At 38.0% G+C, this 576,716-nt stretch overlaps 2 protein-coding genes across 10 annotated transcripts; both read right to left on the bottom strand.

Annotated features, from left to right (window-relative positions):
- Positions 1 to 125,000: 125,000 nt before the first annotated feature.
- On the bottom strand, positions 125,001 to 280,807 carry QKI (QKI, KH domain containing RNA binding). 9 transcript variants are annotated; one of them, XM_034060700.1, is made up of 9 exons: positions 280,561 to 280,807; positions 242,596 to 242,738; positions 217,718 to 217,834; positions 194,969 to 195,019; positions 177,370 to 177,513; positions 141,220 to 141,307; positions 138,651 to 138,947; positions 135,973 to 136,047; positions 125,001 to 131,383 (listed from the first exon to the last, which is right to left on the bottom strand). In XM_034060700.1, the coding sequence occupies exons 1-9, from the start codon at positions 280,700 to 280,702 to the stop codon at positions 131,367 to 131,369; spliced, it is 1,074 nt and encodes a 357-aa protein (XP_033916591.1). In that variant the 5' UTR covers positions 280,703 to 280,807; the 3' UTR covers positions 125,001 to 131,366. The 9 variants fall into 9 exon arrangements, with proteins under 9 accessions (XP_033916591.1, XP_033916596.1, XP_033916592.1 ...); XM_034060701.1 differs by having other exon boundaries at positions 130,990 to 131,383; positions 138,651 to 138,944; XM_034060702.1 differs by having other exon boundaries at positions 130,990 to 131,383; positions 194,975 to 195,019.
- A 48,197-nt stretch (positions 280,808 to 329,004) lies between these two features.
- PACRG (parkin coregulated) lies at positions 329,005 to 568,797 on the bottom strand. The gene is made up of 6 exons (XM_005150118.3): positions 568,638 to 568,797; positions 567,862 to 568,040; positions 513,058 to 513,192; positions 441,199 to 441,370; positions 426,561 to 426,710; positions 329,005 to 329,474 (listed from the first exon to the last, which is right to left on the bottom strand). Exons 1-6 carry the CDS (start codon positions 568,786 to 568,788, stop codon positions 329,314 to 329,316), a joined length of 948 nt encoding a protein of 315 aa, XP_005150175.2. The 5' UTR covers positions 568,789 to 568,797; the 3' UTR covers positions 329,005 to 329,313.
- Between the last annotated feature and the right edge of the window lie 7,919 nt (positions 568,798 to 576,716).

Genomic DNA, 576,716 nt, shown 5'->3' with positions numbered 1-576,716 from the left:
ACGACAAAAAGGCATTCTCCAGCATAACTCACACAGCATAAAAGGATGAACTGAAGGTGCATTTGACATTAAGGGTCTCCTATGCTGCACATGCTGATGTCTCTAACGGTTTTCTTCAAATTTACATCCCCAGTTTCTCTTTCCAGAAAATGGGCATAACGTATTGCCCACTCCCGCACCCCAGCACTGGGCTGCAGGAGCTAACCAGCCAGTGCTTACAAAACAGCAGAAATCACCAGCAGGCTCCCAGAAGGTAAAGCAGTGGCACATTTCTAGCCCACTGCCCAGGACTGCCCCTCACCACAGCTCTCTTCTCCATGCCTGACAGAGGAGAAAGGGAATTCCAGTCCATACCACAGGAAGAGGCCGCCGCAGTCGGGCACGCTTGCTTCATTCACATCAACATGCTCCCTCTCTCACTGTCTTTTAAAATTATGTGAATTTAAAGACAAGTCTCTGCTTCAGTAATGAACAGACTGTTCCCAGCTGTTAAAAAAAAAAAAAAGAAAAAAGAAATACAATCCCTGACACTTTATAATCATCATTTTAATTATTATAATTTTAGAACTCATACTTCACTAATAATAGGACTCAAACAAAAAAATCTGGTGTCCCCAGAGAGATAAATGACAATGGTTTTTGTCTCATATGCTTGCTATAATTATGACTATTTGATCTGATGCAGTTTTACACTTTTATATTTTCAGAATTGATGTTTTGAATGTAAAGCTCTCTGAGGGTCCTTCTGTGGCCTGGAGGATTATATCTGGCTCTCAGCACAGAAGCATTTCCAGTACTCAGTGCTCTTTTGAAAGGATGAAGGGTTTGAAATCGTCCACAGAGGTGGCCACAAACAGCATCCCTGAGCAGCAGCTGCTCTGCAGAGAGAGCAGGATGCTCCTCGGGAAGGTGCTCAGCACAAACAGCTTTATCAGCTCATGCAAGCTAAGTGTGCAGGATGAGTCCTCGGGGAACAGATGACATGGGCAGGACCATGACATGGTGGACCTGTCCCTTCCTTGCAGTGGGGAAAAACATCTTGTTCCGTATTTACTAGGGAAAGGCAACATGATGTCTGTCCTCTTGTCACACCAAAGGTCTGCCTTGCTGGTCTCTGATGACAGCAGCAACTGCCTAGGGATGAGTGTAGGTATCATTGTGTGGTTGGAAGCACAAGGGCAGGCACAGAGTTCCACTTCTGTGCTATATCCTCCCAGTGTCTATCTGAAGACTGCACTTGCAGCTCTGTTTAGAGCTGCTTAGCAGTTCCTGATGGACTTTTCTATCCTGAATTTGTTCTAACCTTTTTGAAGCCAATTTTGCAGTACAAGCAAAGTTCAGTGTTTCCCTTTTCAAAAATAAATACTACCTTAATAATAAAGGGAGTCGGGGGAGGAGGGGGAATAAATAAATAAAAAGAAAAAAAAGGATTTTCCCCATGAAAATGGGGATTGGCAGTTCTTATAGCACAGTGATCTTTCATACTTCCCCTTCAAGTCTGGAAGTGAAGGGGACAGGAGAGAGAGTTTGTCTTTTAAGACACAGCTTCTTTGATCAGCGTCATTCACTCTGGAGAATAGAATATTGAATTCCTTTTGCAGTCAGGCTGTGCTTAAACACTTTTGAGTCTGGCTGCAGTTTGTGGACTTTGTGAAACATGAGTATCCCTCCTGCCTCCCTCCACCTTTCTTCCCTGACATAAGGATTTTCAAAGGGCATCATGCTGCTTGACCTAAGAAATGGGATGTTCTAAAATGTCTCCAGCCATTGATCACACACACGTGGCCATGCCAGGAAAATAGGCAGAAGTACAGCAATTCTCAAATTGGAGGGCTGTGTTCTCACCCCAGGCTCATGGGCAGAAGATGCAGGAGGGGGAAGTCATAGATTTGTATTGCGCAGGCATAAATTCTGGAGCAGTTTCCATTGCTAAAGGACCTGAAGCAAAAAAAAAAATCTATTAAACAACTGTGATACAATTTTTGGCAAGGAATGGTATTTTCAATTATCCTGAATGTCTGTTAATGCTGATATAACCAAGCCTGCCAGTTTTTCCATTGCAAACCACAAATTTCAGCAGTGTGTAAAATTCTGCCATGCAAATGCATAGCCTGCAGTGAAACTTGGCAGATAAAGCTTCAGCTGGATAAAGGTTTTACAATAATCTTTGTTTAAAACAAAGTTAATTAAATTTGGGTTTAAAGCAGAGTTTCAACCATTTTTAAGTTTCAGAATAATGCCAGGACTTAATTGCACCTTTTATCCAAAGATCTCTAAGTACTGAGGCATTACATCAGCTGCAGAGCAGAGTCAGTAGGTTCATTCGCCCTTGCGCTCTACCCAGAGCTGGAATAGGGTGTTCTGGCCTGGGAATCCCTCAAACAGGCTGCCCAAGGCTCTTTGCACTGTTTTTCAATATCCATCTCTTTCAGAAGCCACCATGGACAGACAGAGGGGAGCACAGAACCAGCACCATGAAGGCCCCAATGACTGGCCCCCTTGCCCACCACCCCAGCCCAACCAAGAGCACTCCCTCCACAAAAGGGGGTTGCTGCATATTCACTGTATGCTGAACCCCTGCTCCATGCAGCTCTATTTTGCCTAGGTGGAACAGAGCACATGATAAATCAAGGCCAGGGAGTTTAAATGCTTCAGTTAAATTGCACAGAAAAGATTAAAAAAAATAAATTAAAATAAAAGAATTAAAAAATTAAAAATAAAATCAGGAATATAGTGCTGTTGTGAGTCCCAGTCAACTTTTGTGCTAGGGAGGGAGATATCACTCCAGAGGCTCTCGCTTTAAAATGTATCTGCTCCCCAAGCAGAAAATCTAATCAATTCATCCATACTGTGGACTAATTACTTTTGCTATTTTGTATGGCAGTGAGGACAGGGAGGGAACAAAATATATTCGGTCTGCTCAAGAGTGGCTACTCTACCACATACAACATAGAAAAATTGCTGTATTTTTTCAAGGCATGAAATTGCTTTAAGAAATGGAAATAAAAAAAAAATCATTTAATGCCAGAGTGAAATAATACTGCCATGACAAGATATTTTCTAACAGTACTTAATACCAAGTTTTACAAGGACAGATCCATCTTCTCCCTGTTTTATAGCAGAGAAGACTTGAAAAATTGTTGCATTAGCTTGTTCTAATTCAGGTCTAAAGTGAAAATCTGAGTTCAAGCTGACCCCAGCCCCGTCTTTTTGTGTATACCCAACACTCCCTGGTTATCTGTCAGTGAGACAAACAGTCTGTTGGACCCTTTGCTCTGTATGCAAGACTACAGCCATGAGAAAATCACAAGGATACAGCAGAGTTTCAAATATCTCTGTTTGCTTATCAAACAAAGAGAAGATAAACACAACAGAGAAATTCTGCTTCTCAGGCAAGATACCAGTGGCCTCCCTGATAGTGCAGGACTACTCTGAAACCTCGCTGGGGCTGCAAGCCTTTTACACACACCACCCAACAAAAGCTACACCAGCACCACTCAGCAAATATTAGATTATCTTGATTTTGTGTGACTCCTTGTTCATATGCTTCACCCATGATTCAGCTTCCCCACAAACAAAGGCTGGAACCGGCCATTATACCCATGTTTCTTTCGTGACACAAGCCTGAGCAAATTCAGGTAAGGCAAGCCTTTGAGAGCAGTTTTTCTGTCCCTTTAGGAAAACTGCTGATGTTTGATAGGCATGAACAATGGTGCCTCCACCAGGACCTAGCCTGTGAGGAGCTGTACAAATAGTTTAGTTAGCTCGACACACTCACAGTAGGGCAATTCTTAGGAAAAAAACTTTCTACATGGATTAAACCAGGTCCTATTCCTCCATGTGCATGGGAGTGATCTGGGAGTGCTGAAGCTGGCTTGCGAAATGATGCACTGGTTCCTGACCAGGACCTCCAGACATGTTAAAAGCAACACCTGTCCCAGCCTTAGCAGCCTGTGATTGCTGGTATAATTTAAGAACTTGTGCTCGTTCCTTTCTGACATCTTTTGCAGGTATCTCAAAATTCCCATTTTATATACTAATTCGTTGTGGTTTAACTGTGCCCTTTTTAGTTGTTTCCAGACATTGTCATACAGCATGGAGGAAGGCCTGCCTTCCTTCAGGATCATGATCTTGCCAACATGGAATAAGCAGGGTTCTCAATTACTCACCTATTGGCAGGGAAATGGGACATATGGAAGACACAAGCCCTAAGGCCTTATTGAATATATGGAGCAACAGCTAGAGGAGTTCACGATGTTCTTCTGAGTCCCCGTGAAGTCCTACTGCCAAATCCTGCCAAACTACACCAGAGATAGGGATGATACAGCCCTGAAATACTGTCACAGCAAGTGCCAACAGCAGAGTTCCAGGGGTGGTGGTGAGTCATTTTCCCCAAACCTAATTGCCACTCACTCCTGCTGTTGGGTGTTCCAATCCTAGACCCACAACATGACAGTGCCCAGAAGCCTCTGCCTCCTATTGCTCTTGCTCTAGTAAAACCATTCCGGACATTTCTCACCCTCAGGGGTGAATTTTCACCTTTTTACCTTGTCCCATGCAGGGCTAGGCAGAAGTAGCACAGGGGACACTGAGCTGTAAGTTGAAGCTGCGTGCGGCTTAGTTGAAGCCTTAGTTGAAGCCCTCTTAAAAGACAGATCCCATCACAGATCACCTTACACAAAACAAACCCTGAACTCATCCAGCAAGGACATGAGCTGCAGAAATTCCTTCTATCTGTGGATGTTTGAAATACATCCATATGCTACAAGGCCAGTTGCAGGCTCAAAATGTACTACTGTGTTCAAAATGCTAACAAAAAAAGACAGAGAATCTCAAGCATTTCATTTTACCTTTGAACATATACCATCTGGAGCTATAGAGAATGACCATGAGAAAGGAGGTAATGAAGCATTCAAAAAGTTAAGTTCTGAAAATTTGTATGAAAGCATTATTTATGGTCTAAAATTATGTTGGGTCTCAGACGTAAAACACTAGAGGAAATCTGTCCTTCTGTGGTTTATTAAAGGGGGCAATTAGTCAGCAGAAACAAGGAACTATTGAAGACTTAACTGGTTGATGGAAGTAAAGTGTGCGCAACTTAAGAGGAAGCAAATATTTTCTCCTCCCCTAAGAGGGCAAAGAAGGAGTAAGAAGTAGCAAAGAAAGGAAGCAAGACAGGAAGTGAGCTCATTGAGGAGATCCAGAGTTACCAGGAGCCTGAGATCGATGGTTATACAGGATTTTTACTTGGGTGGAGGGAATGCATGAGTTTTGACCCATTTTCTAGTTCTTTGTACTGGTCTGGTGCATAAGGTTTCTACCATTAGTGTCTTTGCAATGACAACCAGCTTCGTTTTTCCCTTGCACATCTTCTCACTCCCTCATCACCATTTGAGTAGCTGTCACCTTCTTTGTTGCTGCAAGGGAACAAATGCCTTGTCAACCAAGCAGGGATCTGGCATTCTATTTCTGTTTCTATCCTCTGCATTGCAAGTGCTAGGTGTTGGAAGCAAGCCACTAAGATCAATTGTATCAAGGAAAAAAAAAACCCAAACAAACACCAAAACCAAACCAAACAAAACAAACAAATAAAAAAAAACCCTGTTCAGAAATAAAAAAACCCAGGCAGGCAGGTCTAACAATACTCACGAACACAAAGAATGATCCACTTTGACAGACTTAAAATAAGTTGGTAAAAATGCTAATGCTCACAGAGAGAATAGCTTTCATAAATATATACTATATATATAAAAGATAAATGAATTTTTCATCTCTAATCAGGGGTGATTTAGAAAGCAGTCAGCATGCTTCTGTGTCTTGCAGTCTCCTCTTGAATCTGATACCTAATCCAAGTCCTCGATGCAGAGAGGCAGAATACCAATGATTCAGGTAAAAATGCAAAAAGCAGCAGCAACTCTTGCCTGTGGCATTGTAAAAACCAAACGGCTGTAGCAGATCCTACCACCTAATGAGCAGGAAGTAGGGGAGCTCTCACCTCTGAAATACAGGCTTCCTTAAAAGATCTGGCATCAAGGCTGCAGCTCAAAAGCAAGAATTCAGTCTTGACCCCCCTCAAGGAACTGGATGAAGCCAAGCTTTGGATGTCAGGCCCTGTCGTTGTAAGCACAGCACAAATGCCCTGCAGTAATGCTTCCACCAAGGCAGCACTCAACTGTCAGAGCACCAGCAGCACAATTCATAAAAAAACAGCAAATATGACAGCACTTGAATATGAATCTGGAGACAAAGCAGAAGCCACAATCAATTGAGAACGTGCAAGTCAAGGCTGAGGGAAAAAAAACAAACCAACAGTTTGCAGAGGGCTTTTTAGTGCTGGTACAGTAACTCCTTGTTAGATGCCATGAAAATAAAAGACTCTGCTGATCAGTCCTGCTGAGACACTCTCCTAAATATAGACTTGGACAGTTTAAGACAAGGTATCTCTCAGGTGACTCTGTTTATATAAAGGGTAAGCACATAAAGATAAACAAGTCATGTAAAGTTTTCTCTACAACATAGAAAAATCACCTTTGGATGGCAAATCATCCTGCTTATTTTAGAAGTCCCTCAAAGAGGGGCTGAGTTGCCCTCAGGAGATAGCCCTCTTTTAGTTATGGAGGGTGTCTAGGCAGCTGCCTTAAGCCTGATGTCTACATCTGAGGTGGCAAAAATCATTTCAGAGGAATCCAAGCCTAATTATCGAGCCTGTGTTCTGATTGGGCCTTTTCATTGAAATCCAACTCACGTACTGCTCTCCCTTGTGCAAACATCCAACAGAATACAAGAAAAAAACCTCCTAAGTTTACTATAAAATTACATAGAGATTTACTTTTCTGCTTTTTGATGCTCTCCTGCACTGTTAAAGTGGGAGACTGAGCTCCTATGTTCTATGCAGTTTTTAGTGTTCTGTGTGGAGCAAAATAGCTCTGCACATCAGACATCTAGCATATGTTGTTTACATAACACTTTCAGCTGTGCTGCCACTCTCTCTGAACTTAACAGTTCCCAAAATTTGGGATCTTGAAAATTGTTCTATGAGGAGGAAGCATTTTTCAGTAGAGCCTCGTGTCTGTTATAGAAACCCTGCTTTCTGATGGTGTGCGGTGTGCCTGCACATGGCAGGGGCGTTGAAACTAGAGGACCTTAAGGTCCTTTTCAACCCTAACCATTCTATGATTCTATAAGGAACACCAAGTCCTGTCTGTACGGTGTGAGGGTGTCACATAGCAAGAGAGCACATCTTCATTTGCATCTTCCTATCAGCACACAATCAAAAAACACTCTCTTAGCCTTTATGAGGTTACACAAGATAGCCGTGGTCAAAGTTTTCCTCTGTCTTATTCTCCTGTTGTTTCTGAGACTCGGTGGTTCTTATGTGTCATGGATACACAAATGTTCCTCTGATCTGGGCATTAATATGCATATAGACCACCACCTGAAAAACATCACAATGCCCCAAAGGGTTTAGTCACTCCTATTGTTTGAAGAGGAGGACAGCAGCTGTCCTTAACTCAAAACAGAGCTATCATTGGGTCATGCTACAATCTGAGGCTGTGGTGACAGGAACATTTTTCATGCATGCATGTGTATGGTCACAGATTGGACCAAAATAAATGGGAACCTTTGGATCACTACAATTAATAAAAGAATAGCTATTAATATTAACAGGATCTTTCCAATATCCTCTATTAATGCTAATATATATTTCCAAAAGAATAGTGTGCAGTTTAGAATAGCTTGGACCCTCTCTAAATCATATACTTTTGGACTCATCTTCTGTTACCTCCTGTATCTAGTATAAGTAATGAGAAAACCACATACACCGCTATCTCCAGCTTCTTGTCACCATTACAGCATACCCACAGGGTTACTCATGTCATTGTTATGAAGTTATTAAAACCACGTGGTACACAGAGACAGCCTGTTTCTATTTCTGGTACCAGCTTGACATCATGGGGAAAGCGCCATCCTTTCCTAAGTGGAGTCAGGCTCCCACAGAAACTATGCTGTTATCTTGGATGCACCCTTTCCAAGCAGCAAGTCCCCAGTGGCCACTTGTGGAGGCCTTGAAGGTGAATTTTCTGTCTTTGTAAGAGCATGCCTCAGTTAAAAAAATGACCTTTGTTCCCAGGACTGGAGCTCTGAAAGTAAAACAAAGGCTGATGTCCTGGATGGAGCAAGTCCAAAGAGGTGGAGAGGGCTCTGCTGCGCCTCCTTGAAGTGCTCACATCCAGCACGTGCTCCTCTGAAAAGTACGTCTAGAAAAGACCAAAATAAGAATGTTTCTTATCTGCAAAACTGGATTGAACTGCTAAAGGAGGATTATAAATAAGTGGAGAAAGGGAAATAAAGGGTAAAGAAGCAAGATCCTCTACATTTCAAAACAAAACAGGAATCTTATTAACATTTAAATGAATAGACTATCTGTATTGTGAAATCATTATGAACTGTTGTACACCAGACAGAAATTAATCTTGACCCTCATTACTGAAAGCCACCCTACTTGTGACAGGGTGTTTGTGAAGCTGGAGAAGCGGATGTTCTCCAGACTGACATCTCTTCTCCAGCTGCCTGCAGTCAGGAGAGTAAACTACAGGATTTTTGTCACTTTTATTTTCCTTAATAAATCACATTAATGTTAATTATTAGCAACAAAAAAAAAAACCCAAAACCAATACCAAACAACACCTCCCAAGAAAAAAAAACCAAAACAAACAAAGAAAAAAAAACCCCTCACAAACGTAGAGCAAGGCACCAGCACAGGTCAGCACCCTGCAGTGAACAGTGATCTACCTATTTTGGATCTGAGGACATAGGAAATATTCATCCCAGCCTGAATAGCTGTCACCAGCCTACAGAGCTCTCACTGCCAAAAGAAGCACTGTCACAAGTGTGGGGGAAGCCCTGCCAGCAGCAGCACAACTGAGGTCTCCACTTAATGCCTGCAGCCCAGCCCTACTCCTCACCAGAGCATCTCTCCAGCCCAGCAGCTGCATCAGTGGTAAGGGGCATGCAGAGTAGTGAAGAAGACATGGCTCCTCCTGACTTGCCAGGAAAGCTGTGTCAAGCAAGAGAGGCAGTGGGGGACAGTGCCTACAGAGATAAGAAGACAGCAAGGTGGTTTTAGAAAAGATTGGGTGTGGGAGATTGAGCCACAACCATGGATTCCCAAAGTTCATGAATCTCTGGAGAACTTGCTGCTCCCTGAGTTTCACTGTCTCCTCTCACCAGAAGTTCCATTATTTAGAATGATAGAATAGTTAAGGTTGGAAAGGACCTTAAGATCATCTAGTTCCAACCCCCCTGCCATGGGCAGGGACACCTCACACTAAACCATATCACCCAAGGCTCTGTCCAAGTTGGCCTTGAACACTGCCAGGGATGGAGCATTCACAACCTCCCTGGGCAACCCATTCCAGTACCTCACCACCCTAACAGTAAAGAATTTCTTCCTTACATCTAACCTAAACCTCCCCTGTTTAAGTTTTAACCCATTACCCCTTGCCCTGTCACTACAGTCCCTAATGAAGAGTCCCTCCCCAGCATCCCTATAGGCCCCCTTCAGATACTGAAAGGCTGCTATGAGGTCTCCATGCAGCCAAGAGAAGGCTGAACAGCCCCAACTTTCTCAGCCTATCTTCATATGGGAGGTGCTCCAGTCCCCTGATCATCCTCATGGCCCTCCTCTGGACTTCGTCCAACAGTTCTATGTCCTTTTTATGTTGAGGGCACCAGAACTGCACACAATACTCCAAGTGAGGTCTCACGAGAGCAGAGTAGAGGGGCAGGATCACCTCCTTCGACCTGCTGGTCATGCTCCTTTTGATGCAGCCCAGGATACAGTTGGCTTTCTGGGCTACAAGCGCACACTGAAGCTGGCTCGTGTTCATTTTCTCATTGACCAACATCCCCAAGTCCTTCTCCGCAGGGGTTCTCTGAATCTCTTCTCTGCCCAGTCTGTAGCTGTGCCTGGGATTGCTCTGACCCAGGTGTAGGACCTTGCACTTGGCATGGTTAAACTTTATGAGGTTGGCATCAGCCCACCTCACAAGTGTGTCAAGGTCCCTCTGGATGGCATTCCTTCCCTCCAGCATATTAACCAAACCACACAGCTTGGTATCATCAGCAAACTTGCTGAGCGTGCACTAAATCCCACTGTCCATGTCACCAACAAAGATGTTGAACAAGACTGGTCCCAACACCCATCCCTGAGGACATCACTCATTACTGGTCTATTTCTTTAGGAACTCTAGAAACCATCTGTTAAAATGGAAATTATGTTCAGCATGGCTGCATTATGAAGCAGATGAGCACAGAGGCACCACAGTGGACTTTAATTCTATGTACAGGTGTCTCAAAATCTTGGGTTATCTCTTCCTAGCACAAGCTGTTTACACACCAGGACTGCTTCAGCACTTTTCTCTATTAATGTAATGGCAAGCAACATTCTTGCTGGTACCATCCCCACACCTTCTTCTAACGTCCTAGCCTGTTGGCTGTGCCATACTTCTTTGGCATTCCCAGCTCTTAGGGCTACATCATTAACCTACTGCTCTAATCACAGCTGCAGCTGAGGGCTCACATCAGCATCTTTCATATTCATTGCTTCTTTTCTAGGAAGTTTTTAAGCTTTCAGGTAGAAAAGCTGCAAACATGAAATAAAACACTTCAAACCATGGAGTACAGAAGAAAAACCATAAACAAAAAAAGTCATGACTTCTCAGCTCAGCATGTATGCTAAGGGGATAGCTGAGGTTGGCAGGCCAAGAGACCTTGGGCTGTGATGTGAGATACATGCCCAAAAATTTAAGAAATATTTGTGTTTGCCAGTGACTGCAGGGGAACTGCAATTACTCACAGACAATGACAACAAAACTTCTGCCCATGCAGCATCAGAACTCACTTGTCTGAATAAAGTTAGAAAATAATACAATTAAAAAGCAGCCATGATGAGCGAGTGCTTGCTCTTCCAAACACAAGCCTGAGTCAAGCTGAATCTTGTTATTGAAGATGAGTTTCTGGTGTCTCTGCTAATGCTGCTGCCCAGCATGAAGGTAGCCTTGGTCTGTCTTTCTAAGCAAGCTCTGCTGAGCAACTTGCCCATGAGGACTCAGCTGACATTAAAAAAAAAAAAACCCAACCCTCAGCTTTTGTAGCACTTTAAACTTATACAAGCCAGCTCAAACAGTACAAATGAGCCACTTGCAGAATCACATTTCAGAGTTGAAGGAAACTAGTATCACTGCAAAGCCACCAGCTCCAATTCCTCCCCTAACACACCAGTGGGATCAGAGAGAGAACACACCACACTGAGCTCACAAATGAGCTCAGCTCGTTTAATAATGATGATAACAAGTGCTCCAGAAATCTCAGTCTCATACATACATGCGTGAGCACAGCACTGGCATGGATGCAGCCACCTGAGTGAAATTTCAGTGCATCCTCAACCTCAGGCTGTATTGACTTAATAAAAATATATATTATCTCAACTTTGCAATAAATGCACCCCTTCAGCATTTATCCTCCACTTTTTTCCACAACATTTAGTGATTTCATGCAGTGCAAATTGAGAGACTGGAACATAATCTTAACTCAAAGTAATTCATGGAGCCATGCCTACTGAATGCCAGTGGACAGAGCTTTTGTTCAACACACGAAGTTTCAAGATTTCCAGTAATTTTGTGGACAATTAGTGAGCAAAACCTCTGATTTCATGATAATTGATTTTAATTAAAAATAGGTTCTCTCTCTAAACTTATCTACAAAGGCTCATTGTCAGCAACTTCGTATCTGAATTCCCAACATCATATGCTGTACCTTTGAAGCTGAATAATACCCTTATCTTAGATCACCATCTGAATGGTCTTTCAGACAAAAAGTAGTACAAAATGTAAAGTTACACAAAATGACAGGGAATTAGTTTTAAGGGCTTACTACCTAGTAGAAGACAACCCTCCACATTCTCCTCTAAGAAGCAATAGTCAGAGAATTTTATTCAACTTGAATCTAAAGAAATAATCTCTGCCTGGTCCTCATGGGATACTTTCTTACAAGTCCTGATATTGCAAAGTCATCCAGTAGGCGACAATTGCAATCAAGAAGTTGGAAGACTATAAACAGTGCGACTTTCACAGCCTACCAAAAACCTGAACTTTCTGTTCTGAAGGAAAGGAACATAACTGAGAGGCGGTAACTGCTGGGCATACCCAGCCATTAGAGAGCAAACTTGGGGAATATAAAATAACACAGGCAACATATTGGAGTTTCAATAAGGATAAAATGGAGCAATAAAGGATGAGAAGCGAACAACCCAGAATTGGATTACCAAGTACAGTCTTACTAGATTCATGCTCTATATCCTACTTTATATTGCATTTCACTAGAGAACAGAATTTAGTATGAGCTGGGGAAGGAGGGCTACATGTTTAGGTGTGTGCGCTAGAGGGGTGGAAGGCATTGATGAGGAGAGAAGGAATGAGAGCTAATTACAGACTTTCCTCAAATTACTATTTCTTGTCTTAGTTTCAAATACCAGTAACTGCAATAGTTTTCTTTAAAAAGCATAGAGAAATGTTTTTCTTCTCAGCTGTTTTGCAAGGAGTAGGAAATAAGCATAGGCTGTGATAACAGAATATAATTATCTACTACCTTCAGAGGATTCCAGCATTGTTTGAAAGCTTCCAAGACAAACTCAGGCATACCTATTAGGACCTCTTTCAGTAAGAAAGATGAGACAAGAAGTGCCCTTATTCCACAAGCTGCCTACACACAAAATCTACATTTCTGAGTGAAAGAGAAAACATTCTCTCCTTTTACAAGTGTTGTGGTTTAAACCAAGCCACACAGGGCTCATGCACTCCCCCCTGCCTTTGCTCCCCCAACTCTCAGAGAGCTGGGAAGGAGAATCCAAAGAATGTAGCCCCCACAGGTTGAGATAAGAACAGTTTAATAACTAAGGTATAACACAAATCACTACTGCTACTACTACGACTAATAACAATGATGATAAAGGAAATAACAAGTGAAAAGAATACAACATCTCACCAGCCACAGACCCATAACTCACCCCACCCTGCCTGACGGAGCACCGACTCATACCTCTTCCAACCCCCCGAGCACTAGCCCTTCCGGGTAACCCCCAGTTACATCCTCGGCACGACGTGCTATGGTATGGAACACCTCTTTGGCTAGCCTGGGTCAGGTGTCCTGTCTCTCCTTCCTCCCAGCCTCCCCTCCTCCCTGGCAGAGCATGAGGCTCAGAAAGTCCTTGGACAAACCAAACATTTGAGCAGTAACTCAAAACATACTTGCTATCAGCAACCATTCCCAGCCCGAAAGTCAAAACACAGCACTGCACCAGCTATCAAGAAGGAGAAAAAATGACTGCTACTGCTGAACCCAGGACAACAGGTGATGAGAACCTTGGCTCAATGCAGTCTCTTCCTGCCTTTTTTCAACTCAGGTGGGCCAGAGAAATGAAACAAGATCTTCTCACCCCACTCATTTGCAACATAGTACTATAAGAACAAGGGACACAATGACAAGGCTGAGAAGTCTCATCTCAGTCTGCTGCTGGGAGAGGTTGTAAAGTCACAACTCAGTTCAGTGGAGTCAAGCAATGCATGTCATTTAAATGAGGTGTTTAAAGGACTAAACTATTGTCCTGCTATTTCAGCCTGATTTATCCAAGTAGATTCTCACCTCACATGTCACTTCTGCCCCAACCCTGAAAATGTGACTGCAGCATAAGGCCCTACTAGCCAATCAGCTACTTTATTTATGGGGAATTAAAATGATTAATGGAATTAGTTCATTGTACAGACTGATCACATGCTGTCTCCATTTGTACATGAAGTGAGAAAATTAGTAACTTGCCTACCAAGGGAAAGACTTTCTAGGCCTGTACCATCTACTCACCTTCTGAGAACAGGCAGATGGCAAAGTCTAAACTCTGAAGTACCCAAAAAACACCCTACTTGACTGCTGCTGCTCACCTCCATAAGTGTAATCAATTTCGAGCTATGTCCTTTTCCCTTTAAAGGCTCAGAGGTGCAGTCACATATTATGTCCAGTTTGGCTCATATTATTTTACGTATTTTTCTAAGAGGTATGTTCACTGAGCTAAGCAACTAGAACAACTAGTTTTCTCTTGTGTGCTCAGACAATGATTTTTGCCTAGCAGCAGCTGGGAAACAATAGATCCAATATCTTTCTGGAGAATCTTCTGTTCCTAGGAAGGCAAATCAAATAAGATTAATATTTCACCTGGGACAACAGAAATGTTGAGGTCTTATAGATCTGTATGATGCTAAAGTTTTGTGAATAGCAAAGAGCTAGTTTTCAGTAATCATCTCTCAGAAGGAACTGCAAAAGACATCTTTGTGTAAACCATATTTATTACAATGTTAAAAAGAAAACAGAGTAGAAACCAATGAGTCAATTAGTAAAAGTTCCTTTTGTTACCCGAAACATAACAGCAGTTTAATGCTGCTTCCATTTCTGTGGTTTGGGACATCACAATTATGAGCAGAAGACCTACTTCAATTAAACATTTTGTTGTTGCCGAAAACCAGTATTCTCTGTAAATCAAAACATCTGCAGGAATGCAGAAATTTCAAACACCTATCAATGGAAGAGTATGAACTTGCCAAATTCAGTGCCAAGTTGTCAACACAGGACCCCTGTGAACTATTTGGCTGAATGCTTCTGAAGCAAGGCCAGATACCTTCCAGGCTCCCTAAGACAGAGCACTGAGGTCTCAGACAAAAGCCAGTAGTCCTTAGTGGGATGATGGGAGTCCCAGGAGTTTCGGACTCCAGTCATGCTCATCATAAAGGCTGGCAGCCCAGGATCCAGCTGAACCAAACCCTACCCTTGGATTTGGATGCTATGCTAAAATTCTGTTTCCAAGTCTTCAGATCCTTTTTTTTCAGATTTTTTTAACAAGTGTTTCAGAAAGTCTGCTTCAATAAAAAACATGCTTTTTCTCTCCAAAATATCCCAGAGGATGAGAAAGTGGAAGTTTCATTTCAGCTCTAAACATAAGGCAGCTGGTTGCCAGAGCAGAATCCTGTATCATAGTAGTAGTAGTCTTCAGATCTCCTTGATAAGCCTGGGCAATAGAAATCTAACAGCAAAGGGATGCAATATAAAGGCAATATCTCCTCACTTATGCGTGACTTCTGGCTTTCCCAGGTACTGGAATCTTACTCTTCAGAGGTCCAGTATAACAAAGGCAGATGTTTGGCAGTTTTTCATTAGGGAATGGTGTAAAGAGGAGAAAAGCAGAGGTACAACAGACTGAACCACAATATTTAGCCTTGAGCTGCAGATCATAGTTTGAAAGGAAAGCAAACTTGATGTACTGTTTCCCACCAGGTACTGCTGCCAAAAGAAGGAAGCAGGAAGAGAATCAATGCCAGGACTTCTCTGGGTTGCTTGCCACAAGCAAAATATCAAGCAAAGTTCCATGGAGGGTCCAAAAGGACATTTATCTTTTTTACATATAAGGCTCATCTGTCAGGATGAAAATGAGAACAAGAGACATGATCACACCACAAAACTGCCAAAGTAAAATCCTAAGGCAAGAGATGTTCAAGTTTTATTATTAAATGGACCACACTTGCAAAGCCTTCAAGAACCTAGGCTAGATACCATGTAACCTCAGATCAGAGTTTCTGATGAATTTGAAGCCTAAAGGATTTTTGGTCAGACCCATGTAGCCTTGACTTGGTGCTTAGTCATACTTTTCCATCTGTAACCAGAAAAGTGACAGTATATTACCTAGAATTAAAAAAACCAAACAAACCAACCAACCAACAACAAAAAAACCCACACAAACACAACAACACAAAAAAAAAACCACAAAGAAACAAACTTATGAATACTTCTGAACACTGAAGTGTTAACTGAATGAGAGAAGGAAAGAGGCTGTAGTCCCACACTTCTACTAGTTAACCCTGCTTTTTGGGCACTCTTGTGGTACTTACAAGACTCTCTTCCAAATCCCATGGTCATGCAGACTCCTGTTTCAGGCTCTTGCTCTGCTATATCCACCATCTAAAATGATGCAACCAACTAAAAACATTGCATGAATATCCAGCTATATTTTATCCATAATTAAAAAAAAACAAATAGTGTATGTACTCATGCGCCTTTTCTAGTTTTATATTAGGCTCACAAACAGCTGAGCTGCCCAACACATTTAATCAAGGTAAAAGTAGTATAAGCTTTTAAATACAGTTATAGGATATGTGTCCTGCCATGAGGTAATTAAAGCTTAAGAAGTTCATATGCCCCTGTGAAATTATTAGAAATTGCATTAACATGACAGTGGTGTCTCACTTCTTCCCATGTCATCTAAGCATTAAAAACTGTGGGTGGAGGTGAGGATCTACTAATAAAAAAAAGTATTTTACAAATAACTATTAGTTCTATTATTACCCAGAATAATCATAACGAGCACAATGGGTTCTTCTTATTCAATCAACTGAAGAGTAATAAGATGAAGGAATTAAAAATGCTAAATTACTTTTTTTCATTAATAAGAGAATCAAATTGTAGATGATGCAAGAAAGAAACAGATCTGGTGAAGGGAATTTTACTGAATTCAAAATTTGTAAGAACCTACGCATAATAAATGGAAGAGCATTAGAGTACTTCCAGAGGTCAGCTGAAGAGCAGGTATACACACAGGAATTGTGTATCAAAAGAGACATTTTTCAGTGAATTAACATTGCCATTTTACACCTGCACTGACATCACTAGCCAGCCCCAGTTTAATAGCCCCCTAGGGTTCAGCTAGGCAGCAGCCATACCATTGTCCCTCAGCAGGCACCATGAAAATGGAAATGAACAGAGCCCATTTATTAGACACCCAAACAGCAACCATTGAAATTTAATTTCATTTTTCCTATAAGGAGCTACAGCTTTTTTTTTTTTTCCACTAACATTGTTTTGGAAGAGCAAAACAGAGATGGTAATCTGTGGGTGAACCTCTGGCAGCCATACCTACCAGTAGGCAAACCCTTATTCTGGCTTCCTCCATATAATTGTTCCTTGCTGGAAATGATCAGTTTCTATAGATATTTATCATTTCCATGGTAGGGACTAAACTCCTAATGAGATCTAACACAACATAAACAACTTCTTGCTAACTCTTCTCATTGATCCTTCAGCTCAGATGCAAAAGATCAAGTGCTGGCATCCACTTATGCTGCAGCAAAGCATCTTTGTTGACGAGCAGTGAAACAGCCACTCAGATCTTGAGGAAAGGAAACCCCTGCTTTAGGTTTCATAATGAGTAAAACTAATGGAAGAAGATCAGACAGGTATTTATCCCTCTAGTCCTATATGTTATTAAATATTATGCAATATTCTAGGTATTGTGGATGCAGACTCGCATTTCAATTCTATCACAGAAGACCAAAATTATTCTTCCTGCTAAGATAACTATGTTGGATATTGCAAAAGGAAACTATGCAAGAGACCATGTGGTTTTACCTCTCTTGCCCATATTAAGACTTATACAAAATGACCCCTTTTTTTTCAGAAAGACGGTCAGCAGGCATTTAGAGGTATACAAGAGAGAAAACAAAGAGCATAATAGTTACACTGTATTTATTTGGTGTATATAAAGGCATATAAAGGGGATTTGATGGGCAGATTTACAGGCAAGGAAGTAGCAATTCAGAAAGCTTCTTCAAATGCATTGTATAACTTCAATTATGTATGTTTCAGCAGTTTTTGTTTCTGTCCACCACCCAGTACACCCACAAGCTGATTCGTATCTCTTCCTCAGAATTCTGCAAAGCCAAAACCCTACCTTTATAAAAATAAAGAAGCCCAGGAGACAGACATAAAATGATTCATTCAGGCATAACACAAGATTGGGGGGTTGGAGGGTTGAACAAATACATCATTTTTCAATTCTGCAAGCTCCACACAAAGCACACTAACATATTATTACCAGCTAACTATACTTTCTGCCAGAAGCTGGTCCCTCTGTAGGGGTCTGTTGACAGGACAAGATGCCTTGTTTAGAACTCAACCTGTTCCCAAACTGGCTTTTTTTGTTTTGTTCCACACAGTTTGCACAGGAGCAGCTGAGGCAAGAGTCAGTCCTCCTCCTTTGCAGGTACAGGAAGGACAGCAAGAGACAGTAGCATCCATAGACAATAACAGCCCTCATTGCTGGTTCAGACTAAATGTCTGGCCCAAGTAATTCCCTGAACTGCTACCAGAAGATCATAGAATCATAGAATAGTTAGGGTTGGAAAGGACCTTAAGATCACCTAGTTCCAACTCCCCTGTCATGGGCAGGGACACCTCACACTAAACCATATCACCCAAGGCTTCATCCAACCTGGCCTTGAGCACTGCCAGGGATGGAGCATTCACAACCTCTCTGGGCAACCCATTCCAGTACCTCACCACTCTAGCAGTAAAGAATTTCTTCCTTATATCCAATCTAAACCTCTGCTGTTTAAGTTTTAACCCATTACCCTTGTCCTGTCACTACAGTCCCTAATGAGTAGTCCCTCCCCAGCATCCCTATAGGCCCCCTTCAGATACTGAAAGGCTGCTATGAGGTCTCCACGCAGCCTTCTCTTCTCCAGGCTGAACAGCCCCAACTTTCTCAGCCTGTCTTCATATGGGAGGTGCTCCAATCCCCTGATCATCCTCATGGCTATCCTCTGGACTTGTTCCAACAGTTCCATATCCTTTATACATCCACCAATACATCTCAAAATTCCAGTCTCCATGCCATTTTCTGTCCTTACACTCAGTGACAACCTATGGTCAAGTTTATCACTATTTTTCATTGCTGCTCTTCACTGACATGTTTCTGCAATCCTAGGCTCTTCCTCTGGGAAAGAAACAAATCCACCCAGGCAGAGGGGATCCAAGGAAGTCAAGTGGGTATCCAGCTTCACAGTAGAGATGGAGGAAAAAAGCCAGTATGAAACCTATTTGACTGTCTTCTCAATTCTGCCTTAGATGTATTGGGCAACGCTTATCGATATGTTCAAAGCCTCAGTTTCAACTGTGATTCAAGGATATTACTACTGCCCAACACCATGAGGGTATGCAAGGTTTGGTTCAGTATATGTATGATACTCCAAATTTTAAAATGGAGAGCTGCATATAAGCGCAACCTGTTACAGTATTACCAAAACTGAACTCAAACATCAAGGGAAATTTTTAGTGGAAGAGAAATGAAAATAATTTCTCTTTGTTCTCTAGATTCCAAGATACGAGCAACACTGTCAAATACATCTAGAAAATAACTTTCAATGAAGAAATAAAAGCTCCCTTTTGTGAAGACTGTTTCATTATAAATTCATTTTATTCTGAGTCAGAAGACTCAAGTCTTTCCTGGGTTTTGTTTGCATGCTCTTAGAATTGTTTCCTTTGTTGTCATATTCCCTCTTGCCAACACAGTAAGAATAAAAATCTTAATGTACTGCATTAAAAACTACATAGCTTTATTAGGTTGCATAGATATTACCACAGATTTAACCTATTAAAGCCATTAGTATTTGAAAAGTATTGAGCAATTATAATTTTCTAGAGCTAAAGAACAAACAGAAAACAGTGTTAAGATGTATAAGACAAAGTAGAAGTCAGAATACTTCAGGGCTTTTCCAGCATTTTCATATTTTATATTAATCAGGTTTTCTGTCTCTCTCCCCTCTTCCATCCCTTTGCACTTGCCTCTCTTTTTCCAATCTCCCAGTCTTTCTTCCCTCACTTCTTCTGTCACAGAGACAAGATTCAGTTACAGAGAATATAAAGAGAATTTTTTATGGAGGACAGACAACTAGCAGGTCTCTCAGGACCTCTCTGTCTTCTCAGATCTTCTCTGTCACAAAGGTGTTAGGAGGGGAGAGGATATTTGCTTTTTTGAGTTGAGCCGAGATAAACTTGGGACAGTTATCTTGCTGTAAAATGCAAGGGGCCACGGGTGCTTGTATGTTTTACTAACAGCTAGGCAAGGTCAGCAGTATTCTAGATCCTCATGATTCAACCTCAGCTAATTCACTTCCCAGTAAAACTAAAATACCTCAGTACATCCACTGTCCTTTCATTGTATAACATCTGTGGTACAAGATGTCCTGTGTTAAAGAGCTGCTTTCTTGCCAGTGAATTGTTCTGCCTAGTAATAGCTTTAAAGAGGTTCTATATAACCAAGTTCTGGAAGCAGAAGGTTTGCCTACAACATGCAGATTGTCCTGCAGATGGTCTCAGGCAACCACTCAGCTTGAGCAATCATAAATACTTAGGTGGATTGGTACTCAACCTTCCCCAAAGTGCACATCTAATAGTGGTGATTCTCTCCCTATGGCTTTTCAGAAACAAAAAAGATTCTGCACCAGAAAAGCAGCAGGATCAATGTGCTTCATATTTAGTGACAGAAAAACCTCAACAGGTTCACATAGGCGTGTTGGCTACCCATCATCCATAAGGAGGAAGCTCCTCAGCTAATGGACTCACTTGGAAAGACTGGCCCTACTAAAATAAGTGTCAGAGCTCACACTGACTTCAGAGTGGCAATTTTACTTTCCCTAAATTGCCAAAAATTACAAAATTGCGGTGAATATCTTCAAGAATAGACAGTCCAGAGATTTCAGGTACTTTTGTTTAGTCATGTTATTAGTATGTGATAAAAATGCTTGGCCACAACTTGTAAGTATTTTTGCTTTAGCAAAAAAGGAGAAAGCAATAAGATACATATAATCATTAACTTTCCTGTAAAAAAGGAAAAAACATTTTAGTCAGAATTTAAAATGGTGTTTAAGTAACTTACTCTGTTATCATAGTCATCAGATTTTTAAGTGCTGCTTGTGCTGACAAATACATTTTCTCCTTCCACTTTCTTCTTTTTCTCCTTTCTAACAAACTTCTGTATAAATCTGAAGTGTGACTTGGCTTAGGCCACTGTTAAGAAAAGGGGACTTGAAAAGCCAGTACCATGCAAGATCACTTTAAAAGCAATCTTTAAAACATTGTTGTTATATAGCTACCTCAACTCTTTCAGAATGAAGGGTTATCTTACCTTACTGCATGAGATAGAAAAGATTGGGGTCTTTTTTGGTGAAATCCTAGAAAAAAATATTGTTGCTACATGCAACACAACAATAGCTTCAAATTCACCTTCTTTAAAGGCAAGCTAGGAGGCTGTACTAGAAGGCAGGTTTACTTCAGCTCAGAAGTCTCTCTCCCCTTTAGTATAGCCCTCAGGATGGTAGAGATTACTCCTTCTATCAGCTGATTTGATGTAGTCTGTAAAAGGTTTTATGCTTCAGTTTAAGAAAGGGAAAGAATGCCCATGTCCTTGAACTTATAGTTCACTGATATTCCTCAGGTGAGGAAAACTTTTAACTACCAGCAACCTTACTAGCAGCTGTTGGCATTTACTAATGCATGACAGCAGTAAGAAATAAAAAATAATAATAAATGGGCCTTTATCATAAGGGGAACTTCTCATTTTTTAATGCAGTGATTTTTGGAATTTAGTTACTTGGCCAGGTTTCAGGATTAATGAACACTCACTTGTCAGGTTCAGTATGTCTATATATCGTGCAGTTTACTGAGACTATGCAATCAAAGCTTCCCCCTTCAAGTTTGGAATGGCTCTTTAAGGACTTAAAAGAAGTTTTAGAGAGAGAATTAAATTCACAGGTGTGCCTATAAAATTAAACTGCTGCTTTTTGATAGACCCATAACTTTTCTGACATTGAGTTTCTTCAGAAAGATTACAGCCTGACCCAAACAAAGCAATGACTGTAAAAATTGTGAAAGCTACCACAAAACAGAAGAGTGCTCTTAGAAAAAAAAATTGCATAACGTCACAAAAATCCTGTATCTAATTGTTCACATAGCCAGAAAAATGTTAATGGCACACTTCACTCAGAAATACACACCCACAAAAAAAATGCAAGCTTTATTCTTCTAGCTATCTAAACACCAAAGCACCTGGTAAACGGTGGTTGTAATCTGAACAGTTAAGTTTCTGCTGAAGTAGGGAGCTTCCACCAAGCAAGCTGCAGGGGTGGCTATGCTATGCAGCTGGGAACACAGATATCTTCAGTTAGCACAAATGGGTTCAGAACTGGATATTTACTCTCTCTGCTACACCCAGCTGCCAGCTCTGGGTGCATAGCAGGGTCCTAGGATAGACAGTGACCCTGATGGCAGCACTAGATGCCTACTGTGCCAGTCTTCTTCCTCACTCTGGTGACACCAAAACACAAGAGCAATGGCTGAATAGGACACATACCCTTTACCAAGCTGTTCAAGTTTATAGTCTAATTTGCCAGAGTCAAAAGAAAGTCATACTAGTGTATGTTAGCCTTGTCCTGGGCTGAAAACTATGGTGGTACAGAAAGAATCACACACACAGTCTGCTCCTGAGTATAAACCAACATGTCCAAATACTGAAGGGCTCCAGGTATCAGAAAGTCAAAAGCAAGGTTAAATAACAACATAAGTATATTCAGAGAAAACTGAAATAGTTTATGAATCAAAATCCCTCCTTTCTTAGCTCATTGTCACTTATTGCAGAAAGCTGTACATTGAAACATATTTGCATGCTCACTATCAGTTATTATGTCTCTGCTGAAGATCCAAACTGATGCAATAGAGCTGGCAAAATAGACTACTGGGCCAGTTCTCATCCCACCCCATCCAGATTAGCTTCACTCATGACAGAAAAGCAAGCAAAGTGCATCAGGGGCCCAACACAGGGTCACCAAGGAGCTCTCCCAAGCTTCTCCATCAGGTTAGCTGCAGGTTTAACAGCTAATTGTTGAGGAACAGTGACAAATAACCTAAGGAATGAAAGACCACAAATGGACCCAGCTTTTTCCATTGTTAATAGCAGTTACCTCAGGTGAGAGACCTATTGCCACCTGCTGCCTATACAGCAGGCAATCAGCTTATCTGTTAGAGTTGAAGAGCACAATGTACCCAGATGGGGCTGCCCTGCCATTGCAGGGATGGGCAGGACTTCAAGCAGTACTTATATACAGCATCTTTGCATTGATATGAAGAGGTTTGTAGAATGGGTTTTGTTGGGTTATGAAGACTGATGAAAAGAAAACCCATTCTTGGCCCAAAAATGCTAGGCTGTTACAAACAATGCGTGTGTGATTGGCCTGTGTCTGAAGCCAGAATGCAGACATGGCACCATATTCTTCCTCTCATACTGACTGATTTCCTGTGCAGGGTTTTCAGAGAGAAAAAGTTGGATAAAAGCTGTCAGGTGAGGCAGACATTCATCCTTCAGCGGAAAACAATTCCACAGAAAGAGAAACTACAAAACCCAAAGGTGACTGAAGTTTTGACACAGCAGTGATTTGGATGGCTGCAAGGCTGTTTCAGGCTGGCCTGTCTCAGCTGTCATGCAGATTGGTGAACACCTCCTAGCCTCTTCAAACCAAAGCAACCTCAACCCAGTAGTGCTGTTAGTCCATGCCATGATGCTCCAGTGCAGCCCCCAGCTCTGGTATGAGTCTGCTTTCTTCCAGAAGACCTCTACTCATCCTGCAGGTGTCTGTCACCCATGGCCCAACTGAGTTTCTGGTTGCCCAGGGAGGTAGTGAATGCTCCATCCCTGGCAGTGTTCAAGACCACGTTGGGTGAAGCCTTGGGTGATATGGTTTAGTGTGAGGTGTCCCTGCCCATGGCAGGGGGGTTGGAACTAGATGATCTTGAGGTCCTTTCCAATCCTAACTATTCTATGATTCTATGATTCTATTCTATGAGCACTGAGTTTCTGGCAGAGCTACATCCAGCTGCCTCCTTCCACCAGAGGGAGGAAGAAGCTTCCCCAGACACTCATTACTCTGTGAGATTAATGGCCCACAGTGTGAGATGGGTGCTATGCCTTTTGGCTGGCTTGGCTACCAACCCTTTGCTATTGTGTTCACTCATGTTAGCTGCTTTTCCTCCCATCTTTAGAGATTACAATGTTGGTGCCTGCTTCAAACAGCTTTGAGCTGTCTTATGCAGGTGGAGAGGTGTCATTTTAGAAAGCAAACGTATGTTGGTTGCACCAGCGAGAAGCCCACTGCACCAGACCAAACTACTTCTCCTGCTGCCAATAACACTGCCAGGTGATGCTGTGCTGGGGCTGCTGCCTGATGACACCCCTAAGTAAGCATTAACATTGGTACTTACTCTCCCATTCCAGCCAAGTAAAGTCTAGGCAAACTAGTGGTGAGGCACTGGCACAGGGAAGGCACTTGCCCAGAGAAGCTGTGGCTGCCCCATCCCTGGCAGTGTTCAAGGCCAGGTTGAATGGGGCTTAGAGCAACCTTTGTCTAGTGGAAGATATCCCTGCCCACAGCAGGGGTGTTGGAACTACCCCGTAAGTAGCTGGAACTGCCTTAAAGATGATCTTTAAGGTCCCTTCCAATTCTAACTGTTCTGTGATGCTATGAAACTCTTTCCACTTATTTCAATATTTGTTCAGGCCTGTAGTGGTATCTTTCTGAAAGAGCAAGCTTGGGACTGCTATGTCTTTTTCACACAGATCTCTCACAAAGTGATTTGGGAAGGGTCTCAGGGTTCTTTGGGTCATAGCATCAGCACTGTAGTGAGGTTTCCAATATGCTCACACCTCTCACTAGTACTGCTGTACACCGAAGCAGGCACCACGGCACCAACTGTGTGTGGTTTTTAAGCAGCAAGGAACGGTTAGGCTTTTGTATCTACAGGTTTGTTTCTAATAATAATAATAAAAAAAAAGAAATTCTGGAAAAAAATGTATGATGTAGGAGCTCTGATCTGGGACTGAATCCAGCACTGGCTATAGAGGACACAAGTCGTGAGGGATGTGTCATATTAGTAGCTTGCAGCTAATGGGCTGGCAGAGGCTGGAAGCTGTGCTGGCTTATTGCCCAGGGCCCATGGAACTGCTCAGGTAACAGCCTCCAACATCTTGGCCAGCGGACCTTGACAGTTTCTTCATCCAGAGGTAATTAGCTAAGGTTTCCACAGCGCATCAGCTCCATTCAGAGGTACAGTCACCCTCCCCCTCCTACCTCAGCTGTTTAACATCTTTCTTGGATCACAAAACCACCAGTGTCAGTGCCCTAGGTTAATGCCCATTGCGAATTTCTAAAGGGTAGTAACTGCCTCTCTGCATCAGGCACAAGCAAGCAATAAGCACTGAAGAAATCAGACAGAGTAGGCAAGAGTGTCTGACTGTCCTCTGGGCAAAAGGATGCCAAAGAACCCATTCACAAGGAAAACATCATGAGAGTGACAACTGACAGCTTGTCCAACCAGCTTATGTCAGAACCTAATTCAGCAGAAAGGCTGCAACACAGTGTAAAACATTCATTACAGCCTGGCATTAGCAAACAGGAAGCACTGATTCCCAGGCTAACTTGAGCCAGAAGGGGATAGTGAAAAGGTTAAAAATTATAAAGGAGGAATGGAAAATAGCAGAGCAATTGCTGGAGATTCTGCTTGCTTTGCTCTGAATAACAAGAGTGTCTCACAAAACGAAAAAAAAGCAGTATTTAGCTCCATTATGAGAACCTCCCACAGCAGGCAAGAAAACAATACTTTTTGATGAAGCTGAGGTTGAAGATGCAGCCAAGCCATGCTGCATTGAACAACAGCTAACAGACAAGGAGGTAGCAAGGAAGACAAGGAGGTATGGTGACCTCTGACTTTCTGGAGCCCTAGCTGACATGGCCAGGTACTACTTATAGCTGAGCCAGCAGCTCTGTATGTACAGCATCTAACACCAACATCAAACATCTGGATCCTGCAAGTAACACCTGTCTGTCACCATAATCCTTTGTTATTTCTAGAAAAACAGCACATTTTAGGCATAGAAAAGAGACAGCTGTAAGCACAAATCTCCTTATTATGGAGAATGTTCCTGATCATTAGGTAGTTCCTATTGCCTTAAGGAGACCCAGGAGCCTACATGAGACTGTTCAACTGAGGAAAAATTTACCAGTTGCAGAACAGAGGTGGCAGAAAACAGGCCAGATAGAAACCTACATCCTCTCTTTTCCTGCACAATATACTTACTCTGGATGCAACACTATACCTTTTCTTCCTTAGCTTACCTTTCACTGTCTCTGCTGCAAATATTCTGTACACCTAAGTTGTCTGTACAGTCCTAAATGTTTCTTGCTAATTTCTTCATTAAAGTGCCTGGCATAATATAACAGCAATTCTTGGTACACATTGAAACATTAAGTTCCTAATATTCCCATTTTTCTGTTCCTTATGTTTCAGTTTGCAGAGTTTGCCTGCATTTTCCATTCCAAGTTCAATGAAGATAAACTGTTGCCTTGTACAGAAAATGTTTGTTAGTTCTTCCAGTAGGGAGAATCTGTAATTCACCTGTTAACAGAAGATGGTGTGCTGCATTTATCTCCTTAGCTGCAAGAAACATTTGACAATAATGTGGGAAGCTTTCAAAGTTTAACTAGGGTGAAGAAGGCAAGAAAAAGCAGTATGGGTCACAAGCTGCCTCACAAATTATTATGCCTATGCTCTTAATGGCTCTACTCGAACAAATGCAATATGCCACAAGAAAAACAAAATAGCTTTTTTTCACAGTGCACAAAACGGATACAATCATCAAAAAAAAATTCAGCAAGAATTTTCCATGTATTCTTTATAAGATTTTATGTTTCCACTTCTCTCTTTCCATTTCTTCCCTGGCTTCTGGCTTGCTTGAGAAGGTAAACTGCAATACCTCTGCATCAAAAACATGATCAGCTTCTGCTCTCTCTTAAGCTCAGGAACTGGCTAGGTTCCTGCGAGGTAAAAACCAGCCAAGAACCCACTGTTTTAACTCTAGCTGCAAAAAAGTCCATGCCTGGACACAGACATCTTGAAAAATCCACAGGATAATGAGATCTTAAGGCTATGAAATTTTCTCAGGGATCATTTCTAAGAGGTGGAAAACTGCACATGACAAATAACAGAGGTTTCCTGGGTTTTGTATAAATCAATTTCCTGTCACAGGTTTTCCTATGTTTTTTAGTATTTTTAAACTGCCAGGCGTGAAGCTGGCAGATCCTAGTTTGCAATTTCTTGGGTTTTGGAGCTAAGTTTTTTGCTGTCAGCTGACAGCTGATTTACTGACATTGCCTTCATATATGTCACTGGGGTAAATAAACCAAAACAAATGATTGTTTACTACAAGAATTGAATTTCTTCCTAGCACCAACAGTCCTCTTCCTTGAGATTTTTGAGATGACTTCTTGTAATTGCAAACCAAATGCTGACTTTGTGGCCCATATGGATTACATCAAATGTCACACAGTCAAATCAATCAACAATGTTGCTATCTTTTAGTATTTCTTGCTGTTTAAGCAGATAAATGAGAACAGACACAATTAAGTCAATACATCAGTACTTTGGTTAAACAAGCAATTAAAAGATAATCCTAGGTATTTGGGATCCCCAAATAACATATTCGGTAAGAGATGTGAGTCTATGTGGTCTAAATGTCTTAGGAACTGCAAAGTACATGCCAAATCAGTGGAATTTATGGATCACATTTTTTGGTGGCTGGGACAATAAATGAAGGAATGCAGGAATAGCTTTTAAAAAGGTGGAGCCAGTGGATTATGGAAAATGTGAATAATGAAAATGAATTCTGTTTATCTGTTTTTAAAGAACACATTCTAAATGAGGAAAAGAAAGCAAGAAAGGTAGTGTTGGAAGATCTCAACATGCTGGGAGATGTTGCTGTGGGTGGTGTGCTTTCAAGTCCATTGAATGTTGTACATAAATTGATTGAGACCAGATGTAATCTGTGCTTTTGATATGGTGTTACTGATTTGTTTTTGTATATGAGGTTTAAATTAAATTCAGTGTTGATTTCCTCGATCTAAAAGTATAAAATGGCAGGCCTTTTACATAAGCAGCTTTCAGCAGTTACAAAGCATAGTGGCTTTGTGTTGCCATGAGAAAGACACTGACATACCCCGTTATTCATGTTGTATTTTTAAAGGGTGACAGCTTTGCTGGAAAGCAATTTCAAGGCAATTCCAACATTACTTCTATCAACTCTCACCTTATTTTAAAAATTGCTTCTTACATAGAGGACTTTTTTTCTTTTAATAAAATTATGATTCTCCCTTAAGTGTTGTTTGAGGTACAAGTCTCAGAACAACTCAGACAGAGTTCAGCTCCTTGCTAATGAGTTGATATTGAGCTGACTATGAGCTGGCAATGTATCAACCACTCATCATTAAATCATTCCCAAAATGAACATTAATGAACTTCACCTACTCCAGCAATGCAAGGATTTCCAATTCACTGCAAAGTAACTTGAATTCAGACTACACTGCTGACTTCATTGAATTGATGCATAACGAGCTGCCATAAAAACAATGAGGTTTTGCATGCACATATTGGACATTCTCATACATATTAATTTGATCACCCAATGTATTGCAGCTACTGCAGTGAACTGTGTGGAAATGAACAGTCTTAATATCCTTCTTTAAAGTGCCAGCTCCTTGTGGAAAGAAAATGCTTCTCTTTAAAAATCAAATATAAGAATGCTTTCAGTGCTGAAATTTTGTATTCTCTTAACCTTTTCCACTGGAGCGGTGAAAAAAAAAATGTAATTCAAATTAATCTAATTTTGCCATTTCCTTTTTCTTTCTCAGAGATATTTAAATGGAGGGTTAAGATACCAAAGCTTCAGTACCCACATGTTTCTGGAGGAGTCTGGCATCATGTTGCACTTGCAGAGCTAGGAACTTCATTTGGAAAGAAGCCTCTGTGTGAAGGGCTCACTTTTTGTCGCTGAAAAGAGGTCTATGTAGGTTAACACAGCTTTAAAAATGATTGTCCAGAAATGGTCATTCAAGTCTTATATCCACATGTTGAAACGTAGTTCAGAGAAGAATTACAAAATTGTTTCAAAGTCTCAAATGCACATTTTACAGTGAAAGATTCATAGGACAGTGTACTCAAAGACAAGGTTAAGAAGATATTTGATCATAACTGCAACTGTGGAGATAAGAGGTACCTCAGCCTAGTACATTAAAGTACTGATATGCACAGTTGCAGCAAGAACCAGTTTGGTTTTTATTTCTTGCAAGTTGCTGCCCAGGATCAGCTTAACATTGTAAACAGCATTATTTCAGAAGACCTGTAGCCATCCCTTCTCTGGTGGGCAGCAACCTCTGGGAAGGGGATCAGTGAGCAGCTGGGGAACAGTCGCTCTGGTGATCTCGTCTAAGCCCAACGTTGAATGGATGTTAACACCTTTAGATAATGAGATAGAAAACACCAGGGAGCTGAAATTAGAAATGTTCAAACATAACATGAAATGAGTGCTTTTGAGAGAGAAGAGATAACTATTTGAACAGCTTCCTGTGGGATACAGTAGATTTCTCATTATCTGATGTGTTTAGAACAAAACTGGATAACTGCTAAAGTTATAAATATAAAGTTTATATATGTATAAAGCTATGTTCAAATAGAAGATAGGGAATTTTTGAAGACATCAGTGGATTGAATTCCATTCCTTGCTTTATTTAGGAAGTCAGCATAGGCTTTTGTGGCCTCTAACTACAAGAGCTTGGGAGGCCTTAAGAGAAGAATCAGTTGAAATTGATATTCAAGCTACAAATTCCCACCATCAGGACAAGGGAGATGCTCAAACCACCGCTTTGCTACAGAAGCATTTGGTCAGAAGCAGCACTGGGCTAAAATGTCTTCCATTTTCTGGTGAAAAAGAAGTTGTCATAGTCCTTTCCAAAAAGCATCTCAGACTTCAGAAATCACTCCCTGCTTCTTCCCTAACATTTGGTTAAATCAACTTGAAAAAGATTTTCTCTCCATGTTGCAAGCACCTTTCTTTCCTCAAGCCTTCAGTGGGAGAGGAAAAGAATAGGGCTGGGAACATGATACAGCTGAGATTTGTGCCTTCAATGGAAGGATTTTTCTCCATATCCTCATTCAGAGAAAATTGCTGTGTTTGTTTTTGTTGCTGCTGTTCTTTTGAACTTTTAAAGCATTTCAAGAGACCCTTGAGATTTATGGAAAGGCAATTTCAAAGTTGGGGCTTTTTAAGTTTAAAAGAATATTTCCTTTATAAAGAGGCAAATAAAATACATGTGGCATAACAGAAATTTAAAAGACACTCTATAATCTTTGAAGAAGCAACAGAGTTAACCTGATGGGTTCTGGAAAGAGCTAAATGTGTGTGCACACCCACGGACACACACGCAGAATTTCCTTAATGACTGAGAATGATTAAGCACACTGTAACATTAAAATGTAGAATCTGGTACACCATTCAAATACCATCTCCATTTACTGTGTTTCCTAATTTTAGGACATGTAACTATATTTAGTTTTACACTTCAATGCATAATTAATTATTAAAAGCAACAATGCTGCTATCCGGGAACCATATACCTAAAGAAGTTCTCAGATGTGCTTGTACTGCCCACTCACTTAACTCAGCCATTTGTGGTAGCTGGCTATTCTCTCTGGGCTCCAAATATGCTCTTTGTCATTCCTCTGCACTGGTTTTGTAATGAACAAAAGTATCTTCAGTCCTTACAAAAGGATCCTAGAGAAATTGTGTGGTTAATCTTACCAGCCAACTTGTGTATATAAACAAAACAGATACCTCTTCTCAAAAGCCTAAGGTCTAGTTTTTGATGGAAGGGTGGCAGATTCACAGAGTATCCTCTGAGATGCCCCTAACTGCACAGTTTTCTAAACAACTTCTGTACCTCTGTTCTGAAAACTAGATCTCTCTAAAATGTTTTCAATTGAACACCAAAATTTTAGCTTCCTTTCACAACCTTGGATTAAAACCACCATGAAAGAAGCCACCTTGCCAGCTCAAACCAGGGGAAATCCTTTTATATAGCCCCACTCCTGACACTAAAAATACATCTAGTGGAAATCAGTACTCCATTTATAAAATGTTCCTCTAAAACCACATTTTATTTTAATTTGCTTTTCACAGTATCTCTTAGCACCAAGGGACTGCTAACAACATGATGCAACCCATGAAGCACTCAGGCACTGCAGCAGCCTATTCAGATCTCCATGCAGTCCCTGTCTCACAGCACTTAGCACAGGGTAAAAAACAGAAGTGGTAAATTCCTGGGGCACAGGAGGAACCCAAACATGCATAACAGGGTTCACCATGCACTGCTACACTTGCCCAACTGCTAACATATGCTGTTATGGCTGTCTAGATGCCGATCTTGGCATGGGTTGCAGATAAGGAGGTGGATACGTGGCAGCACATTGATCCTCAGAGGCCAGCATGTCCAAGCAGTGTTAATGTGATATGAGGCTGAAGCAGAAGACGAAGATCTAAATGGGGACATACAGTTGCACTTAGCAGAGTAAAGTAGCATTTGTGGCACCCAAGGGCACTAGCAGCAAAGGGAAGGAGGGCTGGAGGACTATCACTTCCCTTCTTTCTTCCTACCACATTTACTAAGGGTAGAAAAATATCACAGATGTTCCATGGGATTGTGACCACAGGACTGTATTCTTGCACCAACAAAGGGAGGGTTTTGGCTGTATATCAGCAATTTCTTCCTAAACTACTTTTTTTTTTTTCAACTGGCTTGCCTTCACTCCACAGAAGAAATATATGCAAAATCCACTCATGAAAAATGTTTACAAAGTTCTGTCTAGTTTTCAGAAGTCTTGGGAATTTTTTCTGAGACAAGTTTTCACATATGCCAGCAGCTTAAAAAAATTAGGTCCTCTCCGCTGGTAGCCAGCTGCAAACATCTGAAGCTGGTGTATTTATACTCCAGATTTAAATCAGCAGAAGTTACAGTTGCTTAGAGTTTTCCATTGAAATCCTCAGACAATGAGCTTTTTCTTCAGACTTATAGCACAGTTCAGAGGTGCAAGCTCCCCTTCATGTCACAAGGTCAAGTCCTCTACAATGATGGTCTTCCCCTAACAGCACACTTAGTTAGAAGAAACAAATGACACTTTTGGTGATACTGCCACTGAAGGTCACTAATCATGAAATAACCTAAAAGTTGGAAGGTTTAGAGGTAAATCATTCACACAAGAGGCAACTTCTGTGAGAGAGAAATTCAACTTTTTTTCTCACTTTTCTGTGACATAGTCTTGGATCAATTTTTATATTTATAGACTAAAGTATTAAGTATATCTTAGTTGTCAGCTTGCAGTGGATCGTTTAAAAGAAATTTAACATTTATGGTCTTTATTGCAGTACTTCTTGTTCTTGCTATAGAAGATACTATGAACACCACAGTAAAACTCAATACCAGAGGGCACTAAAGTGCTGCTTTTCTAATGGCAGTCTCTAAATGCAGAGCTCATAAAATTGTAGTTATCTTAGTACCAGTAGTACTCAGAAGTGGGTGACAATAAGATATTCGTGTTCCAGTGGTAAATCCACTAAAGTCAGAGGGGTAAGAGCTAGAATTAATTTGCCATTTGGAGGAAAAGAAAAGAGCAAAGGTCTTGGATAGGAGTTCAGGACACAGATTTCTAATTAAGCAAGAAAACCTGAAGAAGTGGCGCTCTTCCCAAAGGGCTCCCTGAAGATGTCATTTGGGATGCTGCTAAAGCTGTTCTCAGCAAACGGTTCATTAACATTGCCTGCAGAGACAGAGGGAGGTGTAGGAGGAGATCTGGAGGAGTTGCTAAGAAAAGTGGAAGTCGCAGCTCAACCAGCAGAAGTGAAATGGGAGAGGGGAAAAACCTTGAGAAGGGGATCTGATTGTCCTTTTTATTGGCAGCAAAGAGCCAAAAGCTGGGAAGAAGTTTCTTCAGAAAGTTGTAGGTTTTCAAGAAATAAAGTCCCAGGAGAATAACTGTAACACATCTGAGAGTTCATCAGTGTAAATCCCGCCTTACCTGGTTTGTCCTCACTTTTACTAACATGTAAACCCAACAAAACTGCTTACAACTGATTAATCTCTTCACTGCTGTCCTGGAGAGACCAGGAAATGAAGACAAATGGAACTGAACCACCCATCTCCTTCACAGGCTGTGGCCAAGCTGTCCGAAGAACTACACTAAAAATATGTAGAAATAACATTTCCATCAGTGCCAGAGGGAGTTCAGCTCCCATCCTGACGATTTATAAACATGTATTCCCGAACAGCAATCTTCATCAAGCAATGACAGCATCTCACCTGCCCTTCCATATTTATAAATTATTTCCAGTTTAGGAAAGGGTCTCCATCTTCATCTAACACTGCCCATAATAATTTTTGGAATTAGACTGGACAAACTAGCAACTAATAATCATAATATCCTAAGATAATTCAACTTGGAAGGGACCATAGAGGGTCTCTGGTACAAACTTCTGCTCAAAGCAGGCACAGCTATGAGATCAGACCATGGTGTTCAAGGCTTTCTCCAGCTAGGTCTTGAAAACCTTCCAGGATGGAAACTGCACAGCCCCTCTGGACAACCTGCTCCATTGCTTGCCTTATACCATCTGAACCTCTCATTGCAATTAATGCTTATTTTCCCTTGTTCACCCTGCTCTGAGGAACTTAGCTTCATCTTGTTGATAACCTCCCTGTGGTTACAGGAAAATGAAAAGTAAAAAATATGTTTATATATACAAAGCATTGTGTGTCAGTGTCTAATGTTTGGCTAGATCCAAATCAAAGAGTAAGAAGCCTATAATATCATAAAATTTTAGAAATCATAATCTGGATGTAAATTTCACAAATGCCTTGTGATGCAACATGTGTCATCAAGAACCAGGTACAAAATGCTCTCCCACCTGGCTTGTTATGTGTAATTAAGAATCTGATATGAAACTATGGCTTCCACCAGAAAAGTTTTTGATTTCATGTGCAAGGCACCTCATTCACATGAGAGTAAACCAAGAATAGTCCCATTTAAAACTTGCCAACTCACACAGTTTCAGGCTAAACTGGCATACCAGTTGACACCACACTCAGAACAGTAGACCACCTTTCCAGGAAATAAAAAAAAAAAAAAAACAACAACCTCCTGAAAAAAACTGGCTTCTTCCTGAAGGTTTCATTTGTTTATTTTATCTGGAATACTCTAGCCATTCCCTTATCCATGTTCCTCTAATCAGTCTATATGGTAGCAGTTTACTGCTGGCAAAGCAGAGAGACAGCTGTGACGCCAATATGCCTGAAGCTTGCCTCAGGCATATCTCTGCCAGTTTAAAACCTTTACCACCTTTCTGAGTTAGACTAGCTCAGCAGAGAAGTAGTGATCCAAAAATCACAAATTATGGACTTGTGCCCTTGACAGAGAAGCCTGAAATTCCCAAGTCTTGCCTTCAAGAGGAACATATATATATACATATTATACGTATTAAATATATATAAAAAGCCTTAAATGAAAGTTGCTATATACTTTATTCAGGAATTTGAAGTTTTCCACACAAAATGGTTTCCCCTTGTTATTCTTCTCAAAGTAGCTTTGCAGTAAATGTTTTAAACAATTTATCCTCTAAAATCCTCTTTTCCTCACTTAGGGAGTCATTTAGTGTCACTAGTAGCTTTTCTCAACAAAAGCTTGTTAAATCGGACCATGGGACAGCATCAGATCATATTTAATGTTTGCAGGATAGATCTGAGTCCAAGAACTATAAAACATCTTAAACCATGTAATTTGTGCTGCAGCAGCAAAGAAGCAGGAGAAAATCAGATGGGTGCTGGTGGCACACTAACATCTTGTCAAGTGCATCTTAGGCATGGTTAAATGGATCCAGTGGCATAGGCACCTTGGGTTCTCTGTCAATGAAAATACAAGGCACCCCATTAAATACCACCTTTATGATTGAGAGGTAGAGTCTGACGGTCTTTATGTCTGTGAGAAGAGGGAACAAAGTGACTCCTGACATTGGAGGCCCAGGAAAAGGACAGATGCAATCTTCTTGTTGAAAAAAGGTCACAAATACCTCCTTTCTCACTCCTCTTTGGGTAGGTGGTGTCCCACATAGCAATTAAGAGCAAGTGAACACATCCATGCTCCTTAGGTCTGAGTTAGAAGCCCAGGAGGTGCCACAGAGGATGCACTATACTGAATGAGCATTCCCTGTACATAGAAAAACCCAAGGCACATCCCCTGCACTGCTAGGTGGATGTCCCTCAAGCTCTATGAAGATAACACTGCTCTGCGGCAGCCACAATGTAAATCCACCCTTTTTTGTACTGTTTGTTCCAGCAGCTGCCTTTCCTTGGGCTTGGATTGGAGGCTGGATGCAGCAGGAGGGAGGCTTTCAACCCCCATCCCAATGCCCTCTATTTTTTAAGTTTTCCAGCTGTAAAGTTACAAGGTATATTGCAGATGACTGTGCATGTAAAGAAATTAAGCTGTCTCCAGCACTTGCTCAAAGGACAGACAAGGAAGGGAAACTAACTTAAAATTGCCAGATAGTAACAGGGTGCTGGGAAGAGCCCACCAGTGCCAAATGACTGCAGAAGAGGCTCTTGGAGCCAGACAAAATTTATGGCACTTCTACACAAAACAATCACTCTGACGGTCATATTTGTAAAAGGAGAACATTTGAGCCTAATCAGTATGGAAAACTCTAAAAGAATAAAGAACATATCTCACTATCTCAAACCACTGGTAACATGGAGCTATTTAGTTGTTGGTAAGCCAAATCTTCTTCTAGGAGTTCATCATATAACCCACGCCAATCATCTCATCTACCTTCCTAAAAGTTTTCATGATGACACCAGAGACAAGAGGACAAAATGCATGCCCATCCTATGCTATTTCAAGGCACTCTTCTTGCTTTAAGCAGTTTCAGCCAATGGTTTAAATCAAGACTTTGTCTTGCCTTCAAGCATCTTAAGGGTCAGTGGAAGATGTTGCAGGGTTCTCATTTCCACTGCAATATGATAAATACTACTACCACTGTAGGGACCATTCTCAGCAGCCTCAAATGCACTGGCCTTGCCTGTCTGAACTGCCTTGGAACTTGCCATTCCAAACTTCTTACTTACAGAAAACATGATCAAGGGCAAGAAATCTTGTACTGACCTGCATCAAGAGTCAGCCTCTGTGCAGTCAGAGCACAAGTAGCTGCCACGTTGTAGCTTGACCGGTTTGAGCATAAGCTGAAGATTGTACCCTGAAACTTCAGTGCTGTTAGCACCTGAGCCACTCTGATGGGAGCTACCTTAGCTAAACTGCTCTTGCTGCAGTCACCCCTGCAACTCTGTCATTGTGCAAGCATACCCAAAGGTTGCTGAGGCCTTGCACATTCTAAAATTCCTTAAAACTCATTTTGACAGGAAAATAGCTCCTGTCCAGAGGGTTCTGGTTGTGAAACACATCTGCCTTCCAGACCAATAACTTGAGTGTCTTCCAGAGGCCTGCTATGCCTTTGCAGAGCATTTTCTATCTTCCCCTTCCTCCTCCTCTCTCCCAAGAAGGAGCAGGGTCTCCTCAGTGCACAGTCAGGGAGTCCTTGCCAGGTTAGAAATAGAAGTAAAAGAACTAGAGATATTTTCCTACAAAAAATCAGCATTATAGTGTATCCTTTGTGTGAGACTTTTCCATGGGTGGCTATGGCCTTCTCCCTCTTCACAGGATGGCGATGAGCACACCCTGTAAATATGCGGTACACAAAGAATAAAGTCATGTTTAATTTAGAAGCAGCCTGTCCTCAGTCTGTTAGCCTTTTCTGGTCCTTTTTGTATTGCTTCATGATTCCAAATATTTACCTGCTTCCTCTTTTCATCATTGATAAAATTGTGTTAGTTGCACTTATCATCATCTACAAGCAATTTAAGAAGCATTCTGTGATCCTGGCACCAAGAATAAGAGAAAAGCCTGTAGCTTTGGCATATAAGAATAGATATATAGTGCCTGAAGGGAATAAAACACAGGTCCACATACCAGCCTAGGAAATAAATTTCCTATCAGGAAGAATTTATTCCCACTTTTAGCTGGACTATATTAAATTATACCAGCTCAGAATGCCCACCAAGTGATGAAGTGATTAGTCCATCTTCTGCTACACCTCCCCATTTAGTCCCTGTGGAGCATAATTAATGTACAGTTTACACTTCCCTCGCAAAATATAATAAACACCATAAAAAAACCTTAACATCACAGTGCTCAGTACCACCTCACTTGGACACCTCCCAGGGTTCAATATTTTGCTGCAAATCACCACCATTTATTTAGACTCTTTCCATGCATAAGACAGGGCTTATATCCAAGTTGCTAAGAAGTATTTGTTCAGGGTGGGAGGCATTATATCAAATTCTTTAATAATACTGAGAAATAGTTGTATTTCTGTCGTGCCATCATTAGCATTGGCTACAAATTCAGTATTTTTTTTAAATACATGTCAATTTGGTATGTCAGAGATTATTTTATGTAAGTATAAAGGTGTTATTGCTCATCAACTCTGATCCCTTGACATTTGCTTCATTACTTTTTATTAATGAAAAATGGACTTAGGTGCCGTTCCCATGACAGCTTCCCAGGCTCTCCCATTTGTACTTTCATCATTTTCAAAAATTACAAAATACCACATCTTCTTTTCAGTCTCCACCTCAGATTTCTACAGCATTCATTTTCAGCTATTTGAAAAGAGTTTACATATTCATGGACTAATTCCAGGAACATCTCAAAAAACCTATTAGGGCAATTTACCATGTACTACAGTTTCAAACACTAATGATGCAGCATTGAACTCTTATAGCCAAAACTCTAAGAATGAATTCTAAAAAGTGTTATACATAATATTTCATCTATTTAGTTTCGATGTGATATCCAATTGGTATTAAAAAACTATTAGTTACAAAAAAAAAAAGATAAAAATAAATTATGTGTTAAAGTATAGCCCTGAAAGAGTAAACCTAAGTTTAATCTTTCAGGTTTAGCCTTCCATTTTATTACTGCTTCATTTTGATGTCTCAGACCTAGAATTGCATTAAAACTTAGAAGTCAGGTACATGGGCAGTCTGTTTGGATTTCTTTGGGGTTCATTTCTTTTGAGAAGTATGGTTTTGTGGCTGGATTTTTTTCTTTTTAATCTGACACTGGGGACACTTACAGAGTAAAGTGAGCTTTTCTTTCAGCACAGACAAAAATTAGGTGCTGGTATTAGTTATGTTTTAATCTATCCACAATAACCTAGCCTTCCTGAGAAAATATATGTCTTTAAATATATTCATAACTTCTGAAAAGAAAAAAAATAAGGATTTATTAATTGATTACTCTATCAACTTTGCTAATACGCCCATTAGGATCTTTCTGGATCCTTTATATTTGTGAGCATTTAGCTAATCCACACCCCTACTAATTGTTAATAGTTGCCATTCTTTCCTTCTAGCAAAAATCAGTCCTACTGGATATGATGGTTAAAGATCCTTTTTCTCCCATCAAGTTTTCACCCCTATTTGGCAATGTGCTTACATTGTGTTTTCTGTCCTGACAAGCACTTACCAAATAATACTGTGAGGTCCTATTGTTACAGTTTTTCAGTCCCAAATGCACAAGGAAAACAATTCCTTTAAGTTCTACCTGGACTTTGACAATGAAACTTTGCCCTTTCTATTTCAAATATCATGAGAAATAAAACTACAATCTGTCACATAAATTAAGCCTTTGACAATACCTGCCCATTGTCCCCTGTTTTCATATGGCTTGTATAGATGAAATTGATTGGAAATTATTACCCCCTTGTTGTAAGGACTAATCAATAGTCTGCTGAAGTTTCAGCTGCTGAGCCTTTAAAGCTCATCACTGAAAGATCTAGCTCATTATCTCTTAGCTATATTGGATGCTTACCTATGTAGTCTTTGCAGGGCTAACAAGAGTAAAAAACAGTCGAGACTTATTTCTGTCATAAAGTCGAAGATCTGACTGAATGAACACAAGTAACAGTCATGCTGAGGAAGAAATACACCATCATTACCCAGCTGCTTTTCTGAGTAGACCTACACTGTAAAATACATCTATCCATCTATCAACCTTCATGTTTAAAAGTTTAGTGAAACAGCTTAGCTTGGTTTTGCTTGTGTTTTTGTTAAGAAAGAAAACACCAAATGTTTACCTTTGAATGTTTGTAAATGTAACTGAAAGAAATCACAAAACCCTAAAAACTACAACACTTATTCCAGTTTTCCCAAACACAATACCACATAATTATTCATAAAACTCAACCTAAATATCAAGCAGCTTGAAATAAATCAGCTACAACTATTTTTCTAGCCATTTTAACAAGTATGCTTGCAGGTACAGATCAAAAAGAGATCACTGTTTAAACGCAGCAGTACTTGATTTGTCAGGATCATAAAAATAACTTCATGACCCATTGTGAACAGAGAGGAGAAGGCAATAGTTTCCCTTCAGGAGGCAGATGGACACAGAGCATTTCCCTCTCACTGCTACCTTTTCCAGACCTCCCTTCCTCAGAGGAAAAGCCAGGGAGGGAAGTCTGTAGGAGACTGTTTTCTATGTGAACTGGTTGAAAGCTCCAACAGTTTAGCACAGTAAATATTTTTTCTTCCACTTTCCTTAGTGGCAGAAATCAATACAGTTGACTAATAGCAAGTCTCTCTTTCTTCCAAATGTTCTAACATAGGAATTTCAGGGAATTAAAATAACCTTCAAAATGTCTCTTCTTTGCATTTCTTGTGTTTTATTTATCTTTACAAGAAATGAACAAGGTTCATGTCACTGTTCTTGTTTTTGTAAGGGATTGGCAACCTCTCTTTTTCTGCCTGCAGGCCTTGAATAAATGCAATCTGCAGTCTCTGTAAAACCATTAGTAAATGTTTGTGTATTAGAAGAGCAACTCCCAAAAGAAATGCAGATATGCACATACCAAAATAAGAGGCTTGAAAGGCCACAAGCTCCTGTAAAGCTATCTAAAGTAACTCAAGATAGGCAAGTCTCAAAACATACAGGTTTAGACTTTTTAATCCTCCTCTCATAAAAGCGACAGACTAAATACAAAGTTCTGTTTTTCTTAGAAAAGGGTGTTTTCTTCAAGACAGGCAGAGATCCCAGCTTTAGCTGCTTGCTTTCTGAGATTCCTGTCAGCGCATAAGATGTAGGTAGTATACATCATCCTTTCTGCTAAAATGAAAAGAAAAACTTCCTTGATTGGTGGCTGAAGTTAATGGGGATTGATAAATTACTTTCCATCCCAGTGGACATGAATTCTCCAAAGTTTTAGATTTCAATTGAACAAGAAATTACTTCTGCAACTCAGTCAGCAGGATCGAAAGTAACTGTGGGGTTTTAATCTTATCAGAATGTGTCAAAAATCAGAAAATTCATAGCTTTGTGACTGCAATATGTGAATGCACAAGTCACAAGCACCCTGTTTAGAGACCCCTAATTTACAAATGCCACATTCGCATTCACAACACTCATTTAAAGTTTCTGAATCCTTGGGATGCTGGAAGGCAGCTCCACAAGTACTACCAGCAGCATTATCTGGAGGGCCTGGAGGAAGGGATGATGCAGAAAAGGTTACTCCTTTAGCCAGACAAGCCCTGTTTCCACACTTGCTCGGATGCACCTTGCTCTCAAGGCACTCAGAGCTCTCAGACACAGCAGTTAGTTAAAACGGCCATGCTAAGCACAAAACCACTGTCTAGAGCTAGGACTTTTCTCCTTTTTATGTCTCTCTATTTGGAAACTTCAGCAATAATCACTTGCAAATAGTCTTAGAGGGATTCATTGCTCATATGTTTGCTCTACGCCAGGAGGTGGGGTGGAGGAACAATGGGGCTGTTTGCTGCTGCAGGTCTGCATTCTCACACAAGCCCAGGGTTAGCAAGCTGATACAAATGAAGTCTTATTAGAAAGGACATTTTCCAAGTGATGCCTGAGATAGCTATGAGAGAAACTGCCCTCTCCACTGGAGGCATTTGCCCTTCAAACAGTTAGAGTGAGTGGTGTGTAGGCTGTGTGTCCTGTCACACCCAATCTCCCCCAGATATAAATAGCAGCCTCAGCAAGACATGCCCTCAGTCAGCCAAGAGACTGCAACTATTTGTCCCTGCTGGGGCCAGCGCTGGGATGCTCTAGGCTTTTCTCACCTCCAGGCTACATGCGGCAGCACTGGTGGGTGATGTGATATGTAGCAAATCCTGACAAATACAGTGAACTGCCTGCCTTAGACAAATACTTTGCCCTTGCCTCTCACTCCATCCTCCCTTCTGCCACATTCTCTGCTGTGAGGTCTTGGTGCTCCCCACACATCCCACTTTGCTCCATGGACCAAAGTCTTTGCCCTGCAGAAGCCTTGACCAGTATAGCCCAGCAGCATGGCCTGGCTGGGTTTCTCCTGGAGCGAGACTCGTGCTGGGAATGATCTAATTTAGGAATGTGGCACAGAGTTCAGATGCGTATCCAGAGTTTAAGGAGCAGATGAATATTTTATTCTGCGAAATTTGGCTAGGTCTCACGGTCCTTATTCAGGCAAAACTACAGCTGGCTTTAATGGGAGCTCTGACAGAGGAGATTAAAAAACAACAACAGAACACCTTAACCCCTACAAAATTTAGCTGAAATTCTCATGAGATTTGCTACCAGAAAAATTTCAACACACGTTTACTCTTCTGCTTCCAGTCACAATCTTAATCCTCAAACGTCAAAACAAGTGCCAATGAAAAAGATATGAAAAAATCTTAAGAGATAAAGAAAACAGCAAGAACTCAATTACTGAACAAACAGGACAAGACCTTATTTTATTCCTGGATTTGTAAGGAACAACAAAAGCACGGTCTCTCATCTTTCACCAAGAGATGTATATTTTAAATGCATGTGTTATTGCATACGTGCAATGCCACACATGCAAAAAGTTCTTTCTTTTGACTGTGTACAGACCCTGTCTGGTCTGAAATGCGTTAAACCAGCAACAGCTGCCAGCAATGTACATCTACCTATGCACGACACAGAGGGAGTGCTGCTGTAGCGCACATGTACTCTGTTATTTGTGGAGGCTCTGTGTGAGGAAGCCAGTCATTTTCTCTCTGACAATAACAAGCTCGATAGCCATCTAATCGTGTATGGTAGGAGTGTAACTGCCTACTTCCCACTATAGCCACAAGACACCATTTTATTTCTGGCTCATCTAGCTGTTCAGTCTGTTGTGTCCCTGAGGATAATTAGTCCTCAACTCAGGGAAACTATTTATCTTACACCAGGGATATTCTATCAAATACCTCTTCACACAAAAACTCATTTAAAAGGATAAAAAACACTCCCTGAGGAACTGAATGCATTTTCAGTCTTCTAGTCAATTCCAGCAGGTGACATATCTGATCACAGAGCCTCCCTTTGGTAACTAGGTGGGAGACAATTAGCATCATTTTGAACTGGGGAAGCTGCATCACAACAGCCTCTGAGGAGCAAGTCCTGTTTGCTGTAAACAAATCTGATTTACTCAGTTTTGCCTCACTACAAATATTATACAACAACCATAGAGAAAGTTGTTTTACAGGGCAAGCCCCCGTAGTCACTGAAAACAGGCATTGTTTTTTTCTCCCCGGGAGAGGAAAAATAAACATGACAGTTTGCAGCTACCACAGGTAGTGGATGCAAACTAAACTCTCTCAACATAAATTCCCCCCAAGGCTTCTTTAAATATTCCATCACTAACTAGGCCCAAATGCATCTCCCAAAGGATCAAAGTACGTTTTTTCTTTTATTTGACAAAAGGCACTGAGCACTTGCTATCTGTTTGCTCTTACTCCTTTTGCATCACTGAAATAAATATTCTTTGCATTTTTTTCTGATGCAGCAACTGCCCATGCCACCAGGGCTTTGTTGCAGTATTGTGTGCAGTTCTGGTGTCCTCAACATAAAAAGGACATGGAACTGTTGGAACAAGTCCAGAGGAGGGCCACGAGGATGATCAGGGGACTGGAGCACCTCCCGTATGAAGACAGGCTGAGAAAGTTAAGGATGTTCAGTCTGGAGAAGAGAAGGCTGCATGGAGACCTCATAGCAGCCTTCCAGTATCTGAAGGGGTCCTACAGGGATGCTGGTGAGGGACTGTTCGTTAGGGACTGTAGTGATAGGACAAGGGGTAAGGGGTTGAAACTTAAACAGCAGAGGTTTTAGATTGGATATAAGGAAGAAATTCTTTACTGCTAGAGTGGTGAGGTACTGGAATGGGTTGCCCAGAGAGGTTGTGAATGCTCCATCCCTGGCAGTGTTCAAGGCAAGGTTGGATGAAGCCTTGGGTGATATGGTTTAGTGTGAGGTGTCTGTCCCCATGACATGGGGGTTGGAACTAGATGATCTTAAGGTCCTTTCCAACCCTAACTATTCTATAATTCTAGTATTCTTGTTGACCTAACATGGGTAGATCTGGATGTATATTGCCTACCTTGAGAGCCCTCTAGGTTGTCTATACTAAATACCCATTAATCTCCATTAACTCCAAAAATTTTTTTTTTTTTTTTTTTGGCAAAGCTGGTCATTAAAGTTCTTGCCCTCTCTCCAGTCTCAGGCACTAATACCTACTTCTCCCTGTCTCCTGTCTGGGTGGTCAAGGCTTAAGAAGGTCACTGAAAAAACACAGAAAACAACAAAACAACATGGAAATTTGGAAAGGGCTGTTTGTATTCTACCCCTACAAAACATTTATTCACCTTAGGCAGGATGAAAGCTTGTCTCCCTCTATGCATGTACAGCTAGGAGTCCATGCTTCTTTTGAAATGGTCCATCACCCTATCTGAAGTCCTGATTTGATTTTGCTTCCATCTTCAACAAGTAAAAACTCCCACAGGTATAAGCCTTCATTAAGGGCTGGATAAGGAGATGGGGCCAGGATGCACTCTTAGCAACATGTTACTACTGATCTGCTTTCCAGAAGGTCCCACAAACAGCAGAACTGGTGTGGCTGAGAGGAAGGAAAAACTGCAGATGGAGCTGTGGGAAGGGGAAGAAAAAACTAGAGACACTGTAACACAAAACGCCACTCCTTGGTCCCTGAGCGCCTTGGAATGAAGTGTCTCTGTCCCTCAATTTCACCATATTTCCTTGTTGCAAAAGGCCTTTCCCAACTAAAACCACATTGACAGGGCTTCATTAACTGAGGTCTGTGCAGCAGTTTAATGAAGACAAATGTTGTGTTAAGTTGCCAAGTATTATACTTCCATGCATGTTAAGCTATTAACAACAGACAGAGAGCTAGGAAGATCTGGCAGAAGCATGCTGAACTTATCATGCTGTGGTAGACCAAAGTGAAGCAGACACACTCTACAAGGCATGTCTCCATAGCAGCAAGATCAAGATTGCATTAATTGTCATATTTATCTAGACTTCACCATGAACTTAATCATTGTGAGGGAGAAACAAACCGACAAGAAAACACAAAAGTCTTAAACAATTATATTATATTAAACCCTTTAACAATATTGAATCCTCTGATGCTAAAGTTTTTCTACAGTTTATTTAATTATCTTTAACCTCCCGAGGATCTAAGATCAGGAAAAAAAAACGGATAAAACATCTGTGCTTTGCATCCTTCTGCAGCATGCACGTGAATATAAGGACAAATATTGTCAGATGCACTTGACAGCTGTAAAAGCAATAGATTTTAGTTGATTTTATTCTTCAGTAATTCCTAGCTAAGGAAAAGGAGTCAGCTGTCCTTGGGTCACAGGCAAGGAAGAAATGATGCTCCCAGAAATTCCCCCAAGATGAATTTTCTAAATACCACCTCCATAACTGACGTCAACAGACATGACAAAGCAAATGAAGAGGACTTCTTAAAACAAAACATGTGGGCACAGGGCAGATGAGTAATGGGGCTAGATGAGTGTTTTGCAGAAATAAGGTTTGTGTTTGGAAGCTATCAGAGGTATGAGACATGGTCTCAGGCAGGGATTTGGGAATGAGTGGAGACTAGCAAATGGTATTTATTTTGTTTTAAAATACTCCAGAATGCTCATCTGAAGCCCTGCATCATCTAAGGCCACCCCCTTCTGGGAGACAGGTCATATGTAGTTACATAAAATAATTACATATTTTGCTAAATACCTGACAACTTGCTTTTAAACATGTACATTATAGTCGTCCCACTGCCAAAATCTTTGCATTGACCTATCTCGATCCATGTACACACACCTTTTGAAATGTATACCACACTCTTCAGATCACAACAACCTTAAAATTTTTTACCACAGTTCCTCCAGGCTCACAGATCATTACTGGCAATGAAGACTTTGCAAAATGAACAAGGTGAAACTCTGTTGATTGAACACAGGGATAAGAGCTTGTAACGTATTTCCTGATAGTTTTAAAAAATAAACAAATGCATGACTGTATCCTTGAGTGTGGGCCTAAAGCAAAGCATATTCAACGAAAAGCTGGTGAATAAGAAAATTATGCTTTTCACACTTTTTCCTAACTTAATTAAAGCTTAAATTTCCCCTTCAGTTTTCATGAGGAGAATATATTTTTAATTATTACATGTGAACTTTTTTGTACTTTAGCCTCAGCATGAAATATCTGGATGAATGAAAAGTAATTTAAAGCAACTTGAATGAATACATGCCTATCTGACAGAGAAAGAATGCAAAACTTGCACTCAAATTTCAGTAGCTCTTCAGCCTACCATCTCATGTGGATGTTCCAGAGCATTTAGGAGACCTCAGGGAAGAACCTGTACTTTCATGAGAAGCAGAGCTCTGTCCTCTAACTGGTAATGCACAGAGTCACATGGATGCATTTTCCTGAAGCTTTTTTTGCTTCTGTAGTCCCCTTTCCCTTTACTTATCATAGAATCATTGAATGGTTTGGGTTAGAAAGGATCTTAAGATTGTCTAGTTCCAACCCCCCTGCCATGGACAGGAACAACACACACTCATCCATATCACACAAGACTCTGCTTTTCACAGCTCTTGGGAGCAAAAGTTCAGTGCATGTGGGAATTCAAGGATATGTGCACTACAGGACCTTCTCTACTGCAGGACGTTCCACCAGTTTTTGTGAGAGCTTTTATTTCTCCTTGTCCTAATCTGTACTCATTGCAATATAAAAGTCATACATAAATAAACTAATAAATAAGCCTATTCATCCACCTAGGAAAGAGCGGTGTGGCATCTTGAGAGCTGCTGCTTGGATAAACAAGGTTGCATTTAGCAAAAGAAATTGAAAAGACATTTGACAATGTCCAGATATCTTGGTTCAAGAAAACACATAAAGGTAGAATAGTTTGTCAGGAGTGCACCTCACCCTCCAGTCACAGAACAGCCTTTTGCCTCCTTTCATTCTGCACTGAAGTGTACCCACCTGGTTAGGGTTACATGACCTCAGGTAATGAAAGCTTAATATATAAGTGAAAATCATGTCTCGGGTTAGTATTGTGAAAGTATATTCTTTTACTGGAGAACAGCACATTTTTATTGCAAATAATAGTACATCAGAGCTGGACGAACATTTCCCACCAAGAGTCGAAAATGCAAAACTGCTGAATGACAACTGCAAAATCAGCATGTAAGTATCCAGGGTAAGATGCAGTCAAAAAATATTCTGATTTTAAGAATGAGTCCTTAGAAAATTTATTCAGTGTCATTATCAATAACCTAACTTTCATGGCATGATGGAGCAGCGGGTGGGGAAAGACATGACCACACCAAGCTGAGCAACCTTCATCTGTTAGTCATCACAGAATTGTTCAGAATTGGTTCATTAGACAAATTAGGTCTTTGTAATCAATACTGCACAGTGAATTTCTGCCTTCCTTGCAGATTTAAAATTTTGTTATGATTTCATTTAAACAAGGAAAGAGTGCTTCCCTCTGCCATGCTCAACTCATTAGTCTTATCTAGGAATATAATTGTGACTTTGTAATCTATAAATTATAAAGCCTGAGCCATGAGACCCATATGGAAGTATAGAGGTTACTTAGAAACACAAAGGAAAAAGGAAAAAACACTGTTTCCCAGATCTTGGTAGAAGAATCTCATTAAATAGAGGGAGAAGAATAAGTAATCTTAGATCAGAAGCTATTTAATTAGATACAAACATGTCTTCAATTTTCTGATATGAAGTATTGTTGAAGGCAGAAGACATATTGCTTTTCTAAATGGCATATATATACACATACACATTTATATATGCATTTGTATCAGCCAGTATTTTTGTCAAGTTCTGGACTCCCCAGTAGAAAAGAAATATGGAACTCCTGGAGCAAGTCCATCAAAGGGCTATTAGAATGATTAAGGGTCTGGAGCATCAATCTTATGAGGAAATGCTGAGGGAGGCGAGTCTAATCAGCCTAGAGAAGGCTCAGGGGGGGATCTGATCAATGTATATAGGTATCTGAAGGGATGGTGTTAAGTGGATGGAACCAGACTCTTCTTGATGGTGCCAGGTGACAGAACAAGAAGCAACAGGCATAAACTAAACTATAGGAAGTTACACCTGAACATGAGGAAAAATTTCTTTACTCTAAGGGTGACTGAGCATTGGAGTCTCCTTTTCTGGAAATATCCAACAGCCATCTGGACACAGTCCTGAGTAACGTGCTTTAGGTGACCCTGCTTGAGCAGGGAGGCTTGACTAGGCATCCTCTGATGCCTCAGATTCCAAACTCAACCATTCTGTGACCCTGTGATTATTAAGGTAGTCTTTAATAAGCCCCATGACCATCCCTCTCTGTCACCCCTCACATTTCCTCCTGGTCCTCCCTCTCCTGTGGCCCCTGACTCAGTGTTGCTTGCACAGCTGGTTTTGTGAGGCCATGTGCCAATCCAATGAAAATGATTCTCATTGTATGCTAGGTTAACAGCAGTACACAAACAAACTGATTTTTAGCCTGAGTAGTCCCTGGGTTGCACTGGCTTGCACCTGCACAAAGGCAGGGGAGAGAGAGATGTTTAACATAATACTCCCATTAAAATAAATGCTTGTGACACTATGTTGTTATGCACACAAGAATGGGCCTTCCAAGACTCTACTAACACACAGTTGCACACAAAGATGTGAGCAACTTTTGTATCATGGCAGCTAGACATATGAGGCTCACTGATACCTTTGCACCATTATCACTGAAAAGGTTAAAAGTAACACCCCTAGGATGCTAGGAGAAATTCTCAAACTACTCATACTACACAAATGCCTTGGCTATCTATAACAAGATCATAGACTAATATGAGTTTATCATATAAAACCCATCTCCCAGAGAAACTGAACCCAGTCAAAAAAGTTTCCTAAAATATCTTTAATCTCTAAATAGCCTACCTGCAGAGAAACGCTCCTACTGCACTTTTCACCAAGGCCAGAAGGGATCCTCTTCACTGATTTCATCTTGACTCCAAAGGAGAGGTTAGTGTCTGAAATACAACTCTTCTGTTTGCCACACCTACAAAAAAGACACAATCCTGCTGAATTAAATTTTTTTAACAATTAACACCTGGTCCACTCACATGTAAATGCAGTAATTGAGCTGTTCTGAGGCAGAGATATAAATAGGGTGAAATAGTTAGAATGATATGTCAATATTCCTAATAAGACTCAAACTGAGAATCCAATTTGATGGGTTTAGAAAAGCCAGGATTATTTATTTTTAGTGAATAAATCTTAGTATTGGGATTCAGGTGATTCATCCTGATCCTAGCTCTGTCACTGATTCAGAATGGGAGTTTGGGCAAGCCACTCTATTCTTTTTATTTTGCATCAGAAATGACAAACACTATTCCTTTCAGCAGAACACTTAATGATGTCCCCAAGGAAACACACCAATATTTTTACCTCTCTCATGTATATGATATAGACTATGATACAATGGACAACCAAAGGGATTTGCCAAAGTTGCCTCTACGGACCAGAGGTAGCTTGGTGGGAAGAGGACAAACGATTTCAGAGGAAGTCTATTCTAAGTGGCCTCACAAGGGTATTAGTCACACTGATGACTCAGGGAAGGTAACTCTTATTAAAGCTATTGGCAACCAAGCAAAATGTGAGTAAGGCCAGTCTCTGAGCACTTTAGTACATAGCACTGCTAATGACTTTTATATTAAAAGCTACTACTTAGCTGGAAGCAAGGCACTGGAAATGTCATCAGAAAGTTTTCTAGTGTTGTGTTGGCAACACAACAGCAATGTTATGTTCATACAAATCATTTGATGTAGTTTTAACTACCTTTTCTAACAGCTGAGATACCTCTCCAGATATCAAGCTAATAAAAGTTACATGGTATAATTTCACAATTGACAGGTCTGCAGAATACAACTGTCAATGAGATGGTTTTAGTTCAAAGTAATAGAGTTGCTGTCTCAGACAGATTAGTCTCAATCTCTGCAGAAAATCATGAAACTTGTAACTATATACTCCAGGCAGTCTTATATAAAACTAGACATCTACCCTCATCTATTCCCCCTTTCTTTTGCCCTGTTACCAGTGTAGCAAGTCTATGCTCTTCCTAGCAATAACCAAAACATCTAAACAAAAAAAGAACTTATGAAGAGCAGCACACCTGACATTGATGGATCTCATTAATGCTCCTTTCATGAAGGACAGCATTATCTGCTTAACTGAATAAAGTTTACCAGGTGCCTTGCATAAAGCCATTTCAATCATTTGAGGTCATATCTTCCTCATCTCTTTTCTGGTCTCTTTTGAGCAGGACGGGGAGGAGGCCAAGGAGAGAGGACTTGAAGAAGTAACAAGAAAGAAAAGGCAAAACAACACCAGTATACAAATTTTCCAGGATTTCTTTTAATCCTTGACATAAGACTGTAGGTTCTGTGTTTGTATAGGAATGAGATTATGTCAGTTTGAGGGTGTCCTGGCAATGGACAGTAGTAACAGCTGCACACTTAATTCTTTCAGACTTGTCAGTAACACCAACTATTCTACTAGGAAGCTCTGCTGATAAGTGGGAGCTGTGGCACCATGGAGAGTAATACCACAGTGACTCACTGAGGGCCCAAAGAGATATGGATTGTACAGTAGCAAGGAGTAATGACTGGCATACTCTCCACAGTGCAAGACCATCACCGAGCAGTTCATGAAACAGTGGTCAGATAGAGGTAAAAACCACTGGCTGCCAGAACCAGCTTATCTAATTTAAAGGAATCATGGATAAATATTTTTAATGCCTTACTTTTGTAAGCTGCAAGGTGTGTCAAGACATCAATGGGCTGGGGAAATTTAACCAGTGCAGGAAAGAAAGAGGTATAGTTTCAAGATATTGCTGACACCATCATTAAGATAATATAAATGCTGTTTCAATGTATTTTTAAAGCCACTGTGCATGAAGTGAAAAATTGACAAGCATATTGAAGTTATTGTAAAGAGTGAAATGTATTGGTGGCCATCAGTGAACTCCAGCCCATGGAGAGAGAGCCATGATTGTAGTGCATTCCAGGAAAGTTGGTCCAGAAAAAATGCCTGAGCACATTGGAGAACTATTACTAAAAGGTGTGTTGTGGTTTAAACCAAAGCTGCACAGCTCGTGCACTCACTCCCCCCCTTGCTCCCCCAACTCCCAGAGAGTTTGGGAGAAGAATCAAAAGAATGTAGCTCCCACGGGTTGAGATAAGAACAGTTTAATAACTAAGGTATAACACAAATCACTGCTACTACCAATAATAATAATAATGATAAAGGAAATAACAAGGGAAGAAAATACAACACCTCACCACCTGCCAACTGATTACTCACCCCACCCTGCCTGACAGAACACCGACCAATACCTCCTCCAACCACCCAGAGCACTAGCCCTTCCGAGTAACTCTCGGTTACATCTTGGGCATGACGTGCTGTGGTATATAATACCTCTTTGGCTAGTTTGGGTCATGTGTCCTGTTTCTGCTTCCTCGCGGCCTCCCCTCCTCCCTGGCAGAGCATGAGGCTCAGAAAGCCCTTGGCCAGCGTAAATATTTGAGCAGTAACTAAAAACGTACTTGCTATCAGCAACCGTTCCCAGCCCAAAAGTCAAAACACAGCACTGCACCAGCTACCAAGAAGGAGAAAAAATGACTGCTACTGCTGGACCCAGGACAAGGTGGCAGTACAGAGATGCTCTCAACTAATAGATGAGTCCCCATAAAGAGGTGGAATGGGAGCTGTAATCTCATGGCTGAATTCATGACCAAAGAGACACTAGTTCCAAGTACAAGTAGATGTCAGAAAAACAAGTCACTGGCCATTGCTTGGAAGCATGGCTTGTAGGACAGAAGCAAGAAATTTTATCCTGTGGCACTGCCCATGGGCAAGAGACAAAAGCTACTGGAGAGGTCAGGACCTCTGGTTGTATTTTCCAAGTGCTTTCAGTAATACAGTGATTGTGGTCAGACAGATCTCTGCTACACCTGTGTACTGCACTCTAGTGTTCCCAAGGGGTCAAGCTGAAGCCCAAATGTCTCTCAGTCAAGGTGTGGGGCAGCTGTGTACTGAGACAGGGGATTCTGATCCACACAAAGGTGTAATTCCATAGGGGTAAGTGCAAAATCCTGCCCTTATGTAGGGGTAGGTGGTGGGGTTAGCAGGGCAGGAGCTCTGCAGGAAGGGGTGGGCACAGAGGTAAAACAGCTCTTGGGTATGGCTCAGGACACAACATGATGCTGCTTGGGTGAAAGCAGAATGTCATTGTGGGATGAGTAGAGTCTGTGTTAGTAGGAAATGAGAAGTGATCCATCTCCTCTCCACAGCACCACCCCAGGCATGATGTCCTTTCCAAAGAAACAGTGGGTCCACTTTCATGCCTCAATAAAGACATGTCCCAAGCCAAGGGAGTTGAAAGTTTGAGAGGGTGAACAGTCAGACGTCTAGAGGTGATAGTCAGTGAGAAGAGAGAGGAGGAATGTGGTTGTTTAGTGTAGGGAAGAGAGGACTAAGGAAAGACATGATAACGCTTTTCTAAAAGCCTGCTTCAAATAAAAGTCAAATAAATGTTCTTTAGCTCTATGGAGAGTAGGATAAGAAATACTGAGCTTAGGCTGCAGCAAGAGCAGCTTAATTTAGATATCAGGAAAACTTTCTAATGATAAAGACAGTTAAGCACTGGAATTGGTTATCTAGCAAGGCTGCAGGCTCCCTGTCATGGGAGGAAATTTAAGGCCAGCTTGGACAAACAAACAACACAGGAATCTGTCTCAGAAAGGGGGGTGAGCCAGATTTTATTAACAGACCCCTTCCAGACCTACTTTTCTCTGCCCTAGCCATAAAATCCAGCTGTGACTCTCTGGAGCAGCCTGTGTTAAGTACAGCATGGTTTAAATGTTTCTTGAATGAGTTTTCTGAAAACAAAACAACTACAACAATAAAAAAATCCTAGTCCTGCAAGCTTTTATGACTTTATCTTCATTCTCACTGTACTTGACCCATTTTTTAAAACTGTGGCTCCTGGAGTCAAGCAGATTCAAGGAAGCTTAGCTTAAATAAGCAAAAAGCTGTCTAAATTTATGGTGCAGGAAAAAATGAAATAAAACAGATAAAAAGCATGACAGAGAAGTACATCCAGCAGTTGTAAATCCACAAGAGTGGTAAAATGCATTCTTTAGCTTAAAAAAATCAAAAAAGTTGATTTATAAAAAAAAAAAATCTTATGACAGGGACTCCATTTTTTAGTGTTCATTAATGTTTTAGTCTAGGCCTGAAAAAGGAAATTGTGTCACTGAAGAAAAGTCTCAGAAACCAAAAGTCCTTTCCACTAATGGCATAGAGATACCCCCTTTCCCTCTCAATGAAACCAGCAGATGACCAAAAAATAACCGACCGATTAACAAAACAAACAAAACCCAAAAGCCAAGAACATTTTTTTCTCACAAGAAAGGCAATTAAGAAAGTGGAACCTCTTGCTACAGGATGCTGTGGATCCTCTGTGTGTGCTTGGCGATGCTGTGAGTGTGCCTACATCTATGAGCCTTCAGTACAGAAACACTAAAAACCATGGATTGTTGGTGACTAGGGGGATATTTGGGAGCAACTACCACCCTGCATGGCCCATTCCCCCTCCCCACCAGGGAGCTCTATGGGTCACTGCTGAAGACAGGCTACCAGGCCAGACTTTTAATCTCACCATGGAAAGATGGTCTCATGTTCTTTTACTGTGCTCCAGCTGAGCTAAGGCATACTGGCAGGGCTGCATAAGGAAATTTTACATCCATTCTCTGAATTGCAGACTTCTTTTTCCAAGGCTGTCAATCAAACTCTGCCAATAAATTCCCTAAATAAAAACCTTTAAAATAAATAAAACCCACAAATAAAACTGATAGTGAAGAATTAGTTGAGTGCATGAATATAATATTTAGCATAAGAATCAGTGCAGCGTGAGTTTTCATCTGACCTGTCATCACTCTGCAATCTTTGTCATTATCATAAATCAAAAAGCATTGTTTGGTTTAAATCTCTTGCTGCTTAAAGATGAATCACCTTTGATTTCCAGAGTTTTGCTTACAGCAAAAAAAGGAAAAAAAAACCTTTCAAAACTGTACAACAGTAAAAATTTCTGGTCTCAATTTGCATAAAAAACCTCAAAACTCAGAGAGCTCTAAAACTTAATCTAGCAAGCAACATAAAATGAAACAGAACTGCGATTTAGGGGGAAAAGTATTTTTCCATCTGCAGAGCTATTAATCTACAGCTTGGTCCAGAGAGTTCATATACAGCAGTCTGTGAAGAGGGACCCCAAGCTCTAATGGCTTGGAGAAGATAGGCCCTCAAATGTTTAATCTAACTACAGGTGCATATCTAAGCTTCTCTGTAACATCTGTCCCTGCGGATAAGAAACCACTAAGCATCCTGCACTGGGTTGTGCAGACACCAGTTAAGTAGCTTAAAGCATATCCTGTATACTGATGACTAATGTGCAAATCACCCAAGCCACCTCAATAGGTTTGCCCAGTGAGCTCTTTCATTTGAGAAGCAGAGTCCTCCTGTCCATCCCACCTCCCTGACATTACTCCCCATGCCCAGAAATGCAATTAGATTCTTCCCACTTTTTCCAAAGTCAGGAAAAATAGGGTCATTTAAAAAGTCAGTTGAATAAACTGATGAGACCAATGGGCTGGAACAGCAAAACAGATCACAACTTGGTGTAAATCATCCCCAGGAGCGAGACACAGAAAAAATATGCTGCATGCAATTGTATCTAGGTTTGTTCTGTGAAGAAAATTCTCATAAGGAAAGAAACAACCAAAATAAAACAGGCTTCATTCTTTATGTCTCCCATTAGCTAGAACCCTCATGGCAATTTCTATCAATTTAACTTTTGGATGTCTGGATACTAGCCAGGGAGCACTCAGCTTCCATATGCTCAGCAAAGAGAACAACAACAACTATGCAATGCTGTTGTCAGGCAAGGCAGGTAAATCACTGCATATTTCTTCACAAGGCAAATTTTCTGAACCTTGCTACTCAGCTTCAAGAAACTGAAATTAACAGAGGCTGGTAATGAGCCCTGCATGTCCCACAAGCAACCCTCAATCTCAGAATGTGCCTGGCAGAGCTGGCTGTGTTTGACCATCCAGCCATGCTTTTTGTCCCTCCTTTGTGCCAGTGTGGAGAAGTGGAAATGGTTTCCTGCACAGAATCTAGAACTTTGTTGTCCATAGGAGGCAGTATAATCCGAAAGAAGGGGAAAAGGGGGAAGACTGGAGTTGGATGCACATGTGTTTGAATCTCAGTTCTGTTGCTGTCTCCGTGGAAGTCAGATCATCTCAGCAACACTTTCCTCTTTCCCTATAAAACAGAGACCTTATATACAACTGTGGGGAAAGTGCGCAATTTGTTAAACATATGAAGCAGTAAAAAGGCAATTCATCTTGTTAATTTAGCTGTCTGTAAGTTAGTATCTGGTCTATCTATGTTGCCTCTATAGCCCATGGACAGACTAGAATTGCATAAATCACCAACTTTTCCTCCACTGACTGTAGAAGGAGGCCAGACACTGGGCCACATTTAGGCAAAATTAATCCCATCTTCAATGTCCATGGTTATAGTAAAGGCCAGGAATCTTCTGTTGTTGACGTATCCAGCTTCCACTGTTAGAAAGCTGAAGGATGAGTAGGCTTCTGAATTTTTCTCTCCAGAAACTGTGTAAGTTCAGAAGCCCTGTTTTCTTTTACTTAGTCCTTGATTATTTGAGACATTAGGAAAACATCACTCTCTGGCTTTGATCTATCACTGCTACTAGGTTGCCAGCTTGCTCCCTTCTGGCAGTACGTCAGCCACTATGTAGTACACAGGTGGGATTTTTTGTCTGTGAGCATCCCTTGTCTCAAGTCCAAGTGAGATTATTGTGACAACATGCCCATATACTTTAATGAGTATTCCTGACACTGTATAGGCAACCAGTACAGACCCCACTGCTCACAATCTTTAACTAGAAGTTAGGTGTGTCTTTTGGAAGAGCAATGAGGGAAAGGGAAGGAGTGCAATGGGATTTATAAGCCCACAGTCTCTCCTCAGACATCCAAATTCTACACATGTAGAGTAATATTGCACAACACCCTCAAATCTAATATATAATCTAAATAGATTTTAAAAGAAGGGCTTGTGGTCACTACCGCCTGACACTGAATTCACTTGCAAGTCATAAGGAACTTGTACTGAGTTTTGAAGTCTGACCCATGCAGTCATGGGACTGTATTCTTAGTGGTATCTTTCCTTTAAAGCTGAAAGTTCTCTCCATCATATGGAATAATAGTCCATACTTCAAAAACCAGCCACTGGTGAACCTGTGGTGCTTTTTGCCCTCCAAGTCCCTTAGCTAAGCTAAAATTTTCTCATGTATTATATCACTTCCATTAATGGAAATAAACAAGCATTTCCATAGCAATTTCCATAATCAAAGGGTCTCCACTCAAGAGCTCCTCTGGAACTATCAGCTGACTTTGCAAGGAGGAAACCAAGGCAAAACAATTATGCAAAATGCTCAAAGCCACAAAGTGAGTCAGACTCTAAGGCAAAAAAAAAAAAGTAAAAAAAAAAATCCCTTTAGTTCTTCTATGTGTACGTATGCCCCAAGGCAATCCCTGTCTTTCACAGCTAGGGACCAATTCAGATAACATTTACACAAAGATAATTCCACTGACACGTTCAGAGTTAGCCCTGATTTACTGCACCATCTGCGAGATCAGCATGCTGCACAAGACACTCTTATGACTGGAAAATACTTTGCTGACAAGGAAAATATATATATGTTTTCCTTCCTGCTCTCTGCACTAATCTTTAACAGCCACCTTTCTTCAAATGCTTTCAGCCAATGCTGAAATGCTTTCTTGACCAAAGCAAGAATTTCTCAGATTTAAATAGCCTTGTTAATTGGGTTGAGTGTGATGCATCATACTGGCCATGCTGCTCCTTTGGCACACAGTCTGACCTTGTTGAGACACTTGTCCTAGTACTCCTCTTTTCCATTTGATTGTGTTTTCTGCTTCTTGGTAATACAGCCGTCATCTACATTTTGTTATTTGCATTACATCCCCCATCTTCTCAGCAATAATAACAGCCTATCTGTGGAAAAAAAAATCCTCCAAACAAAACCCTGTATCTTCTACCCACTCATTTGATTACAGGAAAGTCCCCAGTTATACCTGGAGAATTTTAACAAAGCACTGATGTCTTACTGAATCATCAAGCATTGCTCCTCTCTGAAAGGTATGTATAAACAACACTGTCTGGCACCTGTGCTCAAGCAGATACAATACACTGAGACTGAAATAAAATGTTTACTAACACACAAATAAAAAGAAGTGGTCTGTAACTAGTGTATTTCAAGTGCTTCTCCATCCTGCCTTTCTTTAGGTATACTTGCAAAGTCATTGAAAGAAAGACTTATTAAAGTTATTAACAAGTGTGAAATGAAACCACTGATATTAAATCACTCGAGTGATTAAATCACTCCAGTGTGAAAGATTTGGTTATGCAGGGGAGCCCATTCCCTAGGTTGCAGTTTGGGTGAATTCCCTGTATCACTGATTGCCAAAACAACTGAACCATTGCTATCTCTTCCCCACTTTGGCACAGAAGCCCATCTGGAATGTACCTATCTGTGACCCTTCCCATGTTGCAAATTCTAATGTAAATAGAGAAAAAGCCCAAAGCTCATCTGCTTTGTTGTAAGCAACAGCAAGCTGTGTCCTTCTTCCCCTGCTATTCAGAGAACAAAGGGAGTAAAATATTAACAACTTCACTCTTGCTTTCCCTTGAGCTCCTGAGGTAACTTTGCAAAAGAGAAAAGCCTCTGCATCCTGCTCAGGCTGCTGCCCAGGCCCCTGCTGTGTGAGGACCAGGCTTGTTTGCTCCTCTGAGGGCCATGCAGCAACAGCAGTTGTGTTGGGGCTGCTAGTGCTGCCAACAGAGTCAGCACAGGTGCTGTCACAGCGACCAAAACATCTGGGTTCGGGACCCAAAGCATCTGTGTTGTCTTTCTGGTTACTGACATCAGTACCCGAGTTAAATTAAAAATACATGGCCATGGGTATTTGTAAGTACAACACATGTAATTTGTTCTCATGAGCACGTATCCTGTGAAACACTGGAAAAATACTAATTCTCATTTCAGATCTTACCACTGAAAGGCTCAGAAATATGCAATCTGGATAATAATTTTAGGGCAGTTGCTCAGATTTCTGTGCTGTTGAACTGGTAGTGAAAACTGCGGTTTCTGAAAAGTGTAATACCTTATACTACTAAGGCAATTATGTTCCAGAGAAACTTCAGGTATATTTTGTGCTGCATCTCTTTCTGCCTTGAATGCAGCTTCTGTTGGACCAGGCTGGAAAACAAAATTCTTCCCTCTGTCTGTCTGGGCAATTTATTAGCACTTGATGGTACCTGGTTTTTTTTTTTACTATGTATGAAATTACCATCAGTGATAAAGCTGGTGTACAAGAAAAGATTAAACAGTGGATCCTTAGCTAAGGAGCTCCTTAGCTTGAAAAAGGAGATATGTGACTGAAAAAAATCATGCAGGATGTCAAGAATGATTATCAGAAGTGCTTTTAAAAACTCAGTGGGGAATATTACTTACCATTCTTTGCAGTGCAGAATTGTGGGGGTTGTCACAAAAATCATCAGGCTGCAGGTAAAAAGGAGGAAAAGAAGTGCATTTTCACATAGCACCAGGTTAAACTGTGGAACTCATTGCCACCAGACAGTGCAAATACCGAAACCACAAGCAGACTCGTGTGCTGATTTAAAAATGTATAGGAAAGAGCCACTAATTGAGGCTAAATTAGAGGACCTGACCTGAAGTCCAAGAAATGCATGAACTTGTCAGTTATCCCAGGGTATTCTGAGAAAAGGACAGACACAGCCAACCCAGTATATGTATCCTTTTCATTGGATGTGGCTGCTGTGAACTGGCCGGGACCAGAGTGAATGGCAGAAGAGGAGCAGAGCCCTGACTAGGTCTCCTTTCAGCTCTGGGTATATTAATGCTTGTTTAGGTAAGGAGCTAGTAATCTGAGAAAACAATTAATAGGCCTAAATACCCGAACCTAAATTCTGCTTTAGCAATTCTGATTAATTTGCCCACCAGGAAAACAAGAACTGCTAAAGCTGTCTTCTCAGAAGTGTTTTGCGGACTAACCACATCAAGCCCCTGAAGTGTTTCTAATTCTAGCAGCAGTATCACCAAGCCACTTAACACGTTCATTCCACCTTTGGCCTGCGCCTTTAGAACAGCAGCTATTAACAGTAACTTTGTAGATGCCACTCTTGGCCAGGATCCTAAAACACCCTTGCTCTTTATCAGCTCACAGATGTAAGAGGTGGCAAGGGAGCTATTTCCATCAGTGATGTCCCATTTATCTCAGAATGGAGAAAGTAGATTTTTGTCTTGGAATTGGGAGAGGGGGGAGAAAGGGAAAAAAGAAGGAAAAAGGAGAAATTCTTACCACACATATGACAGGTTTCTGTAGGTGGAAAAAAAAAACCATAAGCTCCTTGGGGTCAGTCATAAAGAAAATCTGGAATCTTACCAAAGTGTTGTCCCTGATTAGTGCCATTAGTTGAATCAAGCTGTGTTTTCATGTGGAGAGTGCTAGAAAGACACAGTGCTCATCTCCTGCCTCTGTCTCCTCTCCCTGCTGCTCACCACCAAGCTGGTCACACTGCGGAAAGCAGCTGAAATCATCCTCCAAGCATGCACAGCCCTCCTGAACCCCTGTCTGCAGGCACACCAGCTCGAGCAAATTCTACATGTGTCTATATATTCCTCTAGATACACGTGGTCCTTAGGTCAGTGTCAGCTTCAGACAGTTGCTTCAGAAGTTTGCATCAGATAACCCATTCACTGCTTAGGGAGAATCCAGGAGTACAAAGGCATAACCAGTTTTCTCAAGAATACCAATACATGTCGTGCTAGCTGCATGATCCCCTTATGCCCTAGGCCTGGCATGAGCATCCTGGTCTTGGCGCTCATCATCTCTGGAGCATAGGATAGGGGGCTAGTTCCAGGCTCCTCCGGGCCAATCCCAACAATCACGTAACAGTTACTCAGTGCTACAAACACAATCCCCTGTTGCATATCCAGCACTGCAAACCCTGCCATGGGGAGAAGAAAGGGAAGAACAAAGCTACAAAATCTCTTGCACATCCTAGGGATCATGCTAGTGCAGGTACAGGGAAAAGCCAGGGTCAACACTGCCTCCATCCACAGCTGAGGTACATCTTTTCCCCTGATGTTTAGCTGCTGTTTGGCATTCTTGCCACTGACAGATTATAATGTAACATAGGACCTAAATATTTGTCTTGAAGGTTCCTCTGTATCACTGGCTGAAAAGCCAGGTCCTTTTTTGCCTGACCCCACAGAACACAAAATGCAGCTGTGCAAGGCATTATGGTTAGTAACATTTAGTTTGGGAACCATTTTATGGAAAATGCCTTCTTTACGATAGGTGTTGCACAAAAGGAGGTGAATCTCTTCTAGCCAAGGACAGTAACATCATTTAGAACAGCATTTTTTTGTCTGTTTACCACATCTCCATCAGACTTGTTGCTGTCCAGTATAATATGGTTTCTCCTCTTATGAATGAGTTTAGCCTTTTGCAGACATGTAATCAGAAGGCCAGATTGACCTTAAACAGGGTACGTAAATTAAGAAGTATGTTACAATGTTCTGCTTGTCTCTGGCATGCCACACATTAGCTGACATTTACTTTCAACTTTTAAGTGGCTGGGACTGCATAGTACTCAGAAATCTTTGCTAGTAGGATCCAGTGGCTTGTAATCTGCCCACATAGAGACCTGGTCTTTGGAATTGAGATCATAGAATCATAGAATGGTTTGGTTTGGAAAGGACCTTAAAGATCATTTGGTTTCAACCCCCCCTGCACTCATATGGTCTTCATTCAGCACAAGACAAAGGTGGAGCACTCAGGACAGTCTCACTGCCCAACCTGGAAAAGAGGCAAGTCACCATATACGTCTCCTGGTTGTATTTGTTAATTTGCATTCTTCCCTTTCCTAAACCAGCCATCCCACCACGTTTACAGCTGGCATGCAAGCCAAGCTCCCCAGTAGCCCAAACTGGGTTATTATGTTCATCAATGTACAAAGGTGGGTGCCTTTTCTACTCTTCAGTAAGAAGGACAAAGGTTGGAAAAACTGGCAGCAGAACATACATGCTCCCTTCACCCCAACCCTGGCAATTCCGCAAATGACATTTGCTGTCTCACATGGACTCAGGATGTTAACTGAACTGACAAGGACTACACAGCAAAGAGAGGAAGGAAAGAAAAGAAAAACTCCTCTTTTTCCAATCCAGTGGCTGCAAATAAAGTTTCTCTACTCTTAGGAGTCTCTCAGGCACAGCATACAGAGCGTTTTGAAAATCTGGGGGCTCCTGATGAAAGTGCTGTTTATGTCATTTTCCGTGCCACAGCCAGGCAGGGATTGTGTTTTGGTCTTCTGAGAACAGGGAGATAGTTTCCATGTCTACTTAAGCTGTTTCTTAAGGCTCTCAGAGTAACTTCACCGCACAGAATCACTGAACATATACAAAGTGGGCAAAGGAGGACTGATGGAACTAAGAAAGTTTCCATCATCATCTGGATGATTCATCCTTGTCATACGTAAAGTCCTAAAGAGCACACATCCTATCTTTTCCACAAGAAATAGAGATATTCTATTTAAACTGTAAAACCTGGCTTTCTGTTTAACACTGTGAAAATAGGCATATAGCAGATGCCTGCTGTTAGCATGACATACAGTAATGAATCAGTTAGCAAAGAAATTTCAGTGGAAGTGTTGATTCATGACATGAAAACAGGAACTAAGTTTTTTACAGCATCTTCCTGACATATCAGCTCCATTCAAAGCTGTTCTCACAGCACCACTTTTCCACCTCAGGTTTCAGCAGTTGGTTGAACACAGCATCCCTCTGCAGATTGCAGGGGAATAGCACCATACAAGTAACTTTGGGTGTTGGAAGCCCTTGAAATTGAAGAACTTGTGCTCAGAAAGAGTTTGTTCCATATTCTTTCCTTTTTACTGAAGATTGGACGTGCAAATCCATCATGTCTCCACTTGACTCTGCACTGTGGAGACACACACTGTGACACAGAAGGATTTTGGCAGTAGAAAAATAGGCTTCAAAAACACTTCACTGAGCCTTGAAACATGCCAAAATATACCAGGCACTAAGGATGGAAACCTGCCAGGGCATTTCTTGGTTAGAGGGAGGCTCATCTGCCCAAGAGGGTGAGCGAGAGCTGTTCTCCAATGCCCCACTCCCACCCTTCTCAAAAAAACATGCCATGAACACACAGCAGATGTCAGTCATGGCAGAGCAGCAGGATTTGCTGTCCCTCATCATATCCACACCACCCACAATTTCTCCAGGTGTCCAGTTCCTGTGTGGTGTGAGGATTTGAGCTGGGGTGGCCCATCATGGTTGACAGCACTGCAAAGCACTGCTGGTGCTCAGCTCTGAGCAGAGCTGAAGGGCATCCCACAGTGTCTGTGGCACAAGACTGTGTGCCTTTTTAGTTTCTGTGATGATGCACAATTGTGCGGGGTTTTCTCTCACACTGCCTAAACTCTATACCTGCTCTGGAGAGACCTTAGAGCAGCTTTCCAGTACTTACAGGGGGCCTACAAGAAAAATGGAGAGGGACTTTTTACAAGGGCATATGGTGATAGGAAAAGGGGGATTGGTTTTAAACTGAAAAAGGGGAGTTATAGATTAGATATAAGGAAGAAGTTCTTTACCATAGGGGTGAGGCACTGGGGCAGGTTTCCCAGAGAAGTTGTGGATGCGCCATCCCTGGAAGTGGTCTAGTGGAAGGTGTCCCTGCCCACAGCTGGAGAATTGGAACTAAATGATCCTTAAGGTCTCTTCCAACCCTAACCATTCTATAATTCTTGGTATTTAGCAGATAACTTCCTTATTAGAAATATCAAACATGTATTTGAGAGACTGCATTTTTTAAATGTCACCATTTCAGTTTACTAGACTTCTTGCTGTGCTTAACACAAACAGTGGGTATTTAAAGTAACAACAAATACTCTGTTAGCTAGGAGCACTCAGCAGCAGGCAGGACCTGCCCCAGGACAGCCTTTGCTGGTGCTGCCAGGACAGGCAGAGTCCAGTGATGGGCCATTGGCCCCCTCCCTGAGCACCCCTGTTCCTGCCTGGCTCCGAATCTGCAGGCTGACAGGGAAAAACACCAGTACCTCTTTTGAAAAGCCATTTCCCAGCTCCAGCAGGTTCAGCCTAATTCTCTGCAGTGGTCCCTGGCTGCACCTTCTGCCTGACAGCATTTTGCTGAGGACATGGTGGAGTCAGATCCACCAATCAGTGGATGCAGGGATATGCCGTCACTTCAGCTCCTGGGTACCACTGGCACTAGCTTCTTTTGGGTAAAATATGCACATGATGCTCTGTGCACAGAAACAAAGGCAACCCCCTGCTGCTCTTCAATGAGACATCTGCAAAAATTACCCGGGGTGTGGAAGTGCCTGATTTCTGCTTTCATAATTCTGTCAGTAACAGGTCAGAAAAACAAAACAGCAGCCCATCTAAAGAATGGTTTGGATGGAGGAGGAGACTGCAGGCAGAAGTCCACCCTGGAGTCAGAAGAGAGGATTTCAGTGGAAGTGTGCATTTGGATGCTCAGCAGTGCAGAGGATAGGGAGCACTGGTGGCAGAGCTGACCCCCTTCTAAGAGAGACAATGGCACATTGGAGGACAGCTGCAAGAGTGATAAAGGACCTGGGTTTGAGCCACAAAGCTCTGGTCCAGGTTGCTTCCAGTTCTTGGCTCTGGGTTCAGTTTCTCTGACAATCAACATTTTAAGAGTTAGACTGAGTCTCTTGCCAGTCTGAATGCTGGTACCTACAGGGGGCACAGTCCTGACATCAGGGTGTCACAGCCATGCAGCCTTACAGCCAAACTAAATCTCCCTTTGTTCAATTTTTGGTGAGAGTGCTTTTATTGCTTTCAGAAACAGGGCACCCAGTTTCTCCAGCAAGCCCCAAGGAGGAATGCTAGGTGCTGGCCATCACCTTCAAAAACCATGGCTTACACCTTCAGCAAGAACTGGTAGTGAAGAGGTTAAGAATTAATGAGCCCAAAAGACTGCTTTTTGAGGGATGGGTTTGGGGCAACCTGAATTAAGGAAGCAGTCTTAACAATATAAGAAAAGGAAGTGCTGGTCATTGGTTTGTTTGTTTATTGTTTCAGCAGTTTGTACTGTGTGTGTCTCCTGCTATCTTCATTCCTCAGTCTCCCAGCCGGTTAATTATCCAGGGGAAGCAGCGCTTCCTGCCAGCGACCTCCTGGGTCCCCTCCCATTGTTCCCGGCACTGACACACAGTGCTGGAGACAGCAGAAAGGGCTGCTCATGCCTCAGCCAGTGAGAAACACTCCAGAGGCTGCGGTTAGTTAATAAAACAGATGGGTTTATTGGCATCGGCAAATTTCAATGCTACTGATGCGTTTAATAGGGCTCATCCAAAGAATATCCCAATAAAAATAAAACAAGGAGTTTGAGGGCAGGGGGATAAACATAAGAGAGACAAGAAGATGGTCCATACCTCCATCATCTCCAGCAGACCTGCAACTTCTCCACAACTTTCAGGTCTCATCAATGGGGTCACTCAACAGCTCTTTCTCTGCTAGGCCTTGAGAAGAGATCCCTGCCTCTAAAAGCCAGGCTCAGCTGGCCTGAATCTCATTGAATCCTTGTGTTAAATGAGGTATTTAAGTTCCCTTATACAGGACATTGAATGATTCTCAAAAGCCTGGTGATCTCCCTTTTCTTAGTATAGGGGCTTACATGGAAATGAGGATGACTCCAAGCCCCTAATACTGCAAAAACATTTCCTTCTAAAACCCCAAGTGCCTTATTTCCCTGACGAGATTCTTTTCTATGCTTCTGTAATGATCAGGCAATAGCACGTTACAGAGGAATGTGCTTCTCCTCTGATGCTGTACGGACACTCCAGTATTTATTTTTTTTAGAAGAACACTTCGTACAATCCCTAAGTGGGGCCTGCAGCAATGCAAACAACAACAAACAGCAATGGGCTTGAGCTGTAGAGCTGGGATCCAGATGTGCATCTCAACTTGAGGAAAGTTTGAGGGTACTTAAGCTGGGTGTGGGTTAATCTCCCTGGAAAATCAAAAATGAAGTGAGAGAAAGGGAGAAAACATAAGCAAAATGCAATTAACAAAACGCAGAGGGTACCCCTGCATCTCTGTGTGTTTGATAACTCCAGTCTTTTGAAAGATGTGACCCCATCCCTTGAGGAGTTAGGAACTGTGATTAGCCAAGAGTAAAAGGGTTTTTGCTCACTGACACTGGCAAAAGTAAAGCAACCTCTTTCAAAGAACTGCTTTAAAACGTATTTTCACTTTGATTGTAAAGATATTAGGGAAAAGAGGGCTTTGCTCTAAGTCACATAGTTTTGTTAATTTTCTCCACATACTTTCACATGGGTGCTGTCCTATGTAACTCCAGTGCCCAAATGCATCTTAAAAATTGTGCCACATTTGGGCCATCTTATGCCATTTGGGAGTCAAAATTTTCTTGTCTAAAGTTTGTGAGGAAAACCAAAACACAGTTCCTGGAGTTTCCTTTTGGAGGGAGATGCCATTTCCAGCTGATTCTTCCCCTTTGGGACAGGACGTGGCCAGAGGAGCTCTGTCACCTCTGGAAGTTTTCTTTCATGAGGAAATATTATTTACACATGCCATATCCAAATGACAACAGCTGCAAAGAGGACTGTCAGCCGATCCTGCTTTAAATAGCTAATTTTCTAAGGCAGGGAGGAGCATTTTCGTGGCCATTTCCGTAACAAGATGTTCCACTCACTTCTGGCCCCGCGGCACTGCATCTTGATATTGCCTTCCCTTCCTTTCCCTTCCCTTCCTTTCTTTTCCCTTCCCAACCCTTCCCATCTCGCCTTCTGTCAACAAACATGTAAGAAAACAATTTCACCATGTCAGGAATCTAAAGCTTTTGAGGAGCGCACACACTTGACACTACCCAGCCTCAGGACAGAGCTGAGCTGTTGGCCAGATGGGAGGTCAGTCATGATTTTTTACAGTTGTTTTGGATCAAATCATAGCACTTAAAAGAATAAAAAAAAATAAAAGAAAGAAAAAAAGAAAGAAATCTCCAGACGTGTAGAGCCATAATAAATAATTTAGAGAGTGGTTAGACAAATCATGTGAAAGCTCTGAGACTGGATCTTTTGGCTCCCTGATGGGGATACATTTAAATTAAACAGCCAGTAAATAATGAGCCAAAGACCATCATGCCACTGAATAACAAAAGTAGTTAAAGAGCTAGATTGAAAATATGAGTGGATATTGAGTGCCTGCCATCATTTCCCTCTTCCATCTTTCTGTGATGAGAAAGAAAAGGAAAAATAGTAAAGGATGAGCAGGCTCCTAGCATTGTTCATATCCTCTTTCCTGGTGAAGAAGCCATCAGAGGTGAAGCAACAGAAGGAATCAGAAATTACACATTCTCCTCCTCACCCTCCACTCCCCAGGAGAAAAAAAAAAAAAAAGAGTAAAACAGCCACAAAGACTGGAAAAAAATCCTTAGGGAATTCACTCTTGTCTGTGAGAGTAAAACCTGAAAGAGCTGAGGGATAGCAGAGGAATTCTCCCCCTCCTCACTTATGTACTTTGCCTTGTTTCTGTTAGTCTGCGTTATTTAATATTTTCAATAATTACAAGCAGCCCTGACACCACCTCTTTCAAATGTATTGTGGCCACTGAATAACTTAGAGAGCTCTTTCTCCTGCAGAGTTCTTCTGGGACAGAAATTAAGGCACTGCCACTTTTCAAATATTCCCAAGTCCAGACCAGAGGAAGAAGCAGCTACTCATTTTCCAAAAGACTAAAAAAAAAGGGAGCATTGATTTATGTAGAGTGAATTAAAAGCTGAAAGCAACCTGGATTTAATGGATGGGAAGGCTAATCAACACTCTTGACTCAATATTACCTAGCTTGGCAAAATCCCTAACACTGCTATTTAAATCTAAGGACAGATTATCATAGTCAGACACAGGCTGCTTCTTGAGGGATGCATTTCCACTGTGCACCGTGAAGCAAGCCTCCTGCTAAAATCAGCAGGAACTACGCATGGTTAAGGACACTGGGTCAGGCTCCATGTATAAGAAGTTTCCTGCTGCCACTGCAACACCAGAGGGTAGATGATGCTCAATAACCAGGAAAATCTCTCTCTAACTATATAAAAGCTACTGAGTGATGGCTGAACACAAAGTCTCATGCTTGGGACACCAGCTGCTTCCTGACGACTGCAGCTAATTTTGGCAGTGGGGCAGGACTGCGGTGCCTATGAAACTTGAGGCAGGATATAGATTATAAACATTGTTTCCCTGAGATCTTGCTCCGAGTTGCTCAAAATTATTTTCAAAGGCAGCACAAATTAATCCTCCACCCACTCCCCTCTGAGGTTAGATCCAGTCATATTTAACATAAAGACAACAGTCTTCAGAATGGAGACCAGGGTCCAGGCTCTTTCTCTTGCTTCCTCCAAGACTGTTTCCTTAACAACAGATCTACGATGGGGTCTTTCCCAAGCCAAAGTCCAATAACTAGACTTTTTTTGTAATGCCCATTGGCAATGAATGTGTGCCACCCAGGACAGAGCTGGCTTAATTAAGAAATTCTCTTGGACTGCCTGTTGCAACAGGTAAGCAGCCAGCAAATAAAGAACAGCAACATCCATTCAATCCCTGCCAGCTCACATGCTCCCAACTTTGATTGCTTATGATTGCTTTGGGCTGAGAAAGAGAACATATCAGATCTCTGCCAATGGTGGGTCTAAGTTATTTGCAGATAGAAAGCTGCACTGTTTCTCCTTCAATAACAAGTAGTAACACAAGCAGAAGCAGCCAAGCCTTGTTTCCTATGGGTGGTGTCCCTAGCTGAGCTCCCATGTGGAGTCTCTAGCAACGGATGATCTTGTAGCCCAACCTCCTCCACGGTGGAAGCAGGAGAAAGACCTTGCACTGATCATTTCCTCTGAGCTTGTAGGATTTACTGTCTGTGAGCAGTGAACCTCTCTACCTCACCAGGCTGAAATTAGCTCACGGGGACCATTTGGAAAGGTCTGGCACATCTACCCACACACACACACACATAGCGATCACACAAGCCTTGTTTCATGGGAAACGAGGTCTGCATCAAACAATCTTCTTGCTGAAATTAATTCCAAGACTAGAGGATTCAAACCCCAGACTTTGGCAAGAATTAGAGAGGCTGGATATTCAGCACAATTGGTGTTTCGTTAACAGCGGTCCTCCCAGTGGTGTTCTCCCAGAGTGTAGCTCTCAGGGAACTACACTCAGTTTATGGACAAGGAAACTGAGGCATGGTTTTTCCAAGAGAAACTGTTGGATGTTGGTCACAACACAAAGTAAAACTACTACAAGTGTGCTCCTGCTCTGAGGCATGAGGTACAGCTGGCCAGCAGGGTGAAGGACCCCCTTACCAACCATCAGACCATGGCATGGGGTGATGATAGTGCAGGGCACTGGTGCATGGGGGCTATCAGTGGGAAGCCTTCTGCCTGCACAACCTCTCTCCTCAGCTCAGATGAGCTGCATGGCCTGTACAAATGCTGAAACAATTGTTTTTGCAGTGCCAGTTAGTTATGTCTGAAAGGGTACCCACCAGCACAGCGAGAAGTGTCATTAGGCTGCTGGCTGGGCACTGGAAGATGGATGTGTTGTTCACTTTTGTGCAGGCAGTTAACAGCACAGCTATTTGGTTACATGAATTTACAAGCTTAGCTGCTGAATAAAGGAGACCACAGGTTAACAGCAAGGGGTGAAGGTGCTTGTAAAGGTGCAAGCTGAGCCCTGAACCAAGGTGATTACAGCTCACTAGGAGCCTCTGAAACCCATTAGTGCCAGAGCAAGGAGCTGCCAAGACCCACAGATGAGCAGTTAAGTCTACAAGCTCAGAGGTGACTATGTGCAGGGAAGGGAATTTGCTTTGCTCTCACATAGTCTCTCCCTCTTCTCTCTCCCCCACTAAACAGCCACCTGTAAACCAGTCCTGAGCTTCCTCTGGCAGGGACAAGGAACTCCCAGCCCATCCTTTTGAAAGCCACACTCCTACCTCCACTCACTCTTTGCCAGCACCTCACAGGAACCCTCTCAACAGAAAGTACTGCTGATCCCCGACCTGGACCAAGCTTCAAGGTGTGCAAAACCCCTCCACACTTCAGAAAGCAACAGAAAATGGTTTTCCCTAATAGGTCTCTTATTTTCTTGTGCTGTCCTCTCCCCCCAAAATAAATAAAAGTACTTCAAGGTGTCAGACAAGCTGTCGCACTTTAATTTCTCCCTTTGGCAAGCCTAGCCACTAATTCAGTCTTGTTATGGTTTTCCCACTAGAGACAAAATATATACTGAGCTTTGAAAACCCATTGTGTAGCAGCAATTGTTGCTGTAAGCCAGTGGCTGTTCTGCTTTGTTCAGCACTGTGTGCTTGTGTCTCCTGTGAGATATTGTTTTGTTAAGGCCTGCTATTGATTAATAGGGAGAGGAACAGAATTCCAAATGAGAGTAGCTGAAACGTTCCAAAATGCTGCATAAAAAATGTGAACATTTAAAATCATCTTAAAGACAGGTAGCTCTCCTAAACTAAATCCATTTTTCCCTCAAGCTGTACCCACTGCAGTATCTCACGTCAGGGCAGTCTTGCAGTTCAGGCTAGGACAAGGGCCACATCCTCACCCACATCTTTGGGGCTGATGGATGTCGCTGAGCAACGTGGGGGCTGTGCCAAGGGTGACATCAAGCTCTGGGGCACTCTACGGGGAGCAGCTCTGGGCATTTGTCCTGTCTCCTAATAATGTCTCAGAGGCACAACAATCTCAACTGAGGGTACAGAAATAAGTAAATAGGCATAAAGGTATGCCAGGCTCCTACAGCTTCATCTTCTGCCCTATACAAAAAGATTGATTATTCCCTTGTTGAGCATCAAATGGATTGTTTTGGTCTACAACAGAGGATTTTTGTCACTGTAACTACCAAGCTGCACCAGAGTAACATGGCAGGGGGTGCTCCAGCAGAACAGGGCAGGGGTTGAACCCACCTGGCTGCTGCCCCACCACAAGCAATGGGGAGGAAGGGCAGGGGTCCTGTGGGGTGCCAGATGGCAGCCCCGTCACCAAGTCAGATCTGCTCTTCTGCATTGCCAGCACCACACAGCACATGCTGCTACCCATGCCAAGCCACAGGCAATTTCCCAACATGTCTTGGATCCTCTTGGTGGCACCAGCTGGATTCTGAGCTGCAGCACCAGAGGCTTGTGGTGGTTGCACAGTCTCCTGCTCCAGGCACTTGTCTGTGTATTGTTTTAGCCCTGTTGTGCAGAAGCCACAGGAATGAGGAGATGCTGTGGCACTGGTTTTCATCTGTCTGGGCAAAACTTATTTCACTGACCTTTGAAGTAATTTCTGGGGTGGAGCTGAAGAGAGAAAGGATAGATGTCTAAAACCTCTTCAATCAGTTTCAGCATTTGCACTGGAATAGTAATTGCAGGGTTGTGACATCTTTAATGCAACCTGCTAGGGGTAGTGGACCTACCACTTGGGAAAACCTGGTGTCATTTAATAAGAAAGCAATTCAAGAGTGTACTGCAGGAGTTAGCCTGAGAGATTTTGATAAGGAATGATGGAATTCCTCTAGGATTTTCTGACCATCCCATAGAAGTAATAGCATGGAACACATATCAGGTTTGCTGTAGGATTTAAGAGAAAACAGAGGTTTTCATAAGACCTGACATGCAGCCTGCTGCTGGCAGTCTTCAGTCACAAAAAGTCTGCTTGCGCCACTGTGCTAGAGGCAACTTATCAGAAGGTACAAGAGTAGAGGCAGACAGGAGGAGCCAGGTCCCTCTTCCCACATGCTGCTGGAGGAATAACCGCAAATAAATGCAACAGAAAAGCACAAGGGACCACAGGTTGCGCCTCCACCACTGATTCCTACCCACTTTACCTTAGAGCCAATTAGCCTTTGCCTTCAGGAGTTTCAGCTCATTTTGCACGTTACCATGTCAACATTTAAGTATGAATGATAGTAGTGTCACATCTGTAAGAACTCATCTTGGACTCAGGAGTTCTCAGTAGGCACTAAGCCCAACACTAAAATCCTTATTAGAGGAATATGGAGCTAAAATACAGCTCTAAAGCAGGTGGTCTGGAAGATCTGCTTCCTGAGGTGAGATCCTGGCAGTGCTCTTGCCACAAGCAGCACCTTTCCAAGATAGACATGCTCAGCAGCACAGCTCTCCCAGAGCAGCCACTCCCGAAGGGCACAGACTCTGTGCTGAGTAGCACCATTGTACTCACAGCATCAAATAGAAACGTGCTTAGCAAAAAGAGAGTAATGGTTACAAAATGTAGGCACACTTGTTCGAAATGTTGTTATCAGAGAGTGTGGAGACAGTATTCTCACAGGAGAATGGATATTTGGTCCATGAGCTCTGATTAACTCTGAAAGATACAGCAAGGCCATGAGAGGCCCGAGGAAGCTTAAGCAAGCAAGATAAGAAGAAGCTGGAATTCACTGAGTGATGAGAACTGTGGACTGTTGGCAAGCATTCCAGGTCAAGCTCTCATACCTGTGCTTACCAATTATATGTTAGTCACTAAGAGTCTTCAAGACAAGTATCCAATCATGATATGCCAAATTGCTGTAGGTGTGTGTAAGCAATAGTATATAAGGAGTTAGCGCTTTGCAATAAATGGCTTTTTGTCTGATCATATTGATCTCTGACTGAGTCCATTCCACGGCAAGAGAGTTTTCTGGAAAAGGCGGCTCTGCTTGGCAGGAACAGTCCTGTGTTTCAGCTGAGGGAGAACCGGCAGCAATGCCCCCCACTGTGATGTTCAGCAGTGTTTGTGGAAATAAGGATACAGGGTGGATCAAGAGCATAGGCAGATTACAGCAGCCTCCGCCCGTGTATACATCCCTGGCCCCAGCCCAGGTTGCCGCATAACCCTGTGCTGGACAGTGATCAAAGGGTTCAGCGTTAGCTGAGAAGGTCACAGAGGGAGGAGGGAGAGTGGCAATCCCCAGCCTCCAGCCCACTCTTTGTTCAGATCGCTCACGAGTTTCCTAGTTGTATTTGAACTCCCATCTCAAATACTGCCAGTGGTTTTGGAGAGATGAGCAATCAAGCTTGACTTCACATTAACTTCATCTGAATTACATTCAGGTCATTTCCAGATAAGCATGTTAAAGCTTTTTGTTCAAGAGAGGGTGTAGACAAGAGAGGAAAAAGAAGAGACTGCAACATGGGGGAGGGAATTAGATTTGAAAGAGTCCTTTGGAGTTATTTCAATTAATCTGGGTACCAGAGACTGCTGGAGGAAGGCTCCTCTTGGAGCTACTGAAGTATAACAGAGCATTTCGGTGTCTCACTTTCACACTGAAATAGCAGCAGCACAGGAAAAGAGCTTTTCCTCCCAATTCATTTATCTTCACGAATAGGGCTGCTCTCAGAACTCACAGCAGCAGCTCACCACTGACAGGTTTTAGAAGCATGTGCCTGTGGCCTGGCAGAGGGTATGCACGCAGGCACAGCATGAGAGCCCTCAGACATGGTGGTTTGAGAAGTGGAAACAAACATTTAATTGTGGCACTAGTGAGAAATGGAGGCCTGCTGGTCATCCCTCACTTTGCTGGTTGTTGATGCTAGCTGGGTGGTCAATGCTCCAAAGCACGAAATATGGAACAGCACTTGATTTAGAGGATCCATTTGTACTAGGCAGAGCTCTCTTGATAAAGAAGCCCACTTGCACCTAAAGGCTTCATAATGCATCAGCAGTAGGGCTAAGAGAATTTCACGTAGGCAACCCCTCAGTTATGAATTTCCAGGCGTTCCTCAATCTTCATAACACTAAGAAGATCCCTCAAATCAGGCCAAGACCCAGAGAAGCACACTGACTGGTTTGCTTGCAAAGACTCTTGTCATTTCTGTCTGAGGTAATTCAGTCTTTTTAGCAGGAGAAGCTGAGTGACTGTGTACATTGGCCCAAGTGTGTCTTGCAACATTTATTCCCAAGAGCAACACAAAGCAGAGCAGTAAGAGGAGCAAGGCTGACTGGGCTGTACAACATACCATAAGGGAGACTGTAATGGTAATGTGCCTGGACCTATCTATTTTCGTTGCAAGTTAACAGGCCAGGTTTCTCAAGCAGAAGACCCTAATTGACAAGAGTATGTTCTAAAGGTTGGAAACAGATTGATGGCTGACACTGAATAAAAGCCTATTTCCTTTTGGCTCACAGCAGTTTGGCACTGTTGCTGATACCACAAATGTCTGAGCCCAGCATCAGTGCATATGTAGCAGAGAGAATATTTGTTGGAAACAGAGACCAAATTATTCATGAGGGCTTTACAATCTTGAATCTTTTAATTCCTTCATGCCTCCAGTACAAAATAAAACACCAGTGGTCCCTGCTTATAGATTTTGTAAAGCAAAATTGGCCAGTAAAGCCTGACAGGTGAAACAAAAAAATTGTTAAGCATCAGTTACTGTACCTTCCCTGCTGAAATTGGTAGAGTTGGTGCTTGAAACAAAATCTGAGACAGAGCTCTCAAGGAAGCAGTGAACAAGTTTTTTTGCAGGTCATTTGTAATCACCCATTCCAGCAATATTTGCATCTTCCTCCAAAAACTCATTGTGACTACAAGGCACGACTCAAGGCTAGATGGGCTACAGGTTGGATCCAGGTACATGGCAGTTCCCACTAATGCATGGTTTTTTTTCAGCTATTCCTTTTGGTAGTGGGAATCTGACTTAAATCCTTGTTGCCACTAGAAAAAGGAAAGGAGACCAGAGTTCTAGAAATTGCTGTTCAGACTCCAAGTCCAGTATAAAGCACTTCATAATTACTAGTCAAGTGCATGTCCTGTGGCCAATGACTTTTCAGCAGGAGCTCACAGATATTATTAAATGTTAGAACAAGCTTTCTCATAGGCAGGAAAATCACCGATGGGCTACTAGAGTCATACTCCATCTTCTCAAAGGGTCCTCTGGGAACTTTCAGCTGGACAATATCTCTCAACACATAACAGAGAAATCCTAGTTTGGACAGAAATGCCTTCCACCTGAAAACTTCTGTCTCATCTTTCTTTAGAAGCAATGGGCTACAGGGGGAAAATAAGTCCTTTGTCAAGAACAAAATCCACGTCTTTCAACCAGGGTTGCATCTTGCCAGCAATTTTCACATGTTACTTCTCATTCTTCTGTATGGAAAACCCTCTGTCAGTTCCCAAAGGGCAACTAGCTGCCCGGTACAGGAGAGCCACCAAAATGCACTGTATGCAAAGTTGTCCAGTACACAGAGGAAACAAAGGGAAGAAGGAAAAATTTCTCCACTGACAAGTAATCTTACATGTTGCTTATAACAATGGAAGCAAACAATATTCAGGCAGAAAGATGATTTTTTAAGCTGACAGAACTGAGTTCAAGAGTAGAGCCTAGCAGAACCCCAGTCCAAGCACACAGAGAGTGCTTGCGAGACCCTTTTCACTTACGGTAAAATAGATGGGGCCAGACATTCTGGCAGCCTCACAAAGGCACAATGAGCATGAGCCCTCTCTCCCCATATGCATATAGACACACACTCTACAGTCTTTCACTGCAACATGCCAAAGCAAACACCAAATTGACTGGAGTATTTCGGAGAGATGGCAGAAGCTTACAAATATTTCCATGAGATCCCCTGGAACAATCCAGCTCTTTCATTAGCACAAAGGTGAAAATATGCATAGTGCAGAAAAGAGAGATTGATTTTAGGAAGAAACATACATAAACAGAAGCAGGTCTCAGTCTGGCCAGGATTCACTCTGATACCAGCAGAAGCAATGTCAAATTTAATCACTAAGGTGCAAAGTCAGGCCCATCTCATGCAACACATCATGCTTTGTTTCCAGGTAAGTTAGCTGACAGTTGCAACTCCTCAAAATCCTGTCCTCCTTGACCCAAACTGGTTTACTTGAAAATGGGTGACGCATTCACATCCTTCTGCTCTAACACAGTCTCTGGTTATGAAACAACAATGAGGTTGAGGCAATCAGATAGAGGATGGCAAGCCAGGCTAGCCAGTCCTAGTGTACTTACAGGCAGCAGGACCCAAAACCTACAAGGTCCCACCCTGAAAGGCTCAGGAGACACTGATCTTCCTATAGGCCTATGATGAATCTCAGTGTCCAGTAGCATGTGTGATGTGGCCAATAAACAAATGGCTAGATTACAACTGAAATAATGGCAAAAAAGCATAAGTGCTGTGCCTAAGTGTTTAGTGGGATTTCATAGTCTTGTGTACCTTATTTTTTGCCATAAACTTGGTTTGAAATCAAATTGTCATCTTCAACTTGCAATTTGTGTAGCCAGGAAGTCAGACACAGTCTGAAAAGTGCCTTTTTGAAACCCAGAACCAGCTGAAGCACTTCTTGCTGTTTGCTTCTACTGTTGCACTATACCTCAGCTGCACGCAGCTGAATTTTCATGGAACCATGAGAGGAATCAACCTAAAAACAGATAAAAACAAACAAACAAACAAAAACTTTCAACCTGAACTGGTTCCCCTGAAGATTTGCCATGTAGTCATACCAGACTTTTGCTGGCACTACTGAGTCAACAACACAGGAATGCAAGGGAAATGCTCCTTGAATTGCATCCTAAGGGAAGCAAAGCTCTTGTCAGTAGAACACTATGCTCCCCTTTCCAACGGGAAACATCTGTCAGCTAGGTCAGCTAGGACAGTTTCAACTGTCCAACCCATTCAGCGCACAAGCTAGTGATGTTCAAGCTAAGCCAAGGACTCGAACTGCTGTTAGGTTTCCCTGCCAGGTATCTCTTCTCCAAGCTGAACAGGCCCAGGTCCCACAGCCTCTCCTCACAGGAAAGTGTTCCAAGTCTAGCCATCCATGAAAGACCTCAAGATCTCCCTACTGAAGTTTTATTTACTGGTCTAAAATCTCACTTTAAAACCTGCATTCACAAGACTCACAAGACTCTCACATCAGTATAAAGTGAAACTCAGGACTTGTGACTCTCATATGAAACCACTATAAAGAAGATTTAACGGTTGTTGCAATGTAGTAGGAATCTTATACAACAAAGATAACTACATCAGGCTTAGCCTCCAGTATAGTAGGTCATGTATAAGGTTTCACATGAAGGTCATGAAAAGCTTCTAATGTTTGAAAGTTTTAAAAGAGATACAGCAAAACAAAAGCAAGGACATCTTGCATTTGCCTGCTAGCACAAAGGGACCTGACTTATGTGCATGGGATTCATTCACCAAAATCAAATCGTGAAACAGCGTACCTTTGGAGATCCCTCCACACAGCGTGGACCAGGCTGAAGGGAGAAGTGAAAGCAAGACAGACAGACTGAGAAACAGAAGGTGGCAGGAGGTCTGTTCCAAAAATGGTTCAAAAAGTTAGCTCAAAGGAGTTCATCTGGTAACTGTTGACCAGCAAACCACAGCTGACCAGAGAGATTCAGTTCAAGTCATCTTCTCCCAGAAGGAAATAAAATACAGAAGAGAAAGGTCACTTTTAAATTAATACAGGTAAAAAGCACAACTGATCATTTCTTAACGCCATTTAACTTATCTATGCCTAGTGTTCTAACTAATTTACCACTTTGTAAGCTCCATTTACTTTTGGTGTTTCTCCCCAAGTGAATACTAAAGATCAGATGAGTTATTTACGTTTTAGGTTTTATTTTCTGATTTTGAGAGACAGTTCAACTATGGACCAGAAAAGTTCACATTTCTCTATATTCAGTGAAGGAAGACTGAAGAAACCACTGAGAGCACTGATACAAGACACCCTCAACAAAAGTTAGCCTTTGCAAATATTATTCTTTCCAGGCTTAAGTACTGTATCCTACTTGTTGAAAACACAGCAAAGGCAAGATTTAATCAACATATCCATTAATTCATCTATTCATTTATTAATATTTAATAAAATTATATATTATTTTCATGTTATGTTTCCTAAGGGGAAATTGAAGACTTTCAATTTTTATATTTTAAATGCAACATAGATGAATTTTAAACCTAAGATTATTTCATACAGTTCCTTAGTTTTCAGAATTCCTTATTATATCTATGTTGCTTAGAAGCTATGTAATACGTACAGATCATTAAACACCTGAAAAAGGGAGAAACAACAAACTCAGAAAAGCCCACATCTGAAAGTAATACATGAAATTGTGCTTACACAATTTCAAAAAATTCAACAAATATGCAACAAAATGAGGAAGGGGACAGATACAAAGATGACAAGAATCGTCAGAGGAATGGATCAGCTTCAGAAAAGAAGACACTAAGCCTTGGAAAAGGAGGAGACAACAAATCAGAATGAGGCAGACATCTCTGCTTATGAAATAGAAAATGTGAACAGCTATTGGCCATTGTTTTTCTTAACACAAGGGTAAGAAGGTACTAAAACAAGTCATCAGGCAGAAAGATGGAAAATGAGCAAAAAAGTACTATTTCACAAAGCCACGTGACAGCACTGTACAAAGCACCACCACAAGATGCTGTGAAGCCTTGTCGTGGTTTAAAACCAAGTCCACACAGCTCGTGCACTCACTCCCCCTTTGCTCCCCCAACTCCCGGAGAGTTAGGAAGGAGAATCCAAAGAACGTAGCCCCCACGAGATAAGCACAGTTTAATAGCTAAGGTATAACACAAATCACTACTGCTACTACTACTACAAATAGTAATGATAAAGCCAATAACAAGTGAAGAGAATACAACACCTCACCAGCCACTGACCCATAACTCACCCCACCCTGCCCGACAGAGCACCAACTGATACCTCCTCCATCCCTCCTGAGCTCCAGCCCTTCCGGGTAACTCTCGGTTACATCCTGGGTATGACGTGCTATGGTATGGAATACCTCTTTGGCTAGCCTGGGTCAGGTGTCCTGCCTCTCCTTCCTCCCAGCTTCCCCTCCTCCCTGGCAGAGCATGAGCTCAGAAAAGGCCTTGGACAAACCAAACATTTGAGCAGTAACTCAAAACGTACTTGCTATCAGCAACCGTTCCCAGCCCGAAAGTCAAAACACAGCACTGCACCAGCTACCAAGAAGAAGAAAAATGACTGCTACTGCTGAACCCAGGACAAGCCTTAAACCGTCCAAAGGTTCAAGAAATCATTAAACAAAGTTATGGCAGAAAGGTTCCTTCAGGGCTGTTAGACAGATACCAATATATTTCACAGCTCAGAATATCTCAAGCTGTGTAGGATGTAAGGATCAAAGAGGGTTATGATGTGGCCAACATTATTGGGCACTAGCCCTGTTTCTTATACTCCTTTCCTAAGTGCTTGCTGTTGGCCATAGCTAGGTAAGGGAAGAGAAGCCTTAGGGGAGCTGAAAGCCCCTGTTCTTGCATTTTGCCTTCAGGATTAGTCTGCTTGAGCCAGGATACTCTGTCACTTAGCTGAGCTTCAGAGGTGACAGCATTAGGCAAACAGAAGAAGCACCACAACACCTCTAAATGCTTCCAAGAAAAATGATCCCTCTTTATTATGCTATAGCTTGTCATATAATAGCAATAATCACAATTGCTTTGTAATACACTCAGAGCAGCTTTGGAGATTGATTAAATGCTTCAGCTTCCCTTCAGGTTTAATCAAACCCAGCAGCTGTTTATCGCCCAGAATACTTTCGATCAATAGAGCTTATGCCTTACTTATACCTTTAAAAATAGTATGCTCTATACTAGCTCCCTTGAAGCTGCAAGCAGTAATTACAACAAGTGATTGTACTCCATAGAGTCAAAAGTTACAAAATTGATAAAATCTCTGCAGTCACTAGTGTAACACACTTTTGAAACGCAGCCTTTCATAGTTGTAGATTTATCACAAGTTCTTTTATAAAGGAGGAACTGGAAAGGCTGTGAGCAAAATTCTGTTCAGACCCTGCCATCAGCTTGAACGTAAGAACCAAAAGACAAAGGAGGACATCTTCCCATCAACCTCATAACTGTCCTTCAGGAGCCCAGCAGCTGAGGAAAATCCCAGGGTAAGGTTGCCAGGAAGTCCTAAGCACAAATGAGAATATCTCAATTTAGATGAGAGTACAACAACTGAAAGCATCAGTTTTAATGATTCCATGAGGTGCACTTCTGCCTTACGACTGCGCTCAGCCAGCGATTTCAGCAGCATATTTTGATTACATAAAAATAAGCAAAAATAACACTGAAGACAGCGTTTAAACTTCTGACTGACTTCCACAAGCCTAAGACCTCACACTCCCTATTAATCACAGTGAGTTAAGTGAATGAAAGTTGAACTCCAGGCATAAAATCATCAAATCCAGATGAAACATACTGGAAAAGGCCATTTCATCATGTTGCCAGACAAGACAAGACAAACTTTTGGCTGGTGCCTTGAGAAGACAAATATTTGGACAGGAAAAGAAAGAGTGGGTAAAGTCATTGCTTCTAAAATGATATGTTATGGAAAATCATTGCATCACTTTTAGTAGCAGTTCACAGCTAGTCATTAATTTTGCAAAATTACAGCAGCTGCTACTCTCTGAGGTCTTCTGGAGCAGCAGTGTCTTGTCTGCTCATAACGGGACAAAAAGCAACGCCCTAGAGTACCGCCACATGAAAAATAGTGTTTACGTGGAAGGTGACAAGATTTGGTTCATTCTATACACAGACAGGACCTGTATTTGAAAGAGACAGCATTAGGGCTAGCTTTTCCACCCACACATGTACAGCAATACAAGTCATTTCCCCAGCAGGGAAGACACTGTAATATGGTATTAGTGTCAGGTTGTGTCAACAAATGCATAACACACCAGGATTTAGGAACCCTTTATGTGGGCTACCCCTCAAAACCTCATCTGATCCCAGCACAGAAAAGGCAGAGGAGTGAGAAAATTGACAAACTAAACTACTTTAAAAAGCACTGCAAAATATGCCACATACCACATTTGCTTTGTTAGAGATTTAGGCATATTAAATTAATGATCAATAAAATCCAATTAAGAACAGGGGAGGGAAACATTCTGGGTGCTTAGAAGGCCCCAGACTTCCAGTCAGTCAGGCAATGGAAGGAGAAAATGGATAAAATGAGATGAAGGCAGCCTGCTGTTATCATTGCCATTCAGAAGAGGAGGAATGTGGGGTAATCTAGAGCTTTTCCACTTTATTTAGTTTTGCTGGGTTTCTCAGACTTGCCTGGGATTTCAGCTGTTAAAAAATGAAGGACATGAGGAAAGACTGGCTCTTCAAGTTATTTTATTAACCCAGCAAACACTTCATGCATTCCAATTTCTGCCACTCTGTGTCTCTTTTCACACTGCTAGCCACTTGAAAGCATCTTGCAGGGGAGAAGCTACCAGAGAAAATAGTTTTGGATGCTCCTTGTTTATTATATGCAGATCAAGCAGTTCTTATTAACTCCGTTTCCATTCTTCCCTCATAGGTAGCAGTGCTGTGATATTATTTGCAAGCAGCCAAGGTAATTACCATCCAGCAGGGTCCAATTGTTTTCAATTAAAAGCTTGACTGAAGTCTTTAGTTTTTAATACCATTGTGACCATCTGCTTTCACTGAAGTTCATCAGCAAAGGCACAGGTCTCATTCTAATGCTGCTTAATTATATGGAGGAACTTTTTTTTTTTGGTCAGAGATTCATTTTTCCCTGCTGAAGAAAAGAAATGGGCAGCAAAGGGGCTCCCTGGCTTTGCTAATAGCCTGCAGTAAGATGGAGCATCCAGGAAGATCATTACCTTTCTGTGAGATCCAGCTGTTATCGCACTGACAAGAAGATCCAGTGGACCAACAGGAGAAAGCAGTTAACCTCAGCCACCCTCCTCTCCATTCAGTCACTTGCCTCCTTCTTCTTCCAGCAAATCTGAAAAGGCCACAGGAAAGAAGAGTTCATCTAAAAACAGGCATTACAATCATCCCCTGCTGATTACACTTTCAGACTCCGTTCCAGGCCAGGAACGCAGGCAGGCTCTCCTGTCTGGGCACCGCTCCCTCCTCCTTGCACGTGTGGTGAATCTCTTGCAGTCCTGTATCATCTCAGATCTAAGTATCTCCAAATCCCTTACAGGCATTCATTAAGCCCTGCACAATCCTCAGGAGAAGTAAGTAAATATAATTTTCCAGATGGGGAAATTAGGGTGGCAAGAGGTTAAGTGACTAGCCTGAGGCCAAACAATAAATAAGTGGCAGAATCAGCATGAGGACCTTCAAAGTCCCAGGTTTTGAGCACTAAGCTCCAGAAAAGGAAAAACAACACCCCAACCCCCAAATCCTCAGGACTCTGAACTCGTTTACTGCAGCTCTGCTTTATATGTGCCACTGCTAATAAGCGTGACTTAACATTTCCAACTGTACTGTGCAGAGAAAGGCCTAATGCAGGAACTGCTGCTCAAGGCAGGGCAGCACACTTGATATTGCTTCATATTACTGAGCCAGGCAGGCACATATCTTCCTTAAAAGTGCCTGCTGCCATTTCTGTTACACATGGCTCTTTCCAAAAGGCAGGTACTTTGCCAAGTACCAGTTAAAGAAGAAGAATATATGGTATAACACTGTCTAAACTGAGGAGATTCACTGCTCTAGTGGTAGTTTGAATCCCTAAACCAAGAAGCTGGAGGCTTTTCCATCTTCTTGGCTAGTCATATAGGTACACTCATCTCCCAGGTAAATCCCAGTAGCATTCATTCAAGACTTAAGCCCTGCTCATCACTAATCATTGGAGAAAGAGAAAGTTGAGTTTCAGCCTTACACCTAGGGAGTCTGCTCTCCTTGGCATGTGTCTTCACTCTCTAACACAGTGTTTTAGACCCACATGACTCTCCCTCCCAAAGGCCAACAATACTGCTTCAAGATGGTACATCACACAGGAGCACTAAATATATTAAATAAAGACTGTTGTACAGCCAAGCGAAGCCCAAGCCTTTCATGCTATATTGAGACTTCTACAGCTCCTCTGCAAAGGCATTACAACGGGAATCTGAGGCTTGGGAGAAAATTACTTCAGGAAATGGTGTAAATGACTAAAGTATTTTGAAAGTCTTGAGGTGTTGTTCTTCAACTACCTTCAACTATTGCAAATGTAATGCAATCTGTTCCCATACAGGTTCCTTTTAAATCTGTGTGTAGTATGTGTCCTAAATACATAATTACACACCAGAGTATAATGGCTCATTTGGGCTTATTTTGTAACCAATATGCATTTTAAAAGCAAATTCTGAAGGAATATGTAGCAACAAACATGCAGCACACACTCTGGAAGATAGCTTTCTTACACTCTTGCTCCTGAGAAGCTCCCAGAGGCCTATTCCTGCCGGAGAAATAGACAAGAAAAAGTGAGAAGAAATAAACCCTTTCCTTAAGAATTACCTTGAAGAAAACATAATGATCCTGTTAAGAAAATAGTCCAGTAAACACATTCTTGGCATGACTGTCCTGTGAATTGGATGGCCTAGGAAACTGGTAATAAGATTTTGTATCTTTTCTTCCTGCGTTTGAAACTAATCTGTGCTCATAGCCAGTCAGCATAGCTATTCCAAAGAGCTTTTCTGTGACCTATGCAGCACAATTTGGCAGTGTCCTTTCGGGCAGCTCTTGCAGCACTATGTGTGCACTGCAAGAATTACAGAGAAATTTCTGCCCATTTTCTAAGTACTCTCTATAATCCCCTGAAATCCAGTGAAAGTCCTACTGTGACAGGAGCAATAATGCTCCGGTGTATGCAAGTGAAAGATTTAAACAGCACTTGGCTGATGGGAGTCACGTGAGGTTGATCTCTAAAAGTATTTCAGACAACCACTCCTACTTAAGTTATTAGTAGTTCAACATGCTGCTTTATTCACTAGTCCTAACCAACAATACTTGGACTCTTCTTTCTTTTGTAACCTCATTGTTACAAATTTAACAATGTTGTGTAAGTTGTGCAAGACAGGAGCTGCTTTTTGAAAGAAGTGTATAACCAGTAGTAGTGCCTTTCCTTACATCTTCTCAGCAAGCTTCCAACGCTATGAAGAGCACTAGGTCCACCGTGCTTAATTGGGAGCATTTAAAATTGAGATGCTGAAATTGGGTCCATCTGCATCAGGAGCCAGGCACTTCCAAAGGGCACCTATGATCTGTATATGCTTTCAGAAACATTTCTCTTTCTCCACCAACTGCAGAGGTGATTTAGCATAAACAGGCTCCTAATTCAGGCACCTGAGTTAACTGCTTAAAGAAAAATAAGAATTAATCAAGTCTTCCTCTTTGAAACTACCTGTTAGATATATTTAAGCACAGGAGCTACTGGATGTCAGATGTTCCCTTTTGTAAAGCTGAAAGGGAGAGAAATAGCTTGCTTTCTACTTTATGGTCATTGTGCATGTAAGCAGGTGAGGCAAAACAAGAAGACAGGTATCATGAGTCTGCATGCCAGTGAGTAAAGCCAGTGGTGTAGTCTGTCAAAATCCATTTGGGCAAAGGGGCAGGGGACTGTAGGTCAAAGCAAATATCAGAGTCCTTGTGTGAATAACAGGGACTTGCTCACTTTGGTATCTGGCAATGACTCTATGGCATCCTTCAAAGCAATAAATAAATGAAACCACATTGTCATTGCAGGGAGGTTTTTACCATGTTTGTGGAGGGGAGTGAAACAAGCATAGAAGGCAGCCCAAGTTTAGCATAGACAGGAGAAAGAGCTTTGTATCTGAAGGGGTCCTGCAGGGATGCTGGAGAAGGACTCTTCATCAGGGACTGTAGTGATAGGACAAGGGGTAACGGGTTAAAACTTAAACATGGGAAGTTTGGACTGGATATAAGGAAGAAGTTCCTTAATGTGAGGGTGGTGAGGCACTGGAATAGGTTGCCCAAAAAAGTGGTAAATGCCCCATCCCTGGCAGTGTTCAAGGCTAGGCTGGACAGAGCCTTGGGCAACACGGTCTAGTGTGAGGCATCCCTGCCCATGGCAGGAAGGTTAAAACTAGATGATCTTAAGGTCCTTTCCAACCCTAACCATTCTATCATTCTATCATAACTGCATTCTAGCTAAATATGAGACCACATTATCAAATCTTACATGCAAAGTAGATAACTCTTCCCACTTACTCTTTCTTTATGAGCCTGTAGCCTATGCACCTATACTGTACAGAAATGTGCTTTTCTGCCCACATGGCAGGCACATGCACCAGCAAGCAAACAAGGCCTGCACATAAACACCCATGATGTATAGCTATAGGTTTCTCATTGTTTCTGAAAGTGCAAATAAGTCTGCAAGAGGCTGACATGGAAAGACACAACAGTATTTGAAAGGAAAGTAATAATCTCTTCTTTACCAGATGAGATAATCCCATTTTTCCTACTATTCTTCAATCTGACTAAAGTAAAAAAATCCAAAGTTTATTTCTCTTTGTCACTGTTCTTTCAATTAATTCAGTAAAAACTTTATAGAATTTTTAAGTGAAAGTATATGGAAAATTACTCATGGCCCTGGGGTTTGTTCATAAGGTCTGCAGCATATCATTGCTGGAGCTACAAAGCAAGGAAAGCTTCATTCGTCTTCTTCAAATAGCACTTTCACTGAATCCCAATGGGATCTGAAATTTCAATGTATATATTTGAGGTCAAAGAGCTACAGTATTAATTAATGTTGAGATTTTACCATACTTTTTCAGACCTGAGAAAAAATGAGATTTCCAAGTGCATCTGCATCATAACAACTCTATTGTATCTCATAATCCATTCTTTTTAGATTTGACCATTACAGTTCAAGTCTGAGACAGCTGAGCCTAATGAGATGGATCGGTGGAAAAGGACCCTGCTGCTTCAAGACACAAGAGGCATGCCACACCAGTCAGTGCTAAGGGGGAGGCTGATTACTCTTTCAGGTTTTTCTGAATGATCTCTATGTTTTGGTCTCCTGACTTCTTTTATCTCTCCTCCCTAAGTCAGCACCCACCACACTTTTTTTAGAAACATGTATTTTACAGCAAAATGCTTCAGACCCAGCTGAGGGCGAGGGAAAAGAAAACCAGTATCTCACACTTTGTACATATTCTTCTGCATAAAAGAAAAAGCTCTCTCTGTTTTTTCACTGCTCTTATCTCTTCTTAAAACACCCAGACAGCTTAAAAACATAGTTGTATATATCAAGAATATATGTGAAAAACAATATTGTCAGAGGATCACTCTGAAAACTTGAATTTCAGTGAGCTTTGTGCCGTTTCCTGAATAACACCCTCAGATCTCATGTACTGTCTTATAATTACAAAAAATATAACTTGGTATAGCATGCACTATGTCAGGTTTGATTATGCCAGCAGAGAAAGACATGGAATACAGAGAGAGAATAAAGGAAGAATGATGGCTGTCTACTGGCTTATCAATTTACATCTCTCTACAGTAAATCTTAAGTCCTTTGTGCTGTCAGTCATGCACTCCTACGACACTGATTGCTGCAATATGAAAATCACAGCTTTGAGATCCATTTGTACATTCACATATTTGCACCGCCTTTCTGGGCTTATTGCTTCAGTGGCTGCAGCATCCCCCATCAGCATGGGTCCTGTGATTTGAGGCTTGATGTTTTCCTCTACTATGCAGCTTATGTGTAACAGGTCATACCAACACTCTCTTAATCACCCTCTCCAGTTCAAATTAGGGAGAAAATGGAAAAAGTCCTCAGGAAACTGTAAAGGTAACAAATGATCCTGTACTAGATGACATATTTCAGGCCTATAAATCACAATAATATTTTGTGATTGTGGCTAAAAAAACACACCTCCTCATCGAATATTTACTGTGACATAAATAGCCACATCATGCTTTTGAACAGATTAACAGCAACTGCATATTTTCAGCTGAAATGACACACTGGAAATTAATTAAGACAAAACGACATGAACAAAACCCACCTCACTGATGCTGTTGCCTCTGCAGCAGCTGTCAGCAGCAAAGAGAAGCTTCCTACAATTTCAGAGGCATGGTGTTCAGAAAACAAAAATCATACAGGCAGGTATGGTCGTGTACACATATACACTAAAACTAAATTTCCTGTGAACTGAGCAGTAATTCAGGGTTTCACCCTTCCCAAGTTCCCTACTGTCAAGACCCACAGCCAGAAGTGGACCAGCAATGTTTCTTGCAGTTGTAAAATACAAGCGGTCATAGAAAAACTTTCCAAACTTTTCATAGAGCCAGTGAGGGCAAACACTCCACCATGTGAAATTTACCACAGGACCACAGGTAACTAGTAAGGAGAAGAATCAAAAACTACCCTTGCCCTAAGAACTGCCCTCAGCTATTCCTTTAACATGGAGTAAGCATTAAAATCTGTAGCTGAGTACTAACCCACATCTGAATACTTGAATATAACTTGCCTCTAATGGGTTAAGGATTGTGATGCAAGGAAAACAAAAGCTACTCAGAAACATAGCAGGGTAATAAATTATTGCTGATTTCCTCAACTTACATCAGTTGATCAGAATCCCTTACAGTGCAGTGTTTCTGTCTTAAAATTCTCTGCATTAAAAAAGGGAAAACTGTCATATTCATGCACTTGGCTTTTGAGCTGCATTCCGTAAGGCAAGTACAATTCTTCCAGATCAGCAAATCTGTACAATATGGCAGTGTTTGGTTCCCACACTGAATAAAACATGGTCTGTCCTATCCAAACCATTTATTAGACTCAGCATTATTTTCTCACTATAAACATTCCTAATAGCTTTGGACCATTTTTGTCATGAAGTAACAAGAGCACGAAAACGCTAGTGTGCTTAAAATAAACTTCTATGTTATGTTTTGGGTTGGGTTTTTTCCTCATGTTAAGGCTCAGGTCTCCTAATGCTCAATGCTCTATGGGGCTTCTGCCACAAAAGGTTATTTCCTCCTTGCCATCTCCTAAAATCATCAAATTCCTGCATCTGGGATGAAGGGGCATTACAAGCAAGTAAATAACAACAGAAAGAGCAGAAGGCAAATTTTTTCATAACTTACCCTTAATTTTAACTGGAAAAGATACTTGAGACTTGGAGCTTGATTTGAACTAGTAAAGATCCTTATTTAGGGAACAAAGTTAGCAGCAACCAATATAATTTTGCAGCATTTGTCACTGATAATAAATAACCCAAAAGAATATTTTCTATTTTTGCAGCTCATTAGACATCCATGATACTTCCACTCAAAGCCAGTCTCCCTTATGGTAAGGCCATCACCTTCTGCACCATCAGGAGTAATAGCTCTGGGATTAACCTAAGGCCCACCAAGCTAGTAGCCTGTTACTGACAGTGGCTGACTGATGATGTCCAGAAAGTAGTAAAAAAACTTCACTGAGCCACAGTCATAGACATGCATTTCTCTTCCATATCTGTGTGCAATGTGAACTAGCCTGAATTTACATTTTAAGCTACTCTCTGCTAAAACTGCATTGGTAAGTCAAAGCCAGAGCCCAAAACATAGTGCAGGGACTGTCCAGTCTTGAGTTTTAACTAACAGGTCTTGACAATCTTGCCAAAACCCTGAAATTGTACCCATGAGCATAACACTAGAAAATCCATTAAAACACTACTCAGTATTTCACCCACTATGTTCTTTAACCTTTGAGACACATTTTTGCATGAGAAGTATTTGAATGACAGCCCTAGCAGCAGCCTATCACCCCACAATAATGAAGGATTAATTGCCTCCACCATCAGCACTCTATTATTATTTGTAGCATCAAATGCCTGCTCTTTTCTTGTGAGCTACAAATGCCTAGGAACACAGAAAAGAAGACACTGTGCAATAATTCAACAAGTCTTCTAGCCTGCACCTGCTTTTAATTAGTTACTCTCAAATCAGACCTGCAGAGCCAGAAGCTGCAAGTGAGAGCACTGCTGACTGCTGGCCTGGCTGGGCTGCCGGCATAATTAATTGCATTCTTACCATGACTCTGTCCTCTACGCCAACAAAAGTCAGTCATCTGCTGGGAAAGTCTGAGCTGATGCTTCTCCACCCTTTGAGCCAGGGCATAGAACACTTCAATAACCGCATCCTCCAGCTTCATATTACTGCCTGCCTCCCAAACTGACATGCTGATCACCTCAGTGACACTGGAGACTACACAGAGGCAGGGGGTGAGAAGGTATAAAGGAAAAGAAAAAAGATGTGAAAAGCTGAACTAGAGAACTGCTGACCACAGAAACCACCACTCAGCATCTGTCCAAAAAACAAAGGCTTGCTTGGATAGAGGTTTGGCAAAATGACAGTTAATAACCTGGCTGTGTTGGCATTCCTCTAGCCCTCAATGTTACAGCACTCATGTAAGATTCAAGCTATTCATATACATTAATTACTGTATCCCCAAAGCACTCTTTGGGAAAGAGGGAAGTTCATTATTGCTATTGAACATGTGACAAAGAAAGTGGTCTTCTCCAAAGTTTCCACAGGAACCAGCAGAAAAGCAAGGTTCAGTGCTCCTTGCCATGGCTGCTGTTTTCAGCGCAAGAACATCTCTTTTTGCCAGGAGCTAAGGCAACCACAGGCTACACCTCACCAGAAGGCTGGCAAGAAGACAGCACAGAAACAGAGGTTTAGGCATGGAGATGATATCTCCAAACCAACAGCACCTGTGGAGCATGTTTGAATGAAGAGGACAGTGTACAAGTCTGAACAGGAACCTTGCACTTCCATTGCTGCAAAGGAGTGAGTGGGTTATTGCTGACAATTCCATGTCTTCTGTGCCTTCCTCTAAGGGCAAACAACACTGTTTCCTGGTGGTATTGATAGGGCTGGAGCAGAGACAGAAGATGCAGAACAGGGAAACCGATGGCAGAGCTTGGCAAGCCTGGGAGTGAGAAGAAGCTTCATTGCCCTGCTTGCTGGAATAACCCTCTGGGGTGATATGAACTTTCTTCTATATGAATAAGTGGCAGACAGACTGTTTGTTTGCAAAGAGAGAAGAGGGACTTGACCAACAACAATCTTCAAAGCTTTTGAAACACACAGTTTCAAAATTATAGGCTTTCTTTATAAATCTCTTTATTTCACTTTTTGAGAGGAGCCTGGTACATCTCTTTTTAAAATTAATGACATATACTTGATCAAAAATGCTAAAATGCTAGTTCCAGCAAATTACACAGATAATTAAGCCTAATTTCAATAATGCTCTGAAACATTACTAATAAATCTTTGGGCTCTTGCAGTCTTTGAATATACACAAGCTACTTCATGAGCACCAAATTCCACGGTCACAGCTCCCTTTCTGTCGAGCTTTGGCAACTCCAAGCTGAATTCTGCTGCCAGTTATATCCCTGTAAGTCTGGAGCAATTGCTTGTCCTCAGTGGCATAACTCAAGATTACAGCTGTGTAAATGTGTACAGAATGTAGCTTGAAACGTTGTAAATCTGACCTTCAGCTTGCTTCCATGAAAGGGGAAAACCCAGGAACTTGTTTTCACATCCAGTAAGCTTCTTGAAAAATGACCCTGCATAAATGTTATGATTCCAGTCATACATACATCAATACTAAAATGGAGCTAAAACTGCCCAGTGTCTAGGTCTACCAGGAGGGGGCAAGGAGCAGAGTGTTATATTTATGAGCTATCACAAGCAATGCTTGCTTTCAAGTACTGACATGCACTTTGACCCCCTACTATGGTACATCAAGACCTCCACCTTATTCTTGGTTAATAGCTTGCTGTTTGACCTCAAGATACTGCAGCATTTCATCTCTGGCAGCACTTGAATGTTGATCACCCGACCTCCCAACCCACATAGCTGGATCTATTCTTTTGCAGGAGCTTAGGGACTGTGAGCCTCACAGACTACCAGAGATAGTGAGACCTTTATGGACCTGGGCAGCACCATTGCTCTTGCTGAACTGTTAGCATACTGACACCCCAAAAACCTGATCCAAGCCATTTGGGGCCATCTCTTCACATGGAGATGGACAGATTCAGTCCTAGTGCCACCCTATGCAATGAGCACTTATGCCTGTACTCTCAGAATTCCCACATGCAGAGAGGGGCCAGGGAAGTGAAATCTGCCTTGTTGCCCCAACTCCTCATCATAAGCAGGCCAAGCAAATAAGAAAAACACTCTCACAGCTCTGAGTACTTTCCCAGTCTCCTCTTAGTCACCATTCCTCTAAAGTTTTCTCTGTACAAGACTTGCTAAACAAAGAGTATTGTATAACACAATTACCAAACTGCATTAGAAGGAAGAGTATCACAAAAACCAGACTTCTGAACACAACACCAAAAAGAAAAAAGAATATGATAATTTCAGCGTCTTTTGTTTGTAGGAGCACAAGTTAAATAATTCATGATTGTTCAAAACAACTGGCTTTGGAGAAAACACAATTTGCCGAAAGTGCAGTACAATCCTTGCAGGGTTGCCACTTGCAGTTATGAAAGGATATCTTAGTTATTACTTATATACACATAGCATTAGCTAGATTCAGGCCAGAAAAAAACACCAAAATCCTACACAATAAGTGTTCCTATAATGTTGATTTTGACTGTCAGGCTAGCCAAACGTCTTTTCCCTGTCCTGATATGTCCACATAACATTCAGAAAACATTATCACACCACCAAGTAGAACAGATAACTGGCCTATACATTCAGGACTTTTATCTGCCCAAAGAATAAAATGATGGCTCTGTACTACAGCACACAGCTGGACAGAGATAGACAAAGATGCACATATCTGTGGCAGCAAGGATATTTATCAATGGAAGAAAAGCCTGCAGAGGATATGCCAGCATTTTATTCTTGCTTCTATGCAGCTTCTAGACTGCATTATCAATCTCTGGCATTACCCCAAATTAAAAGCCACTGTGTTTATGCAAAATACTTTTAAACAAGCAGCATCTCTTGTCTTCATTTCTAACTTTCATCTAATTTCATAGAATCATAGAATCATATGAATGAAAGAGCCACGAATGTCATCAAAATGTGAAGGAAGACAGGATCCAAGTATGATGGCCTGTAACTCACCTACCATTAAAAAATGGACCGATGGATATTTTAACCACTTTATATATTTTAAAATAACATTTTTTTCTTTGTATACTAAGGAGTGAATGTGCTTTCTATTTAAATTCCCAAACTGAAAAAGCAATAGAGCAGTGTGTAAAAGCCATTTCACTTTCATGTTAACACAAACATGTGCCTGGAGATAGAAGAAGGGCAATAACAGATCCCTCTGCCCACAGACACTCTGGCAGGTCAGCTAAGGACCTATATCAGTGATGAGAAATAAGATGGAATTTCTCTTTACTTAACAATGAAAACAGTTTCCATTATCAAATGTTCCTAGTGCCTGGTTTGTTTTGGAAACTCTGTGGGATCTGCATTTCCTTCTGCAAAAGGGGGCTGTGAAATCAGAAAAAAATCTTCCATGGGTATTTAAATTTAAAGAAATAATTAATTAAATTACCTAGATTTAATGTATTCTTTTTTTTCCCTCCCCTGCTTTCCATGAGCTTATCACTTCTTCAGAGTTTGTCTTGAGCTAAATGTCACTGCAAACTGAAGTGCTGGGTGCAGAATAATAAATTTCATCCAAGGCCTTTTAAGTTACAGGTGATTTAATATAGTAACTGTGGACAAGCCAGGCCCCCATTGTGCTCCCACTAATGTCAATGAGTATTTGTTGCCCGTGAGTTCAGAAATGGATACCATCCCTGGCTGTGACAGATTGCTCCTAATCTAAATTTGTCACACTCTGCCACTGTCCGTACCTCATTTTCTGGGTGCCCATCTTCAGGCATCCAAAGATTAATTTGCAGAGCAGGCAGATGCTATCGGAAGCGGAGGGAAGACCATCTTCACTTTGTGCAGACACTCTCGCATTTGGATGTAGTTGCTGTCCTTCACACACAGCCCTTGCGAAGGACTCTTCCTTGCTTCCATCCTAAATGGAGGCGCAAAGGGAAGAGCTTATCTGGTTGTTGCTTTGTTTCTGCAGCAGAGTGGTAATAGCTCAGGGAAGCTCAGAACATAAAAAATGGAAACAAGAACTGGGAATTTATGCCCAGGACAGAGGTGGGAAAGAAAAAGGAAAAAAAAAAAAAAGACATTTTGCACTATTGCTGGGAGAAATCTGGGTGCAAAGACACTGTCATTCACACTTCAGTTCTCCTTAAGGTCAGGATGTGTATGTGTTTGTAAAGAAGCCCATCCTGCGTTAAAAACAAGCAAACATCCCATACACACACCCCAAAACAAGCAAACAACAAACCAACCATTTTCTCCTTTCAGCAAAAACTATCAGTGACCTCTTGTACCTGGCTAACTTTCCAGGTGGAAAAGACTAACACCACAAAGCTCAAAGCAATTTCAGCAAAAGCTAGGTCCTCCAGTACCCTGCAGGTACTACAGCTCAATTAGCAGAGCCCTTTTTTTTTGTTTTAACTCTCTACATCTACGTTTTTCAGGAAACAAAAGGATGAGATCACTTCAGCGCACCCAGTCAGCTGTGAATATGCACAAGGATGAAGATGCTCTGCTGAGAATGCCCCAGAGAGAAAATGACTGCTCTTCTTCAGAGTCCAGGAAACCCAAACTCCCCTACTGAATAGCAAGACTGCAAAAGAAGAGATAAAATAAACCCATGCCAACCACAAAGGATATTTATTCAGTCAGGAAATACCAAACTTCCATAGCCCAATGTTTCACTTCACAATTCTGATACTTTTCAATACAGTTTTTTCTAGGCCACATAATATACTATTCATTAAACGCATGCATAATATCAGTCCTAAAAGATTGAGCAGCTTCCCTCACCAGCTTTTCCGTATCAGATTTCCCCATGTTTATAATGTCTATCTCTGTTGCTGCAAGATAGACCTATACAAACAAAAATCAATCCCTGCCTGGCTGCACAGGGAAACACTGACCCTGAATAACCATCACGTGCTAATGGTGTGGACAGCCTAAATTTCACAGCTTTAACCTCTTCAACTCTCAGGACTTTTGTAACAGGACTTTGATTTTTTCCAATAGGTTTGTTCTCTTGGGGTCTCCACATGACTATTGGAGGACAGGAGCTTCTGGCTGAACCCGAGAAGAGCCTGTGGCGCAGCAGGTCAGTAAAATATACATTCTGCAACCCCTCGGGTGTGTGTTTAAGCATACACATAGAAGGTGAAACTTGGTCCCAATGACATCAATGGCAATTTTAGTATCGACATCAATGGAGGGAAATTTTATCCAGTGAGACTAATTTATGAGATTAATGTAAAGGACCAGGGCCCAAATTTTCTTTACTCATCAGAAATGAATAATACTGAGTTTGAAGTAACACCAGATAACCAAATTACACTTGCAAATAAACACATTATGATGGACTGCAGCAGTGTAAGTGAAAAATATTATTCACCTTCCAGGAGAAAAGAAATAGTTTTTAAATGAACCTATAATTTAATCTATCCTTTAGAATATTAGCTTAAGGGAAAAAAAATATTACCCTTTAGGAAATAGGGTCATAATGGAGGCTTCCCAGGTAGCTCTCATGGAAACATTCAAAATAGATGTGAGCACACATTATAGGTTTCCATAAATGTCAACATTTATTTCTGGTAAATATTGTCCCTTGCTTTATCTCTGCCAGTGGTATCCCCTCAGACCAATAAATGCATGCAGCAGTCCATACCTACTTATTACTCTCTTTGGATTAGCAATGATTACAAGTGACTGTTGCATAGAGGTACTGGATGGAGTCTCCAAACTCTTCCCTCATGGGACATCAGGCTCACACTGCTGCATGACCCCCAGCAGGCATTTTCCTTCTCAAAGACAGTACTGGTGTTTATAGCGAACCAGCAAGGTCTGCCCCTCCTGCTCTCAGGTCAAAGTGACCACCAAGCATTTGTTAATGATGGGTTGTCCCACAGCTAGAAGGGCCATCTTAACATCCTACTCTGCCTTGCTACATACATCTCCCTGGTTGATGTGCAGTAATCACATATACTAATCATAGAGACCAGAGGAACTAGATGATCATCAAGGTCCCTTCCAACCCAAATGATTCTGTGATTTGATGATAATTTAACATATTTTCTTCAGGATCCTCCTAGGAGAGATTCCATGCCCATTTCTCAAATGAGAAACAGTACGTATGTACCAATACAGGCCTATAAGCAGGCCTTTGTTACAAGTGTGGTAAATGGCAATCAGAGCCAAAAAAGAGGAGTCATCTGGATAAAAGGCTCTGCTAAAAAGGAAGGGACAAAATTCACCCTGGGACTGCACTGAGCATACAGTCCTGCAAAGCAGACAGTCCAAGAGCAGGAAAGCAGAGTGTAATACAAAGCAATTCACTGGTTTCCCAAAGACGACACTACGGGCTGCAGGCAGCTCACAGCCAAGACAAATAGAGATGCGCTGATTGTACATCTGCCCACAGGCTAATTTTGCTGTGGGAGAAGGGAGCCTTGGAAACCTTGAGCTGTTTTCCATTGCAGGAAGCCTTGGTGATGATGGTGCAGTACAAATTGTCCATTCTTTCCCTGGGAGTGAATTGTCCCTGGGTTGCACCAGGTATGAAGTCTGCTGGTGCAAGGTCCCTTTGAACCAAGACTGAGGATGTGAGGGGAGCAGAAGAGAAAGATGAAAGCAATAACAATTTCATAAGAATGTGGAGAAAGGCCTTTAGCCTTTTGCTAAAGGCAGAAAAAAAGTAACAAAATCCACTGGACATGAACTCCAGTGCCCCTGAGTGAAAGCCTGCCCCTACCTCAGGAGAATGAGAAATCAAGCTACGTGACAACATGTAACAGACTCTGTGATTTTCTGTTTTATTGACCACAAGCAAGGAACACTCAAGAGAATCCAAGGAAAACACTTCTTGTGCTACTGGTGAAAAGCAAATACTTGTTACAAGGCAAAGGAGTAATCTGGAAATAAAGAGAGGGACTAGGAAGCACTGTGGTAACTAAGCCTAAATAGCAAATGCAGGGAAATGTCTGGGAACCTTGCCTCTGTACAAGCAGCAGTATGTTCAGTGCTCCTGAAGCTATTCTCTAAACATGCTCAGACAACATGCTTGCACTGTTTCAAGTTCATGCTGAAGACAATTAATGTAAATAGATGGAGAAGGCCAAATGGATGGATTGACCTTGGAACTTGGCCTGGAAGGTATTCTTAGTCTCAGCAAGAAAAGTGCTGTTCATTTTGCATAGCAAAGCCTGAGAAGATAGCATGAGAAACCCAGGGATGTGCTAGTGACCTACTTGTGTCTTCTGTTCACTTAAAGCCACCTCAGGCTTCAAACTGAGTCTTTTCTACATTTGCCACAAACATTGCCCAAGCCCGAGAGGAGCATGAAATCTGATCCAGCACTTTTCCCAACATGTAGCTGCACAGACCAAGAAGTCAGGAACGATGGAACAAGCTTCAGGTGAAACCTTCCCAGGTTTGTGGGAGGCTAAGGCCTGACCTTGCAGTACATATAGCCTTCCACTGGGAACTAGCGATCTTGCCCTAAGACCTTTTCTCATTCAGTAAAGGACAAATGCAGCAAGGAGAACCTGCCCTGAGAGGCAGATAAACCTGCTCACTTCTTTCCACAGATAGATGGAGCATTCTGAAGATGCAGCTCCTATGTCAGCAATAATGTCTGGTTTGTCTTTAAAACTAGAAGTAGCTATCACTTGAATTGCTGTTACTGGAGCTATCATGACTGTGGGTGTTGACATGGGTATGACCAATGGGCAATGATCCCTCTCTCCTTTCTGTGCTGGCTTATCCTGCTGAATAACGTTTCAGTCTATGGATTAGAGCCTGAACTGAGTCGCTAATATAGTAGTTCCTCACATTTAGATAGCACTTTCAAATCATTCTCAAGCCCATATAAAGTCCTCAGACTTGAACTTTGTGGAGTTTGTGTTTATAAGCAGTGACTTAAATGCTGGACTCCGTCCCCTGTGTTGCCGTCCCACCTGCTTTCTAGCAAAGATTCAGGGAAAATCCCCAGCACTATCTGCACCTGGATGTCATCCAACTCTCCAAAGCAACATGTGGAAGAGCCATGAGGCACCCCAGTGTACTGCAACACACAACACAACAGCTGTAGTAAGAAGCCAGAGCAGACTCTCAGGGGTAGGGATGCAGTGCAGCACTGGTGGCTGTGATGTGGCAGCTCTCACATGGGCTACCTTATTCTCTCTTTGCTCCCCACGGACCTGCTGCTAGGAGCCACCCTTTCAAGGAGTGACACGGTCCTTCCCATCTTCTGGAGACATACTTCCTCTCCAGGCTGCTTCTGTCATCCCATTCTCCAGGCACCAGCATCAGATCCTACACCTGAGATGACCTCTGAGTACACACACCTGCACCACAGTGGGTAGCTCAAGACAAAAGCCACTGCAGTGGAAGATCAGTCAACTCACATCCAACCCAGCAAGAGCCCTGTCACCTGCTGACAAGTGACACACCAGAAAACACAGAAAACTTCTCTGCTGCCTTCCCCATTCCAATCCAGCATAAATCATACCAAAAGACAGAAGAAGAAACTGCTAGTTAGCTTTTCTCCTTCATTCACTCATCTGTCCCTCTGCCTGTGTCCCCTTGCCAGGATGAGAAGCAGAGTCTCCAAAAGGCCCAGAGGGATGTCCCTCAGGTTGTCCAGACTGGTTGGAAGCAGAAGGTCCTCATGCAGGTGGCATGAAACCTAGTTTTGTAAGAGCTCATCTTGGAATTGCAGAGAGCTCAAGACATGGTTTGAATCTGGCAGCTCTCCTCCAAGCTGCCCACTGTTTCTGTGGCACAAGAGTGAGGATGGGAGATGTCCCAGCTGGACTCTGTGATCCAGTCTCCTCTGTGTGAGGCTCCAGAAACAAAGGGACGGAGCCTATAAACTGCAGAAGGCCCCTTCCTGAAGCCACTAAGAGACAAAAGCAAATTAAAAATCAATTAATTGAAAATACAAGCCCAAACATGATTCTTAGCATTTCCATAACCCGTACTGTGAAATATGCCTTCTGCAACTGCTTTTTAACCACATCTCTGCTGATCCTGCCTTGTGCCCACTCTGGCTTCTACTTAACTTTCCACAACAGACCATACAGCTTTTGGCACAAGAAAACAAATAGATTTCTTCCTTTTTATTTATGCATGTCATTAACATTAAACACATGATGCTGCAATGACAATGAAATTGATGGCTTAATGGGATGAATTTTAATTCAAGTAATATTTCCATTAATCTAAAAGCTCTCCCTTAAAAGTCTGTAGCATTTATTTATTGGAAAAATTCCAGCATAATTCTACTGAAAAGTCTCCTCTGAATGATAATATGTCAGACTTTTAAGGGTCTCTTCTGGCAGGTTTTCTTTTCGCCTTTGAATGTTACTGACACAAGAATACATTTCTCATGAGCCTTCTGTGTAAGGAGAAAAAAAAAAGGAAAAGAAGCAAGAAGGACTGCTGCAGAAATCACAGTAGGTGCAAAGCACCACAGCCCCAGGTCTGTCCCCTTGGCTGGGGAAGTGCATCCCAGATTTGTTACTGGTTTATTTTAGGTTGTGGAAAATGCAAAGGATTAAAAAGCAGAGGGAAGCAGATGCCGTGCAGAAAGAGGCAGCTAAAAGCCAATCTTCATCTGAGAGCACAGAGACACTGCACCCAGCACAAGAATGTGTTTTGAGGCAAAGCTAAGCTGTGGCAGCTGGGGCTGGGACAGAGAGGTGCAGCTGCACTAGAAGATGTGAATGAGCAGGTGGCATTCCTGATCTTAGAAAACAACAAAATCCACCATGCAAACCAAATAAATGCTGGCCTCACACTCTCCATGTTTGTACTCATTGGCTTCAGAGGACAGAGGAACGGGATGGTATTGGTGATGCCTCCAAACCTGAGCTCAGCCTGCAAAGACAGGCTGTTCGAGGTTTACCCTTTCCCAGCTACACACAAAAGGCACTGATTGTGTCTCCACTAAGCATGTGCTGCCAAGGGTTCACCTGCACATATCTGAACATGCTCTTCTCTGTGACAGCAAACCCAGGTATTATGCCCAGACATGTTTCAGGGAGAAGAGGGAGGACCAGAGACACATGACAGTTGTCATCACATTGCTTCATATTCTGTTGGATGACACAGGCAATCCCCAGCAACTCCAGTTAGGCAATGGGAAGTGCCTGAACAGGACAGCATGGTGCAGTGCTCAGGATACCACAGGTACATCTGAGGCCATTTGCCCAACCTTCACCTCCTCCAGCCTGGGGATGAACAGGAAACACCAGGGAGGTGCAGGTTGGTGAGGATGACTACCTGTGTCCCAGATGGCAGACAGCTCCTCACCAGACACATAGCACAGTCCTTTGAGTCAGCACAAGCCTGAGAGACCCTCTCAAGAGAGGGCTTCCCTCCTCACCTCTCCTGCCTGCCAAAACTGGCCAGCCTCACGGCACAGCCAGGGCTGTGTGTGCATGAAAACAAGGTACAGCAACCCAGCACCACCCAGGGCCACACCAGCATAGCCAGATCCTCTTCCTTGCTGCTTTGAATGGTTCCGATCCAGACTGAGCACACTGAGAAGCCCCCTTATCTGCTCTGGCTGGTACACGTGTGCATCCCCACACCACAGAGGGTCCTCTCCTCGGCTGCACAGGGGTTCGGTACAGGGCAGCACTGTGCTGATACTCCAGAAGACATGAAGATATCCAGAGCAGCACTGGTGGGCAGCACTGCTCTTCCTTTTCCCTCTGACAGACCCAGGCTAAGCAGCAGGAGCAAAGTCTGGGTCAGGACACAGCATCTCTCCCCCCTCTCCATCACCAAAACACCACTGGTTATATTGAACAGCCCTCTGCTTTCACCAGCAACTTACTCATTTTAATTTAGGGTAATTGTCAGTAAGAGCTCAGAAATTAATCACATGAAGCAGCAACATGTCAGCACAGCAGAATACACTTAGGTTTTGGAAGTGCTTTTGGCCCATGAGAGCCTGTCTCTACCAATGGGTTGTACCTCTAAGACAGACTGCTTTCTTGAGCAGGGAAGGTGGAGCTGCTCCAGCAGCAGGTGTCCAGCAGCTGGAAGACATTCCACCCAACTATCTAACTCAGCAGTGAGAACACCACTCCAAGCAGCTCCATACAGGACCAGATAAATCCCACTTCTCTTCCTTGCCAACAGGAGATTTCTGCTGAAAGGCGGTACCCCACAGTTTCACAGTACTCATACACAGATGTGAGTGGAAAAGAGCATGTTCCCTTCCAGCCACAGCCCTGCTGAGGTCTGTCTTTCTCCACAGTTAGGGAGGGTCAGGAAGGGCAGCCATCCCTTCATGTGTGGCCTGAGCCTGGTCAGCATCTTTCACTCCTTATCACGCAGCCATGCCTCCCATCTGCACTGGCTCTAGATATCTCTCTCTCCTCTTTCCTCCACAGATTGATTTTGTGATATATCCAAAGGAAGACAGTGAAAAATACATTAATATTATCTCCTACCTGGACAATATAAAATGTTCCCACTCTTTGCCACCCAAAGAGCTAAGTAAATCCACCCACCATCTACTACATGCAGCATACTGTGCAGTCCTGTGCAGGATAATACACGGTTAAAACACAGCAATTCTAAGTACCTGACTCAGAGTGCACTGAAGGTAATCAGTCTCGTTAGCAGCCATTGGGTTAGTTCATAAGGTATCTAGAGGTTTACAAGGATTTTGCCTTCACAGGCCTTGCTCTTCTCATGCATGTATTGCCTTCTTTTTTTTTTCTTTGTTTCTTTCTTTTTCCCTTATCCTCCCCCCTACTCCTAGCACCTCCCCACACCCACTCTATCTTAAGCCATGGCTTGTTTGGTTAGGCACAGGGTTGACTGGCAGCTCCTATAATTGGGAGCCATTCACACCTCTGCAGCTGGTTCAGCCAATATCATTGAAGCCCTTAGTGGCTCTTTTTCCCCAGCTGGGAAGCAGTTATGCTTATCTACTTTGGGAAAGACATTATTTCTACTTAATATACTGCAGAATAGCATGGGGTATTGTTAAATTGGAAATCTAAGGTGAGAGAGCGTGTCCGCAGACTGCACAGGCACAGGCAGCTACAGGAGAGACATCTAGGATGTGCATCCCCCAGGGCTGAACTAAAAAAAGCAGCATCAAGATAACATCTGGAGGAGCCCATCCATCTCCCTCCTAGCAGGGTGTTAAGCAGCTACACTAACAGCAGTTGACAGTGGGAAAGTTAATGGGTGCATGCATTAACCTACATAAGCGTGTTTAAGCTAGGAGGGCTACGAAAAAGTCCAATGGGTTAATTTTCCAGGCCTTCTGCTCCAGAGATCATGAAATCAGGTCCAAGGGCTTGAGCTCTGTCTTCAGATGACAGTAAGCAACTTCACATCATCATATGTTTTACCTCAGCCTCATCAGTGCAAATCTGTGTGTGTACATACATGTGTCTGTACAGGCTGCTCGAACTGATGTGGTGTTTTTCACTTCTTCCTACTACCTTCATAAACCAATCTATTAATGCATTATAGAAAGAGAGGTTTGTTTCTTTAGACTCAGAATTTTTCAAGTTTAACATACTCCTTCTGTGCTCACCGGTCTAGGCAAGAGTCAGCATACAGTTCACTATGGCTTGGCACAAGCCTGGTGCAAGCCACCTAATACATATGTGTTGTAGCACCAAAAGGTTATAGAGAAATCTTATTTTCTCGGCATAAGCAATAGACACTACTGTTGGGCCTAACAGCAGATGCAGAGCCTTGAAGTAAATATTTAATGATAAACAAGAAACTTGTGTAAACACTGAGTATAGATATATAATTGATGGTGGATGCACTTGGGACTGCAGCGAGATCTGCAGCACTTGGCTTTAGACACAGTGTGCAAAGGTGTTTCTTCTCTCTCCCCAGGTCTGATCCCTGACATATCCTCCAGGGTAAGCTTGCTCAGCTCAGCTGTATCAAGGAGCTCAAGATGCCCGAGGAAGTGCGAGCCATGTGGGCTGGGAAGAGGGAGAGGGAAAGGGCATGAAGCCAGGTGTGGTGTGTGGAAAACCTCTCCTATAAAAGCTTGCAAGACCTTAAAGGATCATCATAATGGCTTTTGGTTGTTGTAGTTGTAGGGATCATTTTTTAAAACAAAGAGATAACAGTTGGTTCATTTCTTTCATTTCAGAAAAGGGCAGCTCCTAAGCCCTTATCGTTAAGAAATAAGAGCAATGTTACACGTTCAAAGAATTTATGTGAGGATCCTGCCGTTTGTTATGGGAACAGCAAGTACAACTGCAAGTCCGTTATCATCCCTCCTTGCCTCTGCATGCACAGCATGAGCAAGTGAGAAAGATTACGGGTAAAAGCAGTGGAGCTTCCAAAGTCAGTAACAAATACTCAGTACTTGAACCCCCTTCTAAGGCTTCCTACACTGAAGCGAGGCTCTGATTTGGTCAGCAGCCAGACAAGGACCCACTGATTTTTCTTCAATCTACTCCAAATCCCATAAAATAGCAACCTCTATTCACGATCCTACGGGTGAGGAACAAGAAACCCAGTCCCCCACAGTGCTCTCCTAATGCCCCAGTGAGCTGTAGTGACAGGAGGTGGGTGACAGACCTGATACAGGTAAGTTATCAGAGCTGGAAGGAGTTTATGGGCACTTGGCAGTGTAAAAACCTGCCACTTTTAGCTGCCTTTTTACTTAAAAAAAAATCACAGCACAATGGCATTACATTCTGGTCTTGTTTTCAAACCAACACTTCCTCTGACCTCTGCTCCCCATATCTTCACCCTCCCACTCACAGCTAATCTCTCCCTGCCTCCCCTTGCTCCTCTGTTGTTCCTGCAGACAACACGTTTATGTTGCAGCGAGTCTGCAGCAGACGACAGACCATTCCTCATAATAAACCACTCCTGGCTGCACAGCCAGCCTGGGCCACACTGCGTGAGCAGCCACAGGTTTATAGGTTTTGAAAAGAAGGAGATTTGCACTCAAGCTAAAAACCACATCTCCTGTAACAAACACCTGTGCTGGGGAAGGCACAGCCAGGTGGAGCGGGAACAGGGAAGTTTTGGTGCACCCCTCCATGGTGTCCCACGGTGAGCTCTCAGCAGCAAGCCCATCGTGGATTGGAAAAAAGAAAGTCGGTTACCAAGAGACAGCAAGGAACAGCAAGGCACCTGCTGGATTTACTTAGTGAAAACCTTTAAACAAAGGGAAGGTTTTCTGAGGAGCAATAGAAACCAAAACCACAAGTGAAGCAGCTTCCTGAGAGGAGGCTTAGCTGTTCAGGCATGTCCCTCTGCTCAGCTCTTCTGCCTGCAGATGCAATTAGGCACTGGTGCAAATGGACAGCCCTGGGAAGAAGAGCCCGTCTGCTGTGCCTGTTTAAACAGAGAGCTCTGTTTTCCCATCACAGTGACTTGCCAGGGCAACGGCTGACACCAGGACAGGTTTCAGGAGCAGTTTCCCAGGGAAGGTGTCCATCAGGAAGAGGTAATTAGCTCTTAGCTCCTGCACAGAAGCTGGCAGCTCAGGGAGGGCTGACCCCACACTCGGCTGCATCTGCCACCCCACAGATGTGGCAGTGCTTCCAGCATGGGGTAGTGGTCCAGCATACCTGAATCCCTGAAAGGACAGCAACTTGCTCCAGCATGCAGGGCTGTGACCAAGGGGTGAGGAGGGCTGGATGGCAGCAATGTCTCCTACAACCATTGCAGCTACAGCTGCTGCCAGAGCAGGCAGCACCTTGACATAACTCCCAGCAATGAGGTTTCAGTTCTGTCCTCTTCAGTACAATGAAGACAAGGAGCTAGCAGAAAGGGTCCAGTGGAGGGCCACAGAGATGACTGTGGGGACTGGAGCATCTCTCTTACAAGGAAAGACTGCAGGACCTGGGCCTGTTTAGTCTAAAGAGAAGACTGAGAGGAGATCTTATTAATGCATATAAATATCTCAAAAGCAGATGACAGCAGAATGGTGCTAGACTTTTTTCAGTGGTGCCCAGTGACAGGACTAGGAGCAATGGCCATAAACTAAAACATGAGAAGTTTCACCTCAACATGAGGAAGAACTTCTCTGAGGGTGGCAGAGCACTGGAAGAGGCTGCCCAGGGAGGTTGTGCAGTCTCCCTCTCCGGATACATTTCAAACCTGCCTGGACATGTTCCTATGTAACCTGCTCTGGGTGGCCCTGCCTTGGCAGGTGGTTGGACTCGATGATTTCAGGGGTCCCTTCTAACCCAAAACGTTCTAGTGATTCTGTGAAAAGGGGCAGGGAGGTGAGGAGATGACTACATAAAGCAACAGGATCCTGAGCTGATGAGCTGCCAGGGAATCGATAGGGCTCCCCAAGCTGAGGGCCACCCCCATTATGGACTCACTGCTTTTGGAAAGAGCAGAGCATTGAAGGAAACCCCCTTCAGGAAGAATGCGTGAGCAGTGGAGGAGCACCTTCTCAGGGGAGAAGAGGAGGAACAGGGGGAAGTTGCTGTAATTGTTCAGCCTAATTACAGTCGTGTCCTCCTCAGCCTCTCCAGCAACATTCCTGTGCCTATGGTTGTCTTCCTCTCCCTTCAGAGGGAAACAGATTTATTGGCTCAGCTGACATTATTCATTTCACCAGAAATTTGAGAGGGAGCCGCTTGTAAAAGTCTGTGTAAAACAACAAAAGAAAAATGGCAGAGGGACAGGGCTGGTTGGTATTGACAGTTACAGATGTCTTTATCTGTCTGAAACAGGAGAACTGCATGGAGTACTCCAGCCACCTGTGCCAGCAACAGGGAAAGAAAGCAAAGGGTAAAAAAAAAAGCATATTTAAAGGACAAACAGGCCCTTAGGCTTGCAGAAATCTACATGTCACTGTATCCGAGCTGAACTGCTTGCTGCCGGCCCCTGCAGCCACCGCTGTGCCAGAACAGGCCTGTTGTGGGAGGCCAACACAGCTACCACACAGAGCCTGAAGTACACCGTGGTAACTTCTAAAGAAATCAAGATGGGGTAGGAAGCACCAAAGCTGTGGGAACAGCAGCTTTGCACTCTTTTGGCTCTTTTATTGGAGCCTCAGATGCTTTGGACAGTGATCAATGAGGAGAAAACAACAGCATTTTCCATCTGTATTTGCTAAACAGACATGTTGGTATGAGCAGCTGCTGCAACCAGGGCATCCTACTGGCATCTTCTGCCCACGAGTCCATAGTTGGAGCAAGATGACTCCTGCTACTGAGGCTTAGAAAATGCATCGCTTTATAGACTGACGTGTGGTACCAGTGAGAGAAGAATCAAAACAATGGTCCCAGAAAACACTGGTTTTAGTATCAAATCTGGTGTCAAAGCACTAAGTGGAGGCTGCCAAAGAGCACAGCCAAATTGCTAAAGCGGTGTGGCACTGAGGAGTTGCAGCCTCCAGCACAGCTCTGGCACCCCAGCACGTAACAGGATTCAAGGCCAGGCACCAGGAGGTTCCAAATTCCCTGGCTCTGGGGCCAAATGAGACATGTCTCAAACCATGGCTACCAAGGCTTTCTGGAGCAAAAGTCCCAGTGCAGAGGAGAGAAATAATCACCCCACAGGAATGAGCAGTGAATGAAGACTTTGAACTAGAGGTCAAACTATAGACATGAGCCTTTGGGAGAGGAGGCATCAGAAGACAGGGGAGCTCAGAGATGTAGAATCATAGAATCATAGAATAGTTAGGGTTGGAAAGGACCTTAAGATCATCTAGTTCCAACACCCCTGCCATGGGCAGGGACACCTCACACTAAACCATATCACCCAAGGCTCTGTCCAACCTGGTCTTGAACACTGCCAGGGATGGAGCATTCACAACTTCCCTGGGAAACCCATTCCAGTGCCTCACCACCCTAACAGGAAAGAAATTCTTCCTTATATCCAATCTAAACTTCCCCTGTTTAAGTCTGAACCCGTTACCCTGTGCACATGGTTGAACCTTGTTCCCTGAATGGGTCTGGCAGAGCCACCACCCAGCAGCATGGATGGTACTGGCTACCCCATAGCTGAAGGAATGGCCTGATTTCAAGCAGTGGTGAGTACCTAGCAGGTTCTCACTGAAAATTCAGTCTGTATTTCAGGCCTAATAAATCCTCACCTTAAGCAGCTCCATGGAGCTACTTCTTCAGCAGTCACAGCTCAAGGTCCATGTGCATACACATGCCTGGAGTGTGTCCTCATGTTCAGCCTCTCCTGTGCCAGGGAAGCACAATCCCTGCACATCACGCTCTCTGCTACATCCCTCTCAACCTTGCCTTCCTCTGACACCGCAGGAAGCAGTGGGAAGCCACTGGGGATGGTGGGGGAAGCTGTGCTCAGTGCCCTGCTTCCGAGCACTAGTATACCCACTGGGACCAGCTGCTTTAATTCACCTTCCTGCTGCTGCTTCACATGTGCTGGCAATACTAGTGGTGTCAAGGGCATGTTGGCAGGGACAAGTCTTTATTAAGCAGACAGCAGAAGAGGAGAAGGAGACCTGACCTTTCGGTAACAGAGACTGGGTGAAAGTGTGAATGTAAAATCAAAAAAAACACAATGTTGGTGTGAAATCATTTCTCTCAGAAACAAACACCAAACCTGATCATCATCAGGGTGGTGGGAATGCTGCAGAAGACTTAAATCTCTTTTGGTAATGCTTGTGCCAAAAGCCATGGTGAAGATAGTGCTTGCAACACAAAAAGATGTGCTTAAGCACCTGCTCCATTGCTCAGCACCACAGTGTACCTGATGGTGCCATTGCCATGTGTTAAATCATAGAATAGTTAGGGTTGGAAAGGACCTTAAGATCATCTAGTTCCAATCCCCCTGCCGTGGGCAGGGACACCTCACACTAAACCATATCACCCGAGACTTCATCCAACCTGGCCTTGAACACTGCCAGGGACGGAGCATTCACTACCTCCCTGGGCAACCCATTCCAGTACCTCACCACCCTAGCAGTAAAGAACTTCTTCCTTATACCCAATCTAAACTTCCCCTGTTTAAGTTTCAACCCGTTACCCCTTGTCCTATCACTACAGTCCCTAACGAATACTCCCTCCCCAGCATCCCTGTAGGCCCCCTTCAGATACTGGAAGGCTGCTATGAGGTCTCCACACAGCCTTCTCTTCTCCAGGCTGAACAGCCCCAACTTTTTCAGCCTGTCTTCATATGGGAGGTGCTCCAATCCCCTGCTCATCCTCGTGGCCCTCCTCTGGACTTGTTCCAACAGTTCCATGCCCTTTTTATGTTGAGGGCACCAGAATCTGGCCTTTTCATCCTCCAGAATGAGGGAGGTGTGGGTGCTTGGCATGCGTTACCTGCATTACCAAAAGGATTCTGTAAACACTTCCTCAGCCTCTCTACTGCAGTGTTCAGTTCCTGCAGACTATACTCATTCCTCCCAGGTCTTAATCACCCCAAGGATGGGGAGCCCTTCTATGGCTCATTATCCTGGCTCTCCATCAACCCAGACCTCCTCTTCCTCTTTACTGCACAGTTCCAACGGATGGGGGTTCTCTGACCTAAACCTATCAACTGGTTCATTATCCTGGCCACAGTGAGCAGGAAATTCAGAAGCTTTAGCACCATTACTATGCACACAAATCCAGCTCTTCTGTATCTCCTTTTTACCCCTTGATCCCTTATGCAGAATTTAATTCACACAATTTGGCACATGTTGTCAGAGATGTGTGTCCAAAGCACCATGAAGGTGCCTCTCAAACTTCCCCATAATTCCCCAGTTTCTCTGACTCCTGTAATTGAATGGGTGGGAACGTCAGCAGAATTTTGTATCATGTACAGAGAACATAAGACTTAAAATTAAACCTGAGTGACCGCTGAGGGCTCAAAGCCATAGACTCAGTAAAATGCATGGCAGAGAAGAACATCAACACATTTGTTTTCATGAACCTTTTTTCAGCCAGTCTTACAATTTACAAGCCAGGCTGATCTCACTTCCAATTTTGGAACATTTGGACTTGGCAGCGAAAGACACCCCATGCGTGTTTGTACCTCTCTGTCTCTGAAAAGGTCACCACCACTCGTTAAGTGGTGTTTCATTGCTTTTGCGGATAAAGCATCCACACAGCTGGACAAGGGATGTACAATGAAGCTGCAGTGTGTATTATGTTTTATGGATTAGGATGCTGTTTCACTGAGGGACTGACCCGAATAGGCAGCTTAGTTTCCATCTGTGTTTGCAATTTCCTGAGATCTTGTGATGTCAGAGAAAGTTTATGCGAAGAAAATGTTACAATATTCAGTACATCCATGTATCCACCACATAGTAGTAGAGGTGTAAATGTGAGATTTTTTTCTCCAAAACCCACTTCCAGCTCTCTATTGTAGTCAGTAACATCCTTTTCCACAGCTCACATGAATTTCCACACTGAGCTAGAGAGTTCACCAAATGAACAGATTACAATCTGTTGTTACAATTTACTTTTGGGATTCAAATCTCTACTTACTGTTCATCTGTTTTCAAAGTTACGGAACCCGCAGATGGGCAGACCTGCAAAAGAAAAATACCAGAAAAAAAACTCATACACATATATTAAAACATCAAAACTGTCTATAAAATTAAAGGTTTCTCTTTGCTCTTCTTAGAAAAATGAACCAACCAACCACATATATTTGAAATCATGAGCATAAAAAGGATTTGTTTCTATTATCGTACCAATCAGGGAGCAACACATACTACTGAAAGGTTCACAACTATGCAGTAATAAAGGGGTTTACATCAGAAACACTGCAAAAAACAATCATGGAGCTGTACAAATACAGAGGAGTTTGCTGTCCCTCAGTCATCCAAGTTAATGATGCTGCCATGTCACAGCTGCATGCCCATGCTGGGTGGGTCTCCAGCAGTTCAGTTTTGCACCCATGGAGCTGACTCAGCCTTCAGACAGATGCCAGGGCTAGTGCCTTTTCTTGGGGAGGTGGGAGTGGGGCAAAAAATGGGATGGGGGGCAAAGGGGGACCTTGGTCACAGCTCTGATGGCTGGAGAGGGGAGAGTGGAAGGGTGAAGCAGGTTAAGTGTGAGGAACACTGGAAATGACAAGTCCTCCCTCTTCCAGCAGGAGCCACTTCCCTGCATCATGCTTGCCCTCCTTCAACAGCTCTACCCAGCTTAGCTTCTCTGGGCTGTGGAACAGGCATTCTATGATGAGAACCACAGATGAGACAGAGTCCATTTTTCTGCTAGAGGCTTGCCTTGCCTGTGCCTGAAACCGGCCCCATGAGCTGGACTTCATGGTTGGTTATAGCAGCGTGACTTTGTTTTAAGTAGATATCCAAGCTTAAGACCTGTTGGTTGTTGAAGCTGCCTCCATGGACCAGAGACAACTAAAAACCCAATGTCTTAGTTTGGTAATAATGACCCTTATCATCCAGCAATTAGTAAAAGCTGTGCCTATTAACATGTGTTTGATGTTTGCACTGCATCATACATCTATATGTTTGTTTAAGCCAGCTGAGACTGAGCCAACTCCATCATCATCATGCTGGTTTGAGCAGGGACAGCTTTTGGAAATCCTTCCTCTCATTTTTCTGGATCTACATCACCCATTTTCTTTGCTCCTCTGTGGTTCCTGTTCCCAACAGCAGAGCAGGATTTGGAAGAGGAGCTGCAGTCATAGCTTAGGACCCTCCTATGGCAGGCAAGAACTTAGGACTCTACCTCACAGAACCTGGCTTCCCATTGCTTTCAGTCTGTGTGCATGCATTGAACCAACCTACAGTTGCAAGCTCAACAAAATCAAAGCAGTGTAAGGCTGGCTTCACGCTGCAATGAACCAGACCACTGATATCCAGGCAAAAGTTTCAGAACATCAAATAATGTGGTTTTATTACTGTAAGGGTTTCAGCTAAGAAAGGCTTTTCTGCGTGAGATTTGGAGAGGCTCTCTCCTCTAAATCCCTGAAGAAAACCCAAAAGCAGAAAGCGAGACCAGCTTTGCATTGCTATATTGGCTGTTGGGTACAAAATCTTCTGACAAGTCGTTTGCTCAGCCCTGATTGGAAAATATCTTTAATTAAAACACCACATCAGAATCCTGAACCAATTTCATCCCAGCTCTGCTAAGTGCTTTGTACAAAACATTAACTCTAAAATCTCATTACACATTAGCAATCCCTGTGACAAACATAAATGATAATTTAGCTCTAATGCATTCTGGAGCAAGCCATTTTTAAGAGAGGCACATGATATCAGCTTGCTAGGAGAAGGGGAAGGGTTGAATTTATCTGTCTCTTTATTTTTAAACAAATGGCTTTAGCTGGTTCAGCAATGGGCTGTACAAATCATTGTAGTGTGTAGATCTGACAGTACACAGCAGCTGTTTAGCCCAAATCTGGGCTGGGTTTTGAAATCCCACCAGCAGTGCCAAGTTCCCAGGTATTTAAGCATTCAAAGGAAAACAGGGATGGGGAAGGTGGGGGTGTTTGTTGATTTTACAGGACAGTGGGGAGAGAAATAAATCCAGAGACAGGAGGTAATCTGAGCTTGCTGAAAAACACAGGCAGAGTCAGAGATGGGGAATGAGGAGGTGGGACTGACAGCCAGCAGTCACTGCAGCTGGCTTCGGAGGCAAGAAACGTGAGTGTAAAAAGGGCAAGACTTGCTAGCAGTGTTGTGATCCCTATCACTGGTGGAGATCTTGCACCACTAAACATTGCACAACCCGGTCAGGACAAGAGGAGACACTGCAGTGGGCAATAGTTACATGAAGTGCAAGAACTGTCTTAATGGCAGTTCTAGGCCACAGGGATGGCAGCGGAACTCCTGCTATTTGCACTGTTTATTGTCAGAAAGATGTAAAAGATCCCTTCTTCGATTAACAGCAATGCCTTCAAACTCTCCCCAGTCTGGAAAATGACCTTTCTAAACTCCTCAGGCTGCACATGGATCAATATTTCTGTGTGCAAGTGGGCATGTGGGCATTTAACTTTGTGAAGCTGGGAAAATTATGGCTATTTACTATGGGATTATAAAGCATGTACATGATGAATGTTATACATTATAAAAACAGGCAAAACCCAACAAGCCTACTTTGCCCCACATTTCCAAGAACCACCTACCATATTTGGTCATTTTCTTGAAACCTAGAGCTGGGAGCAGATTTTTTTACTGCCTGACATGAGGTCAGTGAAGTTTTCAATGAAGTGGGAGCTTTTCCCTCATCTTCACTTTGTGGTTGTACTGGAAATCAGAGAGATCATTTCTGATCAAATTTTGTTTGGAGAGATGGGAGGGGGAAAGATCATCTGCATCCATTCTCTTATCAGAGCTGAGACATATCCCTGTGGCTCTGTGGATGTGATGTTTTTGGTGGAGACAGACTGTTGCATCTGGAAGGAAAAAGGCATGAACCAAAAAACCCTCAAATTTGACATTGCTTTCCTGTAAAAATACATGAAAACATGTATGTTTGCTCCAGCAAGGAACAAACCCCTTAAAACCTGTTGTAAGATGGATGCATTTTCAATCAGCTCTTCTTTCAGCAGCAGCTGCGCTTTAACTCTGCCCCACAGAAGTCGAGATGCTTACCACTGGCTTCAATGGGTGCCAAAACTTGTTGGCTCCATGTGCTTTTGAAACCTCTTTCTCTTATGGTGGAATAAAGAAAATGACCACATTAGACTAAAAAAAAAGGGACTTAATTTTTCCTTGCAACTGAAATGTCATTCCGTGATTTTCCATATTTCCAGTCCTGCAGACACTACCTGGTACTGACAAAGCCACACAGCTCTGTATGGGGAAAGCTGTTCCTTGCCTTCTCCCTGAGCTCTGCAGTGGGTGGAAAGTCCAGCAGTCTCATACAGAGATCTGCTAAGTGCATGGCATTTTAGTTACACCTCCGTTTCCGAAGCATCTGAAAGCTGTGACACATAACAGACAATGAAGCTCCGTGTGAGATGCAGGAAAAATGAGAAGCCCCATAGGAGGTTTTTGTGAAAAGGCAGTGAACATTTCTGTAGGGAGGCTGACGGCTGTCAGATGGTGGGGGGATGGCTGATTGCTGCAAGGCCAACTGTTCCTTGATTTTTACTACTTAATGACAGCAGCTTGGGGTTGCTTCCCTGTCTCTCTGTCTTAGTCTGCAGTGAAGATCAATATCCCAAAATCATTTAGCTTCTTTAGAAGACCTTTCTTGCAGGGTTCTGTATTTCCACCCTGGGCACCCAATGGACCCACTGGTTCTCAGGAAAGCCTTTCTGATACATACTTTCCCATTGTGTACTCTGACCTCTTCAACTGCAAGCTCTTACAAATTCAAAAAGGGCAAGCAACTACCATTTTACCTTCTGTATCTAATTCTCCTTCTTCTTAGCTTTGTTCAGATTGGATTTCCCCTTTCTGAAAGACAGAAGATGGTCTTAAATCAGGTGTTGGACCTTGCCATGTTATTATGTTGAGGTTTTCTCCTTGCCTTGTTGGTTATTGCTGCAAAAGCCTCCTCTGCCTTCCATTCAGATCATATGACTTGAAGCCTTCCTGGTGGGCCCACAGACCTTCATTTTATCACTTTAAATAAAGCTTTCCTGAATTACCTTGTTTCTTCTATAGGATTTGTCTTCAAACCACCCTGCCATAGTGCCAGATTTCAGCATGGTTTCCCTTCCTCTCCCCTTGCCACACATGCCTCAGATACTGAATGCTTTTATCATACAACAAGTAGCGTGATGTGAAGGTAGCCCTACTGCTACCTAACTGCATCTATGTTAGGTAGCCATCCTATTTCTGTCCTCTGAGCTGAGAACAGTGCACCATGTTTCAAACACAGTTCAGTCAGAAAACGCTGCATGCTGCCCATGGAAGGGGTGGAGATTAATTTGAGCTGATACTCGTCTTTCCTCCTCTGCATGCCCTTTGGCTAATTGCTAAGTCATGTTTGCTGGCTCTGCAGAAGCAAGTCCATTTTGGAAGGGACCAGCTTGATAAACACCATAGGGTGGGAACAGGAGCTGCAATTAAATTTGTGTTTGGCAGTGACAATCAGCATTATCAAGTGATGCTTCATTAGTCATGTGGAGAACTGGACAATGCTGTTGCTTTATTTTACAGCCTTCTGCCTCAGTTGCAAATTCATACCCTGACCTTGGTCCATATAACTCCAGTCATAACACTGTCCTTCTGCAGTCTATATAAAAGAAAGTCATTAAGGTCTTTGATGACTCTTGATGTGTTTCACAGCTCTGCCTACACCCCTGCCCAGCTGTGTACCACACCTGCCCTTGTTCAAAGGCACCAACTCAGCCCATGTAGCTTTAGAAAATGAAAGAAAATAAAAAGACTCAAAGTGCCCCACTCCTTAGTTCAGTTTATCCTGGAAAAAGTCACTGCCTGTGTGCTCTGTGCCAGTCACATGCTCATAAAACACATTTGGTTCACTTCAAGAACTTACTTCTCAACACTGCTCCAGGAGAAAGCATAAGGTTCACTTTCCGTGGAATACATTGCATTGCTCCAAAAATAGCCCAATACTTCTTCAGCTTGTTTAAGAACAATTGAGCTACCTGTTTGAGAGAAAATCTATAGCTACAGGCAGGAACCATGCTGGAGCAAGGCAAAAGACAAACTAGCTTCTGAACTGCAGCGTGGTGCAAAGCAGCAGGAGGAAGGGGCAGGAGAAATTAATCAGGATGGAAAGCCTGAAGGTTACAAGGGAACTGACACAGTGAAGGACAAGAAAGAAGCGTGGACAGGCCTTGCATATGCTCTCACAACTGTGGACCACATATGTCTGGATGTGAACCAATTAGATGGGTGGGTCAAATACAAATAAGCCTGCATTTGTGAGAGATGAGGTAAGTATAAACTGGCAGTGACACCACAAAGATTAGAAAATGACTATTTCAGACCTGCAGCTCTTCATGCAGCAGACTCTGGTTTACCTGCAGTCTGTGGGGGCAAGAAGGCTCCTCAGTGCTCCTACTGCCTTCTTCCAGCAAGGTCCCAAATGCTGTTTACTTGGCTTTTGTACACTTTCCTCTGGGGGTGCCCATGCCATGGTCTGCCCCATTAGGCTGCAGCTTCTCCACTCAGCTGGGGCCTGAGGAAGGGAAGCATGAGGCAGAGGCACATCAAAGCCTGGGACCAGCCTGGACATGCCACTGCCCAGCCACTTGGGCAGCCTTTTCCATCCTATTGAATGAAGAACACATGAAAGCATCAGTCTTCACAGGATAACCACTGCCCAGGTGGAAAACACCCTCTTGGAACTTCTGCTCTTGGTTCTTCCCTCCTTCGACCAACCAGATGATATTCTCTGCCAGCAACATTTCTGTAAGGAGTTTCTGGTAGGACACCTACAAGTGCTGCTGGAAGTGGTTGGGAAGCAAGGTGTGGGAAGTGGTAGGATTGCTCTGCTCTCAGATACAGATCAGTGCTCCCCTTCAGAAGGGGCCTGTGGGGGTCATTTTCCAATGCTGCAGCTCTTGCAGTATCTATGACACCTTCTTCATAGTCTCCTGCTGTTGGTTATGCAAGGGGGAAGAAAATCCCTACCCTATCACACAGTCTGTACCTGTCCCAAGGGGTGGCTGCCCTGGCTCATGGTAGTCATGCTGTCCTTGTCAGTAACCTGCATTCACAGTGATTTGTGACTGACTGTAAGTGTGCCACCCATGCCTGGTGCCATCAGAGCTCTCCCAGGAAAGCCGCTTGCCATGGTGTCTCTGCCTGATGTTGACCCTGTAAAGAAGGCTAGGATAAAAGCAAGCTGTGCTATGCACTCTGCTTCATGAAAGGCACCCCAAGGCACACAGTGCAGCCATCCCTGTGGAGCAGCTAGGCTGGCCTACAGCAGAGCAGCCAGGGTGGCCCACTGGCCGTTATGGGAAGTCCTGTAATGGGTTTTGCTCCAGCATCATCATAAACAGGACAGTAAGAGGTCAGCCACGACCACTCAAACAAATGCAGATTGACTGCATTGGCTGAGGGGCTGACAAACACAAGGAGGAACGGGGTGTGCAGCAGCTCCTGGTGGGATCAGAAGCAGTGCTGCTTTCACACAGGTTTTGCTTAGCATAAAGGCTTCTCTGATGTTTCACGACTATCAAAGGCTTTGAAATTCACAGGAATTTCAAGGAAGGCAGAAGTTCATCTGAAATGAGAGAAAGATTATATTTTCCCTCCCACCATATTTCCAACTTCCCGAGAATTTTCCTTTGAACACTTCACTACTCCTAGAAATGCCTTTGTGATGTTTTTTAAGCCATTTCCTATACAGGATCATCACTACACAGCACAAGCAAACAGCAGAGGTTCAGAAGACAAAGCGTGGGGGTGAGAAGCTAGGGTGTTGGGGAGCTTCAGTTTCTCAACAAAACCATATCATCCCACCATGTAGTAGTGTGCCTGGGAGGCAAGTATAGCAGGTGTCCAACACTGGAGAGAGAGCAGACCCTTTCCGAGGGGCAAAACCAGGACCAGCACCTTACTGCCCATTGCTGATTAGAGCAAGAATACAGATTTGGGCTAACGGAGAAATTCCACTTTTTAAAGCTTTCTCCTAAGGGAGAAAGGTCTCACAGCGAGGCATTTTGCTTTCCAGCCCCTGGAAGGGGACTCCTTTAACCAGTTTGCTCTGATATCTGGCCACTAGGGAATAGAGAAGCACGAGGCAGACTGCTGAAACTATGAGATGAAACTGCTCCTTCCCCTCTGATAAAATGGAGCTGGTGTTGAACCTTTTACTCAGATTATGGTGGATCTGAATTCGTTTCCCCTTGAGCAGCAGCTACAGAGACAGGGCAGCTGGATTACGTTTCACATTCTTGTGTAAAATGACTTAACTGGGTAGATAAAACTTAATATATTTGTGAAGCCTCATGTGTTTTCTGAGACTTGATCTCAATAATGCTGTATGAATGCCTTGCTGATTGTTTAATGAGTTATTTTTCTCCCTCTCCGACTGTTATTAATAAATTGTAAGTAGAAGGAATGTACAGACTGCTTGAAATAATTCCTCTGACATGAGTTTTGCTGCAGAGCTTGCACTGTTTTGCCTCCTGCTACCTCTGAGCAAGTGCTTTAGATGAGAATTTTGGGGCAGAGGAGTTTCCCCTGTTCTCGTGAGGTAGGAAATGCCTAGAGACCTGAAGGGCAATGACTGAGCTGCACTGGGGAAGGTCAGCTTCACAAATACATGTATTTGTAAATATGGATTCAGCAGGAGCCAGTTAGCTTTGTGCACATTGTTGCGTTTCTCCCGGATGGACCCTCACTCTGCAGAGCAGAGCCAGGAGGGACAGAGAAATTCCATAGACAGGAGGGGTAATCTTATTTCAAGGCTGTAGACAGGACTAGGATCCTGCTGTCTACCTCACTAGCCATGGGGTTCAAGAGAGGTTCAGCACAAGTCTCTTCCACCTGGCATTGGTTTTGCTGTCTAAAGGGCTCATGTCCAGCCAAGCCAACTACATGGAGGGCCTGGGCAGGACAAAGAGTTGGAGAACAATTCCCATACTTGTATTAGATTTTTCTTCTAATCTAGGACGAACTGCCCTTACAGCTGCCCATGTCCTTCAGCCCATGAAGGAGGGAGCTGAGCTGAGAAGCCCAGACCAGGACTAGAGTCAGGCACCTCACTGCTGGTGCCAACAAAACCCACCCATATAAGGGTGTTATGTGGACGGATCTCTATTAAAAAGCTCTTCATTATAAGGGGGGGGGGGGGGGGGGGGGGGGAAGGGAGGGTGGGTTGTGGTGGTGTTAACACCCATGAGCTATAACAACTTGAAGTTCTTAACTCCTGAAACTGTTTTCAGTATAATCCAGAGATTACGAAAGTCTGTCCCTCAGCACAGCTCACCATAGAGGTTTCATAGATCATTTCCCTTGCAGGGTTAAAATAACAGCCCACATTACACCCATAGGCATGTAAGCAGATCAAACTCAGCTACCCCAGTTACTCTGAAGCACTATGTTCACAGGGGCAAAAACAACAGCATTAAAATAGAAAGACTGAGCACCAGAACAGAGCAAATGAAAGATGGCATGAAAGACATGGAGCACTAGAATGTCAGCTGCATTTATAAACTTCCATTATTAGCCTTCACCTTCATCCTTGCCTTTTCCAGATGAAAGTGCTTTCACTTTAAATAGCACTGTGAAGCTGCTGAAAACATCCAGTGGCGCAGTTTCCTGCATGCAGCCAAGCCACACCATGCCTTGCATTCAAACCAGAGGCAAATGGCTTTAATAATCCCCAGCATTCTGATACCACAGGTGGAGCTTAAAACCAAGTGAAGACATTGAGGACATGCATTCACTCAGGGGAGTGAAGGTGGCAAAGCAGAGCAGCCTTTGAAGTGGCGAGATGGGCACTGTCCCACGCTATGGTATGGGCAGGGTGGAGAGCAGGAAAGACAGAGAGGGCTGGCATGCTTTGTGCTGTCCCCAGGAACCCAGGGCCACTTGTCCAGAGACAATCCCATGTGCTTCTCTGCCAAGTTGCTGCACATTAGCCTAATCAGCTCCAGCTGGACAGGTTTCTGTGGGCAAGATGAAAGTTATCTGCAGCTGAAGTCCTGGTGGTGAGGGGTACAAAAGGGTTATTCAAATAAAACCCAACTCTGCAGCTTTAGAGGGAAATGCCAAATATAGAGAAACCATGGAAAGCTTCCTAATTACTTATACTGAGTGCTGGATCATATATGGATACTACAAAAGCATTCCTCCCATTAGTAAGATTTGCATTAAAACCACTGTCCCAGGGTACCCTCTGCCCAAAAGGAAGCCCTGAGGCACACCAAGGCTGCAGGTTGACTTGGAGTCTCAAGTGAAGAACCATGAGATGGGCAGATGAGCACTTTTGGTATTGCTCATTACAGTGACTCACAGCTTAGTTAGACAAAGATTACTCACTGCTCCCTTCAGCTGATCAGAACCACCTCTTTCCAAAACCAGAATTAGCAATTGCAAGCAATGTAAGTCATTCTGTGCTGAAACACTTCAGTGCCACAGAAGGGCCGGGAGGGATGCTCTGGCTTCTCTGCTCTGTCTGCTTTCTCTACAGCTCCCACAGTATTAACCAGCTGGTGGCATATAGGCTACCCAAGACCACAGCGTGAGGGGCTCCCACTCCCTGCCACAGGGCACAGCCAAGTCACCGGTGGTCCCAGGGCTGGAGGCTGTGAGGTTTTAAACCACTGAATAACGTTGCTTCACGACTGCCATTTGCGTGAGCCAAGCTGCTGGTCTGCCTTTCTCAAAGGGCCCAGAAGTCACTGAGGTCATTTCAGGAGAAAAAAGATCTCAGGAAAGTGAAAGAAAGGCAAATACTGAAGAGCGAGTCTGGGCAGCTGGAAAACAGAGACAAAAGGCAAGGGCTGGAAAAACAGAAATGATACCCAGTCTGAAAAGTGGTGGCTGGCAGACTTCTTTGCCCTTAAATACATGTAGGTACCTAACTGCTGACTGACATCAAGGGGAAGGTAGATAGATGTGTTTGTTCCTTTAAAACTCACCATGTGGATTTCTTCCAGGCTGGCACCTGATCCTCAGAAATGACACACGAACAGCAGAGCCCCACAAAGTATTTCTGTTTCATCCCAGGCATTACAAAGTCGGGATATGACAAACATCTGAGGTACCCCTATTCCTTTTTATCTACTCTGATAATGAATATTTTGATCTCAGCTACTCTCTCCCACCTCCTTATCTACATGAAACCACCATTTTAAAAGCATTGGGTTTGGTGCTGCATTGCTGACTCCTGTGCTTGGGCAAAATTGCATCAGAAACCACTTGTGGGTCAGTATGTAATAACCTTGTATTAAACTGTGTGGTCATTATTGCCCTTGTGTTACACTATGCTCTTGGCAGTCACTACAAGCTCTTGTAAAAATACCTACTCACGTCTATACTTTCATCATGCTGCTTTACTAAAATAGCTCCTGTATGGAAAATGCTCTTCCATGATTAGTTCTCTCTCCCCAGCCATATTGCTTGTACAGCTGCTTCTCCTTTGGTTGTCAGACCCTCATGGCATCAAACCACTGACCTCTCCTATGTTTGGCAGGGATCTAGGAAGCATTTCCATATTTCTCCACAATAGCAACATAATTGTTTTTAGTATTTGGGATGTTAGAGAACAGGCAGAGAACAGAAAGGAGATTCTATCAAAAATACATGCTCCAGTTCTTAAAAAATGTCATGTTTCAGGCATTAATTCAGCCTCTAGCTATTAGGGGCAAGGCTAAGATAACCCTGTAACTAACAAACACTACAGCTGCTGGTTGAAAGATCTTTGGCCTTCCTGTAACAAATCACAATAAAACGTCTGGTGGTTGAAGTTGTAGCTTATTTATAAGGTTGCCTTAAAGCAAAATCCAAGGAAGAGGAGGGGAGAAAATGTCTGACCAGAAATTGTATTTAATCTATGGAAGAGCAGGTGATGACTTAGGAGATCCATGAATCCTGTTTTTACAGCCATGAAAATAACACCAAACACAGTAGTTCTGCATTCAGACCACCAAAAGAGAAAGCTCGTGAAGCGAGCAGGTGGGGCTGATTTAAATGCAAGGAGGAAACGTCTCTGAAGTTATCCATTTTCCTTTCAAAAAGATTCTTGCAGCAGGCAGGGATCAAGTAATTACTTTGCCCCTGTTCACAAGATATCTCAGAATAGTAACAGACCACACACCCAGGAGATGATTAAAGGAAGTCAGGGGTCAGGAACACAGAAAAGCTTGTGATACAGAAGAGGAGATTTACATGGCCATTAATATTTCATGACTTACCAGACATGTGGTTCAGAACAAGTATCTGCACAATAAAGTGGAATTGTCTGCCATCAGGTTGCATATTTTAAGACATACCTGAGTTGTAAAGGTATTATTTACATGTCTTTAACCACGATCAGAATGCAAAACTCTCCAGATCCTTATACCTGTTATAGGGGAAACTGGAAGAACTGTCTGAGAGCTTAGCAGGATTTAAGTGGGGCCTCTGCCCTGGGCTAGACCTCTGCACAGAGTGAGTTTCAGCCTAAAACCAAAGCATAAGTGATATTTTTCTTCCTGCAGGCCTATTTGGTCTGGTACAAAGGTAAAGAGCTACTGCATTGTTGGTACGTCTCTTCAGCCATTATTCCAACCCGTGAAACAAAAGTGCTATTTATACACAAGTTTATAGGCAGAAGACCTTGTATTCTCCACCATTATACCCACTATAGACACATCAAAGCTGATAATTAAATTTTGGAGAAAAAAACCCTCCCATAAATGACTCTTTTCCTCCTAATAAAAAGAGCAAAAAGGGTCAAGGATCAAACAGAAGTATTTCATCCCAGGATCTTGGCAATTGTGCTTCATGAGGTTTTATTCTGAGTGAACAGAGTTCACTGTGGCAGCACAAGCAGGTCCTTTCCTCAAATGCAATCAAAGCTGGGAACTTTCCCTGCCTGCACATGCCTGTATGTGGCTGGAATAAGCAAGCAGAGCAAGTGGTTCGGCTGAATCACCGGCAGAACCAGACACTCCTGCTGCCGTGAGCCACTGATGCAACTTTGTTCCTGCCTTTGCAACGCGGCTCTCCCTTTCCCAACCTGTCAGCAATGAAGCTCTTAACTTGAAAGGAATGTTGAGAGCCAAAGAAACATTGCTAAACTGCCCCAAGGAGCTCCTCAAAGGAACAAGGCATGTTGGCATTGCTGGTTAGAGAAACGGCTACTTTCCTTCTCTTAGTGTTCTGTGTGTGAATGAAGAAAAAGGAGAAGGAAAAGACATTGTAGAAAGAAAGAAAAAACAGACGGCACTGGAATTGCACCCAGAATTTACAGCTGAAATGAGTCTAATAGCACAGGGCCTGATGGCCCTGTCTGTGCACATCACAAATTACATGAGCAGCCTGACTGACTCCGTCTGAAGAATTCTTCAACATACACAGTCTGGCTCACAGTGATTAGTGACAGCAAACTGCAAGGGGAAAAGGGATGACAGAGGAGGAATTGCTCTAAGGCAACATTATTTACTGTTTCTCTCCCTCCTAAAAAGAGCCAGAAGTTTGACTAGTTCATTCATTGGTTTCACTTCTGTTTTAAAACAGGCACTTGCCAGAATGGAAATAATTTATTTCAAGGTTTCCTCACACAGAGAAGACTGAAGACAAGCCCAGAGCAGCTGAGAGTCCTGCTTCATTAATGTAATTTATTATTATCACTGTGATGTACATGACAACTAAGAAAATGCAGTTGCTTACTGCACCAAGATAAAACGTTTGAAGTGTCTGGACTGAAAAGCTAAATCCCCACTTCTCCACCTCCCACTGTACTGAGGCTGGCCAGAAGTGTTTGTTTGCCAGCTGACTTGCAGTGGAGTGTGACCAAGGATAAATCAGCTAATACTGGGCTTTTCAGGGGCTGGTGGTATGAGATGATTCTGGTTTATACCTACCTGCTAACGCTGGCTCTTGCTTGAGAAACCCAAAGCTCTGTCTCACAAACCGCGTTTACCTCTTTCCCTCAGAAGCAAGTGGACAGATCATTGCAAAACTGGCATCCCAAATGTAACCATTCACAGCTACAAGCCTGAGGCTGCACACACTGTTGATCTTGCATCAAAGGTAATTATTTTAAGGCATTTCAGTTTCAAACATCATACGGTAGCCTGAGAGTTAAAACACATAATTGCAGAGAAGATCTGGTGTTTGCATGCTAACTTTTGCACTAAGGATGAACCATATTAACAAAACAAAAGGCAACATCCACCTGGATGTGGATTAAAATGAGGCAGCTGATTTTTAAGTTCAGCTCTCAAACTGAGATGGTGTATACCACAAGTATCCTCTCCTACATCCAATAACACTCACGCACCTTTGTTTCAGAGTAACGCTGAATGCCACCCCACTGCATCTTTTTCCAGCCCCTTGAATTTACTGCGTATTATAAAAGATCTACATTTGTAAAGGGCATAGTGTGTTAAACCATCACTGTATTGTAATGGTATCAGGATTGCTATTGTCAAAACATCAAAGTTGTTCAACCTCAGCACGCAAAAATCAGAGAGAATATCTGTGTGCTAGACTCTCCAGTAGGCTCTGTGAATGCCAAAGAGTTCTTGGAGTAGGCATTTTCCCAAAACACAGCAGAAAATTTAAACAAGGTTGGTATTTCGAAGACTGACAATACTAACAATCCAATAAGTAAAAAGTGGTGTGCTAACATACTCTAGTACTATCGCCATGCCTGTCTCCCATGTTGCACTGGGAAAATCTGACTTCTAACAAGTGGATTTGCAATACAATCCCATTTTGCCTGCCCTGGATCCCAAGTGTAATCAGGATTCCCTGCTTCTACATTCCATTGGCAAAGAGACAAAGCAGCACTGTTCCTTGCAGCTGCATCTCTGTCGCTTCCCCTCTCCTTGGACATGTTTACTGTGAAAAGCTGGGATGCAGCTCAGTCCATCCACAGTGAGCCTGCAGGATGGAGACAGTTATGAGCACAAGTCAAACCAAAGCAAGAGACAGCCATCTCTGGTACTACTGGTACCCACTGGGTAATCTGGTCTGAGACTAGGACTCAGCCAGCCTACGCGATTCTGTAATCTTTTTATATCATGGGTTTATCTAAGAAGTCAAGGTATTTTGTTTTGCTTACATGCGTTATTTTTAAGTACATTCCAGATTGTAAGACACTTGGACACTGTGATGATACTAGAGAGCACTCAGCATTGTATTATCTGAGCACTCCAGAATCTTGAATGCCATCATCCACAGCTGACGCTCTGCTGGGATACTCCTGTTAACCTCATTTCACTGATGGAGAACTGAGGTACTAAGATTCAGAACAAAAGCAATGAAAGTACTTGAATGAAAAGGTACTGAGCCTCTTTATGGGTAACTGGGGAATGCAAAAGGCTAAGTTAGGATCATACACATTGTGCACATGAAAATGAGACACATACCCAAGCAGCTAAACTATTGGGCTAACTATAGGTGTGGTTGGAAGACAGGGACTTATTGACAGTACTTTTCCCTCTGCACTCAAGCCAGGTATGTTGTTTCTGGGTACTGAGGTATTTCTTTTTTGTTGATGTCTTTGCTAAAACCAGACAGAAGATAAGGACATGGTGCTTTCTCTATGAAATAACATAAAAGACATTTTTTATGAAAACCTATGTAATCATGCTCCATATTTTGACACCTGAATAAGGCCTAATTCCCACTTCAGGTGAGTGTTTTTTCTACAAGGATGCTGTCAAAACTGCACAAATCAGCAGCAATAAAAGGAACATCTCAAACCCAGGTGTTCCAAGTGTTATATTTGTGGCCTTCACCATAGAGACATTCCTCTTCCATCTGCTTGAATGGAGTCATGTATATTTAAGACAGCCTTTCTAAATAATGTCACACTTGCACATCCTGGATTTAGACCTGAAGTCTTGCTTGTAGTCTTTCTATACCAAGAATGAACTGTGCCACCTCTTAATGTCTATGAAATTTAAGACAGTGCAGAAGGGGGCAGGGCAGAACCTTAGAAGAAAAGAACATGAAATTCAAATTAGGCTGAAGAAGCTAAATATTTCCAACAGAGAAATTAACAAGTTTGCTTAAGATAAGAGGGAGATATGGCAAACCAGCTCTTCAAGGACAGAGAGCATTTTTCTTCACTTAAAATTCCAGCCTACAGACTCTTATGAACATCTTGTCAGCATAGCACAGGCTACTTGTCAGTGCTGCTCTCGTTTTGGTTTGTCTTCCTCCTGGCTCATATAAAGTCCAAAGTAATTTTATTCAGCTGTCCAGGCCAGGATTCAAAGCTCTGACATTACTGTTATTCCTTATCTTCTTTCAGTGCAGATAGGTAAACATTTCTTACTTTCTCGCAGAAACAAATCTGATCTGCTTCATTCATTGGCTTTCAGGGAAAAAAGAAAAATCAAAATCTTCACTAAGGTGATATGGGAACAGTCATACAAGAGCATCCATGTGGTGGCCTTGTGCCCTGCTCTGCAGTGCCGGATCCACCCTCTATGAATGATCCAGACACATACTTGAGTAGTATGCATGTGAGGATCTCCAGATTGCACCCATCTTAAAAATAAAGCATGGATTTTGCCATGGAATTAACATCCAAGAATCTCAGAATTGGTAACAGATAGAATCATAGAGTAGTTAGGGTTGGAAAGGACCTTAAGATCATCTAGTTCCAATCCCCCTGCCATGGACAGGGACACCTCACCCTAAACCACATCACCCAAGGCTTCATCCAACCTGGCCTTGAACACTGCCAGGGATGGGGCATTCACAACCTCCCTGGGCAACCCATTCCAGTACCTCACCACCCTCACTTTTGGTGATTACCAGAGAGAATAACAAACTATGCTTCCTGCATCACTATTTTACCATGTATTACCTAAAATCTGAAGCCAAGACCTAAAAACCTCCCTTTGAAAAACACTGTGCTCCATGTAAAAGCATGTATGCAGGAGCGCTTTGCAGTATCTTGCCATTTTACTTCCTCCGAACTGTACAAGGTCCCATGAAAACCACCCCGCACAGAAGCCATAGTTGAAGCAAATAACAAGTTAAATACTACACTACTATTACCCTGTGCATTTCTAATGCATGTAATACAGTGAGACTCCAAAATAGCGATCCTAGTATCTTTATAATACATTAACATGTTTCCCATAATACTCTTGTTCACTTAACCTGTTTTACTGTAGTAATTTCAATTTAAAAATATCCCTGTAAAACACTGCCCTGCAAGGCAGAGATCAGCACATTTTTCATGATATTAAAAAGATCCAGATATAAAAGATGGGTTTCACTTTTGTTATTTAAGACTATAAAAGCAGGCCAGAAGTAACACTGCTTCAGGCAGTGGAAGTAACACCTGTTTCAGAAAGGCCACCCTTACGGAAGTGAAAATCCACAGAATTCATTCTGAAAGGCTCCCACTAACAAAAGTAACTTCTTTACTTAGCCTCTTGTCTTCATAAGCGATGTACAATTATCCAAGATTGAAAGTACCTTCACTTAAGTGATGAGCTGCTGAAATGATGCCATGTCAAAAGACATGCCACTATTTGATGTTTTTTTTTCTTGAACCTCACTACTGAGTTTATTCAGTTTACTATTCGAAGTAGTCAATCTTGTTTGTTGCTGAAGATAAAAATACTGAAAACGCAGTGACAAATTAAAAAAGGCAAATATATGCTATGCTATTTTGTAACAAAGACTTCAAAATGCCTAGTTTAGGGAGTTACTGGTTACTCAGGATTGATAATTTTTAAGAGTTCAACTCATCAGGAGCTGTTAGTTGTCTGTTTAACTGTTTGAGAACTCAACAGGGAGACTGAGAAAAACAACTGGATAATGTCTACTTATGTTGGTAGACCTGAATGTCAAACAGTAATTTCAGACACCGAGTTTTGCACTCTTTGGTACAAATGCTTCCCGTTATTTTGACACAGATAATGGTTAAGTTTGCATTTCCTCAAGGGAACTACAGTAACTGTAGTAAAAACATTCAGGAAACATAATGTTAGGCTACCTTCTACCTACACAGAAAGCATTGGTAGAACAGTAGCAAAATCTATCAACAGAAACTTTCCAATCATTAGATTCCACTTCTAACTTTATTTTGTAGACCAATAAATGCTGTTCCTAGCATGAACAGGATCATAAACAGGTATTACTGACTTAGTGCAAGAGATAAGGAATTACAATTCTGTTTTCCAGGAATATAGATGGGTTTGCACATCCAGGTACAGCACAGAAAGTGAGGCTGTGCCCACACTTCAAGCCAGGACTGCAGTGCACAGGCATGCTTGTATTGCCATCCAAAGTAATCACAACAATGTCAAGGGTTGCTTTACCTCTTGGAGTGGCACACGGTAAATAGCATCTCTACATATTGTGAACTACTGAGATTAAAGCTAGCTTAGATATAACTATATGCTGCCACTTGGTTTGAGATTCATCATGGAAGCTATTTGTAATGCCAAGTATGCAAATTTTATTTCCTTCCTGGAGAAGCACAGGAGAGGATGTGTGACTAAATGTTGGTATTCATCTTCCTTTCCTCTATTCTACCAGACTCCTGAAGATGCCGTATTTCCACTGTACATTTACATCTGAAGCAAACCATTTTTCATTTGAACAGTGTAAAGCAGAAAGTCTTCATAGGCAAAGAATACCCTGGTAAAGAAATTGTGTTAAACTATCATCACATAAATATTACTGAAATTGTTAAAAAGATCAGAATCTATTTCTTCTCCAGAGTGTTTCTCACTTGATTCATACTAGATAGGGTGTCAGATTTGTTATCATTTTCTACATCAACCAGAAGCCCCCACCCAACAGGTATGCTAGCTTTACTACAAAGTAGTACTCCTCTTCCTTAATTTGCTCTATACAGTTTTAACATTGATTACAGAAATACAGTAACATAAAAATCACTTGGTTGTCTTTCAGAAATTGATAGAATCGGTGCATCCATAAATCTACATTCAAAATGTGCTCTGCATGTTTCCGGTATGTAATGCATACTTGCCTTATTTACAGTTACAAACAAAAACAGCATATGCAACAAGAAACTGTTGAGCAAAAAATACCTTGGTAATCAGATGTCCATGAAAATTTAAGCCTCTTCAACAATTAACAGCCTTTGTAACACTGCTAAAAGCATCAATGAAAATTGAAGTGTGAAAAATGTACATTCTTTATTCTGCTGTTTGGATACAGAATAAAATTTAACTTTTCAGAAAATAGAACTATAGCTACAGCTTTGAGAGCTGTCAGTTTGCTTTTGAGGATAAAGTACATGCACTTTTTCCAGTTACTTTATTGCACATAATGTACAGTCATAAATGGTGTTTTATTTACATGTGTTTTGGCAATGTCCATGTTTGTTTTCCCCCTCCAGAATACATTATTTTGCACAAACAAAACCTTAAATGTTTCACACAAACTGCCAGAATACAAGTCAAAGCATATATGTATGTATGTTGTTTGATGTTGCCGTTTTCTCAGTTAATTCTTCTAACATCTCAGTTAATCTTTGCCTTGGGAATTAGATTCTTCCCAGTTAGTCTGCTGTCAAAGATGGACATCTGAACTGCTGGCACCAAGAAATTAGCACCGCGACCTGCTGTGCCTAACACCCATCTCCTACACAGAACCATACCACCTGCAATTAGTGCGCAGGCACATAGAAGGAAGAGCACTGTACTTTTGTTAACCAGTTTGATTCAACATTGATTACCATGTGTTATTTGGACACTGTTCCATTAATAGTGTTTTAGAAAAATATATCAAATTTATTAAAAACATAATAGATTCCAAAAACAATTATGTACTTCCAGACCTAGGAATGCGTTACTCAGATTCCATTCTGTACAATGTGCCATTTATGATGGCTGCTATTTTTACTGAGACACAAAAAAATCAGGTTTCATATATTTTTAAGTAAGTTTCCTCCAAATTAAAGCGATTTCTTAATGGATGGCAACACACTTCCATGTTTCCCTGCATTTTCAGGGCAGAAAGATTTTTAGTGGTCCCCCTCAAAGAGTACAATCTAGGAGTAAGCCATTTGTTACATATGGATTTGGGATTACTTTTTAAAGGTATGTTCAAATAAAGTATCAATGTTGTCAGTATACATTAAAAACATTCCAAAGATGGCCCTGAAGACTCTTTATAAAATATATTCTGGATTGATAGCACAAAACAAAAACCCAACAAATTCTTGGAGAAGCCAAATTTGTTGTACTTTGCTACAGCAGTTCACTTTAAAGATGTGAATAGCATTGCTCAGATTTCACTTTGAAAGGCTCTGTGATGTTTTTGTTTATACTCTGACCTAATGAAAAAAATAACAGATTTACCTTAAGATAAATCGCACTTGATTGGATCAAACAGCAATTCTCCAATTGACTTGAATGTATGATCTTTCAAATGTTAGGACAATTTAACCCCAGAATAATAATATAGGACAACCTGGCTTCAGTGATTTAACAATACTGAAGTCATCCTTAAATTCAGCTCTAAAAATAACTCATTTCTTTACTATAAGCAGACAAAGCATAAAATAGTTAAATTTTCAGACAGGCGCTTACGTAAACTGAGAAATACATCTGGTGGACAACAACAGCTAATATAAAATTTTGACTTTAGAGTTTTCCTTTTTTGCTGTCCTTCACCTTATCAGTGCTTCAAAACTTACAGCAACCTTCACCACTGCATATAATGAAGAATGAGATGAAAATGCACTGTGGACAAAGTATGACAGTATTTCATATCTAATAAAAATACAATAAAAATATTACAGAAATGCAGTACTTCTGGGAACAGAAGTATACTTCAACATAAAATACTAATCTTTTGTCCCATCTGAATATTTTCACCTGAACTGGAGAGAGCACTTAACCAAATTTAGATGTGTGCCTCTGACAAAATTCTTTAGGAATATAAATTTTTGACTCTGAAAGGACACTTGTGCCATTATACAACCAAAAGGTCCTGATGTTATCTGTACTAAATGTCTAAATTTATCCTCTCCCTGTGGCTGACTTTTAGAATAGCAAGGTATTCATGATCTGTTAAATTAAGAAAGATTCCTGTACAAGTAAAACTACATACCATTAGAAAACTAACATCTTCATCAGAGCTAGACTGTTTTTCTCTATAAACATGCATTCTATTTTAATTCCTACTAATACTGTGTGAACTTTTTAAAGTTATATCACATGGATTTCAAGATATGTAATTTCAAACATAAATTAAAGAAGGCATTTGAACAGATGCAAAGACTCATCTGAATTTTTACTATCTCCAGGAGAAGACTAAGCTTTCACAAAAACTGTTGATATCTGAAGAGTTATCTACATCGAGGATCTCCCTTGACATTAGCTGCAATCACTGTCCAGTTAAGATTACAAATCTAGAAGAAAAACCTGGGGATATGTAAAGGAGCCTCAGGCAGCAGAAGCTTTCGGAGAAAAATGTTTCTGTAAAAATATTTGCATAGATGTACATTCAAAACAGCATTTTTTCCATTTCAATTCCCTGCATTCATGTTGCTACAGTCATCCACAGGGATAAAGATGACATAAAGACAGCCCTGGAATCTGAAATGGCTGTTGCTTGGTAATACAGTGATAGGTGAATTTTTGTACTTTCTGCAGTCATTAGGAAATGATCTGGTTTGACCTTTGGTTTACAAGAAATTGTACTCCCCTGAGCTACGCAATACTGAGAGACTATAGCAGAAGTACAAACAAAAGTTCAAAACCGTGTGGCAGGAAGAAAATAAGGCACTTGTGGCAAGGAAAACCTCCAGGTTTCAATGTACGGTAATTCTATCTAGAAGTATTTTGTGCTTAGAAATGTCGCATGATGCAACAGTGAACCAGGTGCAAAACCAACAAATCACAAATTACTACAAGATTAACTGCAACCTCTGAATGGTTCAACAAAGAATCAAACTGGTTTCTGTACACCATCATGATTTACCAATATACAGGCATCTTTGCTCTTCTGCTGTGAGCCGACAGTAATTATTTTAGAGAGAGAAAAAGAAAGTGTGGAATTAGTAATGCAGATGCTGAAAGGCAAGTGGCAAGACTCTACAAGAATGCCTCAAAAAATGCTACTTTGTTCCCATTTCTACTGGCACCTATTCCCCAAGGTAAAAGGCCAGAATGACCAAAGCCAACTTAATAGTAGTGTGCAGAATGTCAAGCTGACAAACAACATAAAAACAAGTCACGTTGTGTTATCTGTGGTCACGTTCTTCAGGGTTAGTCCAGTAACTCAAGACTTTACATTCTTCTGTCTTTATTTGTTTATTTTAATTAAACATGTAATGGTTAATAAACAGACATAGTCCAGAGTTAGTAGGTTGGTATTATAACATTTATTAAAATAATGCTATGGGTTAATAGAAACAGCAAAGAACCAAAGAATTTAAATGCAAGCTATGTAAAAACCCAACTAAAACCCAAATATGTCTAATGTATTCATCCAGTAGCTAACTAAAAGCCCAAGAAGACAACACTCCCAATATAATAAAGTACTGCAAAACAATTGGCAATTTTTCAGTTATCAAAATTGTGGGTTTTGCATTTTGTATCCTTTTTTCTCGATCAGGAAAAAAATTCTTTTGAATGTTATATAACATACATATAAAACAAGATAGAAAAATACATTATAAACTTGTAACAATGGCTGTAAATACATTATCTTACATGTTTCTCATAGGCAATAGGTTGGTTATGGTACATACATTGCATGAAACTACTAAGATAATAAAGAATAGACAAATACATGTCATCTGTACGGTTACATACAAGCGACACTCCCATCTACCCACTCTAAAAAAATTACATAATACTGTCAGAAAGAAGTCTTAAAACTACTTATTTTAATAAAGAAAAAGTAATTAAAGAATGATAATACTGAGAACCAAGGCATTCAGAGATTTCAAAATTCATGCTATTTTTTTTTAAGTTCATCCAAAATTTTGTCAACTAAATTTTCAGAAGTTTGTTCAGAGCAAACATTACTTTCACATGTCACACATCTATTTCATACACTTCCCCTCTGCCCCAGTAAAAGACCTTTGATAAACATCTAAAATGTCCAGGTTTTATCATAGTTGAGATGAAACTGGATCAAATACTGGTATTGTTTTAGCAAATCTCTCTTCAAATGTTTGAGTGTCGCAAGTTTATTCAACCAACCAACCAAAATAAAATCAAAATGGCACAGCATATACTGTAAATAAGATCAACACAACTGTATGTGTAACAGGAAGACAAAGCCAGTGGCACAATAAACAAAAAGCTAGCTGAATACGAAGGATGAATGTCTATTGCATAGTAAATAAACTGATAATTATTTCCAGGTGAGACAAGATGTAAGATGAGGTCACCATGCAGGTGCTAAAAAATGTAAGCCCTCTTAGCTTACTATTGACCTTTCATTTGGAAGCTGTGAAGATTTGCAGGAGGAGAATAAGTTGACAAGAGGGGAATAAAGTTATCACCTGATATTTGCCAAGCTTAGTTCTGAGCCCCACACAAAGTAATACTTAATGTTGTCAGAATTAAATACTGTGCGTTCAACAGCTTAGGCTCTTACAATTGCCCAGCTGTATGAATCTCGTGGAAATAAGGGTTAAAAATAAAGTACAGCTGGACTTCAAACAACTAACTGATGTCTTTCTCCTGCTTATCTTATGAAGAAAAGCCAGTGGGCAAATCTAACAATAATCAAGGAAGAGCTGAAATAACTAACTTGCATGCTGTTTGTCAGTGCAGGAGCTGCTTGTGAAAACGAGGGACATACTCAGACTATCACTGAAAACCAGCTAAGCACTTTTGAGTTCATTACCCACAGAACATCAGTTTTCTGGGTGATGCCAAATCCTACTATATTTGATGTATATTTATTCCAACTGAAAGCAAAAATACTCATCTCCATCCCTGAACAAAAATGACATACTTCCAGCTCTAAAAACTTTTGTCAGCTAATAGTCTCATTTAGCATGAGACAGCACATCACAGAACCCTTTGGTTTACATTGCACAAGTATGGCATTTGCTATGATTTAAAAAGTAGAGTGGTTGAAACACCAATGGGCTGGTTTGGCAAAACCTTAACAAATATTTTATGAAATGAGATTTTGGCAAAGTCACATCACACTAGTTATGGCAAAAATCAGGTAATTAATATGGTCAACTCATCATTTGTCTTCCCTCACAGCTTCTTTCACATACTGGGCGACTGAGTGGCATGCAGTAACTTGTCTGAGGGAGAAGCTGATTATACAAGACATTTGACTAAATGACCATGAAGAAAATAAGGCACTTCCTTTTCTTTAGACTTATTCCAATACTTAAAAAATAAAAAAGAAAGACTAAAAGGCTCTTTTGGTCTTTTGTTTCTTGACAACCACCAGAAAAAATCATTTAATGAAATAAAGGGTTTCTTTGTTCTTTTTTTCTTTTTTTATAACACTTGAAAGTATAAAATGCTACATTTCAAAAAATATATTTTTTTTTCTGCACCAGCACCCTTGTATAGTAAAAGTATCTACTTTTTTGTTCATTTTGTTTCAATGCACTACACTTTATCTACAATTTCATTACATGTATACAGCAAATAGGCAAGCATGGCTTTTACATCCTTAATGAAATTTTTTCTATACAGGGAGGTTTTAAAAAAAATATTTGAACAGTTTGCCCAGTAATGTGACACATAATGCATGTACCTTGTTCTCATGTAATCTTCCGAGGAGATTAAAATACGGTTAAAGTAATTTAACGCAGATTTTATTTCAATAGTGCTGCTGTTTTGTTCTCTGCATTAACGTAGCTCTAAAAAGTCATCGTCATCTGCATTTCATGGCACACTTTCCTTTAAAATGTCCAATTTGGCAGGCAATAGAAAAAAAGGCTGCAACATCTGCCCTTTGAGGGCACCGGTAGTGACTAAACAGCATATCAAATTTTGAATACTTTTTGGAATCCCTTCCCCAATGACATCCCTGACCAAAGGTTCATGCATGATGCATCATCACACAGTACATTCAGAGAGAGCTTTGACTTCCTTATTTTAGTTTCTCTGTTTTTTTTTTTTAATTTTTTAATTTTTTTTTCTGAGAAGAAAAATATTCCTAGAAGTCTCTCACAGTAACTGCCTCTGTCATCGGGTAGTTAAGGGACATCTGTCTCCATCTCGTGCGAGGCCTCCTTACCGTTCGCTTGGGGCAGGACACTAGAGGATGATCAGTGCGGAGGGATGAGTTGGACCTTATTGCTTTACTACTATTCAGTGCAGGTTCTAGAACCACTTTCACCCAAACAGGAGAACAACAAAAAGCGGAGTTGGAGGACAACAATTTCTTTGTCTGTTTTGTTAGATGGTAAGACGAACGGACAAGTGCCCCAGCTCGCTGCACTGAAGACAGGCAAGCAAAGGCGTTTACCAGTTAACTGATCAGCAGGCAGGCATGGTCAGGTCATCATTGGGTGAAGAGTTCAGAGGTCAGAAGGTCATAGGTTAGTTGCCGGTGGCGGCTGGGTGGTTAGAAACAAAAAAAAACAAAACAAAAAAGAAAGAAAAGATAGAGAAGAGATTAGTTCCAGCTAGTGACGGCTTAATGACAACATGAAAACTAATCACAACTAATAAAAACCAAGCATGTTTTAATTCTGACATACTGATTGACACCATCTACAGAATGCAATAAAATCATGACAGCCCTCCATCATGATTTGGACACGTGAAGGAGAAGCCCGCTCCCACAAAACCGGTTAACAGGAGAAATAGAGATAAAATACGACTATCGACTAATGGTTAGTAGCAGTCGATGAAGGAAATTGGAAAACAAAAAACAATGAACAGTTTTGGAACTGGGTAGAAGATTTCTGGAACAACAGTCAGTGCACAGCATCAGTATCTGACTGCTATTAAGCATTAGTATCTCCCCAGGTGCAAGCATTAAAGCAACTATTAATGATGGATGTGATTATTAATAACTGGTTGTTAAAAGAATGGAGTCATCTAAGGAATTCTGGACTTAGAGAAACAATTTGGATCAACAAACTATGGGCCAAACAAAGGGTTTTTGTTCAATAAATTTTTTATTGCCTTTCATTTATTCTATTTACAAACAACATGGAATTTCTTGGCCTCATGATACAAAGCAATACTAAACTGTAGTCTAGCAACGTAGGCATCATCGTGGGAACCAGGAAAACGCTCAGCCTTCTACTTTAGCCAGCATTTTCCCATTCAAAATACTATTTTACACATATAGGACACTTATAAAATGCACTTGCATGTAAACACTGTAAAAGTCCTGCCATTTTAAAGTCTATACTTAAAAGCTCTAAGTACATCAAAAAATAGAGAAAATATCTAATTGGTACTAATAAGGCATTTTAAAACTACAAACAGCTCTCTTTATTCATTTTCAAAGCTAATACTCTGCAAATACAATAGAATCTGACATTTCATATACATTCCTGCTTTATATTTTTATATTTTAAAAGAAGCCACCTGTAAATACTATTTTCTCTTAAAAAAAAAAAACAAACCAAAAAAAGAAATCAAAACCACAAACAAATTACAGTAAAACATAAAAAAGTTCTCAAGTGGAAAGTTATCATTCCAAATGTTCTGGAGCTGTTCCTTCTTTAATCATTCTCTCACATTCTCCTTCACCAAACTTGGTCCACTTAACAGTAGTATGATTTTTTTTTATTTTTTTTAAGACTCATTCAACAGCTTAATTATAGCTAAAATAAATTCTGAGGTTGATAAAAAGTTTTTGTACTGTTGCCATTTTGACTAAGGCAGAGGAGATGAAAGTGAGAAAGGTATTCAGTGCAAAGTCAGATTTGTGCCATTACATAAAATGAAGTCCAGTAGGTGTAATATTCACAGATAGCATTGATTTAGCAATCCTTCTTGTGGGCTAATGTACTTTCACATAATAAAAATGGCCTATCATTTAGGATACAGTTCATAACACTACAAAAAAATTACTACTGTAACATAAATGAGACCACATGCTCCCTGATTTTTTTTCAGAATCATGCTAAGTGGGATTCCTTTAAATTAAAACGGCTCTTTCAAAAATAAGCAAAAATAAAAATAAATATCTTATGTGGCACAATCTCACCACTTTACAGGTATACTAGAAACAGACTCTTAAAGCATTTTGATACTGATTACAATTTTGATTAAATGGTATTAAGATTTATATATAAATTATGTGAAAGTTGGTTTGGATAAAACATTCAAGAAAATTCTCAGCATTAATATTTCTTGTGGAGTTTATAATCAAAGCAAGCTACCTTTTAAAAATACCAGTACACCTGTGATACATCCTCTGCCAAGTCTCTGGCCTTCTACAGTACACACAGGTTTGTCAACTGTGCAACACCATTTACAGTTTATTACAATTAAGTCAGTCAGTCTCTCTGTTATATGCATCAAATTCAATTTTGTAGTATTTATAAACTGGGGAGTTAAAATGAGCTATATTTTTCAACCCTTCACCAATTCTAAATGCTTAGTTGCAAGAGTAAAACATTTACACATTTGGGGATTCTTGCTTTAAATGCAGTGCTTATCTATGAAAAAAACCCCAACCCTATGCAAAGAATAAAACCTACTTAAAAAGTGAATGCAGTAGTACTACAAAGTCATCTGAAAGTGGATTTAGAATTTAAAAACCCAAAAATGAAAACAACTTTAGACCCAATGAATGCGAATATAGATTTAGCAATATTTAACTATATTAAAAAAAAGTTCTGTATTGAAGAAAGAAAGGAAAAAGAAAGTATTTCGGTTTGCTGACATTGTTTTTCATGGCTACAGCTACAGAAGTATATTGGTGACAGAACTACCAAATAGGTGAATACTGTAAATACTGATAGTATTTTAATTCTACAACATAATTGTAGCACATTAAAAGAAACTGTTTCATTGCTGAACAAAGTTCTCTTCAAAATCATCGTGAAACTTACATCTGTGCACTGAAATCTACGATGTCAAATGCAAAATACAATGAAGTACAGTTGCAAAATTAATTTTGTGTAAATTTCTTAATACACACTGGGTTATTTAGACAAGACTTCAAAATAACATTCTCCTGAAATATCTGCATGGTTTTCATGCTAAAAGAGAGGTGTGCATGACTTATTCAACAGGAGATAAGCCATGTGCATTTATCTACCTAAGACAGGGAGCTTGCAATATTGAGAGATGAACACTGTATCATCAGAAACTGGCTGTATTTTAAAAGGTGAACTGATACCAATAATTGTTTTCAATTACTTGTAAGTGACCCAGATGAAACATCTAGGCCCTTTGTAAAATATTTAAAATATTGAGTAAACACTACAATGATGTACTTAAACTACAAATTGGTATCCCCCCGACCTCTCTTGGTGCTTTATCTGTATACTTACTAGTTAGTTGTCTCAGGCAAATATCTAATTATACAAAAAGGTAGTTTCACTTGTCACCTGAAACTACCACTACAGATCGTAAAAGACTATTAGCAAAAACTGGTCAAGCTTTCAAAGACAACCGAATCCCTACTATCCATTACTCTCAACAGAGATACGTTTTAATCTTTTTTTCTATTTAATTCCCCCTCCCCCCTTTTTTCTTTTGGTAAACATGGGCTATGATTATACCCTATTGCCCACTGAAGAGTTCTCAAGAAATGAGAAAAAGCCAATGGGCTGTAAATAGTGTGCAGTGATATAAAAGAAGAAGCAGTCTTCAGGAAAACTTAAGTAGTGTCTTGTTCTCAGCTTTATACTCTCTGTAAAGCCTAAGATCATATGCACAAATATAGCAACTATCCATTAGGGCCCTTCTTACTGTATTGCCTGAAATCTGTATTGTTTCTTGTAGTTAATTTATGGAAGGTTGTGAGAAGTGAAGTGTAGTCAATGTTAGATGTCAGATCTGTCACCTGGATTTGGCTTTTGCATATTACAATATCATGGAAGCCTGCACAAGACTGATTTTGATGAGAGCAGAATAATAATACTTGGCACATAACGCTTTGCATCCTCAAAGGCCTGTACAAAACAAGAACCCCCACAACACCCCTGTGAGGTAGGGAAGTATTATTATCCTTGTTTCACAGATGGGAAAACATACACAGAGAGATTAAATGACTTGCTGAAACCCACAGTGAGTCAGCAGCAGGGATGGGATAAGAATTCATCCCACACACTGCTTCCTAACCAATGTCAATAAACCGAAAATATCACTTTTCTCAATAAGCTTAAATACTTCATTCAGGGGTCCAAAGGCATTACACTTGAGGAACAGGAGAAAAATGAAGATTTACTTTCCATTCAAGGGTTAAAGAGAGATGCCCAAATATTGGATGTCATCTCACCAACAGGACTTCAAAAGTTGCTTCTCCTTCAGGTTACACATTTTAGCAGCAAAAGGCAAATACCAAGAAATAGATTTTGGCAAAAAAACCAAAACACGCTCCCTTCCCCCACCCTCAGTAATTCAAACTCAAACAACTTTTGAAGTATTATCTTCACAGCCCTTACCTTTCTGAATTCAGTCAGGTATCTGAGAACATGCATCCTCCCCATAATATACAGTACAGTGGCTCAAAAGTTTATTGGAAAAAAAGGAATCTAAATCTTCAGATTTCTCCAGACACAGACAGGAGGCATTTATTCCTTTACTTCTTTCTCATTAAGCAACCATCCATTCATTTTATTTTGCAACACCAATCTGATATTTCCACACCAATTAAATGAGCAAATTGGGGGAAGAAGGGGGAAACATGGCCAAATTAATTACTGTAGCACTGAATTCAGTGTTTCCTGATACAGATGGATCTTTAAATAGTTTTTAAAAGGGAATGAGTTATATAATTTATATTAAATGTATCACAAAGCTTATCCATTTAATTGAGCTGGGAAAGCCAAGTTTACAAAATGCTTTTAAAACCACAAGCATTCCCAAAGCTTTAGAATATGAACTGTTCATATTTTGGGGAAAAATAATGAATAGGTGAAAACCAGGTATTTGGTTAACCAGCTGTGGTGTTGCAAATCTCAGGTACACTCAAAGCACTTCTTACAAACAAGAACTGCAGAACTAAACTAACCTCGGTCTGCGGTCACAATCCTTTGGTAAGGATGGACACGCATATCGTGCCTTCGAACTTTAGTAGCCACCGCACCTAGTTAAATTGCAATTACCAAGACAAAGTTAGAAAACATTCAAAGAAAACATTAACAGCAGGTTTATCAAAATGGATTTAAATGATCATTAACTACAAAAGTTCGTTTTAAGAAAAGCAACAAGTTAAGGCACAGTAGTTTCAAATCTTAATCTTAAAAAGAAGTTTATCTGTGCAGATTAATATTGCATTTATTTTAAACATCCTGGCCTTAACCTGTTTAATCCATTCATTTACAATCCCAAAATTACAGTATTTCATGAAATCTATTAGACCCAAGCACATTTAAGCTTTACTAGTCACATATTCACTGAAGTGCCTTTCTTGCAGCAGGACTATTTTAAATAATGCCATTTTTTAATACTGACAATTATCTGCTAACCTTAGGATCACTTCCAGTTCTACCACAAAAAAGTTTTAAAGCAATTCTTCAAGCCTACAGATTGTGATTTTAAACTTTAAGTCATTAATTATGAACTGCAATGAATTAGGTGATTAGTAAAGCAAACACTATATAGAACACTTAGCAGTCAGTATACTACTATACACTCATAAATTACAGCTACTCTGTAATAATAGGAGCTAATTCAAATTAATAGCACTATTTTATTTTAAATCTATGTGCAAAAAAGTGCAAGTAAGTCACTGACTGCTAGGCCAAGCTTTTTTCAAGGCTGCTGAAAACTAAGCATTTGTTAAAATTCAGATCTGATGAAGGATCAGTTAAGACCGTTCTTGAATTCTTAGCCTTTCGTTGGGAAAGCCATACCTGAAGATAAAAGGAAGGGAATTGAAAGTTAGTCACCAACTAAAATTTGATCCCAACATCAATATCCTCAGAATACTAATAGGGATGCATTTCTCTGCCATTTTAGAAATAATTTTGCTAAGACATCTTAAAGGTCCACCACAAAAATGGACAAAATATAATATACTAGTAATGAGAATGAGCATATTATAAAATAAAACTCAATAAAAACTAATTTAATTCAGTTAACTATACAATTACGCAGATAATAGAGCATATGTATGAAGAGCTACTGATTTACTGCTACTTAAGCGAGAGTGTGGTCTTCTCCCCACTCTCTCCTGCCTTTTCCTATTTTAAATATGATTATTTGTCGAGATCTGTTTTGGCCAACACACCTGTGCTCTCACAGCTAAGTCCAAAAAGAATGCAATGGTTTCAGATGCCATTTTCAGAGTAATCTTCCCCACTCTTTATAGAAAATTTTGTGAAAAATCAAAAAGTTCCCTGCATTATATTCAATTATTATTATGGAATTATGTATTTCTTTACTCGCTATTAACTGAATTCAGAAGACTTTGCCATTAACCAGCAACGGACAGCTACTACTACGATCCTTGTTACTGTGACCTTATCCCAGGACATATCCCAAGTGGATTTGCAGACTGGGGGTAGAGGAGCTCAGGAGGATATTTACATGTTTGTAAAAATAAATAAATGATGACATCATCATATGCTCATCGTATTTTGGCTATGGGGTAGCTGACAACTGTAAGCTGATTAAAGACAGACCTTCTGCATACATTTGTCCTACTATATTTTGTCCTATTAATATTTTAAAATATTATAATTTTTATTATTGATTAACTAATCCTGAAAGGCAGAAGCCTGAAATATATTTACTTTTTTACTGTAAAAAATATAGCATGGGAGCATGCACACATACAGGTAACTTCAACAAGTATTTGCCATGTAAGTGAACAGTTATTTTTTCAATACTTTCAACAAAATACTGATTTTGAACATTACTGTCTAATGTTCATTAGAGATGTTTAGAATTTGTTTAAGTCAATAATTGCCACTGAACAAAGATCAAAGTCCTATAAAATCAACATTATGTAAGCACCAAGGTCATACACAATTCAGAACAAATGGAAGAGAAAGAGAGGAAGAGAGGGTAGGGAAGAAAGGAACTGTTGTAACTCATTGTTTCATATTGACCAGTTAACTGCACTGCGATGGCTGCTTTATCATTCTTGCCTTCACACGGCAAGTGAATCACCTGAAATATTAGGAATGATGGACATTTCAACCCAACGTATGTAAAAAAAAGCCATCAATAAAATTGCTAATTGCGTCATCATTTAGTTTGCTTTATATTACTTCACTGAAATTATTTTCTGGTTACAAACTGAAAAAAGACCCCTCCAGCCTTACTACTGAAAAGGAATAGCAAAATAGGAAGTTTCCTCATCCAAAGATTACTGGACATTAAAATTTATGTTAAAGAGAGCACAAACAAATCTGACTATTTACAGGAGCCCAAATGACATACAACGAATGTCAGCTGCTTAGGTTTGGGTTTTTTTCCTTGCCTATCTATCCACCATCCAGCATCACACAAATGTTTTCTTTTCAGTAGTCTTATTAACATACTAAATACACTTAAAACATTTTAAATATGTTTTGCATTAAGAGTTACACCATGTGAACAGTTTTCCTATGCAGTTTTGATATATCTGGGATAAGACTGTTGCTTCAATTTTTTTTCTTTGAGCCCCATGACCTCTACCTTGCAAATATCATAAAAGCATAAGCAAATTATTCTCCAGTCATCCGCATACAAAGGTCTTACCTAATACACCACTAGGTTCAATAGGATACTCAAGGATTGATGTAGCTGGTGCCAGCGTGTAGGGGTATTCATATGGTGTGTAAATTAAACCAGCTTCGGGTCCGGGTGGAACTATTGCAGCGGTGGGATGAGGAGTTCCGTTTGGCATGACAGCGGTTTGTATTTGTCTGATCAAAGGCATTATGGTAGGGCCAGCTGGCGTAGGAGTACGCAGGGCAGCTGGTGGGAGAACAGGCGCAGGCCCAGTAATAATCCTTGGAGCCTGGGCTGTTGCTGCAAGAGAAAAGGCAAGGGCTGCTACAGTAAGCAAAGAAATTCAGAGGAAAGTATGGAGATAGCAGTACAAAACGTGGAAAGAATGGGAAAAAAGGGGAAAAGTAGGAAAGAAGAAAAATAAAAGGAAATCATTAGTACATGCGCTGATCACACAGTGCCAAAGCACACCATTCAAATGCAAACAGCTTTCCATTTTCCAGTGTGATTAAGTATGAACATGCAAAATAAAAAAGCCATTGTAAAACAGTGAGGTAGATTTCTCAAACAGGTTACACAGCACAAAAGCTCCATTTAGACCACATTTCTTCATTTATGCTATCAGGACTGCATGAGACTGAGATGCATGCAGGAGATACGAGGGAAATACTGTCATAATCAGAGTACAAAATTCAGTGCCACTATAGAGTCCACAGATACTCAGTTATGCAGAGCTGCCCTATGAATCTGCAGTTCTTACGTCTTAAAATTAAACATATACACAATTCCAGTTTCCAGCATCAATGAAGTTAAAGATGACATAGAAACACAATGCATCTCCTCTCCTACTCTAGCATGAAAAAACAAACTCAAAAATTATTGATTTCAGTATCAAATTCCCCAAAATAAAATACCTGCTTTGTATTAGAAGAAAACAGGTGTTGGGTTCTTTGGTTTTGGTTTTGTTTTTTAAACTGCTAGCACATTCCATTACATGTTATTTGAAGCCTGTTGGTACACAAGATGAACTTCTTAAACACTAACACCTCAGCTGCTAACAGCCAACCTTAAAGAGTTGTAATTTATAGATTTCTGTGCACTACTGTAAATCTACACAGATTCCATTAACTTATCGGTGTTCTGAAAAGAGAAATGTGGTGGTAGTTTTTCAGATTTGAGATTGTTTTGTTTAAAAAATTAAAATATTGAAAAAATCACAAGTGCTCAGACTGAATTAATAAATAAAATAAACACACCCTCCAACTTTTTCACTTCCTTTCTTAAATGGAAATAAATCATTATTGCTTCTAGACCCTCAAGTTTTCAGTAAAATCAAAATACAAACAGTGAAACTGTATTATCAGAAAAAGTGAATATGAGCATGGAAATCTCTAGTTAAAAAAAATAAATCTCAATCTTCCCACTTACACTGATACAAATAGACCAGTGGGAATACATCAAAGAAATTGTTCCAATTAATACAAAGGTTTCTATACAATAGTTTGCATCAATTTCAACTAATCTAAAATCATTTTACTCATAAATTTGCAATAATTTAGAAACTAAAATATAGTTAAACTCATCTAGCTTTAAATATTGCAGTGTTCACTAGGGCTGAAAGATTTACCATTACCATTGTAGTGGTAAAAGCCCTTGCTTATGTCTCTTTTAAAATCTGAATAATTACACTGGTGTAAGCAGTCTCAAATGGACCTAACTGCATTCCAACCTTTAAACATATTCAACATTGAAATGGTGACTGTGTGGAGAAACAAATTTGCGACTATCAGTAGGCCCTTAGCGAAAAGACTGATTCAACTGTGCTTATATTTGACATCTGTATCACAGCTACAGCAAAATTTACTTTGGAACAGCATCAGCAGCTACATTTTCAGGAGGAGAAATTAGATTTTCAACTAGAGAAAACAGTTTGTATCACACATAATAGGTATACACTCTCATTAGTAGGTGTATTTAATTAATTTTCAAGTGTAAACCTGTGCATACATGCATTTGCAAAAGCATTTTCACACAGATGTAATGGAAGAATCTGTAAAAATGGCTCATTACATCACTGATCCCTGTGAACTCAGCTGTGAAATCAGTTCATGAATTGTTGGAAAAACGTAATGCTGGGGGGACACATGCAAGCAAGACGAAAGGAAGGAATATAATACAGAAAAATGTATCCACAGTATCCTGGACATCCGTAACATTTTCAAATTACATCTCTAAAGATAAAATTGAAAAGGAGTCTATTGTCCTTTACATGCATTTAAGAAAAAAAAAAGACTGTAAAATAGACAGATCTGTCTTAAGGGTTGAATTTTTTTTATCTATATATTTGTAAATATTTCAACCGAGACATACTGTTGTATGAAAGTGGAGATGATGGACTAAACAAAACCCCCCAAACTGATAGAACTTATCTCTAGAAGATCTTTTGCAACAGCTGCCTACTGTTTTGTTGGGTTTTCACTGCTTTCTACTCTCTAACACAGCTGCTACTGCACATTTGCCAGAAAGTAGCTTCAGGAATCAAAACCAAATCAAGTATTACTATGGCATTGACCCTTGAAGTTTATGACATGCTTACGTGATTTGATGTTGGCATCTCTGTAGGTGCCATTCAGAATTGCAAGCTCCATCAGCTGCATCTTTTTAAGGCTGTCTTCTCCTTCTGCCTGCATGTGAAGAGACAGGAAGAAAGTCAGGCTTATTAATTTACTAGTGCACAAGATCTAAGGGACCTAGAACAAAATGCCTTCAAGTTTTAACCAAGCAAATTACCTGCTTACCATCAGGCACAAAACCTGGTAAGCTTTGTCAGCTTTTCCTTAAAATTAAGTGCAAATTGCCTGTTGTCTATCATTAAGTAGTGTTGATAAATACCTTAAAAATCTTGAAAAAGGCTCACACCATAAATTATAAAAACCAGGGTTAACTGTAAGCTGTACTTGATGGGAATTGTTTCTCAAGGTTCCAATTTTTTTTCTCAAGCTTTACTAATCGTTTTTTATGTACTCCTGAATGGATCTTTTAAAAACTTATGTTATTGGGCTGGAGGGAGAATAGACACCACAAATTTTAAGCAACTTCAGTTTACCGTAACTTGCTGCACGCTATTTGATACCAACTACTTAAAATAACAAACTTTGAGTAGCTTTCCAAACAGAACATCAACAACTACTCTAAGGCAGAATGCATAATTATGGCACATGTAGATGTATTCAGGTTAGGATATAATTGCTGTTAGCACAGCATACATTATTCTTGGTCTTTCATCAATATACATTACTTCACTGGAGTTACCTACTCCATTGCTATATAGTAAAAAAGGCTAACTTTTTCAGTTACTAAGCAAAAATATTTCTGATTAGTACAATTTTACTTTCAAGACCAGGCATTTTCTGATCTGCCTTTCCAGAAATACTATCCTTTGTTTAGCCTGTATCCTATGAAGCAGAAAACAAGATCATGATACAAGAAACCCAAGAGAGGTGGTCAGCATCTAATGTTAAGTTCCTACCTTGCTTTTTAAATTGAATGCCACTGCTGAAATTCTCAGTCAGATGGAAAAGAGCAGCTTCAGTGTCAGCTGCATTGCATTCTTCCTCTGCTAAACAGGATTTCTTATATTTTTGCTTATCTTGTCTATTCACACAATGTTTTTCAGATGTTTGGAACAGCATTTTCCAAGTTAATGGGAACCCAGATAATAAAATACCGTGCCATCCACTCTGAAAATCTAAAGTCTGGTTACAGAGAATTATTCACCTATATTAAACAACAACTCTTACAGATGGTTTGAACTAGGACTTACAAGAGCACGAGTGATTACCAAAAAATGACAGAATTGAAAGCCAGAAAGAATAGCAATCACCACCAATAAGCAAAAAAAGCCCACAACTATTAAATAACTTTGTGGCCATTACAGCAATGCACTAGTTTAACAGTCTCTAGGTAACAGGATTATTTACATGGGGTCTTCCAAATGTATAAGGAAGTGTTTTTTCAGGGTAGTTTGTAGGATAATGCTATATATACTTTATTCCCAAATTACAGAGAAGTAATTTACTAAATTACAAGGAAAAAAAAAAAGCTTTGAAATTGTATCTAAGCAAATACAGTACTTAGTATGAGGTATGCTCAAGGACCACCACCCCATGAAAAGGAAATTTTAACATTTGATTTTTATTAAAAACTTCAAATAAACATAAGATGGATCAAGACTAAATTACTTTCAGATGGTAGAAATGAAAACTCTAATACTGAAGACTTGCATAAACACAAAGACTACACACAGTAACAATGAATGTTGTTATTAAACGTTCAGGACATACTGAAAGTTAGATATTTTCTTTAAATGCTGTGTGACAATCCAACACCAACACTGAAAAACTTAGAACATTCAATTACCATTCTAACACAAAAAAAATATTTGTACAGTTAAGTACTGCACCATCCAGAAAGCTCGGACTCCATAGTCATTAAAATCAGACCCTCTGGAACACGAAATGCACTGATTACAGCACGTTTAATATGACATACTCAGAACAGGCTTACAATTTACATGCAAAAGAAAATTTTTGTTTTTTTTCTTTTTGTTTGTTAAGAAAATACCGTATCATTGCATCTTTGCAGGTAAATTATGTAGACAATCATGACGCAATAAAACGAGTTCCAAGTCTATCTTCCTATCCAGAGGTCACAAATTCTTTGGCTGACAAAGCTGGGGCTCTTTAGCCTGGAGAAGTGTGAAGCCTAGTGTGGAGACCTCATAGCAGCCTTCCAGTATCTGAAGAGGGCCTACAGGGATGCTGGAGAGGGACTATTCATTAGGGACTGTAGTGATAGGACAAGGGGTAACGCATTGAAACTTAAACAGCAGAGGTTTAGATTGGATATAACAAGGAAATTGTTTACTGTTAGGGTGGTGAGGTACTGGAATGGGTTGCCCAGGGAGGTTGTGAATGCTCCATCCCTGGCAATGTTCAAGGCCAGGTTGGATGAAGCCTTGGGTGATACGGTTTAGTGTGAGGTGTCCCTGCCCATGGCAGGGGGGTTGGAACTAGATGATCTTAAGGTCCTTTCCAACCCTAACTATTCTATGATTCTGGATATATCTTATCTAATTTATTTTAGGCATAAACACTTTCTAACACCTTAATTCTTTTCAAAATGGCTATATTTTGTTATTGGCTTTTTGCTTGGGTTCCTTTATTTATTTATTTAACTGAAAGCATGCAATGAAAAAACTCCTCACAATGTCAGCTGCATCTCCCATATAGTTCCATTAAAGTTACTAAAATTACTCACTTCCTCCAAGTAAGAGTTCTGGTGATTGATCTGACACCATTACTGAATCTCAGTAAATGCTGAGTCTTACATTCCACTTGCTAGGATAATTTTAGTAACTCTAATCCCAGATTTTGCACCACAGTGACTATTTCCCAAATATAACTATTTATAGGATAATAATTTTAAGATAGAAAACATTTTTTCCCTTCTGACATCTCCAAAAGAAGGAGTTATAACAACTTAAAGGCAATAAAAGGTGAAGCAATCATTCTTACTTTGGATCTTCAACATTTTCCTATAGGTCACTACACTGCCTAAGAGAAAAGATGTTGCAATTATCTACGTTTTACAAGGTATGTTTACAAAAATAATAATGGACTTCAGCATACAAAGCAGACCACCTTGTACTGCTCAGCAGCTGGTAAAAAATTATTCTTTTAAACAGACTCCAAAGCACAGTTTAAAACTTTTCCTTAAAGACTGTATCAGTGATAATTCACAGACATCAGATATGGACTTGCATTACTAGACATGAGAACTCTATTTCAATTTCTGATATCCTGTTTTTCAAAGCATTTATTAGATCGATTAAAAAAAACCAGAAACCTGCAAAACAAACAAAAAGCCACCAACCCAAACCCCCACAACAACAACAAAGAAATCTCAAATAAAACCACCCCAAAATCACTTACATCCCATCCTTAATACTGACCACAAGGACATCATTCCGACTCCTCCCAGAAGATGGCACTGTTTATTACACAATACTGTCTCCTCAAGACATGGGTGCTTGGCACTACTGGCAACCACCCCATTTGTATTTCTCAAACCCCTGCTATGCCCTCACACCCTAACAGACACTTGCCACCCTTCTTCAAGGTGTAAGTCACAGAAGTGGACAGTACCCTTTCAGACATGCTGTCATGACCTTCATTCTCTGGCATCAAGCTCTCTGCTTGAACCTCATTCACCAATAGCCAAACCCCTCAAATTTCCAAGAGCTCAGATAGAGCAATGGGTGCCTGTTTTTGCCTGCCCTACCCTCTTGGTTGCTGATTGAAATGAGGCTCACCGATGCAATCTATCTTAGCTCCAGGCATTTCTTCAGGCACTCTGTTAAAGCAAAGAGAGGTTGCATCGGGGGTACAAAGGCAATCTCTAAAGGGACAGTATATTACTTGTACAATAACTACAACAAAGCTCAGTCATTTGTACCAGAAAGAAGCCACTTTGAGCAAACATCAATAAGGTTATTTAAAGCCAGATTTGCATTACTAAGTTGAAGCTCAAGTGATTGACTCAAACCTCTCATCCTCTTAAATCTCCAATGCTTTCCTTGTATTTCTCATGTACAATGCAACACGCAGATTAAGAAAAAACCCTTAAATGGTATCTTGAAACATAATTCTTTAAATGTAAGCACTTGCAACTGCTCACTGAATACAAATACTGAAAAGACACAAGCAGTAAATCCTAACAAAGCCCACTGTGTACAGACAACAGTGGTGACCGATTTTGGAATGCAGGGCTGTATTCACAGTAGCTCAGCCCTGCCTGGGCTAGCAATAAAAAGACCTTAAGGACACCAAATGCCAGTGACCACTGCAGTAAGTTGGTTTCTAATCTTTGTCAGAGTAGGATTAACAGTCACGAGCTTCAAAACACTAGTAACAACTACAAGTCCCCCTACACGAAGTCTCTGGGGAAACACTTCCCAAAATAAAACAATTTAAAATGAAATACACAATGCTGACAATACTGATGCCCAGATAAAACCACAACTCCATCTCCCACACTGGGCTTCAAACAAAACCAAAAAAGAGGACTGCAGTTATGTAATAAGCTGCTGGTAGTAAATGTTTGTTTCACATCACGAAATGGGGAGCTCACATAAAGCACTCCATTTAATTTTTTAATAACTTATTTTCATTAACAATGTCCAAGCAATACTTCAACCTCAGATACTCCATGCTCCTCAGAGAATTCTTCTGTTTAATGCTTCTGAAATTGTTATTAGGCACTTAAATGGCTCAGATTTTCATAGTGTTCCCTTAAGAGTATCTACAATTTAACTTCTTATTTATATATAAGACATACACACACGATAGATATGGTATCAGTGCGGAAGACAGCCATACAGACTCCAAACAAAATGCATTTTTTGTGTAATGCCAAAGAAGGACTTCTGAAGACTGACTTCACCTTCATAGGTGACAGGTACACTATTGGATACTGTGTACAGTCAACTCTGACAAGCCTATACTAAATTACAGTACAGAAGGAAAGAAAGATACTACCTTAAAAGAAGGATCAAGTAGCAATGCTTGCTACAGAGCAGACATCCACGAGGCTGCATCCAGTGGAGCGAGGCAGTGCCGGTACTGCCCTACCGTACTGCTGCCAGACTGAGCCTGACCCACGTGGAAGGTGAGTGCAGCTGAATTAATTAACAAAGCAAACAATACACTCACTTGTACAATAGCAGGGACACCTTACCCTGACAAGAGCCTCACAGTCTTACCTGGCTAAGACCTAGAATGTACTCTGATTCTCATTACCACTGGCACTGGCAGGGAGAGCTTTCAGAATTTTTGTACAAACATCATACTTTTCTCCTTAAAATCCTCATTTTCCTTTTAAAATAACTGCTTTGGAAAAGATAAATATACTTTCCCCCCTAATTTCTAATAATATAGATACACTTACTTAGGTGATGTTAGGGACTTTCACTGACAGTCTAGATTCTCAATGGCATGTATTTTGAATGACATTTGTGCAATCCTATCACACATCCTTGCACTTCAGCTGAGTTCTCATGAACTGAAGTGAGCCCAACCCTAGGAAAGGCTTCAGACAGTTTTACCTTGCACCAAATGTAGCCAAGTCTGCCTTTGGTTAAGGGAGTAGCCCTTTATAAGCTGTTCCAGGGCTATCCTTTTAGGATAAAGACAAGAAGCAGCAAGTGGGAAGAGGAAATCATGCTGAAGAAAAGTAATGGGTAAATCAACTGCAAATACAGAAGCTAAAAATCAGTCTTGATCTTCCCGAGCCACGTGCAAGCAAGCCTGTCCCACCAGGCAGCCACAGCAATGCAAAAGCACCAAAGAACACCACTTATTTTCCAAGCACCTCAAACTTCTCATGCAGACTCATGCCTGCCTCACACCACCTCAGGTTAAACAGCAATACCCAACAGCAGCTTCACACCTTTCCTGCCATCTCTGGAGAGACCTCCTCCAGTTACCACATTCTGTCGAAGACCATATGCTTTTCTCAACATTTACTTCAGTTATAGAATTTTTCCAATAACACATTGTATTTTCTAGTACCTGGTTAAGGCATTAAAAATGTTACACACACTTGAAAGGAAGTGCAGAGAACTTGGCAATTATGGAAGAACACCGTACTAATGAACAAGAGTAGATACTTGGGATTCTTCCTCAAATAGAAAAAGTCATTTACAATTGCCACTTACAAAATATGCCATTTACAATAAGCATAACTTTTCTATCACTGTCTCTGCAAATATGCTAAATGTAAAGACTTTCATGATTCTTTAGACTGCACAACTGTACAAGCCATCTGCAATTTATTAATTTAACACAAATTTTGGTAAAACACAATAGCAACACTGAAATGCTTTACTGTTTCTGATCTTATCCTTCCTGTGAAGAAGGCACTGCTGCCCCTCAGGGGGCTGTCACCCTGCCTTTCCACAGTCAGCCCCTAGCTGCTACACAGCTGCAGCTTGGAGGCCTTGTGCTGTGACACTTGCTGGACTCTCAGGGCTCTAGAACAGTTTTATCTCCCTGACAAAGAAAAATGTTCCACTACGATTCACTTGGAGATCAGTAAGTATTCCTAACATACCATGTGCCAGTAAAACAGCCTTTCCAGATGAATGTTCCCATTTAGAGACAATACTCTTCCATTCATAATTTATAAACAAAAACTCTCACAAACATATACTACAAACTCCTAGACACATATTAAACCAAAAGACAGATCTCAGACATCAATATATTGCAAAACCACACTGGAATTCTTGAAACTAATGTATACACACTTAAAACCTATTCTATCTTTAGAAGGTCTTTTTTCGTACCTAAGTTGTTAAGAGACTGAAGTATCTATGGCAATGAAATCCTAAGCAAACTTACAGGTAACCAGATGTAAAACACACAGAAAAGAGCCTTTTAAAAGAATCTGAATGCAAGTTCCTAAACTAATTACCTACTGCAAGACATCACATTTCACTTCTGAAAAGCCTGTAACTTCTGGTGAACTATTACTCAGTGCTAAGGAAAACATCCTGTCATTGCTTCCCCTCAAAAACTTTGACAAAGACTTCCAATTTTCCCATGTCCAGAATATAAATATTGATAGTTAGTTGTCAGTAAATGTATGTTACTTAGACTTTCTCATCCCACACTACTTCTGACTGTGATGGAGCAGAAAGCCTACATGCTGAGAATTCGCCAGAGGTCTTCTCTGACATCATGTGGCAGCTATTCTTGCATCAGAGGAAACTTTTCCAAATATTGAGACAAAATAAAACAAATCACTACTCTAAGCCATATTTCTTAGAGCCCTGTATAGAGCCCATCAACAACACTGTGGCACTGAATAGGTGGCAAGCTATAGCTCAGTTATTTCTCTATTTCCTTTTCAACACTGACACACAGTGCTATGTCTATGAGGACAGGCAAAGATAAATTAGCATCATTATTTCTTCTGGGCAACAGAGTCTGCTTATCTTCTTCAAAGCAAGCTCTCGGTTCAAACGATATGCAAAGACGACTGTGCTGTTTCACTTGACAAATTCACTGGTCATTATGTTAAAGGTACACTAGAGGGAAAAGGCAGCATATCTTTTTACACTTCCCATCACCTTATCTGACATATCCCTGTTTAATCATGATACTTGGCTTACCAGTAATATTTTCGAGAGTCCTTATGCCCTCCCTCCCTCACTTTCCATTTCTGCTAGCAGAAAATACAGATAAGGTAGAGAAAATCACCACGAAGCACATTTTATAAGCCAGGCTGAAACACAGCATCAATGGAACTTGTGGGTTTGCCTCACCAGCTGGGTACTTTGTCAATATACTGGGCAGGGGGCCCACAGGGAATGACCAGGAGCATTCTGCTTGACCTCCAGGGATTTTTATGTCTACCCCACCATTTCTTTTGGACAGACATGATGGGCTTGTATTTAAATCACAAGGGTTTGGGCTTTCCAGGAAATGAGGTCTCCTGCTCAGTTATACTACAGACACTCAACAATACTGAATTCCAGAATCTGCTTTATGTTTAGCCAATTTTTATGTTTCTTTTTAATCTTCCTTCCTCTTTCCTTCGTACCTCAACATTTTTATGGTGTTACTAAAACCAGTTCAGGAATTTCTATATCCTACACAGAACAGCTTCAGCAATTCATAAAGCTCCAAAACAGGAATGCATCTTTTGTAACACAAATCTACACTGAACCCCCCAAAATCCTAAAAGAAAAAACATTCATACAGTACCTTTAAAATGTTTTCAAAAAGACAGAATAATACTGAAATAAATTCAGATTTTATTTTGTTAGTGTAGACATTTGTTAATATCTGCATTAAGATTCAAATGAAATAGCTATCAATAATGTAATCTAAAGTATCAGATCTATTTTTAGTAATGTGCAAGCCCAATTTAAAAACTTTCAGAATTAAACAGTATTTTTGGTATTTCTAATTTTGGAATGCTAGACATTCAAAATTCCTTGTCACTAGTTGAGTTTAATTCTGAAACCAGGAGCTAAAGCGTAAGTATACTGAATGAGAGACTACCAGGCAAGTTTCTGGTACGAATTTCCCATATACGGCCCTACCAGAAACATCTGGAGTACCATGAACATCCCAGGAATCTGAACAGAAATCAAACACAGCCTATATTAAGCAGGTCATTATTCCAGCTGTAGCCTTTCAATCAGACTGAACTATGCCAAAACGCTTTGAGACTATGTTGACACAGTCCACTTTTATCAGGACAAATGCTTTAACCCTCCCTGAGTTTAAAGTAAATTTTAAAAACAACCAGCCTATGCTACACAACTGTGTATGATCAAGGTGGTGGTTCTAATAGGTACTGAGTACAGGAAGTTCTTAGAAATATATCAATGGAATAATTAAATACTTGTAGATTGTCTGACCTGACCTGCAACATTTACTTTAACTCTTGATATTCCAGGAGGTTTATACTCAAGTTTGAATGATATACTTGCAATAGCTGTAAATTCCCCTTAAGTGTAAAGACACTGAACTCAGGTAACGGTGAGGGGACCAACATGGAAGGACAGATACACAGGGAACAGACAGGGCAACATGACAAACCCCATTAAGGGGTTTCAAAACTAGTATTGTGTTGCAAATTCTAAAGACTTCAGTGCCAGCTAATTTTGTTTCCAGCTATGCTAATGTTTTAGTACATAAAAAAGCCTTTAATTCTCAAAATGGTACTGAAATATAACCCCATGTTTTCATATGGAAAACATGTCCATTATGTTTTTAATTTGCTCCTACCCAAAATTACATTAAAAAATTTAAGAAATATGACAATTCATATTAAATTTAGTAACCAAGAAAGAATGTAAGAAGTGTCTCTCTACAGAGCAGCAAAAGAAAACTAACTGCTGGTGATGAGGAGTACAAAGACTGTTGCTCTGAATTAGTACATCTTTCAAGTCTAACATCTCTTATGTGTTTCATTAAACACAAGGTTCAGGGCTGCAGACTACCACAGAGGAATTCCAGCTGCCGTACTGACTTTTAAGACACTTTTATCTTCAGACAGATGTCCAAAAAAAGTAATACTGACTAATTTAAATAATTTCATGTATTACAATACAGAATAAAACATGACTGTTTAGGCTTATCCAATTATAAAACGTTAGTATTCATGGAGCAGTGGTCTTCCAATAGCTTCTTAGACTGTCACATTTTCCACAAGAATTGTGACAGCTAAATGTGATTATGAATTGTTTCTGCATTTCACCTACATTCCCTTTTGTATAAAGTTTCAATAAATGGCTTTGTTTTCAAAATAACAGCACTGTCTTTTTCTATACACACACAACCACTAAGGTGGAGTCACCCAATGACTTTTTAACCCAGAACTCTCTAGGAACCATCACCTAGAGAAATAAGACTTATTTTTTTTTTTAATGTAAGATGACCCAAAATTCAGCTGACCTGAGCTTTACATTTCTAGTCTGAGGAAACACAACATTGAAAGTTAAGGACCTATGCACTCAATACATTTCAGTAATTCTCGCAGGTGCTAAGAAGTGAATGAGTACTAAAAGCTCACAATTAGTTCCAGCTGCTCACAAGTACATAAGCCACCCATAGCTCTGTTGACTATATCACATACATGTCTTACATGCGTTTTACTGGTACTCATACAAATGTTACTGTTTAAAAACACTACAGATGCCTCTCCTGTTCTTGAAATTTCAGGACAGATGAAGCCCAGGAGGAGAGGGTGGTACTATTCCAACTGGCTAGTCTTTTCTCTTGTATGGCTGGCTAAAAGTCGCTTTCACACAGCTTAAAAATACAGGGAAGTGAAAAACCGAATTGTGAGCACTCTCTTTAGAGGACAAATATGTCAGTCATATGACCTTCCATTCAAAGGCTCAAGCTGCTCAAGGCATGTGTTGCTAGGCACAAGGCTTTCTTTGCTATTACTAAGCTTTCTTTTCAGCTTTTAGAGACTCGCCAATGCTTATTTTCCAGAGACAGAAGCAAGAACTCAGCCCTGCCTGGCAGAGGCTGGCACAAAGGGCCTTTGAGGAACCTCTTCCCCAGGGAGCTACACTGCTGGGCCCACCTGACCAACTAACCACATTCCCTTATTCACAAATAGATCCGTAAACTGTGGCTACCACGTGGGCAAGCAACCCCTCCTGGTCCAAGAATGAAAGATGAGAGATTCTTGCTGCAGAAGGCTGCTATTAGGAACACGTGCTGCCAAGGAGCAGCCATATGTGTGTACTGTGAGCTGTTACCAGGTAAGAACATCGGCTGTTAGAGCATTAATTTGGTGATAAACTGACAAAAGGCAGCTTGGACTCCAGGTAGTCCTTAACTCATGGACATTCATGCTGTCACGTAAGAGCTGAGGGAAGGCATGAAAGTTTCTTCTATCAGTTTGTATCATCATTTTATTTCTACATGACAAATTTAGCATTAAAAATATTTTTAAAACTTTCTAAGGCAAAGTCTCATACATTTAGCCAAAAGAGTTTTGACATTTAGAAGTATTACAAGAAAATAAACATGCAACAGCTTTTCATTTAGTAATAAATTCCTTTAATCTCAGCATCTTTAGTTACAAAAGATTAGTGGATTCTTAGTAAATCATTAAAAATCATGCAACATACTTCAGTTGCTTTTAACTACTCCAGAATAATAAAAGTGATAATTTGACTTTATTTTTTCCAAAGTAGTCACATAATTTTCAAGTGTACTATCAAGATAAATTCAAACATAAGCAAGCCTTATTTTAATTATACATTATAGTTCTTGGGAGAAAAAAAAACAGGAACTTGGAGCTGGAGTAAGAACCATTTGTTGTGTTAAAGCAAATTAAAACAGCTTCTTGTTTCAAGATATTCACCTCCTTGGGAATTTATTACATATAGGTCAGTATTTAGAATCCAGGATTTGACAAATAAAAACAACCTATTCTGCATAGTGTAACAAGAAGCTTCTTACAATATTCAACTTCATATAAGAAATTTTATACCGCTGCATGTTCTAAGGGCATATTAGAAGCCCATAATACTGAATTTAGGAGACATCAACTGTAACAATCATTTAGTTTTGAACTATTACAAACACTGTAAAAAAACCCAACAAAACCAAAACCCCTTATGTTCTGAAAACAGGTTACTCAATTGCAATGAAAATACCTTTGCAATTGCAAATTATTTACCAATTTGAACAAGAAATACATGTATTTCAGCAATATATATAGAAAGCAGAGTCTGAGAAACTTTCGTAAAACTGTTGTTTAATTAGAAAAACCCCAAAACAACAAAAACAACCCACCATAAATAAAATAAATTTCCATTAAAAAGAAAAGAAAAAGTGCTATCTGGAGTAGAGCGCACATGACTTACTATCCCGCCCCTGCCAATGCCTTTGATAAATAACAGAATGTATCATTTTCATATGTGGGCCGTGTTTCAGAACTCTATCTCCCACAAACAATTACAGGTAATGACAGTTCACATGCAGAAAAGAGACTGTAGTATAACAAATGCAATGTATTCTTCTATCCAGAAGAGACTGGGACGATGAGGTATCTGAGTATAAATCAGAGACTTGACAACAGAAAGGACTAGTTAACCTACGGAAAATTGCCAAAGCAATTACTGAGAACAATTTTTTCACTTCTTCTTTCCTAAAATACTAAGTTACTAGAATCAACTAATCAGCATTTGTTTTCTATATAATAATTAAATGAAACTACATGATTAAAGCAATTAGAGTAAGTCTAATTTTCTGTCCTAGAATGAGAGAAATATGTATCAGGCTTATCTTAAATAATTAATTTCACCATCCTTTCTTGCTGCTCTACACACTAATTTAAAGAACTGCTTCCTCAGCAGAAACACAGACACTACACTTAAGTAACCATTTAGCAGGACTCACAGTATAAATGATCAAATTTTACCGCAAGTTAAAGGCTATACTGGGACAGAAATAATCAAGACTTCTGTGCTTCTCTTTGTTGCTATGTTTCGTAATGTCGCACCTGAACAGCTTGCTATAGATTCTGGATCAGATCTTACACCAAAACTTCATTTAACAGTTCTCATTTTCTAAGCAGCTGAGCGCTTGAACTGCAGCTGCAACATACTGCAACCACCAAGCCACCCTGGATCAATGCTGTTATGTCATGCTCATGAAATCATTCTTGATATGCAGTTTCCAACAGTTTTCAGAATGATCTTTGAGTCCTTGTTATGCAAGTAAAACTCTCCCATTTCTAGATTTCATACATAATTGTTTTCCACATATCTCTGTAAAAATATGTTTAAATACTGTTCAGACACTCTGGTTCCCTAAATACTTATTATTATAAACCAGTCATTAAGAGAAACCAACTCTTTCCATTTAGATCTTTGAAATATGTACAATTACACTGTATTTCAGAGACTGTAGAATTATGTTTTCATGTTCCAGTACACAAGGTGCACACCCATAAGTAAAAGCAGCTTACAACACATTTTCTACAAGATAAATCACCTTAGTCTCTCTTAATCTCCTGAACTCCAGAACTTTATGAATATTTAAAATTAATATCTAAATTCACATATTCACTAACTTTATGGATTATATGCTTATACACAGCATTTTGCATTAAACCCCTACTTGCTTTCAGTTATAAGATGTGGCAGAAAAACTAAGACACAAATCTAAAAAATAATGCAAATTTTTGCATCCTATCTCAGAATAACTGAAGAATATTAATTTCCAGGGAGGTTGTGAATGCTCCATCCCTGTCAATGTTCAAGGCCAGGTTGGATGAAGCCTTGGGTGACATGGTTTAGTGTGAGGTGTCCCTGCCCATAGCAGGGGGGTTGGAACTAGATGACCTTAAGGTCCTCTCCAACCCTAACTATTCTATTATTCTATACTCATCGTATATGCGAAGATGGGAAGAAATAAATGAAGTGCCTTTTCCTTCAGTCAAGGAAAATACAGACAACAAAGGTTCAAAAGGCTTGAAAAGCTATGGTATTTCTGAAGCAACTCAAATGGAAAAATGAATGGAATCCTGTTTCCAGGATGTGTAAAAATAAGCTGCTGTGCATCTGCACATGATCGCATTCAGAAAGCTGAGACCTTAAAAACCAGAAAATGGAATGGGAATCAATCAGATGGAAAACTTACAGAGAATAATTTCAGAGGAAACATGTTCAGACAAGTTTACCTAGAAAATAGAACAGCTGATGCTAGAAAGTAAAAAATTCAAATGCTATCTTAAGGCTTTTTCTCAGGTAGAAATTAGTTCTGGATGATTAGGCTGAGGTTTTACGCTGTCAAAGGAGTCAAAAATTATTTTTGAAGATGTAAAAAGCCTCTCAGCTGGCATTCCTGCGGTACTCTAAGCCAATTTAACTGGTAGTGCTCACAATCCTACTCTTTCCTCACTTGTTTTCCTGTATCCACTGCTGTATCCATGACTGAGCCATGTCAACCTGCTCATCTGCAATTATCTTTTTTTAAATCTAAATAGTTTTCTGTCAGATTACAAAAGTGAAAAAAAGCTCATTGCAGGCTCAAATGTATGCTAGTGTAAAGGAGGAGAGATTGAAGGGAGTTGAGATCTCCCCTGTTCAGAGCAAAGCTGACTCAGCTGCATGTAGAATTAAGAGTCTTAGTCTTGCTAATACTGGAGCCCAGCAGTCTAATTTTCAAACTAGAAGCATGGATTTTTCTTTTCTAACTGGAATCTACAACTTGACAAGCAACTGAACATTTTCATATTAAAATATTTGGGTTTTTTCCCGATTCCTGATTTATATTATATTTATATTATATTTATATTATTCCTGAGTCTCTGATTTATACTCAGATACCTCATCGTCCCAGTCTCTTCTGGATAGAATGTTTATTCTACAATTGTTTGTTGTTGGTCTTCTTTTTGTTTGCCCTTTCTTTTAATTTTACTCAGTTACTCCCTATTGCTCTTTACTACAATCATTCTCCTTTCTGATTTTCTTCTCTCTTGATGCTGACCTTCAGTGGAGGAATACCTCTGTAGCTCCCTTGACCAACTGTACTAATCACAATCCTCTACTGCTTACCTTAAACCATGTGAAGTACACTTTCTAAATTTGTAGATTTACTCATCAGAAGCAAAGGCTACAATCTCAGCCATTTACTTATTACTATAAATATCTATATGCATTCGTGTTTTGCAGAGACCTTTGAGCTTCTTTGGTATTTGCACTCTGTGTTCTAAAAACACTGGGGGGGGGGGAAAATCTCTTCTAAAACATCACCATCCTAAACTGGCAATTTTTACCCCTTAGACCACCAAGTTTAAATCCACACTAGTTCCACTACTCAGAAAGCTCCACCTTGACAAACTGAAAATAATGTATGATTTGACAGTGAGTACCCTACAAAAATAAATCTCATTATTAATACTTTTTCCTTTTCCTGTACCACATTCTTCTATAGAAGTATCCTAAGTGAGAATTCTTGATTTTCTTCAGCAAAGAACTATATGACTTAGGATGATGCATTTTATTTTCATGCCTTTGCATGCAATGTTAATTTTAGCCTAACAGCTCAGATACCAGCAATACACATGCATAGCTTCTGCTTTCAAAAGCTTACATGTTAGTGAGTAAGTGAAAGGAATTACTAAAAGAAACAAACTGTTGGAATCTAAAGATCAGAGGCCAATGTAACAAAGCCCCAGCAGAAGCAAAATTAAATGGAGAATGGATAAAAATACTTTAAGAGAGTTTATCAGAAAAGGGGGAATGCCTTGAGAAGAAACAGCTGCTACCCTTATTGATCTAGCAGAATGCACATTTTATTCTCTGGATTCCTGGACCAGCAGGAGCCAAGAACCCTAGAAATGTAACAAAAACAGAGAACAAGTACTTTGCGTATCCCCTCACTTCTCTGCTACGGCATTACCATTTTTTCTGTATTCATGCCCCTGATAACTTCCTCTCCGTGCTCTGGTGCTTGTGAGACATCAGTCAACTGGGCAATTTACCTCTCAAAAATCACCAGAAAATTCTGTGGGTTACTTTTTTACCTTTTAGCAAATAAAATCAGCTCATGGAAAGGCCTGACAAGTGCTACCACAAAATAAGTGGCCTGCATTTGGGCTCAGTGAAGCAGAGAAGCAGAAAGGGGACTTTTGCTTCTAACTATTAAAGAGGCTCATCACATCTCATGAAAACATACCATAGCTGGAACCAAATTCAGATCCCAGCAGGTAGAACTTCATTTTACTTAAGACAACATAGCAGATAAGTATGACAAAGAGTCAAGTTTTAGCTGATAAAACCATAAGGTTTCTCTGCACTGCTCATGTGGTAAAAGACAAAATATCCTTCAAAGAAAATATCCATCTTCTATCAGATAACCCGTCTGATGCATGTCTTCATTTACTCTGGAGAATCATGTTTCTGATGTGACTGATCAATAATTTTCAGGTTATAAAAACCTTTCATTAAAAAATTAAGTGAAAGGCAGCAATTTCACTTTCCCTCCACATACTGCAAAAATTAAGATCATACTATGTAGCTCAGATTTAGTTACCAGTAATTATCAAACATCCCTATCCCTACGTTTGACCTGGCAGAAAAAGCAGCCAGGGTGCCTGCACTCCCATTGTCTCTTATTTCTATCTCAGCTGTCAATTTGAAAACTTATCATACAATAAGCCCGTATTTTTTACTGCCCAGTTTCTGCAAATAGCACTGATTTGCAGAACTGCTGTAAGCTACTGGTACTATGGAACTAAGTGATGCACTCAGTTCAATCCAGTATCCCTAAGAGTCCTCTCCAGCACTGCCTTTTCTATACTTTGTTTTTATTTCTGGTGGGTTTTTTGTTTGTTTGATTTTAAATGCTGCTAATGTCCTCTCATCATTTAGTATCCCTCTTGTGATACAGACTGTAGAGGTAATCATAGTTTCAGTTTTGCAGACCACTTCAGAAACCCTCAATACCTTCACATTTTGTTGTCACATTCTACTAACTCATCTTAGAAAGTATGGGGGTGGGGATCAAGTCTGGTAAAATCAATTTCCTGTCAATTTTAAGTACACACACTGTAGAGCACAAATAATTAATATGAGGAACCAATACTTCTTGAAGTAACTTCAAATGAACAGCTAAAATTCCAAGTATCAGTAATAGTAAATGCTGCTCTTCATCTAATTTCTTTGGAGAGGGTTCTAAAGTTTCACAGAAACAGTACCCTGAGGCTACCAAACAGCGTTTCAGCTGCATCATTAGTAACAGTTCAGGAATTTGTTAGAACTTAGCAGCTGTTCAACCACTGAATCACCAGCACAAATTTACTATTTTCCTTTGCTAATTTACAGGATTCCTGCTAGTGATGTAAGACTGTATCAAGGATTTCTAAGCATATTTTTACTGCTTTAAACAAAAGTCTAAATTACTGCCATTACAGCAGTACTGCTCTCTTTTTAATTAGTTCCTCCACCATATCCTAATAGTTATGATGAGTAAAAATTTGAGATACATACTAAAAAGGATCACAAGGAAGCATTTAAGCCTTAAGCTATATATGCCATATAAATTATTTTTGGGAAAAGTATCACATCCTATTCCAATGTATGCCATGTCCTTGAACATGTACTTTTTTAAATCTAGTATCAAAGTATTCAAGCACGTATAAACTTCATATTTCTTTCTGTGAATTGTCAAATCTAAGTGACTAGAAAAACATTAATATGTGCTTCCAAATAAGCACTGCAAAACACTGGTCATCAGATTTTACTACTACAGCTGACGTCTTGAGCACAACTGAAGGTTAAACAAGCATAAGTGATGTTCATCACTTGAGACATTTGTGAACCCACCAAGTCCATCTTCTCACATTTCAATAGCATTGGTGCTGACAAAGAAGTCAACAGGTCAAAGCCCAGCTCCCTTCTGAGAGAAGGCAGGCTTGAGCTGGGAAAACATTTACATGTGACCTGAAAAAAACAATTCGAAGGGCCATGGCACTTTATGTGTTTTCAAAAGAAACCTTCAACACCCTCCTCCCCTTTCAGAAGCAGATTTGACAAGTGTTGTAATAAATACTACATGCACAGAGGAAAGCTGAAATCAATAGCAGGTTAATGTTTATTGAAACAATACAGAGAACCATTTTTAATAGCATTACTTCAAAATAGATCTAATCTAGCAAAGGAAATTCAATTTATGTTTAGAGCAATCAGATTTTGTTTTTTACTCCAGGGATTTGTTGCAAACTCTGTCTCTCAAAATGTGCTTACTGTACTGTATTTAGCAGAAACAGTTTAGCCTTAATAAGCTGATAGTCTGCACGGGAGCATGGATCAACTTATTCTCATTAAGAATGTAAGCAGCTTTCTAACAGCCTTCTTTGCTGTTCAGCCTATGCCAGAGAAAGCAGGGATCTCTCCTCTAAAGCCCATAATTTATGAGTTTATTCAAAACCGGCAAATTGCTTTAAGTAAACGCCTCTTATATCTGAAAATTCCCATGGCAACTCATTTAGTTTGGCAGGAAGGCAGACCCAAATTCAATCCTTTTATCCTCCAGCTAAACCATTACAATGGTAATTCTGCTCTGACAATCTGAAGAGACTGCTAATTACTGTACTCGGGTCCCTAGACAGATTTCCCATTCAGATTAAAATGGCTGTGCAGGGCCGAGAACAGTAGCAACACCTTTGTGTACAGGAGGGGATGCACTCCCACATGATGGCTTTTTACAAAACAGGCTCCCTAACTGCAAAGACAAAGAATCTTCTATGGGCTAAGTTGTGCAGAACAAACATTACAGAAGGAAAAAAACCAAGGGGCATGACAGCAAAGTAGATAACTGAACCATTAACTTCAGGGTTTTGACTACTGGAGTTATTTAGTCATCTCACAAATGAAATTAATTCATCTTCTGCTATTATTATATACTGCATGTGGTAGTCTAAACTACAGATCAAGGAACTATATAAAACACTACTGAATCTTGTATCTTGTGCCATTATACTGAAGGTGTGTAAGCACCTGTCTGTCACCAGAACATCTCGATTTTTAAAAAGGCAACCAGGTCCTTTTACAGCATTATTTGTTTTGAGAAGGGGGAGAGAGGGAGGGTTCGTGACAATGCTTCCCTCCCAGTCACTTTTAATCAAGAAATGTGAAGGAAACTAATGCCTGTTCCCTTGCTCTTCTGCCCCAGTTGTTACCTCTTTCCATTGAAATGTAAACAGCAGCACAATGTTGAACAAAATAAACATTTGTTGTCTCTGGGCCAACATTTATGGCACTGAAAAAGCCTAAACCCCAGCTTAATTTTGTCTTTTAAAGGAATTAAGATGGTGATCTCAAGGTCCTCAGATAAAATTTATTTTCTCAGTACTCTGAAGAAGAAGAAAGTAACTTCTGCTTTTGTAAAAGTAGGAAAAGGGAAACATGAGTATTAAAAATGTGCACAGCAACTGAAAATCAGACAAGAAAACATCCTAACTGAAATTAATTAAACAGGACCAACATCCTTCCTACACTAGCAACTTCCAAGTAATTTGAAGAAATGCTCTTTGAAAAATCGTAAGCTATATTAGCATCTTTTACAAGTGATCATAAAAAAAAGCACTAAATCTTCTGATAAGATCTGAGTATGCTTTCCTATAGGTACTACACCTTCTTCCCTCCTGAATGTGACAGAACTAGCTACCCCTACCACAGTGGTTTAGAACAGACACCAAAAAGAGGAGTTACCAACAGCAGCAGAGAGCAAATGCACTAAAGTGTTACAACCTATGAACTCTTATTTTTCCAGTGTAGACAATAATCTCTTTATCAAGAGTTCCTGGCATATAAAATACAGTTTGTGTGCTTTTGTTTATTTTTAAATCTTCTATAGTTTCATTATAAATAACCTACAACTTCCCAGTGTTACGGGATTATCTCTTGAAAACCTGTTTTAACAATTTATCCTAGTAGCTCCTGATGTACTGTATTAAGTGATCTGTCTTAGTTTTGATCAGCCCACATTTCAGGTTCCACTGAATATCATAGTTCCATCCAATGAAAAGAGTCAGCATAAGGAACAGTATTTGTCTAAGTACTGCTAGACCATTTTGGCACTGAACTTGAGGACTTCTGCAACATTTGACTTTGAGAACAACATTCATTCCAGCGAGCTGCACTTCAGAATGCGTGTGGTTGGTTTGCACAGTTCATCACTGAAAAAAGTCACAGGTGTGTGGTTAACCAAACACGCATTTTAAAGAATCCTAAACTAACTGGTATGGTGATGGCTGCAAAATTATCTCATATCCCTTTTACTGGAAAGTGAGCACCAGCTTCAAACCAGGCTTTCTCTAAATAACTATTTGTTAAATATTTTTTAGAAAAGCCTCTCTTCTTTTGTACAAGAATCAGGCTGAGACACATTAGAAGGTATGGAGTACTGTAGAGTGACAGCTCTGGTTTCAACAAGTCCTTTCATCCAAGTTAAGTGTAAAGCTGGGAATGCTCTGGATACAAACCTGATTTCCCTCTTTCTCAATCCTAGATTTAATACATGACCAATTGGGAATGACTTTACTACCTTTCACCTGTATAACCTTAAGATTAAATAAATTATACTATTTACGTAAATTTATAAAGATTCTACTTTCACTCATTTATACACCTAAGAAGAAACCCATTTATTGATATGCCTTAGTTAAACCTTCATAAACTCATATATGAAACTGACTTCTTCACTTTCACAAAAAAAAGGTTGAGGCTATAGTCATGAACGTACTGCTAAAACTTTTCTACAAGATTCAGAGATACATGAATACCAATGCTCTTCCCACTTTATCTGAAAATGCTCATGTCTACAAATCAAGGCGATTTTTTTTCTTTGCTTTAAACTCCATCTCTTTATCAGCTTAGAAAAACAAAATACAGATGCCACAGATATCAAGGATGCTTATAAATCACCCCATCATTTACTTAAAACATATGTGCCTTTCATACAATATAGCATGCCTAGCACAACCTGTTACCAGGATATTAACATTGGTTGGGCCATTCAGAAACGGAACAGTTTGGCGACCTCTCAGTTGAAGGTTTTTAACTCTTTTCCTGACTTCTAAAGACCAAGTAATTTATTTCAATGCTGTAATTCTGGCCATTTTCCTGCATTTACACTTGACTTTCTCATTTACTTCACTTACATGTTTATTAAGCTATGTATTTAATTGACTTTTCTAAAAGGGAAGCCAGTCAGTAAGGAAAAAGAACCAACTGCTGAATGCCACCTTTGTTCAGTTTATGTTTTCCACTGTTGACCGTGACCTGAATAGCTTTTGTTTCATCATAGTTAATACACTTAAATCATTTAAAAATAATCTGTTTACATGAGCAATATTTGAGTACTACTTTAACTTTGTATGTCTACCACTGGCTTCCCACTGAGAAGGAGCAATCTGTCATACATACTACCAGCATTTGCTCTGAAGTTTGACTGTCTCTCATACCATTCTTCATTAGAAATAGGGTTTCAGACTTATAATATGCATAGGAATCACTAACTACATTTTGTTTACACAATTTTGTTTACACAAATTTGTTTACACAATTCTGTCTATTCTTGTATTCATCATCACATTGCATTCAGACATTCCAGTTTGGGAAAAAAAAAGTATTCTCAGCTTCCACTCAGAGGCCTCCATTTACTGCTGTAAGCAAAAAAACATACTTTTACATTCAAAGTGTTTTGACATTTTCATATCAGAAAACATAGTTAGAGTGAAATGAAGTATTCTCAAACCACAACTACTGAATTAGCCTTTAAATCCTCAGGATGCATGTATACATTTATTGCCTTTTTTTAAATGTAAGCATTGCAATTTTGGAACACTGAGCTGAAGTGTCACTGAAGAAATATTCAATTTAGCTGTAAATGTGTGAGTTCAATAAGTATTTATCACAAGAAAGGTAACTGTAATATGCCCAGCACATCTAGGACTGTATGGCAATCAAGATAAAAAGAAAAAGGAATACGTCTCCAAAAAAGCTTAAGAATGTGAGGGGAAAATGGACTTGTTGCATACTCAACCAAGGAGTCACATCCATAGCACCCAAGGCTTCAACCACTAGGACTTAACAGTCTGTTTGTGGTGGGGAGCTCCACCGAACAGGCAGGTGCCTTGTGTTGACTCGAGACACTCACGTACACACTTCCCCCCTCTGGCTTGACCCTAGGTTTCCCTGAGCAGAGTCTCAGGCAGAGTTCAGTAAGTTCATTTATTAGGTACAGTGGTGAGGTACAGATCAAGCTGGGTACTTCTGGAGAGGGACCTTGACTAAATATATTCCTGGGCAGTTACATCCTTACAGTCTGAACTTCCTGCCCTTTACATGACACTTTGGTACAACAGTAGCATTGGTGCCTAGGGTCAGCTTGTTCCCCGCACTGGGTCTCTCCACTGTCTGGAGGCAGGCCATTTCTCCTCTTATCTCTAAAGTTGCAGCTTCTGCTGATAGCGGTAGTGCCCTTCCTTATCTTCTGGTGCTAACTGGCTCTGGGGCCTCCTTTTACTAAAGTAGGTAAAAAGCTCAGTGTATCTATGTGGAATTTCATAGCTTCAGCACAGCTAGCCACTAATGCTAAGAAAGTTACATTGAGCAACTGATTTCTTTTATCTGTTTAAAAACAAAATGCAGAAGTGCCAAATCAAAGCTATGTGGGAAAAAATGGTGCAGTCACTAAATACTTCACTGATAAGGTGAAATTAATTAGACTCGATACTTTGTGAGTCACCTCAGGAAACAGACCACAAGTCTAAAAGCTGTTTCAGATGTGCCCAGCACAAAATGACAGCAAGGCAGGAGCTACAAAGTTGCACTTATATAATAAACTGTTGTAGGAGAAGTTACAATGTTGGTGAGGGTAGTGCTTTGAAAGGAAAAAAAAAACTCTGGAAAGCAGCTGGAAAAAAGACCTTTCATATGAAATACAGGACTAGGAATAAATATCCTTTTTACTCATAAAACTGAAGTACAAAGATGAACTTTTGACCTTTTCTATGAACTACTTAGTTTTGGTCATATAACCATTTCTTTTACAACAAGAATACCTATAGCAAACATCATAATTTCTCTTCCTTTCTCCAGATGAAAATGTACCAGAACCAGTGAAGAACTAGATATGCGAAAATTAAACACATTCTTAAAAGTTATACAAAACAGAAGCAAACTCAACTTTTAAAATGTTAAGCACTTTGTTTCAAAACATATTGTCTGTTTTCTCTTTTCATCTAAAATGTCATAACAGCTAACATCTCATTTTCTCAAAGTATGATTTTAAATTCCACATTATCTCAATTCGTAACATTTGAGAAAGTTAAACTTTCATTTCTAAAAAGATACCGAGACATTCTAAACTTACTGCATTTTTGTTTTAAGAACAGATTAAGTTCTAACATCCTACATGTGGTGGCAAACAAGAAATTCAAAGACAATTTTATCACAAAGCATTTCTAATGAAATACACCCATATTGTTAAAAAAATCTTTTAATTGTAAGCTGACTCATCTAAGAAAGCAGTCAGACCCATCTGGCCCGATTAGTGAAGCAGAGCTTACAGCTTCTATTAACAGAAAAAGCAAGAAAAGTGATATATTGCTTCACCTGACCTCTACATGCAATTCAGTGGCTTGTAAGGATGCTAGTGAAGTCAGCACCAGTACCACAGAATAGGTACACTCTAAAATAATGCACTGTAATCTGAGATGCAAAGAGCATCTGAATGCATTAAGTATGATTGCCCAAATTATATGTTAGTTTGTTGTTTTTACAGTGCCTGCTGATGTTCTAGAAACCCAAATATCTTCATATGCCTGCAAAATATTCAATGCATACCTATACTGTAGCATCAAATACTGCATATATTCTCTTATATACAGTGTAAGTTCTACAACCAAAACAGAAGATCAGCTCCAGTAAAGAGAAGCAACAGTGCAGAAGCCCATACAAGAAAGCAGGTCTGTTAAGTATTTTATATGAAATTTCTCTTCAGCACATTTGGCATTGAAGTTTACAAGTATATTACATGTGAGACACCAGCTACGCATATTCAATATATAGTATGTTGACAAGTACGGCATACAAATTCTTCCACAGATGAATGAGTGCCACTTTAACCCTCCCTAAGGGCAACTGAACATCAAATTTCAACTACAGAAATACAGTCTGCCTTCATTTAAACCAAATAAGAATTAGTGTCTGGTATTAATATTTTAATAAGTAGACAATTTTCATTTTGATTTTGGGGTTTCTGATAATTCTCTAGGTTGAAGACCATCCTATACTCTTATTACATTTTGTAGCTTATGAACAGAAAGCTGTTTGCTTTATTGTGAAGTTAAAACACAGATTACCACATTACCACCTTTAGGTTGCTTCATCATTTTAAAGTATTTGTACAGTTAATCAGCCCACCTGGTCGGTGTCCAAAATCACTACATGGTTTCATACTCTGCAGTATATTTTGATCTTTTTTCTTCAGTTACCCCATGAGCCACCAAACAACAACAACAGGAAGTATGGGTTTACGTGTTTTGCTTTGGTTTTGACGATGAAAGTTATTATCCCTTTACTAAAAATGTTCAAGACACCTTTAATTATCGTCTGTGCCCCCACTTTTAAGCTTCTGGAAGCTCTTATTTTAACAGTCTAAGACTGACATGGATAACTGCCAGAAAGGTGTAACTGCAAAAAAGAGATTAATGTCTAGAAACATAATTAAGCATTATACTTAAGGAAGATCTTCAAAGGTGATATTCAACAGTTTTCTTTGCCCTGTTTAGTTTGAACCTATTTATACATGCATTCCTGGAAAGTTTCTTGTTGCTTCTTCCAGTATCTACTTACAAAGACTAATTTTTGGAGGGCAGAAAGATCTACTATAATCAAAATAGCCTTGAAAAAATATCCTGATTCACAGGAGATTACATTGGCCTAAATCCACTGCATTATAAAACACACACTGAATTAAGTGCAAACATGCATCATACCATATGACAACAGCAATCAGAGAAATGCCACTTACTCAAATTCACTACCTCAAACATCTTTTCATATGTTTTACAGTGCAGTGCATTTCATCTCAAACTCCTGCCATATAAAGAAAATTCATACAGATTAATAAGGATTTTTAATCAAGAGTTTCATTACAGAGATATAATTAGCAGTACTGATATGGTAATTTACATTAACAATCCTTCCACAGGTTAAAAGATTCAGAATACAAAATCTGAGAACATTTAATGGTAAATGAATGGTTAAGCGGTCATTTTGAGGAAAAATGGCCTACTGGGAAGAAGTGAAAACATACCCAAATCCCAAATCTAACTTAAACTTGGTTCTTAACTGCTTCCCAAAGCAATGGACCTAAAATTGCTAGAGTACAGATAAGAATACTTTCACAGATTAAAAATGTAGTTGCTAAAGCTTTAAAACTTTTCAAGATTCAGAGATAATATTCATCACTATGTGCCTGTACACAAAGGACCAGCAATGCTGAGGGTACAAACAAAAGACACTCTTGAAACCAGGAACCTGAAATCGTAGTGAGAACGAAGATTTATCTGTTTTGCACTGGAGAGTGGCAAGGCAATATAACAGACTGTCAGTCTTACTAGGGAGGGTAAGGGGTATTTTAGGAGTAAGAAAATCCAACTGGTTTACCTAAGACAAGATGACCAGCAAACAACATAGCAGAGGCTTTTGTGCAAATAAGTACATAAAACTGAGTGTGCACAGAAACAACCAAAGGTACTCTTTGTACATGTTGCAGTGGTGTGAGGTCTGGATGTTAACAGAAGAGGCCTAAGTGACAGACTGCTTAACATACCATTTTATGCATTTTTTTCCCAGAACATCTTGTGGAGGAGGCTGTAGAACTCAGCAAGTATTCAGACACACTAGTTGCTACACTTTTCTGAAAGCAATGTATTTGGAACAAGGCAGCAGAACACAGTGTAGCAAAGATTCTGAAAGGTGCTTTAGACTCTATAGAAGACCTAGGAAACTGCTTCCAAAATTCCAGCTGTGAATAGATTTATGTACCAAAGAGCTGTGCTTGAACAAGGTGCTCATTACTGAAACAAAAAGCAATTTCTCTTGCATCATATCCTTCAGGATTATGAGTGCTCTCCAAGCAGGATGATACTCTGTCATTAAGACATTCTTATTCTCCCTTATACAAACTACAAGGAAGGACAGGAAAACCATGCTCTGGTTAGCATCCCTAATATGACACATTTCAGGTATCAAGAGGAAAGTATGGCCCTGAACTATAACACCAAGTACTTCTTGTAGGAAAAAAAACTGAGAGGCAAATCATGGCCAGATCTTTTAATTCTTCTAGATCAAACACTGATACAAGTGTAAGAATACCTACCTGTATCAATCTCTCTTTTCCAAGAAACAAAATGGAAAAAACTTCTTAAGTTCAACCATGCTTTCTAGATGGTACCATTGTTTGTCCCTCTTAACTGCGGATTGCGTGCCACACATTCATGTTCTTTTGAGGAACTTTCATCACCAGAAGCAAAAAAATGTTCCTGACAAAGTTAAGGAAGGGTAGTCATATTCCTGACATCAAAGCCAGGAAAAGAACTAGTCTAATTAATTAGTTAGACTTCTAAAATATGAAGGAGTACTGAAAGGGTAATTAGGATCAAAAAAGAGTCTCCTCTACTGAAATCCAGCAAGCCATTATTTCTATGTTTTTCAGTGCATAATTTAACTTGTCTGGATTAATAACACATGCTAATAATATTAATGCTTTAGAGGAATATAGACATATTTACTGTTTAATTTCTACAATTGTAACTCTCAAAGTAAGACTTTTTTCTGAAATAACTTAAAAAGAAATCTTAAGTAACTGGAGGATGTCCTAAAGGTCTTTTAAAGGCAAAATTTTATTTTTGTACCTTTTACGTGAGCTTCCCTTGAAGCACAAGCTGTTTAGAGAAGTCACAAAGGAGCAACATTTACTGCTTTCATACCAGTTACGCTTCCCTGCTACTACACTGTTTTAAACGGGATTCTGACACTTTAATGGAAGAAATTATTGAAGTAAAAATCAAAGCTTATAAAGAAACTAAACTGATACCAGAACACCAAAAGGGTAAGGCTTCCCTCACTCCCCATGTGCTACTAGAGCCACCTCCACTAGCTTACTGAATCTATTCAGAGAAGCCATGTATTAGACCACAGGTGTTTTATATTAAATGACATTTAATCACATATCTAGTATCCTTGATTCACCTCAACCTTAAATTGGGTTCCAAGGCTGTGTGATTCATATTTGAAGGAAACTGATTAAACAGATTAAAATGCAGCAAAAAATAAATAAGACCAGCACCTAGAGAACATCTCAACTACATCATCACAGAAGTTGACTTTGCAAAGATTTCTAAAGTTTCCAAATCAACTTGAGACTTCTAGTAAGAGTCAATTCCTAGATTTTAAACCGAAACCACTGATCATTAGTATCATATCCACACAATCATCCATCTTACTTTTAAGTTCCTAAAAGTAACTAGATTAGGATTTTTAGAAGAGCCTGTATACCCTCAGATGCGCTGGACTCGGGACCTTTTTTAAAAAGCCTAGCTACAGTAAGTAGTGAAAGAAAGTATTATTTAATGGTGATTAACATTTACATGTTAGGACTGCTATAAACAGATTACTTCTAGCAGCTGCAAAATAGACAGAATTAAAATCATGGCATAATAAGAATAAATTGCACTGTATCAGCTTTATACAGCTATATCAGCTTCACTTTATTTTCCAAGCACTGCAATATGATTTACAGAAGAAGAGATGGCATTTCTCAAATGGTACTGTTAAGTCCCTTTAAGACTGTCTAGTTGAGCACAACTCCTAGGTGACTCCGCAGCACTGTTAATCTTTATTTTTAAGGAAGACGAGATGTATCATTTAATACCTGATTTACTAGACCCTTAAAGCACAAAGGCTAAATAGCTGCATATATATACATATATTTTAAAAGTTCCTCCATAAAAATATTTCAGTAATATGTAGAACTTACGTGAAGACTTGTGCAACAAAACAATTTCCAAGATAATTTTAAATTAATTCCAAGTTGAAATCAATGAAAAAGTATTTTTTTTATTCTATATTCTTATCACTACAACTCTCTGCATGCACACCAAGAACCTTTCAGTGTTTGCCCCACAATCTCCAGTTTTATAAAATAATCTTTCCTCATTCTTCTGTTTTCAGGACCACCTGGCAAAACTACAGATTGCTATAAAAGAATTCATATTTGAGTAATGACCTTTCATATAATTTCTTTTCAGTAAACATTTACCCCTCAATGTTTTACAAATCCGTAAGTAGCTATCACCACACCTTACAGATGAGGATGTTAACATTTACTTAAAGAGTATCTTTCCTAGCACTGGGGAAAACAAGTGTTTCTATGACCAAAGGAGTTTTAAAAGGTTCTGTTTGGGTTTTTGTTTGTTTGTTTTGTGGGTTTTTTTTAATGTGTATCCTTCTTGAATCTCATTGACCTTTCAATCTTCAAAGGTATCAGATTTCCCTGAAGCTTTGCTCGCTGCCAAGTAATAAAGCATAACTTTCCAGAGTTCTTCACCATCTAGTAAGACTGGAGAGCTCATACTGCAAGGATTACTAAAGGAGGGCCTACAGAGCCCAAGCACCTTCTTTAGAAATTCATCAGCAATTTCAGGAATGACTACTGAAAGGCAAATACAGGCCTTGGTTTTCTGGGCTTAAGCAAATAACCAGTATTCTTCAACATTAGAGAAATAGTCTAACTGTTCCAAATGGTAAGAAATATCATTAACAGAAAATCAGATGAACACATTACTACCATACGTGTTACAGAGGGTTAAAAATGTGGGAGAAATTCAGACATTCCTTTCAGTTCCCTTTGTCTTTCAGACTTTACCTTCCAAGGTAAATCAATTGGTTATTATACTTTTTCAGACAAATTCCCTGCAGTGACATAAAGATTTTATTATTTAACACATCTTTTTTGATTGCACTGATTTTGATTATAAATTCCAACCAACTAAGCAAACAAGCTATCATTTCAAAACTTTTCTTAACAAACTTACCAGCTATAGAATCATAGAACGGTTCTGGTCAAAATGAACCTTCCAACCAAACTTGGATCATCTAGTTCCAACCCCATGCCATGAACAGGGCCATCTCCCACCAAATCAGGTTGTTGCTCAAAGCCCCATCCAGGGATGGAGCATCCACAGCTTCTCTAGGCAACCTGTGCCAGTGCCTCACCACCCTCATAAGAATTTCTTCCTGAACCTACCACCTTTCAGTTTAAAGGCATTCTGTTTGTTCTGTCACTACATACCCCTGGAAGTCCCATTTCCAGCTTTCCTATATGCCCCTTTTTGATACTCATTAAAAACTAAAAGCTCAGACCAGCAGATACAGAAAAATAAGGCCACTGGCTGCCTAACACAGCCAAAAGTCTTATCAAAGAACTAGAACTGACTATTTGCACAACTTCTATCACTACAGCATTCAAGTGTCTGTGAGTACGTATGACAAATTTCTACTCTTCTCGCCTCATTTCACCTTTCCAGATATCATTTGCTTATGTTACTGCAACTGTACCAGTATATTTACTATGGCTACTCTGGCTTTCTTGGCAGCTAAAGTTCAAATTCTGTTTTCAAACTAGGACATATAAGCTAGAGAGCGAAGAAATCCTGAAGAAGCTGCTTCTAAGATGAGAGCATAGTGGTGCATGCAATCACACAACTGAAAACTAGTTTTCATCAAAAATATTAAAAACGATCTTAAGTCAAATGACCTCTTGCCAACTGCAGATGGTGAGTTTGAGGGTTTGACCTTCAGTCTCATGAAAAGATTCGCAATGTACAGTTTCTGAAATTAGGAAAGTATCCATCAAAGGCTGAATTTGTTTATTTATAAACAAAGCAACTGACATTCTTAGTATCTACAGCTGTGTTTGGCCAAAAAGAAAACGTCACATCTTCCAGTCCATTTATAAGAGGCTGCAATATCAAAGGACTGAGTACAGTGTTAGAGACCCCTGACTTTTTCCTAAGATGTGATGGCTGTTCGTATTTCCTTCTCAACAATTACTCCAAGTGATTTGGAATTGAAAATATACTCCACTTTCTAGATATTGTGGTAATATTAAAAATTAGCTAATAATGGTAACACTGAGAACGTAGAAGGCAAGTATGTTTGAAAAGAAGGCAGAGCTTTTAAAAGACATGCTAAAATACTTAAGATAATAAGGAAAAAACAGGAACAAAACCCAAAAACCACACACACAAAAACAACCAACAAACCAACAATAAAACAACAAAAAAGTAAAACAAAATAAAACCAATCAAAAAACCCTAAAACAAATCCAAAACCACAGAAACAACCATCAAAACATGCCATTTCCTACAATACACAAAACCCTCCCCAAAACCTAGTCTTAAATGCCTCTCATTAATAATTGCTGTTCCAAGCAATGCAACTTTCCAGTAATCTCGCATCTAATCTTTCATTTTCCAGGACAGTTTACCACTCAACAGTTTAATCGAAAGTGGTCTACGAATGGCCCAGTCTACAATTACGTAAGGTATTTAAAATAGTTCGCTCACATCTCCTATATTATGTCCACCTATGTTTCTCCTGATAACAGGGTACAGAATATTCCCATTTTAAAGCCCTACCTATAAACAACTTACAAAAGGAAATCTTACTAGCCCTCCATTGAAAGCTCAAGCATTTCTTTACTGGTTTAAAAAAAAAGAAACATTTGAATTTTCTATTGAATAGTAGCTTAAAAATGCTGGGCACTTTTCCAAAGGTTAGAATCTTCTGTGTTCTGACGTCAAAACAGCATAATGTAGAGCAACTTGAAGACTATAAATCACCAGTCAGCATTAAACCACAGATGCTTCTATGACAAGCTTTATTTTTGTATAATTAGCAATCTAGATTTCAAAACTACCACTAGCAGTAAAGAATGCTTTAAATAGCTGGAAAAGGGAAATGTTTACTGTACTTTACACAAAAATCTTTGCAGTTGATAAGATCCCTCCAGAAGCCACTGCCAATATAACTTACACATAAAATGATCTGAGCTCCTCAACATAGTCTTGTTAATATTTAGAATAAAAGTGCAGGACAACTAATTTGTACTCCTTATACTATGTCTCCCCAGGAATCACAACTCTACAATTAGCATTTCTTTCACTTAGGTTTAAGGCTGTGATTTCAAAAAAAGAAAACCAACCAAGCAAAACACCAACTGTAATTAAAAATGAAGGACAAAAAACAATGCATGGGTAATTCATTGCAGTTTTCTTGTAATCCTTATCAAGATGGACAAGGAGAATCAGTTTCATCAGCTATTTCTTGCATAAGAGGATAAATACTTCAACAAGATTAAAGATCCCACCTTACATGTTTTACAACAGCCATCAGTAGAAAAAGAACGAAGATAGGGGGCAGGGGCAGACTGGGAAAGGCTGGAAAAATAGCCAAGAACCAAGAAATCAAGTTTAAAAATGGGACAAGAATGAAAAAAAAAAAAAAAAAGTTACAGGTACCACAAAATGAATTACCAGAATAGGTCAGTAACATTTTTTCTTCCATAGCTGTATCTACCAAAAGCCAAATAGATCAAGTACATTTCTGGAAGACAGACAAAACCCATGTAGAACCTAATTAGAGCCTTAATCAATGTATAATCCCTGCTTTGGAAGGATGTGTGTGTCTACTGAGTTTCAGGCAACAGAGTTTTGTTGTTTCTCTTTGAGAAAAGACTATTTTGTAAGTTTCCCAAGGACTTCTTAATAAATTAAGATCTACCATTTCTCCAGTTATACATTTGTAAAAACTTAAAAGAATTATTGCATCTCCAATAAATATTTTGGAGAAGGAAAAGAGGAAATGAGATAGGGTATTCAGCAGCAACCGTATGTATGCAAAATCAACTGATTTCCCTAGGTTCTAAAAGCCACCAAGGATGTCCAGAAGAAAATTCAGAGTAACAGATTAAGGTGTTTAGCAATAACTGCTGGAGATGATTCTTTTTCCCATTAGTATAAGAAAAGCCCAGGGAGAACAAGAATCAGTATGAACTGCTACCTAAGTTACAAGCTAATAAAATGAGAATGATTATATCTGATTTCAACATGTCAAAATTATATCCAATTTCAAAATGTCAAAAAACATGTCAACTCGCAGTTCTACAGAAGGTTAAATTTATTTAAGGGTGGTCTGCTGCTACCCCATTTTTCCAGGCTGTGCGTTCTCATTCCGTCACTTCTGTCAGTGCTAAAATAAAACTGACTCCGTAACAAGTCAGTTAATCCAAGGTTAAGCTCTCCACCAAATGGACTAGCTACACGGTCAGATAAAGGCCAGTACTTTCTGATGTTAAACAGGAAGCAGGAACAGCAAATCGTAAAGGAATGGCAGGACTGCAGTAGCCCTTGGTTCGTACTATCATGGAAACATTAAGTCTGCTTCACACTACTAAAAATAACACACTATCACCTATCCTCCACATCAAAAAGTTTACCACGTGTCATCTAACAGTCACTCCCAAGAAGCTTGGCTGCTTCATTTTAGTGTGAGGCATCCCTTTTGACAGCAGGCAGGTTGGAACTAGATGATCTTAAAGTCCCTTCTAACCCTAACTATTCTATGATTCATTACGCTATCTACAGAGCTCCCCTTTTGATCATCTACATGATGTACACTGTGAGACACTTGCATCTGACCTGACAAAACAGATGTAATGCAGGAATTTCCTAAAAAGCTTTTAAGGACAGCAGTGTCCCTTTTCTGTTACTGTATCACTTATTCATTTGCTAACTTTAACTGAATAAGCAGCAAACAATGGATTGAACAGCACAACCACCATTTCAACAGGGGGACTATAGAAGGTGGCACTATATTCTTTCACTTGTGAAAGCAAAAATGTAAAATCAGCACACCATGAAGGGATGAATTAGAATTATTCAGGAAAGAAAAGCTTGCATGCATAATTTATTGTGGCTTTTTAGATGACTAAAACAAATTAAATAATTTCCTACTATACTTCCATTTTCAAGCTTTTGCTACTTTACACTACAGGGCAAAACTTAAACAGGTGAGGTATAGACTGGATATAAGGAAGAAATTCTTTACTGTGAGGGTGGTGAGGTACTGGAATGGGTTGCCCAGGGAGGCTGTGAATGCTCCATCCCTGGCGGTGTTCAATGCCAGGTTGGACGAAGCCTTGCGTGATATAGTTTAGTGTGAGGTGTCCCTGCCCATGGCAGGGGGGTTGGAACTAGATGATCTTAAGGTCCTTTCCAACCCTAACTATTCTATGATTCTATGATTACTACAATATCCACTTCTGCTTTTTTTTTCCTTACTTAAAGCACAATTAAAAATTCTTAAAATTCTTTCTACTCCATCAAGTTTTTGCTATGGAATTCACAGCACACTAAGTTCTCAAGGTAAAAATGAAGACAATACAGACAAATTTAAAGATATTCAAGACTGAGAAGCCTAAAATCACTCTTACAGGCAAGGACCTAATGTACTAACAAAATTAAATAATCTTCTACTGAAATATTATTTCCTAGCCATCACAATCTTATAATTCTGTTATTGTAGTGGCAAATGATATACACAGTTTGACAGGGAGCATCACTAATACCATGCTGCAGTTGTCTTCAGACAAAATGGAGGCATCAACCAAGTGAAACTACAGCTGTCCTGATGCAGGAAGAGCAACACAAAGAACTTGGAAAACACTGATTCCAGACCAATTAGAATAATTAAGTAGAAGGCACAAATACGATCTTTTCCTCTGAAAGGAAGAATGTGGAGTCAAAGGAAAAAGGGATTAAGTGTATGCAGTTGATGTTATGCATCAAATATGTATGTACTGAAATTTGAATTCTGTTGTATGTACCTCATCCTATATAAAAAACAGCTAATATAACGGTGGATTAGTAGAGAGACATCTCTGTAGCTAAAAGAGCATCTAGAAAACACATTCAGCAAGATGAGTATATTCAACACTTCTTAGAACACGTAAATGCCTTATATATTTCTAGCAGCCCTACTGCCTAAGACCTTACGAGAATAATTCCAAACCCTTAATGTTACTGGAACTCAGTATGCTATACTTATTACGTACATTCTTTTACACAGACTCCGAGCTGTTCCTTACATTCTGCAGTGCACAATCCAAAGCATCTATTGTCTTTCCTTTACAAGAGAACTGCCCATCCTTACTGAACTCTTCCAAATAACAAACTCTCAGTGATCTCACAATGAAGAAAGATCAATAATAACCTGTAGGATTCACTTTAGGAGGGATAAGAATGGTACACCTCAGTGAGATCCCAAAAGCCTGCAGACTGCTTTATTCTTCCTTCTTTTCTTCAGAGAAAAACATTAAAGAGGCAGTACTATATTATCCTGCAGGAACAGGTAATGACCAGAATCTCACTGAAGTGCAACAAAAGAATTAGTCCTAAAAAACATTAAGTACAGCAAAATAAATAGTAAGAATAAAAAAAATCATACCAAAGAAATGCAAATTAAATACAAAATAATAATATATATTAAAAAAATTCTTGTTTTTATCCTTCTGGAAAAAAAAGGCTTACTCAGCTAGTCTGCCTCAAGTTGTGCTCTTGATTTGTAAAGAAAAACTGTTTGACTATACCACCATCTTGGTAAGAATCCAACAGCAAGTGGAAAGGGAAATTAAAAATTCACATCCACAAGGAAAAAGAAAATCACTAGTGATCCAAGTTCATAGAGAAGCACATTTTACTATTGAAATAGTATCTCTTCACCCAAGTACCTCCAAAATGGAAACCTATTTAAGAGATGTGCCTATTTGTGCACTGTTGCTGTAAAATGTAATTAGACTTTTTGGTATCTTCAGTGTAAAAATAACTGACTATTCCAAGAAATTAGTAACTCATTCTCATCTCTAACACTATCTTGCTTTTCTGAAATCTATCTCAGAAAAGCAAAGCACTGCAACTATAGGGAAGGCATGAGACTGCATTATTTTCTCCTATATAATCTTAAATTTTATTCAAGGTAAATAGAGCTAAAACAAAAAATGCATTAATATAATTTATAAATCTTAATCCTCTGACATTTATTTGGAAAACAGCCATAGTTACAGCTATTCTACCATGTGAAAGGGAATCCCCAATTTTCCATTCTCATATTTTAGAGCATCTTTGGAATCTTCCAGCGTTTACAGTTTTCCCACATCCCATTGTAATTAGCTAGGATTTATTTTTCATCCCTTATGTTTAACCTGATTATTTAAAGGTTTATGGCTTCCTTCACAGAAACTTTCAACTTGTATCCTAAACCAGAATTTTCCAACTCTCAAACTGCCTGAAACCATACATTGATTAAGCAGCCATTATTTTATACTAATTGAACAGATGCAACAGGTAGTACAAAAGGCAAGTTCACCTACATACTAATTCATTGGTATGTACTACACGAGTTCACCTACATATTAATTCATTAGTGGGTACTACACACGCCTGTTCCAACAAGCCATAATGTTCAGAAGTGGGAGACAACAGACCTTTAACTCTTGCACATGTAATAAGCAGCACCCAAACGTCTTACGCATATCTGATCTTTGGTAATTTTTAATAATGTATTCTGAATAAATATGTTTATAGAGACCGCATATGTCAGCACAAGTTCCCTCACAGCCAGCACCTATTAGCATTCACCAAAGCACCCAAAATCATTTAGTCATTTTAATACTGTCTACTGTTTTTTTTCACAGGATAATCTTAATGTTTTCTCGAAATATGGGAGTTTATTTCCACCACTGAAGAAGATGTGATTCATTTTTATCATTTTCTGATGGCATAAAAGTGGTGGTAAAAATAACAAGATGCAAGCTAATTGCATGGGATATGCTAAACAGCCACTCTGAATCCCCTTGCTTTGAGTGAGAATGCAGAGCAGATCTAAGAGAAAGGTTCTCAAGGGTAATTCTAGTTCCTCCAAAAGGCTTTAAGTCATCTGCCTGGGCAGAAGGCAGTTCACACATTCAGCAAATGAGAAAGATAATCAATTTTCCAGCTGCACTATGTTTATTTTTCCCCAGCATATTGACAGTATATCCTGAAGGGTTTTGTTCTTTTTGGAAGGTGTTCAATGTAACGATCTAAGAAAACACACCTTCTTTTCTTAAAGTATCATGATCACCTCAAAGCGAAACATAAAAGCATGTCATATTTCCCTAGCCTTAAACATAAGCATCCTTACACTGGAAGGTGAGAAAGCTAATATTTGTTAACAGTTCAGCATTGTCTTTTAAAGGTGATCAGCATCTCTTTCTAAAAAAGACTCAATTCCCCCAAAAAACTAGGCACCCCTCCCACCCCCCCAGTAACATCTCTTAAAAATATATTCTGTTCTGTGGAATAGTTTTATCCTGGATGAGACACTTTAGAGTATTACAAAATAATATCTAAATTTCATTTGAGGATGCTGCTCTGCAACCTCACCCCTACTGCGGCAGCATTAATTGTATTTCAGAGGTAATTTCTAGAAATGGAAATGGAAGACTTGAATACAAATACTTACGGCGGGTATCAGTAACTTTTTTACTTCTTCAACAGCCCTCTTCAGCTTTATTTCTGCTCTGTTCTGCGCATCCTCCACAGTGATAAGTACATGTAAATCTTCATTCAGGTGTTCCCAGTTGGGCTTGCCTCGGTTCTGTTCTTCCTGAAAATAATTAAATAAATAAATAGATAAATGCTATGAGACACATTCCATATAAAACAACCACAAAGGACAAACTCAATTCTGTGAATAGTACACACTATTTTCGACAACATGGGGAAAAGACTTCTTTATACTGTGAAGGCTACTTTGTTTTACATGGTTACTTAACAAGAATTTAGGCTTTAAAATATCTTTTGGGGGATTTTGTTTGTGTTTTGGAACCTCATGGGGTTTTTTTGCCTTTTTTTTTTTTTAAGACCACAAATAAACCAATTTAGAGTACCTTTCCCAACTGAACAAATTCACAAGTACTACAAACACAGCACTGGTTTCTTTGGAGCTTTCAAGGGTTAAGCAGATAAAACCTACTCACAGTTAAGCAACCTAATATTTTTAAGAAAGAGGAACAGACATGATACACAAAAACTCCATATGAATCACTCCAGAGGACAACAGAGCAATCCTTCAGTGTTAAAAACTGCTTTTGAATACTCATGAAGAAAAGGTTCAGGAATCAAACATTACAAAAGGAACAGAAATGAAGGGCAGAGGAGATGACAGGGCTTTAAAAAACTGAAGTCACGGAGAAGAGCATGTAACAAGATAGTCACCATTACATAAGTACTCTGTTACACTGGTGGCATTCATAATCCCAGAGATAAATCTTAGCTTGCTGTTTTCAGAAAAAAAGGGCAGGCTAAATATATTTTTTTAATATAAACATTTCTACACAATAGAAATCAGTAATTTTAAGTAACACATTCAAGTACCCAGTCTTACAAAAACCAGAAGAAACCTTCCAACTGTTTTTATTGAATAACAAATAAAGCCAGCTAAATTTCCCAGAACTATAATTTCAATTTGACAATATTTTAAATGTAATAAAACAAATTAAAAAATTGAAAGGAAGAATATAAAAAATTAAGTAAATGAGAAAGATTTATTATAACTTTCGCATCTAAACAAAGGCCTGCACAAACAAAACACACTTAAAACTCGACATCCTTGGCATAATATAAGAGTCTCCTATTTGTAAGTAACACACTTGTGGCTTAATCACAAATCACATTTTGAAAAATATAAAGGCCAGCAAAGTTAATTGCAAATGTGCCTTTTCCCCTAGATTTCACTTAAATTCTTTCAGGAAACTAAACACACAGAGGAAATGTTAGAAGACTGAATACCAACAAATACTTGCAGTACTTCATAGTTATATATACATAAGGGAGCACTGTTCTTTAGAATGTTCTACGTTTAACTCAGTTGCTTCAAGCCTGAAATGTTTTGTGCAATATGCAAGGATAAAAATGGAGAAAAAAATAGAATAATGAGATATATGGAAAGTTACGTAAAAGAATCAGTACTTCAAAGGAAATTAATTTTCACTAGTCTTCATGTAACATGTGCACTACACTCCACACTGTTAGCTACAGTGTTTGGGTTTTTTAAAAACTACCTTAGCCAACTTTCTGAACAGTGATGGCTGTAAAAGTATCTTTGTGAATTTCAGAAGCTGAAAGGGAGAGAGAAAAATAGCCCTCATTTATGAAACAGAACCTGACACAAAGTGCAGCTGAGTTATAACATGTTCTCTGCTGTAATTTAATCTTCGAAAAAACTATCTAACACAAAGTATTTGCAGCTTATTTCACTCAATCTCGATCAAAACTCCACTATTACTATTTAAACAATTCTATTTATTTTTTCTTTTTTTTAAATTCAAAGTAGGAGTGAGTTGTTTTCTTTTCAGATGGTGACAAGGAATATTAATATAACATAGCACAGAGTATTACATTACAGCTATGATGAATGAGAGAAGGCTTCTAAACCGGCAGAGGGCAGAGCAAGAAACATGCCACTACTTGCACCGACTGATGGGGAGTTGACACAATACTGCAGTGAGAAACGTAGGGGTTACTAGCACAACAACAGTACCACCAGGGAAGAAGGAGGGGCTGAAAGTAAGAGGGACAAATTACAAGGAAAGGTGTCCCCAGGTAAAATGGCAAGGCCTGTCTTGAAAGACAAGGAAAGCTTAAATGCTTTTTAAATAGTTTTAGCTACCACGTGATAAAATAGCATGCTTATATGTAATGTGGGCAAGCATAAAGGGAACTCCTTGCACTGCATTGTTTTCTTTCATAATGAAAATAATATGGTGCAGTCTCAAAAACTTGGATGATTCGGAGGAGTTCAAATCTCACAGCAAAATGCACAATGTTGTAGTGGATGTATGGCTCGTTTGTAACTTCCAGAACATAGAAAAATACTTTCTTTCTTATATAAAACAAAATAGGCTGCCTCTACTACTTGATATTTAAATATTTTAGATTAACGTAGTATGAAATATCAGTGCTGAACTTCGAATTATTCTGTTGCAGCATAAGGATTTTTTGTTCAAAGAAGAAAAAAAAGCTGTACATAGGACAATAAACAGATGATACTGTAGATTTTTTTTCCATACCCCCTAAATTACTTTTATGTGGAATACACTGTCTACATGGTTAATAGTTACATGTGTTATTAAGCTCAGACCTCACAGCACATACTATCATACAATTACTTAACAGCTAAGTTAACTAAACTAGTTTATCACCAGTTCTAGATGTGCTTTTTCATGGTTAAGAAGTACATTAATGAAAGTCTGGTTGCTGTGGAGAGCACTATTTCGTAAGTCAAACAGTAAGACTGAAAGGAAGATTAAGAATGCAAGCTCACACAGTATGTTTTGAAAAAACAATTAGTCAAAAAGATTCAAGAGTTTGGAATGGGCTTCTAATTTCTTCTGTTCTAGCTCAGTCCACTGGGGCTTCAAATTCTTTCATTGCTTCCATCTTGTCCCATGAGGTTGCTTTCTTAGCAGGTTAACAGTTTTCCAAGAAGCATCTTTTGGTTTACCAAAAATATAAGTTCAGTGCCATACCAACATGGATGTATTTGCTTGCCTTTACTGAAACTGGGGAACTCAGATCTACACTAGGTCAATTCATTCAGAATGTCAGATGCAAATGCATGACAGGGCTAGGCTCACACCAAAGAGAACCTGCAATCTCTTGCAATTAAGAGCTACAATTTTTTTTATGCTACCTCATCCGCCTTTTAAATCCTGAAAGAATGGTTTGGAAAAATGTATTTTCCCACCCCAGTAAAATTTTAAATTAAACTAGTCCTCTGTGTAACAAGTCTTGAAAACATCCCTTCCCAACCCTGTATTATTATAGAGAAGGCTGAATAGGTATATTGAATAGATATGGAATTCAAGTTGGGAAGTGTCTTTCTTAAGACTCATAAAATATGGTCCAAGACTTTAAGGGTTGGTTAGGAATTTCTTCTAAAATTGTTTGAGGAGAAAATGATGAAAAGATGGGCAGGAAAAAAAAAAAAAGGACTGCTTGCCTTGCTGCATAACTTTGTAGAAGGAAAATACGAACTGTGGCTATCTTGAAGTGAACCACAGCTAAGACAAACCAGACAACTTCATGGAACAAGAGAAAGGCTGACATAGGAAGGGACTGTGGACATCTTCCATGTCTCTTTCCATGAACTGCTCAGGAACTCACGGAGTTCAGGGCAGGACAGGGTCAACTCAGGCATATTGCCATATTGCTGAGCACCAAGTTTTAAGTATCTCCAAGTATGGAGATTCCACCATCCCTCTGGGCGACCTATTCAGTATTCAGTGTCTGGTCACAATAAGAAGGTTTTTCTTATGTTTAAATTAAATTTTGTATTCTAGTGTGCCCACTGCCTCTTGTCCTTCAGTAGCAAATGTCGAGCGATTCAGCCTGGTTGCCAAGTCTACCTACAGAAAAAAGGTGAGTAAAAGAAGCTCCAATGAGGGTAATTTTGGGCAAACCCCCCATTTGTTACTACAGCAGGAATGGTACGCACATAGAAAAGAGAAACAGCACCAAGAAAACCTGAATAAAAAACTAGGGAAGAAGAAATTCAATTGCATGTATTCAAAATTATATTACATACACAGAAGTAATTTACAGCACGAAGTTTTCCTGCATCCCAGAGACTGTTTATGGAAGAATTATACAGGAAAAATGGAGGCAGTGATGATGAAGGAAACTACAGAGTAAAATGATTTATACCACAACCTTGGGGAACAACAATATTAGAAAAGCTTAATTACAACCAAACTATCTTGTCTGCTAAATTAAAGAACATTAAAACCAACATAACTGGCAGATGAAATTTCACTGTGCTCCTTGTTTGGCAGAAGTTTCAGTATCCTTAAGTATAGCCTAATTCTGTAAACAGATTTTGCTTTCATTCTGTTGGCTCTGCATACACACTCATTATCCTCAGGGTGCCTATATACAATAATGGACTTGAAGAAACTGCTCAATATTTATCTTGCTATTAAGGTCAATGTAGTTTAAAATTTAAACAAAACAACAACAACAAACAAACAAAAAAGGGCCTTGCTGTAACTCCTCAAAATTTAATTGCACAAAAATAAAGTAACATACTTATAGATTTACACACACACCCTCCTCCCCCCATTATTTCTTGTTTTCTTGGGAAAGGATTATGGGGAGAGTCAAAAAGCAGAAAAAGGATGCAATTGACCTGAATCTACACAGCCAAGCTTTAATATTAGAAAAGTTGCTGCATGAGGAAAAATAATGAAGTGTAGTCCCTTGCTGATTTGTGCCCTGAGTTTTCCATACACTCCACCATACGACAGGATTTCCGAGTCAGGGTCTTACACCTCTTACATCCCAAGTCCTTAAGGCCATTACTATTTACATCTTCACGTCCCATCCCAAAGCTTCCTTCTTAATGTCTCTGCTATTGACTTAACAAGAAAAAGACGGCATCTTACCCACTTCCTGTGACCTACACAAAGCAGATGACTGAAAACTCAGTACATCCCCTACCTCTAGAGGTATTAAGTTACTCCTCTATCTAGCCAATAATTTTCAAAAAACATTAAATCCAAAGGAAAGAAGTGCCTGTCAAGCTGCACTGAAATGGTTAAAAAGATTCAAATGGTGAAAGCAGAAAATAATTTCAGAAAGCAAGCCATCACAAAATATTATCAAGAACTTTAAAAACCCCTCAAATTTTACTTCTCACCACAAAGACCTCCACAGTATGGCCAGCTGACTAAGAGTAAGTTGAAAAATTCGAAGCTGGTGAAGTAGAATCCAGTCATTTCCAGCCGTCAGAATTGCCATGAAAGGAGAATGAAATTAACACTGAAAAGAAATGCTTCACTAGTATCTGTTTATATGCAGGCAGAGGTATATTACTTAAGACAAGAAAGAAAGAATGAATGCAATATGGTAAGAGTGGAAGGAAGTTTTCCACTTGGCTGTTGGGGTTTTTGGCTTTTGCTAGTTGTTGTTTTGGGGGATGGGGTGGGTGTTGGTTTTTTTTTTTTTTTTTTTTCAGGAAGCTATGGCCTGTAGCATTAAAAAGTGAAACTCCCGTCCTATGCGCTTTTTCCTCTCTCGTACAATTTCCAGTAATGTTGGCCACCACAAAATGCAAACATAGCTCAGTACAGCAGGCGCCTTTTGAAGAAATAAAGCCACTGACTCAAGGTTGAGAATCAACCTTAACTATCATCACTCATCTTGAAGTAATACGTTATATTGTTTTCACCAGCCTATTATAACAGGCTGCTCTCCCTACTGAATGACAAAACCCACAAAATAGCTAGAGTAAAAGAAAAGACTGCTTTCACATAATGTTAAGTTGAACACTAAAATTAAAAGGCGTCGGAATAGATTTAGTCCTTTAAACCATACAAAGGTTTAATTCAAGTATATTCTAAGAACTTCAATTAAAATTATCCTAAGATATAAGAAACAGTATAATCACTCATAGCCACTTCTTGCAGTCAAGAGGAAGAGGTAAGATGTGTAAAGAAGAAATTCAGCTACTTAGTAAAATTACCATAATGTATTTTGTCTAATATATTGTGCTATAGGTATAATTGACAGTATTTCTAAGTGACTTTCTTTTCCATACAGAAAACATTCATGCATATATATATATCAAAGTTTTAAAAACAGAACAGCAGTTTAAAAGCTGTGTGAATTAAAAAAAGTTAACATGTTGATTTAACGCAATTTTGAAACAATAGTTAAATTTAACAAAAAAGCAATAAATTATAAAGATCACTGTAAACAAATTCTAGTTTTTCTCTAACTTAAGTATTCTTAAACAATATTGTAGCCATGGAACAATGTCAGGTCTGACTTAAAAGAGTCTGAAATGTTACTCAACCATTAATTATGGATTATATCCTACTTCTGTCAACAAAGTTGAATTGGTAAAACCAAGCCAGAGGAATCCAATAATACTCTTTTCTCTAAACTAAGTTATTATTCTTAGCCTTTCACAGGCCACAAGAGTTGTTCAGCTTGCGTTGTTCAGCATTAACTTCTGGTTTCTTAACTGTTCTGTCTACTAAAGTGAGCTACAGAATTCCATTTTTAAATATTTGGCACCTCTGCTGCAGAGATAATTGAAAACATTTGGAAGACAGAGGATTTCTGTAACATACTGTGCAACAAATAAACAACTTGTAAGTCTCAGATATACAAATAACTCCACATCAGCTGATACATATTCATGAGAGCTCTAGCTCTAATGAAACAAAAATCCCTTGAATCATCTCTTACTGTTGTCCTACTGTATCCTTTTATACCCTCTTCTTTCCCCCTCATCCCATTTTCTGCTGGGCGAGTTGAAATAGATCATAAGGGGCTACTGATGCCACCACAAGGTGAGCTGTAAGTGGGAAAGGCAGAGATGAGAGACCATATTTTAACACATAAATGCCACTTCAAGACTGGCTCACCATGATTCATAAAACTAAGTGAAATCTAATTATGCATGCACCAGGGACTGAACATACAGTTGCCTTTATTATCTGACACAAAGCAACTTGCTCATCTCTTTAAGAACTAGGTATTAAACGCTAGTATGGAGTAATAACTAAATACAAACATAAGAGCTTCCTCTTCCATTTTTGCCAGTGAAACTAAGTCTTGACAGGACTGACCAGGGAAACCAAACAAAAATCCCTTGAATAACAACCCCTGCCCCAAACCTGCATTCACATGATATACTCCTGACATTAACCTTTCAATAAAATGTGTTACTTTAGGAGACGTCTGCAAGCAAAATAAGTGGCTTGGGTAAGTAGCAAAAATAGAGGGGTTTATCAGAAGAAACTCTGAGCCAGCCCTGCAGAAAACCAGTTTGACATGATGCACTAATTACAGTATCTGTTTGAACAACAGAAGTAATTTTATAACATGAAGCATCAGAACACACTGATTGCCCTAACCCCTGCTGATAAACTGCTTTAATTGTGCAGTTACAGTCAGGCAAATTAACATAGACTTTTGCTCCTACTGAGCTTCTAATGGTAGCAGTTCACAAGCAGAAAGCTGGTGAAAAAGTAATGTAACGAAAGAAATGCTGAAGGAGTAACACCTGGTCAGGGAGAACACTACAGCTTACTCCACATGCAGAATTTCTGACTGAAGTTTTCTCCTATAGAAGCAACAGATCAACTGCTTAAATTAAGTCACATACTTACTGGTTTTAATGCCAGACAAGAGTGTTATTTAGCATGTCTTAAATTATCCATTATTACTGTATATTAAGTCCCCTTCAAGACAATTCTGGACCAAGTGCGTGTTTTCCAGCTCATATTAAACTAGCCTGTAGCTCTCAAACATTGTCAAAAGGTGTTATCTAAAATACCTTCTAAGATCTTTCTGAAAAAAAGCTGATGGTATGAAACAACCTAATGTTTAGATGCACAGAAGAAGATTCTGTTCTGTTCTGTGTAAGCTTCTGTGAAATTCACCACAGACTGTGCTTGGGAAACTCTGCAGTTAAGTGCCACCCCGAGTTCAGATCTGCCCTGCGGACAAAATGGTTCCTACATGGAAAACAGCACAGTGGATCTTGCTTCACAGCACAACTGAGCTGATCCAATAACCACGGTCTGCTGACAGAAGAGGAAGCCCCTGTCACTGCCCAAGCCAGCGCACTCTGGACAGTGAACAGCTGCAGAGTGGAGCTGGCAGGAACTCTCCACCACAACGGATAGGCTTTGATGAAATAAGCAACACAATTGCATCTTTCCAGGATTTTAATCTTACCTATTTGTCTCAAGTTGTGCTAGTGCGAAGAATAACAGTAATTTATATAAAAATAACATTTGTGGAATGAGCTCTACTGTCAAATCCTATCAGTACACAAGAGTCTATTAAGACTGAATATTTCCCAATTTGGGGTGAAAGTAACTAAGTATTTACTGGTATCCTCAGGGAATAAATAAGAATTTAGCAAACAATGCACAGCATAAAGCTAGATCAATTTTTTAGAGATTAATGCAACTCTTAATGCCAATACTTAAAATTATCATGAAATCTCTGACTTTGGACCACAGGTAAGAATTTTAATGCTTTAACATTAGTAGTATTACTGTAGTAGTAAGCTGTGTATGGAAACAGGTACACCCAGATCCAAGTATAATTTTGTTCCCTTACAGGAGAGGGAATAAGCAGCAAAAAGGATGAAGACAAGATGGAATGCATCATCCAAGCATTACTACAGGCTGAGAATGGATTGAGAGCAGTCCTGAGTAGAAGGGGGGTTGGAACTAGATGATCTTTAAGATTCCTTCAAACTCAAACCATTCTATGATTCTATGATCATCAGAGCCTGTGGCTTACTGAATTGGGAGCTTAGGGGAAATACCTGAACAGTGGATTCACATTTCTGAAGCTTACTCTGTTATTTAAAGAAAAGGGCTACCACTACTCCTCAGCTATATTTAAGCAAAATAAGTGTCCATTCATTGGTTTCTCAGTCTTCTAGTCTATACAGTATGGTACCCCCCAAAATTTCTTCAGGCATTTAATAGTTAAAAAACACCACCAGAAACACAACCACACCCCCAAAAAAGAAACAACAACAAAGCGAAACAATAAAATCCACCCCCAAACCAGTTCTTGACTGCAATCTGGAGTACCCTTCACATCATACTGAATTTTGAACACCGCAGTCAATGAAGTATTAGTCACCACCACTTGTACAAGTAAAAAAATACAAACTTATGTTTTGGCATTCAGTGGAGAACATGATCAGCTCATAGGATGGTAGTATAATTTTACACTGTTTGAAACACTTTTCTTTCCTCTTTTGAAGTACTATCATGTAACTTTCATCAACAGTGACTGCCCAAGAGAACGGTGGCATTTGTATTCACTGAATTTCAACCTTTTTTATTTATCTAATCCATCCCATTTCCCCTCTGCCTTGCTTAGATTTGACTGCTGCTTTGCATAGCAAAGCTAGTCAATACATGAACACTCCCCTCCTCAATAATTTCAGCTCAGAGTTAAAACTGATCCATTTCCGAGTTAAGCTCATCTTCAAACACCTTTGCTCTGGTTCTTCTGTGATAGCTTCGCATAATAAGTGGTGTTGAACAAGCCATGAGGATCAAGAGATTTAAAAAAAAGCACATTTTTCTTCAGGTCCTATTCATTCTTAATCCAAGCATGAATTAGCAGGAATTGTTACTCATTTATGTTAAGTCTAGAAAACAGACAAAGCTACAGTATCTCATGTAAAATCTGCCACATTTCTTTATCACTAGGAATAACAGAACTAATTATTTATTTAAAAAATTCAAGACTGAATTTACAGCACTGTTCTAAAAAAGAAGGATGAAGAAATACAAAGAGAAAAAAATGTAATAGATAACTGACCTTTTGGAGCTATCAGAATAAACTGAGCTGCTTACACCCTGCATTTTAATGCCAACACACCCACATTGCTAATTTCCTAATTTCAATTCTCCTATCACTTTTGGAGTCTAGTTACTCAGCCTCTGCTTGAAAATCCAATCATTTTGCTTTTAGTATTTCCTCAAGCATGAGGCACATATATGCTTCATATATACATATATACACACATATATAAGAAAAAAAAATATTAATAGGGATTCCTCTGCATAAATCTTGGTGAAGGTCATAAGTGAGCATATTGTGAAAACAAGTTTGAAAAATTACAATGTAGTTATGCCAACCCTTCATTCTTTTTTAGTTACAAATAATTGTAAGCTTTTAAGAAAGAACAACTCCTCCCCATTTTCTCATGCTGCTAACATTTACAATAGTACGTCATTACTAACCTCCTTAACATCTTTTTAGAAACAGCTTAACACTTAGTAAGAGAAGTGAAATTTCCCTCATTCCAAATCTTTGCACAAAAGTATATGAATATGTCACTACAGAACGTTTTTAACAGAAACTCAGATTGAGCATGCTAACATAACCTCAGTGTGCCAAGAAAATGGAACAGTACCACTTCTTAACCCACAATGTAATAGACAAGTTTCAGATAGTTATAAAACTCTGCACAGAACTTAAAAAAAAAATCCAAAGGAAAACTCTTTCCTATTCCTCCTCCCAAAGTAAAAAATAACAAGTTCATAGGTTTTACTTTTTGAATGTACAAAAACAAGTTAAGTGACCTCTTTTAAAGATATGAGCAGCTTCCACCAGTTTTGGTTTGTTCTTATTTCTTAATCAGATGACTTGTAAAATAAAATAAAATCATTTTTATAGTAACAGGTTGGTTGTTCAGATTTATTTTAGGACACTGTGATCTTTAGGCTTTAACTGTTTGTCAAAGCAACAAAAATAAGAGACTCGTGACTCAAATCCAGTACACCTAGGTAGCAGTTACTCTTCCAATAACTTCCTGAGCCATAAAGAAGCTATAGTTTTCTCCTCAGTGAGTCTTAAAGAAATTAGAAGCGTTAAACAAAACATTCATCACCTCTGTTTTTTTTAGATTGGTTTGGGGCAGGCCAGGGAGGGGAAATCTTAGAAAGAAAGTAACTTTAATCAGTGACAATTTGCCAACAGTACTTTATTGCTGGCCTACAAAAATGCAGGCCATGGACAGAAAAGCATAGCTGTTCTTACTGTCAGGGCCAGGTTGACATGGTTGCAATGCCAGAGCTTTAGCTTAAAACCTTTATCTTACACATGTATTCATAACAGAGCCATACTCAAGCAGTGCAAGTTAACGATACCTGTGAGTTTCAACAAAAAACATGCACAGTCAGAATGTAAAAAACAGGGTAGACGAGTGGGGAGATAATCAATGTTACAACAGATCTCCTGTCTAAGCTGAAGTGCTTAGCAGAATCCTGACCTTAATCAAAAACAGAGTATCAGCATTGAAATGCATACACCTAATATTTTTCTTATTGCCCCTGTCTTTTCTTATTTCCCCTATTCTATTTCAATCTTTAGGATGAATCTGCCTTAAGCTTTTCTCAAAGATGCATAAGGAAGAGCAGGTGCCTAAAGCACTCCTGCTTCCCAGACATCTGCAGGGATGGCAAGAAGATTCAAGTGCCTAGGCACCAAATAATTAGATCCAAATCACCTCGTATGCCAATAAGAAAAGTAGTGCTAAACAGAAATCAAACCTTTTTGTGTTATTTAAATTAATATTGCCAGCTTTAGATACAATGCCTGGGCTTATAATTAGAACACTGATCTTACCTAGTCACCTCAGAAAAAGAAAGTCCCAAAGAATTGTTCTGACTTTTCTTATATAGAAGAGCTTCTTCTGTAGACTGCTGTTCAACAACAGATCTGAAATGGTAACTACTCACTTCCACCAAGTGGCTCCATTCTCTTCTCCCTCCTCTTAGCTGCCTGCAGAATCCTTCCCACTTCTTGGGACTAGCTCTCACTAGGCCCTTCCAGAGCCAGTTTAACAGGGCAGCAAACTGCTGTCAGATTAGGTATTGCCTGTTTAGCAAGCTGAACTGGATCAGTGATAAATTCCACAGGTAGCAGCAGCCTGAGCACAAAGGAGGGGACAGGCATATTCCCTTTGTAGGAAGCTGCTAGCTGTCAGTCACACTTTAAGAAAAGTTTGTCCCACCAAGCCACTCCCACAACAGGGGGTGAGGATGATAAGGGAGCTCCACTCTGCCTGACTGACCTGCAATGCTGCAGACATGTTGGACACTCCCAGTACTGCTTACATCAAATGTAATTTCGCTGTCATACATAAATTGCTATTTAAATATTTTGAAAACTCAAGTTTCCACTCAGCTCAAGTGAGGTGTGCAAAACTCTGTAAATGTTACATCTCAGGTGCTTACCTGAGAAATTAACATACTGTTCCCATGGTTTTAAATACGGGTGTGGCACAGAAAAAACCAACAACTTGTCACAGCATAGTGATTAACTCCAAGGAAAAGTTCATACCAATAGGTCCTAACTAGCAACCTTCATTCTAGCATCTTCTAATTTGAATTTGCAATCTCAATATTCCTCTTAAAACCACATAATTTCACAGGAAACATGAGCTGGGTTTCAATGGCCCCATTTCCCTGTTCATCATACAGCAGCACTAATACTGCCCTTTTACATAAGGCTTACCAAAAAAAAAAAGCCTTTTGTAATCTCTTCAGCATGCTTTCCACTAAAGAATTATGTAATTAATATGTCACTCAGATATTTGCACTCCCTCATTTCTATACACAGGGATTTCTCCCACAGTACTAAGTTCTGGAATTTTCAGATTTACAGAAGCATTAGAAGGATGCTTTGCATTTTGGATTAGAGAGGACTCAGACCAGAAATGATGCTCCAAGTTAATCCTGCAGACAGCAGGCCTTGTGAAACTCTATTACAGAAGGGCTTTGTCTTAGTGACCAGGCGCTGTTAAAGCAGATGACTGCCCATGGTGGCTTGCTTGCTCTAAATAGTGGCCCCCTCTACCACCTGTGGGTCTTTTGGAGAAGAGACAAATTCATTGACTAATGTAACAAATTCATTTCCCACACAATATTGTTGTTAAACAGATATTATGCTACAGGTAGGGTAGCTCACAGCATGTTCCCATGTGTTGTCCTGACATGGCAAGAGGTTCTTCACAAGCCAGAAACAACAGAAAAGCTAAATTTCTGGGTCACTCTAATCCGTATACTATACTGATTTGCTCCATAGCTAGAAAGATCACCAGTTAATTGCAATGCTTTTATTCAGGTTGCACCTCCCTCCATTCTTACAGGTCTTCTAAGGTTTTGGGTTTGTTGTGGTTTAAAACCAAATCCGCACAGTTCGCTCACTCACTCCCCCCCTTGCTCCCCCAACTACCGGAGAGCTAGGAAGGAGAAACCAAAGAATGCGCCCCCACTGATTGAGATAAGAACGGTTTAATTGCTAAGGTATAACACAAATCACTCCTGCTACTACTACTACAAATAATAATGATAAAGCCAATAACAAGTGAAGAGAATACAACACCTCACCAGCCACCGACCCATAACTCACCCCACCCTGCCTGACCGAGCACCGACCGATACCTCCTCCATCCCCCCAGAGCTCCAGCCCTTCCGGGTCTCTCCCGGTTACATCCTGGGCATGACGTGCTATGGTATGGAATACCTCTTTGGCTAGACTGGGTCAGGTGTCCTGCCTCTCCTTCCTCCCGGCCTCCCCTCCTCCCTGGCAGAGCATGAGCTCAGACAAAGGCCTTGAACAAACCAAACATTTGAGCAGTAATTCAAAACACGCTTGCTATCAGCAACCGTTCTCAGCCCGAAAGTCAAAACACAGCACTGCACCAGATACCAAGGAGAAAAATGATTGCTACTGCTCAAACCAGGACAGGGTTTTGTTGGGGGTTTTTTGTTACTGTTTTGTTTATTTGGGGTGGTTTGGTTGGGTTTTTTTTTTCCTTGAGAAATGTGCTGTGTTGTCTGTTTTGGATTTGAACTATGGCAATACTTCTTAGCAGCACAAAACTAATAATGTGGTATGTTTATTCGTGATTTATTCAACTTTTTCTTCAACAGTGATCCACAATCACAATTACAGTACTGAATGGAACAAAGAATAGCATTTTATTACTGCTGAGACTGTTACATTTGATCACATCTAATAATAATAGTCCAGCCTTATATCTGATCTTCATTCTCTTATTTTTTTTTGCTAAGCTATTAAAACAGGAAATTTACTCTAAAACTGTAATAGTTTAATATTATGGTGATTGCACAAGCATACATTTGTATATCTTTAGGTTTTAATCATTTTACTCCTTCCTCCCGAAACAGTTCCAATCTTTCCATATTCAGTTGCAACAATTACAAAACAAATTGTATTTCTAAACATATAACCAAGACCTCAGTTCAAGACAAGAGTAACAGGCAAGAAACTAAAGCAAATTAAATATATTTCTACTTCAAAAATAAAACAAAGTTTTGTTACAGAGAATACAGAAAACTACCCAAGTTTGCCACTGAGTACAGAGCTGACAATAAATATTAGCTAATGAACTTAAGTTGAGCCCTTGAAAGAATTCAGAACTACTGCCCCAGATGATCTCAGCAGACAAACTTTCTATGTATTTATGGCTGAAACCTTGTACACAGTCTGTAATTATATTGTTTTATTGTAGCAGTTGTCTCAAATCCTTGGTACAATTATATGGGATTTGACACACCCAAGTTACCACCTAGATAACTCAAAAGTGTCACCACTGTTATAAACATCTTTATGACTGATTTCATCCAACAACTCTGATTGTAACTGCAGAAGAAGGGGTATCCAGCATGTGGCATGTGTTCTCAAGGTCTAATTAAAATTTAGTAATAGTTGTGCCAGTTAAAGACTATAACTCAGTGCCAGCTTGGCAACAGTATTAAATAGCTCAAGAATACTGCTGAATAATGCATTAGGGAAACCTTTCCTACAGTACATAGATGATGGAGCTTCAGGCTTGGTATCCACTTTACCACTCACGTGGCATCAATCATTGACAAAAGAAAGTGAAAGCTTTAATTCAAAGTCGGTTATCATGATTTTTTTACTCTGCATACATGTAAACCAGTCTTAGGAGAGAATGCCTAGATATGCATCCTTCAAGATAACTTTCAATAATAAGTCCTACAACTGCTGTTTAGGAGACACCATACTTCAAGAAAGACATCCAGTTTCACACTAACTTTTTGAAGCCCACAGATTCTGGAAAAATGTACAGCATCATTCACCAATGAAAAGTAATTTTTTTGAAATATCATTAAATAGTGAATCTGCTGACATTTTTATTTGCAAGATTTTGAGTAAAACAGAGTGCAAACTGAATAAAAACCACAAGTAACCAAATTATCGAGCTCCACTGCAAGTCACCATAATATGAAAAATTGAGACTTACTTAACTATGCAAAATTTCAAGTTCTGCTTTTTCAACAGAGTGCCCAAAGAGAAGCACAGGTAGATATAGTCATGTCCCAAGGCTAAACAAAGATATTAGTGAAAGAGAGAAATATAATAAATACACACTGGACAGATTAGAAGAACCAAACAGAATGTTAGTATGCTATGAAGCTACAGAAGCAAAAGAAATACTTGCTGGGTTAACCAAGTCTGAAGACATTTCAAGTGAGTAATTTTTAACAGATTCCAGTATATTACCAGAAGAGTTACTAAAAAGAATAACTGCTTCTACTCTTCAGCAGACAAGTTCCAAGCTTGTTTTGTTAAAATGTCCATTACATACAGGTTGAGAATGCACACTTATGTACCCCCCCCCCAAAAAAAAAGTCAAACCAAAAGAGTTCTACACTTTAAATTAATATAACTTCTGAGTAACAAAAGTCAAAGATGGTAAGGCTGGGAATAAAAGTCATTATGTGCATACCTTTCTTACATTCTACAGTAGTTTCAATGCATCACACCTTAAAAAATAATAGTATTATGCATGAACTGGGGACAAAAATAATTACATGCTCTGCTCACATCCTAGAGAGATGGGTGGAAGAAAGGTGGCTTCCTTCATCCTACGTGTTTCCTACTCTTCAGGAAAGCACAACCATAATCCCTTTGTTCAAAAGGCATTTTCAACAGATGACAAATATTTTCTGCCAAGCAACAGGTGCTGACCTCCCACTTCCTGACCTGGCCACTTTCTTTTTTCTCTCCTCTCCCTTCTCAAACTGGCACAGGTATTAGTTTGGGTTAGTACAGCTTATTAACTAGCAAAACTTTTTAATCCCTTGAACTATACTCTCACATAAGCTGGCAAAAAACTGACTTCTTTCTTGTCCACACTGTAACCTTCTAATATTACACATTCCCACCCCACCTCCCCAAAAGAGAAATAGAGAAAAGCTGTCCCAAATACATGTAACCTGTCATGAAATAGTTTAAATTGCCTCTGGAAGGAAAAAAACAAAACAAAACAAAACAAACTTTTCTAAATGAAAAGATTTGAAGATGGCTCTTTACAAAGCATTCAGAGAAATGCAGTAACAATTAAAAGCACCAGCATACTACCTATTCTCCATGTTACAATTGTAGGCTGCCAAAAAAACTTAAAACATCTCAAAGTATTCACTAATACATTTTAACCTTTGCACTGTATTATGATTTAAGAATTCATCCAGATGTGTCACAAATTAACTTCCCTACTTTCAAACAGGAAAAAGACACCAAAACCACAAAAAAAACTCCAGCCCTTACCCCAAAAAACAGCTCTGATATTTCAAAGAACTAAACCTAAGGTGTACAGTATCACAGCTTTGCTTCCTCAGTTCTTAGCACCCATCTAGTATCATTCATAGTTTCCAGCTTTAGTTTCCACCTGGTTTAGCACTGAAGCAGGTCATCACAGTCATTTAAATCACCAGTAACTGTCACAAGGCAGGGAGAAGAAAGTATGCCTAGCCAAGGCAGTGCAAGTGGTACTGAACTGCAAGTACTGACTTCAATTGTTATAAGAGCAGCTCTGTTACTACAGCCTGAGGTACCTGAAGGCATCAAATTTCCAGATGATTAGTAACAGTCAGAGGCTGACTGATATTTAAAACTTCAGCAATGCAGATGGGTAATTCCTTCCTGTGCCTCCAATACACCCTTCAGAAAAATGCAACAATACTAATTTAAGAACACAAGTGATACCTTCAGGAGAAACTCAACAAGAACTCTCAGAAATGTCCCTAGTATAGAAATAATTACAGGTTTAGATCCAGTACATAAGAGGGTTGTTGAGAATGCTGAAGAGCCAATTTGAACACCAGCAGCTGGAGATAGCAAATATCAGCCCCATTTTTTTCTTTTAAACAAAATCACTGTGATGAACAACTCAATTTATATTTTGAACAGAGGTTCAAAAGACAAAAATTCAGTGACTATTATCACAAAAACCTTGCTAATATTAAAGTTGTGTATTTTTACACCAATGAAATATTGCATTGATGTGACACCTGTCAGCAATCAATAAAAGCTCCTCACATCAAGCATACTAAGCAAATTCACCATTTAGGGAAGAGAGGGTTGTGATTCTTTTCCAGTCAGGGTCTCCTCAATTTATAGGTGATTTGAAAAAATGCACTGGAATGCTTACAAGAAGTAAAACATTTACTTGCCTCTACCTCCAAAACTGCTGGATCATGGCTGTCTCTGCTCTTAAAGGAGACCTGAAAAGCAAAAAAAAATTGGGCTTGTGCCCTCTTTTGCTTCTTTAAGATGTTTAAAAGATTCATGAAGAGTTGGAATTAGTGTTTTTATTTTATCCTGTGCTGGACACATTTTACTCCTTCCTGATTACACTTGAGATTGAAATTCCAAGAAGCCACAATATAAGACAACCTGGTTAAGGGAAATAATGAAGGAATCAACAGATTCTATGATTTCCATGCAACTACTTATCTTGATATCCCTCCTACCTATGCAACTATTTTATACAATGCAGTAAATCATATTTAAATGTTATGGAACAGAAGCAACTAAAAGACTTTTTGAAAATAACTGAGAATTGTATCAAAGTATCCCAACTACCACCTTCAATGCTATTCTCCACAGTTAACACACAGTAATCTGAAATAAATTAATCTGCTGCAATTTACAAACAATGCTTAGACCATATACTCAAAGTTCTTGCTGCAAACTCGTATGGTCTCACGGGAAAAGGTACCTTCACTAAAGAGCATTTGGAAAAAAAAAGTCAGAAAAAGTTGCCAGTAGGAGTTTTTTTCCCTCTGTTAGTCAAGTGTGCTTTAACTATTTAACAAGCCACAGCAATACTCAACAGAATAAAACCGAAGTTTTCACTGCAAGTCATGCCCATCAAAGCATGCACAGTATAACCTCCATAACCTCTCTGTTACACCCCTAGCCTTTACCCTGCAGGCAGGGTTAATAAGATGTAGCTCACTTCTGTCAGTAGAACATCACATTCTCATAATGGGGATGCTAAAGTTTGCAACTAGCTGCAGGAAAATTTTAGCAACTAAACTGATTTAGTAAACAATATACAACTACTTAACACACCAGCACTCAAGCTCTGCAAGGCAAGAAAGGGATACACTGCAAGTCCATTGTATGCAAAGTAAAAAGAAGGCATAGCTCATCATTTCTGAAGGAGTTAAAACAGGTCAACAGGATAAAATACACACACAAATCAGTGGACAAACAAAGCACTTAAAAACATTTCACATCTGGCTTTGAGACAGCTTATGTCTCTAATGATGAGTGGGGTTTTTTATTGTTTGGGCTTTTTATATGTATATATATGTGTGCATATATATATATATACACACACAAATTGGTTTATAAGCTTTCTCTAACCTAATATAACACACTCCATAACTATCTATCAAGAGTTTTAAAACACTGCCCCATCTTAGAGAGGAGGTGCTATTCCAATTCTTTACTCTGAAGGTACCAAGAAATAAACTCTTAAATGTGATAATCAGTGCATAAAAAAGCAACAAACAAAAATTCAAAACCATGGTTTTTCCCAATATACATACTTCATTATAGGCACTAGGAAAATAATTAAACTAACCAATAAAGTTTACACTGATTATATTCACCAAGAGTCTGAAGAGCAGTGGAATCTAACTCTGAACAAGCATGTAACATCTGAAACTCCAGGCACAGAAATAACTAGTACACAGCTCCCTTCCAAGCTTTTCATTTGTGCATTTCAAATGTTTCCCATTGTAAAGGGATTATTTATTTTTTTTGTGGCATGTAGACAACCATACACAGTCTCCTCCCAGCTAAGTCAATGCAGGACACTGAAATCCATGCATTTTGTAAGTCCTGTATGTCCTAATATCCACCTCCAAGTAATTATGTAGCTCTTAACACTATAAACACAATAACTGCTGATACGGACAGAGTGAACAGACTGCCATTCAAAAAAGTAAAATACCTAGTTGGACACATACGGAAGCTACTCTTTTCTCAGTTGCAGAAAGAAGGAAGCTGTTTATCATCATAGAAAACATTTTTAAAAATCACAAATAAATCAGCATTTATGGATACATTTAAGGAAAAAACAAACACGAGGTTCTCCTACTGTCATCTCTATTTTGTCTTGTTCTCACTTTCCTCCCAATCTCTAAGATCTGATCTTGTTCCATCTCAAATTTGCCATAGAATTTCATCTTGTTGCCCATATAGCAAGATCATGCTTCACTTCCTGTTTTTCCCCTTTAAAAATCCTTTAAGACCATTTCAAATTTTTTACACAGGTGAATATACTTCACCTCTTTTCTTAAAAGAAAAGATCTCTCTAGACCCTGATAAACCTATTTAAATTACAAAGTTCTGCTAAGCTAAGGCCACTAACTAGACAACAAAAGCTCAATATTCTAATCATTAAACTTGTTGCTGAATAGTCTTCTTGAATTCAGGATCAATGAGGCACTGGCTTCAGAAGTACCTTACTCGCAATATGTGTGATCAAGCAATAAAACTTAATATTCAATAATATTAATAATAAGAATAATATAATGCCCCTACACAATTTGAATATAAATCCCCTGAGATTACATGTAGCTAAACCATACTGGAGCCCCAAAATTTTTGCTTTATCCTCACTAATAAACTATTTTCATTTTAGCATATAGGAATTTATGAAGCCCATGATGCATAAAGCTGGATATGGGGGGGAAGGGGGGGAGGGAAGGGAGTGAGGGGGGACACACGACATGACAAACAAAATGTAAACTATCTATACACTTGTTACATACCTCAGTTGTGTACACATAAACAAGAATTATATATACACTCAGAATGAAAGTTTCTGTGATTTATATTAAACTTTGACAAATTGTATGCTCCATTATATTATATTGAGATTTTATTGAGTACATCTTACTGTTATCCCTCTTTTTATTCCTAAACTTAACTCCAAGTCATTTTTTCCAATTTCAGAGACTTTGACCAGAAGGAATCATCAGAATGATCTAATGTGGCCTCCAATATATCATAGGCCATTACTTTTCATCTGAAAAAGAACTGCTCTGACATTAATCATTACAAATTGGTTTAGAAAATATTCGGGTAATCATAACTTGACTCTGTTAATACCTGGAATTAAAAGTTTGTTTCTAGATGAATCCTTCATATTCTCAAGAGAATTCTGAATCACTCAAAAACTGAGTTAGAACAATTCTCAGCTTTGAAGCACAGATATTCCAAAGGCTAAATGGTACAGTCACTTACTTTCACCATAAATTTTGAATTTTTTTGCCTTAGAGAATCACATTCTCTGAACTATCCAAATGGCTAAGAAAATGGAGCAAGGGGATAAAGAACATCAATATCAGCACTAATCTACTTTAACTAATCTGCTTTATGTAGCTGTGCTCAGAATGACCTCAATAGAGAGAATACTTCAAATAACAGATGTATTTATAATCAAGCACATTGTTATGCAGCTAAATAATATAACTACAAATATGAGACATGCTCTATAGGTCCCAAGCATAAATAAAATATTTTCAGTGTTTTGGTTGCTGAGCCTACATAAGCAGGATCTGAGCATGCTGGAGTTTATGATTCATTGTGTACATCTGCAATAAAAACAAGTTTTATGACATATCTTCAGCAGTGCTGTATTCATGAAAGAGAAAAAAGCAGGTTTAGCTGGTGTATATACATTTCAAATGACAAGTACCATCAACTTAGATTACAGGGGGAGATAAGGAGCCTGGATTTTTCTCCTGTGGTACATAAACCCTGTCACCAGGATGCCTAACAAACAATTTTCTTCTGGAGGACTACTTGGAGATCTGGAAGTCAACTCTCTCGGCTTCTATACTGTTCATGTCCTAAAGCTTACTGGTATTAAAAAACCTGTGTGGGTTCCCCCACTTACCGAAGGTTACAGAGATAGCTAGCTTTGCTATTTGAACAAGTGTATGATTTAACAACACTTTTGTCCAACTTGAAAATGAAATTCAGGAAAAAATTGTTGATGGAGTGTGTGCAGAAATTACCTGACTTGTTCATTCCAACTAGTATTTTTCGGGAGAGGGGAGGTGGAACAAAGCTGGAATAAGGAATTTCCATTCAGTCTCAAACTTAGGAACCTTACCCAAGGACACAATCAGATATACTGAAATTCCCCCCAGAAGTGACTACAAATTCTAGAAGAATAAAGAACTTAAAGGGAAACCCTGCTCATGCAAGAAGGGTCTAGGAAACATAATAGCTAAAGGAGAAAATGCTCCTTAATTTTTCCACACTTCATAACACAAGTCATTTCAACACACAAATTCTCCTCTCACCAAAAAGATCTGCATGTAGAGACTGTAACAAACCAGAAGATTATGTCTTCAAAACCTGAATATCACAACATTGTATTTTTAAATACAGAAATAGCACATTTCTCTAAAAGAAAACACATTAAATAGTTTCTCAAAAATCTAACTGAAATGCCTACTTAAGAAATGTACAAATGTTAGTAAATTATTTTCAAGTGATCCAAGTCAATGAAATATAATCAGAACAATTTAATTTAAACAGAAAAATCTGACAAGCTTATGATCTTTGCTTTCTGGAAACAATATAATATGTCTATTTAGAATTATATGCCCTCAAATAATAAGCTCTCAACTTCACCTTAAGTTGGGATTTCATATGAAATTAATGGAAGTATAAAAAAGCCTCAATAAACTAGCTTCAATACTAGAAAATTTAACTGTTACTGGACAGTGTGTGTTGCAATACCCACTTGCATAGTGAAATGACTATTCAATGAGCATGCTAGATCACAGGAAGCTATTTAATCACTGTAGAACCTAATCCTACATGGATGAGTTATAACAGTTACACTAATACTGTATTTCAGAAGTACTGTGAGGCCATGAAATAATTCTACTAATCTAAATGCATTTCAAACTCACATTCCACTTTTATTTTTAATTGGAAAAAAATAGTTTAAAAATGGACAGATTGTTCCACTTCAAAATGCTAGATCATAAAATTTAACTATATTTAATGCTTATCACAGTTTATCTGAAATGGGAAATGTAGATTTGTCCCTATTCACCACACATTCATTGTTTTTTGAATTATCGTGATAATTTATTGCTAACGATATGCAATTAAGTAATTTCATTAAACTTGTCATTTAATAGGCACAGAAAAATATTTGCTTCAAAAGAAAAGCAGATTACTTTAAAGTCACATCATTTACGAGCTTATCAAACCAAGAATTTCTGCAGTTATCTTTCTGTAAACCATGATAATTTCACGTAATTAAAGCATTTTTTAACCTGACTTTTCACTGCAGTTTACTTGCATCCTGTAAGACTACAAAGTTCCACTACCAAATAAAAGCTAGTTTTCTGCTCTTTAACAATGACACTCTGTTGAGGGATTCAACAATATAAGAACTTTAAAGTTTTCCACACCTTACAAAATCTTTTACCTGCAGTGATTTTGGGTTTCATGTGTATCTAATTCTAAGGTTGTACCTAAGACTAGTCATTACTATTCAGAATGTACAATATGACTTCTGAACAAACTTTATTAACTGTGCCTAATTATTCCAGGCAACCAATCTTACTTTCTGCATGTGACCTCTATTCACCTAACAGTTGAAGCTCTGAAGTTCTACTTGAATTACCATACACTGCCATATCTGCTGAGATCTTCAAAAGAATTGTGTGTTTGCACTCTAAAGCTGTTACAGTAATTACTCCTTTTCACTTATTGTTTCACATTTTTGACCAAATTAGTCTAGCATCACATACTCAGCTTTCACCCCAGAATAAAGCTACCCAATAAGTAATCAGAATAATGCTGTGTTGTTGAACACAGACCTTCAAAACTCTTTAGGAAAGCAACCAAGCAATTTTTATTCCTTTATTTGCATTAATGAAATAAAATGCATTTAAGTATCACTGCAGCAATTCTTTTTTCCCTTTCTTATTGCCTATTGATGTATTTTGTACATTTTCGATTTTAGAATATTCTTCAGCATTGCTACCTGAAGAAACAAAAAGCAACACAGATTATCAAGTCTTTCTTCCACATTAATTTCATTGCTTTCTCCTTATTTCTGTTTAGATATGCAGAAAACAGCTGCTACTTAGAAAATTTTTCACAGGCTGAAGGGTTCCCACTGAAAATACTGCATTCAGTTTTGTCAGATGCTGAAGAAATCAAAGAGGAAAATATTAAGCTGATTGCTGAATCAGATCTGAGGACATTTTTATAACATAAATGTGAGAAGAAAATCAACTACGTTAGAAAACATACTCCTAGTACTTGGAATAGAAAACCTCAAGTAATACATTTGGGTTTTAAAACCCCTATTTTTCTGACATGCAAGTACTGCAATAGATTTCAAAATACAGCAAAATCAGGACCAATGACAACAGACACTTCACACAGAGAAAATATATGGAACAGGACAGAACAAGCATCTTCCAAATTTGTAACTTCCACATTAAAGGTAAGGAGGATTTAACCTTCACCGTAGCCATTCTTAGCCAAGTGTGAGATTTAAGAGTCAAAGAATTAATAATAATAATTAAAAAAGCAAACAAGCAAAAAATAACAACAAAAAAATAAACAGCAAAAGGAACCCAACCCAAACCCCACCACACCAAAAAGACAAAACTTGTTTGTCTTTAGTTACTAGGTTCACAAAAATAAAAAAAAAAGAAACCCAAAACAAAACCGCCTCCAAACAGCCAAAAAAATCCTAATTTTCTTCACCTCACGTCTTTCCCCCCAGATAAACGAGGGCATTATCACTGTTTAATACAAGTTTTAATTGAGTACTGTCACTGGTGGGAAGAAAACTGGGGAACCACTACTTTCCATATCAAACAAAGCAGGTAATTAACAGCTATTCTGGCACAATCCCTTATCACCAAAATACACAACACTGTTAAGTTCTCTCAATGCCAATGCTTTGCTTCAACAAAGGAAAGCTGATGTTTCAGGGTCACATTCACTCCTTTAATACACAGGCATAAATTTACTGCTCAGTCAGACACCTATAATTAAACACAAGAAGAATATAATTCTAATATTCAGACAGGCTTGCATATGAGTGGGATATTTCCCCCTGTAAAGATGATTGCCTTTCATTTTTTGGTTTCAAGTAGCTACAGTTCACTTACTTTTGATTACATAGCAATTAGATATGCAAATACAAGAGATCTAAAAAAATGCTTTTTCAAATGTCAGATTGTAAGCAATCAAGCTTATTCTTTTCTCCTGTACACACAAGCTATTCATTAAATAGCTATTGTCTTAAAACATTCCAACAGATTGCATTTATCAGGGTTTTAGAAGCAAATATGGAAGTGTATATTACTCAGAACACAGCTCATCAGGGAACGAAAATGATCTTACAATTAATTTAATATATACATGATAGTGGTTAACTAAGTTGGAATTAGAGATCATATTCTTCGGGCACTTTGGTACTGTTATTATCAACACCTAAGCTCACTACATCTTCAAATTAACAAAAAACTCATTAGCTTAAGTATTTAATGACACTGTTCTGGAAATAAAATTCACAGAAAAAAAAGCAGAATTATTGAGTATTTTTTCACTGTATATTGAAAATACATTCATATAAAGAAAGTCACTATGAAACCAAGCGTTTAGTATAATTTTTGCAAGAACAGCCATTTTGACATGCACACTCCCGCATTTTGAGGACCCACAGATATGTTCCACTACAAGTGCAGACTTATAATTTCATGCACCTGGATCACTGGTTCTTTGTGACACATTTCACAGGGCATCGAGAAGCAGCCCAGAGCTTCAGAGGTGCACTGATCACAGGTTAAAATTATGGGAAAGGACATTTGGTGGCAGCTCAGAAAAGCCCAAAAATGCAGAACTACTCTAATATTACATGGTAACGATATAAAAAATTGTTACCCACAACCATGGTCTGTCACTGACCATTTGAAAGCTTGCTCTTGCAAAACTCTATAAAGAACAAAATGGGACAAGGGCAGGGATTTGTTGGTTGGTTGTTTCTCTAAATGATCACAAAATCACCTCCAAGCTATCAGGAGGGGAAAAAAGATCCCCCCAAAGAAGCCAGTGTTTTCAGTGACTCAGCTATGAGGAAATGGCACTAACAACAGAAGCTGAAATAGCTCTTTCCTAAGGCTTAGCTTTCAAGCCAGGTAACTAAAGTAAATATAATGCTTTCCTAGTTGACTCAACGGTTGCCAACCACCCTTCAAGATGTTTCTTGCAGAAACACAGATCTTTTTTCAAGGTCAAGACGCCCAATGCAAAGGTCCACTTAAAAACCTGAAAAAAAAAAAATCAGTTTAACTCTGAAACCCAGCTGTAGGCCCTGAAACATTCTGGAAACCCAGATCCAAGGAAAAAGCTGCAAAGGCTTTTTACAAGAACTGACATTTATGAGCTAACAGATAAATGTGTCTCACAAATTATTTGACATTTGAAGGCCTTCAAATTTGTTTCATTTTTTCCCCCTTAAATGTTCAACTTCAGTTTACCTTTCCCTCCTTTTGTAATAAAGAAGCCTTATTCCACTAGCCTGTAGGGGGAAACTCATTGCCTGTCAGTTTGCTGTTGCCCCCATCCAACGTTTATATCCCTTCTGTTGCTACTTCCTTAAGGGTCACTATAAACAACTATCTGAGCAGCAAATGTAACCCGAGTATTTGAACTCCTACCCACTACAGTCTGACTTAAAGAATGACACTGCTGACAGGAGAACCTGAACATTCCCTGTCAGTGATGCCCCTGCAAACACTCCATCTATTATGCAGTTCTACAAGAAGGACACTACGAAAATCTGCATCTAATACTGTGAAAGGCCAGGATCTGAGAAGTATACTCAAAACGTCAGATTCTTGACAGTTTCTGCATCTGCAAAGATTGGTAGTACAGCATTATACAGTTACATTTATTATACTTAATATTACAACTTGCAAAACTAGCCAATATAAAGTGAGTTTAATAGGAACACAAATAAATAGGCCAAGTATGATTCATTATACTGTTACACTTTATTCTACCTGGTTGGCTATTCTCCCATAAGCCATGAAACACATACTCAATTATGATGTAAACAGTAGATCTGAAACCTTCAGTGACTAAATAAAATCACTTCTCCTTAATAGAACTGAAGCAATCAATAGGAAATGTGGGGTTTGTTTCTTCAAAACATTTCCTTCTTCAGGTGTATACAGAAAACATGGCAAATTCAAAGTTTCTGATTTTTCCTAGAAATGAAAAAGTGGGTTTTTTCTAAAGGCAGATTAATTTTACTACCAAATTAACTATTCTAAAAAGATGTACTTCAAGCTAAATGTAACTTATTTAAAAGTCTGGATACTGAAAAATTCTATTAATCAGGCTGAGAAAAAAGAAAAAAGGAATAAACAAATTGGCATTTGCAATAGCCCTGTCCCCTCACCACATACTAATTTCCAGATTAGATTCAGTATTTCAAACTGCATTAATAACTACAAAATTTATCACTTATTTTGGCTTGTAACACAGCTTATCTTAAGATCTTCTCTGATTAATGCTGTTATGAGTCAGTGTGAGTTAGCAGATAATAAGATCTAGGTCTTTTTGTCAGTCAAAATTTAAGTGAACATTCAATTCCAGTGTTGTCAACTTGAAACATAAATGATTGTTTCAAAGCCGCCTCTCAAAGACTACTTGGTCATTTGAAGCTCATTTATGCAGTAGATGGAAACTGAACACCATGTAAATATTATGAACACAAAGCAACCTGTGCTTTTCTTTATTAAAAAAAAAATCATTCTAGATCTTAAATTTGCCAACTTCTAGCTTGCAGATCTCCAAATTATGTATTACAGTATGTTTAGTCAGAGGTCAGCAGGCCAGTTAAAACAAAATACCACCAAAACCCCAAGCAATGTAAAAAATTCCCTTGAATACATATGGTTGTAAATACATGGAGCACTTGAACTCAATGGTATTGCATCTTATGTGGCTCCCAAATAATCCTATAGAGTGGACCAATTAAAAGCCAGGGACTTCAGGTGATTCAGACAGTTGGCTAAATGTGGTTTGGCATTCCAGTCCTTTAGCAATGTCTGATTGCTAGGGAAGCATTAACCTATACAGCTGCAGGACTTAGGATTCCAAATAATAATTTCTAAAACCACTCCAAACTGTACACAAGCAGTGATAAAGTTGGCATTAATATGCAAGGCGTCCCATCTTTCAAAAACCTGCTTCTTCCTTGTGCAAGACAAACATGCTATTGCTAAACTAAAAAGCAGCTTTCTCACAGAACAGACCAGATGCTGTCAGCACTTCTTTCCTTACACTTCCAAGTGCTACCACAGCAGAAACATTAAGGCCCAATAAATTAAGGTACATGATCACACTCCCTAAGTGGAGTCAGGTGAGGGGGTACAGGGTAACCATATCAAAAATCCCAAACAAATTGTTTATCTTGGTCCAAAAGTCATGTCTGTCATCTAGAGTTTAAAGATCTCTTGGATAGAACAGGAACCAGCATTTTGGAGAAACACAGGAGCCACAACACACAGAATCCTTTAGGCTGGAAAACACTTTTAAGATCACTGAATCCAACTGATAACCTAACAATGCCAAATCAGACACTAAACCATGACCCCATGATTCAGACAAGATTCATAGCGTGAGGTATGTGTCCAAATGGTCAGAATAGTAGGGAAAGATTTGGAACAAGTAACATCTGCACCAGACATACTAACCACAGAAGAAATTATTACCATAATTAACAAGAATTGTACCCACACATTTAAATTATATGCACTTGCTGGGCATGTGCCAGATAAAGGCATTCAATTAGCAGGCCATTCTTTGCTTTTGAAGAAAAATTCCTTCCATCCTACATAGAAAAACACCAATATCGTACTTGTAAAATGATGCATAAAAGCCAGGACAGTTAAGTTCATAATTTCATTGCCTATTCTACCTCTGTCAGGACTAAAAATAGATATCAAGAACTCTAGTGGAGATACCAATAAATCTTAATCTTCTTAATCGTTTCTCATGCCACGTCTACAAATCACCTACAGAAACCTCTAACCAGGTCTGAGGGCAATGTTGTTATCTACTCTCCACATCTCTTCAAAAGCTACTACATTCAGAGTTTATGTTCCATTTACTTAAAGGCAAGTAAATATTGCAAATTCACCAATCACCGTGACTTTCAGAAAATATTTTTTATGATATTTCTGCTGTTGGATTTTTCCTTCCCTTTCAGATGGTCTTTCTGCACGTCAAATGATTTTTACTGTTGATTACTTAGTAGCTTGAAAAGCCTGTCTCATGTTATCTTCCTTGCTTGAATTACTCAAATCTCCCAGTTGCACCATTATTTTAACTTCAGAGTTGAGATCATTTGCTAACTTCATGCAAATATATAAAGTGCTGCTAGAAACCAAAAGTCAGTTTAATGTACTTTCATGGCATCTCATCATACTTTTGGAGGGTAAAAGAAACACCATGGAATTTCACCCTTCTTCTATTGTAATAAGCACGTGACTGTTCAGAAGGAGGTCAGCAAGTAACAAGATGGAAAAAGAAGCCCAAGATCTCCCTCGAGAACTAAGAGGAACCATATGTCAAAGCAAGGAAAACTACTATAACTTATGAAACAAGGGAGAAGTTCATGAAAGAGGAAAAAAAAAAAGCTTCCCTAGGAGGGAGGGAAGAAGCGATTTTCACAATCCTGCAAAGACTTGAGAGTAAAAAACAACTCCCGTAGCACTGGCTATGAAAATTATTTGGATTGTTCTCTACACTGCTGTGCAGTTAATTCCCCAGAAATACTAGCTCTTGAGACATGAAGCTGCATGCCCAGCAACTGTGGTAAATTCACTTTTTTGTACCACCCAGGCACCTCCTCCAGGTACTGACTCCACCCGTTCTTGTCAAATATTTTATATAATTCTGTAACATCTTCTCTTGAAACCAACCCAAAATTTTGTATTTCCACTGGTTTTCTACAGCCAGAGTCTACCTTTAGGTGCCAGTTATTTCACTGTCAGGCATGCATGTGCTACTGCCTGAAGTCACTCTTTTGTGATGCTACTCCCAACACCCAAAACCAGCCTCATGTCTTCTTCATTTGTCTGTTAACATTAGAGGACAAGATTTTGGATACCTTGTAGGAATATTGTTCTGAATTATGATACAAACTATATCCAAGAATTACTCACATTACCAAATCTGTCAAGCAAGCATAAATACTGTATGTTTTGTGTGTTCCACAGTGAGTTCGTGGCACTTAATCACATCAGATAATACAATCTGACAGTTAGGATAACTTAAGTTAAACAGTCGCCAACATCTTCAGTGCTGGTCATTGATCAGTTAAACACTTTACTACTGTACAAATAACAAGTTTTCTTGACCAGAAAAAGAGATTTCTGTACCTGGCTTTAACAATCATTTGAGTAAGTTTTCATCCATTTATACAGGTACAAACATATTTAAAACGGAGTCATTATGAATTGACAAGGGTTTTTTTTTAAAGACATATTCACTGTGTGCATGCACTTGAGTGAGTTCTACAGGCATCAAAATATTACCCATTTACTGCCCAAAAAGATGTGAAAAATTTGAATAATTAGCAAACAGAAACCACTGAATATTCTCAGAAAAGGCTTATAAAAATTTGCAACTGTTTGTCAAAATATCTCTCCCCATCTGAAACAGATTAACTGTAAAGTAAGGATACTGTCCCACTGCATATCCATTAACTTCTACAGAGCTATTTGCATTTTATTTGTATTCTTAATATACCATATTGTAGGCCATACCTAAGCAACAAGTAAATAACTGCGATTAGTAACATCTTTTAGTCCCAGTTTAGGCAAGGCAAAGGCTGATGTATTCATCAGATCTGAGAAAAGTGGAAAAGTGTCACCATCTAAAATCAATCTTGAATGTCAAACTGCTCAGACATCTTAGGAATTAAGATTTGTGATTGTTATTATACAGTTGACTTTTCCAAGTTGAAAAGGAATTTAATATCTTGCCACAATGAAAAACTACAGATTAGTTGTCTATATCTGGAAAACAAAGTACCAAAAGTATCTCTGTCTTCAAAATGTTCAATTAGTAATTTAATTATTTGGTTTCAGCAACAGTGGTATCTTATTTTGTGCTTACTCTTCTGTTCCATGTCAAAGAGCTTCTTATCAGTCTCAGTCAAATTGCTAAATCTGACCCTAAGAAGCCACATCCAGGATGATAAAAAGCGACCTGTACTGCCTGCCAGCAGCCTCCAACCCTCCCTCCACCCCCAAAAAAATATGGAGAACGAAGACCTATCAATAACTGACACCTACTCAGGAAACACACAGACATGCTGCCCTCCTCCTTGAGCCAACAGGGTCTGCCTCCATTCCCACATTTAAGTGGACTCAATCTTCAGGCACTCCAGGGAAATTCCTATGAGCCTCAAAACAAGTACAGCCTTTCCCACACAGGACAAGCATAGTTTCATGATGCTCAGCAAACACACTCAAACACAACCCTGAACACAGATTACTTCTGGTAAGCAAGCTTATAATATCAACATCAATTCTTATGAAAGTTCTTAAAAAAAAACAGCCTTATTTCAAACACGAAATCATCCAGCAACAGGCAGCCTAACAGGCTAAGATTTTAACCTAGAAAAATCTGGAAAATACTTTAATGGTGCTGATAAATGAAAATGGAGGTAAAGTCTGCAAAGTCTGTTGTCCTTCAGAGTGCATCATAAAGATATGGAAGTGTCAATAAATTTTTGGAATCTCACAAGAATCAACTCCTTCATTTTAGCAGTATTAGACGATGCTCAACACTATTACCCCTGCAAGAGAAGGCTAAAGTTTTAGGAAATCACATGACAGTACCATAAGAATGCCCATACATTGCTAAAACAAAGTCTCACCTAGTTCAGTAACTCATCTCTCATTTTTTTCCACTGAATAAGTATGGAAAAACTTTAAGGTTACAGTAGATTTTCATTATTTAAACCATTCACTTCTTTCACTACTTTGCCAGATAAAGTAAAATGCAGGACCTATCTTTGCAGGCAATTTTGTCAATACCTCAGAACAACTCAGTATGAATTGTCCCCCAAGACTTTCAAAACTTCTATTCATATGCCAGATACAAACAGCTGTGAGCTGTAGCGTAGTCAACTTTTTATAACACAATTAACACTCTCTGTACTTCCCGTCTAACAAAAGCCTAGGAGTAATTTTGCAGAAAGACAGTTTCTACCATGGTAGAGATTAAGATGAGTCCATTACTGTTGAACAGACAGAATTTTATGTATAAAACAAAGACTTATTTATATACAGATGTTCAGGCAACAATTCAAGATTCCCTCAATATATACTTTTTGCACTACACTTTGTGCTACTTTTTTTCAATTTCAGCATAGTCTAGGTTCTCTTTCCTCTTGATCATAAATGTTGGAGGCTTTTTTTTTCCTCACAGGGAACCATAAAACAAAAAATAAACCACAACAAAACAAAAAACCCAAAACAAAACAAAAAACCCAACAACAAAATGAAAACAAAGTATTATAACAACTTGGGTTTCTACTAGCATAGCTTTCATTACACTCCTCCAGTTCTACAGCTCCCAGTGTCTTTAACAGAATAGTTCTTGAATGCCATTAAGTCTGTTACATCCATATGTAATTAGTTCAATAACCAGTTAAGTATTTACCAGCTTAAGTGTTGTCAGAACAAAATGACATAATCAAATACTGATACCAAAGTTAATCATAGCCAAAGGGTTTGGCTACTTTTCACATTACATAGAAAAACATGTGTCTTATTACTGCTAAAATCTGCTCAAAGCTGCGACACTCTGTATTGAGCACATAAAGAAATATATCCAGTATATACTGGATATATTAAGTATATAGCCAATAAAAAGCAAAGGTATCTAGTGAAATCAACTTACCTAAAAAATGCTATGCATCAGATATTGCGATATCAGTAAATATCGGTGATATTTTCTGATATTTTCCAACAATTCTTAAGGCTCTAAATTTTTCTGTATTTCGAAATAAAACCATTCTGCTCTTGAAAGTAAAAACATCCCTCAGAATGTTAAGTAAAAAGACTTTTACAATAAATTACTTCAACTGAGAAGCATTTGTCAGATCATATATACAACTTAAGGAGAACATTTTTTTTTTGTAAAATTCACATTCCCATACATAACTATGCTAATTGCACCTACACTGCTTTCTTCAACACAAGTCATGGTGAACTGAACATTTTTTACTTTAAGATGTGTGCAGGGTAGATTTCAAACATACTCTAGGGACTCTGGACTACCAGCCCCCCCATGAACAGGTTTAAAAGAGTCAGCCTTCAGTCAGGGTAGTTCAAGAAATAACATGCATTACCTTCAACATAGCTGCCTTCTGAATTTCCTGTAGTCTGTACTTGTCAGCCTTTAGCACTTAATTATGTAATTAACAAAGCAACTTGCAAAGAGGAATTTTCTTATTCTTTCCTGATGACTTCTTTTTCTTTTTTTGTACTACCGACTAATAAATATAACCTCTTATCTTTTCAGAAGGTCTTTGCTCCCAGACTACCAAGGATACAACTCAAGAGATGTCTGTTTTATAGGTGAAAAGGGAGAAAAGGCTATGCTTCGACAATTCCTTAATAAAAGTAATAATGATAAAAACCAGCTTTACAACTCCTCCTGCATTCAAAATAAGTGGTTACAAATGCAATAAAGGTTTTAAAATTTGAATAGAAAAGCCTATTTTCTGAAGTACTTGCTACTGAAAAAGAAATTACTATCTTACAAGCAACCAAAATTATTTTCATTATATCTATGATTTACAATGAACCTCTAGGAAGCCAAGTGATATCAACTACCAAGTATATTCTTAAATGGACTTGTATTCTAAGCTAGAGGATTTTTCTCCACCACACAAAAGCTACACACAATTTTTCATACAGCTTAATATGGTACATTCTTCACTGTGTATTAAAATGTCAGTTGTGATATGCTGACTATGTAAGGTCAGTAGTATCTTTACGTGAATATGATTTTTTTTGCTTAAAGTCAGTTTTTGAATAAAAGGCCAGTTACTACACTGATAAAAAAATTAAGCATGAATAAAGCCTACCAAATTTGATGAATCCATTTGAGAAATTATCTTAATCCAGACATGCATACCAAGAAAGAAACTGTTTAGAGGAAACATCACTATAGAAAATGTTAGGCTCTGAAGTTAATTGTTCCCAGGGTAGTATCTTAAATGCTGCCATATGAATGCCTTAAGTAATTTTCTGTTAAAAATTTATAATATGAATGCAGTAGATTCAGGAACATGCTGTAGAAGTAATACCTCAATCCTGAGCAGCCTGCTCACACAATGACTTTTGATGTATACTCACTGAAATTGATAGCAATTACAACTGAATATAATAAAGTTGCAGCTTTCATGTGCAACAAAAGTTAACAAAACCACAATCCATTATATCTAACATACTGAACTGCCGCTCCACACCGCCTCAGCCAGTGGGGTTTCCAGTAAGTAGAAGTCAATTAATTTTAACAAATAGTACACTTATGATGGCTATTCACAAAGGATTCTGACAGTTACAGTTCTAAAAGTAGGCATATGACCTCCAGAAACCCCATCAGCGTTGTCAGAAGAGGTTTCTTTTTCTGTTAAAGAGTCATTTCTAGTTGCATATGACATAAATGGACTTAATTTTTCACTTTTACATGCCTAACATTCAAAATTATTTAAAGATTTGGTTTTTCCTCCCATTATTCCTAATAGTACTGACAAATGCTGAAAACCCCATCTCTGCAACTAGTTAGATTTTTTTAACTGGTACTCCAAATCACTGATACGGTTTCTCAACACAGACACAAGAAATCGTCAAAAAGCAGCAGTATGCTTGTGTGTAGATGCACAGTTTTAGAAGCAACAGGCCTCAGCCATGTAATTTACTCCCTTTGAATAAGGGCTGGTCAACTTTTCAATATGAAACACAGTGCAACTCTACCATTTGCTACCATCTGCTAAATATATTCCATTTCAATGTATGTGTCAGGACCACAGGTTTTATTATTTTTTTACTTTCCACAGAATGCAGAAGTTGAGCATCTTATAATTAGTGTAGTAATAACATGCTCCTCTAACAAGATGTACTGTATATGTCAGTTACTTCCATTTATAAGCTAAACTGAATGTTTAAGTTTTTCTATTAGAAATCAAAGTGTATCTAATGAATATACTCAGAGGTATTCCAGAGATTAAAAGGCATTAAAATATTACAAATATATCATACTTCAATTCTATACAGCATGTAAACACAGTAAAATACCCTGATCATAAAACAGTTGATTTTTTTTCACTGCAATTTTTTCCTCAAGCTTTGCACAGGTACCAAGGATAATTTTTTAATTCCTTTTTAGCCTTACTATAAACCAGAACAAAACCGGAGAGTCCAAAGAAATGGAATTATCTATTTACTGTGGCAACTCTGCACCAGCCAAAGGACTAGACTGGTACTAACCAAGAGTTTTGCCTTCTGTGAAATCTTACGCAATTTCAGCTTGTAAGGTTAACAGTGATAAAGGAACAAGTAAGCTGTAGGTCAGGAACCACGAATCAGTTCAAGTGACTTAATATGGAGCAAAGTGCAACAGATTTGAAGCTGCTACAGTAGATGAAAGCACTGAGTTCTTCAAGTTTGGAATTGCACAGCTGCCTGCTTTTCCCTCAGAAATAATTTTAAGAAAAAAATCAATTGTAATAAAATTGTAAGAAAAAACAAGAAGATGCTTTCTCATGAAATTAAAAAAAAAGAATGTTGCCCTCTTTTCATACACTTCTGGAGAAGATTCTTGTCTAAATGTAGGAAGAAGAAATGGGAAAAAACAATGTAGTTGCCAAGACTGCCACAAGTCAGCAGCCTGCTGCTGTAAGGCTGCTTAGGCCTTTTAAGTGACAGAGGGGTACAGAATACCTATAGAGCTGACTCCTTATAGGTATGTTAATGTTTGTTTTATGGAATTCATGTAAGACAAGGGAAATGACAAATACCAGTGTTTTGCTTATCCATCATTGGACAGTCTTCCCTTTAATTAAGCAGTATGCTTAATTGGTGTGAAAATTGCTGGTTTTCCTCATTACCTACTGAGAGGTGCATTCAGAAAAAGCAAAAACCACCTTGGTTTTAATAGTTACACATTCATTAGCTTTTGATAAATGCCTGCAACCCCTCTCCCCTCCCCAATGATCTCCTTCAAGCACCTCCAGGCTTTTATCACAATAGTCTCAACAATTAAGGTTTTGATTTTGAATTTGCCTATAGCTGCCCAGAGAGATGTTCTGATCACCACCTGTGCCTCAGATACAATTTGACCATTTCTCTTTCCTCCTGGGGGAAGTCTGTCACAAATTTTCAAGACTTGATTCTAGCTAGAGTGATTTGGCCACATGACAAAGAGTTCTAATTCATTACTTCTGTTTGTAGGTTTATACAGGAGAGTGGAATTGTCTATAGAGCAAAATACAAATGGTTCATTTTCCAACATATCAGTCTTTCCATTTTCTCTTGGATTCTGCAACCACTAGCAAGGTAGGAAGAAACATATAGATGGACAGTTTACTCTAGAAGATGGTATTTAGTACCATGCTGCTGTCACATTAGAGACTGACAATTGTTTAGTAATTCCTTCCCATATCCAATAAGGTTTCTTATATAACTATCACCTGGTGATCAGGTTTGCAGCTATGAAATACACAGAATACACATGCAAATTAACCTGAATTTCTTATTTTCTCCAAATTGCAAAGCAGTTCAATAAAAAAACTGGAAAAACCTTGAATATTCACTTTTCTAAATAGCACTGACTTATATGAAACTTTTTTTAAGAACTGCTAGAGTAACCTAACATTTCCTGAGAGAATACTATTACTTCTGCATTTTACACTTCGAAGTACATTAGCATTTTGAAGTAGAACCTGCAAAGAGAGGAACCCCTTGAGAAAATACAAAGATGGTTATCATTAAAAAGATACTGACTGCCAAGTCGGTCATTTTGCACTGCAAAACTAAGGAGTTCATCTATAAGTAAAATTCGTCAAGAAAAGAGGCAAGAGCCAATAGCAAGAAGTATACTTACTCCTCAAAGTGATAAATGTCACTTGTTCCTACTTTAGTCTGTTTGTGATCACTGAGTCTTGAATATAGCTTCCAAATCTTTATTTTTAGAAGAAACACCATATTGGGGTGCATCGCAAACTGCATCATCATCAATGGTTATGAAATCCTTCCTACTGCAGCAACAATGGTATAGCACCAAAAAGTTCATTCTGAAAAAGACAAACTACTGGCTAATACCAATCATCTCAGCAGAGAAAAGAGCAATAGAAAGATTAGGAATGGATGACATGAAAATAGGTTTTATCAAGAAAATTATTTGGTACTCAACGTGGCTTTATAGCCAGTATTATATTATTGGCTATTCAAATGCATTATACTATTATATCATTCAAACATACTGAACTATGTAATATTCAACACTAACTGTAGAATTATCTCATGAAATCAATGGTCAAGTACACTGTGCTCTGAAAGTATCACACAACAGGCAACTTAAAAGAGGTAGGCATTAAAGCACTGCCTGTGTCAGTTTGTAGCTTTTCATGCATACAAGTTCTAGCTGACCTGCCATACAGAACTCATCCAAGACAGCTTCACTCTTCCTAGTAAACTTCAAAAAGACAGGCAACTCTTACTCAGAAGGTCTCAGCTCCTCTGTTTTCTCAAAAACAAACTCCAGTAGCTGACACTGCCTAATCTCCTTGGAGCAGCTAAACAATAAATAAATAAAACTAAAGAGAGAGTGGCCACAGTGGGGGGGAGGGGGGTGTGGAACAGTCCAAAACATAACACTTTCCCAGACATTAAACCTGCCCAAACTCTCTAGCAAGATGACTCCCCAAAGGAGGACAGGTTCTGAAGTGCAGTAGTGGGAGGCTGTGGGCACTAAACCTAACAGCCATTTAGACACAGTCCTAGGCAACCTCTCTAGGTAACCCTGCTTGAGGAGGGGTATTAGCCAAGAGAACCTTCAGAAGTCCCTTCCAAACCTAACTGATTCTGTAAAAGACATTTCATAAACTCCAAGACTTACACAAATGTTGACTAGATAAGTCAGAACAAATGGTGGTGACCAACAACACTGCAGAGAATGTGCTTATCCTAGCTGACAGCTGAGACAGAGTAATGAAGGATATGGTACATGCACAGGTACTACAACTGGCGTAAGTCCCTGCTCTGCTGGTAACATGGTAGTGGGACTTAACATAAAAAGCTTTCAAAAGGAACAAAGGCTGTTACAGCTCTAACAAATGCTCTGTTAGTCACACCCTGCAAAATGGCTACCATACCCAAACGTGGAATTTATTGGGCCACAGTGGTTTCTGTTCAGGTTAGTATGAACATAGACAAGGAAGAGATAGAGCATGGTGGGGGTGAGGGATGGATTATGGTATGTGGGGCAAGGAACAGAGCGATTTCCAGAAATATAAAGTAATTTTCACTCTCTGTGATTTCTATTGAAGAGTCTGCAAATTAAGTATTTATAGGAAAATGGGTCCCTTCAGAAGAAAAGCTGAGGCCTCAGATTCAGGGTTTTTTTCTTTCTTTTTACACTGTTGCAGCTGCTTCCTATTGCTAACACAGGTAAGTGCCATTTTCCACACAGCAAAGCTAGTCTGCAAAACTTTTAAGGATGTATCAGAACATCACTGTTAATGACTGTTTTAAATATACATACATTCACTACTAACAGTGAGACGTTATTTCTGGACCATTAAGCTTGGGGCCTCAGTCTGTGCTTACAAGCTTCCTAATGTTTTAGCCTATGAGCCTAAATGTTTTAGCTTATGAGATCTATGAACATAAATGAACCAGAACAAAAATTTTGATTCAGTTACATAATCTAACTCCTGATGATCTACCCCAACCTGGAATTACCATTCCTAAAGCAAAGATGAAGCAGCAATAAACTTAAATTTTGCCCATAAATGAAGATAAGGACTGTAGCGTTGATAAAAATACCATGATTTTAAAAACTATGTTTAAATAAGAAAAGAGCTGAAAGAACTCTTAAGTACTCACTTTGGTTTAAGGCATCAGTACTTCTCTTTGGAATTAACTGCTTGAGAATTCATTCGTTGCAAACTAAATTTTGATGTATTCCTGGTAGTGAAGATTTACTTTGTTACAACTGGCATCAGAAGTCATAAGATCTAATTAATCTACCAGTCAAAAAGTGGTAGCTTTCAAGAGTAGATTGAGCAGTCTTCTCTTAAAGGGAGGCACTATTTTCACTAGATCTCCTGCCCTGGGATAGATAGATATATATATACATACACACACACACATGCACGTATACATACATACACATACATGTATGTATTATTAAACAACACAACAGAATATGTAAGAATTTGACTACTATTAGTACAGCCAGAAGAGCTGTATGATTAAGATAATTCACCTATTGGCAACCATACACTTTCCTTTAACATATAACATCTACACCCACACAATTTGGTATGTTTGGTGAGGCATGCTGAAATTTAAATACTCAGAAATTTTAATGTCTCCTAACACCTCCAGTTATAGGAAAACTGTGTTTCAAAATCCTCTACTAAAAACATCGACTCTACAAGTTCTATTTACCCATCTATCACTTAAAACCCCGCAACAGTAGGAGTTATTTATATGTTAAATGTGCCCCCCAGACAAGCAGTAGAAGGAATTCTGGACAAATTGTGTTTTGTTAGGGTTTTTTGGGTTTTTTTTTTGCCTTTTTTAAAGTAAACCTTCATGAATCAAGTCTTTCTTTAAAACAGTGTCACCCTCTTACTTCTAACAGAACATAGGCAGCCAAGAACTCTCTAGGTTAAAACAGATCTTTGCTCAAAAGCTAGCAATCTAAACAGCCAAAATAGATATGGGGAGAATAAGAGAAAGGGTGGTAACAGTATTTACAGCAGACTATGAAAACAAAAGGCATCAAAATGATTTTGAAAGCTACACAGTCAAACTCTGGGAAGTCTGAGATTTGTAACTGGGTAGACATCAGCTTTCTATTTTAATTGTGATGTGCTACGTATGTATCAGATGGCTGACCAGATAAGGAAAAGAGGGGGAGAACAAAGAAGAAACAACCACACATTTCAAAAATGCAGTGGAAATGCTGATGCAATTTGAGCAGTAGTAACCAGAGATGGAGGAAATAGCCAGAAAACAACCCGCAAAACTAAATCACTTACACAAGTTACCATCAGAGAAACTTGACATTCAGGATGTCATTTACCTACTTATACCAGATGTGCATACATATTACAGGACAGAGCAAGGAACATCCCTTTACATTGCAACTCCACCTGAACACAAATCCAGAAATACAGTGATTCTTGGTTCACCCTAAGAGGATTCACTGCCAGTAACGCATTCACCATTTTCCCCAACCCACACTACTTGCACAAGGCACTATTTTGTACTTCAATAATACAATGTTATTAACAACACTTTAAAGATTAACAACTCTTCCTTAGAAAAATGTATTTATCTTCTTTTTTTTATTTTGTGAAAGATGACACAATTCAAAGTTAGTTACTGCTGAAAAATACTTCATAATTGCTAGTTAGACACCCAATCGCACCATTACGGAGTATGCATATTTAACTTCTTTAGGATAGACTGTGTTATTTAGTAAGGCTGTAACAAAGACTAGATAATTAAAAAGTATACAGTAAGAACGCAACAAATAAGAAAGACCTGCATCTGAAACTACACTACCTTTCAAAAGCTTACCTTCTTTTTGTCCCTCATAGAGCCCTTCCCTCGGACCATTATCTTGCATCCTGTTTCTGCCTCAAGCTGTTTAGCTGTTAGTCCTCTGGGCCCAAGGATTCTTCCAACAAAGTTAAACTGGGGGAAAAAGAACCATAAATTATTATTCCTATAAAAGCAAGTAAACAAGATTCTTTTAAAATTTAACAAGATGTATTTCTTTCTCTAAAGTATCATCAAGTGTTTATCAGTTTAGAACACTACACTAAATACCTGAAGTTACAGAATGAGGTAAGTACTATTTTCATGCATTAGATAACTAAGTGACCCTTATTTCTGGGGATACAGGTTTCAGGTGAAGAATGATTTTTTGAAGGTTAACATCCATTACTCTAGGGCAGTCTATGTAGTACTAATTTCCTCCTCAGTAAGTATCAGCTTACAGAATTTACAGAACACCTCCCCTCACCACTAACATGACTAGACATGCTCATTGCTAGGCAAACAATGTGCATCACGTCACAGAAGCACAAATGTTCTTGTTGTATGACCAGACATACATGAGTCTCACCACATGGAAGCTGTGTGCAAGCCCAGTCCCATAATGGCACCAGGCTCTCAGGCAGGACCTTTATGCCCACTATTCATTTGTTTCTCACTTACACCTAAGGAGTCTATAAAACCCCTTTTTTTTTTCACCTTTCCACACTCTTCTAGTGTACTCGATCTGGACAGCACACTGCCGGCTGGCCCCTACCTCTACAGAAGCTCTTCTTTATCTACCTGTGCCATAGCATTTCCTTTAGAAAAAGACCTGAGTTCACCTTGTTGCGTATCCACTTTCCTGGAAAACACTTAGCATGTGTGCATATATGTGTATATATAGATACATGACAAAAACGTGTCATTTTTGTAAGTCACATACTTCACTCAGTTGTGCACACATACAGAGCAAGTATTTCTTGTTTAATTGGCTAACTTCAGTAACAGCAGACAACCCCCTGCCTATGCTTAACACAGTAATACTGCCATTTACCCATACATAACAGTATTTCTTAGTTGTTTTCCAGGTTTTTTACCTTTCATTATTTTCAATCACACATTCTGAAAATTATGACATAAATAAAAAAGCATTAAATGCAAGTAGCATTAAGAACATATAGCAGTACTCTGTGACAACTACGGTGTGAAGTACCAGGCTCAAAGGATATATAAACCTAGAATTTTCAGAGTGAAAATTAAATTCAAAGAAGCTATTAAGAGAACAGAAGCACTACAGAAGTCTTGATATTTTACATCCTGGTAAACAAAGCTATTCAATGGGATTATGAAGAAGCTGGTTGCTTTCATTTCCAAGCTAATTAAAACTGGTTTTGAGTACTACAACTCAACATATTTGAAATCTTTGTAGAACTGAAAAGACCAGAAATGATTTAAGAGTGAGCAGAAATTATGAACACAAAAAAAAATAAAAGTTCTTCAACAAAAATAATCGTGTTTCTCAATGTCTAAACTGTTCATAGGGACGATACACTCCAAAATTATTTAGCATTCCAAGCTCTTTAAAAAAACAAAGGCATCCTATGAAGTCTGAATCAACTGTTGACGTAAAAAAACAAAGATTAAAGGCACTCGTGAATGGACACATGAACTGTGAATCACAAGAAATTAAGGAGGACTCACTAAGACTGGATAAAACAATAACCAGCCACAAGTGATAAAGTTCAATCATGAAATACAATCCAAATCCTGCATTGGTTACACATTTCATGTTTAATACCAAAATGATGCTACTATCATGACATAAACAGAATCTTACTGACTTTCTCCACAGCCACACTTACAGCACACTAAACCTTTAGCTAAATATCCCATTTCACTGCTAAGGCTAAAATAATATTTTAAACCTGACCTTGAACCACTCTCCTAACCAACACACAAGGCAACGATCACTACATTCTCTATCTCCCAAGAAAAACAGCATCCTCTAATATTTTATTAACTCAGATCATGATTAAAAGAATAAATTATAAGATAAGAATTTGGATAAAAAAATAAATAGAACAATTTATAATACTAAGAAAAAAGGCAGGAATTTGTATTACTCTCAAGGTTGCAACTTTATTCATGTTGTCTTAACATTATTTACAATTGTGGCTTCTACTTAAGAAATTGTTGACTTAAACTGCAGAAAAAAAAAAAAAATGTTAAGCCAGTTTCTTTTCTAAGCTGCTCCCAAAATATTCCCCTTACAAAAAGCCTTCATAAATCTTTTGAAGGTAGATCAACCTCATGTCTTTTTTACCAAAACTGCGTGCCTTAGCCTTTGAACCTTTTTGGACAGGTATTCTTTCTAAAACTCTGACTGCTCTTGTAGCCTCTCATGGGCCCTCCAATTTGCTCATTTCTTAAAGCAGGATGTCTGTACAAGGCAGTACTTCAAAAGAGACCTCAACAAGATTAAGTTACTGAGTCCAATTACATCTTAAAAACCACATTCCAATTAACACATCCCAGCTTCTTTCCCTCCCAAAATAATTCAGCTCTTATGCTTGATTCAACATTGACTGACCCCAGATACTCTTTTCCATTACCTCTGCACTGCTAGTTTTTCCCAGTTTTGGATTCATATGCAACTCTCATACCTCCCAACAACAACACATTCCTCCACATTTGTGCAATGAATTCCACATTGTTGTTGTGCAAAATTAACTCTTAAGAGACAGTAAATATTAGGAGACTGCATACAATGACCATTGTTGTTGAAGTTAATGGGAACAAACATATTAGATAAAAGTTTGCTCTAAATCCTAATTTCTGCACCTACTCTAGAACCTTAATGATTACAGCAACTGATGCTCCTAAGACCTGACAAAATTTCTATCTGGCCTTCTACCTCACAAGTCCATTGCATCAGAAATTCCCTAATAAAAGCAGCTTGGACTCCCTATGCATAGAACAAATATCTTCCAAACAGACAAGGTGCTCTTACAGTCCTTCTATACCTCACCAGAATCTACACTACAAACATAGTAAAGAAAAATAGGAACAAGCTATGCTAAAGACTCAAAGCTGCTGATTTATAAGAGGATGCAAAGAAGTGTGTATGGGAAATGCAGTGTTTGAGAAACTTTCCATACAAGTTAAAACCCCAGGAACTTAAGGAAGCCTTAGTTTCATACTGTTATTGTGCCTTACATATTTTGTGTTTTTGTCTGAAACCTGAAAGTAAGATATGGCAAGATCTAATTTATCTGATAAAAAAATAATACCCTCTTCCCTTGATTATTGGGGAAGAATTTGAAAAAACATGATTTGATTAAAATACCCAAATCTCACGAAAGAAAAAGAGCATAAGCACATGCATCTGGTTAAACAATTATTCTTCTCAATTAAGGAGTAATTTGTTCTACCATCTTATTAGCAAATGTTCCAGTGATTTGCTATACACTGAATTTGCAGAGCTAGTTACTTATCACTGGAAAAAAGCCAAAAGCAAGCTAATCTTGAAGTCTATTTCAACTTAAGAAAATCAAGAAAAGTCATAGAAAGCTGTTGTTCAGATACAATGCATATCTGAGTACAAGTGTTTTCCACACAGCCTAAACATTATTTTAATTAAAATCTCAGGCAAACTCCAGTAGCTCCCCATTATAACAAAAGCAAAAGATACACTATGCTTCACACTGACTACTTCAATTAATAACACTTTAAGACATAAAAATAAATATTTAAATTCAGCAGAAATTCTAATCACACAAAAGAGAGCCTTTTATAACGATCCACAAACTATGCAATTTGGCTCATTTCTAGTAATCTAGCATTTGGTCTCACCTTCTGATCTCTTAGAAAAAAAACGCAAATTCTGTGAATTTCTTTAAAAACCTTACTAACTACTCCAAACAAGTACTTGTAACTATAGATGTCTACACTTGATGCTACTTCATTCTTAACTGCTTGCAGAATCAACTTCAGTATAGTTATTCCATACATGAAAACATATTCTGCATTCTGAGACTACCTTTACATACCATGACTTCCTCCCTTTTCAACCATAACACAGCACAAAAACTCCAGGCTTCTGCAACAGTTAGAAAGCAGTTTAGTTTTACCTTAGTCAGACCTTTTCCAAATACAGTATTGCATTTTATTTTACAGCTAAGTGTTAGACATAAGTCTGCCAGCTGTAAGTGGATTTTCATGAAGACAAAAAACATTTACCCTCCCATATGCAAATTAGCTTTTAGGTTGTACACTAATACATAAAACAAAGTAAGGCATCCCAAAAATGAGGTTCAAAATGTCCTGGTGTTTTGTTTTTGAAGACATTTCCTGCTCACTTCATTTTCATCTGCTTTTCTTCACCAAATAAAAAGCAGCTGAAGATGAAGATTGCATGGCTCAGTGATCAGAATGTCAAGGTTAAGAAGCATCTGAAAACTGGATGTTATAATGGAGAACATGTGGCAATTTTTATCTTAAACAGCAATGCTAACAGTCAGTTTAGCCATTTTGGAAGGAACCTTCTACGTCTTCAGCTCCTAGCAGTCTTATTCCAAGAACATTTGGGAAGATAACTTAACCTGACACAGTATCAGGCTAAAGTGCTAAGTGTGGAAATGAAGCAATGAAGAGACAGAAAGCAACTGCAGTGAAGAGAAAGGCATTCCAAAGAAAGCATAATATGCATGACAATGTTTTTTTGTTAAATGTGAGTACTCCTTGTGCGCAAAATTAACATTACTCTTAAGCATTAATACATTTCTCAAAGTTACAAGTATATTTCAGTACTTATTTTCATCCATGGTTTTGAGGAATAAAAGCAGCTAATGCATTTATTTGAAACATTTATATGCAAAATTAAATTGGAAATACTACTGTATAAGAAAAGATAGCACTATGCTGACAAGACATGCAGAAGACAAGGCTCTGAACCCACCAAATACTGTCACTGGCCCACCAAAATTAGCAAATTTGGGTTTGTGATTTTTCATTGTTTTCTTTTTAAAGAAGTGCTATTTTACGATACCGGTAATACAGTTATTTAAAACAAAAAGTATTTCTGCATTTATTAGAAATAGTTTGAATTGCTTTAAGCTGAGTTTTAAGTAATCATAAAGACACCAGATAGACAGCCAATTAGATCTTTGAAAGCCTGTAACTTGAAACAAGAATAAAGCCACTTGAGGTAGTGGAAAACAAAATACAGCATATTAAATCTTAAAAATACAATTACTATATACTTTCAGTTAGGTAGTTTATTTGATAAAGGAAACAAAACTTGTAACAGAACATTACTGATAGGTAGTACATAAACATTATGAAGAACGATGTTAATTACAATAACATACACTTTTTTTTTTCTTTACTCAAAATAATCACAAATAAATTTGCACCAACAGTTAAGGTAACAGGAGGAACTGATTAAAGACACATCCTTTTGGTCCACATTTATAGTCTCCATCCCCAATTTTTTCAGTCTGAATAGTTTGGTTTTTTTTAAATTACTTACAACTATTGCCACTACCTCATCCAGTACATAAAATACTACTACATTTTGACAGGTGGTGACTAAGGAAATAGACAGTATCTTTTCTACAAGCAGAAAACCTTGGATATATTTCATGCCTTATTAAGTATTTCCAGTGTTTCAACACCACTCATTACAACAGACTACAGCTACACAGCTTTTGTTGAAGAGAAGTAAGAACTACTACCAAATAAAAAACAACTGCATCATATACACAGCTTACTCAGTGACCACACCGCAGATTAACTGAAAACAAAGGATGAAAAGTTTACATATGCAGCCACTTATACAAGTTTAAGAAATCAAGTGGGAAAGGTATAACATTTGAGGAATGAAAAAAATCCTGAAATTACAAAACCTTTCATTAACTGTATTAACATGCATTTTGAGGATTAAATATACCCTAGTAGAATTTGGCAAGGGCTGCGCCAAAAGGTAAGAAAACCAGACTTATCTGATGAGATTTTACAGGGAGAGAAGGCTGACGAAGCAGATGGTATTATCATTGCCAATACAATGAACCCAGACAAAAGTAACCACATACAGAAGTTAATTTTTACATACAAACTAGCTTTAGGTAGCTGGCAAGAATACTACTGACAACAGTGAAGCTGTTTCCTGAAGTCTCTTCCAAAAATACCTACTGCAGACAACAATGCATGAGAAACATTCCCTCCACCCCTTAATGCAACATGGTTTCTATGTGAAATAACCAAGCAAATGCCAAAGTACATATATAGTGAATAACAGCATGACATGTGTAATCTGCTTATGTCAAATATATCCACTTATATTTGCTGGGTGTATGTGACACACACCATTCTAATAATATAATCAAAACTAAATAAGACCTTATGAAACTTTCAAGTGATGAAGTTTACAAGTAAATTAGAAATGCTGTGCTGTAAGAAACATAAATTACTAAATGAAACAGTCTCTTCACCACTTAAAGCATAAAACCAAAACCACTGAAGTACGGGAGAACAAAACACAGAATAATAACCCTCAGAAAGTTAGGATTTCTCCTATTTGCAATTACATACTTTTCTGCTGGATAAACGAAACCAAAACCTCTAGCACACCATTTGAAATATTTTCAAGATTACTTCAAGTGTCAGAAATTTAATCCCTAGAATTTAATAAAACTGTCATTACCACAAACTATTTAAGTGGCTCGAATTCTCTGAAATTTCAGTTCTCATAAAGAGCAAAATCTGTATAACTGATGAAAAAAATTAGATAGGAAAATATTTTTCTTCTTAGTTTAGTAAATGGCCAAACAACTTTCAGTGGATCTATAATTCACTAAAACAAGTTCAATTTTTATTTAGTTCGCTGTATACTTTTTCAGCACAGGTTATGGGGATTTTTTTTTTTTCCCAATTCAGTTATGATAAACCCATTTCAACGTGAAAGACAGAGTAACTCATCTTGTTACAGGCAAGCACTGACAATTTTTATGGGTGAAGACAGGCTTAGTCTTGTTCCAAAACTTCTGTTAGTAGCATTTATGCAAAAATAAAAGATACAAATGTAATATATTACTAAGCATATAGTATATTTGCAGCAGGAAAACCAAATTAATGCTCTGGTTTAAAGACTGCATTATATAAAAATATCAGCATCCAGCAGAATATGAAAATCACGCATTAGCACAGAGATTTTGAGCATAACACACCTCAAAGGTTACAATGAAAAACTCACCTAGTAATAGAGTGAATGAGTTCTCTCCATACAAATACCTACACCTATTGCTCTTTCACAGCTCGACATTTAACTTGAGCATTACATAATGCAGTTATTAGTGTAGCAGTAATCTTGGTAAGATATTACTTCAAATTGAGGGGGGAGGGAAGTGGAAGGGGGTAATTAAATACTTTGAGCACAACTTCTTAAGTCAATTGCAACAAGTAGAGATTCTGTGCAATCTCCAGAATGCAGAAAGATCTCCAGAAAGTTTTTCAAACTCACTAGGCGAGCACTATTTGGGGCAGGGGAGAAGGCCTTAATCCTCAGTTCCAAGCACTGGGGTATTTATGTCATGGCACGCATGAGTCAGTTCTCCTTTGTGCTGTTTAACCTTCAACTCACCTCATCTGGAAAGCCAGTAAAATGCCATCAGTACAATTCAGACACTGAACAGTTAACATTATGTTCTGAATTAAAATACCTTGAATGAACATGCAGTGAGACAGTTGGCTAAGCAAAACTAAGCATTATATTTAGCATGTTGGTCAGCTAGTAAACAAATCTTGCCTATATAGAGACTGCACACAACCTTTTAATAAGAAATGTTGACAAAGACACTTATCTATGTTTTCCAGTAAAGCTTTAACAGTAAGAAGGTAAAGAATCCATGATGAACAGCAGCACTTCATTCTCCCTGTGATGTCCTTCTGGACACCAGCAATACATGCTTTTGTGATTTCAAGGATGGATTACCACATTAAACAGCATGGTCTACCTTAAGAACTTCTCATCTATTACTTTCTTATTAGTAAAGCTCTCTGAGTAACATTAAACAGGTGGTACAATAAATAAGAACTTCTAGGAATTTTTAATACTAAAAACCTTTTGTATTTATATTTTTCATTTTCTAAACTAAATTCTTTTAGTTACAAGAATGACATGTACTAAATTTTCCAAAGGGTAACCCTGAGCCCTACTCAACTATAAAGTTCTTTTTGGCAGTACCTATATTCCAGCAATGTAATGTTATTTCACAAATTTAAAACTGCTTCAAACAGTGCTCTGGATTATGTCACAATAATCACCACACCATGAAATTACAGATAGAAAACTGAGGTTGTTTTAATTGGGTGATTTTAATAAATATATTGCTTGTTTCAATAAAAATTAAATTGGTTTTATGAAGCAGTAATGTACAGTGTAAACCCCAAGAGAGCACAGCCATATTAAAGAACATAACCATCTTAAAATCATCAATGTATTTAAAGACACCACAATTCTGCAAGGTTAGTTTTACTGCTAGACTTGACTTGCCAATTACCAGATTATTTATATTTGTTCCCAACTGAGCAGAGTATCAGTCACTAGTGATCATTCAGAAAGCTCAGAATCTTTATCTGATCACTGCAGCTGTAATCTAGACAAACAAGATTATCTATGTGACGTCAATAAAATATAGTTTTTACTCAGCAGACTGAATCTTAATGCTTAAAATGATCCCTTAAAAAAAAGGCATTTAAAAGTATAGCTGTGCTTTAGAATGAATTACTAAATCCTTTAAATCCACATTATTCACCTCTAATAACCTCTGTGCTGAAAGCTTTGAGAGCTTGTTTTAACTGACAAACAGCTTTACAAACCCCATGTAAATACAATGGATCAGATCTATAAAAAAGGAGTGGGGATGGGGAAGAGGAGAAGGGAAGGGTGGAAAAACAAAACCCCACACCAGAAGCTACCTTTCCAAGCCATTTTAATAATGGTGATGGAGCTTTCTTTGTCAAAGGAAAAAGAAATCCCAGAGCAGAGATTTTTTTTTTTACAACGTAACGCTCTGAAGTACATAGCCTTTTTTCCTCTGAATTCTTAACTCGCATTTTATAAGAGAACCTGAGTATTCAGATTAAATATTTTGTGTTTCAATCAGCCAATTTTAACACAATGTTGTCATTATAGCTATAAATTTATCTAAACATTGAAATTTTAGCACAGAAATTCTAATACACATGGCAGAATGCCACCAATAGCTAAACCTAGTTGACTGAATGCATTACAACTAGGCAGAGAAGTCAACATACACTTTCTTTTATCATCTGTTTGAACTAGATAGCTGTCAGAACTTGTTATCAAAATGTAGCCGTAAGAATTCAGGATGAATTCCTGTACATCCAAAAATCCAAATATTCAAAATACATTTTTCTTTTTATCTAGTGTACCAATGTAATTTTCATCCACACATGCAACCATGAAATGTAACACAGTCTTCCCAGAAAATCTATTTTCAGCTTCCCTGGGAGAAAGATTCTAACTGATTTTTTTAAACACCATGTGTCCATGTGTTATCAAAGGTGGGAAAGTTGAAAAAAAAATTTTTATATGTCAACACAAAGACAATATCTTTACTCTCAAGAACAGTTTTGCCTGATCAGCTACTGAAGAGCTAACATCATTTTTTCGGAGATTTTGATGAATTTGAAGGTCCCTGTATCTAACAGCATACCAAAAAGTTAAAAATCCTAACAGATTTGAAAAATTACCACATCTTCAGTTTAGTTTTCTAAAAGTTAAGAAGTATATTTATGCCAAGACATTTATCATTTAGTTTAAAATTAAGTGATTACTAAGGAGCTTTACTGTCCTAGGCTTGTGTAAGGCGTTTTTATTTTTTCATTTTTCTGTAGTAAAACTATACTTTTATTGTATAATTTTGGCATTATACAACACAACCTTCAGATGGAAGCCATAAAGTAAAAGAAACCCAAAGGAAGATCTCTATTTTTTGTGAAAGCTAATGACATAGCACTGCCATAAAGACCTTGCATTACTGTCAAGAGTCAACAAACTTTAAAACACTGCGTAAGTTGTACTTCTTAAGTTGCTTTAAATAGAAGCAGTGGAAGTTAGATAAATGGACTAGGAAGTTTGAGAGAACTGATTTAAGAGTAACTTTTAAATTACTGGCCTCTAACATGGAATTCTGAAAGCTGTGTGCCTGTCTTTTACTGTATAGAATTAGATCATCTGGAAAAAAACTAATACTGTAAACAATCACACTTGGATTAGGTAAAAGGAAATAAAGGTAAATTTATAAAATTCACTACAGTTTTGCCAATTTGTTCTGATATTTTTGTGCTATGTATCACATACGTAGTATCTGCAGTAACCTAAAAAACTTACAGAATTCAAAATGGAGATCAACAATGGCCTGTAGCTAATTCAAAAGGTAACCAACACTTCATAAATGGTATCGTACCAAATGCAAGAAAATTACTATATAGCTCCACAGCTATAAATCTCACTGTAGAGGTATATAAAAAACAAATCTGACTAAAACACAATACACCAAATTCCCTGACCAAATCAACTCGAATCTCTCTAATCTCCTTTACTCAAGGCCTGAAAACCATTGGATGTATCATCATACTATGTACATGCAGTCCACCTCAATTTTCTCATACCCATTCTGTCACTCTACGTAGAAAAGAAACACATACAAAGACAATAAATCCATCTCAAATAAGACTATCTCAAACTGACAGAAAACCAGTCTGACAGTACTTTTGTTATAAACACAAGCTGCTCAGATCATGGGGAAAAAAAAATCCATTCTTAACATGAAGACAAATGAGCCCCATCTGTCATTGGTGAACTCTTCTGCAAACTGCCAGTAAGCTCCTGGGCTACACCTCCCTTCCACAAACACTTGAACAAACCTTGAGGAAGGAGATATAACAGCTCCTCCTAAAAGGAGATTATCTGGAATTTCCTGATCCCTTCCCACTGTTTTAGATTATGCTGCTGCACAAGGAGCCTGTCCACATTTAAGAACAAAAGAAAAAGTGGCAAAAAGCCCTCTCCACTAAAAGCTTTTAGGCAGGAGTACAGTTTCCCTCTCCTTAGCCCACTGCTTCTTTTAGGAAAGGCCAAGCCCATTCTTTTATCACCTGTTAAGCCCAGCAGAGGACAGCCTCTAGGGTGCCCTACCAACACACACTTACTACAGATATGAGAGAGGATAGAAAGGCTTGTTCGTTACTAGTTTACTTATTTAGGAACCATAATTGAGATTTTGCTCTTCACTGCTCTCTGGGTTAACTGACAGCTGTAAGCCAAGAGAAACAATCAAATCTAGATCAAAAACTAAGTAAGTTCCTGAGAAGAAACAGCAGAAACCTCAATCAACAAGAAGCAGTAAACAGTAACAAGGCAGAACTGATCTTCCAGCTCAGATGCTGGAGTAATTTCAAACTTATATTCCAACAGTCTTCACTGCATGTAAGAGAACTGGATGTAGTTATAAGTTATGTATAAAAAATACGAGGCTTCTATGCAATTACACACTGATTTTTCCAACATTACCTTTCATTTTGTAAAGACCTCAAATATAAAACCACTTTTTTAAACCACATGATACTTTTGCACATCTCTAATAAAAGAAGGATTAAGCTACCATCCAAAAGCACTCATGCTTTCACCCATTACAAAAATAAACATTTTAAAGTATTTTAAGTATTAAATAGTAAGATACTTAATCAAGTATCAAAATGTTTCCAAAGACTCCCGCTAAGGAGAGAGAGAATGTCAAAAGATCATTAATGTAACATCACCAACAAACTGCTTGAAACAAAAATAACTAAGTACTTATTTTGGACAGCAATTGAAGTATGCATTTCTTTTTGCAATGAATGAGCCATGGAAAACTGCAAAGTTTTAGACTAATTTCATAACACTATTTATATCAAATCAAGAATTTTATGTTACTAATAAAAGCACTCTTTAAAAGTTTGTCCTTCCAAACTCTTTAACCTTCCCTGTCATTCAGGCTGACTGATAAGCCACCAGCTGTTTTTTTTCTTCCTCGTGCTACAATGCATTCTCTTCCTTTTTAAGGCTAGTATACCCAAGCAACAAACAGCAGAACTTAAGCCAGCTGATAGAATGTCACAAATCTATATATTTAGCTCCCATCTCATTTATTGCCATTCCTCAGCGTCAGCCATTTAATGTCCCTTTTGCTCCAGTCTACTGACATTCCTCCCTGAGCTGACAACACTGCAGGCTGGAACAGCAGCCAGGAGGTACAAGAACACACAACAACAAAGCCAGACCTTATCTGTTATCAGAGACAAAAAACATGACTTGTCAAACATACCCAAGGTGAAAAACGTTTTAGTCACATCACTGTCATTCCCTCCATGTCCATTCCCTCCAGTTCCTGATCTCATTTTTGCTGTTTATAAATTGTGTAGTTGTTTATGCAAATACTAGCTTTGTATCTTTAGTGAAGCAGAAATTTCTTCTTTTACCATATTCAATGAGTGCTGTTCTATCTTTACCTAACAGGACAGAAAACCTTCCATCACTACTATATTTATTTGCATTATTTATTTCATTTGTACCTTCTCAGTGTTTTTCATACATACTAATACAAACTGTACATTAAAGTCATATTTGCTTTCATTTTAAGACTGTTTTAAGCATTAATCCTTTTCCTGTTGCCACAGGAAATCTTAATATGATAGTTTAGATTCCAAGTCAAATAACTATAAAATAATATCCCTCAAAATGAAATTTATGCTACATGTTCTGTTCATATAAAAACACTAATCTAATTACTGTCATATTTTGGAAATAATTAAACTGCTTAGAATTATCAATGTAAGTGAGAAAGCTGTAAAGATAGACAAATTAACAATTTCATGGTTTTAAAATAGGGATCTCTGTTATCATTAGAGGCCCATCTGCAATTATTTAAAGGCCCACAGTACAGTTTGGTAGCTCCCTTCTTTAAATGGTCATAAAAACCTTTAACCAGTAACTGAAAGATTGTTAACAGAAAACTCTCTCAGGAAATCAGATCCCGTGAACAATCTAATGGCAGGCATGCTTAAATAAGATAGTGAATAATCTGTTTCATCCTATTCACTAAAATAAGGTTTTCAGAACAGTGACAAGACATCAGTTTCAATAACACCAGGAGTAAAACTGCTCAATTCCATGCTCCACTTGGGAATCGTGACACATTTATCTAGAAAACTAACAAGTTCTGCTGTGTGTAAATCGGTCTCCAAAAAAACCCTAATTGTAGGTTCCAGCGGTGCCCTCTAAACCTCACAGTTCACATTAAGCTCACATTCCAGTAACAAAAGGATCCTCAGGATATACGGTCCAATAACTGATTTCCATAACAATACCTTTTAATTACATGTGAATACATGTGACATTACCCAAGGCACTTAAAGTTGGCAAATCTGCTGTAAAGGACTTCCAATTTTCAGTAATTAAAAGTGAGAAAGATATGTTTAAATTGGAGCATTATTGCAGATGGTGACACTGTTGTTAGAAAGACTCTACAGAAATGGAAATTCTTATACTTAAGGGACACCATTCCCTTTTTTTCCAAAATTATCTGAGACATGAAGTCACTCTTCCTCCCAGGAAAAGGAAGGGCTGACCAAGAAACAGGCTTTGAGGTTATACTTAGGTTCATGCAAAGAGGTCCTCAGTAACCACTTCATTTCCCCTTACTAGTTACTGAAACTTTGGACAAACTTTTGCATCCCTTTCAGGCAATAAATTATATGCTGAATTATTCAGTGTTTTATAATTCTAAGTTCCAAAAATAGATTTATTAGTCACCTTGAAAAGTGGGAGGAAACACGGCATTACACACTCCTAGGTCAGAAGACCTTAAAAGCTATTTATATATAAAATAATCGCTTTTTTTCCTCCAGAACAGCAATGTGACAAGCAAAAGTTTCATAAAAAAAAAAAATTAAAAGGATAAAGCACCACACCAAGCAACAGAGCAAATAAACGCATGACAAAAATGCATAGCATTGTTTTGTGGACAATTTTTTTGTGGCATTGTCAATGACAGCTGTGATAGAATTTTCCATATTCAACCAAGATAACTGGGGAAAAGAATGCATTTTGGACATATCTGAAATAACAAATTAAGGCATTTAACCTTTCTAAAGATAAACATGCTTTCCATTCATGTGACTGTTTTTAATTACCTCAATAACTGACTAAACCATAATTTACAATCACAATCAGTATCAGGTAATTTTTGCTTTGCTCCTTTACTTCTGCACACATTTGAGTATTGGTAATACAACTGCAACCTGATTCATAGAATTAAACTCTATAGTAGAAAAAATGGTGGTTTCTGCGAACTCATGGGGTGGGCGAGTATCAAAATTGTTACCTACTTTGAGACAAATCAACTTTTGAAATACCTATTTGTATCTTTAAATATACGGGATCAGCTCCAAGTATTTAAGCAATGGGAAGTACAAAACCTCATGATTTAAACAAAGAATGATAATGCTTAGCCAAAGGAGCTTTGTACATTGCGATTGATTTCTATGCACATAGTTTGCACTGCATTAGGTTCATCAGGAATTCATTTACTAAACTAGGTCTAGAACTTCTTGACATGAAAATATTGAAAACACATCACAAAGTAATTTTCAATTGTTTCATCAAAACAAAAGTCTCCCTTTCAAAAGTTTAGAAAAAAAACAGTAGGGTTATATAATTGTTAGTGTTTGTCATTCTACTACAGACCAAGTAGCTGAAAGCTTCAACCAGTGCAACAGAAAAAAAGGCTACTAGTTTTCAGTCTACTTGCTGTTGTCCAATTATTTCTTCTAAGAAAATCATTAACATGTTTTTCAATGTTGACCGTATTTAAAGTGAAAAACTAAACAACTCCATTAAACTTCTGAAAATGCTGTTACGGAAGTGTTCAATATACACATACAGCTGCCAGAATCAGTAATTCTTGCAAAATTCAAGTCTAGAACTGCAAACAGGCCAGAAATGCAAGAGGTAAAGTACAACCCTCTAAATACTTAGTGCTTTATGGCCTAACCCACTCTGTGTGCTTGAAATTACTTCTGCTAAAAGCTGTTAAATTACCAAAGCTTAAAACTCTCTGCTCTATCTGTAAGAAGGTAACATACAAAGAGAAATAAAAAGAAGCAAAACCAAAAGCACCTGACACCTTAAAAAGCCCACTGTTCAGGAGCATTTAAGGCTACAATTCTCAGTACATACTACAGAGTTACGTGCTTCAGCCAACACCACGGAGTACAGAGCAGCAGCGTTACAGTCTAGTATTACAGTAATAATAGCACCTTTGGTTATCATATTGAATGTATTATTCTAAACATTTACAACACTACTAAAATAGCACCTCATCAACAATTACTACATTCAGGCTTCATTTCTGACTAGATTTTGCCTTTTACCCAGGGACTTTAAGGAGACAGTCAGACATTACCATGTTAAACAGTTCTGTTATGACCACCGCCACATCACAGTCACTGCAACCAAACAGGAACTACCGTATCTTTATTGTGGGGAAAAAAGGCATAAGAGTTGTGATAAAGCTTTGAGATGCTCTTCAGGTTCACATGCCAATCTACCCATCTGTAGTAACATGTACCTCTATATCCTAAACTATCTTCCAGCCCTACTGAATGCTGCAAAAGTGTTCCAGGTCCCCTGTTCAGCTTGCCTATCTGCTGACTCTCTGAAGAAACTGAAATCCTTAAGAAAGCATCAAAAGCCCTTGTTTACAACTTTCTAGGTCTCGAAGACATTTGTACTTCTAAAGGACGAGAAAAAAAAAGCAAAATATTTTGACCAAATAAACTCGAAAAACTCTCAAGAGGCCAAAACCCAAGAAGAATTATTTTAGTACTTGCATTGAGTGATATCAAACGTGCTTTTTTTTTAAAAAAGTGAATGTCACCTTAAAACTGATAGTAATCAAATAGTCAAATGAGTTCAAAATATAAAAGCCAAATGATTAGGTTACACACTATGATCCGTAAGCTTAATATGTTGTTTGAACATTATCATCAGTACTTAAAATACATTAACAAGATAACAGCTGGACATTTCTACTGATCACAGTGAGTTTGGACCAGCAATACAGAAATATGTGTTTCATGCAGCATTCGAATTTTTAGACTACTTGTACTTGAAGGAAAAAAAACAAGAAACTGCTGCATACTTATGATAACTTTAAATCATAATTCAGTTGATCTTCCCAAAGCAAGCATCCCTGACAAAAGGGCAAAACCCTTAGTGCCCTCTGATACTACAGATCATAATGTTTGTAACAAAAATGAACTCGAATTTTTAGGTCAAAATAATTCCCGCTATTTCTGGTTACTACTGCTGATTGTTTACAAACCATGTAGCTGAAAGATACTGTTTAAGCTTATGTCAGTAAAGAAACAAAAGCTTCTGAAAAAAATGATAAAAAACCCCACAAATAATAATAATAAAAACAAAAAAAAAAATCAATCTAAGCAACTTAATTCTAAGCATTGGGTGGATGAATGTACACCATTAGAACAGGTGCACAGGCCTTCCCAGAAGACAGAGTATACTATTCTAGATCTAAGAGGCAAGTAAAACAAGTGCAATTAAAGCATGAAAAGGAACTGGCTGCTCATCAAATGGTATTGTTTTGTTCAAAATGCTTAGTGTATATGAAAAGAACAACACACACTGTTTCAAATAAGTGTAGTAAATTTCAAAAGGAAATCAGTACCTTCACAGGAAACAACTATTTTACACTGCTCTGAAAAAAAGAAACATATAAAAGCTTAGAAGTGCTAATTAATATTATGCCAAAGTAACTGAAATTAAACAACTGTGTCCAACTACTGTTCTTATCAGCTTTAAGAAACAGCACAGACTAACTGAATAAATTGAGTAGATCCATACAACAGATGAATACCTACTAGCTACACAATCACAGAATCTCCTATGCAGAGATATCTATTGAGGTAGCATCTGTGTTTTATTTTAAATTCAATGTTCAAGACTAAGGCAAGTAAGCAAGAGTTCCTATGCTATTAAACAAAACACAGAAGAAGGAAAGATCTGAACAGAAAAAGCTTACTCCTATCCTTCTGCATTACGGATCAAATGCAAGTCAGAAGTGAATGCTATAAACTCAACACTACACTGAAGATTTTTCCTTGACTAGTGAAACACACTTTATTAATGAGTTCAAAATTTCAGAAGCAGAACCTAAAAGCAGCACATCTCAACAAAAAAAAAAATCCTCTTGCTAAAAGGTACCTTTTTTTTTTTAATCCATATGCACCCCCAAGGCCTGTGGGCAGACTTATTCTAGTAAAAAACAACAGACCTTTCAGTATTGAGGACACATAAACTAATTTTTACCTGAATGTACAGTTTAGGAGAGATACAAGGAAAACATAAGGCTGGCATTTTGACAGGTGCTCAAAACCACTTTTAACAGCAATTCAGGATGGGAATCAGTGCCTTCTTATCCTGGCATAACGCGGAGCAAGCATTATTAAGTGAAAACTTGCTTTTCACTGATCTGCCTCATATGAAGTTACAAAACTCATGTTGTCCTGTAACAATAAAGTATTGAGTTACTTTTGCAATGGCAACTAACTGCATAAAAATCTGAGCATGTAAAGAGAAACACCTAAGCTATAGAGTTCCTAAAAAGAAAGAAATACCTAATATACCTGTCAAAAGGTTACTGACCACCAGATATGGGGTGGGGTAGGCAAGGTGGGAGAAGTAAAGAAGTCTTACAGGTCTGCTCTGTTAACTAACCAGAGGAAAAAAAAAAGTTTTAAATCCTCTTAATTCACAAGAAATACTGTATTTCCCACCTCCAGTTAGTTCAGCAGGTGTACCCAAGTGCACCTGACCTATACATACCAGGAAGCCAAAATGTTATGCTGAAGCTCTCTGCATAAAGCCTTTATTTACTGATTTACTGCAATAAACATCTGAAAGAACAGATTGAAAAAAAAAGAAAACCAAAATCAATATTTTACAATCTCTCTGCCCCACAACTGACATTTCATTATTTGTATTCACACACAACTCTCTGGTATTCTGTCATACAAGAGCTACTGCACAAAGTAAGGTGAAGTTCTGAGGGAAAACAGTTCAGCAAAAGGAAGTGCAAACAAACTGCCGTAGCAGAGCTATCCAAGTTAACCACTTTTAGTAAGATTAATTTATTCTAGCTAAAATTGTTTATATTTCATCCACAGAAAAACAACAGGCATCTACAAACTGTTAAGATGTATTTTTTAGCCTAATGTTCTCCTGCCACACTTGGCTTCCCCACACTCTTCCTCATCCCGAAGGCACCCAAATGCCTAGCACTAGCTGTTACTGTCAAATTAAAGAACTCATACCCATAACGAGTCATACCAGTATAGTGACTAAATAAGAGAAGTAATCCACTTTCTACGACAAGTGTCATACACATGCTGGGCAGCATTAAAAGCTTAATCCTATGATGTTAATTTGAAAAAGTTATTAACACATGCATCACCATGACAAACTGGTATCCTAAAAAGTATATTCAACTTGTGTATCAGTACCAGATGCAAATCATTTCTTCCCCAATTTCCAAATTTACTTTAAAAAGTATCACAGGAAACATTATCCCTAGCTGAAGGAAGGGCTATTGACACAGTCTTTACTTGTCATACCTCTACCTTGCCTCTTCCCTCCCTTTATTCTAATTCTTATTTACACACACACAAAGCAGAGTATCTGCAAATAGTTAAAGAGCAAAATTTGAAAGTAAGCATGAAATGGGAGTAAGAATATTAACAGATAAATGATTAAGTAATCACCTGTCTAAATGACACTCAGTGCTTGAAGAGTTAAATAGGGAAAAAATAACTCTCACTATAAGATACAAAGTTCATCAGTACTGTTGAACTGATGATGAGCCTGGAATATCACCATCAGAGACTAAAGAACAGGATATTTATCTCCAATACATTCTAGACTGTCTTCCACGCTTTTGTCTCCGAGGACAAACACGCTCTAAAGATTTCACAGGCTTGTTTCTGAATTAAATTATGGCAACGTATGTCATCTTTCAGCAAAGTGCTACAAATGACAACAACAACAAAAAAAAAACCAACATGTGAACCAGAGCTCCAAACCAACTTATCCTTCAAAAGGTGAATCAGGTTGCCAGTAACAGAAGGATATCCACTAAATATTAGACAGAAAGGTAAAAAAAGATTGATACGAATATTAAGGTATGTCTCTGTTTCATCAGCATCTAAATAAAGGGAATCTTTCTCAATAAATCCATTCCCTTACCACTCGCAATGAGAGTGTGTAAAGTACATATATATGTAAAGTTCACATACCTAATTAACTTTTTTGTTTCAAATATTTTTCCAAGTATCTCATTCGGACTGGAAATGAGTAATCACACTATTTTAGTTCTTTCATGTACATTTGTACTTGTATCCGCTGCTGACCTTTTGCCAAGTACCTGTTGGTACTCTGCAGCTCAAGTTTATCTACAGGGACCAGCCATATTCTGTCTTTGCTTCCTACTGCAAGGGTAAACAAGGCCAGCTCTTTTAGCCTCCTTCCCTGTTTACCACTAGGGAATGAAGAGCTTAAGTAAAAGAATCAGAACAATAAATAAAGATGATGTTATCATTTTCCTAATCCATATTAGGGATGCTAATAAACTCTGATATTACCCAATTGAAAAAGGATTTAAATGTTTTGTCAGTAAGTTCCCCATAGTAAAATGAATCCCTGTGTTCATCATTCTGTTGTACTAATTAAACAGTTTTAACTAAAATGGTCAAAAAGTATGCACAAGCTGTTTATCACTGCTGGCCTTTGAGCTTCAGTATGCTCAAAGGACATGCTACTTTGGATGCAATAATTACTGAGTTCTTACATTTTTACTGAAGAGGCACAGAAGAGTTCCAACAGAGAATTTCATATTAATCAGAGCTAACAGGGTACTTATTAATAATAAAGCCATGATTATAGTAGAAAAAATCCCACATTTATTCAGTTTAATATTGGTAGGTACTAATTCCAAAAACTGTTTAAATTGATATCAGACAAACTTTAGTCTCAGCTCTTTAGGGAAATTCAGGAAAATTAATCATTTATCTAAAGCATAAGAAATGCTGAAGACTATTAAGTATTCACCCACAAACAATGGCATATCCTCTATTCTTCTGCTTCCTAAGAGCTCAATCATCTTACTTTCTTAAACTCTGACAGAAGGTATTTTTGATGAACTGTAAATGCCTTCAAACTTTAGCTGTAGAGAGAACACATTTTTAACTGAAGGGCAAGTAATGGACACCTAATGGATTTTCATCTTCTAGGTGTCTTCTGCACTTCTCTCTCAGGTTACAGGAGCACACATGGTTCACAAAAGTTCAAATCTCAATCTTAAGACTAAAAACTCTGTAAAGGCCTAACACCTTCCCAAGGTGCTAGAATAAGCTATACAAATACAACTGCATTACTACAGCTTGCAATAGAAAAACAATGAGACAGAAGGCAGAGCACCCCAACAATTACGCTATACATCAGATGTGATTACATCATAGAAAAATGTTCCTTAACATAACATACAAAACAAAATCAGTTATTCTCTAGCACGTTTTTTGCGTATCTTCCACTTACTAGTACAGAAGCAGAAATGCAGACTACACAGCATTTAAAATCAACGGGCTGTTTCATAGAATTGCTTTTTTAGAAGTTCAAACCTTGCATCAACTATGGTCTTAGATTAAATCTTAGCATAAAAACACTCAGTAAGAACTCAAAAATCTAAATTAAGATACTATAGGGGATTATACATACTTATTTTAGCTTTGTAATTATATTTTATATACTTTCCTCTGTGTAGGTATTTAAAGGACAGTCAAACAATAGTATTGAAGTAATGTAGGCTATAAAGATTTACTATTTCATCTTTTACACATAAATGCATATGTTTGTATATACATAAAACAAGTATGTTTAAACTTATGATTGACCATTATTTTTATGCCTCAATTTAGGATTCTGTGCACAGAATTACACTGTAGTACTATTCAGTATTCACTACAGTCAATTAATCAATATGCTTACAACTGTAAGTCACAGAATCATAGAATAGTTAGGGTTGGAAAGGACCTGAAGATCATCTAGTTCCAAACCCCCTGCCATGGGCAGGGACACCTCACACTAAACCATGTCACCCAAGGCTCTGTCCAACCTAGCCCTGAACACTGCCAGGGATGCAGCATTCACAACCTCCCTGGGCAACCACCCTCACAGTAAAGAATTTCTTCTTTATATCCAATCTAAACTTCCCTTGTTGAAGTCCCTCCCCAGCATCCTATAGGCCCCCTTCAGACACTGGAAAACTGCTATGAAGTCTCCATGCAGTCTTCTCCAGGCTGAACAGCCCCAACTTTCTCAGCCTATTTTCATATGGGAGGTGCTCCAGTACCCTGATCATCCTTGTGGCCCTCCTCTGGACTTGTTCCAACAGTTCCATGTCCTTTTTATGTTGAGGACACCAGAACTGCACACAATACTCCAAGTGAGGTCTCACGAGACCAGAGTAGAGGGGCAGGATCACCTCCTTCAACCTGCTGGTCATGCTCCTTTTGATATAGCCCAGGATACGGTTGGCTTTCTGGGCTGTAAGCACACACTGAAGCTGGCTCATGTTAATTTTCTCATTGACCAACACCCCCAAGTCCTTCTCTTCAGAACTGCTCTGAATCTCTTCTTTGCCCAACCTGTAGCTGTGCCTGGGACTGCTCCCACCCAGGTGTAGGACCTTGCACTTGGCATGGTTAAACTTCATGAGGTTGGCATCAGCCCACCTCACAAGCGTGTCAAGGTCCCTCTGGATGGCATTCCTTCCCTGCAGTGTACCAACTGAACCACACAGCTCGGTGTCATTGGCAAACTTGCTAAGGGTGCACTCAATCCCATTGCCCATGTCACTGACAAAGATGTTGAACAAGACCTGTCCCAACACCAGTCCCTGAGGGACACCACTCGTTACTGGTCTCCAGCCAGACACTGAGCCATTGAAGAATAAGTCAGAGAATAAAAGTTTATTAGAACATCATTTCTAAAAATATTGTTAAATCTAAATTACAAAACAGCTTCTGGTCACTCTTCTTTGCATAATATTTAAATTTCTCCATCTTCATGCCTTTGTAAGGCAGACAAGATTGTCAGAAGAGAATGATGACAACCAAAAGAATTAACTGGATTTATCTGGCACTCACTCTGATAGTGTGGCACAGCATGTCTTCCCTGTACCTGATAACAAATCAATTGCTAGATATGAGTAAGAAGTTTCACATAACTGTGTGATTACAATTAAAATACCTTCACAGGTGAAATTAAACATTAAAAGTGAAATTTACAGACAAGTTGCAATCACTGTACTCCAGACCTTGTGAATGCTGTACAAGCCTTGAATACAAAGCAGGTTAATTTCTAACTTGGAGACATCTTTCCTTTTTATATGTGGTGGTATATTCTAGCTGCTTTACCAATTACTGAGGATGTGCAGATCCCATTATGGGATCTAGGAAGAAATACAGACAACGTGTGAACAGGCAGGAGCACAAAGAAAACACTGGGCTTGGCTCCACAATGAAGTTTGAATTGCCAAGTACCACAAGAGTGGTAGAAGCTGTACATTTTCTAGCAAATATTTCACACCATCTCAGAAGAGCCAACTATCATTTTATTCCAGGTCACATGTATACAAATCATTAAGTCTCTCCAACTTCTGAAGTTGTAAAAATTTATTGAAATAAATTAGTGACGACTTCAGGAACATTTTTCTGAATGCACACAAAGAACTAGCATTAGCTAGAGGTATCATACACCCTGTTACACAAGTAACTTATTTACACTATATTTAATTATTAACTGGCAGTGAAGAGCTAAGTTACACCAAATTTGGTTTCTAGAAGAAAAGCTTAATAATAACTATAGGAAATCCAATCCCTTTTTCTTCCTCCTATCTCATGATCCTGGTACAGCAAGCATCAAGTTCTGTAAAAACCACAACTGATAACTAAGGCAACTCCTTGCAAAGGATGCATTATAAAATTATAAACCCAAAGATTTCAACAACTAAGCTATGTTTTAAAAAGCCAATAAGCAATATAACTCTAAGGTATATACAGATATCTAAGTACAGAGCTACCTGTATCGCTTTATGGCACAATTGCATAGCAAAGCTCACAGAATCATAGAATGGTTTAGGTTGGAAGGGACCTTAAAGCTCATCTAATTCCAACCCCCCTTCCATGAGCAGGGACACTTTCCACAAGACCAGATTGCTCAAAGCCCTGTCCAACCTGGCCTTGAACATTGCCAGAGGTGGAGCACCCACAATATCTCAATATTTCCTCTCAAAAAAACTGTAATTCCACGGAGTTTCAAAAGAATCTATATGTTTGTCATGAGGATATACATGCATGTGCTTGTGTACATACAGATACATGTATACAGATTACTTAATTTTGAAGAAAAACCGAAGGGGAAGGAGATGCCCTTACTGGCAATGCAAATTCTTTTAATGCTTTTCTCTATACAGGTATTTTAACCCAGAAGCATGAAACAGCTTTCTGAATGCTGAAAAGGGAGCAGAGACATTTGTTTCACTCTTCTGTTGCAAATAATGACTTGCACTCAATTTTCTTAATGGAGTATGTTATGACATTTTATGGTATGGAGTATCCCTTTGGTTAGTTTGGGTCAGCTGTCCTGGCTGTGCTCCCTCCTGGCATCTTGTGCCCCCCTCCTCCCTGGCAGAGCATGAGAGACTACAAAGTTCTTGCTTACCCCAAGTCAATACTTAGCAACAATTAAATCACAGGTGTTATCAACATTATTCTTATGCTAAATCCAAAACAAAGCACTACAGCAGCTACTAGGAAGAAAATAAACTGTATCTCAGCTGAAACTAGGACAAATAATAAAGTTCAATTTGGAGAGCTTAACCTTATCAATGATCCAAAGAAAAGCCAGAGATACACAAGTGTTTCAATTTTTTGCTGTTCTGTATCTTTTTCCTCTTCATACCACCACTTCAATGTGTAAATGCCTCACTCTGACCGTGCACTCCTCCACTGCAACAGGACATCGAAAATATTAGGGAGGAATAACACTATTATTTTCTTTATGTTTGGGCCAGATTGACAGGACTATTTATTTTCTCACAAGTTGTTTTAACAAACCATTCAGACCACAGGACTTCTGTATAGTTCTTCTAGTGAAATGAAACCATTCTCCCTTCAAAAGGTAGGTGTACAATAGAACAGAACACCCAGTAGACAACATAACATTGGCATGCAAGCAAATAACACTGCTTAAGAAGGGAGGGATGGATGAGGGACTGTAACAACAACAAAACCCAGTAAACAACCACCTCAGTTAAAAACACTGACTGAAATTCAGTACTGTCTCCAAGGTCTCTACAGAGTATTTAAGGATTCTTTGACTTTTAGAGATACTGTGAGAGGAAAAGAATAGTCCCCAAAAGTACTTCCCTCCTAAAACACTACTACACAGTGTCTCAGGACAAACAGTACTGAATGATAGAGATAATTCAGACCTTAGATCTACAGCTTCATAATCCATACCAGTTTGTTATTTAACACTACCTTCTTCCACTCACACTCACTACAAATCAAGCCACCAACCAGAACATACACTGCTTTCCTAAGAAGTGTCTCATCAAAAGCAATTCAGTGTGATCCAAGGGTAGCATCACATGAAATTTACATTTAAGGATGACCACAAGGATCAAAAAATAATTTAAGGACTAAAAAGATATACTTACATCTGGATACTCTTTTACAGGCACATATAGTTTCTCTTGTAACTGTACAATAGGTCCCACAGCATCTGGTAATTCTGCACTTCTCTTCTCCGTACTACCATTTAATGTGTCGTTATACATGTCTTTCCGTACTCTGCTAATTTCTGTGGGGGGAAAAACGTATATTAGGTATTAAATACAGTAACACATTATAATCTAGCATGACAGTCTTCCTGTAATCCTTCCCCAGCCTTAATGCCACTTCCTTGCTCTCTACATAAGCATCATGGTAGCTTAAAAGAAAAAAAAAATCCACTCTGGTTTTGTTTAGGATTTTTTGTGATTTCAGGGCTTTTTGTCTTTTTGTTTTGGGGTTTGGAGGCTTTTTTTGGGGAAAACGGGATGTGACACTTTGGGGTTTTAAATGCATCACAAACACTATGCAGCTCCTTAAAACTCATACAAGATAGTTTACATCATTTACAAGGTGTATAAAACCCATTTTTATGCATTTTTCATAACAAAGCACCTAGAAAGCAAACAAAACCCAAACAAACTAGAAATCGTGCCTAACAAAAAATACAAGAAGTATCTATACTATCTACTAGTTATGAAATTAACTATAACATTTGGAAATGAAATGGTGCATCATTTAGTAGTAAAAAATCTGCCAACCCAAGGGTGCAGTTACTGAGTACACACTGTGACAAAAAAAAGGTAGATTTTGTTCTACTGACTAACTCCCAAGAGATTACAAAAAAAATGAAGACAAGTATGGCATCAGAGACCTAGGCAACCTCTACATACACCTAGAAGTCCTTCTACTTCATTGTAAAGTAATGAAAAACTCCCTGACAGCACCAGGGAACTGCACAAATAGGAGCATTAAGTACTGTTTCTACCAATGACACCTGTATTACCCACACCCATTTACTTGCAAGATGTAGTTGAGTAGCTATAAAACAAAGGAGTTCAAAATGGATGTGATTCAAATCGAGGCTTCTTTCACTAAACTGCAACAAACTGAGAACTAACAAAGTTTTCTCTTATTTTAAGCTATACTTCATTTCTAGAACTGTTAAGCTGGTATTTAAATTGGTGCTCTAAAAATAAAAAAAAAAATTGAATTTCATAATTCATAGAATCACTACTTGTATAAAATTCTATTAATAAGTTTATTCCAGTATCACTAGGAATTACTTAAAACAAGTGTATTAACCAAGCTGAAAAGTGAAAAGTAACATTTAAACAGCACTGTTCCCAAAGCGTTAAATCTGTGGTCTGTAAGCAAAAAACGTATTGGTAAGTCCAGTTTTTACTTCAAAATTGCTACAGCTGCTTTCAAAATTTTCAGCACTGAAGTGAAACTGAAAGATAAATTTTATGTTTTCATCTGACCACAGGAAGCCACAGAAACAAGAAGTCACATAAAACTGTAGCAGCAAACAAGAGATTAAAATAACCTATGTTTCATAACTGATTTCTTTTCTGGAAAATCATTTTAGCTGAGATTTCACCACTTGAAAAGCTAGGGGAAGAGAGGAAGCATCAGAAATTACAAACGTCTGAAATGCAGCAGACCTAATTTTCAACTGAGTTAGTCTGAATTAGTTCTAACAAACTTACTCTGCATACTCAAGAACAAGTTGCTTCTCCACTGGAAACTGACATAATCATGTACACTATATAATAATTTGGTGGCTAACACCCATTCTGAATTGAGAACACAAATCTCATCATCACATAATCATAGCACAAGGAAAAAATCCACAGCTGCTTCTACACTGACAATTTTGGCAACAGGCACAAAAACCTCAGAACTACAAGCAGTATTTATACTGGCTTTAGTATATAAAGAATTTTTTTAGCACATCTCTTTGAACAAATATTATCTTTTGGCATACTTTGTTTCCTTTTCATTCCCTTCAGATTTTCCATTAACTTACGCTACACTGAAACAAGCTAAGGCAGTTTGATGAAGAACTGAAGCACAAGGAGCAACACGGTCATTTTTATTTATATTTGGCAGCTACAGAGCAGCTGCACCAAAAATTTCATTTTAAATTGTATCTTTCATGTAGAATATAATCACTAACATTAGATATTTTAGTTTTCACAGGAGAAAAAGAATACTCATTTTCATCTTTCCCTTCAAACACTCATACTTCACATTTGTGACAGTGTAGAACCATTCAGAACACACGTGGATGAGCATGATAAGCTGACTTGGGGACTACCACTGAATTACAGCTTGTGTGAAACCTAAGCCACCTATCATGGCTCAAATGTTATGCAGAATGAAGATACCTGCCAACTTAAGATTTTCTACTCCACTACAGGACCAGACACATGGAATTTAGTTTTCATTGCATATGTAGGATTTTGTCTTCTCTCCCTACATTCAAGACATTGGTAACACTGACAAACATCAGGACAGCATCAGTCAGCTATATCAGTTCAGTGTTATCATCAGCTCCTCAAGTGCTACTGTTTCTTCTGCTTGGCAGTTTAACTTCTCTCTTATCTTAGGCATCTTATCCAAAAACTGAGGAGAAACTTTCAGAAGCAACAGGAGATATAACAAGCATGTATTCCCAGTTTTTCTTTAACTGTAGATGAGGTCTCCAAACTCCCCTACTATACCACAAGCCTTTTGTTTCATTATCTTCTATTTAGCAGTACTGAAGGATCACATGTGCAGTTCACCCATTCTCTCACTTCAAACTACAGATAGAACACAACCCACCTTTCTTTCCTATCTGTTAACCCAGCCAGCCACAAGCACTCTTCAAAATACACAACTTTTGAAGCTACTTAATATGCATCATATTTTTCCAGATTCTGCTGAATCTTTTTACATCTCTTCAAGATTACTCTTTTCTTCCATGACTAACAAGTTTTCTTAGACACCTGCCTCTCGCTTTATCACACCTCTTGTGTTCTCAACAAGACTGCACACAGAAATATTGAATTTTGATCACACTTTTACCGTCCCCATTAAGTCAAATGCAAGCTTCTAGTCTCTTGAGTATCTTGCGACTTTGCCACTCACTTAAAGCAGTCACAGGTATCTACAGCACTATCTGCTACTGTATTTCCAGGACCTCCCTCAAGAGCTTATCAGAAGTGCAGGCGGACTCCAGAAAGCCTCGCCAGCAGCATACTACAAAAACTAAAACCTCTTATCTCCTTTCACCTCTAGCAAGTATCCATTTTATTACAATCTGAAATACTTCAGAATATTTTAAAATCTGAGGCCAGAATTAGTATTGAAGTGGGAAGCTCACATCCTCAAAGCACACCTTGTTCTTTTTACCATTAAATCCAAATATTAAAAATAACACAATAAAAGTAAACCAGACTTTTATTTACATTTATTTCACATAATTTCTTACACACTACTTAACAGGTATCTCATCTTCCCTTCCCAAAAGCTTCTTTGGCATGTCTTTCATGAAATCACACTTCCTGAGTTCATTTGCAAGACTCTAGCTCCACCACATTTACAATTCTTTACAAATTTTTCCACCATGGTATCTCACAGGAAGCCAACTGATCTAAAAATAAGGAAAGCTATACTATACACCTAAGTACGATTCTATTTTACTTCTATCTTAACATCGCAGTGATTATTATGCTGTATAACACATGGGGATTTAGAAGAGTTAGTAAGAAGAAATACTTAATTATCATAGCAGATCTAACGAAAAAGCATACAGCAGCTTCACCATACCTCTGAAACCTGTGAGCTCTGCAAATGCAGTAATAGGTTCCCTTCGAAAAGATCCACATACCCATCTTTACTGTCGGTAGAAGGAGCAACTCATATGAAGAATTTCAAAATCCACATTATTCACTTTTAATGATACTCTGGTCTATACATTGCAAGTAATAACTTTAGCAGTAAATGACAAACTTGTCTTCCTCACAGCAGTGCTGTCGAGGAACAGGAAAAAAAAAAGGACAAACTGATTTCAATATAGTTATCTTCTCCCATGTTAATATGGCATGACAATGTCATCTACGGTGGCAATGAAATGCATTCTGGTCCAGGAGAGCATTTTTCTCCCTCTGTCCCTGGAAACTATGCAAGTAATGGAATCTTTTGTTTCCTTCATCTACAGCTAACGTTTTTCAATCTCCCCAATGCTCCAGACATGATAAGAAGCAGGACACACTGCTTATACTGACCATGTTTGCCTACAGGGATGTACTTTTTTGATTTTTTCATGATACTTAATGATAAAGTATTCTTCCCCCTTGAGCACATGAAGGATTGTGTTCAGATGAATGTTTGTCATCACAATAAAATACACTAAAAAGTTACTTCTTTTCTGCTGTCAATTATCCTTCCCTTAGAGGAAGTAAGGCTGCAGGTATGTTGAAGGTCTGCAACATAAAATGGGTTTACATAAACCACTCAGCACGCATATTCCAAGTAGGAAATCACTGAGAAGGTTCAAATTCTTCCATCATTCTCAAAGCTGCAAACCACTCCAGTGCCCACAGCTCTAGAATTTCTCAGCATGAAGGCTTCTTCTAAATTATGAATCTTTAACTTCTGAAGGAACAGCTGACTTAACACTGATTTTAAACCAGAGAATTCCCCACTAGAACTAAAAATGTGAAGAACTGAAGATTTTTCTGATGCTATTGGCTCCAATTTAGCTACAGCTGTTTAAACAGAGATCAACTGATGCCACTCTCAGCCCATGTTCCCTTCCCAAGTCTAACACAACATTAAGCCATCAATGCACACAGAATTCTTTAAACTAAAAGAGCATTTATCTGTCACACAAGAGCCTCTCACCTATTATCCTCGATTTTTACAATACACAACAAAGGGGGGTGAAGCAAACCAAAACCAATAGCTACAACTGGCAAAGAGATTCAAAATGAGCCCAGACACTAAGCATCTTGAAACATCAGTCAGCATACTTAAGGAAACAGAGCATCATACTTTTAGTTCCACTGTTAGTGGAAACAAGGCAGTTTTCATATGAAAATAAAAAGTTTTGAGCAATTATGTTGTGTTTTTTCTTACTAAAAAGTTAAGAAGTATGGTAAGAAAAATAGTTATGCTTATACAGTTAAAATCTATACAGTATCTGGATCTCAGTGATGCATAGAACCTTCAGTTTCAGTTTTCTACTTTCTCACAGAAATCAAATTATGCCTGATATATCAGTAACACCAAATTTTTTATCCACACCGTAATTTCACATTATCTACACCATAATTTTACAGTTTTAATGAAGTTAATAATGACAGTAAATTTGTTTCTTACAGACTACAGCACTAAAATCAAGTGTAAATAATGCCTTCACTATTTCCACAGTAATGTTTTGTAAGAGCAAAAATTCTGGTAACTACCTAACAGAGATAACTAGTAAGTCTACTCAAATACATGAGATCAGTATGCACTGAGCTAAGGGGGTACAGGTAAGGAAAACAACTGATTCAAGTCCCTTCTTATTCTTTACTGCTAAGTATTTCAATGTAGTCTGGGGCAGAGGATGAAGGATGTTTGGTTTTGGGGTGCGGGTTTTTTATGTGAAATGCATCAAAAATATGCACAACAGTTAATATTTTTATAAAACATTTTTGCTGCACACAGCTGCTGCTGTCATCAACTTGGGAAATCGAAAGGTACTTCTAAGCAACTGAATGCATTTTTTCCCCATTCTTTTGCAGATAGGTGCTGAAACTAGTAATCCACTAAATATGGACCTAGGATTTATAGTTAGGGTTGGAAAGGACCTTAAGATCATCAAGTTCCAACACCCCTGCAATTAATGGGCAGGGACACCTCACACTAAACCATGCTGCCCAAGCCTCTGTCCAACCCGACCTTGAACACCACTGGGGATGGAGCATTCACAACTTCCCTCGGCAACTCATTCTCGTGCCTCACCACCCTTATTCAGAAAGACAAGCCATTCCATGTTCTATTAAAAACATTACCCATCAATTAGACAATTTCACCATTTTAGTCAAACAGCATCCAATAATACTGTAAATGAAGCACTTAAATATAACTAAGAATGTAGAGGAAAAAGCAAAAAAGTTTTTAACTCTTATATGCTGCTCTTAACCAAAAATGTCTAAAGACAAGTGGATAACAACATCTCTGAAAGAATTCTGAAGGCCAATACAGAGCTTGGGTTCAAACTACAAAATGTGTGCTGATGTTCACAGCCTGCCTCCCTAAAAAAAGACAAATTTAATCACAACCTTTACTGTAAAAAATTCAAACAAGAACCAAAACAACATGACACTACTCCATTTATTCACTAAATAGATCAGCACTTTCAGAAGAAATTAATATTTCTAAGTTCTGGACACTACCACTGAGAATATGGTGTACAAGCCACAGAACAGTCCCCATTTTCCAACACCTTGGGAAAACTAGTTTCTTTGCCTTTACTCCTCTGAGACCTATTTAGCATACACTTTTGATGATTAAACTGTCAGTCCTGTGATAAGTAGGTAGCACCTTAAGCAATTTACCAGCACTCTCAGTATCAAAATTCAGTCTTCTTTTTTCAATAAGTGGCTGCAAAACTCCTTCTGTCATGGGCAGTTGCAAGGTTTGCATCAAGCTGACTTCAAAACCAGAGCACACTCATCTGTTCTCTTTGTATAAATGTCAACAGAAAGCTTTGAAGTACTTTATTACTGGTGGAACATTGCAACTCATGTTTTCTAATCTAGCAGCTTTAGTATGCTTACTTGGCAAAGAAATAGTTGGTTTTATTCATCACAATTTTAACATCTTTGTTGTTAACACCAGTGCTGTTTGTTACTATTGCTGATACAGCAAAAATAGCAATGCTAACAAACAAGTCATTTTTAAAGTTCTGCCACATGGACCTGTACCCTGCATGCATCATCAGTATACAGACTAAAATGTTAGCGAGCATTTACCCTACCCACCCTTTGCTATTAATCAATGAGATGCTTGAGCATCAGGCAAACAAGACTCCTGTTATCTTTCCTTCAGAAACCAATATGGAGTAAAGAAATTCAGACAAACACAATCAAGCATTAAAGGTGGTGAAACAGACAGTCCACTTCACATAAATTTCCATACATCAGCAGTTTCGGTTCTGGGCATGACATTGAATTCTGACAGAGCTAACTGGCAAATTTAACACAGTCATGCATTTGTTTTCACTAACTAAAGCTTGCATTTACATTATTTAATATGATGGTATGTCAGAATGGCCAGAACAGGTCTCATCAAAAGTTCATCAACCCTGCATTACAACTGACAGTGGCAATCTGCATTCACTTAGGAAAATAATATTAAGATTAAATACAGTCTCATTTTCTCAGTAACTCAAAAAAAGCTGTATATTTGAGAGGAAGTCCTGTGTCTCCTCATTTCCCAGTACTACGTTCCAAAAAAACAAGTATCTTTAACATAAAAATCAGTTTAAAAGTTCCTAAAAGGACAGCTGAACAATCCTTTCAGCAGTCTACTTGGCATCTGCAACTAACATCATCTAGCAACTAACATACACTATCCATCCACATCCAAATTATTATCTCTGTAAAGCTTCTTGAGTAATTAGCCAATAGACAGAAAACAGTATAGCTAAAGTCAAGGAAAAATAAGTGCTTTAAAAACAATGTTCATCTCTATGTTAAGCCTTAGCACTACACCACGCTCACACAGTAACTCAGTTAAGTGAACATATGCTCTTCTGCTTGCTACAAATTTTCCTTACAACATGGGTTAAATTAACAGTATCACACTCTTCAAAATATTTTCCACTAGTAAAGTCCATCAGCACCCTGGGAACACTGAGACAGACTTAGTGGTTCACATTCAGATTAGGCTTAATTATTGCACCCTCAAAAATCTTGTACTTTAGATCCCTTAAACAGCAATTTGCACCCAAATACTTCGCTACAAGTAGCAGAGTTACTCAAACATTAGGCTGCTAAATGTATTCAAGGTTATTTTTTCCATGCCCAGTAGCATGAATAAAATGTTTGGCAGCTAACCATAATCATAAACAACTTGAATATCCTTGATGCAACAGAATCAGCAATAACACAGTTCTGTGCAAGCTACTAATCATGATCAGAAAGATGGAAGAAAGGGGCCATCCATTCTATGAGATTTAAACAACAACATTACTTGTTGATATTTTAACAACATCAGATTAACAGTATCAGGTCGAACAGACAAAAATTTCAGGGGTCTAGTTCCTCAGTTGTGCATTTTTTAAACAAAACGTGTTCACCTCAGCTGTCTGGTTTTGAAATTGCTCTTTATGAACAACACAGATTGACTGGTCTGCAATGGATCTTCCCACATATTATTCTGCACTCCCTATGTATAAATACATCCATTTGTAACAGAACCAGCTGCTGTCCAATTTCTACATTTGTCTTCAGCATATGAAATAAACTGAATTTATGTTGAGCAACTATGAAGTGATGTAGTCAGAAGCTTTCCAGTTAAAGCTAGAAGAACATCTGTGAAAAAGTATACTGAGCACTTTGGAAAACAATATCCTAATTCACACCAGAATCCCCCCTCTATCAGCAAAGAAAGCCCTACACCCTATACTATCCCATCAGTATGTGCAAAGAATGCCTAAAAGTAAAAGGCAAAATGGTATTTTATAGACTTTAAACCAAAACCAACCAACAGAAAAACTCCTGGGTGAGATCCTCCAAAATAATCAGTTTTAAAGTTCAGTTGAGAATTAAAATTCTGGTGAAGTTATCTAAATTTCAGTTTGGTTTAGTCTTGAACTGACAGGAAACTGAATAGTGAAAACTACTTAACACACCAAAGAAAACAACCAAACAAAAAGCAACCTTGAAAGAACTAAACAGCAGTACTGATTCTTTCCTGTCTTCCAATGGTCTTAACACTTACAATTTATAAAGAATATAAAGCACTGGCAGATTATCTCAATCTTTTGAAAAACATCCTAGCAATTACAAAAAAACCATTCTGTTAATGTATTATTTGTCTTTTGTATGAAAGGTGTGAAAGCATTTCTTTTTACTTCCATGATCACCTAAAAATAATTAACTATTCATTAACACGGGAATGTTATGGAAGCCTTCTGCCTGTTTTACTGATTAAGGCCAAAGCAAATTCCACATATCTTCCACATACCCAGGCAATCTGAGATACAAAAAAGGCTGCAGCTATTAGAAAGTATTTCAGGAATTGCTTGGAAGTGAAGATGCATATCCTATGTCCTCTCTCAACTCTTCACATAGCTTTGTATCAGCCTTTTACTTTCCATATAACTGTCTTCTACAGTAAATGCACACTGAGCACCTGTTACATTAAAAAAGCTAGATATCTGGACAAAACACACTTGGTCAGTTAAAGAAAGATATTAATCAGCATTAGCTGATTAGTCATGAAGAATTAATATTATGTGTTTGTTACAAAAAAAATATTATAAAAATTTATAAAAAGCAATGTCTCTACATATACAAAGTACTTTTTCATGAGAGGCTGACCTGACAGCTTTCATCACGTCAACTAGAAATAATCCATCTGAATAGGACTGAGGAATTCCTCTCATTCCCAATTTACTTTTTAACTGATCATGTACAATAATAATACAATCCCACTTTTGAACACACTACTCCCTATTACACTGTATTGCTTTAGACACTGCCTTGCCCTGGCTCTGTGAGCACTGTACTGTATTCATAAGACTGTAAGAAAGTAACAATTTTTGGTTGACAAGTACCAACACACTGACAAATATTAGTCACCTACTACATTAAACACATTAACTATTGCATTGCTCTGACATAATATACACCATCAAAACACACTATGCAACTTCAAACTAAGTTGTAAGCATTGGAAGACTTCCTGAGATAGGCAGTACACAAACAAAATCTCCACTGATAATCTCAATTTAACCAAATAGATAAGCAGCACTGTAGCTTTAGAAATTTGATACCACAACTGACCAAACTACAGCCATAAATTAAGCATTACTCATCTGTGTTAGAACATGTCCAACATATCTTTAACTTGTATTTATTCAGTTACAAAGCTTAATTAACGCATACAATACTTAGCACAGCAGTAGTCAGTATTCTTGTGTGTGATAAACTGATATGTTTATCCATTACTTTGTTGATGAACCAACAAAGTTGGTTTACATTTGCCTTCAGTAAACAGAGAAGACTTCAAAAGAGATGCCTATCAAGTTATAAACACAGACCTTACACAAACAGAACAAAAAAAATTTACCTAAGCTTAAATTTCAAAACTTGATGGAAGTAATGGAATGTGTTAGCAAAATCATCTGAACAGAAGAGGTCAAAGATGAATGTTGAAAAGAAAAACTGGAAACTCTGAGTTGCAAGTACAATAATCAAACATGTACTCCATGCAGGAAAAGGCTCCAAAATTTACTTGAAGAGTAAATATTCCAGCCAGACAAATTAGTCCATTTGTATTACAGTGCCAAATTTCAGAAATGTTGAAGAACTTAAAATACTGGCATGAGTCTGTAAAACATGCTACAAGTTTACCAAAGTTGGACTCTGCTAGGCTAATATAATAAGTATTAGAGTGCTTATGACCAGAGAGCAGTGCTAAGTTGAGTTTCCCATGCAACAGTTTAACTAAAGAATTGGCAAATCCTTGAAAGTCTAAAACAAAGTGACAATAGCTGTGCTAAAGGCAGAGCTAATTAAGAGGAGGCTGACCAAAGGTGATGTAAAACCTCATAAATGGTAAACTTAATAATCTCTAAAAATGAATTAGCAGAAGAGGATGAATTGTTAATGCTGTAAAAGTAGGTGTGTTTTTATGTCTGTCCATCCCTCCCCACCCTCCAGTGAAACATGTTCTCTTTCACACTGACAGAATGCAAAACCCATTATCAACCACACGCTGACCTGGAGGGATCAAGCAGTGACAGCAGTGGAAGAGCAAATATCTTAATTGATGTAGGTCTGCATAATATTTTTAACAAAGAATGGAAGAACTGCATGAAGAACTGTGATAAAATGCTGTAAGCAATTTTGGTCATTCTCATTCAGAAAAAATATTGAAGATATGAAGAGATATTTGGAGCATGTAAAAATAGCCAAACACTCACAGGCAAACATAAAGAGGTTGGCTTCGGGGAGAGCAACGAAATGCAGACAACTGACACCAGAATTAAGAGTTACAAGGGCAATATGTCCTGTAAAGCTTTACAGATTTTTAGTGGCCACAGGTTACGTGTAACAAAGTAAAAAAAAAAAAAAAACAACACCTGAACTTGAGACATGATTTTGGAAGAACCTTATCTGGCAAAAAAAAAAAAAAAACAAACAAAAAAAACTGTTTTCGGATACATATATGATAGTTTGGGAGAGGCATTCCTACCAAGACAGTCTTAAAATTACATCAAATTGGACAGCTCACACACACCAAGAAGAATATAATTCTGTATGTAAACTGGTTTTGAAACTGCTGTATGACCCACACATAGGTACAGTAAAATTAAGTTTTTAATTCAAGCACCTGTCTTAAAAAGAACACTACATATGTTAGTAAGTATGGTTTTATATTACTGCAAATTGTAACTTACTACACAAGCACAATCAGTGACAGAAATTTTTATGAAAAATACAAGTAAAAAATTTTAGTAACATGATTAAATACTTTAACAGTGTTGAAAGGATAAAAGAAAAAAGTCTGGATTTATGCGGAGCAATACATACAGAAAACAGCACTACTTAAAAACAGTCACTGAATTCCTCTATTGCAATTGTTGAACAACTTCAATTGAAGTGATTAAGATACCCAGTCAGCTTTGAAATGCTGCTCATTTTTCATCAGCCTAGAGGAAAAAAACGTGTGCTTGAATTCACTGCAAATACATACACCTGAATAATCTTCTGAAAGATAAATATACCTATATAAACATGGTTCTCCAGGGAACTGGAACCTGGCAACAATTAAACTAAATCTTCCACAACTGAGGCTGAACTTCAAGGTTAAATAAAAAAAATAGGCTGTTTGTAATTGACATTTTACTAAACCTGAGCATTTTTCCAGACTTGAACATAAGTTAAATTGAAGAGACATATTAGAATACTAATCTTACTGTTATCCATCCTTTGTACCATGCATTAGTTCAGTCATCTGACTCGACACATTACCAGCAGGCAGAAAATCAGCATGGCAACTTTTTCTAAACATGCACAGCCAGCAAAACTTTAATGAAGAGAATCAACTACCAGTAAAGCATCACCCTCTGATAAAGCGAGAAACAAGACTGCTACTTAGGTTTCTTTCACTTCAGTGAAAAGTACTAGCTGTTATTTGCCCTAATTTATTTGTTGTTATTCCACATAGAGAACACAATGTTCAATCTAGTTTGTAATTGGGTATATTAAAACATACTCTAGCCCATCCTGCAAAGTTTTATTTACTTCAAGAAAAACATAAAGCTCTAGAACTACAAAAAACCTCCACTATGCTAAGGCAAAATCCCACTGAGCATCAGCGGTATATGTAGATTCACAGCCTTTTTGCTCCCTTTACATGGTAAAAATACAGTCACTTCCCAAAAACTAGCATTATCTGCTCTAACAAGTGGATTCTTACTATGATAAACACAGAAGCACACTCACTCCCTTCAACCACGACAGAGCTTTCATTAAGAATAATGAAACAGTAAATGGCCTGCCTACTCCATAAACAGTAGTAAATATTTGGTTAACAATACTTCTATAAAATTGCTTCTATAAGCAATCCTAATAAAGCAAGATTAGGATGGACTTTCCAAACATCCTCCTTTTCCAATTTACACACAATACTGTATTTGAATGTAACATAGGGTCCCATTAAGCAGATCTGCTTTGACAGGTGAAGTAGCCACAATCAAAACTGCCCTTACAGTATTTTGGTCAGTGCAAGTCTAAACTGCCTTGAAGATATATGCCTAAAGGGCTCTTCAAGGTACATCAAAGGTAGCTTACACACTCTGCCACGAGATTCCAAGTGGCATAGTTAAGCTGGCTATCACAACAGCAATAAACTAAAACCTAATATAATGAAATCATGGTCTTGCTTCAAAAGACATCAGCTGCACTCTCTTCAGGAATGTAAAGGGGTTAACATTTCTTGATAAATTATTACTATGTTTTTAGAGTTGCACAATGTAAACTCTCCTCAGAACTATGCCAATATTCTCATACACCCTTGATTCCAAAATATGTAGCAAAACTGCCATTATTATTTGAAGTAATTCTTCAGATTTCTGATTCACAAGCATTATTACTAATCAGTAACACTAATTACCATTACCAGGTAATTTAGGCCCTGCCTTGAGACAGCGCATCAGTAAGATCACTTTCAAGAATAAGCACAATGTTTCTTTTCATGTAAAAAATATACACTGTCTTTGTCTATACCTTATTATATCTTTAAGTTAATATTCTCTGGTTCAAGACCAAGAGGTTATTTTTCTAAAAAAATCTGAAGGAACCACACTTTCCTAGGAAGCAGCCCTTTTTGAACAACTTCCTGAAGTACCAGAAAGAAATCAAAGAGTACCTTCAAATACAATTTTTTTTCCTCTGTAATACTCAACGTAATTGAGCCTAGAATCCATATTGCAAGCTTTAGTATTTAAAACAGTGCACATGCTTCACTTTAAGTTGAAAACTGAATACACTTGTAGCATGCTTTAATGTACTTTACCAAAAAAGGAAGCATGACTTCATGATGCCCTTCAGGGCATGGCAATCTGTTTAATAAGCATTCACACCCTTAATGAAATAAACCTTCCCTACATAGATTTTTTTGGTTGGTTTGCTGGGTTTTCTTTGCTTTTAGAAGTTTAATTTGAGACAGCAAAATCCAGCACAATATGCACACACAGCATAACAAAACCACACATGTGTTATGCAACGTATTTAAGATAACTGATATGCTTTCAGGTAACAGTGACTATTATTCATGATGCAAAAGTAGGATCATTTTTAGTTTTTCCTTACTTATCCTTAATAAGCTTTGATGTTCTACGAGTCACCTATGATAGAAACTCAAATCCAGTAGCAAGATGGCAGGATACAGCAACCTTTCACAGAAGGTCTGATCCTTACTCCTCTGCCACAAAAAAACAACAACCCAAAACCAAAATGGTCGGGACAGTGCTGCCTGAGATCCCCCAGTATCAGAAGCATCACTTCCCATGAGGACACAAGCATGCCTTAAAGTCCTCATCTCTGTGCATCTTCTAGACCAGTTTTACCGCCACAAAACAATTGTTCTCATATCTGCAAACTTGCTAAATACAACCAGTCAGCTAAGCTGTCATTTTTACATTCAAAGACCTACGCCACATAAAACAGAGTATGAACTGTCAGCAGAAGAAGATACCATCCAGCAGCAGAAGAGAAACAAGACAATTTGCCTCTGGGTTTGTCAGATATTCCCTGACAGCAAAGACATGGCAAGACTCAAAACCTGGGTTTACTCCAGCTTCTGGAAAGCAGTTTCCTCTAGCAGACAAATGCTGTTGCTTATTTTCCTCATCCTAAACCCTCTCCTACTCCCCAACTCTTTTCTCCATATTAGAGTCCCATTTTTTACCTATGGAAGATGTAATCTATCCTTCATTAAGTTTTAATTCCCACCCAACATTCCCTTATACCTCCAAACAGTTCACAAACCTTGAAGGATGGCTACATCACCAGACAGTGCTACTTCCTGTTTTTAAAAATTAAAAAATTCCTTAAGAGCTGAAATTTCAGAAGAAAGCAAAGCAATTGCTCACAACACAGCAAAGAGTCCCTTCTCTCAAGTCCGTTCCCCAAATCCAGACACTTACACAGCTATAAACCACACAGCCTTCTCAGGTTGGAGTAAAGCTTGCCTTTACTTTGCCTACTGTCACAGTAAGTGCAGTAACAGAAACTGGATAGAGGTGCAGCACATGCTCAGCAGGACAGCATTTCTGGACACTTTTAGAGCTCAAAGGCAAACACATAATCTGTCTCATTTCAATCTAGGCAGACTGCTAAACAAAATTATGAAAGCACTCACACCTCTCAGAGCAAATTTTTCAAGGAGTGTACTTTTTTGGTTTTAAATACTAAAGACTTTTTCCCTGATCTTCACTCATTAAAACTTTTTCACTGTTTTAATTGAAGCTTTCAGTATATTTCAGCCTAAACCACACAACTGGCATAAGAAGTTCTGGGTAATTCTGCAAAGCTACATAAAACACAAGAGGTCATTTAGTGGTAGTGGAATATATAATGTAACCTTAATCTCAAGTTGCATCAGAGCTGCTTAAAACATGTATGATAGCATGGCACATTCCAGAGGTCATATCTGCAACTTTACATTACATAACTCATACACCTCTTCAGAAACACACTCATATTCTGGATGACTGGAAATTGGATTTCAATTTATACACTAAAAATACTAGGATTATTGGTATCTTATTAACAGTGTATCTCTTCAGTACAACTGTTTGGTACCAGAGACCACAGTGAAGGATGACATCGTTTTTGCGTGCCTGCCCACAGTCACTGTCTGAATTTTGTTTCATTATAGATTTTACACAGGAAGAACATCCCCCAAACACTAAAAAAAACAAACAACCCCACCCACATACAAACACATCTCTCCCCTTCCAAAAAAATACTCACCCAATGCTAAAATGTATTTCAACTTTAAATACAAGGTATTGAAATAGGACAAAGATGAGGCCTCAACTACTCAATACCTTAACTCTACTGCTTCCAACATTAACTGCCCAGAACTATATTCTGCTTGAGCGGATGAACCATAGCTCATTAAATCACAGCCATGCACAGCTACTAATGGCATATAACTGAGATGACATTACCAGTAGGGCAATAAAATTTTAATGCCTACTACATTGAACAGGAGTAGGAAAGTTTCATTTTCTTCCTCCATTTAACATTCAAGACTTGTTTTTATAAGCTTTGAGTGTAAAAGCAGCCAAAACCTGAAACAGCTTTTCAGGCTTTTATTGTTTGCTAGTTTCTGTCTCTTTCCCTTTAACTCTTCGCTTTCACTGACCTGTTTCCACATACTGGCTGCAGGGTGAAGCAACTGTCTTCTGAATACATCTCTGAACAATCAAGAAAAAATCATAGCCAATAGTCAAACCACTCCTGCCACTAGATCTCCAGAGTATCTGACATCTGCCTTCAACTACATTTTGATAGAGAGACATGAAAAGCTACCAAACAAAAAAGCAGAAACAAAAAAAAAAAAACAGCCCCAAAGAACAGAAAAGCATAAAAGATTTGGGGGTCCACTATCCATCACAGATGCTTTAGAAACTCATTTCAACATGATTTTCTTACAGAAATGGGACCAGACTATCACACTTTAAAGTGTTCTTGGAAGTACCAACAAGCATTCTAGGTGAAGTTTATAAAGTTCCATAGAGTGTAACAAGGAACTTCTAGTACAACCAGTAACACTAGTTATAATTACTATTTCAAACAGCCTGGATGCATGCTGAATATATTTCAGCTTGCCAAGAAAAGCTTACACAAGGAAATTCTATCAGCTTCCCTCATTAATGTGATGAATATTGAAAAGATCTTGGTTGGTGCGTTTTGTCAGCTTTGGAAGGCAGCAGCATCACTTGTATCCACTGTCATGCTTCCTCTCAAAATAAAGTTAACAGTGAACTGCAAATTGTAGTTGTGCACTTCAAACGAGGACACAAATACTGGGAGATCTGCAGTCCATTTAAACAAGTGGCTGCCATGACTCTACAACTCCTCGAGGATCAAATTAAAAAGGTACTATTTTGGGGAATAATTGTTGCCACCTACAATGGTACAAAACCACCTACAAAGTCAAGCATGGAGATATTGCTGACTGCATGATGGAGGAGGAAAAGCAAACTATTTAGATATCTGGAACACTTCAGAACTCCCAATACTGGGAGTATCAATACAGAAGCACATTCTGCAATGAAAATAACAGATTGGTGTATTTAAGCAAACTACTACTAATATTTACTAGGACTTTGCCAAACTATTTCAAGCTTGTGAATGACACAGATATTGAAGAAGCTTATTAAATTTTACTTTGTTTCTGGATTTCAGTAAACTGAGTTTTGCCCACTTCAAGAAGCAGCCATGACCAGTAAACTGGGAAGTACATTCAGTTTTCCATCTCTCCCTTCATTTTTCATTCTTGTAAGAAAAGTAACCTAAAGGCAAGTCTAATTTTACTGATTCATGTCCCCACTTCAATGTATTAGTTCTTTCCCATACTTAAACAGTACTAAAAAAAAATAATAATAAAAAAAATTCTTTTCTTTTTGAAATAATCTGCTCCTAACACCACCTTCATATCTGGTTAAGAACATGAAAGATAAAGAAATTTTAGGGCGAGAAGGAGATGTTTTTAAACAATCTCAATGAAATACTAAGAACAACAAGAAGACTGGAGTTGTCATCTTTCATAAAGATTTTTCAGATTACATTAATTCTCAAATTTAACATATTTTGGCCTACGAATCAGATGCACAGAACAATTCCTGAACTTGGAAATGACTAGATGCTCTGTTTAAGTCTTCCTTAATGACAAATGCCAAAATATGTATTTACTAGATACAAACCAGAAGTAGAGCTTTATAAATCCAACCATCAAAGCAAAACTGATTCTAAACTATGAATTGCAGGACTACAGTAAACAATACTTATGAAAGCTATGAAATGCTAAAATAGATTCAGACTCTTCAGGAGGACTGGAACCTAAGTTGTAACAGATTAAATCCAGTGCTACATGCGAAATAAACTGCATGAAAAAAACTATGTGCTCTCATACATTATACTGCAGTTCAACAGCAGCAATTCAGAAAAAAAGTCCACACCATTCCCAGCAGCACAACAAAGACATTTAAAAATTAATGAATTTGAAGGCCCCTAAAGAAACATAATGGAATACAACAAAGAGAGCATGCTGAAAATAAAATCGTGGTTACCATTACAGAGTAAATGAGCAACACAGAATACAGATCAAAGTTTAAATGAATAAGAAATTCAGAAGATACTGAGTGTCTTTACTGCAGCTTAGAACAGCATCAAGACTTCTTGTACTGGGCACTGTATAAAGAATCTCTCACTTTATCCAAGAAAAAAAATAAATCAAAAAGCTTATAATGTAGGTATCAGTATGGGGAAGCAGAAAAATGAGATGAAAGTAGTTAGCGTAATGTATCTATTTACAAGGAGAGATCTAAAAGAAAAAAACAGTTTAAGCAAAAGAGAAAAAAGATGAGAGAGGATGAAAAAGAAAAGTAAACCAAGACAATTTCCCTTGTTGAAACAAAAGAAGACCACAATGGATGAAAAGGCAGAAAAAGGAAACCCATTTTGACATAATACAGACAACACCACCAAACCACAAATATGACTTTATGCACCTACAGAGGATAAATGTCAGTGTAATCACTGCCATTAGAAAAAGACCATACAAGCTATTAAGCGCACCGCACACACTCAGAAATAGTGACAAGGAGTTAGAATATCCTCCCGTCTTTCCATGATGGGCATTTGATCTGTGTTGATATGTGCAATACCAAAAAAAAAAAAGTGAATAGGAAAAAACTTAACTTGAAAATTTATCTACACCAGTGTTAGAAGAAATCAGAGCATTAGCCATAAATTGTACTGAGAGTAAAATGTTACTACCAGAAGTTTTGTTACATCTTATCACTATTTGTAACATGAGTCGCAACTCATTTTAAAAAGGCTATTACATTCTTTTGGGTCTTTTCAGGTTTCATGTTTATTTGGTTTTAATCTGAAATTTAGGAAAGATGAACGGCAACACAGAAGCTTAAGTCTACACAGACATTTAATCAACAGAAGAGAGAACAGTGAAAATAAGGTTAATCCTAACCAAATGGAAAACCCAAAGAACTATCACAATGAGCTGTATGAAATTACTCCTGCTCTCATGTACAAAAGCAAATAATCGTATAGCTAAAAAGGCAGCATGCTACTCATCCCAGAAAACAAATGCAGATCTTGAGAAAGCTGTAAAAAAAGAAAAAATTAAGACAGGACAAGAAAGTTCACTACTCTAAATGAAGGAGACTGCATATCCCAGATTATACACAGAAGTCCAGAAAAAAAATCAGAAATCTAGAACACCACAAGAGCAATACTCCAGAAAGCCAGGATTGCTATACCGCTTCTCCTTCCTTTGAAGGGTAAGCAGATTTACCAATCTTAACAGCACACTGCTTCTGAGAAATTAAATCATCGCCATCTTCTCACTCCCAGCTGCACAGCTCCTTACAGTCTCTCACACCAGCTCTGCCTTAGTAAGCCAATTCAACTCACTAATCGAGCAAAAGACTATTCAAAACTTCTCTTTTTCGTTCGATTAGCTTTCTCCAGCTTTCCTGAGCTGAAACAGATCACTGAACAATTCACCGAATGCCAGAATTAGCAGAAAGGAAGTAACAGGGACACCTTCCCAAACAGGAATTTTTTTTTGCATCATCAAGCTACTAAATTAGTTCTAAACTATCTTGTATAACTTCTTTCCAAGGTTTTCCACTAATAAAAAAAATAATTAAAAGAACCAAAGCAAACACAGGCCTGTACAGTTTTTTGCCAGTAAACAGGTTGGATGGATTAACTTTTGCCATTAACTCAGCATACACATTCCAGTTTCAACACTACTCAGGACCTGGTACTTGTTCTTTCCTAACTGAATGGGCACCTCTGAATGCTTACAGTCAGAAGGCAACAAAAGGCATCTGAACAGGAGCAAAAGATATACCAGCCAACTCACAGTGTCTGTATACATCTGAATAAAAACTCAGGAAGTCTCAGAAAAGTAACGTAACATAACATAAAACAAGATTATAAATGCAACTGCAAATTTCTCAAGTTAGGCCATGCTTTTCCTATGACCAGGAAGTAGTAGGGAAATTTATGTAGAAAATATATTCCTTAGGAATTTTATTCTACATTTTCTTTAAAAAAATATAAACATTCCAAAATGGTTAAACACATCTAAGAATTAGTCAAGGATTAATTTTATTTTGTACAAATATGTACTTTACGCAAAGGAAGTCGGATAAGCTATTCATTAGCTACATACAGATAGAGTATGTGGTACACTGACAGAATGGGGCTCAACTGTTTTCACACACAGCTACTAAATAGCCTTTACATCTTCTGGTAATAACTGATACTGACTCTTGGAAGCTTTACTTGACTAAAATAATAAACAAATACATTAATGCAATTAGGGTTGGTAGCTGGTTTGCTTTCTAAACAGAACAACAAAGTTAAATCAAGAGCAGCTCCTGTTTCATACACCTTGGGCCCAACAACTGGGCCCTATTTTACCTTTGGGAATTTTACCTTAGGGACCACATAACCAAAAGAATTGTTCTAGCACAGAGCATACTTCTGACTTCATTGAAGAGGAGAAACTGGACCAACAAAATCCTGAATGTCCCTATCAGCTTGCTGCCAATGTGTTGCCATAGAATTAAGCATTCCCATTGCCTTCACCCTAAACACAGTGACAAAATCCAATGTTACTCTCTTAATTCTGCCCGAATGGCGATCAACCTCTCACACACCTAAAAGAGCAGTTCAAAGTATTGCAGTGAAGACATTTAGTTAAGCATCCAATAGAAGTATGTATTTCTCAAGACATTTCTTTGCAATTGCTTCTATGAACAGATAGTAAGTAGATCATATTTTAGTAAGCTCCCTAAGGAGTACTTTGTCTTTTTTCTTTTTTTAATATAGTGCTCACCATATATGGGAATCATATATATAAATGCAGTTCCTACTTATCATACAGGAAGAACATCAGCACTTGACACTACTAAAAGTAAGATTAAAAGGACTGTTTACTGAAATGTGTCAGTACAAACAATTTTGAAAAACTATGTGCCTCTATCAAAAACTGTTACACACTATTAGAGCAACTATCCTACCTTCCAGTGGGACTTCAAGACCAGTTAAATCATTTATGGCACTGCTTCTCACATCAGTGTAATGCTGAAAGCAGGCTTCAAATATACAGATACGCTTTTTTAAATCTCAAATCACGTAAGGGCTTAACCTGAAGTAAGGGGAAATCTGTGCAGCAACTGACATGTTTAAATTAATTATGCATATTAGGTGTTACTTTATAGCAGCCATAATGCCAAGCTAACAGACAGATTTTTTCCAAAAGCCTTACCACGTAAAGTTGAAGCAGCAAGGTCAATTTTTTTTTTTATTTTAAGAAATCCACCACAACACTGTATCTAGTTCTTAAATACAGGAACACTGAAGTGTCATCTATCTGAACTAAACAAGCCAAGCAAAATACCCCACAATTCCTATGTTCTCCTCAATGTCGAAATGGGTGGATAAATTTAAAGCCTGCTCTCTCAGGAGTTGCTTTATAGGCAATTTTCTCCCAGTATCAAGGTCTGCAATTTCCATTTGGCTGCCAGTTTGCGATTAAATTCATCACCTTTATTATAAAAATGTGCTGCACTCCACGGCCTGCTGCACAAGAATCGTAAGGAAGACATTTTTCACTGCTAACAGCAGCATCATTCTGAAGCAGCCATCACATCCATTCAGACATTAGCGTCTCCAATGTAATGCAAGGACCTATCACTCACATACAAAAGCCTAACAGTGGGCATACCTCAGAGAAAGTTCTTCACAGGTGGTACCTTTAGTTCAACTTTTTCAGTAAAAGCCACCATTACCTCTTATATTAAGTGTTTCTAGAAGTCAACAGTTTAAAAACCAAGTATATGGGCATTGAACTTGTCTACCTGCATTGTTCAAAATATTTCTGACAATAAAACCACTCCTCATAGTGACTACAACTTCACATACACCTAGTACTCCTCATTAAAATATATGAAATGCTCTTGAAACATTTGTATTTACTAAGCACTCTACACAACTTTTTCTAATGTGCATTTTCTCTTCATATTAACTGTCCCTTTCTTTCCCACAAACTTTGTTTAAAAATTTTCACTTATTTTTCTCACCTCTCTTCTCTTCCCCTAGAAGTTTTGGGGCAAGCCTAAAAGGTACTGAGGGGAGGAGTGGAAAAACAAAAATAAATAAAAAACACCCTCACCAACAAACACAAATATTTGCTTGTCTCTCAATATGGAAGCAAACACAATTCAAGCAAACTACTCTAGATGTTTAATTGTCCTCCTCTGCTAAGAATCAAAAGAAAAAAAAAATCTATCTTCATTTTGCTGTTTCTTATAAATGCTACCTGAGCTAAGTAGGATATAATATAAAATTAATACTTAAAACCAGAAATACACTACTGAGAGCACAGAGCAGCAAACTGATTATTACCAACAATAAGAGCTATCCAAAAACCCCATGCGAAACTTTATGAAGCATGGGAGTTAAATTCATATTGACTTGTGCTTCACTAAATAAAAGACTTTAAATTACAGTAAAAAATGAAAGGTATCATTCAATCATCAATTAAAAATATTAAGCCCTTAGTATTCTAGTATAAAAAAAAACCCCTCTAGAATGTCATTTTAGCATGTGAAATATCAGTAGTCATCACACTGAATGGTAACCAAATTGTATTAGAGGTAACCAATCCATATGTACAGTATGATTTAATTACACATATTAGCTTATTTAAGTATTACTCAGTTGTATTCACTAATGCTGCATATAAAAGGTGTATTTCTCTCACACAGTTTTCCAAAATAACTTTGTTATCAGATAAGCAAACAGTATGTCAATAGACAACTACTCTGCGGTATTTTCTGAAATCACTTCACTCTGCAAGGCCACGTAAGTGAAGAAACAATTAGAAATTGTAGTAATTTTGTTTTTCTTAAAACATGAGAAAAACCTGTTATACCATGAGTCTCAGATGGGTCAAATGAAATAAAATGGAAGTGCCATCTAGACTTCAATAACTAATAAAAAGGACATACTGCATGGCAGTAGCAGCAGTGTAAATTACGAGAAATAATCTAAAAAGCCATTTCATAGACAAATTTCAAAAACTGAAGTTAAACCACCGAAGGCTCTTTAGCCTATATATCTATAAAATTAAATTTAAACCGAAACTGCAAAATATTCCTTTCTATTGCAGAATAATACTAGAAGCTTTCTTTTGGCAATAAAAAATGGCATCTTGTCACATTAATTAATTGGTTTCCACTGCAATGCAGCATAGAAAGCTGATTTCAACTCTACTGAAAACAATAGCTTGGCATTTGCAAGCTGTACTTCACAGCCCAGTGCATTTAACAACTGGCACACCAAGTTCCGGGGCTATTAGATGAAATTATCAACTAGATAAGATAATGCAGCATCAGTGTTTACCTCCTGCCATTACAGCAAAAGCTGAGGTCCAAGCTTTTCTAACTAAAACCACAGAATGATAGAATAGTCTGGGTTGGAAGGGACCTTCAAAGGTCATCTAGTCCAACACCACCTGCAATAAGCAGGGACATCTTCATCTAGGTCAGGCTGCCCAGAACCACACCCAGCCTGGCCTTGAATGTCTCCAGGAATGCCCATCTACCACCTCCCTGGACAACCTTTTCAGGTATTTTACCACCCTCATTGTAAAGAACTTTTTCCTCACATCCAGCCTCAATCTCCCCTCTTTCAGTTTAAAACCATCACTCCCCATCCCTTCACTACAGGCCCTGCTAGAAAGTCTCTCCCCATCTTTCTTATAGGCCCATTTTAAGAACTGAAAGGCCACAATAAGGTATTCCAGGAGCTACCTTCTCCAGGCTGAAAATGGCCAGCTGTCAGCCTTTCCTCATAGGAGAAGTGCTCCATAAGGAAACCATGAGAGAAGGACTACTGTTTTGTCAAAATCTGTAGAAGTAACTGAAATGTGGTTTACTCAAAAGTACTCTGCATGACACCAACAGATACCAGAAGACAGGCAACAACTAGCATAAAAACATTCTTTATATGACCTGCCATGATGATATCCACCATGATTCTACATGTAACGTTCAATAATGTATTTTAAGGTAACCAGACTTTAACAAAATATTAATTTCATTTATGCTGTCAAAATTTTAAAAATTTTTACATTACATAATTAAACCCAAAAAGTTTTATTTTTCATGAAAATACTTAAAAATAAACAATAATAACTTTGGTATTTCTATACTACAGTAGAATATTCTTCATTCATAAAGAGAACATTTAAGCTAATCAAAGTACATTAAAATCTGTCAGATAAGTGAAACCTTAAGTAGACTTAAGCAGACTCTCCCCCTCTCCCCTTCCACTTATATAGACTTTTATTATATTAAAAGCATAAATTTAATTACATCAGAAAAAACATTCTTTCTAATCATATTAAATGGTGTCAATAGAGACAACATTCATAAGCAGGCAACATCTACCTACTACTATAAGAGAGAGATATTAACTAGTATCATTACTACAAGAGAAATTAAAGGGGAGCAGAGGGGGAAGTGGGGGTGGGAGAAAGAGTGCATCCACATTTATCTATACACATGGCAGAAACAGAGAGAGTATATTAAAACAAAGCTAGTATTTACTTTATCAGTCTGGTAGCCAAGATCTCTGCTATCCACAGAACTAACATGTTGGAGATATTAATACAAGTTTCCACAAAGTAGTACAGGATCATCAATTTTCTCTTTAGCTAGCAAATTCCAAGTTTAAGAGCAGTCTCTTTTAGGAATAAACTAACAATTTAAAAAGTGCAACACACCATACAAATTAAACATCCAATATTTAAAAATTAAATACTAACTATAAATCAATGTAATATTTTTAACCCTATTTTATATGCTTCTAAGCCAATACAGATTTCAGTAACACTCATTCCATCATTAAATCCACCAGAAAAGCCCTTATAAATTAAGACTTCATATTCAGGATCGATTTAAAGAATGAATTTACTACACAGGCAGGATCTGCACTGGACTATTATGTTATAAGCTATATTCTTTTTTCCAAACTCGTTTATCAGTAACACCAAACAACAGGTACTTTTAGCTCACAGAGCTGTCTATCAGGGGAGGAGAGAAAATTTGGAGAAAACACATTTCCTGAAATATTTACAGCTAGAGGTACTTGAGCATCTGAAGCTTGTTTTAATACCCTTACTCATGAATCACAACAGTGTGGCTATTTTAATGGAGTTAAAATTGAAAGCTACAGATGCCCTTAAGGACAGTTTACTACTGAAATCATTCTACAATAATAGCATACTAAACTAGAATTTAATAAGATATATCTCTTATACCTACTCTTGGCAATTAACATCTTAACGTTTTGGAGATCCTGTGCTGCAAACTGGACTCTACTGATAAATACAATTAGATTTTCCACATCTCATGTGGGGAAAACATCATACTTACTAGTTCAGTAAATATGTAATAGCAGGAAGTCCTAAGAACAGAATAAATGCAGGTAGGTGAAACAAGTTTTAATTTACATAATGGTGAAAGCAATTAATTTTCATTATCTCCATGAAGTTTGTTTCAAAATTTTACTGTGGCTTACAGACAAGGACAACTGCTAGCATGAAAATGCCCCTTAATCAGGTCTTTAATATTTTCCACTTGCAAACTAAAAAAAAGCTCCTGAAAGAGGTGAAACAAAGACTCAACATAACCAATTTAAATCTCCCCAACAACGGACTTCCTTTTTCTTTGTTATCTTCAACAACTCTTCACATGCCATGGGTCTGCAAATCACAGATGGAAAATTACCATTCTGATAACTCATACTGTTTTTCACTTAACTCCCATTTACCTTGCAAACAAAAAAGACATAGTCTACTTCAGAGAAGAGCATTGTCTCAGAGGTCTCACATCAAATGCTATTTTGTTTTCATGCAACAGCAAAATATAAACCCTTAAGAGTTACATTTAGGAATAAAATCTCTTTGATGTTACTTTTTGGGCAAGTGAATGCAGTTTCACTGCTTGTGTTGCAAAATGAAATACACCTGCTTTGTAATTCTTTGCTACTACAAGGAGTGGCTGGGGCAGCTCAGTGTGACAAGCACAAGGAAAAAACTATAGATTAAGTTCAAAAAAAGACAGTATATGCAGAGGAAATTTTCATTAGATTCTACAAACATGAACTTCAATGTAAAGTATCTCCACCTCTCTTAGCCTAAGAAAATATTATGCCAAAATGATGTTTCTAACCAGATGACAAGCTACTTTGGACCTTACACTACAACAGCTTTTCTCAAAACTACATAAAAAACCCACCATTATTTCTGATCGTATTAAATCTTGCCCACAGAGACACCATTCGTAACTAGGTATGGGTATAATCTTCCTACTACTGTAGGAGAGTGGTATTAACTAGTAGCACTACTGCAAAAGAAAATAAGGGAGCAGAGAAATTACACTTCTGTATCTCAGCACTATTCTCTTCTCCTATATCAAGTGTGGTGAGCAATCTCTTGAAGTTTGAAGGCTAACAATTTATTATTTTTGTGAATTGGAAACATTTTCAGAGCAGAAATACATTTCAGTTAAATAAAATGTATTCCAACTCTTCTGCTCCTTTCACGTAATTTACTAGTTTCAAGAGCAACATATAATACAATTTCTGTAGTTACACAATGTGTTCTTAGAGTGTATTGTACATTGTCTTTCGTGTTAAGTTTATCCAGTATGGATAGAGGCACAGTATTTACACCCATACTTACAGCATTGTTTGATTAATCAGTTTAATTACCCTGGAAATTATCCAGGTTTCATTACTAGCAATATTCATCCCTTTACCTTCCAAGCAAAAAAAAGTTTGTAGCAAAATAAGCCGTATTTCAATTACATATGTCACATACTGCAAGAAACTAGTAATCCTCAGACTAGGAAAAAAAGCTCTTTGAGTGTTAGTGCTTTACTAGTATCTTGCCTTTGTATCTAAAATTCAACACTAAGAGCGCACAACAGAAGTTTGAAGAAAGAGAATGCAATGCCCTTCTAATTATTCAAGAACACATTTTAGTTATGAACAATCACTCAAAACTTTCAGCCACTATGCTACTTAATCCAGAAGAGAAAAAAAATGCACTAAAAATATAGTTTGATCTGTATAGTAATTTATATTATAACATACCGTCACGCTATACTAGTTACGACTACTTTCTGCTCAGGGCTGAAAAAGCCTGTAGATATACTCTGGCCTGCACATGTTAAGTTTACCTCCCTATGGTAAGCAATCAGAAAAAAAAAAAAACCAAACAAAAGTAAAGAACTTTGAATGTTAATGCTTTAAACTGTTCCCAGTGTTCAACAACTCGATATAACAATGAGTGGTCAAGAACAATTCTAGCACAAAACGTATGCAGTAGAATTAGAAAGACCTGTGCACATGGCAAAAACCATTTAAGCTACTACACTGATAAAAAAAACAACCCAAAGGCAGTACTATTTCTGGTTTAGCCACCTCAAATTTACAACTATCCTCTTTATCCTGGAAAAGAAAAAGTAACCAGTAACTTAAGTAACTGAAAACTGTGACCTCTAAAAAAGGTAGCAAAAAAACCTGAAGCGAAATTAAGTTCAGAATAAACTAAATCTGCCTCAAAGTAAGGTTATCCAAATTTTTATTGTCAAAAAAGATTGCAAACATCAAGGGGAGTTCTGGAGTGTGTCTTCAAAATGTAACTCACATAACCAGTCCTAAAGATTCATACAGCTTTTTTAATAAAGTACAAATCAGTTGTTCATCTGTCACTTTAAGCTGAATTTAGTAACCATCTTGAACTGTAGAAATTGTGTTTCTTTTCTACACAGAGAAGCAAAGGAATGCAATCCCTCCTCACTTAATTACCCAGCACACACCTAAATACCAACTGCCATCCCTCAACACTCCAGCATTAGCTGTAGTGGCTATCTACCGAAGCATCCATTTCACTCCAATTCATCATCGTCAGCTTTCTTGCTGACACTCTTCAGAGCAGCCCAGTTGATGAATTGCTCTGTTATTCATCCTATGTTAATCCGAGGCTGCTGCAGAAATACCTTTTTGAAGACACTTAACAGTATTAAAACTCAGCACTACCAAGTGCCCTCAGTGTGCATTAAACCTCCCATTTGGAACCAACAAGATTCCTCATGAATAGTTATGAATGAAATACAGTTACTAAATCAATAGGTTTATGTACCCCATTACCTATAGACAGAGCTTCCACACAATTCCTTGCTTCCCTGGAAGCTACATGTGAATTATTAGAAACTGGAAGTACTTTTGATCCATACAGAATTTAACCTCAATTAACCCTACATTAAGTTGATATAGTGAAGTTTTTGCCTTCCTGCTCCTCAAAATATCAGTAGATTTCCTAAATGTCACAGGTCTCTAAAGAAAGGTTCTTTAAAGTCTATAAGCCTAATAAGCTTTTCTCAAGAAAGGCACTTTCTTTTTCCTAGTTTCTTCCAAGTTGGGTTTCATCTTTAGATGTTTTCTCCAGATTTTTTCCCAACTGATTGTTCATCCTGTCACTAGAAGAAAATGTAACTATAGAGATTGAACATGAAAACACTGCAAGAAATTTCAGAATATGAGGCCCAAATCTCTGTAAACATGTTATTACAAAAACTAAATATACTTCCTTTCTAGCAACTGCCCTTGCTAAGGTCATACCTGAAAGATACTCAGGTCTCATTACTCTTCTCAAGATGTTTTAGCATACATAAAATCAGTGTTCCTGATAGAATCTTGGTCAGAATTCATTTTTGACCCCTACCATTTTATCTAGGCCCAGATTTTGTTCAAGTCTGTTTACTAGTTGAGCACAAAGTTGACAGAACTATGTGACAACTAGGAACAAAATCCGTATAGAGTCCTGTTTCAGGTTGATTCAGAGCCAGTATAAGAGTTCCATAAAAGCCTTGAGTGATTTAAAGAAGTAGTAATTCCCTTGTAAACTGACTGCATATGAGCCTCTCTGACTATATTTATCTTTACAGATGATACGATACTTACTTAAGCAATTAAAGAACTATCAACAGCTTTGTCTCTACCATCATCTAACACACACCTTTTTCTCACTGCACAGGCAACCTTCACAGCAAAAACATACTTTAAACAAGACATCTGGGCCTATTACAGCATTTTAACCTTCAACTTTAACACACAAACCAGCTGTAAGAGAACACACTTGTCAACAGATTATACATGTAGTATTTAACCAGTAAGTTTGAAAGTTTGGTGGGGGGAGAAGAGGGGACGACAACACTTTGAGAAGACTTTGAAAAAAACATTTCTGGTAATTTCTGATTTAGGGATGCAGCTCGTAACCCTTCAAAATGAGATAAACTGAAACTAACTAAAAGGAGCATGCACAGATTAGCAGCACTGCTCAAAAGCAAACAGCACCAGGTCAGAGAATTTTCCCTTGTGTTCTGCTCCTCCCCATTCCTGCAATGAAACCAAAGATATTCCACAGTAAAGAGGGCCAGCTTGGTTCACTCTTCATGTAAAAAATATTGAAAATTATGCATTAACTTTTGATACAATCATTTGCAGGTTATTAGATTAAGCTGCATTAAAAACAACATTAACTGATTTGCCACTGCTTTGAAGTCTGATAAATAAATGGAAGCATTATGCAGCATCAGCTGAATGTTTTAGTTACCATTTAAATATATGAACCAGAACATTGCTTTTTTTATTAATACTTGTGCTAGACAGATCTGTTGCTTACTTTTTAAGATTTTAGGTGTATTCCATCTCCTAGACACTAATGAAGAAAACATACTGCATTAGGACAGAACATTTCAACCATATAATGGTTACAGAGATTTCTAAAATAGTATTTTAATCTGAATTAGATGGAACAAGAAGGTTCATTATTTCAACAGCTGAAGGATTTAAAGAATTCAGCAAAGTCTGGCTTCCATCTAGTGTCAGCTAGTCTGAAAATAGTCACATCCTTAAAATTCTGAATGGACCAGATGCACAATCAGTTGACAGCAATTGGGAGTTTCAGACTTTAAAGCAAATGTTTAAGCAAATGTGACTCTCTCCCCAAGGCTCAGCTCTACATCCTCAGTTATTGAGCCACTTCAGCCATTGTGCCACACAAGTACTCTGAGATCACATACCCGAGCTCAATCACAGCCCTGATCTGCCTGAAAAGTAAGCCAGCACAACACAAACAAACTCAAAAAAAAACCCTGACCAGCCTAGAATATCAGCTGACCTTTTAAGCCAGTAACTGATCCACCAGATAAGGATATAAAATGCTCTATTATCCTCCCCTGCCTCTGCTCCAACATCAGCGGCTGCTGTTCTGATGATTCTGACTCCTCAGAACTACACTGACATAACTGCCCAGCAAAATAACAAGATTTTAATTGTCATGCTAGGATTTTTTTCCCTTTCAAATCCAGTCTTAAAGAACTGTAACCATTTAAAAGGTTACATACCATGAAAAGTGTTCATGTTGAACCAATATGTTCAGATGTCAATCAGTTATCACACAAATTTCTTCATGATTTCTAGAATACAAGTCTGCTGAGGACCTTCCCACCCAGGCACATCCTGGAGCATTGCAATGAAGTTACCAAATATTGAAACACTGCCCCAAGTACAGCCTGTGCTGAAAGCACAAAAAAATCTTCTCTAATCCACTACAGCATACAGTACAAGTATTCAGGTGCAGCTGCAAAACAGTCAAAAACATAAATCCAAAAACTTCCAGTGTGCTACTAAATCAACTACACAACACCAGAAACACTAAAAGGAAGCACATTAATAGCTACCTATTTCCATTTCCCTTCACAAAAAGGGTTGGTTTGTTTTTTTGTTGTTTTTTTTTTTACAATGAACTAAGAAGCAAAATTTTCCCTTTTGACACCAGATATTAAAAATAATAATAAAAAATCAATGCCTAAACGAAAATTGAAAATGCCTTTTCAAATTATACTCTATTTTAAACTATGATAATAAAATAGTAATACTAAAAAAAAAGTTAGCATTACCACACTTATTCCAAGCACTAACACCTACTAAAATAACCTCAGAATATTAAAAAAAAGCTGCAACTTCTAAATTTGAGACCCAGACAGTAGAGGTCTAGTAACCCAACTGCCCGAATAGAAAAAGCACTTTAACTTGCACTATATCCTGTCCTTCTCAGACACCCAACTAGCCTGCAACAGACACCTTTCTAATGGGAACCATAACAACACTGTGGAGGGGCAGCTCTACTAATGAAGCTGGGTATTATTTCTTTTTAAAGCTGTCAAGGCTGCTTTGCTCATTCAAGCATAAATTGTCTCCAAAATCTAAGCTCTGCTATTGAAAAGCTAACTCCACTTCTATTAAATGCTTCCAAGAAAAACAACCAGAAGAAACTCAAACCCAGAAATTACTTTAACTGCACTGCACAAGTAGCATGGCATATTTTTAAGCCAAAAGTGGAAATGTAATGTTGCTTAACTATCAGCAACCCAATCCATTTTCTCGCCAGAGCAAAGGGATCTAATCTGGATTATAAACATTACACCCATCATGTTTCAGGATTCAAACAGAAGCTCTAATGTCCTCCACAGACTTGATCCTCCTGCTACACAGCACAGACTTATCTTACATGCTACTTCTACTGACCTAACCAGTTGCGTTAAACATGAGATTAAATACAGTGGCAGTTTTACTGTTCCTATTAGTTTTCTTAGCAATGTGTTATTAAATTTCAATAAAATGTCAAAATCAACAGAATATTTTCATAGTACACATTTTGATTAAAATCAATACAGAAAAATTCACACAGCCCGCATGAGAAGTTGTGAGTTATGTTTCAATAAAGACAAGGGTCAGTGAGTGAGGGCATTTAATTACTTCACAGCTTCCCTGGCAAGGAGTTTCCCCTGTCTCGTCTCCCCCCCCCCCCCCCCCCCCCCCCCCCCACCTCCAGCCCCTTGACATTCCATATAAGCAGTGGAATATAAACCATGGATTCCCATAGAAGACTCCTGTTGTACTTCAATCAGCCTGAGCTATCTGGATGGTCTGGTAATTAACGTTAACACAGGTCTATCCTGTCAGCCAGAGAATATATACCAGATCAGCATCTAACAATACAGCTAATTAATAGGGTTATCTACATCACTATGCATTCTCCAAAAAGGAGAGCATTTTAAGGTTACTTACTGTTTTAATACTGAGGTCTAAACTCATATAATTGTAAGTCTCCCGCTCTGGATTTGGCATTGTTTAGTGTGCTCAGGAGAAGAGTTTTAATTTCAGTACTGAAATAGACAATCTGATCAAAAACGCTACTGAACTACAAAAGTAACCATTCATTTCATGTCCAGCCTTCTTTCTCACACACACAAAGCCCAGTGTTCATCCTACACCTGGCTTTTTCCAACTCGGCCTTTTCTCTTTTGACACATGTAAACTTAATTTTCATCATTAAGACATTCTAAGTGCTCACTTAAAAAAGTATTTTCTCAGTTGTCAGAGGCCAGGTGAATTTTTTTTTTGTAGTATTAACCTACATACCTTTAGCTGTTCCTTTGTGTGCTAGGAAAGCACCATGAGCCACTCCCTAATCTAATCACCACCTGGTCAGTTGTTTCTAACCATAGCAAGATATTTTCATACGACACTCATTACACTGGAAACTACTCCAAAGCATTTCAGGTGAGGAAAATGCAACTCAATTCCAGCCTTACAGAACAAGTAACACTAACCAAAAATTATAAAAAAAAATAAAAAAAAAGAAGTTAGACATTTTAATACTCAATTATTGGCAACAAACAGTGAAGAAACTGCTTTCAAAACATGAGCTTAAAACAACTGCTTTACTAACTTAAAACTTTTCTTAGTTAAAACAACACCCATCTTTTAAAGTTACATGCCAGGTGACTGCAATCCCATAAATATGCAGATACATTTCCAAAAATAATTTCTTTTTCAAAGATCTGAAATTCTTGGGGGGGGAGATTTTGAATATGATTCACCAAGATTTAAAAAAAATAAACTTTTTCTTAAGTGCAATGGAACTTTTGATATTTTTAAGAGGCTCCAAAGAAATTACAAATAAAACCCACCCACACCTCAGAACAATTCTTATAAAGTTTTCAAACACTTAAGTTCTAGAAGCTTTACACCTCATTTTTATGAGACATCTATAAATCAGAAAAAAGCCTCAGACATTAAGATGTAGAGAGTATTAAAGAACCATATTCAAAGCACACCAGAAATACTCAATGCTCTTGTCACACACTGTTTTGTGCAATTTTAACATTACAACTCAAAGTTTAAAATTAGTTTAAGATTCTGGGCAAGCACCTATCATAAGGGCTTTATCCCAAATAACACTCATCTCCTAACTCTGCATTAAGATGCACAGTTTGCATTGAAATAATAGGGTTTTATTGCAATATCTGATACAACTGAAAACCAGACATGATAATGTGGCCAGTGCCCCTTCACCAAATCTGGTATGTCAGCAAAACCCTAGCTAAGCATCAGCTACATTTACATAATTACAAACAATAAGGTCATGTACAAAAGTAACTAGGTAACTTCTCAGGGAGAATTTATTTACACGACCAGAACACACCTCTTCAGTCCTAACTTATGCAGACATTTTGGTTTAGACATTAAGACTGACACGAAAACTGCAGTTTTGATCACTGGGTTCTGCGAGTTAACACGCACTTTTCTCAGTGAGCACAGCAGAGAGAGGAACGCCCAAGAAAAATTATCCTACTTAATCCCTACCTAGATGATTTTACAGCTAGATTTGCTGTAACTACTAGGCAGAAAGAGTCAGTCTGTCACAAAATCGAATCTATCTCCAACAGCTATATGCAGGGTGTAATTCATGTTAAAGGTAGACTCACTTTAAGTCACCTTCAACACAAGTTTGACAGGAGGAAGAAACCACTGAGGTACAATTTACAGAGAAAAAATTAGTTCCTATAAAAGCCTGCATCAAAACCTTATTTAAGATAAGTTCAGACTACAGATTTGATCTGTGTACATTCCAATAACATACGCGATTCTAACCACTTACAGGTTCAAGAAAACAAAATGCTAATATAAAAGTTGTACTACCCAGATCCCAGTTAATGGTTCAGACTTATTTGTTCACAATCTGCTGAAAAATAAATCGAAAGTACCTTATTTATTTCAATAGGTCACAGCACAACTGCAGAGTTTGAAACATCCAATTTATTAAAAAAAAAACAAAACAGTGCAAGAAAAAAAGGTATAACTTTATTCACATCCCACAAAAAGGATCATTAAAAGATACAAGCTGTTCAAGAAAACAATCTGAGTTAGAACCACAAAAGTTAGTATCTTGAGAAGCCGAAGAGTAAAAAAATCAGGTCATATTTGATGGTGCAAACAATTACAGGAAATACAGCCTATTCCACATTCAGGAAGAGCCCTCTCTTCCCACAGGTTTGCACTAGTCTGATAAAAACAATCCAGCTTCCTAGTTATTATGATGTGCACTTTAAACATCCTTGTTAATCCACAAAAGCCTTATTTACACGTAAGAAGTTGAAAGCACACATATGCAAAAATATTTATAACCTAAACAAAACTATGACTTTCATATTTTATTATAAAGTAGGGTGTTTTTTTAAAGAAAAAGAAGTTTCCTCCATATACCTCTTGCATTTAAGCTGATTTTCAAAACCAAATGCCATAAGGCAGAAGCACTAAAATTTTCAATGACCAAACACTAAGATACAGTTCAGAAAGGAAAATGCGTTTGGGTAATACAGACAGAACAGAAACAGAATAAAGAAGTAGACATACGTTCTGAAACTTAACCAGATTAGATATACTGTTCATCTAGACCAACAGGTCCATTTCTGTCTCTTGGTGGATAAAATTACAAGAAGTAATCACAAGCCCACCTGTATTTTGTTTAAATACTGGCATGTAAAAATAAAAAAGGCCTAGAATTCCAGCAGGGAAAGCAATCCTGCGTTTTGTTTGAATTCTCAGGGTTGTGACTATTTCTTCAGTCCAATCAGCACAAAATGAAAGACAAAGGCTGACTGTAGTTAGTCTTCTCAAGCATAAACAAAATCTTCTGGAAGATGGTTGTACAGTGACTGAAAAAAATCCCAAACACATACCTAAAGCACAAAACAAACCAGAAACAGCAAACCAAATTCTAAGGGGAGGCAGAGAGGGAGGCAGCAAGGACTACATAGGAACAGTATTTTTAGATTACATAAATCTACACACACATGCCCCTAATATTTGGTATTCTCAAAGGTGCCATAAAACAACTGATGAAACTATTAAATATTATAACACATTCCAAATCTTGCAGACCTCTCTAGCAAGCCTACAGGTTGCTATTGCTGAACCCCTCACAGGATGCCAGTGTAGCATATAGTTAAGGTATTTAACACAATGCCCTTTTAATAACCAGGATAGGTGTTCTACAGAACAACAGCTGTTCCAATTTCTCAAGTGTTCATTGCTATTGACTATTTCACCTATGTAATACTGCCTGTAAGCATACAGTATATTTAAGTCTATGCAAATACAAATACTTGCACAAATACACAAGTATTTTGTCATTCTTTGTTATCTTCTATTAAATCTGTTAATTTCACTACTTAAGTCAGTAATGGTGTTCAGAGGCCTGCCTCACGCCTCAGAAAAAAAAATAACTGGCGCCCCTTAGTGTTCAAATCCTGAAGTCTTGAAGCAATTTACTAGATTTGCATGAAACATTTTTTTTCAACATTCCAAAAAGTTTTCTGCCTCCACAGTACTTCCACCCAATTGCCAACGTAAACAGGAAAAGCAGAAAACCTTAAAGGGATAGCAGACTTCTTCCCGAGACTATTAGCAACACAGAGTGCATTTTATCTTTCTTTTAAAGAGCGCAAAAAATAGCTCCAACACAATCCTTAAACTTTTTCAGCAAGTCCCAACAGCTTCCATTTTGGAACTTCAATACTTCACAAAACGTACTTCCAGACCTTTCAGTATTTAAAAATATATCAAATGCTGTGAGGATTTCAGACATTCTTTTTTCAGTGTTTTTTTCATATGGGGAAAAATTTTTTCTTTCTTTTGTTCTCCAACACACACACAACAAAAAAAAAAAAAACCCAAACCAAAAGTTTCAGGCCTCCTCTGGCCAAATACAGTAAGTTGAAGAGATTCAGGAATTTAAGAATCCAGCATTAGGCCTCTGGAAGGCTCATAACATGCTAAAAACAGTCTTCTCAGTCAAGTTTCTTCTTGATATTTATTGTAAATCTAACTATCCTGAGAGGGTGTTTTCTGTGGTGACCAAGAACATTTGCGTTACTTTTCACATCCGTATTTGCTCCAATATGATTTCAAATTTCACCACAAGTCTTGATCATAAAAATAGAATCTCCCATTATGTCTCTTCCCACAGTCCATCTTTCAGAATTCTTCACTGGGCTTTTTTTTTTTTTACTCTTCTATCATCTATTTCTGAAGGCAGCATTTTCTCGATACGCTATTTTCTGTTGTACTACAGTCACTATCTCACTTTTACAGTGTTGGGAGAGGGCGGGGAGTTGTTCTACCAAATAAAACCAGCTCTTTCATCTTCCGAGGTCAACAACTTCCCAAACTTCTTTCACCGAGAAAGAATACGTCCAAACAAGAATCCTAACGTGAAATCTCAGAAGTCAGTATTTCATGCTAAGATTCCAAACAAGTTGAAGCTGTGTAAATAATTTATAGCTTTACCATATTCTACAAAGCTACCAATACGATTAAACAAACAGGTGTCTCTAACTCTCCTTAACGTGGTAAGAAATTAAATACTTTTAAAAACAAGCCTGTGAACCCAAGCATAAAGCAGATTTTAAATTACTGAGAACAAGCGTATCGCTCGATTTTTAACACAGATTTTTAACTCCAGTACTGTAGTGAGAACACATATGGGACAAAGTTCCCAGCATATACTTATTTTTTTCCATTTCTAAACTGCAATTATTTACTTGTAAAACTACAACTTAAAGGGAGCTCTTTAGGGGAAAAGAAGGGTTGGGGTGGTGTCAGCCCACCGAACGGCCCCTCGCCGGGAGCTGGGTTGGGGGCGGCAGCGGACGTTTGGCAGGAGCAGACGAGGCAATTTCGTAATTTTTCTGGGTTGGTTTTTTTTTTCCCTTCACTAAAGTCACACGTAGGAGTCTTTCAAGTTAGTTTCTTTAAAAGGTAAGGATAGCTGAAAGACGGATTTGTTCCCTTCTCTTGCAATATAGGGAAATTATAATTAGTTTGTGGCCACTTTGGGGTGGGGTAAAGCTGGAGTTGAAGAAAAAGCTCAGCCCCCTCCGTCTTAGTCATTCAAGTTCAAGCAGCTTCCAGAACAGCCAAATCTCGAAACCAAACACTCTCCCTCCCCCCCCCCCCCCCCCCTTCCCTTTCCCCCCAACCCGGGGCCCTCCGGCCGGGCCGCGGGCCGCTCCCCGAGAGGGGCCGCGCAGGACCCCGCTACCCGCCAGCCAGCCTTTCCCCTCCTCCCTGCCTTCCCCCAGAGCGCATTCCTGAGCTCCTCTCCTCGCTCCCTCCCCTCCGTTCGGCAGTTACCCTTCCCCCGGTTTTGGGAAAGGGTGCGGAGAAGGAAAGGAGAAAGAAAACAAGGGGGAGAACCCGCCCCACACCCGGGAATCGCGGGGAGCCGTGCGGCCAGGGCTGCCTCTTCCCCTCCAACCCGTTCAGCGAGTCCCCCGGCACCACACGGCAGCGGCCAGGGCGGGGAGAACCCACACTTCCCCTTTGTTTTAAGCTCCCCAACCCGGGGGGCGGGGGGGAGTGTGGGTGGGGGCAAGAGCGTGCGGAGAGCAGCGGGGAGAGCGAAACAGGCCCCGGGCTCCCCTCGGCCGGGGCCGGGTGCCGAGCGGGATCCCGGGAGCGGCGCGGAGGCCCGGGGCGGGGGGGAGGCAGGGCCGGGCGGCGGAGTGGGGGAGGGGACGGCCAGGCGAGCGCTTTTACCTTCGTCCAGCAGCCTCTCGAGGTGGTTGAAGATCCCGCAGAAGTTGGGGAGGCTGCTCATCAGCTTCTTGTCGTTCATCAGCTGCATCAGGTAATCGGGGCTCGGCTTCGGCTTCTCCTTGGTTTCCATTTCCCCAACCATATTCCAAGCCCGCGCAGAGACGGCGAGCGCCCGCAGCAGCTCCGCCGAGCAACGCGACCGCGGCACGGGGCGCCCGGCTGGATCCGGGCGGGCGGGGAGGCGGTGGGGGAGGGGAGGGGGCGGGGAGGGGAGCTTCCCCGAGGAAGGAGGAGGAGGAGGAGGATTCAAATCCGGAGACAAACGCAGCCCCGAAGCCGAGTCCGAGGGAACGAAAAAAAGAGGAAACTCGACAGAAACCCCCGTGCGGGCTGCGCCCTCCTCGCCGGGCACAAGGACCCGCCGCCGCCTCTCGGTGCTGCCGCCGCCGCTTCCCTGCTCCGGGCGCCCTCGGCCGGCGCAGTCCTCGGTGTGTCCCCCCTCCTCCTCCTCCTCCCGCGCACACACACGCCGAGCCCGGCTTCTCCTCTCCGCGCTGCCCCCTGTCTCCGCGGCGGGGGAGGGAAGGGACGAGTGGGGCGGGCGGGCGCTGCTGCCGCTTCCAAGGAGCCGCCGCCGGTGTCTCTCCGCTGTTGCCGCCGCCGCCGCTGTTGTTGCCGCCGCGCTGCGCCTGGCGTGTCCTCCGCTCCGCCTCGCGCCCGCCCGCCCTCCCGCCGCCGCCTGTGGCTGGTGAGTCTCAGCCCCGCCGCCGCCTCCTCACTTCTCCTCAGTTCGCTCCGGAGTTCGCTTCAGTTCAGGCTGCGCTGCCAGCAGCAGCAGCGGCGGCGGCGGCAGGAGGGGCGGGGACGTGCCGGGGGCGGGCCCAGGGCGGGGCAAACGCTACTCGGTGGCGGCCGCAGCGCCGCTTGGCGGAGCCACCGCTCACTCCCTCCCCGCTCCGGTGGCCTGGGGCGGCAGCATAGCCGGGGGGACGGCGTGGGGCCCAAGGGGCCTTTATCTCTTCCCCCCCCTTTCCTTCACGTCCCCCCCCTCCCTCCCCCACTCCCCGCCGACCACTCCCCGTTCCGAGCGTCTGCGCGCGGACGGGCGGCGCAGGCGCGCAGCGTCGTGTGCGGCTCCCGCGCGCCTCCAGCCACCTCCGCCGCGCGCACGGAACTCTTCTAAACAAAGTCGTGCTGCTCGGGGAGGGGGCGGGCGGTGCCGGGTCACGTGATCTCCCCCCAAGGGGGCGGGGACAGCCGAGGCGGGAGGACGCGCGCGCGCGTGTGTGTGCCTGCTGTTTACAACGCGGCCGCGGTCTCGCGCGGCGGACGGGGTTTGGCGGGGCTGCCGCCTTCGCGCATGCGCCTACGGGCGGGGCGGTGCCGTGCCAGGAGCGGTTCGTAGTCAGTCGTGAGGCCGCGGGGTGGGGGGATTAGGTAGGTTTGTGGGGCAGGGGCAGTGGAGGTGACAGTTCGTGTCTCCGCGCTTCTGTCGGCTGTCCGGCCGAGCCCGTGCGCTGCGGGAGCCGCTTTATGACAGCCTTTGATACAGACGGGCATAGAGTGGGCTGGGGGTTGGTCGCCGCCAGGGGTGGAGGAGAACCGCAGACGATGGTGGCTGCCCGGCCGTACGCCCGACCCTGGAGCAACGATGGTGGTCCCCACTGCCCCAGTCGGGCAGCCAGTGTCAGGTCCGGGTGCCGGTCGCGGCGCTGCCTTCCTGCCCGAGCCTCGTCAATAGGCAGTTAGGCTCCCTCTTTGCTTACAGGGCAGCGCCGTGTTTGGGGGTCAGCCGTGATTTGTTTGACGGGTTTGGATGGGAGACGTGATGGGAGCAGCAGCATCCGGCAGCCAGAACCAAAATTAACGCGCTCCATCCACTGTAGTCGCGGAAGCAAAGCAGCGCGACGCGGTTGCTTGTACGTATTTCTCCTTCCCCGTGCAGCTACTCGGTGTTCGTACTTGATTTTTATTACTTAGGAGGTCGTCAGAAAGCTTCGGTTGAGATTTTCATTAGCTTGGTAGAGCTTGTGTTGTAAAGCTAGGTAAAAATAACTTCATTGTTTGATTCGTTGAATACAGCTATTTTTAATAGGACTAAGTATAAAATCTAGCTATTGTCTGATATGTAAAAAAATAAAATATTTTCGTACATACTACACGGTACTTGGAGAAAGTTTATGTATTAGGTAAATCGCAATGAGCAATGCTTCCAAAACTAAAAAGGTGCAGACATGTCATGTTGACAGGTGTACAGTTTCATCGGTATTGTCAAACCGTATTATTCGGGGTTTCTTTAAAGATGTGCATTGACAAAACGTAAAGAACATGTAGTTCTCATAACAGTAAAAATGCCTTGGCCTATTGCATTCCTTTTAGTGTTTATTGTATTTTTTCCCTTTTAAACATACAGAACTCATTATTTGGATATGAGAGTTTCAATTGCATTTCAAGGGGTTGTTTAAACATAAAAGGCTTATGTAAGATGAGTCTGATTTATTGCTTCTGTCATTTTAGCAAAGTAGTAGTATTACAAATCATCTTTTATAATACAGATTATTAGTTTATTAATAGCATGCCCAAAGCACACTGCAGCATGGCTATGGATGATGAAACAATACAGTTCCTATTTATTAAGAAAATTGTGTTTGTTCTTTCTCAACCTTGTTCTAAAATGCTAAAACATCCTTATATGCTTAACAAAATTGACATCATTTTATTTATCATAGATCAGTCTGAAAGGTGATGCAGTTTTGGAGCCTTTTATTTGCTTATTTTTAACCAGTGACTGAAGGCTCTTTTTAACCCTGAGAGAACACTTACTATCAAAACCTTCAATTTGATTAAAGGCATCTTTGAGAGCAGGCTTTCAGCTTAAAATTAGATGAACTTAGGTAATTTTAGAATAATTGTTGTGGACTGCTGGTTTGCACGGTAAAAATAGCATACAGACACATTTTTTCAGCAGCTTTGGTGCAGCTGCTCCCATCCCATCTCATTATTGCTTCCTGCACATAAAGTGCTTCCAGTGCTTGCAGTTGTCTTACCTACTAATAGGAACAATATATCTTATCCTAAGCTATTTTGTACTCATTTACCAGAGCATAAGCTGGTGCACACCAGCAGTTGAGGAATCACTCTGTGACTCCTCGGTGTTAATCTGAATTATTTTCTCAGTCTGAACTTTAGAGAAATTGAGGCAACACTATGTGCTGAAGCTGCCCACAGAATTAGGCATAAATGACTTACTTAAGAAAAGCTCTCATCCTTGCTTTTTCCATAAATACCTCAAGACTTTGAATTTAAATAATGGCAAAAAAATATTGGAAATGCCAGATGCTTTACCAAAATGTAGATAACACATCATTCACTTTACATAAGTCAGCATGTTATCTTTCTTCATCAATTATACAGTAAAAACAAAAATGCTACCTGAAAGCCCCTCTCAGCATACCTTCCGTTCTCTCTGTCTCTACCTTCATACACTTTAACATCCTAGGAAAGGGTGTTGTAAGACTGTGTGGGAGATGAAAGTTGAATTAGTTATGGTTAAAGAGCTGTGAGAGGGTATAGGTCCCGTCAGGAATGGTGTGTCTACAGTCTGATCTACAGGAGCACTAGAAATACTCTTGTATTATATGGAATTTTCCCATGGGGGAAGAAAGAGGATGGGGGGGACACACATGGAACTGAGTGAACATATCCTGTGCATAAGGGGAAGAGGTTGTGTGGTATTGATGTTAAGGATGGGAGGGAGGGTGGTTGATTTGTTTCAAGGTAACTTAGTGGTGATGTAAGGGTCTTTAGTAACTACCCAGCACCTTAACTTCTGTCTGGAACCAAGCAGAAGTCTCTCTTATGTTTTGGTCCAGGTAGCCCTTCTTGTATCATGTAACCTGTAGTATTCTCCAGCGGCTTCTCTTTTAAGATGAAGTTTTATTGCATTAATGTAATCTTGAAGTAAGAAAAATTATGATAATCACAGCAGCAGCCTCTGTATATTACAGTAAAAGCCTGCAATGATCATAAAAAGCAAATTCAATTACTGCTATAATGTTCATAGCTGATAGCACCTTGGGAAACAGGAGAGGCTAAGTCTGATGACTACTGGGAAGCATACCCTTAAGTTAAAGTATTGTCTGTTACTTCCAGCATCTCTGCTGTCCACATCATGGGTGTATACAGTAAGGTGTTATCAGCCTTCAGCAATGCTTCCTCTGACAGGAAGATGCCAATGTGCTATACTACTACGCTTTAGCAAAAGAAGCAATTCTTCTTTACCCATTGCAGTCCTCAAGAAAAAAAAATACTGTGTTTGTGATTCAGTATTGAGTCATTCATGATGTACCAGATTGTAGCTGCTACAAGAGTAATGCAGCAGTCAGATGTGGCCACTACCAGGTGAACATCTGAAATTCATTAATCTCTGCAAGGTGATAAACACTTGAACAAAGTAAGGTCAAGAGCTAGACTGAAAAATCTCAAGAACCAATTGCACTGAAATTCTGTGATGTGTCTGACAAGAAAAACATACTTTCTTTGACATTAAGCCAAGCCGACAGGTAACTTTTCAAACAGAAGCCACAGTAGTGCATCATTTAAAGTAATAAGCAGACAGTAGTGTCTGCTTAGTCTAAAAAGGGAGATTTGAGTGCCATGTGTAATCTTGGAAGAGACAATGCCTAAATTTCTCCTCTACTGATGCTAATTGCTGAAGAAGTGGAAAATACGGGTTTTAACACACCTCAGTCTGGAAGGATTCAGATTTGTATCTTTTATACTTAACATACTTCAAGCTGTACAACTGTGAAGAAGGGTATAGTAACAGTATCAATCCTGTTAAAACTCATAATTCCTCAGGTTGGAATAAGTACGTACTTTGGTAAGGTACGTACTCCATATACCCGAAGCTACTGTGATAAGCTACTCCTAGACAGATAGGATGGAGGGGCCTAAATTCTGCTTAATAAAATGTGACACATTTTGTTTGACTCTGTAATAAGGGAAAGCATCAGCATCTCCATTGGGCTTCATGTTATCTAACTACCAGTTCACCACAGATACACATGAAAAAGGTATGAATCAATATATAGTCGAATGTTTTACATCAGTGTTCAAGATTGACGTAGCTAGTATTTAGTAGGCAGTTTCCATGGGTGTGTGATGTCTACATGCTGTTTCTTTATCTACTACTATATAGACTTTTCTCCAGCAAAGACAAGCATCTGAGCAACAAGAAGAGGGGTGTCTGTCTAGAGAGGGTGCTAGTTCTGCTAGGCTCCCAAAAAATCTCTCTGGATTAAAAACAAAGCTCAGACTGGTTTAATTTCACATTCTTCAGTAGGAGATGAAAATGAAGTCTCGTGTCTGCCAGTTTTACTATGATGTTGCTAAGAAAGGCAGAAAATGGTGAGAAGGAGGGAAAGAAAAGCAGTCCAAGAAAGCATAGAAAAGAAAGAAAATTGCCAGCAATTAGAAAACTAAATTGAGGTACTACAGTGAAAACGTAAAATTTACCAACTTTATCATTCATAAGAACACAAATTTAAAGCCTTGGGGGAAAAAATAACCTAATCATTGACAGAATATACTTGAGTCCTGTATTTTGAAGGTATATTTTACCTCTAAGCTCATGAACTTCTCTATATCTTGTAATTTATAAACACTGGCATTTGGTTTATGCATTTTACTACTGGATCATAAGCAATCGATACTAGCTTGCTGAAAGAAGCCAAATACTTTCTTGAAATACACTGTGAACATTTCCATCCATGTTTTTAATCCCTTGCACAGTCCTACAGCTTCAGATAGTGTGCTTGATACTACACTGTCTGTACAGTAACAAAACTACTACAGTAGCTATACAGCTTTCAGCTTTCATTGGAGAGAATTTCAAGTGGCTTCTGGCCTTTCCATTTTGGAGAACTCATGGAAAAGCTGCATGAGTCAGCCTGTGCCATGCATTGCAGAAGTGGGATTAGCAGTGAGTGCGTATTACTGCAAGTGTTGCCTAGCTCTGTGGAGGTACTGAATTGACCATTGCTAAATATAATATCCCAGATCTTGTGCCATCTTTTTGGCATTTGTAGGCTGGTACATCATCAGTCCCTACTTGACTGTCACAGAAGTTCAAAGGACAAGTGGTAAAACACAGCTCTTGGGTTCAGAGCGGAAATGTGAACATTTCTGGGTTGTTAACTAATTTAAGAGCTATAACTCATTTTGAGCTGTGGTCACTTCATACAAGATCATATTTGAGTTCACTGCTTGATTACAGCAAGTCATAGCTACAAGTTTACAAGCACAATGAAGAATGGAATTCACTTGCCTTATGGTATTCCACTTGAACTTCTAGAAGGTCCCTTTTCTTCTGTAGTTCTTGTGTAACATTTACCAGCTCTGTGCAGATGTCTCTTTACACCTTTTGGATGTGTGGAGTGGCCACGGCGAACTATTGGTTGATCAGATGAATCTCACTGTAAGCATGCAGAAACATTTTTCTATTAACCACTTTTGCTCTCAGAATAGTCTGAGCAACAGCTTGGGTACAGGATTTTCAGAAGAACTAAATGACTCTGTTGAAGGTAATGTTGTCATTCACAAGTTTTGGCTTTCAGAAGTGTGGTTGGTAATATTTTACCTTCATCAAGTCCACTGTTTTGGATAGACCACAAAGTAGAGGAGTAAAGGAGGAGGCTGAAAAGTTCACTATGGTGTAATCACTCTGGTTTAGATATAGTGGTCTGATAAAAAAAAATCACAGCAGCTAAATTTGAAGTGTATGGGAATGGCACTTTTAAACTGCTGGCCATCTCTCAAATTCTCATTAATTATTATTGTTCTTAGTTTGAAATGTTTCATGTTTGGGCTCCGATTGTGACTGAAATATAGGGAAGTGCCATCTACATGATGCATTTCCTGTAGATTCAAATTACTTTTGTACAGATCCAGTTCACATGAGTGTAGGTATTCCTGTTCATTTAGAACATGAGAAGTTTCCATGTACATGTTAAAACCTTTCTTACAACTTCTAGAAGTTTTTAAGGCCTCTTTACTTAACAAGCAGCTTTATATTATGGAATTTATTGTATCATTCATAAATAAAGATGATAATTGAAATGTTAACATTATCTGTTATGGTATTGTGTTTGTTTAAATTCATGGGCAGTTTTCTTTAACTTTCAGATATTTACATAACTTGTCAAAGGTTATTACACTTACACTGATGGCAGGTTTGTTTTTTAAAGAACAGTTGTGTCTCTTTTTTGCACACTCACATGCCCTCTGCACACTGCAAATCCTGATAGGACTAAAGAACTGTTACCATATCAGCTTAAGGATTAGAGAAATGCAGAAATAAGTTACCCACAGAGTATAGTCTGCTATCCAGTTTGCGTAACAGTACTGTTTTGTTGTGTACTAGCAAATGAATAGTCTGGTTTGACAATATGCTCAAAACCCCAACAGGTTGTGACAGGAAATACAGATTTAAGGCAAGGCAGGAAAAAAGTTATTTTGAATTTTTGTAATTCTGTTTTGATTAAAGAAGGTTAACATGAGAATGAGTTTTAAGTAATCCAAATTGGGCAGCCTTCCTTCTTTCTACCCTGGAAAGGCCTGGAAACTCCCTGTTAGTTGAGAAGCTGGCAAAACACTTCTCTGTTAGAAAGGAAGAGATGATGTTGTTTGACTTAACACATTTCCCCATCTCTAGAATTTTTCTACTTGCTTTTAAAAAGTCATGATGTAGCTAATCAGATGGCTTGTTTTCATGCCAGAAAGTGGTTTTCCCCCTAGCAAGTCAATTAAAGTATACATCCCTACTTCAGGTTTCCTTCCAGGTAGTCTATTTATAGCTATCCATCTGATTTTCATTACTAAAGGCATAATTGATCTTTTGTCCCATTTCAAAGTTTGTGTGCACCTGTCTTACAGGTTAGTAGCGAAATTGATTATCCCTCTGGCTACAGATATATCTTGGTACTTCATTAGAAGTTTGTCAGTGTAGGTGGAGTCCTTTGTGTTAGACTGACAACAGGTGATTAGTGGCGGAGTCATAGCAGCTTGCACGCTCAGGCTTGTACCTAAATGGTACCTTGATACCTTCACTATTTTGCTCCAGTTACAGGGGTTTGGGAGGTCTGGTAACAAAACAGCTCTTTGCATTTAAGGAGGAGACTGAAATAGAGATTAATTTGAAAAAACAAAGTGTAAACTTGGATTTTTCTGTTATAACAAGTACAAAATATGAGATTAGCAATGTAGTAAGACAAGTGAATATTATGTGACTAAAATTATAATTTTGCATATAGTATTGATGTAATTCTCCTATAATTCAATTCATATGATTGGTGTGGGGCTTGACTAATCGAATTACAGTATTTCATTCCAATTTTGTCCTCACAACAACCAAAAAACTGTTCTTTTGACTGCCTATGCTCAAGAATTATGTGTAAAATCATTGTTTGTGTCTTAATTACAGACTTTACTGGTTAGTGGCCTTTATGTCCTTTTGGTTGAAAAGAATATCTAAGCACCGTCATCGCAGATCACAAGTTATTCACGTAGGTGGTGTGACTTAATCCTTCAAAATATTTTTGATCTCAGATCATGAAATAAAAAATAATTACTGAACATATTACATTTTTTTAAATAAAAGTGAAAAAACAAAAATACAGAATTCCTTGTGTGGATTTGAATTAGATGGTCTCAAGAGGTCCCTTCCAACCAAAACGATTCTGTGACTGTTCCATAACGAAAATACATTAAATACAAAGTTTTACTAATATTCTGTTGGGGTTTTTTTTCCTGTAATTTAAAATTTTTGATGGTGGTTGTCAGACACAGTGGAGTTTTATATACAAATATATACAGCACTTGGTCCAAATTGCATAGTTTTGTAACTGTACAGCAGATAATACGCTTTAAGCTACCTTGTGATCTCATTACCTCTTGTTCATTGTAAATTACATAAACACTTGCCCTTTTATGTGCATGTATGTCAGCATATAGACCACAAGCAAGTAGAAACATTTAGAGAAATTTCTGCAGCTTCCAAAACGTGAGATATTTTGGTTCTCCTCTTGAAAAATTACACGATAGAACAAAACTAGGAAGAAAGCAAGCACATCCTTTGTAGCGTTGTCTTTGCAAAAGTAGTCTGTTGGGTCATGCGCAGAAAGCAGCCAAGCAGTGAGACTGAGATTGTATTGACAAGAACAAGATGAATGACCCCCTGGAGACTACAGGGTTTGTATGCTCATTTCCACCATCTTTTCATCCTTTTGTACCCCCTTTCAGTTCATATGCAGATTAATTCAAAGCAAGTCCTCACTAAATACTCTTTTTCACTTTAGTTTTGGAAGGTAGATGGAGGGGCTAAATATTTATGAGGCTTTTTTCCTCTGGTTTATGATGCACTCTTGTTGAATGTTGAGGAATTACGTTAATGAATGCATGCCTGCACACACAGACACAGAAACCAGGCAAAAGGAAAAAAAAAGAAACACACACAAAGCATTGTCAGCTCTAATGTCGGCACTTACTAAAACAGTTCCCATAAAAAAATGGCAAAGAGATTTAAAATCTGTTGCCAGGAGAAAAATAAATTGTATGGCTGGACACAAAAGAAAGAACAAAGTTTCATCTTTGCTTTCCTCAGCTGCAAATGTAACTCTTGGTTCAGCTCTGAATAAATTTGAAATAAAACATGTTAATTGAAAAATGAAAGCTTACCTAAAGAGCCTTAGCTGGATTTGCATTTTCAGTAATGAAGAAAAGGCAAAGCTTTAATCCTGCACAAGTTTCCTGTAACATCAGTAGTAATAAACATGATACATTTTCGGTTTTTTTGTATGGCACCAGGTGCAGTTAAGTATGATTTAATTTGAGTTACAAGTCAAATAATTAAATTAAACTGGTTTTGCTATGATTTTGCTAACTTCAGTACATTTATTTAGGAGGGCTACATTTTATGAGGGCTACATTTTATGACACTGGGGGAATTTCTAGACAGTAAACTGCCATTTTTTTAAAATTAGGTGGAATATACTGAGATTCTAACTAGATGTACTAGAATATAAATTTATTTTCAGAATGGGTAGTTTAAAACTAACTTAGGGAACATGCTTTTTGTAGATGGAAGATTATATTGCATTAAAATATTAGAACTGAAATATAGATATATTAATTCTTTTAATACTATGTTGTCAAGAAGTCATCTCTTCACGTTTAATCATCCCTCCTTTCCTTCTGCTCCTTTTTATTCGGTAAGGTGCAAGTAGCTGTGGCAGAGAGGGCCCTAAGTTATACAAGTGGAATAGTAAATTAACATTCATGAGATCTTAAAACATGCTTTCATGTTATCATTTAAAAACTTACTGAAGCAATTGCAGAGTGTTAACTCAGCTCATCAGATGTAATAGTATTACACTGTCTAGGCTCTATTATTTTTCTTATGTATAATATGCCTATCTGAATTTCATAATAAATATGGTCATGTTTTTATTGTACTTTGTTTTCAAGGTTTCAATTTCATATGTAATTAAATCCAATAAAGCCATCTACATTTAATTCTAAAGTTATTATGATCTTCAAATACTGACTTTGCAATTTTCACTGACTTTGGCTGTGATAAACAAGGGTTAAGTGTAAGAAATTGTACTTAGCAGATCCCAAGACACTAAAGTTGCATATAACCTAACAAAAAAAAAGTATTTGACAACTGAAATCGCATCACTTTTGTTCAGTCTTTCATCCTGTAACCTGCATCTTCTCCCTCTTGCTTGGGTCTTGTGTTTTGGGGTTTTTTTCTGTAAGTCTGCATTGCCGGTTTTTACCACAGATACAATTCTAGATATTGTTGAAGTTCTTAAACCCCTTAAACTTAAAAGTGATCAAAAAATCTCAGTTTTGCTCTTAACTGGGGAGATTGCACACTTACCTGGACTTCTCTGGCCTTGAGCAGATTGAAGCACTTCCATGGGATAATAGTGAAATATAGCTGCACATCTGTATGACTTGCCTCTTTTTGGTTTGGGTGGATTTGCAGAGAGAGGAAGAAGGACTTCCTTCTATAGATACATGTACAGGATGCAGTACATAGTAATAGGTGAATGAAAAAATGCATCAATGGTAAATGTTGGTAGAAAAGAGCAGCAGGCAGATGAGATATTTAAATAAGCTTTGAGGAAGGAAGAACTGGAAACAAGGAACAGAAAAGCTGGGGAAAACACTGAAGAGTGATGCGATAGTAGAGACAGACATAGTGAAAAGCTGTAGAGGACAGTAAGGAAAAACCAAAGTTAACAGGTAGCTTGACTTGCACAGGATTTCTTTTTTTGCTCCCTTTAAGCTGTTAACACCCTGAAGAGGGGCGGAAAAAGTGACACACAAGCCAAGGATGATTAAAAGTAGTTTTTAGGGATAAGAAAGTTGGATGAATCACAGGCCTAAGTCAGGGAGCAAGTATGTCAGACTCCTGTAAAAGGCCTTAATTTATAACACTGGAAAAGTAACCCCCTCAATAAACCAACCCAAAATCCCAAAAGCTAAAGAGGTAGCCCACAGGAGCTCCATGTTAATGACGAGGAAAGCAATTAAACTGTCATTTGCCCAAAAGGAAATGCACAGGGAAGTACAAGAATTTACAAAGCACAAGCCTGAGATGGGCACCGTACACATGCACCCACCAGCTGCATCTCAGCTCAGCATGCTAATGTTAAGGACAAACCTCTTGCTCCAGTCTCGGAAGTTTCTGTAGAAAATGACCTGTGTGAAGAGCCAGTAAGTCCTGTCTAGACCAGCTGGGCTTCTGGCCTATGAATTAGCCAGCTCGCATTCTTAAATAGAATATAAAACATAAACTAGTTATCTAAGCTGAGCGTTTATTTTCTTCCCTTGAAATCCATTTGCATCCACAGATTTCTATGCTATTAGAATAAACTCTGCTTCAAGACGATGAAAAAGCACAAATAAAACTGTAAAGCTCTTAATGGATTCTTCAAGGCCAGACCACAAACTTACCCAGTGATCTTCTGCCTTGTGAAGTTTTGCCTCAGAAAGAACCAAGGGTAGGAGCACATTCTTCACTCTCTTGAACCAGAGTCCTATAATGCACTCAGACTTAGTCCAAATTCCTCAGGAAAAAGAAAAAAAGGTCATGGAACTGATTGTAGGGACCCAAATCCCAGTCCTGTTGGGATTACCAAATAGGTTAAGGTTTCCAACAGCAGAAATTCCCCGTTAGTTGATTGCTACATGAAGAACTTAGCTCACATTTTTTTTACTCTTTCCCATTGTCTGGATTTTGCTCAAATTCAGAAATCTCACAAGATATGTAAGGATAAAAAAAAAAAAAATCCTAAATCCACACCACCACACCAGTGGAAATTGCTGGTAAGCTCTCTCAATACTCATCTTTTGTGGTGAGTAACCTTCCTTTCCCTAAGGCTGATTCTGAAGCTTGTCACATTTTATCTGAAGGCGCTGAGGTGCAGCCATGTGTTTTTAAGTACTTTCCATGCTAAGCTTTAGGCTGGGATTCTTCCAAATGGATTCCTGCATAAATTTACTTTTTTCCTTCCCAAAATAAATTTCCTGCAGCTGAATCATAGCATTCTAAAGGGAAATTGCCATTCTGCCTGAGCTATGACAAGTCTACCTGTTTCCATGCTAGTGTAACAGTCATCTCACAGATTGAAAAGGTGTATCTCCATGGGTGGCACTGAACTGAAAGGAAATCTAAAGGGCAATTAATTTTTTAGTGAGCTTGATGTACGTGGTTATAATATTCCTCTTTGATGCCTGAACAACTGATTTAGGTGTATAACATGACAGTTGTCTCTCTCTTACATGCACTGATGCCTCAATTTCTGCTGATGGGATATACCTAGAGCTCCTAACAGACAGCATACACAGTGCTGAAGCCACAATTATCAAAGTTCTTAGAGGTCTAGCATAAAATGTCCTAAGACAAATTTATTAAAAGATATTCTGCATGCTCTCCTCATACATAAGCAGTGTTCACATTCATAGTGTGAACATTCATGAGTGTAGTTCATCTAGGACTCCCTGCAAATCTGGTTTCCAGAAATATCCCTCAGGTGCCTAACCTTCATCAATTAATTCATGAAGGAACCTGAGCCCACTTCTAGACACAAAGATGTATTACCTTAGGCACAGTGCTCCTCTAAGGGCTGAGTCTTATAACAGGAAAGCTGTGAGATGCTTGTGGAGTAAAACAGGACATCATTCCTCCCGCTTCACAAATCAACACCAGATTTCTTTAAAAATCATCAAGAGGTTAGCAGTTGTTCTTCCAGGCAAGCAGCTTCCAATATCAACAGTGCTGATTTAGGAAGAAGGAAGGTGGATTTGGGAGAGTTTCCCTCTCCAAGCACAATATTTTTCTTACCCTACTTTCTCCCGTTTGAGTTTCTTCATGTAAATGGGAAAGGGCAAAAGAACAGGCTTCAGTTTGGTAACTGTTTTTTTACCTGTTACTTTTGGCAGGAGAATTTGCACACTTTATAAATAGAAACTGATTATTTGAACGGGAAAACCTGCAGAATTATTTAGAGAAGAATAGAGACTAAACTATGGAGCCTATACTATTATTTCAAGAATACATAGCTCCTATATCAGAACATCGTACTTCGGCACCATGCAATTTCTGCCATTTTGTGTGCAATAACCTTTGCTAATTTGTCAAGGTTTTTTTTTTCCTTTGGCAAATTGTGAGAATTTTTCTTTGGAGAACTGTTGAATATCAGGAACAAAATCAATGAAGGAAGCCTACAGAAACCTCAGGCATTGTTCCTTCCTAAATATCATTTAGGTTTAGTTAGTCCTAACTTCAGTGAACTGAATTTGTTCACACAAGTGTAACTCTACCAAATATCAGTGTTCGTAAGTTGAATATTTATTATATGATCTCATTTTGGAGCATTCTAAAAGTTTATTTCTGAATCATCTTTTATTTCATTTCTCATTTTGGTTTTCACAAAAACGAACAAAAAAAAGTAATTGTCAAAGCTGGAAACAAACAAATCAATTAGCATTTTGTGATGCTTGCCTGAGGAAAACAAAAAGGGTTGTTTTGTTCTTTAAGCACTGCCTTAGTCATTTTACCAGGGGGATTTTTAAGAATAATGCCATATAAATGAAGGAAATTATGTAGAAAGGCACTGGAATGAGACAAGAAGAACCTGGATTTAATGTCAACTGACTGTAATGCCAAGCACACTAAGCTGACCATGTTCATACAGTTAAGATTTCATCCAGTGCAGTGTGGTCACCTATCAAACAGTGCCCAGGAAGTCTTTGGGAAAGTGCTAGTTGACGTCCAGGATAAAATGTCCTGGGGCTCTTCTCATACTTGAAGACCATGACACCGGGATGCACTCCCTGACACTGCTTAATTTCTTGATGCAGATGTAATCCCCATGTCAGTTTGAGCAGAGCATGGGATTATTCAATCATTAAATGTCTCATTAGTGGGGAATAACTATTTTTTCTCTCTTCTTATCTACTACATCTATTTGGATTATGGTATCACTGGTAAAAATTGTTTCTTTCTGTTATGTGTAAACCACCTGTTACAGTAAGATCATAATTAAAAGTTAGTGCATAGTATACGAATTAGAGTAACAACAAAAAGATTCCCAAAATTTAGAAAAGCCTGATAGAAAGAGAAATAAGCCTTTGGCTTCCTGTACAGATGTATGTATTCCTTTAGGTGTGAATCTCTAAGTATAATAATATGTAGCACTGTATGTATATACATACACACATACTGAATATTGTCTGTGTATGTATGTATATTTAAATATACCACGCAAAATAGCTCCACATTACTACAACTGTCTGCCAGCAGAATGAAGATAACAATCTCTTACAGAAATTTGACAGTTCATTAGATACACTTATTCTTGCATCATGAATGACTCTTCTAAAAACCTGGACACATTTCCATGCAGGTGTACATGACATCTCATTCAAAACTGACAGTGTTTTACAGAGAAAACAGTAGTAGCTAGTCTCTTTCTGGTAATCTTTTCAATTATCTTTTAAGATCAGGTTACATATCATATCATTTAAATTATAACATGGAAAACACCTTTTGTGAAGGATGAAGTTAACCACAGAGATGAGGGATGGCACAAGAGAAGCAGATCCCAAGAACTGTACATGTGTTTTAATGATTACATACTTGAGATTGAATTTCATTCTAACAGTGATAGCTGTACATGGAACAAGAAAGGTAGTAGAGAAAACAGCAAAGGACAACAGTAACTGCAAAAAGAGACACCTTGCACAACAATAAAAAAGCAAGCGTGTAAATTGGAAACCCTAAAACAGGAACTTGGAAACTTATAAATCTCTTTTTTTTTGTTTTTTTTTTTTTCTAGTAGTCATAGTTCCAAGTAAAATTGGGTGAAATAGCCAAGAAATAAACAAAGTAGTCATTTAATTACACTTCAGAATGGCAATCTACATATACTCCAGACTTCTCCTGGGTTTACCAGCTCCATCAAGAATGTGCATTTAGTACCAGCTGCCAATATTTCCAAGGACAAACATATTGAATAAATACTGCAGTGCGTGGCAGAACTTCCTCAAGCAATGGTAAATGATGTGACTTTGCAAACTGATACAGTACATCCTTCCTTAGGCTAGGGAAAGAAGAAAAGTGACACAGCCAAACACTTATTAAGGCCCTTCAACCCTGATTAAAGTCAAATTGCAGGAAACATTTACTTTAATATAAAATATGCACAACAGCATTAATTAGACACACACATCTCTCAAGATACCAATAAATGTTTCCTTTTTGATAAGTCTGATTTAGTAGACTGTAATAACAGGGGAATGTTTCTGAAACATTTAAGGAAGTGGGAGAAATAAACAAGCATGAGCATTTAAACCTCAACACAAATTAGCAGCCTATTCTTTTTTGGAAAAGAAAATGCTGACTTTCAGATTTATTTAATTTCAGCTAAACACAATATTGACAGAGTTTTTAGAATAATTGATTTTGAAACTTGAGCAACAGCTTCTGGGCATTTGTATCTTTGTTCACAGAAGCATAAGCAGTAAAAGTGTTGGATGCTTTAAGTCTTAGCAGTGAATTAGAAAATACATTTTAAGAGAGACCTCCCCACCTGAAGTTTCTTTGCCTGTCCTATCTTTGCATTAAGGAGAAATTAAGAGGTCAGAAACAGGATGTCTTGTGTTGTGCAGCTATCTGGCAACAGCACCATGTTCAGTTTAACCATGTGAGTTCTCAGCTGTGTTAGCACCTTGAAGCAAGCAATATATGGCATGTGCTCTCAGCAATTTCAAGCAAAGTCTTCTGTGTTCATTCACAGAAGTGCTTATGCTCCCTTTTTAGCCATTCACACCACAGAAAAGCTTTTGCAGTTTGCTTAAAACTGATTAAAATTACAGTATCTGTTTGAAAGGGGATTTTCTGAAAATGACAGTATTTGAAATGCTTTAGAGCATATAGACCTGTACAATAGAAATGACAGATATTTCATGTGTATTATTTCTTATACATCAAATATTCAGCCATGCTGAAATAAAAGGCCCCACGATAAACAGCAATAGAAATCATAGAACTTAAAACCAGAAAGAAAACCACTTCACAATATCATTAACTGCAAATAAACTAAGTCTCAAACTCAGCACTTTATTTCTTCATGACTTGACTAGCTTTTTAAAGCACAAAACACTTTTCTAAAGTGCATGGACATGCAGATATGAGCTGGAACACAAACATGACAGAATAAGTGATTTTTTTTTTAATATTGCTCTGTTACTGACTATACCACATTAAAAAAAAATCCACAAAAAATCCTGTAACATTTAAGCAATGGTTTTACTGCATTGAAATCAGTGGAACTGCCAGGCTGTCACTGTACACTCAGTGAAAAAGAATGAATGCTGCATGAATACCCCACTTGGATTACTGCATACTGGTGTCTCCAACATAGAGAGGATATGGAAGTGTTGGAGCAAGTGCAGAGGAGGCCACAAGGATGGTAAAAGAGCTGGAGCACTTCCTATATGAAGGCAGGCTTAGAAAGTTGCAGCTGTTCAACCTGGAGAAGCTGTGTGGAGACCTCACTGCAGCCTTCCAGCACCTGAAAGGGGCCTACAAGGATGGTGGGCAGGGGGGACTCTTCATTAGGAACTATAGTGATAGGACAAGGGGTAATGGGTTTAAGCTTAAGCAGGGGAAGTTTAGGTTAAATATAAGGAAGAAATTCTTTACCGTGAGGGTGGTGAGGCACTGGCACAGACTGCACAAGGAAGCTGTGGCTGCCCCATCCCTAGCAGTGCTCAAGGCCAGGTTGGATGGGGCTTTGAGCAACCTGGTCTAGTGGAAGGTGTCCCTGCCCCTGGCAGAGGGGTTGGAACTGAATGATCTTTAACGTCCTTTCCAACGCAAACCGTTCTATGATTCTATTAAGTAACCTCTTCTAAATAATTTGGATGGGATGCTGGGCTATGTATTTCCCTTCAATCCACTAGATCACAGAAGTGGTCAATGTGTAATGAGGCCTTTGAGGAAGAGGGGTGGGGAAAGCAAAGAGCTTTAACCCAGGTGCTTCTCATTCCTGGTCCCTATCCTTCAAAGATACTGAAGGAAAAAACACACTGTTGCTGGACACTTTATTTTTTCAAAGGTAAATGAAAAAATAAGATGCAGCGAGGACATTCCCTGGGATCAGAATACAAAGAAGTTTCTTCTCTTTTCCCCCTAGCCACCAGCCCTGACCTGGTCATGTCTTCCAAAATTTAAAAACCACTGACATGACTTTATTGCTTCTCACAGAAAGTCTCCGTCTCAACAGATGGGAAGTGGACCCTTCTTTTTGTTGCTGCCAGAAAACCAGAACTATTCATCAGAAGCTGTGATGCATTTAAGGAATAGGAGAGCAAACTGCAAACAGCAGACAAAGCAAGCAGCAAACTAATGCTGTGGGTGTCAGGTCACCTGCAGAAGAAAGCATTCTCTGAAACAAGGGGGCTAATGTTCATCTGTGTGCATGGAAGTCAGGAGCTATAGACAAAGGAATTAGCACACAGCTTCCAGTGCCTCCCAACCTCCACTGCAGCAAAAGCATAACATGGAAGTAGAGAAATTTAAAGAACTGGAGCAAATAACACAGTGAACCCAAGAGGAATTCAGAGTGGTGGCAAAGGACACTCATCGCGAACTGGATAGAGCAGCCACAGTAAGCAGGCGATAAACAGAGTGCCAGCGGCATGACGGCATGAGCTGTGGAAAAGAAAGTTTGTAACTGCAGACCTTTTAAGAATGCATTCATTCATTGCAAACAGTGCAAAGCTCAGGATGTCCTGAGGGGGAGGGAACTGCTTCTCCCTGAAACCCCAGTTTTTCTTTAAAAGTTACTTTTTATGGTGTTGGATGGTACATTGATACATGTTACTGAAACTTTCTCCCTTTCCTGTTGTGCCAGGGATAATGAGCCTCTAACTTTCCAGGGGAATGTTTTTACCTGTTCTTCCATTACTAGCAAGTCCATAAACAATGATATTGCATACTGCATATAGATAAGGATATACCATTAAAAGCAATAGTAGCTCTCTATCCTCTGCTACTGTTTTGTTTACTGTAACGCAGAGATAATCTACCTGATCTAGTGTTCCTTGCTCTCCCAGCTATAAGGGACAATTTTCCTCCCTTTTCTAATGCCTCTGTTCCTTCGTCCATCCCCACAATACACATCTCACATCTTCAACATCCCTTTTTCCTCTTACCCTCACCTTCCACTACCATGCTTGCTTCCAGAACAGACATACCTTATCCTTCTCTTTCCTTTATTACTTCTTCACAGTTCAACTTCTCCCCTTCCTTTTGCCTCTAAGCCCCAGATGATCCCTATAAAGCCACTCAAGTGGCCACAACTTCCTTATTCCTTTCACCTGGTACTCCAAACATATAATTAAAATAATCAGAACTACTCTGTTTGCTGTTCTGCTACATCTCTTTTAATTTATCTCACAACTCCTGACTCTCCAAGCTTCCAGATAAATTTATCTCCTGCCCAATTATCCAGACTTCTCCCATGGTGCCACTCCTCCTTAGCTGTGCTACTCTGGTCAGCTTCCCCACACCACATAACCCTTGTCCTGCAGTAATATACACCCTTTTATCACAGTTCATACTCTTCAAATTTATCATTTGAGCTGACCAATGTTACAGAATGCCCACTGTCACTACAGCTCTCCATTTTGCTGTGTTGTGCGGACACACAAAGGTTTCAATTAGCGTGTAAGCTTGCCCGGACAAGGATCTTTCTTCTCTGAACTATAAAGGACCTTTTAAAGCCCATAACAACAACAGCAGAGATTTTGGCACTATCTTCTTTCCAGAGGCCTTATTTTGTGGAAAGTAAAGCTCAGCGCTTCCTCTCCTCCCCCATCTTCACTGTTCCGCTGATCCATTTGGATCTCCTGGCACAAACATGATTTTCACCAGGGACTTTCTGCAGCTCCACAAAATTGCATCAGACCCAAAGAAACATAGAGGTTTCTGGGGTGCCTGTTACTCTCTTACGGTAACACAGCCTACTGGCTGCTGTTTCCTAATACACTTGAGAGTTTAAGTTCACATCTTATTCTAACTACCCCTGTTAAAAAGGAATTAAGGAGCAGAAGCAAGGAGCACAAATTAAGAGACATATGCCTCCTGTTATTCTTCCACATATCCTTCATCTTTCCTACAGTTAAAATTACATTTTACTGTCCTCGCTCATACTTTGGATGTTTGTCCACTAAATCTTGGTATTAGAAGATCTGTGTCTATGTATCACAGACCAGAAGAGCGATTAATCTGAGTCATGTCAGTCACATCATGAAATGGCACCTTAGCTCTCTGCCTATTCTTTCACGATTCACTAAATTCTGTACCTTGTTTTACTACTGAGATGCATTTTAGTGCAACATCTGTATAGGCAAGAAATAAAGGTGTAGTTTGCATAACAGACTACATAGCATTGTCAAATGAGGGCATAATTTAAGTAGCTTACCAAATTTCTTTCAAGGAGTACATTAGACTTTAAGGATCAATTTCTTCTGCCAACATTTTCACAAAAAGTTGCACTGTTGATTATTGCAGCCTCCCCTGTGCATCGACTGGAATCCTGATCCTGTATTCAGTTTCTTTTTTTTCCAGTAACACTGCTCAAATATCCCTCCCAACCATATACATATTACTTCATAAGAACAGATGGAGTTTATGTACAACTGGCAATTTTTTCTATAACCAATCGAAATGAGCAGCCAGATAAGAGAGAAATTTGCTGAAATTCTGAATTCTTTCTGCAGGTTTAAAGATTTTACAAGTTACCATTTGTTGATTATGGAACATCTATGGTCACAAGCATCTGTTGGTTGCATATGGGAGTTTAGACAAACTCCTTTTTTATGCTGCTGCAGAAAATAAGACACAAGTGTGTAACTTGATCAAAAAGAGGAGCACTACAGCAGCTTTGTTTGCATGATGAGCTCCCTGCCCCCTCTGATATGGGGCAGAAACAACCAGCAAGAGAGGATGTACTGTATGTACTGTACCATGCACCCCAGGCACTCAGGGATGGATATGATAAAGCCAAATTTTCCCAGCTGGGCAGAAACAAGTGGCACTGTAGCTGAGATTCAGCTCTGGCAACTTACAGGAAGATTATGAACAGTTCGTAATAAGCAGAAGTCTTTCTGGGAACTGTTTCATATGGATATGCAGATAATCTATCCATTTGGAAAAACTGCAGACCAGGTATATTTAAGGCTCTTGAAACTCATGGATTTATTCCAGATCATCAGAAGACATGCTTATACATCACAGAGCTTCATTATCAGAACTCCAGCCTTCAGATTTCTGCCTCCAACCTAAGCTGTTTGTTTCAGTCCATTCAGCTCTATGAACACTGGAAAAGATTGATAAATCCTATTTTATAGTCTTTCCCATTCCTGACTATCAACAGTTCAAACATAACCATTACAAATGCAGCTTTACTTAATGGCATGCTTTGTTAAGTAGTCCTTTTTAATATGCCAGGAACCTAGGAAAACAACTTAAAAAAATAGGAAAATTACACTGACTCACTCAGTCTGTTTCCTTTTTTTCTACCATGATGAAACACTGGGCTGTAAGAATGGAGGCTTCCAGGGAGCACTAGGGAATTCCATGTCACAGCTGAGTCCACTAAACGTATCAATATGCTGTGGGCTTTTTTTCCTCCAGACTTAAAATTACCAGTTTATTAGGGTGTCTTTCCCAAAGGTGAAAGAGAGGAGCATACTAAAGAAATAATAGTATAGTGAAGAAAAGAGGTATCACTGAAAAACAGAACAAAAAAGGCAATTGCACACCCTCAAACAGCAGAAAGATGGACAGCAGTGAATTTAAATCAGAAGTATTGACTTGTCTTGGCTCTTCCTGGATTTTCTCTCCTGAGTTGAGACCTGCACATTTTACCTTCCTATTCAGCTTTCTCTCCCACATTATCTCCTTCAGATCTCTTCTTCTTTCTGCCTCTGTTGTCCTGGCTTTGAACTTTCTTTCCAAATATCAGATCTTTAGTTTTAAAAAATAATTGTAATATTTTAATATTAAAATTAATAGTAAAAATATTAATATTTTATGACCATCGAGCCATCTAATCAATCCACACAATAAAGTTAAACTCACACAGAGTGCTTTTCAACCAGTACTTTTCCCAGAGTTCAGTCCTTCGGAACTTTCAGGTTTCAGACCTGAAATCCAAAGCATTTTTCCAAAAATATCGTTGGGTCTTGCAAAAGGGATTTATTTCTTCTCCTCTGAAAGGAGCTATTCTTTTGCAAACACTGCCACCAGTGTGCTCCTGGATGCAGCTTTTGTATGCAGCTGTCCTGTGCTGTATACTGTATTCCTCCTATTTAAGTCATAAAACATAAATTACTCAAAACCAACACCTTGCCTATGATAAGAATTTTAACAAGGATGCTCTGGAAATAACAGCCCTGTAGGAAATCAGCTGTGTCATCGCTTTGCTAAAGTTCGGCACAACATTTTGCTTCCTCACTGTATGATAGTGGCTTCTTTAGGACTGTCTTGATCCAAAAATCACAAAGTTTCTATCTGGATTTTAGAAAACCCCCAAAGTTCAAGGCAAACTCCAAAGGCTGGGAGTAAATTTGCATTCTCACACCCCTCTTTAACACACTGTAGCTCATGCAGTGCAGTATGCTATGATTAATGGCTTCATTTTTAGCCAGTTTATTTTCTTATTTCATCTGGCTTTATTTTGCACTTTCACAATCCAGTGTCTCTATTGCCACTGCAGGATAGGAGTAAGTCACACACAGAATGTCGAGTTTAGATGCTGCAATATATTGCAGAATACAGACAGAAATAGAAAAGGGCAAAGCATGTGCAAAAGTCATCTCAACTTTGTGAAGGCATTCTGGGTGTTTCTTAGGCTGGCTGGTATTTTATTCAAACTTTTACAGAACACACATCAATATTTCTTGGTTTGCATAATGAACATGGTCTGCTTAAAATCACATTCTTCCTTCTATATAAACAAACCACAGCTCTACAACTCCCGTATTTAATCCATTGTAGCAAGTATGGCAGGGGAAAGAGATATTGCAGGAAAACTGCCTAGCTGCTGTTTCTTGACTTCCAAGAACTGTTGGACTTTTACAAATGAAAGGGGTAAAAAAAAAAAAGTCTTTGTGTCTAGAATCTGCTGGGTGTTAATTTGACATGGCAATGAGATGAAAGTTGGATTCATGCTAGTTTCAACATCAGAGGATTGGAATGCAGCCTACTTAGTAGCATAGAAGTCAAACAATTCACTGGCAATAGATTGCTTTCCACTTCTAGATCTGCTAAATAAATAGAAAACTAATTAACAGTGTAGTATGGCAGATGTAGCAGGTTTGAATTTCATTAGAGCACTGGCTAAGAACTGAAAGAATCGAGATGTCATTATATGTCCTAGTGTCTAATGAATCTTCCATAGTGTCTTTTCCATGGGGCACACACGATATTATTTATATGCCCTCTGCGTAAGAATTTCACGATACATTTCCACTTAAAACAAGAATGAAAGCCATTGAAATTAATGCAAGTATTCCTTTCATTTTCCATACAATTACTTTAATTCTGAAACAGCAGGATTGTGTTACTTTGTCTTGTGCATTTCTGTTCAGCTACTTAAAGCTTATTAATGAAACAAAAATGCCCTGTGAAAAAACATTTCTCTGTGTTTCTTTCTCTCTGATGAAAAGTGATAATAGTTTTTATTTCCTGTAGTAGTTAAGAACAGGGATAATACAAAAGAATACCTATAGTCACACTTTCTGAAAAGAAAAAAAAAGTTAAGGCATTTATTTTTAAACTTCTCCCCCCCCCCCCCAAACACACATTAAACTGAAATTCCTATATCCAGAATTGCATAACCAGATTTAGCAGTATTAATTAACAATAAAAGTAGTGTTTTGCCCCATAAGAATCAATAAGATAATCATGTTACTTAGGGAATTGTAGTCATATGATTTTGCTTTCAGTGTATAATGAATAACATTAAGTTCTGTGCAACAAAAAAAGGTTTTACAAACCAAACCAAAGCCCTAGAACCTGTCTGAAATTCTTCCAGGAAAGCCTGATTGAAGCCCTGTAGCAACTACCTGATTTTACTAATTCTTGTGGGCATGTATATATGCTTGGAAACATACTCATTTAATCAAGAAGTACATAAATTCTTAACTGTATACTCCCAGGAGGTAGCTTTGGAGCATGCAGGAAATACAAGGATCATTCTGGATTTTAATATTTGGACCTTGGAACATTTTTGTCACACTCTCCATAGCTTCATTCCTGGGCAAAAAAGAATTAAATGTCTTTCAAGTGGCCATTATGAAGCTAAGTGCTGTACATAAATATGCATGAGAGGTCATTATTGCCAAGAGATGAAGCTTAAAAGGTTCAAGTGTGTCTTAAGATTTTTCTACTTGCTCTATGGCAGTAGAATGAGTAGTTCAAAGGTGCAGTTGCATCTCCAGAAACTGATTTCTGTTTTTTGGCTTCTCTTCTGTTTTCTTGTGGGTTCTTCCAGTGATCAAATATAAAATTGTAGGTATCCCCAACAGTGACCTGCTAAGACTTTATGCTGGAAACCACTCATGTAAGAAGTTGTACTGCTTTAGGGATTATCTATACCAGGGGCCTAGCTGGGATCAGGGTTAGTACTTAGGAAGCAGCAGTCTCTGCTAGAAGACTGGCAGATCAACTGCATCCTGCAGCCTTTGCTTTCAGTCCCAGCAGAAGCCAGCTCTGGAGCCAAGTGAATGTCTGGGATCCTCCTCTCTACAGCATGCCGCTCCCAGCCTGCTGCACCTTACAGTCCCTGGTCAGACACCCTTGAGGAGTCACCATCCTGCTCAGCAGCAGGCAGGGCAGGAGGTTAGCAGTGCAGCAGCATGGCTGGCTCATTCTCCACCAGCTTTCCAAGAACAATGGGAGGGTGCAATGCAAAGAGCATTGAAATTGAAAGAGCAGTCATCGTGGGTGTGATAGCAGGGCTCAAGAATGCAAACATACACTTCCCGTAACTTCGGATTTCAGTCTATGACAAAGCAAGATCCAGCAGAGATCACAGAGTCAGTATATTTAGACTTATGTCTATAGCCTGCTGTTTTTTCCTTTTTTCCAGCAAAGCAGTTACATCTCCCAGTGATTACTGTGGGAGTTGCACACAGTCAGCGTCTCTCTCCAAATCTTGGGGTAGACTCTTATCAACACTGTTTTCAGCAGTTCTGTCATGCACAGGATACCTACAGTGGCAGCAGATACACTTGTCAGCTGCCACACTTACTGTGTATTTCCCCTGCCTTTTCCACCCCTCCTGCCCAGTTCTTACAGCGGGGATTTTGGTTCTCACGTGCATATTAGCTTGGTATGATACCATTCTTCCAACTGCATAAACCTTTCCAAAATGCTTGTGAAACCTGGAACTGTTGTAGCTTTTTGCTGTTTTATTTGCTGGGTTGTTTTTTTTTCTTTCTGAAAACATGTGGGTAGAAGCATGAAATACATATTCCCAGCCTTTACTCAGATGCAACAGGAAAGCTTGCTCTCACACAGGGTAGCCTGGAGAAGGTGACTGTGTGGTCCCTGGCTGATGTTGCTCCTTTTCCGCCAAGTCAGTTAGTCACATCCTCTGTTACAGATGGCTGACTTGTAGATAACACTGGGGGCAAATAGGCCCTTCACTCCTGATCATAAAACTTATTTATTCTGGTGTCTCCCTCCTCCAAATCTCAGTTTCTACCACACAATATGTTTAAAATGAAAACCTGTAATTATTTTTTATGTTTCAGGTTTTTGCTTAGTATTTCAATCGTTTTTAATAACATGGTCTGTATTCCCTCAGTACATCTAATTACAGGGCCATGGTTCAACTTGGGAGTATATTGGTGCTTACTCTCTGGTTAATGCATCCATCTCTTGAGTTATTGTCTTTGCATTGATCTCTATTGATTCAGTTAAAAGACATGTTATCCTTGTTTCCATTTCTGTGAGGGAGATGTTCTTGCATTATGGGACCTTTAATGGCAAGGTTATCTCTCATGTCATAGCCTTCATCTGCAACATATTTTACTGATGATTTTTCATGAGTAATCCTCAGCACAGAGGCTGTTTGAGAGATTGAATAATCTACGTGTCTGATGCTGTTCTGTATTTTGCACTTAGCTGAGGAACACACCCATGCAACATGGATCACTTGGACCTATTCTTCAGTGGTAAGGAAGGATGTCGTCAAACCAGTAAACCTATCCAGGGCACAGAAGGAACAATACCCAAAAGTATGCATATTAAAAGTATGCATATCCAGCAGAATTAAAGCTACAGTAAAGATGTGATAGCATCATCTGAGAACAGCAAGGAAAAGAGCAGAGGAACAGCTGGCAGAAACTTCCCTGCTCCTTTATAGCCAGATGTTAAGCAAGACAAGTGGAGGTCGTATGCTCAGACAAGAAGCTGTTTGGAAACAAGAGAAATGACAGCCATCAGGAGGTTCACTTCCTCCACACAAAGGCAGCCTGGTTTCCAAAAACACCTCCTTTGCTAATGAAAATGTTGCAAAAGCAGTGAAGTAGCAATAGAAGCTTTCTTGCTAGCTCAGCAAAAAGAAAAAAAAAAAGAAAAAAGAGAAGATTGGTTCTTCCTCCCTCCTCAGCTAGAATCGTCTATGCTGGCACACTAGGACTGTGGTGTTTGCTTGGCAGGCTATGCGCTACCTGCTAGAGCAGAGGACAAACCTCAATACACCAATGGCCGTAGCTTCATTACTGAGCTGAGCTTGGGACAGCTTGGGAGCTCATGTCTGAACTCTTACTGCATTTTAGGGAAACGAAATTCTGACCTCCAAAAATAAAAAAGGAGAAATGAATCTGAGCAGCTTTACATTGATTCAGCTTTCTGCTGGTCCCTGGCATGTTTCAAACACCAGCTCAGCTGCCTTTAAAAACAAAAACAAGAACTGGGGCTAACAATGTCTCAGCAGCTGGGTCTGCCTGATAAATACTGGTCAGATGCATCAGCCTCCAAGGGCCTCAAAGTCAAACATAATCTCTGGAATTCTAAGCTTCCCCTATCCCCACCACCTTCCAAACCCTCCCTGACAAACTGTTCATTTTAAAACAATATGTCCCTAATCCTATTGCCATTCTGTATGGTCACCAAATCACAAGACGAGACATACCCTCAAAGGGAAACTCGTGTCCCTGTATTGTCAGTAATGAATGGAATTATTTCATGCTTCACAATGCCCTTGAGGGGAGTCATGCCAATTAACATAACTGTGTTTTTCGTATTCCATGATTGAAATTAATGAGAGGAGAGGGAAAAAAATAAAGAAAAAAGGGGGAAAAAAAGACTATGGTATGGAGTGGTGTTTTGTAATGCATTTTGGTCAGTAAGTTGAAGATGCATGATTACATCAGCAAAGCCCAGGCCCTCAGAGATAAAAATTGCCTCAGTACTGAGGAATGTGGGCTCTTTTTGTCCATGTAAGTCTGTCAAGACTGAGCCCTATTTCAAAATAAGGTTTGTGTAATATTTAAGTGTAGGATAGGCCTGGTATTGACACCTGACATATTACTGCCTAAGTTCACTAAGGGTAAAGGTCTCCCAGAAGAGAAGTCCACATCTGCTGATGGAAGTACAGTGTAAATATGTAAGTGTCTAGACTGCACAGAAGAGTTTAATGCTCAAGGAGGCTTCGCTTTGCAGCCATAACAATTCAGCTCTAGCGTCCCTTCCTGTCTCACTATCTACACACAAAAAAGCAAAACCAAGTGCTTTGAAGATAGGTAGATACCAATAGAAGTTAGGTTAGGAGTCAGGATCCCTGATTTGCTTTGTTACAGTTGGGAGTTAAAGATTTTTTCATCTTTTTTGTTGCTAGATTCATGAAAACGTGCATGAGGATACAGCTGGCAACTCATGCACCTTGGTCTACAAGTCATTCAAGTTATTTACAATCACAGCTTAACAATACCAATTTGAAATACATAGGGACATAATTACAGTAAAATTCATTCACTAAGGGATGAATTTCTTCCAGGGGAAAGGAAGCTATTCACATCAGCTCACTGTAAGCACCTAACTTCAGTGCCTAACTACAGTCCCCAGGCTGCCTCTATAGACACCAAAGCATTCAGCCATCAGCTCAAGGGCCCTGGAGCATCAGCTGTCTCTCTCCACTCATGCTGTAGCTGCAGGAAATGTCATCATTGCCTCTTTTTTGAACCAAGGTCACGGAGTCTTGAAGATGATTCTTGAGAAACTCCTCTGTTAACTGCACTCTATTACACCCATTCTCAAAGTTGCCCACTGTCATTTCCCCATTAGCCAAATCTTTTTCTCACTCACAGTTCCCTTTTTTATCCTCATGTCCTCCAGCTTCACCAATTACCTACATTTTCTAAGCAGGAGAACTAAGCATTTCCTTCATCTAGGACATAATTTAATCAAAGAAAGGTATTAGTCAATCTGGCACAATCAGCTGCAGTATACTCAAATGTAGTGGTTTCTTCCAATTTCTCTTTGCCTCAATGTATTTGAATATTCATCCTTTCAAAAACTATGCTGGAGCTCTGCACAGAGTTAAGGTTGCCCATTTTCCCTTACCTCCCTTCTGCATCCCTCTCTCTGCAGATGAATGCTGGAACCCAAACTTCAATACTAAGACTTTCAATTTTTTCCCACTTTTCATATGCTGGAGGACACCTGGGTGATGGGGGCTGGTCCTGCTGGGCCATTGGCTCTTATTCTCTCTGTCAACCCATTGCAGCATGACTGCAGATTCCTCAGGAGGAAATCTGATAAACGTAATCCAAGAGGGCACTACACAGGAGAGCTATGGGCTGAAACACCTCCAGGAAGAGAAAGAGCTTTGAACTCAATTTCCCCGCATCCCAGCTGCATGCTCTGATTACTGTCAGAACAAGAGGTTACGAGAAGTCAGCCAAAAGGAGCACCTGTAACACAGCTCCAGCCAGGCTCTGGCTCCTCAGCAGCAAACACCTAATGGAAATAGGCACCGAATCACCTTATGCCACTAGGTTTCTGCAGCACTTCTTGTGGGGTAATTGCCCACTTAGTGTGAAACAAGCTTTGGGTCCCATTGCTAGGAAGCTATGTCTCCTGCACTGTAAATGAATGTGTTAAGGTTATGAACTCCATCAAAGTATATAAAAATTAGATATTGTGATGTTCACACCTAGTTCTTTCACTCCCTGAATGTCAAAAAGGAACACAAACAAATTTGGCTGCCATCCTCAGATATTTTTCCTATGCTGATTTGCCCAGCTATCTCCTTAAGGTACCTTTACCTTGACTTTCATTTTTGCAGCTTCACATGTTTTCAGGTTAAATTCCATATACAAACATCCTCTGCTGCCAAAAGCCTCTCTCCTCTTTGCTCTCAGTTACGCCTCTTTCTTTGATGGCCTTGCTTTCTTGTGCTTTCTTCCAAGTGACAGCTATACAGTGCCACAGAGTTCAACAGACAAGCATCTCACCTCATTATCCACCTCTAACCTAAACATTCTCTACTCAGTCCCATACCTCCCATCTTACACAGTGATATCTCATGGAGCATTTAATCCCTCTGTTCTTGAAATCTGAGGATGCTAAAATTCAGTTTTATTCGTCAAACTCTTTTTTTTTTCTTCTTTTATGCAATGAAGTAAAAGAATTGGTTTCCATTTATATCTGCCTTTCTGGCAGTGATAATCAGCTTTCTCAAGCGCTCCCTGAAGCTCATAGATACTTCTTCCCCCACTATTCTCTTCTAAAAGTCTGGGGTGCAGCCCTGTCTCCTCCTCATTTCCCAGGTACCTCTCCCTTAGTCAGCCAAAGTTTTGTGGCTGATTTAATTCCTTTAGCATCTGTATTTTTTTAAACAAATCTGGGGTGTAAACAGCCCACTTTTGTAATAGTTCTTTATTTTGGTGGGTTTAGGCAGTTGCTTGATTCCTTGGTAACCTTTAGAGTTAATGATTGTTTATCTCCTTGTCATGGTTTGAGCATGTTTTGAAGGTGTTTTTGTTCAAGGTTTTTTCCAGCCAGGTGGAGGAGGGGAGTCCGGGAGGAAGGAGAGACAGGACACCTGACCCAGGCTAGGCAATGAGGTATTCCATACCATAGCACGTGATGCCCAGGATGGATACTGGGAGAGAGAGAGCTCTAGAGGAAAATGGAGGAAGGAGCACGCGGTGCTCAGCCGGGCAGGGTGGAGTGAGTTATGGGTCGTTGGCTGGTGGGGTGTTGTATTCTCTTCACTTGTTGTTTGCTGTATCATTATTATTTGTAGTGGTAATGGCAGTGGTGATTCTGTGTTATGCCTTAGCTATTAAACCGTTCTTATCTCAATCCGTGGGGGCTACATTCTTTGGATTTTCCTTCCTAACTCTCCGGGAGTAGGGGGACTTGGTTTAAACCACGACACTCCTGTCCTTGGAAAATGTATAGAAACCGTGACAGACTTTCCACCTCTCCCTACTGAAGTACCAAGTAGTAATTAATTTTCCTAGCAATATCCCTCTTTTTGTCAAGGTAGCCTCTCCCTGTTGCTCAGGAAGGTGATGGCTGTTTCCCCTAGTGACCTTTGGTTTCCTATATAGCAAATTTATAAAACCTTTTATTGTGTTCACATATTTTATCACCTTCTTTTCATTTCTCAGCTTTTTGGATTATTTTCTTGCATTCTTCTTTCACAACAGGTTCTTGTACCCGTTCCTGCAGTGCTGACCCTGCTGATTTATAGGTCTCATATTCTTCTCTTTTTATTGCTCTTTGTGTTTTCCTGGTCATCTACAGTGGTCATTTCAACTCCAAGGAGATTTATTTCTCAATGGCATACAGCTTTCTTGAGCTCCATGGACTACACCTTTGAGCATTTCCTCCCTGTATCCTACCACTTCACTGTCTTTGCTGTTTATTTAAGAATACATATGCCTCTCTCAGTGTCTTCTGTGAGTTCAAAGCTTTTGCACTTCTAATTTTGGTGAGTCACATGTTCCTGATTTCAGAACTCATTAAATTTGGCCTGTGTTTTCATATCCTCCTCCGTTAGCCCTTCAGCATGATGCATAGTGTATCTGGGCAGGTGCCAAGTGCCACACTGCAAGCCCACAAATTTATCTCTATATTCATAGCCTTTGCTATAGTTCCTATATAGCATATAAGGGCTTCCCAGATAGGAACAAGCTTGTTTTCACTACTCTGTGAGTAAAGAAAGCGTAATTATTTACATTTTATGGAGAGGGAAAACAAGGTACATTTGTGAATGTGTTTAAGTGCGTAACTAATTCAGCTGAAAATAAAAACTGTTTTCTGATTCTCTAAGTTACTGGCTTGTTTGTTTTATTTTCAGAAGCCCGGCTGCTTTCCCATTTTCTAACACTTTCCAGCCCCCTTGTCCCACATGCAAATCCTGCTCCACCAGCACTATTTTGTTAATTCCTCATGCCCACATGACTCCCTCTTGTCTTCCCCTTTGCTCTCACACAGAAGCTTAATGTATATGTCCTTAATTCACACAGCTGAAGGCTGGGCCAGCCCTCAGCCAGCATAGCTTCCAGCAAAGCAAGACTCTGATAGCAGGGTTTTTTTCAGCTTGCTTTGTTTTCCCACACCACCTAAAGCATGGAGGGCATGGATATGACCCGTTTGCTTTGTAGTGGTTTGAAGTATTCAGTTCCTCAGTGGTGGGAATTTGCTTGAATTTGCTTCCTGCGCAGATGCAAAAAAAGAGGAGATGAACCTCCTGAACACTGAATCCCTGTGGATGTAAGAGGCTGATGCTGCTGTAAGCCCTAAGCCCACAGCCCCTTGCTCCATTGCCAGCTGCTCCTGGAAGATCGTAAGACTTGCAGACCCTAATATTTCCCCTACTGAAATCCCGCGGAGCCATTTCTGCCCAGAGAGGCACAAAACCTTTGCTGGTGCTGAGATGGTAGGTTACAAAACCAATGTTGTGCCCCCTCCATCCCTGCTTTGCCCTAGCCTTTACTTTGCTGTCTGATGTCTGAGGATCCAAAACATCCCAAATGGGAAAGCCCACTCTGGCTGTGCCTGCAGGTGCCCAGGTTCAGGGCTGCAGGCCACATGTGGCTGACTGAAATGCTAAAGTCAGGGTACAGCCTGTTCCTGGTGGTTTTCTCATCCGCAGGTCTATGAGGAGTTTGTCGGAAAACACAGGGGACTGACATGTGGCATGGTCACTCTAGACTGAATTTCTCTTATCTTTGCTGTTAAAGCAGTTAGTTCTGAGTTACCCGCTGGGCTTAAGCCACGACAACACCATAAGATTCTGTCACACATTTGAACAGAAACCTGCAGACCAGGGATCATTCTCCCCTTTTAGTTAGTGGCAATCAGCCTGCACAGCCAGTGGAGTCAAGAAAGTGATTCACCACATCCTAATAGATGCCCATCTGATGCACTGACTTCATCCCTGCTGACCACCCTGAGGCCAGGACTGCCAGCTCACTGCACAAGGGATCAGCTCCCTAAGGCCAAGTGAAGCCCACCCAGGTCTCCTAGCACAGCAAGCCTCCCCTTGGGCCATGGGATTTTTCTTGCTGTCTCCCAGATTACTGGCACAGGTGACACTCAAGTCTCACCTACAGATGGGCAGAAAAGCAGTGATGCTCAGGGTGAGGGCTTCAGCATGAGCTCACACACAGGAGGTGGAACAGACAGAGGCAGATAAAGGGAAATCAACGAGGAGAGCAGCAGGAAGGAGTCCATTGTGGGGCCACAGCGCTGCCTTCATCTACATCACCAACTGAATGCAAATGACCTTGTTTTATCAGGCAGTAATCAGGCAGCAGTCACAGCACTGGGTACTTTATGGCACTAACCAGTTTGCTGTTACAACGAGATACTAATATTTTGAACTATCAGGTACTCACCACCATAAAACAAAGCTAAGCACTCCAGGTCCTGCTTAACAAGCCTGCTAATGCACTATTGAAATCAATGACACATTTGAACAGTAAGAACTGCCCTGAAGCTTTTTTAAGCCTGCTGTCCTTATTTTTCATTTCAGAAGCAGAAGTGTTCCTTCCAGGAGAGCACCTTCTGTTTGAAAGGCAACGGGACCAAAAGCACAAAGAAAAGGACATAGATTGGCTGGTTACTAGTGCCAGCAAACAGTGTCCAACAAGTCACTTCATATTTCCCTGCCTCAGTTTCTTCAGCTTGTGGAGAGCCAGATATAAAACCAGAAATGGTCTTCCCCACTGCTCAAGTGCTCTGGAACTCATGGATGGGTGAAAATGCAGTATTGAAGGTTACAGAGAATTATTCTTAAATGGTTTCAAGGGATGTTTGTTTACACAATGCAGACTTGATAAAGCAATTGCAAGTAAGACATATACCTAAAACATTTAGGCAAGTGCATCTGTCACAATCTAAAATATGGAGTTCTGGGAGAGGAGAGAATGAGAAAATGGGAACTGCATAATTGCAAACAGGAAAGGACAACAGGGAAACAATGACAACCCAAATATAGCAACTTTTTTCTCTTTCAAATGACACTTCCCAGCTTATGTCAAAGGGGAGAGGGGGAAAGATCTCCTGTGATTTTTATCTATTGGATTTTGCTCTGAATACCTGCCATGCTCTGGAGCTGTGGCTGCAGCAGGCCCAGCTCTGCCACTCTCAGCTAATAGGTTTGATTGCTCTCTCTAAAATTATACTCACAGATACTGACCTGCGAGTCAATCTGACACTCAGATTAACACTGGAAAGAAAGGCCCCCAGATAAGGTGGTGTGAGAGTGACTGGTGCAGACTGACAGCATGTAATGGAGTTCTGCAGCCCCACTGACACTTCTGCTGCTGCCTCTCCACTTGCACGAGTTGCGCTGTTGATGGGGAGATAAGTCATTGCAATCCACAAAGTGCTGGTGTTTAGTATACAGTATTTATATTTTATGAATGTTAACAAGCAAGAAGCCCTGCACAACTGAGCAGTTATGAGCTCAAAAGGCTTTGAGAGATATTTTCTCTAAGGGCTCATTAATGTGGTCTTTTAATGGAGTACTTGCATATCTGAATCTTTAACTGTAGCTATAAATAGAGTTTATAAGCACTTGACAGTGTGTGGCAAAGCTGTGTTAGCAGTGCTTGCCCTGCTTTTTTAAAAGTTCCATTTGCAAAGGATATATAAGAGGTGGAATTTAAACGTTTCCCAAAATGCAGACTTGTATACTTCCTAATAATGCTGCACTCTGAATATCGTTTTCACCGGGTTTAACATTTGAGGGAACATTTGGCATGTTCCCTCAATTAACTGAGCATCACAACACCTCAACAAAACAGCTAGTATTCCCATGCTGTTGAAAGGAAAATTGGGGCATAAAGAGGTCAAGCTGCAACCCAAGCATTCCACAGCAAGTCAATAGGAGAGCAGCGGCAGGAAACAATGAGCTCTAATTACCTGCCTTAATCATTAAACACAGAAAGACACATTCTGCCTTAATTTTCACTGGTGCTGCAGTACCTATATAAGCCACTGACACTCATATGATGATCTACCCTTCCATACTGTGTTCCCTTGCCCTGAAAAACATCCACGCTGTGCTGCCCAGTTGGCTTTTCCCTCGTCTTGATGATCATTTTAGGATAGACAGCTCATCAGCCCACGTGAAGCAGCCTTAAATATGCTTTTGCCAGCCCTAGCGAGGAACCAACAGAATTACCCAGCTTAATGTACTATACAGGAGTGTTCGCTTATGATGATACAGTAAAAGCTGCTGGAGGATCACAGCTTTTAATAAATCACTACACAGTATTACCCATAAAATAGCCATTTCTATGCACCGCAGAACTTGTGACAGCTCTCCTGTTTTGCCTGGCCACCCGGGGCTGTACCCATGTAACACACCTGCACCACATCCACGCTGCTGCCCTACTTGAATAAGCAATCACAAGTCAAGTGTGACAAATTTGGACTGTTTCCCAAAACATCAGTGACTTGAAGCATCCACCACAGCCTAAAGAACCTGCAAGGTGTGCACAGGCTTTTCTTTGCTTTTTAAAAATACTTTTAAAAAATAGATCTTTAAACCACTTCCCAGTTTAATGGGCTCTGGAAGCCTTGACAGCCTCAGCAGAGGAACAGGGTGGCACATCCACCTTTATCTGTCTTTCCATCATACTCATCCTATCTGGTAGATGCATTGCCTTACTTCTCCAGTAACACAACAGGGACTGAAGCCTACATGTGTCTAGAAAAGGAAACAGCACACAGTTCCTGAGGCCTCACTGGGAGATGCATTCCCACCTAGCTTCAGCCCTCAATGATACAGAGCATCTACTTGGACAGAATTACAGACAATTACTGGGGTGTGGGCCCTGAACAAATTGACAAAGCCCCTTTAAGACGGTTACAGGGTACGTGTTGTCCTCTCTGGCTGATGGCTCTTGTAGGTCATTATTTTACACTAGCTATTCTTAATGCTTCCATTTTTGGTTCATCTCTGATGCAACTGCAATCGAGTTTTCCGCATGCATACACCCTGAATTTATTTTAACTGTGCTCAGTGTTTAGAAGGTAAGTGAGGATGCTATTAGCTACCAGTCTGCATCTATGAACGATCACTTATTACTTTCTCAGTGGTTTGGTTCAGACATGTGAGAGAATATGTTAGCTTATAATGAGACTATCATGGGCCGAATTGTTTGAGAGTGCCTGTTGTCAAATGATTACTTTTACCTAGAGAGGAGAAAAAAATCAGCCAGAATAATTTATAGCTTCAAAATGCTGATTTTTTTTTTGTGAGCATGTATTAGATGCTTTAACACCATTAAACTATTGTAAACCAAAACATTATTAAATATTAAAGCAGTATTCTCTTTCTTACACAGGGATAAGTATCTATTTGTCTTGTATCACAATTTTATCCACTTAATGCCTTTCCAGCACCGTGGTGTCCCACACTACAAGCTCAGGATTGGTACCTCCTGGAGGAGTGAGTGGGCAGCTATAAGGATGCTGATCTAGCAGCCACATCCTCCTGTTAAAGCAGAGAAAGCCCAATATGAGTTTTGCCTCCTCCTGTCCCCCTGCCACAGAGATACCTACTTTTCTTTGCTCTTTAGTTAATTTGCATCTGCCTCCTTCTTTCTCGCCATCAATCTTCCTTGCCTTCCTTCCTTAACCTTCCCTCTGCTGCCTCTCTCCTCCCATACACAACTGGTCTCTTCCCTCTCCTCCCAAAACATTTGCTTTTTTCATTAGCTGTTTTCACCTTCCTCTCAACAGAGCAAAACCCCTCAATCCTTCAGCCCTTTGAGGTTAAGTGTTTCCTCCTATGCTGACATTGCTTCTTCAGCTCTTTTCTTCATTTCAGTGGGGCTCAGCTCCATTTTGCCTGCTTGCCATGGACTCTGTCCCTGTGCAGAGGCATTTCTGAGCACACGCTGGTGTGCTGAGCTGACCACTACAGAGGCTGGGCCCAGGTGGACATATCCAAGTAGCACTTGCAGGGACAGCAATTTATTTCTGCTGCCTCTCTCCAGCCTGGCATTCACTGAGGCATAATCTGTCTGGACATTTTTGCCCAGCTGCAGGTCAGCACAGATCCATCCCTTGAAACAGCAGTTGCTTATTTCTCTTTTGGCACTACGGAGTTCTCCATGGGAGGACTTTCCAACTGGGACCCAAACAGGCCATCAGATGGAGAAACAAAGGCCAACATACAGGGTCTGCAAACCAGCCGCCTCCTCAGCATACCTACTGCTGTTTCTCACTTGGTGTCCAAAAGGCTGCTGTAATTGACTCATATAGAAGCAGTAGATTATAATCCATCTCAAGAACACAGCTCAAGGATGATAACATACTATCCCATATAAATATAGGTAGGACCAAGCTAAAAAAATTACTGTGACCTACTGGGAAGGCTGGTTCTGCTCTTCTGTACTCAGTTATAAATCAGGTTTAGTGAGGCAATGTAGAAAGCAAGACAGGGTGGGCAAAAGAAAAAGAGCTCTGCCTTTTGCCTTCAATGCTAGATTTTGTTTTCCTGGAAGAGTAGCCAGAGACAAAACACATAGAAAATAGCCCAGGACCCAGCCTCTGGCCATAAGGACAAATATTTCAGCACAGCTTACACCATAGGCTGAACTCTCATTTGCTCTGCAGCAGCATGTTCACATCCATATGGCACACCTCTCCAGCACATCCCACCCTGAAACATGCTATCTCTCATCTCAGCAGGCAAACCCTGTGAGCAGCCACATGTGGGTTCCTGTATGGGATTTAAAATTCAGGGTTTGACTTGTTAATCTTGTTCAAGAGAGGCAACCCTTCCAGCTGGGGCTGCAGGGGACACTGTGTTTTTGTAGCCAGGAAGTTTTGGAAGAAGCAGTTGTGCCACCTGGGTAGGTGCAGACACAAATTTGCTCCAGGAGAAATGTGAGCTGCTGCAGTGGTCCCTACCATCACCCTGCCTGATCACATCCCCCCATCCTCACTGAGGCATCCCACAACATTCCCACTATTGCAGACACAAGGTTAGTCGGTTTAACAGGTGGGTTATTTTCAGCTTTGTTCAGCCTTAATTTATCTGGGGGTTATTCCTTCCCATTTCTGCTGTTTGAATTGGGTTTCATAGGAGAAAATTTACTAAGGCATAAACATACAGTTTAATGTTTCCCTGTTAAATTCAAGTTTAGAGGCTATTCCCTATTGCAGAACAAGCAGCTGCTATCACACGCTTGGTGTGTTGTTCCTTCTCCCCTCAGTTTAGTTTTGCTCACAAATTCCACATTTACCTGTGAAGCGAGTTGACCCCTTTCTGTCCTCAAGATGTGCAGCCCCTGCCTCACTCCCTTCCCAGGTGCCTTTGGGCATCAGCCATCCCTGGTTTTTGTGGTTATTTTCCTCCCTCCCTGAAGCACAGCATCAGGGGGGCAGCCCATGACAAAGTGTGCTTGGGCATCATGCGCTACAGGTGAGATGGGTTTTTCCAGGCTGGGTACCACATGCAGCAGAAAAGTTAGGCAGCTGCAAAGTCTGTAGTGCAAATCCTCTATATGTGCTTTTATGGCATTGGGTTCATTGCACTTTTATTGGAAATTTACTGAAACCGGTGAAGAGGCATAAAGTTCACTTGAAAAAAAATGTCTTTCATAGCAAATTTCACAATTCTTACTATTGTCTGATAGCAGCAGTTTTGTATAGATTCCTGAACAAATAGATTATATCATTGATTCTTTGAAGCAAGGTACATGATATTTTATATATTCTAATATATATCTGCATATTTGTGTTCGTTTTATATTAATATTTAGTTCTATATTTATACTTTTATTTTATACATATTATATACTTATACCAAATCACAACATAACACAAGAGACTGAGCTCTCCAGCCTCCTGACATTTTCTGTAGAAAGTAATTTCAATGGTAAAATGCCCATTTAGAGCTAATGAGTAAAACAGATTAAAACTGTGCACACCAAAGTGACACAAAGATCAACTGAAATGACCCCACAGCTGTAAGATGGAGATATGGTTAAAATTAAATACGGTTCTTCTGAAGTACTGCTTGGGGTAGAAGAAAAATTACCCAGGAATAAAAACCTGCAACCTACCACACAGCAACAATGTAAGTGTAAGGCAAGGCCCACAGGCCAGTTCCTGCTCTCATTTTTCATGCTAACAGTCCCTTTAACTTCATTAAGGCCAATCCGAAGGCTAAAACAGGCAATATTTAGCTGCTCAGTGCAGCTACAGCCATTTCTGACCATGCTGAACTGAAACCAGAGCAGTCACATGGCATCACTTCCCAATTCTGCTCTCATTGAGACCAAGCAGCAAGGGGGAGAGGTCTGGCACCAGAATGGCATCAGCAGTTGTTAGTGCAAGTGACTGGGTTTCACCCTCTGCTCTAACATGTTTTCTGTGTGACTTCAGTTTGCTCAGCTAAAAGCAGAAATAGCAACACTTCCTGATTGCATGGCAGCTCTTCAGGTTCCAGCTGTCCCTAAGGCACTGCTGACCCCTGGGAAGAGGGCTCTGCAGTGGTCCACCATGTCCAACAAGGAGTACAAAGGAAAGCGGGCTTCTGCAAGCATCAGAAGTGAGCGGTCACAGCTCTTCCCCAGTCTCCTTGTATTTGCAGCATGTATGTTGCTCCTGTTCTTGCCTGGAGCAAAGCTGGTAGAGACAAGCTGCAGAGACATCTCCCTTGAAAAGGTATCTCACGTTCAAACCCTTGCCCTGGTGCCTCTGCCTCCTCCTCCCAGCCACCAAGCCAATTGCCAGCTGCAGCCACCATCTGTCATGGCAAAAAGGCAGCAGATGCACAAAGACTTTGGCAGCTTGGAGCACACTGGGCACATCAAGCATGTCCTTTTGCCAGAAGCAGGTTGGTTGGTGCAGCAGGACTGGGCTCAGCAGCACCTGACCACCTCCAGGATCATGCACAGCTGTGTGAGGTGGCCACTAAACTAAGGGCCCTGGGGAAGGATCCTTCCCCTGACCTCCTTGGAGGCCACAGCTTTGAGGGCATCTCCCAGTTCAGTTCACAAGACCAGCCCCAGGTTGGGGCCAGGGTGCAGCTCATTTCACCCAACCTCCAGCCAGTTTTCCAGACATCTCTGCACCTCAGAGACAACATCTGCCCTTTGAGGTTTATTCAGGAATATTTATGAAAGAGCAGTCATTTCTCCACACTTTTGGGATGGCAGGTGCATGTGTCTGCATGGACCAGGCAGCCCAGGAGGGTCAGCCCCATGGTTTCACAAGAGGGAGAGGGAGACAACTTCATCAGATGCATGTCTCAGGCAAAGCAAATGAAACTGCACTGTATAATGCAAGAAAGACATTTAAATTTTCATGAGAAATTTTAAACCAAAAATTGGATATTAAAAACTACTGTTTGTACAACTGCCTTCTATTGATCAAGTTACAGAAAACAGCTATGAATGAGGGCTGTTGGGAAGTCAAACACACACTCAACACACCATCCATCTCCTTTCTCCAAATGTAATTATAACAATAAGGGCAACACTACACACTGGGAATAAAAAGCTGGAAATATTTGTGGGTATGAGGGGAAGCTGCTGAGCAGAGGCGATGCAGCCATCCTCTTGGGGAGCTGAAAAATGCTTGAGGAATAAAAGCTTTAAAAAAATCCCACTGAAAACAGGAATATTATTTTTCTTTCTTTAAGGAGAAAACCCAGCCATTACAGTATGGATGAAGGAACACTGCAGGATTTCCAACTGCCCATTTTTAGTACTGCATGTGGTACCTAAATTGCCTTATAATTAAAAGCTGCTATAACAAAGAACACAAAAACCAATCCTGCACTATGTCAGTCATAATATTATTGATAGAAAAAGGTCATTCAAGTTAATTTAGGCCCTGTTATTATCATTGCTGGCTTTAAGTGGCAGGGCTCATTTCTTAACGAAGGCCAGAGCACTGTTATACAGGGGTTTCGTATCTAGAGAGGTAGGGTTTAAAAGCAAATGGTCAGAATGTAGTAGTTTAGATTTCTTTTCTGTGATGAAGATTTATTTTTTCCTTCTACTGATAAGGAAAAAGCCTTATTAACGAGGCCCCAGTGGTAGCTACACTGCTGCCACTGCAGCCCAAGAGATGTACACATCTTTTTCCCAAGGAGGGTTTAACTGCTTTGTAGATTCATAAAGATATTTCACAGAGAAAGCTTTATTCAGTTGGAGCTCTTAAACCTCCTCTGAAATGTTGTGGTATTTCGCAAGATACGCAGCCTCTGGTATGCACATGATGCCGGTAGGTTTCTAGGCACGCAAGTTCAAGAGCTTTATTTTCCAGATAGTTCTTTCAATCACTTCAGCTCATTGGTAAGACCACAAACCTTCAGAAAGGAGGAAAAAGGAAAAATAACCCCTAACTCTCCCTGCCTCCTGCAGAAGTAGCCGGATTTGCTGCTCTTTGCAGAGCAGCTCTGACACTGGTTTCAGCAGCTTGCAGGTTCATAGCCCTGGAATGTTTCTGGTGGGTTTTTCCTCCCTCGTTAGGAACATTCCTGTGATGCGGGGGATTCCAATCAAAACTATCCTTACCCTCCCAGTGCAAGTCATTCCCCTGCCTTCGGATACACACAGCTGCTGAGCTGCAGAAAACATTGCTCCACAACTACAGAACCCTTCACAGAGGGGTTTTTATCCTTAATGTTGCATTTTCACATGCTTGCACACCCAGCCCCTATGGGGGAGTGAACAAAAGGCCTTCTAAAGGCAATCTTTCAGAATGCTTCAATTGTGCCCTTAATTGCATCAAAGTACACGTGGGCTCAGCTCTACGCAGACATAGTTTTAGCTGTAGGTTGATATTAAGCAAGCCACACATTTTATGCCAAAGTGATGCATAAAAGCAGGCACAAGGAAAAAAAGCTTTAATTCAGTCACATTACTCCTGTAAGTAATAACGCATAGCAAGCAATAATCGAATGCAAGAAGTTTAGAGCAGATGTTCCCTTTACTTTGATTCTTGAGGCAGTGCAGTAGCAATTTCTTCCTTTGTAACAGACATAAATGATTCAGTGTTAATAAAAAGTTTCAGGCATGGAATTCTTCCAGTGAATAGCTGAGGAATAATTCACACTCTGAAGTGTGGGGCTGAACAAGTGCTTCAAGTATTCCCCTTCCCCACACCCAGACCATTTGAAGAGATCTGGGTTTTATCTTTGGGCTTACAGTAGTGCACATAAAGCACTATTTTTTACTAGGTACTATTATATTTCCCCTCAGGAAGAATATAGCTGCTTTCTAAAGAGGGGAAAGTCATGTAGGAAGTGAGGGGTGAAAGTCCTAGGCTGCCCCATATCACATCTCTGGGGCCTTCACAATCAGCAGAGCTAAGAAAGGCTCCACCAAAGAAACACCAGAAAACTCCCAGCCACAGAAAGCACCCAGGTAGTATCTGGGGAAACAAATGTTGGCCCAGAGAGACTGGGGTTTGGGACACAGAGCTGCACAGGCCCAAAAGGCTGGGCTAACTCAGCCTCTCAGCAGTCAGAGCCAACAGCTTCCTGCCATTTACTCTCCCTGCCATCCACCACCTGCAAAAGAGCTGCTATTTCTCTCCCATACGCCACAGCATTATGCACAAAGAGAAATGAGGATTTATTCCAGAAATGTTCTGCCTAAGCTATGCCCAGGGAATAGCTCTGGGGTGAAAGAGCTGAAAGTTCCCCAAAACAAACTGGCAGGGACAAGCCTTTGCCGGAATAGCTGCTCCCTCCTTGTCTTTTCTCATCAGCTGCTCCTCTACCCACTCTCAGTGCCTCTTCCAGCTCAATACAGCACTACAGGGACCTGGGAGAAGCAGGAAGCAAGAACACACAAAAATGAAGTAATGCAACTAATGCAGGAGATGGAATAATATCATTACCTGCTTCTGGAGCTGGAGTTAGGCAAGATGAGCTGCTTTTTGGTGATCGCTCAGGAATTACACCCAGAAAACAAATTGAAACCTTATACAGAGTTGGATGGATCACCCTTTAAAGCCAACACCCCCATCCCCTTCCCCTCACCAATTAATGCAGTAGCATGCGACATGAGTTAGCTGTTTTATATCGATCATTAATTTTGTCCGGCTTATAACCCTATACCCATAGGCCTCATCCAACACTGTTGTACACCTGGCTGACAAGATGTGCTTGCTATTGGGAGACCTCTTTCAGCTTCATGATGATTTTTCTTTTTTTATGAGGAGTTTGTCCACATTTTCTTTAATCATTTTACCCATACCAGACAGTAATATGATTTCATGCCGGGTCAGCATGACTCCACAGACAGCACGGACCTACAGTGGTTATGATATTAGTGGCTGCAACATATCTACATGAGCCGGCAGTGTGCACTCACAGCCCAGAAAGCCAGCTGTATCCTGAGCTGCATCAAAAGGAGCATGACCAGCAGGTCAAGGGAAGTGGTTCTCCCCCTTTACTCCACTCTCATGGGATCCCACCTGCAGTACTGTATTCAGCTTTGGGGCCATATGCAGGACATGGACCTACTCAAGCGAGTCCAGAGAAGGCCATGAAGATGATCCAAGGGCTGGAGCACTTTGCTTATGAAGACAGGCTGAGAGTTGGGCTTGTTCAGCCTGGAAAAGAGAAGGCTCCAGGGAGACCTTGTAACAGTTTTCCAGTGCCTAAAGGAGGCCTGCAAGAAATCTGTAGACTTTTTACAAGGGCATGTAGTGACAGGACAAGGGGGAATCACTTTAAACTGAAAAGAGGGCAGATTTAGATTAGATTTAGATTAGGAAGAAATTGTTCCTTGCGAGTGTGGTGAGGCACTGGCACAGATTGCCTAGGGAAGTTGTGGCTGCCCCATCCCTGGCCAGGTTGGACTGGGCTTTAAGGTCCCTTTCAACCCAAATCATCCTGTGGTTCTATGATATGCTACCAAAAGCACCCATGCATTAATCCACAATCACACTGAGTACAGTGGTGTCAACTCATCGCTACCAAATGATATCTCATATGACCACAGAGGTGGAAGAGGTGCAGAGATCAGACCCAAGACAAACATGCTGCCACCGTGCCACAGCACAGAGGAGGTGGCAGCAGCAGGATAATATGTAGCTGCTCCCTTTCTGTCCTCCAACAGCCTTAACTTCTGATTTTACTTAACATTATGCTGATGCAGACAAACACAGGAAGTTTGGATTGCTGAGATCTCTCAGTAGACTAAGGGTATGTCATACTCATTTCTCAAGACAGGCATACAACACCCAACACTACAATTCTCTGTTTAGATGGCTCCTTTCTTCCTGTTACCTCGATGCATTTAACCAACCCTCGCTAAGGCAGAGAACAGAGGCTGGGATTTAACTTCTCTTTCAGCATTTGTAAAGCACCAGTATTAGTTCCCATTTCATCCCCTCTCACCCCACACCCTCAGCAGCCAGGGTCACCAGGCCACAGCAGATGCAGAGCTGCAGAGGGCTCCTGTGCATAAGTGCCCACAGCACTGTCAGGGAGGGTGCAGTTCCAAAAGGCCCGGGCCACACCAGTACAGCTGCATCCTGCACTTCCTTCCCCATGAGGGTGCCTGTTCTTCTGCAGCTTGAAGCTTCTGCTCCATGTGAGGGGCTCTGTTAGCAAAATACCTGAGCAGCCTTCCCTTTCTGCCAGAGGAAGGGGACCCAGGGCACGGGCCCAGCTGGCAAGGGCCACACCAGGGTGGCAGGGATGAGGGGCTTCTACTGCTAATGGGAAGCACAGAGAGGGCAGTAGTACTACTGCCTGTGCTGGGCACCGTGGCTCCAGCTGACACTGCACTGTTGTGGGGCAGCCACAGCCCCCAGCATGGGGAGAGCACAGGCGCTAATGAACTGGTAGCTTGCAAGGGCTGCGCTGTTCGCTGCTGCCTGACTCACTCTCAAGTGTTGGTAAAATTTAAGTATTCATTGATTTGGGGAATAAGCACTCAAACTGTTATCACAAAAGGGACACTCAGCACACAGCTGACCCCAGCTTCGCTATAAACATTAGCTCTCCTCCCCGAGACCGCAGATAGTCCCCCTCAGCTCAGACAGACTTGCACCCACCTCAGCAGAGACCATGCTGGAGGGCACCTGCTGCCCCAGAGGGACTGGGGGCCCACTCCTCCCTCTGGACACGCTGACCTGAGCAGGGGAGAGCTCCCAGCGAGGAGCTCCACAGACACGACCAGGCTGTATTCACTAGGCAAAAACAAGCCCAGCTAAGATATGCCCCACCACACACACTCCCCTTCCCTCCCCCCAAGCGCCGGAAGGATTATGGGGCTGGTGCAGGGAACTTCTTGTCCTGCCAGGGCATGAACCTTCTTCTCCCGGTCTCCAGGAGGCACAAAGCAGCTCAGAGCGGTTGCAAGCAGACGGGCATTGTCCAGAGTTCCCGCAAACATCACTGCTTTTATTTAAAGCAAAAAACACAGGATGTTACAGATGAGTGGAAAAATGTGAACTGCCCCACTGCCTGCGGAGCCCCTCAGACTGGAGAGTGCTTTTCTGGAAGTCAGAGGGTCTCCAGACAGGATTAGGAAAGCACATAGCGTCTGCTCTAGCTTTTTTTATCGCCCTGCTTGGCTGAGGCTTACACCACCCCTCACCCCCCCAGCCAGGGTCCCCTACCTTTTCTCCTACTTACAGCTTCCCATAACCCTTCCTTTTTTTTGTCTCCTGGGAGGCCCTTTTCAAACTGCTTTTGTCAGCTCCATCTCTTTGAAACACTGGAAAGCTACCAGCAAGAAGCCTGGCTCCAGCTCCCCACTGCCAGTGCTGGCAGCAGCTTGCTGCGTCCTCTGCCAGCCTCAGTCCATCCACAGGAGCCTCCTGGCCTAAGCTGGGCAACAGTTGCAGTCACCTCCATCCCTGCTCATCTCCACATAGATAAATTGCACTAGTCTGTGGCTCAACAGCTTGCAGAGAGACAGCTTTGTAGCGCCCACCAACATTCACAAGTGCCAGAATTCCCAAAGCAAGGACACTTGGTATGGAGTTCCCTTACACAGCTTTGGGGAAGAATCATTAAAAAGATCTGCTTTATTCCTGTTTTGATGATTATGAAGACAAAGACAGCCACAGGTAGTCTTCCCCTCCCCCAGTGTTAGCATATGCTTTCTATTCTTTAAGCTAAACAACTACCAGGCAGCCTATCTAATGTTTTCATCAAGATAAACTAGAGACATCCCAAACACTTAGTTTCATACGGCCAGCACCTATGACACAGATTCCTTTACTGACACTCCTTACCTTGCAGCCACTGCAAAGCTAGAAAGCCACAAAAGATCTGCAAGTAAAGCACAAATCACATCAATTTTGTAAATCCTAGTTACACTTACTGGCACTATGCTTAATTTATACCCCTTGAAACAGCTGGCCTAGAGTGCCTTTTAATTGATTGCAATTAGAAACTGTTGATTGGCTTGCCCCTAGTGTCAGGGACCACAGTTATATCATCTAGTGAAGAGAGAGGCAGTTACTGTCTTTTAACCACAATTCCGTTTTTTGAGCATAGTAAAATAGCTAAGCAGTGTATTGAATGACATAGTATTACTCATATGCTTAAGCACCCAGGTCCTTGATCTTGTGCTTTATAAAGTGCTCTGAGCTGTGCTGTAATTGCCTATAAATATGCTGCTGATCATGCTTAAAGGGACACTGTCAAGGTTGGCGGACCTACAGTTTGGCTTAGTAAAATGACATCTTAAAATAGTTTTATTCTCAGTGTTCCTAAATTACCAACCTGTGGTTTTTATCATGCTTCTTTATATCAGTCCAGCTCCTAGAATTAATAAGGTTATTGGAGAATGTTCACTTTTAAAGCAACAGTCCAGGCAAAGAAATAGTATGATAGAGGCTAATGTTCCCCTCCTGAACATGCAACCAAAGGTACTTAGCTGTAAAACCTATTTTTCCTGATGTGAATAGGCATAACCTCTATTGCCCTTATGGTTTGCAATAAGGTTGTCCCTTGTTGAAACAACATCTTGTGAAAGAAATCTTCAGGAGTGTGCACAGGGCTGAAGGGATTAGGTCTGGCCAAGCCTGCAGCTGCACGAAGTACCCGTTCTCTATGATGTCTGTTTGTCAGTCTGTAGTCTTGTCCTAGTTGAGCTGAAGTGCAGAAGATGCAAAAAGAGTGAGTCAGGGAACAGAGTTACAAAGCTGGTGAGAAGCCTGCAATTTCATCTCATCCTTGGCAGTGTTGCTGGGATGCAGAGGGTTGACAGGATGGGGAAATCCCAGGAACAAGAGCCCTTTCCCGCACTGTCCTTTCTGCGAGCAGCTCTGTGGCTGGAGCCCGGTGGCGAGGGAGCTGAAGCCAGCTATTGAGGACTTTTTTTGATCTCAGGCAAAGAGTGTACTGGACTTTCTTTTAAGAACAGAATACAAATAGCTAAGTTGTGAAAGGTGGCCTGGGATTTTTCCTTTTATGAAGGGCTTCATTTGTTTCTGAGCTGAATAACTCGCCTCACTCCAAGCAGCAGTCCTCCAGCACACTCTGTACTCCTGGGAAACCTGCAATGCCACAGTAACCAAACCCATAGTTGCCAGCAAATGAAAAATCATGGCCAACTGGTGCCAGGGACAGTGCAGAACAGGGGTCTGTTGAGGGGAAAGGGGAAGAAACTGTAAGCAAAGTTTTTGCTGTTAGTGCCAGTGCGGCTGTGACAAGATGTGGTCTTAGCCTCCCTGTGTATTCTTCTAGACTCTGTGCAGCAAATTAGAAGGCAAAGCTCTTGAGTTTCCCCAGACATGGGCCTGCAGCCAAGCTTCACCTTCCTTTCTGCCTGGGAGGTGAAAGATTTACAGATACCCTAGATGTGAGGCAGCGTATTGGATGTGCTCATCCATCCAGGTGTGTGTTACTCATAGGATAGACACTGCCTAAGCTCTAGGGACTTGAGGGAAGCCCTGGTGATACATGAAAGAACACTCAGAAAGAACCAAAATACAATTAGAAAGCCTGGGAAAAGGGTACACTTGCAGCAGTCATCCCTAAACCAAGGACTGGTGAGCACTTGTGGCCAGTGGCATCACTTGATGCTGCAGTTCCTCAAAGAGGTGGAAGGAGGAAAGATTTTCCCCTTAGTTGTTGGTTAGTTTTGTTGGGGTTTTGTTTTTGGTGTTTTTTTTTATTTTTCAATTATAGGAAAGAGAAGAAATAATAATAATAAAATAATAATAATAATAAAAAAATCCACAGGCTGAAGATCCCACAGGACAGAAAAAGGCAAGTGTAATGTGAGTCTAACAACAGATCCAGCTCAACGTATCAGAAGGTGGGAAGGTGCTCCCCACGCTTCCAGTATGCACTCAAGAGAACGCACAGCATTGTAAGGGGCTGTGTCTCTCACACAGGCAAGACTTTTAGGGTGTGAATATGGATGTGGAAAAGCACTTGGAAAAGGCTCATGAGTCTAACACCAAAGAGTGCATTTCGAGCTCTAACAGTTACAGAGAAACACTTGAAAGTGCAACTTGCATATATTTTAAGAGCTTCCAGAAACCAGAATAAAAGCAAAATGAGCCCAAAGTCTGCACTTTTAAGAATCTCAGGCTTTTCAAAGCTATCTCCTGCTTTTGAGCTGACTTGGTATTTTTAAATAGTTGTCCTTGAGAATTGTAAAACTTGGTTTATTTTTTGTAGGTTTATTCCATAGAAATGCTTTAAAAGCAATAAAGTGAATCTCAATAGCCTTGCTTTAATCCATAATTACATCAATTCCATGTGGTGGTTATGCAGAGAGAAACTAACTGAGTAGGAAATTGTAAGGATTTCTGTAACAATAGCTTGTACATTGTACACATATATACCATAATAATAACAACAGAGAGGCAATAGCAACCTTGCAGTTATAAAAAATACCCAGTGCCCTTTAAAAATATATGTGTATATTCTGTGTTTACCCAGATGAACAGTTTTTGTAGGGACTGATACATTATGTACTCTCTATCTTCTGATTTATTGAAGTTCTTTCTGGGCTTCTTGTCTTCAAAACTACAGTTGTGACTGATATTTGCCAGGAGGAACTTAAGTTCCATGAAAAGGTAAACACCTGGAAGCTGAGACGAGGAGTGTGTAAGAAACATTGATTAATTTAATGACAGTGCTTTATAATGGACCATATATATTTTTCCGCTGTAATTGCTATATACATTCAACAGTTTTATTGTATGATGTCAGTGCACATTATTCGGCACAGCTGCTAGAGAGGCATTGCTGAACTGGTGTTTCTCTTCCACGACAAACACCTATTAAGCAGCCAGCATAAACTCTTCTTGTTATAGCCTCTGACATCACCCTCAGGGCAAGCGGACACAGAACAGCAATTGCTGAATCGTGTATGAAAATTATAGTTTTATTGTCTATACAAGTGAAGGTTTAACTCCAATTCCTGCTCGAGTCAGCTCTGTTATAAGGGAGCGATTCTTTCAGGGAACAAACAAGCACAGTACACCATTGTAATCAGAGGAACAGGCACTATTTATCTATTGGAAAGCCTTGTTCACAATAGTGCTAACACTTTAATGCCCCAGAAGCCACTATTTTAGCAGCTGTAGAGAAAAAAGCATGACTAACAAGATGCCATAGAGACTCAGACACAGTTTTTTTAGACCACAAATGGAATCATCCCATTTGATACAGCTCAGTTTAATATGCACGACTGGTAAGTAGGGATCATGTATTTAATGTTTATAAATGCGTTTTCTCCACCGCAGCGTTCAAAGGCTTCCAGTGTCTCTTGAATCAGATCGCCAATGTTTTCACGCTTCTGTTGGCTGTATTCTATCCCATCACCTGAATTAACTGGTTAATGAAACAGAAAAAAACAAGAATTATATTAAATTTACTGTTATGCTTTGAAGTAATAGAAACTTTGCTCTATGACATGAAACAGAGCTGAATTTGAAAAACAGGATGATTTTGATATCTCTTTAAGGTTCTGCTCAGGCTCCAACTCTGTATGCCTTCAAAATTTGTTTATGTGTGCATTACTTCAGTATCTAAGCAAAAATCCTAATAAAAATAAAGAAAACACATCCTTCTATAACATGAAGATTGACTCTCTTACACTGTTAATCTCTTAAAACCATTATGTCTTTATTTTTAACATTGCTTATTTAGGACAAAATTCCAGTGCAACATGCATAAACGCTTATCTACAAAATGTGACTTAAGCTAGACTTGGTATGGTTTAAAATCTTAAATAGGTATTGCTTTGGGATTGTTCCATGTCAGACATCATATTCACACACTTTTTTTTTTGACCAAAGGGATGTCACGTGGCCTAAAAGAGATATTGGAATTTGACATGGCACACATTCCATTTCTGTTCCCTGAAAAATGTGTAAAATTAAGTCAGTGTCAAAAGGACAAATTATTGCAGCCCCCAGATGCAGTAACATTTCTGCTGCTTTCTCTAACATGGAGTAGCAAGGGTGACACATTTGTACATACAGAGCATAATTCTTTAAAAACATCAGCTGTGATTATAAACTGAGACAACAAAAAAAAATAACTTCACCTGCAGTGATGCTGAGAGATTTAAAGGAGGAAAATACATTTCATTTTGTTAAAACAATATGGAAGCTATCTTAATGCATTCCAAGACATATAGGTATAAAAGACATCATATATATTTTATATAACATATGTAATATATAATATGTATTAATATATATTGTAACATATACATAAATATATTGTAATATATATATAAAAGGTGTTCCATGATTTATTTATATATATATATATATAAAAGTATTTGGTAGGAACATAGCATACTCAGATCAGATGTGGTGCAGTGGCCAGGGGAGAGACTGTCACACTGTTCTGGGATAGTCCACACACAGTCAGTCAGTGGTCTCACTGTGGGCAGTGGTGGCAATATGCCCATGTCATACATTTAGCATCTCAAATAGTGCTGCTTGCTTATTGACACTCTCAGCCAGCCAGCAAAGGATATGTTTGTCAAGACAACGCAATCACCTTCATGGGTAGTGCCTGCCTTTCACATCAGAAATGCAGTGCACTCAAGGGTGAGAGTAGATTTTGCTTCCACTGCTGCCTCAAAATCTCCAGATTGGTGGGACATAGACACACAACTGCACCTCACAACCTGTTCAGGGTTTAATCCTGAGGATCTGGATTTAAAGTCTGTGACTTTGTTACCAGTAAAAACTGAAGAACTATGTCCACGAAGAAAGAGCTGATGAATATGAGTAAAAATCATCCTTTTGCTGAATTTTCCTGTAAAATACCTGATGGCGCTCCAAGTTAATTATATGTGCACCAGCTTTTCAGACTCCTTACACACATTTGTGTCACTTTGCTTCTTGCAAAATGTTTACACAAACACAGATGGGACATACAAGGATGGGGCTTCAAGTGGAAAGACAGTAATATTTTTTTATGATTACTCTTAAGCAAATTAATATTTTCCTCTATATTAACTTTTATTTCACTGACATGAGAAGCCAGGGTTGTGACATCAAAATTTCCTACAATGAATTTACTGTAATGTTAAAAATAACAGGTTATGCGAGTGTATAGGAAACAACAAGACCTATTAAATAAAAGGATTGTCTTGTACAAAATACTGGTGCAAAAAGAAAAGCCCTTTGCAATTGAGTGCAATTGAGACAAAAGAGAAAACAACTGATGTCAACTGTGGCTCATCACCTGTGTTGCATGTGCACTGCCAGCACTCCCCAGAACACCTGAAGGTATATTTCATTTCACTGGTTTGAAGAAAGGAAACCCTGAACCTTGACCTAAATTTTGGTAAATACATAAAGGGATTACTGACTTTCCAACCATTTGTCTCTTACCTGTAATTTTAAGCCTGCACATATGCTCTGCTAATGAGCTTACACAGCTTTCATCGTTCTTTCAAAGAAGTAGTAAAAAAATAAGCTCTGGAAGTAAGGGTGATATATTGCTAAGCAAGTTTGGAGGAGGCCAACAAGACAGCGTGATAATGCTGGTAGCATAGGTATTTTCCAGAATCCCCTGTTATAGTCTTTATTATAGAGCACAGTCTGTACAAAAAATGATGCCCTAGGTGCTTGATTAAAAGAAAATGAGGCAATGATAATGGAAATAGTATGCAAGGGAAAACTGAATGTGTGATGTGCAGACCATCATTACATTTTTTTTTCCCTACAGACTATTTGTGCTATATGAAGGTTTGTATCCTCAAGACAGCCATAATTCACATTAATGTCATGACAAAAGCTACAACTAATAATACCAGAAAGGTTATGTCAGTATCGAGGTCACCGGCTAAGTACTAAAATAGCTATCCTATGCAGTTACAGGAATTAACAAATTCTTCAGCCAAAAAAGATAATCATTAACCCAACAGGACAACATCCACTAAACGGATGAGTCACAATGATCTGCCCAATGCACCTAAGGGTAAATATCTAGTCATAATAATAATGAAGATTAGTTGGAAGAAAATAGCTGCTGAAGTATAGCAGTCTCAGCATGGTTTGACTTTATTTCCAAGTTAGTTTGCATGAGAAGCCAACTTTGTCACCCACAAAAACGTTGCATATGTAAAGTGTGAACATGAATCTGATTCAAGCTTTTTATGAAGTTGTCCTTTGTGAGGAAGAATAAATCAACATGGAAATGCTAGGAAGCACATTTGTCATATCTCTGTCTCGAAGTGAAATGTCTGGCAAATTTAGCATGCACCAAGAACTCTTTTCACAGCAAATGTTATTTCTGTGTTTAGAAGAAATGCATTGAAAGAGATCTACAGGACTACACTCTGGAAGAGATCTCATTTTTACTTCCTGGATAAAAAAGTTAGTTCCTAGTATTCTAAATCATGCACCAAAGGTTTTATAGTCCTTAACATTAAATGAAAGGCTTTGCACCTGTCAAGACCTGTGCTAGCTGATGAAATCACCCAGTGCTTTGAGCCCAAGAGTGGCACTCCCTGCCGTACCATCAGCACTGCTGATGCCAACTGCTGTAGCTAAGGAAACTCTGCTCAGACCCTCAGGGACTGAACTTAGACTTTGGCAGGGAATGGAGGTGGATTTGAATTTTGCTTTAAAATGTGGTTTGTACTTAAGTCTAGACATGCTTCTATTCATGATTCAGGATATTAATGAATATCTGGTGTTAATTGTATTCCACCTAATTTCATTTTAAAATTTTGTTACGGTAATACTACAAATATAATATTGTACTTCATTAAAGAAGGACAAGCAAGTTTCTATCAATGCAATAAGAGCTTGATATGACAACTTTTAAGTACTGGAGTGAATGAGAAATGTAAACCAACGCAGATCTATTCTTATCTCTGAATAAGAATAGGGACATTTGTTAGCATATGAAAGTGTCTGAGACATTCTTTCAGTTCATTATATTTGACTTCAAGGCAGGTCAGCTCTCGAAAATAATTTTTTCTAATACCCTGAATATGCTGAAGTACAGTATGCTGTAAGTATGCTACAGATAACAGAGCCTGCTCCTGGTGGTGGCTCTTCCTAAGGTTCTGCTTCGTGGAACACACAGATTAAAAATGGAGTTTCGATACACTTGTTGCTGTAGGGATGCTGTAGATCTTGGGATATTAGAATTTCCACAGATGTTAAATATCTGAGGAATGATTAGTGTGGGGGACAGAATAATATGTAGAAGAGATTTCTGAAGAGACAGTGAAAGAAGCCCTGTGTCCCTAGGTTAAGTGATGTTTTAAATCAAATTGTTACTCAAAGGCCATTCCTTTCTTTACTGATGAACTTTTAAGTGCATATATACACAAGCATCTATTTCAACTTGTCTTGGAACAAGTAGGTCCTAGCAGAAGTTTTTTTAACTACTAGTTAACAACTAAGAGCTCTTGTATAATGTTTTTGGGCTGGTTTTTTTTTGTATACAAATCAATAAACTTGCTTTGAAAGGTAGTTATTATTCCTCCCTATTTGAATCTTGAGAAACAAAGATACCAAAAGGTAAAGTGACTTGCTCCGAGTCAAGAAAGGGATTAGTCACAAATAATGCTTTTTGGCTTTTTTATGTATATGCTGAAAGTACTATTTATAGTAAAATATAACTACGGTAAAAACAATTTTTAAGCTGCTTGTACATCCTAGTAAATCCAACATGTGTTTTCAGCAATTAAAATTATTACAGTAATCCAGCATGCTAACCACTTAACAGAATAAGGTTTTTCCTTCAAAAAGCCAACAGTGATTGGATTGTAAGTTGCAGATATGTTTCTCAGTACAGAATTGTATTTCTACAGAAAAACCTGACAGAGAACAACATACACGTAAGCAGTACAAACTAGCATTAAAATATTTTGTGGAAAATTTCAGGACTTTTTTTCTTCTAGGAGTTAGCATCAATATGAAAAAATACATGGAAGTTGATTTTAACTATAGATTGACATGTATCTATGTCAGGGTTCACATAGCGTTCACTGTTCAGATACAGTTCAGAGCTTAATTTTTCAAAGTCCTCTTGTTAGGATTAGTTTAATTGTTATAAAATATGTTGGCTTCCTGGCTGGTGTGGAAAATGAAAGCCCTAATGAGTAAGTCTGGCAGGGAGGAGGAGGGCTCCTTGCCACTGCTCCTCTCACTGTGACTCAGCTGTGCTTTGAAATTGTCAGTTCCAGGAAGGATAAGGTAGTTCCTTCTCCCTATTCATTTAATAGAAAGTCTGTGAAAAGTCACAGGGTAGGACTCTAGACCATCCTGTCTGCTAAGAAATAGCCAGTTCGTTTGGCTTAGGTGAAGGAAAAGCCACCAGAAGGTTACAAATTCTGGACATTACTAACCCAGACAGAAAATCCCGTGTTCCATTCCTGAGGGCTCAGAACAACATGAACACCAGTTTTAAATATTTCTAAGGGCATGTCTAGATTAGGTGCACACAAAAGCACAAACTGACTTCATGCAGGCTGGTCCTAAAGCTGGAGCATTGGAAAAAAGAGCTCATAGAATAATTTCTGATGGAAAGAACCTCTGGAGCCAAGTGGTCCAAATGCCCGGCTCAATATCAGCTCCATTTTCAAAGTTAGGTCAGGTTACTCAGAGTGAAATATTTGCAGTTGCTCAGAGCAGAGTAATCCCAGAATGAGAAACAGTGCAGAGATCTGGAGCTGGCAGAGCTTTTCACCTGCCATTTCAAATGTGATGAAGGGAAGCACTACTCCTTAAATATCGAAATATATTTGGCAAAGGAAGATTTGCTGAAGTTGTAGAATTGACATGGAGAATTTTTATCTGTTTTGATAGAAAACAAACCTAAACTTTTGTTTTAGTAACACATTCAGTGTAGCATTGCTGTTGTAATCTTAATCATATACAAAAGCAAGAGGCATAGATTTGGCTGAAAAATTAATAAAATTTCATTAACACTCTGACTGGAAACTATGAAAACACACCTTTTAAAAAAATTAACATCTATCTTTCAAAGCACTTGAAAACTCTAAAGCTGAAAGCACTTATATACCTTAAGGAGGTCAAAACCTCTGAATATGCACAGACCTGGTTTTTGACACTATCAACACACAGAGCTCTCTCTTTTTACTTGGTTCTTCCTTCTATTTTTCACCACTAGTTTTGAGTGTTTATGACTTTACAATGCTACAGTACTGTAGAGATTGCAGAATATTTCAATCCAAGAAGAATGTATGCTTGGAACTTAAAAAGAATAATAATAGAGAGACATTTCTGCTCATCATAGGTCTTAGAAAAAATGATTTTGTACTTTTGATATAAATCAGCTAAGTATTATCTAAGTAAGATGCTTCCATGATTTTCTTAACTCTCATTGAAGGCATTTTGCTTTAGCGTGAAATACAGATTCTTTCTATAGTTATCTTGCATATGCAGCTAGCTTTTAGTTATTTCATAAATCAGCATTTATTTTAAAATCTAAGTGCCATTTCTATAAATACTGTTCAAAAAGTCAACAATTCAGTAAGTGGAGGAAGTGCTCTGATTGGAAAGGAAACATTTGACTGACTTAGGATGTTTTACTAATGGTGTAAGCCTACTAGAGATAGCTGTAACTACTCGTAAATTGCTGCGGTATAAAAAAAGAACCAAACCCAACAAACCAAAAAACCCATCTGAAAATGAGCCAAGACAGCAGCTGTTATCACAGTTTTCCATTTCCAGGAAATGTTAGCAACATCAGATGTAATCCTTTCTAAGCCCAGAATTCTTTCTTTCTTTCTTTCTTTTTTTTTAATAGAAGTACAATAATGAAAATGAAATCACAGCTTTTGTAGCAAATCGCATTAGCAAACATATTAGACCAGTGAGGTTAAAAAATAAGAGAATATTGTGATTTTTTTTCCCTATATGTACTTGAACTTCTCCAATCAATGCAGACTTTGGAGTTTGCTTATGTTTGTGCTACAGATCAATATCTAACAAAACAGAGTTAAATAAACTTAGATAAACATCATGCTTAACAAGGGAACAGAAACTGGAGGCTGAGATCTCTGCGGCCTTGGTACACTGTTTACTGTTGCAAAATGGTCATTAGTCACAAATCATGCTTAAAGTGCAAAAGAAGTTGCACTACTTATGTGAATCTGATGTTCTTCCTTTTGTTTTGGATGTATATAAGCCAGTACAAAGCAAATACTTTTTTTTTTTAAGATGGAAATCATGCTTGTGTGTGCAAAATTTGCATAGCTTTGCTGGACTGTTGTGAAATACACTTGTTTGTCACATTACTTTCTCATCCAAACATAGCATAATTAATGCAAAAGGAATTAAAACCATGGAAAGAAATCTTTGCATATGTGTGGAACAAACATAATTTATTTTTAAATGTAATGTAAAGTGACAAAGCTGAAAGTCCCAAAATGCTTTAAAGAATGCTGATTTCAGTACAAAACATAACCCTACAACAGCCAATTTTTAACACGGAGTTTATTCATATTTAAACTTAAGCTGCTTGGTAATCCGTCCTCCTTCCCCCACTGAAATATTTTTATTAATGTAACCAAAATGCTTTTGAGGGGAAGCCCTAGGGTTTTTTTTTTGGTTTATTTTTTTTTCCACAAGCAAAAAGCCCAGTAATTAATTTCTTCATGTTAATAACTGTTGATATGTTTGTACATCTGTCATGTACTAATGGAATTTGGCCTGTCTAAATTCACTGTTCAAAATCATTATTATTTAAGGACCCTGTTTGTTATAGCTTGCCCATCAAAACTTTCATTGATGACTAAATGATTCAGTAACTGCTTTCGTAACTTTGTGACAGAAGGGCGAGTCCTTTGTTGTCACTGAAATGCAACCAAAAAGTAGGTCAATATATAAAAAAATTCCCATCAGAATTATGAGAGCAGGTTGTTAGATATGCCTATAAGTTGCTGGATATGCCAGAAGTTGACAATTTTCTATTTTTTCTGTTCCCTAATTAAGTGAAATAAGCAAGAACCTGAAGTCAAATGAGGGTGCTTTAGCAGTGATTTGAGAAGGGACAAGGAGATGAAAGCTGTGAATGACTCTGTGGATTTGCCAAGATTTCTTTCATTGCTATGGGACAAGGAGAGAATTTATGCATTTTAAAGGACAGCTATCACTGAATCTGGCATGTGCTATTTTATCCCCAAGCCAGACAGAAAGCAACACCCTGCTCCCCCAGATACATGTACTTATAAGGGTCAGGATATGTCCTTTTAGTTTATCTTTAAATTTTTGTAATACGTATTTTTCTAAAGTAAACTCAATAATGTGACTATTGTTTCTGAGTTTCTTCAGTTGGATCAGTGCATATTATAGATAAAAATAATTAATAAAAATTACCTTCCCAAGACATGAATTTGCATTCTTTTTATGAAGAACATAAAGGACATAAAAATAAATACTTATCAAAAGCTAGTTAACAGCCATTCATTTTACATTAAGAGAAGCATACATATGAATTTATAACATCTTTTCAAGCAAACAGAAAACCCCCAATTTTTATACAACTAAAATGTCCACACACAGCTCATTCACTCACTCCCCCCCTTGCTCCCCCGACTCCCGGAGAGTTAGGAAGGAGAATCCAAAGAATGTAGCCCCCATGGGTTGAGATAAGAACGGTTTAATAGCTAAGGCATAACATAAATCACTACTGCCACTATTACTACAAATAATAATGATAAAGCCAATAACAAGTGAAGAGAATACAACACCTCACCAGCCGCCGACCCATAACTCACCCCACCCTGCCTGACCAAGCACCGACCGATACCTCCTCCATCCCCCCAGAGCTCCAGCCCTTCTGGGTCTCTCCCGGTTACCTCCTGAGTATGACGTGCTATGGTATGGAATACCTCTTTGGCTAGCCTGGGTCAGGTGTCCTGTCTCTCCTTCCTCTCGGCCTCCCCTCCTCCCTGGCAGAGCATGAGCTCAGAAAAGGCCTTGGACAAACCAAACACCCGAGCAGTAACTCAAAACATACTTGCTATCAGCAACCGTTCCCAGCCCGAAAGTCAAAACACAGCATTGCACCAGCTACCAAGAGGGAGAAAAATGACTGCTACTGCTCCAACCAGGACAATTATAATGTGTAATTTTTACTTACAAGAATGTAAAACAGATAAAAAAGAAAGAAAATTGTGTCCCCTGGGTGTGGTGTTTCTGCATATTCACAGCTTTTGGATTGCGAACATTGCAGCCTCTGAGAGCAATATAGGAACTGCACATACACCACAGGCAGGCTTTAGGAATCTCTCACAAAACTGTCTCTTATCTTTTTCAACATTCTTGCTGCATTAGGTGTGAAGAAAGAGAAGTGAATAAGAAGAACTATTCAATTAGATACTCTAACCTTGTCAAAATTGCACCTATACTTTTTGTTGCTTGGCCTGTTATTCAAAGGTGTCCTGAGTGTAAAAGAAAGCAAGAAGCCCAGCAGCCTCCAGCCCAACATGCTGAATGGCTGAGATCCTCTCACAACAAAGATGACAGTTTCATAAGGAAAGCTGTAGTTCTTTGGGAATCATAGAATCATTTAGGTTGGAAAAAAAAACTTTTCAATCATTAAGTCCAACCATTAATGTAGTACTGCCAAGTCCACCACTAAACCATATCCCCAAGTGCCACATCTACACATCTTTTAAATACCTTCAGGGTGATGACTCAACCACTTCCCTAGGCAGCCTGTTCCAATGCTTGACAACCATTTCAGTGAAGATATTTTTTCCAAATATCCAACCTAAACCTTCCCTGGTGCAACTTGAGGCCCTTTCCTCTTGTCCTGTCATTTTTTACTTGGAAAGGGATCAACCCCTACCTCACTACAACCTCCTTTCAGATAGCTGTAGAGAGTGATAAGGTTTCCCCTGAGCCTTTTCTTCTCCAGACTAAACAACCCCAGTTCCTTCAGCCATTCCTTATAAGATTTGTTCTCCAGACCCTTCACCAGCTTTGTTGCCCTTTTCTGGACCCACTCCAGCCTCAATATCTCTCTCCTAGTGAGGGGCCCAGAAATGAACACAGTGTTCAAGGTGTGGCCTCACAAGTGCCCAGCACTGGGGAACAATCCCTGCTCTGGCCCTGCTGGCCACACTAGTTCTGATACAAGCCAGGATGCTCTTGAACTTCTTGGCTGCCTGGGCACAAGCTGGCTCACATTCAGTAGCTGTCAGTCAGCATCCCCAGGTCCCTTTTCAGCCACTTGTCCCCAGGCCATTGGGGGGGTTGCATGGGGTTGTTGCGACCCAAGTGCAGAACCCAGCACTAAGCTTTTTGAACATCATAAAACAGCGCACCAGTTCAGCCTGTCTAGATCACTCTGTTGAGCCTTCCTACTGTCAAGCAGATCAACAGTTCCACCCAACTTTGTGTTATCTGCAAATTTAGAGGGGTTGCACACAATCCCCTTGTCCAGATGATTAATAAAGGATATTAAATGGAACTGTCCCCAGTTCTGAGCCCTGGGGAATGCCACCTGTGACTGGGCACCAAGTGGATTTAACTTCATTCGCCACCAATCTTTGGGCTCAGCCATCCAGCCAGTTTTTTACCCCATGAAGAGGATACCCAACCAAGCCATGAGCAGCCAGTTTCACCAGGAGTTTCTTCAGGCCTGTAGTTCCCCTTGACTGTAAATCCTCCTTCTGGCCCTTCTTGTAGATGGGGGAAATAAATTGACATGCAAAAACCCCAATATCTCAGATTATAGAAATTTGCTGTTCTTGTTCCTCTTCTTATATACCACTTAAATCTTTTGAAGCGATGCTTGAAGATACTATATGTTAGGCCAAGAAGCCACTCCTGTATTCTGTGGCACACAGCTTAGTGAGGATATATTACTACTAGCCTGAGATTACAGCTGAACAAAAATAAAGTACAGCAGGTGATCATCTCAAACATTTACTCTTTGCATCTTCTTGTGTCATTTTAAATTATGGATTAGTAAGCTGAAGGGAGAGTGATTTAAAGAGTCGGGATACGAGAGCTGTCCAGTATAACTTAGTGAGTTTTTCAAACCTTATTCTGACCTAAGCTAATTTTAAACATGTTATTTTAAATATTGTCATTAAATATCTTCCTTTAGAGATCACTTATAACTTTTTATTGATATTAAATGAACAGAGGAACCATCTATTTCTCTGAACATGTATTTCTCCTGAGATAAATCAGTCAGAGGGAAGTTGCTTGGTGGCATGTTGTGAATTGCATAACCTATCTCAGTGGTTACTAATTCAGCCACCTCAGATACAACTGCTTATTTCTCTAGCTTGCCATTAAGACTGCAGGAACTCAAATAGTGGAGCACGCTGATACTGTGAGCTCCTGACCTCTCTGCTATTTTCATTTGTCTGAGAAGAACTTTGCTGAATTCAAAAAAAAAAACCAACAGAAAGAAACTGAACTACAATGGCAGCTAACACTAACTATACTATTGATAACATCAGTGGGCATGTACAAAGACAGAAGATATTTACACATGCTTTTGCAGTAACCTGACCCAGTACTTAGACCACCTACTGAGATTTAGCAGCTCTTGCAATACACAGCAAACCCATTTGTTTCACCACTTACGCAACTTTTATAAGATTACTTCCTTTACTAGCCAATGTAAAATCATTATTTACCATGCCATTGTAGGTATCATAGACTCTAGACTGTGTTTTTTAAAATGTCTTCCCAACTTTTCATAAAGGGGTTGCAGTGTTATTAAAACATGAGCATTTTAGTGATGCCTAAATATAGTTGTTCATAACAAAGAATTTATTGTGCACAATAGGTGTGTATAAAACCCAAAGTATGAGAAATTATTAGTGGCTTTGCTTTTGAGATGAAACTATTATTCGTATATATTACAATATTTCCAGAGAAAATAATTTTTAATACACAAAACCATTAATTTATTTTATTAAACTTTATTACTTTTGTTCATTATTTTAAGACAATGGTGGTGTTCCACTAAAAACTGTTAATGCAGAATCTTTTTTCCTATTCCAGATAGTATTTCTCTGACAAAAATAAAAAGCAATCATAGGTCCTAGCTATAGGAAAAAGAATCAAGAATATATTTTTCTGGTTTACAGTGTCCTGATACAATTTTAATGTTGGTGTGTATGAATACAGGAAAAAAAAATGGTGCTGTTTCTTATATTCTCTTACACCTGAAGAACTGCAATCGTCCATAAGCACATGATCTCTTAAGGCTGTACTTGTTTTTACACATTAACTGAAAAAGACCTTTAAACTTATCTATTCTGGGACTATACATAGAAGTGAAAATGGCTTTTCTGTGTACAAGCAGGATACATGACATGCTCAGCAGAGTAAACTGGAGCCTGGTTAACACTAGTAATACCTTTATAATATCTGTACAAGTGCCGTCACATAGAAAACATCAAGCTGCTAACAAACAGCACTTCTGGTTTAGTTTCTGATATTTTTCTTAATACACTTTCACTTCATTACAGAATCAATGAATCTGAACAGTAAAGCTGGAAAAAGAATTTTTGCTTCTCAGGTGAATTTGCATTTGCTTGTCCTAAACTGCTGCAAATAGCAGGTATCTGTAGACCGATGGAAATATACTAGTTACAGTAAGTTCATCTCCCTTGCCATGGTTGAGTGTTTGCTGTCCTCACATCTTGCTGTGACAGAGCCTTAAAACACAGGATTAGAAATGTAATTTATTATTCTCCCGCCAATCTTGGCACATAGCACTCACATTCTCCAACTTATCATTAAAGCATGCTACATTTTGTAACTGCAATCTTAATATTTATTCATCATTCACTCCTCTTACAGCCCTTCCAGCTCTGGTGCCTGACAAGCCTACAGCTGTTCAGCTTCAGAAGGAAAACAGCTCATACACACACACACACACATGCATGTCAGGACAGGGAGGAAGAGACGACAAGAAGTGATATAGCTGAATGCTCTTGGTCAATTCAGGCTAGCCTAGAGGTTTATAACTAGTAGCCAAGAAAACAGTTAAATAGCAAGGCAGAGCACAATGTGTTTGAATATTTGTAAGTTTGCATTTTCATGTATGATAATGAAGAACAAAAGTAAAAAGCTCTCAAGACAATTCTTCCCTAGCAACCTAAGTATGTTTCCTCACACTTGGATGATCTGAGAGTACGTTCACACATTGTTACTAGCTTTACATTAATAACAATGATATGGCCATTCCTACGAAGGAAAGTCATGAGTGGGGTTTTTTAGATAAAACTGGGACCCATTGAAAAGATAACCTGGAAGACAGCATGACTAATATCTAAACGATACATATTTAAAGAGTAATATTCTTTTGCAGTTTTCTTGAGATGCATATTGCCCAGTGGATATGGTTAACCTCCACAGGAAAGGGAGAAGTAATGCCTCACAGAATTCCTTTATCACCTCTCCCCAGCAGCCCACAGATAGCTGTTTCACCTCCTACATTGTTTAGTGGTAATGGCTGTGATGAGCTTACAGGTCTCTGATCCAACTCTGCATCTGCAGTGCTGAATTGGTACCCATGTAAGCACTACATCTAGAGTAACAGAAAGCTCTGCTTCAGAAAAATATCACTGAGCATTTTTGGACAACAGCAGCTGCTGCAGAATAGTGACTTTTTAAGAAAACTATGGCATGTTATTTCAAGGGAAAAGAATAACTTATACTAGTGTCCATAAATTCATGTAAGTAAAACTCTTGAGTCACCAAGAAGTCTCATCACTGAATGGTGATATCTAGAAAGGCCCTTCTGAATTAAATTGGCCAGCACAGCCAAAGTTTATTGGGCACTTGACTAGTAAGTAAATCAGACAATTCTTGTCCCAGGGACAAGAATGTGGAAGAACAGAAGACAAAGAAACACAAGGGCTGAAAGTAGAGGAAAGGAAGCCAAGCATATGCATTTGCCTAGTTAAGTTTCTTAAAGGGTAGATAGGCTTAGCTGCATGTCTGTAGCTAGGATGCAATATCTCTCCTTTAGAGTTCTGAGTAAGAATCTCACAAGTAAGAATATTACAAGTTTACTTTGGAAAATGATTGGAAGGGAATATCAGCCTTAGTAATAGAAGTATAGGGCTTCTACAGGAATGTGTGCTATCAGCTGAAGTATTGACTTCTCAAGATGGAGGAGGTGAACTAAGGCTGTTACCAGTCCATGACAGGAGAGGTACCAACAGCCTCACAGTGCTTGAGACCTCTCCTTTTCTATCCTTTTAATCATATGGATAAAAATAGAGTTATACAGAGATCTCTTGCTGGTTTGGTAATATCCTCATTTTAGAGGGGCATAAGCTTTCCTCTCTACTTAATATAAAAAAATGCTGAAAAGTCAGTAAGTCATTTTAGGCACGCTTGTTATCAGATCTAGTGCTTCAGCCATCTGCCTCAACAGCTCCTAAAACTGCCGATAGTTGTCTGGCAGAGATTATAACCACTGTCACTGAATCCTCAGAAGTCACAGAGGAAGTCAGGCTAATATCAGTTTATTTACATCTTCTTGCTATTGTAATATATTCATATCTATCAGCCCAGATTGGCTAAAACATGGCTTATGGTTCTAGCTCTGTAGGCGAAATAAGATAAGAACTTGATTTTGTACAAAATAAGAACTTGATTTTGTAGGAGAGGAACAATAATAGCACTCACAGTTATCAGCTAACAGACTGACTTAACTTCACACATCCATGGAAGACAACTGTGAAAACAGTCAGGCAGAATTAGAGACACAGAGAAAGAGACAACATCATTGTATAACTCTCATACAGAAATTTCAGACCAAGTCAGGAGTTGCAACACCTAATAACTACCACATGGGATCTGCAGGAAAATTGGTAGGGTTGCACTAGACCTTCCTCACAGCATAAGGTAGGAGTTACATTCCCAAGAACAAAGTCCAAGTGAGTGAAAGGCTGATCAGTAAAGGCAGACAGTAGGGAACAGAGAGCAGAACAGTATCTAAAATCTTGCTTTGTTTCTGAGACTGAAATGGTTGCATCAACCCTGGAACTACAGCCCAGAAGTTTTCCTGAGGATAGGTATTTATTGCCATTCCTTTTGGGTGAGACTGAATGATTTCTTTAAAAGCAAGTTGTGCCATAAGGCAGTAATGAATGATACCTTATAGTATAAGCTAAGGCTTGTTTTGACACCTTTTACGTGTTTTACACCCTACCAACATTTCTCTCACCGGGGCATGAATTTGAATCTTCCCGTTACCCAGGTGCTTATTTTTCCACAAACTCTGACCCCTTGAATTTTGCACAATGAGTTTAAAAGTTGTGGGAGCTGTGGGGGTGGGGAGAGACATACAAACCAGAATAACCTTGTGGCACATCAAGCCCTGTATTTTCAAAAAGGCATGCAAAAAAAAACAAACCAAACCAGAACAAAACAAGAAAACATGAGCAAAGGCAGCAATGGCTGCTTTAGTTTTTATAGTTCGAAAACCTAGTGGTGAAGCGCCCTCCCAGGAAGCAAGAAATAAGTACAGCATCATTGAACCTATGTAGCTTCAAAACTACATCTTTCATGATCAGGGAGATTTTATCTAATTATAAAATTAGGTACTATAGAGAAAGGCTCTTGTGACCTACATGCTTATGATCTGGCAAGGAAGAATCAGTAGGACCGGCCTTCTGTTAGACTATGAGCTTGTGCCAGTGTTTTCAGGGAGACCCAGAGTTTAGCATTTGAATCCAGTCTTTGGTAGCTACCTGAGTGGGCTGATCCTGAGCCCTTACCAGTTCCTAAACGAAAGCTACAGTGAATCAGAACATCTACACATGAGGCTAGGTATTTAAATGCCTAAATACACATTTACATGAATACATCTACAGTGCCAAGTTTTAAGTGTTTTGACTTGAACTAACTTCCTAACAGATGGTTATTCTGCATCTATCTTCATTTATTTATGACTGTTTATGTTTTTACAGACGTAATAACTGATCTGAAAGCAATACAAGCTTATTCTTTGTCTTTTTATTTATATTGCAGTAACAGTTAAAGGCATTATTTTACTGCACAACCTATAGAAATTACATAAAGATGGTTTTTCTGTGTGCTACTCACAAGAGGTCCTTCCAAATATTCAAGAAAAACTGGTGTGACCATAAGGCAAGTTGGGCAAACATAAACTAGATGCTAGCATCATCTGTAACATTGTGAGCTTAAGCAAAATATTACCAACAAAAAAAAAGTGAAACAAATGAGGATAAAATAGAGGAAGATAAGGAAAATATTAAGCATGTGCATCAGGAGCTTCAGAAAATGGAGTTCAACAAAATTAATGCAAAATTTCCCAACAAGATAAATCTCATGTGACATAAAATGCAGTTCTCAATATCATAAGCAGACATAGGTCTGATTCATCTGATTCAGGAAACTGCCATGCAAGTGTGTAAGTGATTGCAAAATCAGGACTAAAGGGTGCTTATTTATTCCAAAAGCATGTCCTAACTAAAGAAGCAAGCAACCAAGCAAGGCAAGCATACGCAAAGTATTAAGAAATGAAGGACTTAATACTGCTGTCAGCTATATTCATGCCTCACCATGTAAATCAGTGTGTTTCAGAAGACTAAACGAGAGAGGGAGTTAGCTTTTCTCTGCCCATTACAGCGATTAATTAGCTTATTTTTCAATATGAAAAGTGCTAGGTATGTTGTTATAACTTTTTTCACAGTACCAAAAATACAGCTATACATTACTCCTCTAACAGGAAAAGGCACACATGACCATGAAACACTGTGAGACTTTGGTAAGGAATGTCATGAGAAAGAAAATTTCTCAGCTTTGAAGTTGCTTTTATTTATATGTAAGCTGTAATGCCTAGGGAAAGCAAATTTTGCTGTAATCATTTTCTTACATTACTGACATGCTTTTAAATGCACAGCTTTAACTACAACCGTCTGAAGAAGATTCAAAAGATCATTACAGTTGCCAACATTTGTTATGCACCTTTATATGCACTGTAAAACCACTGCATTTGTATCAAGAAACCAGATCTGTAAGGAAAGACAAGGAAGTTTTCCCACTGAATGACAAAGATGGTTTATTTCCATAAGCCGAATTTTTCAGGAAACATAAACTGAAAAAATTATTGATGTAGAACGGTTTTATCGCATCAGCTGCAGAACTCCACTGGGGAAAACAGAAACGAGAAGCCCTTAGGCCACATTTTGTGTGACCTAATTCTTTCAAGGGTATGTTTCTGCAAATTTTTAGGAAGTGACAATGCAAACAAATGACAGTTCCCACCGTGAGGTTTTCATGGAATCTCTGCATAACCTCCAGAGTTTGCACCAACATTACAGTGCATAGTTCTGCTGTAGAGTTTAATTACTTTTGAAAGTAAATGAGCAGAAAGACAGTTATCACACACCCAGCAGAAGAAACAGTTATGCTTCTACAAATTCCTGCTATTCTACTGCTGCAATTGTCAATTTAAAGTTTCAGTCTATATGCTCCTGCCAGTTGATGATTAGTCAACTACGTTTTTGAGAAATTGCACTCCAGTCAAAGGAAATGAAGTAAAAAGATGAGGGAAAAAAGAAATTAACATTGTTAAAGTCTAATTAGAGCAGCAGAGCCAGTACTGGACTTAGCTGTGATGAGGTTGTCTTTCTGTTAAATTCAGTACACTGAATTCAGTGAGAGCAAGATCAAATGCTGTGATTTGATTTTCATGGGTGAAGTGTTAATAGGAGTGTGGATTAACCTTTTCCTCATGTTGTGAAATTGTTTTTATATTAATGTAAAGCAGAATACAATCATTCTTCTCTCTGAGGGTATATTTCGAAAATCTGCCCATTTGCTCTCAGAAGGATTAGTGCCATGCAGTTTATTTTGAAAGAAAGCACATTCCTTTAACAAAGAAAAAAACAATCATTCTTTTCTCTTCAGCATCATCAGCAATATCCACCAGAACTTCATTTTAACAACTACCTATGTCAGTTAACCATTTCTTACTTACATGGTTTTAATTCATGCTGTCTTGTTTCTAAATAGAGTTCTTGCAGCAAATGAATGTGTTTTCATTTAGCAGCTTAAGTTTTTCACATAACAGCTTAAGACCACATTTTATTTACAATTGGTAAAACCATGATAATTAAAAAATAATGCTTTAGGAATGTAATTGGATTTTATCTTTCAAGAAAAAAAAAACCCTAATATTTAAATGTATTGTTCCCCTAAAACATCTAGCTATCATAATATTTTGCCCCTCCTCTGGAAGTATTAATAGGCATTCAAAACAGCTTTACCAGCCATATATTCTGAAATGTTTTTGGTTTCACGACACATGAATTCACACTTGGTACAATAAGTGTTGATAATAAAACCTGTCTGAGTGCCCATAAATATGTATTGTGGTGAAATATTAGCTATGAAGCTCTTCATCCCTCCAGATACAATTATTTAATACAGAAAGATCTAAACATCTATAATTTAGATAAGGCAGAATAGCATTTTAAATGAAAAAGGTCAGATGCATGTAATACACATTTTTCACTTCAAATTGTGCACAAAGTTTATTTGTAGATCTTTGAAGTTGATGGGAAACTTGAGTGTTTATTCAGCTGGAACTTTGAGTATTTCATATATAATGCATATGTTCCCTGAAATAGTTTAAATTGACTCCTACAAACAAATAGTGGGATGTTGTAAGCACATTTCAAATATTACATAAAACAGATTAAAAATGGAACATGGGCATCAATTCCTTAATGCTTCATAATGCCTACTCAATAGCTAAAGACATCAATAGAATTTCACTATTATTTTATATAATAGAACCAAAATCCTCCCATTCCTTAACTAGAATAATAGAATGGTTAGGGTTGGAAAGGATCTTAAGATTATCTAGTTCCAACACCCCTGCATGGGCAGGGACACCTCACACTAGACCATTGTCGCCCAAAGCTCTGTCCAGCCTGGCCTTGAACACTGCCAGGGATGAAGCATTTACCGCTTCTTTTGGCAACTTGTTCCAGTGCTTCACCACCCTCACAGTAAAGAACTCCCTTATATCTAACCTGAACTTCCCCTGTTTCAGTTTGAATCCATTATCTGTTGTCCTATAGCTACAGTCCCTGATGAAGAGTCTCTGTCTAGTACCTCTGCAGGCCTCCTTCAGATACTGGATGGCTATTATAAGGTCCTTCTCCAGGCTGAATAGCCCCAACTTTCTCAGCCTGTCTTTGTATAAGTGCTCCAGCCCCTGATCATCCTTGTGGCCCTCCTCTGGACTTCCTCCAACAGCTCCATGTCTTCTTATGTTTTAGGACACCAGAACTGCACACAGTACTCCAAGTGGGGTCTCACGAGAGCAAAGGGGCAGGATCACCTCCTTCGACCTTAATCTTAAAACACATAGTATTCAGTTTGTTTTCAGGAAAAGTAATAGGACTAATAGAGAGGGAAAAAGTGAGCTTTTTAGACCTCCAGATCATGACCTATATTAGTAATATAGGATATAGCCAGCTATTTGATATTATGAACTTTCAGTGCTGGAGATTGTTCTTTGTAGGTGTTTCATTTATAATATTGCCATTAGACCTGATTCATCACGGTCCATGTGAACAAGGAAATGGCAAGATCATGGTCTTTAGGGTTGTCCATAAATAATAAAAATATGAATCCACTTTTGTTCAGGAAGATGATGTAAATGACTAAGGAAGAAGTGTTTCCTAGTCCTGCTATCTAAGGTCAAATTCACTTCATGAGTATATGCATGTCTTCTACTGTAAGTAATGGAGGTGCAAATAGGTCTACATACCAAATCTAAGATAACCAATCTACCACTTAAAATGACATTAGTATAATGCATGTATGATATTAGTATAATGTATGACCTTCGTGGAGTTTACAAATTTGAACCTAAATACAAAATGTAGCTATTTGAATGTAAAATCATCATTTGTACTGCAGCTATACGTTGTATACATTTATAAGTCTATTTGCTTAATTTTAACAGCATTTATTATACATTATTTGTTAAAATGCACTAATAATTTTTGTATCATTTTTTCAGAGATTTTTTCTTACAAGTTAACAAGGAAAAAAACATTCAGAAGTATTCTACTGTACACAAAATACTAGAAATGGAAACATGTATTTTAGATGTTCCTGAAGAACTGGATGGTTGGGTTTTTTTTAGTTTGGTACCCATCATTGCTTCATGTTGAACAATTAAACTGGTTAAATACACTGGCTCTCTTGGAAGATCTCTTACAGCACCCTTCCAATACCTAAAAGTATTACCCTTGCAATACTACATTACAAGGGCATATAGCAACAGGACAAGAGAAAATGGCTTTGAACTAGAAGAAGGTAGATTAGATTAAATATCAGGAAGAAATTCTTCACTATGAGGGTGGTGAGGTGCTGGCACAGGTTGCCCAGAGAAGTTGTGGTTGCCCCATCTCTGGAAGTGTTCAAGGCCAGGTTGAACATGGCTTTGAGCAGCCTGGTCTAGTGTGAAGTGTCCCTGCCCATGGCAGGAGGGCTGGAGCTAGATGGTCTCCTCCAACCCAAATCATTCTATGATCCTATGATTGTCTCTCTGTGAATGAGGAAATGAAAAATACACTGCCAGCATGTTTGTTAGAGGTAACCTGAATTTAGCATGTAGGCTAAAAATGAAATCTCATTTTTTTTTCTAAATTTGTAGATCACAAGTTGTATTAAGTAGAGCCTAACTGCCACATAATATTTGGATTTTGTACCATCAAATCACAGTAACTTCTGCTTCTGATGCCATCATTATAGGATGATCAATATAGAATATTCTCCAAGAATTTGATTTTTTTTTCTGACAAATCTTATATTTTTAACTCTTTCATAACATCAATATTTCTGAACCTCATGATAAAGATAGGGATTTGAACAAATAAAATTTACATATTTTATTTGCGCCAAACAACTGACCAAATACAAACACGGAAAAGATGAAAATCAGAACAGAAACCTGGCTACAAAAGCCCCTGAGCATCAGTGAAAATTGGCTGCCTACCTCACTTCTACAATAGGCTCCACTAAACTTCTGAATCCACCTGGGACTCTTTTTGATAAATACACTGACTATCATTCAAATGCATCACTTATAAACAGGATCCCGCGACAACCTTTTTTTTCTCATCTGTTTCAGATGTATAGTTAGTATAATTTGATATTTTTGTCAGTGGTTATTTACTTTATGGTTTGTTAACTATTGTAGCAAGTTCCCATTTGTGGCTCAACTAGCATGTACATATGGTTTCCAGTGAGCTACAATGCCTTAGAAATCTAATTTGAAGTATTTTTTTAAATGACAAACTAGTAATTAACATGTAAGAAAAGTGGGCATGGCTATAGTACATGGTGTCAATTAGAACATTTTTTGCCTTTACTACTTAGAAGCTGATCAGTTGGGCTATAGATCTTGGTATGCATGTTAACTTTTGCAATCCTTAGTAATATTAACACCTGGCTTTTACACATATATGATACTTATTGAGTTATTAGCAATAGCACAAAAATAAACAAAGGTGCAGAAAAAACCCAACAACTGCAAACAGAAGCCAAATAAGGCACAGGATCTTCTCTAAAATCAGTTAGTCCAAGAGAAAAAAACCTTTTTCTCCTTCCACACAAGATCTGGAGGTTAATAAAACATACACAATTTAGTCAGTAGCAAGATTGCTCAACTAACCCTGAGGTTTTCCAAAAGATATAAGATAAAGATCATCCAGGCTTATTCTGCAACTGCAGACTCCTGCATGACAAAATCAGTGGCCTGTATGAAAAGTTAAATCAGCTTTTACATGAAGAGAGAGCATGTTCCAACAGTATTATCAGGTAAATTTTAGACTTAAACTGATATGAAGACAAAGATAAAAGAAGAAGTATAAGTAGCATGGTGAGTTGGCAGACTAAGTGGCTTTTCACCCTGAAAGATGAGATTTGGAAGTCAAAGTCGATGTATAAATGAAATGCATTTTCTGGTGTCATTCATGTCCATTTGTTCACTGAACAAAATCACCATATAATATTCTCTGATTAACTGTGATTGGCAGCTGTATTCAAATAGTCTGTAACTGTACTAGAAGCTGTGTAAAATGAGAAAGCTACAATATCCATGTAGAAAGGTAAGGGTGCATAATAATTCTATATTTATCTCCTTCCCATGGTAAACAGCGTTTTATTTTTCCAAGAAATGAAATCGTACACGAAACAAGAAATGTAAGTAGCAAGGACAAACAGTTCCTCCTTCCCCCCGATAACAGTAAAATGAAAGGGTAGAAAGAGTTGTGCAAGGAAATGCTGTGTGACAGGTCTTTTGGAAGTCTTCAGGAAGATTACGTATATTTAAGAGGATAAAAAAAACAAACCAGATTTCATTTAAACACAACTGATTTATATTTCAGGTAATTAAGAAAATTATTATGATGTTAGTAGATAAATCTTTCCTTTTGCTGCTTGCAGTGGCCTCCTGCCACTACTAACTGCACAGTTTAGCAGGAAACCAGTAAGTCCATTTATGCAAATAAACTTAAGGATGTGGGCAGATAGGAGCTACCTTTTTGATGGCTGATATTGCAGATTTCAAATGCATTAGTTTCTGAAAACACTGACTCAGTTTGCAGAATGAATCTTGTCACAGGAAGAACTGTACAAGGCACATATCTATTTGTAGTTTAGGCAAAAATTTCACTGCCTGAGCTTTCTTCCCTCAAAAAGGCTGAAGAAATGTAGTACTTAGTAGGTAATATTAATTAGAATTAATTACCAGAGACAACACAAATATTATGTTTTTCTAGTGAGGTACACTTGCAAATAGTTTATCTTTCCATTCATGGTGTCTTCCTGTCTGCCACTTCCCCCAGAAATAATGGAGAGAATTACATAGACTTTAGCCAGTGCAGAACTATCAGCCTAGCATCAGAAAGGCTCCTCTGTTGAATTTCCTGTCCATTCCTAACTTGCTAACCCAGCTGAAGTTTTATTTGAACTCCTTTCAACTTTGCAAAATCACAGGCCCATTTCTCATTCTAAAAAGACCCACTTGCTCTCAGTATTGGGTAAATATCGAAAGCAAACAATAATTTTGAACTTCTTAATGTTTACAGGCTACTAGTACAAATGCTGGTCATTCCTGTCTGCAAGCATTTGCAGTCTTTAGTTAACAAAATTAAGCTAAGCAGTAAGCTTGATAGCAAATATCTTCATCAGACAACAGTTAATTAAAGCTGAAAGAGTACATCAAAAAGATGCAACATTGTTCTTTTCCCACACGAAGACAATTGGAATGATGAGAGACTGATTTTGTGCAAAATAAGAGATAGCATACTCATGCCCACTTAAATATATGAATTCAAACTAAGGTCTAGGAGTCAAAACAGAAAGCAATCAAAATACTTGTTTTTTAGGCTGCATGCCCTTACTTCAGGAAATCAGTTAACATGTTTAAATCTATCCTAGTTTAGGAAATATACTTGATTATGTTCTTAACAATAAGACAATGCTGATGTTTATTATGCAGTGTTTACTTCAAATGTTTATAAGCATGTGGCTAAATTCATTACAAGAAAAAACAGTTTCCCAATTCGCTGCTGGAACATCCACTATCCAAACTTCAGAAATACGCTGCTAGATTGAAAAGTAAATGTACAGGATTTTAATACTCTTTTTCATTCAGGATCATACTTGTTAAGTTTTGCACACTTTTTTTCTGTTATATACAAGTGAATATGTTCGTTCACGGTGGTCTGAAATGGTAAATGGTATGAAATGCACTGAAATGGTGTGAATAATAGCAAAGCAAAGAAAGATGCTGTTGCTTATTCGGGTTCATTTTGCAAACAGGCCAGCCTGTTTCAGCAAAGGCAGGTTCAACGCTGGGCTGGGTTATCACACATGGGTAATGTGCCACATTCTTCTCATGCCACAGTGTTACATTCCTTACTGCTCCGGGTTGTAATCTGACTAGGTCACAGCAAATCATGGCTTGATAGATTGTGAAATGGTAAATTACACGATCCTTTCTATGAAGGCATCTTCTGGGAGATTTTAGGCTAGTTGATTATTCAAGATTTTTTGGGATGAGCTATAACCCTGGCCTCCTAGTTATTAGAAACATAAGCGCTAAAGGCTACTACTTAGCCCACATTTTAATTCTTTTCCTGTGAGGTCTCTGAAACATCCGTACATTACCTGGAAGATCCATGTTAATTTAACACAAACCTTGGAAAATATTGTAACCCTAAATTCTGGATTTAAACATGGAAAATGCAAATCTGAGCATCTTTCCTTTTCTTGGCTATAAACAGAACTGGAAGAAATATAAAGTCAGATCCTGCCTACTGCTCAGGAATACATATGGAAATCAGATATTTGCATTAGCAGAGTTTCACTTGAAATTGTTTCTTGAATTAAGAAGCAATATTAAAGAGATAAAAACCAGCACTAAATAAGAAAACAGGCATTTTGGTGCTTCTGTCTGGCTAGAAAGTATTTTACATCTCTTAAAAAGATTTATATTTTTAGTAGGCAGGAGAGACCCAAGTCTGACTCCCCAACACTTTAGAAAATAAGTGATTCTACTGAGTTAGATGGAACATCATCTATGAATAAATATTTATGCAATTAGACGTGTTAATTTTGCACAAGGCAATGCTCTAACCTAAGGCAGACAAGATGAAATCACAGAATTTAATATAAACAAAAGAGAAGATTAATTTGAAAAGCAGCAGATTTTTAATAATGAAGTTTATACACAGTGATGTGTGAATTACTCTTCATAGACATTTACACTTTAATATTATTCTGACAAGTGAAAATAAGTTATGATTTAAAATCTGCAACAAACTTTTGACACAAAGCTTGCATTAAACCAAAAAGGAACAGTGTACAGAAATAGGTAGGAAGAATGTATCTCTCAGTCCTTTCAAGTCCTCACTTTCAGCTTCACAACTTGGATATTTTCATTCGTACTTTTGTAAAAGCTCAAAAATGTCTAGCCACTTTTGGAATTCCAGGCATAGATATTCTATTTAGGGATAGATTGTATATCTACATTTTAAATATTCATACCATCTTCAGCATATCACTATCTGAAATGATTCACTACTTTCCGGATACTGAGCCAAGGAAACAGGTTGTTTTGTATTTATAGAAGATACGCTGTAAAAAAACTAAATGTAAGGGAAACTGAAGATACTAAATAAACATAACACTTAAGATTCTCATGTACAAATTACAGTTTGAAGTCCTCTGTAAGAATTACTGCAAGGGGATGCTTGTTCTACAATTAACGTTCAGAAAGCCTCTACTGTCCTATTATCTTCATATTTTATGGCTTCTTTAAAAATCTTAGACATCTAAAAAATTAAAAATCCTATTGAAGTAAGATTTTTTACAAAATTAAGCCATGTGAAAAATTTTTGCCAGGACTATAAAGCATTTTTTGATCTTTACCTGATACAGTGGAATGATACTCATTTAGCATCAAATGGAATGATGTCAGTTTATGGAAGAAGAAGATTTGGCTCTCAGAAAGAAAGAATCAAATACTCAGATGTTATGAAAAATATTCATAGAATCATAGAATGGTTTGGTATTTTGACTGAAATGTTAGTTATGGCTGAAATAGTTCATGTTAAAGGAGAATTAGATTAGGATTCTTACATAAATTATACCTTTTTTGAGGTTTTAAATATAATCTGAATGGAAAGTCTAAAAATATTGATTGTTCAGATCATAATTTTTAATGTAAACATAAGAATGGAAGTTTTCAGTTGCTTGTTTTCCTTTTTTTTTTCAGAAGGTATTCTTTAGGGGAAAGTTATTTTCGTTCAAGCCTAATGCTGAGCACATTTCTAAGCTGTGATTTGCAAATATCTGTATATGTATACACAAAAAAGTAATAATGAAGCAACGCAGGTATTAAAATAATTATTAAAATTTTAATGTAGAGGATAGCGTGAACTAGAGCAGATGTGTTATAAAGCATGTAAAACAGATAAAACCCAGCTGACTGCAAGTTTTCCTTCTTTTGAGAAAGCACAAAAGATATTATCTCTTCCTCATGAGTAGGCTGCTACAAAAAATAAAGGAAAAGCAAAATCTGAGTTGACATAGTATAAGCTACAGATTCCTGAACCATGGCAGAACACATTATTGCCATTTTATTTCTTTAGAAATCATAATGGAAGAGGGAAAAGTCTTTAGCCTTACCTTCAGAGATACATTTAACATTTTGCTTTCTGTTTTGTCCTATTCCCATTTCTGTATTGTCAGAAATAGTAGTGGATTTCCTTCACCTGTCTGCCAAACTCCCCTAAAAATTTTTGTTTGTAATACACCAGCATATAAACTCATCCTGAAACTTTGTGGGAAATGTATTTTTGAATATTTCATGCTAGTTCTAGATTTAGAGTTAAGGGTTAGTTTATTTTAAGCATGTGTTGAAGTTACTTATTCCATCATAGCTAAAGAATACTTTTGCACAATAGGAATTCCTTATTTAAACAAAGAAAACAAATAAACCAACCAAAATCAGAACTGGTAATCAATCTAACCAGAACTGAAGCTAGAACTCTGAGATATTTACAGGTTACAGATAACAGAGCATATCTATTTTGAGCTAGATATATCTGCATACTCACTTTTTGAGAAAGAATGTTTAAATCTTTCTTACCCACATCTGAATTCTATAATGAAATCTCTTACATCAACAAAATGTGGAGAGACGATACATAGAATCATAGAATCATAGAACAGTTAGAGTTGGAAAAGACCTTAAGATCATCTGGTTCCAACCCCCTGCCATGGGCAGGGACACCTCACACTAAAATACACTCATTCTGATTTTTTTTTTTTTATTTGGGGAAAGAATTTTTACACAACTACTTCATTTTTGACAAAACTGTGACATGCTGAATCATTACAGAAATATAATCAATGGCTTAACAGGAGATACAGTATCACAGCACAAAGGCCTACTGTATAGTAATGTCTGCAAAATGTCAGTAAGGTCAAAAAACCCACAGGAGTTATAATAGTGCACAGGAGTAGTTATATTAGTGACCCACATTACCTCATATGTGAGGAGAATAATAAAATTTTAGGAAATTAGAATATAAAAAGATAAAAAAACACAGAGATTCTCCTAGAATTGAGGACATTTTAGGTCAAATCCAGCCTTAGAACAGATGTAATTTCAGACATTTTTTTGACTAGTGCCAAAACATTCCACATTGTCCTCCAGGTTAATGCATGTGTAGTGGGGGGGGGGGAGGGTGGGGAGCAAATCAATGCCAGCAAAAACAAGTTTCTTCAACCCATACAAGCTTTTTCTACACTACTCTTAGGTTTCTGAATCATTTCATGAAATCTAGAATCTGCTTAAAATTGCCAAAGCTGTATTTTGCACTGAAGTATATTCATTCTTAGCATTTGCACTCATTAGAATTTGATTTGCACATTGCTGAAGTCACTGGAAGGCAATCACAAAGGCTAACATTAGCCTAAGGTTAGTCTCTTAGTCTTCTCAACATTTATGGTACCAAAAGAGATTAGACTCTTCCTGAGGTGAATCAAAATACCTAAAATTAGGTTCTTGTTTGCAACTGACTTCTAGATAGGCTTTCTTTTCAGAAATGAGTAAAGAGAACTTCTATGGAAAAAACCCTCCTTAGCCTAATTGCTAAGCTTTTGACACTCTTTGATTCTACTTCTTCCTTTTTCCTGTTAAAATAATTTATTCTGGATGCATTCCAATTTCATGTTAGGCAGGATTTTCATTTTTTTTGTACATGCACAGTGCTAAAAAATCCAATATTTTATTGTACTTAATTATTTTATGTTTTGGAGCCCTAGATTTAGCTGAACATGTGCTGTTTTTCTCCCATAGGTCCTGAACACATTTCTTCCTGTCACCTTCTCTACACGTTTTCTCAGATGTTTGTAGGATGACATAGCTCACAAACCCAGCAGAAATACCAACCATTCCTTTCTGTTGCTAGATTAATTTTCTGCTAAAATAATTACTTGAATCAGCTTTCTGAGGAGTGAGCTGAATGAAGCAGCAGGACCCCTCAACCAAGAAAAAAGGCAAGAATGTAACTGTCTTTTTTTAGTAGTAACAAAATACTATAGCCACTCTGTGACTGTGGTCAGACAACCAGTTCCAGCTGCTGGAACAGACCCTGTGACTTTGGTTAAGAAGTTATCATGTAAAGTTACCAACCTTAGGGACTCATCACTGCTCCATTGATCCTGTCAGATTCTTTGTATTTCATTGACCACCCCATATATAGGTTTCATAAGATAAGCAAAAAAATAATAAGGAAAACCTTTTTTAAGAGAAGCTATTGATCTGAGTTATTTTTATCTTTGTATACTTAAGGCACATTATAGTTATGTGCTGAAAGGTGGTCATGATTCAACTAGCACATCACTAATATTGTGAGTGACAGCATCTACAGTCATTAGCATAACAAGTTTTTTTGTTTGGTTTAAGCAAAATACTGTTTTATAGTATTTATTGAATCACTGGTAGCCTCAGGTTCTACCTGTTCCTTCCCTCCCTCCCAGTCATCTAGATATTATCACCAAGACTGACCTCAGCCTATGAGAATTAACAAATATAGGTCCTGAGGCAGTGCAATTCTAGTTCTGTTCATAGCAGTCCATAGTATTAGTGGACCTTAAAAAATCTCTTATTAACAAAAAATAAGAAGTATGTCTGCATGATGGATACAACAGTCATAGTTGCTGCTGTGTCACAGTGCCCTGAGGACAGTTACTGAGTCACATGCATAGGAGGAGTGTCTATAGTCTTTCTATACCTTCTCAAAAATCTATCTAATAAATATCAATAGATTTTGGAATTAAACTAATGCACTTAAGCAAGGCGTTACATTCCTGAATATATATGCCTTCCTTGTTTCAAGATACTGTAAGAGCAACAGTATATTGCTTGTGAATTGGAAGGATGGGGTATAAAAGAGCAGCAAAAATCTCTACTTCTAATTGCTGTGAGTAAAAATTACAGTAAACCAATAATTTATGGAAGAATAAAGAGGTTTGTCTCTTAATAATTGTTGCCAAATTCATTCTACTCTGGGAACATCACAGCCTCTTGTTTTGCATATGGGGTCCATCTCCCTCACCTCCCTCCAGCCCTTCCCCACAAGTTTCTGCTCAGGAAAGCTGTTGTTTGCTTAAACAGGTTTAACACCTGAATTTCATCTCTAGTAAAAAAAGATAACTGTCTTTTATGTCTAACAGCATTAAAAAAAAAATAAAATTACTAATTCCGAAACCAATTCATATTGTAAATACCTTAAATGATACTGGAAACATCGTAATACAAATTGCTAAAATATGATGATTTAACACCTCTCATATGTGTGCACAGAAGAAATAAAATGTCATTAAAATAAAAAATAAAATGGATGGAAGTAAGCCACTGGGTACAGAAGTATTTATTACATGTAAAGACATCGAGCAATGAGCCTGTCAATTAATTAGTAACTAATGAAGTGGTACAATCTTTCTTACGAAGGCAAGAGTGTGCTCCCCTGGCCCCTTTTCAATAACTGAATATTAGCCAGTTTAAAAGTCAATACATTTAAGACAGGTTTGGTAATGTCAATAACTGAGTATTCTCCTGCCTTGTTCTAGTGCTGTCTAATTCACTGCAATTGTGCTGTGCTTCATTAGCTTCCCTTTTATTACACAAGAAGGTGAAATTTATCCTGAGCAGACATTAGATGGTGTGACTTTGTCTTCCTGCAATAGGCAAAATAATGATTAAAAAATACATCTGCAACCTTATGGCCAGTTGTAAGGATGCCACCAATGTTTGAAAAATAATGGTCTTGTGTAACACAGTTATGATGGTTGAGGGGTGGTGTTCCAGTCATTTATTCCCTGTGGTAGAAATTGCATACAGGAAGCAAAGAAAGTGTCATATGATTGGCATCTGTAAGCCTAACTGACTTTATTTCCCTTTTAAGAAAAAAAAACAACCACAAAGGTTTGATCTGAGCAAAGTGAATCCTATTAATGCAGCTTGGATTCTGTGTCTTGAAGTAAATTCAGAGGAAGTAAATTTGCCTCAAAGGAGAATGTGGCTATAAGACCAGAAAGAAGTTATTTTAACATTACTTCACTTTCTCTTTTAATTTGCTTTAGCTAAAAAAAAAGAGAAAAGAAAAAAAGAAATAAGTGATGAATAAAATTGTCTGTAGCCTTTGATGCTGACACCAGTCAAACTTGTAGAGAGCAAAGGATAGTTATTAATAGTATGTATACATTGTATTGTCACACAGATAATAATAATAAAAGTATCAGTGTAAAAGTTCTCCTTTGAAATTTCCAGACAAAAAATCTACAGTCTGTCATGAACTTCACCTTGGAATTATAAATGTGAAAGGAAAATTGCTAGAGCCAGCATTTACTCAAAGCATCTGAAATAATATGTCTGTACAGTATATTCACTAACTAAATACCAATTTCAGCACACAAGTTAGCATTAGCCTAGGAGCTCATATTTCTCTACAGTAAAGAGAAGAATTAATCTTCTTCAAAAATATAGCTAATTCTTAAGTTAAATGTGTGAATGATGAACCAAAATTAAAAACCAACTACATTTGTCAGAAGAGTAGAGTGATATAAAACATAAACAGTACAGGTTTGAACAGGAAAAGATAAACCAGGTGTATTATTTTATAAAAGTATGTGTCCACCTACAGATGAAGATGAATGAAACTGCTTAGGGATGCTTAATCAAAAAACCCCGCAAACAACCCCTTCCAGTAATTTTTGCAGTCTTCTTGCGTAGAAGTCACACATATCCTCAGCAAAAGTTCACATACCATATCTTATTTAAGAGTGTTACAAATATGAATTAATATTAGAGATTACATTTGTTTTGGAATGGATTTAGATTTTGTTAGGAATTGAGCTTTTTGCAAGTTAATGGAGCAGGAAAAGTAGTAGGTCCTCCTCATAAATTGTCATATAGCTTGGAAAATAAAGAATGTGCATTGTTTCTAAACACATAAGAAAATACTTTTATTACATTGACTGAATATTAAAAGCAACCACAAGAAAGGAAATAATTAGATTAAAAAGCCTTTGGGAGATTTACACTCAGTAAAGAAGAGAGTGGATACATTGTAGAAAATGAAATTTCAAAAGCGAGAAAGCAAAATCAATCTCATTGTCATAGTGTAGTTTTCATCTTAGTGACTAACAGAATTACAACATATGAACCTCATTATAACCCTGCATCTTGACAACAATTCTTCCAGTTTTAGTCTCCTTGACAGAGACTGTTCCTTCTTCAACCCAACTCAAAACACATCTGCTGTCATCTTCCTAGCCTGGAGCTCTGGTGTAAAGGATCAGACTGTCTTTGGACACCTTTGTCTTACCTTTCTCACCATTTCAGACTCAGAGCTCTGGTTCCATAACTATCAGTCCCTCTTCTACTTACCCCCTCACCACTTAACAACCTGCTCTAATTTCCATGCTACTCACCTCATCAGCCTTGAACATGTTTTATTGATTATTCTTTATAACCAGCTTTGTATCAAATGGAACATATAATCAAAGGTCTTTAACAGGAAGAGAAAATCAAGAGGTGACAGAGGAGTGCTCAAAATCCTCTGCAATATGAGCTGCAAAAAATATCAACACCTATACCAGCTCTAGCTGTTCAATTTTCTTACAGCAACTGCTAAGCTAACTGTAGAAAGTACTGATGTGTGTCAGCTCCCTTTAAAAATCTGTGAAAATCTTGGCCAAAGAAATCTGACTAAATAGATAATTCAATCTCAGTGCAGTAAGGTGTTTTGGCAAGGAGCAGCAGCTAAATTTTTTCGAAATGAATGAGCTAGTGGAAGGTATGCATGCAAATCCATCTTCATCCCTTCCAGTTTTGCTCATATGAGCTTAGATGAGCCAGAAACTCCCAAGAAGTGCCTCCGTGACATCCATCTGAGGGACAGGAAAGGAAGTCCCTCACTTCCATTAAAGCTGGAGAGGGGTAGAGCTCATGAGAACCTACAGCTGCAGTCACAGAGAAGATGACCATTTTTCTTTCTTAGCAGGTTCTGTGATCTTTCCAAACTTGGAATTAAATTGGTATAACTTATGTTGTCCCCTTCTGTCTGGCTAACATCTATATCCTTTTATAACCATATCTATCCCACTACCAGTAATGAAGAGTCTGGAGGAATGCTGGAGAAAATGAGTATGGAGCAGCATAAAAGACTTCCAGAGAACTGGACACTAACTTTTGTATGAAAGAAGGATGCTCCTATTTCCATGTGTGGAATAACTGCTCAAAAAGCTGTGTAACTGGCTTTATAAACATGTACAAATTCTGGGAGAGCTTTGCAGTGCACGAACAATTGCTCAAATGTGTGAAAGTCATGGGTTGAATCAAAATCCCCTGTAGCTCCACACTTTATCTGGGACAAAGGGAAAGACTATGGAGGGGGATGTAAAACTGACAAGAAAGAAATTTCTTTCCTAATGTAGATAAACTTTAACCTCTTTAGTAAACAGACGCTAAGAGAAATGTCAAATGCAATAGCTATTTTTATTGTTTATTAAATCTAGCAGTTTTGAGAAGTGGTCTGACTATAATATAAAATATATATTTTTGAGGAGGAAAGAGAATTTGCGTTAGGACAATTGTTAGGTCAGGTGTGAAAGGCAGCTTATCATGTTTAAACAAACAATGTAGAGATGTTAAACAATGCACTATGAGGAAATCTTGGATGCTGACACAACAGAATTTAAAAAAAAATAACATTTCCTCAGCAGACAATGGTAAAATTTCTCCCAGCAAGGCAACCATAAAATGAAGAAGATTGAAAAGATGTAAACCAAATAATTTCATTGTTGTAAGAGTTCCATTTTAAGGGTAGCTTTTCCTCCTTTTAGATCATCTCTTTCCCTTTCCTATGGTAAACCAGTGCAAGCTGTCAATTGGGTTCATAAATAATCTCATCCCAGAACTTCTGCTATTCAGTTAAGCTAATGACTTGACTGCAGGCAGCCCAAACCTCAAGTGGCTGTTCCCTTCTACAGTCCTGCCAAATGCTTCAGGAGTTTCTCACTATGTTAAATAAAAATTTAAACACACAGTTTAGCAGAGATCAGGTGGAGTTATAAACACTGCAACAGGTACGCAAAAAGGTTTTCTTTGATTTGGTTTTTCAATTCACAGTATCCCAGTATTACTGCAAAACCTTGAATTCAGACTGGAAGTCTCCAAGAAACTAGCTTTTTCAAGACCAAAAAATTATTAATTATTAAAAAAAAATTATTAATTATTACAATAGTGTATTTAATACAAATGTCTGGGTGGTAGTTTTAATGATCAAACTTAGTTCCATAACTGATATACAAAATAGAACAAGGACTTTACTGCAAAATAGGAAAACATTTTTTTTACTGCTTACAAGTTGATCATGAATATTACCGGGCAGATATATCTCTGTTTATGCCGAGAATTAAATAAATTAATTTCATATTTAAAAGCACATAAAACCAGACTTAACTCCCTTAAATAGCAGGAAAGCAAAGAGTTTTTCAATAGCTATACATATTTTTAATCAGTAAAATATCATAATCCTGCTTAGCTTTCTGGCTTTGGTTATTAGGTGTGAAAATCTTTCTTTTTTTTCCCAAAGGCATTATAAATGGCAATGTTTACACATGGTGTCTAAATATCATGACGCCAGTTCTAGTGATATCCTATGGGTGGTATAGACACAAGTTTACACCAAATTTGTATTGATTTCTGCTATTGAATCTACCACTTCTTACTTGAATATGTCATACGTAACTTCCGTCCTTTGGGTGAGGTGCACTTGTTTTGCTCACTCTTTCTCTGTTAACTACTAGTATTTTTCCTTTCTTCATCTTAAGAGTCAGCTCCAGCACTTGAGCTGGATACAATCGTTAAACACTGGCCAAACTCAACAATTAATTTGTTTAAACATATTTTTGTATTATGAGAAAAATAAAAATTTAAGATTCCTATACCGGTATGCATAGCTTTAATGTGAAACAGACAAATAGTTGTTGACTAAACCTGTCAACCATACAGGATTCATTTCAGTTGCAATTTGCAATTCATCATTGCGTTCCCTTTAAATGTTAGTTTGCATCTGAATTAACTTCAATATCAAAAGAGACAATTCCCTGTAATATTTGGACAAATCTTCCTTTTTGAGGAGTGAATGAAAAATAATTTTTAGCAGCCTGAAAACTTGACATGTAATGAATGACATGTTGGCACCAGAGTACGAGTTTTAAAAGTGCCACATCTTATATGCCTTTTTTTAGACATACATAAATAAATAAGCCAACAGAAGACCATTTCATCAGCACTAATTTTCTGTGTTTATCAATTTTTTTAACTATAGGAAAATTCAGTGTTATCTTACCTTTTAAAAAGTGGTCATAAAATGCAGCCTTAAGAAAGGAGAGCTAATTAGAACCTGATTAGTGAATAAATGCCACAGTGCTGGTACCCAACTAGTTCCTTCACAGCACTTTTCCTAATACGCTGGAAGCACTTGAAATGAGGTGCTCACTGAGTTGCTAAGCACAATTCCAATCTGTAAACATTTCGCATACAGTAATTTGCATTAGTTCCACATAACGTACAGCAGCATTAATTAATTGAGTGGATAGCATCTGTACATCTGTTAGCTATTAGTTTTTAATTTGTTAGATCTTTATCATTTACCTGAGCAGCCCATCAAGAACAGGAAAAGGAGACCTTGGCTTATGTCATCTATAGAGTAGAAGAGCATGGTATATTAAATTCTCTCATGTATGTCCAGCTACTTTATATGAACAATGATCTTACAAATTTTGGTACAGGACTTTGAAATTGCTCTATTTTTGTGAACTAAAAATTCAAAAATTATCTAGGTCTGTGAAACTATGGTAAATATGATTAGAGCCAATTTAAATTAACATGCACTTAGAATCTTTCTGATGCAACTAACTGAACTGCTTTCCTTCAGGTTGCCTTCAAGTTTTGGCCCACTTCAGAGCTGAGAAAAATTTCTATCAGTGCAATACAACACATCTACGCAATCTAGTTGATTGATGTGCTTAGTTTTCTCTGATGAGTATAAGTCATAGATTTAAATTTAACTAATACTGTTCCTTCTGGTTCATCATCCTTAATAATGTATCCATCTCAGAAGTAATGAAATTTAGATGGAATATAAAGACTTTCCCAATTTGAAAACATGCTGAAAAATGCTATTTCATAAACAGTGCAACAAATTGCACTCACAGGTTGCACTGTATTTTGCATACAATAATTTTAAATCACCTGTCCATCCTCCAGAATTAATGGTAACACCTTTGGCAAATAATCTCACTGTCCATCTCAAAAGTGAGAGTGTCCCAGATACTTTAGAGTATTTATACCAGTATTATTTTGGGATGAATTCCACTTACCCTCATGAAAAGACTCGAAATCATGTTAGAATCACCCTCATCTGAAAAGTTTTCCCAAAATGTGCAGAATTCTCTTAGACTGGACATATTTAATGATTTTTACTATGTGTCTTATTAAAACAGGTAATGATTGCAGGAAGAGGCTTTCTACAAAAAAATGTATTTGAGTAATGGACTAGAAAATTAACAATTAGTCATTCTTACAAATTTAGCAGAGCTAACTCTTATGTTTGCACTGATATATCCTGTAAGAAGCCATACATCTTTGGTACATCTCTTGGCTACAGACATGAGAACATGTCCAAGTGGCGCAATAACACGATTTCAGAGTATTCCACCAATACTCTAAAACTACAAAGGCTTATAGACTAGAAATTAACAAGGCCCCCCACACTCCCCTGAGAAATAATTCCAAGTACCTGAATTCTTGGCCTGACATAATGGTATAAAAAGGGATATTTTTCACATAGGCTGATATCACAGATATCATAGATACATGAACAAGTGTGACTCTATCACAGATACATGAACAAGCATGACTTCCCAGGAAAGTGATGCTGATAATGACTTATATACATGGGTAGGCTTTACTCAGCCATGTAGTGCTAGACAGTGGATGGAACACAGCAGCTGCATGCAAATGAACAGTGCATTTTAATTCACAATGAGTAATTTCTTGCAGGCATAGAGGAACTTTCTTAGAACTATATGTTCACTATAAATTGCTGTATAGCTCATGCTCTGCATGTTCCTTTGTGTCACTGGTCCCTTTGCGAAGGACTGTTCAATGTGTGATGAAAATGTTATGAAAATTAGTGGGGTGTCATTGCAATACCACAATATGATTAGATATTTGAAAGTGTAGTGAATTATCTTGCAATTCAGCTTTTATGTTTGAAAGGTGCATGAACAAAACAGTAGCCAATGCTACAAAGCTGGCAATTATGAATGTTCAGTTAGGTAGACATTGCAGTAACACTTGATATTTCACTACAAAGCTGCATGTCTGCAAGCCAGTGCACTTCTCTTGCAACTTTTATCCCAGTTGTTATTTGAACACATAGTCTTGTGTTTGAAGATGTCTCATCAGACAGAAAAGAAAGTGAGGGGAAAGAGGGAAATAAGGAAGAAAAGGGCACGGAAGGCTGACTATTACAAGATACTGATAGAGAAGATAGGTTGCCTATCTGAAAAGGAAAAACAGCAGCCAGGACTGGGAAGTAATGAACAGAACTGTAAAAGCTCGTATGCCAGCTCATGCTTCAGTGATTTTCTCCATAGCAATGCATTCTGAACATATTAAAGGCTGAAAGGCTAGCTGGCAGTAAAGATGAGACACAGTCCACTTCAGAGAGATCTTGGCTGATTTTATACATTGGATACTGTAGATTCGAAAAGCCTTTTCAACTACTGAATTATTGTTAGACCTGGAGTCTGTGCTTTTTTTAATCTCTGCAGTAGCTTTCAAAGGAAAGTGCAGGTTGATGCTATGCCCTGTAGCAAAATCCTACTTTTTAATTCATAGTTTAGAGGCCTGATTTTTCTTCTTGGCCGCTCTGTGATTCATTTTCATACTTTGGTTTTAATGTGGTATTGCAACTGCAATTCCAGTTATGATCAGGCTTAGCTGTGTCTTTATCATGACCAGAAAATGTCTCTTGTGATTTCTTATCTGCAGGGCTTCTAGAATATTGAATGTTCTGAGAGGACAAATAAATTTAGGTCCAGCTTTTTAGATGGATATCAAAGCATAGTTTAGGAGTAGATCAAAGTCCTAGCTACACTCACTGAAGGGACAAGCAAGTGCAAATATGCCAAGCCTTGCTGCTGACTTTAAAAAAGGTGTGTGACATTCCATCAGCTTCATCCCAAGTAAAGCTTGACCACTCAGATAAAGAAAATAAACACACCATATCACAGTAATGAACCTCTTGCTAAGGATGAGAAGTAGCATGGCAGAAAGAACCAAGATTTGACAAATTTACACTTAAAACTAAAATCCTTGGAAAAGCATATGTGGGGACTAAAGTCTCAACAGTGAAAGCAACGCTACTTCTTATTATTCGTTATGTGTTTACCGGAGCTTCACTTAGGGTTCAGAATCTCCATTGTGTAAAGTCACATGTGAAAAAAACATTCCTGTGTCAAAGAGCAAAACAGATAGGCTGGTGGACAGAAAATGAAAAGCTAAATGTTCGCAATGAATGCACAAGTCAATGAAATGTGAAAATAATTTCTGACAGCAGAAACAATGCTGATTCCTATCACACTGTAACTTTAGATTGACTTTGTATTAATTTGTGTATAGATCACAGCCAGTCTTTTCAAACTCTCATCATTATGAAATTTACTTCAGCTTTGAATCTTAATTTAATTCTGTATCATGTTTTGCGTGATACAGGCTGGTCTTGACTGAAATGCTGAATTGTAAAAATACGATGATTCTGAATTTTTACATTATCCTCAAAACCTTTCCTGATGACCCAAATCTACTGAATTATTTGGGGTTTGTTCCATTTGCTATTATTTTAATTGTCTTCCATTATTGAGAGTCAGCTGCAGTAACAAAACTCTTTGATGCTGATAGGTGCTAAGCTCCTCCTGATGTCAGCAGGAGATACACGGAATCTGCACTCCTCAGGTTTCACCCTACAGTCTTTATTGGGTTGACAAATATAGCCAAAGCCTGTGGGAGGAGGAAACCTTTGCAAATCTTTGCAGTCTCAAATGTTACAGCAATGACAGTCTTTAGTAATCACAGAGCTAACTTCTCTGAAGGAGATAAAAATTTAAATGGTGGTTTTCTTATAAGCTGTGTAAAGTTCAAATAAATTCCTTGGTAGTACAAAATCAAACTGCTACTACAAGCCTACAGTGTTAACAGAAATTGGTTTTATGCCATCAATCAACAGAGAAATTTTACCAAAATCTAACATAAAAGATGTGTGAACACTACCTTTTACAGTCATTGTCTAAAACATTAAATATATTTTTATAGCCTTGTGGAGCTGTTGGAGTCAAAACCAAATTTAATTAAACATAAAATCCATTTGCTTTAAAGAAGAAATAAATAAAATCTCAAGTACTATAAAACAAGAAGTATCAAAATGGATAACAGTTGCTAGCACTAGTTAGTTTCTGTTAATTAAATAGCTGGTATACAAACCAAAATATAAACTAAGAACATTTTCAACAAAACAGTATCAATTTTATGCCATGATTTCTACAGGGACTTGATTTTCAAGACACAGCAGACTATATCATAGAGAATTTGTGGTCGTCTATTTGTTTAATTTATGGTGCTTTATATATTTATTTTATTAAAAATAATAGCATAATTTTGAGGAATAAATGCAGTAAACGTGTCAATAACATACAGTGTTGTCTCCCCTTTGGCAACATATTGTATTTTTCCATTTTCTTGCTCTTACTAAAAAAAGTTTTAATGATTCATAAAACTACCACCTCAACCCAGACATTGCATGTATTACTTCCTGGAGCCATCTTTTTGATGGAGATGGCTGTGACCAAAGGTTAGGAACATGGTATCATGTTCTGGGATGCTGTATAATGATGCTTAAGGTTCTTGAGTTTTGGTTCTTTGAGTTTTGTCACCATAATATGAAGCACTATTAAAAATATGTTCTGCTTCTTTCATGGGCATAGGCTTCAAACATGCTCCCTTCTTGATGATTTTCTTTTTACATAAACAGTCCTTAGAGAAACATTTAAACTTTCCTTTAAAACATACTCGCTGCGATGTTCTCTCCTAAAACAATTTATGGTAATAGATGCTTTAAAGATTATATTGGCTTGTTAGAGGTGAAAACTTCCCCTTTTGCATCTAAAGAAGCAATTTGATATAGAAACGTTACAATAGAAATATGGATAGAGAAGGGGTTGTTTACTTTTCACATCTCCTCAGCGACATAACTGGCCCTCTGCTGTGCTTTTCCAAGTTTATCTCCTCTAGTTTGGGAACTCCTAGGAGACTGTTCCTTCAAGAGATTTTTCTGCAAACTGAAACATCAGGGACTATTTATCTAATTTCAGTCTGATAAATCCTTGTTTAAATTTCATCCTTCCACTCATCATTTCAGCCCCATTGTATCAATCCACATTTTTCCCTTTCCTTGATAGAAGTCAAACATTTTTAAGACAAAGTCTTGCCTTGTGGGAAGTATTCATATAGTCTTTCTTCATGTATCAGTTCCTCTAGCTTCTAAGATTATTTATTGCTTCCTTTAGGTGGCCTGCATTCAAAAATGGGTAGTTTTCTTTTTTTTTCCTGGTAACCTGAAGTTGAGAAGTATTCCAAAAATTGTGACACCAGATGTACATATGAGAGACCCTGATTTTCCTAGCTCTAAAGAGGCTTTGTTTACGTAAGTTGAATCAGCAATTTTTGTCCTCTACAGTACACTGAAAACTTATTTATTGTCCATCATCACCCCGGTTTGTTTTAATCATTACCGGGTTTTAGACTATTCCCCACTGTCCTTAAGTGCAGAAAGACAGCTGGATAGAAATGAAAACACACAAAACTGCAACGACTTTCCTTCTGTTACCAAGTCTGAAGTGTGCTACTAGAGCTGAAAAATTAATAACACTCTGGGACAGTGTGAACACAGTACCAGAAGATGCATTACTTCACTGCATTTCCATAGCTGCTTCTATTGGCCAGCATCTGATTAAACCCAAACCACAGTTATTGTTGCTTTTCCCAAGATGTGTGCAGGCACATAACAGCAGATATGCCAACTCTCTTTCTCTGAAATTTCACCTTTTTACTACTACCATGGTACAGTGATTTCTGGCAGCACAGCAAGACAAGATTTTCACTTTGTGCTGCTTCGGATAACTTGGCTTGACACGCATTGCAAACTTTAATTGAAAATGAGTATCTCACATCCTGAATCTCACATTGCCTACCACCCAGTATTGAATAAGTGATGTTTCTCTTCAATCCTAAGTGCCTGCTTGCAAAGGACTATTTTTATGACTAACGATCACAGATGTAAAAAAAAGATTATTGGCTCAGGTCTATTGTACTTGTGTCAGAATTAGTCATCAGGAAAACACGGAGGCAGAAATGGAGATACAGAATCATATATCTAGAACTAGCTCTGCCATCTGATCATCTACGTGTTCTATAGGGCTATGTAGAATATGGCATTTAGCTATGAACAGAAAACACATTGGACAATGTAGTTATGCTTTTTGCCCTAAAGAATGACATCGAAGTATGGTCTTGCTTCCAGTAAAACATCAAAATGTCAATTTTAGTGCAAGGCATCTTTAAAAAGAGCAGCACAAAATAATCAGTGGCACATATTGAAGGGGTGCAGCTTCATCAACACGAGGCAATGCCAAGAAACTGCATGAGAAGCACAGATCAAAGGTAGAAAGAGAAATTGTAGCAGATAAAGGAAACTATAAAAATATCTTCAAAATAGTTTATAGATATTGAACTTAGGAAAACTGTTGTTTCTGAAAGGACTTTTTAATTCTGAATAATAAAATAAAACCATTTCAAAACCAGCAATTAGGGATGGTTAACCACAACTCTCATTTCTCAACGCTGAAATAAATTCATTAGCAGAACAGTGACAAAGGCAGGCTAGTTTCTGCTTTGGACAATATAACGGATGTAAAGCCTCAGTCATCCAGAAATAAACTATATATTTATATTGAATTAATTGAACAGCCTGAGTTCATCCTGTGCATTAGCATAATGGTACAGCAAAAATGACATCCCCTTTCTTCAAACTAGCTGAGTAATTAGGGTACCATTCCACAGGACATTAAAGACCACTTTCAGTTCTCAATGAACTGTCACTGAACCATCTGTGAATTCACACTGACCACCTTTCAGAAGAGTTACTTTCGAGTAGGGGAGGCCCTGAACCTAATATTTAATTTTGTTTGCCTGGGTTTGCTACTAACTCATCAATGAAGAGATTGCAGAAACGACTGAACAACACACTGTTTAACCTTTAAGTTCAGATCACCTTCCTTTTCCATGTAACGTACTGTCTAAGAACAATGGAGAGAGCTTAGCACAATTTTCCCTGCTATAATGAGCAGCAACTGTTAGAAAACAGTTTGGTAATATCAATATCTTGTGCCCCCTGTCTGGCAAGGATACTTAGGAAAGGTCCAGAGCTTTCATTGCTTTTGTTTTGTTCATGCTATGGTACACTGAAATGGAACATGCTGATCTGATTAAACTACTGTCTAATTCATTCTCAAATAAAGTTTCTTCCAAATTTTTTTCCATTTATTTATTGAGTCAAAAATTGGGGGTTTTATACTTCTTTAATAATAACTGCTGCAGGTGTGTCAGATCTAACCTAACATCATTTATTTGTTAATTAGTACAAGAATTCTTAATAAAAACAGATACTAATGTCATAAAAATTTAGCATATTTTTGAAAGCAGCACTTTAAATGTCCTGAATTGTTCTCCAGAACAACAGCATTTCCTTTTTTTGAAGTCAGAAGTCAGGGGCTGCAGTTAAGCAATTATTCACTTCACAAGAACAACAAAAGAAAAGAAAATATTATCTCAGATGGTCCCAATCCTGAGAGCATGGATTTTTTTTCCAAGTGAACAGAACCTATGTCTTCAATTTAAGGTTGCATGCAAATGTTTGGAAAACAGTCTTTAAAACCTCATTTTCATTAGCTATTATGTTTATGAAGGCTCATAAAAGAGATTATTACTAGGATTACTTATCTTTTCAAACAATTTCATTCCAAATTGCAGGATTTGATTTTTTTTCTCTGGGGAAGCAAAGGACTATTTCCCTCAACAGAGGAAGTCCCTAATCTATAGAAAGTACTGGCAAATGTACCTCTTGTGAATATAGCTATCCAAGTCAAGTGTCTTCAATTTCTTCCTGTATTGAGCTAAAGAACTTGGATACTTTATGATAAAGAGCATTTATAGACATATAACCTATTAGTACATGAAGAAAGAACATACACATGGGGAACAAATCCTGATATTCCCCACCAGTTCATGAAACATAAAACCAAGAGAACTGTTATAAGTCCAGCCATTGCTTTGATCTGACTCCCCACGTGGCTCCATGAGCTTGCACTGGGAATGTGGTTGGAATGAATAGCTGGTGTCTGGGACAGAGGGCAGGCAGCGGTAAAGGACTTCCCTTTTTGGAAGCCACCCATATGTATGCTGGATATTAACTACTGCGTAACAACAAGCTTGCTTCTAAAATGTACAAAACTGACCCATAAAATCCTTCTGGATCTGACTTGATCACTCCTGTGTACAGCAGAATCCTTGGCTGTGTTCATTAAAAACCACATGAACCCACAGGATTATGGAGGAAGAAACAGAATAAAAGTTTGACTCTGTGAGCCATTTAGAATGAAAAATTGGAGTACTTTATAGTGATATTAAAACTGCAAGAGACAGTGACAAGGAACTCAAACTGAGGCTAATGTATTTCAAAGATTTTCTGGTGCTCTGACAAAAGATACTGTAATTCCAGGCTATCTTATAATGCTAAAACTTCTGAAAATAGTAGCAGAAGCTATAATGTGAGTGTTATTTGCTTTACAAGAAGGAGTTAAAGGGAAGGATATTTGTGAAAATCTCTCTTTGCTATTGAAATCTATTTTAGATTTATTTTTTTAAAATATCTTTTCCTGACAAGCACAACAGAAAGACGCCTGCAATGCTCTGGCTGATACTCTGGATAAACAAAGCCCAGGCTGACCACTTTTCGAAATATGAAAACAAAGCCTCAAGAAAATATGAGAAAGAATATGACTTGTTTGGTTTTGTTTTCTTTTCCTTCCCTTTTCCCAGAAACAAGACATTCTCCATTTACAGTAAAATTTCACCAGAGAAACTCAAATGCAAAGGTACAAACTAAGAGATTAGAAAGCAGAAGCCTTCAATATGGCAGAGACAATTTGATAAAATGTTGGTTTTGTTTTTTCTTTTGCTTAAATTGCACAGACATTTAAACCCTGACCCTGCAAGCACATGAACGTTTAAGTTTACATATCAAATATTGTAAGTATCCTCAGTGAAATATACTTGAATATAAAGTTAGCCACATATGTAATCATGTAACAGGAACGTTTTAGAGGAATCCATCTGTAATACCTAAAGTGGCAAATAAAATCACTTTGTTATGCCCACACAGGGCAGTGGAATCCTACTGACAGACCCCCACATCAGCACCCAGTGATTCAGCTTCACTCATCTTGATTCAAGTTGCTAACTCTGCTTGTCCCAACTGTGTTGCCCTTCCAGCTTGCTTGGTCATAGCTAAGACATCTCAATGTGCAGGGCACTACACTTTTACTTGCTAAGAGACAGTGTAGAACTTTAGGGCCAGTACCTGTGATACAGGTAATGAGTGTAGAGACTATGACTAGCAAAAATTTATCTACAGGTTTGCAAGCTGTTGTGTCATTCATATCTGCACACATGTTTATGCACCTTATAAAGAAAAAGACTGGTCACAGTATGCTGATATTGTATTAGCATAGAAACTCCTACTGAGATAAAAGTGGGAAGACTATTTTAATCTGAATCAGCGTTACTTACTAAATTCCTAAATTTGTTCTTTGAAAATATTAGCAGTCCTTTGTTTAATTGAGAGTGAAAAACAATGACAAAAATGTCACAGTGTGTAAGCTATGTTCACTTTAACTCTTGGCTACCTTGACAGCTTAAATTATTTGGGTCAAATCTACTTTAGAATGAGAAGAAACATTTCCCTTTGAAATCAGTAAGTATTGTGTGCTTTTTCTTTAGATATAAATTTACACTCCTTATCAAAACATTTTCATCAATGAGGAAAATACCCTGGCCTACTTATTTACCAAGTAAGCCTTACTTAAATAAATTCAGTTTAATGCTACTTGATAAGTAAAAAATACGAAAACAATACATGAAAATAGTTAGGTAGAAAAATCCTCTAATGTGAGAATGATAAAGCAAATACACTGACATTCCCATAATCAAAAGCATACAATAAGACTGTGAGAGTAAACCTGTTCTGGAACATTTTTGCAGTCAGCACCAGATATGTTAAAATACATACTGAAGCTTCAGATGTCTAGCCCAGAACTACGAAGTATTGGAACAAATACATTCCCGCATGTCATTGTAAATATTCATATTTTATTTTAGTTAGTACCAACAAGAAAACAACCTATCATGATTATAATCAGCTGAGGAAGAACAATTTTACTCCAGTGACATACAAACCCATTTGCCATGAAAAAATATTAAAAATATCTTGTCTGGTAAGAAAGAAATTCAAATAGAACAGCAAAAAATAAGGCCATGGCAATGAAAGGCAGTGGCTCTCTTGCTTTAAAGACATACTGAGGATTGACTCCTGAAAGCCCAAGTTAATATTTACTAACTCTAAGCACATTCAATAGCTTCAGATTTTTTTCTTTTAGTGGGGCCACTGCTCCTTTTGTTTGAAGATAGAGCAAAGCTGTGAATAATGCCTAAGAGCAAAACTAAACCAGAAGTAAATGACTTTTTTAATGTGAGACCTTCAACCTCAATTCCAGTTCCCCAGAGGCCGTCTTTGACTCCTTCTCAAGCAATACTCTCACAGATGTCAACTGGGGATAAAGATACTTTCACAAAGAAATTGATGAAGAAACTGCTGCAGAGAAAGGTGAATTTACAGGTCTCTTCTGACACTGGTGAAGGGAAGTTAGGGCAGTGTCGTTCAGAATGGCCAATTCAAATAAATGCACTATAGGAGGTGACTACAGATAGCAAGTTCAACAAGTCAATGAAGCTCAGCTGAAATAATGATCAAAGTTAATTAATTTTGGGTGTTATGCAATGCTTGCAGAAATGTTCAAAATACATTTGTTATTGTACCATGTTACTGGACCCTTCTGAGGACTTGTTCTGACCCGGTAAAAAACCCCATATATATGTATTAGAAAAAAACCCATTTTACATGGATATTTTACTGTTTCTCTCTGTATCATAACAGAGTCAGGGGGAAAAGGAAAAAAAGTCGGACTTTTTATTGTCTTAGTGCCTGATGCAAGCAGTGCACGTGTTAAGGTTGCCAGGAGTTAAGAAAGAATGTCCTGAGAAAGGAAGGAAATGAAACTGTTCCCTGATATGGACTGAATATTTGAACAGAATTTTTATTAGTATCTGATCCCTACTCTGAAGTAAAATTTTCACTTCTTTAAATGTGTATTTTGTTTGAATTGAAACTTGTTGAACATCCATTGTGATATTTCATAACATAAAGGTTTTGTATTTGTTTACAATATATACAATCATTTTTTAAGTTAATGTTTTATACTTCAGTTTAATACAGCACTACTTTCCTCTATCCCCATACTCTCACAAAAGTTAGAACTGAACTTTTCCATTTCACAGCTAAATCTGAATTTTAAAACTTATGTTCATTGCCATGGTGTATATAGTATTAATTCCTTGTATCAGTTCATATCTTTGTATCTATTTTGTTCATTGCATATCTCAGCATTTATATGTATGAGACACCTTCCCATCTGTGGCTCTTGAAATGCATTCCCTCACTGTTTTCACTCTGACTGGTAACATGAGGTGGTTTTGCCCTTTGGTCATAAAATAGTCAACAAGGCCTCTGAGATAGCTTTAGTGAATGAAATATGAATACACCAAATAAAAAAAATAATAAAAATGCTAGGGATATCATGTTGCTGGCACACCTTCTGTTCTGGAAGATAACTGAATGGATGGAGCTTTCATAATTTATCAAGGTTTAGAGTAGATCTCAGCACAACACAAACATGTTCTTGCACACCATTCATTGATCAAAGCAAAAACTACATACAAATAAAATGCATACCATAAAGGTGTAATTATAAGTACAACTGTCTAACAAAATACTTCAAATTCAAAAGGTAACATCTCTCTTTTTCATCTTCTTAAAGGGTAAACAAAACACTTATTAAAAGATGATAATTCAGCTGGTTTGACATGAAGTTCATCAATGAAATAATAAAAAAAGAAACTATTTTTCCATATTTTTGGAAATAATACTTGAAATATTTGATTTCTTTCTCATAAATCAGAGATTCACAGCATCACAAGGAGTGTTTTTGCACAGAGGCCTTTGCCTTTGTGCAAATTTTGCAGAGATTTATCTTTTTCTTGGAATCACCTACATAATCCAAGATGACATTAAATACAGCATAGCATATAGCAAGTCATTATGCTATTATTATGTTTTTGTCATCATATTTACCAGTTTGGTATACTATTATTTTATTTTCAATAACAGTCAATAGATCCTTGCTACACCCTTGATAATATTATTTTATAGCAATTATTTTTCTTCCCTAATCTGTTTTACAGAAGTAAAATTCAGAAAGGCTTTGACTCATCTGTGTGTTTAGAAGTCTAAATTCACATACAGCTGTACAAGACAAAATAGATTCTAGACTAAAATATCTATTTTACAATCACAGATTAATTAAAGTTGTATAATTTGAGACAATGTTAATTCTGGAGATAAGTTAGATTGCTAACATAAGCAAAAAGAGTTAGCCAGAAATTACTACTGCCTTTAAAATTGTGCTCATATTTAAAGTCATGATGTCAGGAAAAATGCAGAAGGCAGAGGAAACATTCATAATGAACATTCATAAAGAACGTTCATAAAAAAAAAAAAGTTAATCCCATATGTTATTACAAAGCTAGCAGCTGTGTTGATGAAATCACAATTCCTTTTGGTCACATCCATATGGAATGTAGAGCTTTGACATTACCATTCAGTAAAAGCTGTGGTCTGATTTTCTGCATGTAACTGTATTAGGCAATTGTTAGTTCTATTTGATACTTTATTCAAAACCAAAAATGTTATGGGGCATATATCCAGAATTACATTTGGTGCGAAATATGTTGTGATGGGCTTTGTTCCTGATGTAAATTGTCTGAGTCACAAAAATCATGGATTTTTTTAGTCATAGAGTGATCCAAGTTGGAAAGGACATGAGGTTTCTCAGCCACCCTCCTGCTCAAAGCAAGATCTGCTATAAGATCAGATCAGGCTCCTGAGGTCTTTGTTCAGTTCGGTCTCAAATACCTTCAAGAATGGACATGGCAGAGCCCTTCTGGACAGTATTCTCCAGTGCTTGGCTGTCCCACGAATGGCTTCATATAGAAGTTTACATCAGAAATTTTCTGTCTATAATTTTCTCAAATTGACATTCATTTTCCACTTGCTAACTATCAGGAATGTTCTAATTTTTTATTTCTATTGTGTCCTCCTTGGGACTTTGGGTTTTGAGTGAAAAGTCGTGACAACTTTGGGAATGTCTTGATGCCATTCTGCTTCCTTTAGATCCTCATAGACCTTATGAACTCTAAATCCTTTTAAGAACTCCATAATTCTTCAAGTCTGAAAAAGGCCCTTTTGCATCAGAATAGAAGAAATTTGAAATTATGAAGGTGCCCATTGCACAGGGAATTTCATTGAATCTAACCCACACTATTTTCAAACCAACCCAGTAATCCAGTGATTGTCACCGACAATAACGGCCTACCATTTTCCCACACCACAAATAATGAAATGCCCTTGATGTCCTGCCATGAAGATAACAGGGACATTATGATCTAGTCAATTCTTATAATCAAGGTGCACAAATAAAATTATATGCAAGACATACTGGACAGCCATAATAATTAAGCAATAGATTAGTATATGACATACTCAGTGTTGACAATAAGTGGAAAAGAAGATGTTATTTCCTCCCCAAGGATGCCTACGCTAACCCTAACCCTAACCCTGAAGTACTAAGAAAAGTCAAGGGAAAAAACAGGGGGCTGTGAGAATCAGAAAAGACTAAGGGAGAACTACAGATCATTTTAATACAGGCTTCATATAGGGGATATCATACGTATCAAAACAAAATTGCATACAGAACAAGTTACTACATATCCAATATTTAATTCAAAATTTCTGATTTGTGGCTATCTTTATTTGCTATTTCTTGCTGTCATTTATATAAAAACATGGTGAATAAACACTTTTCATATTTAAGGTGAAAATATTGATATCATAAAATGGTATACGGAACAAACAGATACTAAAAAAGAGTAAATAAATGGCAATTTACCAGGCTGTACCTTTTTTATAGCTTATCATCTTTCATTGACCATCCCACCTGATACTACAAAAGTGAGGTTACTAGAATTTCCTCTTTAAATTAAGTTAGGCTAATGAAGGTAGCTCAGAGAGTCTCTCGGTAGCCACAAACACAAATACACAAACAGCAAGGCAAGAGAGTTATTTTTAAAAAGTAGATTATACTTCAGACTTTCTATTTTATGATATCTATAATTCACCTTAACAACAAATGAGATTGTCAGGTGCACTAATAGGCCATAACTGTCCTGAGCAATTTCACCTGGGGCCTCCACCCACATCGCTGCCCGTGGGCCGTATTTAAGCTCAGGAGTGGGGAGCTGATCCTTGTCTGCTGCACAGGAGGTGTGCCTGTGTGTGGAGCCTCAGTTCTAAATGTGACTGCTGTATGGACCCTAGCTCACTGCTCTGTGTGATTGCTGGTAGACTACTGTCAGCTCTGTGTGCTGTAGCTGGATCCTGTGTAGATTGTGCCCCAATGTGAAGGGTCACCAGCCTGTGCTGGGATTGCACTTGGCTTCTGGCTTGTAGCTCTTCATGGAGCAGCACTGCTCTTGCTGACAGAGATGCAGATCCAAAATCAGTAAGTACTACCAGCAGGACCAATACCATCCCTCGTCACAGAATGGCATGGTGGAGAAGCCAGTCCTCTAGTTAAAGCTGAATGTGAGTTTTCTGTCTCTCATTCTTAAGTAGCTCTGTTGTCAGCTCAAGTAAAAGTTTCTTGCTTAAACCATCTTCTGGGAACTATCTTTTTTAATGACATTTACAGCGTTGAGGATTTCAGTCAGTAAAAGCAGTATTCAGTAGTACAAAAACCTAACACCATGTGCTGCCCCCTTCTTTCCTGACAACAAAAATCTATAAAGTATCCACTTGCAAAATACCTGAATGGTGGAGTGTTTGTCATATGCCAGCTCCACCCAGCTCTCTTTTAAACACCTAACAAGCTTTGAATTCCCTGATATCACAGCATTCAAACCTTAACCACATAGCTCTTTCATAAGAACTGTCATTGTTGCTCTTTCAGTGTCACACAGAAGTGGGAGGTTTAGTGCAGAGAGGTCACAAGATGTTTTGTCATGCATTTCAGCTGGCTTTGGTCTCAGAAGCTGAGACGCTATGGTAGCAGGAATGCTGACAGCCAGCCTATGCAAGCATTCCCTTCATTGCTTGCATTGTTGGAGCAGCACCTTCTGATAGCAGTGAATGTTAAGAGGCTATAAATATGGCAAGAATTCAGAGAGTAGACAGGCTTTTGAGGCTGCCTCAAGATTTGGATGACCATTTAAATATTACTGGGAAGGCTTGAAAGTTAACACAACAGCTGCTTTTTCATTGGAGAGTCTAGCAATAGCAGACAAAATTAATTTAATTGTTCATTTTAGAGTAGCTACTGTTTGAATGGCAAAGCTGACTATTTTTGTACATCCTGTTAAAGTATACACATGTAAATAGAAATTTTCTGCATTGATGTTTGGTTAGCTGCTCTGTCAGTAACACATGCCTCTTTAGTACTTAGCATATATGGTAGTTGCTACACTCAAGTACTCTATGGAGACACCTGAACTCTACAAGTTACCATGGCATTTTACCTTACTCTCCCGAAGGGTTCACTTCCTGGAGCAAGCTTACTTGGCTGTGATGGTCCCAGTACCTCAACTAGGTTTATCAGAGGTGGCTTGTCTTACATTTTGTATAAAAATATCCTTGTTATTTACCAGCTATTGGAAAGCAAGATTCTTGCCAAGTGTTTTAATATGCGTATGCCATCTCTAATGGTTAGGAAGGGTGACTATTACACTTAAAAATCAAATTATTACTATATGAAAATGATCAAAGTATCTGTATCATAGCTTCTTATGAACTTCTTCACATTATAAACATGGTTGGAGGTTTTTAATTTTACACCATTTTATTTCCCCTTTTTCAGTGTGGTGCAAGTCATTCCACTGAATAGACTACATTCAAGAAACTGAATGGATTCCCTGATGACTGTATTTTAGAAATCTTTTGACTATGTTTCATATAGTAAAGAAAACAATACACATTCAGTGTTAAATCACGACATAAAAGCACCTATAAAACTGACTGCTGGGATTTTAAAATGACACTTAAATCCTGATTTATTTCCCTGAATGCATCTGTTCTGAGAAAAAGACTGAGGCAGGTGTCTGGCTACAAATGTAGTTTAACTACACAAATTTGCATCTTCACCTGTTCAATTAAGTCCCAGTTTCAAAGCCCAAACATTACCTGGCAGTCACAAAAAAAAATTAACAAATTTTAAGCTCCAGTTTGGTGTCATGGTAAGCATAAGGAGAGATTTATGGAAATAGAAAAGCTAATACATATTCCCACGTAACAGCTGAAAATAACATTTGACTGAAGGTACAAGAAAAAAATATGCTGATAATCGAAACAGAAGAATGCATATTTATGGCTAAGGGTAGCTTACCAATACATCATCTAAATCCTTAATATTGATGTTCCAAATCAATTACAAATCTTCCACTTACATCTATGGCAGCAGTACTATATCACTTGTTAGTGAGTGCTGTGAAGGAATGAATTTACAAACAAGAAACCCCTTTTTTACCACAAAAAAAAAAAAAAATCTCACAGTACCTATCTTAATTCCCAGGTAAAAAATCTGTATTAAGTGGAGATAAAACTGAGAGTATATTTCTTAAATGTAAGCATAAAAAAGGTTTAGTAATTGTCGTAAATAAAGTATTAAGACGGCAGGAAATTCAAAGATGAGGTTGTACTTAGAGAAAGCCCCAGTCCTTTGAACTAACCATGGTCTATTTCTTTTCTCCAAATCCTGTTGATCAATTCTATCTTTTGTATTTGTGTTTGTGTAAACCATTTAGTTTCACTTGGTTGAAACTTGTTTTAGAGTAATGGGGTGCTCACACCGTTAAAACTTTGTCCATGCCTGCATGTTTAATACCACTTAATTTTTCAAGACATTTTTCGTCTCTGTTTATCCTATCTATTGTAAAATGACTTGGCTTACAGTGAAGACACCCTGCCCAGTAGGAGCTATGGATTTACAGGAAGTTATTGTTGCCTTTAAGATATGAAGATAATCACTGTTGTTTGATTTGCTAATGTTTGTTTATGATCCTAGAGAAACAGAGGTGAAAAAGACAAATGTCAAGAGAACAAAGAAAAAGGAAACACATTAAGTGAATATGCTTGAAATAAAAATATGGACATATGTTCATATTTAATGCATTCATAGTAGAAAGACATGGCCTATTATGTTACCAAAATTAATATCAAAATTACAATTTAAAAATTTTTCTGTGGGGTTTTTGTTTGTTTTTATTGTTGTTTTATGTTGGCTTTTTTGCCCCTCTCTCACTTCCCCCCTACACCCCAAGAAATCTACACTGGTGATTGGCATTTGCTCCTGAGCCCTGGTTCCTATCAGTGAATCTTGAACAGTATACGCGGAATGCAATTCTTTGGTACCAGACATGGATGAACTGCTATGCAAGCATGCATGAGTTCACAAGCATTTGACACATGAACACAGTTTAGCTTGTGATCTTGCCATCTGTATTTCAGGGTTAATACCTTTTTATTTTGAAGCTCATAATGCATAATAGAACTGAGCAGCAATATGCTGTTATGATGTAGTAGCTATGAGCTTCATATTAGATGTAATTGAAAGCTGTGTTGCTTTCTTAGGTATAGACTGTCTTCAAATCTGTAAGTCTGTGCAGTCTGAAGTCTAGAAATCAGACCTCCCAGAAAGTTATAACAAGCCTTCTATGCTGTGTTCTCACCCTGCTTCCTTTCATGCTCTGCTCTTTCTTTCCCTTCCTTCACTGTACTCTCCTGTATCTATGCATTCTTATCTGCTACTCAGCTGATTCGCTGACTAGCTCCCTTTGAAATCAGTAACAAAGCTCCACTTGAAGCTCAGGACACTTTTTTGATTATAACATTTTTAGCCTTTTTAGCTGTAAAAGAGTTACTAGGTCTATTAAAATAATGAAATGAATTTTAGTATGCTAATGAATAGATTGACCTTATTTCCTAAATGTAAGAAATTCCTGGAAGGAGACCACACTTACCACATAACATACTTTCTTGATAGAGTAGGCTACAAAACTATGTCTGTAGGCCAGGCCAATTGATTTAAGCCGAGAGACCAGATATTCTCTCTAAAGCTTTTCTTTTCTTGTGTATCTAAGAGGAACTACTTGAAAGGATAACTTATCTATTCTGAACTATTTTGACTAAATTATGTAAATTGGGGTTATGCAAAGCAATTATAACACGGTAGTCCTAGCTGCAGTAGCACAGCATTAATTACCTGGTTTTTGATGTAATTTTGTGAAAGCCTGTAATTTGTGAGTTAGCTGATATTCCAAACAGCAATGTCCAAAGACAGGTGGATTAAAAATAACAAAACAAACTGCAAAAATAATCACATCTATGGTTCTTTCCCCCTTCTCTCAAATGAACACAAAAGCATAGAAGCATACTGCTGAGGTTTTTGGAAAATATGTAGATAACGAGTTGTCAAGAACAGCTCTGCCATGCACTCACTTCTCTGACAACCCACAAGCAGAATTTGCTTAGCTCACAGTTTTCCAAAAATTTGACTACAGCTTTTTGTATATGGCTACAAAAGAAAGCAACAAATTTGAGTGCTGTAATACATAGTAACCTGACCATAAACCTACAAATGGAGTCAGCAAACATGAGGATTGCTGACACAGAACAGTAAAAATTACGGTGGGTTGTTTTTCTTTTCCAAGACATTAATAAAGTCAGAATGTAGTCTTCAGCCCCGCAATAAAATGCTTTAAAGTTTATGCATATACTTAAACCTAAGTAGAGCTTTCTCTAATAATCAAACACCGCATGTATTATTTCAGTGTGCTTCTGCATGAAAAGACTAGTATATATTGATGTAGAAGGCCACAGGTGCATAGGGCCATTAAGCAAAATATCAGGAAAGGAAAACATGAACGCTACACTAAGATCACCTATCTGAGCTTTACCCAATGAGTCGGAATGATTCCTTCATAGGTAAGCCTTCAACTGCATTCAATTTATAACTTTGCATTCATGTCCTGAACTTCTGTACCTGTGCTTGAGCTAGAAGGTAGTGGGTATCTAGCAGAATCAGTAAATTGAGAGCTCGAGATCTGCTCCACAACAGCTAATCCTGTAACAGCAGTAAGTTTTATAAAGCTGCAAGTGTCTGCACCTGTCCAAAGCTTGACAAAGTGTTTCAACAAAACAGACCCTGAAAGCTTAGAGATACTCCATCTCCACAAATTTTAGAATCTTTTTCATATTAAAAAAAAAAAACATAAAAAACTGGTAGTGGACAAAATATAACTGCCTTCTATTTAAGGCATGAAAAAAAGTCCAATGGTTTTGAAACAGATCACAGTAGTAGATGCAATGTAAAAGAAATTAAAGACAGAGATATTGTTAGAAGTTGCAATGAATAAGGTTTTTAGTGTCTGACAGACCATAAGGAGAAACACAGCCTATCTTATAGTCCTACGTTTTAAACTATTCATGCTATGATTACGGTAATAAACAACAGATATTGTGTCTGTATGTAGGAAAACAAAGAACAGTTCTTTTTTAGGAACTATCTGTAGGAAGAACATACAATTTAGTCAACAAGGGAGATGGAATAACCTCTTGTATTCTTTCCAGTGACTATTGGTCAGTATTTAGCAAAAGGAATGTTTTTGTTCTTTTCTGTATGCATTTTCTCTATCCTCCTTCTCTTTCTGGGGAAACACGAGTTCTTTTCTGTTCTTGCACCCGGTCTGACAAACAGTATCCCGACTATTTTCACATGTTCTAACCCACAGCACTTTTCTTCAGACAGCTGCAAGTGCTGTGCTCTCTGACCAAAAGGCAAGCCTCTGATCTCTGCCACTAACCAGTAGGCGATCAGGCAGCATGTAACACTCCAAGAAACAATTTCTTCTACTGTCCATAATGACAAACTGTACAACAACCTAGTCCAGCTATCCTATCCTGAAATTCTTCTGTCAACTCACTGACTTCATCATGAGTTGGCTACTGAATTAATTTCTGAATGTGCTTTTTTGCATTTGATGTTTTCTGGGATTGTGAACATACCCCAGAAAAATCCCAGTTTTAGAGGAATTAACTTCTTTCTGGAAGTCTTTTCAAAGACCCTGTTTTCTCTTAAGCTACTCTTTTAGTCTTGATGATTCAGATTCATTAAGAGAAGCATGGAAAGGTGAACTTTTAACAAGCAATCGATACAGCAAGAGAGCTTGGAAACCAGAAATTTAGATGAAAAATAAGGGGGCTTTGTTGAAAGAGAGCAGGACATATGGTGAAGAAGTTTCTTTGCTAGTGTGTTTGATATTTTGACTGATGCTGCATGAAATGTAAATGCAAGTATATCACAGTTTAATTCCAACGTGAAATAAATGAAAACTTGATCATAAATTAAATGTGAATAATTTTGAAATGTATTTTCATACGAAACTGATAGGATCTGAAGAACATTATGTCACAAAATATACATTACGCTATTTGCATTTCTTCTCTTCAAAAATAGTATAGAAAAGTGCCTTTAAAACACAGAAGATCATCTGCTGACAGAGCAACATGTTTTTCCATTTTCAGACAGTAATTATAGCCTTCAAATGCTAAAGATACTTAAGAATGTTGCAAATAATTTATGGGGTTTCTTGGATGCATTTTTTCGTAAAGGAATATAATATTATCTTATTATTCTTTTACTTTTAAAATATATTTAGTCCAGTTGTCAAAACTTCTAACCAAAGTGTACACATATGTAAATTACCGTATACCAGTACCTCAGTATCTGAGAGAAATTAAACTATATGATGTTTTTCTGCACCTCAAACTCCCACGCTTACTCCAGCTACTTTTGAGAAGACAAGTGTGAAGAATTTGTGGTCAATGGCTCAATGTCTGGCTGGAGACCAGTAACAAATGTCCTCAGGGATCGGTTTTGGGACCGGTCTTGTTCAACATTTTTGATGATGACATGGACAGTGGGATTGAGTGCGCCCCAGCAAGTTTGCTGATGACACCAAGCTGTGTGGTTCTGTTGATATGCTGGAGGGAAGGAATGCCATTCAGAGGGACCTTGACATGCTTGTGAGGTGGGCTGATGCCAACCTTATGAAGTTTAACCATGCCAAGTACAAGGTCCTACACCTGGGTTGGAGCAATCCGAGGCACAGCTACAGGTTGGGCAGAGAAGAGATTCAGAGCAGCCCAGTGGAGAAGGACTTGGGGATGTTGGTCAATGAGAAAATGAACATGAGCCGGCTTCAGTGTGTGCTCGCAGCCCAGAAAGCCAGCTGTATTCTGGGCTGAATCAAAAGGAGTGTGACCAGCAGGTCAAAGGAGGTGATCCTGCCCCTCTACTCTGCTCTCGTTGAGGCCTCACTTGGAGTATTGTGTGCAGTTCTGGTGTCCTCAACATAAAAAGGACATGGAACTGTGGGAACAAGTCCAGAGGAGGGCCACGAGGATGATCAGGGGACTGGAGCACCTCCCATATGAAGACAGGCTGAGAAAGTTGGGGCTGTTCAGGCTGGAGAAGAGAAGGCTGCGTGGAGACCTCATAGCAGCCTTCCAGTATCTGAAGGGGGCCTACAGGGATGCTGGGGAGGGACTCTTCATTAGGGACTGTAGTGACAGGGCAAGGGGTAATGGGTTAAAACTTAAACAGGGGAAGTTTAGATTGGATATAAGGAAGAAGTTCTTTATTGCAAGGGTGGTGAGGGACTGGAATGGGTTGCCCAGGGAGGCTGTGAATGCTCCATCCCTGTCAGTGTTCAAGGCCAGGTTGGATGAAGCCTCGGGTGATATGGTTTAGTGTGAGGTGTCCCTGCCCATGGCAGGGGGGTTGGAACTTGATGATCTTAAGGTCCTTTGCAACCCTAGCTATTCTATGATTCTATGATGCTATGATTTATTGCTACTATGTGTTTACAGTATAAATTAATCCCATTTGTGTACAGATTTATCCCAAAAGATATCTTTGTAGGTTTTTATAAAATGTCAAAAGACCCAAGTTACTCTGGACCAGCATAAAGAGAGCATTCCAGGGACAAAGTTTCTCATGAGAAAACATAATAAATTAATAGGAATGAGAAGAGCTTAATCAGACACCTAGTTTAACCTATACTTATTGATTTTGTAAAGAGAGGAAATCTGTCATGTGGGGAAGATTGAAGTACGCTCTTAAAGTTATGGGTAAATTTTTCTGTGCTTGAGTTTTAGAGATTATAATTGAAAAAAAAAGTCAAAAGTTCCTCCTGTTTTCTGGGTGTAAATGCTGAGTTTGTTTAAGCAGTCAAGTATACTTTTCCACAACAAAAGGATTATAATATTTTACCAAAAAAGGTCATGGTAGCTAATCTTTGATCTTTGAGTTAGAAAATATGAATAAAACTTCTTTCTTTTTTGGGGGGGAAGTTCAGTTTTGAATCAAATTATTCTTAAATAAGGGAGGATTATTGCCCCAGCAAACCTTCAGAACTTCAGATTTTGCGAATGCACTGGTCTCTGACAAGATCAACTCTATAGGGGTATATTTGGCCCTTCTTTTCCTGTATATGCTATTATGTATGTAAACTATTCATATGTCATGAAATACATAGTTTAAGCATTGTATCAAGTTAAAGTTGCTACAGCCACCCTATCCTTTCCAGTTGTAAAAATGGACTGAAACATTGAGGGAAAGCAATGGAGGGACAAAGGATTGGAAGAACATTTGATGGCAAGTTGATTTGGTTGATACAGGCCTAAGAATATCCTCCTGTAAGAATCCCTTCTGTCCATTTCCAGTATCTACTGTGCTCTGTAACTGTATGCACTAATTTGCTATTGCTGTTCTCCTACTGATGCATGACAGTATTGAAAGCATGTTGATATAATATCTAAAGGCTGGAAAGAATGAACAAACACTTTTAGATTGTTCTCTCTTTCTTTTAGTGCTGGAAGATACCAGGATGACATAGTCATATTGATCCAGTAGATCAAGATTTTTAGTTGCATCTCTAACATACCTTCACAGTGCACATCTCCCTGATCGTTCTGCAGAGACGTATATTTTTGCAAGGTAGCTACTACATTCTGCCATCAAACCACTTGGGATGTCTATTTATTGATAAAAAGTATAGCAGCATTTTTTCCAAATATTTAGTCTGCTGAACCACTGGCCATGCTCTGCTTCTTCCTTTTGTCTTTCCCCAGCAATGCTAAGAAGTCAGATACACAGTAATGTCACTGGAGGCTCTGTGAATTATTCAGACCTACAGAAAATCAGATTTTGTTTTTTCTGTTTTCAGGACATTCACAGAATTTCCTGATCTACAAATAACAACTTTGCAGGACAAAATGTAGTATTGTTTCAGATTTCCAGGTGTTCTTCTGCCAAGATTTGGCTCTGGAAGTGAGTGCAAAGTACAATTACTGAGCTGCTGTCATGGTTTAAACCCAGCCATGCTGTTCGTTCACTCACTCCCTCCCCCACTTCCTCCCCCAACTCCCGGAGAGATGGGGAGGAGAATCAAAAGAATGTAGCTTCCACAGGTTGAGATAAGAACAGTTTAATAACTAAGGTATAACACAAATCACTACTGCTACTACCGATAATAATAATGATAGAAGAAATAATAAGTGAAGAGAACACAACACCTCACCACCCACTGATCGACAACTCACCCCACCCCACTGAGCACCAAATGACACCTCCTCCAACTCCCCCGACCCCCCCAGAGAACTAGCCTTTCCGGGTAACTCTTCATTACATCCTGGGCATGATGTGCTGTGGTATGGAATAGCTCTTTGGCTAGTTTGGGTCAGGTGTCCTGTCTCTGCTTCCTCCTGGCTTCCCCTCCTCCCTGCCAGAGCATGAGGCTCAGAAAGTCCTTGGTCAGACTAAACATTTGAGCAGTAACTAAAAACATAGGTGCTATCAGCACCATTACCAGGCTGAAAGTCAGAACACAGCACTGCACCAGCTACCAAGAAGGGGAAAAAATGACTGCTACTGCTGAACCCAGGACAGCTGCCAACTGAGCTGTGCTTAACATCTTTGAAGGACAATGTGTGCACAATTTGTACACACTACTAGTTGCATTTAGCACTGGAAGGAATATATATTTTGTGTGGTTTCTACAATTTACTCCAGAAACTTCTTTTCTATAGTGCCAGATGCTGACAACATAAACACTGAAATGTGAGCTAGCCTTTAAATTCTGTTCAGACAGGTTTTTTTTTCTTTTTGATACTACAAAAATAGTATACAGGACAAATAACATGATCTTGCAAAAGAATCTTAACATACAGTGATGCACTCTATGAAACATAAAACCAGAAGAGAACAACGTTCTGAAACTGTTTAAGAAGGGAAAAGGAATTCTGAAAAGGAATTCTGGTGCAGTACATGGCACTACAGTATAATGAATAAACGGCTCACAAAATTTCTGAATGAATCAACTTTTATTCTTTAGTCTGTATTTGCCACTGAGTATTCTTTGTTACTTGTTCCTGTTCTCTACCAGGCAGCCCACTTTTTACATGTAAAACAAATGTCTTTTTATGGATTTAAATTACATTAAGCAAAGTGAAGTAATTATCTACTGTGTTATATGCCCTATCAAAATTAGTCTGACAGTTCATTTCATTGGTTTAGCTATGTAATGCTGCAGAAAAATAGGAAATCAATAGAATTTCTAATATGTATTTTGATTAAACTGGGGTAACACACTGTAATTAAATCCATAGTTTTTGATTTAAAGAATAAAATAAAATTCTACCTCTCTAAACTATGGGTCTTCCATTTATAAGACGCTGGAGTAAGAAAGTAATTCAGTAAGGAAAACCAAACTCAAGTCTAATTCAGTTTTTAGACAAAATATTTAGCTAAATTCAGTTTTAAAATATAAATGAAAAGAAAAATTAATATGTTAATCTATCTTAAACATTGTCATCCTATTTATCTTACTAGACAGTGTATTTCCAAATAATAACAGCAAAGTTATCTGACTCCTCGCACTATTGAAAAGTTGTTTCTGAAGCAAATTGCAGAAACCACCCAAAAGCACAGGATGTAGTGTTTTATAATACTATGAAAGAAAATTACTTTATATTGTACGCACTGCACTTTAGGAGAAAGTAAAGATGGTAGATGTAATTGCAAACACATAATTTAGTGGTTGGAGTACACAGTAAGAGAGGTATTCTTGGCACAGTCAATAGGTGAGTATATAAATAAGATATATTTATATATATTACTCTATTTCTCTTTATACATATATTTAAGTAGGTCAATGTTACCTTTTTAAAACAGTTACAGATCATCTAGTGAAACACCACAATAAAGTCAGAATATAGTACACTCAGTACAAGATCAGAGTAAAGTGTGATAAAATGGCTCTGATATCTATTATTGAAAAATACAATAAAGGACATGAATAACAGTTACTAACACTAGCATCTTCCGAATGAAAACGTGGCTAAGCATTTGAGCTGGACAATTTCTGCTATGAACTTCTAGAGGCAGCTGCTCTTGAGCCTCATAGAAAACAGCATATTCAGAAGCACAGGAGAGTACAAAGAGTATAGTATAGGAGAGTATTGTTTTTCTCTGATTCAATGAAGGGATTTCTCCCTCTTAGCCAGCAAAACTTCTCCTGTTTCTTGGCTTTCCTTTTGGTCATTGTGGTTCCTAGTCCATGACAGCAGATTGCTATTTTAAAAAGTCTCTTGACATCTTCTTATCTTTGATTTCACCTGTTCAACTCACTCTGTGTTCCCATCATCTTCATTTTATCAACTCCGATTTACCATCTCATCCTGTGTTGCAACATTTCAGCATGCTAGTCTGATAGCAAAATATAATCTTCTTCTTTGCTAAATCATATTAACTAATAGGAAAAACAGCAGGGTGAGTCAAGTACTGGACCTGGTCCAAGAAAATGGGCAGGAATGTATAACTGCTGGTGGCAGAGAAAGATGGCAATAGGATGTATATTAACTTCAGCTACTGTAGAACACCAACCATGTACAAAAAAGCCAAGTTTTCCAATGGCAGTCTTATAAGATATTGCATATCCTCATTAATATAAAATTGAAAGTGATTCCAAGAACTATGCATATTTTAAAACTGATTCCTTAAATAATAACCTGTGGATTTGAATAGAAAGGTACATATACAAAGATGCAATACTTAACAACTGGCATACAAATTAAACCATAATGCATGTCTTATTTTAATGATTCCAGAGAATTTAAGAAAAAATGCATAGGTCCAGATGTAAAGTATTTGGGGTTTTTTTTGCCCCAGAAACTAAACGGTAAGAAAATGTATAAAATATGCTACACTTTGCCATTATATAAAGTAGGAGCACTCTCTAAATATCCACTCAGCCATGCTCACTGTCCATTTTCAAATCCATATTTAGAATCCTCCTTTGCCATGGTGATAAAAAAAAACAAGAAAGCCCTCATATACGTAACAGTTAGATGGCTGTTTTCATACTGAACAGAACTGGTTCACTGTTTTCTTGTGCTTCCCCTGTCTTCTTCCACCTGTTAATGGTGGAGTTGCACTCTAGATTGTGTGTTCTTTTGGGCAGGAAGTGTCTCTTTGTAACATGTTTGCTCTGTGGGAACAAAGCAGTCTAGGGATCTAGAACACTACAAGACCACTTGACTTCATGGGACATAAGGCTTCCACAAAGCACTTTGTTCTTTCCCCCAGCCTTGATATATTCTGAAAGAAAAGCAAATCAAGATGAAGAAGGATCTCTAGCTGCTGATGGCATCAGACTATTTCCTACTGTTTAAATCAACCCTACCTGGCCCCTTATGATTCATTCCAGTCTTTTTTTATTTTACTTCTTACTGTATTTATTTCAGTTTCAACCACACCTTTTTCCTATTTCTATTTTTGCTCTATCTTCTTTCACCTGTTCTCCTACATGGATTTCTTTTTTTAATGAAATATTACCTAAAAATATTTAAGTTCAGTGTAAATCCTCGCACCTTTGGCTTTATGGGTGATGTAGATCTCCACTGCAAGAAAGCTGGTACTTATTTATGGGGTACTAAAAATTGCAGAGAGAGAAGCAGAAAAAAATTTTATAGTCACAGTGAGGCTAATTCTTGAATATTTGTATTGATCCTGTCTTGCTCAAAAAAAAAATGGTGAAAAGTTGGCAGAGGTACAGCAAAGAACCACAAGACCTCAGAAAACATCATACAATGTGAGACTTCAGAAGTGCAGTATGATTTAGCTGTTCAGAAAGAAGACTGAAAAGTAACTTGACAGTACATAAATATCTTCATGTCAAAAAAAATACTATCTACCAAAAAAGCTCTTTGATCTTATGAAGGGGGATATCACTAGAACAAAATGTTGAGTACCAAAGTCAAATATAAATGCAAATTGAAAATTTAATGCAGACTAGGCATGCAATTTCAACAGTAAGAACATCTGGTCACGACAATAAATATAAACCAAACAGTGGCTTTAAATAATGTGTGGATGCCTCTGTGGAAGGTAAAATTCTGTCAGTCTCTGAGCTCTTCTTTATTTGATAGGAGGCATGTTTTATACAAACACGTTATCAGGCAGTCAACATCAGAGCTGATGGTCTGCTTATCTCTTTGGCTTTGAAATCTATGAATACCATGACATTCAGCAATTCAGTGGCCTCAGTTCTACCTATCATGCCTGTGCATTTTTCTCCTGATTCCACAGTAATTGTGCAATGACCAGCTGCTTAATATAGAAGATTCTTTTGAAGTTCCCAGTTTATATTATTAACTGAAATCTCAAAACCTGCTTCCAAATCTGTGGCAAAGTAGAAAGACATACCTCATATTTTTTAGTAACTATAGAACTTACTAAGCCTTATTAGTTTATGAAGTTTCTTCCTTGTTAAGGTTTTGGGGACCAGGATCATTGGCAAAATTAGGCTCTGTTATTAATTCATCTCAGGAATTATAGTAATTACAAATCTGTACATGTGCTGCAAATAAGAAAACTGAGAGATATGAGGCTAGATGTTTTCAAGACATTTGCTTCATCTCTCCTCCAGGAAAAGGAAAAAAAAGAAGACTGCAACTGTATTAATAGAACAAACAGGGCAGATCATTGGCCAAGCACTGCTCCTGTATTGCCTGTGATGTTTAACTGTTATTAGGCACAAACGCTGAGCCACTAGAGAAGAGGTTTGGGATATTTTATTTGCTAATACAGACATAAGCCATAGAATCTAAGTCTATTTATATGAGACAATTTCATCCCCTAAGAACTGGTTTTAAATACTTTTAATAAATAAATCTCTTTAATAAATCTATCCAGTCCTATCTTAAAGGCCATTGTAGAATTCTGAATATGATACATAAACTGTTCTAGGGTTTAATATCTACACTTGCAACTAGAACTTAATGTAAGTTGAGTTTGAAGCTAACAACTTTTAGTCTTTGGAAACTGTATTATCCTCTGTCAGCAAAATTAAGACCTACCAAGAGCTTCTACCTTTCTTTGTCATGAGTAATTATCTATGTCTTCTCTCAACAGTTTCTTTTGTGTATGAAGGACTAGAGTGAAACCTGTAATTTTCATGTTTCAGGGGATCTTTTCTCATTCTAGAACACTCTGAAATTTTTCCAATATTTCTTATTCTCCTTGAAGTGTGAATATCAGCTTTGAGCACAGCACTGTCACACTAGTTTACAGTGAAATGTGCACAGACACCTTTGACTTAATAGTCCTCCTCTTATAAACATTGTATTATCCTATTTAACCACAGCACTGTGCCGAGAATCCCTGTTTAGGTAGTGATCTTCAATGACCTTATGTTCTTTCCTGAGTTGTCATTTTCAAAGGCAAGCTGTATTATGTAAGTACAAGGTGTATAATTTGTTTCCAGGTTTACTGAACTGCACCTAGCTATATTAAAACAAATTTATTTCTCTGCTATCTGATGATTTAGGGAACTTTTTATTTGTCTTCCTTTTTTCATACCTTAACAGATATTTTTAGCGGCAACGGCTTTGTAATATTACTTGTGTGATCAATCAAAACATGGACAAACACCAGTCAGGAAGTAATTCCCTCTGAGAGATCTCTTTGCTTGTGGCCATTGCTGTCTTCCCACAAATGACTGCATTTTGACAACTGCTTGTAAGCCAGTCCTTAATTCACCTAGTATATCTGATTAATTCCGTATATTACACTTTTAACCAGTGTCATACCTCACCAAAACAAATTAGTTAAAAGATCCATGTATACTATGTCAACGTTCATCATTAAATGGCCTGTTTGCAAAAGAAATGCTGTGTATATTTAACATCAATTTAACAATCTTAATTGTGAGAGTTTACCTTTTCTGTTTATTACTTTTTTTATTTGTTAAAATCTTCTCTGCATGGGATTAGAATAATGAATATTATTCTGGATATGCCAGTTGAAAATCCATAGTTCTAGGTGCATTGCAAATGTGGATAAAATTAGTTTTGGTGATTTCTGCTTTGGTAAAAAAATAATTAGATATACTCTTCCCTAACTCAAATCAATAATTAGATGAATATCTGTGAATGTTTTCTGTGATTCAGTGAAAGATTCTAAGATTTTTTTAAGTGATTAAAATAACACAGAACAAAACAGACACATAATACCATGCTTTGAGTTTCTCTAGTTTTAAGTACTAAAACTTAATAAATGTGTTATTTATAGCATATATAAATATTGATTAAAATCTCCCAGATAGGCTGTGGTTTAATTAACAGCATAAAGTATTTGTATACCTTTTACCCACGTTTTTTCTACATATTTTAAAACCTGTGAGAAAACAAAGATTTACAGAAATATCTTGGATTTACAGCCAAATCCATGCTATACCCTTACTCCCACTACTGTCACAGATTCCATCCCCCTTTGCTACTTGTCAGATGTTTCGCTTTCCCTCAGTCTCGTCCCCAGTGCTCTAAAGCGCCATATGATAGATTTGTATACAGAAAGAGATACACATGCACACAGGCATTCTAATAAACACCCATGCAAACATATACACACAATCACATTAAGGACTGTTCTATAAATTTGAGTGGCTCGCTTGAACTTAGGTAAGCAAATGTGTTAAAAGTTAATGATTGCTAAATTGGTGAACGAATCATAGTTCATGATGCTCCAGGGTTTTAATATTTGTATTTAGCAATTGGTATCAGCAACCCTAACTACATATTAGCACATCATCTGTAGCTTTAGCAATCATAAAACAAACTGGAATTCAAATTTGGTCATTGATTTTGTCTTTTGCTTAAGATTCATAGTTAATTACAAAGGATGGAGAGAAGATCCTGTTTTCTAGTATCTGAAGTTCAACAAGAATATAATAAAATATTGTTATAGAAAAATTTTAACAATGAAATTTCTGATAAAATCTTTCATTTTCTTTCTTTATGTTCTAACACAGCCAAAGCCATGTTATAGAGAATTAAGCTTCCATAATATTGAAGAATTATCAGAGTACATGGGATTTGTTATATCTTAATTTAAATGAAGACATAGTTGTCTATTTAGTGCTGATTTAAGAATGCACACTTGAAGCATTTCAGACCTAAATCAATAACGAACAGCATGTGATTCCCTGCACTTCTATTCTGAGTGATTCATCTGTTAACTGTGTGGAATGGAAATTAAGAGAATGTGTTGTGACATACTATGTTCTTTGATGGAATGATGTTTTTATTTGATATTGCAGCATTCTTTTCTGTGCAAGATTTTGGTGAACTTTCTTGAGCGGCCAGGGAGCCCTGAAGGCATGTCAGCTTTTTAAAGCTGATTTGTTTTTAAACCTGTAATTCAGCAGGTAGAACTGGTTTATCAGCCCTGGGAGCCAAATACAAACAGGTCAGTTTCTCTACCTCTTTTTTTTTTTTTTTAGTAGTAGATGATTTTTGTTGCCATTCTTGTGTTTGTAAATTTGTCACTGAGGTTTGCAAAAGGCAAGCTACTTAAGCAAGCTGCAAAATGTATTTATCAGCCTCTATGCCATCATCTTCACATATATGTACTTTTTGTTGCATGTCATGTGTCGTGGTTTAAACTAAGTCCCCCTACTCCCGGAGAGTTAGGAAGGAGAATCCAAAGAATGTAGCCCCCACGGACACATTAACACATGTTAATAAGTGTGTCCTGGTTTGAGCAGTAGCAGTCATTTTTCTCCTTCTTGGTAGCTGGTGCAGTGCTGTGTTTTGACTTTCGGGCTGAGAACGGTTGCTGATAGCAAGTATGTTTTGAGTTACTGCTCAGATATTTGGTTTGTACAAGGCCATTTTTTTTTCTGAGCTCATGCTCTGCCAGGGAGGAGGGGAGGCCGAGAGGAAGCAGAGACAGGACACCTGACCCAGGCTAGCCAAAGAGGTATTCCATACCATAGCACGTCATACTCAGGAGGTAACCGGGAGGGACCCGGAAGGGCTGGAGCTCTGGGGGGATGGAGGAGGTATCGGTCGGTGCTTGGTCGGGCAGGGTGGGGTGAGTTATGGGTCGGTGGCTGGTGAGGTGTTGTATTCTCTTCACTTGTTACTTGCTTTATCATTATTGTCTGTAGTAGTAGTGGCAGTAGTGATTTGTGTTATACCTTAGCAATTAAACTGTTATTTTCTCAATCCGTGGGGGCTACATTCTTTGGATTCTCCTTCCTAACTCTCTGGGAGTTGGGGGAGCAAGGGGGGGAGTGATTGAACAAGCTGCGTGCGGGTTTGGTTTTAAACCACAACAAAGTGTTAGAAAATACCTTATAGGAGAAGATAGTAAATCCATTCTCTACCCACGTTATGTTCACATGAAAATGTGAAATGGTTTTGCCTTACACCACCCAGACATTCCTGTTGTTTCAATAACAAACAAAAAAAATGCAGAAAGCCAGGTCCTATCCATAGAAAATGTCAACCACCTGCATCACAAACAAAATTTGGCAGACACACATAGAAAACTGAGTGTCATTGAAGTCGATAGCAAAACCCCTGCTAATTTCAACACTCAGGAGTTTGTATTGAGTGTGTAATAGGGAAGTAAATAAACATGTATAACTTAAGCTGAACCTAGACAAGCTGATTTTTCAAGGAAATCAAAGGGACTGCTCTCAAAAGCTGCAAAAGAAAATGAATATTTTAAATTGCTTTTCATATGCTGTCATGTACAGCTTTCTGTGGCTTCCCATTTATCCTTTCTTTATATGGTTTTTGAAAGTCTACCAAACTTGTATCTGCAAAAACTCTGTGCAGTAAGGTAAGCCTTAAGAGGATATGTTCAGAATCTTGCAAATGAGATGACTAATACACATGAAACCAATGGACTCAATATCCTGAGGCATGAGCAAACTGTCACCACTGACTGGTGACTCAGAAGTGCAAATGCTTCCTTCAATCTAAAAAACATTAATGTGGGAGAAAGGCAGATGTTACTAAAGAATACAGGACTTACTCTATGGCTGAAGATTAATTTCTCTTCCTGAGCCTAATCAGAACTGCAGGGAGAAAAAAAAAATAAAAAGGCATAAATACTTCTGATTAAGTTGATTTCTGTGTTTGTTACTCCTATTGTGTACGATTTGTATTGCTGTGAACAATTTTCTCCATGCTGCTACAGAGCTAAGAGCAGAACCAACCTGTTATACACCAGCTGTCTGGATATGGACAGTATGCACCTACAGACTTCAGCAATTAAGTTTTTTTTTCAACTAGAAACTAGTTTAACTAAAATGTGTATTTTTGTACCTCACCTAATTACTTCAAGTTGTCTAATATGCTACCTATCATCAGTTTTTCATCAGTTAGATTTATTTTCTCTGACACAGAGCAAGTTTAATCTTCAGTGGCCATTATTACAACTGCTAAATGCGTAATGTTATTTCAAATCAAAATACACTTTGGCTAGTATTCCTCTTCATTTGATATATGATGCATATTTTCAATTGTTAGCACATTTGCAAAATGTACTGTTTATTTGTGTCCTTGTTCAAAGAAAACTGCTGACTGAGAACTACCAGGAATTTATCTTGTTGCCACTGGTTTTATCCTCCTATTGCCTTTTACACAATTAGTACTGCATATTTTAAGAGTAAATCTGTCTGGGATATGCTCTATTTTACTGAACAATCTGCAAGAAACAGAGAAAAGTAGCATAGCACTGTCACCACTTGGAACATAGTAGGCTGATAATTTTGCTCATAACAGGATGCAGAAGAAACACATTATTTATTTTCTTGGAATGTGCTAAGTATAAAGATCTAAAAGGTGGGGTTTAAGGCTATTGCTGAGGGGCAGATTGGCTACATGCAAAAATTTTTTACACAGAAACTATGTTGCAAAACTCCATGTACAAGAGTGTTTCTTGGGAAGAAGAAATTTTAATGGTCGTTCTAAAAACCAGTGTTTATGAAAAACAGTGATGGGGAAATCTCTGAAAATTCAAGCCAGATTTAATTTAGCAAATCAGTGTAGAACAACAAATACCCAGTCTGAAGTGAACCTGGAGTCTGAATAGCACAAAATATCCTGTTCTCCAATTTTATCAGGTACTTTAATGAAAGAGGTATTTCCCTACAAACAATGCCTATCATGCTTTCTTACAATTTCACTCAACTCTAATTATAAAAAAAAAAGCCATTTTGACAGCTCATTCCACCAGATGGAACTGTTCATAACACATTTTTAAATGTTCTTGTTCAGACATTAGCACATATATTATACACAGCATGCACAGTATGTATATGCTGAGTCCATCATTGAGACAAAACAACTGAGCTACTAAGAACCCTGAATCCTTTTTTCTGGGCAGATTTAACTAAAAAAATTGCCAGAAGACCAGATTTTAGTTATAAATGCAATTACAGTAGAAACTGGCTATAATCGATGCATCCTGTTATAGTCTTGTGTTTGTTGTGAGAGTTTTGGGGGGGGGGGTGGTTGTGGGGTTGGATTATTTGGTTTTGAGATTTTGGTTTTATTCCCGCAGGGAGCCTGATTATTTCCTATTGATTGTCCTTTAAGGAGGCACTGACATTGATAACTGGCATTTTGGAGCAGGACATAAGTGATTAACGCTGGAAGAAGAAAATCTTATTATTCAAAATGCATAAATTTTTCTTGTAATGCAGTAGCTTTCTGACCCTTTCCTATTGTGCTATGGAAATTCTTGCATGACTATTGCAAAATCGTACAGCATACTTTACGCAAGCAAAGTACTAAGATAAAAAAAAATAGTTAACAAATACTAAATGAAAAATAATATATAACTACTTAACAAAGAAAAATTATTGCAGAATAAACAGGCTAGGTAAGAAAAGAACCCCCAGAGGTTAGTTACGTCAGCTCAGTCTGAGACTCTACATGTAGGATGACAGAAAGAAATTCTCTTAAGCTTTGTCCTCTGTAGCTCTGCCTTATGCTGAAGATGGACCTTTCTGGGCAATGGAGCTTCAAGCAGGGCTTTTTAGCAGGCTGTCACAAGTGTCAAAGCTCTGCTTGAACGAAATAGAGAATCAAGATTGTTTTGATCTCCGTTTGTGTGTGTGTGTTTGTGTGTGTTGTGAAACCATTTCTTAACTGTTAAGGAAAAAAGGTAGACATCAGGTTGTGATTTCATTGGTAATAATTACATGTAGCAAAAATACACACTAGCTTGTTTGAGAGAGTGACCTGAAAGATGCAATTTACACAACATGTGCAGACTGAAACAGTATATTCTTTGATTCCAAAGATAGTTTAGGGAGATCTGGTATACAGTGATTATCAGTTACGTACAACTAGAAGCTAAACGTTCTTACAGTTACCAAATGCATTATGTACAATCCCAGGGAAATGATGGCATTTTTCTGAATATTTTGATGCATTCTCTTCATATTTTTTACAAACAACCATTTAAAAATGTATAATGCATCTCTTTTAAGGAACACTAATGTTTTACTTAAATGCTGTTAATATTCAGTGTTCAGATTTTATCTCATAAAAATCTAGTCACTACAGAAACAAATTTTTGTCGTAGTATTTTATTTGCATAAAGCTGTGAATGACAGCATGATGAACAAACTACATCTCACAAAGATAAAGTGGATGAAAGTGAACCAAATTATCAATGGCTGGCTGTTTTTGTAGATCGCTCTATTTAGTTGCTTACTGCTATAAGCCGACTGTGTGTAACTCAAAAAGGAATATTCCATGTTGACATGGGTTGTAAATGTATCCACAACCAGTGCAGATGGCATAAAATGCTTAATGTTGTTTTCAGATGACATGTCATGCTGTGGGAAGATATGGCTGGAATAAATACATTTTACTTTACCTTCTGACATTTTGCCTATGATTTAATTATTCAGAATATAATTTAAAAGAGAACTTCAGTGTGAGTGAGATCTATGATATACTCATAATTGTAAATTCAATACTATGTCAAATATGTTTTTGAAAATAAATTTGCATGACATGTAAATAATATAACATTTGGTTGCACTTAGTTTAGCTTATGTATTTTGCCTAGAGAAACAGGTCATTATGAGTTTACTTTTCCCTTCACCTACAGATTCTGAACAGTTTATATAATAAGTGATTACTCAGATGTCAACGTATAAAGTCACAAAATTATTCTTTCATTACCAGAGAAATAAAAGAGTGATTCTTCCCTATTTTGACTATGTCTTTTGACAATAAAAAAAACCCAACAATAGTTACATGCAGAAGTGGAAAGAAAAAAGGACAGATTCTGTGACAGCTTTGTGCAGATGCAGAGGAATCAAGTACAATAACCTTTTACATGCATTAGTCAAGAAATAGCACTACACAGATACTTTTTTTTGCCTATTGCAGAACAAAGAGCCTGAGCTTGTGCATCACTGAATGTGAGGCAGGAGCTTCTCATCAGGGAATGGCTCTTGGGGAGCCCACAGGCAAAACAATGCAAACTGTAATTAGAATACTTTTATCTCGCATTCTGGGAATAAACAATCTTTTCATTGTTCATGTTTACACAAATAACAAAGTGCTCAGCTGCATTGTAGTGAATATAGATGGTACAGTAGCAGTGCTGTTATCAATGATATATATGACAATACAACTAAAGTTTTCTAATAAATGCAGAAATCCCTTAAGCATTTTCAACCCCTTGAGTTGCTCAAGCATGCATTTTCTGCATAGTGTATGACTCAGGTTCTATAATAGCTTTTCTGCTTAAATATTTTCAATCAAATAATATAAAGTAGGGTCACTTTAAAAATGTTTACCTTCTTATATTACTTTTTCAAAGATTTTGAACTTTATATTAGGTAATATATTGAGTGCAGTATAAAAAATGATAAATCCGCTTGTCTGACCTCAAGTAATAGCTACAGAATTTCTCAAATTTATTTCAGTCCAATAAACACATATCAGTAGCATTTTTATTCACTGCAATTATAATTACTTTATAGTCATGGAAGTCTTCACATTTTAAGCTAGACCTCTGGAGTAATTTTTCTTCCTTACAAGCCCTATATACCTCTAAATTAATTATTTACTTTAAGAAACAAAACACATGGGAAAATTTAATACCTAATATCATTGCATAGCCTATTTATAAATGGATGTTATATTTCAGAAGTGAAAAACAAAGCTATTAATATTTTATTACTACTCTCGATTATACCTCTAATATACTGTAGAAAGCAGATCTTCACTAGCTGCGGAGGGTAAGGAGATCTAATACAATTTGTCTGAATTTGATGATTAACTTTAAATCACTGTGTTTGGAATGCATGCTATCATAATATCAACATGTACCAGTATGACAACTAACACCATCTAATGTTAGATAACCATCAAAAAACTAATGGCAGTTTACATGACGTGGTCAAACTGCTGTAAAAGAAATATGAGTTTACTACTGAGACTTTAGGTAAGAAAAGTACTGCTTCCATTGAATAAACAAAGGAAGACAATTAAGGCTGTAATTTTTAAAATGTATACCACACATGAGAAAGAAAAATAAGGGTTCATATGCAAGAAAAGATTTAGATTATTTTGGTTACCTGCAGCATAGTACTTCTCCATGAGAAACCAATCAAGTATACTATCAGTAGTTTCTGTTCTAATAAAATTACTTTAGAATATACCTGACAAAATAGCTCAAGACATCAAAAGACATAGGATGGAGACTTGCTAGAACACAATGAGACAGCCTTGAATGGCTTTTTACCTCTTGTTACCATATATCCTTTACCACAGATTCTAAAAGAATAAAGGTACAGCTTCCTGACAAATCTGACTTTGCTAGAATCATGAGAATTTTTTAATCCATTACTCCCTAGTTCAGCTGTTTCAAGTGACAAACAGCCTTACAACATGAAAAAAAAATTCTGTTCTAATTTTTATTTATTTGTTTGGTTTTTGAGCAAAATAGAACTTTTAGATGTCATGAGGTTCAACTGGGATTACAGAATTTCACAAAAATACCTTGACTTCCTGGCCAAAGTTGCTAGACTTCTGGGCAGTCAAAATCAGATGGTTTAAGCCTATGTTTCAGTAACTGAAAATGGAACTTGTTAGATATAGAAAGCAACTCCTGAAGAAAAGAGGCTGTGGTTTATTTTCTCTTCAGCCTCCTCAGGTGTGGAGGTAAACCAGATATGTATGGGAGAAATGGGAGTTCAGTACATAATGATGAAATTCATACAGAATCTCAGAGAAGCTACTAGGACCATATTCAAGGACATTTATCTGCCTCCTGAAATAGACCATAAGTAGTTGAGGGTAAATTTGGCCTCAAGCCTCCCTGATACACAGAATCTGAATGGCATGACCAGTATGAATAACATAATTTTTAACCTGTACATTCTTAACTCCAAATAGAAAGCAGATTTTTATTTTTTTTTTCATGTTCACAGCCCTGTATAATATAATATACACATGAGTATGGTTAGACACTGTTACAAAGCAGAACAAAATTTAGGCTATGTAAGAATTAAAATTACCTTAAAGCTGCATGAAAAATGGGTCTTTTGATTCTTCTTCTGGTCAAAAATCTAAAGATTGCCTTCCCTTTTGCCTTTTATCTCTCCAAACAAGTACACTTGGATTTTCTTGAAAAGATGTCATTGCAATAAAAATTGGGAAAATTATTATTTCCATCTTAAACATTTTAAACTATAGGAAACAAATGGACCTGTGGCCTAGATATTTCACTTCACAAACTGGAAAGAGATGATCACAGCTTCTCTGGTACCTAGGAATAGGGTAGAGAATCATCCAGAACTCTGAAACACTCAGGCTTTCTCATCAAATTGACAGGACTTATATCTGCATTTCCTGCTTCCCACTGAAACTGTTCTGATCATTATATTATGTGTTAGCCTGTGTTTTATGCATTAGTTAGTGTTTTCTCAGTCACTCCTGTTAAATTTTCTGGTTTGCATTGGCTATTTAAATGCTTGCTTACACAGATAACATGTAGGATATCCAACTCTAAACAAAAAATACAAAATATTGAAACTGAAGTCCTTGCTCTAAGAAATATTTAAGTATTCTATGCTTAGTGGAATAACACCTAAGGAAAAAAAGCTGAAAAAACATAGTAAGAAGATACACAGTATCCTACAGTTCAGATTTACTTTCTATGTGCAGGGACAAATTCAAATCCACACCTGCCAGGTTTTGTTGGGTGTTTTAGCAAGTAGACTTTCAGGTTAAGTAGGATCAACTCCCTGCTAATTTTATAATTATGTTCCTTATTTATGAAGTCTTTCTTATTTTTTCTACTAAAACTAGTTAGCAAACTAGCGCTTGAAAATAGTTTACAAGTGACAAAAGCACTTCTTAAAATGTTGCCAGTACATGAACTACTTTGCTTCATAAGATTAACAACATTTCATACCATCTTTTATGCTCCAGGCTCAATTCCATTCTCCCTAGTCAATGAGAGTCACTGATTTTGGTAGATATAAAATATTCATTTCTGTTTGTATTAAAAACTACAGCATTTAGTCATAATCATGTATTTGTTATACCATTTCAAGCAGAATTTAGAATCTACATCAAGTGAAACTCATGGGTTGGTTAGTGTTATTTATTCACCTTATATTTGTCCATTACAAACCACTTAAGGTATTTTGGGAATCAGCATGAAATCTACATACGCCTCAAAAGAATTTTGTATTGTGTTTAATTCCAGATGAGGAAAGGCTGATGATTCAAGTATTTGCTGAGATGTTTGCATTCAAACCTCTGACTACTGCTCAGGAGGCAAGACTATGTGGAAACAGAAACCAAAATTAACTTTTTAAAACAAATAATTAATAATAATTGGATTTGTATTACTAATATTATTATTTCAGTTATTAATTATAAACCAGTTTAATAGCTAAGAATGAAAACCATCTTTTCCTAACTAATGTAATTCATAACTGTAGCACACTTTGAACCTGTGGACTCCACCTCAAAGAACCCCAAAAGAATTAAAAAAATTAGATATACAGTGTAGCTCTTATAAAACAAAACTGGACAGTAACATGTAGCAACCAGATAGACACAGCTTCATATACTTTATGCTCCAGCACAGACCGAAAGCTTTGGCTACAGTATCAAATCAAGATTTATTTCTTATTTAAGTTCATCGAATCTTCAATTTTCATTTGGAATAAATACAGCTCCAGTCTTTAATATTTTGCCCAAGTACAGAGCAAACTGCATGCAGTTTAACTACTTTTTCTTGGAAGAAGTACAGAGTCAATCATTTCATTATTGAACCTGTGGTTCCCTGCAGTCTGGCAGAAAGGATGCTTCTTTATTTTCAAATTATTATTGATTTGAGGAATAGTTCAGATTACGCTCTGATAAGATGAATTATATCCTCTAATAGTACATGTAGGCCTTCAGTTAGGAAGAATTGAACCACCAATTGTACACATAGTCCTGTGATTCTGTTGCGATGACTAACTTGGCCACTTTAGTTAATTAAATGGCAATACAAATTGTTCATTTATGGGCTGATCTGTTTCTCATTAAAGTAAATGTCAATGGGAATCCTTCCTTATTGAGAACTGGGTCAATCTGTACTCGTTGCTGAGTTTGGAAGGATATTATGGTCTAAGTTTAAGAAAACATTAAAGCTGTGAGAGATGGGCAGCAAAGCTACAAGAACATTGACAGAAGAAACCTAGTAAAATCAAGTACTAAAGAGTATAAGTAGACATTTTCACTGTTATTTCATCTCTGAAGTAGCCCTACTCCTTCACTCTTCCTACTGACTGCAACATGTACCTCTAAAGAAAGTCCAGAAAATCCACTAATGTTGCAAGTACAATCAACCACCATGAATTGTCTGGACTGCAGTGCCACCCACAGCAGGGACCAAGTTCAGGAATGGAAAACGGGCAATAAATTTGTCTCCTGGAAACAGCAAAATGTATTTTAAAAAATACACTTCATGCACAGGAAGGCTCACAGGTTTTCTTGGCAGTGAATTTTCTGGCTTGTTGAATCCAGTAGGGCCCGGTTAAGGTTAAAGAACTTTGGGTAATTAGTGAAGAAGAAGACAACACTGTTCAGTTATCCCAAAGAAAAAACTGAGACTATTTTTGATAATCCGTAACCTTAAATGTTTAAGAAAAAAAACCTACTGTGATAAAAATATGGTGATTTCACAGTTTAAGTTTTGCCTAGTTATTGTTCCCAGCTTACAAATGAAAATTCAGTTATTTGGACTTTCTTTTTTTAAGGATGTACTTTATGATTACTATTCCATAAATTGTCACAATGCACTCTGATAAGGTATAATAGGGAATATCCTGGGAAGTCTATTGTTTTGAAACTAATCTCTGATAAATTTATGATAATAACAGCTGTAATTAAAACTAAATTACATTAAGCTTTGTTGAAGAGAGGCTTACTATATCATACCTATCTGTTATAAAAAGTTTACAACTTACCAATAAATTAGCCCTTCTAAAAATAATTTTACACTATGTTGCTTTAGTAATTCTCAGATTGAGTTATATAAAAAAGTGGTGGTAGTGGGGAAATTAGCTTTTCTAACATGAAAGTTGGCAAAATTTCATTCCTAAGAAGAAGTGAAAAGAGATAGCTTACTGGGAAACTGAAAAGTGGTTTCTTTATAAGCATTACTCTAGTGTCAATTTGCTACAAATACAGTGAGTGGTTGGAAGACGATCAAACCTATAAATACGTGAGAATTCTTGGTACAAGTTCGTTCAAAATTTTCATATTACTGGATTGCTTCAGAAAGAATAGGAGGGAAAAAAATACTATTATTTCCTTAATGAAATAGGCCTATAACAATAAAGATAACAAATTTAAAACATGGTATTGACTCAGTGGGATATTTCTATCTTATTGTAAAGGAATTTCATTATAACAGACCAAACAGAAGAGAGACAAAATTGTAGAGAAAAAGCTACAATGAACAAAATAGAAAAGAAATTTCAGGTTACCATTTAGAAATTTAGACTTGGGCTGAAATTTTAAAAGCATTTTTGCTGAAAACTGCTGTATGAAATTAATGCGGTTGGTCAAAGTAGCAGGAATCTGGTTTGCCACTGACTATGTAATCCTGAGCAATATATGCATTAACGACACACTCCATTTTGGTTAAGATGAACCTGGTGGAAAGGCTGCCAGCCCTCAGCTGTCCATTATACCTGTTATATACCCACCCCTACTGAAAATAAATACTGCCACCAAGTCTATCACTATGATTGCACATGTTATTGCTTCCTAACTATGTTCTATTAGAACCAACCAGGTTAAAGACTTTAAAACTGAGTTATTTTATAGACCTGGGCCAAGGAACAAAGACGCATGCAACTACACCAACTGGTGGAAGGTCCCTTATTTGTCTTCTATCGAGCACTATCTTGATCTGATTTAGCTGTAGTCATAAACCAAGTCTACATCTACTGTACCTTCCCATTTATAAATTGCAGTAACTTTTGTACACCTACAGAGAAGAAAAGCCTTTGCAGTTTCAAGGTCAATAAAGTCTACATACTTAAGTACCATTGTCAGCTTCTATCCATGCTGATATTTTGCATATGAAATTTTGTGTACATATATATAATGTTTATTAAAAAAGAAGTTCAAGTGTTCTTAATTCAAATTACCATCAATTAGTTAAAGTAGATTCTTAACTGCAGTGAAGTCCAGTTTATTTTCACTTAAATACATATATGATAGTCTTAAATGGGGACTTAAATGGATACTCTTAAATTGATAACCTTACATGGAGTCTATCATTTAAAGAATAGTGTCTTTCTTAAATGGAGATAATATTTCAACTTCAGCTTTTTGGTGTTAAAATAAAACAAGTTGCAAATTGACCACCAACTCCAATCTTCACAATTAACAGCTTCTGTGCACTATATTTCCATGAACTACATGGCTGTAGATATCCTGTTGACTGTCTCATTTAAATCTTTCCTTTGCATTCTAATCAGATAGAAACAGGGTCCAATTCCCAATTTGAAAAATAAACACATTAAAGAAAATTAGTTTAGGCATCATTACAGTGTACATACATAAGTGTCTACATTTTTTTTTAATGGACACTTTCTAAACAGCATTTAAGTACAAATCATAATTTCTCTGTGTGGCTAATTTGACCACACATATTGCAAACTGTTTTAATTTTCCTTTATTGTCCTCTAATGAGCTCATCAAGAGTATATAATTAGTGCAGTAAACTACATAACACAGGCTCTGCCCTAAAGCAGCCAAGCAGAGTTCTTGACTAGCCTACTCTCCCGCTGGAACTTTGTACTGTTAATGGACCATGAGCAGTAGGAAGTATATCGAGGGATATGCTCTTTTTTAAAATAGCTTGTGATCTCTGGCTTGAAGCAACAGTTCTGGGGCTATCACCATCTGTACTGACACACACGTTAAAGTTGTTTTGTCTGTTTTTAATGAAGATACCAAGGTCATTAATAATGGCTTTGGATGCCTGAAAGATACTGTAAGACTGAGCAACTGGATTTTATGGCAATTTATCTTTATTTATAAACTTTTAATATTATCTGCAGTGGGTAATCCTAGAATTCTCTCCCAAAATATGAAACTACTGGTAGATATGAGTTTATAAAGATACAATTTATCAAACTAAGAAAACATTACAGACACAAGAAATACTGAGATATAAATACTGTGTAACAGTCAGCTATATTTCAGTCTGTGTGTCTTATGGAGGATGTTGTGTTTGAAAGATACCATCCTTCTGTTCCAATATGCAGAATATTGTAAAAAAAACAGCACTTTTCAGAAACAGTCACCTTGATGACTTCAGGATGCGGTTTATGAAATGCTACACTGCTGTCAATGATCCTTAAGATAAAGAGATTCCCATGCAATATCTACATTATCATATAGAAATTTATTCTAATTTTTGAGATTGCTTACTGCAAGAGATGGCCATACAATCAAAGGGAATTACAGGTTTGGTTTTGTCCCAGTGTTTTTGACCTCACCAGTCCGCAGAACATTTGGAAAGCTGTCCATAGCCCAGAAGTAACATGTTGTACCACCTTTTCTACTTCCTAATCTTCTCAAAATCAATTTTACATCATTTCCTATTGTCACCTAATCACAACTTGTACAGTGCTTGAACACTATGTACATAAGTGACAGAAATGTAAGGCAGAGAGCACAAAAACTTGTAAAGAATGCGCTGAAAAACAAGAGAAAAATGTAATTCTGGTTTCTGTAAAATCTGACACCATCATTCCTCTCCAATCACTTTTTATTTATTAGACTCTATAATAAAATATAATTTGCATAGCAAAATAGCATACTGAGGAGCTTCCCTGGTAATTAGTGTATCAGGGCTCTAATGATCATGTAAATAATGTTAAATCGTATCACCAGTTTAATTTTAATCCGTGATGTTCACCACCTACTGAATAAAGTTCAGATATGCAGTATGTGGTAGAAACAGTTTGCCATTTGAGGAAAAAATCAAAATATTGAACAAATGTTAAAAAACTGTGCAAAAAAATAAATTCTTTACTTAAGGCTAAGGTACCATTATAATTCATCTTAGAGTGCTGCTGCAGCAGATTTAAAATTTCACACAGTACGACTGAAAGTATCAGAAAAAGGAAAATTAACAATAGCTAATACAAAAAAGTAAATAATCTTTTAGGATTTGCCTACATGTGTTTAGATTTTTCTGTAAATACATAAAGGCACACAAATTACAAAGGTTCTTAAACATACATTTTGCTTAACATAGAATGGTTAGAGTTGGAAAGGACCTTCAGAGTATTTATTTCCAGCACCCCTGCCATGGGCAAGGGCACATCACACTAGATCATGTTGCCCAAGGCTCTGTCCAGCTTGGCATTGGTGGGTGCTTCCAGGGATCAGGCAGCCACAACTTCTCTGGGCAGCATGTTCCAGTGCCGTACTATCCTCACTGTACAGTTCTTCCTTATATCTAACTGGAACTTCCCCTGTTTAAGTTTAAACACATTATTCCTTGTCCTATTGCTACAGTCCCTGATGAAAAGTCCCTCCCCACCATCCCTGTAGGCCCCTTTCAGACACTGGAGGGCTGTTTCTCCATGAAGCCTTCTCTTTTCCAAACTGAAGATCCCCAGTTTTCTCAGCCTTTGTATGTGAGGTGCTCCACCCCCTTTATCATCCTCATAAATAACAATTTACTATACTTACTTTGATTTGGTACATAGGCATTTGCAAATAAAATGACAAAAATATAAAGCAAAATCAACAATTATAAAGGATGTATAGATAAGAAACTATTACACAACAGTAGCAAATTGTCACATTCTTTCCTGGATGACAAGCAGCACTAGATTTTAAACAACTCAGACAACTGTCATGAATTAAAAAGAAAAAAAATCCCCCAAACTGAATGTATTATTCTACTCTGAAACAAAGCTGGTATTTAAACTGAACCAACAACGCCCTTCAACCAAAATTTTTCAGTAAGTGAAAATCCACATTTACTGAACTACAATGCTTATAGAAACAGCATAAAGAGTAATAATTTTTTGTTTGTTTTAATGAATATATATAAAATGTTTTTATGTGTTCTTACATATAAAGTAAGAAATTTGGTTTTTATAATGTCTTCCTCTTAGAAGGAAAGAGAAAATATCCGCACATAACTACTTCTCTAGGATATAGCTGGACTCTTCCACTCTTCAGGAGTGTAAGAGCATAAATACTGATGAAAACAAACTGGAATGTAGAAAGCATCTAAGATAGATAAACAAAATTTATACACCTTCAGGTCACATAACTGTGTGATTACCATTTTGGCATAAAAAATGCGTTTCTAGCTGAACTTCTAGAGGTAGGTTAGATTTACATTAGATCTAACCAAACAAAAAATGTCATTCTTCATTATAATCAATCTCTGTTCTTTTCTTGAGAGCAGAGTAATTTATTAGAAAAAAATAAAAAAAAAACCTGAAAAGAGATGGACATGAAATGAAACTGTTGCTATTGAATTGAAGTCTCTAATATTAAATATATTTATTTCCTGTACTGCAACTGAAAATCATTTTGTCTAAAAAACATAAGAGCCTTCAAAAACATTTTCCTTCCAATAATTTTGACATTTATGTAATTTTTAAAATTAAATTTCATACTGAGTAAGGTCTTGAAATAAAATTAACACCTCTCCAAAGACCAAGTTAAATTTAACATTATCGTTCTATGGATCAACATGGATCACTGTAGATTTTACTATTATTTATAGTCTTCAATATTTGGAACTTGTATACTTCATATATGCTGTACAAGAAACTCTTGATTTTCAGAATATCATTTCATCATATATGTACACACCCAATTGCTAAATGTTGCAACTCAGTCTGAATTGTCTGACAAATTTTAAGTATTCTCAGTTTCTGCCTATACTTGAGGCTTCCCCAGCCTACAGTGAGAACTCACAAATTTGTAGAAGGTATTACTCCCAAAGGAACTGTCTTGAAAGAACAGTGGAGTAATCCAGTGGTAAATTATATAAAAACTCCTGACATCATAGAGCTGAAACCATTGAAGGACTTGCCTGCCATTTCACAAAAATTCACAAAATTCTGCTTCTGTTCATATTCAAAATACACCCATCCTATGGTGGAAGATAAACAATCGTATTTTAAAGACAAAATGATGATATAGCAGCAGCTAAATGGGTCTTCTGCCCAGCAAAGTACAGTAGAAAAGGTGCAATCTGCTTCTGGCCTGGTCAGGGACAGATGTTACACAGAACAATATTGTATGCTCACAACCACTTCCAATGTGAAAATAATGTTATGTAAAAGGAAACATAAATAATTAATATATATATAGCATAATATAATTATAAGCATAATATATAATTAGTATATGCATAAATAATGTAATTAATGTTCAGATAAATTAATTTATGGCATGGTGACTCTGCATCTGATAATGTGGGGTTCTCCATTTAAACGCTTCTGCTCTTGTTAAGACTTTGAACAGGCCTTCAATTTATGAAATCCCCTGGCTCCCCCAGGCAATTTGTTTCTTTGGGTTCAATAACTGTAAAAAGTATTGCCTCAGCGTGAATGACGGTATGAGACCTGGGACTCGTGCCCTCTAAATGGCGCCTTTACATAAACAACATATCACATGCCATTGTAACTACACAGAATTAGACAAAAAAAGGGATGTTTTTCTCTTTATGTTGGTGAAGAATTGCACTGGACAAAACATACTAAATATTAATCATATGGGAGTAAACATGTGCAGAATCCTGCCCTTGAATAATGTACTATGTACCTCTGATGGCCCTCTTGCAGCAGAGCAAATGTACTAGGAGTGGAACAAGGATGGGGTTGAGGGTGATGCCAAACATGCTGCAATGGTATTAAAACACTTTGTGGGAAGAGGGTACCAAGGTCAGCGAAGTTTTGTCCACACTATCTGCTGGAAGAATGATCCTTTGTGTACTTTATAAACAAAAAAAGTGTAGCGAGACTCAAAAATGTGCCTCAGTTGTGCCACTTGGCACAGGCCAAATCCATGCCAGGCACAGTGCTAAAAGGAAAGTGACATGGATGATCAGTGATCCAGCACTTGAGCTCAATATGTCCTATTTCTATTACTTAGCAGTAAAGTATATAGCCTTATTGTCTCCCCTGCAGCCTGTCTCAACACTGTGGAAAAAAAAATTGGTCACTACTTGTTTTTAGTGTAGAAGCTAAGCAAAACCCAAGCAGGGAACATTGCATAATATTATAAAGTGCATGAATAATATATGCTAATTTCTGTATAATAAAGTCAGAAGACTTCTACAATTTTGAAGGTCAGAAATTGGATTTTCTTTTCTGTGAGCAAAAGAGATTGAAGAACATGGCTTTATGAAGGCAATGCAGAAAACATTAATGTGTCTAAATAGAATGGGAAAAAGTGGTCTAGCAAGTTTCTCTTAACTATCAGCACTTCAAATTTGAAAATAAGAGTCCCAAGAGTTATGGTTCCAGACTCTCTGAATAATTATAAAAGTTAATTTTCCTTTATCAGATCATGTATATCAATAAGCCTTGTCTTGCTGCCTAAAAAAATCTTCCTAAATACAGGTAATTAATGTATCCATCTTTGGGAAGAGCAGTGTCCCTATTATTGCTTTCATAAGCACATGAGGTAATGGCAGTGATAGCACCCTGCATCTTTCTTTGTAGAACTGCATTAGTTCTGTATTAAATGAGGGAAAAATAAAACTGTCTTTGTTCTAATTCACTAATATTAATACATCAGACTTTAAAGTATTTACTCTCTTTTTTTTTTCCTCAGAGGCAAGGAATTAAAATAAGTCTATTTTATTGGGATTATTTTGTAATCAATAATGAGTTGGAAAAAAATAAATATACAGAAACATAAAATCATCCTTGCAAAAAGCAAAATCACTTAAGAGAAGATGGGATAGATGTGATGTTCAGTATATGTTTCAGAGCAATCCTGCTCTAGTCAAATTTCTGGTTTGAATACTTCACATAAGAAGTATTCACACATACATGTATATGCAGTATTGATAGGTTTTGCTGTCTGTATTGCAGTATAGATTTGCTAGATTCAGGTCCATAGAGTAACAGAATTACTGTGGTACATAATGGATGTTTTAGTTTAGGGTAGTTCTGTTCCGCTAGCTTGCATGTCAGTACATACTACATGAGCATGTACACATGTTCCATTACACAGCCATCATGATGTCAGCAACACAGATGTTTGCATTTTTTGTTCTCCATATTCTTGCTAGTTTTAAAAGTGGTACTTGAAAATATTCCTAAAGAGACATGCCATTTTAAAGTGTTCCAATTAATAATGACTGTCCACACAACCCATGTTCAGTATTTCTTCAATATATTAAATTCTGATATAACCTGGTGGAGCTAAAGTATATACTTAGTAATGAAAAAATGAGATTAAAAATAGTAATAATATCTGACACAAGATACAAGAACAGATACAGCTATAATGAATAAAAGCAAAACAGAAATAAAATTCAACCATAAATATGAAACTAATATGGTAAGTGATCACTTATACTAATTTTGAAAATTGTCAAGCGGTATATTCTTGATAGTTCTATCTCAGAAAGTCCTAAGAAATAAAAATCCACAAAAGTTAGAATTTTATTGGTTCACTTCCAGTTTAAAACTCTCTAGTGAGTTCATGCATTGTTAGGAAGGGGTTAAGAAATAACAAAAATAATGTGTAAAGTGGCATGATTTTCCTTGAATAAAATCTGAGCAAAAGAATTATATTCCATTTCATCACACAACATATTAAAAAAGTAATTTTTCACCCATGTGTCATATATTACTCCTCAGAGTTACTTTTATCAAAACACAGATTTGAGCATGTATTGTAAAGCAACTGGAACTGTATTTCTACTTTATTTGTTTTGATAGCTTTGAGAATTACAGTTCACAAAAATCCCTGCTTCCTCTAAGAAGTAATACAAAGAATGTAGTAGAGACAGACCCTTGCTGACAAATACAGTGTTTAACTTGAAAGGTATAAGATTCTGAAAAATGGAAAATTTCTGAATGGATTCAGTGATGTCAAATTTTATCTTGAGAGGTTGACACTCAGGCAGTTTCACGGCCCTCAATTCTGAGTAAGCTCTCAAGGGCTCAGTATCTGCATAATGATTGAAGATTGCAGCCTATGCTCAGTATTATTCATATGTGTTATATGATCCATATAAGTTCCAAAGATCTGGGATATGGCTGGAATTACATGTGAGAGTCCTCAAAAAGTGGACAGTAAATTCTGAAACTATTAGGTTGTATCAGAGGTTAGAATATGAAGCAAATAGCAACCTGTATTTTCTATCTGTCTTGTAATTAAGGATATTATAATGCAAATGTAAAGGATTGTTTAATTTTATAATTTTCCAAATAAAAAAGTCTTTGGAAAAAAGTGTGTTAGTCACTTCTGATCATTTAACTTTGCTGGATACGTATCTCTCGTAAGGGTCTGTGACAAGTAGGCTCCCTATAGCAAGTACTTGTTTACACCAATTCAAAGAATATTACAAGAAGTATTTCAAAGCATCAAAATCATTCACATTCATATTTGGTTCCATCAAAGTGTTTTTGCTACAATAGGTGGTTAAATAAGGTGTGGGGAGTTCATTTTGCAAAAAAAGAATACAACCAATTTAAGATCTTTCAAGAACAGCTACTGGGGGCCAATAAGCCATGTGTCCTGTGCCTCAGGGAAACTGCCTTTCATAATGCCTACTGGAACTATTTGTGCTGCTGCTCAATTAACATACCATGCAATGTTTTTATTACAGAGCCCACAACTCAAAATGTCCTTTTGCCTTGTACTTATTTTTCTTAGATTGTAATCATGGACATATATTAGAATTTACCTGTTACAACCACTCACTCCACTGTTTGGCCCTGATTCACAACTAGCCTCCTTCTCTCTGAAATCTTAACACACAAACAGTTTGTTCACCAAGACTATCTTTGTTCTCAGCAATGCTAACCTCTCTGGGCTCTCCCTGCAGTCAGTGGAGACAGTTTCCTCCAAAGATGAAACTCAGTTTCACAAATCCAGCCTTTCTGAATACTTTTTATCTCTTTCCGTTGCTAGTAAGGAATACTATATATAATGTACAGTTTAAAGTACAGGTCAGCATTTAACATTGCATATTTTTCAATGCAGCTTTTTGTTAGCGTATAGTTCTCACCAATCCAAAATAAAGTCACCCAAGTTGATTCAGGTATGTTTGCCTGTCTTGGTTCTTTTAATTTCTGATGTTCACTCACTCAACCTAACAGGACTTAGAAGTATACCTGCTTTGCTTATCAAATCACAACACACACAGATGGACAACTTCAGAGAAAATAACAAGGAGGAGATGGAAATTTCTTAGTCTAAACTGATAATGAGAGGGACAAATCACAAGAACAGCCGTAGGAGAAAAACCAGTCTCAAAAGAAACTACAGAAATATCTCTCAGCTACAGTGATTTCAGAAACTTCCTCTACAATGAAATGGTTAGGTAATTTTCCTTGTCAGTTTCAAAACAGACTTTACTATTTTCTTGCATAATAATTCCCATATGGGAAGGTTAGATTTATTTAATATGTGTTTTAAGATTATTAAGAAAATGTTGGTTTGGAAATTCAGTCACTGTGGCTCATTGAAGTTGCAGCTTCACACACTTTTCTTTTTGTTTACAGCTTTCATGAGGCAGCCACTGATTAACGAGTGACCTGTACAAGTCCTGGATGAGGACTATGATGGGGAATGTAATGTGGGTAAAAACTCAGATTACAGTGGAGAATGACAGCATGAGGCATCAAAATTAAAGTGGAAGAACTGCAGCAGGAACTCCAGACAAATATTTTCTGGTGCCAATTGATGCTTTGGGTTTGATTTGTTGTTTTGGTTTTTTTTTTTTACCCCAACCCCAAAAGCAGTTTACAGTTTTATATTTTTAAAGAGAAAGTCTACATTTTTTTTGTAAAAAGATGTATAGTTGATAATTTAAAAAGTTTTAGTAAGATTCCTCTTTACCAGACTTTAAATTTATCAGTGAAGGAGACAGTTGAGCAGTATGCAGTTATTAAAGAGACCTATGTATCTTTTAAAATAAGGAAAAGTGTTTAATACCATATTATCCTTACTGTGGCTACTTTACCCTTGAATACCCCTACTACATCCTTTGTGGAGAGAATAAATTTTAAACTTATTCCCAATGGCTCCCCAGCTGGTCTTTCCCAAATATGTTCTAATACATACAATTTCATAAGCACTTGGCCAACAAAATGCAGCAAATTTTTTTAAATAATAAAAATATATGTAGCTATATACTACAGAGAGAAAATGAATACAGAAACTGTGTGGCAGTAAAATGTATAGAATCAGCACAGCAGTATCTGAGATTATGAAAAACCTGCACAAAATAATTCTGTTTTGTTATAAACAGTAAGTAAAGACATGATTAGAAACTGTACGATAATACATAAAAGGAAGCGAGAAGAGCTAGAGCTGAGTGTTAGCTTTGGCATTTCTTACCTTTTCCTGAATGTTTAATTTAGCTTTCAAAGAGAAAATAACAGGGAACCTGATGTGGTGCATAAATGAAAAATATTAATATAAATCCAGGTGGTTTAGGGTTGGTTTGCCTTTTTTTTTTTTTTGTTGGTTCATTCTTTGTTTTATTTTGAAAAATACAGCTTCTAGCTGAAACAGAAGTCTCTGGATGAGATGCAGACCCTAGTATCCAAACACTCTGATCTAGTCTAATGTCTAATATAGTACATCCAATTTCAGATTAGAAAAGCCAAAAGGATATCTCTCAGCTGTACTCTCAAGATACTCTCAGTACAGTGCTCTCAAAGAAGCTGAGATTCTCATGTGCTAATTGCATCAGCACTAGAATAAAATAATAAAAAAACCATAATAAAAAAACCATAGTTTTGTTGGTGTGTTTAAAAAGAAGGATGATGGATGTGAAATATAGAAAAAGGAATCAGTAGTCAAAAGCTATGGGCCTCACAAAATCAACTTTGTTGTCTAGTGTTCTTCAGAAACTATGAGAAAAACAGTGTCTTGAAATGAGATGAAATATAACAGAATAATAACTGAAGGACCTGAAGCACTTTAATCACCTGAGTATTTTGGTGGTTTAATCACAGTGCAATATTTATGTTCCCACTGGTATAATTCCACTACATGGGGGTTTAGTTTGTTTTCCTTGAGGGAAAAGAGATATGCTACAAGGAGAACTGCCATGCAGACAAGGAGTTCACACCATAACCCAGGCTGCTTCTCCCCATTACCTATTTGTGGGTTTTGTTGCTTTTTTTTTTTTGTTGTTGTGTTGGTCTGGTTAGTCTATTTTTTCGGTCCTTTTTGGTTTTTTTTGGGGGGGGAGGTGGTGGCGTTGGTTTTTTATTTGCTTGTTTGTGGTTTTTTATTTCACATGAAACTGGAAAGCCAGGTGTGGAGCCAATTTCTGCAATTTTAGTGACTTCACACTGACTTTCACAAAACGAGTCTTCTCAGAAGGGAAATTCCAATTCAGCAGACAAATTAAAGATATCTACAATAAACAAACATAATCCATTTAGAATTTTTAAATGAACACATATTTCAGATTCATATTTAAAATAAAAAGTATATTACATTAATATGAGAAGTTGAAACCATATGTCCCATCAAACTTAGGCACATTTGTTTGCAAACATATGTAAAAAGAGAAGAACTGTGCAGAAAACAAATATTTTGTTTGAGCTAGACCAGTCAGTCTCACCTCTCTGCCTGGTAAAATTTTGGAGCAGATTCTCCTGGAAGGCATTCTAGGTCACATGAAAAACAACAAGGTGCTTGGTGACAGCCAGCACGGCTTAACTAAGGGGAAATCCTGCCTGACCAATTTGGTGGCCTTCTATGATGGGGATATGGAACTGATGGATAGGGGTAGAGCAGTTGACATCACCTACCTGGACTTGTGCAAAGAGTTCAACACTGTCCCACATGACATCCTTGTCTCTAAATTGGAGAGAGATATATTTGACAGGTGGACCACTTGGTGGATAAAGAACTGGCTGAACGGCCACACACAAAGAGTTGTGGTCAACGGTTCAATGTCTGGCTGGAGACCAGTAATGAGTGGTGTCCCTCAGGGATCGGTGTTGGGACCAATCTTGCTCAATATCTTTGTCACTGACATGGACAATGGGATTGAGTGCACCCTCAGCAAGTTTGCCGATGACACCAAGCTGTGTGGTTTGGTTGATACGCTGGAGGAAAGGAATGCCATCCATAGGGACCTTGACACACTTGTGAGGTGGGCTGATGCCAACCTCATAAAGTTTAACCATGCCAAGTGCAAGGTCCTACACCTGGGTGGGAGCAATCCCAGGCACAGCTACAGGTTGGGCAGAGAAGAGATTCAGAGCAGCCCTGTGGAGAAGGACTTGGAGGTGTTGATCAATGAGAAAATGAACATGAGCCAGCTTCAGTGTGCGCTTACAGCCCAGAAAGCCAACCGTATCCTGGGCTGTATCAAAAGGAGCGTGACCAGCAGGTCAAAGGAGGTGATCCTGCCCCTCTACTCTGCTCTTGTGAGACCTCACTTGGAGTATTGTGTGCAGTTCTGGTGTTCTCAACATAAAAAGAACATGGAACTGCTGGAACAAGTCCAGAGGAGGGCCACGAGGATGATCAGGGGACTGGAGCACCTCCCATATGAAGACAGGCTGAGAAAGTTGGGGCTGTTGAGCCTGGAGAAGAGAAGGCTGCGTGGAGACCTCTTAGCAGCCTTCCAGTATCTGAAGGGGGCCTACAGGGATGCTGGGGAGGGACTATTCATTAGGGACTGTAGTGATAGGACAAGGGGTAACGGGTTGAAACTTAAACAGCAGAGGTTTAGACTGGATATAAGGAAGAAATTGTTTACTGTTAGGGTGGTGAGGTACTGGAATGGGTTGCCCAGGGAGGTTGTGAATGTGCCATCCCTGGCAGTGTTCAAGGTCAGGTATAAGGAAGCCCTGGGTGATATGGTTTAGTGTGAGGTGTTCCTGCCCATGGCAGGGGGGTTGGAACTAGATGATCTTAAGGTCCTTTCCAACCCTAAGTGTTCTATGATTCTATGATTTTCACAGAATTATTTCATGTGTTGTCTGAAAGCAGTTCTAAATGAAGCAAGCAGTGCCAATTCAACTGAAGTAATAACTTCTCAGTCCCACTATATGAAAAATGTAGAAATAAATTACCCACCAAAAAGTAATAACTCTGAAATAAAAGGTAGTAGTCAAATTTTTAATAATCTAAATTAGTTGTAAGGGGCAGATTCAAAGAAAGCCTTAACATTGCAAAGAGCTGAGATGCCTACTTTTACTCTCCTGATAGAATCATAGAATCATTTAGGTTGGAAAAGACCTTTAAAATTATTTAATCCAACTGTTAACCCAGCACTGCCAAGTCCACCACTAAACTATGTCTCCAACTGCCACATTTGCACATCTGTTGAATACCTTCGGGGATAGTGACTCAACCACTTCCCTAGGCAGCCTGTTCAAGTGCTTGACAATCCTTTCAGTGAAGACATTTTTCCTAATATCCAGTCTAAACCTCCCCTGGTGCAACTTGAGGCCATTTTCTCTTTTTCTATTGCTTGCTATTTTGAAGAAGAGACCGACATTCACCTCACTAAAACCCACTTTCAGGTACTTGTAGAGAGTGATAATGTCTCCCCTGAGCCTTTCTCCAAGCTGAAGAATCGCAGTTCCCACAGCCACACCTCATAGGACTTGTTCTCTAGACCTTTCACCAGCTTCATTTTACAGATGTCTACCGTGAAGCAGAGGAAGAATTTGACATTTCCACTATTTTACTTGTCCACAGATTTCCCGTGAATTCAGAAGTCCTAACTCTCACGTCTGTCTGTCATCCAATAGGCAATCCTCTTTTCCTTGGGTTAACATGCTCAAAAAATGAAAAAAAGGAAAAATAAAATGTTGGATGCACTGTATGGCCTCTGACATGGGAAGTTTTTAATTCTTCTTTCATCAAGAATTGAAGATGCTGAATTAATAAGGCTATTAACACATTAAAAGTAAGAGCTAAGTGTTAATAACTTAATCACTGCTGAGTCATTTTTATTTTACACAGACTGATGCTGTATCTTTAGCTAAGAAATTACATAGTAATTAGAAATTACCCAGCAATTATTATGTGTGATAATTCTCTAAATGTGTTACAAAGTACCTGACAGGATTTTGATTCTATGTTAAAAGTTTACTATATCATCAGCTTAAAATCACACGCTTAGTAATAAAAGACCCTAAAGGGACAAATGGTCTGATACAAGTGGGTCCTGGTAATTTCTAATTTCCATACTTCACAGTCCCAGTGAGTTTTTGTAGCTCCATATGCAAGAATGGTCATTGAAACAGGTTGGGATTGGCCAGTGTGCAATAATAAAATATGCAAGAAAAAAGCTGTTAACTGTTGAGGATCACTTTCATCCTAGTCTATATTCAATTATTGCATGAAACATTACACAGGGAGAGTTTTGCTGTCAAGATGAGATTTTTGACAAAACGAACAGACATTTTTGAAAAATACTTTTTAAAAAGACTTTCATCTGATCTCATACAAGAAAAATGTTTTAATGTTCCTAAAATCATTCAAGTATATTTACTGAATAAATACTATTAGAACTACAATTCCTAGGAAGTGTGCTGAAATAATATCATTAATTACATTTCAGAAGGATAGAAATATATTTTGTTTCTCACCCACATCATAACAACGTTTTCGAGTGCAACCAATTTATCGTTATCTACTTAAAAAGGTGATTTACTGGCACAAGAGACTCCATTTTCAGGAAAACACAGTATTTTTCATTACATGTTGACAAATGAGAACATTCTGAATCCTCTTGAGCTGAAGGTGTAGATCAAAACCTAGAAAATTTATCAAAGCTTATTTGTTTGGTCAGATGTCGTGGTAGTTTTCTTTAGAATTTGTGTCTTTAAAGCCATCTCAGCATATTTGTTTTTAACTTTCAGAAATCATAACTGGTTTCAGAACATGGAATTCAAAGAAAGTTTGGAAATAATGAAGCAGCTTGCAAAATATGCATAGCAAGTCAAAGAATAAGTGTCACAATGAAGTATAAGAACAATTTGAAAACTGGATTTAGAACACAGTTTAAGTTACTGCTCTGATACAAACAGTACACTAGTGTGCATTATTTATCAATAACTTTATGGCATTAGGTGTTTTTTTATCGAAATCTCAGCCATGAATCAATTAACTTTGTAGAATTATCCACTTTCTGTTAAAAAAAAAAAAAGAAGATAAACCATCTAGTTTAGTATCAGGGGAACCGTGAGAAAAGTTGTCTGAGAATAATCTGGAATCTCCAAGTTCAGAGGAGAAACGAAGAGAACCTCAAGTACATCACACTGTAAAAGTTGATGATGAAGCCATTCAGGTTTTTGTTTTTTTTTTTTTTTTTTTAATTTGAAACATGATTTCTGAACAGAGTTGCAAACTGTAAAGTATTTTAGAACAGGCCTGACATTCTGTGTGAAAGCACTTTTGAATTTCCCAGTGGAAGGAGGAAATAGTTGAAACATTCTTGGCTACAGATTTTCTTTAGAGTGTATTTGATCACATTAAGGGATAATTGCTGCCTCTTACTAATAACCATGAACCACTCTGAGGAGCATCACTGCCCCTGGAATACACAAGCAGTTCTGAAAATACGCCAATTCCAATACAGGGAATACATGTACCTGTCTGTGGGCACAGCCTCTTACTTCTGTGATTAAACACTTGAATTTTGCTTCTTCCTTTAGAGTCTAAGCAGTACTATTATATTTTGTAAAACAGAGTTCTCCAAAGTATAGTATGTGAATTAACTTTTGGACATGAGAATGTTTTTCCACAAGTGAAGCTCAGGTGCTGTAAAGCACGAAGTATAATTCTTCTTTGTGGCTTCACACTTTGTTGAAGGCTATGCTTCATCTACATCAGGTATTTTCAGTCATATATTTAAAAATTTATTTTAAGGGACTGACTAGATAGGTAGAGGCTGTCAGAAGTTTATGTTAATTTCTAGTTACTGATAGTGTCAAAGCATTTTTATTGCAGACAAAAGAAATTTAGGCTTCAGTCTGTCTTGTTACCACTCCTTGCCTTACAGTGACTGAAACAAGTCACAGACGAAATTGCCATGCTGGAGATGTCCCTTCCACAGTGCAGTGTCACTCCATACTTCTCTCTGTGAGGCATGTAAATCCTAATAATACTTTGTTTTCGCCTATTCTACATTATTTTATTTGCAAAGCTGCTCTTGATCACTGCTGAATAATATAAATGGATGACATGAAAATATTTTTGTGTACTAGAATTGATGTAGTACAGCTGTTAAGACTGCTTGGATTTGACAGCATAAAATAGTTGTTAAACTAAATCAATGAAATTTTCATTTAACAGTAAGGTAAATTAAACAAGAGAAATTTGCAGTTCATAACCATTAAATCTTTCCAATAAATGTGTTTCTGTTTCAGATAGTATTCTGTTATACCTATATCCTAATACCATATTCCAGGTTCTGAAGACTCCTCATTTTTTTTTTTCCCTTTAAATTTTATCTACTGATTGCTTTCATAAAATAACAAACTTATTCTATTTGTTCTTAAATCTTATTTACCTCAGAGAAGTCAAAGATTTATGACACCTTATAAAAATAAGACACACAAAAAGAAAAGCTTTTGTGATGCAAAGACTATTTACATTTGAGTCTATACATATTTTTCTTCCCCTCTTCACAAGATTGAAATGCTTTTCATAAGTACATTTAGCTTACACATTTAAATGTGCCATTTACAGTGGGATTACAGGGTTCGTAATAGACTTAAAAAGCATTATCATGACTTTTTGTTTCTTATATCATAGCACATTTGCATAGTAGTCTATATGTTGGGGAGCTTGCTTAGAGATTGCTAGTCTTCGCTCAGTCTGCAGAGATAAGACGAATAGCTCCTCCTGTTAAATATTTCCCAATCACCATGATGGATTTGTGTTCCCTTTCCCTGCTCTCCTGATAGCCTTACAACTCTGGCTAACCATTTTAACAGAAAGCTTCAACCCTTTTTCCAGAGCACACCATAGCCAATTGGTGAGGATGCTCTCATTGTCTCCACTAATAAGAAGACACTAGTGGTTGCATCAGCAACAACACAACTTTGCTTTTTTACTTCTTAATGCTCTGAGTCTTGGGAACCCAAGTGGAAAGACATGTCTACTGTAAGTTAGGCTTTTAAACTCCAGTGAGGGCATGAATTCAGATACACCAAATATGCTTAGTGTACCTAAAAAACCCCTTGCTCACTACCAAGACTCTTTACAAGTTCATTGAGCTCTTTCCTCTGGCTTTCAGACAATCTTAGGAGGCCTGGAATTTTCCCCTGGCATTTGTAACTTAGGTTGTATTGATTTATTTTTACTTTTAGCTTACAAAACAGATGGGTGTGTGTTTTAGATATTTTCAATAATTAAAGCTCTTAATTTATTTTTCATCAATGCAGCTTTTTTTTTATTTTATGAAAATTACCAATAGTAATCTGTACATAAGAAATATGAATGGATAGAAAATGTCAGAATTTCCCCATATCCAACCAATAGAACTTCCTCTCCATGTCTGTAATTCCAAAACCCAAATTACAGAACATATGCCTGGCAATCACTTACATGAATAATGCCTATTTTGTGGCCCACAAACTCTAATAATAAGATATATTCAGCATACCTTACTTTGCCGATTAACAGCAATTCCATTTATACTGTATGTTCTCACAGACTGCCGTAAAATTATAGAGAATTTGGAAAACAAAATCAAAATTATTTCTTTGATATATGAAACCATAAGAAAAATGTACATCACTAAAAGGCATTATGCTGAAGAAGTCAATAGACAGTTTGTGAAGTATTAACCAAAAATCTTTTAATGAAGATTTATAATATGGGCATGAAAATTTTAAAATTAATTACCTAGATTATCTTCTGTTCCAAAGGCCAGTAGTGCTTTAACATTTTTTGCTGGTATTATACAGTTATCAAGACAATATAATCATCATGAAGATACTAATTTTTAGAGACAAGCGTGTTTGGGACACAACATAAGATAGAAAAAGACATCAGCATCAGAACCTGCTAATTTACAAAAAGTGCTATTTTTACAAAATAATGACAGGGTGATTTGGAGGTAACAGATGGAAGCAGAAGTATAAGTAGAAATGTCAAAAGAAAAATGGAAAAGCAAAGGAACATATGAGAAACTGTATTTATGTGAACAATCAATATTCTGTGTACATTTATAAAGAATGCATTAATAACTGCACAAAGGAACACCTGAGGCTGGCTGAGAAGCAGTTTGTCAGCAGGCTGAATAGGAGCAAGGAGATACCATCTTTAAGCACCAAAGACACGAGATCCCAGAAAAGAGGATTTTACGTACTTCAGAACCTCCCTGTTTAATCCAGTAAAAATCTGCAGTGGGAATCACAGTCAGCTGCACTAAATGGCTGCCTACAGGGAGAGTCATCAAGGGTAGCTCCTTTTTATCACAGAATACCCCTTGAAGGCATGGCAATATAGTGTTTTACACAACACTGTTGCTGACAGTGAAACTGTAGCCTCAGTGTTGAGGAACAGATAGGAAGTTGGAAAAAATTGCTTAGACTGAAGTGGGACAGAATTGAGAATTTCTCAAACTATTGTTATATTCTGAGCACAGATAACATTGTAACTCTGAACAATGATTTATCAACTTTGTTGGCTGGAGAACAACTTGAGATAAACACATGACAAGCTGAAGCAAAGATTACATTCTATATTTCTTTCATTAAATACCTGTTTCTGATATCCTAACCTTAAGACCTTACCTATGCAAGTTTTTTACTGTTTTATTTATAAACCTGACTAATATTGTGAGGTGTATCATGTTTCAGGCAAATCGAAGGTTTGTAGAATGAAGAAAATTTCTGAGGAACCCATATTCCAGATCATTTTTAAACTCAGTGGGAATTCAGTGTTTTCTGCAAGGAAACACTGTAGGAAGAACATAAAGACAGATACTTTAAATGATAGCAAATGCCCGTCTCATCCAAAAGTGTGTCTCTCAAAAGGAGATGACTAGGAAATGTGCATACAGGACAAGCATTTAAGGTTTTTCTCAGCTTTCTCAGCTTCCACCATGTTGTGGTTTAGGAATGTCATAAGCCAGAGGTGATCATGTGGTTTACTAAACAAGAAACAGATTCTTTTTTATGACATTTCTGAGCCTCCACTGAACCCATGTAAACTTTTGGTATCCAAAGAATTTGTTGCTAGGTGTTCCAGAGCTTCACATCACAGTGCATGAAGAATTACTTTGGCTTGTTCTGAACTGGTCACAGGTAATTTGACCTTAATATCTTATTCATATTTTTTTTTATTGTTCTCTTGACTACTCAGGTTTGTTTAGTGTGAGAGTAGTATTCACAGACGGGACAGTGGGAAAGAGTTCCTGTCATCAGAAGGATACTGATGTAGTGAGGCTCACTACAAAAAAACATGGCTCCTTCCAGCTACCTTAATTCTGGACAAACTTCCCTAGTGTCAGACTTAACAGTTCAAATTCACACAAGTCCTGGAAGATGTAGCACTGTTCCTCCTTTCACAAACACTAAATAAGGAAGAAGAGAGCACATTCCTCTCACTTCATCTTTCACCTATATGAACAACCAGTGGAGAAAATAGCCTGGATCAGTCTCTACACCTTCCTTATAACTGGGAGCAAAGAACTCCACCTCAGTTGCCAATTAAGCATATAGGAGATAAAAAGGAGAAGGAAAAGAGCATACATTTTTCTTTTGTGCATCCACCACTGAAGAATGAAAGAAATACAAGCTTTTTGAGGCAGAGGGAGAAAGAGCAAGATTCTTGCTATCACCCATATGCAACTACTAACTGAACAGTTTCATATGGTAGGCTTCAAAAATAGTATCCATTTCATTGTTGGTAATACAGAACTTTCAAAACCTTTATTCCTAAAGAAGTAACACTTTCGTAAAATGTGTTAATTTTGAACTATTACTCTTCATTTGGTTTTGTGTTTTTTAGTTCCTAAATGCCAAATATCAAGATTTAGTATAGTTTGACACAAGCACAAATTCACATAGCACAGATGTCATGCAAATATGTTAAAAATATGTTTGATTTTGCTAACAATACAATCAAAACTTGGGGTATATTTAGATTGCTTTTAATGCCTTGTAAAGCTATGTACCTCATTACACATGAGCTTTCCCTATTATTAATCTGAAATTACTACAAAAAAGCCCAGTCAGAGAGAATTTATGGGCTACTTCAGGCTGAAATTTGGAAAAAATAATGTATTGTATATTCATTAATCAATGAGTCCTTTTTAAGGTCTTGTTTTGTGTCAGATACTGAATTTGCATCTGTTAAGGGGAATCTTCTAATTCATAAAGAGCCCTACTGAAATTACTTAAGTTCAACCTACAGATTTTCTTCATAACCTTTCAACCCACAACTTCTAAAAAGCCACAGTTGTCATCTGAACCATGTGACATTTATGGAATTCCATATGTTACTTCAAGTTTCTCACTAAGCAAAACAGAGTCACAGATATATATGCATATAAAGGGATCTAAAATTGAAATCTTATTTGTCACCAAGTCAATCTTTGGACAAGCATTTTTCAATCTGAAGTGAACCTTACACTCACCAAAGAATAAGATAACGCATTCCACAGTAATGCAAACAGAAGTATAAGAGGAAGCAGTCCTGTAGATAGCTATTAAAATGTCACTAATTTCATGTAAGGAATTAACTTCTTTTGATCTAAATAGCTGCATGTCAATAATAGAAACTTTAAAGTCACTAACTTGGTAGGTATTGAACAGATAAGTACAGACAGATTTACTACAGAAAAATATTTTAAAGAGTAATTTGGAAAAAGTGAGATACATCACACTGATTTCAGCTGGTGATTGTGATATAAATGCACTCATAGTATACAGTAGTCACGGTACACACAGCTACCAGTTATTAGAGACCAAAACTGGCAATAGAGGTTTGCGCTACAAAGAAAACATACTCCACTGTAGACACAAATCAGTTCCAAATTTCTCTTTTATAAAACCTTCTAAGTGTTCAGTAATAACTTCAAACTTCAGTGTTTTGTTAGACATCATGTAACTTGAAATTTTTCTGCAAGTAGTTCTCTTGACCCTCAAATTAATTAGTCTGCTTGCTACTTTTATTCTTTCCTAAGCTTGCTGGTAGCAGTGTATCTCTTGTGAAGAGCATGGAATGGAATAAAAAAGCTGGTCTGAACTAATGTGTTGGAGGGAGGACAAAACCTTTGCAATTTATTAATGTATTCAAAAGACTGTTACAAAACTTTACAATTTAATTATTGGAAGATTATAGAACTGCTTCAGTGCTTCTGTACTGTGTTAAATAAACTGTACGTGCAACGAGTAATAAATGGAATTGTTAATTTCAGTGCATCCTTAGGGAATAATGGAGGAGGGGGTGGTAGTTACATTATTTAGAGCTCCAAATGGATTTGAGTTTATATGCAGTAATAAATCTTAAATACATTCTTAATTAACCCTGCCTCAAGCCCCTTTTTACCTTAGGAGCTGAGAGACACAGTGTCTGTTAGAATAACTCACCATTCACATTCTTAAAGATGCTTAGGATTGGGAGGATTTGCCGATAATAGGGCACCAAGGCCCTCCCCACCATGTCAGCCGACACCACCAGGTGCTGGAGGACCTTCAGTGTGATGCAGATGATCTGTCGGTTACGAAGGTTCAGTGCATCTGTGATGTAGAAAGAACAACAGGCAGAAAGCAGAATTAATTTCTAAAATGTAGAGGGAGGGGGAGAAGTCCTCTAATGGACAAATTTAATTAAACTGTACTCTGCTGGGGATTGTAAGTGGCTCTTTATTAGCCTAGCTTTGAAAGATTCCAAAGATGGATTGCAGTCCTGATGTTATAAAACACCGCCTTGTCTGATTGTTATTTGTTCCCACAATTTGTGATGACTCTTCAGTAACCCAAAGAATGCAGCTCATTATTTGTTCATGATGCCTATGTAATACTGGCATGGTCCAAACAAATAAAAAATAAATGTGCAGTAAGTACCATCTGGGGCCAATGGAACTGTACAACTGCAAGACAACCTGCAAAGGTCGACAACAGCTACATTCTAGTACAACAATTAGTGTTTGTATGTTTGTGCTCATTTATTTCATGCTCATTTTATTCATTCAACTAACAATGCCTTCTATTCTGAGAATCTGTACAATGAAGCAAATGTTTATAGGGAAAAAAATCCACAAAAAAAACCCTGTAGCTTTCTTTAAAAGACAAACATCCTAGGGAAAAAAAAAAAAAAAGGATTTTGTCTTGCTTACTTTAGATTTTTCTCTTAGCTTTCAGCATTATGCTTCTAATCTTACAATACTAAGATATTTCATAAATATCTTTTGTTTGTCTTTTAATTTTACTAAAAAAAGTACCTTGCATTCTCTCTTGTAATTAAAAATGAGTCATGCTTGAAATCTTTATTGTTTATTTTCATGCAAAAACTATCTAGTTATAAGACCTCTGAAATTATGCAGCTGGAATCTGTTGTCAAATTGGTATGCTACTATAAATCTATAAAATCATAAAATGGTCTGTGTTGGAAGGGACCTGAACATCCATCTAGTTCTAACCCTTCTACCATGGGCAGGAACACCCTCTACCAGACCAGGTAGCTCAAAGCCTTCTGTGGGCAACCTGCTCCAGTGTCACAACACCCTCACAGTAAAGAATTTCTTCCTACTATCTAACCTAAGTCTACCCTCTTTCCATTTAAAGCCATTACTCTTTGACCTATCACTGCACACCCATGTAAAAGATCCCTCTCCAGCTTTCCTCATGGGTGGACGTTCTAAGTCTACTTTAGCAAAGAGAAAACTCCAGATACAAATTTAAATATTCAGTAAAAATCTCAGGCAGGAAAATATTCTCTTACAGAGGAACAGGCAATATTTATTTTCTTAAAAGAGTGATTGGAAAAGAAAGCTCTGGGGTTCCAACATAGAGGTTTATTCATGGCTAAAGTGTCATACACAGAAATAGCAGCTAACTGAACCAATAGGGAAATTATCCTCAATATCTGTAATTTTCAGTACAATAATTATTTGCTATTCATACAAACATGAATGAATATTTGTATTCACTTGTATGAATGAATTTATATAAACACAAAGAAAATAATTATTTTTAATTAATAAAATCATAGAATCATAGAATAGTTAGGATTAGAAAGGACCTCAAGATCATCTAGTTCCAACCCCACTGCCATGGGCAGGGACACCTCACACTAAACCATGCCACCCGAGGCTTCATCCAACCTGGTCTTGAACACTGCCAGGGATGGAGCATTCACAACCTCCCTGGGCAACCCATTCCAGTACCTCACCATCCTAACAGTAAAGAATTTCTTCCTTATATCAAGTCTAAACCCCTGCTGTCTATGTTTCAACCCGTTACCCCTTGTCCTATCACTACAGTCCCTAATGAATAGTCCCTCCCCAGCATCCCTGTAGGCCCCCTTCAAATACTGGAAGGCTGCTAAGAGGTCTCCACACAGCCTTCTCTTCTCCATGCTGACCAGCCACAACTTTCTCAGCCTGTCTTCATACGGGAGGTGCTCCAGTCCCCTGATCATCCTCGTGGCCCTCCTCTGGACTTGTTCCAGCAGTTCCATGTTCTTTTTATGTTGAGGACACCAGAACTGAACACAGTACTCCAAGTGAGGTCTCACCAGAGCAGAGTAGAGGGGCAGGATCACCTCCTTTGACCTGCTGGTCACGCTCCTTTTGATACAGCCCAGGATACGGTTGGCTTTCTGGGCTGTGAGTGCACACTGCTGGCTCATGTTCATTTTCTCATTGATCAACACCCCCAAGTCCTTCTCCGCAGGGCTGCTCTGAATCTCTTCTCTGCCCAACCTGTAGCTGTGCCTGGGATTGCTCCCACCCAGGTGTAGGACCTTGCACTTGGCATGGTTAAACTTCATAAGGTTGGCATCAGCCCACCTCACAAGTGTGTCAAGGTCCCTCTGGATGGCATTCCTTCCCTCTAGCGTATCAACAGAACCACACAGCTTGGTGTCATCGGCAAACTTTCTGAGGGCACACTCAATTCCATTGTCCATGTCAGCGACAAAGATATTAAACAAGACCGGTCCCAACACCGATCCCTGAGGGACACCACTCGTTACTGGTCTCCAGCCAGACATTGAACCGTTGACCACAACTCTTTGAGTGCGACCAACCAGCCAGTTCTTTATCCACCGAGTGGTCCACCTATCAAATTGATGACACTCCAATTTAGAGACAAGGATGTCATGTGGGACAGTGTCGAATGCTTTGCAGAAGTCCAGGTAGATGACGTCAACTGCTCCACCCCTGTCCATCACTTTTGTAGCCCCGTCATAGAAGGCCACCAAATTGGTCAGGCAGGATTTTCCCCCTAGTAAAGCCATGCTGGCTGTCACCAAGCACATTTCTCTTTTTCATGTGCCCTAGCATGCCTTCCAAAAGAATCTGCTCCCAGATTTTGCCAGGCAGAGAGGTGAGACTGACTGGTCTGTAATTCCCTGGGTCATCCATTTTCCCCTTCTTGAAAATGGGGGTTATATTTCCCTTTTTCCAGTCATCAGGAACTTCACCTGACTACCATGATTTTTCAAATATGATGGCCAGTGGCTTTGCAACTTCATTGGCCAGCTCCTTCAGGACCCGCGGATGGATTTCATCAGGTCCCATGGACTTGTGCGTGTTCAGGTTCTTAAGATTGTCTCAAACCAGATCCTCTCCTACAGTGGGCCCAAGATCTAGGTTTTCACAGTCCCTGCGTCCGCCTTCCAAGACTCGGGTGCTGTGGTCAGAGCCTTTGCCAGTGAAGACTGAGGCAAAGAAGCCATTCAGAACCTCAGCCTTCTCCAAGTCCTGTGTAGCCAGTTCTCCTGAAAGTTTCCGGAGGGGGCCTACATTGTACTTAGTCTGTTTTTTAGCCGCTACATACCTATAAAATCCCTTTCTGTTATCTTTAACATCCCTTGCCAAGTTTAGCTCCAATTGGGCCTTAGCTTTCCTAACCTGTTCCCTAACTACCCTGACAACATCCCTGTATTCATCCCAGGCCACCTGTCCTTGTTACCACCTTTTATAAGCTTCTTTTTTCTTGTGATTTTTTTTCTCAGCAGCTCCTTATCCATCCAAGGAGGTCTCCTGGCCCTCCTGCTGCACTTCCTTCTAGTCGGGATGCAACACTCCTGAGCTTGTAGCAGGTGATCCTTGAATATCAACCAAAAGTCTTGGGCCCCCCTGCCCTCTAGGGCTATATCCCATGGAACCTTGCTAAGCAGGTTCCTGAAGAGCCCAAAGTCTGCTCTCTTGAAGTCCAGGGCAGTGAGCTTGCTGCACGCTCTTCTCACTGTCCTGAGGACCTCGAATTCAACCATCTCATGATCACTGCATCCAAGACTTCCCTGGAGAGTCACATTTCCAACAAGCCCTTCCCTGTTGGTGAGCACGAGGTCAAGCAGGGCACCTCTCCTTGTCGGCTCCTTTATTGCTTGCACAAGGAAGTTGTCTTCCACACAATCGAGAAACCTCCTGGATTGCTTGTGCCGGGCCGTACCGTCGCCCCAACAGATGTCAGGGTGGTTGAAGTCCCCCATGAGAACAAGGGCCTGTGAGCGTGAGGCTTTTCCTATTTGTCTGTAGAGTTCTTCATCCACAGGTTCCTCTTGATCAGGCGGTCTGTAACAGATCCCCACAGTAATGTGTCCCGTCACCAATTTCCCCTTAACCCTGACCCACAGACTTTCTGTTAACTGATCACCTGTCCCCAGACAGAGTTCCATACTCTGCAGCCTATCCCTAACACAAATGGCAACTCCCCCTCCCCTCATACTGGGCCTGTCTTTTCTAAAAAGCCTATAACCCTCCATTCCAACACTCCAGTCAAAGGAGCCATCCCACCATGTTTCTGTGATGCCTATTATATCATAGCCCTGTAGATGTGCCCACATCTCTAATTCCTCTTGTTTATTCCCCATGCTACGGGCATTTGTATAGAGGCATCTGATCCAAGCTCCAAATGAAGCCAGCTCAGTGGCTGGAACGGCTAGAATATTACTACATTGCTCAGAGTATTTATTATAGGTGCTGGCAACTGACTGGGTGTGTTGGGATGGAATGATGCCCCCCTCCCCCAACACAACTAGTTTAGAGCATCCTTGACAAGTCTGGCAAGCCTCCTAGCAAAACCACTCTTCCCTTTCTTTATCAGAGCAGCTCCACCAGACCCCAGTAGGCCTGGCCTACAAATGTGGGCCCCATGTTCAAGACACCCAAACCCTTGACTATGACACGACTCTTTTAACCATTTATTAACCTGTCCAATCCTCCTTGCCTTTGGAAGGTCCTCCCCTGTGTCTTGGAAAATTGTCGAAAAGACTATCTGAGCTCTAGAACCCCTGACCACCTCTCCCAGAGCTCTGTAGTCCTTCTTTATACTCCTCAGGCTACTACTGTCTATATCCTTAGCACCCACATGTATCACTAGAAGCGGGTAATAGTCCATGGGACTTAATAGAGCAGGCAGCCTCTCCGCAACATCCCTGATCCGTGCCCCAGGTAGGCAACACACCTCCCTTGCGACCGGGTCAGGCCAACAGATGAGCGCTTCTGTCTCTTTCAAGGCAGAGTCCCCTACTACTACCACCCACCGCTTTTTCCTGGCGGCACCAGTAGAGATCTTCTGTACCAGTGCACCAGCCGATTGTTTCTGATGCAAGTGCATTTCCTCATCAGCCCCCTGTAGGACAGCAAAGCGGTTCTGGGTGGGTACAGCAGATTTAGGAGGAAGCCCTTTGCTTTTAATTGCTTTCTTCCTCCTTTGGTTGTTTTTTTTTTGTTACTAACTCCCAGCTTCCCTGATCAACAGCCCCCTTCTTTCCTCCATGAGCTAGAGGGGAATCTTGAGGCCCCTGTGCTGTTTGGGCCTGGAGCAAGCAGTCCTGCTTCCTCTCAGCTTTCTTGACATCTTGCAGCTTACTGACAGCATCCCGTAGCTCAGCCACCTGCTGCAGGAGGACCTCCATCAGGGAGCAGCGAGCGCAGCCCTGCCCATTCTGCACCTTTCCCTCACAAGACCAGTGCAGGCACTCTTTACACTCCAAGCTCTGCACCGCAACCTCCCCACTTACTGGCTCTGTCTGGGTGCCTACGCTGGCCACCACCGGGGCAGCCGGGGCAGAGCTCCCAGACCGGACCCTGGTCATACAGCGAGTGCTCACCATCCCACTCGCCTGCCCATGTGAACTGCCACGCAAACTGCCTCAACCCGCTCTGTTTGCCCGCTCTGTTTGCTGCGCTCCTGGTTGCCGTGCTCCCTGGGTAGATTTTTAACCACTCACAGTTGGTGCCCCTCCTCCTGTCTCTGCCCCCAGTGAGTCATCTCCTCGTGGTAGCTGAGCTCTTTGCAAGTCCTGTCGAGGACTTGAGGTTCCCTCCTCAGTGGCTCTTGTCGCTCTGTGGTGAGGTTTCTGGACACTGATCTCCCCCGGCTCCGCTCTGGTGCCACAGGTGTCCTTTCTCAAGCCACCCCCCTCAGCAAGTGGCTAACAATGGCCGCTGATGGCTGGTTTGAATCTTCCACCGAGCCTCCTGTCTCCGCCCCCGGTGAGTCACCTCCTTGCAGTAGCTGAGCTCTTTGCAAGTCCTGTCAAGGACTTGAGGCTCCCTCCTCAGTGGCTCTTGTCGCTCTGTGGTGAGGTTTCTGGACGCTGATCTCCCCCAGCTCTGCTCCGGTGCCACAGGCGTCCTTTCTCAAGCCACCCCCCTCAGCAATAAAAATATGAATAAAATGAATTATTCATACAAATACTAATAATTAACTTAAGGGACATCAAAATTAATCAATGACAGAAATCACAGCTTCTTACTCCTAAACCACAGTTTCCTGCTGCATAACAGCTTCCAGTTCCTCCTGATGCTGCCCATGCTGCATGCACTGGTGTAGATGCACTTCAGTTGGCTACTGATCCCACCACCTTTGTGGGGGAGGACTTGAAAAGCCCTCATGCTTATGTGTCCATTCTCAGGCACTTCCATGGTTTCTAACACAACAAACCTTGTGTCTTTGCTGCCACATGGATCTCTGTCGAGGTTTAAACCAAGTCCCCCAACTCCCGGAGAGTTAGGAAAGAGAATCCAAAGAATGTAGCCCCCACGGATTGAGATAAGAACAGTTTAATTGCTAAGGCATAACACAAAACCCCTACTGCCATTTACTACTACAAATAATAATGATACAGCAAACAGCAAGTGAAAAGAATACAACACCCCACCAGCCACCGACCCATAACTCACTCCACCCTGCCTGGCCGAGCACCATGTGCTCCCTCCTCCATTTTCCTCTCCAGCTCCCCTCCTCCACCTGGCTGGAAAAAACCTTGAACAAAAACATCCTCAAAACATGCTCAAACCATGACAATCTCCTACCTCCACTGTAATGGCAGACTGAAGGATCTTGCTAGCACACTGTCCCTAAAACACTGGAGTGCTGTGCCCAGGTTTATCTCTAGAGAACCTGGTTTTATTCCTTTCCCCCTTCAAATATAGGTTAAAGCTCTTTCAAAGAGCCCTGCTAACTCCTGTGCAAAGATCCTTTTTCTCTTTTGAGACACGTGTACCCTATCTGATGCCAGCAGGCCTGAATGTCATGTAAACTGACCCATAATCAAAGCCCCCAAAATTCTGCTGGTGACACCAGGTATTGTTATGCTGGCTCTTTCTGTTTCTTCCCTTATCGTTCCCAGCAACTGGAGGGATAGAGTAGAACACTACTTGTGCTCTTCATCTGTTAACCAGTTGTCCCAAGGTACTGAAGTCTCTCCTAATTGGCCTTGCACTTCCTGTTGGAACTTCATTGCTGCCTACCTGAAAAATCAATAATGGATAATAATCGGAGGGCTGTACCATGTTAAGATGCTTTCTCTTCACATCTTTAACTCAGGTCCCAGGGAAACAGCAGATTTCTCTAAGAAGTCCAATCTCTGTTTTGGGCTTTCTGTTCCCTGCAGAAGGGAGTCTCTGTGACAATGACCCATCTTCTTTTTCTAAATAGAAGCAGCTGTGACAGAGGACGTAGGCCAACAACCTCAGCAACACCTCCAAGCTAGACAAACCATCATCCTCTTGTTCGGTTCCTCTTGCAGATCCTCACACCTACTGTGTACAGTTCTGGTGTCCTCAACATAAAAAGGACATAGAACTGTTGGAACAAGTCCAGGTTGGACAGAGCCTTGGGTGACATGGTTTAGTGTGAGGTGTCCCTGTCCATGGCAGGGGGCTTGGTACTTGATAATCTTAAGGTCCTTTCCAACCCTAACTATTCTATGATTCTATGATTCTATTATAAAAGGCAGCTGGGAACGTGGGGTACTCACAGAGGAAACAGGCCTGCTGTGCCAGGCAGGAACTTGTTGCCATTATTCCTTATCCCTTAAGTCACTGTGTTCAGCCAGCTGGAGAAAAGATGGGGAATTCCCTGTATCAGACATCCTGTCTGCCTCTCTCACTCTCTCCCACCACTTCCCAAAGCTCTGTCACTAAGTGGAGGAGTTCCTCTGCCTGGGTACACCTCCCACAGATGTACTTACTGCTGCTGTCTGATACTGACATAAACATAGGACAGACCCTTTGGCCTGGACAGATATGGACGCAGATGGATAAGGTAGAATAAAACAGACTAAAGAATTTGAGCCTGAAGCCCTTCAAATTGCAGAAATTTTCAGTGTGTGTTTGGAAAACACTTGAAAATATCAAAAGTAATATCAAATTGACTGCAGAAGTGTTGTTATTATTAAATATTAGGACTGTGGCAAGCATAGCAGTCAAACAGCTCCTGGCTTGATTATATTAGGCACTTCATAAACACGTAATTAGAGACAGTCCCTGCCCCAAGGATACATCAATTTCAAACATATGTTTATCTTTTAAAAATCTGGTAATTATTTTCTATGTACTACCATCATTGGAGACCATTCTCCCACATGAATCAAAGGAAGAAAATTTTGATGCAGTATAGGAAATAAGTACATCTCAACGTTTTGAAAAATGTCAGTGATATTCAGAGGTTAATAAAAATGCAAGAAAGTACTAGTATCCTCACACAAGAATAAAGCAGACCATTGAAAACTCTTGGCACAGTAAAGTTACATATCCCTGAAGATGGAAACATTCGTAATATCCAAAGTACTCCACTTTGAAAGCATGCTAGGCTGTTGCCTCCTGACCTAGAAGTTTGCTATAAGACATGGATCTTTACAATAATAGGAAAGCAAATGACTAGTTTGCTTCTCAGTTAAAGATACCTTTCTGCTCCCTAAAGGGCTTTTAGAGGACTTCTCTCCGTCACTGGTACATATTTCCCTTTTGGTCATCTAGTCTAAATGTGATGCCTTGCATAACTCTCTTAAGAATCAACTCTGAAGCAAAACGCAACCCAATAAATTGTTGTGTGGCAGTTCTGATGTTTTCTCTTTTAATGGTACATAAGCTTGAGAATTTTGCTTGTGATCAGGATAAAGACTTTTCCAGGAGACCCTCTAGCTTAGCTAGCTGCTCAATGCAAGTATATAATGAAGTACGGAGTTGATACATTTTAAAAGCCAGGAAACATGACAGAATTTCTCCCAGTATACAGCTGATCTTTTCCATGAGATAGTGTATTTTCACAGAAGAGGCTGAATCAGAATGTTCCTCCCCAGATAGCACAGTGACAGTTGAAACAGATTCCCCAAATTTCCATATATTCTCCAAATAATAAAGTTTAGATTTTGGTAGTTATATTTAAAGCTATGATGATATTTTAATTGTCTTTAATTTGCACCGGCCTTCAATTATATTTGACCCCTTTTCCAAGTACACCTGTGAATCTGCTTAGAAATGCACTGACAGTTTCAATTTTTTCCTTAGATCTCACAACCAAGGATTAAAACCAGCTTAGTTTCCTTTGATATCTCCCTCCTGCCAATTTGTAAATAAGATACCTGTTTTAGAAAATTCTTTGCCTAAAGCAGAACAAAATACATAGAGCAGGTCTCCTGCAGGACAACAAGCAGTCAGGGTAAAGATGCTTCAATTGTTGTGATCTACTTAATCTTGTTGATCAAGGGCTTCTTTTTTAAAATTCAGAGGGTCATGTTAAAGAACTGCTAACATGAAGTTAATCAAAATGCAATTGATTAAAGTGATATGTACCTCTCTTACAGAGAACTTTGTTCAAAACCTGAAAAATAATTACCTGAACTGATATAATAGAAGTTTTACGCTAATTGTACAGAACAGTAATGAAGGCTGCTACAAAACAAAGTGTTTCAATTGAGTGTGAGTAAAAATCAGAACAACAACCTTGTGTTTTATACTTTTTTAGTCAGGTAAGGTCCTGATCCAATTCATAGAATTATAGAATCATAGAATAGTTAGGGTTGGAAAGGATATTAAGATCATCTAGTTCCAACCCCACTGCCATGGGTACGGACACCTCACACTAAACCATATCACCCAAGGCTTCATCCAACCTGGCCTTGAACACTGCCAGGGATGGAGCATTCACAACCTCCCTGGGCAACCCAGTCCAGCACCTCACCATCCTAACAGTAAAGAATTTCTTCCTTATATCCAATCTAAACCTCTGCTGTTTAAGTTTCAACCCGTTACCCCTTGTCCTATCACTACAGTCCTTAACGAATAGTCCCTCACCAGCATCCCTGTAGGCCCCCTTCAGATACTGGAAGGCTGCTATGAGGTCTCCACGCAGCCTTCTCTTCTCCAGGCTCAACAGCCCCAACTTTCTCAGCCTGTCTTCATACGGGAGGTGCTCCAGTCCCCTGATCATCCTCGTGGCCCTCCTCTGGACTTGTTCCAGCAGTTCCATGTTCTTTTTATGTTGAGGACACCAGAACTGCACACAATACTCCAAGTGAGGTCTCAGAAGAGCAGAGTAGAGCGGCAGGATCACCTCCTTTGACCTGCTGGTCACGCTCCTTTTGATGAAGCCCAGGATACAGTTGGCTTTCTGGGCTGCAAGCGCACACTGAAGCCGGCTCATGTTCATTTTGTCATCGACCAGATACTACTTCCAGTATAACTGAATGAGTGATGTTATACAGTGAGGTGATAGGAAAAAGGAATAGGGGGCAAAGTATGAAAACCATAGGCCAATTTTGTCATCAAAGACTTTGTCCTGTGAAAACAAAGCCTAAGACACAGAAAAAGCTAAGATACATAAGCGAATAATTGATACTTGAAAGGAATGTGGTCTAGCAGAATATGAAAGAGAAAGTCAGTTGCTTTTTTTCAGCTTTAGCTGTGTTTGTAACTGTAGTATTTTACTAGATTGGCACCTGTAAAACTTGAATTCTATTAACATCTGCAAGCCCTTAACTACTACAAAGAATTATTATTAACTAGTTAATTAGTTAATTATTACTAGTTTAAAGCAATAACTAGTATAAAGAATAACTAGTATAAAGAATACACGGAGAATAAAGTCCCCAAAACCTCAGTGGCTATGCTAGTTTACAGAGCTTCAGTCCAGACCTAGATGTACATCCTTTCCCTTCTGCTACCTCAAGTGACTAAACTGCACTGAGTATCCACCCTGCCCTCTCAAGTAAAACAGCTTTGTTATCAATGAATTATGACTTAATTTTTTAAAGAAGATTTCAGGAAAGATCTGGGGAACCAGAAACTGGTAATATTGGCGTCTATACAGCAAAAATAGTGCTGTAAATGTACTGTAGGTCCTTGAAGAAGAAGAATGTGGACAAGAAGAGCCTCTGATAATATGGTTTTCTTACACTTCCAAAACGTATTTGATAGGGTCCCTCACTGAAGGCTTTTGAAACACTTTTACTGCCATGGTTTCCATATAAATAAATAACTGCTTAGAGATAGGAAATGAGGACAACAATAAATGGCCACAAAGCAGGAATATCTCCTAGGCTAGTAGAGCCTCGCAGGAATCTGTGTTGAAGTACATGTGTTTCAGAACATATTCACAGATGATTTGGAAGAGATATTTACTAATGATAACAAAGTTTTCCGACAGTACAAAATTATCCCAGATGCCAAACTTCTGACTTTGAAAAACTGCACAAGGATTTTATTGTACAGAATAACTAGGTGATAAAATGGCAGATGACATTCAGTACTAAATGTTAAAACCCAATAAATTAATAAATTCAACAGACAGGTTCAACTTCACATGTCTAAATGCAGCAGTGATTGATTTGACATTAAATAGAAATTAACTACACTGCTGTCCAAGACAACAGTCCACATTTTACATGCAAACAGAATGTTGAAAATACAAAAACATAAATGATTTTAATTTATAAATTTATTAAACATTAAAAAAGGACTCCAGGTGACACTGAGGGAGGACTGTTCTGTGTATTTCTCTGTACCTGACTCACAAAAAATCTGTTTCCCTTATTGAAAGTCCTTGATCTACTGTGTTACAGAAGGGATTTTTAACAGCATGGAAAAAGCCTCAAAAAGGAAAACATCAGTGTTTCTAAGGATGGAAATTCTTCTTTTTGGATTCAATCAGAAGTGCTGGCCTGCTGACTGCAACTGTGTAGAAACAATATTTCCATCTAAGTTACAATTTAAGTGTAAAGATGTAAGATTTATTGGCTCCTAGGCTTAAGTTCAGATTGCCTATGTGTCTGTTTTAGAGTTCACAGTACAGAACAGAAAGGATTCTGGCAACTAAGTGATCCAGGATGCTTAAGTTTTTAATTTCACATTATCTTCTTCACTAGAAAATCTATCAAGATGCTCCTTTTCATCATCTCTTCCTTCATCTGCAACAGTGCAGGTATAAACTAGATCATTGAAATGATCTGATTTTAAAAGTGATGCCACTCTGAAAATATTTTGGTTTGGGCTTACAGTGAAAATGAATCTGAAACCCAGATTCATTAAATAATATTATTATAAGAAATAAGATAATAATATATAAATATTTTTCATCTTAATGATATAGTGTTCAAGAAGTGTGAACATTAAGCAAGAACAGGTGGAGGATAATTTCTTAAATCATTAAAATGTAGTATAGAATTCTAATATGTAATTTAAAATGTTTTTAGAGAAACAACTTTTTACCAATATTTTCCTTTGATGAACATGCAGGAGACAAAAATGCTTTAAAAAGCATTCTATCTGTAGAGTTATTTTTCTGTCTTTCTTTTATCCCTTTCCCGTCTATTGTATATATTATCTTGCCTAACCATTATTTGATTCACAATAGAAATATGGTATGAGTCTTGAAGAAGATGGGTTAAGCAGATATCTCACCCCAAGGTAAACTTTAGAGACAATAATATGTGTAAAACATAGCTGAGTTTATTGTGGATGCAGCTGAGTCACAGAAATGTATAGCTCTGACTCCTATATTACACAGTCATAGTAAATTTTGAAACTCTTGAAGTACACTTTCAGATTCCTTGAGATGGCAGTGTCTTTTTAATATTAATATGTCTTTGATTAGGAAGAAGCCTTTATCACTGATAATACTTCAACTCTTCACACATTAAAGTCAATACAGAAGCTTTGTAAAATAAAAAATAGGCACTGTACAATAAAATAAAGCAGAACCAACAACTAAACTGAGCTAGCAGAGTCTTGAATGTGTTCCAGAATAATAAATTATGACTTAATTTAAAAGTCTATATATCAAACCCATACAAATATCCTTACCTAGCAGTCTCTTTCTAATGCTAAATGTTGTGTAACAGCTAAAGCTTCCAGATAATTATTTCTGAGCTAGATTCTGGTCTCAGCAAGACTTTTAAATCCTAACAGTGTAGCTGCTGTCATAAACTTGAAGTCTTTTCCAAAGAAATTATTTCAGCTTTCAAAAAAAAGTAAAAAAAAAAAAAAGCTACTACTATAAATACATGTGGATTGTGCTGGAAAAACAGATTTAAAGAAAAGACATGATTTCTCTCTCTGTGTGTTCCCTTTTCAGAGAAAAAAACTGTAAGATAGTTTTCATAAACCTTTCACAAGTGTCACTTTCAGAGTAACTATTTTGAATATTATATATTCCTTCTGACATTTTCAAAATCTACAGTAAGATACAGATAATGAATTCTATAATTAATCTTTTAAAATGGGAATAAATTGAGTGAACGAAACACAGTTCTGACCCTTCCAACATTATTATTTCAGTATTATCAGGCTTAAATAACATTCTTTTTCCCTTTTTCCAAAACTGTATTTGACTCCATTCTGTATCACAAATAGAATGACTTCATTTTATTCTGTATTAGCATTGATGCTGAATCATCTCACGAAAATAGGAAGAACAGCAATGATACCAGTGATACTGAGCAACGATAAAACAGAAGCCAAGCTTAAAAAAGATGAGCATCTAGCAGTACAGGTGTAGCATGCAGACTTAAGAATCATAATACCTAACTAATAAAGGGTGATGGTTCAGAATCATATTTCCTTGAGACACTGATCTAAAGAAACAAGAAAGAACAAAACAGTATGTCTGAAATATGAGGTGTTTCAAAAAAATAAGTTTAGGCTTTTTTTAAACTTGAAGTTTTAGTGGTATTACACTTGTATTAAAAGAATTTAGTACCTTTCACATATTTTTTCTACAAAGAATTATGTCTGGATATTTAAAAATAATACTTTAAATGCCAAAATTCTACACACAACATTAGGCAGAATTTCCAATTTAGATAGATATACATATATGCAAAGCAATAAGAATGATGATAGAAAAGATATCTAGTAAGTAGATACCTGACAATTGTAGAATAAATAAAAAGGACAGAAAGAAACATAATTCTGCAAATTTAATCTCTGCATTCTTCCATCATTTTAGATTAACTGGTTTATGCTGCAATGGTTTTATATAATAATATACAAAATCAGGGAAGAAAAAGACACTTCACATTTACAAAGACCAAGACCCACATCCATAATCAGAAAAATATTAACCAGACAGTCTATTCTGGGTTACTGCATGTACCAAGTGATTGAAGACATAAGCCTTTTGCCCTTACACCTTACAGTTTACTCACATTTGCAATAATCTTCATGAAATGTACAGCCTGTCATGTTATATTGCTTAATTAGCAACTTATCAAAATCTACACTACATAAATGCAATTTTATAGATTTTTTTATTGCACATATTTACTTACTTTTTATTGGAATAATGAGCTGAGGAATGACAGGAAGAATCTTGTTTCCACCATGTTCCAGCATGTCATGAATTCCCTGACGAGCAAAAAACTCATGTGGAAATGTCATTTCACAAAGGCCGTGAAAAAAAATAGGCAGATAGGAATTATAGTCCAGGGTTTCTATCTCTACCTGAAAATACAAAATAAATAAGAAAATAAATGCAATTTCTCAATACTGATACAATATGATCAAGCCAACAGATAACACATGACTACACAGGTATGTTAAGAATTAATTTTGTATCATTGCTGAATATCATTAAGTCTTAAGTATTGTTTATGACCAGATATAGAAATACAGAAATATTAAACCTAAAGAAAAGAATTACAATGAATATGCTCCCACATATTTTCCATTTTTGATAAGTCAGCATTAGATTCTGGTATTCTTGCTTACAAACCTTGCTTTGTAAATTACCTGCAGGAATCAAAACAGTCTTTTTAAGAATAACATTCTATTTACTTCAGAAAAATCTATCTTTACATCTTCACTTGGACACTCAAAAGAACAAATAAGAGAACAAATCCTTTAACCAACAGATATCCAGCATGGCACAAATATAAATATTTTTACAGAATTCCCAGATTTCTGGAATACTGACCTAATTTTATTTCCTAGTAATTTCAGGAACAAAAATCTAAAGAAATTACATGAGTCTATACTATGAAAAAAGGTGGAAAACTTAGGTACCTGTTTCTAATAGGAATCTCCCTTCAATCCTAAAATACAAAGTGTGTTAACCTTCCCAAGTTATAGACTTTGAAAAGGGTTTTGCAAACTGCTAGTTTTGTTCCCCTTTCCTTCTTCCACTCACAAGTACCCTGATGTTACACTCAGGATAGCCAGAGAGAACCAGAAGTTTGCTTTCAGCCTGTCAAATACAGCAAAGAAGTGGCTCAACAGCAAAACACTTTCTCTGAACAGAATATTATCCTAAAAATAATTTGGAGATAATAGAATCATAGAATATTTATGTTGGGAACAACCTTTAAGATCTAGCCCAACTGTTAATATAGCATTGCCAAGGAGAGAGACCTTATTGCTCTCTACAGCTACCTGAAAGGAGGTGTAGTGTGTGTCAGTCTTTTCCCCCAAGTAGAAAGTGACAAGATATGAGGAAATGGCCTCAAGTTGCACCAGGGTAGGTTTAGACTGGATATTAAAAAAAAAAAATGTCATCAAAATCATTGCCAAGCATTGGAACAGGCTGCTCAGGAAAGAGGTTGAGCCATCATCCCTGGAGGTTTCTGAAAGATGTGTAATTGCGACACTTAGGGACATGGTCTAAGACCAAGTCATCTCTTTAGGCATCCATTTTCATCTTTAAAACACTGCTTAGCTGCCACCCTATTTTCCAGTGAGATTATGTTTTGGAACAGGGAAGAAGCCTCCTCCTTCACACCTAACAAGCTTCAGGGTTTACACTTCTCTGGCAAATCACATAGTTAGGAACCAGAAGATATACGTTCTCTCTTCGCATTTTCCTCCTTGCTTGGCTTGGAGCAGATCTGAATCCTCGCCTTGCACTCCTTAACTACTGACTTGACTGCTTCAATCTTTCATGTTGAAACTGATGCATCCATGATAAATGAAAATTAACTGGAACAGATACTTTAAAGTAAATCCTTTACATAGGCTGCGAGTATCCCACTATTAGCAGACATAATGCCATTTACATATTACATAGTGTCACATTGACTGTTAATCTCTTATAGGAGACTAAAAAGAACAATTATATAACACCTATACACTTATGTAAGTAAAATCAAGTCCCTGCAATAAACCATATGGAAGAAGGAATGAATGAAAGCTAAATTTCCTATTTTCACAGCACCTCATATGATGGCTTCTCTGTAAATTTTCATCATTGGCTTTTGGTTCACAAGAAAAAATGCCTTTATCAGATGCCTTTAGGGTCAATATAGAATCATAGCATCTAGTTTCAAGCCCCCTGTTATGGGTAGGGGTGCCCCATCCTAGGCCACGTTGCTCAAGGCTCTGTCCAACCCAGACTTGAACACTGACAAGGATGGAGCATTTATCACTTTGGGCAGCCTGTTCTAGTGCTTCATCACCTTCACAGTAAAGAACTTCTTCCATGTACCTAACCTGAACTTCCCCTGTTTAAGTTTAATATGCCAGGGTCAATTCTTTAGAAAGTTTGAAAATACCTATATCTCTACTGAGCAACCACCTACGAAAATCTTTCCAAAACAAGAATGAGAAGACATTTTAATCCATAAATTGATAGATTTTGTATTTCTTGAAGGCAATCAGCATTACACAGACAATACTCATGAAATGGCAAAAGAAGTCTGACCTCAAAGTCACAGAACAGAAGACTGCAATACAACTACAAACTTCTGGTGACAAGCCTGAGTAGTTCATTACATCAAGAAATCTCTAGCAGGTAAGTGGCTAAGCAGACATAAAATATTGACAAAAAAGCAGGATCAAATGCAGAATTTTTTTTCCTGTTCTCTGTCCACAGGACAATAAAATGGCCTTTATATCTTTTAATTTGTTGTTTATAAGATACAATTAGTAATGCATGTGGTTTTCATAAACCTTGGGGTTCGGCTTCTTAAGGAAAAACACCTTTAGCAGATGATGTCCTTTTATTTAAGAAATCATTCCTTCCATGGGTTTTTGACAACTCTTTCAAAATTACAAACTATTTCCATGGAGAAATATCTTTGATGTATATGCATCCATGTTAGATTCCTGAATCAGGAATTTGCAACTACCCTGCTCAAAACATATACAATGTAATCTCTTTGCTAACACCCCCCTAACTATTTCTACCACTTATCTGTTCTGAAAGATATGGTAATTCTGTTACTCTGAGCAATTTTTTCTCAGCTGTTCTTTGCCCCTGAAATATGCTTTTTCTCTTTTAGGTATAATTAAAGCATAAGTGTTCAAAAGCTTGTCAGTGGTTTTCAATTATTATATCCAGTCAAAAAAAGATATAGTACCTGCATCTACCTGCTCTGTCTTACAGTTAGACATTACACATACATAGAAATAATATAATAACCTTAAGGTGTATATGATTTCTGGGTTTAAAAACAAATCCGATTTTTACATGACACAAAAGCCTTCTTACGAAAAAAATCTCTACAAAACATGACAAGCTGTAGATCATAAGGCATTTGTGTGTACTCCTCGCTTCTCAGTTAGATCCAAAGCCCTTAGTGGCTGGCAACTAGCATGGCTCTGAAAAGGAATTTGATTTCTAACTCATTTCTTCAAGTGTCAGCTGTCCAACAATACAGCCAATTTTACTTAGCATTTTGTGCTCTATAATAACTCCCACAACATGGAATCCAGAAATATCTTGCCTCACATTCTATGGTGTGAAACCCCTTCCTTCTGTGTTTACTATTCAGCTTTTAAAAGCAGCTATTATACAGCTGTTCCAAGAAAAATGTGATTTTTTTTCTGTTTACACCCACAAAAATTCTTTTGTTTTCCACATCCACCTACAAAAAATGCTGATTAAAGCTCAAATTCTTGGCAAAATTTGTCCACATGTGACAATAAAGCTGTTGCAATGGATGTTAAAAAATCTCACAATAACTGTTATGAACTTCTGTATTAATGGTTTGTCAGTTGTGATAACTCAGCTTCTGAATTTTCAGTAAACAGGTCAAGCAATAAGAATTGATATATCACTATAAAATATGACGACACAACAAAACCAACTGTACTGTAATCAGCAAAATGTTCTGTTTCATTAAATTTCCATACTACTTATGCTCTCTAGGTGAGAAAGAAACAATAACCGTTGTTTTATCAATATGTATAACCAATGGACAAGATGGGGGGAAACTGATTGCAGTATCACAGTTAATTTGTCCAGCAGAAAATCTGTTCCTATGAAGCAACTCATAATGAGAGGCAAGACTGCTGAGAAAACGAAAACCAAGGTACAGAGGCTGGATTGTATATAGCAAAAAATAAGCTTTGCGGCTAATCTGCCTATTAACTGAAGAAAGCAAGCTATTTGAGAGAACTTGAGGTGTAGACATTTTACAATAAGGATGCAATTTGCTGTTCTTAAGTAATCATATTTTAAGTAATGTGATAATCTATAAGGCAAACACAAGTTTTAGAAGGTAGTGTTTAAGATACATAAGCAATTTTGCATCTCATTTCACACAACTGATTACATAATATTATGTCTTTGATATGATTATCCAAAAATTGAATTTGATCTCCTAGAAACGTTACATATAGCTGCTTATCTACTCATTTAATGTCATTATCTAGGACATTAAAATTAGGTATAGTAAAAGAAACTCTAGATTTGCCAATTTGATAAGGAAAACCAGGAGTTTTTGTAAGGATTGTTAAGATTTCATGAGGATCCTGTGGTTCCTTATAAGATCTGCTTTCGCCTCTGTATTCAAGGCTCTTGTCTCTTAATTTGAGTGAGATCTTAATCTTTACTATGGAGTAAGTAATGCTCACTAGTATTTCCTAGACTTGATTAAATGGAGTGTGTAATATGGTAACTTTGCTTATGGTACAAAGCTCAGTTCTGCATTTAGTCCCTCCAAGTTTTCCAGCAAGAATTACTCTCCTTTTAGTCCTATTGCACTTTTAAATAGAGCTGGAACACAGTAACTTTTAAGTCTGAAAACACTAACTATGGTATGAAAACACTGACTATGGTATGAAAAATTCTCAGCTATGATGTGTACCTTAAAGTAAATGTAGTTCTAAACAAATTTCTCATTCTGATCTTAGGTGCATATAATTGGTAATTATTTTTCAGCTATTATTTCTACCTGTTCAATGAGTTCCTTCTACATATATCTCGATACTGAAGCGAAACAATTCCTTACCCCTGCAGACTAATTGCCTCATTTGCCTCTCTCCCTCATTTTTCCACTGCTTTCTCTCAACTGACACTGCGGCCTAACCCATGTGGATTCTTTTCAAATTCTGGGGAAACATAATAAAAACCATCCACTTACTTTTGGCTCATGCTTGATATGTATGGATGAGAAACATGCCTAAATCAGAAATATTTGATCGAAATTATCTGGCAATATGGCAAAATATTCATAATCCACTGTAAGCAACAATGGTTAGAACTGGATATGATGAAGAACTCTGAAAATCAAATTCTCCAATCTATGGTATTACAGCAGATATACTACACACATCTTATTTGGAGAACAATGGCTACTAGCAAGGAGTGATGGACCTGCATATGACAAAGAAAACATTTCATTTTCAGTTGCCACACCTGAAGGTGATAATCTAATCTTACTAGGGTTACAAAAGTGAAGAAAACTAATAGTCAACAAGAAGGTCATATTATTTCCTACGTAACTAGAAGATCAGTGATTTCCTGAGAAATGGGGGCAAGGTGAAAAAAGATACAAATCTGTGTAAACCTTCCCCAGCTGGACAGTAAAAAAAAACAACAATGTGAAATATCTTCCTATCAATGCAATGTAAGAATTAATTCTTATTTAACAAATGGATTCTGAGTTACGCTTGTGAATTGCTAACAATCTATAAATTGCCATCCAGAAGATAATCTGGGACGTTTCTGGGGGGAGGGGATTCTATTCTTGCATTTTCATAAATCTTTTTAATTGTACTACCTGGATTTAGATTTTGTAAATATATACTTCGCTGATTATACAGATCAGGCAGGTCTTGCTAATACAGAGGAGGGTCTGCATATCAGATAACAAAAACCAGGATGACACAAAACCCCCCTGGATTATGACACACAATGTTAATGTGACAGACTGATAGCAAGGATTTCTGCTACAGTATGAGTTCATCAGTATAGTACAGTAAGAAAGGGAAAAGAGTTGAACTGAATTATTATGAGCCACCACTATGATGCAGATGCGAATAGGGAAAATATTATTTAAAATGTATAAGGTATGCACAGTACAGTTAGGAAAGCATGAATGCTACCACACAAGGCAGCTCTGAGAGCTTATCTACTGTTATCATAAATTTGCCCTAATGTAAAATATCCATATTTTATTCTCATTAATTCTTCATTGGAAATAACAGGGACAATAGAAATACTCCAAACTGAAAAAAAAAAAAAAAGTGTTACTTTGTTCTTATTTGTTTGGATTCTGACCACTTCAGATTATCTCAGTCAACTGATTTCCAAACAAAGCATGTAAAATACACTATTTTAATAGGGCAAATAGCTGTAGACTATGCTTAAAGGATTGCTTTCTCTTAATTGAAGAGAAGCATTATAAATAGAAGATGAACACACCCTGAGAAAAGTGGTCTCTAAACAGGACTCTGACAAATGTGAAATGTACTCATGAATTGTTTCTGTAAAGCAAATAATGGGCCACACGATAACCTCAGTGGCAGACAAAAGTACCTCCACTACTTCAGAATGTATACTTATCTAGTTACATTTTTTTTTATGTTCAAAGACTTGCTGACACCTTGTTAGCCACTCCCAATTGTCCCATTTTTTTTCTTTACATTTCTTATTAATATGTTGTAAGAGTTCCACAAGCACAATAAGTGTGTAAATTCGGATTAAGACAGGCATTATTTCTCTACATTTTGCTATTCTTTCTTAGTTGCAACTGCCTAATATGAGCATTACATGACATGTAAAGATAATTTGCAATTATGATAGTTGTGAAATGTTATATGTAGTATATACACCTACTTTGAGAGGTTAGTGAGAATTCGTAAGTCCTCAGAGGTCCATAGCCCCATGGTAGATTAAGTTCCCCTCTCAGCTGCAACATCTGAGAAATCCCTTACAGCTGCACTTAAGCATCAGCAAGAAGCAGAGGACAAACTCTGTTGCTTCAGTATTGAATATACACAGGATTATCATTGTGAAGGAGAAATTTTCAGTTTTGCACACACAATTAGACACCAGTTATCACCTTTTCTCTAGAAAGGAAAGCAAAGAGGACAATCCTGTCCCTGTAACAGGCAAGGGAGGGAGGCTAGGTAGAGATTAATCCTGCCCCCCTCCAAGGCAGTTTGAAAGTAGGTGCACAATAAGAAGGTGGCAGCAAGACTTTCCCACTTCCTTGTTGAGGAAGACAGATTGGTCTTAGATTATTTACTTCATGCAATATGGAGTTAATTTTAAATTTTATCAGAAGAAGAGTGAATCAATTTGTCCATACCAACTAAAACATATACAATGCACTTTGCCAGTAGAGAACTAATTTGGAATTGACTTTTTGGAAAAAATATTTATCTTTAGTTCCAAGAATTTTTTTTTACCATTCTAATAAGATGAAACTTAACACTCTTATGCTATTTTTGAGGAACTAATGTGAAGGCAAATAAGGAGAGAATGTCAACTGATTCTACCTCATTTGGAAAGCTAGTGTCCAAATAATTGTTTTCTTTTTTTTTGCATTAATTTCATTTTCCCTTTGCCAATCATGCAAAGCTGTCTCTCAAATTAACTTGAATTATTTTTTGTTTTAATAACACAAACTTAAAAATTAGAGATAAACATTGGAATAAAAGAAAAAAGCGTCTGTGGAAAAACTTAAAAACAACTATCTGAAGATTTGCTTTTTTTTTATAATTAAATCACAGCACAAAATACTAGAAAACCTTCTATAATGTAATGCACAACTAGAATAGTCCATCCAATTTTGTTATAAGTTTCAGACACACACACATATTGAAAAACTGGCAGTTTTATGGCTTTAGAAATCGTGGAAGGTTGTAAAACATGTCATTACATGTTATCATCTGGGTTTTCACACACAATATTTTTTAAAAAATACAATAAAAATGACAAAACCAAATGGTTGAAAGTCAAATTACAACAGTGATTTTTTCTACCTTAAGAGCATTCTACAGGACTGTTCCTATCAGTTTCTGACTCTTGACTTTCCTGTAGGCAGGAAAGTGGGTACAATGGCCATAATAAATAGAATAAAATAGTGGTACTGTATTAATTCTCCCCAAAAGCAAAGTAGAAAAGAAATTTTTTTAAGCATTTAAGGTGAGTCTACATTAAGATATTACTTTGGAGACATTATGCAATTTCAAAGTTGATCAAAACAGGGAAGAGTTTCATTTTGCAACAAAAGGAAATGTGAAGTAAGTGTGTTTCTGTATATGAATGTGATTAAGCCATTTTTTAGTCTTTCCCATTTTTCCTTTATTTTGAGCAAAGTAAAGGGGTTACTGATGGTTCCCTGCAGGAATAGATATGTTAAAGTCTTGCTCACAAATTCCAAAAATGCATTGCTGTTGGGGGAGTTCTGAGTATTGTCAGAGGAAAAAAAAATCATACCTATGATACACCTGTTCCAACCTGCAGGTTTTTAAGTTTTATTTCTATATCACCAACACTGGAAAAATCTTCCCTCAGATTTTACTAATTTCCAAAGATGTAACTGTGTATTTGTGGATAACATCGTCATTAAGCAAGAAAAACTGTACAAACCAGGAAAGAAGACATAGTCCACAGTGTGATCATTCATTTCTTATTATATAGTTAACCTTATTGATTTCACACAGCATTTGGATAATATCTCTTAATGAGAACAACCTACTTTATATGTTGAGTTTTCAAAAAGAATCTATACTTCTCAGAAGTATAATCAGAATTCTAAATGCATAAGAGCCCAGTGACTAAACTGGTTGTCTCATAAATTCAGCAATAACTGAGAAGCTGGTTTAAAATAGTAAACTAAAATTTTTGTCTGTCTCTTGCTCTTATGAAATAGCCTTTCCAGACACAAAGCAGAAATCTGTATTTCTCAGCTTCAGCTTGCTTAAAGCAATTTAAGGCACTGTTTTAAGTTAGCAAAAGTAATAGAAGAAGGATATCTGGCTCTGTAGATATTGCATTAGGATTTCAAAAAGCTTTCAGTAGATTCTTTTTCAGGAGATTATTAAGTTAGTAGCCACAGGAGGCTAAATGAAGTCCTTTCATCAATTAGAAGCTGGTTATAGTAGTTGGAGCAAAAATAATGATGGAGTGCCCTGGGAATTAGCAGAAATGATCCTGTGACCTGTATATTATTACAGGCCACAGCAATTTAAAATTAAAAGTATTACTCAGAATCATAGAAATTATGAAATATTGCAAAGAATTGACATTTGCAGACAAACTGATTTACCAATGTGATAAAGGCATAATGCAAGAAGGAAAAGTGAAAACTATAGATTACTTTTGCAATTTATAATGCTGAAGCTTCTGGTAATTGAATCAATTAAATTAAGGCCAAATCAATTTGATAACTATGCAAACATATAGGAAAGACGGTTCTTATCTCAAAGACCTAGTTTGATTTGTAAAAAGCCCAACCTGAGGCAAAGTTCAACAACATAGGCAGTATTAAGAAAGACTACTTTCCAAAATGGGTACTTCCTTGAATCTATGATTTTAAAGTAATTTAAAAATTAACAATTTTTAAAATTTATTTTTTGTGATACTTTTTTTTTTCTAATTGCCAATATCTTGAATCTTCTGAAAGCCATGAAACATTCTGAATTGTGGAATACCATTTTCTAAGAAGACTCAAAGTGATTATACACACAGTGCCAGCCAAGGAAAGAAGACAAAAGATTTTTATGGACTGTAGTAACACCATCTTCTCCAAGAGTTTCAGGGGAGAAGTTCATTAAGTTCTCATAAAAAATTAAGCTTATTTGGGAGGAAAGTGGGACCAGTGAGAACAGTTCTCTCTCTTTAGGTCCAGGGCTCCCCTTGCAAGACATACTCTCTGTTTGCACTGTCAGTGGAATGAAGTCTTGCTTTGCATGTTCTCTTCCAGGAGAAAGTTGTTTGCCACAGAAGGTCAGGTTATCCTCTGGTGACTCATTCCAGTTTTACTAACGCTGCATTGGTCCTGAAATGTCCCATACTAGCCTCCTTAGAAGTTCTTGACTGGAGCTAAAAAAAAATTTCTGCTTACTGAATAGAATTACAGGAGCTGTCACAAAGAGGAGTGCTCTTCATAGAAGGTTGGTGGGCAGCTTCAACTGATTTTGGATGAATTTAAGTTTGCTATTTTTGATTATACCCCTTTCACAATTAATCCTATGAACACAGAAGCTGAGATATACAAAATTTTAAATTCATATGCTAAAATCTCAATTATATATAGCATGGCTTCAGATAAGGGAATAATATGTGACAGCAAGTTGTGTTACATAAAATATGGCAAAGCAAGTCATTACTATCAACTCATCGGCTGAACTTACTCCTAAAAGGAAACCAACACAACAGTATCAGTTTAAAAATCAAAACACTGACATCTAGTCAATCTCTTGTCACATTTAAATATTCAATTCTTAAAATCAAGTCACAAATATAAGATGCACAAAGTAGTGGATGCTCCTCCACTTCCTAGAAGCCCTAACATGGGGCTCCTAACTGATACTTATTTTCATACTAATTAAACTTAATGAAAGAACAAATATGTGTAAAGGTGACCCAGTAATGCAGGACTTCTAATTGTGTATCTCTAGAGCTAATGTAACTATATAACAAACCAAATTTCAACTGAGTTCAAGAAACTGTTTAGTTTGCATCCTGTGCAGTTTGCTCAGTATAGGTATTTTAATGGTATCTCATGTAAAAAGGAATTACAGTAATGTTTAATACTATTTTGGATATTACATATGGTGAAATATATACAAACTCTTATCTTTCATGAGGGTGGACAAGGTTATTCCAGTAACTAGAATATTTTAAGATGTGTGCATCTTTAACATCTGAATTCTTCACTTTCCTGGAATAGTTTATAGACACTGGAAGAAACACATTTCCACCAAGATGAAGTCAAGCATACATTAAAAGTGCCTGACCTATCATGTGGAATAGTTTATAGACACTGGAAGAAACACATTTCCACCAAGATGAAGTCAAGCATACATTAAAAGTGCCTGACCTATCATGTGGCTTATTCAGAGCCACAGTAACTAGATTAACCTCTGTACTAATCAACAGGATCTCTTAAAGGGGGAAACTTTGGTTAAACCCTTACTGATATTTAAGATCAAGTGATTTTCAGAAAGTGCCAAGAAGCTGTAAGGGATCTGTGGCATATGATGTTAAAGTAATTGTATAACTGATTGTCTCTCTAATGACAACTCTTCTAAATCATTCCCCAACTTTTAAAGTGATTTAGTCGTACATCCATTTGGAAATTTGTTCCATCCATTGGCCTAATAGTCTCATTTGGTTCAGTTTCCCACACATAAAGATTATATTCTTCCCAAATGAAAAGCAATGTCTGAACATTTCCAGATAACAATCCAGAATCCAGAAAGATACTAAAATACATTGCATTATACATCGGGACAGTTACTATGAATGCTGTATATCTAGGCCAGGAATTCTTGCATCTTGCCAATAAAGAAGTTATGCAATCAAATCTTCTGAGACAAGCTGAAGGAAGCAGGACCAAAATGTATGAATCTTCACTAACTTCAGCAATAATAGAAATGAAAACCAAAACATTCTCACTGACTGTGATTGTGTCTGAGAAGAAGCATGGACCAAGATCAGTTTTGGAATAGTGGACTGTCAAAAGAACAGAGGTTAACCATCAGAAATGCTTTGCCCCATGGCCTCCAAGGGTCGTGGGTAATGGTTCTGAACTTACTTCACACTTTTCAGTCATGGTCTGGTGGAATTAAATACTTAAGACAATGTTCTAGCAATGCTGAAACATCCCCAGAGGTAAACTGCAGACAGGTGAATCAAATACTAAAAGAGCCAACTCCATTTATTGACAAAACCTCAGAAACAGAAGGGACTACTGCACCATCTGCTGGCTGATATCAAACATGCGAAGATGTTGTCCTGTCTATTTAAAGAGTGAACTGTGAAACAAGACAGCCAGGACAAATTTCAGTGTCAGATTTTGGAAAAAACCAATTGGGTTGCCATAGAAAAGCAAAAATCCTCCGCTGATGAAAATCAATACTATTCCAAATAAGACAAAACTCAAGAACAGCACACAGTTTTCAGAACAGGATGACTAACGAGTGTTTGCATGAACTACACCTATATTTAAAAGTAAACCAGGGGAGGAGTCATTCTTTAAGCCTGATGTAGTGTGGAAGAGATCATTTCTACTCTCATGTACCAAATAGGGTGGTTGCCTTTAAATTGTATACAGTGTATAGTCTCAGTAGTTGCTTATTCTGAATCATGGATGAGCATTATCTAGGCAAATAAGCCCAAGACAAAATCATGCAAGGGACTTTGCTGTCTGTGTACTTAACAGTGATGTGTCAATGCTCAAGGCCATATTATGACCCTGTTAGTTTTCTAGGATAAATGTGGAGGTTGACATGACTGACACAGACATAGCTGGAGTGTAGAATACAAATACATTCATAAAAAATAAATTGATAGAAGTATACTTGCATACATTTTTAATATTATATTGACTATATCAAAGCATATATAAGCAAAATATTTGGTGCAGATGTATCACCGAAGACTATTAAGTGAGTTGAGTTGATTAGACAATATTACTCTCAAAAAAGTTAAAAATAAACCCTGCTTTAGGAGGAGATTACAGCTGCTTCTGGCATCTGACATGGGTGTCTGTGAAATGAGTCACTGAACATAACTGTTACATTGGTGGTGTCACTGAAAATGGCATTTCACAGTTGAAAAGAAGTGTTCAGATGACTTTCAGTCAATACATACATATGACCTTTACTGATTTTTTTGGAGATCATATGTTGCCAACAAATTCACCAGAAACTTAGGTATTTAAATTGTTCATTCACTTCTTTGTGGTATACCCATTTACCTGTGATCATTTATCCAGTTGTACTCATTTGGATTTCTGTGCAAAATGCCATGCCAGCCAAAACAGAAGTTTTTTCAGATACTGAATATAGTGCTAGTGTTATGATAACTGAGTACATGCATACTGATCAGATAATTTAACAGATCTTTCTGAATTTGGCACCCATAACGAATTTACATAGCTATAAAAATGATATAGATAGCTATAAAAACTATGGCACTTCAAAGGGGTCACCTGTTGATCAAACACCAACTTAAGACATTAAATTTAGAAAACCTCACCCATGTAGTTCTAGTTGCTTTCTTAAGCATTTATTTGCTCTTTCAAGAAAAGCTTTTTCTAAACTGCATTTATTTCAGCAAGATAGAGTAAGTCCCTGGAAAGAAGGAGTAGTTTTGGTGAAATGTACTGCATACCCAAGGCTTTCTTTTTGGGTTAAAAAAGTAAAAGACAAAGTTACATTTGAAATTTAAAATGCAAAAAAGCTTCTGTAATGTTGGTAAACCCAATGGTCATTTGACTGTTCAAGTGAAATATTTTACAGTAAAATGTTATTTTTTACTTAGCAACTGAATAATTTAGTAAAGGATTATTTTCTAATTAAAACCATGACTAATGACCCTACTTTAAATGTCAAAATATGGGTCTTTTTCTCTTTGGCATAATACATTTTATGTTCTTTAATTGTACTTCTTTTGTTACAATGCTAAATTTATCTTGAAAATTTACATTCACACCCCCTGTAAAGCTGAAAATGTAGAGCTTTAAAGGTTTTTAACTTCTTGTTAACAGAGCCCACATTATAGAGAGCCTAGATAAATTTAAGAAAAAAAAATGTTTATTATTACAAGGTAATACATATACGTCATGCATGCATTATGACATATATATTATAAATTAACATATATGTCATGTATGTATTTAGAAAGCATAAAATATTGAAAGGTATGCCATTTTACATTGCCATTTCTTGTACACATCAGAATTGTCATTATGAAACATGATAGTTTTGTATATATTTTATTGTTGCATTTTTCTACTTTAATAGCGCTCTTTAAGACTAGAAACAATGAAGAAACAATTCCAAATTCTTTTCAAAAAGATCCCAGAATCCTTCTTGCATTTTGTGGATTTACTTTGCTAGCATATCTATAGTCTTCATGGAAATCGGTAAAATATTCTTGTTAAAATACATCTACTTGAGGTCTAACCATACTGCAGACATTATGGCAGTGGTTGCCAATATAAAATCCTAACATAAAGGCATGAATAGACAACAAAATGTAGATAAGATAATAATATTTTAAATATATATAAATAATAACAATATTTTGAATTTGCATAGCAAACTTAAAAATTGTTCCTAATCAACTCCCTTCAAAAGCAGAAACCATTAAGAAAGCAACTAAATCTTGCATTCTTCACTCAAAGTTAAACTTTTCACCATAGAAAATGTGGGCCGTATTTACTAAAGTTATTTGTATGCTCACAATGCTTTAAATTTGAGCCACCCAGCATACTGACTCAAGAATTTTTTCCTGGCTAGATGAGTATCTTCTGAAAATTATGGGAAGGGAAAAACTGCCTTAGAGGCTTAGAGGCTTACATAAATAACATCTGTAGACTATGGCAATGATAATTCTGCTTGATTTTTTATTTTCTTTGAAAGTAATAAAAAGTGCAAACCAAAGACAAATTTGTGGAAAGTAGACTGAACTTAAGTAAAATAACTAACAGCAAAGTGGTTGCTAGCACTATGCTTTATTATCTCTGCAAACCTCAAGATTTACATTATATGAAATCTACTATCCCACAGTACAGAAAATCAGAGTGTATTTCACAGGATCATTGCCCAGTTCTTTGTCTTTTCTATTCAATTTATCAGTGAAAGATGAACTGTGTCTTCCAGTGTATTGCAAACTGAATTTGAAACAAACAGGTTTTTATAAAATGCTTTTTACTACATGGAAGAAGATCAGGTCATTGGATTTGTAAACTGTCCTTGAAAAAAATACTCTGAGGAGGTCAACACATCATATCTGTCTGTAAGTTATAGTATTGATCTACATTCTCCATATGTATCTTTCTACATTGTACATATGTATCTTTATACATTTACTTGAGATATTTTGATTGTTACTTCTAAGAGTTTAATGTTTAAAAGAGTTCATAGATTCACTGGGAATGCTGTTCTGTTTTCACATTGACCAGAAGAATAAATGGCAATAAATTTTGCAGAGAAAACTTGATAAGTCATGTTGATACATATGACTTTTTTTTCTTTTCACTTTGCCATAGGTATATTCATCCACAGTTAAATAACATTAATAAATAAGTAGCATCAGTAAGTCGTACATACAAATTAAATGGACTAAATCCAATGTTAAATATTAAGGTAAGATTACGAGCTTAAAAAACACCTACTTGGTTCCCAGATCATATGAAATAAAACTATGTATTAGGGGGAGAAAGGAAGTTAATGTAGGCACAATAAGCAACTGCCTTTGTTTTGGTTAACATTGTTTCTTGTATAAGTCCTACAGTGGACTAGTTTGCCATGTCAGTACTCAAGTTGATTAATGGATGATATGGTGTTATGCCCAATTTATAGTCATGTTCTCAGTTCTCAGGTCCTATGTGTTTTTGTTTGTTAATAGGGCTGTAGAGTAGCCTTGTTAATGCAAGGGAAAAAAAGTAACTTTGAAAAGCAGATATCAACAACTAAGATCTACTCATTATCTATTTAATTATTTTTTCTCAAACATAAACATCCAAAAGTTACTAAATCTTAACAACATAAGTTCTGCAAATCCATGCAAAGTAAAAAAAACAACAAAGAAAAACCAACAGTCTCCATTTAAAGTAAGGTCCTTTCCAACCCTAACTATTCAATGATTCTATGATCCTATGACGGTAAAGACCTCTGAGTAGTAAGGTGGGATCACTGAAAGCAGTAGAAAGGCTCACTGCTACAGTGAAGATTCTAATGGACAGATAAAAAAGGTCTCAGAATGGAAGCAACAACAAAGGATTGCTAAGAAATTAGAATTTTTATTTTACTACTGTGATATCCTAGATAGGTTTTGATTCAGGAAATTAATGTGAGAGCTGAACTCCTCAAAGAGAGATGAAAATGCGAAAGAATTTGTCAATAAGAGTTACTCTAAATCCAGGCACTGCTAACATCATCAAGTGCAGAACCTTCACAGATACTAGCTTTACGAATATCTGACTATCTCCTAAACAAACTATAGTTTGAATAAGTTGTAGTACATTCAGATTAGGAATAAACATGTTAAATATTATTCTTTGGAATAATAGGTCAAAGGCAATACATAAGAGACTAAATAAACTATCACTAAGTAGTTTGAGTTGACTGAATTTGTAGATATACTGATGAGCTAAGCTAATATACCATTATTATGTTTTTGAATGGTTTTTCACAGTAGAGCTTCATAAAACACACTGCTAAAATACAAACAGACTTCATCATTACAGTGAGGATCTCATTTCTTAGAAGCCTCAGTAGACAATGATCATGCAATGAAGAAATTCCTTGAACTTTTTCTTCCACAGACCTATTTCCTTAGCAATCACTATAATGTGGTATGTTTGCTATGTAATATAGTGTAGCCTTAGCAATCTTATTAAGAATTCTGCATTCATTTTAGAGATAAAAAGAGAATAAAAAAAGCAGACAGGCTACCATGGACTGGCTTTAATGACCCAAGTTATCCCACTGCCTGCTTAGCTACCAAAATGGAGCTATGTAGTGGAGAAAAATGCAAGTTATCCTCTATCTTTTTAGCCATTATACAAATGTTTCCAATACTGGTGTATTTTAGTAAAAAGTGGCTACAATTTTTGCATTGCTATATCGATTTTTACATTGTTGTAATTTTACTTCAGTAACTCAATTTGCTGTCTGGAAGATGCAGTGACATAAGGGGGTGTGTCTGTGACAGATACTTCTACATGAATCTCTCTTTGAATTGAGCTGAGGCATTTGCTTCAATCAGTACATCAGCAGTTTCTGTACTGTCTCAGCACTGGGGCAGAAAATTAATTTTGCTGCACAATAAGCTAAAACCAAAAGCTTGTCACTATGTTTTTTGCCCAGATTGACTTTTTGGGGGAGTATGTTTTATGTGTCAATGAAGGCTTATTTGTCACCCTACTGCAATAAGCTTTTAGACTCCTTGTAAGATCAGTTGGGATTGAAATGTATTATAAAGGCTATATAAACATATATTTATATGAAATGTAATATAAATTCAAAAAGAGAAAAGATAAATAAGATGCAAAATGGAATCTGATAAAAATTTATATAACAGCTGTCAAAAGGGCTGTGGAAAGTAAAGTTGAAAACAGGGTGCATTGCTGGAAAAAAATTACACCAACATTCTTTTTTATTATTGTCCACACTATCATTAAGTATCAGTTATGCCCTAACAATACCACAAGAGCCACACAGTTACCCAAATTCCTGCAGTAAACCAAAAAAGTTTTAAATGAGTAATTACTTGAAATCTTATTTATTAATATTTAGAAAGAATAAGAAATGTTTTCATTATTTGAGTAATACAAATTCTATTTGATAGACCAGTCAGTGGCTGCCACAATACTTAAGGCTTTGTTCCTATAATATGAAATTTAGTAAAATCAATTAAACCTTATGATATAACAACTTCATCTAATCACACTAGAGAAGCATTCAAGATGGATATTCTCCTAGAATAATGAACACTAAATATAATTAAACATACTGAGATTTAAGTGATCATAATTGAATTTCAGGCTTAATACTCTGTTAAGATTGATGTTTCTGTTTTTATCTCCCATGGCATTATCATTATAACAAAAGATGTCTTCTTGAAAGTACCTAAACAGACTAAATCAAGAATTTTAATATTTAGATACCAACACTTTTCAGTGTAAAAAAACTTATTCTACTCCATTTTAATAACTGAAAACTACCTCATATAGAATCATAGAATAGTTAAGGTTGGAAAGGACCTTAAGATCAGCTAGTTCCAACCCCACTGCCATGGGCAGGGACACCTCACACTAAACCATATCACCCAAGGCTTCATCCAACCTGGTCTTGAACACTGCCAGGGATGGAACATTCACAACCTCCCCTGGGCAACCCATTCCAGTACCTCACCACCCTAACAGTAAAGAATTTCTTCCTTATATCCAGTCTAAACCTCTGCTGTTTAAGTTTCAACCCGTTACCCCTTGTCCTATCACTACAGTCCCTAATGAATAGTCCCTCCCCAGCATCCCTGTAGGCCCCCTTCAGATACTGGAAGGCTGCTAAGAGGTCTCCACGCAGCCTTCTCTTCTCCAGGCTCAACAGCCCCAACTTTCTCAGCCTGTCTTCATATGGGAGGTGCTCCAGTCCCCTGATCATCCTCGTGGCCCTCCTCTGGACTTGTTCCAGCAGTTCCATGTTGTTTTTATGCTGAGGACACCAGAACTGAACACAATACTCCAAGTGAGGTCTCACAAGAGCAGAGTAGAGGGGCAGGATCACCTCCTTCGACCTGCTGGTCACGTTCCTTTTGATGCAGCCCAGGATACGATTGACTTTCTGGGCTGTGAGTGCACACTGCTGGCTCATGTTCATTTTCTCATTGATCAACACCCCCAAGTCCTTCTCCGCAGGGCTGCTCTGAATCTCTTCTCTGCCCAACCTGTAGCTGTGCCTGGGATTGCTCCCACCCAGGTGTAGGACCTTGCACTTGGCATGGTTAAACTTCATGAAGTTGGCATAAGCCCACCTCACAAGTGTGTCAAGGTCCCTCTGGATGGCATTTCTTCCCTCTAGCGTATCAACAGAACCACACAGCTTGGTGTCATCAGCAAACTTGCTGAGGGCACACTCAATTCCATTGTCCATGTCAGCGACAAAGATATTAAACAAGACCGATCCCAACACCAATCCCTGAGGGACACCACTCGTTACTGGTCTCCAGCTGGACATTGAACCATTGACCACAACTCTTTGAGTGCGACCATCCAGCCAGTTCTTTACCCACCAAGTGGTCCACCTATCAAATTGATGACACTCCAATTTAGAGACAAGGATGTCATGTGGGACAGTGTCGAACGCTTTGCACAAGTCCAGGTAGATGACATCAACTGCTCCACCCCTGTCCATTACTTTTGTAGCCCCGTCATAGAAGGCCACCAAATTGGTCAGGCAGGATTTTCCCCTAGTAAAGCCATGCTGGCTGTCACCAAGCACCTTTCTGGCTGGAATTTCAGTGGAGAAATAACATGAGGTTAAGACAATTCTCTATGGGAACTAGAGACAAAAACTTGGTTTTGAATAACTGGGCCATTAGTCCAAGCTTCAACAGTCATCTGTGCAAATTCAGTTGATGTTCCTAGTTCATTACCACAAGTAAACTTGTCTGGCAGTCATAGGTATTGACATATCATTTCAGAGAATTAATGTACTTTCTAAAATCAGAGGCCATGTCTGCATTTCAGACAGAGGCAGAATGGTTCAGGATGTTGGCACACACTCGAACCCCAAAGACACTCTAGAGTGTCCAGTGATACACTCTAACCCAAAAGTTCATATATGCACTCTTTGTGCATATTTCTGCAAAGAGGAAGGAGAGAGAGAAAAACATGGAAAAAGAGAGTGAAAATGGCTAGTAGGTTTAAAAAAGAGAAATGTAAATCTCCCATTCTGAGTCAGAGCAGCAAACTATCTCATGGCTCATACTGGCTAATACCGATACTTCAGAAGAATGAGCAAGAAAGCCTGTAAAAAGCACATTTCTCTCCAACACTGATGAATGAAGCTTATAATCATATATGTGTATCATTCAGATTTTCAACATTTAACCAGAAATTAAAGTTCTGATTCTTGATATGAGTAATTTCTTAGCTTCAGGGGTTTCCTGGAAGGATACTTTTCATTGCATAAGGATTACTTATGCAGTGTATAATCAACATTTGTTTTTTTTTTAAATTTCAAAACATGCAAGCATTGCAGTTTCTCTTGTCACTGTTTAGAAATGTTTTGTCTGTCAGTGAGATATGCCTTTCTACAAGTGAGAAATTTTAGGCCTGTGACAGTAATACCCAATCCTTCAATTTCTAACCATCAACCAAACATAAGCTCTAAGGCCTGAGGCTGTGACCAAGGTGTGGTTTAAATGGCATGTGAAAGAAGAATATCTTCCAGTTCCTCAGCACTGGATAATCCTTAGCTACTTCCAGATTCCAGGATAGGGAGAAAGTATGAGGACACACACCATTTCTTCTCTCAATTTCCATCCTACTTCAGAGGAAAAGGCACCCAAACAGGAAGGCTGGAAAGCATTCCCTGCAATGCTAGGTCCCTCAGTGTCCCAGGATATACGGTAGCAAGCAACCTATTTCACAGTTCAGAAATAATGTAAGATTGTACCATCCTATTCATGATAGTTTGGTTCAGTGAAGTCTATGGAAATCCTTGTTGATGGGTCAGAACCTAAGTCCTCAGCTTATTCCAAAGGCTCGTTAGCTACACTAATTTTGAAATAATGGATTACTGTCATGTATTACTGAACTGATTTATGGCACAAAGACGACAATTTTACATGAGCACTAGTTCTACCATGACTCAATCCAGAATCATTTACTGAAAATGGATATGGTGTCTAATAAATTTCATTTGAGAGCTCTCAGACTGTTCATGGAACCAGAACAATAAGAACTTGCTTTTTATCTTCCTCTGTTTGTGGCAAAACTGCCTGAGTAGAACTGGTTCTTATAATCATTTAGTCAAGCCTGTTTCAGGTCCGTTTTTAATAAAACTCTACATGGTTGATACTGCATTAATAAATACATTTACTCATTTGTATGAGGAAATTCTTGAACAACTAATCCCTCTGAAGAATACTCAGAACATTGAAACTGAAGCTATCTTTGTAATTTCATGTTTCCTTCACATTCTACATATTATTGGAATAAAAATTCTAAGTCTTTAAAAATTGCTCTTTCCATGTCATAGAATCATAGACTCACAGAATGGTTAGGGTCAGAAGAGATCTCAAAGATCATCCAGTTCCAGCACACCCCTGCCATGGGCAAGGACACCTTCCTCTAGACAAGGTTGTTTTAAGACCCATCTAATCTGGCTTTGAACACCTCCTTGAACACCATCCACAGCTTCTCATGCAACCTGTTCCAGTGTCTCACCACCCTCATAATAGATGATTTCAACTAATACCTGATCTAAATCTACCCTGTTTCAGTTTAAAGTCACTCTCCCTTGTCCTGTCACTATAAGCTCTTGTAAAAAGTCCCCCTCCAGATTTCCCTTAGGACCCCTTTAAATATTGGAAAGCTGCTATAAGATCTCCCTGGAGACTTCTCCACTGCTAATGTCACAATGTTTTCAGCTCCCAACAGTATTCTTTTATAATTTCATCATGGGCATCAGAAGTATCTTAACGACCACGCTTATGAGATAAAAAAGAGAAAAAATAAATCCAGGATTACTAAAAAGTGCACCTGCAGACAAAACCAGTTGCTGCTTCTTCATGTAATTTCAGTCAAATACATCACAGGAAACCTTACAGGCTCTTCACATACAGGAGTATGCTTATTTTACTAAAAGTATTTTCCTTTTTGGGAAAAAAATACTTCTGCCTGTCATGCCAAACACATTAACTGGAATGACACTAGAACTTCAGTTTTGAATTCAGAATTCTTGTCATATTCAATATGCCAAAACTTTGCTGTGTAGGTCTAACACACAGTAAAGAAGGTACTGACAAGAAAAGAAAAAAAAAAGAAACAACCAAAGAACAAACCAACCAACCACACTACCACCCCTCCCACCCCCACCCCCCCAAAACTAAAAAGGGAAATTAACAAACTATCTGTTTGGTGGTAGGGTAGATTTTATATTACAGACAGTAAAGGATAATTAATCCATCAGTTTGTAAAAAAAGTAAAAATAACATCTATCTACACTGAAGGGTAGGTTATCAAAAGAAGATTCTCATTAGTTGTCAGCTCAGAGTAACGTCAAAAGCAGTCCCTGAGCATCCAATAGTATCTTTCTGACAACCTCCTTATCTCTTACAAGCTGTTGTGAGAGCTGAATCAAACCAGCATGTCATGAAAAATGCTTTCTAACAGTATAAATCAAAGGAATCACAAGCATCTGATTAGTTAACTACTCCTTTTCAGATCACCAAAACAGGTAAAGTTTAAAACATGAAAAATATAGACAGAAAATTTTCTGTCATCTGAACCATTTTTTTCTTTCCTTTTTTTTTTTTTTTTTTTTTTTTTTACTGTAACAAACACCATGGAAATATACTAAGGGTGATTCAAATATAGAATTCAAAACTTCAGACCTTTCTAGCTGAATTATGATTTCACATTCCCACCTTTAAAAATTACATTTTGAAAGCAGAGTTAGGAAATTGGACTAAGCTTTCACTTTCCAGTTATTTCACGTGACATAATACTACAATCTGCATTCACATCTGCTTTGTAAACATATTTGCATTGACAGCTTCCTGAACACATTGCCTCAATACAAATTCATCTGTGAAGGCTGAAAATACTTAAGTGTTTGTTGCAGAATGCTTCAGAATTCAAGATAAAAAGTCACATATCTGTGTTTAAATATTTCCACTTGTAAAAAAGTAAGGGGCATGTGAAAGTGTCATTTCACCTCATTTTAATAGTTTTAAATTCTACCTGAAGGTGGAAAATACTTTTTTTCCTTCTCTGCTCACGTAGAGAATGAAAACAAGGCACAGGACATTGGACAAAATCCCTTTGTAAGTCCAAGAGCAATGTAACTTTTCAGTAACAACTGTGGTACATTCCAGACTATACAAAAGAAAACCATTACACTGGAGCTCATAAAAGCCCATGTGTGTAAGTATAGAGATGTTTATGCACATTCCTTCTTTCTCTTTTTTTTTTTTTTTTTCCCCGCAGTGCACAAAAGAATAAGGCAAGGCAAGAAGTTTCACACAGATTTCTGACCATGGTAGAAAATACTCTCCAAATAGCAGAGACTAGGAAACCAGCAACAAGACCAAAGTAGAAAAAAACCCACCTAATTTGTTGAAGAAGAGAGTTTCACATCCTCAGCCCTCCAATGTCCAGAAAATCTCCATTAGCCATGGCACAGTTCTAGAAATGCTCCTAATATGATCCTATGGTTTTACTCAGCCTGTTCCAACCACACACCACATCCAAAGGCTTTACTTTTAATTCATCTGTTCCCACATCGGATCATAGAATCATTTAGGATGAAAGAGACCCTTAAGATAACTGAGTCCAACCATTTATAGTAATAACTGAGAGAAGAAAGATCTAATAGTACATATCTAGCTGACCAAACCAAATTTTAATTACAAAAATTCCCAATTTTTCAACAGATTAATTAAACAAATTTTATTCCACACATGGTGTATATAAATACAATGTCAGGCATCTGATTGTTCTTTCTTTTGAAATTCAAGAGGCTGTACAGAAAGGTGCCAGCTTCAATGCTACCAATAGAACTCTGCACAATTGATTTCATACTTTATGAATCTCATCTAATTTTTTCTTCAATTCAGTTGTTTGTGGGTTTTCAGCCTCTCAATAAAACTGCCAGCTTGAAGACAGTGAATGTGACAAGACAAAAATTAAAATGTGAAATTAATACTATTAAACAACTCAAACTTGAATGCCTAAAATTGGTCTGAAAATCTTAGCAGCTGAAATAAACAGCTTTGTAAATGTGATTCCCATGTCAAACAAGATTGTTGATGCTGCTAAAAGAGAGGTTTGAGCATAGCATAAGATTTCTGTAACTTTACTATGCATGTGACAGAAAGCCTTTAAGTGTCGTAATAGCTTTATAACTCAAGTGTTTTGCTTTAATTAGTATTAACAATGTTTGAAAACCATATTTCACTATCTTAATAAGACTTTGTGACTGACATAAAAAGGAATTTGCATAAATCTGACCCTATATCGTACAAGTCTGAAAAGAATCCTTCAAAGGTAAGAATTATTTTTGCAGTTTTAATATTTTATACCTGCAATTACAGAGTGTCCTAAAATAAATGAAAAATAAATGAAAAAACATATATACACATACCCACATGCTGTCTTCTTTGGTTGCTATTATGTTTGATAATTTTAGTAACTTTTTTAACTCACAGTGAAGTTGAAGATTAGGTAATATGTTGGATCAAGCCTTAGAAAAACACCTATTTTAAAATACTTAATTCTAATAACCCATATGGTCTCTGTGGAAGCAACAGTTTTTCTGAGCATCATTTTGGGCAGAGTATGTTTGCGTGTGAATGAGGCAGGCCAGTTTTTGAAGGAGATAATCAGTTTCTAGAAAAAGGACAACAAATCTGATGTACCTGTTCTAGGAGAAAGCTTGAAAAGCTTTTATTGCACAGTGAAGCCTAAAAAAGCAGGAGTGCAAGCAGAAACTGTTTCTCATTGTTGAATTCCTCTAGTGTTTAGGAAAGCAGGACTTCACACTTTCTTGTAAATAAATGAAATTCCATTAAAAACAGGAACTCCATTAACACTTTTTCCATCTAGCTGAAACAATGTGCAAAACCTTTTAACTCTAGTTAATCACTTTGGTCAGAAGACATAACAAACAAGTAATGTGTTTAACTGAGTTATATTTTACATGACATGGAAATACATTTGAAGAGGAACACAGTAAGGATACTCATAAGCAAATGAAATAGTTCTGCGGTTAGTTTCACAGTCTATGCCATGATGTAACACACTTATCAAAGGATTCATATAAATTCAAGCTGAATAGATGCAACTTTTTTTTAGTAAAAAGATACAAAATGTTTCTTTAAAATGAGAGATGGTGCATAATGTAAGTCAGCTTTTCTCTGTGTAGAAGATATTTCTTCTTTTAAATTCCCAGCCTTGCATAATGCAACCCCCTACTCACTAACACTGAAAATACCACCATGTGTTGATCTGGATCAGTGTAATACAACAAAAAATAAGAGCTGGAAAAGATGGACAGAAATAGGAATTTTTTTTCCAGACAGCCCTAATGACCAACTTCAAACATTCTACAGAAACAATTTCCCAACATGGATTTATCTAGATCCAGGACTAAACTCTAGTATGGGGAATGGGGAGTTGAATGGTTGTTTGTTTTGTGGCCAAACAGCAACTGCAGTGAAGCAGGATACACTTGAAATCTAGAAAGGCAACTAAAAAAGAGATCTTGACTAGAAGAGTATCAATGGAGGTCCGTCCTCTGGGTATAGCCACATAAGAGCAAAAAAAATTCAGAATATCCAGGGATTCAACTAGTTCATTGACAAAGTGCTGGACTTGGGCAAGCAGATCATGAGACTACAGAACTTGCTACAGAACTGAAAAAAAATCCTTGTGAAAAAGGAAGTAGTGAGTAAAAGAAGATACAAATCTTTACTACCACTTATATAAACTACTGCCTAACACATTTGATGGAAAATCTGGAATATTGCGTCCAGTTCTGGGCCCCTCAGTTCAAGAAGGACAGGGAATTGCTTGAAAGAGTCCAGCGCAGAGCCACAGAGATGATTAAGGGAGTGGAACACCTCCCTTAGGAGGAGAGGCTGAGGGAGCTGGGTCTCTTTAGCTTGGAGGAGACTGAGGGATGACCTCATCAGCGTTTACAAATATGTAAAGGGTGGTTGTCAGGATGATGGAGCTAGGTTTTTTCCGTGATATCCAGTGATAGGAGAAGGGGCAATGGGTGTAAACTGGAGCATAGGAGGTTCCACGTTAACATCAGGAAGAACTTCTTTACTGTAAGAGTGACAGAGCACTGGAACAGGTTGCCCAGGGGGTTGTGGAGTCTCCTATGTTGGAGATATTCAAGGTCCGCCTGGACCAGTTCCTGTGTGATGTACTCTAGGTTTCCCTACTCTTGCAGGGGGCGTGGACTAGATGACCTTTCGAGGTCCCTTCCAACCCTTGGGATTTTGTGATTCTGTGATTAAGGTTTACGTGAATACTTAGAAATACAATACACATGTTTTCCGAACAAAATAAATTTACAGTAGGGATTTAACTACTGAATATATGCTATGATTTATTACATAGACTAGAACAGATACTGCTAGAAATATGTTTTCCATTAGGCATCCATAAAACATAGTTTCCCAAACTGTTCTCATATGGAGCAATGTCTACCAAAAAATTTCATTAAAATGGTTTTCAAAACTAGTTCTCTGGAATACAAGCAAGGGGTTTGAACAGGCAAGAAAGTAAGGTGACCTGATTTCATTACCCATATATTTTACTCTGGCAGAAAACAATGCATTAAATCCAGGTTTTATTTTTGATTCTTTACTAAGGCTTTGGGTCAAACAAATGTCAGTACGTAATGATAATAAATGTTGTTAAAAATACAAATGTAGTTGTTATTTGAGCATAGACAAGATCTTTGAATTTTGCATTAACACTACTTGGATGGTGTAACAGGGGTTATTTTATCTTAATTGCAGCTGCTAAAAGTTAAAAAAATCAACAAGACATTTTTAGAGGGAGCAAGCTTTACACTGAACAGAGCACATGACTACCTAGCATCCTATGTTACATCCTATGTTACCAACCTGGGAAAACACAATGACAAACTGAAGTGAAAGTTTTAGGAGTATATAGCCAGTTTGTTTGTTTTGGGTTTTTTTTTTCCTGTCCAAGTGTAAAACATTGTTATGTTTCCTCAGAGACAAGCCAAATTCAGAGGTCTTCAAGATTTTTAATAAATAAAACCTACAACGCCTTTAATTTCCCATTGCTTTTTCAGATAGTGTCTTTTTTCCCAACTAAATATAATTTTCTAATGCAGTTTGTTTCGATTACTTCTGAATATACACAAATTGTCACTACAGAATTAAAGCTGCTTATCAATGATCTCTTAGTATAGAAGGTGTCATCTCTTCCTGTTTAAGCTTGAATAATTGGCATTCACTGGTGGACGACAGAAGAAGTAGAATAAGAGACACTAAGTGCTGTCAGTCAAACACTCTTACAGTTCTAGGCAGGTAGTAAGACAGACAACTAATACATGAGTCTATGCTCTAGTCACTGAAAAATCTACAGGTGACACCAAATTTACCACTCCCAATCAGTGTCTGCAATTTCACACAGTTCAAGTTTTAGGTGGAACAGCAAATTTTGATGATGTACTAAATGCCAAGAAATATTTAAAATCATCAAGAGCACTTCACTGTCAACACTCTCTTTCATCTTTTATTGCTCTGAAGAAAACACCCAGATTTTTTTTTTCTCCTAGAACAGATTTCGTATACCTCAACCATTTCAGTAGTCTTCCTCACACTTTCAATTAAAAGAAGTATCTTCTAGAAAGAGATTGTGAGAGCAAAATACAGCCTGGTCTGTGAGGTTTTGTCAATGTTTTCTGTAACGAGTCTTTACTAAAACACCCTGCACATCCCAGAAGCCCACTAGCATTTCTGGATTATGTTGGCAATTTGCAATCATTACAAAATCATGCAACACTCTCTGAAACATATTATTTTCTTTGTTTTTTCTAAATGAGAGTCCATTGTTTGAAGCCAGAGATCTTCCTGTTAAATTTAATTTCAGTTTAATTATTTGAGTTTCCAAGGTCAGCCCATTTTTTTTGGTATTATAATCTGGTCTTTTTCAGTAATGCTGAAACCCATCAACTTCACATTACTTGCTGCAAGAATAATTAAATATATTGTTTCTAGATCTGATACCTGACAAATATTATTAGAAAACTCTTTATATCCCGACAATTTTCAATTTACTATCTCCTTTTTACCCATCTCTTTATCAGCTTTGAGATCTTGTTAATCCCTATTGCTACATTAAATATATATAAAATAACCAAATGCAAAAATAAGTATACTTTTGAAACAAGACTATCAAAATCTTTACTTATATTGAGACTAATTAGTTTCATTGCATTACACTTAAAGCAGAAATTTTTCAAATAGAAAAACATGCAGTTACTGTAACATTATCAAAATTTTGTATGATCATGCTTTATGCCTTTTCTGTTTTCTTCCATGATATCGTCAAAGTGGTTTAGTTTAGGGTTAGTGTCTAAGTTCTAAAAAAATCCAGCCCTACTTTACTGAATCAGTAAGTTTTCACAATTTTATCTTGGCTTCCAGTCTTATTTTAGCCACATAATGTGGCTATTCGTTGTGCTCTTAGTTTAGCCATTCATCAACTTTGAAAGGGATAGATCAAAGAACAAATATGAATAACAAATTAGCAGCGCATATTCACTAACATTAGAAAATGGGGAGTCTGTTGTAATTTTCATCCCTCTAGAAGACTTCTCTTTGCCTCTGTCACTTCAGTCATCCTTTTACTTTCCCTAGACTGAACTGCAAATCACCTGTTTACAAGATAACAGCATCTGAAAACACACACAGCCTTAACATTTCAAAGTTGCTATTACAAGTAGACCGATAATTACTTAATCAGTAAACAAATATTAGCAGTAATTATAGACACATACATACAGCTAAATACAGAGTATCGTCTGTTGTATTTACATACCTGCAGTGGTAACAGGTTCTAAATTTGTCCTACACAAGCAATGGCCTCCTTCTTGAAGCTGAGTTATATGAAGAGAATATCAGCTGACCTTCTTAGACACTTCTGCAACTACAATTCCTGAAGATCTACTCAAGTTTTCCATAAATACAATTTTACAAGGTTGATTTGCTCAGGAAATATATCTCTGACCTCTAGTGAACATGATCAATGATGAACAGTAATTGACTAACAGTTTCCTGCTTCATAACACTTAACACAGAATGCTGCAGGACCTGTTAGAGTGAACCCAGGAAGGGCCACAAAAATGATCAGAGGGCTGAAACACCTCTCCTATGAAGAAAGGCTGAGAGAACTGTGGTTGTTCAGCCTGCAGAAAGCTCATGGGAGACCTTACTAGGGCCTTTCAGTACTTCAAGGGAGCCAACAAGAATGATTGGGACAAACTTTTCAGCAGTTGCTGTAGTGACAAGAGAAGGGGTAATGGTTTTAAACTAAAGAAGAGTAGATTTAGACTAGATGTAAGGAAGAAATTTTTTACAGTGAAGATGGTGAGGGACTGGAACAGCTTGCCCAGAGAGGTGATAGATGTCTCATACCTGGAAGTGTTCAATGCCAGGTTGGACAGGGCTCCAAGTAACCTGACCTAGTTGAAAATGTCCCTGCTTATTGCAGGGGGGTCAGTATAGATGACCTTTAAAGGTCCCTTCCAACCCAAATTATTCTATGATTTAGTAACGGAATCCACTCAGACTGGAAAAGTACTTTTCCTTTGTGATGCAAAACACAAGCTTTAGCAAAGGTATAAAATTACTAAATACAATAAACTCCTTTCTCATATTTGCAGTGTGCAAACAAATTTTAGTGGATTGCCAAATCAGTTGAACATGTACTTTAGAAGTCTGGGCTAAAGCTCCCACAAAAGATGTACTTAGGAGACACCATTGGTATTGCAGAGCAGAAAAAAACAGGCAGAACAAAGATGTTTTTAGATTCTCATCCTGACACTATCTTTACCATGCTGTAGAAGACTTCAGGGTGCAAAACCTCCTAAGGACATGCAATGTTGCTATACTTTCTTAGAAAAGAAATTCTTTATTGTACCTCTTTCCTTAAAAAAAAAAAATTAATTTGAACCCCAGGGATTTGCTTTTAAACATACTAAAATAAACTTATTTCAGAATGTTATTAGATTAAAAAGTTAACAACATAAAAAAAAAGATTCAATTGTCTACACAACATTAAACTGCCTCTTTTTGTATCTACACCACTGTGCTCCTGTTTTTTGTACTTTAAGCCTGACATTCAATGCAAAGATAGAAGGTGCAAATGATCAGAATTTGTATTATGCAGGTAGCTGTATCTCTGGTACTTCTTGATTTCTTAAAGCTACATCTCAAATAATGCTCTTTTAGCATAGCTCTCATACGCAGTTGCATGAGATTGCATTTTAAGTACTTTTTTTTTACTGAGATCCAATAATATTCCTGAAAGCTGGCCACCTATAAATGAATTAAAATCACGTCCTTTCTTTTTAATGAAGGCTATTGTCTCTCCATACCTCTTTACCTCTCATGTCTTCCATTAGATGCTCTTTCTCCCTACTCAAATACCATAATTTCCACTGCTTGCAAAGTTTCTATTTTATCCTTTTAAATAAAGAATACTTCCAGAGTTTGAGATTATTTCACAGGAAATAATTCTCCAGAAAGGCTTAAAATGAGTTCTTCAGCATACCTGCCTATAAAGTTAACAACAAGTCAAACATTTATTTCAGTCTGGGTTTTTCTTAAAAAAAAAAAAAAATTAAAAAAAAGGCTTTCTTTACAAGTTTTTCTTTTTTTTTCTCTTGTAAGTTTTGTAACAAAGTTGTTATAAAATACAATTAACATAAGGATTAATTGCTAGTAAATATGACTTCAGTTTCTAAATAGAAGATATTGATTTTTCTCTTTACTACAAAAATCTTTATTTAAAATTCACAGCTTAATCTTAACTTCAATTTTTTTTTAGAAGATTATTTGATTATATTTTTTCTCTTATCCAGGGAGAAGACAAATGTTATTTCTCAATCCTTTAATATTATACATGATCATCTGGCCAGATTAAGCAAGGAAAATGGAAGCCAAAGGTTGTGGATCTCATACATACATCACAAGGTCTTCGGTACAGGATACAAGCATCTGATTCATAATTAGTCGCTATGGAGCTCAGTGCCAAAAAATACCACTATATCACAGCCAAGGATTTCAAATAAGTATACCTCAAGACAGACAGAAGCAAAGAGATTAATTCAGTAAAAGACATAGCTAGAACACCCTAATATATAAGTAGAGTTTCAGTTGCTAAAACTAACTGAAAGTTTTAAACTTTATCTCTGAAACTTTCATTCTACTTTCAAGACATTAAAGGTATAATAGTAAATATGACTGGATTGTAAAGTTCTGCAATGCATATAATACTGAGCAGCTTTTATCGTGCTTGATCACGTTACAGTGCAGCTGTGTTCTCTACTCTGCTCTTGTGAGACCTCACTTGGAGTATTGTGTGCAGTTCTGGTGTCCTCAGCATAAAAACAACATGGAACTGCTGGAACAAGTCCAGAGGAGGGCCACGAGGATGATCAGGGGACTGGAGCACCTCCCATATGAAGACAGGCTGAGAAAGTTGGGGCTGTTGAGCCTGGAGAAGAGAAGGCTGCGTGGAGACCTCATAGCAGCCTTCCAGTATTTGGAGGGGACCTACAGGGTTGCTGGTGAGGGACTATTCGTTAGGGACTGTAGTGATAGGACAAGGGGTAACGGGTTGAAACTTAAACAGCAGAGGTTTAGACTTGATATAAGGAAGAAATTCTTTACTGTTAGGAAGTTGGGAATGGTCCATCCCTGGTGGTGTTCAAGGCCAGGTTGGACAGAGTGTTGGGTGACATGGTTTAGTGTGAGGTGTCCCTGCCCATTGCAGGGGGATTGGAACTAGATGATCTTAAGGTCCTTTCCAACCCTATCTATTCTATGATTCTATGATTTTATGATTTCAAACAGAAATAGGTAAATTTAAAATGAAGTTGTTTGCTAAAAATAATTTAGTTCTTGGTTTTAATTGTTTTGATAATAAAAACCAAGTTGTTATAAACACAAATGAACATCATGCTTTCTAACACTGGTATAAGTGAAAGGCACTTAGTAAAGGATATATCAGATAGATTTCTTACAGCATTTGTTTTCACCAAACGTATCTCAGGGCTGGAAAACTGTTCTGTGGGCATCTACCTATCTATTTACATGCGTTAATGTTTTGATCCATTATAAAGGAACTTTAACTGCATGACAAAAAATCCTGAACTATGTATGAACAGGCAATCACACTAGCTTTTAAAATTCAAGTAGCTAAATCCCGGAAAAGTAGAAGTGGTAGATCATTAGAATAATTTCTTTACTTGAAAAAAAGTGAGAGAAAATTGGAAGTTTAAATGCTATAATCTTTTTGCTCATGAAGAGCAAAAGAAAGTGTGGGACTCATTGCATGCTAGGGAATGAAATGAACCACATAAACTTCACTTGAACTTTTCTATGAACACTGGTCACTTGCTGCCACCAATTCAACTCTGCAACCAATCTTTCAATTACAAAAGGTAAGAAAGACAGAAGTTCTTTCAAGTTTCATCAGGAATGGATGGTGTTCCCTATCATGTTACACAAGTGATCAGAATAGAAGAATGCTTGACAAAATTAATCGGAGGGCATTTGAGGGAATCTTCATAGGTTGAAGAAGGATCCTATTGTGAAGTATTTGGGGAGACTGAAATAGGACCTTTGGTGTTTTCTCAAGACTGTGTGTATTTCCACTTTGTAGGAAATACTGACATTTTCTGTTATGCAAAAATTTTTTCTTCACCCCTAAGGATGTTGTTTTAATTTAACAACAACTGTTCCTAGATACTAAAACTAACACTCTCAACAAAAATAATACTGCCAACAATAAACTCCTTGAATTTGAGTTATTGCTGATCAGTGTTCTGAGAACAGATTTTTCAGGAACATTTTGTAAGTGGTCTGATCTAACTTCCTGCTGTTTATAGACTGGAAACAGTGTTTCACCCCTAGTGCATTGACCATCTTTGAACAACCTCCCAAAATTCCAGCTTTGCATCTACATATTATTCATCCAGTCAATATGTGAAAAAATACAGTCTTTCCCAAAGAACTTTATCAGCATTGTTTTTTAATGAAGACCGCACACACCAAGGCAAACCAAGAAGTATCCATATGCAAATTATTTCCTTTCCACTGAAAGACCTTTTAAACATGAGATCACAAAGTGCTAACTATAAAATGCCCTCCAAGAGCCATCAGACAATTTTGGCAGTGTCAGAAGTCCTCTAGAATGGAATGAAGTTTCAAAGGAACCAAATCTGTCCTTTAAGAATATCACATGGGGCAACACAGTTTCTGTATTTTTATGGCAGCTATTCCCTCTTCCAGTCACCCAGAAGAATAGCTCCAGTCCATATGCAAATAAATTACATATGCAAAGGACCTCTAATACCAAAGAGGTGTGAAAGCCATGTACAGGAACGGCTTTGTACATAGGCTGTGTACAAAAAGAATGGAATAGCCAGATCATAGCAGACCTCAGTCCTCAGCATGTGCAAAATCTTTGAAACAGCCCCTCCCACAGGTGTCCTACACTCACTCACCTGAAGCTTCTGCCTCTCCCTGAACTGACAGAGCACCCATTTTCTCTAAAAGAAGGACCTGATACTTACCTTTATTTTCATTTCAGGATTCTTTATGATCATGGCATTCAAGTGAGGCTGATTTCAGAGGATGCTCAAAGTTTATGGTCCATCCTGAGAGCCTCAACAAGATGTTGCAACTGTTTACTCAAAAATACTAATAATGCTTAGTTGTGGATGACCTTTGATGTATTACTACTGTTATGTAAATGTGTTCCATCTTCTCCCATAACCTGGAAACTTTAATACAGATTGGAGATCATATTTAGAAAACAGTTAAATAAAAAATAATGTAGAAATTTACATGAAAGTATTCTCAAAAATGTCACATTCTTCTTGGGTAATTATTTCTCTGTTTCCTAAGTTATAAAGTTTGCCAGAGAAAAAAATGTCATCTGCAGTCTGAATTTCATCAGTTTTCATACCATCAGCACTCCCCAATAATACAGACTTTGCAAGGCAGATGCTGACAGAAGTTATTCAATCTTCTTTTCTTTGTGGGGCCTCTGTTGCTGTAACTAAAGCTAGGTAATCAAATTAAAAATATTTTTGTCACTAGTGTCAGATATGACTCAAATGCCACAATAGAAATAGATCCACCAAACAAGGAGTTGACATTTTTATATAATCACTTCTCTGAGTAGATGTTTATTCTGATGCTGTCAAGAGGTATTTCTACTTTATATGAAAGAGGCTTTGAGATGGGAAAAATACATAATCTAGTTACAGAATTGGAAAATGATTAAATATACTTCCCTGTCTACATATATATACACACTTCTATTATATACATACATACGCATATAAATAAATACTATTATAAATATACATAAGTATATAAATAAATATTATTTCCTTTGGCAAAAAATAATGCCTCAGACAAGTAGGCAATTTTCTCACTAGCCACTAACTTTATAGAAATATATGTGTCTTCACCACTTTGCAACAATTTCAAAGATTCCTTCAAAAATAAGCCCTATATGATTAGATTTTGTTAGACTTACTGCAGCTTTAAATAAATATTTTCATAATTTATTTGAGAAACAGAAAGAGATTTAATGGAAACACTTCAATGGAGTTTCTTTCACTGAACATTCTAATGTTAAAAATAACATGATATAGTAATCAGAATATAACTAACATAAACTCATAGGATCATAGAATGGTTTGGGTTGGAAGGGATGTTAAAGATCATCTAGTTCCACCCCGCCTACTATGGGCAGGGACACTATCCACTAGACCAGGTTACTCTAGGCCCCATTCAATGTGCATTTACATTGGCTGAGAGAAAACCAGCAAATTCTTGGGTGGAACAACTCATTTAGTAAGAGTTTACCTTATTTCTTTCAGTTCTTTCTATTAAATCTACGTACTAGAATAAAAGATGTACAGGTCCAAGACAATAACTGAGGTCATCCCTATACCTGGTCCTAGAAAACCCCAGACGACCTCCATCCTCAGCCTCTTTCTCCCAGGTGGGCCTATTTCTTCCTTCTCTTTATTTTTCTTCATTGCTCTTTAAAATGCAATTTTAAATCTCCTATTTTCTACAAACCTCTTTTCTCAATTTCTGCTAATGCATTTTTACTCTCACTGCTCTTTTCTGTTAAACTTTTTCACTCTTCCCTCCTCTCTAAATGTTTGCCTCATCTAATTTTACTTTCTCCACTCACATCACATCATCTTTCTCAGAGTTAAAAACTAGAATGCAGAAATACAAAACAATATTCATTGTCACACCACGTCTCACCTTGTAACACATTACACTTTCTAAATCCTAGGCATATAACCCTGCTGCAGCTTCATAGTACTTTATTCAAACCAACACATTCTAAAGAAACAAGTACATTAATCAATCCTTTTGTTACCTCTTACACTGCTATTAAAATTATTTCTTTCACTTTCATTTCAACCTATTTGATACCTTTCCTCTTCTCAGAAATTATTCTGCAAACTTTTTTCCTATGTATGTCAGGATACTCATTTTAGCAGAGCTTTCCAGCTTTCACAATTCAAGTACGATATGTAAATTTTCCTACCATTTTTTCTTAATGTTACCCCAAAAAACCCATGGAATATCAGTAGGATGCTCAACAGGCTGTTCACATGTTCACATACATATCAATTATGTATGATAGAATAAATTGCGCCCTATACCTGGGTGAAATCCAACTAGTTCCATATTAATTTCATGATGGTTGGTTATGAATGGAAAAAGGAGATTTAAAGGAAGGTAAATGCTTTGTGTCAAAAGCCAAAACCAGGAGACTTTTGTTGGTCTTTTTTGTTTGTTTCCCTCTTAGAATTGAGATTATATAATTTCTGCTGAGCCACCATAGCTGCATTTTCTCAAGGAATGTATTTACCAGAAAGTCTCTTATGTTTTTAATAGTCTAGCAGTGTGAAGTAATGTACATATTCTGTTAAACATCTTCAATGACCTAACTCTTCTCTCTAGTCTACCTACCAAAACACTATGCTGTAAGGTACATCCTGAAATGATTCAGTGAAAACTGTTTAGGAATTTATGAATTCAATCCAAATGCTGTGTGGCCAAAAGCCCAAGAAACAGAGAGTACAGTTATTACTGAAGAGAGAGAGACATACAACTTGAAGTTCAGTATATTGGATTTGGATACAGAATAAAGACCAAACATCTAGGTTTAAGAAAATATATTAAAAAAAAAGAGAGAGAAAAATCACTGTTTGATCTGTTTTCTACTGAATTCTTATGTTGGGAGTTTGTGAGAATTCTTCCCATAGTAAAATCCACTTTAATCTTCCAAATTAGTTAGGTATCTGAGCAATAGTGCCTAGTAATTTCTTTCCTAAATGTCTGACAATTTTCAAATATGTATTCAGGTCTCCTTAATAGGTTCGCATTCGTTTATTTTGGGCCATACAGGTCCATGCCATTGTTCTTTATTGCTGTAGTTTGATCTCTCAAAGAAAATATGCAAAATTATATTAGCATTGCTAGTGCTTTCCAACATTTTACAGATAAGGTTAGGTTTAATATGGGATATAATAAACACAAACTTCAAATACCTTAAAATAAACTTTTAAATAGAAAATAATCAGAATAGAAAAGTCCTATCAGTTTATTAGGTAGATACTGATTAAAGCAGTGACTGCAAGTCACTTGAGCCTAGATAGCTTTGTGTCTTGCTCAAATTCAATATGCAACTCTAAGAAAGAAAATGTCCATCCATGATTGCTTGATTGCAGACCACAAAGGAATTAATCAGTTTATTTTGACTTAAAATATTATTGGAGAGTTTTCCTCCAGCAAGGCTGACTTAGATAGTGAATGGCCTGCATTCATTACTGCAGGAAAGATATCTATGAGATCTGGCTTGAAAACTAATAAATCACTTTTTTATTGTTTAATGCAGCAGCTGAGATTATGCGGTTACAGACTTGTAGTAGTTTTACTATTGGCACGTTTCAGGTCTTTCTCAGAAATACTAACTCAAAATCCATCTACCCTAAAACTTATGGTTTTTGGTTTTGTTGTTTGGTTGCTTGGTATTTTTGTTTCTTTTGGGGGGGGAGGGGGGTTGGGGGTGGTAGTGTTTTTTTTTTTGTTCTCTTCCCAAAAGAACAAAGATTCTAGATATGCTTTGAAAATAGTTATATGGATAATAACAAAGACATAATAAAAATAGGTGTTAAAATAATTACTTTACAAAGATTGTAAGAAGTTCTATCACACTGAAAATTATGGTATGAATTGTTTAAAGACCTGTTTTGTAGTACAAACTGGGTTTTTTTGTACAGGAAAGTGCTATTTCAGTTTGCATGTAAATGGACTTTTAGCTGCAGAAGCTCTAGCAGTCTGATTTGCTTTACTCATAATGGATTTTCACAGAATTTTCAGGAAAAGGGACATCCTTCTACTGAATTCCTCAAAAATTCTACAAAATGGACAGGATAAAATGTTAACAATAGCCAGTGTCCTGCTCATTACTGAAGTGACTGAATGAACTCATGATGTGAAATGTAATGAGTGTTAGTAAATGCAAAACAAGCCATACAGGTGGAAAAAAAATACTGCAGCAAATTGGCTAAATGACCTCAAGAAAATGGCCAACTCATCAATCATCCACAAATAAATGAGAAAGACTCTGCTCATTAGGGAGCTGTATCTAAGCAGTAAACAAAAAGAACTTAAAAAAAAATGGAATAGAATACAGTAAAAAAAAAGTAATGCCAATCATCTGGAATATGGTAGGAAGTAATGATCACTTCCCTTCAAAAGAAACTTCAGGATTAAAGAGAGTTCAAAGACAGTGAAACAGTGAGACTGGTTAAGGATTTAGACAAAAAAACACTCAGGAACTGAAAAACTGTGATTGACTACTTCAAAAAGGTGACAAATAAAAATTATCCTATTGGAAATACATGAAAAAATGCATAGCATATGCGAAGATAGACTGGGACCTTCTCTTGTTCCTGCTGTAATGAAGAGTGGGGCAGTGAGTGAAATTAAGATATGAAAAAATAATTTAAAAATTAGTAAATTTTATTAATAAGGTAAAAAATTACTGCATGGAACTCATCATATAATGTTGCAAAAATTAAGGGAGATTCAAATGACAGAATGATCATTTGACTATCCTACTGAAAACATATAATAGAATCATAGAACAGTTAGGGCTGAAAGGACCTTAAGATCATCTAGTTCCATCCCCCTGCCATCAGCAGGGACATTACACACTAAACCGCGTCACCCAAGACACCATCCAATCTGGCCTTGAACACTGCCAGGGATGAATTTAATAATACAACACAATCATACAACAAAAGACACAAGTCAATCCTTTAAGAAATATTTTTGATACTTTGGAGTTTGGGATACCCTGTACTTTAGAGTTTCAGTTAATTTACAATTTAGGAGAAGAAACTGTCAAGATAATTTTACATTTCTGCACTGGAGCTTCCCTTACTTTCCACTGGTTCTGGCTGAACCAGAATCCAGAACATAGCAGGCCAGAAACGGCCTTTCTCTGATCTAGTATAACAATTCCAGTGTTTAGTGATGTCATGTGGAAGTAATGCTACTGGACAGATGAGGAATTTGAGAAAGAAAAAATGCTCCAGATAAGCTGAAGCCAAGTCTTTGTTTTTCCTGTACTTTTCCAGGTATTCAAAACCAAAAAAAGCTGACCTTCTGAAAAGCTACAGAAGCTGTAGATGATTGTCAACTTGAACCTTATTACCTTTTATTAAAAAATGCAATACAATCATTTATAACATCAAAAATTACTAGCAGAAGGGAAAAAATATATTTAATAGGGAAAAAAGCAAAGAAAACCAACAATCCAAGCATTGTTTGGGAATTAACTTTAGTAAACATTATGAGTTATACTCTTATCATCTGCTGTTAAAGATCAATATTTTTCTTACAGTATGTGAAATTATCAATTGCATCTTCCCAGGATAAAAGGTTCAGGGTTTACCTACTTACAGCATAGTCCTGAAATGTATAAAAGTAGAATATCTTACTCATTTGAAATACACTCTACCTATCAATAGCTGAACTGAAAGGAGTGGAAGGGTTTTTATACTACACAGCTACACTAACTGTCCATTACTGATAAAAGAAATCCCACACCGCAACCAATAAAAGACAAACAGTATTCTTAAAAGATTTGATATTTAGAACTATGAAAGACTCAACTCAGCGCTAAAAAATACATTAGACAACGTGGCAGGAAAAGAGCTGAAAGAGTGAAAATTAAAAAACATTTCTAAATTAGATTTCAGCCTGGCAGTCAATGATAGAAAATCTTAAGATTTTTAGTTTTATTATTGTCCGTTAAACACAATTCACACAGAGATGGACTGCTATGTTTTACCACTAACTCAAAGTACTAATTAGCGACAAACATTTCAGCCCGTGTCCTTCATCTTTTCATTCCGTTCGTACTGCCAGAATTGTCACTACCTTTCAGAAAGCATGATATTCATGGGATTCTATTATATGAAAAAATACACTTCCTATAAGTCTATGTGATTTTGAATAAAGTTAATGTCTCTCTTCAGTTTTCCATTTTTCTCCTCAAAATCTGGATTACCTTTTAGAGGTTAGAGATTACCAAGGTACAATTATGCCTGCAATACATTTCTTCCGTACAAGCTGACAGTTTGCAGTGATGGTGTATTCTTTCTGATGAGATGAGCCAATGTACTTTTACAGAATCTCTGTGCCATCACAGACGGATCAAAAAATTTAATAAGAATATAGCAGAATGGAAAACACTCTACATGACAAAGGGGGCCAAAACATCTGGATGACCCCTTCAAAGCATGTTGACGTTGACCCCTCCAAAGTCAATCAAACATGGCAGAAGGACTACATAGATGAATGCAAAATTCCTGTCTGAGCTCAAACATCAAAAGAAAGTACACAGTAGATAGAAACAAAGATGGACTACCCATGAGTATATAGCCTCCAGAGTTGCAGTTAGGAATACCAAAGCTCATCTTTTCTTAAGCACTGAAGTTCTGCTATTTTTACATCAAAAGAAATAAGTTATCTACTTCATAATTATGGTGCAAGTCCTAATACTTTAGCTGAAGATACCACATGGTTTTGTTGTTTGATTTTAGTTTTTTTTTTTTTTTCATGAGAACATACATTCCTCTGCATGTAAAGGCAGGTCTCAAATCACAAACAAATAGAGATCAAATTACTCCAGAATTCTGAGCAGTACAGAAGATGCAGTAGCAGGTACAAATTTATTCACAAGCTCCCAAAGCTCCTGCACATTAAGCAACCATGTGTATTCAAAGGAATAAAATAGAAGAGAAACACAGACCAACATTTTGTTTTGTTCATTTATTTTTTTTATTTTGCTAGGGGAAGCTCTTCAGAAGCGCTAGACATTATAAATACTGAATTTGGAAATTTTTGTCTCTGCTTGATACCTACATCTTTTCAAAGTAACGGATGAGGTGAGGGGGAGACAGATTGAAAAAGATACCTTGGAAAGGTGGTGGAAGGAAGAAAATCAGTGAGAGTTATTATCAAGGTATAAATTATAACTAAGTCCTGCTGTTGGAGGGCTGCTGTTGCATTCTAAAGGAAGCAAATACAATGAAGTAAATGTTAACTCTAAGAAGGTATACCAGAAGATCTAAAGATTTAAATGCTACATTTCATAACAATGTATTTGTATCAAAGTTACTCAAAGCTATTAATTTTAAAGGAAAATACCACTATGAAATTTCTGCAACACCTACTGTAGGCCACATCCTATCACTTAAATAGATACCAGTAACAGCAGAACAGAACATGAGAAATATAACAGCACTGGAAATGGTAAAATGAATCATAAAATTAGTGGATACATATATAAATTTGATTTTTTTTTGAGGGATTCAAAGAAATCTCAAAAACCATACAACAACCAAGCCATACAACAGCTACCAAGTACATGAACAAGGATGATACTGTCCATATCTGTATTTCTGGAAACCTCACATACCTCTAAGACCCTACTGTAATATCTCTAGAGCCCACTGCAGATAGTGAAGAGAAACAGAGGTTATTTTTGGGGGTGATTCTCAACAGGAGTATATCTTATTCTGTGTGGAAAAAAATCCATGTCAGCGCATTAGTTAGGAGGAGAAGAATGCTTTTGAAGCAAATCTCCTGATCATCCTCACTTATAAAGTGGTCTTGGGAGTTCTTGAATCAGATTTCTTTTAGGTAAAGCTAAATCAAAAGATGTGCTCCAAGAGCATACTTAGTTTATTCCAACTGCTGATGGGTATTCAATCCACAACATCAAACCACAGTTACTCAGAAATAAATCTCCTGTAACAAATACCATATGGAGGCAGAGTTACCATTACTGTTTTACAGACCTGTTTTTATTGCACCATACACTTTTGCTAAGCGTGTGATAGCTTAAATCTGTCCTAGGCAGAGTTTTCTCTTTCTTCATTGTCTACAGAAGATGTCTACAAAGGAGTGTCAGAAACTGAAGATGTGCACAGAACCCAAAATCTACCACAAAACTCATATGGAAAATAAACACAAGAAGGAAAATCTTTTAAAAAATTAGTAAGCTGTTGAAGCACATTAATGAAGGACAGAAGTGAGCAGTCAGTTTCCAAAATGCGAGGGAGTCACTGGTACGATTCCAAAGGGATATGTGTTGGCTAATGCTGTTCATTATACTTTAAATATAACTAGAAAATGTGATAGCATGATAGATTAAAATCCTTATCGGTGAATGTAGAGTAATACATATGAGGGAAAATAGTCAAATTACCCTAATTATGTCAGTGTACTGTTCAGGAAAGGGATCTTGGAAGCCCCTGCAGACATCTGAAAACATAGGCACAGTGTTGTGGTTTAAGCCCTGCCAGTGAGTCAGCCACGCAGTTTCTCTCCCACCCCACCCCCTCAACCTCTACTTGCCCTCCCCCTGCTCCCAGAGGGATGGGGAGGAGAACCAAAAGAATGCAAATCCCATAGGTTGAGATAAGAACAGTTCAGTAACTAAGGTATAACACAAAACACTACTGCTACCACCAATAATAATAATGATAAAGGAAATAAAAAGGGAAGAGAACACAACACCTCACCACCTGCCGTCCAATAACTCACCCCACTCAGCCCAATTGAGCACCAACCAACAGCTCGTCCAACCCTGCAGTTCACTAGCTCTTCTGGGTCACTCCCAGTTACATCCTGGGCATGACATGCTGTGGGGTATGGAATACTTCTTTGGTCAGTTTGGGTCAGGTGCCTTGTCCCTGCTTAGTCCTGGTCTCCCCTCCTCCCTGGCAGAGCATGAGACTCACAAAGTCCTTGGTCAGTCTAAACATTTGAGCAGTAATTAAAAACACTGGTGTTATCAACGCTGTTCCCAAGGCAAAAGTCAAAAACACAGCACTGCACCAGCTACTAAGAAGGAGAAAAAATGACTGCTACTGCTAAACCCAGGACACACAGTGTTTGGCAACAGTCAGAAAGACACATAAAAAGGCTGCAATTATTACTAAACATTTAGTACTGGTCATAAAACTTCAGTATGTCAGACGGCAAATCCAAGATGCTTGATGCAAAATTTTGTAGTCATATTATCATAAAGAGTATGCAAAAGGAATTGAGAAAAATCAAGAAAAGGGCAGCATGGATTATCAGAAGTACAGAATATATTGACCCAAGTAGACTAAAACTGTTCTGTAGAAAAGGTGATGACTGAGCAGGTTACATCAGAAATCACGAATAGTACAGGTGAAGTGAATCAATAACGATATTTCCAACATTTTTCATCATACAAGAGAAAAATAATCAGGAATAAATTTAAGAGCAAAAGAAGAATTTTTTTTTTCAGACAATGTGTAATGAGATTGCAGAGTTTATTGACAAAGTGTATTGTGGACCTCAATTAATACATACATTTAAAAGGGTTAGGAAAGGTCCACCCTGTCTTCCGAAATGCAAAATTTTAATTCAACATCCCAGTCAGGAAGTTGCTAAGCCACGCATAGCTGGAAACTAGGAGGATATATAGGGCAATATGGAAGAAATATTTACCCTGTTGACGATACTTTCCCTAACTGCTTCATCCCAATCACTGTCAGAAATGAGACAAACAGGCCTTTGAATGAATATGACAGGCTCCTGCTCTTATGTGTGATATATAAAATATTCTTGGGGTCTGAACTGAAAAAAGAATATGATCATTGAAATTCAAAATCTATTTTGGGTAACAATCTACATTTTTAATATTCACTGAATTTAAGTTCTCATTCAGGTTGGGATCGTATTTATTAAAATAAATGGGAGGCTTTTTATCAACTGCAGTAACAGGCCTGAAATTTAGTTTGAAGTGACATGTATAATTGTCAGTCAAATATATGAACTGAATATGAAAAATTAGAAAGAGGTCAATTTTTTTCTCCATGTAATTTAATAGCAGAAATAAAACAGGTATTACCTTGCAACTAAGCAAATGGCACCTATTTATATGTCAAAGGAACTTTTAAAGATATAACATACCAAAGAAATGTACTTACCTCTCTTCGTAACAGAAAGTATAAGCATCACTTCATTACCATGCACAGAAACTAATTGCAAAATGAAGGAAAATTAATGGAGAAGAAATAATGGTGAAATTAATATCAGAATACTAATTTGACTGCAAAGTTCATTAACAGTAACAGTTAGTACATGGGTTTTTTTTTCTTATTTTTGGAAGAAAGCTTGTCTGAAATTTTTTCAGAGGTAGTAGTATGACTGGCAAGTATGTTAACCATTAGGAATACCCCTACTTTGAGATAAATAAAGTCTATTTTGTAAGAATAGTAAGACTTCTTAGAAAATAATGTGACATTGCTTAAGGGAAAAAAAAATTGGTATGCCACTAAAATCTCTCTCACTTGGTGCTGAACTATTACATGGCATTCATTACATGTTCACTCACTGCAATATGAAGTAAGTCTTGTTTCACACAGCTATATTTATCACAGAAAGGCATTAGAAGCATCCCTATGATGCATATTCTCATTTCAAGTGAAATATATGAACAGTAGGCAGTGCCGACTTCCTCAAACTACTAATTTCCACAGCCCAGTACTTCTTAAAATCATTTCTCCTGTCAGATACGTATTCCTTGACTGTTTTATATTTCATTAAAAGTGTTCTGGCCTCCTGCATTTCTATTAAATAACACACATTTTAAACCAAATTATATAGACATTATAAAATTAATTATATACACATGATTTGAAAGTGTCTCTAAGTCTTCTCTTAGAATTGTGTCATTCTTTATGTTATGACCAGTATTATTAGGCAAATATATCTTAATCTATAGGTTTAATGTCTGAAGAGACTATTAGACTTGTACTATGAACTTTTTCCCAGTTGCATTGAAAGTGTTTTGTGTTGAAGGAACTGATAGCTGCTTCTGGCATATTACTATTTTAAAAGTGAACTGCAAAAGTATTTTCTTAGTAGAAATCTGTTTTCTTCTTCTCACACATCATTCAATAAGACTAGTTTAAGTTAATTAGATTAAGTTAATTCTTACAGCAGCATTTTCTTAGAAGTTTCAGGAAGATGTATTAAGTAGGATGGAAAAAAAAAGAAGAAATTAACTATAAAACTAGTTTTATGATTAAAAAATCATTAAAATATTGTTAGCAAAACAATATACAGTTCTGGCTTTGACTGTAATGTATTCCTTTAGCTTCTAAACTATACACTACTAACTACTAAGATAATATTTATTGTCACATGACAGTTCTAGCTAATCATTAAAATATTTTAGAGCTATCATAGGAGGTTAATTAAGCCATTCCTTTCTGCTTTTGTGGCAGTATTGCTTCTGGCAACTGATTTGACATAACTCAGTGACACATATGTTTTACTTTAGTTCAATTATACTGTATTAATATCAAATTAATAATAATATCAAAGGAATCATGAATATGTTCATGTAAAATTTCCAGCAAAAAGAAGGCATTTTTTTCGGTACTTGCGTTTAGACTGTCAGAATTCAGTACTTGCGTTAGATTGTTAGAAATAAACTTGGCTAGGTATGTGAAAGATAAGAGGAAGGGATTCTACAGTTACATTGCAAATAAAAGAGTACGGACAACATGGGCCCTCTCTGGAATCTATCAGGAGAACTGGCTGCCCCAGATTTGGAGAAGGCTGAGGTTCTTAAAGACTTCTTTGCCTCAGTCTTCACTGGCAAATACTCTGACCACACCACCCAAGTCTTGGAAGGCAGATGCAGGGACTGTGAGAATGAAGAACTTAGGCCTACTGTATGAGAGAATCTGGTTCGAGACCATCTTAAAAACTTGAACAACTCCATGGGACCTGATGAAATCCATCCATGGGTCCTGAAGGAGCTGGCAAATGAAGTTGCTGAGCCACTGGCCATCATATTTGAAAAATCATGGCTGTCAGGTGAAGTTCCCAAAGGGAAATATAACCCCTATTTTCAAGAAGGAGAAAATGGATGACCCCGGGAGCTACAGACCAGTCAGTCTCATCTCTGTGCCTGGAAAAATCTCAGAGCAGATTCTCCTGGGAAAGCACGCTAAGGTACATGAAAAACAAGAAGGTGCTTGGTGACAGCCAGCGTGGCTTCAATAACGGGAATCCTGCCTGACCAATTTGGTGGCCTCCTATGATGGGGCTACGGAACTGATGGACAGGGGTGGAGCAGTTGACATCATCTACCTGGACTGGTGCAAAATGTCCGACACTGTCCCACATGACATCCTCGTCTCTAAATTGGAGAGACATCAATTTGATAGGTGGACCACTCGGTGGATAAAGAACTGGCTGGATGGCCACACGCAAAGAGTTGTGGTCAACGGTTCAATGTCCAGCTGGAGACCAGTAAGGAGTGGTGTCCCTCAGGGATCAGTGTTGGGACCAGTCTTGTTCAACATCTTTGTCGGTGACATGGACAATGGAATTGAGTGTGCCACAGCAAATTTGCCAATGACACCAAGCTGTGTGGTTTGGTTGATACACTAGAAGGAAGGACTGCCATCCAGATGGGCCTTGACACGCTTGTGAGGTGGGCTGATGCCAACCTCATGAAGTTTAACCATGCCAACTGCAAGGTCCTACACCTGGGTGGGAGCAATCCCAGGCACAGCTACAGGTTGGAAGAGAAGAGATTCAGAGCAGCCCTGCCAAGAAGAACTTGGGGGTGTTGGTCAATGAGAAAATGAACATGAGCCAGCTTCAGTGTGTGCTTGCAGCCCAGAAAGCCAACTGTATCCTGGGCTGCATCAAAAGGAGCGTGACCAGCAGGTCAAAGGAGGTGATCCTGCCCCTCTACTCTGCTCTCATGAGACCTCACTTGGAGTATTTTGTGCAGTTCTGGTGTCCTCAACATAAAAAGGACATGGAACTGTGGGAACAAGTCCAGAGGAGGGCCACGAGGATGATCAGGGGACTGGAGCACCTCCCATATGAAGACAGGCTGAGAAAGTTGGGGCTGTTGAGCCTGGAGAAGAGAAGGCTGCGTGGAGACCTCATAGCAGCCTTCCAGTATCTTAAGGGGGCCTACAGGGATGCTGGGGAGGGACTATTCATTAGGGACTGTAGTGATATGACAAGGGGTAACAGGTTACAACTTAAATGGGGGAAGTTTAGACTGGATATAAGGAGGAATTTCTTTACTGTAAGAGTGGTGAGGCACTGGAATGGGTTTCCCAAGGAAGTTGGGAATGGTCCATCCCTGGTGGTGTTCAAGACCAGGTTGGATGAAGCCCTGGGTGATATGGTTTAGTGTGAGGTGTCCCTGCCCATGGCAGGGGGTTTGGAACTAGATGATCTTAAGGTCCTTTCCAACCTTAAGTATTCTATGATTCTATGTTTCTATTTCTTGTAATTCCTGACATGGTCCTAAATATCACTGCCTAGAGAAATGTGTGCCATAAGATATGCTTACTGGAGCATCTGTAGGTTACCCAGCAACCAGTTCCTGTCAATTTTTGTTGAGTCCTCTGTGAAGAGCAAAAAATCAGTCATATTTGCCTTTCTCTCTTGCTTCCTTTCTTTCAAACTCTTCCAAAGGGAATACTGTTGCTTCATAGTCATAATGCAAAAGCTTGTTCAAAATTCCCTGCTCATTTTAGGGGGGTTAGATTACATGACCTCTGAATTTGGGTTTGAAGGTCCATTCCAATCTATATTCTACGGTAACTTACAGACACTAAAAAAAAGATAAGCTAATTTAGGCTACAATTACTGAGCCTAAGCTATCTATTGAATGTGATATTTTTTTATCTCAATAGTTACTGACATGTCAGCCCTTGAATCTTCTGGAAATTATGAATAATAATGTAGGCATATTGTCACAAAAAACAATAACAGAAGTTTAGATCTAGTAAGTATTGCAGGATTTCTTTGACTGTTGGGCAATTTTGAAAAAATTGTATCAACAGAATAAGGAATCATGATATGACCTTTCTCTGCAACCACTATATTACTATTCTATTACTACTGAAATTTGTCTCAAGAATATTGCTAAAGAGATTTTAGACCTGTAAATGTGGTTAGAAGAGAACAATTTTTGCCACACTTCCTAGATCACTGGGTAAAGCTAGAAATTATTTTAAAAAGTCTCATTCTCAATAAATCTGCAGAATAAAACTATTGACATTACTTCCAATTATCTGTCTTGTTTTAGATTGCTTCATGCAGAATCCACTCACAGCTGCAAGAAGTAAGTGTAGGTCAAGCTTCTAGAGAAAAATTGTCCTGATAACCTTTTTTAATTATAGAAATGCTAAGTGCTTCAAAGCAAGCAAACAAACAATAGATAAACCAAGAGAAAAAATGTAATTCTAGTAAAACGGTTCTTGTTTTGCACTCACGGTGGTAGTACCTGAAGGACTGAGTAAATACAGTGCAAGCAAGGTGCAATTCTTTTACCTTTGAAACCCTTTGAGATGGCCATACACATGCAGCTATACTCAAAGTAATTTACTTTATTATCTCCAGGAATTTATCATCTCCAGGAATTACAGTTTTGACATATAAGATGGTCAGCTAAATATGCCACTTTCCTTAAATATTTCTCTCTAAAACTAGTATTTCATTCTCCTAGTCACCCTGGGAGTTTTCTACACCTCTCCTGAACAGAGGTGACAGGATATTCCAAATTAGGTCTTATCAAGGCCTTGCAAAACACTGTATTCCCTGTCACTCTTAAATGCACTAATGCAATGCAAAATGACCCTAGAGTTGCATCCTGTCAGCATCCCACAGCCATCTTCCACTCAACTGACATATTATCAGAACTTTATCTCCTGTTTTACATGTTAAGCACAAACTCCCACTTACTGAGAAAAAAAAAAAAAACATAGAAACCCCTAAGAATCAGGTTAATATTACTATGAGTAACTTCTACTGTCTACACATGTAACTTTTCGGTATTAAGTTTCAACCCACTTCTAGCACACTAGCTGACAGACTTGTCTAACTTTTCTTATTTATGGTTCCCCTCTGCATTAGCAAAACCTTTCAAATTTCTATTACTATTCCTCTCATTAAGGCTTGCAAATATCTCAAGAAAAAGGAAACAATTACAGTGTATAATGGGCATCAGCAAAACAAATGTTACTTAAATAGTGAGAAAATAACTATGAAGAAAATGGTTGGCAGCATCAAAGATGTAATGATTAATTTTATTCATTACCAGTAGAATATCTTTCATATGCTGCATTACATAATACATGAATAATACATACTAACCTACACAGATTAGAGTCTCTAATTCCTCCTACCCTAAGTGTCATTGAGATAGGCAGTAGTGGAGCTATGAAACTGATATAGCTCCCTGATTCATAACTAATTCTGTCACTAGAGAGCATAGGGTACTGTTCTAACCCCAGTAAGTTTTCCAGGATGCTTTGTCAATTAAGTGTCTCCTGTTCCAAAAATGAAATATTCGAGCTGATGCTTGTGAGAATAAATTGTCAGAGATGCCATTAAAGCAGCTGAGTTTCCTATATCCCCAAAGTTTCTGACAACCAGAATAAATTAACTAAGTCAGAGTGGCTAAATAAAGCACCTGAAAAGGTTCTTTTTTCTTCTTTTCCTTTTTTTTGTGCATAGATCTGTTTATATCTGAAGTAACTTTATATAGCAGTTTACCTGCACTTTTATGTTACAGGAACTCAATTAAAAATACAAAAAGTAACTGTAAGTCTGTTTATTAGAGGTCTCCAATGTGCAACTCATACAGAATTTTTCATAAGATTTTCAAGTTAAACTCATGGCCACATTCAAATGAGTTTATATTACACCAAATGAGAAACTTCAACTAGGCAAAATGATTACTTCTGCTTTTTGTTAGGTTATAAACATTGCGTATGACTGAGCTATGCATCGGACTGCCTAATTAACTGTAGGATATCTGAGCGTTTAGCATACAACACAGATGGCTTTAATTTGCTGGACTTCCAGAAAATCAAAAGAGAATATTACAAAAGGCTTTCCATACAAAAGCACAGGTATTTAAGACACATTAAATGTAATCAAAGGAAGCGAAAAGCTTTTGAAAAACACTCCCTGAACAATTTTGTTAGCGGAAGGAAATGAAGGTACTAAATACAATCAAGGCTTACATAAGATATAATTTTGAGAGATTACTAAATCACTATAACTGCCTGACATAGATGATGAGATGAGGTTCCATGTTCTCCTCTCCCCAGCTCCATGTCTGGACATAAACTACCTTTCTATCACTTTGCTTGTTCTATCATTTCATGAAACACTATGGATTATGGCTTATGCAGAGAAGTCTACAAGTATGAAAGTTGTGGCTCCATGATCCTTAATGAGAGGTGTGTGCATTACTTTATCATTCATAACTCCTAATATGACAGAATTCCTACCACATTAGTTATAGGGCATACCAGAAAGTTACTATTTATTTCCACCAAGGCAAACACAGCCAAACCATACTATGAAAATCACATGTTTTAAGACAACTGACACTGAAAAAAGTACAGCAACTTAGGCAACACATTATTTTGTGGTATAAAAGTGACATTATTTCAGAAGAATCAGGGACAGAAGTTTTACTCCTTAGTGGCAAAGCTATTAACAAATCTGTAAGATCATGTTGAAACAAGCATCAGTAAAACTCTTAGACCAATTTGTTATTCTAGCCCTTCAAGTCTAAGTTTTATGATTTCTAACACCAAGATCTCAGAAAATACCATTGACTAAAACTATTTTGTCATAAACTCATATATGCAGTAAAATTGGGAACCCATGCATCAACCTCATTATAATTTCTGGCAAGGAAAAGATATTTTGTATTCTAAAAGATCTTTCTAATAAAAAGGCCTTTTGACAAAATGCTTTGTCTAGAAAAAAAACCGCAGTGAAACTGGAGAAGACATATCCATGCAAACAAAACGAACGCTATTCACTTTCAAAACAAACGCTATTTATGATTCGTGGGTTTTATCACATGACACTACAATAAAAGGAATTTATTCTACAGGTTTTCTGAGTATGTTACACCTTCAAAACAAGCCTACAGAGACAGACGCAGACAGTGTTCTGAGGATGAACAGAAAAATACTGGAAGACTTAATATGAAGAATTACTAGTATTTAACATAAATCTAAACAACTGGTGCTCTTAGATGTTCAAAACCCAAATGGCTTCTCTCAAAGGTTGTTTCAAACCAAGGTTTTACTGAAGTAAAATGCACAGGTGATCCCTTAACGCAAAGTGAATCTACACGAAAAAGAGCAGCTCCTCAAATGTTCCCTAAAGTGCTTATGCCAGGTTATTTGCAATTTTTTCTCTCCAGTAGAGTGCTTGTGGACAAACTAATCTAAGATTTCTCGATATGCAAACATTGGCTTATGTAACAGAATGTTTAAAATAAAATCTGGAGTATCAATACACAAAACTGCCCTGTCCTCAAAGTCTCAGTGACAAAAGATTAGACTTCAGCTGACTTGATATATGTATGCTGCTAATATTTATTTATTAAAAAATAAGGTAAAATAAGGTAATAAAAATAATAATTAAAACCCCTCCCATTTCTGAGTAATTTGTTCACATTAGCCAGAGAACAATTGTCTTTTACGGCAGATTTAAAGTCTGCAGTCTTTGCAGGCAATGTCAAAATTCCCATTTATTTCAGCAAAATAAAGTTTGGAATGAGGTCAATAATACTATGACATCTTTAAAAGAAACTTTGTTTATCTCACAGTAGATAATGGCAGTGCTAGCAAGGCAAATAACCGCGTGCTTATTTTTCTAACATTCCATCTACTTGTCTGAAAAACAGGTTGCAACATGATTGTCACCAAGGGAAAGTCAGAATATTTTGAAACAGTTGCATTTTATCCAGTGAAAATATGAGCAAAAAGGAAGCATTCTTACTCCTTAGACTAAGTCTATTAAAAGACTGCTAAAGAGAACAGAGCATGCAGATCATCTGGAGAATTCAGAACTTGAAGTGATTAATTAGCCCTTATTTTGTCTCGAGCAGATTTACTAAGCTTTTTCCAACTTCTCCCCATTGTTGGTAATTACCCAAATCACACCTCCATTGGCGAGGCTCAGTCGCTTCATGCATGAACTGCAATCTGATTGAGCACTCTTGTTAGGATTTCATTCCTCATTGTAATTAGCCATAATCATAGCCTTCCTGGGTGCATGAGAATGTGCAAACGACCGATTCACAACCCCAACCTATTTGAATATGAATCTTCTCAGTAAGTAGCAATAAAATAGTGGAAACAAAGCAGTTTCTCTAGGGAATTTTGTAAGGCACCCCTCTCTCTGATTCTCTCCCCTTCAAAATGTTCCCTTTTTAGTATCGGAATTCTGTTTGCTAAAACAAGGCTTGCTTAATGAAGACAATAGCTTATTATTCCTTGAAGTGGCACAGCAGAGCCCGAGTGTTAAAGAGGCCCAGCTCTTTCAGCCTCTGCCAAGGACACAGGAACAAAGGGGCAGGCAGCAACGCGAGGCAGAGACCTCTCTTTACATTGCAGCTTGTGAGCCCTTCCCTCAGAGTAAGACCCAGGTCTCGGCTATTCTGGCACTCAAAGACAGGGCCTTTTTCTCCTCATTCCTGTAAATGACTCACACATTGCTAAAGACTCCTCGCGGCAGACACGGCCCAGAGGCGGCGAACCAGGCAGAGCGGAGGAGGGGCAGCGCGGCCCCTCTGCCACAACCGCGCTCCCAGTGAGCCACCTAACGGTGGCAAAATGGCGGCTCCCCCTCACGTCCGGGGCTAGGGGCCTCTGAGAGGCAGCCCTGCCACAGGCTGTGGGGCACAGCCCAAGTTGTTTGCTGTCAAAGCAGCGTTAGGTGAGAAAACACCGATTTCCACGACCGCAGCTCTTGCACGACGATGTAGTTAATTTTTTAACACGTTTAGCGATATTTCGGTGAGAAAAAGTCTCAGGGGCGCATTAAATGTCAAATACAAAGAATTAAGTTTCCAGTTAAGTTGCCACACACCTCTAAGCTGAAATGAAACTTTGACTTGTACAGTCCCGAAATGAGCCTTTCTTTAATAACGAATACGAACTGATTTTTTTGTTTGTTTGTTGAGGAAATAATAATATGTAAATACTGCTCGGGATACCTTAGTAGATAAGCTCGCAGTTTTGTTAATACATTAAATTTTGAAACTATTTTACTTGTATTTAATATGTTAGTTTATTTTCTTGCCACTATTTCTTGTTTTCCAGATCCTCCAACTTAATAGAATGGTCCTTAAATGATATTTTTATCACAAATATTCTATTAACAGTATAATTAATGTTTTTTACTAGTTTAAGTGAAAATTTAAATAGAAAGTCCCTTCAGATAAGCACAAAACTCAATTCACTGTATTAAACTAAATTTCAATAGAAGATAAATATATAAACGATTTGTTATGTGTCAGTGTCTCTACCTATATAGCAGAAATGAAAAGTCCAAGTGTTTTAACACAGTCATGAGTCAGCGCTTATTAATTGCTGTAATTAACATCTTTTTTTGCCCTCAGAAAGATAAGTCAAACATGCTCATGAAAAAACAGAAAGCTCAGAACTAATTGCAACTAATAAATGTGATAACTACTATATTAAGTATTAAATAATTTTGTAGATTGATCTTCACTACTTTTAGAAATCTTGCTAATTGTGGGGCTAGGAAGCTTGACACTTGTACTATTTCTGAAGAAACAACTACTTTCAGTGTTTACTTGAAATGCAACTACTTTGTGTGAGACTGGTGAAATCTATGGTCATACCATCCTGAGGAAACTGCAGCACAGAAAAGGGGCAGATTAAATCCTGCTAAAAGTTGCTCTCCTATACCAGCTCAGAAAATAGTTCCATAGCAACCATTTCCCTGTCAACCCTTACAGCCCATGCTGGAGAATCTTTCCCAGACGCTGAAAAAATCAGTACTGTTTTAATTAGAATAGCAAATACCTTTTAAGATACAATGTTCAGCAAACTGCCACATAAAGTCACCTAGTAACCTAGAGGTTTAGGTCACCTGGGTCTTCCCCACTACCTTAGAGTAAACAGAAATGAGGGAAGCAAATAAGACACACAAAGTTTTGTGGCGGTAGCTGTTGCATTGCTCTCCTGTTTCATCCCTTTGGTTACATCTAGATACATTGACTGTTGCTGCAAACACTCCATAAGGGTATTTGGATTCTGAAGCCATCATTAGAAACATAACATTGCAAGATCACCTCCTGCCCTTCAGTAAACGATCCTGCTGAATAATCCCCTTACCTTAATATGTAAACCATTTAACAATAGGAACTACTCATTCAGAAAGTGTTGTTACTTTCTTTAGATTCAGTTTTGTTGGTCAGTTGAAGCAAACAAGGTGTTTCTAATACTTCTACAGCATGCCTCTTAAGTAACTTTTGGTAAAATTGGTGAAAGAGATTCTACTCAGTTCAATAAGATTTATGTTACTCTTTACTATTTAATTTCAATTTTAGGACTTCATCCACCAGTTTTGTCTAATGTTCTGAATAATCACTACAGAAAAAACTTTAAATTCTTTATACTGGCACAGCAAAGAAAATATTTCATTAAAATTAAAAGGTAGAAAAAAAATCTTTTAGCTCATTACATAAAAAATTATTTGTTGAATTATATCAATATGGAGTAAGATGCAAACTATTAATGAATTATAATTATTATAACCTGCTCAATATATATTTACCATTACAATATTTCACACAAATGTTTTAACACTTTTCTACATTAAAAGTTATCAATATATGAAGAATGAAGTTCACCTATCCCATGCAATCTAAATAAAAAGTGTGTATGGTGGAATTTGCATATTCCATTCAAGTAAGATTACAGAAAATATTAAAAGAAAAATCTTGGCATGTTTGTTAACTCTTTAGAAAATAGTATCTTGAGGTTATTCCTCTTTCTGTGAAAAGTTATATTCCACATCCTAACTATTGAGAGACTGATACAAGTAACATCTATTAAAAAAAAAAAAAAAGCTTCTTTCTGTCTGCCTCAGGATTTTATCATTTATTTGAAATATTTTTCAACTCTACACTAGTAGTTTAGACACTTGCTTGGGATAGTTTCTTTGTGTTTTTTTTTTTTTTTTTAGTAAGACTGAACTTCCACTACAGAAGGATATTTCACATCTTTTGCCTTCAAATGCTTATTATCCAAAAAAGCTTTTAAACTACAGTACTGAATCCTCATTACTGAAACAGCAGCTAAGGAATTCCAGGATGCGTAGTTTGTGCATGTGTGTGTGTGCCTATATACACACTTGTGCATACCCCCACAGACCTTGGAGAAGGAATTTTGTAGAAACACCTAAAGTGACTTTGCTATTATATGTGGATTTTATATTTCCATTTTACACCCCTCCAAAACATTGAAGGCAAAGCCTGATATTAAGAATGATGAGTAAGGGTACAACAGAGATTAAATTTAGAGGGACTAGGCAAACAGAAACACTATGGCACTTCACAAAGAGAAGTGCAAAGCCATGTAGCTGCGATAGAACAACCTCATACACCAGTACACTTTGGGAACCAACTGGCTAACAGCCCTGCTCCCTTGAGGGTTATGTAGATTGCCACGTTGGCTAATGGCCAATGGTGCTCCTATCACAAAGCAAACAAATCACATCCTGGGACGCATTAAAAAGAATGTAGAGGTAGAGGAAAGTAACTATCCTCCTCTAACAGGCAATGGTGAGGTTTTATGTAGAATATTATATCCTGTTTCCTTGCCAAACCTTAAAAACAACACTGAAGAACTGGAGAGATGATTCAGTTGATGGCTACCAAGATGGTTACCAGATATGTTATTATTCCATATATTGCCTCTAGCTTCTGGTATTCAATAGCTTTGTGAGGAGTTTATGACTTACTTTGTTTTCCTCAATTTTTTTAAACTTGAAAAGAAAACAGATAAGCCTCTCTACTTGAGTCATTTTTAGAACCTAATGCTACATGATAGGCACTGTTAAGATTCTTCTACTTTCATTTAAATCACATGAAATCTAGAGGCCTAAAGCACTTTGTACAATGTCAATAGAATAATCACAGTCAGTTTAAATGTTTCTGGCTTTCCTGCATCAAGAAGGGATTTTCCTCAGTAAGCTACATCAATTTCAAAGTCTTCAAGAAGAATCAGACTGACACAAGTTTAGAGAGCTGCTACAGTGTGTTGGCTGTAGGATCTACAGCTGGAGGTGTTTTTACATTTAGCATTTAGGTATGGTAAACTGAACATGAATACAAATCCCAGACATCTTATGAATACAATTGTAAATTTACCTGATCCGGCTAGAAAGTGATTACAATTATGTGCTGAATATGTATATATATATATATGTGTATATATATATATATATATGTATATTACACACATATATATGTAAAAATTCTGCACATGGAAAAACATGGTTTTATGTTAAAGGCATAATAAATAATATAATGGAACAAATTAAGCCCATGAACAGCATTTAAAGTTGTACCATTATTTTGGTGCCTTGATTTCTTTCCATGTAAAGCAGCTGTTTCAGAAGCACTGGGAGGGGTTACTCATTAAGCAGTAGTATGTTTTGACTTTTTCAAAAGAAAGGCAATTCAGAAATGCAAAATAATGGGCTCATCCATCTAATTTCATAGAATCACAGAATAATTTACGTTGGAAGATACCTCTGGAGATCACCTTCCTCAAACCCCTGCCCCAAACATGGATAATTATTTTTCTATTATCCAACTGGCATTTCCAGTATTGCAAATTTTGACTCCTGCTCCTTGTCTTTTTATTTTGCTCCACTGAAAAGTGTCTGGCTCTGTCTCCACCATAATGCCCATTTAGGTACTGGAAGACTACCGTTATATCTCTCTTAGTCTTTTCTTGCCCAGGGTAACCAATCCAATTCCTTCAGTGTCTCTTCATATGTCACATGCTGCAGCCCCTTGGTCATTTCCCTGGGCGTCTCCCTTCTGAACCCCCTCAACTATGTTAATATCTGTCTTCTATTTCTGTGTTCCCCAAACTAGACACAGAATTCCAGCTGCAGCCTTACACTTTTACTTTGTGTATCACTTCTTTTACTTAGTGTAAAATGGAATAATCCTTCCCCTGAACTCCCTGACTTTATCTTGCTAATGTCATTTAATGTGCGGTTAGCTTTCATTCTGCAGGTGTGCACAGCTGAGTCATGATGACCTTGCTGTTCACCAAGACCTACAAGTGTATAAGCGCTACTAGTCAGTCTGTGATTCTTCAACATCTCACTTCATTCAATTTAAGGAAGAAATCTGTCAAATTTTGGACTTCAAAAATCAAATTCTCTTGGAGTCATTAAGCATGAGCTATAATAAGACACTTGTAAAAAAGAAAGCCAACCTTCCCCCAAACAAACTAACACCTAATATGTAAGTGTATAAAGACAAACAGTGAGAAATATGATAAAATGCCAGAACAATATACTTGTGGAAACTCCAAAGGATCTGCAATCTCTGAATGTATTTTAGAAAGGCAAGGTCTTTGATGAGAAAGTAAATACCATCTTTGTTACGGTTTTGAACATATAATGTAAAAAGCAAGGTACAAACCCAAAGACTTTCTGATTTATGCCAATAAAAATTAAGTATTGACACCAGTAAATGATATGGGGAAAAAAAACAAACCACCAAAACAAACGGAGAAGATCCTGGAATAAACTCTCAAACTAAACCAGATGGTGTGAGTTTGAAAGGAGTAAAGAGTGGTTAATGTGCTAGAGAACATTCACACAGTGATTAACAGCAACAACCGGGCCAAAATTCTGATGGCCAGGAAATGTAATAACTTTTCAGAAATTGTAGAACAACAGTTATTACACATTTGGTAAAAATGTTGGAACTTTTTTTTAAAAAAAGTAACAATAAATACTCAGATGAACATTTTAGAGGATATAGATATAACACTTCTTGCTAAAGAGGAATGAGTGTTTTGAACTTATTAGAATTCTTGGAAGATCAGTAATGTACCCAACTGAGAAATAGTTCATATTTTAAGCTTTAAATTCGAAGATCTTTCTTTAGAAGGTCATTAAAATGGCTTTGTCATAGTTCTTCATAAAAAGTAGCATTTATTGGAGAATAAGAAACATAAAAAAATACCCCTACCATATAGGTTTAAAATTAGAAATAAATAGGAGCAAAAAGTCAGTATAGTTAATAGAAAGTATTTGGCCCAATAAATCTATGAATTAGAGAGAAGGACTTATATGGGAATTTGTGAACAAAGAACCCAACTATTTAACAACTTTACCAAGTAGTTCAAAATGTTCTGTAACAAATACTGACCAAACAACAGGACTCAGGCACTATGTTTTGCTGAATGACTCTAAAGAATTCCAAAGAGATGTATAGTATTTCTTGCTAGGTTCTAGATAAGCCATGGTATTTTCTACTGGTGTAGTGAAATTTGATATGTATGGTAGGATATGGAAAGCATGAATCATATATTTCATATAAGATTATATCAGATCAAACATAACTATTTTTAAAAACCTGTTGGAAATAAAAGGCAGTAGGTTTTATCCAGATAATATTTTAGAAGCTTATCCTATTATGCCAGGATTTTCTTTATATGCATATAAATAAGGAGATCTCTTAGCTGATATAAAAATAGGAATGTGTTAAAATTGTAAACTTAAACATTCTGACATGCTTGTTCACATTATTCCCCTATCCTGCATAAGGATAGGGAATTAGTTTTGACTTTGTTACAGAAGGAACAGTGACGTAAAAGGCTGCCACTTTATAATGAAATATACATGGGTACAGAATTAATTATTAAAGCAGAGAAAACATGCTTCATTCTTAGAGAGAACTCACTTTTACATTCTAGGATTTATCAACAAAGCTTTTTGATAAAATAAAAGATTAAGAGCAACAGCACTGTTCTAGCAGTCCCAACATGTATTTGCTACCTTTAAATTTTCATCAAATAACCTTATGATAACCATTAACTTGAATTCTGACCACACTGTGTATGTATCTAAAAAATAAGCCACCTTTGGGGGGAATTATTCTAAACTGGTAATCACCATATTAGGTGATGTCACCACATAAGGTCATGATGTTTCAAGAAACTAGATTAATGTGCTAGGACCCTGGAACAATTACCTGGAGAAAAAGGTATGGGGCCAAAGTTCCTCCTCTCCATGACTGTTACTGATGGTTACTTGCTGTGTCTGTCTAATGCATCAGGAAGTGCTCAGACAGTTGGACTAGGTGATTGTTGTAGATGCATTCCAACTGAAAGAATCTGTTCTATTTGTCTTTCCATGACCTTGAGAGCAAGCAGACTTATTGTCCTAATTATCTGTAACTGTACACAAAATACTACCTTATTGTCTGTAATCAGAAATATCTGGAGACAGGAGATCTCTGACAGACTATGTGAAACAGGATGGCAAGAGCTATGTGAACAGGAAGTGGTATTCACTTCATCTTTTCATACTTGTTATACATAGCATAAGGACTTCTATTGTAGGTGGACTGAATTTTATGGCCTTTTATTATGTCATAGAAATAATATATCAAATTTATCACAGCTGATAATAAATATATTGCACATATTTTGCTATGCATTTCTGATTTTATTTGTGAGTGAATAATTTGAATAAGTTCAAGTTTAAAAATGAGTAAAATTGCATGCATAAATTCAATAAAGATTGAGGTTTTTCCTTATCAGATAATAGAAAATATTATTTTCTTGTTTTGGACAGGTTTTGTAGTATCATGACTGTGGCTATATGCTGCTTATAGTTTGTCAAGAAAGAATAGGGCAAACTGAGTATGTTACTGAAGAGTTTTAGACACCTGTTTTTCCCATGTGTCCAGAAAAGCATCAAAATGCAAAAGGAATAAAAAATAGTGTAGCAGAAACAAGAAATAAAACACAAGTTTAATTCTACAAGAAGAAAATGAAATGTAGCTTCCCTCATCTTCAGCTTAAACTAGAAATTTCCAGCTAAATCACAAAACTGCCAGGTGTTATTTGAGCTCAGACTGAATCAACCCCTGAGAACTGTATGATGGTGAGAATTTTAAAAATGCAAGTTTAGTTCAACTGTAGAAAGTGTAAAGTAGCTTTAATAACTGTGACATCCAAATTCCCAAACGTATGTATACTGTGGCCTTCTGTATCGACTTATAGCTGCTCATGTTTCTACCAAAACTGCTTCACAAAAGCAGAAGGTTAGATTTTTGCACAGAAATAAAAAGGGCTGCAGTTTCCACATGGTTAATATGTGGCTTCCCCCCCCCCCCATAAGTGTAGGAACCCATCTGTGAAAATATTAAGCATAGAATGCATATAAAGATTAGGTAATGCGTATTGTCTTTCACGTTGTGGAGGCGCAAGGTAAGCAAGAACTCAAAGGACACTGACGTTCACATGATTTCAAGTGTGAAATTGATGCTCTGGCTTAGGCTTTGTTAAAGGGATTGTTTCTGCCTCATCCGCCAGGTTTTATCTGGGGCCCTAGTTTATCACCCTAAGAACAGTAAGAGGAGCAAGGTTCCAGTGCTGTATTAAATGGAAAGGCAAAGCAGAGCTCTCCCATCTGAATTGCCTTTTTAAGAGACAAAGGAGAAGATGAGAAACACAGAGTGGGAACATCACTTACTGTTCAGGCTTATACAGGTATTTATGATTTCTTAAGTGCATGACCACTGTCTTCTGACCCTAACAAAATTTCTTAGGATATGAACAGAATACATCAACATTGATTGTGTTACTTTTCTAGAGCAGGACTGTACTTCAGTGCACTTAGTCTTCATTATAAGATGTGCACATGTGTACTTCAGTGCACTTAGTCTTCATTACAATACAACTCATGTTCCTAAAGAGATATGTATTTTGGCTGAAGATTACACTGCAAGCAACACCCTTTTTTAGCTTCATTCTATCCACAGGAAATTTTCATCTGAATATTCATATCTACTTGAAGGTCATTATTTGTGATCTTCTGAGGATTATTTTTATCTACCTTTTTGTAATAGGTACATATGAACATAATATAAATTTTAAAACATAGAAAATCAGGTCCAATGTATAAGGTTTCAATTACTTTTAATTATAATGTGCCAGTTAGTATTTTTGAGGCTTAACTCTATTATAAATATAGACTTCTATCAGGTCCTACAGCATTCAGATTGTTTCATTATATAGAAACTATGCAGCTGGTATTCCTTTAAAACCAAAGCAAGATACATTTTTTGGCCTGATACTGAAGGAAGTCACCAGAGAAAAAACTAGCAACCCACAGATTCTGTCACTTAGTACAAAAACTGCAGTATTTACAATTCCTACAATTGCCTGTTTCCTGAGCATTAATGTGCAAAAGCTGAAAGCCAAGGGGAACTACCTCATTTAAATATTTAAGATAATTTATTTTAGCCCTGATAACTTACCACATGCTACTACTACTGTCAAAAATCCACACTGCTATTTGAAATGGAAATATTGACTCATATTCTTCATTGAAAAAAGCACAATTCAACCACCTCAATAGAGTTTTTATCAGACACAATTATTTTAATTTTTAAAGGTCTTGCCCACTAGTATATTAAAGATGCACTAACATGAACTTGAAACTAGCACTTATTAAGAAAGTTACATCATTATGATTGAAAACGAAAATATGTAAATATCTTTTTCTCATTTTAGAGGTAGGTACATCTCATTAACACCACTGCACAACACATAGTACAAGAAAACCCATGTCAGTATCATAGATACTATTTGTTAATTAGTATAATAGTATCACAGATACTATTAACAAACAGAATACCAACATGAGGAACGAGAGCAGTGCTGAGCCCAGATGAGAACAGTGAAGCATAGTAAGTGAACATGAATTTGATGTCAAAGGCTTATAGAGGCTAGTGATGAGAAAATGACACTGAAAGGGTGATGAATTAATTTATGGTTTTGAAACAGTACAGGAAGTTAAATGGAACTGAGAGAGATAAATTTGCCCCATGCAAATGCTTAACACATAGTGAAAAACCAAAATGGAACAATGAAAGGGTAAAAAAATATATAGCATTTATCACAAAACTGATGAGAACAGACATCCACTATAGTACATCTCTGGAAACATTTGTTGAATATGTTTTTAGAATATATTTTCTGTGATAGTGAACATTTCTTTATTAATTAGTGTGAGACAGAGTGAAGTTTTCTTAAACATCACATTCTCCTTTACACAATTTATGATTTTATAAAGCCATATTATAACCATTTAACACATCTCTTCAACACAGTGAAATGTTTACAATTTGTATTTAATTGTCACACTTTATTAGTGCTACATTTTCATTTCTTTCCTCAGTAAATAGCTTATACATTATATGAATACCCAGTACGTATGCCGCATGCTGGCTCTAAGTGTTTGAGTTTCCATTTATACAGTAGAAATAATTCATAATAGTGATCTAGTTAATCTGCACTGCTCTACTTCTTTTCGTTGAGTTATATATGGTTCAGAAATTCACCTATGTGAATTAGGTCAGGATATCCATGGGTACACAACATCAGATGACTGCAAAATGCTACAAAGCCATTTTTTTTTCTTACAGATGCTACAGATACCTCAACAAGCAATAAGCTCATACTTGTATAGATTCCTCCTATATTCACATGAACTTTGTATACTACACGTCTGTGTTTCTGAAGGCAGAATCTGCCCCCCGTATTTTCACATTGAAAGACTACTTATATAATTTTTAAATTATCTTTCTTAGATTAAAAAGGCACTTAACTATACGCCTTGTTTTTTTTTTTTTACAAAAAAGATATTCAGACTTGGTAAGACAAAGTAGTTGAAAGTCTCCCAGCCTCAAAGTAGAACAGTCACAGTATCTGACTACCAGAAATGAAAACATCAAACACACATTGATTTTTATGTTGTCAATTCCATTTGTTCTGTCACTTGCCAGAGAACCCTGCAACATCTGGGTAAAAGGAGGAAGGCAGACAACTAATGGACAGAGAACAAGCCATCCATTAATTGGGATAGAACTCAGAAATCACCTTCAGAGTAGATACAGGAAATTCATCAATGCTGTGTTTGTGGCACTGAACAAAACTTTCTGACAGAACAACTTTTAAAGACAGATGCTTCTGCTTGCAGCTTAAAGTGTAACAAGTCCTGGCACTTCTAGATGGCAACCTTTCTAGCTAGGAAAAGCTTATTCTGCCTGAAACACGAGATGTCTTGGCTGTATTACCTACTTATCTTCTAAAAAGTTTCAATCTTTAAGAAGAGAAGTAGCTGTTTATCTGAAGGAGGGGGAGGAATTTGGTTGTCAATTTACCAGTTTCTGAAGCTTACATCACTTGCGTCCTCTCAGGTCTATAGCAATGTGAACTGTCTTTATCCAAGTGCCCAGCAAATCATTGTCACATAGCAGCAGTCGACCTTTCTTTTCAATCTATACACTTTTCAGGAGTTATATCGACTTTCAAGCTCGATGAGATGGCATATGCCCTGGTTTGAAGAACAGATGGAGGCTTGGGGGAAAATTGTTTCTGCAGGCTTGCTACAAGCAGCACTGCTCCATAAAAGTGAACCATTCACACTAATTTCTCACATAAATTATACAGGCAGGGAGCACCAGCCCATTCAGCAGGAAATCTTTCATCTAGATTCCAGAGGTCATTTAGCAAATTTAAATTAAAGTTATTTCTGATACATGGTTATGTTTTCATTTCATATGCTTTCAAGAGATGAGAATTTACATCAATTAAAGGAATGGCTTTAATTGTGAATGTGGGGGAAAAGGAACAATAAATTAACTGCCACAATATTACTGTTTCCTAGAATTGTGGGAGAAGTTTTGGCTATTAATTAGCCATAGAGGAATTAACAATTGAAATATGGCAGCTCTGTACTATAGAAATCAGGTAAACTGTCACTACTCTTTGTGAGGCCCATTTTAGACTCCAGCTGAACAGTAGTCCCCAGATGCAGCACTGATGTTGTTAAAAGAAAGGCAGTCTTGGTCATTTCCAGGAAAACATTCTTTACTTCTTAAGGGAAACATATTATTCAGTTGTCCAGCAAACATACATGTCGTATTTTAAATAAATATGGTACTTTATCTGAGCATGGAGAAAAGACACAATTCATTAGGTTCTTATATTATAAATATGAAAGAAATGGAAAAGACAAGAGGACTGTAAAAAACCTAACTCTAGAAAGAATTACATTTTTGTGAGCCAAAATGGTAAGAAAGAGATAGCTTTGAGTAACCTCTAATACTTCATGTGATATAATCCAGTATTTCACCATAAATATTAAATATACAAACTAAAAACAACCAATGAGAATGTTGGTAAGTATTGAAACAGTTACTTTGAATTTTATGGCATTTCATAAACACATAGATTTTTGCTACAGTGTTTTGAAATTGCATTTTGATAAGAATCTTTTTTAAATCTCTAATATCACACATTTATTTTAAGGTCTGCAAGGACATCTCCTTTTCAGATGTGAAAAAGAACTTAACAGAAAAGAGGAAAGTCATGAATGTTTTGTAGATTAGTATTAAGAAGGAGTGAGCCAACAGAAAAATGCATATTATGAAGCCATTGGCTACACACAGTTTTAATGCCTGTTTTAAGCACTCAATTAATTGATGTACTATTATTAACAAATGTTTTGTAATTAAAAATTAATTCTAGTTTAGTGCTTTTGAAAAGCAAGATTTGAACAGGCTAAATTTATTTGGAGTTAATGTTACCTACTGGTGGGAACAAATCAAAGTAGAAATTTGGAAGATGAAATGGAAACTGTAAGCACCCAGAGTTACTCAAGAACTTTAAATGTTGCCTTAACTGAAGAACACTAGCCTGGTGCCCTATTTTAATCAGTAAATGAAAGACGGTTAATCTTAGCTAACTCATAAAATCCTGGAATCAATATAAATAGTGACTTGTGAAGAAAAAAGCCCTACATTCCTACTGAAAATAAGTATAAAAGTAACATATTATTGAATATAAATGTAATTAGATGCAAACTAAAACTTCTTAGATATAAGAGAAAGATTTAAGTCTGATGTTATCAAAAGAATAATTGTAACTTTTACAACTTTGATAACTCAGGACATTAATTTATAGGTGATGAGAAATGGATTCCCGTGAGCATTATCAAGGACTAAAACACTAATAAGTCTATAGGAAAACCTATAATATAGGGAGAAAAAGAGACAAGATAGTGAATAATGTTTACCTATGGCAAAAAGGATCCCAATCTAATGCAGTCAATAGGAATTATGTTGTTTTATTTGACAGAAAAGATATTGCATTTATTCTGTAGCTCTTTTGCATGATTTCAGGTCACAGAGTGAATGTAAGTGTAGCACATAAACAGTATTGCTTAAGAGACTTAAAGGAGTTTTCATTGAAACGGAAATCAGATCATAGTCATTAAGATGTAAGCTTTTTCAGTATTATGCATTTAAAAACCAAAACTAGAACAGAGTTGTGATTGTAATTTTTAACAATTTCTATGAAAAAGTCATATATACATCAGCAAAGACAGCACTCTTGTGCATTTTGTCTATTAGCTGGCCTCTACTATCAGAGTAACAAAAGGATTATGAATGGCACTTGTCTATACACAAATGTTTACAAGCAGTATTAGCATGTGCTTGCTTCAGTAAGCCATAGTATATGGATTACTAATAATTTCTTATTTAAGATGATGCAACTGACCTATTGCTACAGTTCTAGTTTGAAACTGAATAAATCTTTCTTGCTTCCATACCACACCTCAAGTTTGCTGTATTACAGCTTCCCTTCTGCTTCAAAAAACCTGAGGTTTAATAAAATTTTTATTTTTCAAATTATTTATTTATACTAAATCTATTAATATAATTGTTTGTTGTATTTTTCTCCAGAGACAGCATTTAAAATTTGATTCTCCAAAACTTTATTTCTATACCTCAACTGATATTTCTAGTCTCTCTATATTATTATGTATTATTTCTGGCTTAAGAAATTCTAATTTTCAGTTGCCTTCTTTGAATACACACTGCAACTTTCTGTTATACCAACATAACTGTACTGAAGACAGCCTTATAAAGAACCACTGAAATGATTAAAGAAAAAAAAAAGAGGAGCCCTCTGTAGAAGATAAACAGAAGTCTATTGCAGAAGAAAACTGAGCTATTCCTTAAAACATGCATGAAGACATTATATCAAAGAGAAACTAAAACCACTCTGTGCTGTATTCACTGTGCCTAAGTATGATACATGGCAGCTCCTCTTTGTGTAAGTCTTGCAAAAAGCTTTAATTGTGCATGACAGCACTTGTGGGGTTTTGCAATTTTTCTTTAAGATGACAGTGTCCTCTCAACATCTTCTATTAAGAAGATATAAAACATAGTTTAACAAAGAATGGAAGCAGAAAAAGATATCCCTATATCTGAAATTAAATCCAAAATTAAAGTATTATTATTGATAGGCAGTTTGTGCTCTTTGCTTTCAGATATCTGAGGCTGCAATTCCATGAGCAGCTAAACTAATGTGGCAGTTCATTGCTCTCAAAAGAAAGTTTTTAAATCCTTCAACTCTCTCCCATTCTTCACTCTACTTATTACGGTTCCTCTCTCCTTCACCAATATGCAGCTTTAGCACTCCTGCATGCTTTTGTAGTTGAAGTTCACAGGTCTGTGTAAATGTTGCTCATTGAGAAAAAACACATCTGCCTTTTTTCCCCCAGTTAGTAAGATAAGGTTACTCACTGAAGGCTCTGATAAGCATCAGTCCCAGTGCCAGGTATGCCTTAGAAATAGAGAGCAAAAGAGGTGAAAGGAAGTTGGACCTTCCCCTTATGAGGGCAATAAGCTCTTAAAGCCCTTCTACTTCTAGAATTACATCTCACCTGTATAAATTGCAAGATATTAGTATAATAATGGGGTCATTCTGTAGGGCAAATTAACTCTTTAAAACTATTTTTAATTTGTTTTGGGATTTGAACTTTGGGAAGTGTCATTTATGTTTACTTAATACTACATAGGGCATAACATACAATGTTTATTCATGTGGTTTAATGGCAAGACAATGCCAAATAAATGAAAAGTACTTGTCTCCCAACTATATTGGTTGATATAAAAAATTATATTTTCTCTCACTTAAAAATTATCCCTCAAACAACCAAAAAAGGTTGCACTTCCAGGAAAAGAAAACATAATTTAAAACCCAGCTATTTTATGGCAAAAACCACAAACCAAAGTCCAACACAAAAACAAAACAAAACCCGAAAAAACGAATCAAACCAGACCAAGGAAATAACATGCAATAAAACCAAAGAATGAGAGATGTTAATAAAAATTTCAGTTCTGTGGCATGTTAAAATTCTTTGTAAATCAACCTCCAATAGTCTGCATAAGGAAAAAATGTCTGCACAATCCAAATTCATGACATTAAAAGAGCAGAACACATTCTTTTACCACTGCATCTAATTTCCATCACCAAGAAGTAATTTTGCTACTGTAGCTTACACTGGCCCCTGAAAAAAACCAAGCTATGTAGGAAAGGGAGGATGAACATAAATTAAAATGCTAAAAGTCACATCCTTACTGAACACAGCTATTCTGGGAAAAAACATAAACCCCCAAAGATGGAAATAATTTTCATTCTGACATTTTGCTTGAGAAGTTTGCATTTTTGAATTTGGTTTTCACTTCTCTGAAATTCATTAAATTATTTTGAAGAATAGCAGCTTTTTTCCTCCCTACATAGTGGCTTTCATGACTAAGCCTACTCCCTAAAAAATATTTTTTCAAGCATTCTGATGACTTTCTGTAAGATTCAGAAAGACTGCATTTCAAACACATTCTTTCTTAATAATTCAGAAATACTTTCTCAGTTTTATCAACTTTCTTAGCCTAAGGTTTAATTGCATTCTGACCTTTTTTAATTCAGTAACATATATTTAAAAATGGAAGTCCTTTTCAGACCTGAACTATGAGCTTTTATTATTCATAGCTCGGTATGAGATTGTGCAAAAGAATATATTACTACATTTTGAAATGAAATTGTGATATACATAGGCTAAGAGAGAACTGCAGGATTCCACATAAGTAGTCAAAGGGCTTATAAATATTTTAACACATTCTTTTTCTACATTCTACTATTATCTAACTCTAAATTAACAACAATTTATGTTACAAACTTTTTTTTATTTGATACACATCAGAAAGACCTTTTAAAACTATACCATTATTATTCATTCTCCCTTAGTGGGCAAAACCAAAGGCTTCAAAATTGGACAGACCTTTGAGCATTTGTTGAATAATACAACCAAAGAAGATTATTATTTCTAGACCCTAAAAGTTACTGCTTTATAAAAAAAATGAGTATTATGTAATTGCAGCAATTTGAAGGAACTAATATTGATACAGTTGTATTTATTGACCACTGATGGAGCATAAAAACAAAGAATTTAAATTAGATATTTAAAACATTACATTGAGTGTGGGCCATTTAGCAAAGAATTCACTGACTGCTAGTAGACCCCCTGACTGGGGATGAAAAAACTTTAATTCATTTCATATGGATTCTTTCACTTTAAATGGAATCAAAACCAGAAATTTGTATAGTGAGTTACAAAGATGGTGGGTTTCTTTTCATTAACAAGTCATTCTCTATATCCACCTTTTGAAAACAACAATTTTTCTTCAGTTTTGAAAACCAAGATCAGCAACATAAACATGATTACAACCTCTAGCATCAAATTATTTCAGTTTGGTGTTATCAAAGCTTTTGACATTGTGGTTTTTAGTTTTTTTTCCTCTGATTGGTGTTCTTTAGAACTAGGTTCAGTTTCCTGTTCTTGTATGTAATGATTTACATGTCGTAAATACATTTTGTTTTTATGTGTTTGTAAGTTTTCTTCCATTAGGTTGAAACAGATTTATGTGAACTTGCAATAATATTAAAACTTACCAACCAGAATGCCAAGATTAAAGGCGTCTTCAAAGAGATGCCTTTCTAAACTTAAAGACATAGTTTGAGAATTCACATCGAAGATACCTCTTGCTTTAATGATCTTTTAGTGAGATCTAACTTGCTTTTGGCTCCTTTTCTTTTAAAGAAAACACACTGAGGTAAACACCATGGCTTACTTGCACAGTTTAATCTTGACTATGTTTAGGATTAATTTGGAGTAAGAATGCCTCCTTCTTAAGTTAGTGCATTTTGGAAATAGTTAAGCTAAGCAACAACATACCATTAGCTCAGAACTGAAGATTCAACACATGTACTTATTCAGAAATAGTTCTGAATAGTTCCTAAACTTTAAATTTCTATCTCTAGGCCTATGACCATAGTAAGTAGCCAGCCCTTACAGAAAATTAATCATTAAAATTAGAGATATACAGAACTGTTACAAAATTAAGGGTCATTTGTGGTTTGGTTTTTTTTTGTTGTTTTTTTTTTTACATATTAACACAATCAATGGATATTAACATCTATCGTATTCTTCTGCTCTAGATGAAGATGACTGTACTCTGTCCACAGACTTAAAATATACTGAACAAGAATTCAAAGTGCTTTTAAAAAAAGATTTTATCTCTGACAATTATGGTTATTTTGGGTTGGGTTGAGTTTTTTTTTCTCAGTAATTATGGAATGCAAACAAAACCCAACTGTGTATTTTGCAGGAAAGTACAAAATCCTGTAGAATTTGTCTTTATCAGATGAAATCATGGTTTTGAGACCCCCCTGCATTTTCTTATCTCATGCACCAACTGGTAAACAAAATAACAGTGAAATGAACTGTGATATACACTACATCTAAACAGAGCAAAAAAAAAACCCCTCACAATAAAACATTGATACTGTGCAATTATAGCAAGATTTAAATATTACTGTTACCATTTACTTATTCTTCCTATCCTTCCACTAGAACCACGATTCATGCAAAGAAAATAGTTCTGACAAAATTTTATGGAACATTTTGCTTAGACACATTTCATTATTAAAATACTTATTATTTTTATCAATTTAAGCAGTAATGAGTAAAATAGATTTCTAAAAAAATCCCTTATTTAATCAGTTTTGCAAATAAGTAGAATGGACTGATGAAATTAGCTATTAGATGTATGTTTTGTATTTTGACTAGTAGCATGTCCTTAAAACAAGTGAAAAATACAGACCTTACTTTATCTGCATCTTTAAATATTAGCTAATGATGAGGAACATTCACACCATTTTGCAGCAGTGGGCAGCCTCTAAGACTTTAGAAGCTATCTAATGTAAAATTTGAAATAGGAAACCCCTATTTGCCTGCTTCATCTACTTAAACTGCACAGTAATCAATGATGGTTGCATGCCAGATTAAACAGCCTCAAGTAATTCTGCCACTCAGTATTGTTTTCTTGAGTGCCTGACACAGAACTCTGGATTGATTTGTAACTAAATCAAATGGCATGGAATAAGGGAAGTAAGGTTGGACCCTGACACACACTAATATAAGAATGGAAGAGACCACTACTATGTTGCCTTCTTGTATGCATGCTGAAGTACTGATTATTTGTTTTGAAGGAAAGGATTAACAGCAATAGCAAAAGCAACTGTTGCATGAAACCTTGGTCCTACATTGGACTAGCTAGCTAGCTAACTAGCCAATGTTCTACTGTGGTAGGGAGACACTAGGGAATCATTTGGTCTATAAGACTGCAAATTGTGTTAAGAAAAAAATACAGGCTGGATCTTTGCATATAGGTCATATGGCTGCATGATGATCTTTGCATCCAAATAAATGCTAGATCATGCAGTGGCTACAGATGCTGCCACTGTGACTTTTCTAAGGTAGTATGGTTTTGAACAATTCAGACTGTCAGATGCTGGGACCAAACACTTCAGACATTCAGCTGTGGTTGAAAGGCTTGTAGATAGAATGGCAAAATATCACAGAGTCAGTTGGAAGGGACCCATAAAGATCATTGAGTCCAACTCCCTGCTTCTTGCAGGACTACCTACAACTGAATCACATGACTAAAGTGTGTTGTCCAGATGCTGACAGGCTTGGTGCTGTGACTGTGCTTCCCTGGGAAGCCTTCCCAATGACCAACCACCCTCTCAGTGAAGAAGCATTTCCTAATGTCCCATCTGAACTTCCCCTGATGCAGCTTCATTCCATTTCCACATGTTGTAAGTGAACTAAACAGTCACTAGGTTCATCTAGTGGAATGATAGTCCTTATGATGTAAATATATCCATCAAACAGCAATTAAAATTAGGTAAATTGTCTGAACCTCTCAGTCTAATTTTGAGAAATCAGAACTTATAATGCCTCAAAATAAAAAAAACTAAATTCTGCAGGTTTTTTTGCAGTTGCTTGCAAATCACCTTTGGGTCTTGCCTGGTGATGAAAGATTAGAGTGCAAACTCATGTTGTAATCCTGAGTTTTAGTCCAGAAAGGACATTTCTAAGGTCACCAAAAGACCAGCTGGATTGGAATCTCATTCAGATCATGAGTAAAGTTCTGTTGGACAGAGATTCCTTTTGCTGCAAGAACTATTAATTGTTCCTTCCTCTTTATTCAATAAGCTTTTATATTCAATAAGGTAGCTAGAAAAGCTACCTTAAAATTTAGTTACTAACAAATTATATAGTACCACTTACTGCAGTATAGGTCTAATCTTGTTGGCTTCATCAGGAGCAGAATCAGTTTTAAAATTGCAAAATCCCTCCTTTTTGCGTTGAATTAACACAGATATACATTTTAAATTGATATTGCGTTCTCGGCATGAACAATTTAAAACAATCTACAAATCTGACATATTTTGCTCATACATATAATTCATTTTCTGTAACTATCACTGCTTCCATCAAAATCTCATTGTAGACCAATAAATAACACCAAAAAAAAAGTAATTCATGATAACCAAAAAAATTAAATAGTAGGAGCAGGTTAAAGATCAGCATTCATTTTTTAAATTAAATTTAAAAGTCTGTGGTAGTTACTTAGAAGATTGGCAAGTTTTACAAATAGCATCACCAAGCCTTTTAGAGAGAAACACAGCGGCATTAGGATGGAGTCATTAGGCAATACATTTATTTTGAAGCCAATTAACCTTTTGTCAGAGAAATGTCGGAGCTGTAATGGTTTCAGCAGTGGAGGTCAGCCTGTAACAGAGGCACGTATGACAGCAATTATGCTGTCTGACATATGCTGTAGACTGAGAGTACAGCTGTGGAATGAGAATCTGCCTTCGTTTGTATTCTGCTCTGCATTTTCAGGGAGCAGGCAATCTTGACCTATCCATTTAGGTTATTAAAGCTTCTATTTGGAAGTGTCCTGCAGGAAGGTGAAATCTGGGGGAGATAAATGGCTGCTGCTCACTGTATCCAGCCACTTCCATCATTTGATGGACTGCCTGAAACAGGCTGCATTGCCAGATTCTCATAAAAATAGAGATGAATTGGGCAGGAAACAATTCTCTAAGGCAAAGCAACTCTGTCATCTTCCTTTTTGCAGCATATAATTTAATTGTTAGCCAAGGTAGACAGCTGACTCAGGGGCCTTTCTCTAATGGCTTCTCCACCATCTTCCATTTGCTAAGAAATTATTTCAGTTTATTTACTTACAAGGTAACTTTGTTTGACAATGAGAGATGTCACTTCAGTAAGCTCAGCTGGCTGTCACAACTGTGCCATGACTTACCTTCCAGGCGATTTTGTTTCCTTTAGTATCATGATCAAGGGCAATTGGGAGGTCTCCTCGCTCATAAAACTTGCGAAATAGTGTGGGCTTTGGTGGTCTTTCTTTAAATGCTCCTGCAGATGGGGGCCCTCTTACCTTAAAAAAACAAGACCAAACAAAACAAAAACCCCCATAGTTCAGTGGTAACATATTTTTAGAAAAAGCTTAATTTATATGGCTCAAAACAGAAACAGATAAGAAAGAATAATAAAATTGATCTGCAAAATTATAATTTGCTTTCTTCTTCACATGTTATATTTCCCTTCTTTGAAAGTACACTTCAGCAATGACCTACAGGTTTTGTTAACTGCTGTTTTTTTTAACTACCACTTTCAGATTGTCCCATAAAACCCAGTTCTATTTCAATGTAGCCATCTCCATTACTGAAGCATTTTTAAGCAGAACACCAAGAATGTCACTGACACCATATTGACATTATGCAGTAGAAGATGTTGGAAAATTAAGCATTTCTTCTTTTTCTGTTTGTTTCTTTTTAGAAGTCATTTGACCCAATTTCTGTCTAACTGCCTTCAGATTCCCTTGTCTTTCCCTGGCCATTACCTAATCTCTTCACTGTATCCCTTCCTCAGCTACTGCAGATATGGCTTTCATGACTTCCAGTCCTTCAGTGTTCATGGCTGAAGCACTGGAAGAAATGAAGGAAAGTCTTCTCTCAGACCTCTCTTCTCTGTTTGTAAAGAAATTTGATTTAGCTCCACCTAGTTCCTTATCTGAGTTATTGCTGGTTAGCATATTGGTTAGCCTGAATGCCTGAATGACAGCGTAATTCCAAAATGCACAGGTGAATTTTTTTCTCAGACAAACATAGTAGTAACAACAGCTAACAAGTGGCACTAAAGTAACAGAATTTCAAGTACTTATAAGAAATCTATTGTTTCAGCTAATTAACACAGCTAATCTCAAATGCTAAAAGAGACTGAGAGAGCTCAACTAATCTCAAATGTCCTTGACAACTGATTCTTCCCTGAAAAACTCCTGCCTGTTTTTGGATTTATAGCCATGTTTCTGGGACAAGAACTTCCTACAATTCTCTGCATATCTCTTTTGTCAAAAATGCTTTTTTTGACTTGACTTTACCTTTTATAACACACGAAGTGTCTTTTTCAGATAACTTCAAGGATCATAAGTCATATAGAGTAATTTATATTATTCTATTTGTCTGTCTTCAGTGACTCTTATGTCAGTTTCTAGCAGTACAAACATTCAACTTTCAGGTGAACAGAATGCAAACATGTAACACCCTTTGTTTCCTTTGCACTATTCTGTAATTTAACTAACTACAGATCCAAATCTGACTTGGCAACCTTGTCTTCCAAAGTTGTTTGACATAATTTTTCATTGGCTGAGGTAGAGGGGTCCACCAGTGATACGCCTACACTGTACTTTACCAGAAATTGCTCAAACTAGGGCTACTAAACTGTGACCTAATGTTGCATATTACCGTCACTGATAGACCATGCCTAGTGAAAATAGATTTGATATGCATAGCTGTAACTGTGCTTAGTAAACACATCTGCAGCAGTTGAGAGTAATGCTCCAAGAAAAGCATTTCTAACCAATGTAACTACATCTACGTTTACTGTTCCGTGGAGGAGCAATTTGTTCTGTGCTACTAGTATAAGTACTTTCACTTCTTGTTATTTTTTTTTTTTTGCATTTCAGGCAAGTCTATAAATCACTGCTTATTTGAGACCACTAGAAATGTATCCATGGGCCTTTTGTTTATTTTTCACACAGAGGACCTTCACAAGTCCTTTAAAACATTGTTTTCTTACAATATTAGGAGTCACTGTTCTATTAAATTTTAAACTATTGATAAAGCATATGTTGTCTTGATTATGAGATACAATCTTAATTATTTCTTGCAGACTATCATCATTAGAGGTGGTTAATGCAATCCCAAACTGCATCTTATCTGAAATGAAACAGTTTCTTCTTCCCAACTCAAGTTAGTAAATTTGCTATGAACCTTTTTCTATTGCACCTTTATAAATTTTCTAGAAAATATGTTTGTGTTAATTCTATTTCTTCCTATTCCTTATTCAGGAACAAAGAAACTAGAAGGACTAAAAGGATTTTGGTTATCAAATCCATGCTGTTGTGCATTATCCTTACTTCAGTGGTTAGAAACTACATCTTAAACAGAATCCCTACTCATATCTGAAACCTAAAAAATGATATGGTAAAATTAGAAAAGCCTCAGAGAAGGATAATGACAGGGTATACAATAGTATTTATGTGAAAAGAATAAACTGGGAAAATTATGACTAAGGAGGAATAAAATATAGACCAATAAAATCATGACTTCATGGAGAGGATGAATAAGGACAGATTTTCCATTGTCTTCTTCATTAAAAGTACTGGTCATAAGAAAAATCTAGTAACTAACAAGATTATAACAAACAAAAGTAGTTATATACTCATGCAGCAAGTAGTGCCAAAAGTCAGTGTTGGAAATCCTAAAAGTTTCTCTACATTCAAGCTGTGACTGGAAAAGCTGATGAAAGAGAAATCCATCCAGGTTTTCTAAAGCCACATGATCAGTGAATGGAAATACAAAGAGTATTATCCTTTTTCACACAATATAGTCTGTCCAGGAGATCTAGCGTTACTTTTAATCTCATAGCCATAACATACTGGTATCTCATCCTTTGAGTAACTGCCACAGAATCTTTCTTTTCCAGCTGATGAGCTCTATATTAATAACAGAATTTCTTGTCATTAGTTTTAAGTGCATTATCTTATACTTTGTATTATTATATTTAATTCCATTTCTATTACACCAGTTCTCAAGGGCTTTCATTTCCATCTCTATGACACTGTGATCTTCATCTGTTTTAATAACAGTTCCAAATGTTATGCCACCTATCAATTTCATTATACGCCCTATTTTATTTGTCCAGGTCACTTATGAAAATATTATATTAGGTTAGCCCTAAAACCATTCGTAACAAGTTCTATTAAAAACTTCCATCTGTTACCATATCTCTCATTTCAACATTACTTGTCATTATTGTCTTCTCTTCAATACGGAGTTTCTTACCCATCTTAAGCATGTCACAATTCTTTTACAGTATAACTAGCAAAGCAGTGTGTATAGCTAGAGAAGTAGCGGAATACCAAATACTTGAGAGAGCTGTTGTTTTTCCTTTTGTCTTCAAGATGTTTTTCTTGTCAGTTTTGTTTGTAATAGGCATAAGGACCTTTTAAATACCAGGAAGAGTAAGTGACTCCAAAGCACTGAAACAACCTAGACAGGAGTGGGCCTCAGATCTGCCTTGAACAAAGAAACATTGATGATCAGGAAGAAAGTGGAACTGTCCCTGAACTGAAGAAATGGTACCTTGTGTGACTGAAGAGTACTGTTGCTCTGCTCTAAGTTTATTACATGGTGACTTGTTCCTTTTATTTGCACCTGATAAATGAAGATTATGAGACATTCGCTAGAGTGGCTGCACTGAGCTAATACTGTTTACCTTTTGCAAATAGTTTTCTTTCTTTCCTATCTGTATTACTAGGGAGACCATCACATCATATTTGGTATTCTGAACACTGTTTTCTAATGCAGACCTCTACTTGTGTCATTTTAGCCTTGCAACTCCAATGGAAAAAATTAAACACTGGAATAGGTTGCCCAGATAAGTGGTGGGACCTCCATGGAAATACTGAAGATCTGTCTTGGCAGGGATCTGAAAAAACAAATCTAAGACCAGTTTTCAACAGACGCTGGATCAAATAATCTCTAGAAGTTTCTCTTAGGTGATTTTATGCTGCTAAGTAAAACATACAAAAAGAAATCATACAATGATTATCTTGCGATATGAGTTTTGTCTTCTTACAATATGTTATATTGTCATAATTACTGACTAAAAATGTAAATTCTGAAAGTATTCAGTTTTTTGGGAAAAGAGTAACAAATACTATTGTATTCAATCTAACAAAATATTTCGTGGTAACATAGCTAGAAAGATTAAGATTAGAGATCCAGTTAATTAAAGGCTAATATTCATGATGGCAAAATATATGAAGCAATAAACAGCTTCTCAGGTTTGTTAAATGCCAAACAGAAGTTGAAGAGTTTAATAATTGCAAAACTAATTTATTGTAATTCTATGCCATTGAACTATGCGACAAGATGAAAGATACAAGCCATTAAGCAAAAAAAAAAAAAAAAGAGAAAGCCCATATTCCTTTCATTGACTCGTGGGCATGTAAAATCATTGTATCAGGCTGCATTCTTGGACTTTTCAGTGATGGCACATTAGGAAAATGACTAAGAAAAATTATTTGAAGCCAGGTTTAAACAGTGATTAAATATTTGAAGACTGAATTTTCCACATTTACTAACTAAGTGTCAAACTGTTCATACTCAGGGATCTAAACACAGATCTAAACAAAACTGGTGATTTTCATCAACAATAGTTTCATTTATCTGTTACAGACCGCCTGATCAAGAGGAACCTACGGATGAAGAACTCTACAGACAAATAAGAAAAGCCTCATGCTTGCAGGCCCTTGTTCTCAGGGGGGGCTTCAACCACCCTGATATCTGTTGGAGAGACGGTATTGTCCGGCACAAGCAATACAGGAGGTTTCTCAATTGTGTGGAAGACAACATCCTTCTGCAAGTAATAGAGGGGCCAACAAGGAGAGGTGTCCTGCTTGACCTTGTGCTCACCAACAGGGAAGGGCTCGTTGGAAATGTGACTCTCCAGGGAAGTCTTGGATGCAGTGATCACGAGATGGTAGAATTTGAGGTCCTCAGGACAATGAGAAGAGCGTGCAGCAAGCTCACTGCCCTGGAATTCAAGAGAGCAGACTTTGGCCTCTTCAGGAACCTGCTTAATAAGGTTCCATGGGATATAGCCCTAGAGGGCAGGGGGGCCCAAGACTCTTGGTTAATATTCAAGGATCACCTTCTACAAGCTCAGGAGTGTTGCATCCCAACTAGAAGGAAGTGCAGCAGGAGGGCCAAGAGACCTCCTTGGATGGGTAAGGAGCTGCTGGAAAAAAGAGGCTTATAAAAGGTGGAAGCAAGGACAGGCAGCCTTGGATGAATACCGGGTTGTTGTCCGGGAAGCTAGGGACCAGGTTAGGAAAACTAATGCCCAGTTAGAGTTAAACTTGGCCAGGGATGTTAAAGATAATAGGAAGGGATTTTATAGGTATGTAGTGGCTAAAAAAAAGACTAGGGAAAATGTAGACCCCCTCTGGAAGCCATTGGGAGAATTGGCTACACAGGATTTGGAGAAGGCTGAGGTTCTGAATGACTTCTTTGCCTTGGTCTTCACTGCAAAGGCTCTGACCATACCACCAAGTCTTGGAGGGCAGACACAAGGATTGTGAGAATGAGGACCTTGGGCCCACTGTAAGAGAGGACCTGGTTCGAGACCATCTTAAAAACCCGAATGTGCACAAGTCCATGAGACCTGATGAAATCCATCTGTGGCTCCTGAATGAGCTGGCGAATGAAGTTGCAAAGCCACTGGCCATCATATTTGAAAAATCATGGCAGTCAGGTGAAGTTCCTGATGACTGGAAAAAGGGAAATATAACCCCCATTTTCAAGAAGGGGAAAATGGATGACCCAGGGAATTACAGACCAGTCAGTCTCATCTCTGTGGCTGGCAAAATCTGGGAGCAGATTCTTTTGGAAGGCATGCTAAGGCACATGAAAAAGAGAAATGTGCTTGCTGACAGCCAGCATGGCTTTACTAGGGGAAAATCCTGCCTGACCAATTTGGTGGCCTTCTATGACGGGGCTACAAAAGTGATGGACAGGGGTGGAGAAGTTGATGTCATCTACCTGGACTTGTGCAAGGCGTTCGACACTGTCCCACACGACATCCTTGTCTCTAAATTGGAGAGACATCAATTTGATAGGTGGACCACTCAGTGGATAAAGAACTGGCTGGATGGGTGGACTCAAAGAGTTGTGGTCAATGGTTCAATGTGTGGCTGGAAACCAGTAACGAGTGGTGTCCCTCAGGGATCAGTGTTGGGACCAGCCTTGTTCAACAACTCTGTTGGTGACATGGACAGTGGGATTGAGTGTGCCACAGCAAGTCTGCTGATGACACCAAGCTGTGTGGTTCTGTTGATACGCTGGAGGGAAGGAATGCCATCCAGAGGGACCTTGACACACTTGTGAGGTGGGCTGATACCAACCTCATGAAGTTTAACCATGCCAAGTACAAGGTCCTACACCTGGGTGGGAGCAATCCCAGGCACAGCTACAGGTTGAGCAAAAAAGAAATTCAGTGCAGCCCTGCGGAAAAGGACTTGGGGATGTTGGTCAATGAGAAAATGAACATGAGCCAGCTTCAGTGTGTGCTCGCAGCCCAGAAAGCCAACCGTATTCTGGGCTGAATCAAAAGGAGCGTGACCAGCAGGTCGAAGGAGGTGATCCTGCCCCTCTACTCGGCTCTCATGAGACCTCACTTGGAGTACTGTGTGCAGTTCTGGTGTCCTCAGCATAAAAAGGACATGGAACTGTTGGAACCAGTCCAGAGGAGGGCCACGAGGATGATCAGGGGACTGGAGCACCTCCCATATGAAGACAGGCTGAGAAAGTTGGGGCTGTTCAGCTTGGACAAGAGAAGGCTGCATGGAGACCTCATAGCAGCCTTCCAGTATCTGAAGGGAGTCTATAAGGATGCTGGTGAGGGACTATTCATTAGGGACTGTAGTGATAGGACAAGGGTTAATGGGTTAAAACTTAAGCAGCAGAGGTTTAGATTGGATATAAGGAAGAAATTCTTTACTGTTAGGATGGTGAGGTACTGGAATGGGCTGCCCAGGGAGGCTGTGAATGTGCCATGCCTGGCAGTGTTCAAGACCAGGTTGGATGAAGCCTTGGGTGGCATGGTTTAGTGTGAGGTGTCCCTGCCCATGGCAGGGGGGTTGGAACTAGATGATCTTAAGGTCCTTTCCAACCCTAACTATTCTGTGATTCTACGATTCTATGAGCAGTTTAAGTGAGGCAAAAATTGACACTGGTATGGAGATCAGTGGTCTTCCCCACCTCATGCACTTGGAGGCCACCACAATTTACTGCCCTCCATGAAAGGCAAAAGCTTTCAGGTAGGTATTCAGAGGACCAGATCAGGAACAAAAGGATGGGTTTTCTTGTTTTCTCCCTTGGTGTTGTTGGTTGGTCTAGAGTTTTTTTGTTAGTTTTGGTGGGTTTTTTTGGTTATTGTTGCTTTTTTGTTTTGTTTTGGGTTTTTTTTTGTTGTTTTGGTTTTTTTTGTTGTTGTTTTGTTAGGTTGATTTGTGAAGTACCAGCTCTTTAAGGAGGTTTACCAGAAAAATGAGTGAACACTTAAGCTGGCACAAGCAAGAGAGGAGCTTGGAGTGGGACAGGAAGAAATAGGTGACTAGTTTTTCAAGGAGTGGTGCTGCAAAGTCTAAAACCAAGAACTAATTGGACATACAGTTTCTCATTTGTCTATGCAGATATACACTTTTACTCAAATCAGAGGTCAATAGTTGTTCAAGTGCTATTTGGAAAATAAAATACGTGAACACATATAAATTTGTAATGGTTAAGATAATTAAGAGACCCATGTTTTTAGTTCCTAAAAGTAGAATGGACTGAGATCCTTCTGTTCCTATATATAATGATTCATATATTAAAAAAGACCTGTAATACTGTAATCAAATGTATTAGTTAAAGACATATTTCATTTGATTAACCCAGGTTAATGTATTTAGATGATGATTGGAAAGAATGAAAAAACATATTTTTTTTTGTCTGCCAAATTTCTTACAGGAAGACTAGAACTTAACCAGACCCTTTATGTTTTTTTCTCACAAAAATATTTCATTACTTTTTTTTTCAGGAGCTATAAGGATAAAAAGTTATATGACCACAACTGTCTCACCTAAAAAGATGCAGTGTGGAACCACTGACAGGGTCTTTGTCTTATCTTCCTCTTGTATTGGTGTTAAATTAACACTCTGCTTGCTAATGCAGCACAGTCCAACTGGCAAGCCACTAATTTCCCCACAGCAAAGATTGCCATTCATTTCATTGTGTACCCAGGCCAGAAGCCAAATCCTAATGTAAACCTCAAGTAAAATGCAAGATATTTTAAATAAGTGAAATAAATTACACCATTCAATGAAGAAATATTCAAGCTAGTACAAATAAAGGCCAAATAATATACCTAGCACTACGCAGTGCCATGCTGACATACAAAGCTTTACTAGAACCATCAACTGCAAGGTCCTCATTCATATAGTGTGATAGAGGTCTTAACTTGGCCTACCATGCATTGGCACAACAGTGTCTAGTTACAGCTCATGCTCAGAAAGCAAGTCTAGATGCAAAAGCCCTGATCCCCAGCTTATGGTTCTGAAATTACTACACACATAGATACCTTATGTGTTTCTATGCCTGTAACATAGACATGCCCGTCATCAGACAAGCCCATCATCAGACAAGCCCAGCATTCATACATGAGAAAACATCAAGATTTTGGCAGGTACCTACCAACACAACAGAATAGCATGATAACAGTATTTGGTGACATGTTCACAGATTTTCTAATAAACGTAAGTAATAGTAGTAGTAAAGACTTGAAAACCCAAATCTTCGCAAGTGTTAATAATTGCAATTTGCACTGGCATCCCCAAGAATGTCTGCTCTGACCAGTAATAAGCAACGAAGCTTGTACTGCTGTTTTCTTGTACTGATCCTAATTTGATTAAACTAACATAGATGGGTTAATACATACTATAATTACGTTTTGATTTTGCTATGCAGACACACCAAAATTGAATGAGAAACTTCAAATGACAGGAGAGGCCCAGTAAGATGTCCCAACAGGTACTCTTGAGTTCCACATTAATTCCTTTTATTTAATATCAGTATCACAAGCATTCAATATCAAAAGAACATGATCCATCAACACGTATCAGACAAAAGCTTTTTATATCCAAAAAAAACAGGGAGATCTTTCTTCATATGTGCCACTCTTGATATGCTTTAAATGGTGCCACATCTAATGCTTAAAAGCTGCTTCTGGGGCTACTACACAAATCTGGACAAGAGATCAAAGCCCATCTCATAGCTTCAAAAGTCAGAATGAGAGAAATCAATTTTAAGATCCCAAAATGAAACTACTGATAGAAGGTCAGAAAACATTACAAATGCTTCTAAAGCACCAGAACTTGAAAGAAAAATCAGACATGTGATCTTGTACAAAGATAGTGTATCTCATTATTGCCTTGAAACACTACTGAAAGTAAGTCACAGCTGCATGCAGAATTAGTCTATCACCTCAGAAATGTTATTTTTGATTGGGGAAAAGATAAGCTGATTTGATAAGACAGATATGCCTATGCTACAAACTCCTCTGCAGCACTTCATTAGAAAGTCCTCCATCTTTTATTCTCTGCTGTAGTATAGTGTAACTATTTCATATCATTTAGATTTCTCTCCTGAGGCTTGCAAAGCAATTTCCTTTAATGCAAAGAGAGAAGAGTGACAATCGCTAATATGTTTCTCTCCTTCTTCAACTTCACAAATGAATACAGATATTTTTTTCTTGCTTTATTATTATCACAAGGCTTTCTGGTACCTCAATTGCACTAAATCTGGGAGCCTTCTAAATTTTTCCTGATTGTGGAAATTTTTCCATCTACAGTCTAATGGTTAGAAAAATACAAATTCACTTGTGAGTACATTTGCATTAATTTTTCAGCTGGGATAACAAGTGTGGTTTTGAAGTGGTTTACATCATGAAACAGTTCATAAGTGAATCAACTAGAGTCATTTCACATAACAGCCAGTCTGAAAGAAGAAAATTCCTGAAATGTGTAAACCATCACATCTTCAGTATCAGCATTTCTCTTTTGGCGATCCTCTCCTACTGGCCTGCAATGCTCCTTGATGTAGAAGGAGCCACATGACTTTTTATGGCTGCATATGTATTTTTGGATGCCAAATCTACATACTGCAAGTTATAAGAATTTTGTTGGCCATGAAACGAAATGAAACGTGGGTTTTTTTTTTTGTAATATATATAATTCAGTTATACTTTTTAAAAATTCTGTTAATCTTTAGCTCTTTATAATGCTCTTACACATTAAGATGCGTATCTGTCTGTATTTCAAATAAAAAAAAACGTTGATAAAACTGTAAAATATTAGGAGAGCTTTTCTTCTTTTCTTATTTTACACTTCCATCACACATGTGTATGAAGGTCCATGCTGGAATACACCTAACATCCTAACTTATTATTGTGACCCTGACATAGGATTTCTAGGGAAAAGAATAAAGCCAATCTAATTCTGATTATTTCAGACTCCATCCATGGTTTTGCTGAAACAACATTTTGGCACTAATTCCCCATGTTAGAACTGGATTAGAATTACCAATGTTGTAAAAATCCAGAAAGTCAAATGGGGTTGCAAAGAGCTAGTTGTCACTTTTCATAAAGTTGTGCTTTAGCTTTCTATTGAATGTACCTGGAAACTTCCCATGCCTCAAAGCTTCAGCTAGCAGAGCAGTTACTTTTAACTGTGAGCCCTATTCTCACACTATTAAAATGTGTGACCCCCTATCCTCCCACAATTAAAAAAAAATGCCCAAAATCCCATCCCATGATTATCTTCAAGAGCAAATAACTTGACTGAATCTCAAGAGATGAAATAGCAAAACAACAGTTAAAGAGGAAAGAAATGGTGGATTCTTCATTACCCCCATTAATCTATCCCCATTTTCCCTATCTTGAGTAATCAGTATAGTCTTACAACCAGACCCCATATGTCCCACAGTCCTATATGTTTTTCTACCTACTACATTTTAAGCCTGAAGAACCAAATGGTAGAACTGAATACTGAACCACTGCAAGAAATCATTACCTATTAGAAAAAGTTGTGAAATTAGAAATGCCTGAAAGAGATTAAGAAACTGCTTAAAAAGCTACTACATTTTTTATTCACTTTATCAGGTAATTATTTATTAAACACAACAAAGGGAACTCAAAAGGAACAAAAAATTGGTTATCTTAACAGCCAAAGCAGTTCCATTTTCTTTCCAACTTCATGTATGACATGCTTCCAAAACAAAAATAAATAGAAAGATGGATCTGAAAGTTAGATGATACTAATAGCTAAATGTAAAATTATCCTCCCAAACTTAACCTTTTTCAAACTACAAAGGAAATGAAATGGTTTTAATTACCAGCTTTTTCTGCATGACTCGATAAAGTAAGTTTGTGCACTGTTGTTCAGGTTGAGAATTACTACTGAAACATTTATAAAGCATTTAGTAGTTGCTTATTTAGGAACTTTCCTTTGACTGTCTTAACTAGGTAGAAAATCTCACTTGTAGGAAATAATTCCTGGTGTGCTATAATCATAAAAATCAGATATAATAATATATCAAACATTATTCATAGAAACAGGAAAAGTTTTCTGAAATCTAGCAAAATAAAAGATGTTATTTCAACCAATATGAAATTATGAATAAATCCAACTGCCTGCAAGTGTATTTTATTTCATTTTCAAATATTTAAGGTTCAAATTCAAGCCACTACATTTCTGTTAGGACTTTGACCACTCATTAGACAGTAGGTCTCACCTTACTCTCCAGGCAGGTGTTAGTAGGCTGCACTTATTAACTGAATTGCCAACCTTTCTTGATGAGCAAAGCTCAGAAGACAGTTTCATACTTCAAGTTTTGAGACCTTAAGTTACAGAAGTGAAGGCAGTTAACTCATGATGAGAGACTATATTATATGCATGTTTGCTCTGACTGCAGCAATAAATTGTGAAATCTTGCATTTTTATAATACACTTAAAAAAAAACTGTATTTATCAATAATGAATGATTTTTTTTTAGACTCTCCAGAAAACAATCTTTACATATTTTACATATTTTTCTTTTCTTAATTTATGAGTAAGATAGTAGCTTGTAAAGAAAACACTTCTGCTTTAACATAATTCAAAAGAACATGACTGGCTATAAGCATCTGATGATTTCCACTGAAATATATCCTCATAGTCACAATTCACAGTAAACTTATTAGGACATAATAATATTTTTGAGATTTGTTATATGAATGATAGCAGCTTCTTATACTATATATTATGAAGATTTTCATCAGTAACAGTAGAAATCACTATTACATGAACTGATGCTACTGTCAAAGAGCCTTTCCACAAGCACCCAGTCAGCTGCTTGCCACTTGACCATCTGTGCCTTTTGCACAAATATTTAACTGCCAGTGACAATACAGAGAACAGACTTTCAGTTAATGTGTCACTACACTTACCAGTAGTTTAGCCAGCTTTCAAAAAGCATATCGAAATGGGGTTCTCAGTTGACTTAGTGGGCTGTTCTAAGGCTTTTAGGAGCCTGAAGTCTTAGGAGAATCAACATTCCTAAAGGTTCTCTACACAAGAGGGGTTTTGCATCTCTCTGTTAAAATTTATCTCCATATAATATTCGAGTTATCTTCATGCTTCTTTCCTTATCTTTATCCAGTCAACTGAAAGCCAGACTAGCATTTCAGTTTTTCTTTGTTATCATTAGAAACAAATACAGAAGCCCTACACACATGAATCCTTTACTTCAGATCCTTTCTTCTAGGCATATATACATACAGTTTGTCAAGACCTGGTTTGGGGTGTAAAATTTCATTTATGTAATTTTTATACTTACCAAATTGCCTTATTTTACATTCAAATTTGTTACAAACAATTGTGTAAGATACTATTGGGACAAAAGAGTAGCAAAAAAGTTCGTTGGCACTGAGAGTAGAATTTAGGACATGATGCAATCTCTGTTCATATAGTGTATGGCAGGGTTTTTTTCCTTTCTCTCAGGGCTAATATTGCTGATGAAGGTATGTATTAACCTGCTAATGTCTGTCCTTTTTGCAAGGGCAACAGATCAATGACTTGCTTTAATGTTAAATTAAAATCATTCCCTCACAAGAGGAACCGTAGTAGGAAAAGAAAAGTTGTTTAATTCAAATTATACGCAGTTGAAAAACTTTTTAACAATCTCCATTAGTCTACTTTGCATATAGGTAAAAAGAATTCCCCCTAGCAAATTTTTCTGGTGAAAAGAGTCAATTTTGTCTCATATCAGAATCCAAAACAGTAAGATACAAGTGAAAAAGGCTCTCCCAGAGATGTCTTCACAGATACTGACAGCAGCTAAGTTGTTATTGTGGAGGAACAGGCATGTTTTTCATAGGTGATAATGCTATTACTTTCATAGATTATTTTATTTGAAATGCTTTTCATATTTGAAAAATGCAGCATTAATAACTTACTATAGTCACTGAATTCTCCATAACACCTAGACTTACTATTTATTTGCATGCTTTTTCCTTGAAATTTTTCTTTTCATGTCTGAAAAGGTGATAAAATTTGATTATACTTATGTTAATGATTTCAGCACAGCTGAAGACATGCTGTCTGTTACTGATGTAAGTCTGCCTGGAGATATATTAATCTTGATCAGAATATATGAAATATTTAAACCAGAAACTTTGAACTTTCTACTCTGTGGGTTCATATTACTATTTGTATTCATTGAATATAGCTATTTCTGATACCAAAGCTCTTATGTAGCATCTTTGTAATCCATACAGCATTGTTACTATGGACTGAATCAAAGTATGGGCTAAACTGTCCCATATTCAGGGCAGTGAGGATTTTTGTGATCTCTTTGAAATCTGGAAGATGAATATAAAAGGAATTCTTAAAATGAAGTTATCATCTTTACACTTGTTATTTTGGCAATCATATGTTGATTTTTGTTATCTTCACTGATGAATTTAAAATCTCTTACATATCAAGTCCCATACTTTTCTCTAACAGTTCCTCCATTTGTTTGCTGTGACTTAAGAAATAGCTTTAAATCTATTTAATCACTCTTTGCCTTAAGACCTTTTCGGAATCCTCCTCTCCTTCTGCTGAAATTACTGAATTTCCTTCAGAATTATCTGAAGTTAATGAACTGTGATTTCTACCATCATTTTTAAAAGACCATTTGGGCAGGACTTGATATTAACTGTTTGGCCATCACGGTCTCTCAGGTATGTGATTAAATAAAGCTAGATTAAGTTTTTTTTAGTGAACGTCACACCACCATCACCCTTTTTTTAAAAAAAAAAAAATTTAGTATCATTCTTGTGATCCATTATTTCAATCTTGTTGCCAAAAATGTCTTGAAATATTACAGATGTCTCTCAATAAGCTGATTAGGTTTAGAGTAGAGAGTACTATCAGGTTTTTGTTTGGTTTTGGTTTTGTTTTTTTTTTCCATTTTGAAAAGTCTGAGACCCAGACCCTTTTCATCATCATTCACTGACATAAGACTGCTTCAGTTTTAATTTCCTCATTTTTTTCCCACATAAGACAATTAGACCTTAAAACGCCACTTCAGCAGCTTGCTAGCTTTCCTGTCCTACATATTTATGTATCAATTCAACTAGAGATTATTTTTTTCGTTATTGCATATATCTTTTATTCCATCTAGACTTGAAATAATACAGAAGAATGACCTAGGTTTTTCTATGGTTCATAGGAACCTTCTTGGAGATGTATTTTTGCATAGGACAGCTTCTATCTGGCTAGTCAAAGCACAAGTTTTGAAAACTTTTGGATCTCATTTCATTCTTTGTGCTCGATGAATAAAAGATGTAGACTTTTTTTTCTTTAGAATGTAGATGTAGAGTTTTTTTCTTTATCTTCCAGCACATATTACCAACTATGTATTTTCTTTTCCTCATCATGATATTTCCTCTTCTTATAGTCCACATCATCTCAGCATCTGATCTGCTCTGATGCTGATGGGAGCAGAATTTTAACCTTCCCCAGTTTTGGGCTTAGCAGGAAGCATGAAGATACAGGTGAAAGTCAAAGGACAGAAACAGTGTATCTTCAGTATATTTTATTAACAAACTAGACATAACTACTTATACAGTGAATGCATAAAACTTAATGGTAATCTTCTTTAGTGATTTGTAGTTTCTTAAAAATTAACAAGGATTTTTTTACATGGGATTAACTGAAACTTATGCACAATGGCATGCACAAAGGTATGCACAATGGTCATACCCTTTCCTGAATAAAAGAGATCCTTTTAGAAGTTATGTGGGGTTTCAGTCAAATAATGTTTAATTCATTCTACTTTTTTGCATTGTAACATCCATTTTCATATTCTAATTCAGTTTAAACTGGCACCTCCAATTTACTGTCTATAGAGTCCTTACACAACAAAAGGGATGGTTCTAGCAGAAAACAGAGAATGACCTGTCCATGGGACTACACAGTACTGGAATGCTTTTCTGATGTAGTGTTATATGCTATATACACTATTCTGAGCAGGGACTGGCATAAAGGCATAGAGTTTCAACAGGAAATGCCCTAATCTAGTTATTTTATCTTCTTTCTTGTATATTTTGTATACAAGTAGTTCCTATGAACTTCAACAGTGTCAACATCTACTACAACACACTATGGTTCTAAAACCCTTGACAATATTGTTTAATTGATTAAATGAGAAATAATTCATACCCCAAGTTCATCTGTTCCAGTGCTGTAACTCTGTAAAAATCTAAGATTTCAATATCACAGATGAGTGTCTTGACCTCCAGGATACTACCACGAAACAATATTTATTGAAAAACATATTCCAGAATTGATTATCAATGAATTAGAACTAGAAAAAAATGAAGGTGGAGTTATGAAGAAACTGCTAGAAAAACTAGAAAAAAAAGTGTTAATAAAAAATATTAATAAAACTTTCAAATGGAAAACTGTATCAAAATTGTACAGCTAAACTGAAAGATTACTGTATGTTAGTCAAAAGTAATTTTTCCATAAAAAAAATAAATTATCCTCACTAAGAGTTGAAAAGTACACATTATAGACTAAGGTAACAAATAGCTTGATTACTAATGTTGGTAATTAGTAATTGGAAATTTTCAGTGGGCATTTTTTATTTCTTGATAGCTCCTTAATATAGATACTAAAAAATCAGAGTACATCACAAAATCCAGTACCAACAAACTGCTGCAATTACAGTTAACAAAGCTCTTTTTTTGAGTTTCACAAAACTTCTTGGAAAGTAGGAACAGGGAATCACATTCTTTCTATGCTTATGACAGGAAGATTGTTTCCACTGTAATTATAGAATCGCTATCACCATATTTTTAGCCTGGTATTTTAAGGAAAGAATCTAACCAGACTTCTATAAAGCTGTATGCTCCCCCTTATGTGACTTCTGAGGACATTGAGCAATAGCAAAAAAATAACAACAAACAAACCACCAAACCCAGAAAACCCAAACCAAACCCCCAAAGCAAGAGAGTTTTAAAGAGATACAATTAGAATCTCAGATGATTTGTGAAAACCTGGAGCCAGGTAAAGGCAGAAAACCTCAATTTATATTCCATCGAGGGAGGGGTGGTAATATGAGTGTATCAATTTAGTGTTCTGTATAGCTGTTGTAAGCTATGCTGCCTGGCTGTAATATCTGTCCAGTACTACCTGAGCACATGTAGCTCAGAAAGAGCCCTGGCAGCATATACTGTCCCAGTCAACAGATAGCAGGTATAGGAGGGTTTGGGAAACATGGAAGTCAAAAAACAGGTAGAATTTCAGGGGAAAAGGTATGAGAAAAATAATTAGTTTGATAAAACAAAACAAAACAAAAACAGGAAAGAAATGAGTTTTAAAATATCTCCATTTCCTCTAAGGACTAATTTTAATGCTGTAGCTTTAGTAAAGGTTCAATTCCTGTTCCTAAAGGTGATCATTCTCACTAAGTTTTATAGCCAAAAACATTTGTATGAGCTTTTTCCTCCCTCTTCTCAGGAGGCAGCTATAGTTCATTGTATTTTAACCCCAAACATATTTGGATACTGGAAATTAACTCCTCTTAACTGTTTGTTTTTCAGGATGTATCATATAGACACACGTGATGGAGATATCTCCATGGAATAGAAGTTAAACTGTAATAAAAGATTCTTAGGACTGTATTAACATTTCTATTCTTTCCTCCACCTTCCTACCACTTGAGAAACATAAGATCAAGAATATGCAGCACAGGCATATTGAAGAGGACATGAAAGTGTGAGTCAGCGGTGACCAAGGATACAAACATCATGGTACCAAGATTATAAATGGAAGCCACTGTAATAGAAGATTTTGTACACTAAAATATAAAACTATTTATCTAAATTTTAAAAATAGTCTCAGAAGTTATAAAATTCAATCACTAGAACGGTGTGGCATCTGTATACATTACTAATACTGATTATTCTCTCTGATAAGGTAAAAGTAACACCTGCCTACTGGTAACTGGTCATTAGGATATGCAATCTATCCAAATTAAGAGTTATATCTTGCAGAAACTAATGAAAAACTTTAAAAAATGAAATATTTGTGAAACAACATTTAGAGAAACACTCTTTACAATCTATGGTGTTGATTAAGGATTACATTAATTTGTATACTAGAGAGTTCATATGTATGTCCAATGAAATAACATCAATTCCGTATGTTTACAGAATGACATAAATGCTACTGAACTCTAATAATGGTATTTTCAAGGTTTAAGGAAATTTATTAGTTAAAACTAAAAAATACAAATAAATTACAGACTAATAACATATTACAGAAAATTGAGACATCTCAGACTTAAGTTTTCCATTAGTAACAGAAACTGAAAAGATGGTATGCTGTACCCTGAAAAGAAATGAGATTAACTTGAAAGATTCTTGTTGGTTGTCTGCTTAGTTTGTAACAGAAGCATGAGTACTTGAGACACACAAAAATGGTGTTATATAAAAGATGAATGACACTGAGGGGAAAATTTAGCTACAGTTCTCATCTAAAGTATATCTTTCTGTTTTTTAGGTAGAGCTCATATTGACTTCCAAATTCAGGAGGCCCAAGTTTCTAATGTAGCTTAAGAAAAATCAGCATACACCTCTCTGTGAATACTAGACTTTAAGTAAATATTTAGAAACATTTTAACAACTGTGATTTCTTTTCAACCCATGCAAAAAAAAAAAGCCATAAAAGCAACTGAAGAAGATATTTGTGATGAAACAACTATATATATATATATACACACATATATATACATATATATATGCATTATGTAATGCAAGCAAAATATTTTCTCTGACAATCAATAAGTATCTCCTAGATAGGTAGTAAGAAAAATATTAATGTCTAAATGTTATTTGGTAGTTTGCATCAAATTAGTTACCATCTATCATTCTCTTCCCTTATGTATAATCTTACAGTTTTGAATGTTTTACCCTTAATGTTCACTGAACAAAGCCAATCAACAAAACTAACTTAATTTCTTACCAAACCAACAACCTCTTCTTTTTGTACCAGCTTGGGAAGTTTTAGCATTCTATCCACTTGGAAGTCCAACAGCCAGTGTGTGACATCTGGATACACTTCTTTTTCTATCAATTCCATGTAAAGAATATAATCTGAAAATATATTTTGCTATTTTTCTATCTACTTTTAGTACTGTGATCAAAATACGTAAGTACAATGGGTTTTGCAATCTCAATTTCTCTTCTCCAGGAATAATTAATATCTACATACAGAGACCTTTTTTTCAATAGAGCTCAGACTATTTCTGTTTTACAGGTGAGATCCAAGGAGGCACAAAATATTTCCTGTTCTGTCACCAGCCTTCTGCATTAGAAAGTCAGTGACTCTTTAGTCTCACCCAGTGCTGCAGCCAGCAGTTCTCAGGCTAAGGCCAGTCATAGTCATGCCACTATCAATAGCACCAAAAATAATGACAGCAATATACACATTGACAGCAGCTCCAGCTGCCTCCTAAATTACAACGTGAGAAATTCTGGTCAAGTGAAAAATAAAAAAGTTTTCATAATTATGATGGTCAAACATTAAAATAAGTTATCCAGTGAGCTTATGGAACTCTCACCCACTAGAGATACTTAAACTTGACTGGGGACAGGGCCCTGATCAACCTTTAGTGTTGGATCTAAATTAGAGTTTAGCCCTGCTTTTATCAGTGAAATGGGCCAAATGATCTCCAGAGGACCCTTCCAAATTAAATTATGCTATGCTTTTGCTATATTTCTTCTTAGAAGTCCATGCCTCCCCTACATAAATGAGCCCAACTCATCCTGCAAGGTTTTTATTCTCTAAATTTGTTTCAAGTCTTCTAGTGCTCTTAAAAGTCATGGCACTTGTCTCTGACCCACTGGGATTATTTTGTTGTTTCTGTGCTATGATTGAACCTTTACAAGAAATGCTCTTGATAAATTGGCTTTTGATAATAGCACTACACTCATCTTTTCTTGGTTCCTATTTCAATCCATTCACTATCACTTTTGTCCAAACCAGATTTTTTCTTCATGGTGCTGCATCATGAGAGGAGGATGAGATGTAAACTGAAATAAGTCACCTTCTACTAGGTTGCTCTGAGAGGGGTTGTCCAGATTTTGTCCTTTGAGATATTCAAGACCTGGCAACCTGGCCTAATCTCATAGCTGATTCTATTTTAAGTAGAAAGTTGAACAAGGCACCTCCTAACATCCCTTCCAACCTGAATGATTTAATAATTCTATACACCATACATTTTAAATTTCCCCTACTCTGGCACCACTACATTCATATTCCTCCTAGAAAACTATGGATCTAGTCTTTCAGCAGTTATCCATATAAAGTAAGGGGAAACAAAAGCGTGTGCTAAAAATATCTGGAATAGAAACAAGCCAAACAACATATTTGTCTGAACTGTGGTATCTAATCAGGTCAGAATAACCCTTTGGACTTTCTTTTCTTCTGTCAACACAAGATATCAAACACAAGGGTATTAAGCCAAATTACTAGCACTAATGCCAATTTATATGAATAAACAGACCGTAAGCAGATGGGGTTAGATAATTAATGGAAAAGTAATTTTCCTGTAACCGACTTTTTAATGTGTATGTTGTAGGTGTTTCTAAGACTTGAGCAGTGAAATCCAGAGAAGTATTTGTTTCTGCAGTTTGTCTGCAGTGAGCTGTAGCTTTTTTTAAAATGTAAGTCCATCAATAATGCAGCATCATCTTTTTCATCTTTAATTCTCAACCCTCAAATTTTAAGATTTTATTAGATTTGACAGAAAAGGGCTGTGAATAACATACCTAGCTGACATACTTTAAAGAACAGCAGTTACAATTAACATGAAACTTTTGTCTGCTTTACTACATGTCAAGTTTTAATTTATGTTCCCCATGAGCCACTATTTAGTTGAAGGAAGGTTCTAGAATTTTCCTCTATATAGAGGGATAAGGGTAGTTCTTTCAAATTGAAATTAATACTTGGAGGTTTTGGCAATGCTTGGTAAAATATAAAATAAAATATAAAATAAAAAGTTCAGAGTAAAACTGTACAGATCTCAGATAGAGACATTTTGCCATCAGACTGACTCAAGTCACATACACGATTCAACTTTAACTATGAAATAGTTCCTTTGAAGAGTGAAAAGTCTATATGTCTCATCACTTGCCTTCTTCATGGATAACAACAGAAAATTAAATACAGAAACTATGTTTTAGCAATTCAGACACTTTATAACTATTTCCACTGTTAATTGTTTGGGTGCATCTACATTAATATTTTAGTTCATATTAGAAAGTCACTTTTAAAAATAAAACTCTCAGATTGGGGTGGGAGGTTTTTTGGTGGATATTTTCCCAAATGGCTGCACAGTTGTTAAACCATGTTTCTTGTCTTGATTCTTGAGCAGAGACAAGCAGTATAGATTACAGCTTATGACAAGAACTGTGTTGTGAAATAGCTGTGATAACATTATCAGTGATATTGACATAACTAGCAGATACTGGTGACAAGCTGTTACTAGGATATTCTATCTGATTCTGTACATATTTATATATAACGCCTTCTAGGGAACTGCTATATTTGAAAACTTACTGTCCTCAGAACAAGCATATATGCATAACTATGTTATCCTAATAAAACATAATTTAGATTATCAGAAAGCTACAGCTTAACAGCTGCTGATTAAAACCACGGTTGTAACAGTGCCCCATCTCCAACCACACACGAACAAGTATATAACATGTGCAAAACATCTAATTTATAGTAAATTAGGATATACTGTGGAAATGCAGACCAATGAATAAAAAGCCAGCTCTGTCAGAAAATGTACAAATACTATGCCAAATAATTCCAAGAGGGACTCTCCCTTTTGAGGGGAAAGAAATTATCAACATAAACATCACATTACTCCTATCAAAAAGCTGGGGTACTGATGACTTGCCATAACCATTTAAGGAAGAATAACAGGCTTCAGGACCTAGACATGAATTAGAAAAGCAACAACAGCATCAGTGTATGGCATAGGTAATAGAAAGCTTGTGTGTACCATTTTTAATAGTTTTGTTATTGTGCATAAGCAGTAATACTTGGATAATGTGGCTGTACGTGTAAGTATCTTCTTACCTAGAGTGATAACGTTTTCTAATCATTCTGTTAAGAACTTAATTAGATGAATGGTAAATTCTTGGTTTCACACAGAGATTACATTTCTGTAGCCCACAGAAACTGCACAGGGTGTTTAGTTTGGTAACCTTGCTCTTAACACTTTGCTATTAAATCTCAATGCAATAACTGATGAAGGATGCAGGTGACCTAGTCTGCAATTCAGATGCAACAGCATGTATTTACTATGCTACATGAGACAACCCTTGTTTATTAAGCTTTTTTAAGAGGTTTAAGAGTTTTATTATTCAGCTTTATTTTTTTTGCAAGAAAATTCAGATTCTCATTTCCTGAGACATATCTGGACTGTCAATTTTGTTAATTATTTGTTTGGGGTACTCATGTCTACTATAATTTTGTATGTCCTTGCAGGCTCAAAGGCTAGTATATCTAAGTGCAGAGAATTAATTTTCAAACCACCAGTTTGAACTTCAAGACAAAGACATCATGCTTTGAAGACCATGCCAATCAAAGTAATACTATTTCTAGAGTCTGGATTATAAATGAAAATATTTTAAAATAAATCAACCAATACTTAAGAAAAAGAAAATTGCAGTAAAAGTTTGGATTTTCAGCACCACAAAGCACAATTCTGGGGAGCTAGCAGACTCTTCAGGTAGGGATGGAAAGACGTAAGAAACACAGCTAACATAATCTAGTAGTAGATGGAGTTAAGGGAAAAGCTGCTTATCTTTTAAGTGCCAAAATCCAGAAATACAAATTATTTTCCTCACCATAAATTTCAAGGGATTCAAATAAAAGGTATTGAGTTTATCAAAGGCAGTTCTCCTATGAACATAAATGAACAAGAACTATGGTTCTGAGTCAAGGAAGTTTCTGAAATTGTTTTTCTTTGATGTCACTATATTGTTTTCCCAGATAAAATAAAAAAAAAAAAGGAAAAAAGTGCATATGTGATTTTCTCATATTTAAATAGAATTTTTTGTCTTTCAGTTTATGCCCATGGCCTCCCTTTATTTCTGCTAATTTTCAAAAATAGTAACTCATTATGATGCAGATTTCATAAAATCGAACCGATGAAATGGAAGACTATGCATTAAATAATGTTTGTAAATAGATTTGTAATAAATTGCTTTTTCTAATGTATTGCAGTTATTTAATTTTTTATCAGCTCTATTTTCCTTGACACATACAAGCAATGTATATAAAGACTTGAGGTGTTAACTGAATCCAGCAATAAGGTTTGCATACAGGGTGAGTATCTTTTATTACATGAAGTGGTGTAACTGGCAAAATCAAACCAGAAGCCTTCCTTCAGGACTGTAATAGAAACTGCATCTTTGAAGTTAAGCAGAAATTGAGAACAATTGCAGACAATTTAGTTTTATATATATCAGTTGCAACATCTCAGAAAGAAAAGATATTCAAGAAATTGTGAGGTAAAGATGTGAAAGAAAGGTGAGGAGAAACTATTATTTAGTTATCAGACCTACTAACATTTTATGAAGAAATTAATTTTCAGTAATACAGTATTTGACAGTTCAGCTGTCAACTGAGATTACCTAATAATAACACTGATGGAAGTCAGAATAAAGTAAGTAGTGCAAAGTCACTAATTATAGAATCATAGTACAGAATCATGTAATCTGTTACCTTGGAAAAGACCTTTAAGATCATCAAGTCCAACTGTTAATCCAGCACTGCCAAGCCCACCACTAAACATGTCCCGACTCCTCTACACATCTTTCAAATACCTTCAGGCACGGTGACTCAGTCATTTCTCTGTGCAGCCTGTTCCAGTGCTTTACATGCTTTGTGCACTCGTGTAGACACAGTTCAGCTGGGCTATTAATCCTACCACCTTTGTTGGGGAAGAAGCCCTAATTCCATTCTCAGGTGCTCCTGTGGTTTCTAACACATCTAGAACCCTTGTGCCTTTGCTGTCACATGGATATCCATTCCTTATTTCCACTGAGATGGCAGAACAAAGGAGCTCACTAGCACACTGTCCTTCAAACATTTGCATGCTGCCCCAGACTTATTTCTGGCAAGTCTGGTTTTATCCTGTTCACCCTTCAAATTTGGTTTAAAGCTCCTTCAATCACAGCAAAGAACTCATATAACTAAACTAAGAAACAGAATATATTTCTAGTGCCTTTAATAGTTTATTTCAAGGTCTTGCAAAAATTAGTGCAGTAGGATAGTAGCAATCTAACGTAATGTATCAATCTAGGAAATTTGATGAGATAAAGAAATATAAAGTGTTTTTTATTTAAAGAGCTCAAATATTTGTATTTGCTCAACAGGCAATAAAACTACAAGTACACCACAAGCCTCAATAAAATTCATTCAGTTAAGACTGACAAGATCAGAAGAAAAACCCAGTTAAGCTACACATATATGATTAATAATCAGTCATTTCTTCTGATATCAGACAAAAGCTAAGGGCAGATCACACATTTATTTTTCTTCAAAATATACAGTATTTTGTGATAAAAAATATGTTTCCATTCATAGTTTGAGTATATTTAAAAATAAATAGTGGTTATTTTTTAAAAAAATAGTTGTCTTCTTTTTTAAAAAAATACTTTAATTTGGGACCAACTAAAATCGGTGCCAACAGATGAAAGTTTTCCCTACCAGCTGAGGCATTTTTTCAGAAGGATGGAACTTCTAAAGGAAACAAGCAGAACACTTTGTCACTGTCTTTCTTTTCACCAAATAAATTTGCTCAGAGGTAGACAGATGCAGAAGGAATTAAAACTTTGTTGGGAATTGTGAAATATCATAATTTATTCACTAAAATAAAGTATTTGAATAAGAATTTTAATTTTAATGCTGTTCTTACTGTGAAAAATACGTTTTCCTGCTGCTGATTTTTTATTTTCTTAACTACATATATGTATTCCAAATTTTCAATCCTTATTTTTATATTAAATTCTCTAGGAACTTATTGGCAAATGGTGTCTAACAAGATGTATGGACGACATTTACATTTCCAGGAAGCTTTCTGCCTGTGAAAAAGAATGCTAGTGCAATGAAGAGCTGTTTTCTACACAGCTGAATAACAACATATCCCTTAGTGAATTTATGTGATTATTGAATACAATTAAAATAATTAGCTGATTAAACATATTTTGCATTCTATATGCCAAAGTACTTGCAATCTCACATTTTATTGTCAAGTATAAAATAGCCATAGTTTTAAGTTCTATTTAAATAATAATAGTCTTCCACTACGTAGTTACTGTGTTGACTAAAATGAATTGAAGGGACTATTTTGAAAGCTCACCTAATTGAAGCTGCACTTTAGTATAAACCCAAATATTCACACTAAAAATTCATTACCCAGTTGCTCAAAATATTTACACAACAAATCGGTACAATAAATAAGATTGAGGGAATTCACATATTCTCAAACACTTTAGGAACAGTAGAAGGTAAATTCATTTAAACTCAATGAGTGAATTACTTATTATTATTTCCTTTAATCCTGAAAAAATAAGGCTCTAAAATCTCAAGTTTATATAATCAGTCACCTTTTGCTTTATCAATCAAAAATACTTACACAGCTAGTAATAATGCAAGGAGGAAACTAATCATATGGTTACTGTGAAGATCATAACTTCTACACATCTCAGCAAAAGATGCTTTAGAAAATTATGCAGAATTGCCACAAAAAGAAACTGCCAAGATGCAGAGGAAGAGCATGCGATCAGTTAGAAAAACTAATTTACTAAATTAATCAAGATTTCAACAAGCATAATAAAAATATTGATGTCACAGACTGGAGTTTGCAATAAGAAAGGGCCTTAGAGAGGATTAAAGAGGATATAAAAGATTATCAGACTAATCACAACTGATACTATCACAAATCAGATATCATAGGCCATATTGTATAACCTTTGGATAAGTCTTCTTTAGAAATATCAAGTCATACTATCTCAAATATAGACAAAAACATGTATATTCATAATAAAGGCCAATATTTTGAAATCAGAGGAAAATTAATAATTGATCCTTTGTGCAATATGTGAACATATTTGAATATCTCCAAATGTTTATGTTCATCATTTATATAACAAAATGAATTTTCAATACTGGCATAAAAATAGGAATGTAATTCAAAACAGAAATTTTTTTAGCAGGCTATATACTATAGTGCAAATTTAACACCACTTTTTGAAGATTAAACTTAAAATGTATCTTTTGTTTAACATGGACAATAGTACAGAAACATTATATAATATTACATATTACATAATATACAGAACATTATATAAGATGATATTTTTCAGAAGACAGCTGAATCCTGATTTAAGTCTCCAGCTAATGTTTATCACTAATACAACACTCTCCAACAGAATAAAATGCAAATAGTTTGTGAATAATTATATAAAACCCTGTCAAATAATCTCAAAATGGAATAAATCAATCAGTCACCAAACCAGAACGGAAGATTGTCAAGGTATATGTAAACCAGTAAGTGGAAGGAATTGATAGTTGGCACATTCTATTTTAAGAAAAGATCTGCTTAAAATAAACAAGATTGCAAACTTGTAAGGATGTCCCCATAAGAGCAAGTACCTTGAAAAAGCAGAACATCGTTAAACCAAAGCAATTTTGCCATGTTAGGATGAAGGGCATAAAACACTCAGAAGTCAGAAGTTACCTATATCATATAGAGATTTTTTCTAAGAAGCTGAAATATTCTGTAGTACTACAGATATCTGACAAAGGGGAACAAATAGTATAGTGTTAACTACCTTGTAGTTAAATAAAAGTTGAAACCTAAACATAGCATCTAATTTCCAAAATCAATAACCAGTCTGGAGGATATGGTAACTAAATCTAAGCTAGTTATAAAATCTCAAATCTCAGTCTTAAAAACTTTTGGCATATACCTTTGTAATTAGAGTGCAATGTCAATTCCTTGTATGCAAAGATACTAACATTAATTTAAACATATATTTGGAAATCTGATGTCTTACACAAAAGTAGACCAACAAAGCAAAGGCTAGCAATTTTCTAATTCAGATAGAACAGTGCAAGCACCCAGACAACACAGGTACCATCAAATTTAGGAATGACAGACAAATGAAAAATTATATGATCTTAGAACAAATAATTAAATTACAGAAATGCTCTAAGAATATATGACTATTAATACTGGACATTTACCAAAGATAAAATACTCTCTGAAAGCCTTTGGTGATTGTTGTTAATATTATAGTTAAGAAAAACTGTTCTCATGTTATGTTGCTATGTGTTAGTATGGTTATATCACTGTAAGGGAATCTCCTGGAGCGGCCCATGCCTGCCAATGCTGTATGCTGGTGAATGTTATGACAGAGATAACATGTCAGGAGGAGATATATAATTCTACTTGCTGCACAAAATAAAAGCCACCAAGACATGGGAGGGAAGAGGTAACTCTCCAAAGACATAACGTGCACAGTGTGCCATGGGGAAATCCATCTGGGTGTCAATCCAGTGCTGCATAAGAGGAGGGTTCCCAGTAGCTGAAAGGATGTTTTTCGTGCTATCTCCATTCAACTTTTTATCCTGTCTTATTAAAATAATTTTCTTATGTCCTCTGTTGTCAGGCCTTTCTTGCTGAAATTCAGAAAGAACCATACACCCTCCCCCAACCTGCAGGGGGTGCAGAACAATTCTCATCCCAAGGGTCATTAGCAGTCAAATGAATTATCAAAATCAAGAGTGCCTATAATAATAAATTTTCTTTAGATCACCAACAAAGAGGATCTACTCCCTAAAGAATCTGGAATAAATTTCCAAATAAGTTTACATAACAATAATTAAAAAAAGAAAACAGCTAGGCACAGTTAGCCAATAGGTTTGTAAAAGCCAGTAACAAAGAACACGGTTCCATGCACTTTTTTTGTGATTTTGTGAGTTTTAGCAGACTCCAGGTAGGAAGATAAAGGAGAGAATGCCCCCATAAACATAAAGGTTCTGTGGAGATCGAATCTATATGAAGTAACTGCATAGTGAATTCCAAAAATCCAAAATTAGACCAATGACAGTGGTAGATGTCAAATAAAACTTACATTCAAAAATACTGAAACTGTAATCTAAAACCTTAACAATAACTACAGCTCAGTGACAAAATAGCGTAAGCTTTGGCCACGTTAAAGTGTTATATGAGCTCACTTGCTCATGGAACCATACCTGCAGAAAAGAGTATTTACTTCTGGTTTTGAAGAAAGCTTGTGGAAATGATTGCTGCAACACAAAAAAGTGTTAACAACTAGAGGGATATCTCCCTTCACTGCGGAGCAAGGCAACTACAAAGAAACTTACTCAGTGTGACACTTTTGAGAGTTCGATTAATCATCGGAATGCCCCATTAAATTCTATTCAAACTTGCAAATTGCCTTGACTGTATCTACTCTAGTAAATATTAAAAGCTGGCTCAAAAGTTCTGAAAGAAGTTTTGTTGAAGCAAGGGGAATTAAACCCAGTGGGCTCTGGACCAAGCTGCAGGGTACATCATTAACACTCATCTGTAGTTGGAAATTTTCCAAAATATTTAATAAGCACTAATTAGTCAAGAACAATTGTTTCTTATAAGCTCTTTCTCCTAAACTCTGTATGGGAATACACCTAGGAGGAGAGTATGCACACAGAATTTTTCAACAATAATTATGCTTTGGAAAAAATCAAACACACAAAATAAAGGCAGAAGCATTCCATTTACATATGTCCTGTGGTATAATGGTATTGAGAGGCAGCTTTTTGGAGTCCCTGCTTTATATAGACCCTGCTCTGCCAGTTTGGCCTGTCCTGCTTGCAACTTGCCTAATCTTACATTGAGCTGCATAAAACCACATTTTGTTGGAACATTTGTAATAGCCCAAAGAAGTCATGTAGGGAAGCTTCAGGGAATCACAAAACTAAGCAACTTAATCAACAGGGAATAGAACATATGTTGCAAAAAAAAAAAAAAATCCAAAATTTGCTTTACAGGTACAAAGTTTTTGAAATTTCAAAGTAAATGTTATTATTTACTATTTAAATTCTTTTGAAATTAGAACCTCAAAGAACTACAGTATGCATTCTAGGATTTGTTTTACCTCAAGTAGTCATTAGAAGAATAGCACAGACTCTTCAAGATTTCCATGAAATTAAAAATGCATGAAATTCAACTTTTATGACTAGAGTTGAAATTTTTTTACCTTAATTCCAAAAAAGCTCTACTATATCTCATCTCCATGAAAAAAATCCCAATCAAAAAACAACCAACCAAAATAGAAGCTGCCTTATAAAGAATGGCTGGCTGGTGCCTCTTAGTAAACCTCAGGTTAAAAAGCTACCTGTGGCAGATGACCTACTTTCATCATCAGAGTAATTACTTCAAAAAATGTCTAAATACGAAGGTCTGCTACCTGTTAGCTAAATTCAGGTGCAACTACACGGTTCCTTTCACTTTCTAGAGCAGAATTACTTCTGTTCCAAGAAAGCAGTTGCCTTTCAATAAAAACAATGAACATTGCAAATAAAGGTTCATAGGACAACTGTCCATAGGGCCAAAGGCCAAAGTACCATAGGACAACTGCTTGCAACACAGTTACATGTATTAGAAATTAAAAAACAATCTTGCCAAATAGTGTATAGGCTACATGACTGAGAGTTTTCTTCTTAGTTCATTTAAATTATAAACATGCTAAACATTGTGATGCATGAAATAAAAAAACCCCAACAGATATTAGCTCACCATCTCCAAGAAAAAAAGGATATGCTAAGTGAAAGCTCAGACTGTAATAGCGACAACATGCAAAGTGAACAAAACACATCTTGAAGCAGTTGGCTAAAATTACAGTTATTTTCTGCCTTTAAAAATAGCTCCATATGAAGATCTCCTAACACTTTAGAAATATTTAATTAACATAATTCAACTTTGGAAACTTGATTAATGTCATTCTTCTTATCTGAAGTCTCTAGACAAAAGCAACATAGCTACACTAATCAGAGCAGATTAATGATTTTAGATGTTTACCAGTAGAAGTTAAACTAAAACAAAATGCAGCCAGGAATTTAGAGCTCTTCTGGAATGTAAAAGCCTACTAGTTTTAAAAAATTGCAAATCCTTTACAAGCAGACTGGACAAACCTTTAAAAAAATCAAAAGCAACTAAAAATATGAAACCAATAGCATATTTATCCCCAAGGTACTTTTAAGGATAAAAATTATACTTAGGCAATCTTATGCTGAGTTATTCTACAGAACTGAGTTATGTAGTAAGCCCCTCTTTAACTAGCAGTAAAAGAAAAAAAAAAGGCAGGAAAAAGGTATGATCAAATACAGGCAGAAGTTAAACCAGCTATTCTAAAATAAGTAAGATGACACTGGAAACTGTTCTAAAGGGTGAAAGTTCCTTTGATACTAGCAATCCATAATCTTATTTTTTTATCAGCTATGGCGGACATTTCAGTAATATAGTCAGTGTTTTGTTCCTTCTATTTTAGGATATCCAACTTTTAAATCCATTAAGGTCATCCATTAAAATATGCTTTTACTTTTATTGCCCATTCAGTAACGCCTTAAACTTTCAATTTTCAAGAGCTGAAACTGTACTATGTAAAAGAGTCTATAGATCCTCTTTACATAGGATACTTCAGAATTCTACTGTATTCCAAATTACAAATGGAGATGAAGCTTAAATCTAATGTTAAGAAAAACATAGCTTGGTGGTGGTGAAGTTTTTTTCATTAGGATCAAAAGGACAGATTTTTTTTTCCCCATAAACCAACACATCAATTTTCCTAAAATTACATACACTTCCAAAAACCTCTTCAACTCCTACAAAGAAAAATGTAATATAATGTCTGATTAATCCAAATTAAATATAATATAAGTAGAATTACAATGATTAAAGTTCAACTGATGCCAGCTCTTAACTTTCTGGAGGAAAGGAAGACACAGATGAATATTAACATTCAATGTAATTTCAATCAGTAATATGCAAAAAAGGTTGTGACTTTCTGATATGAAATAGTCCTTGACTTTCATAATTCTTAAGCACTTTCTTTTATCATTCTGCTGATGTATGTTCTATTTTAAAATCAGAAGGATAATGGATGTGCTTCTTAAACAGTAAATTGGGTTTTATATCAGAGACCTGTCAGCACCACGACAGGTTGACCTGACAGTGGTCTTGCACTTGCAGATCTCCTTCCTGACTGCTTTTCAAGGTGATAGGTCAATCTTAAGAAAAGTGCAGATTTTTCTGTCCCTCAGGAAACATCTTAGAGTCATAACATTCACTGCTTTTATGATCTTTGTAACAGATTAAAAGCAGAGCTATCCTTTGCTGTCACATATATTTTTATTAATCAAGGGCATTTAAGATTTGGGTAGATAATGCACATCAAAATACATTTGAATTTTCTACTGCCTCTATAGATAATGAACATCAAAATTCATGAGAAATGGGTTCTCTCTCAGTGTTATTGCAACAGAAAAAATTAAACCACACTTTTTAGTGAATGTCTTCTTTGATTTCAGTGCATTAAGACAGAATCTTAGCATAAACATTAAATATAAGACTTCCCTTTTATCTTGGATAGGAAGTTTCAATAAAACAATGATAATAAAATCTCAGATGATAAATGATTAAGGACAACATCAGTTGCGACAAAGTACTGTAATATCCTGAACTCCCATCTTTGTTCCACAAGTGCTGATCTGTCACAGTACCTCACCACACACATTCATTAATTTATTTGTTATGCTGATTACTCCAAGCCTTATGATAATTATTTAAACAAAATGGTGGGTTTTAAACCTACATACATTGTAGGAAGACTGTTTTGTAGGTATTATTAAATATGTTTGATCATATCCTTGAAGACAACTGCCATCGGCACTTCTCTATAACACAATATGGATGAAAGGAAAAAAATACACAGAAAATTAAGAGCTAACTACCACAGAATCTGCTTTCTATTCTATTTTGCAGATTTCCTTCTTTGGCTTAGGTAGCTGTAACAATATTTACAAAATTATTTTATATGGAGTATGTTATTTTGAGTTGTTATGGAATTTTTCCATGAAAGCTTTGTTTGTAAATTTCTAAGAAGAACAGATGCAAGCATCTAAAACCAACTTTTGAGAACTTACTGTACTCATTCACTAATTCTAATATGTACACTGTAAATGAGCTCTTAGTTATGACTGCATGACCATTTTGTAGTGCTGTATTGACCAAATTTGTATTTATAGCAATGAAACTTAAATATAGCAGAATTCAAAATTAAGAACACAGGAACCTTACCAAACAGCACAGATTATGAAGCATGCAGTGTAAATGCATATCATGTTATTTAAATAAAAAGGATTATGATTCTTTTAGTGTCACATCTGCGTGTTCCTACTGCAATAACTTCTTAAAACTAGCTTAAAGACGTACTCGGATTTCATAAAAATAAATGACATGGCAAATTCAGTACAGAAGTCACTACTGACTCTTCTGACAGAACATAAGTCTTCCAACAAAGCTCTAGAAAGGCATCTATTCTCAATTACATTTCTGTTGGCAAACAATAGAAAACACTATCATACTTCATCTTAATAATTGATAGCGTAAGTATTCACAAGTAATTGTGATCTGAAAACTATCAGTATATTTTGAAGTTAAAAATAACAAACAAGTAAAATGGGTACAGTACTTAAATCACATTCTGAAATTTTATCTTGCACTATTAATCATAGAATGGTTTGGGTTGGAAGGGACCTTAGAGATCACCTAGTTCTAACCCCCCTGCCATGGGCAGGGGCACCTTACCCTAGACCGTGTCACCCAAAGCTCTGTCCAGCCTGGCCTTCAACACTGCCAGGGATGGGACATCCAGAGCGTCTCTGGGCAACCTGCTCCAGTGCCTCACCACCCTCACCACAGCTAAGAATTTCTTCTTAATATCTAATCTAAATATATTTTCTTCCAGTTTAAAGCCATTTTGCCTTGTCCTGTCAGTAAACAACTTTGTAAATAGTCCCTCTCCAGCTGTCTTGTATGCTCCCTTCAGGTATTAAGTATCTAAAAATGCAGCATGATAAAATACTGTTCTTGGTGCTGAAAATACCATAGTAAACCTGTTATATCAATTTGGCCTTCTTATTCAACCAGTCACTGTAAGTCTGTATTTCACTGAATGGTAAAGGAATGCTGACACTGCTTAGAGATGATATGAAACTTACTTTTTATTTGGCTCAAGTAACATACTAAGTAAAATTGCTACCATCCATTCCAGTTTGTCTCTAATATTAAAAAGGAGTAAGATGCACAGATCCTGAGAATCAAACATTTATACTGAAGCAATTTACTTCTCCAGTCACTTCTTCTCCTGCCATTTTTAAGCTGTTTGTATTTCCAAAATCATTCTCTATGTCCAGTATTTTCATCTGCTATTCTAAAAGTGTAATCACAGTAATTTATAATGGTATTTTACTTAACCTCTAAAGGATGTCAATTATTTATGAAATCTAGATACCAAAACTGTTTATAAAATGATAGGGAATAATGCAAAGACAGAAGTAAATATATCTATACTTCTAACTAAAATGACTTTTAGTATGCTCAAAGGTGCTGTGCAACAAAAGCCTTATGCTTGGTGCAGTGTTTCTTTTTCCTCTCTTGCCTTAGATCTGGCTACCCTAAGCTGTTTCCATGCACAAAGTAATCAGAAAACAATATTAATTTTTAGGGGAAAGAGGGGTTACTTTTCTGCCAATTTAGCATGCTAAAACAGCTCCTCCCAAGTATAAAACTAGAAATCTTTTCATTCTGGTCACATTCCTGTTTGACATGACTATCGGAAAGCAGTAGGAAAGGTAAAGGATGGATGTTCTTGTGAGAAGTGGACTTGAATCTCTTCAACATAAGAGAATCAAATCTAGACCTTTCACTTGTTAGCCAAAATCTTTCAAAACTAGTTTATTATATAGAAAGAAGCAACTGTAGCAGCAGCACAGGAGCAAGTCCTGATTTCATTTGATCAAAGAATACTGGTAGCTGTTTATTCTCTGAAAAACTCTTTAATCTTTTGACTTCAAGTGAATGAGGGTACCTCACTGTACTTCTAAGCCAGAGATGATGAATCTAAGTTGATGGGATACCATATGACACCATATGTTTCACATTTCCTATTGAATAGACACAAGAGGCACCTCTTCAGAACAGAAGTTTTGTGGATTATCTGTTTTTAGCACTTATCCTCGAGATGCTATATACAGAGCTTAGTGACTAAGCTGCTGATTCCATATTCCTCCTTGAGAATTCAAGAGCCTAAAATTTAGGATTGCATTCTACACCCATGATTGAGATTTGCAAAGCCTCTTGATGATGGCAATGCCTAATCTAACAGCTGGTACCTGGTTCAAGAGGCAATGCAAAACCACAGGGTTTTTGAAAGCGGGAAATGTTATACAATCACCATCACAGGGTAAACCAGACTCATGACAAGGACTTTATTGTTGGAAAAGAGCCAAGCAGTTATACTTCTCTTGAGACTGGATGAGGAGAAATAAATCCCAGTAACAGATGATTACAATGACATTTTATATTTGAGAATAACTCATGTTATGCCACACCAAAATAACAAAAAAGATTTTAGTGAACTGTATTCTATGGCAGCTTCCCAAATACAAAAATCTATAGGCATCAGCATTTATCTTTTATAGGTTTGCATAAATCTTTACCAGGGTTATTCCAGTTATGCTAATCATAGAACTTTAAGTAGAATGGTAACTGCAGTTAATCCTCAATTTTCCTTTTCTTGCTTTTTTTAGGTCTACTAAACTTCATAAGTATGTCTTGATTTACAGTATTTTCATCAACGTAACATGTATCTCAGTATAGGATTTGCAATTAGCCTTTAAGAAGATTTCAAGAATATATCTATAAGTGACTACTATTTGAAGAAATGCTTTAAAGCAGCAAGTTGAAATTAGATCTAAAGAGTAACTGAAGCTCATTCTTTCTCATATACAGCTAAGTGAATAGCTTATTTAAGACTGCTACATTGAGATACTAGAAGTAGCAGAATTCACCATGAATGGAATACTTTTTGTTTCCTCACTGACCACTTAAGAATGTCATATCAAAAGAAAGGAGCTATTTGGACAGTCACAGCTTAGCACCCTTAAAATTACAAGTGTTCATAAATGAGAAAAATATACATTTAATCATGTTTGCAAGCAGATTCATTCTTAATAGTTTAGAGATAGTGTAATGGCAGAAAAAGAATCAATTTTTTAAAATAATTCTTCTTTTTTGGGTTAGATAGAAGAAAGAAGTTCTTTACTGTGAGGGTGGTGAGGCACTGGAACAGCTTGCCCAAAGAAGCGGTAAACGCTCCATCCCTGGCAGTGTTGAAGGCCAGGTTGGACAGAGCCTTGGGTGACACGGTCTAGGGTAAGGTGCCCCTGCCCATGGCAGGGGGTTTGGAAGTAATTGATCCTAAGGTCTTTTCCAACCCTAACTATTCTATGATTCTATGATTCTTATTTAACAAAGCAGTCATCTAAACAAGCTAGTGATTCGAAATCGAGGCCAGTCATATGTCTCAATCCTTGAGTATGCATCGTTATTTTACATGTTGTTAACTTTCATAACCTTTATAAATGAAGGCAATAGCATGTGTTCAAAGTTATGCATGCTTTCCTTATTTGGTAATTTCACTATAGAATCATCAACTAGAATTTGAAAAGTATGGAAAGATAAATGTATATTCAGCTGAGTTTTATTCCTTTATGACAGCAATTTATGAGTCAATATCTTAAAGAAATTACTAAGAAAAAAAATAAAATAGGATAAGTGCAGAAATGTAGCACGGAATTAAGAAATTAAGGCAGGAATTGAAAGGACATTGTTCAGATAAAACCCCCCACCTTATTTCCAGGTACCTATGAACCATTTTTTTTGCCTTTTCCACGTAACAGCTGGTTTTGAAACCTTCTAATTCTGGTCAATTCTAAACAATCGAAATAAAATACTGGGGTTCTTGTGAGATTTTTAATATTATCATATGAATAATCCTCCCTAAAATTGCACACACACACACACACATAAGACAACTATATGAACTACTCAGAGTTGTCAACTAATCTTAGAACGTTGGCTTAGGACTTCAATAATTTATTTTTTTTTTGTACTAATAAAACCTTCCAATATGCCTGATAAGGAGAAAAAAAAAAAAGAAGTTGAAATAAGAATTCTCAAAATAAGTTGATCCAACATTGAAATAATTTATATTTGGAGGATAAAGGTAATGACAGAGCAGTCGAGGTTCTGTTTTTCCAAAAGTAAGGTACCTTTTCTCAGAAGAAATGCTGTTGCTTGTGATCCATTTTAGCTGCTTCCATTTAGAATTAGTATTTTTAGAGAAAGTTTGTTTAATCATTGTTAGCAATATAGTCAATCAAAAGTTTATGTAAGATTTTTGCGTAACTATTTTTAAAACACCATATATTCTTAGCATAGAAACTGCATGTCAGGTTTTAAAAAAATCAACATTTACAAAAAAAAAGTAATCTAATTTTGTAACTGAAGATTTCAAATACTGCCTTTTTCACTGAAACTGTAATGTAAATATATATAAAATAGTTTTCCATTTACAGAGAAGCAACAGATGTAAAAACTGTTGCTTGTAATAATGATTACTTATTGTCTCTTGACAGCTAGAAAAGCAGTAAATATGCATATGACATCCTGTATGAATTATTTATGTGTATATCTTAAAAAAAAATAAATTTAAAACAATTAAGTGTACTTTGGCCTTAACAAACTCAGTGAGATATCATACAGCTGTATTTTAACCCCTCAGCTCCAGGAAAGGAATTGGTACCCTGGTTTTCCTGTTTAGTTTTCCCTTTGGAATGTTAAATAGCCCTTTCAGGGCAAGTTTAAACAATTCTACAGTGGCAATATAGAAAAGAAATTGTCCTAAGAATAGGGAAAATTCCAAACTGCAGTTTTCTAGTGTTTTGTACTCTCTCCCATAGGAGCCAACACCACAGTAGCCTCATGCCTTATGACCTTGCCTTGCTCACAGTTTGTTTCTCTCTCTTCCTTTGAAAACTATGTTTAAAAGCACGGAAAATATTTTTGTGGAAAGGTGGATCAACAACAACAAAAGAATAATTTGGAAGCATATTCTAGAGAGGATACACACAAGGAAGAGTGTCATATCCTTTAAATATATGCTGAAAGTAGCCTGTTCTGCAGTCAGGAAGAAAGAAGGAAGTACAACCAGCAAGTTGAGTGGGTAGAAGAAAAATGCTACAATATTAAAAACTGGTGGCTTGAGTCATAAGAAAGGACAGCTAACTCACAGCTTTTCTATTCTCAATTTGCCTCTTTAGAACTTCTGAACAAAAATGGAACAAGATCTGTGAACACCATTAGCCAGGAGTACAGTGTAAATAGTATGAATCACAAAGACAATCAGACAAAATGAAAAAATCTTTATGCTATAAAGAATTCTGCAAGCTTCAACAGAATGAACGTGCAAAATTCATAACTATTATAATCTGATAAATGTAATGCTAATCTGCGTACAGTAAAGATGTAAATGCAAGGGCAATCATCACCAAAATGAGTTTGATTCACTTTATTTTTATATAACAGGAACTTTACTATGTTTTCTAAAATTTGCTTTGTTTATAACAGCAGCTTAGAATTTTACAACTAGAAATTTTTGTCTTCATTGCATGCATGGACACAGCAATGGTAAATAGACATATACTTCATGAATCATTATCATCAGCATTTTATGATTAAATGAATTTTAGCATTCACGAACATTTATTTTCCCAAATAACTGAAAATGCATTTGACATGAACAGATTTCTAAAATAATAATTTCCCAGATGCTTGCTTGCTAGATTTCGTGACATTTGTATACATACAGTGATTGAGCAAAAGATTTTAATGTTGCAAAAGAAAGTAGTAATATAAACCCAGCAGATTTACTATTCATAGAATTATAGAATGGTTTGGGTTGGAAGGGACCTTAAATATCACCTAGTTCCAGCTCCCCTGCCATGGGCAGATACACCTTCGACCAAAATGCTCAAAGCCGCATTCAACTTGGCCTTGAGCACTTTGAGGAATGGGGCACCCACAGCTTCTCTGGGCAACCTATGCCAGTGGCTCACCACCCTAACAGTAAAGAATTTCTTTCTTATATCTAATCTAAATCTTCCCTTCTTTCAGCTTAAAAACATTTCCCCCTGTCCAATCATTACATGCATTTGTAAGAAGTCCCTCTCAGATTTCCTGTAGGCCCCTTTTAGGTACTGGAATACTGCTTTAAGGTCTCCCCCAGAGCCTTCTTTTCTCCACGCTGAACTTTATAGAAAACATAAAAAAATAAAACACAAAAATACTGTACATGCAATCTCTTTTCTGACCCTTCTGAGTCTATCCTGATGACCAAACAATAATTGCCCTATAACATTATTAAAAATTATACCATACTATAAATGCACAAAGAAGCAACAATTATGGTATTATGGGCAATCTGGAATCTAGCTTTTCCTAGTTTTGGTATATGTTATAACTATTATAGTATTTGTTCCTATGTAATCACTCTTATGTGCTTTTTTAAAGAAAGAGCAAACAAGCAAACAGTTCTACCTGTGACAAATGAAAACAACTGACTGCACTCTCTTTTTCTCCTCCACCTCTCATTGGTTTTGTTGGGATATTAAGATATGTTAATGACCATATGATGCTTGTATCAGAGGCAGAAAAAGAGGAAAAAGGAAGAGAAATTATATGCATGAACAAAATGCGCTGGACATGGGGAAATACTTATTGGGAGAGGGAACTGAGCTTTTTTCCTTCTGCAGACTGTTCTATCAAGGGTAGGATAAAGCCAAGGTCTGAAGACATTACAGTTTGGCTTGTTTTGGCTCCTGTCCCAACCCTTCCAATACAGAGCAGCTCAGAGAGCTCTCAAGCACTTACTTCAGCAGAGAGGCCTGTCTGCCTTCAAGTTTTGGTGCAGTATTATTCTGGCAGTTGGCCACAGTTGTTTTGCATGTAAAACAGGAAATCTCAATATTCAAGTTTATGTACCAGTAAAAGCTGAAGAGAATTTGATGCTGTAAAAACCACACCACAGCCTGAAGGTTTTATTTACAACAAAGATCTGCCAACACTGCAAATGTGACAGCTTCTCAAGGAAAAGAATCTAAGAATCTATTAAAATGGAAAAGGTTATGCTATCTAAGTATTAGGGTTGCTAGCAACACCCCTATTAGCTAACAAGCTATGCTATTAAGGCTGTAAGAAGAGGGAGCACAAAGAAATACTGTCATTATGAACTCTTTCTTTTAAAACCCTGTAATTAGGGAAAAACAATATTTGGGCTAAATTTTCTCATACTAGTTCTACGCTAAAAGGTTAACCTCTTTAAAATATTTAATAATTATCTCTGCAAATCTATACAGCTGTCCTGGGTTCAGCAGTACCAGTCATTTTTTCTCCTTCTTGGTAGCTGGTGCAGCGCTGTGTTTTGACATTTGGCCTGGGAACAGTGCTGGTAGCACCTGTTTTCAGTTACTGCTCAAATGTTTACTCTGGTCAAGGACTATGTGAGTCTCATGCTCTGCCAGGGAGGAGGGGAGGGCGGGAGGAAGCAAAGACAGGACACCTGACCCAGGCTAGCCAAAGAGGTATTACATACCACAGCACATCATGCCCAGGATGTAACCGAGAGTTACCCGGAAGGGCTGGAGCTCTGGGGGGATGGAGGAGGTATTGGTCGGTTCTCGGTCAGGCAGGGTCGGGTGAGTTATGGGTTGGCTGGTGGTGAGGTATCGTATTCTCTTCACTTGTTATTTCTTTTATCATTATTATTATTATTATTATTGGTAGTAGCAGTAGTGATTTGTGTTATACCTTAGTTATTAAACTGTTCTTATCTCAACCCATGGGAGCTACATTCTTTGGATTCTCCTCCCCAGCTCTCTGGGAGTTGAGGGAGAAAGAGGGGTAGTGAGTGAACGAGCTGTGTGGCTGGGTTTAAACCACGACAACAACGTAATTAGTTATGTAAGCACAGTAATAAATAATGATAAATTTGCTTTAAGATTGCATACACATTTTCTCACTCGTGTCTGAAAATGCCTTAGTTTGGTTTTTAAATTAAACACAAATTTATTTATAGTTATACAGGCATCTGTATCAAGTGTCTGCATAACTACATGTATTTATAATTTAGCAACATACTCTATTAATACACACCATATTAAACATAACTGGTCACATATTAAAAATCAGGTAGACCTGTGTTGTAAAAGTACTCCACTGTGAAAAGGATTATCCCAACACATGTAAGCACATCCTGTACCAGCATTCCCTGAGCTGACACAGGTAGTGGAACCATCAATAGGACTGCATTTTCTGGCACAGAAGTGTTCATCTGATTCCCCAGTACCAATTTCAGAAACTTCCCTGTACTGCACTTCATGCTACAGCAGCATGGAAGTTCACATTCTTGCTCATGCTGAAATCAAATTTATGAAGCACAGGAAAGTAACAGCTTCCCATGACACTTGCATATTTCTTTCTTTTTTTTCATTGAATACTTGTGTAAAAGCCTTAAAAATGCAAACTCTGATGGAACTCTATACCCACCACCTAAATCCTGTAGAAGCATAGCAAGTGATCGAGCAAACATTGCTAAAAGAAAAAGCCTTATAGTAAATATATTATTTTTTCATAAGTTACTTTGAGCATAATTAAAATGAATATTTTGATGAAGAGGATACATTTTTATTTATCATGCTGAAGTTTTTATAAATAATCTCAAAACATGATATAATTTTTTAAGATTTAAAGAAAAAGACCTAATTCCTTGGCAACATTTGGAGAAAATACAGACAGAAGCTCTAACATCTTAAAATTCTTTAACAGAATATTAGGCCTTTTTAGCCCTACTTACTTTTTACCTTATTCATAACAATTGAGAAAGTTGTGTATACATGATTACTATTTGCTGAGTTAGGCTGGCATCTATTTAGTTCTGAATTACCACATGCCATCATTATGACTGACTTCCCTTAAATTTTTTTCAAGTGTTTAGAGTTAATTCTTATAAATTAGCCTATAATAAAGCAGAATGGATTATTATGTATACAACTGCTTAAATGTAAAGATATTTTATAATAGGAACTTCAAACCATAGGGTTTAAACATTATTATTTTACTGATTTGGAGGTAAGTTTCAGATTGCATTAGAAAATTGAACATAACTTTTTAAAACAAAATGTAGAGGGTTTTGGAAAGATGGTAAAATTAAAAAAAAAAATTAACCACTGGCTTTTCCCTTTATTGAATAATTTTCTGACAACCACGCAACTCCAGAAGTCTGTAAAATGTGATCCATTAAACATGCAGAAAAGTTGCTTGATGCATTTTTCTTCTAAATATTATTTCAAATTAAATTAAAATATACTTCCTTTCAATTCTGCTTGATTCAAGCACATAAACATTTTTTATGCAATGTGATCTGATTACTGGAGGTAAAGTCCTGAATGTGAATCACACACTGTAAAAAATGTTATTCAGTATTTCATAGAAACACTTAGTCTGCAAGAATTTAATAACAGAAGAACACCTTCACAATGCTAGTTATTATGAGGTAATAACTTGAAGAATTAGCAACACTTGGTTTCTGCCATGTAGCTCTAGGGATGCTTTGTTTAATTCATATTCACTGTAATTTGTTGCTCAATTATACCCCTGCTCACTTGTAACTGTAGTCCTTTTGATCAAAAGCAAACCAAATGTCCACTATACACTGCCATCATCTTACTATAACCACTGAAATAGTAATGAAAGAACGGCTAATATGATTATACAGTGGTGAAACATTATACAGAAGACTGCTATTCTTTATACCTAATCATGTCAGACTATCACAAAAAGTCAGACTGTAATGATAGAAAAAGTAAAGAGTAAATAACTCTTCCCCTAGGTTTGTTACAGAATAGACTAGTTACCAAACTTTTCCACGTTTTTTCTACTTATGTTCCTATATGTGACAGATTTTACAAAATTCTATTGAAATCATGTTCAGAAAGATGACAAAAAGCAAAAGGCCAACTTCCAAAGAATAAAAATCAACAGAAGCCAAAATATACAATAGTACATTAAGCTTGAGAGGTTACACATATAAGCTTTCTTTCAGTAAGGGGAATGAAAGAGATACCAGAGCCACTTTCTGGAGTTATCTTCCTTCTATAGAGTTTAATAAAGTAGGTCTGGTTTACCTGATGCCTGAAAACTGAATTTTCCAATGATGTTGGTTAATTTATTCGTCTAGCTTTGCTCTAACTTACCAATATAACAGTATATTCAGCCAACATTATTCTAATCACCATCAAATATAATTACAATAATATAGGTAAGTAGCAGGTACCCATCCGTCTTTCTCTACACAGAAAAGCCAATAATTTACAAGTTCCTTCCAGCCTACATACTGGAGTGAAAAATAGCTAGTATTCAAATGCCACAAAACTGTGAAAGCATTTAAAACACTGCATTGTATTATTTATTAGTGCTGTTAAAATGCTGAAATTGTATTCCATAACCAGAAATCTACATAATCTAGAAAAGCGTAGTAAAATCTGTGTGGCCCTATTAATACTAATTTTATTGCTAATCCTTCTTGCTTCATGGAAATATTATTGTACATTTTTTTTAATTGAAGTTTTATATAATAAGTATAGAAAGGCATGCACAATTTCAGGAGTAATAATAGATATAAGATACACTGATTATAGAGCAATAATAGTGATATAAAAAAGTCAGATTTATAGTCCTTATATTCATCACACTAGGATATGCGATTTGCCTCTTCAAGAAATGGCACAGAATGAGATTATATTAAAATATAGTAAAAGATAGTATAAAAGTAGTGAATCAGTTGATTCTTATTCTAAAGGATCAGGGAGTTGATGTAGAAATGAGTTTATGCATGACCCATGTTCTTAATGAGATGGAAACATCCATAAATGTGTAGCATGGCATCTAATGCCATTTGGCAGTCTACATCTCAATCACTTCAAGTAAATTCCATGAGGAGCTGACCACAATGAGGGTGGAAAATGGTGGACTGTTGGGCCTGAAGAATAGAAGTTAGCTGACCAACTACAGGGTTGAAGCATTCTTCAGGGTTCAGTACTGAGCTATTTATAACATCTCAAGAAGCTGGACTGTGGGACAGAATGTATCCTGAGAGACTTTGTGAACAACATCAAATTTGCAGGGGCATTCGCAAATATCTTGACAGGAATTTCAAAGTTCAGCAATAGTAAAAGCAAAGTTCTGCACTGGACCAGTTCAGGCCAGGAACATATCAGAAAAGAGTAGGCAGTTTAGCAGAAAAGCTCTTGGGGATCCCTGTGAACAACAAAATGAACAGTTGTATGACCTTATGACAGAGATGAGACAACTGCATCCTAGGCTACATCAAAAACATTGCAGGAATTCAGCAGTTCTCCTTTATTTGATGTGAGACTGTATTTAGGTCACATTTCTGACTCCCCAGTACAAGGCAGATACTGATATATTGGAGCAAGGCTGGTGGAAGGCCATCAGTACGAAAAGAGGGCTGGAGCACGAATCTTAAGGAGAGGCTGAGAGAAACTGTTCAGCCTGAAGAAGAGGAAGCTTAACAAAATTTCTCATTGCTGTCTGCAGTTACTCAGCATGAGAGCACAGTAGAGATGAATGAAGCTCTTCCCAGAGATGCACAACAAAAAGAGGAAATGATCACAAACTACAATAAAGAAAATTCTGATTAGACAGTATAAAAAACTTTTTTCACAATGAAGGCAGTCATTGGAAAAGGTTATCCAAATATGATGTAGAATTTCCATTCCTGAAGACAATCAAAGACCATCTGGACAGAGCCCTGAGCAGCCTAATGTAATCTGAACATAATGTGAATCTAGATCATATTCTTTAAAGCAACATGAGAAATTAGTTGCTAATGCTTAGGTTAAAAAATTCCTTTTAGTCCAAATGTTCTGTTCAGTTACTACATAGTACAGAATTTTATTTTTGAGTAAAAATTATCATAAAAAATAATTAATTAAAAACAAACCAACATCTTCACAGAATTTGAATTCTCTGCCCCAGATCTCAATCTGGGCAGTCAGGCTTTCAGACTGGGTAACAGCTTTCACAGTGCATTTGTTTTGCTTGTGAACTATTTCCTCTCTGGCACAGCTAAGAGGAAGATATCCATGCTTACTTCATTAAAGCTATCAGCAGTGTTTGACACTGAGGATCAGCATGTGCTGCTGATTTGTCTGGGAGACTGGCAGAAATGAGTCAGTTAGCCCGAACTGGATAGATCAATTCCTATCAGTCATCTTGAAGACAGTTCTGAGCAGTGGGTTCTTTACACCAAAGTGAAAATGGGAAGATTTTGCCTTTTTTCTTTTTTTAGATTCCATTCAGGTTTTTGTATACTAATTCTGAAAATATCGAAACTTCTACTCAAACCTTTAGCAAAAGCATGTTTGGTTGGGCTTTGGTTTTTTGTTTTTTTTTTGGTTTTTTTTTGAGATTAAAGAATTATATTTTGATAGATGAGTTTTGGTTTCAGCACAAACAGAAAATCATACTGTCCTGAGAAAATAGGCAGCATAAATACATGACTCATAAAAGCAAAAGAAAAAAGGCTTATTGATACTTGTTCCATACTCTATACTCTTTATAGTCAAAGTGTTCAGCTGTCAATTTCAGTATTTGGCAGCCCACGCAAAGCCTATCTAGTCATTAAGAACTAATATTTTTAATGTAGCACATGAACCTATTTAGAACACTGAATTAAGAAAAATTCAATCTACTTTGAGAAAATTAAATTAAGTACCCAATGTGCATTCCTATGCCAGTACTAAAATTCTGGTTTCTTGAAACCTATAAAAATTACCTCAGCTTTCACCAACACATTTCATTCAGCAGCTTACGATAAATTAAAGTTGTCTCTAAATATTTATGTTCCATAACTCTATTAACTGAACTTACAGATCACTGAATAAATGCTTTTTTTAAAAAATGCAAAATGGAATCTTATCAATGTGGTAAGAATTTATTATCCTATGATAGCATCTTACCTCTATCATTCATACCATTTTATCTCTAAAATAAAGAAAGTTTTCTAATGGTAATTCTCCATAAAATGCCTCTTCCTGGAAGAATTCCTATTATTATTCTTCCCAAGATACAGTATTGTACACAAGAGCTGGGAAATTAAGTAGTACTTCCATCTTATAAATTGTACTTTACCTACATAAGTAGCAAAAACACTTCAGTCTCACAGATTTACTCATATAGAATACATAAATTACAAACCCATATTTTATATTAATGGACATTGATAAAGCTCAAGTTCTTGTCTTACTCTCAGTCACATGTGAACACAGGTATTGAGTTTATACACAAAGCAGTTGTTCCCTCCATACCTTTTATTTTCATCTACCGCTTTGTTCTATTTTATTTCAAGAATTTATTGTTGCAAGGCTGATTTTCATTAATACTACACAAATGTTTTCTATAATATACTCTTCAATAGACATTAGAATGTTTAGTCCTACTGGAAGCTTTGCAGTTGCAGTCCTTGACTGCATCTCTGCAAACTAACAGTGTTACATGATTACTAGTTTTCTTTGTTAACACATGTATGTTATCAGAAGACATTTAGTAATGTTTGATAAAAGTTTCTTAAATAAGTAATATTTTTAAAATTAAAAACATGTTTCTAGTATTAAATTAAAATCAGGAGGTTAAACAACAGGACCGAATAAACAACAATGTATTTAGTGGTTAATTACAAAACATAGTAACAGATTCTTTAACTTTTAATTATGTGGAATAACACCTACAAGTTAAACATGGAAGCCAGAAAGCTGGAAAGATGTTTCTCCTCTATCATCATAGGAAAACTTCAGCTTTCTAATGAAGTGACAAAAAGGATCTGCTTCAGATATTCTGATTCTACAAGTTCTGCATTGTGCTGCTGATGCACCCTGCTGTCTACTTTGGTGACACTACCAGTCACTTCACTGGGAAAACACTGAAGTCTATCTTTTTGTAGTTCCAAACCTGAAGTCTAGTGTCTGAGTGAGATAGCTTATTTTTGCAATAAAATTAGGTAAGTAAGTTATTAAGTTTTCAGACATTTTGCTTCATCTTCAAGCAATGGTTTCTGATTTAAAGGAATTCAATTTTTTTCTTGCTTGTATGATTCACTTGTGATATTGCAATATTGCAATTTTATTTAGTTCCTTTGTTATCTCTCTTTTTTTTTATTTTACTAGCAAATAGAACGAATACATATGGGTATCCTTTCTAAAACAGCTTCATAGGGAAACAAGGCTTATGCATCTATGCTGTGTGTACACTTTCCTAAAGAATGTGTATCTGTTGGTCATTTTCATCTGAATCTGAGAAAAAGGCAGATTTCAAGTATAATGTTTCTTTTATGTTTTATGGAAATAAAAAAGAATAGATAAAGAGGTCTGCAACCAAAAGGCTTGTCTCTCATGTCATTAGACACCAAACACCTTATTAAATATCAGCAGGAAAAGTTTAATTGTGATACTGATCTATCAAAAAAAATCCCAAAACAAAACAAACAAACAAAAAAAAACCAACCCAACCCTGCAGGATACCAGCCTTTGTTAGTGCAATGTTTTTTTTTTTTTCCACTTTGTGGGTTTTCATGTAGTGCATAATCTTCCAATGGTTTCGGCTGCAAATGTTACACAGCTTTAGAGAGTCGTTTTAAAACCACAGGAACCATCACAATATTTATGAAGGTCTCCCTCAGAAAAACATCTTATTTCCTTTCTTTGGAAAAACATGATGCAAAATGATCATTTTAATCAGACAGTTTGTAACTTGCAAGAAAAGAAGATGCCATAATAGCTTCTTCAATCGGTGTCTTATGAAAAACTCTGTCTCTAAGAGTGGGTCTATGGGACCCTGAAGTAAAGTCAGCATACATCTAAAAGTCAGAGAGGGATGGAGAAAATCATGAAACAGAATGCAGAAAGAAAGAATAAAGAACGCAGAAAATGCAGGCTAAATTGATAGGACTAGATACTACAGAATCCCCCCATATAATGAACATATTAGACTAATAATAATAATGTAATATTTGCATTATAATATTTTCTAGATACCTCATCAAAGACTTTTGCCCCATTGAGTCACATGATACAAACTCAGAGTGAAAAATACACTCTAATAATTCACAACAGCCCCCAACATCAGGACAATTCAAGGAGTCTAAATTAGCCTCTGAACCCAGGCTCCTTCAGCTGTTGGTGAAGAGCATGAGCTACTTCAGCAATTCAAAAAGATTAACTGCTATGAAGACATACTAAATATCTACAGGATGCTGAATACAGGGGTATATCTGAATTGCCATTCCTCTTTGGAGTTCAGTCACTTGAATCAAGACTATAAACTTGGTATATATACCTATTAAAAGTGCAGACCAGGAAATTGTTTTCCAAAGACTAAAACCTTTTGGGAATGTCCCCTTATTAATATTTCCATTTTTGCATATTTGTTTAGGAGTTAAAATACAAGCTTGGGAGGTAATAACTTTGTTAATTTCTCTTTGCAGTTCACAGAATTTCAGGTCTACAACTTTCACTTCCCAACAGCATATCCTGATAATCTAACTGCAAAACTATCTTTGCCCAGTAGGCCTCACAAGTTAAGAACGTGTGAACTAAGATTTTAAAACTTCTTACACAAGGGAGTCTACCTCCCATTTAGTGGGAGGTGCATTCAGTTAGAAATCAGCTGATGTATCTCTAGCTCCTCTGATGTGTGAACTCCAATCTGTGACTTCAAGCAGATAAGGTCATACACACATCCCAGCTAGAGCTGCTTTCAGAGGACTGAAATCAGTTTGGCAATCAGTACAAACATTTTGCTTATATTTCACAAGTTGAGAAGTGCTTAGCCATGCAGCTGGCTAAATACTGCTCCTAAACATGCTATCAGATAAGCTTTTTAATTATCAGTGTTAAAAGAGTATTAACTTAAAACTAGTAAAAATGAAGAATATTTAATAACATACAAGAACAAGAGCTCAGTGTTCCACTTGCCAGAAGCAAAAGAACAAATAGGATGAAATGCACCAAATAATCACCTAAATACTACTTTAAGACGACCTGATAAAGAACAACTTAAGGAATATCAAACATGGGGGAAAAAAAATAAAATCTGAAGTTAACTGGTTTATTAGCAGAAATTTTGTGATTACATGTGCAAGTGTATTCTAATATACGCCTCCAATACACACTTTGTTATTACTGTCTAGTGGAACACTGTACAAGAGGAAGAATTATTCTATTGCTAGTAGTGGGCTGTTTCTACTCTCACTTAACCTGAGAAAAAATTCAATTCTATCCCATGACAGTGAAAAGTCAAAATGACAATTCAAACAAAGTAACCCTGTTAAAACCCAGCAATTTCCTCAACAAAATTTATATCCAAAAATGTTGTATACTATTGGCAGGTACAGTATTGTCAATGGCTGACACATAGTTAACATTATGGATATAAAGATTCATTTGTCAGATGACAGTAGAAAGAAGAGTTTGTGAAATCTCATGAAAACTTAAATGTGTAACGCACTTATTTCCACTGACACAACTGAACTTATTTTGCCTTTTTCAAGTGTTAGATGCTATACAATTTTAGTGTACTTCTGAATTCTTCATATTGGATAAACAACTGGATGACCAGAAGCCTTCAGATGCTATCAAATAAAATATTAAAACTTAATTGTTGTCCTGAATAACAGTATCATAATACATCTTAAGCATGTCTGAAGACATATTAGAAGCTCATAAAATAATCGTGACTTAAACACATTTTAGGTAGAAGTTCAAAGCATGCTAAAACTTTCATGGATTTTTAAAGATAGTATCTCTCTGTAAGTGGCTGTCTAACTAAAATATTTACACAGTGAAATTAGACTATTTTGTTGTAAAGACATGTAAGTCTGGACTACAGATTTCTAACCGTATTGCATTGGTTAAATTAAGCATTGGCACCATTTACAGATAAAATGGACACTCTGAGGCTACCATTGCCTTAGGGTTGCATTACTTTCTAAAAGAAGTATGTTCTAGCTCACCTAGAAGTTCCACCTTTCATGCAGAAACCACTTTCTGAATTTGACTATATTAGACAGGAGATCAAATCAAATTGCATGAATTGTTCCTCTGACCTCAAACTATTAATCTAAAACCTGACAAAACAAATGGAAGGCAAAAAAATTAAAATGGCATGAGTTAGCAAAACACTGTATAAAAGATGTTAAAAAAATCAGCTATTACATGTACACTTCCTGTGAAAATACTTTTTCAGCCATACCTTACAAAGCTGCAATTTAAAAGTATAATTAGTTCATTCCTTTGAGATTTTCTTTACAGTAAAAATTATGTCTAGAGTATTCTAATAAGTTCTGGGTTGAAGCATTAAAAGTACGTTGTCTAAAAGGTTTCTAGCCACGTGAAACTGCTCTCCCTGCAAAAAAAAAATACCCATTGATCATTATTGCAAGAGAAACCAACTGATACAAAAAAAACCCCAACACATCTGGAGGTTAAGTAAAGAAAGTCAGAGAAAAAGTGAGCATGGAGCAGTAGACAAGAGTGTGGAGAGAGATCAATAGGTCTGCCCTGAGAAGTAGTAATGTATGTTTTCAACTTCTGTGGAAAACAAGAATGTTTATCAAATTCTGGCTACCAGTATCAGTAAAGTATGCCATGCTTGCTTCAAAGCATGCAAGAGTTCTCATTGCACAGTCATTTCTATAGTGTATTTTATAATACGTTTTAACTTTGTCACACACTGTGCAGAACTTTTGCATTTATTGCAGGATACAGTTGTTTACTGTAGACAAGTAATAAAAAGTCTCCCACCACAATCCCCCTCTCCCCTCAAACCCCAACCCCCCCCAACTAGTCTATATCCTAAACAAACTAATGACATTAGCTTTCAGCAACACACTACCATACACTTCTATTATCAACCTGAAAAAAACTTGTATTCACTCTTACTATCAAGATCTTTACATCACACTATGGAAACATGGATTAAGAGAAATTAATTTTTTTAAAGAAAAGCTTTGCTTTCAAACACACAAACTGCTAAATGTACATTAAAAATAACATCACAAATATACGAAAAGCTAAATTATATCTGCTATCCTATTACATTTCAGACAGGTTTTATTATAGCACCAGTATGCTATTTTGGCAAGTAAGATGCCTGACTGAAGTTACATAGAAGGTTTATCTGGCTGTAGAATTGCATTGTTCTCAAGATCAAGTCCTTTACTTACATGCATTCCCTGTACTTACACACATCAGGCACCAAAATGTGCAACTATAATAAGCATATTTGTAATGTAACTATTAAACACCAGACTTCCAGAACGCAGCCTATGTGCAGCATATTGGACCTTTATAACTTCATTTTACCTGACATGTATTTTATTTAAGAAAGGAAGTTATGAGAGAGTAGTACATTTTCCAGGAAAAAAAATATGTAACTGTGCTATCAAAATTGAAAACTATGCCAAACTGCTTATATGAACATCAAGTATATTAAGGAATCAACTGTTGCTGGGATGAAACACTCAGTCTTTCACAGTATTTTTCTATTGCATTGTCTAGAAATTGTATCAATGTACCAATAGTATTGTTTGCTACTATTTTTTGGCTTTGCAGCAACTGTCATTTCAAAATGGCTAAGAAAACTTCATGAAAAAACTAAAACCTTCCTGACCCCTTCAAAGCTTTACCAGATTACTTCAGTTAAACATAGACCAAGCATATATATTAACTGGAAGTATAAAATGGGAAAAGAGAAAACTTCAATTTTTCTGGTACAGACTCTAGCCCTCTCTACCTGTAATAAAGCAACAACTGGCTTTAGTACATCAGCACATACGTTTGGGGAGCACAGCCATAGCAAAACCCATGTTGGGTTAGTGATCATCCAGGTCCGACTCCGGAAAGTGACATTTAATTCCTCTCCTGTTTTCCCAGCTTTCTTCTACTACTTTCTCTAATGCAAATGCCACTATGCTACCTCTCCTGCCTCTTTCACGCATTTAAAACTTCCAATGTCATTTAAGGTATAGCAGTGACAAGAGGCGACTCTGAGACAAGGAACAGCATCCAGAGGTTGACAGCTACAGACATGGCCTGCTGCTTCAATTCCTCAGAGCATTCATTGAGTATTCAGCAGCAGTAATCACTGCACACTTGTAAAAGTAGACCATATAAGAATTAGCAGCAGTAAGGATCTCAGATATTAAACATGTGTTGCTGCTACCCAAGCGCTTACTCAGTTGTATTGATAATGTCAACCTTATATTTACAATGTATTTAAATATACAACTATTATAACAATATGATGTTCTACTGGGTAGTTCTAGAGATGCAGGAAATGCTGTCTTTAGATAATTCCCTACTCAGCAATCTGACAGCTTAAAATCTTGTTCTGAGACTGTTGTATTAGCTATTTGCTATTTTTTTATTCTGAATTCCTATGCTTGCAGCCAAACACCTGAAAAACTCCCACTTCATTTAGTGAAATACCAAAGATACAGACATACTCAGACCAACAAAAGATTTTAGCTTGTATGAAATCTGTAAACACTTAAGACCTTTCCTCTCATGTACGTAAAAAAAATTGTCTGCCATTTGCTCTTATATATGTTTCACTTTGCAAAGTCTAAAAGTTGCATTCCACTTCAAGAATTGTCAGAAATTGACAATTATCTCTGTAATTGTCTCCAGTTAGAATATTTTGTTCATTAGTTCATAAAAAGTGATTAGTGGAAGAGTCTTGAAACATCATCATTACTGTAATGTGTGGGGTTTGTTCATGAAAAGGTTTAAAGGGAAATATTGCTTGCTACACTCTAAGACACACTCTGCAACTGTCATTGTATGGAACCATATTTCTTTTTTTTTGTAATTATTGTATTTTGTGAGTTATAAAGGGGAAGTCAGTTGTACTGTTGCACGAGACTGGGGGGGGAGAGGAAGCCCCGAGCCCAGGGTTGAGATTGGAGCCATCGAGATCGAGCTGGTGTTCAGAGCGCACCCCTGCTGGTGGAGGGAGGGGGAGTTAGGTAGTACGGTTACATGCACCATATAAGGAATAGAGGTTCCGGTGATGGGGAGGCTGGTAATGGACACTTCTCGAAGCTTCTGAGAGCTTCTCGAAACCTCTCGACGATGAGACCCCAGCAACAGAGGGAAGAAATGGAAAAGCGCCACGTCAACATCCGGGCGAAAGGAGGAAGCGGGACTGGCTGAAGCCTTGAATTGAGAAGGATAAAGGACAGCCCCCCAAAGACCCGGTGTGTGCGTCTTGGGTGGAGTGGAGACTTCCTGGTGCACCCAGCGCTGTTTTTTTTATCTGCTATTGCTTGCTCAATTTTATAAATTTATAAATTTGTGTTTTAAAATGAGATTGGCTCACTCATTGATAACAGTTACCATGCTTTAAAATCAATTTATGTTTACCTCCTTTAGGTATGAAATTTAAAACCTTCCAAGGTATTTTTTCTATGTAATGTATCCTGAAATGTCAATCAAAAACATGGAGTCTAATTAAGGATTTATTACCTATTTTAAGTATTATGACTGAATTACAAAAAAGAAGGCTTACTGGAGATTCAAGTGTGCAACAGATTTTCATACAAAAACCAGCACAATTTCTTCATGCTTGAGTGTATCAAGCAAATCTTACCACCTTAGCACTGCAACTATGAACAATACCAACTTCTCCCCACATGTGCAAAAACTGACAGCTGATTTAAAAGTATTTTAATATAACAAGGGCGGTACGATTAAACCATGCAAGTTACAGCTGGAAAACATAATATGAAACACAGGCTTTCATAAGACATAGTCTTAAGCATTAGTATTTTTCCTGTGTATTCTGCTTTTACATTGTACTTCAATGTGATCATTACAGTAAAAACAAGCATGGAATTGGAAAGGAACATAACTTTATGAGGGGAAATAAAAGCCTCTTGGCACTGAAGCTTTTCATTTTTGGACCTAATGCAACTGAAGTGCCTCATCAATTCAGTTGCATGACTATGTACTGGCACAGAGGAGGAGGTACAGATATGTGGCAGAAGCAAGCAGAACTGTAGCAGCCACAACTTCTGTTAGTTTACTGTTACTGAACTGTTGGCCAAGCCTGCGCTGCAGTGAAAAAAGAAAGTAATCTGAGCTCTTTTTAATCTAGGTTTAACCACTTCAGTTTACTACACAGCAATGCAAAATTTCATACTGTCCAGGAATGAAAACCATACCTTTCAATGCTTAAATGGCTGCAGAATTACTCTGCTGGAACTCAGTTTTGTAACTGATTTTAAATTAATTAAGACCTCAGTGTTGCTGAGAGGGACATTCCCACCCACACAGCTTGCGCTGACAACATATTCCTGCTTCCCCATGCATATGTTAACAGCTGTTAGATCTGATAAAGCCTCCTCTGTAGTTGCAAGAAACACAAAGGCAAAAGTGGAGACAGAAGCATGTCGTTAGAAAGGGAAGGAGGGCAGGGCAGAGGAACTTCATGGTAACAGCAGCTTTGTCTGCCTGAATTCCCAAGACTGCAGTTGGATGCTGTTAAACAGGCTGGAGTATTTTTCAGCAGGATCATCTCTTGATCAGTTAATATTGTAGAAATGTGGGCACAATAAGGGGCAGCAGAAATAAACAGCCTGAAACAGGAAGAAGACAGGACTGCTTTCCAGTGCACTGACAGTTTAAATTGACTCATAGTGTTCACTACAGTATACTCTTAGATTGTATAAAATTGCTAAAGTGGAGCAGTTCCTCCAAGATGGACATACTACTGGCCAAGTTATTTATCAAAACATTGCTTTAACTTGACACCTACTTGCTCCAAAATCTACTGCCTTTGCCAATAAATTAGCTAATAGTAAGGTAAAAACTTTTTCTTTTAAACAATGTTTAAAAATGCCTTAAAATCAGATCAGAAACCTTTACTGCTACAAGATAAATAAAGTAATTTTAGTCACACAATGTGGATGAATATAATGCCGAGTCACAAGTTTCAGAATGTAAACAAATCACATCATCTCTATGGTTAGGATAGGAACCTTGCTATGACTTACTATAAAAGAGCAAAGAGCAAGAAAGTCTTTTTCAACACACATTACTGATAATGGCTTGAAAGAGGAGTTTAAACAACAGTTGAGAATTTATTCCAATCCATACAGACTGCAGATTCCAAAATGAAGAACAGAGGGATGAAAATCTGGAACTGCAATCTAAATAACTTCCTTTTTCTACTTCAAGCAATTGCACCTTTAACTGTGTCCAAATATAGAAAAATACAATTGAGGAGTTCAAGCATAAGGTGTGCTCATATTAGTTCATAGATTTACATGTCAAATATCTGCATTCTGTACTAACTGAAACTTTTTTTATTCCTACAATCTTACAAAAGTAGTCAAATAAAACAATATAAAGTAATTTCAAAGTCCTTTACCCTAATATTTTCACTCATGTACCTTTAAATTTGTTGGGGCTGTTACTGAAAGTGAAGCTTGCTGGATCAATTCATCTTTGTCTTTAACAGTTCGAGAACTAAAGTTTGTTTCCAGTTTAGTGTTTTCCTATATTGCGTGGAAGCTTTTTATTATTTTTAGGCTTATTTTTAAAAGAAATGTATTTGCTAGATCTTAAGTAGCTTATATGACATTCACATTAAGTTTTGAACCACAGCATGCCAGTATACAAAAACACTTTCAAATAATGCTATAGTATCAATTGACAGCATTTTGCTAAAAGTGAGGTTTTCTAAAAGTGAGCCTTGCACACAGTTCTGCAGGCTGTGAATACAATGGAACATGCATTGCCAATACAAAACAACACAAAAGAATTGTGGTACCAAATCAATATGCCTGGAGTTGAAGCAACATTTCCAGAGGCACAGACCGTTACCTTACAATAATACTTCAGTAAAGCCTGAAGGCAATTTCAGCAACCAGCAAACTCCACATGAAGTTTTGACAACTCACACACCTTACTGACATGCTTTATCCTCATCCCCAGCTTGCTATGCTTCCTGGACATATGTCAGCAAATTAATTAACATCACTTCTGTGCTAGCAGCAAACATACCACGGTGTTTTTCATCATGGCTTTAATCGTGAATCCCTCGGAGACCTGCTGCTTGTTTTTCTTCACATGCCCCAGGGGCTCCTGCAGCTGAGGGCTCCTGTCACCTGCGGGCTTTGAGCCCTCCTTCTCCTCTACCATATCCCCACCTGCCTCCACCACGGCAAGATGGAAAACGCAGACTGGAAAGCAAAGAAACAAACACCAAAGCCGCTGACCCACTAAGTTAGAAAAAGCAGTAGATCTGCCCGTGTTCCCTTGACAAGCAGCTGACACCCTCCTACAGCCCCCTTCTCGCCCTTTCCCTGACCACAACGGGCCTCCCCGCCTGCCCCCTCAGTCCCTTTCAGCACCGCCACTCGTCCATCCCCGACCCTCCACCTCCACCGCCACCTGCTCATCCCGACCCTACTCTCCTTCACCCCACCCCACCTCACCTCACTGCCGCGGCTCCCCCACCGGAGCAGGGAGGCGGCCGTTACCGGCTACCGGCTATCACCAGCGCTAGCACGCGTCCCCGGCCTCGCGACCGTCACTAGGCAACGCGTCAACAACCCGCCGCCTGTGCCGGCGGGCGGCAAGCGCGCTGGGGGAAGTACGGGGTTAACCAAAGACACCGCAATGGCAACACTCCCCCCGTGCTGCCACCAGCAGGTGCACTCAAAAGGCAGCGCGGCTCTATAGCAATTAACACGAAGAAATTAACACGGTGGTGGTGGTGGGGGAGAAGTGGTGACGTGAGAGAACTGGGCGGTGTGAAGAAGCTAGAACTACGCTACCCAGGGGGCCTTGGGCTTTGTGCGCATGCCGCGGGCTGAGCCTCTTTCCCCCGAGGCGCGTGTGCTCGTGCGGCCGGCAAGGGTGCGTGTGCACGCGCGCGGCGTGCGTGTATGTACGTGAGGACGCGCGCGCGCGCGCTTCTACTTCCATGCCCTGCAGTCCTCCCCCGCCATCGCCGCCATGATAGGTGAGTGAGCGAGCCCGGATGCAGAACCGCCCTTTCCTGCCCGCCCCTTCGCAGCCGCCGCAGCTGCGGGTGCATCGGCCGTGGCTGGCGGCTTGGTCTGTCTTGCCTCCCCTTAGTCCAGGTCGGCGTGTCCGGTCGCGCCGCCTGCCCTGACGCCTCAGTGGGGTGGGCCGCCTGGAACCACGCTGCGGGAGGCGGAGGACGCCAGCTCTTGTGGGTCTCGGGGGTCGCAGGCTGGGCGGTGCCTTCAGCACCTGCTTATTTCGTTATCGCCCCTCTGGTGAAAGTGCTTGGTGTGCTTGGCAGGGCGCGCAGAGGGCTTGGGGTCAAAGTGTTGAGGTGTCAGTGCTCTCCTTTAGCCCTCGGGTGGGGGTGACCCATCAGCGGCGTGCTCAGGGTTAGTGACTGAAGTAGTTTTGAAGTTGTTTTTTATTGCCCCATAGTTATAAATATTTCTGGGTAGGGTTTATGTGATCCGTGGTGGTTTTCTGTCCTTGCCTTGTTTACATACGTGGTGTCGGTCTTTCACAGTACTTGATGGGGGTGCTCTGGAAAAGCAATTTAAGCCTATTCATGTTGGACGTTTGACCCTTAGGTCCTTGATTTGGCTTCTGTACCATCTAATGCTCATCTGACATGTGAATGGGTTGTTTCAGAAGTGGAGTTTTTAACCTTTGTTATAAGATTGGTGCGTACCTGGGGAGTCCCACAAATCACAGAATCTACCTTATAGTCCTGGCATCTCGAGACACATTTCATCTTCCTTTCACTTTCACATTTCTGTGGATTATTTAAAGTAAAAGCTGTAAAATGTAAAATATGTGCTTGTATTTCAAGAACTCCTTGCCTTCCTCGGACTTGCTGTTTCACCTTGATGTGGGTGTTACAGTTGCTGTTTATTTAAGACCTGATCAATTTGAAAAGCATGCATTTGTTGTTGAAGTATTTACTGGTTTTTTTATAATAAATATCTCAAAGGTGACCAAGAATCCTATGAATCTTTCTTGTTGACATAATATTTTCAAATTATATGTATATGAACACAAGCATTTGGGAAATGTTTTTCTTTCAGTTTTACAACAGGTAAAAAGAAAGTTAAAAGAAATTATGTATATGGTATTTTCAGTCTGTCTAATTATTTCTGTAACTGGTCTCTTTCTAATGGGATCTTACTCAGTTTTCTTGCTAAATGTACCTTTTTTATGTAACAAAGGATATTTTAAATCAACTTGGCTTAAGGAAAGCACAGAGGTTCAGCTATTCTACCATCTTGCATCTTGCAGTGTTGTCTCTGCTGACTTGACACCTTGCTATACTATATAGAATTCTTCTGCAAGTAGTAGAAGAGCCGACAAGGAGAGGTGTCCTGCTTGACCTTGTGATCACCAACAGGGAAGGGCTGGTTGGAAATGTGATGCTCCAGGGCAGTCTTAGTTGTAGCTATCATGAGATGGTTGAGTTTGAGATCCTCAGGACAGTGAGAAGGGTGTGCAGCAAGCTCATTGCTCTCGACTTCAAGAGAGCAGACTTTGGCCTCTTCAGGAATCTGCTTAGTAAGATTCCATGGGATAAAGCCCTAGAGGGCAAGGGGGCCCAAGACTCTTGGTTGGTATTCAAGGATCACCTGTTACAAGCTCAGGAGTGTTGCATCCCAACTAGAAGGAAGTGCAGCAGGAGGGCCAGGAGACATCCCTGGATAGATAAGGAGCTGCTGAGGAAACTTCGAGGGGAAAAAACAGGTTTAAAAAAGGTGAAGCAAGGACAGGCAGCCTGGGAACAATACAGTGATTCTGTCTGGAAAGGTAGGTACCAGGTTAGGAAAGTTAAGGCTCAGTTAGAATTAAACTTGGCTAGGGATGTGAAAGGTAACAGGAAGGGATTCTGTAATTACATTGTAAATAAAACACAGACTAGGGACAAAGTAGGCCACCTCTGGAAGCTATCAGGAGAACTGGCTACACAGGATTTGGAGAAGGCTGAGGTACTGAATGGCTTCTTTGCCTGGGTCTTCACTGGCAAAGGCTCTGACCACACCACCCAGGTCTTGGAAGGCAGATGCAGGGACTGTGAGAATGAAGACCTTGGGCACACTGTAGGAGTGGATCTGGTTCGAGACCATCTTAAAAAACTGAACGTGCACAAGTCTATGGGACCTGATGAAATCCATCCATGGGTCCTGAAGGAGCTGGCAAATGAAGTTGCTAAGCCACTGGCCATCATATTTGAAAAATCATGGCAGTCAGGTGAAGTTCCCAAAGGGAAATATAACCCCCATTTTCAAGAAGGAGAAAATGGATGACCTAGGGAATTACAGACCAGTCAGTCTCACCTCTGTGTCTGGAAAAATCTCAGAGCAGATTCTCCTGGGAAAGCACGCTAAGGCACATGAAAAACAACAAGGTGCTTGGTGACAGCCAGCATGGCTTCACTAAGGGGAAATCCTGCCTGACCAATTTGGTGGCCTTCTATGATGGGGCTACGGAACTGATGGACAGGGGTGGAACAGTTGATGTCATCTACCTGGACTTGTGCAAGGCATTCGACACTGTCCCACATGACATCCTCGTCTCTAAATTGGAGAGACATCAATTTGATAGGTGGACCACTCGGTGGATAAAGAACTGGCTGGATGGCTACGCACAAAGAGTTGCGGTCAACGATTCAATGTCTGGCTGGAGACCAGTAACGAGTGGTGTCCCTCAGGGATCAGTGTTGGGACCGGCCTTGTTTAATATCTTTGTCGCTGACATGGACAATGGAATTGAGTGTGCCACAGCAAGTCTGCTGATGACACCAAGCTGTGTGGTTCTGTTGATACGCTAGAGGGAAGGAATGCCATCCAGAGAGACCTTGTCACACTTGTGAGCTGGGCTGATGCCAACCTCATGAAGTTTAACCGTGCCAAGTGCAAGGTCCTACACCTGGGTGGGAGCAGTCCCAGGCACAGGTACTGGTTGGGCAGAGAAGAGATTCAGAGCAGCCATGCGGAGAAGGACTTGGGTGTGCTGGTTGATGAGAAAATGAACATGAGCCAGATTCAGTGTGCACTCACAGCCCAGAAAGCCAACCGTATCCTGGGCTGTATCAAAAGGAGCATGACCAGCAGGTCGAAGGAGGTGATCCTGCCCCTCTACTCTGCTCTCATGAGATATCACTTGGTGTCCTCAACATAGAAAGGACATGGTACTGTTAGAACAAGTCCAGAGGAGGGCCACGAGGATGATCAGAGAACTGGAGCACCTCCCATATGAAGACAGGCTGAGAAAGTTGGGGCTGTTGAGCCTGGAGAAGAGAAGGCTGTGTGGAGACCTCTTAGCAGCCTTCCAGTATCTGAAGGGGGCCTACAGGGATGCTGGGGAGGGACTATTCATTAGGGACTGTAGTGATAGGACAAGGGGTAACCGGTTGAAACTTAAACAGCAGAGGTTTAGACTGGATATAAGGAAGAAATTCTTTACTGTTAGGGTGATGGGGTACTGGAATGGGTTGCCCAGGGAGGTTGTGAATGCTCCATCCCTGGCAGTGTTCAAGACCACGTTGGATGAAGCCTTGAGTGATGTGGTTTAGTGTGAGGTGTCCCTGCCCATGGCAGGGGGGTTGGAACTAGATGATCTTGAGGTCCTTTCCAATCCTAACTATTATATGATTCTATGATTCTATAAGGTTGCTGAGGAGGGACTCTTCATTAGGGACTGTAGTGATAGGACAAGGGGTAACGGCTTAAAACTTAAACAGGGGAAGTTTAGATTGGATATAAGGAAGAAGTTCTTTACTGTGAGGGTATTGTGGTATTGGAATGTGTTTCCCAAGGAAGCTGTGAATGCTCCATCCCTGTCAGTGTTCAAGGCCGGGTTGGACAGAGGCTTGGGTGACATGGTTTATTGTGAGGTATCCCTGCCCATGGGTTGGAACTAGTTGAACTTAAGGTCATTTCCCACCCTACCTATTTTATGATTCTGTGATTTTATGCATTTTTTTCACAGAACTGCAGTGTGTGTTTGGTTTTGAATGCTTTTGAAAAGTTGAGTGTACATAAGGGACTGCCCATGTGGTTAAGAGTTGATGCCTCTGGCCGTTATACAGAATTCTAAATGTTTACTTACAGCTCATAAAGATAATATTTATATGGCTGAGGAAGTATCATTTCATTTTCACTGTGGCAGATGGAAATGTTTGTGAATATTAATTATGAAATTAGTTGCATATTTATAAACACAGTTTTACATGAGTTGCAACCTTAAATGATTTAAATAGCAACCTGTTGGGGGAAGTGGGAAAGAAAAAAATCAGACCTGTAAGAATTGTCTTTAAACTGTATGATACAGAGACTTAATCTGATTTTCTGCTTTCTCAAAGGTCTCTTCTAAACATTTCTGAGTTAGGAATGACATGGTGATATTGGGGGCAGGAGGGGAAGGGTGAAATAATTTGAAATAATTTATATAATATATGAGCAGGTTTTTTACCTGAGTATTTAAGGAATTATTCTAGGAAGGACATGGTGTATCCCTGAAGGACATGGGATATTTTCCAAAATGTTTTAGTGTCATATTTTTGGAAGTGCTTTATGTCCTCCTGGGTCTTTGTGCCAAGGAATTCTATAATATAATTATGCAATACATGACAATTCCTTTAATTGATTTATAATTACCCATCACTTTCTTTTTATGTTCCTTAGTTCTTGTGCTGCGAAATAGGAATAAACCCGATTAATATGTTAGTATTATTGGTTTTTCTTACTTTTTCTTATTCATCTTTGCTTTTATTCTTATTTTTTTTTGTCCAGTGAAAGATGTGGACCTTTCTACTCCATCTTCCTCTAAGTGTTTGACTGTGCTCATGGTTCTTTTTTAACTTTCCCTCTGCTGGGAGTTTTTTAAGATATTTCAGTGTGGCAGATATTTCTCTGTAGCACTTGCTGTTCTGGAAGAAGTTAGAGAATTGACTTGTATCACTGGTTTTTAATAATCTTCGTAAGATTTTCCATTCTGCTTGTTATTACATTCTCCTGCCTTTTTAGAGTTTTGATGACTGAACAGAGATTTGTGGAGAAAGATTTGTTTCTAAATGGATCTCTGAGAGCTAGCATATTAACATAAAGAAAAAAAAAAAGCTTATTTTCAGTAAGAGGTTATTCCTTGAGGAAGGCATTCAAAATATGTACCTATTTATTTTCATCAGTGTGAAATCAGCATTTAGAGTATTGCAACATCAAGTTAATTATGTTGCAGTCCACTTGTGTAGAAATTCTGTGGACAAATTTATCTGTAATGTCCATGGCAGCTGCCACTTGCATGGCATTGCAGTGAATTCATGAGTGCTTCTGGGATTTTAATTCTTGTGTTTATCTTTAAAAGTATTTATGAAAGTAAATGGTAAATATGACCGTTGCTTTTAGACATGTTTTTAGAAGATTGTTCTCTAATGGGCTTCATTTCTAAGTGAAGTTGCCAGAATAATTCCTCAGTGGGTTTTTTCATTTATGGTTATATTGGTTTTTTTTACATTTACAGTTTGTTTATGTTGCTGGCTGCTTGGCTCTTCCATTAGGGACTATGGGGAAACTTCTCTATAGAAATGTATTTAATTTTATTTTAATAATTAAAAATAGTTATACAAAAGAAGGAGTGTTTTGGTGTTTTTCATTTTGAATGGAGAGCATTGTCTACATTCTGACTGATTCAAGTTAGGAATCCTTGTGCAAATTACTGGCCTTTGGGGGGGCCATATGCAGACTACTTTCCATATTTATAACAGAGCTACAAATTAAATGAGCTCAATATCAGCTGTTTGAGGGACGTGTGTCACACTTACTGTCTTTTATCAGCCAGTTGTCAAAGGAGTTTGCTATAGATGAAAGCATTTCTGTGGACAGCTTCTGTACTGCCTTTTACCTCAGATTTGTGCCTTTTTTGTCACTTCCTATTCCCTTGTTTTTTTCTGTGTTCACATTTTCCTAGTGCCTTCATTCTGCTTCAGGCACTTTGTAAAGTCAAAAAGTAATCCAGGAGAAATAGTTTCTTAACCTGGATCAATTCTCTGAGCTGATTCACAATGTGGAGACATAGAAGTTACAAGGGTCTAATTTAGGGGGCATTGCTTCATTGTTTCATTGCTTGACTGTAAGTTGCTGAATCGCATGCAAAAGCGGTAGTGAATAGCGCAGTTGAGTGATGCCTAAAGCAGAACATTCCTTTGCTTTTGCTTCCCCCTTACTCCCCAACCCTGTATTCACTGAGCTGAGATAGATACTCATTTGACTCTAGAGAGAGGTAGTTACTGACCTGGGTTATGAAAACCTCCACTTATTTAAGGGTGTGGGAGGTGTTTTAGTTTGTTTTCATTGACCTAACATTCATTCACCTGACACGTGTTTACACATGTTTCTTCTGCTGATGTAACTTTATTGTAGTGTATGTACAGTAGTGCATCATGAAACATTGTGTGTGGATTTGTATTTCATTAGTTATTTTCCTACATAATGCTTTGTAATTATTTTATCAGCAAGACTGTAGAAAGTTAGTATTATTAAATAGGTTATCAAAAGACATCTAGTTTCTGTAAGGTATATGTAAGCATTCTGGATTTCTTTGTTCCGTGAAAAGCAATTAGAAGACTTTTTGCTTGGATTTCTTTTTGAAGTTTAAGTAACAAAGTGGGGAGGAAAGAGGATTGGTTGGGTTGGTTTATTTAATTTTTACTGACCACAGAATAGCAGTATTGTAATATCAAGACACATTAAAGACTGACCAAGCAGTGGCTACAATATTCTGATGAAGTTTTCTGAGCCTTTTGGATAGATCCTTACAGATACAGATCTGTCAGTTTTCAAAAAACATTTCTCATTGCCAAAATCCCCATCCTTTTTCTATATTATTTGGTTAAGTAGTGATATATCTGTAAAGAGAATAATGAGTGGACATGCACATATGTTAAGATTTCACTCTGTATTGTGCTAAATTCTCGTTGTGATAGGGTTGTGTGACTTTTGCTGTAGCTGAATCAATCATTAAAGGGTTTTGCTACCGTTTCTTTTTCCTCCTGCTACTCCCTCCCATTCTGTGGTGCCGTCTGTGCATCCTGCCTCTTTTCTGTCTCTGGCCATAATATTGACTGTTGAACTAGTTCAGTTTGCTATTGTAGCAAGGATCCTGCCCATTTTTACTGGATATAATCCTCAAAGAAGCGCCCAGTGACCATCAAAGTTGGCTCAAGTGGAAAACACAATAGGAGATAGCAAAAATGGGACTAAGTAATTTTAGCAGGGTGCTTTTTTGATCTCTTTAGTCCTTTTGCATCTTCACTGTCAGTTGTCATAGGGTATATTTAGCTCCTGCTGATGTTGGGAACATATACACAGCTGACAAAGGATTACACAGTCCTTTGGACAAAAGGCATTATAAAGGAGGAGATTATATTTAAACTCCTATTTCTTTTTCTGAGTGCAAAGAAAGATAAATCAAGAACAACTTTTGTATCGGGAAGGAAAAATTTTTGCATATGTGATGTGTAAATATAGTATCTGTTGCCAGAACATTTAGTCCAGTCTGTGAGATGAGAATAAAATGAAGAATTTACAATTCCACTTATTCCCACAAAAGATTGGGAAAACACCTACACTAGCAATAGAAAAATAGAAAAAAATTAAAAGACACTTTGGAAAGCTTAACAGCAAATGTTGCTGCTTGAAAGTCCCTGCCAAAGTAATGACTGTGGCTTTTGTGGGTACATTGAAATCTGGAGACATTATTGGATTCTCTTTTGATAACACTGTCTCAAGAGGTGGAGTAGCCTTATTAATTGGAAACATATGTATCCCTGTTTACTGAAATAAATCAATTGCGCTATCAAACACTGTGTCATGGTGTCATGGTACTGTCAGCTGTGTAAG

This window comes from Melopsittacus undulatus, chromosome 3, assembly GCF_012275295.1.
Source record: "Melopsittacus undulatus isolate bMelUnd1 chromosome 3, bMelUnd1.mat.Z, whole genome shotgun sequence".
Taxonomy (NCBI): Eukaryota; Metazoa; Chordata; class Aves; order Psittaciformes; family Psittaculidae; genus Melopsittacus; species Melopsittacus undulatus.
The sequence above is the reverse complement of the archived record's forward strand: the minus strand, read 5'-3'. Positions and strand labels throughout refer to the sequence as shown.

Bases quoted from the DNA above. Each gene is read 5' to 3' on its own strand.
- QKI (XM_034060700.1), bottom strand. From the start codon at position 280,702: ATGGTTGGGGAAATGGAAACCAAGGAGAAGCCGAAGCCGAGCCCCGAT. The intron at 138,948-141,219 runs GTAAGCATGTCA...TGCTTACTGTAG, and splicing joins AGATGCCAACATCAAATCAC to CAGCCCTTGCCTTTTCTCTT. The intron at 136,048-138,650 runs GTAAGACCTTTG...CAATTTAACTAG, and splicing joins TGAACCTAGTGGTGTATTAG to GTGCGGTGGCTACTAAAGTT.
- PACRG (XM_005150118.3), bottom strand. From the start codon at position 568,788: ATGGAAGTAGAAGCGCGCGCGCGCGCGTCCTCACGTACATACACGCAC. The intron at 441,371-513,057 runs GTAAGTCATGGC...TTGTATTTTCAG, and splicing joins GAAACAAAATCGCCTGGAAG to GTAGAGATAGAAACCCTGGA. The intron at 426,711-441,198 runs GTAAGTAAATAT...TCTACATCACAG, and splicing joins GCTCATTATTCCAATAAAAA to ATGCACTGAACCTTCGTAAC.